The following is a 550,000-nucleotide window of genomic DNA, read 5'->3' on the forward strand; positions in this document are numbered from 1 at the left end:
AGGAAAGGAAATGAAACTAAATGAAATAGAACTACGCTAAGGGCGAGAACCCCCCCAAAAGAAAAAAAAAACCTGTCCCTCAACTTGAAGTGTTAAGAGGAGCCAAGAAATATACAGTAAAAAGACCACAGAGCAGGAGAAAGAAGCTTAAAGAAAAGCAGAGAAGAAAGGGGGTAAGGAAAGGGGAGAGGAAAGGAGGGGGGAAAACAGTGAAGGTTGACAGGAGATGCAGCTAAATCCAAGTTAATCTGTCCAATTAGTTCCTGGTAATCCTTCCACTGTCATGAGGAAGACAAATGAAACTCCGGTTATTCATTCTGTCTCTAATTCTCATTTTCTCTCTGCATGGCTCTGTCTCTCTCTAGGCTGTATTTAAGCACATGAAAGGCGTCACTCTGAGCTAAAACATTCATTCAATTTGCACTTGTAGGCTATATGTGGAGTTTTAGTATGATTTGCTTATGCAGAGGCAAATTATCAAATCAGCTACCAGGCCTTTTAGAGTTTCACAAAATGGTGTAGATTTTGTTAAGTGGTGGGATTGGTAAAAAGAATCAATAAGCTTATAAAGAGACATGATTTAAGTGACATCACTCACAAAATGACAGGTTGCCAAAAGCTACAACTTTTAAAGTTGTTAACCCTTTTTTGTTTCAAAAATCAAAATCAAAATAAAGTTAAAAGAAAATTCCCTGAAAATAGGGGAAAAGAAGGTACAAAAAGTGCTGAAAACTAAGAGTTTATTTTATATATTTCATATTTTTTTCTGTCACATAATTTTAAATAAAAAATATTCTAATTATAAATATAGTTTTCTGAAAAACAAGAGAAAATTTGTTTGTTCATTGTTCCTTGCATCAGGACCAATACTTCAGGCCTAATACACACTGGTTCTGGTAAGTAGGCTATGATACGGTGCTGGTTATGCTCGCTTAACAACATCAGGCACAACCTGCCTCTGCACCCTTGAAAGTTGGCACAGATTTGGCACAAGAGTAGCACCCTGCACCCACCTCGCATTTTCCGTACGGTAAAAGACACGTGTCCTAGACATAAAAGCGCAATTATGTTGAGTTGAGATCACTTAGTCTGTATGTGCTACTTGCACACTAAGTTACAGCATGAAATTCACAACTCTCCTTCATTATCTTTTTTTAAAATTTGTTTTGTTTTAATGGTACATTTTTTATTTATTGGACTTTTTTCCTACTCAGATGCTGTCACATTTTGTCCTTTTACCACATCTTTCTAGCTTTCCCACACATGCTTTTTTAGATTACACACAAAAGAGTTAAAGGTTTTGCTTCCCCAAATTTACAAATTTTGCATGTGCCCATTAACAGCAGAAAATCATCCATGCAAAATCATCAAAATTATCATCATGAATTACGAAATGAACATGCACACACAGAGTGGACAGTACTGCATCTGTAAGTCTCTCAGCTGCTATGTCAAGGACCTGACCCTTAAATCGTCGTACTGCTGACTGTATGTGCGTTTTCACATATATAAAGAAGTACATGTGATATATTGTGAGTGATTCCTACAACATTCGTGCTTGTGTGTCAGGAAATGTGTATTTTGTGAATCCATTCTTCCATTAATCCAAGTGATGCTGAGTTTGTGCAACATACTAGAAATACTGTGACTCTCTGAACTGTGTGTGTGTGTGTGTGTGTGTGTGTGTGTGTGTGTGTGTGTGTGTGTGTGTGTGTGTGTGTGTGTGTGTGCGTGCGTGTGTGTATGTGTCTGTAAATTTCTCTCCATCTCGATACCGCTTAGTGTGTCTCTCGTCTGTGTGTGCTCATGCCTGTTAGTGTGTGTCCATATGTGTGTGTATGTGTGTGTAACCTGCCATGACCAAGAGGTTTTCAGCAGAAAATTCAGGATTTGGATTAAAAGCCACTTCATCACCTTCTTCTGTCACACACACATACACACATGTGCACACACAACACACACACACACACACACACACTAACTCTTCACTTCAAGTTGATTATTTTTCACCCTTCTGACAAGAGCAATGAATCACCACAGAAGAAAAATCGGGAAGAGTGGGAGAGAAGGAGAGACAGAGGGAGCCTTAGAAAGAAGAGGAGATAGAAGAGAAATAAAAAAAGTGAAGAAGAAGAGATTAAAAGAGAACAAGAGAGGAAGAGATGAAATCCCACCTCTTATCATATCAATTGCTCTGCAGTGTGTGTGATTTCTGCTCCGTATCTTATTAACTTTATTGGTTTTTAATTAAACAGTGTTTTGTGTGGTGACATGCTTGGGTTTATGCCTGGTGTCTGTGCACATATTTCTCTGTGTGAGTGTGTGCGTGCATGTCTTCATTGTTTTGCATTGCGCTAAATATTCAGTAAACTACAGGTGGTGGGATCAGACAAACCTAACCAAACAGAAAAAGCAAAGGAATCATTACCATTTAAATAACATTTCTACCCCGTGCGTGTGTGGCTCAACAAACACAAACACACACAACACCATCTCCAAGTGTGTGTGTTTGAGTTTGAATGACTTGAATGACCACACTGAAAACAACAGGAGAACAACAGGTGGGGAGATATCACTACAATAATGATAAAGTCATACGAATAACACAGTAAATGCTCAAAAATACTTTAATATTACAGTTGAGGGTCTGGATTTGCCTTGGGTTCCACCCATTCACATTTCCCTTACCTACATTTCATTACAGTTGCTGGTGGTCATGCACTGTAACTTTCTTTGACAACCAAGCATTAAAAAAAAAGAAGAAAAAAAAAAGAAGCATGCGCGTTAGGAAAAAAAACAGCAACATCACAACAGGAAGAGGAGCCCCTTTTTTTGGCTGAACAACAAAAAAACACGACAGAAAAAATAATGTGTGACCACTTCATGAGAATCGGATCAGTGTGGATGTATTTCTATTGTGTGCCTGGAGAATGCACAGTTTGGACGCTTGCTCTGTGCACAGTTGGCGCAGGCACAAATATCGGGCTTCTTTTTTTTTTTTGTACTGATAGTTATATATGACACCAACAGCTGGTTAGATTATCTTATCATAAAGACTAGAAACACCAAACCAGAATCTGAACAAAGGTAACAAAATCACCCTAACAGCATCTCTAAGGGCCCAGATACACCAAACCGGCATCAAAGAATTATTTAACTATTCCTTTGAAGCATGTTTAACAGGAAAGGGAGCAGAATGAGGTTTTCCTCGGGTTTACAATGCAAATTAACTCTTTTTCAAATGCTATCATTCACATGTCTGCATTGTTTCAAGAAATGAACCTGTTTTAATTGAAAATCACTGAAACACTCTCACCTTATTAGAAGATTTTTTTTTTTGGATTTCCTTTAATAACAGATTTTTAACACTGAACATAAAACTGGATAACTTATGAATTAGGGTATTTGTTGCAGTGCTAGGTTTTGAAATGCATTAGAGAACAAATCCCTCTGAAGATCATGAAAGATTGTAGATCTTTACTCTCTAGTCAGTAGACAAAAATTATTCAGATTCACATAATGATTTGATTCAATTCTCTAAATTCATAACCATATTTTCCTGCTTTGGACTGATATCAACACATTATGTGGATTACAATGAGTTATCGTCTTTAACTCAAATGTGCTCCCGTGTGAGTGAGGAGAGGAAGATTAATTTCCTTTTCCTGTCAAACAGGAAACTGTTCAATACATGAGTCGCCTGAACAAGTCTATGACTTCCTCTCTGTCAATAAACACACACACACACACACACACACACACACACACACACACACACACACACAGATCCATTCACACATACACACACAGGTTGGCAGACATCAGTCAGGCCCCGTGGTTATGAGTTTTCATCTCTCTTTCATTTTCATTCTCCAGTTTCATCATTCTCTCGCCTCTCGCTCTCTCTCTCTCTCTCTACCACTTCTATTCTCTCCCCTCTTTCTTTTCCAGCCTTATTGTTTTTCATCATCTCTCCATCACTCCTTGATTCTGTTTCTCATTCAAGCTCACTGCTTTTCTTTCTGTCTCTTTCTCTCGCATATCAACCCTCTCTCGCTCGCTCCATCTCTCTCCCTCCGGCTAGTTGTGTTTATATTTCAGTCGTTTATTTCTACAAATGTCAGACAGTGTTTCTGCCCTCCGTCTATTGATCCACAGAGAGAGAAAGGGATGGGGGAGAGAGAAGCAGTGAAGAAGAGGGAGAAAGGCATCAACAAGAAACGAAGTGGAAAGAGAGAGATATAGAAGGAGGAATGTCAGATATGAGAGAAAGGAGGAGCGAGAGGAATGAAGTGAGAGAGGGAAAGAAAAAAGCCTGATAAAAAGAGAGAAAGGTGGAGAGAGCCTCCAGTATTTTAATCACTCTTTCTCTCAGATCACTGAGCAGCCACGGACTAACTCAGGCTCTCCCCTCCTTTCTTCTCCAATTCTATCCCTCACTACACCTCTCTGCCCTTCTCCCTGCCTGCTCATAGTATAAATATCACTCCACCAACTAAAATATAGATACCAAGACAAAAAAAAGAACAACAATAGACGGACAGATCGATACATAATCAGACAGGCAGAAAAAGCTGTGTGCACAAGCAGACCCGGCTAAAGTCAAGTTATGCACCTTTTCCTGGCAGAATGGAGTTCATTAAATTTTAGGTGGACATATTTCTGATCTACCGCCATAGAGTTCATTATAGCTAAGTGTGAAGAAACAGTATAAATATTAAATTATTTGACGATAAACTTTGGAGAATTAAGGATTATAACATGTAAAAGTTTTCAATGTATTTTTTGTCAACATGTTCCATCATCCCAAGTCATCAAAAATTGTTGCTTTGTCAGTGGATTTTATGCTCCATGTACCCTGCGTCTGCTGTTAACGTTCTGGGATACTGCTACCAGCGGCAGGATGTCAACAAAAGCACATGGCAAGGATTAGGCAACAAAAGCACTTGGTTAGATTTAAGCAAAAATATCATGGTTTGGCTCTTCATTAAGACAGAAAGCCAACACCAACCTCTGAGGTGTAAATCCAGGGTTTGTCAGACCCTTTCACCACCCCTCCTGCCCATCTGCTTGCATTCTAGGCACCCTCACGGTCCCTGTATAACAACATTACCTGCAGCGATTCAACCTGACGCCGTACAGCTGCGGAAGATGGCTTTTAGCATCGGTATCTTACATATATTGTGTGTGATACCTACAACATATCACTGACAAAGCGGGGGTATATGATGACTTCAGAATAACATGTGCTGCTGTCTTTGTCAGTTATTTAGAGTTTCTGATTATTTTAACTGATTAGTTTGACCATAATACTTATAAAAGGGCTGCCTTATAGTGCCGAACGTCTCTTCCTCTGTGTCTCTGCAGCGCGTATGTAGCTCCATGCATCAAAGAGTATCATGAGAGACAAGAGCGTTCACTCTGCAGGAAAATCTGGGCATGAAAAATGTCCCTAGAAGTACTTTCCACAGCACACCGTCTTGCAGAAAAGCTCCAAAAAAGGTCTACTCCACTTGAAGCAACCCCAGTCGAGTGAGGGGTCTTCGTTTGCTTATTCAAATCTTCGACTTAAAAGGGGCAGCCCCAACTTATATAGTGTAATGGAGCGTGTGTCTATATCCTACCTGCACATTTGGTCCGGGTAATGAGTGGTGGTCCAGGTTTTCCTGTGCCTCCCTCTCCTGGTCTGGTTAGTAACACTCGGATCTCGTACTCTGTGTCTGGGTCGAGATGCCATAACTTGTAGTTGGGAGAGTTCACTGCGTGAGTCTCCGTCCAGCTGCCTGATGTCATACGGTACTCAACCTGAAGGAGAAAAATCAAATAAGCACTATTAATTAAAATTCATGCTCAGTATTAATGTATCTGGCAAACTATGAATTAAAACCATCATTACTTTTCACATTTAAATTGAATGTAAAATTATTTATCTATGTCTTGGCTGAGCACAAACATAATGTTACTTCCCACTATTATACATGGGAAATATAAAACTATTTCTTTGGCATATGTCATTTGTTTAACATTTTTTAAATGATTTAAAGTAACTTCATAAAACGCTGTTTTTGCTGCGTTTAAATGGAACTTGTGAACTTGTGTTTATGACATTAGGATGTCATGTAAACAAAGTCGTGAACTCTGAGCTCTCAGAAGATTTCCACTGACCACATCAGGGGACCTTCATATGGTCACTTCGTGTGATCACGGTGAACAGGACCCACTTGAACGCAGCAACATACCAGTTATTGCTTAGAGAAAACATACAGTGTCTCACAGTGAGCATACCTCTTTGAGTATAATAGGTCCATCTCCAAATATGGAGTTAGCATTTAGCTGAATGAGCAGATATGTGGGGCCGACGCCTAGCAGTTGGGGCGGGGCGATGGGGTGCGGAGGCTCTGGGGAGAGAAAACAATGAACAAAGTTATAAAAGAAGGTTTCAAAGTGTCTCACGAGATGAATGAAACACACTCAAACGAGGTCACAGCAAAACAGAAGAGGGCAGTGGCACAAACAATAACATTGTAGTCCCTGTGACACAAATGCTCGTTAGTGTAACAGCTGACATGATATCTGAGCTCAAATTAATATTCTAAACAAACTAGCAGTAAAATATGACAACTTTACTAATGGCACAGATTATTAGGGACCATCCTTACAAGTGGAAACTGCTCTGACCTGCAGTTTAGAGCAAGCACCATTTTAAAACCCATTGTTTTTAGTTTTCGGAAGCTGATGTTTTTTTGTTTCATTTCTATAGTCCCATTTTTACTTATGTTAGAGTGCTTCTTTAGATGCTCAAAGACACTGCATGTAGTAAGATTTATGCAGTTACTTTCATCTGAAATTCCTTTGCTGTGTTGTCTGAGTTATAATGAACTTAATATTGATGCAAAGATGCCTTTTGCAGCTGCTTCACATCAAAAGCCTTCCACCTTCAAAACAAGAAACCGGGGAGCAGCTTTAAAAAGTGTCTACTGTAGTGGTCGATACATAGAAGCCCTTTTCAAACATGAAGCATGTAAATTTGCTGGCTTCATCTATCTGTTAGCGCAATGTCTTTTTGTTTTTCAGGTGTAGGTGTCTGCTATGTAAATGTTCCTACGGCTTAATTCAGAAATGACAGGATATTCATGCGAAGGTCCACACTGCTAGTGTGAGACTTTGCATCTGGTGCAGTTTAAAAAGTAATGATACTGAGGGAGAAGAGTGTTTTTCTATTGCAGGCTTCATTAGTGATAGATGTTAGAACTTAATTTGCCACTGAAGTGAATCCTTTCACATTTTCTCATCAGTTTCATCATTTAATCTTATCAAAGAGTGATTTCTTCTGCGCATTATTAAAATAGTATCATTTTTTCTTTCTGCTGCAGCCTTTACATTAATCTAACTGCATTTAATTTTGACTTGTTTTTTGTGCCTAAATCTTACAACCTATTGTCACAACAGGTACAAATGCAACATATCCATGGTTTGTAGAAACGTACAATGCCAGTGATTGAGTTTCGGATTGCTTTTGTGACTCCAGACCTAAGGGTTAACTTAGCATCAGATAAATGTCATTGTTTGTATGTCTACAGGGGCTGCAATATAACCATGTATATATATATAGATTTGTACTGTTGCGAGTTGGTATATGTATCCCAATTTAAAGACAATGTTACAACAACCTTAACGAGTCTTTCTGTAATTGGTCTGCTGTTCTTTAACTACATAAACTACTCCTCATTTTTTATTGGTATAGATTCCGCAAGGAAAACAGTATAGATAATCACCTTTACCTGCTTGGGTGTGTCTATATTTAATAAAAAACTGCAATTACAAAACTGTATATGTGTATGTCGTGTAATTCAGTCGTGTACTATGTCACTTGATGCTCTGTGAACGAATACTGTGTGCATGTACTTGCACATAAATGTGATGGATGCGTGATGGTTCAGGGCCAGTCAGTCAGATCACAGCTATCTGTCACGCATCTGTGATTGACAAGCCGAAAACACAACACACACACACACACAACCTTAAAACACGCTGCATCAAAGATTTATCTACTTGACACTTACACATACACACACACACACACACACAGACTGGCATATGAATTATAATCACTCACACACACACACACACACACACACACACACACACACACACACACAGACACACAGACACACACCATACAGTGGTCTATCTCCCATACAGTAAATCAAACAGATTTTATCTCTCTCAGCCACATTCTCAAACACACCACCAGGCAATATTGCTATCAGTGTGAAGATGCGGAAAAATTAGATCTTTTTTTGCAATCCAGCATCAATCAAATCATATCAAAGAATTATCTAAATTATATGTGTATGTATGTGTGTTAGTGTGCATTCCTTTAATATCTATATTTTGCATTGCTGTCACCTCTTTTTCTCTTTGTGTGTGTTTGCATTTCTGTGTGTGTTTGTGTGTGTTGAATATGGCTGTCAGAGAGGTGCAGGCTGGGAAGTGTCTTTTTAGCAGCAGATGAAACACTGTAGTTTGACAGCACATGCAAACGCACGCACGCACGCGCACACACACACACACACACACACACACACACACACACACATGCAGACAGAGTTGAATCCAGATAATGAATGTTGAAGTGACTTCAGAAAACCAACAACGTCAACAACATGTCAGCTCGCAAGGCCATCAAATAAACAAAGTGAAAAACTTTGTGATTAACAAACAAACAAATGAAGAAATAAAGCAAAAAAAGTCACAAAGAGAAATTTATTAAAGCAAACAAAGCAGTGGGTTTGCCTGCTTATGTGTTTACTTGAACGCATGTTTGTGTGTTACTTATAAAACCTATTGAATCTAAAAGATAAATAATACACATAAAACAGTAAAGAATGTAAGTGGGTCATTACATGACTCAAGAGGAAACAAGAGCTGGAACGGGTTCACACATTTGATTTTCTTCTTCTTCTTTTTTTTTTGTTTCATCACTTGTCATTTGTACAGTTGACCTAAAAAAATCTAACAAATCATCAATGGTGTTGTTTTTCGATGGGTTTGTTGTCACCATCTTTTTCATTATTAATCACATGTGTGAACCCTCTCATCATTTCTCATTTTTATGGGTCAAATGTAAATGATAGTAACAAAACAAATCAACACTGGGAAGACTTAAAAATGTGTGTGTGTGTGTGTGTGTGTGTGTGTGTGTGTGTGTGTGTGTGTGTGGTTTTCTGACCTAACCCATCTGCGAGATTAATTTGTTTTCACTGTCACTCACTTTCTTCACTGATATTAGAATTTAAAAGAGAACTACACTCAAGACTAATGATGTAGTGACAAAAAACAATAAGAGAGCAGCCCCCTTTACACTGCCTGTCCAAGGTTGGAATATGGCGCATTTATGTCGCCTCACGATATTTTGGAGGTGTCTGATATTTAAGGTGACATCAGAGGTACAACAGCACCAAAACATGGTCTGTGTAAAAGGGACAGACAGCATAACGTGACTATGGGTGGGACAGGTGGGACGCTTTGAATGCATATTATGCATGATTCTGACCGGTGGGAGATATAGGGTATTTTTGATTTAGGGTGTTTTGGGAGTCCTGTACACTTGTGTTCACATGAATTGACTGAACTGGACTTTGGGTTCAAGTGAACTAGGAAACCCCCCTTAAAAAGCAGCTAGCAGCAGATAGCAGCTAACTCAAAGCAGGCACACAGTGGCTGAAACTGTCTCTCCAAGCAGAGGACGACATCAATTGCCAAGTAACTGGGATGGTAAATGGTTTTTATTGACATGTTATGCCATTGCTATTGTTTGGAAAGTGCTGCCAAAGTGTTTGTTATATGGCACACTGGAGGTTGATGCTGTTGTGTTACATGTCAAACTTTATGCTTCATGCTTTATGAAACCACACACTGGATCGGCATCATGCTGCCGCTGTCTGGTCTCGTGTAAAATGCAAAGGCGGCTTAAAAAGGGGACTTTGTAGCAGTCCTATAGCAACATCTCTGTGTAAAAATGGCTATAGACAGAGACCAACATAAAGAAAGTCAGATAGAAAGGAAGAGGACAGACTGATATTTTGTTGGTGACTAGGGCCCACTAGGCATGTTCTGCTTTGTTGTCCATTGTCAGCAACCTTGTCAATAAAGTTTACTTTTCACAAACCGCTGCTGACATCACCATGGAGCTCACTGGAGGACATCTGACCTCCGGAGCAAGAGAGGAGTGTGTGCATGAGTGTGCAAGTGTGTGTTTCAGTCATAACGACAGCCAAAAGTGGTAGTAGATTTTCTGTAGTTCCTTAATGCCTGAAGCTTCACTTGTCACTATTACTTAGAGTGAGCATGCATGCGTGTGTGTGTGTTGGGTTAAAAAGACCAAAGGGACATTTTACAAGTGGACAATTACAGGTTTAAGACAGTTGTTTGAATTCAAGTCAGTTGTGCGTCCTCCTAAGTCTGATCCGCGTGTGTGTTTGTTTGCAAGTGTGTGTGACAATAATATTGCAGGAGCTTTTTAGGCCATGGGTTGTGTGTAATGCAAGCTGGCATGGTGTGTGTGTGTGTGTGTATGTGTATGTGTGTGTGTGTGTGTGTGTGTGTGTGTGTGTGTGTGTATGTGTGTGTGTGTGTGTGTGTGTGTGTGTGTGTATGTGAGTGTGATACGAGCTGGCGTGATGATGCACTCTGTCACCGAAGGAACCAGAGGGCAAGGCTTTATTAGAGTTTGGCTCTGACCAAACCACTAGTGACACACACACACAAACACAGAGTCAGACTCTTTCATGCTTTTTTGTTTCTCTCTCTCTCTCTCTCACACACACACACACACACACACACACACACACACACACACACACACACACAGCGATTATATATCGTATCGTATATATCGTCAACAGTAAAACCTGTCTGTCCATCCATGGGCGGATAATGAGACTGGCTCCCTGGACACAGACATGCAAAGGACCCCAACACCTCACCTACACACAGACTTTGTTGTGTGTGTGTGTGTGTGTGTGTGTGTGTGTGTGTGTTTCTGTCATTCTATTTGTGTCTGTTTTCTATCATTTTCTGTCTGTTTGACGTAATTTCATGTCTTTTAGTCATTTTGTGTCTGTTTGAGGTATTTTTCTGTTGTTTCTAGTCATTTTATGTCTCTTGTAAATCTTTTTTGTTCACAATTTGTCTCTTTGTGGCTGTTTTGCACATTTTTGAAGTCTAATACAGGTCCTTTGCAACTCCTTGTGGTCACTTTGAGTCTCTTTCTGATCGCTTCGTGTTAATTTGAGGGACATTTTACAGGCCCAATAACTTTTTGGCCCCAACTAAAAACTGTCAAATAATTAAAGCTGGTAGTGAATTTCTGCTCCAATTTATCATCTTGTTTTTTGATGTTTAATCAAATAGATACTAATTTGAATCAAAATATTGCCAGTTTTAAAATATTTTATTTATGCAAGGGTCTTGCAACAAGGCAAGTTTTGCTTGTTTAGTTAATAAAAAAAGACATTTGTAGAAAAAAAAAGAATTAGTTTATCATTTGAAAAAAAAGTAATTGAATTGTTTGGTATCTGAACTGAAAAACTGGTAACATTTTAGAACCAATGTGGAAAATTTAATTTAGCAAAAAAGCCTTTTCTGTTGATGCCAAACTCAAATGTGAGGCTTGGCTGCTTTTTCTGTTTGTTAATTGAATACCAACGCTTTTTATGAACTGAATTTCTTTGTAATTTTGGACAAAACAAGCAATTTGAAGATGTCACCTTGTGCTATGCGCATTTTTCTGGGCCAAGACAATAATAATTGACAGTTTAATTAAAGCACGGGTAAAGCCAAAACAAATATGTGTTCTGTCACCCCACAGAAAACTGTGTTATTAAAAACCCAGCCAAATTTGAATGATTAAAAAAAACTGCCAAGTATGTAAAATTAGATTTCAAAATTGTGGAAAAATAAGCAGCATTCTCTGCTCTGAAGTGTTGGGGGATAACCACTAAAGGCACTTACATTAAGAACGGGTGAGCAGATACACAGTGACACTCAATGAGCAGCTAAAATACCTTTTACACTGAGCACCGATTTTCATCTGAAAATTAAGCGCAGAAATGTATAACTGATTTTGTTGGTACTTAGAAATGCTTGCACACAAGTGCAAAAGATTTGTAGGGGGAAAATTCAGACAGAGCTTAATTTCAGCAGATTTATGCCAGTGGAAATATATGTTTGACCAAAAAAATCCTTCCAATTTAAGTCACAAACACCAGGTCATAACTAGCTTGCCAAAATGTGGAATGTCTTATGTCTAATATCAAACACCTAGCCATTAAACCAGGCATGTCAAACTGGTCCACAGGGGGGCCGGTGTGGCTGCAGGTTTTTGTGCCAACCAACCAAGAGCACACAGTTTGACCAATCAACTGTCTGAAGACAGAGATCAGTTGATTAAATGAGTCAAGTCTGGTGTGCTGCTACTTGGTTGGAAACAAAACCTGCAGCCACACCGGCCCCCCTGTGGACCGGTTTGACATGCCTGCATTAAACAATGCCAATAATCTCACACTAACACCAAAACAGCTCGACTCTGTCATTAAACCCTTTAAAAACCTATGGGTAAATCTGAGTAAAGTTGCAGTGACCAAACTTCTAAGTTGTGCAGAATGCAGAGGGATTGGCTGAATTTACATTAATTGTTGCATTTGCAACACTGCAAAATCGTGGAGTGACTGACTATCTGGGAATCCCATATCACACTTTTCATGCTCCCATGATGCACCTCTGCCTCCACAAAATGTGCTTCTTTTCTCTGATCTTGACAGCTCCAGCACGCACAGAGGGAGGCGATAATGGCACATCTCTGTCATCTACATGTTATAAATATCAATAGACTTCGCCTGTGCGGACCTGCACAGAGGCAATCTCACATCACCCAGCAGACCACTTTTCAGGCTCTGAATATGAAACCTGGGCTACTGTCCTTCAGCCAAACATTTTTATACAAACCAAATTTTTGCACTTTCCCGTGATTCTTTCTTCCATTTCCCAATGAATGATTCCTCCAGTAATCTTCTCTCATCTTTCTTCCTCTCTCCTCAATTTACTGATAAATAAATGTTAAAGTAAAATATTCAGAGCAAAAATATTAATAATGCAGCTTAACTCTGTCCATATTCATGGTCGTCAATGTCCTACAGGAACCTCAAATCTCCAACACACACTTTCCAGGAAGTGAAATAAACATATTCCCTGTTCCTTTGATTTTTCTTTGGCTCTCATCTCCCATCTGATATTTCTGATAAATAAACATGAGACTCTTCTCCTTCCACATTCATACATGCAGTCCTCGTTCTTTTATTGTGATATCTTTCTAACAACCAGACTCTGGATCAATATTCATAATCGCCAATATCCCTCAGAGCTCCAAAAGCATCTTTTCACAGAATTGAGAAAGCGGATGGTTTTCATGCCGATGCCACCACACGATGCTGAGTGTGTCTTATTGAACCTGAATCTATTTTCATATATGTAGATTGGTCCTATTCATGTTTAGACACATATCTCCTGCTGAGTGGATCCCTCTCCTCTTCTCAAATTCAAAAAAAGATGTTCATGATAAATAAACATTAGCCACTTACGTATTCTTACTAAATCAGCGAGGTCCTGTGGATAGAGTGCCTCCAAAACCTCATATTTTTGACCAGAGTAAAAACGTACCCAGTGGGGTTTGTGACCATAGCCTCAGCAGTGTTGGTGTCAAGTGACACAGAGAGTTGAACCCCTAAACTGGACGGTGTAAGAGCTCCATTATCAGAGCCACACCAGCTAAAATTCATATTCATGCTGCTCACTTCTGCTTTGATTTCTCATATCTTTCTCCTCTGCCATCTCTTATGCAGAATAATAAACATAACTCTGCTCAGCTGTTTACATATTCAGACATATTCCTGATTCTGATATGGATATTCTTGAGATAATGAGCAGACTATTTACATTTAACTTTTTCCCCCATTTCCACTTCTCTCTTTGCTCTGCCTCCTCTGTCTCCCATTTCTCCCCCCTCCCCTCCTTTCTGTCACTCCCTTATCATTCTTTCTGAATCTGTTTCGCCTTCACCCTCTCTCTGCCCTCCTCCCCCCTCACTCTTTCTCTCTCCCTGGGAGATGAATTGAATATGTAAGCTATTGGATGTGAATGAATAAAGCATCCCGTCTCAAACACACATTGGTGACACCTTATTAACCACATGTCAGCTGCACATGACAGCTGGAGCACACACAGTTTCCATTCACACGCACATTTTGGAGTATACACATGTGCACACATAGACACCCCCTGCCCACCTGACCCCCACACACACACACACACACACACACACACACACACACACAAAATTTACATGCACGACCACACACAAACAAACTTAGGGGTGGCATGCACACATACATACACTCACACAAAAACTCTTCTCATTAGTCTATATTGTGTTAGTAACTTACATTTCATAAGTCAGACACAGTGAATGCACATTTGATTGGAAAGACATTTGACTTTCCAAAAGTTTAACACAACACTTTGTTACCCAAAACACAAAATATTAAACATATATAACCAGGTCAAGAAAATGACTTTGGTCAATGAGAGAGAGGGTGTTGCAAAAGATTTCTAATAATTTTATAATGGACCATGGCTAAAGGAATTTGCCTAAAAAGATCAATATTATCTTTGCACTCATAGCTACCAAAAAAACCACACAGCGTCTGTCAAGCTTTGGATTTCTCAAAATATTAAAGTGGTATAAGAGCCTTACTTATCTCTTAGGGTTTCATCTGTTCCGTTTATTTATTATTTGCTTTTGTAAAATGCAAAAACACATGAGCAAAAGTGTAAGTAATGAAATAAAAAGGGTTTGCTTGCTCTAACAAAAGCTGCAAGTGTTAGCATGTCCGCCTACAATAAACATTTTGTATCTACAAACAAACTACTTACGAGAGTAACCTAGCACCTCTGAGGCAAAGACTGAGCATAACATTAACTGACTATTGGGTAAAATGTCAGAAGTTGTCCCACAGGAATTAGTTTAAGAATAACAAATTCTTCTTTGTAGTAAAGATGTAAAGCTGGACCCTTGGGGCAAGAAGCCCCGTCAGAATGGGGACGAAAAACCCCCCGGGGCCATCCTGCCTCAAGATCTGATTTAGTTATATCTTCTAGTAATCATATGTGCCTTTATATAGTAGGCTGCATATCTACTAGTAGTAGTAAGCTTTAATAGTGTAGATTTAACAGCTTGCTGGCATTATTAGCTAGCCAGCTAGTAGAATTAGGTTTGCTAATCCATCTATCCATCTATCAACCTACCAACCCAACTACATACATACCTACCCATCCATCCATCCATCCAATATCTGTCTTATCTAGAACTAGCCAACATTTATAGCAATGTAGACTTTCACAAATAAAAAATAATCAGGCTGACGGAACAGTTACAAGGCTCTTAGATAATTCATCAGTGGTTTAGGGTTATCAAACTTTATTTTTTAACTGATTGAAGGACTTAAGTCATCACACATCTGGATCTTAAGTAATTGGTGAAATAAACTTAGTCAATGTTTGCAGCAGCTAGACTCCCAGGACCTCCGACTTCCTGGAGACATCCAGGAGATACAGAATTTTAACTTGTAACTGCTTTATTCAGTGTTTTTACTGGTTTTAATAACCAGATCCATTTGTTTTGGAGAGAGGGAGACCTCTGCGGATAATTCAGCTCCTATTAACCCATCCGGTCAGATCCCCTGTACATTCCATTGGACATATCTTTTCTAGGAAGTCTAGAGCTATGATTAATTACATGCAACGCTGTGCAAGAGCGGAAACCTTGACAGGTGGAGCAACAGCAACTAGGGGGGTGGGGCTTGGTGAATAGTCAACAGGACTTTTAAAAAATTCAGATGCACCTTTGTTACTTTACACTAAGCTACAGTAAAGCTGAGGTATCAAATATTAAATCAGAGAAAACAAAAGTATTACAGACATTAAATAATCACAGAAAACAATCAAATAACCTTGAAAATGTTCCTCACCTCTGACAATAAGACCTGCAAAGTTGGACACTCCTGAGCCGCGCTCTGATTGGGTGACGCAGCGGTACAAATCTTGATCCTGATTAGTGACCTCTTTGAGGTGGAAGGAGGCGGCGAAGCGTCTGTGGTTGATGTTCTTAGTCAGAGCCACGGGAATATCTTCTCCATTTCTCCTCTGAATCACAGACAAAAAGACAGACAGACATCAGGCGCTGCCGCAGAGGCGGAGGTGGAGGGTTAACTGCCTGGCTCAAGGTCACAAGGCAATGGACCACACACACCCACTAGACGCACAAACACACACACACACACACACACTCGCACTCACACTTCTCCTCTGCCTCACTGACAGCAGGTTTGAAGGTCATGACTACAATAGAGCTGTAATGAAATCAGCAGCTATTAAACTCTTAATCATGTTAGCTGTGAGGATGTATGGCCTGGGGTCTCTCTGTATGTGTGTGTGTGTGTGTGTGTGTGTGTGTGTGTATATAACACTTCATTATTGGATGTACCAATGCTGACAGCAGCACATTAAATAGAATGTTCATTTCTTTGTATTTGTCTATTTCAACAACATCGCATTGGAAGCATTCAATTATATTTATTTATATTTTGTATTTATTTATTTGTTAGAAAGAATAAATAATCCCATATTACATGGTTGGTTCACCCAAATGACGAACAAACATATTTTCTCACATGTCTCTCATGGCATCTAGCCATGTAGATTTTGGTTTTATTTGCCCAGTTTTTGAGAGTGTGAGCGTGAGTTCTGCCAATTTCAATTTTAAACAACTCTTTTCACAAGGACTATTTTTTGGGTTGAAAGTAGTTTTCACAAAAAATGTTCACAGTGTGCTTTGTGGATTACCTGGTGACAATCTAGCTACTTTTTGTCCACTATTTCTGGAGATGCTGATTAATTTAATTTATCAGCGCTTTGAGCAACACAAATTAAACGTGTAGGATTTAGTGGAATCTAATAGTGAGGTTGCAGAACTCACACTTCTCTCATGTGCCAAATTTGTGGGAAATTTATGGTAGCCAATGCAAAAACACAAAAATGTCACAAAAATGGCCCTATCTAGTGTCACTGTTTGGTTTATCTGCTTTTGGCTACTGTAGAAACAACATGACGGATTGAAAAGGACCAGCTCCATATAGAATACAAAGAGATCATTTTAAGGTAACTAGAAGGCAACATTTCCTTTTTTCATGTGATTATTAACTAATCAAAACATGGTTATAAATATGAAATATTTCTGCTAGTGGATGCCCCTGAATCCTCCACACTGGACTATTAACTACTGTTTACCTCCATTTTATTTTTGAGGCAAGAAATCTCAAAAACAAATGTTTTAAAAATTTGGGCAAACAAACCTAAGACTATCGTCAAGGCTCAATACCATGAGAGTAAGTGAGGGCATTTTCACATTAGTGCCCAAGCACGATTGCCCCTTCTCTCAATGCCGCTCAACCTTAAAATTAGTATTGTTGTTTCATACCTGAGTACACATTTTTCATCATCTACATAACATTTTTGTTGTGCTACAGTGTAGAAAAGGGTGCCACAGACGGATACTGCTGCCTCAGGGACCGTCATCAGCAGAAAGTGATGGAGCAGCGAGGTGAAGCTCTGCTCCCAGCTGAAGAAGGAGCATTGCAGGCAGGCTGCACTGCTGTCTAATATTAAGGCATCAGTATTAAATTGAGGCTGTTTCATCACAGCTTAAAAACTCCATGTAGTTGCGTTAAATAGCAGTCCACTTCTGGGTTTTGGTACAGTTGGCGTTAAAACTTGAATGGTTACTTGAGATAAATGTTTTCAGGTGGACTCAGGCACCACATGGCATTTCGTGCCCGGGGACAGTAAACAGTGTTCACACCGATCAAGCAAACTGGACTCTGGAGTCAAGAGCACTCGACTCTGGGCCCAGATCCCGTATTTGAAAGCCTCCCAAATATGTTGTCATGTTTTGTTCCTTCTATAGTCTAAAACATTATTTGTATATGTGTGTGTGTGCATGCATGTTTTGTAGCTGTACCTGAAGCCAGAGTTTATTGTTCGATGTGTCTCGTCCTGTGGCGATACACTGAAACGTGGCGTTCTGTCCGGCGTTCACCTCCACGTCCCCAAGACGCAGAAAATGAGGAGATTTATCTACAAAGCAAATGACGTCAAACAAATTAGACTGAGTTTACAGCAAAGTTGCACATGCATTTGTATTTTAAAATGTTTTCGGCTCCGTCTTATGTGTCTGTTAAAAGTGGAAATGAGGTGACAGAGCCAGAGGGACTCATGGATACTAACAGGTCAGGTTATCACAAACACACTGTATACATTTCAGGACATTTTCTAACCCTCAGGAATATGTTCATTATTACTGCGATTAGATTTCACTGGAGTCAGATGAAGCACGGTGCTGCATTGCCACTGGGAGGTAACATCAATGTCACATCCAGTATATATAATTCGCACAGCTCCCGATTCCTAACTACCGTGCTCAGATGTGAAATAAGCCTTTTAGACCCTGAAGATGCAGTTCAGCTATGATATTCTTATTCTGGGGAGGTGATTGCAATCATAGATAGCAGCTACTATGGTGAATGAAAACACACACACTAGCTTGCACACATGCACACACACACACACACACACACACACACACACACAGACACACACACACACACACACACACACACACACACACACACACACACACACACACACACACACACACACACACAAACCTGTGTCCAGAAATGCAGCTGTGAGAATGAATGCTTCCACTGTGGAGACTAAGTACTAATTCCTTTTCAAATACTTGCTGCTTCCCATTAGGAGTCATGGTCCTCTGCCTTTAAAAGACCAGGGCTCTTCTATTTATGTTTCCTCAGGTTTCAGGTCACTTTATTGGCAAAATGAATTTCTGTCAGATGCATATCGCAAACTTCTGTGAGGGACAGGGACACCAGGACCTCCCAAACTGTACAAGACGACAGTGCAAGACAGTTTATTTTCGTGACTTATAATCAATAGAATCTATTAAGAAACAAAAATGTCCTCAGAGATTTCAGCGCCCCTACAAGACGGATGACCAAACGGAGTTGTAATTGCTTCCTTTCCAACACAGGGACCCTCCAGGAACCTGCCTATGGCTCTAGATTAACAGTTTGTCGTCACAACTCTGCTCTGGCCTCTGGAAGTAAGGAAACACTCAAGCAAAGGAAAGAAGAAGTCTTGAGACGTAGAGAGAATTTAAAATGGGCCGCAGCCCTCATCTCTTTCCTGTCAGTATGAGACAAGACAGCTACTGTTCACTGTGTGTGTGTGTGTGTGTGTGTGTGTTACTGTGTGTGTGCATGTGGGTTAAAGAGAGAGAGAGAAAGTGCTGAGTGGTCAGAATCCTCTCCCTCTATGATTGCCCTAATACTGTCTCATTTCCCGCTTCACTCTCTCCCTCTTTCTCTTTCTCCCTTTCACAATCTCTCTCTTCCGTTTTATTTCTCTAATTTTTTCCTCTCTTTCTCCTCTCGCTGCATCCCTCCTCTCCTGTGTCACCTTCCCACTTATCTACCCATTCAAGTGCAACAGAAACCATCCCAGGTACAGTCTAATTAGTGGCCAAAGCTATCAGCGCCTATTCAGCGAACTAGGACTAATTGCTGGCATGCTAATGACTCACCGCATGGGTAGCTGAGCACCTGAATGTCGTCAATGGCAATGAAGCCGGCTTTGCTGTCCGAAACCTCTGCTTCAAATATGACCTGGGAAAAAGAAAAGAGATTCATTACTATCATTATTATATGGCATATTCTTTTTAAATTAACCTCTAGTTTTAAAAGCTAGAGTGAAGATGGCATATTCAGATGGGGGTTAAATAATGCTCCAAAGTTGGGCTAAATTTTGGTAAGGGAAAAAATGGAATGGCCATTTTCACAGGAGTCCTTTCACCTCTAACGTCAAGATAACTGAAGAAAAATGGCTTCTGTGGATATTCACAAGTCTCCCCCTTACAGACATGCCCATTTTATGCTAGTCTCATGCTGTTTTGGGCAAACACCATGCCGTTTTTTAAATGTCTGCTTGAATATTTCTGCACACTGGGGTCCCTTAACGGTCTTGTAATTGCATAAACTGACTCTGACTGGAAAGCTGAGACTCTTGTGGATTCAGTGAGCCCAATTTATTCATGTGTGATAAAGTTAGCCCCCACCGTAGCCATTTTATGGTAGTGTGACATTTTTTTCAAGTTGACATCATTGTATAAAATGACCTACAGTGACCTCTAAGATAATAACAACCTTGTGAAATTTTACAGACACAAACTAGAGACCTCTTGCATTCAGAGGATGTATGGTTTTTATATGTATTTTAACAATAAGGAGTTTTCTCAGAAGTTTCTACAACAAAAGAGCTTGCAACAAAGCACCAAAAATGTAGTTATTTCAGAATTTTTTTCTATGGTGTTTCTCAAGGTCTCAGCGTCTTCATGTGGTACTTTGGTACTTTTCTCAGCTTTTATACACTCTAAATGTTACAAGTTTGAATAGGTACCTGACCAAAACACATGATGAAAACATAACATTTTACATATTTGTGACTTGAAAAAACTGACACACAGTGCTAAGCTGCTTTTCAAATTAATTTTCTATTTGGCAGATACTGTTGACCTTCCATTTCCCCATAAATGTCCCCTGTCCCTCTAAAAATGACTAAAATGGGTCTATGGGAGGGTGGGGTAGGGTGGAGGAGGTTCATTCCTTTATAGTCTCACTGAGATCACAATGTCTTTTCATGACAGACCTGTGCACAACAGTAAACATATACAGTATAAATATATAAGTAGAAATTGAAATCATAAACAAAGATTAAATTAAGATTAAAACATTTGAAGGAAAAGAGAACATCAACTGATATTTTGTTTTATACCCTCTACGGTACGCAGTATGATGCCAGTTAGTAAAAAAATGTGTTAATGTTGTTGTTGTTGTTGTTTTATTGTTGTTGTTTTTATCTTTTTGTTTTGTTTTTTTTAAAGGTTAACATCATTTAAAGAAATATTCAAAAAATATTTTGAGGGGTACACTTTTGGGTAATGATACCTTAAAGCAACAAAGTACAGTAATGGTCAGAAATGAAAAACAAAAAAGTTTAAAAATGTGTTAAAAATTCATGCCATTTGAAACTGACATGAAAAATGAACTGTTTTCAAAAGTTTGTTTGTCTAAACGTTACCCTCAGACAACATTGTACCACTGTAGGAACAGCCGATAGGAAGGAATGCATAAGAGTGTTTTTGTTGCTGTATTTGTTCATAATCTCTCACCTGTGCACTTGCTAAGACTATTTTTAGAAACAAGATTTATGAAATTAGCCACAGGAAAGATTATTGAAAAGGGTCATTTCTGGCTCTCCATCACCCTTTAATAATAATAATAATAATAATAATAATAATAATAATAATAATAATAATAATAATAATAATAATAATAATAATATGCCACGGCAAAAACAAAATGAATTCCATTCCAAGGATAAAACTGAAAATGTCATAAACAACAAATCCTTTAAAGCACTGTTACCGAATCATCAACCCTCTTTAGTATTGTTACCAAATAAGAAGCTGAGCCTCTGAAGTTTTAGATATATTCTTGGTTCACTGGAAGCCACAAAGTTAGACTATTTCCATTTAAAGTTGCTGTAAAAGTGATGGATCCAATCTAAGTTGTCAGAGGATAGATAGAAAGCCAGTGACAGCCGCCGGTGATGTGCACTAAACTGGATAAATACAAAGCTGCCATCCCGACTGCTGCTGGATTTATACATTCAGGCCAACAAGCCAAGAAGGATAAATGAGATACTTCCTGTTGGATCATAGTAATCTCCTTTGGTACACATAAAATGGCTGCCACAGAAATGATAATAAGCAATGAAACCAAACGTGGTAAGGAAGAGAATGAAGGGTTTGAAGCCAGTCTTTTTGTTTTTCTTGTCCATCCATTATCTGTATTTCAACATTGAAACCATAAAGGGAAGAGTGTGTCACATTAATGAAAAAAAAGTTGCTGTGTCTAATGCTAACCTGTTTCTCTAAACTCTTCTTTTCAAGTAGAGTAAATACTGCATTCAACAAGTGCTTCAATTTACCACCACCTCATTTCATCAACCCATTGTCTGAATAACTACAAAACTCGTTTATCTCTTCCTCCCTCCCTCCTCCTTGTCCATACGTTAGTCCTCCAACTCCATCCTCTCTTTATTTTCTCCATCATCATCCCTCTTTCGAACCATTTCTCTCCCCCAACTTCTCTCTTTCTCGCTTGCCATCTCTGTTTTCTAACAGTGTTTACTCAGGGAGGTGCGCTGTAATGAACAGAGGAGGAGGTCGCTATCAAAAAGGAGAGGCAGGGGGAGAAAGAGAGTGAGGGGGTGAGCAGTTGTTGTCATTCATCACCTGTAAAAGGAAATCTGCCGTGAACTGTTTACCCATAGCTTATCATCCCCTGCTTGTCACACTCCCCCCGCTCTCTGTCTCCCTCCCCTACCAATCTGTCTTGTCTCTCTCTCCTATCATCTTTCACTCATAGCTCACTGCGGAGCGCAGCAGAAAGACATCAGTTGACTTTTAATACCTTCATCTCTGTCTGTCTGAAGACCAGCTTGCCTGTCTGCCTGCAGTCTGCTGATCGTCACTTGCTATTATAACCACGTTTGTTTTGGTAGCCATAACACGGCCTCATGACTTCCCCTCCTTTGTGCGCAAGTGCAAATGTATAAATTAAATCTTCCTGATAAGTTCACTTTTGGTAGAAAGTATTATCTTCATCATTAAAAACCAGAGCTCATGCCTCAAAAGTCAGTTCAGACAAGTCCGATGACAGCCTCGTGATTTGTTAAATCAAGGCTCTAGTTCCTGAAGGGGAAGTGCAAGGCATATGTAAATTGTCAAGTCAGGTGCAAATCTTTCAGGACGCTAAATCGTGTTTTACACATAGACTGTATAAAAGAAGTGGATGAAGGTACATTGATATAGCCATTGGCAGTGGTATAGTGGAGAGTATACACAGGTATACGGGGTAGAGCCATCTGTTTTCCATTCTCTTTTTCTGAATATACAGGACAGTAAACCAACTTCCTCTCTGAGTAACCTACCCATCTACCAAACAGTACACCCACCACCCACCTAACTACAACTACACCACTTCCAATTGGTTTGTGATTTAATGTTTTAAAAACTCCAGTTTGGCATTTCTGTCCTCACCATCTTTGCTTTTTGGAGCCAGAAGTGACCATATTTGAGCGAGTGGTTGGAGCTGCGGAGGAGCTCTTTGCTCTGACTGGGAACTATGGATGTGCACAATGAATCAACAAGTCAGTTACATGTTGCCACTGTCACTGGTCAACCAAAAAAATACTAGTAAGTTAAACTCTTTGTTAAAATGATTGTGATTTTTATTCTATTACATTCAACCAGTGAAAACGCTGCTGTGATAATCAGACATGTTTCCTAAAGAATTATTTTTTTAAAAGAGAATTGTTCTCAAATTATGTTATTTGTTAACTTTTATTTACTGAGTTGTTGTCATGTTTTGTAAGATAATGTGCAATGTTTGTAATGAATGGTGTAAAGAGACACAATTTTCAGCAACATTTTAAGTAAACTGTTTTGTTGAAAATTGTGACTAATTTAAATGGCTCTTTTAATATACACAATATTTTCCGTTTAAGCTTGTAGAATGCACTTGGCTCAATTTTGAACATTTTCTGAATGTTTTCTCACTTTCCTACCAGTCAGCTAGTTGAAGTTTCGACTTCAAGCATCAGGGAAATTAGTCCTTAGAAACATCCCTACAGAAAACACGAGGACATTGCTGTGGTAGCGACTTGTCAAACACAATGCAGCCACACTTTAACACACAGCCTGCTTTATTATTTATTTTACTCCAAATGGGACAATAAGGAACTGACATTAGTGAGATTTGAAACTAATCATTGAGACCATAAACTGAATGGGAAATTATTTACTGAGTAAATAAATAAAGTTATTGATACCTCTTCCATCAGACTTCTTTTTGCAGTCCCCTGCTGGCCATTAGAAATAATGCAGGTTTAAGGAACTTTTGCATTGGCTTCACATTTTAGACCCGGCAATAACCCCTTGGCTTCACAGCAAAGGTCAAGACTCAAGTTACAATCTTGTGACTAAGTGTCATGTCTATTGCTTAGTTAATGATCATGTATTTAAAAAAGTGGATTTTAAATGATTTTCACAATGCCTCAGGTCACTGCAGCCTGGATGAAAGTCATTGCTCATTTTATTTCCTTGTACAATTCCATTATCAGCCAGAAGACCCTTTGAATCCTGTGATTCATGGGTCGAATGGTGGTCAGCTCTGAGATGAAAGTATGTCAATAATGCAGGTGACTGGTCTCATCACTGTGAGGAAGGATTACTGATAGTTCAGGTTTACAAGTTCTCGCATGGGCAAAGCAACTCTGATACGCTGCAGGCTCAAGACTGACATGTCATCACTCCAGAGTGAGGTTGGAACGATGGCAAACATCCTCTTATCAACTAATGGCTTATATCATTTTGATGTATGCATGTATGGGCACTGAATCAAAAATGTTTCAGTCTGCAGGTAAGGAGCGGTTTTCCACTTCATGTTTCATCTGGTTTTAGGTCAGCTGCTTTTTATCTGAACACACTGGAATAAAACTGGCATAAAACTACACTGAGATTTCTTATAGTGATGGAAAAACAAAATCTTGCCTATGCCACAAATCCTGACACGTATGGGAAGATAAAATGAAGGGCTGCACTAAAGATTATTTTCATAATCAAACTCAAATTTGGTCAATAAAATTTAAAAAAAAATACTTCTAAGATAGCATCTGCAAAGTCAAAATCAGCAAAAGTATTGTTTTGATCAGTCTTGGTCAGTTGCCCTTGGCATCATATACTGAGGCAATGAGGCACTCTTTAGCAGCAGTGTGAGACACACTGGGCGGCACGTCAACTCCCGCTTGTTACGCACATTGTGTCTTTTTAAAATAAACATATATTTTCACAGGAAATGTACATTATCCGCTCGTTAAATGCATAGTCCTTTTTCAAAATAAGTTCATAACCTAGGTCAAAAATTTTGTTTTGGTGTTTACTTCCTTAGTTTGTGGAGACAAAAGTGCATAGTAAGGCTAAGAAAAAAAAAACGTAATGGTTTGGCTTAAAATAAGTGTGTTTGTTACTGATATAATGTAATGTCGCCTGACCTGTGTCACTAGCACAGCATGCTATACATACTAGCACACTATATTGTTATTTAATGGGACACAGACAGTCTGAAGTTTGTATGACCCATTTACCTCATCATCCACCCACCCTTTACAGACTTTCTATCTCTTTATTACTACAGCAGTTGCTTGAAGCATAAAAAAATACTGCAGCTCGGTAATTCTTGTATCACCACTAAAGGATGTCGCAGTACGTCAGTAGCTGATGCAGAGGGTCACTGACCAAGCATCCATAGTTGACCAGTTGGGAGTGAGACCAGGTTTAGTGTTTCCCACAGAATCAGTCTACGTATGTGTAGTGGCCAGGTTTTTTGCGGGTCCATGTAAGCAGCACAGGCAAAACTCACCATGGGTTATTTTTATCCCTCAGCAGCAGTCTGAGTTGCAGCATGAATAATTGATCAATTGATCAGATATCAGAGGTGATCAGATCGATGGATGAGTGAAAAAGCAGAGTGCAGAGTTTCACTTTCACTGCGCCTAGTGTTCTGCTCTCATCTATGACAACAGTACTCTTTGCACTCCGAGAGTGTGGTGCAATGACTACCTGCACGGTATGTATATTTCAATAGTGCTAGAAAATCTTTTGTGGGGGCCCGCCACTGATAAAATGTATGTGTGGGAAACCCTAACGTTGCATTAACAGTCCTAACCCAAATATATTACAAGAAAAATCTTCACACAAAAAAAGACTGAAGGGATTGAACAATTATCAAAATACTGTAGTTGCAGATTAGTTTATTGACTCATTGTTTCAGCTGTAACAATCTGTGGTTGGTTAACTGTATTGCAGTCTAGTGACAGTGACCTTAGTCATCAACGGAAAGCCAGTTTTCATTCTAAAATATACTTGACGTGATAAAACTGTAACTACAAGGTCTATCTAAAAGGTGCTGTGTGGGCATGTGTGTATTTTGTGTGTGCATCCATTCTTGTGTGAGTGTGTGTGCGTGACTACGTGTGTCTGTCTTCCTCTGCTGAAACAAGTCTCATTACAACTCAAGCTAAAGTGCTAACACAGAAACATGTTCCAACATGAAAAAATAGCTTCATAACCTCAAATCCAATAACCTGTTTCATAGCCTGAAAAACCTACATAAGCCTCAGCAAACCGGGATGATTATGTTCAATTAAAACATGTTGACACACGAGTTTCATGCTGGTGATCCCCTCCCATAGTCACTGAGGGCGACTGGGCTCCAGATGGGCCATTTGGAGGATGCTTTCACACTTTGCCTTGCAGTAATATTACAGGGTCCCCAGGCTGTGTGTTAACATGATCAGTGTGTGTGTGCCTGCTAGGACACTCGAAGACAAGCTATCCCACATTGTGCACACATCTGTCAACACCAGCCCACAGACACACATGGACCAAGCTGACTGATGGCCATAAATTTAAAAAGTAGAAGAAACATACAATAACATAAAATCTTGCAATATTTTCTGCAAACCTTTCAATGTCAGACAGGTATTTATTAAAAACAAATAAAACAACATTGACACAATATCAATATCCACACACCCTGGTGACACACCCCCCCATGCATGCAAACACATGCACATGCACACACACACACACACACACACACACACACACACACACACCTTATTTTTTTCCAGTGTGTTTCTAGCCTGATCGTCACCTCCTGAGCCTCAGTCAACACAAATAAATCAACTTCCTGCCTCCCAGCATGTGAGTATGTGTTTGTGTGTGTGTGTGTGTGTGTGTGTGTGTGTGTGTGTGTGTGTGTGTGTGTGTGTTTTCACATGAACAGAAGTGGAAACACACAGCTGTTGTGTATAATTTAGGGAGTTACCTGATATTCATTAGGCCAAAAGGTGGAGACGGCGAGTTCTGCTTTCAGCCAGTCCTTACCTTAAAGATGACATCATTGTCAACACAAGCGAACAAAACCAACAGTGTCAGAGTAAATTATGAAATGAGTGTTTTGAGTGGAGCCGGTCTTTACCAGTGTAGGACGTCACATTCCATATAGGGTTGGCTAAGGGACCCTTGTTAACCTAGAAACAACACAGAATAGAATAGAAAATATATATTAAATATAGTCCTTTATCAGGGTTTTTCCTGACTCAAATTGAGGCAGATGTGGTACTTTCCTGATCATGTGTGCACATATGCATGTGTACTGTGGCTTCAACTGGCCCAAGCAAACACTTTTTTTTTCTTTTTTCTTTTTTACAATCAATGTGTTTTAGTAGTTCTAATAACTATATGTGTATGGAGTTAATTTGGTGACACTACATTGTAATTTTTTCCAAGAAAAATTCCCCCCAAATTATGCAAAAGCACATTTTTCCAAATGAAGTGCTGTTGTATAACCAAAAGGACAATACACCATATAAGAGTGAAGCTGTGTAATATTTTTGTAGAATCTCTTTTCGGTGTTGCATTTTAAAGATGGTCCCTGCACATCCGTCTAACAGCCGACTGCACATGGAGAGCAACGTTGCTTGTTGAGCTCAGCTTGTTTTGACCAATATTCAGTCATAATGTTGCTCATTGTGTACTTTAGTAACACAAAATAGAAGTGGTTTTTACTGATGAGTTACCGATCTGGGAAGTTTGAATTTGCCAAACAAAGCTGCCATTTGAGTTTGTCAGTGCCAGCTGGCAATACAAATATATATTAAAACATTGAATTGGCTTACTTTCATGTTTATAGGCCAGGTACCTGCTTTGTTGCTGGACAGCCAATAACAGACATGTCTTTTCTGTCTCTTTAGCAGTTTTGGCAGTGCCTTTCTTGGTGCACTATGCTGATTACGATTAAGAGCCACCAAAATACCGTAATGCCACAACTGCAATTACAAATAAAGAGAAATCCACCAAGTGCAACACTTGTTAGAAAAGTCTTATCCATAAAGACACCTATCAGACTTTTAGCAAGAGCTGGAAGCAGGACGAAATTTGATGTAGGCAGCTGCGATAAAAACCCTGTTTAGATTTCTCTCCGAGAGGAATCCTTTTGAGAACACAGACATATTTCAATCACACAAAAATAATAATAATGGCTGTAAGTTTTTGTGAAAACAAAGAGGTGAGAGGTTGAGGTCAGTTATACAACTACCTCTGGGCTGGTAGGAACTTTGGTTTGCACAATAACACTTGATCTGGGAATACTTTTGCAATAATGTGGATGTGACTTTGTGTCATCAGACTGAAGGGCAGTCTTCCAACTCATAATGCTCCCCTGCTGCTCAGAACCAGGAAATGGTAGAACCAGTAAAATGGCAATCTTCCAATAATGTGTTTTCTAGCCACCTCCCCAAACTATAGCAAAACTTGAGAGGAGGAGAGGGGGGATGAGAAGACAAGAGTGTTGCTGAAACAACAAAAATAGGGGGAAAGTTTGGATCATAAAATGTTTTTTTTTTCGGAGTCCACCTCCTAAACTGTGTTCTTTGATAGATGTTCAAAAAAAAAAAACTCTGATAAGAAAAACAAAGACACTATCGGTTTGTTAAAAGTGCATGTTTGCTGATTTTAAAAGTCAACATTTAAGTGTAAAATTTATTGTTAATGCATAATTAGTCACCTTTACATAAACTCTTATTTAAGGCAAGACAGTCAGCAGCCTCTGTTACATGCCAGCTGCATTACTTATGGCTGTATTTCACAAATCCGCACCATATTCTCCATAAATCCTGTTTGTTTTGTTTAAATGAAGAGACTCTGTTCACCATCTGCCATTGTGACAAACATAGAGCTTTAACTCAGCACTTGAACTCATCTAAAGTTGTTTTATGGAGTAAAAGTACCTTATGTTTTCTGCAGAAAAAAAATAAATAAATACTGCAACCCAGCTTGTGTCTCATGAAATCTGCACTCGCCTCACACAGTGTAAACAGATATATGGAGGCCGGAAAAGACGTGTACATGGTTTTGTTTGTTTGTAGTATTAATGTTAATGTCTCTAAATTAAAGGTATACAGAATTTTCCTAAAAAACATGTTTAGGCTCAAATAAAATCAATCTCTCATAATCATTAATTACTTCATCAGCTAGAAGTGTATGGTCGTGTATTTATCTGCAGAAACTCTGCCTTCTGCCTTCATTTTCTTAATTTCTGGGCTCAGAAAAAAACACAAATATATCAAGGCAAAGAGGTCAAGCAGCTGGCTTTCACTATTTCACTTTTACTGCCAATACTGTTGACAGACAGTGCCAAATAATTTCTTTATAGTATACCTTTAAAAAGGTAAGTGCCATATAAATGCAGCAAGTCCAAGCAGTCCTAGTCCGTTAAGTCAAAAAATAAAACTACTTTAACTCTATTATGTTGTGTTTATTCTGACTACCTTCACCAGGACGTTGAGTGTGCCAGGACTGGAGCCGTCAGGGCTGGTGAGGAGATAGTTGAAGTCGATACAATGAGTATCATTCTCCTTCATGACAGGCAGCTGAAACCTGGCCTTCTCCCCAACGTCATTCTGAGAGACGTCCACATACATGTAGGAACCTGGACACAGAGATAGAGACAAGAATAAATCAAACAACACATATAATTTGAGGTGGATCAGGTTCACAGAGTTTTTTAAATCTGGACTGAATCATGAGCCACGAACCAGCTTGTTTTTCTTTTTTGTTTGCAGCTGTTTGTGCTTGTAGACCACATACCTCACTGCTTGAACAGACTAGCAGTGGTGCCCTTTGAGGAGGAAGTTGGTGTGTATGACAGGACTTGTTGAAGTGCAGATTGTATACCCACTGCCTGTGTTACATGTACCTACATGAGTAAACCAACTCTCGTTGCTACTGTGTGGCTTTAAAATAATCTTTGTTGAGGACAAGAAAGAGAGCTACAACAGCTCTGTGAACTGATGCAATTACAGTGAACTAGTTTAAAATCGTCCAATCCATTTTAATCGTATGCCTCTGACCTTATCAGTTGTGTCAATGTCAAACTCATGTGTCTATGCAGCTAGGCAAACAAACGGTCCAAAACATAGCTTCATTTCATGACGATGGATGAAAACAGTGCTGCTTGTAAGGTCTGTAAAATGATCATTTCAAGTGAGGGTTGAAAAACACCAAAAATAAGATGAAACATTTTTACGTAGCATGGGCTTTATCTCCGGGAATCCCTTGTGAGTGACACTTGTTTATGTCCAAGTGCCACTGTTTAAAATCTGGGCAGCATATCCGTTCCTGGAGTTAATGTCCCATGTCATAAAATATTAGCATCTAACAGGCAGGCTAAGCAACTGTTTTTTGACATCCTAAATGAAAATGAAACAAATATACAAATATAAAATGATACAAATATAGTGTCAGAATAAAGAGATAATAAAGCAGTCACATTGACACTGAATTCCTATGAGGACCTACTTCATTTACACACAGAAAACTGATAGGAATCAATAACAGAATCGATAGAGAATTTAACTGATAAGCAGGATAAATATTGGCACTAGTAACAAAAAAAATCGAATCAATCCCCATCATTATTGCATGTTTATAAGGTGCCCTGTCCATCAGTAAATATACATATATAGTTAATCTAAATTCAAACCTTATGTTCATCATACACTTTCATCTATTCTGTGCTGCATACTCTGTTTTTTATCTTAATTAGTAAATATTTAGTTGTTTTTATCTTCATCGGGTATTGGTGTTGTTTTCTTTCGGAATCAAAAGTCACTTTAAATTTCACTGTACATCCTGTGGTGTGCATGTGACAAATCAAATCTTAAATCTAACTCATCCCTTACCTATTTAGTATATAGTATCTGTGTATGAATGTAAAGTTAACCAGGATTGCAGGACCTTCTCCTGTGACTTCATTGTGCGTTTGAGTTAAGTCTATTACACACTAAAAACCCCAACCTCTAAATTTAATCTATGACCATCTGATTTCTGTTATCTAGGACACAAAGAAGTGGAAACCAAGGTGAACTTCCCCCACTCCCCTGCTCTGTGTCCTCGTTTGGCCTTCACTCTTTGACACAGATACTTTGAAGCAGTGAGTTTCTTGTCATGAGAATAAAAAAACCCCGAAAGAGCCCTGTACTCTCTCCCTTGATGTTTGCATGCTTTTAATCACCTTGGTAACTCTCGTTCCTTTTTGGCTTACAGTACAAGAATCAGTCATTAGTACCTCAACACAAAAAACAAAGCCCTGTTACAACTGTGTCATTTGTTTCTCCTTTGTGATTTTGAGGTTGCCAACAACAAATAAACACAGTGAATTGGAAAAAGAATAGATATTCTACATCTTATTATGACATCACACACTTTTATTTCTTCCTCACTCTCTGGATTCCCGGACAAAATGAAAAATAAGCCAGACTCGATCAAAATAATGTGAAATGGACGGCTGCAGTTTGCATTATACCATGCTGATACCAGTCACTGCGGCTTCCACAGACTCCTTAACCACAGTAGTCAAATGTTTCCACAGTCTGCAACATATCATTACCTGCAACAACCCAGTGGTGTCACGTGATTAACTGCATTTTTCATAGCTATCCCCTGGGCTATATTTCTCTGGCTTACTTATTTGTTTGCATCATGTTCCTCATCTCTGCTGATTTCAAACATAAATCCGTTGGTTTTGTTATTCTGACATGATGGGGCTCTGGAGAAAGTTTTTTCAGCCACTCACAATGAGAAAGATGAGTAAGCCAAGAATAAATGCACACTATTCGAACTGTCACCACTAAGCGAAATACCCTGTACCTATAGTAGCTGACTGCAGAAAATGGAGCTCGGAATAAAATATAATCTGGGTGTGCTGACAGGACGGTCGGTCAGCCCGTCCAGATGTTCCAGTAATCAGCTCAGACCTCAACCAGATGTTGTTCCAGTGAAATATGATGAAATTTGATCCTTTCCTGCCTGATGTCTAATCTCACATTATCTCATCACAAACTGAGAGAAAGTAGCCATGATAGTGTTTAAGTCTGTTTGTAGAATAGAACAGAATGGAATAGAACTGGTGCTAAAACAATACAATTAATAGGTTAATCAGTTTAATAATTAAATGTATAACTTCTCAAGCAAATTGTTAAACATATGCTCATTTCAGCCACTCAAATATGAGTGTTCCTGCTTTTCTGTGTTTTATATTGTTGTAAATGTAAAATATTTGGGCTCTGGACTCCTGGACGGACAAATGAGCAATATAACGATATCCCTGTTGTCTCCAGGAAAATGTGATGGCTATTTTCCCAGAATTTTCTGACAGTTATAGGCTAAGTAATTAGTGAAGTCGCTGAAATAACAATTGATGGATTAATCAGCAATGAAAACAATTACACTGTCAGTTGCAGAGTAGAATAGGACAGAATGGAGTAGAACAGAACAGGACAAAACAAAACATTATAAAAAAAACAGTCCAGACCAGGACAAAAAAGGAGCAGAACAGAACAGAACAGAACACAGTAGAGCTAGACAGAATAGAGCTTAAACATTTCATATAGGATTCTACTGACGTGACTGATTGTTTTCCAGGAATTAGAGAATTAAGAGCTGATTGCCTCAAAACATGAATATATTTTGGTTACACATTTTTATTTTGTTGGTAATAGTTGTATAATCGCAATATTACACTCGAGGGTGTAACATCATTTAAGTACTTCAGCGATGCTTGCAAACCCTGACCGCATCACTGTCGTGCTTAAATGATGTAATCTTCTTAGTGTTGAGGGTCGAGGCAGGTGTGCTGTAATGTATATTTGAGCACGTTCCAAAAGTCTTGTGGACGAATCAGATTGCTTGGTTGGAACTGCTTATAAATAATACATTGATATATTACAACATAATGTCTGTGCTTTTGATAAACAAAGCAGCACTCAGTCTTAACTGGTTAAATCTATTTGCATATTAAACTGTACACACAATATGCTGTATACAATGGGCTGCAAAACAATAGTGATTATCACTCATTGTTTAGCTAATCTACTGTGAGAAAACACTTTTCTCTGCAGAATATAGCTCAATGTAACAGGCTTTCAACTAACGCGCGCACACACACACACACACACACACACACACACACACACACACACACCCACACACACACACACACACACACACACACACACACACACACACACACACACACACACACACACACACACAGCTTTTCAAAACCCCAATACTGTACCCCAGTTATTGGATTGGCTCTTCCTCTCTCTCTTGATCTCTCCTCCTCTTTTTCTGTCATTACCACCCCAACATCGCCTACACATGCAAACACACACACACACTCACAAAAAACAGACACCTCTATTTCAGCCAGTATTAGAATAATCCTACTTTCCCGCTTCTGAATGTCACAGACAAAATACAAAATGAGAGCATCCAAACTGGACTTCAGCCAGTCAGACTGGAAACAATACTAGGCCAGCACCACACTCTCTCCCTCCATCTCTATAATATACAGCCATCCAAAATGAACACATAATGGGTGTTTCTCCTATTCCTTCATTTTTGGCACTCATACCAAGATGGTGACATGAGTAAAGCGTCTTTAAGATGGCTGCCAAGATGGTGCACCAGCTAAAAATACTGCTATCAATCAGAGACCCAGATATGTCACAACACACACAACATGGCAAAAATATAACCTTTAGCACTTCAGCTTATCATAACACTGCCTGCTGCAAAATCCTAAGAGCAAGAAGGTAAAAACACCTGAATAGTATTTGGTTGATAGTTATAATATTCCATAATTTTCAAAAAAAATATTCAAATGTTTTAGCCTGGAGAGACAGAACAATAACAACACCTAATCTGGAGAAAAAACTGGCTTCAGAAAAGATGAGTAATAAAAAAACTGACAGTACATGAAACTGACACAACACCCAAGCTAAGAAAGTAGACCTTGTGATGCCAAGAACATCCGACACCTGAAGTCTGCCAGTTTCTAAAATGGCTGGTGTCTTTGAACTGCCAAAGTCTAAAATGGCCGCTAATAGAATGACGACACAATATAACGATGAGGCTAAAAATACCCCCGTGACAGCCTAAAGACCTAGATATGTCACATAACAACAACAGCAGCAGAAGCGTGGTACAAAGAGGACCGTTCTCCAGCTAAACAGTAACAGCCTGCTGTTGGGATAACAGCTAATGGGTGACTTTTAATTTCAACGTTTTATGGCCAACTGCAATAGGTGGGATACAAAAAAAATGCAGCTTGTTTAAAATAAAGAAACAAGACTCACCATATACTTTAATTGCTACACTGTACTTGTCACACGTGGGACTGATTTAATCTTTCTATCTCGCTGGTATTTCTTTTAACCTGTCATTAAAATTTTACTTTTTAATAGTGTTTTTGAACGCTACTGTGTGATTGGAGATTTGTATCTGATTTCTGTCCAAAGTGGCATCTTCAGTGTCTTGTTTTATCTGACAAACAGTCCCAAACCAAAAGATATTCAATTTACTACCATATATGACATTGTAAAAGTGATAATTCTTCATATTTAAGAAAAATAATAATATTGTTTGGTTTTCTTACTTCCATTTTTCTTCTCTTGCACTGAGCTGAACTGTCAGTCAATGATTTCATATACTGTATATACGGGCTCTGACACTGATTGAACATGCTGAATCAGATGAAAAACAGCTGACAAGGGCCGACTAGGGTCAACTAGGGTGACACACGCTCACCAACGGCTCGACATTGACCACTGGCCGGCCAACTGTCAGCTTGGTGTGTCAGGGCCTTAACAATATATGCGCAACACATGAAATACCTGTAAAGTAATTCTCACTGCGATTACATGGGGTGTATATGTTTTCAATACAATGCAATAAAAAATACTACTTTTGGGAGGCTTAATGTGTGTCATAGAGGTTTGATTAAATGCAAATTTTAAAGCTGCATAGTTTGTGTTGCTGTATCCATCATTATTCACTCATTTTTAAAACATCCAGTGGATGAGAGACCAGCTTCACTGCAGTCTAAATGCCTTTTTTTCTCCTCCCTTATTAGACAGTACACTGTGGAGAATAAGAGGAAAGAGAGGGAGAGACATGGGGAGAATGGCATGCCAAATAGATTTAGAGTGGTACTGGCTGACAACATTATGAGTCAAGAGTATCTGCTTTAGTCCAATGAGCCACAGAGCCCCAGCCCATGAATGTTCAACTGGCACAATGCACGTTGCCAGCGTGGCATCTAGACCCTGCCATGGTGTCTAGTGCCAACATCAACCCCCAAAGAGATTACACAGAATAGTTTTAGCTCTATTACAAAAACTGCCAAACCATCCCTCCACACTCAATACCGCCTTAAGCACAAATGGTGATTAGTAACTGGGACAAACCAATGTGGATTATAAGAAACAAAAGTATAATTGTTGGTCGAACTATCCAATGACTATAACATCTTTGTGTAAAGGCCTAATATTACTTGTTTTCTTCTGTCAATACCTTTGACAATATATACTGTAACCCTTAAATACTAATCAGCAAAATAAATTCACTCCCAAAGGTCACTGAGCTGCCAGATACTCTTTCATAATCCACTCTAAACAAAGTTTAGTTTTGGGTGATATCTATGTCTTCATACCTTCCTTGAATTTTACTTTTTCACTTTTACTAGAGTTTAAATGTCTTTATCTGTCACAAACATGAGGAAATACAAATGTATCTGTTTTACTGAACCTTTCCTGTTTCAAAATAAAAGCTCTATGACAACGTTTCTGTCGACAGAATCCCTTCGGTTGTTGACACAATGCTTTTTACTGTGAAACATTTACAGGACCGTGTTGTTGACAATGCAATATCTGGCACAGCTTAAAAAGAGAGTGGAGTATGTGCTTTAAATTGCAGAAATACAGTAGATATAACAGTGGGCAGCAGCACAAACGCTGCCAGTGTGAACACACTGCTCACACATGCAGTGTGGCCCAGGTGTAACCTCCAGGGCTCAAAACATCTTCAATGCAGCCTCTCCAGTATGAAGTTAATAGAAAGATGAGGATCCATTTTTAAAATCACACCGTCGGGATTTCTAAATACCTTGTATACCGTAAATACCATTAAGGGTCAAAAGCCCAAAAGGTTTACATCCAATGCTCTAAATCAAGCCAAGCCCTCAGGGAGACTGCAGCCAGACAAGAGTACTTCTAAATTACTGGTGGCTAGGATTTCCTGGCAAAACAACAATTCTAATAACAGACATTACCACTGTGTCCCTGGGCAAGGTATTTAAGCTACTAACTCAACCCCTCACCCATTCCCTGCTACTTCTTCCAAATACAAAACCCAGCCAAGTGCTGTTTCTGTAATCCCCTCCAGCAACCTTGTTTCCCATCCGCAGCACTGCTGTCCCACGCCCTGCTGGCATTATTAACACATCAAATGTCAATTCATGCTCCTGTACCTTTAGGCAGTGCTCTGAACCCCCCACACCTTTAGCAACCAACATCTCAAAACCATTAACCTGCAATGCCATCCTCGTTCCTGCTCATCCCACTAGCCTACAGGAGTTAATGCTTTGCTAATTCCAGGCATTACTTTAGCGTTCTTGGGCCGAGGTATTTAACCTCTTCAAACTGCCAACCTGCCCTCTCTGCATAGTGACACCGCTCTGTATTAATATCACTAAATGCTAGACTTTGGCTGTGTACCACTGGGCAAGGCATCTCATCATCCTGTCATGGTCTAAATATATCCAAGACCACATGCAGCCACCAGACAGCAGGTACACACACACACACACACACACACACACACACACACACACACACACAGACACACAAACAACTTTGGGATTTTTTTGTGTGTTTGTGTGAAAATCATAAAGAGCTGTCATTGAACTGAACCTTTCTCTTAATGTCAGTGTATCTGGGTTGTCATGATGATATGCATGAGAGATAAATAACGGCATTACATTGTCATGGTAACAGAGTCATAATCTCCCACAACAAAGGCGATGAGACCATAGGAGAGGAAACGTGTCAAGAGGAGACAAGAGGACAGGAAAGGAGATAAAATGAGAGGAGAGGAGAGGAGAGGAGAGGAGAGGAGAGGAGAGGAAGGGAAAGGGAAAGGAACGGAAAGGAAAGGAGACAAGACAAGGCAAAAGAAAAGGAAGGGAGAGGAGAGGAAAGGAGACAAAAGAAGAATAGAGGAAAGGAAAGAAAAGGAGAGAGGAAAAGAAAGGCGATGAGAGGAAAGAAGACAAATTGATAATTGATGACCGGGCAGGAGAGGAAAGGAGACAAGAGAATAGGAAAAGAAATAGAAGACTGCAAGGAAAGAATCGAAGAGAAAAGAAACAAGAGGACAAGTCAGAGTAGAGAAGAAAAGAGACAAAAGGAGATGAAAAAAGACAAGAAGAAATGAAATAAGAGGAGACTAGGGTAAGGGGAGAAGAAAAGGAAGAGAGAGGTCAAAATTAAAGATATGAACAAACTCAAGCATGTCTGTGGTCACATTTCAACATGGTCACTGTGGTTACCGCCGTTGTTCATAAACCCTTCAACATTCTTCCTCTGTGGTTTTAATTTTGTAAAGTCAGTCACTATCTCCACATTGCATAGCTGGTTATTATTACAACATTTTGCTTTTAAGATTGTAAAGTAGGCAACCTTCCCTGTTCCCTGCCGTTGATTAATGACCTCATATTCTGTTAATTAGACCCTCAGCCCTGAGGCAGAAAGATTTAATTTCCCCTTCATCATCACCACAGAGAAAAAAAACAACTGATTAAAGAGGAGAGGAGAGGAGAGGATGTCTTAGAAAAGAGGAGAGAGGGAAGAAGTGTGGATGGGATACAGAAGAGGTGTCAGAGGTGAGAGAAGTACTCAGATCGTTCACTAAAGCAAAAGTACCAATACAACATTGTAAAAATACTCCTTTACAAGTAAAAGGCCTGCATCTGAACTCGCTTAAAGGCCCAGTGTGTATGTTTTTGGGAGATCTCTTGGTAAAAAATAGCAGATGATATTCATAGCTATGTTTTCATTTGTGTATCACTAAGAATGATTAGCCCTTTTTACAAAGAGATTGCGTTATAGGGTCACTGCTGAGTCCCTTTTGCATTTTTACACAGAACCAAACAATGGAGGCATCATGATGTTCCAGTGTGTGACTTTAGATAACATGTCGGCAATCCAGAAGCAAAAAAAGGCGTGGCAGGCATGACAAATAACACAACAGCATTGACCTCTAGTGTGACATATAACATATGTGTCAGCAGCGCTTTCTAAACATAACAACAACATTGCATGGCAATAATAATCATTTACTGTCTCTGTTATATGGTGGCTGATCTCCTCTACTCAGAAGGGAAGGAGCTCCCGGACCTCGTTGGTTTCCCAATTTGTGGTCAATTCTGGCTGTTGTTCTACTTTATGTTAGTTGCTAACTAAAAAAACGCTGCCAAAACGTCATACCAGTCCTGTCCTACCAGCTGTCCTTTTTACACAGACATATATTTGGCACTGTCACTTTAGCTGCCAGCTTAAAAGTGTGAAAACTCTGTCCCCCCATTCCACAATTGCACCTTTAATAGAGAACAACGAGGTGGAATAACAACACAAAATTCCCACCTTGACTATCAGTGTAAAAGGGACTTTAAAATCATTGTGTTTTCATTCGCTTTGAATGAGCTTTTCATAACTACATAACAAGCAGGTCCTCTTACACAAAGTCTGCCATGTTGTTTCTACAGTAGCCCAGAACAGACGAAAAAGAAACACTGGCTCTAGAGAGGAACTTTAGCATTTTCACATTGAAGTTGCAACTTGAATTTAGTGGCGTGAATGCACCCTGGAAGCTACTGTCTTAAGAGGGAAGACATATTCATTTGGCTGCAATTGGCAACCTTGCTGCTACATACCATTTATTCTGACACACTTGTCTTTTAAGTAAAAGTAAAGAGGGATTTTTAAAAAAGTGCTCAAAGTATCAAAATTAAAGTACTGGTTCTGCAGAAAAATACCAGATTAAACAATAAGAACAGTGAAAGTATTTTTTTCAAGGTGTCTACAGCTTTCAGACACTAATATTTAATGCTTTCTAAGACTTTTTCAGGATAATTTTTAATCAAATTTAAAATCCTCTTTTTCTACTTTAAGCATTGCAGGTAAGCATTAAAGGTAAGTTGTATATATGTGGTCCCGTGCAGTTAGGTTTTATGTAGGAATCAGCGTGAGTTGGGTAATCGATATTTAACAACAGGTATGTGCAAGTATAAAGTAAAAGGACAGTATTAGGTTCAGTGGTGGGTTTAAGGATTTGTAACTTTCATGGAGCAGAGCTTGACTCATTTTGAGAAACATAAATCAAAAGATGGATGAATGAAATTAGATAAAATTTTAGTGGCAATTAAGACCTCACAAATTAAAACTTCAGACAATTTGATGACTTAACTAATTAAATGTAAGACATTTTAAGACTTTTTAAGGACCTGAAGACACCCTGACTTAGTTACTCTCCTCCTCTACTTTGATGTGTTGAACCCGTGGATGACGGAAACGGGAGAAAGGAAGTCACCTTGTGGCAGGTCTGGTGAGACGTATGGCACCTCCTGGGTGTTGATGTGCGTCCAGTCAAAGTCATCATAGGGATCTTGCTGGTAATCACACTGAGAGAAGCCTTCATCAAACGTACAGCTCCCTGCAAAGAGAAAAACAATACGATTTAGTTAATCTCATACCATCAGTGATTATTGACAGAAGAATTAAATCTAGTTATTTGAATCGCTACATGAATTCCTTTCTGGTCGTATCAACTTTAACTTTTGATCCTTTTCCTGTACGTTGTGTTTCTGTGTGTGTCTGTCTCAGCTCATTAACAAACCACCAGGAGTCTGAGCTCCAACAGTCATCACTCAAGGCAAGTCAGGATCACCTCTGACTCAACCATCAGGGCCTTCAGCTGATCATCTGAGCCCATCACCACAGCCTCGGGACAACCATGTGTGAGCTGGGCGCCCGTGGCCCAGCCTAAGCAGGAAGTTGCCCTAATGCAGAGAGACGCCACTTGTCCCTGACGGCTAGCTGAAACAATCAACCTCCAATGATATGTGGCGTGCAATGGCAATATTGCTGATAGAAATAACATGCAGGCTACTGCTAGCAGTCTGATTCATTGACCTACGAGTGATGCACGGCTTGTGTTAATAAAATGGCTCAGAGAGATGTGGCTAAGAAAAGCCACAGTGCCATCTGATTCAAGTCACTGGTACTTAGTGCTCACAGATATGTGTCCTTCTTGACATTGGCCAGAGTAGGACAAGATTAAATCATCTGTACATAGTTTTATGGTATTTATTGTTTTTATTGTCATCATTTTTACTGTTTTTTTTTCTATTGTGGTATGCAATTTTCACTAGTTGCAGATGTGTTTGCTATTTAATCTTTTGCATCCTTTTCACTGATTTTATTGCTATTTATTACTTTTCATGGCCATTTCTGCCAATTATTTGTTTTTATTGAATTTATTGCTATCATATTTTATATATACTTTTAGGCAACTGAATGTGAATCCAGGGCATTTCTGTAAAAGAGCTGAATGCTCAGTCAATTTTCCCTGAATAAACAATGGCTGAATATAGTAAACTTGCATAGTACATACAGTACACAGACGTGGCAATTAATCCACGAATCGTTTCTACTCTAATTAAAATAACCAAATTCAAGACAGCAATATATCTTTTAAACGATGTTCAAGTGGTGATTGGTGGGCGATGGATGGTATTTTGTGACAATGCTATATTGTACCGCACCAGAAAATGGGCTAAAATTAGGTGTGTCACTTTAATCACTGCTGATCAAAGCCAGTCAAAGCTGGAGTTGAAAAATACCCATGACTACTGCGGAGTCCTTTGCCGCGGAAGTGAATGCCGTGTGTAACCCTTTCCACTAAAGACAAAAGCCAGATGTTAGTGATAGTGTTTGTTTTGTCCAGTGGGTAAGGGGCTTACAATGCACATCAGGCATGTTTATAATATATCCACAGCTACTACGACACTGAGGTATACGAGAGCGAGCCACCAGCACTGCCAGCTACATAAATCTCCTAACATTCACTTTGCGCTGCAGCTTTGCTACCTGTGTCCTAGAGCAAGCTGCAGTGGCTGTGATGGAGAGCAGAACGACAGGCCCTCAGATACCCCACTGATCTGAGCTCCCGCTACAGAGGGATACCAAGAGGTGACAGCCGCCGCCGGAGGAGAAACAAGTTAACATCAAACTAAGCGACTGTCTTCGGCTGCTGGCTGTATGGTTGCCTGTGACTCACAGCCTCAGAGATACACCGGATCGCATTCCCCTTGGCGTCATTCTTTAAACCAGCCATCTCTTTGTGCAATTCAGTTCACTCCCATTCAATTCAATTAAGTCTTCGTCACAGCAAGTTACCTCCAGTCATAATGCGAAAAATGCTGGGACATGTAGAGGGCACAGCACGACAACACGCATTTTTCTCCTCCAAACTATTCAATTTAAACTTAACTTGGATGTACAGAATCTAATTCTACTCATGTCTCACAAACGCTGCTGTGTGTGTGTGTGTGTGTGTGTGTGTGTGTGTGTGTGTGTGTGTGTGTGTGTGTGTGTGTGTGTGTGTGTGTGTGTGTGTAATCTCCTTGACTTCCTGTCTCCCACAGTGTGTGTGTCAGTTTACATCTTGCTGTCAGGTAGCTCTCTCTGCATGGGTTAAAGGAGCAAAGTGTGTGACAGTGGGGTGTACAGTATGTTTTAATGTGTATATCGGAATATACAGCATCTATGAGCCAGTATACAAGTATAGGCAAAACAATTGGGGCTTCAACTAACAATTATTTTCTTGATTAACTGATTAGTTGCTTAGTCTATAACCCAAAGATATTCAGTTTACCATCAAAGAGGAGTGAGGAAACTAGAAAATATTCACATTTAAGAAGCTGGAATCCAGGAATGTTGACTTGTTTTATCTAAAATAATAAGTAAAACCATTTTCGACTATATCGATTTTGATTATCAAATAAGTCTGCGATTAATTTAATAGTTTGCAACTAAGTTGTCATTTTTACAGCTCTAAAAATTATTAGAGAAAAACTACTGGATGGTAATCACTCCATACCAAATATCACATATAATATGACATGTTGATGGGTATAGTAACAAAAAAAGGAGAAGTTTGAAAATGTATGTGTTTTTAGATCAGAACCACCTCATTGATGTTCGAGTAACTATAGGTATGTTTTCTTTTACTATATGCATGCAAGCACAAAGAGTAACCTTGTGCATGTCTTGCAGCTGCAGTAGAAAATACTATCCTTTGTACACAACAGAATTGTACATAGTACTGGCACCACTCTTCGCACCGAGGTATACCTCCTAACTATTCTCCCAACCTCCTGGCAAGATTGTTTCTATAAATTCAATATGCCTTATTTTATACAACATATTCATGAATCTAGATCTATGTAAACACTCCAGCTGGGCTGTGGAAATGACCACATGCACAGCAGCACTACAGGGTTCTTTGTTAGAGTAGAGCTTTGCTTAAATTAAACTGTGCATCTTTGTTCCCAAAGGGCTTAATCATTCAGATGCTCAGTAAATATAATGTTCAAGTTCAATTAGCAAGGTGGGAAAGTTTAAAATACCAGCGATGATTGTTTAATTAATATGATCTTTGATGAGACAAAACAAGCAGCTGTCATACGTCAGTGTTCAATATTAGGTTTGACTGCTAATGTGCATGATAACACTACGATTACGTTAGCTCAAAAGCACTGCTGTTGACTGCGAGACTGGTCCTGAATTATGGGCATTTAAAGGAACAGTTCATCCCAAATTCAAAACACATATTTTTCCTCTTATCTGTAATGCTATTTATCAGTCTAGATTGCTTTGGTGTGAGTTGCCGAGTGTTGGAGTATCAGCCATACAGATGTCTGCCGCTCTCCAGTATTACATGGCTTGTGGTGCTCAAAGCCCCCAAATATATATATATATATATATATATATATATATATATATATATATATATATATATATATATATATATATATATATATATATATAAAACTCAACAGCAATGTCTCTTTTCAGAAATCATGACCCAGTTACTTAAGATCATTCACATTTCTTGGTAAGAGCAGCTTCATATGGGAACTATTTTCTTTCTACACCCACAACCCATATCAACGCGTGTAAATGTCTACTGTTAGCTCACCTAGCACACTGAGCTGGCTAGCAGTATAGCTCAGCTGAGGAGGACGCCATTAATGATTATATCTCACACTGTCACAAGCCTCTCATGCATGAGTGGATGCATGCTGCCTTCTACACAGTGATATGGCGGATGTAGTATTGTAGAAAGAAAATAGTTCCTGCATTAAACTGCTCACAACAAGGTCTGTGGATTATCTTGAGTAACTGGGTCATGATTTCTGGAAAGAGACATTGCTTTTGAGTTTTTCAGGTATTTTATTTTGGCGCTTTAAGCTCAACAAGCTGAGTGCCTTCTAGTTCCCTTATAGTGGAGAGGAAAGCAGACATCTCTTCAGCCGACATCTCCAAAACTCTGCAACTCACACCAAAACAATCTAGACTGATGTAGTGACTGACAGCACTACAGGTAAGCGGAAAAATATGTAGTTAGTAAATATGTAGTTTTTCTGAATGTCACAGCAACCATTTATACAAATTCATGTCAATGTCAGTAATATGTGAGTTATTTGAAATAAAGCTACAAGTAAAAACCTTGATGGCACATGATTCATTCATTGCTCACTGATTGGAATACTGTGGTCAGGGCTGCTGCTGGCTGGACAGTAAACTTCATGAGTGTTAGTTTAGAGTAATACTTAAAAAATTTTGCATGTTTTCCTTAAGTGAGAAATATTTCGGCCATAGTTGTGGAATCGCAGAAGTGCTTAGCCTTGGTTTACATGCTACAGCATTTGTTTGGCCTTGTTTAACTTTGTCAAACTACAGAACACATACAGGGGCTTTATTCAGTTTCAGTGCTTTTTTTTCCTGGAATTTCTGCTTCTGAAAGCAGTCTACAGTGTAAAGCAAAATTGGATTTAAACTCACCGTGTTCAAAATATGTGCTGTGGGCTTTTAAGTCTGCATACTCACACACACACACACACACACACACATACACAGACAAACAGTTCACTCAGCTCTGATATAGTGCCATGGTAGACGAGGTATTTTGCCTTGACTAAGCATTGAAGAAAAAAAAAACATGTCCTTGTTTTAAATTTCCGCCCTACTAACTGGTTTAAAAGAACATTTCTCAGTCATACAGCATTCCTCTTTTTGTCTGCACACCTCTGATAGAGATTCTCACTGCTTTCAGCTGCAAACATACTGAATAAAGTAGCTGTGTGTCCGTGTGTGTATGTGTGTGTCCACTGGAAAGGGGATCTGCAGAAACCACAAATGTGTGAAACTGTCTACACACACACACACACACACACACACACACACACACACACACACAGACACACACACAGACACACACACAGACACACACACAAACCAAGCTCGCCCACGTTCTCAGTTAACACTTCTTCCTTTCCTCAATGTCCTGCCAACTTAAACCAACACACACATCAACGAACACATGCATCTGACAGTTTATCGTTGTTGCCAATAATGAGAAGAGCAGACCTGGAGCTATTATTTTACCTCTGCCTCTTACCTCGAGTCACGTCCAAATGTTGTACGAAGTTAAAATCTATTGATCTAGTAATCAATCAAGTATCTTTCTGAGATGGTTTCTTGAATACATCAACATAAATAATTAAATTCTTATGAATTATTTTATGCCTTTGGGAAGCTCTGGTAGTGTTTCTGTTACTGGCACAAACTTTAATTTAACCTGCAATAACTATTTTTCAGAAAACAAGCTGTAAATACAACACTGACATAACATCTATAACATCTAACAAGTTTATATTACAACTTTTATAGCAAACAGCTGCCTGTTTATACATCAAGCAGACACAGAGAGAGACACACTGGCATTCATTTGGAATCATGTTTAAGGCAACGTCATTAATTTAAGTGCAATATTTACTCTCCTTTTAGCTCTGTTTTGGGAAATAGCTGGCTCTTTCGCTGCTAAATGCTCCACTATGTTCGCCAGCTCGGCTGTTTAGTGCTGGGCCGCTAGCATACTGTGGGTTTTTAGAGCTTTTTGGCTTAAAACAGCTGCCTACTTTGGCCAAAAACAACACTATAAAGCCCCTTTCACACATGCGCTGCAAGCCTGAACTTATCTAGACATTACTCGAAGGAGCTGTATGTGAGAATGCAAATGCCCGAATAAGTTGAACTGGACATTAAATGTATAAAGTCTGTGTAATGTCCAATTGAACCAGTATGTGAAAAGAGCAGGTCTTTGATAAATTCACAGTGAGCAGGTGGACGTGTTAGAACTGGAAGAACAGAAACATCCAAGAGAGAAGAAGAAGGTTCATTTACATGAAGTTGCTAATGACAACAACAGGATTCAGATTTCTGTCGCTGAGGGCAAAAGTCGGAATTGTCAGAAAAATTAAAGGAAAAGCAAAATACTGTTGTTTGTGACCAAATCACAAAGTGGCTTACATAAAAAATACACCACAATATTCATAGCATGCTTTATGAGATATGTTCTGCCCCCTGCACGCTCTACACCAGCGCCACTCCTCATCTAAACCAAGAGAAACTCCAGACGTGATTCTTTCATGTATACTACTATGAATGGCTGTTAAGTGGTCAGAGTAAACCAAAACTGTACAACTGTAGCTGTAAAACCAAAACAATGAGCTAAAAGAATTGATGATCATCTGTGAGTTTATTATTATGACCAACTTCTTTCACATTACACCCGAGTCCTGCATTGGGTTGGGCACCCACAGGTATCTGATGGGTGATATGCAAAAATATTTTTTCTTAATTTTATTCTTAGGTTTGTCTCTGGGTGAAATACGGAACATTTGGGCCAGGTGTGGGATGATACATATATTTATATAAAATTAGATTAATAATAATTTAATTTCACAGTGTGTGAGAGCTGCTTCAATCCGGTGCGTTACTAACTGTAGAGATGTACTGCTCAATATTATAAGGAAGAGCCACAAGCATTCTTTAAATTATATTTCCTGCGTTTCAAAATATATTATTCTAGTTTTACGTGTATGAAATATTCCAAAATGATCCCTTTACACTTGCTGCCAAACTGAATTATTTAAACGGCGTATATTATAGGATTTGCGGTTTCGGGTCAGGCTTTGGTCTTGTGTCAGTGGTTCAGGTCGGGTTGTTGAACTAATTGGTCATATGTGTGGTTGACACGGCAGATGTGGTTTTGTACGTCATGGTTCCAGTTCAGGAGCAGGTAATCCTTCCTCAAAATTAGACCTGCGCGGGACTTTGAATTACACATTCAGAACCACGTCAAACATGTTTCTCAAGTACAGTGTGTAGTTGTGTATTTGTACAGTGCCTGTCTGCATTGTGTTAACTGTATTTTATTGTATAACAAATCCCTATGACAATTTTCGAACTATATACACTAGTGTGTGTCCAGATGGGTCATTATTGCCCTCCTCCCCTCCATTCACAAGGACACTGAGAGAGAGAGAGAGAAACCGCCTGCATGCTAATCACTTCCTAATCAGCTTCTGTGATTGGCTGCCTCGCTAATGAAATAATGGCGACTCATTTGCATTATAAAATAATTAGAAGGACTTGATAAAGGCTCAAGGGCAGAGAGAGGAGCGCCACACACACATACACATACACACTGTGGCACGGGAGAGACGCAGCTTTTTCTAAAAGATTGTTGAATGCCATCAGACACAACATCTGCCACCGTCACTCAGACTCAGTTTGTGGTGATTTGCATCGACCTCCACCTCCAGGAGGTGAGTCAGAGAAAAGTGCTTTGACTCAAAGTGTTCAGAAACATGGGTGCAAACAGCCCCAGGGGGGACACCGAGGAAAAAAAGACGACCATGTTCATTGCTCAGTTATTAGCCTAGATCAAGATTATTAGTTGGCAACACGGCAAGAATGTGTAACAATAGCTCGTCTGATTAGTTTTCCTTTTCTCCAAAGTGATCTAACCGATCTGCAGAATAGGCAGTATTAAATCAGATCTAACAGCTATAGTCTGCTCAGATAGAAGTCCCTTGGAAACGCTTAAATCAAATGAAGGTCTGAGGTGCTTCTTTTTCTCTTTCTCTCGACAATTCCAGAAAATCTATTATGACAAAGAAAGTCCATTATAACTAAGAGATGGCTGATTATCAAATCTAAGAATGCTAAGTCAATACTTACGCCCTTGTGCAGAACACTCCTCAGCTGTCAGAGTACATCACTGGAGACAGCAGACAATCGCATCAGTGTAGCATGGCCTTGCTGTTGTACTATCAGTTAAAAATAAACAAATACTTTCTACATTTACATTTCCCAGCTATTATCTTTTTACTGCACTGTTTGTACATGCTTTGACATTGTCTATTGTAAGTAAACATCTCGGGTCTTCAATGGGTTTTATTGCGAGAGGCTATTTGTGTTTGAACTCACATCTGCCATTTAAATGCATAAATGTTTGAATTCAGCCCTTAAAGTAACCAACAGTGATTTCCTCCAAGGAGATTCAATGGTATTTAGGACTTAATATTTTGTAAACTGAATGCGCATAACCTGTGTTTTATTTATGAGATGATGAGTTAAAGCAAGGAAACAGCTAAAGCAAACAGTACTGTGAAATGTCAAATTAGAAAATTACTGTAAATAAAACATAGATTAGAGATTTTCGGAGTTGGTTGTGCTGTCAGCCGAGGTGCTGACAAAATCAAAAACAAAATCAGTTTTTTTTAAAAAAAAGTAAAGACTTTTAGTTAAACTACTATATGTATGTTGGAAGAGAGGAAAAGATGAGTACATTCAGGCATCCAATCTGGACAGATTTAAGGTCACTGAGTTCTGCATGCAAAAAAGCAGATATATGAGATATAAAAAATATGCAAGGTCACTGACTCAAGATCATGTCAGCATAACTTTTATGACACCGGAGCCTGCAGATTCGAGGAAACTTCGTTTTTTTTTATTCCATAGCACTTTCATTCTCCCAGTCCACAATCACTGTAAATCATTTTAAACTGGTACGACTTATAAACCCAAGTTACTCTGCTTCCTTACAAACATGAGTGAACTGAAATGTTGAATAACTATTTCAAAATTGTCTCATGCATACTAAACATGTAAAACCAACTGAGAAAAGTGAACTGAACTTGACAGTGTAAGTGAGAAGGGACTGGATATAGTACTAACCATCACGATTAACACTGTTTTCATCACTATAAAAAGAAACAACCATGACTTATCTTTGTATGTATTTTAGACACACACACACACACACACACACACACACACACACACATACACACACACACCACACACACACACACACTCACACTTCTTCATGTTTTCTTCAAACAACAAAAAAGAGGGGACTCTGGTAGTTTTTAACTCTTAAACAAAGCATCCTGAACCAACTTTTGGGAAGTTTTAATAGAGGGCATTCTGCCAAAAAGGGATTTCTTGGTTAAAGTTCTTGGTTAAACATCTTGGCAAATTTCCTTTGCCATCCTGTTGCCTGGGTCTAGACTTTTGAATCTGCCCACTCCACAAAATCGACTGATTGACAGATTCGTCTAACATCACTACATGAAACAGCAGAACTATTGAGTGCTGCGGGCACTTGATGAATGAATCAGCATAATCGGCAGGACCAAAACCACTGTCAGTTTGCTGTCACTCATTGTCTAATGAGAAGCAACAATGGCGAACGGTTAAATAGGATAGACGCTGCTATTGAGGCTGTTCTACTGCGCTCCACTCCTTAAACAGCAAAACATGTATAAAGGCATGGCTACTGTTCAAGATGGACTTAAAATTATGTTAGATTCAGGTGGATGTATTTTAAGTCAAAAGACTTAAAGTTAGAAGAACTCACATTTATAAGTTCTGAAGTGGTCTTAACATAAAAGATAGATATATTATGTTAAATAAATTTGAAATCATAAAAAGTAACATATTTATGTAAACAAGAAAAAAGACAGTTGATTCCATTAAATTCCTGCATGATGTTTTACAGTGACTATATTAGGGCTAATCAGATCACTGTTGCATCATAACGTCCTGATCACAAGCCGAGGCCAAACTGGTCATTTTTTTCTCCAATGTATGCACATGAGACAACAACAAATACTCTCGTTCTCTCTCTCTTTTTTCTGACTGTGTCTAGTATTTATCAGCAGAGCTCTGTTTCAGTCTGCAGGCAGAGATATTATCATCAGAGAGCAGATAAGACAGGATGAGTGAAAGAGGGCGAAACAGAAGAGCACAAAGAAATGGAGAGAAAGAGAGAGAAGGGAGGCGAAACAGGGAAAATCACTCTAAGTCTAACTGTATTGTATTGTAAACGCACAAATCATTGTTTTTTTCTTATTTTTCTTGTATTTCTGTCTCTGTCTATTTATCTTTTACTGTATTACCAATACGTTCAAACAGGATCAAAATCCATTTAGTTTGGTGGCATCACAATCATACAATGTAAAGAGAAGAAAAGAGAGGGGAAGGAAGAAGAGAAAGAGGGAGAGGGAGGGAGGTTCCTATTTGCAAACGGAAATAATTTTCAAGGGCAATAATTACGTTTACGTCATTAAAATCCAATTCCAACCACCAGTAATACTGTTTCCCTCCAAATCATTAAAATTTTGGCCAAGTCCAGTTAATAATTATGTCTGCTGACCCGGATTTCTAATCGTGTATGGCTTTGTGGGACATTTCATAGCAGTGAATCAGTGTGACGGCTTTAGTTTTCGACTCAAACAAATGAAGATGGTTTAAACAAGGAGAGGAGGATAAAAAGGAGGAGGAGAGGAATTGGTGCAGGAATTATGGGATAGTATCATTTTACTCCATCTGTATTATATAGTTTTACACTGCTCCTTTACAATGCCCCCTTGACATTGCTCTGTACAATAGTGTATTATCCTCTGTACTCTTGTTGCTGTTTGGTATTTTTAATCCGTATGTGTGTGTGTGTCTGTCTGTCTGTCTGAGTGTGTGTGTGTGTGTGTGTGTGTGTGTGTGTGTGTGTGTGTGTGTATCAGTGAGTGGCCCTGACCGCCTCAAGGACACTAATAAAGTTGTACCTTATCATTTACTTTCTCAGTGTCGTCTCTACTTTTTTGTTCTCTCTCTCTGCCTCTTGTTCTCTCTCTCCCACTCTGAGAATAGGTGAAATTAGCCTGAAATGATACAAGGTGACATCAGAGAGGCTCACTCACACACACACACACACACACACACACACACACACACACACACACACACACACACACACACACACACACACACACACACAAACTCTCAGTTGTCACGCTTCAGTGGCCCTTGCAGCGCAGCGCGACGCCATCAAAGCCAAGACCCATATACACACACCTCGCCTGTTAAACATACACACTGGCACGCGCAATCACACACCCAAATACACATGACTTACACAGCAACACACACACCAACAGCGACACTCACGCGCACATACTCACGTACACATAGACACACTCAGAGCGGTAGTTTAATTGGAAGTGCTGAAGGCTGAAGAATTTCTCCTTCATCTCACAATGCTGTAATTGAATCTGAGACGTGTGTGTGTGTGTGTGTGTGTGTGTGTGTGTGTGTGTGTGTGTGTGTGTGTGTGTGTGTGTGTGTGTGCATGTTCAGCTGATTCAGGGGTTTCCATTGACAGTGACAGTAAAACAGAAATGTGTGTTTTTCCCTCTGTGCGGAGCCTTTCTGTCCTTCCATCCCTGACTATCTTCTGCCCTCACCCCGCTCCTCTCTTGGGGTTAATGCCGCTTTTCAAGTCAAATTCAAACTCAAGCAGTTTTCAAGCGCCACATTATTTTCCACAAACTGATGATTTGGTCGTACAGCCTCTGTGGTGAAAGGCAGCCATGACCTCCATCGCTGCATGTTGGCAGTCCATTGACCATCATGTCTAGATGAGGGATGTTTTCAACAATAAAACTAACTGTTTTTTTAAACGCTGATGCCAAGAAAATAGCACATTCACTCTATTTTGAGTGCATTCTTTGTAAAGTTGTAACTCAAATAGACTTTTGCTTTTGAACGAGGCTCTTACTACTATGATGTAAGACAGAGAACGTTGAATATAGTACCTGAAAGCACATCTCTGCTTGGACAACCACGAACAAAAAGCACTATCAGCAGACAATGAGGCGTGAACGTCTTACTAATGACCTCTCATCACAGTATCACTGTCACACAATACAATGGGAACTGGAACCGAGCTGCAAAGAACCGTTTATTGATGCCCTTTTTTTGAGTGAAGTATTTGGTTTCACAATGCAACCTTATTATTAAAAGGTTCAATGTGAAAAGGAAAATAGTCTCTCACTTTTTCCAGTGATGCTACATCAACTGTAGCCTGGAAAAGGTTCAAATGTAGCAATATCAATATCAGCCTTAAAAATCTGGTGTTGGTCAGGCAACTAGTGATTACTGTCATAAGCAGTAAATGAGATGAGAATTATTTCTAATTAACTGATTATTCATTATTCCTATTGATAAGGATATTGTGTTCATCACAATTTCCCAGAATCCAGGGTGATGTCTTAAAATTCTTTTTTTTTTTTTTGTCTGACCAACAAAAACAGAAAATCATGGTATTTCCAGAAACTGGAACAAAATGTTTTATATGTTTTTTATGTTGCAACAAATCAAATCAAAATGTTTGTAAATTAATTTTCTGTTGGTCACCTAATCTATTAATCATCACACCGTAACAACTTCAATTAGGTATTCCCAGATCAATTAGCTGCAGATCGTCATGGGCTGATATTCAGTAAAGATATGCGATTAGGAGATTGGGATTCATGTTGACTTGTCACTGATTGTGCCAGAGGGTCAGGGGGTTATCAACAACCAGCAAATCAGTGACTATTAAGCTTTCCTTCAAGTGATTCATGAAGATTCTAGGTACTCTGCAAGTACTGTGTTTTGCTAATACCTCAATACAACTGAGGTCGTACTCCTGCAGCAACATCTGCCCTTCAAGCTGCACACCCACAGACTGACTGACACAGTGCCAATTTCAGTTGTCCTTCTTTTAACACCCAGAATAAGTATGTGTATGCAGGTTTTTTAAAGCCAGTTAACCAGTTACAAATAGACCATAGACTATTTTCCTTTTGCCTGCAGACCAGAGTCATGTCCACACAGCTCTGCAGTAGACAGGTTTTCCTTTCTGGTATTTTTTGCAGGTGTGTCACTTTTGATGTCACTGATGTGCCCAAACACAGGCTTGTGGGCAGTAGAAAGCAGCATGGAGGCCAGTGAAATGTTACGATGGTTACCTCTTTTTTGTCTCAACTACTTATTCAGTCTCTCTCACCAACTTGGTGCGGACTACAAGTAAAAGCACTGCTTGTACAGAGACCTATAACATAGACAGACACTATTTTGTGGCGGTCCATCATGCGGGCAAAGGGGCTAAAATTGGTGCAATCAGCCGGTTGTTGTTTTTCAATCACCACTGATCGAAAAGCTGTCATAGTCCCGGGAGCGAAGGCCGATTGTAACCTTTCCCATTTAAGTTAAAAAAAATGAATGTTAGGGGGTACTGATGTTTGTTTTTGTGTCTAGTTAGAAAGGGACCATAGGCATATATGTAGGCCTGAGGTATACGCAGCTCTAAATTCCTCATGGTAGTGACATAATTAAACAACCTAAATGACTTGTTAACAGTCAACATGACACCTAAACCCTAAATACATTACACCTCTATGGAAATATCTCCTTTCTCCCCATCCTTCTTATTTTTATCTTTATCTGACAACTATAATCAGTGAGACCTGTGTGTGTGTGTGTGTGTGTGTGTGTGTGTGTCCAGAGATAGCTGTTAGCGGTGTTAGCAGGGGTCGAAACCTTCCAGAGACACTATCTTCATGACATTCACCTCACTCCCGAGCTTTCTCTCTCCCTCTTACGCTCCATGTCTATCTCTCCATCGTTAATCTCTATTACTATTCAAATGGTGACATTTAAAGCAACTTCACATGCAGACTGACTCACTGACTGGCTGGCAGATAAGGCAGGAGAAGAGGGGATAGGAGAGGGAGGTGGGGGATGATGGGAGAGACGGAGGGGCAAGCTTGTCGCTCACTGAGAAAATTGGGAAATCCTCCTCACCTCTCCTTTACCTCCCTACCCCCTTCACTCTGTCTGTGAATGAGATCACCCCAGAGGGAGTCGGATTTCACTAGTTCTCAGGAAAGCTGAACCACCCCCTCCTCTTTATGTGTGTTTGTTCCCCCATTTACCTCTACCCACACCCACTTCTCTGTTTACTGTCTCACTGTCCACCCCTTTCTTTCTGTTTCTGTCAGTGTGCCTTATAATACAGTTTGGTAGCCGAAGTTCCCATTGAACAATTCACTGTAAAACAGTGCTCTGAGGACACTGACCCACCTCAGGTTTTTGTCACTCTTCTTTACTTTTCTGTAGCAATGATAGCTGAACTGAAACAGGCAGGAGAGTTTTATGGCTAGCAATTAAGTCTTAAGATGACTCTCGACAGTGGCTTATAACATCGAGGAAAGACTAAACCATAAACCATCCCGCGATCAGATCCCATGTCAGTGTGTGTCATTCTGAATGAGTCAGGGGGGAGTAATTATTGGGCCTTTAGACGGCACTCAGCTCGGCCAAGAACTGAGAGCACAGCTGGTATTTTCTTTAAAGTAAAAAATCCCCAAACAACAGGTCTCAACTGGCTGCTTCCCGCCACCCTTCAGCGCACGCTTGACCTCAAAAGTGCTGACTGGCTGACTCACTACAGAAACAGCCTGTATAAACTTTAACCATATTATGACTCAAAGTGTGAAAAATCTGGGAAGTGATTACTATTTTATCGCACATCTCTTCACCGAGCATCTAAACATCATGTGGGTGACCTGAAAGTCATAGCATAAAAAACACTTAGCACCATAGACACACAATCTGAATGAGGCTAGATGGACAAGAGGCTTGGGTAGGTATCATTGTTTCGGTATGTCTTGGTATTAAGAAATCCAGAGGTATGATTCACAATACCATCAAAAATACACTCTTCTCTCTATTAAACTGGTACGGAGATGCTGTACTAAGGCGTGTCTTGGAGTGCACATCGCACACCACCAGAGTCAGAGTCGGTCTGATTTAAATGGTCACAGCGAATGGTGGGGATAACCTTCAAAACAAATTAAAAGCTGGCCAGCAAAAACTGAGAGAAACAGCTGGGAAAACATCATTAGAGCCTGAATATTTTCAGACTCAGACAATCAAGAGTCCTGACACATCAACCCAAAAGTCAGCTATCGGTCAATGTCAGGCCATCAGTGAACATCTGTTGCCCTAGTTTTTGTGTGTCCCCCACTGTTGGCAGAAATGAATCATAACTGTTTGTGTTATTGTTCACTACCGCGTGGTACATATTTGTTCTTTTAAAAACAGGTTGTGTTGTTAATGTGCTAACCGGCTAACTAGTGTCTTGAATCCGTTCTGGTGGTCTTCCAGTTTCCCTTAATGAATGACGACTACAGACTACCACACTGGAGAATTATTTCTTAGTTATTTTTAGAATACTTTTTGACCAAACCAGAGTTGGTGATTGTCAGTGAATAACCAAGATGGTTTTGGCAAGCTGTCGAGTTTGAATGAAGTGTGTTTTACAATCAGTTAACAGTAGAATTGAGCAAGTCTTGCAGGTGCACCATCTGTTTGTCTGTTTATTGCTGAAATAACATCATATACCCCTGTGAAATGGTGAAATGCCAGAAGGTTATGAGGGAATAGATACTGCCCAAGCCTAATGAACAAGACCCATTGAGTTATACAAAAGCGGCCTGGCCTGTAAAGGGATCAATACTGGACAGAATGAGGTCAGAATGATTTCTAGCAGTTGGAGGGCTGCATTTGGGCGGAGCAGCGAGCCCCACACCTGTATGTACCCACATGCCACCGGAGCCAGCCAGCTTCTTTACACTGTGACACTAAACCATTTATCATGTTCTCCTGATAACTAACTGATAAATTACCAAGAGAATACAATCAAATAATGCTTGATCCATTGTAGAGGATCTGAATGGGCCAATCAGGAAGCAGACAGGAGGCAGTTTGTTTCAGAGCCAATCGGGGCACAGCTGAGGTTTTGGACTGAAAAGCAGGTCTGGTGTGGATGAGATAAGAGCAGAACAAACACACATTAAACACCAACCCCCACAGACATGCACACACACTCAAAACACACACATGCAAGGTAAGTAAGGCCAGATGGGGAAGGACAGAGGAAAATTTACAGAAAACAAAAAGGATGAAAGTCTAAAAAGAAAGGGAAGAGTCAGTGAAGCAAGAAGAAGAGGAAACTTTAGTGGAGTTAAGGAGAAAAAAATCCCACCCGGGAGCTTTAAGCAGGTTAAATCTGAAGCAGCTAGCTTAGCAAGTCAGCACAGAGGCTGGTGACACACTGAACTGCCTGGCTGACTTCTCCAATTGTCCGGCAAGCTGGTTCAAAGGCTGGTGGACTGATTTACTGACTGACCGACTGGCGGGTCGGATTTAGTCTATCCTGCGTTTGTGCAGCAGAAGCACTTCTGTTGTTCAGCCTGTCGGACAAAAAGCAGTTCTCCACACCGACACACAAAGAACAACCTGAAACAGCACTAATACTGGAGAGGCCGACAGAGACGAAAAGCGAGAAAAAAGACAGAGACAAACAAATAAACACACGTTTTAAAAAAAGCTTCAACCTTCAAAGAAGAAAAAAGCGTCTAAAATAACAATTGGAAAATGTTTCTGGGACTTCTGAAACCAATAAAAATCAAATATGAAAAAAATCTCAAATAGAAAAAAATAATATGTCAAAGAAGCTCTTTTATCTGTGGTTGTGACACAGTTCTGTCGAACAACAAAAGATACCTAACGATAGCATTTACTGTCCTGGAGGAAGTTTACTTTTTACTGCCAGCGCAGAGAAAAAAAACACATTACACAGCGGTGGAAACCATAGAGACCCAAACAAAGGGAATAACACACAAGTGGGAATAACATGCGAGCCGGCCAGACATCTACCAAAGCTGCTACTTCTGAGACTGTCTGCAGAGCTAAACATGCATTACACGTTTTTGTTGGCCCGTCAGGATGGTGGCTGTGCTGAGAGTAAAAACTATGTCTGCAATGGTGACAGGCATAAATAAAGACCGTAGCTGTGTGTCACAAGTGCCGACCATGTGTACGAATATATAGAACATCAAATAATATTTACAGCCATGTTTGCACTGTGAGTTTACTTCTAAAGGCTGGTGTATATTAAAGTGGGAATGTTGTTTAATGCAACCTGGTTTTGGCCATCATTCCTATCAGTGATGAGAATAATAACATTGCACTAATAGAGTTAATTGCTGACATCTGGAAAGTCATAAACACGGCTAAAAAAAAGGAGGTCAGATGGGGAGAGAAATGTAAAATGATCAGACGGGTTTAAAGCAAACTCCCATTTTACTCACACTGTCCTTTATAAACATCTATCACACCAAAACCTGTCTTGAATGACACATTAAACCCAGTTCAACCCAAATTTATGTGTATGTGTCGGGGAGGGGGGTAATAATGTGGAAAATCAGCTAAAATTTGACAACAGACTCTTTTCCCATTGCCAGCAGGAATAAGCTGTGTACACATCGTTGCAGCAGACAGAACATTTCTGTTTTGTTTTGTTTTTTACTGGTATATTGCGTATGGTGTCAGGAACACACTGGAAAACAAGGTTAGTAAAAGGTGGAAAGCAGCATGGAGGCCAGTGAAAATGTTATGGTCGTAACTTCTTTTTTATCTGTTACTTATTCAGTCTCTTTTCCAAACTTGGTGCAGAACAATTTGGAACACGGTTCCAGTGCTTCTTGGATGGACATGGATGTGATTTTTGGCGATGCATTATTACATCATGATGGAAAAAAGGGCAAAAATTGGTGCTTCCACTCAAGTGGCAACCTCCAAAATAAACCAAGATAGCGACAGCCAAAATGACAGGCTTGAGGCTTTAAAAAAAATCCACAAACCAATGGGTGACATCTTGGTAGCAATATCCATTATTTACACAGTCTATGATCGACTCCAGGCCCCCGGAAATGCTGATCAGCCTTGCCTCCATTTATTTTCCAGAGACTACTCACAGTAAAACATAAAAAAAATGCCCTACAGCACAACAAACGCGTTTCCCATAACAAAAGAGATATCTGTAAAGTTGTTGATGTCACACCTTGACCTGCCAAATAATTAACTTATGAATCTCTCTATTATGAATTTCTGATACATGTAGGTTTTATATTTGTAAAACTTCCCTCAAACCGAGAAAAACAATTTAAAAATCTGTGATGTCACCACAATGTTAGGTCTATGAACTGAGCGGGAACTCATGGTCAAGGCCAACGAGACAAAAACTACTGTTCAGATTTTGTGGGCTCCACATTGCGTAAGTAAACACAGAAGCAAGACGCTTTTTTTGGTGAATGCACCAGATGGGCAATTCCCATTGGACTAAACGAGAGCCGTCCGTAGGTCTAGTATTTTCAGCACTGCCCTACTGGAGCTGGAGCTGATAAAATACCTGTAACCACTGCAGAGTCATTTTCCCTGAAAATAAGTGCCAATTTTAACCTCTCCCTCCAAAGACAAGACACAGATGTTAGTGAGTTTTTGTCCAGGAGCAAGACAACTTTAGGCTTTCTGGTTTAAGTTTGACCTGCTGCACTTAACATAGCTGTGCTGCATTTTCTTATGCACTGAAGGATCATTTCAAGCTTTAACTCGAAATACAGTGCTTAAGATAATCAGGCTAAACTGTAGACTTGTTTACATCCCAACTGTTCATCTGATGTCTCATGTTTTCCGCCCTGTTTGAGTTTGTAAGTAGCAACACTGCTGTGTTCCCAAATCTCTGATTCCTTTTGTGAGTTTGCTAGTTAGTGAAGCTTTATTTATTCAGGAAGTCTCATTAAGATCAGTATCTCTTTCGCAAGAAAGACATGAAAACAAATTACAAGCTGTATTTGTAAGATCACATAAAGATAGATCAATCATCATAGACACACTGATTAAAAACAATCACAAGTATGATTTAAAATATTAAGAACAACTTAAAAGTCCCCTTGGAAATAGTGTATAACTTTGTAACTTTTGTTTTTTTTGCCGTTCACCCCAGCACCAGAAACCAGTCCTCCTCAGTCGACCCCAGCTGTAATTAATCAGATTTTGTTTTTAACCACAAGTTACGAGCATGTGAAGCAACTCATGTTTTAATCACCACAGCTACTCTTCAAAGGATAACGAAAGAGAAACTGCAGGAATGTGAGCACACTACTACTCCACTGCTTTCTCCTCTGTCCTGTTTTCCCCTCCCTTCGTTACAATCACACAATCAGACACACTAGCCTTGAGACCAGCAAAAGCACATACTGCAGAGTGTGCATGAAAGTGAGTGTGTGTTTTGTCACCTTCAGCTGTAAAATGTGGTCAAACGTCACTTACGGGCTGAAAAAAGAGAGACGTGAGACAGAAAGAGAGAGAGACAGCTACAAAGAGAGAGAGAAGAGAGAGGGCAGAATAAGTGCTACAGAGACCTCCACTCCTCCTCCCTTCAGGTTAACAGCATGTGCAAGTGTGTGTGTGTGTGTGTGTGTGTGTGTGTGTGTGTGTGTGTGTGTGTGTGTGTGTGTCTGCGTGTGTGTGTGTGTGTGTGTGTGTGTGTGTGTGTTAAATGAGTTTTGGGAGTTGTCGTCTCTTTACGGTAGCTGTAACTGGCCCGAGGACAGCTGTTATTACACTTTACAACAGGGAAATACTGTATGAAAGAGAGTGAGTGTGTGTGCGAGAACAGTTTTCAGAGAAACATTATGGTCATGTACTTGGTGCTCGTGTCCTTGTGTGAGTTTAATGATAAAGGAAATTAAAGATGTTTTGGATGGGGCCCGTTTGGAAAATGAACTGTTTAAGCAAATCATATTAATTCACCTCGATTCAATAATTCACACAAGCCAAGTTAAACAAACTTTGGTGTTTTTTATGCGTGTGTGTTAGAGCTAAGGAGTGGCTCATGGGAGAGCGAGGCGAGTTACCTACAGGGGAGTGGTCTTTTTAATAGGTGTGTCGGTTTGTGTGTGTGTGTGTGTGTGTGTACATTGTTAAATGACAAAAGTCTGAGCAGGAAATGAGTCGAACTGGTTTTTGACTCACATTCAGGTTACAGAGCCTCAGGCTTACACACACACACACACACACACACACACACACACACACACACACACACACACACACACACACACACACACACACACACACACACACACACACACACACACACACACACACACACACACAGTTAGACACCAGACACTATTGTTAAATGTATCTCTTCTCTTTGCTTCTTTCTCTGTCTGCACATATTGAGGTCAATGGATGAATATGTGGGCGAGTTCAAATCCTAATGGTCAGAGACATGACTGGAGGGTTGCTGGTTTGAATCCCTGTATACAAACACAACACAATTACCAGTGGCCCTTCTCTCAGCTGCTGAGTACTGAGCACTTGTCAGCGGTGCTGAGTGAACACCATGAACTCTGGGTCACTGAAAACTTGTCAGCCCCTCTTTAGGAGAAAAACTCTGAGGCCTTGGATGTCGGAGCAGGGACTGACTTGACTTTTTTGTTGTTGTTGTTAAAAGAAGAGAATTCTTTTGTTATCCAGCTCAGAATCGACAGGAGAGTGAAAATCGTCATTACATTTATTAAATACAACACTAAGTTGTCGCCCTGTAACCATAAAATGCACACTGTTTGTAATAAACTAACATCATCTATAAAATGTGCAATGGAAATGACTAAATATATGTTATTCCTTCCTGGTCTGTCAGTTTTGGTTTTCTACCCAACCACCTTATTCTCTTTCATTCTCAGCTGTAGAGTAATCGTCATTAAGCTTTATTCTGTTAGGGTCTGCTTCAGAAGCGGAAAAAAGTTCATTCTTAAACATGCCACAGTTTTTAATTAATCATTAACAATAATTGGGGAAACAACTAATAAATATAATTTATTAGTTTAATTATAATAACATTTTGAATTTTAATTTTCGCAAAATAAAGGTCAGCATGATTGCATCACCATATTCTTGTCAGTTTATTTTCCCTAAATAATTCATTCATTTAAAGAAGTATCTCAATCCTGAACCATGGTCTTTTCGAAGCTGTCATGCAGCAGAAAGACACAAATACTTTTGATATTGGTGCTACATGACCAGAGAAAACAAAAAAAAAGGACTGTGGTGATCTGTGGTGATCCCTTTTGTTTAAGGGGTAGAAAACCTACAACTACCAGAATGCACTGCACCACACCAGACAAATAAACACTCCTGCTGGTGGGTGACGTAATGTGAAACTCTTCCATAATAAACAATGCTGGCTGGCAACAAAGAATTAAACGTTAAGCTAAAATATGTCTCAATATGGCGAGAAATAGACAATGCACTAACAAAATCTTGGTTCATATTTGATCTGCACTGCCTAGTTTTACCAACTGACCAGAGTTTGGTCCGAGTTTGAGAGTGAGAGAAGGGCGGTTCTGTTTTTTGAAACACTATATATCATTGTGTCCATGATGATGGCATGGGTGGCGGGCAATATATAATACTGAAATGCAGCATCTAGTTCGAGCAACCGCCCCGATAGCCAGTGAAACTCTGCTAAATGACACGTGTTGCGTGATCCAGCAGTGTTTCGTTGGACGGGAAACAGGGAGATCTTGGCATTGGTTGGATGCCCCTTCCCGTGGCACACCCCATATTTTGATTTTGATTGTTTTTAGTATTGATGCATCTAATAATAATGCAATAAAAAAACAAAACAGTATGAAATGCCCATCATGGTTACATGCAGTCCAAGGAGATGCATTTAAACATCTTGTTTTATCTGGACAAAAGACAAAAACCCCCAATTATGAAGTTAACTATGACATAAACAGAGTAAAGCAACAAATCCTCTTGTTGGAAAAGCTGCAGTTAGATGAGTTTTTGTTAGGGAAATTCTTCAGATAATTTACAGCACTGCCTGTACTCCACTTTCAGCAGATTCACAATATGAAAAAAGGATAGTTCTGCACAGTCAGTAAATGTATTTGTACCTTGTCAGTGCTGTACTGATATCACCGTCACTTTTACTCCAACTGACAGCAAACACTGTCTCCTGTAAGCAGAAAATGTTTTTCTGACCTTGACAGAAAGCCTGACCACTGATTTGGGGACAGCAGTGCATGAATGAATCTCTCCCAGCTTTCTGGAAATGGTAATGTAAAATGTCAAAAAATACAAAGAGTGAAGGATTTTCTTTTTTTTTTTTTAACTTGGCAAGTAAAAAAAAAAAAAAAAAAATTTCAGAATACAAATTTTCTGCCAGGCCTTGAAAACAATAACTGTAATGTAACATTTTATACACTGTAAAATCTTTCAGCTTTTGTTAAATGTACAAATGCAAAACTGACCTTAAGTGTCCAACTGACTGTAACCACAGTTAAAATAGATGATATGATAAGAAACAGCAAGATTAAGACAATATTTCCTCCAGGATGTCAGCTATGTAGCTGACCATGAAATGTCCATTTTATAGGGAGTGTGTGGGCACATTTTAAGGGGCTGTGGCCTACTGCTCCAGGGCATCAGGCCCTATTCTATCAGACATGGACTCATACTAAGATGCCTTTAATGTTAGTGTCATGGGAGGAGATACAGACGAGGGCATCGCTCCAGCATACACACCCATTCCATGACCTAAGACCCAGACACAAACACTGCACAGGCTGCACAAAGCGAGTGCTGCAAGTCCTCTCACAATGTACCTTTCATAGCAGCATACTTCCATGACATTTCAGTTATGCAGCACAGGAAGCCTATCACACTCTTACAAAGACTCTCGTTGCTATTTGTGAGCATAAATTCCTGTTCTGTCTTCTCAGGTGAAATTAAAAGAGAAATAACACTTGAAGAGACTTTTTTTCATACAAACATGATCTAAAATATTTGGACAGAGGAGGAACAATTTAATGCAATGTCTTTCTTGACCCTTGGGGGTACATTTTATTTTACATGCACCCCTCTGAAGAGATCAGAGGTCAAGATTTGATGCAGAACTAGATGCCTGAAGCTGATACAAAAGTAATTTACAAAGAGACATTTCAGCATTGCTGCATGTTATAGAGTATCTTATGATTACAGCTGAATATATCCCTGAATGTATCACTCTTCTGTCTTAAGAAAAGCACTGCACCAAAAGCATTTTAGAGTCCTGGATGTAAACTATCTTATACCTGTGCAATACTCTAATTTTATGTGCAATACTCCTTCTCCGTTTTTCACATACTGAGTATGTGCGTTTCACCTGATGTGTTGTGCATGCGAGTTTTTAACTTTATCATTTATTACCTTTCCTACTTATTTTAGTCTTTTATTCTTATTTTACTGATCTCTGCTCGGGTAGTGCATCTACATTTCACTGTATATACCTGTACAATGACAATGACTGTATTCTGATTACTGCTTCTGATTTCTGACTGAACAGCTCTTATTTTCTTGTCGTCGTTGTCAGCAATCCGTATGAAGGAGGCTCCAACAAAAGAGGTGGTGCTAGATTTGATCTCTTTATATTTATTGCCTCTAAGCATCTTTTCACTGCAGAGAAGAAGATATCCATCTTGCCTTCGCTCTACCTTCAACTCACTGGCACTGCTGCTTAATGTTTCTTTCACCTTACTTTGTCAGTTGGCCAGTTCTCACGGAAATATAATGGATTTTTGAACCAAAAAGCCCTGGACCTGCATACTGGGTGTGGTGATAACAAATTCCTCATACCTCACATAACAACCTATCTAGAGTTTTGGTTAAGTCTGGTTTGTTGTCTGAACTTGCTGGACAACATCAAGTTTCATTCTTGTTTATTTCATAATTGATTTGCTAGAGCCATTGTGAAACAAATCAAGCACTGATGACTTGCAGAGCCAATTGACTTGATTTTGGAGGTTAGTTTTTTCAGTTCTGTGGGACAGAATATTTTTTTATTTTTGTATTGCTAAAAAAAATCTATAAAATGAATATTGTCACTCCAATTACAGATGATTTATTTCACTCTAGTTGGAACAAAGTATCTGCTGATCTGTCTGTGAGTGTTGGCCCACATCTTACAAACTTTCCCACAGTATTGTCCTTTATATCCTTGTCTGCCGTCCTTTTGTTTTATATAAATGCACACAAACTCACCAGCTCTTCCTCCCATTGCGGCACGTACACCACAATGTGTGCCAAGTAATTAACGCTGTTTGTGTTTGTTCCGTGAACAGTTTGGAACCTTGATAATGGAAAACAAGTACAGACTGGCCGCATTTTCATTTATCCCATCTATCTATCCAGGTCCATCTTTCTACCCATCCCTCCTCCTTTCCTCCTCCTCCTGATCACTCAGCCCTCCCATCATGACCACTAAACACACAAAAACACACACTCTATCGCTTTACTTCTCCTCCCTCCATGTCAGTGCCATCGCTCACGGCAGCGAGGCAGAAAATGCTGGTTCCTCTCTGGTTTGTCGCACAAGGAAACCATTGGTTGTTATACAACAGCCCAAACAATCACTGCTCTGTTTGGTTGTTGACTTGTGTCTGGGCCGAACACACACACACACATACACCGTCACTCTGTCTCTATAGTGCACACAGGCAAATCCAGAGTGCAGCCTCTTTCTTGCTCACATTAATGTAAGTAATCAAAGTGGACAAGGGGCTTTGTAATGCTGAGAGAGCGAGAGAGACAGAGAGAGACAGAGAGAGAGAGAGAGAGAGACAGAGAGAGAGACAGAGAGAGAGAGAGAGAGAGAGAGGGAACATCTCCTTTAACTGTCCACTCCTCTCTGCCTCCTGTCCTGCAGGCAAGGGGGAAGGGAGGGAGAGACGGACAAGGAAAGGGGACAGGGAAACTGATAGTGACACGGGCAGAGAAAAGAGGAAATACAGACGCGACAAAAGAGAAGATCAAACCAGTTTCCCACTTTAGCAGCATTAACAGCCCATTTCATCCTCAAACTGGGATTTTGCAATCACAACATTTTTGTTTCCTTTCAGACTAAACAAATCCCCCGGCGAAGCACAATGTGGACCATTTACTGAACATTTACTCCATAAAACCCCTGAGATGGACTGTAATTTTCCCAAATCACTGAATGATAATACTGCAAAAAGCATCAGTCTGTTGCAGCTTCATCCTTTGATTTACAACAAATCTACATCCATCAGCAAAAACACACAGACGCTGCTGTAAAAAAAAGCTCCTGCCACAACATCAGATGCAATTTGAGAAAACATAAACACAAACAAACACGCACATTGTACAGAATAATTGGACTGCATGGTGTTTCTGGCAGGTGAGCTTCACTGATCTGGCTGCTGGTTTTGGACAGCACCTCTTACCATGGCTGCTGCTTCAATAGGAAAACCAGAGAATGTATATGTGTGTGTGAGTGTTTGTGTGTTATTATGCCATGCCCACAGGAGCAGAAGTCCGTACAATCAGGGCAAAAAATGTGCATGTGTGCTTCCACATATCTCTCAGAGTGCATGCATGAATGTGTGTGTTTGATTGTGTGTTTGAACGTGTGTGATGTTATGCCAAGGGCGTTGTGTAAAATCCACTCAAACAAACAACCTGAAGAGTAAAAAACAGCTTCCTTGGACCGAATATGTAGCCATGGGCAATGCACAGTGTGGATGTGTGTGGACGTGTGTGTGTCTGTCTGTGTGTGTGTGTGTGTGTGTGTGTGTGTGTGTGTGTGTGTGTGTGTGTGTGTATGTGTGTTGGCCTGAGGCAGTGTGTGTGTGCAAGGAGTGGATTGCTTCATGCCTGGACGGGCATGAAAGGTGGAAAGAGAGAGAGAGCATGCCCACACACACACACATACACACACACACACACACACACACACACACACACACACACACTGCAAACAGGAAAAGCCTTTTGCCATAGTACCCATGTATGGATGCATGAACAAACAGACAACTGAACGCTCCGCACAAGATCATTGTGAAGAGTGAAGCAGAGAGTTCTTCAATAGTCAAAGGAGGTGGGAGGGAAGGTTATTCTTATTTAACTCTTTGGATTTAGATTCTTGTTTGTTTTTTGTTTTGTTTTTTTTTTCATGGAAGATTTCAACCTCACACAGATGTTTTATTATATTTATCATCAGTTGATTACTAGTAACATTTAGGTCAATGTTTTTTCCCTTTTTCATGACCTTTACGCTTTATTTTATTGTACATTACTTCAGAAACCAGTAACAATGACAACTGTTAGCAACGGGGCTGCAACTAACAATCATTTTCATTATATATTATTCAGCCAATTATTTTCTAAACAATCCAAAAATCCATTGTTATACAGTTGATTAGTCCGAGAGTAACACTATCACAGCAGAGAGCATAACTGAATTCTGCAAACTGTTCGCTGAGGGAAAACTCAAGGTGCACCTCATAAGTCAGGATATTCCTGAAGAACCCTACCAAGGTTTTAGTTGGCCAGAACTTCAAGGAGGTAGCGTCCAAGCCCTGTAAGAGTGTCTTTGTGGGAATATATGCACCTTAGTATGGACACTGTAAACAGCTGACTCCCCTCTGGGAGTAGCTAAGAGAGAAGTATAATGAATTGTATAGCCCTACTTGCTTTTTTAAAAAATTGTCAATTTACACCATTTATCAAAAGCAGAAACTGTAAAACACAAAATATCATATGATTTCCAACCCTCCTTGAACACATAATGTGTGCGAATGCTTCCATCAGAAAATAAAGACAACCTTAAGCTTAAAATAGTGATATTTCATTAAAATCACTTTATTCTATGTCTAATTTAAAATGTCCAAAATCCAAAAATACAATTTATTTAACACATTGCATAGAATGTATTATATATTTATATTTTAAAAAAAATGAAGAAATTAAACTTGTGTTTCTTTTTTATATGATATTTTCGGCATTATACGTTATATTGTACTGCACAAAAGACATTTTTGTGCATCCTCTTAGCATAATTATGTTGTTTCTTTGGAGGTGCAGAACTTAGGTGAGGCTAAAGTGAGTACAATGTGACAGGAGCACAAAACGCACAGAAATTGCTTTTTGGATTCATTCATGCCTTCTAAATTTAAACATTGTACGTTGTCTACTTTTAACAGTAAGTCTGCAACTAATGGTTATTGCAACTAATGGTTATTGTCATTATCAATTTATTTGTAGAATATTACTTAAATGAATCTTTTCCCCTCTGAAATGTGAGGAAATTGTGGAAAAAAGGGTCTTTGTAAGTTCCCAGAGCCCAAGGAGACATTTTGAGATTGATTCTGTTTGACCAAACAACACTGAGATATTCGTTCTACAATGATAAAAAAAGGAAAGGGTAGCAAATCTTCACATTTGAAGAGCTCTAACAGAGGAATGCCTCGCCTTTTTACTTGTTAAATGGCTTAAATGAACAATTAAGTAGTTAAACAGATTATTATGATAGATTAATTCATGGAGATAGAATGGACTAATTGTGTTTTAGCACAACTTAACAATGAATGGAGAGGGATAGACATTTTATGATAATTTGTCAAAACTATGGTGGTCTCACCATCCTCTTTGCAGTAATTTAGAGGCCTGACTTCTTCCATGTTTGGGTTAATTTGGAGAAGAATTATGTAATCTTAAGAGTCGCCTGTACCAGAAAAATATGTTCATGTCTAAGGAGAGAGAAGTCAAACCAAAATGTGATTTTCCTCATTCAGATAAATGGAAAGAGGTGACAAAAAAGAGAGAAAACAATGTCAACATTGTCAGCTAACAAAATTTAAAACTGTTTTTTTTTTTTTTTGGTAAGCTGTGATGATAGTATCCATGTATATTTGACTCTTTCCACTGTCAGCAGAGTCCACAACATTAAGAAGTGTTAACTTTGCATTTAAAGTAGGACTAACTGGTTAGAAGATGCACCTCCTAAGCACCCGGATGGTCGACATGTATCTCCTCACACTGATCTTTAGAATATTAAACGGCTAAATCTGTCTGTAACAGCAAAAAGGCTGAATGGAGCACATTCCTCCATACAGACTGAAGCTGATTTCATTATAGATAAATCAGATTCATCTATTAAATCTCTCCTTCTTTCTATCTGTCGGTCCCTTTCAATTTCTCCCCCTTTCTTTCTCTTTATGTGTTTTCTTTACAGAATTCCAGCTCTCTCTCTCTCTCTTACTTTTTAACTCTGTCTGTCTTTCTCAATTTCTGTCATTCCCTGCACTGCTCTGGTTATCTGTGTAATATAATAAGTATGCACACAGATGAGTAGGGGGAATGAGAGAAGAGAGTAGAGGAATAAAAAGCAGCGGATAGTAGAGAGAAACCAGGGGAAAAGAGGAAAAAAGGGAAAAAAAGAAGTGCTGTGTTAAAAAGCTGAGTCCACCAGAGCAGTCACAACAAATTCATCTCTCTCTTTCTCCGTTCTTTCGTTCCCTCTCTCGCTCGGCCTCTGATACAAGCTGGCCACAGTAATACAATAAAGAACTTGGCTCAGCTCTGTGTGTCTGTATGCATGAATGTGTGTGTGTGTGTGTGTAAGGTAGACGACACCTCTTACTCCCTACTCTCTGTCTCATCATTGCAGCTGTTCCACAGAGGTGTGTTTCAATATATCACCCTGTCACACGCACGCGCGCACACACACACACACACACACACACACACACACACACACACCCACACACACACACACACACACACACACACACACACACACACACACACACACACACACACACACACACACACACACACACACACACACACACACGGTCCCTGCTTAATAAGCAGTATTCAGAGCTCCTGGGTTTATAGAAGCTGAAACTGCACTCCTGCACAAAACTGGAGTCTCTTTTCTTTTCTTTGGTCTTTCTTCATTTCTTTTTCTTTATCCCCTTCCTACGGTCGACTTTCCTTTGTTGCCATTCTTTTAATATTTCTTTGCTTCTTGCCTCCTTGTTATTTTCTCTGCTTCAACCGAGATTCTGTTCTTATTAATTTCTTGTCTTCCTTATTCCCCGATTAATTTCCTTTCCTGACCCTCAATCTGCCCTTCATCCTTCAGGCAAACATACAATGGAGTAACTTCAGGTGAGTAGGTGTGTAGTGCCAATACATTTAGACCAACAGGCCTTTCTCAGAGCAGAAAGTTTGACTCGTCATAGTAGGAAAAGCACAGGTGTTACTAATAACACTAACGATGGCTCTGTTACATTAAAGTATTCTAGTGAGAGTGACAGTGAGCCAGCATGCACAATACTAGGAACCTGAAATCAAATCAGCTAAATGGAATTCAGCCACCATTCATTTTATTATTTACACCTGTGCTTTTCCTGCTGTGGCAAGTCCTCTCTTCCTCATCTGCAGTAAGTAGCTACACGTCTTCTAACTGAGAAAACTGATCATTTAACACCTGTATTGGCCTCCCTCCACTGGCTTCCCATCAGTTTTAGGATTTATTTTAAGATTTTACAGCTTTTATTTTCGGGATCTAAACAGTCTGGTGCCACCTTATCTAGCAGAACTTCTGTATCTTCATGCTCCAGTTAGAGCCCTGAGGTCGACTGATCTGATACTCCTGGATGTTCCCAAGTGTAGTCACAATAACAGTGGTGACTGAGCCTTTGTGGTGGCTGTCCCTAAGCTCTGAAACAGCTTACCTAAAACTTGAAACCTGAATACCTGACACCTTTAAGTCGCTGCTGAGGACCCACCTCTTCTAGTTGGTGTACAATTTATTTGAACTTGACACCTTAGTTGACTTCCTCTTCTGTTGTGCCTCACCCTCTGTTTTGCTGCAGTTTGTTTGGTATTTTGTGCCTGTTCAGCACTTTGGTCAACTGCAGCTGCTTTTAAATGTGCTCTCAAAAAAAGTTTGACTTGTTTTGACCTTATTTTCTAAAATTTGCAAAATATCTTCCATGAAAAAGGCTTAAACCAGTTACCCAGAGGAACAGAAATGTTCCTGAAAACAATCAATAAAATTTGTGTGTGCGCATGTGTGTGTGTGAGAGAGAGAGAGATTTTTAGAGGTAGTGGTTGTTGGATTCTGCTTACTTTAGACCCAGTTTCTGTTTGTTTGTTTTTTGGGGTTATAATTACGTCATTGTAAAACAACACAGAGTGGCACTGAACTTCAAATCAAATTCTCGAGACAAAACAAAAAAAGTATTTCACAAAATGTGAAACTACTACTGTGAGGGACATGATATTAAATTAACGATTACCATGAGCATGAGTATAAGTGTAGATAACCCCAAGGGAGGGTAAAACGTGTCTCTGCCGGGCCATTTCACATCTTTTCTTTAACCGCAGAGTCTGTCTTTTCTTTGCATTGCTGTAAAGAATCTACCAGTTGTCCAGATATTTTGTATACATGGCTACAACACAAAGAAAAGAAAAAAAGTAAAGAGAGAAAAAGGAGCAAAGAAGCCGGAGGAGAAAAGTGGACACCTGGATGAGTCCTGAGGCTCTGCAGGGAGGAGGGGCGAAATCAGGGAGGGGGCAGGATGGGTGGAAGGGTGGGCAGTTTCTTTCAGCTGTTCTCTCATATGGGTGTGTACGTGATGTTAAGTGTGTGTCTGTGTACAGTCCATATGTGCATTAGTGCTGGAGGAGTTGAACAGGGGGTCATACCAGATGGACACACACAAATGACAGATTCCACCCACTAGCATCATGTGACCACAATTCAGCAGCTCTCCTGATTGCATGCTATTCAACATACAGTATTCTCACTTTAAAAGCTGCAACATGTGAAGAGGAGATGTTTGGGTGAGGGGAAACTGAAGTGAGATTTTATGTCCAGTTTTGCAAAATTCAACAAACTGAACTGTTACAAGGTTCTTTACTCTTGCTATTTGAATTAAATGGCTCCAAACTGTTCTTATTTTGCACTGATTTCAAGTAATTCCCTGACATTTTGTTGTTATCTACCTTTACATCAGAGCAAGGTGTTCCTCCTTTGAGAAATACCCGCTGTTACGTCACTGACTGGGATTTGGCCAGATGTGCAACATGTCCAAAAGTTTCAGCCTGTAGAGAGTAACACTGGGGGGAAATGGCAGTATAATGTGTGGCAATATTGTATTGATACACAGATGCAAAATATGGATTTTCTAATTATATAAATTATACATCTTGCAAATATAAATTAATTATATGGTAGCCTACCAGAATAATGAAATTAGTTATTTTTTCAGTTCACTAGATACATGTTGCAGCAATACGAATGATTGAGGGGAGATGAACAGATGGAAAATTGTCTTATTATGCAAAACCTTTAGAAACCCAATAATATTGCATCGGAACTTATATATTGTGATAATATTGCACCATGGTGCCTCTTCCATTTCCCACCCCGATACAGAACAGTGCAGTCATATAATGCAGTGCAGTGATTAAATGTCAAATTTCACGTCTACAAATCATCCAGTTTGAAAGTTCATTCTCACATTGTAAAAGTTCTTTTACTTCAAGTTATATTACTTATTCACCAAGGCGACATCTTCATCTTGCCTGTTAAGTCCAGCCAGCAGTCTAGAACTCACAAGCATTCAAATTACTGTAAGAAGACTAAGAAAACTGGTAAATATCTACATTTTAAAAGATAGAACCAATCAATTTTTAAATATTCCAAGTGATTTTTGCTTATAAACTGACAAATAAGTGAGTACCACATTTGTTGCCCATTGAATTTATCTTGACTAAATAATAGGTCAAGACCTAAATGTTGCAACACGATTCATTACAATATATGAAAACTTCCTGAAATTAGTCTTTATAATACCAGGTATAGTTCTGTTACTCGCCATGTCTACACAGAGTCATTTTGGTTTTAGAGTGGATCCTGCAAAGCTCTCAGAGACAAATTGTGTCTATTGACCCCGATCAACCTCTCACTCACTCACTCAACACATACACACGCACGCACGCACGCACGCACGCGCACACACACACACACACACACACACACACACACACACACACACAAACCAACAAAAAAACACCCTCCACTTCATATCCTCAACACTCCACTCACCACTCCATTCCTCATCCAGTAAACTAGCTCTTTGTGTGTGTGTTTGCGCCTGCGTGTGTGTGTATAAGCCGAGGTGAAAGGTTAAATGATGGCCATTAAGATTCATCTCTGAGTTCACTACCAGCAAACCAAACACCCACACCCACTCTCACACACACAGGCACAAACACACTCACACACAAAGGCAGAATCAGATGAGGGTGGCCTCTGTCAGAGTGCAGCAATTGTCTCTCCTCTTCTGTTTGTCTCTCGCCTGTCATTTAGGCCAATTCAAATCACTGAATGCATAATGAATGCAGTAATTGCAGCACTAAAGCAGTGGTAAAAAAATAAATAAAAACCACAGAGATCACAACAAGCTACTCATTTTGTTGCTTCTCCCTTTTTGGCTTCAAACGCCTGTTTTGTTAAGTGATTCTGGAGAAGAGGCGAACGTTTTCATGTTTTATAATTCCTGCATAAATCACTTTTGTACCACTGACCATGTCTCTGTGGATCTGTTATGACACGCCATCTACACATTTCATAATATTCGCTCCTTCTGCCCTACCGCCGCCTCCCGTGATGAATAAAAGAAGAGCGGTATGAGGGTGAGAGGGTTATAGATAGAGATGATGGAGAGATGGAGGAACAAAGTGGTGATTGAAGTCATTCCATCTTCACACCTACAGATTGGAAATTGTCAAGCAATTTCCTGGTTTCACCAAGTTTACCCCATAAAAAGTGTGGGTGAGTGAGTGTGTGTTTGTATGTGCGCCTCAACGTTAATCCCTTCCTCACTCACTAATTGACTGACTGACTAACTAACAAGGAAGTAACTGGCTGACTGACAAACTGTCTCATTTTCTACAGTCTGAACTTACACACACACACACACACGCGCACACACACACACACACACACACACACACACACACACACACACACAGAGTACACACACACAGCATGATGACTGAATGGACCCTGTGTCAATCCCAGCATGCCTCTCTGCTTCGAGGCAGGAGATTCTGTCATCACCACAGTTACTGTCAGGACGCATCATCGGTAGCCGTGGCAACTAATTAAGACCTGCCTGTCAGGCCTGTGGTCAGTGTGTGTGTGTGGAAACATATACGAACGGACAAACATTCGTATAATTAACCACCTGTCATAAACACACACACACACACACACACACACACACACACACACACACACACACACACAATCTAACTAAAGCTACTCTATCTGCCAGTATGCATCAGCGTTCCCGGTGTGTTACTCACCATGACTCACCAGTCATTACTCCCACCCACACCCACTACACACATAAACTTAAATCCTTGTGGAGACTTATTCATTTGTGGAATTTGTTGGTTTGATGTTTGATTTTCCTTCCTTTGCTGGAAGTTGTACAAAAAAATGAAGGGAATGACGAATGAACCTGGTTAATCATAATACTTGGTAACGTGGAGCAAGAGGAATTCAGACCTTTTAATTGCATAAAGTAGCAATACTTCAATGTAAAAAACATTTGTTTGCTAGTCCTGCATTGAAAATGTTACTGTTTTCTTATATGAACTCTAGGTCTGTGAGGAAAAAAGTAACACCTGCACACTTACTACATATGTTCATAAACAATGCACACCAAAAGGTTAAGTAGCTCTGTGGTGGCAGATGTGTTTAACCATCTGAACCACTCAGGGTGGTAAAACAATTGAAGAAGAATCAGGTTTGGACAGTTTCTTTTTCAGACATGTAGCACACAACAGCAGCCTGTAGCCAATTTTACACAGAGATCGCGCAATAGGGACCCCTTTATACTGCCACTGCATGTTTACACAGAACCAGGAGACGGTGGCATCATTCTGCATTGCATAGCAGCATCCCACAATCAAAGGGCGCATGTTACCATTTAACACCAACAGCTTTGGCCTCTAGTGTGACAATGGCAGCCTCTCTGTTATACAGCGGCTGATCTTGTCCTCTCGTCTGAGAGTAAGTAGCTACCAAATCTGATTGTTTTCCCAGGTTGCGGACATTTACGGCTGCTGTTCTTCTTTGAATTAGCTGCTATGCTCACAGCTGCTTTTTAAATCTCCCTCAGTGGGTCGCACACATAAATATGTCATAAAAACGTCACACACATGCCACCCATGGTCATGTCTTTCTGGCTTTATAGTTTACATAGAGCTTGTTTCGGGGCTGCTACTACCTACTGTACCGGCTCAGAGGCGCGTCCCCCCTGTTTTCATTATCTGCATTTCTGCTTTGTTTTAGCTGCATCTCAATGTAGACTGAATATCTTTGGGCTTCAGACTTTTGGTCAGATAACATAAGACATTTGAAGATGTCACCTTAAGCCCTGAGAATTGTGATGGGAATTTTTGCACTATTTTGTGACATCTGATAGTCTAAACCATTAAGTGATTCATTAAAACAATCATAACATTTCTGGATTATAGAAATAATTGTTTGTTACAGCTCCCCTGTTGGATATTGGGTAGGATACTGAGCAAAATGTGGTGGAATGGAAGTCTAAAGAAGCATGAATTGAGAATACTTAAAGTAAAAGTACCTCAAATTCTTACTCTCTTACTCTTTTAAAAATTGCTCTACTGTATCACTATAGTTCTGTCTCTAATGTCAAAACAAGCACCAATTTACAGTACATAGTCCAGTTAGCTAAACAACATTAAAATCATGTTTCAGCCAGTTGCGTTTTCTTACATACTTCTGAGTGTCCACATCCGTCCTCACCACATTAAGCAGCGATGCCAGTTCACTGACTGAAACTGTGTGCGTGTGTGTGTGTACGGTCAGTAATGAGGTGTGACTAGTGTGTGTCAGTGAAAGTTGAGTGATCGGCGTAATGAGGAACAGCACATGGAGGGAAAGAGAGCAGACAGGAGGACGAGAAAGACAGGCGATGCACACGGGAGGAGGAAGTATTAATATCTTTTTCATAACGATTGATTACAGATCTAAAGGCAGTCTGTGTCTCTGACAGTTGTTTTTGATGCTGCAGGATGTTTGATGGGGCAGACCAAAGAATGACTGCATATAAAGGAAAGTCATTTTCCAGACTTAAGGAAAATTACGCCCATGTTGTCAGTCTGAAATCAGGATCTTTCGTTTTATTTATTTCACTTAATTTCTATCTATTTGTGGTATGATGAATCAACTGGTTAAGATGATTCTGGAAAAGGCCAAAGGCTCTTGTCACAATTAGGGCTGCATAATACAGAAATCCGACTATTTGTATTTAAAAACTGGATTTATATGTATCATAACTAATGCAACACTTCTGCCCAGTAAATTTTTGTGATATGTCACAATAGATAACCTTGGTTGCTGTGTGATCTGATCTTTTTCTAAACATTACTAAGTCTGAAACACATATATTTATATATACACTCTATGCTTATATAAATCATACAAAGTCACACCTATATATTGCAAAGTTTTTGGATCTTTGAAAATGTTATTTTGAAAGTTCTGTGATGCTCCCATGACTTGTTGTTTACATCATTAACTGTTTTTGATCAGACGCTACTACAGATGTTTGCTGACTACTTAAATTCTACTGGTAATGTGAACGATACCCAACCCCAGAGTGAAACCAAATCTAGATCTTGTATAATGCACTTTAGGCTCGTACAACTTCATAAAAGTATATCATGCATTGTTGGGATTTGAGTCACCTCTTTAAAAAAGTGGGTCAAATGTGAAAATGAGGTGGGCCAATTGGCTGAAGTAAAGTAATTTTACTCTCCATTACATCCCCTTGTTAGATCAAAACGGCTCCAGCCAAAAGCTAAAGAATGTGAAACAGAAACAGGCCCCCTGAAAGACAAACAGACTGATTTGAGAGCAGAAACCTATCGCAGGATTCCAGCCAGTTAGCAAAGTAAACACACACATGCACGAGAGCAGGGAACAAAGTCCACCTCTCAAGTCTCTGCCCCCGTCTGCGCGAAAACGGGTTAACAACTTGAATTCGTCCCATTTCTGCTGGTCAAAGCATAACCTAACTACAACACCAAACCAGAAAGCACGGCAATGCTTTTTGGTCCTTTCTGCACACAGCGAGTGTGTTTGAGCATTAAACTCAAAATAGGAAGCAGACTTACAGAACAAGACCAGACAAAGAAAATCCATGCTCTGCATCCTATCAAACCAGCATAACTTTCACTCCCTCCCTCTGTCTCGCTTCTCTGTTGTTATCAGCAGATATGGAGGAGGTAAGGAATGAAAAGAGTACAGCTGCAAGTGTTTGTTGTGTCAGTCTGCTCTGGTCGGCTCTGTTCTAGCACAGTTCCTTATCACACTTCAAACAGCTCTCGCTCCCACAGACTTTTTCTCTGCCCACATCTATTGTGTATCGTTTACTCCCAATTCATTCTCCTCCATTTTGTAAAGGATTATCGGCCATGTCTGGTCAGGTTAGGGCCTGTAACGTACATCTTTATAGCTTCTTATCATAGTTAAAAGACATCTACTAAAATGCATTTTTTGTGTGCGTTTTTCTGTGTAAAAATATTTCAGCTTCTACTGTATATTGAGAGAGAAAATAAAGCTTTAAGACACTCACAGAATTCTTCTTTGTAGATGAAATCCAAAAGTATATATCCACATATTGCAAGCCAAACCATATTTTAAGCATTTGCAGTGTCACCTCTCCAAAATAAAGTAAAATGGTTAAAAAAAAAAAAAAAAAAAATTGCAACTTTGCAGGCTAACAGCCATGAAAACAGACTGGTAGCAATACGACCCTGGTTGTTAGCGATGAGGTTCAGCAGAGACCTCATCACTGGATTCAATTTCCATTTACAGGGCTCATGAATTTAAGGTGATCTGATACATGGCAACTAGAAATGCTGCCACTGTTCACGGTCCAAATCTTGAAATAAATCAATTTCTCTTCTGTTACACTCATATTGTAACCATCATTCAAAATACACAACAACGCTGCTTTAAAACAATTTCATGAGGTGATTTTTCACGACTACAAATCATCCTTGAACGCACATATGAAAAGCTTTCTAAATGAGCTTACTGAGAAAGCCAACAAAGAAAAATGACACCCATAGTCCCAAGATGCATTAACATTAAGTTTGTTAAACCATGCTTCATTATTCTCTAATATCACACTAAATAGATATCACAGCAGCCAAGAAAAATGATTTACAATTCGCTTACAATGTCAGGACAGAGTGGGCTTGTCATAACAGCCAAGAAGTATAAAAAAAGTGTCTTCCATCAAGCCCACTGTTTGTTCACAGTGTCATTTAGGAGAAGTTTGGCTTTTTTTCTAATTTGTTCTCACAAGTAGGTGGAGGTTTTGCACTCTTTCAGGATGCGTTGGTCGCGAGCAACAGGCTGTTAGTTTTTCTGAGATTCTAAGAAAAAACCAGGCGATATTATTAACGTGACTCATGTTCAGAGGAATCCCAGAAGAAAGCAATACACAATGCCTTTCTCTGGTACAAATTCATCACACAAACATTAAATATAGACCAAATTATCTGTTTTATATTGACAAAACTAAGGCTTGAGTTTACTCTTTCACAAGCACTTTCATTTTTGACCCTTAAGTATCTTTCAGGTTCATCATAATCATATTATTTACCATTATTTCTTACAGTCACTGGCATATTGATATTCTGTATCAGTTTGGTCCAAGTCTTCATTAAAGCTTTGTGATGGTTAAACTGAGTGAAATATTCAACTGCTTTTATCAAATTGAAATGTTCTAAATGTATTGTGCATTATTTTTCACACATTTCTCAAAAATTCAGCCTGACATTTTGAAAATGATGGGATTTCTGTTCTATGGCCGCTATGAAGTCCCTTCTTCATGCCTCCTTTGTATCTTTACACAACAAACAACGGCGGCATCCTGCCACTCCAGTGTGTGATTATAGACAGCATGCCAGCATCGCAGAAACAAAAGAGGTATGACCGCCTCTAGTGTGACATATAACATGCACATTGGCAATTCTTTCTAAACAGTTACGATGGCATATCATGGAAATTATCATTTACCAATTCTGTTATATGGTGGCAGATCTCGTTCTCTGCTCAAAACGTAAGGAGCTACAAGACCTCAGTGTTTCCCACTTTGCGGGTATGTACGGCCACTGTTCTTTTAGTAAGCTGCTAACTGCTGCTAGGTGCTTTTTTTAATCTTCTACAACGGTCACAGGCATAGCACGCCGTCAAAATGTCGCACCCATCACGGCTATGGCCCCGTCCTAATGGCTGTCCCTTCAATATAGACTTCGATTCGGTGCTGTTGCTACCTCCAGCTACTACTGCCGGCTCAAAGACAAAACAACTCTGTCCCCCATTTCTGTGGTTGAACAGAAAAAATAGCTTATGTTACTCATGCATTCTCATTTCCCCCTTTTCCTTTTCATTTTCTCCCTCTCCTCCTCATCTATCAGTTAATTTAGAAGCATTTACTTTTTTAGTTTAGCCACAATCTCTATCAGACGATTATATCATCACTGTAAATACTTTAAATCTGTTCTCCTCTCTGTTGTTTTCAGATGTCATTTCAGTATGAACCATCACATCCCTCCTCCTCACCTCCAGTTCATTATTTCAACTCCCAGGTCTGAGCTCATCGGAAGCCGCTCCTCTTTTTTCATCATCCAGATCCCGACATCGTCCTCATTCATCACCACTGCCAACAGTGTCTAGACTCCATCGGGGGAAATCCTACACCTCTCACAGCTTCTCCTCTTTCTTTAAAAATATATGGTGAAGTCCCGATGGGGTCTAATCCCAAAACGCCTTTAAATTTTCATCAATTTTGTGCATGTGTCAATAAATAATTGTTTACTCAATAAATTCTCTTCTGATTAAAATAACGTTAAGTGGATTTGAACAATGCTTAAATACACAGCATGAGTTTGCTGTGACTGACAAATTGAGACTAAGGATTTAAGAGATTTAAATGAAGATAAATAATGCATAATTTTGCCTTGTCTGCTTGAAATGTGCAGTCAATACTTCAATTATTCAAATTAACAATCTTAAAGGCAACTGAACGCCTACAACAAATAAGTGTTCCATATCTTTCTGTTCAGCAAAAGTCACACAAAAACTTTCATTTTATTGTGTGAATGCGTGTTTCTTTGTGTTCGTACATTTAAGACAACAGGCACCGAAAGCTCTAAAAAGCTCTCGAAATCTGCAGCTCTCCGCTAATGTACATAACAGTCAAAACTTTGTATAAAACAAACAAATCATCACTAAGCTTGATCTGTTTGAACTTCAAAAATTGCTCAATTTAACTTAAATGAAATCTGGCGTCTTTGAAGAGAAAGAATATACTGACAAGCAAGGTGTCCACTTATTCACATTATAAAAGCAGAGCTGTGGATAAAACAACAGTAACTCTCTCCACAACTTTAAATAATCACATAAGATGACATAAGACACAGGCATACACTGGTGAAATACAAGATAATTGTTTGAAGAGTGGTGGTACCATCTCTGACGTTATCCGACCATGTATAATCTCAGAAGAATCTAGTAAATCTTAAAGATATCTAAAGAATGCTAAGAGCAGTTCATTATGGTTGGCTTGGCTGGTGGTATGTAAACTTTGATAACATTGTGTAAAGAACAAAACAGTAAGAGGAAAACTGTATTAAGAAAGTTGACTTTGGCATTCGAACATTAGTTTTTCTCATGATCATCATCATAGAATTAAGTCAGGTGAGACGCCTCAATATACTAAGTGCCACCAAGGTGTACGTGTTTGGCAGCCCATTTTGGCAGTTTTTATTCTTTTGTTTTTGTTTGCCTGCAAGAAAATGGCATTTGTGACTGATTAAGTATTTGACAGTCTCCCGTCACATTTTCCCTTCTGTGCCTTTTTGTTTTGTTCCTGCAGCCGAGGTGAAAGTGACCAAAAGCTCTAGTTCTCGTCTCATCATTGGTGCCAACTTTCTCAAAAGTGAATGGCAAGATGATACACTGATAATCTATTCTAAACAAAAAAATACATCAACAAGCATCCCATGCTTGCCAACCCATTTCTCCCCATAGAGTTTTGTCTAACTCTATTTAAACACACACTCATAAATGCAAACAAAAAGACAGCGACAGAGAGATGATAAAAAGTAACTCTACAGAAGATTAGAAAAGAGTTTAATGATGTAATCTTTATGAAATCAATAGAAACATTTGATAAAAGAATATGCTGTGTTAAAAAAAATCACACATATTTGTAATTTGTCACATGAAGTAGACGGTTTTTGTGCTGGCAGGCAGTGTCGGCTACCATCATAAGAATATTTCAGACCTGTGAGAAACACTGTACATTTATCAGTGTTTTCCACCAACACTTTAAGTTGTGTCATACAACATGAGAATCCATTTGGATCCGTATGAGAGAAAAAACAGCAACAGGAAAAGTACTCAGACTGTATCCTATTATTAGCAACTGAAGATAGATCCTCTGACAGCAGATTATTTTGCTATAAGCCTTCATGAAATCAAATCCCTGCCACGTCCATGGCGTGTTTTATTGAGTCCACATTGATGAGCTCTGACATCACCAGCTCACCATCACCTCCGGTAATGATGAAATAATGATGTTTAGGTCATACACACAGCGAGAAGTGAATTCACTAAAAAAAAAAAAACTGCAGTCGCTCTCCTCCTTTTCCTCTTTCACTCCCTCTCCCACTTCTGCTGCCTCGATTAAAGTCCCCCCCCCCTCCCTCCTTCAATCTCTCTTGCTCTCTTTGGACCACTAACCTTGATTCACTGTTCTACTCGACTCTACCTCGGGCTGGGACATGCATTCACACACACACACACACACTGAACACACACACTGAACACACACAGACACATGTACAGACAGACAGATTTACAAGCAAACACACAGCGGCATAAGCTGAACGGGAGATATACACATGTACTTGACCATGGTAAAGTAGAAGCGGTTAGTTTGGGGCCAGTGTGAGGGGAAAGTGTGGCTAACCAAAACCACATGTGGCTGACTTTCTCTCGCTCCATCCAGAGGCATGTGTGTGTGTGTGTGTGTGTGTGTGTGTGTGTGTGTGTGTGCGTGTGTGCGTGTGTGTGTGTGTGTGTGTGTGGAGGGGGAGGTGTGATAGCAGACAGCAGAAGGAGAGGCAGAGCAAGGCTCATGGCTTGACTTTAACCTTTATTTATCCAGGGAACAGTTGTGTTGAGCAGACATGCTGTTTGTAGGCACATTGCTGTTCGCTCACAAGGTTACACACTCAGGAGCTGCCCCACTGTAACTACAGGTTTCTACTAGTGGCCACTGCTGCAGTGCCACCATATCAGTCAGAGGCCTCAAGGGCAAAGTTACAAAAAGTACAAAGTTGTACTTACTGAAGCCATAGCACACATCAAAATCGCTGTTTGTGTGTCAGATAGGACATTGACCACAATATTTCGTCAAAACGTGCCTGTAAATAATTAGAGGAAAACATATCTCTTCTGTTTCCTCCATCTTTGTTTCATTGCAGCCAATTGAACAACATCAGGGATGTGACTGTTTACATTTTTGCTTCCTGTGTCAGATGACAACATCAGTAATTCAAATGCAGGTCATAACTCTTCAGTACAGCTAATGATAATTCCAGGGCCGCTGCGTGATTAAACTGACCCTGAATCAAATCAACATTTAACCAGTCACATTAGCTTTCATCCAACAGTCACTCAGCACGCCAGCAGTCAACGTGGGTGTTAAATAGATATTAAGCAGATGATCACAAATTTTGAAAACACTGTTAAAACACATCACTGTTTGTACTGGCTGACCATGCAAACTCTAACCTGTCTGGAGGAGATGGACATCACACTAATGCAGGGAACAGATCCTCGAATCTGTCAGCTCTATTTGGACTTCAACTGGAGTAATCCAGAGACTGGGTGAACATGTGAGAGTGTATTTGTGTATTGTTGTTTATTTACTGCAGTGTAGTCATTTCACAGCATAAACGTGAAGACATGTCTGTGAAAAATCACATATTTTATGGTTATTTACAATAACACAAGTCTTAGAAGAAAATCACCATATCTGTCAACCCAAGTCTAATACGCAAATTTCAACCTCGGTCTTACTCCCAGTTGGTTAAATGCTGATGCTTGATCAGTGGCCCTCAGCATCAGAGAACAACACACCGAGACAACCTTTAGCAGCGGTATGAGATGCACTGGGCTCTGGCTTTTATCGACATAGAAGGGGAGTCAAACAAACTTTCACCCAGAAGACCACTGTTGATCTCCAATGTTAAACCAAAAGTTTACTGAGTTATTTCAATAACAATGCAGTGTGCTGTTATGTGTGGCATACTACGCTAGTGACATGTGTCACGTGATTTTACATTACATTAGTAACAAACGCCCTTTTTTTTTTAGGTCAAACCATAGTGTTTTCTTCTACACCAAACCACATTCTTTTGTTGTCTAAACCTAAGGAGGCCAACCTAAAATTGACACACCATCTCTGAGTGTCCAAAACTGACACTGGAGGGGTACTTAGAGCATGACAGTTTGATGTGTAGGGCCTCTGACAATGTGTCTGTATTTGACAAGTTGGGAGTGAGAGTGTGTTGCATATTTGTTCTGGATATGGGTCATAACAACTTTACACTTGCCATCTTTCTTCTTCCATTTTTTATTTTTTTTGACATGCTCACCGACAAAACGAACGCCATGGTTTTGACCCATGCATGAGCCATTTGGGAACTGCACATTTATCTGCAATTGGCTTGCAAATCCCTTTTGTGAAACAGGCCCTGAGTAACATGACTGCAACAAAACTAAATTAAAACTAGATTAGCTTTGCATAGGGATGTATTTTTAAGGGGGAAAATCTGCCAGCTGGGGATCATACAGAAATGTGAAGGTGCCAATGAGTTGTTTTTCTCACATGTCTACAACACAAAGATTGGTTTAGTTGTCAGCATCGGCTCTATAATAAGAGACCAAAGGTTTAAAATATAGCCACACTAGAGAGAGACTTCAAAAAGCTCTGTAGATATTATCACAGATGAAGAACAAAGGACAAATACAGCTTTCACATCTGTGTACATGACTCTGAATGAGATTAAATCATGCCTCGAACTGAAACTTATTCTACAGATTGTCATATGAGTTTTTCATCTAAAGACTCCCCACTGAGAGCTAAACACACAGACTGCAGTAGTTCTGTTTCAAACGTGTACTTAACTTCACATAGCTCACTTTGTAGTGAGGGACTAACCCTACGAGACAGAGCGACGCTGTGTGTTAAGGTAGTATTGTGTGCATGTGTTTGTGTGTGTGTCTGTGAGTGTGAGGATGAATGTAAGAGACAGTTTGTGTCATGGGGAGGTAGAGCTGTATCTGCTAACCGTTACTCCAACAAGACAGCTCGCTTGGCTCACACACACACACACACACACACACACACACACACACACACACACACACACACACACACACACATATCAGAGATGCACACACAGACACTTTATTTACCTTTGGCCCAATATAGACATAGTGACAGTTAACCTAGCCACTTAATACAAAGAGACAGTTTCCTCTTCATAGACTTATATTCAGAGGGGAGGCAGTGTGAGTCAAAGTAAATCTGGCTGAACTGAAAACACAGCAGAGAGAAAACACTAACAAAAGCATTCCAGAAAGTGGGTGAGAGATAGCACGACAGAGACGGAGAGGAAGAGAGAGAGATATCTTGATGTGATACACGAGCGGGTGAGGTAGAGACTAAAGGGTGAGTGTTTTGTGCCAGCATGACACTTTAGAGAGGAATTTGTTTTGCAGTTTTTGAGCAATCAGATAAAACAAACATAAACATCACTGTTTCATCTGGCAGCTTTTTTTAACTGACATTAACTGGAAAAGTTTAGGTAAATGCACTTTTTGTTTCTATTTTTGAGGGGGTTTAGGTTCTCCCTAAAGTGTTCTATAAACTGAATCCATTAGATGATTAATTGATTCATCGATCAACAGAAAATGTTTGTTATTATTTTGATATGAGATGACATATTTAAGTAGTTTTTCAAGATGAAATGTCACAAAATGCCCGGGCTCCTGTTTCTCAACTGTGGGAATTTGCTGTGTTTATCTGTTTTATATCATTGTAAATTGAATAAATTTAGATTATGGATTGCTGGTTGAAGAAAACCAAGCAGCAACCTCTATGATTAAAAAATGAAGTCAACTCGAAGTACAAACAACTACAGTTCCTTTAATGACCGCTTGAGGCTGGTTCCAAAAGCGAGTCAATCTCCATAGACCCCCATAATAAAATGCCCAACCTAACAGCAGAAATAAACCTGTTTTCAGCCTGGTACAACAAAACAATTGCTCTCTACAGCTAATTTCTATTTTCATGGCAATTGTACCTAGTTGAATTTTATATAACTCTCTCATTTCATTTTGTCCACATATGAGTATAACTTAGGTTAGTTTTGGTTCCAAAAATCCAAGATGGCAGCAACCAAAGTACCAAACTCAGGGTTTCAAAACGTGAATCCACAAACCAATGAGTGACACGTGGTAGCTACATCTATTATTATTACACATCTCATTAGATGATCGTCTATAGGCAAAAAAAATCTTAGGATGTCTCCATGCACTTTCAATAACTGTAATGTACATTTTTAATTATTTTTACCATTTTCTGACAGTTTGTGGACCACACAAATAATCCAAAAATGAAGAAAATAATTTGTTGATAATAAAAATAGTTATTGGTTGAAGCCTCAAACTTTGTGTATTTCTTTCCTAAAATTGGCTCACTTCTAAAAGATTTTTCCTTTTTACAGTGAAGATTACAGTGAAGTGAGTTTAGGACAGGGAGCTGTTGGCTGATGGTTGGCTGAACCTTGGGTTTGAGGTTTTTGTAGGTATTCTCAATTTTTGGGCAACTATTGAGAGTTGCAGCAGGAGTGAATTTAGGTCAGGAAGAGATTTATGTCTGTAATTCAATAAATTAGGTTTATTGCTGAGCCATAACAAATAACAGTTATTCTGAAATTATCTTTTAACTTATTCTGATAGTGCTGTATTTCTCTTATGTTGCAATTGTTCTCATGTTACTCCCAAGTTGCCACGTATAAAGCTCCTCTAACAATTACAATTTCCACCTTAAATAGAATCCAGCACTTAATCCCTGTAATACAACACCATTCAGTCTGGATCTGAGAACACCAAATCCCACCCTTGATTTTGCTGTGAGTCTGGAGGGGGGAAACACTGAAACTAGAGAAACAGGGAGGAGAGGAGGTGGGAAGAAGCCGGGGCACTGGAGGTGGAGAGTGGGAGGAAGAGGAGGACAAGAGGGGGTTGAGGAGGAATACAGAGAACATGAGAAGGGGGGAGGGCTTGATGAACGTTGTGTTGCATTGTTTAGGCTAGTGGGCCATAAATTCCAAGGAACAGGAGGGAGGAGGACTGGAAGAGGGGAACGAAGTAAAATAACCGTTAGAAGAAGCTTGGAGGGGATAAGAGGAGGGAGTCATACTTGGATATGTTTAGTGAAAAGGGAGGAGAGGAGTTTGTTTGACTGTACTGACAGATTTTGCTCGACTCCACCAGACACGGTGGAGTCTGCACTGTATCAACACTGCTGGGGATAGTGTGTGTGTGTGTGTGTGTGTGTGTGTGTGTGTGTGTGTGTGTGTGTGTGTGTGTGTGTGTGTGTGTGTGTGTGTGTGTGTGTGTTGCAAAAACGAAATACTTTCACAATATGAATCTTTTTGGGTTACCTCCCAATAAAAACTTCATGTCCTATTTTGGTGTTTTCCTTGCTTCACATGTTGCTCTACAGCTGTGTGTCCGTTGGGAATCTCTGTGCACTGCCTTCTTATCACTTCCAGTGAAAAGGACACACTGTTTGCACCTTTCAAAAAACATTTACCCAGTGATGCTCTCTGAAAAACTGAAGTGACTTGAGGAAATACACTCTCAGTAGGAGTCCTGAACCTACAATCTATAGACACCGTGAAAAAACTTTTGTTTGGTTCCATGAAAGCATGGAAGTAAATCTGAGCTGCTGAATGTCTGAAGGCATGGAGCTGCCTTGTCCTCTCTGTCAGCAGAAGCTATTGGTGGTGCTGCATATCTTAATATTGACGTAGGCACTTTAGCTGCAAAGACACTATTCAAGACTAGCAGGCACTAATACCGTTTGGTAACGCCTCCTCGTAACATATACCCCTTTCCACCAAAATTTAAGCATTTATGCAGACAAACGTGGGAAAACGTGTTAAATATAGGCAATAGACTGCTTCCCCAATGCCAGTAGACCACAGATGTGTACACAGCACCTTAGAAGAGTATGCTTTTCTGTATTTTTTACTGCCGTTTTTTGTTCAACGTCACCTACAGACCACAAACCAGGATAGTAAACAGTAGTGAGTAGCATGGAGGCCAGTGAAAATTATATGATGGTTACTTCTTTTATTTTTCGGACTAAACTTAGTGCTGAGTAAATTTTTAACAATTTTCAAGTGCTGCTTGGCTGGAGACAGGCGTTATTTTGTGGCAGCTGGTCATTGCATCACTCCAGCAAAGGGGTGAAAATTAGCACATCCACCTGGTTGTTGTATTTCCATCACTGCCAGTCAGAGCTGGAGCTGATAAATACCCATGACTACTGTAGAGTTCTTTGACCTTGCAAGTGAATGCTAATTGTAACCTTTGCAAAAGACGTTATTCAGTGAGCGCGAGAACTCAGGCATATGGAGCGCTAAAAGTGTCGATATATACTACAAGTAACAACATTCAAGGAGTCCATTAAGCCCGAAACATCTCCAAGCAACAGCTTGCTGTACATGACTTTATCAAAGACGCTGTTGCAGAAATCAAGGCTGCAGAGGACCAACCAGGAAACTGACAGACAGATGTTCAACATTTAAATGTCTGTCTGCCGACTCCCACACACAGCCTGTCTGTTGGAGTGATTGACTGTAGGTGTGTATACGCAAACGCTGTCAGGCTGACCATGTGTCTGCAGTCATCTAGTCTTCTGTAGACAGGAGGGACACACACACCCAGGCTTGCTGGCAGGCAGGCAGACAGACCAAATGACAGATTAGGAAGACAGATAGACAGATTAAGAAAAAAATGTGTAACATCATTTACATGGAAAAGATAGCTCTGGAATATCTGTGCGAAGATTTAAATCTCCGCTTACACAGACAGACAGAGGACCAGCATGGTGGTGATGTGAAGATACATGGTCGGGGATGGAGATGATAATCTTAATGGACTGGTCATCTGTCTGTGAGCCCCTGATTCACACAATCATAGAGGAGGGTTTAAATATCTGGAAAGCTTTCCACCACTCTTGAACTGAAATCAGCTTAAAGAGCACAGGATGGAAAGAGTGTAAGAACAGTAAAAATAGTGTCCTTTTAGTTATCAGGATGTACATACTGTGGCCGTATGGCTGAAAGTGAGTGTAGCAGAATGTCCTCTGGGATTTTATCATGAGGCTACACACAGAGATCAGGAATGAGACTTGCTATGGTGTACTGCACAGAGATTGCTTATGGCTACTTTTGCGTGTGTGTGTGTATGTGTGAGATGCAGCTTCATGACAGATGTCATCTTAACTGGACTAATGGAAACCACTTCAACCACTGCCTATAGCTACACCCACAAAGACACACACACACACACACACACACACACACACACACACACACACAAGAACCCTTTGGCCATGTCTATATAGACCCAGTCCACCTGAAGGCTAACATGAAGAGGCATGATCCTTACTGTATATACACACACTCACACACAGCTTTGTTGACACATTTACTCAACATGCAGACAAAAGCACTGCCTCAAGTTAAGGTAAAACAATGAGCAACTTTTTTATGGGCAGCTTGTCTCCCCATTTTGAGCAAATCCTGATGTCACATGTCACTTTGAAGACACTATCTTATTTTAATTTGTCTAAAGTGTCTCTTTAGGAGCTTTGAGAGTGACAAAAATAGCCTCAGCAAGGACACTAAAAAGGCACATGCCCTTAAGAAGTCATGCATTAGATGATCTTCAAATCTAAATTCTTCTTTTAATGATTATTTTGGCCATTTTGAGTCTTGAGAGAGATGAGAATACCAGAAGTGTGACAAGACAGATTTGAGGCAGTAACGCTGGGTTACACTTTAGCCAGCTGAGTCACCAGAATTCCCCCAACACTCACAGTGGTTTGGTTTGACCCCAGCATCATCAAACATTTGCTAAACATAACAGACAATGTCAGGGTTTGGATACAGGCAACACTGGAGATTTTTGGTATTGGATTGTAGGTCCACATTTTGAAATGTAAATAAGTAATGTTTGAAAAAAAGAAAAATGTGACTTAATAGCCATTCACACCACATCAGGCGTTGCAGCGACTAGCCTCGGGGTTGTGCAGGGGTGGGAGTGTCACATTAATGGCCGATTTGTGGCAGGTGGAGAGAAAGCCAACCTCCCCATTTCAGCAACTGAATATTTGTCTTCGCTAAGTTTGTGTATGTTGGCCTTAAAGATCTGTAGAATTCCTTTTGAATATCATTATGGTCATACATTTACTGCCACAAAAGCAACACAAGGCGAATGCTCTACTTTGTAGGATAATACACACAGGCTCTTACATGCTGTGTTTCGTTTACTGACTTTAAAATCCCCGACAGAAAGAGTCTGCAGTACTTGTTCCTGTACCCTGTCGGCTGATCGCAAGTTATGTGAATCACCACTGCTGTGTGATATCAGGTTGTGTTTCCAAAAGTGCAGTCCAGATGCACTACCCACATTCAAATGAATGAGAGGACTTGTTAAGAAGTTAACAAGAAAGTAAGCAACGTTAAAAGTGAAATTAAAAAAAGGTTCTTGACTCTATAACATAAATCATAAGAGAACTGCGAAAAACAGCTCAGATATTTCCAAAGATTTCCTTTTGGAAAGACGCTAATTGGGATTTAAATTGGGGAGGGCAATTGAAAACTTGACTGAATATGGAGGATGTTGATACACCATCAAAGCAATGAGATCAGAACTCCGTCCTTCTTTAGAGCCACGAATTATTCACAATTGAAGAAGAACATTAAGTTGAAGTTTGACTTTGTTCAAATAAACCAATAATGAATGGAGATATGGGGCGAGAAGTGAATCCACAGCCAGTCATCCAAATCTTCTGCAAATTACACTGAAACAGACTAAATTTAGAACCTATCCTTTAAAACGCTGCACATTCATTAATTTCTACTTCATCTACAAACAAGTAAGACCTCGTGGAGCAATATGGGTAGTTACAAACACCTACTGTCTCAGGGACTGAGTTGAGTGTAATCTACTGAGATTAGTGAGAGCACATGTAGAACCTGCCAAAATCATTTTCAAGAACCTGTCCTGCTTAATATGAACTGACAGTATTTCTGCCTCGCTGGACTTTCATTAGGTCTTTATTATTTTTGAATTAAATAATTTGTGTTTCGGGGCATAGCACTTGAAATCTTATGTTTGACTCCACACACACACATACAACTGTAAAAATAAATACATAAATAAGAAGGAAATCGAACCATCTTTTTTTCAGTTTTTTTCAGTTTTTCAATAGATAAACCAGAGTATGACCTTCACTGTGGATTTGTATTGCCTTTGATTTTTTGTAAATAAACAGATAAACATCAGATTTTCTTTGATTTTGTCACAGCAAAGCCTTGTGGGATACCAAACTCCACAGTTACACAGCGATCTCTCTGTACGTCTCTGCAGCGTGAAGAGTCTGCGGTGTATTTTACCAACCTGTCACTTTCACAACAAAAAGCAACTCCCTCATTAACAACCATCCGCTGTGAGTGTTTGTGTGTGGAAAAGAGAGAAGAGAGGGGGAGGGGAAAATAGAGGATAAGTGTGAGATGGAGAGAGAGGATGCGTGGTTGCTAAAGTGGACAGTGAGAAGAGAAGAAGAAGAGGAGGTGTGGTCGACTGCTGCAAGAACAAAGTTACCCAGAGCTCCTTCATTAAAGACCAGGCTCAACTAAACAAACAGCACCTGGAAACTTCAAACCTCCCGACAGCTGTCTAACTACACAGAGACTGACAAGCACAGCAGGGGAGAGACGCAGACAAATGGCATGTAGATTAACTGACAAACAGGTTGGCAGAGTCACAAAGACAGGAAACAGCAAGCCAGTACAAGAACACTTCAAATATTTCATCAATTAAAATCAAGCTTGTCATTGAAGAAACTATTTCCACTGCGTAAATTGTTGTAGTTCAATGAGGCACGCAAACTATTTCGACATCGAATTAAATTTTTCCAGCAAGGACTAAATAGTTCATGGTCCTCCTTAACATTTTTATAAGGTCAAAATATTGCTGCATACTGCCCTTTAAAACTGTCTTAAGAAGGTGTAAGTAATATTCCAAAAGACGTTGTACTGGTGTGTTAAAGATCTGTGCGACTGTAAATGAGCATTATTAGAAGACAGATGGGAGATGGGATGACTGTAGGTGAGAAAACAAACAATTATATCACGACAACGGATGTCTACACATTGAAACTTTGAGTGACAGTTAAGGTGAAGATTGTGGGCTAACGATGACAACACCAAGGACTATGACAAAGACGATGATGATGACTACGACAGATGAAGCTCAGCTCTTGGCTGACCACTCATAACTCACCCTTCTCAGCGCGCCCCATGTGAGCTGCATCCAACAGAAGCAAAGCAGAGAACAACAAGACAGAATTAGATTGGGTAGCATGCACAGGTGTATGATCAAACACAAGAGAAAAGTGGAGCATTTTTAAATTCAGCAAACATTTTCTATAGCTCCAGAAAGGACTTGTAGGGCAGGTACCAACCATTATTTTCTTAACTGGTTAATCAGTTTGTTTCCTGTAGCCAAATATAATTTCTTCAAATTGCTTGTTTTGACCCACAAACAGCCCAAAACCAAAAGATAACCAGTCTAATGCCACATAAAACACAGAAAAGAAGCTATTTGTCACAATTATGAAGCTTTGAAAATGATTCAAATGATTAATTGATCAATAGACTAACTGATTATCCAACCAATCGCTGCCATAGCCGATGTTCACCCCCTTAAAAATGTTACTACATGTCGGGGCTACAGCAGCAATATGAATACCAAGTGAGGACCATACAGACTGTAGCCCTTTTTAAAACAGAGCAATACTCCCATGAAGGAGATGCGCCATCATGACGGCTCTGCTTTTTTATAGTCAACCATACAATGCTGATTTTAGATCTGTAAGCAAAAGAGGCATGAAACTCAACAGTGTCTGCATCTAGCATCATGTTACACAAACATCAACTCAGCTCAGCTTAACTACCTCCAATGGCAGCTAACATTTTGGTTTTACTCATGTGAGACACCATGGTGCAAACCTCTGTATCCTCTACGCGCAAGTTACGAGAATGCACAAACGCATTTATGCTCAACATGGTGTTCACTGCGATATGCAACAACAAGAAACAGAGTCAACAAATGTGACTGGAAGAATTTAGGCTGTCAGGCAACAGTAGAAAACACGGCCATACCGCCAAACATGGCATGACATGACAACACCCTGCCATCATTTGGATCCCTCACTGTGGTGGGCTATTTCTCTGCAATAACTTAAGGACATTTGACCGTCCCTACGGTCTCTCGAAGAAGAGTCCTACAAATGTAGGATGCAGGAAAACCTGCAGTGCCAGTCTTCCACTGAAGCCTGCACACCTAAGAGGTGCACAACCAAGCACTGTGACAACTTTTGGAGCCTTTACGCTCAAGGCAAAAGACATGATGAAGTCATTTTTTGGTGTGAAAATGTTGCACTGGGGACATTACTGTGGGCATGACAGTGAAACAACAATCCTTCACCACTCTATATTCATACATTTTAAAACAGAATGACGAGGCAGAATAACATCACAACATTTCCTCTTTGGACAGGCTGTATAAAAGGGGCTACAGATTGGGCAGTTGTTTTCTCCTATATGTTTCAAATGCTGAGAGAGCTTGTTGATAGTGCAGACACCCTTTAAAAAGTTGAGAAAAACACTCAAAATGTATGTCGTAGGTTTCTGTGGCTGGACCCCTAGTGACCTCAAGCATAGATCCACCTTAAACGTACACATTCGGCTCAGCAGCAGCAGCCACATGAACCAACAGCCCCAGATATCATATATCAAACAGGAAGTTATATTTTCAGTATACTGTGTTTGCTTTTATTTTATAACACACACAAATATAAATATTTTTAAAAGTAGTGACCTATTGACTGCACATGTGGGAACTCAAAACTTTAACCTTTAGCCAACAGATGCCCAACCTTAGCCTTTACCCTCTGCTTCACCTCATGGTTACCTTAAAAATAAAATTTTCCCAAGACTGTCGTCACCTGCCGCCACTTCTCTCAATCTCTCTCCCTTACACACACACACACACACACACACACACACACACACACACACACACACACACACACACACACACACACACACACACAGCCATGTATCCATTATATATATCATTATCACCACACACTAAACTACACAACTGGTACCGAGGCTGCTCACATCTGTGTGAGTGTGAGGGAAAGAGAGTGTGTGTGTGTGCACGCTGTAATGTAATTAATCAGCTGAGAGTGTTGATTACTTAATCTGTCATTAGCCAGCCATGTGTGTAAGTGCGTATATGAGTGTGTATGTGAGGCGGCGGGGTGTTTCTAGGCCCTCTTGTACCGACAGCTGTGACCAGAGCCAAACAGGGCAGAGCGGAGATTGATGATACTGGACTAATACCATCATTCATCAGGGATGTGATATTTCAGGGATTGGGATTTGTTCTGGACGTGCTGCCTCTCTTCACTTCCAATGGGACTTAAGCACTTTCTTGGATTGCTGCTTCCTGCTCTCTGATGATTTACACCCATCATGTACCAGTATCTAAAGGCTAAACCTGACCACAACATGAGATACATTTCCATCTGCCTTGTTCTTATGTACATTTAGAATTGGTGCATTAAGTGCCTTGTTCTGAAAGTTTCTAATGTATGTCAGCTTGCCTGAGGTGAAAAGGATGCGGAAAAAGAGAAGGCACCATCAGGGGTGACGGAAACAGATTTTTCAAATACACCTTGATGTTGCAGCGCCTGCATAGTCCACTTAAGATGCTGCCATTTGGTGTTGAATGCTTCTACCCCATCAAATGCCCCAAAAATTAAGAATATAAAGAGCAGGGGTGTCAGTGTGTACATGACCACAACTTCTACAGAGAGCCCAGATGGAGACCCTTGTTCTGTTACCATATTGGCTGCTAAACGGTAGATTACATGTGGATCAAACAAGAAAAATGTATGCATTAAAAAGCTAGCCAATTAATAGTTGGCAAAATTTTATCTGCAACTTTTTGATTTTCAACTTTAAATTGTGATTTAAGGAAAACTCAAACATTCTCTGATTTCAGCTACTACAACTACAAAGTGATTATTTGCAAGTTTTCTCTGTTTTACATCATTTTAAAATGATTCTCTTTGGTTTTTGGACTGTTTGTCAGACAAAACAAGTTACTTCAAGACATAATCTTGGGCTTTAGGAAATCAAAATTGATATTTTCCCAGCTGTTTCCAAGACATTGTGTTTATACACATCTAATCTGACACATCAAAAATATTTTGAGAGCAACGTAATGCTAAGAAAATTGTGTTTTCTATTGATGTAATGAGGAAATGTTGCTTATAAACATATCTGGCAAGTCACAAAAATGTTGATAATGAACGAATCAGCAAATGTTTACAGATTACAGAAATCAGCAAAATGTTCACTGCCATCATATTTCAGTTGTTTTTGCCCAAAAAAGACAACATAGCAATACAGTATCCACTGTATTACAGCATTGTTTTGGGTTTTTTTTTTTTAACCTTTTTTATTTACATTAAACCAAAATCCAAGCTTCCTTCACAACCATCTGCATCTGAAGCCTTCCTGTTACATCAACATCATGTTTCATTATCTGAAAGAAACGTCTGAACATAATTGAGACAGCGACAACGTTGCCACAAGAATGTCATTAAGAAAACAGTTTAGAAACATATAAATGTGATTTCTAGGAGACAGGTTTGCATTTTTCACCATTTTCCCACAGTTAGTTGTAGACTATGGCTGCAATTAATAATTACTTCCATTATCGATAAATGTGCAGATTTTTTCTCAAGTAACTGTTCAAAGTTCACTGACAAAAGTCACAATTTCTCCGAGCCCAAGATGACATCTGAAAATTGCTTCTTTTGTTCAACAAACAGCTCAGAAGCTTAAGTTTACAAACATGTAAAACAGAGAAAAACAACAATCATTGCAAGGAAAGAGCAAGTAAATGTTTGTCATTTTAGAGCTTAAGAAAAGAGAAAGTACCAGCAAGTAAACAATGATGACAATAGTCTTTAGTTTCAATTCTAAATTCTATCTTGGTGGGAGGCAGCGATGACATGATGCGTCACGGTTTGTAGAGATAGTGGATGGAAATTACCACTGATTCATATCACATTTTGCCAAAATCTCAAATTTTCTTGAAACTTGCACCATTTAAAAGAATTTTTTCTCATGACTGCCTGGTCATCCTCCCAGCTTCTGCACAGCATCGTGTACAGTATGACAACCTGAATCACAACCTGTGTCAATCATGTCATGTTCTCACTCTCCCTCATTCTTGACTCTCTGACAGCAGCAAGAGGCCAAAAGGTTGCACCGACTCTGTGTCACTAATCCATTTTTCAAAACAAACCCTCAGATTCATTCACACACACACACACACGCACACAACCTAATGAGGGATTAGCTAATGAATTCTCTCAACAGATTAATTACATTTTACACACACGCTTGTGTGCACGCAGACTTCATCCCCAAATGACTGAAGATATGAGCCAGTGCGTTCAAAGAGACTTTTTTAAAAAATTTTTTTTAAATCTACCACTAAATTGAAATCCGTAGAAACAGATTGGCTCTGGGCAAAGTGGCGTTTGATTTGAAGAGAAGACATTAAGATGGATCTGAAGGACGGCGGGCTGAAGCATCACTTTTAACGAGAAAATAAATAAAACAGCCTTTGATTTGGTGCCATTTTACATGGCACGAGTAGAATGAGGAGGCATTTTCACATGAATCTAAATGAGAGGCAAACATTTCACATGCTCATCTTTGTACCACTGTACTCCGGAGGGCTTAAAAGCATCGGCCTTCCTCTTTCTCTTTAAGTGACAGCAACACACGAGTTGACACACACATTTGCTCAACATGCACACACAGGACATGACAGAGAAACACACACACACACACACACACACACACACACACACACACACACACACACACACACACACACACACACACACCCTCCTGCCGTTTTCACAGTCTCTTGAGTGGAGGAGATGCCCACGGCCAAAAACCAATAGTTGCATTTCTTGTTTTTTTTTTTTCCCTCCTCCTCCTCCTCTCCTCTTTTCACTATCACTCTCTCTCTCTCTTTCCTTTCTGGGGGAAAACACACAATTTTATTTCATCTTCCAAATGGAGCTGAAAAGTAATTATAATTAAACCAACTTGGTTCTAATGTTCAAAATACTAAAATAATTTACAATTATAATTAAACCAGCTCAGATGTGGTGTTCAGTAGCAGCAGCAGTCTCCTAATTTGTCTGGAGACACTAATGGAAAACAATTATTTCACTTCATTAAGATTAAAGACGCCTGGAATCTGTGTCACAGCTCGATCAGAGAGGAGACAGATTTAGAAAGTTGTCAAATTAACATAAACTCAGTTACACTCGTTCACATTTATTACAGTGACTTTGTAAGCGATAGGCCAAAACAAAACTGCCGCAAAACAGCACGATAAGAAGAGACAAGGGAGGGACTGAATTATATAAATGCCATAATTTATAGTTTGACTTTCTAAATGGGGAAACCAGAAGATAAAGACGGAAATGAGACAGATTTAGAGAAAAATCATCTTAGCAGAAACTCAAAGTGACTTTGTTTAAATGTGACAGTTTTAAATCCTGATTTTTCTCGTCCTTGTCTGTGATTTCAGAGAGCAAACGGCTGCTGATGCTGCACCACGACGTACATCTCTCCTGTGATTCTCTGTGATTTCCTTTATTATTGACTTCTGGTGTGTCTATTAACCATATCATCTATTTAACATTTCACTGAAGTGGTCAAATAAAAGTGCTGTCAGTGATGAAAAAGGACTGTGCTGATGTGTAAAATCAAGCATGCCCTGCACTCTCTACACCAAATTCAAGTTCTTCTCTTGATAGAGCGGTAAATGACAAGTTGTCCTCTTAAGATGCAGAAAGGGGCATGGCAATTACACATTTATCCCTATAAATTGGGTCCTTTCATTGCAATTAAACATTTTCCTTGTATCTGATTTACTGTAATTAGTCTTCATATTGCTGGCTTTTTTTCTAACAATATATACTTTTTTCCTGCAACACAACCAACTGCAAGTTCTCCTTTTCAACCCCCTTTCCACACTAATGATAGCCCACCTCCCGCTCTCTGTAAAGCAGTATCTACTCCGTAGTATTTACTTGCAAATTAACAGCACTCAAATTCCCAAGAGGCCTCAAAGAAATTCCACACATTTGTTACCCAGAGGGCCAAATGGCCACAAGGGAGGGGGTAGAGGGGAGTAGTTATGGGGTATAGGAGCTGGGGAGAGGGGGAGCAATAAAACGTTCACAGATGAAGTGGTAATTAATGTGTAATTTCTATGCAAATCATTAACAAGCCAAAGCGAATATTGAGGCAGAAAACGAGGTTTTGTACTATTTCTGGTTATTTCCAACATTTTAATGGAGCGTGATGTGTCCTTTATTTAAGCCTTATATGGTATTAGTTTGATTTTGGAGGTCAGCTTTCTAACAGCTGTGTGCCTCTCTCTTTCTGTGTGTGTGTTGGAGTTCAGAAACGAACAATTGCTGCATGCGGAAATAAAACGCACAGCAGCCACGCAGACAAAGACACAGGTACGGAGAGTTTGCTCGCGCGGACAGCCCGAGCTGCAGAAAAGATACACGGACTTTGTTTTCTACGCGTCCGATCAGTCCTGCACGAGCGAAACTCCCCTTTCGAGTTCATTTCAGGGACTTTTGCATTGCCATGATCCCGGAGCGCATCAAGCAGCACTGTTGCAGCTTGTTTCTCCGCGGAGTGTATACGTGTTTCTGCAGAGTAGACGAACGAAAGCGGGGCAGATCAGCACACTTTGCATGCGAATAACTGTTAAAAATGAGATCCAGGAGAGGGTGATTTCCATGCATTATCAGTTGTATAAAGCCTATTTTAATGTCACGGTCGTTTCAATACTCAACAACGACAACACGACCGTACAACTATTTTGAGTTCTGGTTTCATCCCTTTCGCCATGCAAACAATCCATAAAATCACATCTAACACTATTAATCTTCACAGATTCACAGTTTGTGACGAGATGACACCGGGGAATTCAGAGGAAAAAGTAACTAATCCCCCTCATCTTTTCTCTCCTTAAGTTAAATCACACGGTGCAAGAACAAAATTCCATTTAATCAAACAGGGGATCGGCGTAAAGAGGCTATATTCCCAACCATTAGGTTTTATTGCACGCAGCGTGAATAAAGTTGGAGCAGAAGAGGATCATTTGGTTTGCAAAGAGCGACAAGCTCACGGCGCTTACGAAGCGAACATTGCATCGCGCAAAAGAGCCTCTTTAATAAAGACTTAAAATAGGCTGCACCGCAGACTACAGTGAATGTCACGTTATAAAAACACGCGTAAGAGCGAGTCAACATTAAAGCAGAAGTCGGAAATAATTGCTGAAAGCTGTAAATGACTGCACGGAATCACAGGATGGGAACACCATAAAAAAATAACTGTAATATCCAAATAAAATTTAAGTCGCCACTGTGACACTATGTGAATATTATTCCTTTAAGGAGGGTGATTTCCGTGCAACCAATAACTTTTTCTCCATTCACGCGCTGCTCGCGAGGCTGCACGGCTATAACTGAACGATGTTTCGGCACACTGTACAAGACCTCTGCCTCCAAAACATGCTGTGAACCGGCAACCCCGTGCACAAGCTGCAAATGTTGCTCATTGTAGCCTGTTGTAATTTTTAAGTCCTAAAATTGGACCATCTTTTTTAGAGCAGTCTGGAGACACGCTAAAAGCTCAAACAGAAAGCCTGCAACTTAGTTTTACACCTTCAAAATTGAGTTCACAATCCAACTATGAGGTCAGTGTTAGTCATTGTCCGACCCACTTGGCAAACAGAGTGCATTCAAACATGAGCGGACATAGACGGTGTAAAATACAACTTGTATGCAACGTTAAGAAAAAAAAATATATATTTTTACAATTTAACAGCGCCAAAAAGCATCTTCACTCAACAAAAGCTGCTTGTCTCACACTAGAAGGTGCTAGAAAACAGCACAAAAGCGATAAAACAGGCACGACGGGTCATTTTCAACACGGAGGCGAACTTTTCTCCTACACCTAAACACACACCTGTCAGGGATTCATACGCGTACACTGATGAGGAAAACGAAAAAAAATAGTCCAAACTTTTTAGACAGAAAACACTCTTAAATGTATGTTTATGTATGTTGTTCCTTACCTGTCGGCATCTGTCCGGAGACGTTACAAACTGCCGCAAACAGGAGTCCCAGGAATACGGAGAAAAGTGTATCCATGTTTTAAAACGTGGCCGCGTTGTGAGTCTGTAACAGTTTCCCCCCCGAAAAGTTTTTTCCTGTGAGTTTTTCTCCGTCTTCTCCTCTTCCGTCTTCTTTATTTCTCTCTTTCGTGTGTTATTATTCCTCCTGTTGTTGTGGATTCAGCCGCCCCATTCTCTCCTTTCTCCGGTTTCTCTATTTTCGCTTCCTACGGGCTCTCGCGGACACTACACTTTGTTTCACGCGGAGTGAGGGAGCGCGAGCGAGAGAGGGAGAGAGGCGGAGAGGGAGGGAGCGCGAGCGCGAGCGCAGCAGCGAGTGCGTGACGTCACGAAGCAGGAGTTGATTGAAAAAATAAACAAGTTAAAAGAAACAATGTAACAAAACTTCAGATTTCAGGTTCTGTGTTGTAATGCGTATTTTCAGTGTTTTATTTACATTCCACACACCTTTGTTACATATTAATATTGACTTTTTTCTTTAAATACTAAACTTTTCATAAATAACTCATAAATGAAATAACCTCAACTTAAGTTTTGACTGTAACTTTAATTTTTTAGTAGCAGAGTATTGCATATTGTACTTGTTTCTTTTTTTAAAAACTGTTCTGTTGTTTTTCTCACCATTATTTTCATTTATACTTCGTGGTGGACATGCTTTTCCATTTTATGCCATTTTATGCTTCTTCGTCACTACATTAAAAAATGTACACATTACTGTGTTTTGTACGTTTTTTACTTCATCTAATTGACAGCTATAGTTACTTTTTAGATTACTGTTTTACATTGAAAATATACCAGTTTATATTATATGGGGTTTTTTTTTTGTCAGGCTATAGATTACACTGTGAGATAGACTTTAAAAAAGTAATGTGTCAAAGTTATGTCAAAATTGTGTTCCTAACTTGTTTACACTGCCACCAAGTGACCAAAAACCCTCCAATTACTCTAAGGTGAAATATCCTACATTCATGCAAATGAACAGAGACAGCTCTGTCCCATCATCCTCACCCTGGCATTTGGCCCCCTGACAACAGTACTGACACAAATATTTATAATTCCAGGCACAATCCAGGACCCCTATCCAGCTCTGGGCCCCCTAAGCCATTCAGCCACCCCCACTCCCAAAGGCTGTCCTGCTCACAAACCATACAGTATAGAATAGAAAAAAACTGAACAGTGGTGTTCTAGCCTATTCTGTCGAATAAAATAGAAAAAAATCTAGTGAATCTATTAACAAAAAGCAATAAAAATCTATATTGTTTTCCCCCATGTTTTTTTTACTTATAGAACAAATGAAAAAAATGTTTTGCCAGGACAGGCTTTGCAAGGACTGAGAATTTACATTTTTTTTCATTTATGAGAACAATTTAAAAAAATAAAACATTTTGGCGTGTAATTTTCTTTTGTCGGGATCGTTTTTGAGTTTGTTGTTGGTGTAATATGTAATACATAACTTGCTATCACACAATATGCTTTACTGCTGCATTTGGGGCCATGTTTATCATGCTTAGAAAATGCTCATATTAGCAAAGTCCATATGACCACCCCCCTGTTGTTGTAGGCTATTTCGGACTTCATCAGTGGGCATTTTTGCAGAGCTCCAAGTTAAAAAGTTTATGTTGATAACATCCAACAAGGTCAGAGACAAGAGGTCCATTCAAACACAGCATTAGTCCTACTAAGAACACGGGCTGCTGGTGCATTTCAGCCTGTTGTGGCCAAAGTGAATATTACAACAACAGACGCTTAGAAAAATTATTCAGATAACAAGAAAAATAACCTACCAAAACTGTTTTTTCTGCCTGTTTTCTGATTAACAAAATTAAGAAGAAAAAATAATCCTAGCAAAAATGTTTTTCTCCCTGCAGCTGTTTCAATAACTTTTTAAAGGAACTCAGAGAGACCATCATGGCAAAACATTTGTGTTTCTCCTGTTTTAAGTCATAAACACAAGATAGAAAACAATTAAGACCAGATGTACAAAATGGATCACCAGATTTTCTTTTCTCACTAGCCACTTAGGGGTTGTGTAAAGATTAAAAAAATAAACTATATTGTATGCAAGTGAGGCACTAAAAGAAACACAAATATATTAAAAAGCTATGTTTTTTTTCATATGACTGTGTTTTTGTTAATGTCGATAAATAGAATGCATATACAGAGATATGAGAGAGCTCTGCAGGACAAAAATCAAACTCCTTTAAAGACAAAATTCAGAGCACCAAGCCTCGAATCTTCAGCGTCATCAAGATGTACAGCCAGGAGGCACTTTTAGATTTAAAGGAGACCTTGTGGGCAGTTGGTGGACTGTGAACATAACCGTATTTTTTTCCACTAAGAACCTTTCTGTCCAAAAGTGATTTAAATTAATGCAGCATTTGGTTGAAGGATGACCTTTATATCCCTCAAGACCATAAAATGCATCACCAGAAAACTGCATTAAGGACATTTTACACATTTATGATTCAGTTTCTGGATATACAATTAGCTCATGTGGGTAGTTGTGCATTAGCTCCCTTGCAAGTGTTACCACCAGTTTCTGTAGCTCTCTGGTAGAATTAAAAAACAAATCATTTGCCTATATTTCACCCATCTGCACACAGTGGTGACAGTAAGTGTCAAGGCAGGATGACATCATGACAGGCACCTGCCAAAAGAAGACAAAATAGATGTTTTGATTGGTACACAGCTGGGCTAAAAATATGTGGTATGGATGAACCTCTACTGCAAAAAAGGTGTGAACAATCTCAGTTTCTGGCTGTGACAGATGAGAAGAATATTCACAAAGGCAAACTTTGGTCTCTGCAGATAATAAATTTATTGCATTGCTGGATTGTTAGTTGTAATTATGGGTGTAATTTGACTATTTTAACAGTAAATTTGAGTGTTTGGCCTGAAATTTAAAGTGTCCTTCAAATAAACCCGAGTGTCCTTTCACCAAGTATCACTCTGATGCTGCTACTCTGCTTCTAAATGTGAATTTGCGAGTGTTACTGCCACCCTGTCATTATAGGAAGCATCTTCACTGTTATGTTTGCTGAAGTTGCAGGTTTCAGGTTGTTATTTGTACTTATTTTCTAGTACACGCACTATGCTTTTGTATGCATAGATGCAGGCAGCTCTTACATTTGCAGGTTTGTGTACAGTGGGCTGAAATCATCTGGACATACCTGTACATTCAACTCAGAAATGATTTTGCCTGGGTATATGGAGTGGACAGAGCTTTATTTGCAGTCAGGAGTGTTTGTGTATCCAAATATCAAAGCATGTTCAACAGCTGTCATGTGCATACACATTTCAAAAATAAAACTGTATTTTGAAAACTTTTTCCTTTAGACACATGCTACAGTGGATTTTGTTACTTAGATACACAAAAATAAATGTTTCTGCTCTCTGTATTTCCTTTTAAAAGTCGTTGTGCCAAACATTGTCTCTCACAGTGTGCATTCTGTTCTGCAGTGATTTGAAGATGTTTGTTATTTCTCCCGCTATTGTTTTTTTTATCCCTAACATCAAACAAAACTATCATGTTGCAACATTTATTCGGCTTTAGGTGGCAAAAGCCATCTGAGAGAAACATGGCAGGTAGTCATTGGTGTGTGATAACAGATCTGGTAGACATAAAGTTAGTCTACATGGAGAAAAAAAACGCTGTGCTGGATATGGACAGCAAGCATAAATAGATCTTTTATTTGGAACCAGGGAAAGACCCCGTTCGACCCCGATGCAGGTACATTGTCCCCGTGCAGGCAATTTCCAGCAATCTAACCTGTCACAGCACTCACTGGAGCTCACCAGTAGCTCAATGCAATTTTGAGACTAAATGTACCATCCAGTGTCTCGTCTATGATGGATTGCAGAGGGGGTGTTGTGTTTTTAGACCAACCCTTTCACCAGAAAAAACATACATATTGGATGATTTTTGCAAAATATGAAATTATGCTCAGTGACTTTTTTTTTCTTTCCAACTCTCTCTGTTGGTCCATCACTTTGATCCAGTCGGAGGTATCTTAAAAGGTACGAGATGGATGGACATTGACTTTTGTATAGACATTCATGGTCCCCTCAGAATGAAGCCTACTGAGTTTGATGGTTGATCACATGACCTTTTTTCTATTGCCACCATCTGGTTGACAATTGTGTTTTTTAGTTGAGTTTGTCAACAACTACACAATGGATTACCACGAAAATTTGTAGAGAAATTCATCATTCCAAGACAATGGATTTTAATGACTTTAAATGATCCCTCAAGTTATTATCTAGCACCACCAGCAGGTCAAAGTTCTCACTTATCCAGGGAAACATCTCAGTAGCCTATCTACCAGCTGGATTGGTGCAAAATTATCTGCAGACATTCATGGTTCCCAGAAGCTGTGTGACACTGACTTTGGTGGCTTTCAGTTTTCTTCCTTTAGTGCCACCATGAGGCCTACTTTTGGGATTTTGATAGTAATGTCTCAACAAATATTTGATGGATTGCAGTGAATTTGGTTGTGGTATTCATGACCAAGCGTCAGCCCCCAGAGCTGAAAAATGCGGCTAACCCGGAAGTGCCAAAAACTGCAGTTCCTTGAGTGGCCACTTGTGGCTGATTCCAAAAGCGAGTCAATCCTCATACATGCCCATGTTAAAATGGAGAAAAAAACATGTTCACAACCTGGTACAAAAAGCAGTTTGGTCTCTATGGCTAACGTAGTGTGCTACTATGTGTAGCATACTATGCTAGTCATATATTCAGTGATGTATGTCACATGAAATTACACAACAATGTGCTTATGTTGCCTAAACTTAAGAAAGTAAACATCAAAATAAATGTTTTTACTTGTTGTAAGTTTATTTTTAAAGATACTATGCATTTCACAAGCTATAACTGTACATTTCCAGTGAGTACAGAAGTTTATTTTGAAAAGACACAATGCATGTAACAAGCGTAAATTGACACACCGTCCCTGAACGTCTCAAACTGAAGCTGAAGGGGTACCTAGGGTGTCACAGTTTGACGTGTAGGGCCACTGACCGAGCGTCGGTATTTGATGAGCTGGGAGTGTAAATGTGTTGGTCCGTGAGGTGCTTTGCTCCTCCATAGCTCCACCCTCACGTCAAAACACTGGTTTTAAAAAACAAGATGCCAACAGCCAAAATACCAAACTCAAGGCTTCAAAATGGGGATCCACATTCAAGGGGTGATGTCAAGGTAGCTCTGTCCATTATTTTTATACAGTCTATGCTCTCTGTCTGTCTTCGTGTCCCTCTGACCACTGCTTGACTGACGGCTGTGTGACTCTCGAGTTATTTCATTCCCAGCTGTTAAGGCAGGACAACTTCTTCTTCTACTGTCTGTCAGTCTGTCATGAGCTTTATTCAAAGATAGACACAGAGAAGCCAAGACTGACTTTCTCCTCTTTCTTCAGGTACTTTTAGAAAGCTGCATTTTACAATATGTCGAAAATGGAAAAGTAAAATCCATCATGCTGCAGCTCATACCTCAGGCTGTCCTTTCTGTTGTGGATAAAGCCTTGATTTGTCACATCGCTGTAATGCATATGAAATGGTTTGGTCTCTGATAACTAGAAATTTAAAGTTGACTCAACTTTTAAATGACTCACTTATCAAAAACATTTTTATAATAAATGATCAGCTGATTTTATTAATTTGAAAATGAGATTTACCAGCACATGTGGACTCATATAAGTCAGTGGAGTTTAAAGGTGCATTATGTAAGTTCCAGCCACCCAGTCCAACCAAACCGGGGGCAGCGTTTCACCCTTCAAATGTCGGTCTACTATGGTGTCCATACAACAGCAATTTACAGTCATCAGTCATAAATAAAGACGACTCATAAATGACAGCTGAGCAAGAATACAGCTAGTCAAAATAAGGCCGCTATCTTGCGGTCTTCACATGCGCCATTGGTGTACAGTTTACTTTATAGCTTACTTAGCTCAGTTTTAGCAAAGTAACAAGACAACAGTCACATCATGCCATTTGAAAAGTTTAGGGCAAACTGTAAGCCTACAGATTGTGTTGTCAATAGTTACACTAAAGATATGTTTCGGTAAATAGCCAATATTAGATGTTACTCACCAGTCGAAAAGAAATGTTGCAAGTTCAGTATCAAACTGCATCTTTTTACTCTCCAAGAGCTGTCTCCAGCGTTGGAAAGCCACACAGATATTTACTCTAGTTTTGCTTCTTTTCTTTGCTACAGAACATTGCTTCTACCCTACATCTGATGGGGATAATGGTTGTTTTCCTGGAGCTCCTGCCATCGCTGTGTTTCTAACAAACTTATTAATTCACTGAGACTACAACTTCTGCACTGTATCCATTGACTCTACGCTCCAGTCGGCTCAACTTCTTAATCCTCTCCTGCAGCACACTAGAGGCTATAGTGACTCACTATTGCCTCTCAGGCCAGGATGTATTATTACAGAAAGGACGTCCTGTCCCTGGCTGCTTGGCAGTGGATATCTCTGATATACAATATATATGCATCTTGGACATAATGTCAAAGGTGTTACTTCTTCACACTCTGTTGATAGGGTTAGTTCAATTTTTGAATGTTTTAAATTAAAATGATTTCCAGATCTTACATAACGCACCTTTAGAGGAAAGTCGAGAGTGGTATTGTCACTAATTTTGGATGCTTTTGATGGACTGATAAAGAAAATAGGAGAACCAAGCAAAAATCAAGGTCGTCTCTTTAATTTCAAAGGCTGAATAGAAATGGCAATTTGATTTTGATTTTTTAAGGTGCAGCCTTCACTCTTTTGAGATAAATGTAAGGTCCTTCCAATGCAAAAAGGCTTTCAATATTCATATCACCACATTAAAAATGAATAGATAAATAATAAATACATAATTGATTTTTTTTATAAAGAGAGCTCAGCACTGGATGTTTCTAGAATTCTGACCTCTGATATGATAAGTATGTAGGTTATTTGTCCAAACAAAAAATGCAATCAGAAGATTTGACAAAATCTGCAAATCACAAAGGGGCTCCAACAAATAAATAATGAATGCCTTTGATTAGAGCAAAAATTACAGCAGAACATACCAAACAAACTTATACAAACTAAATAAAATGTAGATACAGTAATAATAATGGTTGAAAATATTAAAGCAACCAATAAAATGATAATATCAATACATTTAAAAATGGAACGCTTGTTTTTCTATATAGATGATCATGTTATTATCTTAAAGGGACAGTTCACCCCAAAATCAACACATATTTTTCTTCTTATCTGTATTGTTATTCATAAATCTAAATTGTTTTTTGTGTGAGTTCCAGTCAGTGCACGCTAGGTGAGCTCACGTGCATCTACTTCTAGCTGACCTAGCACCACTGAGCTAACTGACGTTACACATTAGCAGAGTATGACGACATTAAGTTTTACATCTCACACCGTCACAAGCACAAGCCTCTTGTCCATGAGTAGATGCAAGCTTCCTTCTATGCTATGATGCAGTTGGTGGGTGTAGTTTGGTAGAAAGAAAATTCATGAAATGGGTCAAAATAAAGTCTGTGGATTATCTTGAGTAACCGGATTATGATTTTTTGAAAAAAAAAAGACATTGCTGTTGAGTCTTTCCTATTAGTTTTGGTACTTTGAGCACCACCAGCCCAGTGAAATTTGATTCCATTACATCACAGAGAGGGCAGACATTTCAACGGCCAATACCTCCAACACTAGGCAACTCACACCAAAACAATCTAGACTGGAGGTAAAATATCTGTTTTTGTTTTTGAGATGAACTGTCCCTTTAAAATAATAGTTACTGTGGTAAACATGTTAGCAAACAGTTGCTTATTTGACAGTTTACCAGACACGGAGCAACAGCTTTATTAATCTTGAGTTGCGGGCCCCACGATGAATGCTAGTGCAGCATCCACGCTCCTTTTAGCTCTGTGGTCCCAACTTTTGAGGCTCTGCAGCTGCTGAATGCTCCATTATGTTCAACATGTTGTTACAAACTATGTCTACCTGCTGTTTGGTGTGGAGCAGGTGGATTTATTTGAGACATTTTAGTTGAGAACAGCTGTCTGCTGCAACTGGAAACAAAACTGATGAGACAACTGAAATCTAAACCATAAAGATAAATAAAAAGAACTGAACATTACAGTTAGTCTTTTGATCCACTGTTGATCGATTTTCTGCAGCTTTAAATAAAGGTGGAAGATGTGTTTGTATGTTGATGAGTTTGAATTAGCAAGAATTAATGTGTTATACTGAGGGCTGAAATACACCTCAGGCAACACAGTGGACCTAAAATTATTTTTGGGAAAGGACACAGTGCCCTTGTCTCAACAGCATGCCATTTTATGAGGTGTAACCTGTATTCTATAATGATTAAAAGAATATGACATTAAAAAAATACATGTATGACTCCATTCAAAGAAAGCAGTTTATAGACATCCTAAAAAATCTCTCTCCATACTGTATATACAGATGTGACTGTAGGTAGGTTTAGCGCTGATTGTCTGTAGTCAATCATGTCTTAACTGTGTTTGGGAAAAGCACGGCAGCCTCCTCCCACCTCAGATGAGCATAAACCAAGAGGAGAACATGTAAAGTGAATATGCAGACAGTTCTGAAGGCCAAAAGCCTGAAAAGCAAAAAGCAAAAAGGAGAAATAAACCAAAATACTAGAGCTGAAAGTAAAATATAAAGACAGAACAATACTGCAAAAACCTTCGCCACCAAAAAAAAATATGAATACAAATAAAACAAAACGTCCATTGAGCTGGCACAAAGAAAATGTCACTTACCAGTGCACCTTTGGAAAAAAACGTTCATTCAACATGAACATTAATTTACAAACATTTCAAATTAAAGGATTTGGCTTTTCATAATTCTTATTCAGTTTTCAATTATAGAGCAGAAAGGTATTTAACAGATGTTTTAGCACATCCACATCAAAACCACATGTTGTGCAACGAGATTGAACTTGAACTGTTTCATCAAGTAATTACCAAACGCTATGTTTGATAAGGCAAGTCCAGGTCAAGTCACAAGTCTAAGCTAACTGCAGGTTAGTTGTGAAGGTGAATTTATAGTGGTGGTTCGGCCTTATGCAAGTGTCCCACTCAGTTGTGAGCATTTATAGTGGAGCGTCTGCATCGCTCTGCAGTTACACCAGGACAGTATGAACATAATGTAACATTGTAGCAGATATTAATTCATGATTCACAACCAACAATGCGTCAGCCACTGCCAGTTATAAACAAAGATGTACCATTCTATTATGTTTGGTTGATTTTGGTGCACGATAGACCCTTCATGTAAGTCCGGGTCTGCCTGAGTCTCTAGCAGCAACCTCCAAGGCTGAAAAATGAAGCCAACACTGAAGTGCAAAAAACTGCAGTTCTTTAACTGGCCACTTGAGGCTGGCTCCAGACGTCAGCTCCCTCCTGGACCACAAGCCCTGCCTGCCCCTCTCTGGAGTCTCCGCTTTTCCCACAGGCTCCCTGCTGTAAATGTTTCCGCAACTTACCTGATACATTCACCTGTCAATCCGCTCCACGTTCACAATTTCCCCACTCGAACTCTGAACTATCACCTGTGAACATGAGCTCACCCCAGAACTGATAACTGTCCCTGCTTACCTACAACCTGATTACACTCATCTTTGCTCCATTCAACCTGCCAAAAGATTAAATACAGGTCATTACCAACTACTCACCTGCACTGTAGTGCTGCAATTGGGTCCTACCTCACCCGGTTACAGTTTGAGATTCTCAAACTAGTATTTCCAAGCCCTTCAGATCACCAATCTGCTGATAAACATTGTGCAATCTAGATGAAAGCTCCAGTAAAACAACAGGATCATAAAGTGGTATTGTTTGTCAAACTGTGTGATTAGCATTTTTTTTTAACAGGTGAGACCAAATCTTTTCATTGCAAAGCCTCAATAAGTCAACAAAGTGTAGCTGAGCATGGCCTGCCAAGTTATGTTTTATGTATCTTACTTTTTTGTTCCAAAGTCTTATAATCAAAAGTTAACACTTACTGGTTTTCAGCTTTGAGTCTCAAGCGAGTTAAGCCTCATGGCAGTGATGTCCAAGTCAAGTCTCAAGATCCCAAATTTCATGAGTCAAGTTCAAGTCTTAAGTCTGCAGCTCTCCTAATAATAAATAGGAGCCAAGTTTATTTTGTCAATTCCAATGGGTATTTTTCTAACTCTTCACAATAATAAAATATTCTGCATTTGAATGAGGAGAGGAGAGCAGAGGAGAGAATGGTTTCTTTTTGTAGACCGTTGGCAAAGCTCCACGTTCACACACATCCACAGAGTTAAACCATTCGGGGTCTGTGTGCAGGAGATATGCATGTTCATGTTGAGTCTCAAGGTTGCAGCTATGGTGGGAAACTGCAGTGTGTGAGTGTGTTTATATTTGAGAAAAGACAGATAGCGAGAGAAAGTTTGTGTGCGTTATTTCTCTTATGCATACTCAGGTCTGAGGTATGCAACCTGGTGTGGGAGTGTGTGAGCACACACATACTCTGCAATCTTACCACACACACACGCTCACTTCGAAACATACTTGAAGCCAGTTTTTCAACTCATCTTTCAACACAATGTAACATCGGGTATTGTGCTCACTGGTGTGGACAGATGTTGCAGACAACTAGCTAAAAGAAACTTGTGTCCAAATGTAGCCTTATCTGACACACTGCCAATAAAAAGATTCAGATGAAGTCACCAGTTATCACCTGTACAGTCATGGCAGCATTTCTCTTAAAGGAGCAGTGTGTAAGATTTTGTGGCATCTAGTGGTGAGAACTGAATATTGCAACTAGCTGAAAATTCTCTCGCTTTGAATTCCTTCAAAGGTCTCTGCCCCTCCAACAGATGACAAAAAATTGCATAAAACCTGAATAAAGCAGTTTCAAATCACAAATCATTTTTTCTCGGATGCTGCTAGGCATGTCAGTGACAGGCCACTGGCCTAGCACATGCTAATGTAATATATTATCCGCAGAGATCTCTTCCTCTCCAAAACAAACAGACCAGGTGATTAAACTGGTAGCCCTTAAAAAAGCAGTTTCATGATACAAGAATGTTTTTGAAACTGAGAAGCACCACCGGAGATCGTAGGGTTCGTGTCATGTAGTTCAGGCGAAATACAACTCTGTCCTCTAGTGCCATCTATAGGCTGTAATTATGCCGAGGTAAAGGATGTGTGGAGGTATGAGGGCAGTGAAGTGTCTGAAATGGAAATGCCTAATTTTGTATGTAAAGGAAGTACGAATGTGCCCTCATGAAAACACAATTTTTATTTTCAGGAGATTATACACCAAAAACATTGTATTTAATTTTTGCCAATATACTGTCCTAAACCTTGCACACTGGACCATTAAAAATGGTTTCCAGAATGTTTTGAAAACAATTTTGTCAGGAATACCATCTTGCTCCTTCTGTAAACTTGACCACCTGTGTGACATAAAAATCACACCTTGTGCAGCTTTAGTGATTTTCCTGAAAAGCTAAACTCAATTTCTGTATGTTTCCAAAATGACCCCACAATCAAACACATGTATTGTAAATCAACTGTGGCTCATACGGCACATTTGGTTGGCTTTCATCACACTGGTGATGCATAGAGACAGAAAAAGAAATTATTCCCTAAAAGCAACTCATGCCAACATGGTATGTTAGACCAGATGATAAGAAACTGCAGTTTGGCTATTAAGCCTGTACACATAATTGATGTACTAAGCAGCTGAATTTTATTTTTGCAGTAAGATTTCCCCCAAATTTATATCCTATGTCTCTCTGCCAATGTATGCATATGATTACAGATATCATGTGACAAGAGGCATGGCCAAGAATGTTAAATTTAACCCAGAACATAAAGTCTTTTTGATATTGATGTTGGACATGTTGAAAAAGTGACTTTCTGAAGAGAGTTTCATAATTTCTTAGTCTTCTTTTTTCAAAAACCTGTATCATGTGTTATTGTACAGAATTTTCAAATTTCCTAATCACAGCTTTTAATGACTTGGCCACTTCACACACACTATTTCCATCTATGCACCATGCACTGAGCCACGAGGGAAAGGGTTAGTCCACACTTCAACTGTAGCCATTATTTCTCACAGTGCTCACAGCACTCACAGATTCAGCCAAGGCACACACTGTTGGCTGTATTTTTGTCCAGTGCCTGGCTTTACTAAAAGCTGGGAGCCTCATTTAAAATGATAATCTGCAAGATCAGTGTTAGGTTTTGTTACATTTCGCCATAGCTAAAGAGGATTTTTCCAGACCAAGATTGGCTGTTAGACATATATATATATATATATATATATATATATATTTTTTTTTTTTTTTAACATGGTGGTCTATGGGGATTTACTCTGTTTTGGAGCCCAGCCTCATGTGGCCATTAAGAGAACTGCAGGTTTTTCTCACTTTTGCATTGGCTTCATTTTTCAGCCTCGAAGCCTGTTGCATTATGCAGAAGATCTGGGTAATTCCATACCACAAAAATAGAGTTTTTTTGGCTTCATTTGCCACTGTGCAAATTTCATAGGAATGAATAGGGGTCTGCCTCCAATACTGTATCCAGATCTCTATACATCCAAGCTCTCTTCCTGAGATGGATACCAAAATTTTGTCGGCTAACACAGTCGGGGCATCACTGTTATGAAGCACCCACTTTTACATGATCAAACCTTTTTTTTCCATTTCCAAAACAGTGTGACTGAGATCTGCTTTTTCCTTCTCCTTATCTAAAACTGAGCCCACTCTAGGTTTGTTTGAGCTAAACTCTACGCTCACCCACTTTTAGTGGTACGATCAAATGTGAATGATTTGATTTAAATCCCTTTTGAAACTTTATAAATGTTCAAATATTACGTTTCACTGTGAAATACTTCATAACACAGACACTAATGACGCTCTGTGTTTCACTGGGACTTTTAGATTGAAGTAGATGTTGTATGGAGCTTTGAAGAATCAGCATTATCAAGAACTCTGTGTGTGTGTGTGTGTGTGTGTGTGTGTGTGTGTGTGTGTGTGTGTGTGTGTGTGTGTTTGTTGCCGGTCCAGCTTGGCCTATAAGGCTGGCACTGCCCACTTGTCTGTTCTGCTGTTACCATGACGATGCCTACTATGCCAGGCCAACACCATATGGTTGCTATGGAAACGTTCTATTTTTTTGGCTGGTGCCGGTGAACCAGGTGTATCTGCCAGCTGGTAACGACAGGTGGATGGTGGGAGTGAGTTTGTGTCTGTGTGTGTGTGTGTTGTGTCTGTTTCAGAGCAGATAAACCAGAAACACTGAGCCTTCAGGAGAGACAGAATAAACCGGAAAAGAATGGAGAAGAGCGTTGTGTTTTTATTCACTCCCAAAGGATGAAATTTAGAAGCATCGATTCATCATTTTCTGAAACTCTCCGTGGGTTTTCACTGCTTTTACCTTTCCCTTCAGGGCCCTGACAAACTGAGCCAACAGTTGGCCATCGGGCACTACTGGGCCCAGTGTGGCTGACCATCACCTGTAGTTCTTGCAAGAGTGCAGTGCTATTGGTTCGAGTTGGCTTGTATTAGCTTCTGCTCTGCCAGTTCGGCGTTTTGAAGCAGGGACGCAGGGGCTCAGTGAGAGTGACTTGTCTGAGGGGTTATCAGTTGCAGTTTTTACTGAAATTTTGGGAGTTTCTATATGAAACAAAACAAGACTGTTTACAATTGTAGCACTGTGAAATGACTTGTTTTTTGTTTTGTTTTATTTTCGAGAACAAACCCAACTACAAGTAAAAAGAGAACATATTTTTCACCTCCTGCAGGCACAGTACATACATGCATGTCATTTGTAATATGCATGTTGTTTACTGTAACTGTTAACAAAGCATGTGATTAATCAAGCTGTCATATTTTCACTGCAGTGATTTTTTAGTGTGCTAAGACTGGAATTGATTAATTTTAAAATGCTTTATCATACTTGAATTTTTATTAACCCTTTGAAACTTCAGCAAATTGGCTTGATTTCTTTCAAACAAAAGAAGAAATAACCCAAAATATGGCAACAAATTCATCAAAAAAACCCAACAAAACAAGGCAAACAAGACTTGGACAAAGTGTTTTTTTTTAAAAAATATTCTGTAACATAATTTAAAATATGTAATTGTGATAATGAAATATGTAGTTTTTCCCCAGACATTCTCCCTACCTTACAATTTGCAATTTCTGGAATATTTCTTGCTCACTGCCTTTTTTCCCCAGTGTTTTTAATGACAGATTTGTGTAGGATTCAAAGGTTTAAATACTTGTAAAAAGCAACCTGAAAACTAGAACTAAAAAAATGAAAAATAATAATAATAATATTTTTTAATAATTCGGTAACATAATTTTAAATATTTAGTTAAAATATGTATTTTTTTGTCCTTGACATTCTCCCTGTTTTTTTGTTGTTGTTTTAATAATTTACTAAATGGACTAATTTCTTGCAATTTCTGGAACGTTTCTTGTCAAGTTGCTCTTTTTGTCCAAGCCAATTTGCACATCAATTTGTTGGTATCAAAGGTTTAAATACTTTTACTTGTACTTGTACGGGTTCCTTGGAATTACTATCACTGAGAACCAGTCTTGGTCATCATCAGCACCCAGTTTAAAAAAGCACAGAAAAGGCTCTACTTCCTACAGAAACTTAGGGAGGCTAAATTCCAGAGCAAGATCCTGTTTAACTTGTACAGAGGAGCAATAGAAAGCATACTGACTGGAAACATCACAAACTGGCATGGTTCGTGCACGGCCCAGGACAGGAAGGCTCTACAGCGGCCGATTGAAACCGCCCAGAACATCACTGGTTCTCATACGGAGCATCAGTGACCTCGGTGAAGTGAGGTGTCTGCACAGAGCCCAAAATATACTGAAAGACAGCAGCTACAGTCTGTTCACCCTGCTGCCATCTGGAAAAAGACACAGAAGTTTCCGCTGCAGAACCACCAGACTACAGAGCAGCGTCTTTCCCCAGGCTCTGAGATTCCTCAACTCCTCCTCCGACGCCAAAAACATGTCACAGGATTTAGGGTCAACTTTCATTTCATTTTATCTTTAAACCACATTTAAGAAATGTGACAAATAAATCTAAATTGTACCCTGTGGCCTGAATACTATCATCACTGTCCTCAATCCTCAATTTCTTCACTTGTGTACTGGCTTTTTCAATTATACTTTGTCACTTTTTCAGTGCAAAGATACATATAATATATGGTATTAAGTTATTTTAAAATGTAATATTGCATTCAATTGCAAACAAAGGTTTGTGTTGTTAGTGTGTTGTAATATAGATATTAAAACAGAGGTTGTGATGTCACCAATATCTTTTGAATAGATGATGTGTCTCCCTGTGGATCTTATGCAGTATAAAGAATGGGTAAGTCCCAAACTTGAGGTCATAAGGTTTATAATTGACATTCACAGCAGGCCAGAGAGGACAGGGAACATGAAAAATTACATCAAGCTTAGCAGCCTGTGTAAGAGTTTGCTCTTGCCAGAGGAGAGGTGTGTGTGTGTGTCTCCCGTAGCTTTTCCCTGTGCATGTGTGTCTCTGTGTGTGTCACTGTAAGTGTGTGCTTACATGTACAGTACAAGTATCTGTGTGTTGGTGTGTGTGTCTTTGCCCGTGGAGAGGAGACGAGGTAAATTCATATCAGAGTGTTTTTGCTACAGGCATGGTAATTATGGCAGTTTTTAATAACTATGCTTTATAATCATTTAGCACTGATGATGCACACACAAGCACAAACACACACATATACACACACACACACACACACACACACACACATCTCTTGAGGCACTAATGAATTTAGATGTGATAGGCACTGAAGCTGAACTTAATGGGGGGGGGGCAGAGAAAGATAGATGGATAAAGAGCGAGTAAGGCCAAGAGACAGAGAGGCGGGGAACTTTGTTTTCAGTGTGACAAAATAACCATTTATGCATGAAAATGTTGTGCTGCATCGATCATTTCTCATCAGCGTGTTCAGGAAATCATCAATGACTGAGCTCATTCTGGTATCATGAGAACCACAGAGTAAATACCAATATTTCCAAATTGAGAGTTTATGAGAGCCTCACTGTGCAGAATTGTAGCTGAGAGGAGAAATTAGATTTAAAAAATCCAACAAATTAAAAGCCCTCATAAATGTTTGATGCAGGTTAGGCTGTCTTTAACCTAATCCCATGGTTCGCAATAAACCTGAGCAGCTACAACATGATTTGAGACAGGAAAGAAGAATAAATTTAAGGGTCATTTTTTCAACCTGGAACCCATATTGCGGCGTTACTACACATCTACAGTCTACAGTTTTTTTCATTGATCCAATACTGAGGGAGAGCGCTGCAGTCAGCAGCGGTGAAACAGGCTGCACTGTAACCACTTGGGGCATCTATGCACCGTCAGTTTCCGTCCACTAAAAGTGTTTGTTTTTGCCACTGACAGGCTCAGTTATTATGAGTACCTGAAAACATTACAGAAAGGATACTGCAGAGACAGACCATTTTGTTAAAGAGTAAGATCCTCCTTTTAAAACCAGAAGTGACCCTGAAATTGCTAAATCGCCAAACCAACCAGACTCCATTTAAGAAATAGTTATTTTAGCGTGTACAGAGCAGCGTTTCTCAAACCTCTCCTTGAGGACCTCTAGACCTGCACGTTTTAGATCTCTCCCTGCTGCAACGCAGCTGATTCAGATGATCAGCCTGTCATCAGCTTCAGCAGCTCAAAACGAGCTGATCATTTGAGTCAGCTGTGTTGCAGCAGGGAGAGATCTCTAACATGCAGGTCTAGAGTTCCTCAAGGAGAGGTTTGAGACATGCTCGTGTAGAGCCAGCATGTTTTCACACCTGACTGGGTGTAGGCCTATCATGGGTTTATTTCAACCAAACTAGAGCTGGTGATTGTTTGAAAGACAAACTGAGATTGCTTTTGTGAGTTTTATTTTGCTTTATGTTTACTTTGAAAAAAAGTTTGTTTTACAACATTAAAATCATTCTTTATTTAAATGGATTCTGAGGACTTTGGCAATATTTTCGGCAGTTAACCGGGTTATGGTTAACTGTTGACATCCCTGGTAGAGATCCTTTCCATAATGTTGCCAGTAGCAAAAACAAGCATTTTAAGTGAATGTTTATTGACGGTGCTCAAATGTTGCACATGGTTTTGTTGCTGCTGGCTGCAGCAGTCTGTCTCTCTCTCTCTCAGTACTGGACAAATTGTTTTTCCTCCATTCATCATATAAACACACACACACACACACACACACACACACACACACACACACACACACACACAAAAATAGGGTCCTGATTGAAAAATACCAAATCTACTCTTGAATGTTCAGCTTCTTCACTCCTTTTACAGACATTCAGATAAAACAATTGAGGAGATTTAGAGAGAAAGTGAATTTTTCATTTGCTCACAACTCAGAAATATTGAGCCAGGTATGACGGGTGGCAAGCAGGCACTGCTTTATTTGAGGGCTCTGCTGCCAAAAAAAAAGTTGGGAACAGTCAAAGCATAGTTGGTTGAAGGCCTCAGCATCCTTCAAACTGAGTTTTTGTCAACATCTGAAACCATCTTTCAGACACAGAAAATTCTGCTATCACGGTCACTTTTTGTGAGGTGTTCAGAAGTCTAAAGGAAATAAGGATCTTACTCAAGCTTTCTTTTGTGATTTTTCACACAACTGTTTCCATCAATGTTCCTGTGTACAACTAAGTGCACATGAGAAGAGATTTAAGCCCTCGGTTTGAGAGGGAGAAGGAGAAGGGTTTTAGATGAATAAACCATCCTCGTCTCCTCTCCTCTCATAGGTTTAGACAGGCACTGAGTGTGGCAGAGCTGAGTGAATTGGTTGCTGAGATGGGTCATTAGCTTTTCGCCCTCGACATCGATCTGAGGCAGAGGAGACGGGGGAGAAAGAGAGCGATAGACGGAGGGAGAGAGAGACAGGAGCGTGGCTGCGCCTTTAAATTGAGACGATTGGAGAGGATCAAACACTGAATGGAGTGACCGCAACAGCACTGGCCAGGTTAAATGGATTAAACTGTCTACAATTCTTTGTTTTAACTTAATATCACAGGTCCAGTAAGTGGGTCTGATAAGGCGGCCATTTTGAGCACTGTTGTGTATAAGATTGTATTCAGTTTATTAAAAAAATACAAAATGACATGAGTGAAATCCATAAAACCAGCAAAGAGGATTATTTGGTCTCAGTTATCCAGAGGAGCTAATCTACTTAACAAAGTTAATGAACTAATTCTAAAGAGGGAGCAGTCTGAATGTTATTCTAATTAAATTGTTGAATTTTCTTGCTGAAACTTTAATGTAAAACTGCTCAAACTATGTGTTGGACTGAGAGAAGCAATTCAAAGTTTAGACATGGATGATTCCCTTGATCCTCCTTTCCATCCTTCAATCCATTCCTTTATTTTGTCTTTTTTAGCCATGTTGCCAGGGTTGTGCCAAGTTGTGCCCGCCAGGGTCTGTGTGCATTTTGCTGGACAGCAATTTCAAGCGAAAACGACCAGATTTTAGATGATTCCTTCAGCAATGTACTATTGTTATCATTATTGTTGTGCTTCTCTCCCCCTCTCTCTTTCTTTTTCCACTTTATCATTACTGTAATTTAATTGTTATTTACAACATTTATTGCGCGTTTGCCCGTCCTGGAAGAGGGATCCCTCTTCAGTCGCTCTTCCTGAGGTTTCTACCATTTTTTCCCCCGTTACAGGATTTTTTTGAGTTTTTCCTGAGGCGATGTGAGGGTCTAAGGACAGAGGGATGTCGTATGCTATAAAGCCCTCTGAGGCAAACTGTGTTATTTGATAATAGGCTTTATAATTAAGTAACAAAAGAAGAAATTATCCAAAAATTAACAGGAAATTAAATGTAAAAGTAAGAATAAAAAAAAAACAAAACAGGAATGACTTTGAAAAACTGCTTAAAAATTTCAAATAATTTTGTAATATTATTTTAAATATGTAGTTATGATAATCATATTTTTTTTTCCCCAGACAGTTTCCCCTAGCTTTCTTTCTAATTTCTAAACATACTTGTTTGTGGAACATATATTTCCATTTTGCATATTGCCTTTTCTCCCATATTTTTTGAAAGAAATGGTTTAAATACTTCTGAAAGCCATCTGTAAGCAGCAAAAGGAAAGTGGTGCTGCTCTAAGTTTTAAAAAGGTTAAAAACAATATAATCTTCCTTTCTGGCTTCATTATTGGTGATACATGATTTGAAGTATATTCCATGAATGTTTAGCATAGCATTATTATGTAATTATTATCAGCTGCAATGTGTCAGGATCCCAGGTTTTGTTGTAGTTTATATGGTGTTTTACTTTGAAAGTCAAACTCCTCATGTGTCATTTTGTTTTACTTCCTACCTTTGTCTGTTTCCCACCTGTCACACCTGCCTTCTCTCAGTGGCTTTAGGCTTTCCCTGTTCCCAGTCTTCCCTGCACACCTGTTCAGTGTTCGCCATGTTTGCTCCACGCTCTTTCCACACCCTCGCTGTCAGCCACTCCCTGTGTCCTCCTCCTTTTGCCCGTGTCCGCCTACTCCATCTGTGTCTTGTTCTTGTGATTAGTTTTCTGAGTATTTATACGTGTGTTTCCTTTTGTTCCTCGTTAGCTTGTCTGTGTTCATGGTCTGTTCCTCTCATTTTCTGTGTTGGATTGTTTCCCTGAGTTCATCTTTGTTTCATTGTGACATCCTGGTTTGTTTTTAGTTTAGTTTTGGTTCTTCTCATTTTTGGTCTATGAGTAATGCTCTCTTGTTTTTGCTTTTTGTTAACCACCTGCCTGCCTGCTGTTCTGCATTTGGATCCTCATTTGAACTTAAACATAACGCAATGACCTTTAAAGAGATGAAAACAAGGACTTTTATAGTTAAAACTTGAAACTATTTTTTGTAACGGAAGTTTGTGTATAAAGAGCGAGATTCTCTATCCGGTGCATTTTTTCTCTGTTACGTTTCTAAGTTTAAAACTGGAACAACCTCAGTTTTCTTGGGTTGCATTCAGCCACCTCTCGAATACATTTAAAGATTTAAAATCTGAGCAAATTTATTTGATTTGTTTTCTTTTGTTTTTTGAAAACATTGCAAAAAAGGAAATGAGCAAACTGACAAGAGATATCCCACAAATTTCAAGAAATTGGGAAAATGTGAAAAGAAAATGGCCTGAAAATTAGGTTTAAAAGAGAGAGGGGGGAGAGAAAGAAAGAATGATTGAGAAATTATTAGAAGTTAATAAAATAACAAAAATGTTAAATGTCTACAAAACTGTAGATATAATATTATTATTGTAATTATTAACTATTTTATCTGCATTAATATATATCCTTTTTGTCTGTTTTTTCACTCTTTTTATACCCCTTTTAAACCTTTTTTCTTTTCTTTCTCTTGGTAAATTTCAAGTAATTTATAACTTGTATCTTCTACCCGTGTTTCTGAGGAAAAATCAAGTCAGTCTGCGCAGGTTTTAAAGGGTTAATGCACATGATATGATAACCACCAATTTGTCTGTACCATACTATACCGTCTTTCGAACAAAGGATAGGAATCAAATGGTCTCATCAACACAGACTTTTTTTGATCGACTTTGACTTTCATTTTTCGTCAATTAAAAACTTCATGTCAGAATAAAAAAAATTTAAAATCATATTTGTCTGAAATGCTTGAAAACATTGTGAAAAAGAGCTTCCACATTGACTTCATTTTTCATCCTTGGAGTATGCGGCTTGGGCCGCGTGTAGACTCCAGAGGTGCGTTCAGACAACGACTGACCTCTCGCAAGAAATTCCAGTTGTGTTATTTCCCTGCAGTCCCCTTCCTTTATCCTCTGCTCTCTGTGTGTCTATGGAGTAGATTCATAAAGCCCTGGGATAAGCGCCAATTGTGTTCTGTCTGAACACACAGTTAGTCTTGTTTTCTGCTACAACTGCCACATTTCTCCATCCCCCATACATCCATTCCTCCGTGTAACCTTCCCTACAGTCTCTCCTTCCTCCTCCACTGTTCATCCTTCCTTCCAATAGTGCATTTCCCTCCACTTTGCCAACACCATGTAATTATCATGAAAAATGCGCTGCGTTTGTGTTTTCTTTCTCTTCACAATAGTGTAGGCGGAGTCTCTTCAGATTCGACTATACGGTAAAACACCTCAATACACTCTGCTCATGCCTTCCTTCCACCATCTTTACAATCTTAATGAGCTGTGACATCACCGCCTCGCCGTTCTAACGGACTGTGACATCACCGCGGTTGTGTTTATTGATTAAAACGCTGGCAGCCTTCAGGAAGTTGAAATAAGATCCCAATCCAATCACGGCTCGCCTTAATGGCATTAGGAGCTGCCATTGGCTGGCTGGTTTCTCGGTAACCTGATTAGTACTAAAGCAGTTTGATGTTAATGAGATTTGCTCTTATTGGTGTCTGATCAAATCACATCTCGGATGTGTGTGCACAGACACGCTCTCGAACACACACACACACACACACACACACACACACACACACACACACACACACACACACACTCACACACACACACACACATACACACACCTTCAAATATGCAAGAAGGCACACACACACAGGCATTAATGCACACATTAACAAAAGTGCATACAGGGACACAAGAAATCACAAACCCATGTATCTGTAAGATGCACGAGCACACACTTACACTGCATTATGATGATTTCACTGCATTCAAGCTGACAGGTAGCCACCAGAAAATCTCAAAGAACACACCAGACATAATGGCATGAAAAGTCGAGGAGAAGAGAAAAAAATTTTAAAAACAGCAGAACTTGGTTTTGACCCAGAGATGAGTCATAGGATGTTTACAATCTGCGCCCAAAATTATTCTGTTAAAGCTGCTGATTTTGAGGCACAACAACAAACTGGAAGAGAGAGATAGACAGGGGGAGATTTAGGGCTCCCCAGAATCCAAGTTCTGCAGTAGCATCGAAAACATCAATCTGCAGCGAAGAACTCCATCAATCCCCTGGAATTGATCCACTTGGAGAGGCAAAGCAGAGAGGTAAACCACCCCAGCGGGGTACACAGTCATCCTGAGCTCCGAGATTCCCATCCAAGCCACGTAGGCCTCTTTATACAACACCAGTTTACCACACTCTGACATCTGCTTTGAATTTTTGTCAGGTGGTTATAATGTCAGATACCTTGGTCTCAGCATATCTAACTCTAACTGAAAGAAGGAGGAGGCTGCAAACTATGTAGACGCTGAAACTAGTTGTGGAACTAGTGCGGAACGGTCATAATTATGATAATACCATCCCATTAAAGGTCCAGTGTGTAGGATTTGGGAGATTATATTGTCAGAAATTGAGAGTGATGTCATGTTTTCTTAGTGTGGAATCACCTGAAAATATGAATGTCCATGTTTTCATTACTTTAGAATGAGCTGTTTATATCTACATAGGAAGGAGGTTCTCTTCTGCCATGTTGCATTGCCATGTTTCTACAGTAGCCCAAAACGGACAAACAAAACACTGACTCTAGATAGAGCCATCACTCTTTTGCATTGGCCACTGTAGTTAGCAGCCCCTCCATGATGAGCCGATCAGCATTAGAAAAAAAACTATGATTTTCAACATGACACTGGTTTATTCAGTGTTTTTACCAGTTTATTGTTCTGGAGGGAAAGAGACCTCTGTGGTTAATTCACTTCAACGTGTGGATTGCAACTTATCAGAGGAAAAAAGTAAGCATACATGAAAAAAAGTAAGCATACATTAGCAGGTACTGGGCTGGCGGCCCGTCTGCGACATGCTAAACAGCCTCAGAGAGACACTGATTTGTGACATATAACTGCGTTATTTCTATTCTGCTTCTTCTAACTATCATTTTTTTTTTTTTTTTACCAGTTTAAATCACTGAGTTCATTTTTTTGGAGAGGAAGAGACAGGAAAGATAGGAAGAGATGAGAAAAACCCTCTGAACAATCATAAACGAAGGAATCCTAAACCAGAGTTTGTGCTTGGTACACGATGGAAGTTTCAGTATGTTGGAATCTCCAGTCTTCATACCATAAATCTTTTGAGTTTACACTTCCCTTTTAAGAATACCAAAAATCTGGAGAGCATTCTAAAAATATCTTCTAATATAAGATGTTTTGACAAAACTGAATCAAGGATTTGATTAAAAAATTTTTTTTCAAAAGACTGTGGATGAGTCCTTGGTGGACAGAGTTATACTGCTGGTACAGACTGAGTCGAGTCCTCCCTAATGCAATGCTATGATCATTAAGTTTTAGTTTTGATGACTGGCTTGGCAAATGGAGCACAGCTCATGACAACCTGCCAACTGGCCAGGATCAGAATCTGGTCATGAATATTCATGAGAGAGCCAACTGCAGAGAGTTAATGTCCACAATGAACTGGCTAAACCTGAACTTGAATCCTCTCCTCTCACATTTTGGCCTTCTGTCCATGCTAAACTTGCATTCTTGCACCTCAAAAATGGGTTTTCAAAAATGCCCTCGAGGGTAAATCTTAAAAAGATGACCTTGAGTTGTGAGGTCCTGTGAAAACAAAGCTTTTTCCAAAGCCATTATGCATGCCCACAAAGACAGTTGGGTGCTTTTATTGGAGTCATGTTAAAAATTCTGTCCAAGTCAAATATCAAAGAAAGCTGTACAGCTCTTGTCATTGGAGTATGTTCATGTTTCAAATGTCTATGTGAGCAAAAAGTAAGGACTTGATCAAAGACTTGGGCAGCTGGTTGGTCAACTGCATTTATGAGCCATAATCAAATCAGTCACTTACAGCAGGAACAGAAAAATTACCAGAGGAGATGCTGTTTGCCAAATGAAAAAGGAGGAAGACACAGAACTTTAATATTTTCCTTTTGGATTTGGGTGCTTAAAAACATGCATTATACAACCTTAAAATGCTTTTGTTGTTTCACATGTAAATTACTGTAAATGCAAATCACGAGGGAGCCTCCAGGTGGGTTTTCAACCCTTATTTGCATTTTTTTTTTTTTTTAAATCAACGTTCTACCCCTCCCATTTCTGACGGTGCTGGTCTGCCACAAGCTGCCTTTATCACAATAACTTAAAGCCAGGGCAGGCAGATATCTGGAAAAAAGCAAAGAATATGGTAGAATTTGAAAATACAACCTCCCACTGCGGCTCCCCCCTATCTGTCGTATGCCCAACCCACGAGATGTCCACGGGCATATGCACAGTAACCCGGAGTTTCTCATACATTGTTTTTTTCAAATTGTATTTCATGGTACAGTTGCTCTTGCTCACAAATGAGACGAGAATTTGCTGTCCAGCCCACTATCCATCCATCTCGCTCTTTTAAGGGCTTCCCTCGGATGAGACTGGGCAGAGCAGCTTCAGAACCTGACCCTTCGGTAGGCAATTGTAGTGGCTGTAGCAGCTCAAATTCGGCCAGCACAGTGCCCCCAGCGCCTGATGTCACAGCATGCTGGAGGCCAGCGGCAGTGTCAGGTATAACCTGTGTAAAGGCATCAGAAAGCATCAGAAATCAACAGAAAGTTTCCAAATGCTGCAGAGAGTTGGAGCTGTCCGGTCCTCCAGTGCTGGAGTAGGCTGTTGTGTTGGCTAGGGATGGGCACCGGTACCAAATTATTAAAGACCGGTGTCGGGCTGCAACAACGAATCAATAAAATCAATTATAATCAATTATTAAATGTGTTGGTAACAAATGAAATTAGTGATTTGTTGTGTTGCGCCATTACGTCAGTTGCTGTGTCGCGGGACTGTCTACGTCACATGAAGACGAGAGAAGCCAGTGTTTTGAAGAGGCATGGTGGAGGCAGAGAGAGCTTTTTGTACTAAAACTTCAAAAGTTTGGGAGCACTTCACATTATGCAAAATAAGGAAGTGTGTTAGTTGCAAAATATGCAAAAGTGACACAGCATGGCATAGAAGCATGACGGTTATGATGCAGCATCTAAAACCAAGGCAAAAGTGAGGAGAGCTTAACGGCTGAGTAAGTCTCGACAAAAAATGACTTGTTCAATTTTAAAGTAAGGAAACGTAAAGGTATGTTGCAAAAGCTGTCAACATTTAGTTTTTGAATTGTTTCCTGTTTGGTTTTGTAGTTATTATTTATTATTTAATATTATTTTGACAGCTCAGGGATATTGTACTGCCCTTTTAGCATCTTTGTCAATGATAGTCTGTTTTTGAATGAAGGGAGGAAAAAAATGCTTATTTTATCATTATTTCTATTTTTATATTTTGAAATCCGATTAATCGAAAAAATAATCGACCGTTTAATCGATTAGCAAAATAAACGTTAGTCACAGCCCTACACCGGTGTATAATAAGGTCTGACATTAACGGCTCAGCTGTCAGTAATAGAGAGATGAAAAAAATATTTTTGTTGTTTATTTAAGTTACATATACATTATCTTTGTTATAGGTTTTATCTCACTAACTCTGTTTTCTCTTAACAAGATAAAAACATTCTTCTATGATGCATTTTCGCTCTTCAACCTAGTGGAGAGCTCTGTGTGTGTCGGAGCCTGCAGCCTGTGTCTCACACACACAGGAAGCCCTGCTCTTAGTGATATGCTCCAAAGTCTGGTTATACAACACAAGAGTTGATGCTGATACTGCTGGCTGCAAGTGCAACAGCTGTCTTGCACATAAGGGAGAAAATATAAGCAGTCGATCAAAACATCTAAGAAAAGTGCATCACATACAGGTGGAGAAATGTACCGTTTATGACCATTTAGCTGCATTATGGGGCCTATAAGGCATCCTCACTGCCCGTGCGGGGAACTTCAGCTGGCAGAACAGCTGACTTCTGGATTAGCACTCTGCTAGCTTGAATGGCAATCAAATCATTTAGGTCATTTCCACATGGAGACAGAACCGATCTATTTCTTTTTCATTTTGAAAAAGTTTTCTGTAAACACAGAATCGTCTCAAGAAATGTGTGTGTCCACCCAAAACCACTGAAAATGCTGTGGTATATATGCCAGGCCTGTAAGTGGCACTGTAACGCTGCCACAGAAATACACCAAAAACAGAGAATAAGACATGGAGCATGCGCATAAAACTCATGCGATGTAAACAAACACTTTAAGAAGAAGATGACGGAGAATATGACTCGAGCTAGAAAGGAGACATTTGTGTGGAGCAGAAGTTTCTGCTGTAAAAGCCATATCACACTCAGTAGCTTCTGCAGCATGAACGCAGCACTGATTAGTGCATGCGGGTTAAGGGAGAGGTGGGGCTATGGTGTCACCGGTTCAGGAAAGATGCTTATGGGTTGTAAACACGGAAACGCATGGGTGGCATCTTCAGATTTGTTCACTCTGGGACCCGGTATCAAAAATAAGCGTACTTGGGCTCCCAAAATGGCAGGTTCCGTGTAGACGAAACGTCCATATGTTAAAAAACTTTTGCGGATACACCTAAACTCTCTGTATGGACATGGCCTTAATCTTGCAGCTCTTTTATATTTTCCAAATGTTGATGAGCTGAGTGGATTAAATCTTGACAGTGTGAAGGTTTTGACGCTCACAAAAATGCATCTACTGATTTACAGACACCCTCTCTTGGAAATGTGCTGTAATTGGCTAAAGTCTCATGAACTAGATTTTCTAAAGCCTGAAAACAGAGCCAAGAGGGAGTGCAAAAGTCTACTGTCCTCTCAGACCATTTGTATTACAATATGCTCCAAGTTTATTATAGGATTTTTGCACAATAAAGCCAAATGAAACTACTTAACCAAGCTTCAAGAATTTAACTTGTGACCAACCCTCCTTGTGATACACAATGCTCAGTGGGTTTTAGCCTTTATAGTGTGGACATTATATTATAGCTTTTATCATTAGGGCATGTCGTTCATTTTACCATTGTGTTGAATAAGTTTTAGACTTAATATAAAATTGTGCAGGAAAACCCATGGAGATGAACGCTTTTTATGTGTGTGTGTGTGTGTGTGTGTGTGTGTGTGTGTGTGTGTGTGTCAGTGATTGTGGCAGTATGTGTGTCGTATGTTGAGAGACAAAAAACCTGTTTCAAGACAATGCAGAGGTTGGTGGTGGTTTTGTGTGAGTAGGTGCAAGGCTCTTTTCTCTTTGTAGGTTGAAATGCCAACTCCTCTTTTCACTCTTACTGATTCCCTTATAATTAATCAGCCATGCAATTATACTGCAGAATAGAGAGAGAGAGGACAAGAGGCGAGGGGAAAGAGAGAGAGGTAGAGAGACAGAGAAAGAGAGAGAGTGTAAAAACTTCTATTTGAATCTATTGTGAGGGAGCGAGAGAGAAAATAAAGAGACGCCGAGAGAAAGATGGAGAAAGAGAGGGTTTCTCTTGAAAGGTGATAATAAGGAGCCCTTAAAAGAACAAATGAAAATGTCATTTCTCCCCCAGCCCCTCAACCCCCACCCCCTGTCCTGTGGAGGGATAATGAGGGGGAAAGGGAGAAAGTGAGGGAGAACGAGTGTTTCTCAACATGAGACCTTTTGTCGAAACATCTCTGCACCCTGACGCCTTTCCTCCTCCTCACCATCCAGCCTATCTTCCTTTCCTGTCTCCCCAATTCTCAGCACCCTTTTCCTTTTGTTGTGTGCTTTTTTCTCTTGTATAGACATGTCCTCCACCACCCCACCCCCGCCACCCCCTCCACCTTCTTCTTTTCCTCCTTTGCCTGCACTCCATTACGCTGGACATTAATTCCAGGTTGTTATCAAGACGATAGGTTTGGACTGGGCCAGAACAGAGGCTACGTCCCCCTTCGCAGCCAATAGAAAGGTCAGTTATTATGGTAATAGGACACAGTTTGATATTAGACCCGCTCTCTTTGTTCCAGACAAGTTTCATTACTCTGGAGAAGCTCTCATTACAAAGAGCAACGCCTCACTCCAGCTCTCTTTTGTTGAGAGGATAATACATGAGGCGGGTGAATGTAGGAACGATGTCTGACGGCTGTAAATACACCGCTGAGGTGCCCTTGAGCAAGGTAATTAACATGTGACGGCCTCAGCCTGTTATAGTTTAATATACATTGCTTCAGATATTGACAGAAAAGACAGCTTTGTTTCTTCAAATAATCTAAGGCACACTCACTCCAATGAAAACAGCACTTTCATAAAATAAAGCTTTGGTTTTGTTTGCTTTATTCAGAGCTTCTCTTCACTTTCAACAGAATTATATAATCAAGATGGTTACTTCATTTTTGCAAATACATCTCACTCTCACTTGAAATCGCTCGAGTGTCAGAAGAACTGTGCTTTTAGTGTTGCAGTAGATAAGCAGGTTCACTGTTTGCCACTGCCTCACCTCCATTGAGGCCGCTTCACATTGTAAGCGACGACCACTGAGAAATCAGTCATCTCCAGTGAAAGGTGAGTGCAGAGCCGTGGGCAGCGCTGGCAGGCAGAGTGGGGAAACGGGCTTCTTTTCATGGAAACCGCTGTGAAACCACAGGTGAGTCACGTCAAGCTTTTTGAGGCCATCTGCAAGCAACACTGTGCTTGACCAATGACATGACAGCACCGATCTCTCTGTCAGAGAAGAAAAAGTAGCTCATGCTGTGTGTGGTTTTTCTTCTCATGTGTGTAGCGCACCAGAGCTGCCTGAATCATGAGCACAAAGACATGCAGCTCTTGTTGCCGTCGGTGTGAACAGTGCTGCTGCACATACAATGTGTGGTGATTATGTTTTCTGCGTCTTGTATGTAAAGAGAATAATGTAACTATTGTGAAAATATGAAGAATATCATGAATTTATTAGGAAGAAATAAATTTGGTCACACTCCAACAAATGGTTTTTTACAGTGACCCCTGCATTTTAGGCTCTAATCATGGGTGTTTTGTAGCATCCCCTTAGTGTTTTTACATCAGCTTTTTAGGCCACAATCTTGGCGTTTTGTAGCAACCAGAAATGTGTTTCCATGGGCTTTTTAGGCTCATATCTTGGGTGTTTCATAGTGTCCCCCTCAGTATTTTTCCTTCAGTTTTTTTATTCTCCAAACATAGATGTTTTGTGGATGTTTGCAATTTGTCATTGGGTTTTCATTGGCATTTTTTTTTTTTTTTAGGTTTCAGTCATGGAGTTTTGTAGCTACCTGTTTGTGTTCTTGCAAAGCTTTTTAAAGTTCCAAACGTGGGTGTTTTGTACCCATCAGTGTGTTTCTATAGGCGTTTTAGCCTCCAAAGGTATGTGTGTTGCAGCAACATGTGTGTGCTTCCATCAGCATTTTAGGCTCCAAATGTGGGTGATGTGCAGCAAACCGTCGGCAGGGAAAATAACACAAAAAGCCACTTTTTTTGTTTGTTTGTTTTGTTTTTTTTTACAAAATGATCACTGCTTTTCCTGAAGCAAATTCTCACACTTGACAATGGAGAACCTGTAAAAGTTTTGAATCTTTACTTGAATAAACAGTCCGTCTTTTTTTTTTTTTTTTTTTTGGTGGAGCAGTCTAATCTCTGGCAGAGGCGGGTATGTAAAATTTTAGGGTGCCATGCTAATATGTTTAATGCTCCATTTTGGACTCCCCAGATCTTTCCATTAACTCAAAGTTCAGCAGTGGTCAGTGGTGCAAATTTGTGTGTCAAATTCTCCACTCTTTAATTCTGTGTGAAAGCTCTGCATAGATTAATTTCATCTCCTTTCGTGAATCCAAAAATTGTGGTAAATCCAACAAAATAAACTGATTTTTGGCTTGAAATTTTGCAGTTGAAATGCTGATGTGACTGGGTTCTAGGGCATATCAATTCATCAAAATAAATGTTAGTTTACATTTCAAATGAATTGCTATGGTATATGTACATATATGTTGTAGCTTTTCCATTAAAGAAGGAGTCAGTGACATTTTAATATGTACAAATGTTTGTCTTATTTTATTTGTAGATAAAACAAAATTAGAGGACAAGAGGACTAGAGGATTCAAACTAAACCAAGCTCATGAAGGCTGGGTTTAGTTTGATTTGCTGTCACAGAACAGGATATCTGCTGTGAGTTAAACTAGATATAAGATAAACTGAATATTAAGAAGTGACAGTGAGAGTTGCCGTCAATAAACAGAAGTACAAACTTTATCAACATTCGAGGGCAACATGTCCTCAGATTGGACAGTTCCAAGGATGGCCAATGAAAACCAATGATAATGTAATAGTGCCTGTAAATGGAGACCTAGTTGAGACTCTGTTCCTTCCACCTCTAAGTGTTCCCACAGAGAGACGAGGATGTCGCAGAGAGGCTGCGTGGGTCTGCAGGCGACACACCGCTTATCGTCTGAGAAAGAGTTTCTGTTATGCAGCCGCAGGGAGGCTGAGTCCAGCTGGACCAGACTGATCAGAGATCAGCGGAACACACCGTGGAATCAGACAAGACTATTATCAAAAGATAGAGGGGCTTTGTGTGTGTGTGTGTGTGTGTGTGTGTGTGTGTGTGTGTGTGTGTGTGTGTGTGTGTGTGTGGCCAGCAGATGGGAGAAAGAAGAATCAGTAAATTAATCCTCAACACATCGCAGAGCACTAATTACTGATTAATAACCACTGGACTGCTGTCTGTCTATTTTCACAGACATGCACGCAGACACACACACACACACACACACACACACACACACACACACACACACACACACACACACACACACACACACACCAAACATACCAAACATACCAAACATACCAAACAAAGGTTTATCTGGTTATGTTTAGATGGGAATTATATAGAAAATGAGTCAGACATGGACAGAGGCAGGTCAACTCAAAAACCAATCCAATAAACAGAGAGAAAACCACAGAAAATAATGGACAGACAGTAACAGAGAGGGAGAGAGAGACAGAGTTGGAGAGAGAGACCAAGACAGAGAAATAGAGGGAAAAACAGAGAAAGAGAGACAGTCAAACAGAATGAAACAGACAGTCAGATAGACAGAGACAGAAAGACAAATGCGGTCAAAGAGACAGAGGAGAGAGAGCAAGAGAGACATAGAGAAAGAGACAGAGTGAGAGAGAGAGAGAAGAAAGACACATAATAAAGCCTCTTAATCAGAATTTAGAGAGAGACAGAAAGAAAGATAGAGAGAGAGAGAGACATATTGTGAGAGAGACATAGGGAGACACAAAGGAAGACTGAGACAGACAAACACACAGAGAGAAACAGACAGATACAGAGAGAGAGACCGACAGATATAGTAGAGACAGACAGAGAGAGAGACAGGAAGAATGAGACAGACAGATACACAGAAACAGACTTAAGCCCTATATCACACTGTAGGGCTGCTACAAAGTCCCTCCTTTATGCCATCTTTGCATTTTTACACGGAACAAAACGAGGGCAGTATAATGCCGCTCAAGTGTGTGATTTCAGACAGCATACCAGCATTGTGTAAACAAAAGAGGCGTGTCAGGCATAACACAACAGTATCGGCCTCTAGCATGACATATAACATACACATCTGCAGCCCTACTGCTTTTTATCATCCCTGTTAAATGGCAACTGATCTTGACCTCTGCTTGCTGTTATTCTTGCTCAATGGGTGGCACACAAAACCATGTTCCACCCATAGTTACGTCCTGTTGGCTGTCCCCTTTACACAAACTTTGATGCACCGTTGTTTCTACCTCTTTTGCTGGCTTAAAGGTAAGAAAACTGCACCAACCCCATTCCAAAATCCTACCTTTAAAAAAAAAACAGCGAAGACGAATAACGGCGCAATATTCCCACCTTGAACAGGCAGTGTAAAAGGGCAAGAGAGACAGAGCAATGAGACAGACAGACACAGTAAGAGAAACAGGGTGAGGAACAAAAGGAGAGAGGGAGCGATGTAGGGACGTAGAGGGATTGCAAGTCTATTGTCTTTCTATCACAGAGCGCTCATTGTTTATAATCCACTTATGCACACTGGGGGAACTGAAACACACACACACACACACACACACACACACACACACACACACACAACACATCACGACACAACACAACACAACACAACACAGCACATACGGTTACAATTTAGGCATTTAGTTGGCATCATGCAAAAAGTGCAGACACACACACATACACCCACACACACAGACAAATCCCATTCCGGGCTCAGACTAATTGTTGCATTGTCTGTTGTTTCACAGGAGAGGATTCATATTCATCTCAGCGTTATTACTATAATGTCTTCATCTCCCTGTTTTCTGTTTGCTGGTTGATCAATTCATCCTCAACATGTGTATCCATCTATCTCCAAAACAGGTGCTACTCTTCTCTCTGCTATGAAAAGAGTGATGGATAACAGATGACTGTGTGGAGCTACAAATAACTGCAGTGGATCAATACAGAACATGTTTGTTCTTCTGAAATTGCTCCAGAGATAAGCTCGGTTACATCAGCTCTGTTGAGTTAATGATGCCTCATTTCAAGATGTACTCATGGCAAGTTTTTTCCTTCCAGCCAGAGATTAAACCACATGATTTCAGTGACTAATACATTTTCACCCACAGAGGAGGAGGGCGAATCATTCAGATGAACCGAGGTAGATTTTCTGGCTGGTGTAAAAACTGGCAAACATTGTTGCCTACTCACAACACCATGACACATGGTTGCCTATCTCTGCTCCAGGCCACTGAACAAAGATCAGTTTTCACTCATCAAAAATGTCAGAGATGTTTAAAGCAAGTCCAAGTCCGTACACAAATAAACAAAACAAATTGCTAATCACAAATCTGCAAGTCTTTCAGGTCTCTAAAAATGAACTCGAACCCTGTTTTTAATACTGTTTTGGTTGCAATTTTCTGTAATAGCCATTCAATGTATTCATAGTTTGTTAGTACTATTTTCATAGTAGTATAGTATATAGTAATCCTGCATACTGGAGTCAAAATTTCCCTCAGACACACAGATGATTCACTGGGGGAAAAAATGCATGCATGTAATCCAGTGTAATTTTATCTCTTACTCGTACTGTTAACTGTTCGCTCTCCCGGCAACTGCATCAGAGCCTGACTAAGTTACAGCAAATGCAAACAGCATACACTTCACAACATAAGTGTTTGAAAGGGAAGGCTTTTACTGTGAAGCAGCCACAGGAAAAACAATGTATTCATCACAGAGCCAGCACTAACCGCATCCTTCATCAAAAACATGTCTATAACAGTCTGCATCTTTTCACCAGTGGATCAGTTTTAAATATTGCAGGGTGTAATGGAACAAAAAGGGGCAGCTATTGTGAGGGAGGTAACCAACTCCTGCTGTGTAAAGCTACTCGTGCCATGTGCATTTGGCATGCATTCTACTTTATCAAAACCACATGAGTCTCTTTGGGTGTGCTGCAGACAGGTACACCGGTTGCTTTTCTGTTCTGACAAAGTAGCTCCTCGACAAGTACTTGCTACACAGTAAAGTGCACTTTCTGGTTATCAACAAGAACCAAAATCTTAAGGACTTACAACTTTAAAGAGTTAAATTAAAGCAACATATTTGAGACCCAGCAATTAAACATCTAAACTAGCAGTGTGTGGGATTTAGTGGCATCTAGTGATGAGGACTGCAGATTGCATTTAGCTGAAACCTCTCCCTTGTGCCAAGCATTATCTCCTGTTTAGGATTCCTTCAATATAAATTTTTCAGGAGGATTTTACAGACAGCCAAATTGTCCTAATCCGAATTACCTCTCCTAAACAAATTGGCGCCCTTATTTTAACCAGTAAAAACACTGAATAAAGCAGCTTTGTGCTACAAATAAGTGTTCTTCCAGGGCTGTTTGGTAAGTCGCTGAGGGGCTGCAAAGAACGGTGGCTGATGGGAAAATGCAAATGACCCTTTCTAATGCCAGTGTTTGGTTTGTCCATTATGGGCTAATGTAGAAACATGGAGGTGCAACATGCCAATCTCCGTAGATGAGGACCTGCTCCATATGTAGATATAAACGGCTCATTCTAAGGTGACAAAAACACAATGATTCTAAACTTTGAGGTTATTATACACATTATAAGTAAACATATATATTATATTACATTCAACTACTGACAATATATCCCCCTAAATACTACACACTGGACCTATAAGTCTCAAAAGTCAAACTCGTTCTAAAGGGTAATTCTTTTTTTTTTTTTTTAGATAACTGTATAACTCAACATTGTTTCACCCTGCAGACAGACTTTGGTGTCCTCTTCCCTTTACATCAAACAGACCAGCAGGACAATCACCCGGAGCTCAGTGTGTCCCTTTAAGAGGGACAGCAAGTATTGGATGGACTGGAAACTCTGCACTCATTACTCAACATAATGGACAGACAGAGGGGGGGGCTGGGGGCGGGGTGGGGGGCATGGAGAATGTTAGTGAGAGTGTGAGTGAATGTGTCCCGCACTTGATCATGCACTATTACTGCTCTAATAGATAAAGTAAAAAATGCTGAGTTGTAGTTTTCCCACCTCTCTCCTGGACCATCTATCTCACTAACTGCTACAGCCTGTGGAAGCTGCTATTTCTACAGGAAATTACCATAGAGCCTTTACTTCCCCCAAGAAGGACCACATTAGCCTTATCTCCAGTAGGAACTACAATATGCGGAGCTATTTCCACCCAAGCACTCAGATGTAGACTCTATAGTCCCACTGAGGCTTTTCATTTTCTGAAAATAAAATTTTAATTGAAAAGTTACATGGGCTTTTGTGCGATGATTAAATCCAGTGACCCCTGTGAGAACCTTGGACCCAAGAAACTCTTACATCATCCTGTAGATTTTTGGAAATGCAATCTTTATTTAAAAAAAATCTAAATATTAAATCATTCATCCTTCATTTTGAATTAGTTTTTTAAAAACACATTCTTCTACCTAGCAGCAGAAATATGAAGGTCCACCCCATTTTAATGGTTATAACCACCATGAACATTTCACATTTGGCTCATTTCAACCAGGAAGCTGAGAGCACTAATAATCTATATTAATTGATGTGGGGCTAAGTCAGTGGAGATGTATATTGTTAATGCTTCCTATATTCCACTTTTTTTTCACACAGGCTTGGCTTTAAAATTTTCATCCAAAGGGAAAAGATTAACATTGACAACTGAATTGAATAAAAACTCAATGGTTTGTAAAAGGCATCATTACAACTTGCATTAAATTAAAACAAGACAAGTAGAACTTGAAAAAGTACCTAAATAAATATAGCAGAAAAAATACAAATGTAATCATTTAATATCATGACAACTGGCAAACTTCATCTGCTGATGAAGATCATGTGATATGATTAAAAGTACCACAGCAGCCACTAAATGGACCTTGAAGTGAGATTGTTTACTTGTTACACTCTTTGTATGGTTATGCAGAAGATTTTAAAAAAATGGTTTATTAAGTATGAGGAACTATTTTGGGTTCTGAAGGTAAAAGTCCCATTCAGATGAAATGACCAACAGTTGAAGTACTTCCATGGCTTTAATCAGCATGAAACTCTTCTGTCTGAATCATCAGTTATAAAATATTGTCCTATGATATGGGTCCTATGATAAAAGGTTCAAGGAGCCTTTTAATGCCGTCATGGCAAAATGACAGACAAAACATTTCTCAGGAACAAATTAAAATAATAAAATAATAATAAAATAATTTTAACAAATTGAGTTGTTACATTATCCAGGGGATTCCTGTGTTGCTATGTTAAAGCTCTAGTTAGTGTGTAAAATTTATAGAGGCATCCAATGGTGAGATCGCAAAATTAAGACCTCTTTTAATGTGCCAAGCCATTAGGAAAACTATGGTGGCCACAACATTAACGCAAAAATGAGAGTGACCCAATTTACCTAATATATCCCACTAAATCCTACACACTGGGCCCTTTCAGTGAGGATATCCTCAATTAAACTTGAAAAGCAGAATATGCACTTAAGTATGTGGATACTTCAATGTGATGTTAAATTGTCATTGTAAAGTGCAGCAATAATCAAGCAAAAAGTGATTGGACAAGTGTTTGTGAAACAATTGTACAAAAAGAATAGGGGAGGATTTAAGACTGATGTTCTCCATATTCACTTTATTAACACACACACACACACACACACACACACACACACACACACACACACACACACACACACACACACACACACACACACAAAGAGATCATCCCACATCCTGCTGTTGAAACAGAACAGACCAACAGCTGCTGAGAACCAATATCACTAATGACTGACCTCATAATACACAATGAATACACACACTCTGACACACTTGGGGACTAGGCTACCAATCAGTCCAGCATGTGTGTTATGTATTAGCACATGTACTATACAGTGTTTGAGTGTGTGTGTGAGTGTGCACACACGTGCACACACACAATCTGTTTGATGATATCATTTTTAATCATCATCTGTCTGTCCACACCACAGCTGCCATGGTGTAGAACTGCAAAACCTAGACTGGGCTTTCCCAAATTTTCCTGTTAGTAATGTAATAACAGTAATTAAGTTATCCATGTGTGTTGTAGCACCAACGAAAACAGGAATTATATTTGAGAGCAACCTGCCATCAGGAATCATCAGGTTAAAATGAGAGCATATATTGTACATAACTATTTTCACAAATCAATGACAGCAGAGAATCAGACATACATAAATGCATGCCTCCATTGGCCACCCATCACTAATGACCATCGTGCTTCTTAACCAGGTTTCGAGTATGTTGCCTTTGTTCACAATGGTCATTTTTAATCAGTGTATTGTTTGATTCAGTTGCTGAAAACCTCACTGCAGCAACACTGAGCCCAAAACGTATACTGATGGGGAGTTTGAGGTCAAGGAGGGCAGGTTGTGGCACTTCATCATTGTGGATGATAAACAATTATTATTCTCCTCAATACTTATGAGTAGCTTCACTATTCAACCATTTTTGGGGGCTTCACTCTTAGTCTGCTCTGCTCTGCTCTCTCAGTGCAAGTAAAGTATATTTAATGCATCTGTTACAATAAGACAGCTTATTTAAACCTGCATTTTTGCAGCATAAAGTGCTGGGAACAAAATATTGACATATCATCACCTTTTAAGTTGATGAGGTGAAGTTTTAAGCAAACTTATTTTTATATTGAGCAGTTATGGAACAAAGGAGGAACTTTTCAAAAATCTAACAACCCACATTTTTATTTTGTAAAGACAGCAAGATCTAGATCAATCTAGGTCTAGATCTAGATCTGATCAAAGAAATCAGTTATCAGCGAGTGTTTAGCTCCTATCGTGAGCACTCTCCCATCACAAGAGGAACTATGAGTGACATAAGTGAACATTGATTGGCAAACCTATAAGCCAATGCAGAGCCGGCAACTGACATTTTCTATGTAAACAACTATGTAAAAAGCTATGTAAACAACATAAAACACAAAACACAAAAGCTGGGGGAAATACCACTCAATTTTGACTTGTTACAGCAAAAGTGATGATGCTAAACCAACCCCCAGCCAGCTAAATTGTTCTCACTCCCATTTTGTCAAATACGGCAGTTTGGTCGGTAGCCCTACGTTTCAAACTATGACCCCTAGGCGGCCCTTTAGCAGCAGATTTGGTGCTCAGAGACAGCTTGTCAATCTCCTCTTGTTACATGCACAGTTTCCTTTTAAATTAAATCCCGTGTTCACCGGAAATTTAGGTTTTGTCACCAAAGCCAATTTAGTTTTTGGCAACAAAAGTCCTTGGAAAGGTTTAGAAAAAAATATCATAGTCTGACATAAAGTACCTATGGTTTTTACGTAGCTTAACTTAGTTAACTAGTATGTCACGTGATGTGTGTTACATATGTATGTCATGTAAATAAATAATACAATTCTCAAAGTTTCACACAGAATAAGACAGCCCCTTCTTGTTTTGAACTCATAAAATAGGGCCACTCTGTCAGTGCTCTTAGCATAACAGTGCAACACCGAAAGGCACCTTTTGCATGCACATGAAACACGGCTGGTTGGTGTCAGGTGAGAACACGGCCAGACAAAACCTGCTGCACAGGTGGCTTCACTTGAGAACATGACTGAATTGAACCTGTGGTACGCTGCCGGTAATCAGATAATATATGCAGTGCAAGGGCGCCTATAGGGCTGGCAGGAGGGGAGGTGGATGACTCAAACATATTCGGTCTTTGATGCAGTCCAGGGTTCACTCCCCGTTTGAATGTGATGTTTTCTTGAATGCGTTGCCTTCCCCTAAACCTAACCATAGGTTACTTTGTTGCCTAATCCTAACCTTCTGTGCCAGCATGTGCGTTTGATGATGTCTCAGCGTTGGTTGCCATGTGCTGTTGTTACCTAAACATTACCACATGCAGAATCATCTTTGCATTTGTTTGACCTTGTGCATTTGTTGAAATCACGTAGCAGCATCCTAGAATGTAAAGAGCAGATGTAGAGGAATACCTAGAGCGTAATATGTCAACACAGAAGTCCAGTTTGACAACGCGATTTGTACTCAAATGCCTAAATCTGAAGGCAAGAACAGACTATTCAGGAAATTAAAATCTTGATTAATGACTTTCAGGGGAGATCAGCCTTGGCAGACTTTACAAACTAGAACTGTGTGAAGTCAAATTAAAAGTACAACAACATAACAGATCTATAACTGGAAAAAGACTGATCCAGGTGTTTAATCACAACCTGAATATTCACAGGAAACAGTTTTGTTCATTCTATTAGTGGAGTTTCTATGATGAGGCATCCTCCACATCTGCTGACCTCAAGCTCAGAGAGATTAAATATGACCCAGGCTTATTAGGATGTTTAATTATCATAATGCTCTCATTATGTTGCTACTGCCAGTGATGCAACATTATTATTTCATTATTTATGTTTGTTTAACCTTGTAGCTCAGCTGGGCATAAATTCTTATTTGCAGTGGCAGATGAGCTCGGGGCAGGGTTGAGTTCAAGTCTCAAAGAGGAGTCTGTGTCTCATGGGGAAATCACATACAATAGTAAAATAAGCATGCAACTATCAAAGCACATGTAAAGACAGAGACAGTCTGCGGGGTGTAGAAAAGTAAGAAAGGCAGCAGGTGCAGGAACCAGAAAGTGTTTTGACTAGCCTATTTTTAAAGGATATGGCTGGGATGAAAAGATCAATTTTAGGGATTTTGGAACTCATTGCAGTTGCTGGCATCCGCACAGTGGAGTGGGTTACAGCCAAAGGAGGTGTGAGCTTTGGAGAGGAGGAGAGGAAGAGGGGGAAATTGCTGGAGCTGGTGGAGATGTGGACTGGTGAGCTCAGATAAAGCGGAGTCTTGCCAGGGATGGATTTGCAGATGAGTTGGCCTGATGAATGAGTGAGTACAGCACTGATAGACTTGTAGGTCTGCCCGTAACTCGTTAATATTTATGACAGCGCCAGCTGACCAAAGTGGTTTTATTATAATGTGCAGGCCAAGTTGGGCACTCAGAGGCCCACCTAGCATGCTCTGATAGATCCCTTTGGTTTAATATATTCCCTCCAAACCAGCAGATTTCTACTATTATGTGAAATCCATGCCATAAAATAGAAATTAACTTAATAGTGATGAGTAAAATAATGATGTTAATACTAATTATCAGGGATTAAGAGAAATAAATAATTAAAAGTGACCTAAAACTGTCAAAGAAGCCTGAAAAACACACGTCAATGCTAAATCCTGGAGGCCTTATAGGAGGCCCGCAGCCTGTATAAGAGAAAAAGGCCACACAATTGCCCTGCCGTACCACAACAACAACAAAAAATGACAAAAATCCAGTGGCCGAAGAACCTAAGGCGAAGAAAGAACCACAACAAGCCAATTCTACCACTGAAAGTCTGGAAGAAGAGACAAAAACCTGCATGTCGCCAGTATTGGACTGGAGTAATGGCATCCTGAGCAGAGAATGAAGTCACACTACCTCTGTCTGAGCATGTCTGTGGGTTTCTGGGTAGCCAATCCAGCTGCGCGTGCGTGAGTCACTGCGATAGTGTCCCACTGGAAACTTATCGCCACTGCTCGACATTGCGCTCTCACAACAGTTACTGCTGATATGAGGACGGCGTGATTGCAGAAGCGTAGCACCAATCCTCCGATTTTTGACGAGGTCAAGTCAAGTCAATTGTATTTATAAAGCTTATTATCATAAATCACAATTTGCCTCAGAGGCCTTTACAGCGTATGACATCCCTCTGCATCATCCCTTGCATCAACTAAGCAAAAACTCCCCAAAAAACCCTATAATGGGGAAAAACATTATTAGCTGTGTCAGCACCGTTGCCATTGCACTATCTATTGAGTCTGGAACGTTTGCTGCTGGCTAAGGCTCCAAGTAGGTACAACTGCAGCTGGAGCAGCCACATGACCTGTCCACTAGCTACATGACTCGCCCACCATCAGCCTATGAGCAGCCCCCTTCACTCCTTGGTCCGAAAGTAGAAGCCCTGCTGCATTCACATTTAGCTTGTTGTGAAATGTTAGGTTAAAAGACAGACCGTTAAGGTTAGGATGAGGATAAGGATTACATCTTGTTACATACAAGGAGAATCATGTCTTCACGTATAAAGAATAAAGTTATTACTAAGTTTGGCCTCATATTTCATTACAGGTGGCGTTGTAGCAGAGTTTAACTAACTGTGGCTTTAGTGAGTTCGTCTGGTGGTGGGCGCAGGTTCTGGGGGACGTGTCATGTAGGCCTGAAATGGATTGTGGCTGCAGCTGTGCACGTCTTGCTGGCTCAGCCACCTCCAATGTTGAGAACTGTGTTCACATAATCCCACCCCAGACTCTGACTCATAGATATGCCCTGAAACTCGTATACAGCTTCTTTCATTTTAAAATGACCTACCTTCACTCTGCAGAATACTGGCACCATTCATTTCATTCCTCCTGTCAGATGATTTGACTTACAACACTCTTGCCCCTGACGTCACCAACATGTAGCTGTGGTCAGCTGTAGCTGGTCCGAAAAACGCATCACACTGTGTTTGACAGTGAACCTGGAATGAAAAAGATGACCACATTAGCCCTGTCCCGACCTTCTCGCATTTGCTCCAATTTCAAGGTGCGCCAGCTGACATAACATTACATGGACTTGCACCATCTGAAGTCTGTCTGAACCCACAATGCAGAGTGCCTGACTATTCACAGGATTAACAAAAAACTTCTCTCTCTCCTACAGAACAGCATTTGCTATTTTGAATATCTTTCCAGCTCTTGAAAAGGCCCCCTTGCTTAGACTGAATACAGTACAAACCTCCACATAGATGTATGCTGCATGTCGCCATTTTATGTTCTTTTCAGTCTATTAAAGTGATATAGAGATATGAAATTATTGTTCTCACATATTGTCTAATAATTAAATTTTTTTGTAAAACCCATGAGGCACTGTGATGGCCACACCTGCAGCCACACAACTGATTTAAATGTTTAACTTAGTTTCTTATAGTTTGCAATTAACAGTTTTCTCAATGTTAGTGGATGGGACGTGGGCCAAACTGAAAAATCAAACTTTACTTGACATACAGTGTATTAACTATAAAACCTTTCCAGATCTCACCCATTTTTTCACTTGTTTTCGAATTATATGCCTCTTTATGCCAAAATCCACTACATTTACTGAAAAACAACATTGGTAGTGCCTAAAAAGCCTGTTCTTTTTAGAGACAAAGGGAGATATGAGATTATTATTCCACAAGAACAATTCACCAAACTAAGCCAATAAAGCTCCAAAGGGGCGGCTGGTTTGGTTTCAGTGTGACAATTTTATCACTCCAAAAGCAGCTTTGTGTTGTGGGAGGCGCGCGTGCACTCTCTCTCACACACACACACACACACACACACACACACACACACACACACACACATTTATGAAGTGTACATGCATACATTCACATATATTCACCCATGCATGACCATATGTGCTGAGCTGAACTGATATGCAGACTTTCACATGCAGAAATTCAACCATACACACATGTGGGCTGCCCTACAAAGGCACTCCCACATACACATTCACATACACACAGTGTCTTCGTGAGCCAGATGTGAGAAGGATTAGCAAAGTTGGCAGTCCGCACAGAGCTCCTTATCCACTGGAGCTAATTCACTTTACTACGCTACCTCTCCCTCTCTTTCCCTCCGTCAATCTTTGTCTCCATCTTCACCTCATGATCTCTCTGTCTGTCTCTGTGTTTTTTTGTTTGTTTTTTTTATCAATCTTCACCCTTAGACCCCATCCTTCTCACCTGCTCTCCTCCTCTCCTCTGTTGCTTTCAGTCTCAGCAGGAGCGCTTGATTTTCTTTGTCAGGCAGGTGAGGTTTTCTTGGAAAGTGCTCCGTGCCTCTGGCAGTAAAAAGGCCTGTGCTGATAAAGGTGCAACACAGATGGGCGATATAATGGAAATTGATAAAAGCCATTTCAATATGACTCAAATATTTGAAGTTGTTTTTAGTTTTTGACTTGTGATGGGAGTTCAGAGGTTTCGATGTCTTTAGGGTTTTTTGAAATGGTTGCCTTTCTGCCGTGTTCACACCGAGGACGGTAAAAATTTTCACGTCGTATTACTCACGCGTATACGGCTGCTGGAGTATATCTGGAGCAGTTTGCAACTTGCGAAAATTCCCCCTCAACAGATGTGGTTGTGCTCGCATTGCTAGGAGAGGCAGCTAACAGCTAACTTGGTTTGCAGTGAAATAAAACAGCTATTTGTAAACACGGAGTCTCCATGCCCTGAAGCAGAGTGAACAAAGATGCACACTACATATAATTTTATTAGACTGTCACAACAGCACATTACACACCCTCTGTTGTTCCAAAATAAAAGACCAACATATTTCTCAGAGCATTTTGCTAAGAAGCAACTCAACAAAAATAGTTTACACAACACACAGGTGTGTTTTCAGAGTTTCCCATGTAACCTTATAGCTTTGCTAACTGATCTCAGAGGTTTAGGACTCATTCCTGCACCACTTTGTTGATTACCAACAAAAATTTGTGTATGTAAAACTCACCATCTATTATTGATGTTAGGTCCTGACCTAGAAATTGTCCATTTTCTAACCTCCCTTAAAACGGTGGATTGTCATTATTTCAATGGATTAAATGAATTTGCTAATTAGTCAGATTTAGCGGTGCTGGAAGGCAGATTTTGTTTCCTTGGGACACAGCCAGGCTAGCTGTTTGGCGGTAGCTTCATTTTTCCCAGACAGACATGAGAGTGGTATCAATTTTCTCGTCTAACTCGAGGCAAGAAACAAATAAGCAGAATACTTAAAATGTGTTAATCTTCTTTAAAATGAGTACAAAAGAGAAAAAAATGGGTGAAAAAGTACATACTTGTCTTCACAGGGGTTTATACCTGGGTCACCTGGTTGAAGGACAGCCACCGTGATAGCCATATGTCACACAGTGGATACTTTTATCCAGAGCAGCTCACAGTGTGGTGAGTGCATACATCTTGTGCATAATTGGCTCCGGGGGGACCGACTGACACAACCTTCCAACTTGACCCCAGATGACATGGCACAACCCAACCCACGCTCCAGCTAAATCAGAGCCAATGAGGTCTAAAAATACTGTACCTGCATCAGTATCGGGTGATTTCAGAGAATAGGTGGTAAAGCATGAGGGCGTATTGGACACCGAGAGATAATTTTTCAAAGAGCACCTCCCTGCAAAGTGATCATGCTCTCTGAAAATGCAAACACTGAAAAGGTGCACCAGTTAAGTGCTATTACTTTAATTCACTGACCCAAAAGGTATGGCAAAAGCCCAGCATATAAATAGTATCATTTATCAAAAGGTACAGCTCCAGGTATATTGAATGCAATTTTGGGGACAACTGTAGCAGTGGCGGATAACAAGATATTAGGTTTGCTTTATGATAAATCAATAAACCCAGAGGTCACCAAGCTATCAGCACACAGGGAACATTGGTTCTTTTTTATATGGCTTCCAGGACAAATGCTGTTTTTTGCTTGTAATTTAATGCTGTTTTCACTACAGTAATGATTAAAAGATGAGTGCAAAAGAAATTACTTCTGTGCATGGATATTGGTGTTTTGTAGTTACTGCATGAGTTGTTGCAAATATTAAAGTGTTCATTTCCTTTAAGTCATTTAATAAGATATTGGTCGCATGCACTATTTGTACTCCTACTGTATTTTATCTAATGCTCACTGGTCATTGTAAAGGTAAAGTACTGATTTTGATGTACCATTAGAATTCACTTCAGGTCTTGTGTTTGATTTATCCCTTGGGTTTTTTGTCTTTTGTGTTGTTTGTTTGCTATTAAGTCATTTAATAATTATTAAGTCCGTTTATTTTATTACAAAGTGGATAAAGATTAAAAAATAAAATAAATTGCAGTATGATGATGAACAACGACATTTTAAAATGCTAAATACTGTTTTCTGTGAATGGGGTATTTTATTCCACTTTTAGAAAGTAAAGAGTAAATGTTAACCTGCACAGTCGGTATTCCAGTAATGTCCAATGCACAAATTACAAAGCAGGATATCTGTTCATATATGCTTTTGTTCAGTTGATGCATTGTCCTGTTTGTATGTGTTACAACAGAAAGTGTGTATGTGCTGTAAACACTGTCCCCACATGAGATTAGTGTGCTACTTCAGAAATCCAGTAATGCAACAGTTTGAGGCCAGGCTGACCCTAAAATTGTGACACTGTTAGAATCTGATTTGGGTGAGATTTGACCAGCAGGTCACGACTGCCTACTGTTGCTGGTAGTTTCACAGTTTCACACTCAATACACTCACGCCGACAGGTTTCGCGTACACTCTGAATAATATGGTGTGAGTGGCTCGGCCCTGATGCTGTGCGCTGTGTGATTACTTTAATTTAGGTTTTTTGAAAGGCCAAGAAACAACATGTTTGAGTTAAGTCAATCTGGCCTGAGAGTGTTGTCACATTACAAGTAAACACTTCAGCAATGTTGGATTTAGGTTTATTTCTCAACAAAGAATGTGATCACATCTACTTTTTGAAAACCTGCCAGTCTGTACCTGTTTCACAAGACAGATATCTATGATTACTGTCCCTTGCATTTATCCCCATGTTACTGCTACGCAACCAGGTGAAAACTGATCTTTGTCTGTTAAGCAGCTGAAGGCAAATTTCTCACCATGAATCATACCGGGCCAATAAGGCTCCTTTATCACTATTTGTAACAGGCACATTTTTGAAAGGTTAAAATAAGGGTGATATGTAACCTGACCACATAAAGACATCTAAATACGTTTCATTTTTTTAAGCCTGGTATGCTGATTTTAATTGAGACACCATTAAGTCTTTTCTCCTTCAACTCACAATTTTTTTATTTTTTTTTTTGGTGTAAAGGATGGCTAAGCTGGCATTCACGATCTTAATCTGTCATGTTTTTACGAATGAGAAAGTAGACAGTTATAAGCTTAACACTAACAACAACAAAAAAAGAGGGTTGGAATGACACGTGAAGGCACAAACACCTTAATATCACCATCCAGTATGAACATGAAGCTGAGACAAACTGCATCCAGAGGTCAGCACGTTGTTAGCATTATTTAAGAGGATTTACAACTTAGCTTAGTTGGTGCTTTAGAGCTGAGCCAACCAGACACCCTCAAAAAGTATTTCGGCCAAGTTCCCCCGGATTTTAGGTTTTTTTTAATTGCATCTTGATTCAGTATGCTAACATTAGCTAAAAACGTTAGCTACCTTTCACAAGTTCATAGCTACTTGTGGTCTTGGCTTACTAGCTAGCTTGCTTATTTACCAAATATGCGGACCTGTTTCTCTAAAAAAAAAAAGCATTTGAACCAACATAAATACATTCTAAATTTTACAAACTTCCATTCAAATTACTTTAACAAAGATATGGCATACCTGCTTTTGCTTCCTATAGGGGGTCTCCCTCTCCATCTCTCCCGGTTGCGTCCGTGCTAACCATGGATGTGTTATGGTGCTAACACTGCTCTCTGTACGTTAAATCCGCCCACCTTATGAATGAACCAATCACGATGCAGCGTGTGTGACTGACAGCACTCGCGTCCAAGGAAATATTGGAAACGTGCCTGCATCATTTACGGGGTTCACAGTTCACATCTTTCTACACCAAATGTGCGCAGCTTCTCTTTATTCCAATGTGTCTGGATAACAAGGTTATGAGATTATGAGAATAGACTGTGTTCATAGGTAAAGCTCTCTGATTTCTCTGCCTGATACAACAAAGAGACAAAAGTTGAGAAACTCTTGAATTACATCAGATGAGATCTCTTTTAAAACTCAAAAGGAGACCAAAGTGAGATTTTGTGCATGTTATTGCTCAGGAGAAAAAAAGAGAGAGACAGGAGAAATAAACCCTTGTCTCAGTCTGGTATCACACAGATCTTATAGTTGTCTAGGAGAACTAAATGAAACATATTTGAGACCTCTTTTCTAATTTTCTTTTCCTTTGGGTTAGTCTAAAGTTTTGTTTCACTTCCTGTCTTTTAATGCCATCTTCACTCTTTGTCATTCAGCCTCTCTGCCCTTTGCCCTCGATCAAATGAATCTTTTGAGGTATGGAGATTAACAATGCAAATCCATTCTGTTTTCAAAGACAGTTTCCTGCTCAAAATTCATCCCAGGAAATGTTTTCGTGTGGCCACATTTTGCTAGGTTACTGCATATACATGTCTAACTAGTGGCTAGTAGGAATATAGCATTCATGTATAGTCACATTAAACCCCCAAAGGAGAAACTTTGATTTCTTCTCTCCAACTTTTTCTTCCTGTTGACCTTTCTTTAATTCAACTGTGATTCAGTTCTCGTTTTCGCCCTTTCTCAGGCTTATCTTATTCTTGCTCATTTTTCTTTCCTCTCACTTTTCATATTTTCCACGGATATTTTTAACAGAATGAAAAATGAAACCATTTTAGTCTCCTCTGTAGTTTTTTTCTTTTATTATTTTTCTTTTCTTTTCTTTTTTTACTTTCACAGTTTGGATCAACTCACTTCCACAACGCGTTGGAAGCACATAAACAGAAGCTGAATCAAAGCCAACATTACTCCCACCTGCTAGGACACACATACACACACACACACACACACACACACACACACACACACACACACACACACACACACACACACACACACATTAACAATTACAAATTCAGGCAAGAGATAAGACAAACATCATTCAATCTTCTCCAGCCCAAAGGAGAGGCAGATAAGTTATAGTTTTTAATGTTTATTTGCCCCGAAGGCTAATTGGACCATTTTCACAACAAAGATAAAGTTCACAAATTTATATCACAGAGCACTGCATTTTTACAATAATGCTGCACAGCAAAAATGTTCATGTAGACATTAAAACTTCAAAATAGAGTTAATTGTATTATAGTTCAGCCTGTTCCTATAATGGCCGTAATTATCTTGTCTTCTTACAGCAACATCACAGACTGGAATAAAATGTGCACTCTTCATGGTTCAATTTTGAATAACATCATATGTAACAAAACTCCACGTCTTACTTGAACAAAATTTGGGACATTCTTGACATTGTGTTACCACCTTTGTGATAATCCTTTTCTGCTGTCCAATGCAATCACAAAAACATGAATTATATTTGCTTTTACTTCTTACAAACAAAACAGGGTGGGAAATAAGTTTGGTTTTTTTTTGAGTGTTGATGGTTTGGGTAAAGGAATGACACATCTCCATTTGTGACAGGCGAATCTATAAGAAGCTTTAGGAAACATGTGGATGGCATACAGATTTTTATTTTGTATTGCTGATAAATTCTTTTCACTCACTCCACTTTGCATCATGTGTAATATTTCACCGGTTACCTGAGAATTGTACTGTTTTATGTTGCCACAGAATATACACTGACTAACTCATTACTGTATTATTAAACTTTGTCGCTATATGTAGTTAATATCTCATATAATCTAAAGGCATAATCACTCTTTTCCACTTTTTCTGGCTTTTTTTATGTTGAGCATTTTTTCCCTTTCCAGACAAACAATTTATCACTTCAGATGTACTTATTTAACCCATTATATATTTATCCTGATTTTTAGGAAATCTTATTATTAATCTGGTGGCAATTAATGATGGGATTTTCCCATCTAGTCAGAGTAAAAACCCCAAATATTATATATATATATATTATATACATCTTAAAGCAACATTTAAGAATTTCAACTTTATGTTACGTTAAAAGGCCTTTTTAGACTGTTTTCAATTTTTTTTTTTTTTAAGGATAAGGATCTTTAAACCTGCAATAACTGATTCTTTTGGCCCCTCAGAGGCTCTGTCTTTTTGACAGGCTTTTCTCTGCTAATTTTGTCTGTTTGCTCTTTGCCACTGGGAAAGTTTTGCCTTTTTGTCATACACATATTCTAGCTTGGCTTGACTCAGTTTTAAATCAGCTACTTTGGTGCGTCCTCCTGTGCAGCAGGGATTGGCATCTCCGTACAACAGAGCTACCCACTTGAAGGTCTGTCTTTAGCTGATGACGCGCTTGTCTTGAGTTGAAGACATTTAAAACTCTCAGGTGTCTTTTTAGTACTGCTCCCCATTGTTAGTTGCCAGCTCCTTATATCATTACGGATTTTCAAGTTTTTGTTACGATATTGATGGCTTGAAAAGCAGCGATGGGATGACAAAATAGGATCAGAAGCGGAAGAGGAAGGTGAAAGTGACGCTGAATCATGCCTGAATGATTAGGACGCACATCTGACATCACGGTAACCTGCTTGGAGGTCCTCAGGCGCGCTTTGATCTGACTCTGGTGATGGTCTATTTCGAGTGCGACCCCACACAACTTGGTTCGTTTAAGCTGGTAATGGAAATGAGAATCAATGCAGGGTGGTTGTACTCAGCCAAAACGGAAAAGCCTTGGTAGTGTACCCCTAATTAGTAAGGCTTTTATGCTGAGAACAGCTGTCTCCTGCATCTGAAAACAACACTGAAGAAAGTAAAAAGAGTTACCAAAAATAGTTGTGGACTAGACCCAAAACTATGAGCTGAAAGACATTAAAATGCTCAGTGAAGCTGAGGGGAGCTATAGAGTTCACGATAATTCTGGTGATTTGCCACTACGAGCTTTGAAATTACATTTAGTCCTTTGACCCATTTAGGGATGAATAGTGCACTGATACAGTTTTCAAATACAGAAAATATTACAAAGGAGAGGTTTCAACTGACCTGTCCGAGCATCTACGTTCCAATTCATCTATCTTTCCATCTCTCTGTCCATCCATCCATCCATTAATTTATCTATCTATCCATCGATTCGTCCATTCTCTATCCATTTATCCATCCATCCATTCATCCGTCCATGCAACCACCCATCTGTCCATCCATCTATCCATCCATCCATCCAGCCAGCCAGCCATCCATCCATCCATTGTCTATTCATTTATCCATCCATCCATCCTCTTACAGTCCTCCCACCAGTCTTTTCACTGAACAGATCACACCAGACACACTACAGATGACCCCCAGACTCAGTATACACACATCTATCAGCCAGTCCCTCACAGTGAGGCGGCTCCACTGCAGTCTGAGGTGAAACAGGCACGGCAGTATGAGTGTCATGGCCGCTCCGGTCACACTGCCTGTCAAACCCATCAACAGGGAGAACCTAGGGACTAATAGAGCCAGTAGGTATGATGTCATCAGCAAGGTGGCGCGGACCAACAGGGCCGGACAAGACACACCTCGACTTCCATGTTTGGAGTACGATGAGATACCAGCTGAAAGATTGAAGCAGGTGTTAAGAAGGCATACCGTGGCAGTTTTTGTTGAACCTGCAAGCAACTTTTGTTTATGGGTCACTCTACTCTGACTCATTGTTTTCCAGTTGAATCTCTATAGAGGTGTCATCAGCCTTCAACTCTATCATTATATTTTTATTTACAGAATGACATAATTTATAGTAATGAGGTAGTACATGAACTAATTAAGAGACATTATTTACTTTAAGAACTGTGTTTTACATAAAAACTGAAGACAACAAGAAAGCTTTGCCCAGCGAAAATATTTACCAATAAACTACATTAAATTACTTGGACAAAACCTAAAGTATTGTAAACTGATGACTTCTTGACTGTTGACAGTCAACAACTACAAAAGTTCACCCATGATGACGAATGTGTTGACAGTGAACACATTAGCAGAGTTTCCCAGGTCAAGTATTCAAACGGAAATTAATACGTGATTTTTACTTTTTTTTTTTAGTTATAGGATGGTTTTTGTTTGTTTGTTTGTGTTTTTTACATAATTTGTAAGGTTTAATGTCAAGACTTTTACCTTTTTTATTTGACTCAATTTTAGGTGCATCCCTCAATATCAGCCTTTTATTTATCAACTGATTAAAGGTTCTTTATGTGACAAACCATTATTGCTATGTAAAAATATTGTGGAGGAAACATCAACACAATGGGAAATTCTAACACTGATATACATTTAAAACATCCACAACACAAAATGTAATGTATTTCTGATGTGAGTCTAACGTTCCTCTGACATTATACTGTGTCTGTAAGTCCGTGCACATGGGTTAGTGTTTCTAGTGTAGTGGCAGTTTGTATTTCACACGTTGTCTATTCTAAGCTGTCTGATTTGTGCCTCTTCTTCTAATTAATGGGACTTGTTGAGTTTCCAGTATTTAAATATCTGGGCTGAATATTTGCTTAACACAATACATTATCAAATCATTAGTTTTCAAATTGCTTTATTGATCACCTTCAACCATTATTTTCTTGTGGAACGAACCATTGTTTTGGTAGTTATGAAGTCTCAAAGGTGGGTGCCAGTATAAAATATAAGTGGTGATTTGTGGTCTTAACAAACCTTCAACAGAAATAGAAAGTGGGAGCCCATACTCTGCTCTGTTCAAGATTCCCAAGAAATTGCCCAGTCTTACCACAGTTTACCACTGGTGACCTCAGGAGCAATTAAATATACTCAAGACAATTGGAAGAGAGAGTGAAAATGGCACTGATTCACTTCTTTCAGCTCTATTTCCATTGACCATCTGGGTAACCTCCAGCATCAGGCCTGCTTCTCCAGGCTTCTGCTGCTCTACAGTATATATGGAAATGTGTAGAGGAACGTGTGATCTACATATCAGTCACTGTAACATATAAATGTAGATCTACCGTCAGTCATAATTGCACCTTAGCCCTTTTATAAATAACTTCAAGGAGCTCTTGTATGGAAAAAAGACTTTGCGCAAGGTCAGTGGTTTAAATATAAAATAGACTTGTCAGTAGTGTTTACCTCCAAGCAGACAGGTTTGCAGTATTTCGGCAGCAGAGTAGAATGGCAGAGGGTAGGACAGCAGGGCTTTTGCCAGCAGACACAGGTTGACGAGAGGTCGAAGGTCAGAGGGCAGGTTGTCTGTGATGACCTCACTGGTCTCTGTGCCCCAAGTCAACGCTGCCTAATGGAGGAGGAAAGCAATCAATGCAGTCAGTCAATCAATCACTCAATTTGTCTGTCCCAGCTTCTATCCCTTGATTGGACCTGCTGCTGTCCGCCAGATGTCGAACCAAATGTACGTTTCGGTCCAAACATTTTTTAGATATTGGGCAATCAACAAACTATAAAATAATACTGTCACGGTATTTACAGTATTTAGATCTGTCAGCACAAACCTCTCTTTCTAACTATCACCAACTCAGGAAATAACTCTATCAACTAGGGGTGTAACGGTACACAAAAATCACGGTTCTATACGTACCCCGATTTTGAGGTTGCGGTTTGGTTCATTTTCGGTACAGTAAGGTAACAAAATGCAAAACATAAAATTGCTTGTTTTTCAATTGGAACTTTTGTAAACATTTTTTGTCTAATGTAATGTAATGCAAACAATATACAAAATATCAAGAAAATAAAAAATACTCACTGTTACGTAGCTCTCGTTAGCTCTGGATGTCCATCCATATGTTGCTACTGCAGATGCATTGGACAAGTCTTAGACAACAGCAGATTTTGCTTGTTCATAAAGGCCTGGTATTATTTTCTGGCTGAAGTGTGGACGAGAGGGTTCTTCATACCGGGGCTCAATCACCTTCAGCATGTGTTTAAAACCGGCGTTCTCAACAACTGAATATGGTCTTAGATCTGCTGCTATAAAAACTCTGATGGCAGTTGTTATGGCTTTGGCCCGTTCTGAATTGCTAGGGAGAGGCTGCTTGAATACTGAAGTCAGCTGCGTTTGCACTAAGGTAATTTTTTTTCTTGTAGCAGTGATATTCACACCCCGGTGGTGCTGTTTCAAATACGTTATCATGTTTGTCATATTGCCAGAAACATACCCGATTTCAGCTGAACACTGTCGGCACACTGCCTTCATTTTATCCACTTGTCTTTGTCTGTTACAATATTTACCAAGGAAGCAGAAGTGTTCCCAAACAGGAGACCGTAACGACAAGGGAGGGTATCTGGTTTCTCGCTAGTGGTAGCATTAGCTTTAGCCTTGACATCAGCTAGTCAGAGGCTTCACGTGTAGCTGCAGGCGGCTAGTAAACAAGCAAAACTTTTTTTCTGCCACTTATTATGCTCATGTGGGAACTTACCCATGCACCCGTCCGTACCGGACCGAACGTCATGTAGCGAAACGGTTCAATACAAATAAATATACCGTTACACCCCTACTATCAACTCAATGTTAAATTTAAAAAAAATTGTGTCACACACTGCCACTGACCAGTAAAGAAAACAGAGTTTTCATGATGCAGGCAGCACCATGAGTCCACCCCAGCATGGCATTAAACTTCCCTCTGTCCTCCATACTGTCCTCCAAAGGAGGGAGGAAGATCTGCGAGGTGTAGGAGAAGATGATGACGCCCACAGAGACGAGGAAGTCCTCCGGGTCCACAGACAGCGACAGAGTGGACCAGGACCAGCTGCTAGCTCGACTCAGGCAGTACAGCATGACCAACAGGCTTATAGAGGGTCAGAGACAAAAGGAGAGAAAATGAGAAAAGATAATGCTCTATGAATAAAGCATCTAAAATGGATGTATTGATAATCCTTCATCTATTCAACATTCATTTGTGAAGGACGGTCCAATAAGAGGTGTTTACTCTCAGGTACACGGGGCAATAATTGTCCTGCCTAAACACAGATGAGAAAAATAAATGAGGAAATATGTAAATTACAGAAAATAATGTAGCGCAAATACAAGCAGAAATGAATGAAGGGACAAAAAATTCTAATCACATTAAATCAATAAAACGTTTTCAAAAGAAAACAGTATATCTCCAATTTTGGTGATTTTAAATTAATTGAATTTGTGAATTAAATAATTGTGTCTATGTGGTTTTAGAGATTAGTTTTTAGATAAATTAACCATTAAAAAAACTGTGTTAAATGTAAATGTTTTGGCACAAAGGTTAAAAAAAACAAGACTTTTTTAATCTCCTGAGAATTTGACATTTTTGGAGACAAGATTTTCAGAGGAAAACAATGTGTTTCTCTTATTGAAATATTATACAAAGATCTTAATATGCCATTTAATAAATAATATAATTGTGCTGTTTGGAAACTACAAAATAATATGAGACAAATAAAAATTAACTGCACTGAAAAATGTTTTCTTTTTTCTTTTTCTTTTCTTTTTTTTCCGTTTAAGCCTTGATTTGTGAATTCTATTGTTAAAATAATTTGTATTTGCACATGACTTTATAGCCAGAGATCCAGGAGCCAGAGAACTTCAAGACCCAGCTCCATTTTCCAAGACACCTGGCACAAGAAATAAATCAAACAACCAGTAACAGCAGCATGGAGCAGGTGAGAGCAGACAGCACAACCAGCAGCAGCTGCAAAGTGATCACAGGAGTGAGAATAAGAGCAGATTATAAAGCCTGCTGCCTTGTTGTCTTGATTCAATATGATTTGGTGTGTTTGTCAGCTGATGCTGATCAGCCGACAGTGTGCACCAGAACAAACCTGGTGCTACTTCTGTTCAATCACCTGATCAGGATGTGAGCCAGGGAGCACAGCAGGCTGAGGGTGGAGACTGGTCTGAGATCAGTGAGCAGCAGGCAGGGCAGCAGGAACATCAGAGACACCAGAGAACACACTGATCTGGGGACAGCCATCCCAGACAGACTGTCAGACAACAGACTGGTGGAGACAACGAGATACAGGGTGCAAGTCATCAACAGCTCAATGACCTGGAATAAAAACAAAAAAAAGTGCAGAGAGAGATGTTTACCGCTGTATAACGTGAGAGACGTAGAACATTTTTTCAACTGTTTATCTATCATATAAATGTGCATCTTGAATAATGTTGTAATTTAGTTTCAAGACTCACTTTAAAGACATGTGCATGCCGATTTGCAGAATAATGTGTGTGTTAGGTTATTTCAAGCACGTGTGTGTGTTACCTGAGCTACATTAACCATCCACCCTCCAATTCTAGGCCAGTTGGGCCACAGTCCTTTGCCGCAGGCCTCCACTATGTCCTGATAGCTGTGTCGGACTCTGACCTTTGACACTGAGCCGCCACTGAAAGATATAAGCACATTCTCTGTGCGATAAATTCTGTTTCATACAAATTCACATTTTTGACCATCTTTACTGTTTTCAAAGCTACAGCATATTGTAGCTGTGTTGAAACCTACATTTCAGTGTTTTAAATGAGCACAATAATGTGTTTTCTGCAGATAGCAGTGCACAGTTGAGTCCCCCTCCACTCAAAAATGTGTTTTTCTTATGTTTATGTCCCCGGGAAGCTTTAAAATCAAACTCAGCTCAATTGAGCTAATCTGAATCACATTTTGACTGAACCGCACATGCTAATGTGGCAAAAATAAACTCAAACATCACATTTTTACAGAACACACTCCAATTTCTTTTAGCTGTGGCAGTAGAGTCCATAAATGGAATAACATGTTTGTGTATTTTAGACTCTAAAAACTCTCTACTCTCTGCTCAAATCACTATAGGGTTTTGACTCCCACAAGTAGGATGAATACAATAGAAGGAAAAAATATGAGAACAATTCTGCTGTCAGAAATGATATAGAGGAGAGCGCCATCTGCTGAAAGTCAAACTCAACAATGAGACAACAACACACAAAAAAACATCAGAGGACTGATCACAGTGACAAGGGCTTGTTGATGCTACAGCAATGGCGTAGCATGTTTGCTATCAGTAAAATGGACAGCCAACTGTAAAACTCTGATGTAAATTTACAGTAAAATCTGAACAGTATTTTATTGTAATAATGTCATACACTATTATACAGTAAACCTCAATGAAATCTGCGTGAGGGCTGTCCCAATTTGAAGGCTCCTTCAAATGCAGCACAGGTATGCGGACTTCTTTTCCCTCTTTTTGGTGGACACATCCCTACTATCCTTCGCGGCCTTTCATTTCAAAAATAATTGTCTTCATGGCGGCACAGAATAGAGACCGGAGCGTTGATTTCACTTAATGTTTTTTTTTTTTTTTTTTTAGTAATTTCAAAATCAAACGCCAGATATGTTAAACATAGAGGGACATTAAAACCTCATAATTTCTTTCATAATACGTGACGTTGCTAATGCTAACACGTAGCCACCTAACATACTAGCTACGGAAATGTAGAGCCAGCTCGGCGCTGTGTCCCCACTGCGCTGCCCACAGCACAGGAGCGCTTCGTCCGCTGAGCAAGGCTCTGCTGCCCGGAGATAAGTCAGCTGCAGGCGCCGACAGAGGCGCTTCTCCTCCTTTTCCAGCAAAATATAGATAAAAAAATAAATAAATGCAACAGTCCTGGCTCCATCATGTCTTTCTTTTGTTTGTTTTAGTGTCCCCTCCCCCCGTGCCCCTTCGCTGGCGAGCCTTGACAGCAGACAGCGATTGTGACGTCGGGGTAAGGGCGGGAACATCTGGTGACGCAACCAGGTGGTACACAGCTGCAGACTGTACATAAGATCTGTGTCTATACAGCTTATGGGATGTCTGCATCATTCCTGTTCAGAAGTGCGACTTTGCAGTTAGATAGTCTTAAAGAAGTGGAGGAAGAGTTTATTATTCACAGTGTGGAGCAGCATTACAATGACAAAGGTGAAGAAATTAACAGTGAACAATAATTTCTTGCCAGCTAAGGTTAGATATAAGTCGGGTAACGTCACGTTAGCTACTGTGTTGTAACTTTAGGTTATCTGGCTGCACTCTCTTTCAGAAATTTGATGACTGCAGAGTTAAAACTCTATGAAAGGTGACTACATTAATGTAAAATACATAAATCTATTGTGTTAGAAAGTACAACATTCTCACTGAAATAAAGTAGTCCAATGGAATTACCCAAGTAAAGCTACTTCAAATTGTAGATAACAAGCTAGATTACCTGAGTAAATATCGACCAGTATCATTAATTTACAAGGCAGCAACATTCATCATTGAACTCTCTGAGTAACTCATCGCACATGCAGCACATTCAACTCTTAATATCATTTCTCTTCCAGCTTCAACTGAACAAATTACACAAATGTATATTTTGTGACACGCTGACTTTGTAACTGCATTTGAGCTGATTTAAAAAGAGGTCTGGATATTCAGGCTGAAACTTCAAACATTACATTAGCACGAGTGCAGTCTATGTAGTTACTATATTAATCTTGCAGAGAAAGCTTGAAGTCCTCAATGTTAAAAAAATCTGCCAGACAACTACACGCTGCTGTGATTGGTTGGCCGTGATCCCGCCCACCTCCCTCCGGGCGATCCATTCTAGCATCAGCCACTGTCCTGCGCACTACATGGATGTATTGTAAACAGCTAAGCATCATGGGGAGGTGAAAGTAAAAGGAGGGAACTGAATTTTAGGAATTAACTGACGTGAGGAGTAAAGTGCGGGCGCATCTTATAGGATTTCTTGCTGAGGAGATGTTTCTATTTCTAAGAGGAGTTTCCAGCTTGCATTTTATTTTCGGGAATTTCAACTATGGAGCACATCTGATGTCTGATAAAGCAGCCGTCATTGAGTAATGTAAGTAATTCTTTAACATTTTTATTCTGTTAGGAAATAGCAGTATACTTGTTAAAGGGGGCTTTTGCCATTTGGATTATCTGCCATTTATAACAGCGTTGAAACAAAGCTGTCGAAACACTTCATATTTTCAATGTTCAAACTGCTAACGTTGGCTAACGTAAGCCAACATTAGCTAACGTTGGCTAATAAGTGCGTGTCAACATTTTGTCTCAGTTCACACTACAATTAAAACACTTGCTTTTGCTGAAAGATAATTAAACTGCACTGACTCATACAGTGATAATGAGACAGCGAGAGTAACCTACTGTGTTTTCTTCTCCACACTGGCAAAAACAGCCTAGTTTAACTGTATAATAGGGGTGGGGGGAAAAGTCGATTCACATAAGAATCTCGATTCTCGTTTTTAACAATTCAAAAATCCTAAACTTCGATAAAAGACTATATTTACTAAATTTGGTCTATTATTAACCCTCTTTTTACCATTAAGAAAAGTCTTAATTATTTTGAGACTGTTTGTCGGGTCGCCTTACTGTTTTCGCCAGTGAAAGCTGACGGCTGTGCAGAGGGATGACTCCGATGCATCGTAGCTCTTTTCGAAGAATCACTATCAGCCTGGGAATTTGGATCGTTTCCATAATTTATCCATATTTCGATGATAAACGTACATTAGCATCGATGCTAAACGCCATATTGGCTTCCCATGGTGCCTTAGTAAAGAGGTCAGAGGTTTGTTTCGGTCTTGTTCACCAATCGGAAGACGGTTCGACACTTCGTATCCGTTTACGTACGTCATACGTCACCTGAAGCAAACTGTACTGTTATTGGCCTAATCCTGCTGTATCTACCGCTCTGTGATATTGGTAGCGCCTCCTGCATTAGAATAAACTCTGGTAGCCCCTACAATAATAATATTAATAATAATGATAATAATAATAATAATAATAATAATAATAATAATAATGAGACAAGGGTAAATCAGGAGTCAGTCTAACAAACAAACACTGAAGTGTCAGGAGTGTGACGTGGCCCTCTGCATCATCACAGATTTTCAAAATGGCACATATAATGGGATACACTAACAACTGCAAAAAAACCCCAACAAAAAACGATGGGGCTTTTTTTTGGAAAAGTGTGTCCACTTTTTGAACTATAATAATTACAATGTTTATTTTCTCACTTTCAGATTCCCAACACTTGGGAGAAAGGTTTTCTACAACAAAAAGCTTGAACATAATAAAACCTCCATTCTTTCATAGCATAATATGCCACTGGCAAAACAGACTGGAGTAGATCCTGAAATTATACCTCCTATATTTTGAATCGGGAATCGATTTTGAATCGGAAAATCGTTTTGAATCGAAACCAATTCTGAATCAAATCGTGACCCCAAGTATCGAATCTTTAGATACTGAGAGATCCACACCCCTATTGTATAATGTATTGTGGTAGGAAGTAGCTTTGTGTTTTCCACATTGGAAAAAAGAGCCATTCAAGACTTTTGACTTATGTCATTGTCATAGAGTAATGTCACCTAAAATAAATATATTTTGTTGTTCTTCTTTATTCTCCAGAATCTGCATTGACATCAGTCCTGAGAGGGGCATAAAAGCAAGCCATCAGTTGCAAGCGCAAAGCAAGAGGAGTGGCAGGATGGTCAAAAAGAAGGCAATGCCAGTGAATTCACATCTCCACACTCACCAAGAAGCTCAGTGACTTCAAGTGGGACATTGTATGATTTTACACACACACACACACACACACACACACACACACACACACCCCACTGTCTCACACAGCCACTCATTCAAATGTGCATTCACCAGCTCACTCACTGAGTCACTCACTGACTGACTGTTGCACTGGTGACATGTTTTTATGTTAATAAACATTTGACAGTGAACTACATAATGGATATTGTGTTATCTTCATTAATTATTATTATTAAAACATTCTTTAATTATCATTAAATACAGGATATACAGTAGAGTATTACATATTGTAAATATACAATACTTTACTGGCAAAGCTGCTGCCATTAAATTACTGTAAATTTACAATAATACAGTAAAGAACTGTACATTTATTTACAGTAATATACTTTAATTCTAAATCATAGTAAGGGAACTGTAAAAAAGAAACTACTTTGCTGGTGAAGCTGCTACCTGTAAATTACTGTAAATTTACAGTGAAAAGTTTAGTACTTTTATGTGAAATTGTAATGTAATGAGATTATTACATGGTACTGCAGCTGATCAATTGACACCAAATGAATTGAATATAAACCCTACCTTTGCTCCTCTTCATACAGACAGGCCACCAGGATCCTCCCTGTATGGTTGCAGACCCAAGCTGACAGAACCAGCAGAACAAGACCAACATAACCTGACTGCACCAGAGCAAAGGGTAAACCCAACACAAAGATACCCTGGAGGAGAGAAGAGAGAGATAGAAAGAGCAGAAAAAGGAGCATTTGTGAGGGAGATAAGAAATGAGAAGTTACCAAGACCTCGTTCAAAAAGTTGCCTTAAAATCTCTCCTATGGGGCACTCCCAGTATTTTTCATATGGATGGCCACTTGGGGCCACTGAAAATGTTGTTGTGACACACAAAACCAGATGCCATAAATACATTTTGGGGAAATCCTTTATGCTTTTGAAGTATAGGTCAGGTGAAAATTGTGCTAATATGAGGAGTTAAGCAGTGGCATACTGATATACTTTGGATTCTATTTTTAAAGTTAATATTACTAATTATCTGATGTGCATTGACCGATATAGGTACAGTTAACACTTTTAGTCATGCATATTTTTCTGTTAGGCTATTAACTGTCCTTCAAACAGGCTGGTTTTCCTTTTCTTTAAAAAGGCAAATATATAGCTTTACTTTGAAGGAGTACACTGATCATGAAGAACAAATCAGTTACCGAGACTAAGCCATGTCAAGTTTAGGGGAGACTAGTGTTTACCCATGGCACCAAGTTTCATTCAGATAACTTGAGGCGTGATTTCAAGAGACCCCTTTGAAGATTGCCATGCCTTTTGTGTTCTCATCAAAATTAGGCCTAATTTTTTAACTTTATTTAGCCCCATAGCCTGATGTTGTCTAGTCACAGAGGCTGTTCTCATGCACTCATCATATCTTTTCTTATGAAAAGTAGTGCACAAAAATTTGTACGTAATCCATATAATGAGCCAGTTATTTGTGTTTAACCCAGGTATTTTGGCAGGTTGCAGTCACGTGACCAAAGTGCTGACGGGAGTTAAAAAGGCACAGCCCAAGCAGTCCATTAGGGAGGTAGGGTGGGGTGATGGATGGATCACAAAACACAGGACTTTCCCCCAGAGGCCAGTGCGGAACAGTGTGAACCTGCGTTAACTCTGAGTCATTTTAAGGTACGTCCTCCCCATGTTTCTTTTCCTAAACCTAACCTCTGTATCTTTATGTTAAAAACGTAAGGATGTAACATTATTCATGGGGTGCTAATTTGTTGGATATCATACGAAACGTGGTGTGTACATTTCCGTAGGATATGAGGATATGTTGTTTCACAAGATACCACCTTTGCACTAGCTTAAAAAATGAGCACAGCACAGTCTCTTAAAGACAGTTATATTGTTCTCCAAGTATTTTCCCTGGGTGGGCCAGTGTGGGGGATAGCAATTGTTAACGGGGTGGCATAACCTCCCCTCGCTCCTTTTTGGGAGCGCCACTGCCTGCTACCTGAATGGTGGAGACACTGACCATGAAGCCATGACAATTTCTGATACAGTTCTGACTGAGAATCGTTTTTAGCCTTTCTCTTCAGTGTTTCCTGTTACTATCAAAATTTAAGAAAACACGCGGATCGGAAAACGAATCTCTCATCCCCTGCATTTCTTGTGATATTTTCCATTATGTTGCACTGGATCACTTATTGCTGGATTGGTTTACAGATGCCGTAAGTGCTTAAGGGCTAGTGTGCAATAACGAATTAAATGAATTATATCATATATTGATGTATCACTAAAATGTTGTCAAGGAAACTCAAAAAGAAATATGACTGATTTAGTAAGTTAGTAAGCCATAGTAACTTTTAGTTAGTAACTATAACATACTACAGTCTGTTGTGTTAACTTGTTTTTATAAGAAAAAAATGACTGAAAGTCATTAAAATGTGAAAAAGAAAAGAGGAAATAAAAATAAGGAAGACCGTTGAAGAGAAAAAAAGAAAACAAAGAATTGACCGTTCACAGTTGGAAGATGAGTAGGCGAGAGGAGAGTTTTGGCGTGATGCCTGGAGAGTTCGAGGATGCAGGAGACCGGCAGGAGCATGAGGATGAGGCGAGTCGAGGTTTGGCCCATCACCGAGGGAAGTGACTGCCAGGGAGTGGAGAGAGGAGGAGAGGGAATAGAGCTGGAAGAGGAAGAAGGCAAGAAAAGAAGAGTGTAGAGGAGAAAGGGGAAACAAAATAGAGAGGAGGAGGAAGGAGAGGTGCAACCTCCTAGAGTGCAGCAGGTTGAAGGAGGAAGAGGAGAAGGACGAGGGGAGATCAGAGGAGACAACAAGCTACTTTGATGGAGCTGCTGTGTTTTGAATGTTGGAACATGGAGATACACAGACTCACCGAGAGAGTTGTGGAGGCACATCATAGACACACGCAGTAACACACACGGCGGATGCATAAACAGACAAGCACACATTCTCCCTCTTTCAAGTTACTATTTGTAACTGGTGTCTGTCAGGCATATGCTGATAGAGCTTTGATGTTCAAATGGAGCTGCTGGTGATGAAAGCAGTTTGACGCTCAAGTATGTGATTTCATCTCCCTCTCTCCCCCTCTCTCTCTCTCTCTATCGCTCTCTGTCTAGCTCCCTCCACAACTTTTTTCTCTCTGTGTTTTTGCCAGCTAATTCCTCATTGGTTACTCTGAACACAACCTGAAGCAGCTCCCAATCGCAAATAGGCGGAAAATGGGAGGACAGAAATCCCCGATTGGCTCTGAATATGATGATTCAACTTCATTCTGCCATTATCTGACACTCGATACACCTTTAACCCCTTGTAGTACATTGGCTTGATATCTTTCAAAAACATGGGGAGAATGCAACAAGCAACTTAACATTGGCCAAAAATTTGCAGTTAAAACAGTTGTTATACGAAATGCACCTGAAAATAATCTAAAAAAAGGTGCTGAATAAATAAAACAAATGTGGGTTAAAAAATGTGATCAGTCGTGATCGACTTTTGGAATTGACAGCCCTAATAATAAATATCAGACTTAAAAATATAATATTCTGGAAATTTTCACCTATTTCTCTGATAATTTTCTAATAATTTAACCCACTTTTTTAAAAACTATTTTTGAAGTAATTTTCTCGTCACCTTTTACTAATTTCTTGTATTTTGTGGTACGTTTCATGCCAGGTTGGTGATTGCCTTGTTTACTCATGTTTTCAAAAGAAATCGAAACCAATTTGCTCAGGTTTTCCAAGGATCAAATAACAAGAAAACAGATATCAATCCAGGTTTATAAGGGTTAAAATTTGTGTATTCAGGGAATGTTAACATTTTTCATACCTTTCAAGTCCACATGCAATATCAGACACAAAGCAGCAAGGATATTTCAGTAACGCATGCTGAAAAAAAAGACGATTATTACACATTCCCTGTTCCCTTCTGGACTTCAACTGTCGCTCCTCAGGTCATGCACAATCATTTTATACAAGCGCATGCCCTGCGCAGAAAAAGTGACAGAGAAATGTCTTTCCCCACCATGAGAGGATAAGATGGAGCAGACAGGTTTGACATTTACAAAACTGAAAAAATATTGTACTCCTAAGTTTAATCAAAGCTGTTTTATTTATTTAAAAGAATAACTCTGGGAATGATGTGCACTCGAGAAATCTTTGTTCAATATTTTAGGTGGCTGTATGTAGCCTACCCTGCTGTGTGGGAACATTATTAACATTATTTCCCATAATGCAAATGGATAGCATTTTCATTGCCATTTTAAATGTCTTTCAAACTTCATACCTCAAAATATTATACAGGTCAGTTACAGCTCCTCATAATCAAAACAAACAATATTAAGACGTCATCTCACCTCTGAAAAGTTAAAATGAAATATTTCTTATGAAGTTAAATAACAGAGATGATAATAATGAGAATGAAGATGATGACAATATTGATAATGACCACTGAGAAGATCAAGCTGACCAAATAACTGGTGATAGATGAACCTAAAACTACCAGAAATATTCTTGTTTAATGCAATAACCTGCAGCATTTAAGCTTCACTTTTTTTTCGCAGGGTCTTGGGATGTATTTGGCAGCAGGATGAACCAAATAAGTTTTGACAGCATCTTTCCAAAACAAAATGGGGACATTCTTCATTTCCCTACGGCTTGTGTTTGGATCTGAACACCCCTTTCGGAACTTGGATCTTGAATTTCCGACCCAGTTTAAGGTAAAGTGTCGCTCAAAAGCAGACAATCATAGGCAGTTACATTGATATCAGTGTTTTCTCTGTGTCGAAAAACAAAAGGACCCCATCTCTAATCTGCGACGAAGACACACAAAGAGGAGCTGCCTTATTAACAGTCAGGTTGGAATTAAAACTGAGTTTCATAATATTCCCAAGTCGGGAGCCATGAGAGCTGGAGCTGCTTTTTGCATTTTTGGCAGCAAATTTGCTCTCTAATAAAAACTTTATTAAGCTGGCAGACAGACATAGTTATATTGGCATCAATAAACAGCCGTCGGAAAATACATATTTTCTTTTTAGCCTTGATAGGAGATAAAAACTGATGTTCTTTTTTTACATTAGTGAGACATCTGTTAGCTACTTAACAAATGGGTCTGACATTACTGCACTGATAGGTGTTTATACACTAGATACAGTCTTTCATCACTGCTTTGTGGTCATCCATCACTGTCTGAGATTCTCAAACATCCAGTGAATCATCATCTTTAATAAAAAAGACGCCTTTTGGCGATGTTAGTCAACCATTACAGTCACAGCAACTTAACCTATCTGTGACCTCAAACAAAGGGATTACTGAGCAATTTATTTGGTTGAGGCTCCTGATTACAGTGTGCTGCAGGTAATGAATAACTTAAAAATCATTAACCAAACCACTAAACCCCGAAAGAAGGGGATAATGTTTCAGCAGAGTTAAAAAAAAAAAAAAAAACATGCTCTAGCAAGATACAGTAAAAATGAAACAATTCAATCACAGCATTTTTGTAACTATAAATGAATTCAAATATAACTAGAAAATGAGGTTACAGATCATAGATTTGAACAGGCCAACCAACTGCTATTAATTAATGTAATTTGAAGTACGGTAGTTATTTTGAAGTACAGTAAATTTCCGGCACAGAGCTTTTATTTTGAAGTTCTGGTTCTGTTTATAATGGCAACATGTTTTATTTTTTTGTGTTCTAATCCAATGTGTTGTTTAGGCTACATTTTGTGAAATGAAATTGAATATGTGGTCATTTATAATGTGTGGACCTTAATAATATATAATAAAAATCTGGACCCTGTTACTGGACTAGTTGGGAACCACTGGTTTGCAGTATCCCTGTTGTTTTTAAAATAATTAACTGTAAACAATTTAACAATATATCTGTTTTTTTTCTGTAATTAATCTTAAAAGATATAATATAATTATATAATAATATAATAAATAAACCTGCCAAAAAAAAAACATACCCTAAAGTGTTACACTTCATTACTGGATTTTTTTAGTTTTGGCAACCACAGCTGCCCGTTTTTTTTATCATAAATTACACAGATTTATTTATTTATTTGTTTACCATGCACTTTTAGTCAGTATTATGGAATATTCACAGTCTGTTTTTGTGCCTCTTCTGGCACAGAAATTTGGTCTCTAATTAAAACAGGGGAAAAATTCCTGGCTCTCAGATAGATAGACTACCATGAATAAACTGAGCACATAAAATACTTGTTTATCTTCAAAATATCATGTGTTGATTTAAACATTTATGTAGTGATGTTGTGACAACAGTGCTAATGGGGAATTTGAATGTGTGCATTTGACATAAATTCACCTCGACTCCTGAAAGGGTGGGTTTTCATTTGTGTGTGTGTGTGTGTGTGTGTATGTGTGTGTGTGTGTGTGTGTGTGCGTGCGCCAGTGCGTGTGTGCGTGCATATACTATATTGATGCCCTAATGTCATAATGTTCTTTACGGACCCAATGACGCTGTTCAATTACATTACAGTTACTCAGTGAAAGAACACATTTACATGAGTGCAGCGGTTGAATACTGCTCAGCATTTACAGCATAATAAGCTATTAGCATTACTGCCACGAGGACACACTGTGACCGGGAGCTTTTCTTTTTTTTAAAAAATGATTTCATTCACGCTTTATTTGATTATGAAGAGTGGAGAGTGCCTGACAAACAGCCTGCAAGACTACAGAACATTGTTTAGTAATGTCAAAACACAATGGGATTAAATGCTTTGCATGTTTAATGCTTTTTGAATGTGCTGTGCTGTTCTGTGCCTGAGCAGTTGGCATTTATATTTAATATGTGCATTTTTCAAGAGACACAAAGTTTTGGACAAAAAGGAGCAATGACACACTGCGATGGACATTGCCGATGTCATCTGTAAATCAAACTCAGCAGCCAACAGTTGTGCTTCACATTGCTATACAATGATTAAATAACTTTCACCAACACATAAAGTTCACTGTCAGGGATTTAGTTTCATTTTATTATTCATACTGAAGTTAGATTACATTTATTTGGCAGACATTTATATCTTAGGTGACTTGTATATTTTCCTCACATATTGGGAGCAATTTGGAGTTACTGCCAAGAAAACAGGAAAAGGGATCAAAGACGGATCCCCTAGTGACATGGCATAGTTGTCTGTAGGAAGAAATTCTCATGTCTTCCAAGACTAAAAGCTATGGCAGGCCTGTAGTTCGTCAGTGGTTGATAAGCTGAAATATGAAAAAAAAAAAACGTTGTAGCTAGTGGCTCTTTAAAGAAATACCCCTATTAAGTTGAATTTTTGATGCCTCCACATGCTTCCATAGTTAACGAAGAATCCAACAATTGAGAAAATTCTCAATGAATTGGAGTAAAAGTGGGCCACATTTAGCAACAGCAAAACTACATGAAAAAAAATCAGTTCACAAACTCTCACACAACTTGTGCAGTATAATCCAAGTCTCGTTTTTCCAGCTGTATGCTCAGTACTTCCCAAACTGACATCTCTTTCTGACTAAAAGTGAAACTTTGCAACTTCCCCCATCATTTAGTTTATTTGTGTTATTGTGACTTTGGTTAATCTGAACTAACCCTTTAAAACACCAGTGTCAAACAACACCGCAAACAAACTAATAAATTGAGGCATTGTTTAATCAGTAGCTCTCATGTTCATCAAGGTAAAATTACTGTTTTTGTCAATGCAGTCTAGCTTTAAGCATAGATGGGTTTATCTTTCAATTCAATTTTCCATTGGAAAGGATTGTGAAGTGCTGAGCATATGACTGAATAATGCAACTTGAATTATATTGCAAGAGTTGAGTATGTAAATATATGTTTTTATATAATTTTATTGTTGTTAAACATGCCCCTATAGGACTTCAATTCCTTCAAAAAGATTTAAATTCTTTGTTTACCAGAGGCATGCAAGAGAAACAAAATTGTAATGTGATGTTATTTTCATTTTTTAAAATTTAATTAAATTTATTTTTTTCCTTTTTATGGATGGAAACAATTGCTGATCGTGCACGTATACTCTATATGTGTACCTGTATGGCATTTGTGACATTCCAGCCAGCCTCCCAGGCGGTGATGGTGGGAGTACGATTCAAACCTCTGGGGCCAGTATCAAGGCTCTGACCTGGATTAGCCAAACTCATCCTTGCTCTCTCTTCTTCAGGGCTGGTACAGAATTGGGAAGTCACATTTACAGTTTCCTCTTCTCCGTCCTCAGAGAGTCTCTGCTTTTGCATATTCCCAGTAATCAGCCTGTAGGATCCTCTCTTGTTACCCTGTTTCTGGTTGAAGCTCAGGTTTTTCTCACTGTTGCTTCCCATCTTTTCAGCTTGAGTCTGAAAAGGTCTTTTTCTTTTACCATAACTTTTGGTGTTTTTGAACCGAAGGGAGTCTACAGTGGAAACAGCTGAAGTTATTGTGATGGTTCTGGGTCCAGTGGAGATTACTGTAGCTCTGGTTTCTTTGAAAGCTGGACTCTGCAGTAATGTGCTGGTGGATCCCAGGATACTGGGATTATCTTGCTCAATCAGAGACGTGCTATTTCTTCTAAACGACTTTCCTCTGGTGTCATCACAGTTTGAAATATTTTCGTTGCTGACGTTGTTAAAGGACGACCTGTTGTCCTCGCCATAGGTTCTGTTCAACTCATCGCTGTGGGTCAGAATCAGCATTTCCTCATCCTCCTGAAATAACCTGCAAAGCAGAACCACTTTATTAAAAAATGAGGTCATGGTTTTTACACACTTACTAAAGTAAAACAGCATATTTTTACTCTACAAAGAAGACAAAGATCTGTGTCTATTTGGACAGTTGAAATGACGTAATGTGTTTGAGAATTTAGTTTTCATTTAAGGTGAATTCAGACACATCACACTTTTAAAAAAAAAAAAAGTCATTATGTTGGGGTTAATTATTTGAAGCTATTAACACATACATTTTGAAAAATGTGTTTTATTTATATGTAAAGCATCTTGTCCCTTCCACAGATGATATAAATACACTTAATCTAACATTTTTTTCTACTTGTGTTTATATAAATGCATAGTGTCACATATTCGTACTGGTATATAATGAATCTAAAAATATTTTTTAAATTATTTTTTGCTTCAGTTCTAATAATATACAATACAAAGATCTTGTGTGTATCCGTGTAACTTCACAGATATGCTACATAACTGATGTTTAATTCATTATGTCAAACATGAACACAAATCAGCTTTGCTGATCAACATGCACTTACTGTATATTTATATGTTTGTTATTAAATGTTACGCTTTTCAGTATGTGAATGTTTATTTGACTCACCTTGTTGTCCGGTCCAGGTGTAGCCTCGACGCTGCCCAGCCCCACAGAGACCCAGCAGCGCTCCAGGGCTGTCCAGAGCTGCCCAGAGCCCAGCGAAGAGAGCCCATCTTCAGCCTCGCTGTCTGCAGAGTCAGCCTCCCTGCCCCTGGAGGTCTGAAGGTCTGGGTGAGCTTGACTGACTGTGGACACAAACATACACAAATTATCCTCCAAACACTCACAGTGTGTACCTGTAGATAGCCATGCACACAATTGCACAAGCACAGTGGCGTAACTACACACATGCACAGGTGTGTGAAGTGATTGACAAGTTGGTGAGCTGTAACATTATAATATAGCAGTGTTTTCAACAATGAAGGAGTAAACAGCTACAATGGCCCTCACAGTGGATAAGTACACACAGGGATGAAGTGGAGGGCAAAACTTAGTTTAATTCACTTCTATTTTTTTTTGCAGAATAAAATGCATCCACCTCCAAATGCTAAAATGAAACATAAGCTCATAATAACAATGCTGTTTTAAAATGTTTGACCTACAGATTTTGGTGTCTGTGCTTTGATAACCATTATATGTCATTATTGAGTGACAGTTTGAAATATTTGAAATATTTGGTTACTCCAATAAGAATGAACTTAATCTAGTTTTACGTTTCAATTTCAAAACTTTAGTAAGCTTCAAGCAACTTTCTAACTTTAGTAACCAACCTTCTCTGCACAAATGGATAAAATATTTACATTGTTTCCCCTTATATCATGTCTCTGTGTATACATTTGTCTGTGCTTTCATAAATGGTCATGCCTGGCTGCCTCAGTTTTGCCCCAGACTGTGGTGAGTTGAGCAGGGCAGCAGGAGGAGCCACAGAACAGTTGTGTAACTCACTGGACACAGCTGGACCAAAACTTCAGTCAAACTCTTCACTGCTGAAGTGCTCTGTGCTACATTCAGTTCTTTTCAACTCTTTCCTTTTCACTTCCCTGCTTTGTGTTTGTAGTAGGCTAGCCAAAGCTGCGCTAATACAATATTTCTTTTGCCTGTAGAATCTCAGGATTTTATTTTTAAAACTTCTTCAGTTCTGCTGCACACTGATGAATAGTATGCCATAAATCCCTTTATGGATGCAATGTTTTAGCACCTCCTAACACTCAGAAAGTTCTACATGGTTAGATTTTTTTTTTTTTTTTACTAGCTTTGGAAAGTTTACATACAATACTGCTTTAAAGCTTGGTGGATGATAACAAAAAGTCATCTGATTACCCCAATTTCAGGGTTGCCAGACCTGGTCCGTTAAGTTAAAAAAAACCCAAAAAGATCATAGTTTAGTTGTCTAATGAAAAGGAAAAGCAGCGACACCTCATAATTATAAAACTGGAACCGTGGAGTGTTTTTGCAAGAAAAATCACTCAAAAAACAATTGACAACTGATTTTACACTAATAATTTCAGCTGCATTTGTTTATTTGTATAGGCTAGCATTTGTGCACATGTTCCATCTTGCTTTCTTGCTTTTCTCAGTCTTCACATTTCCATGTTCTTTTCATTAGTTTCTCCCCCCCCCCTTTGACCCAACTTTAAACCCGGGCAGGGGGAGAGAGGAGAGAAGAGGGGAAGAGGAGGAGGAGTACAGAGGAGGAGAGAGAGAGAGGGGGAAGAGAGAGAGTTTGGGTCAACTTCTGTGAAACTTTTACTCTGACATTAAACGCAACACAAAGCTGCGCGAGAGGACACAGCGCTGCTGATTCCACAGCGCGCGCGGTACCATATCAAACTTCCAGGCAGGACGAAATGAAGCCACTGCGGCTCGCGCTTCTGACCGCGTTGCTATGGCAATGCTGCCATGCCCAGCAGAGAGGTGAGTCCTCGAGACCTGATAGATAAGACTACCGATCTAAACACCAATAACCGGCACCGCGAGGGTCATTTATCGCGGAGCGACACTCAAATGAGCTCGGTGTCACTTACTAAGGACTTTGGCTCATATCCCTTAATAAGCTAATCAGTCAGCAGCTAGCTACACCTATGCGCCGACGAGCTAGCCAAATGAAAAGTGTCATGTCTGACCACGAGAGAGACTTTTAAGCGTCCTCACACCGGTTTGGTAAGCAAGAACACGTCCTCTATAATGTTCCTATCACTTTGCTGGTGGTTTCTTCACTGTTGTTCGTCGTTAACAGAGGGGGGCAAATCATGTGACTCAGTAACATGCCCTGTGCCCAGCTTAATTAAAACAAACACACAAGAGTGCACACATGAGCAAGACATAGATGTTAGTTGTTTGTGTGACTGGAGAAATGTTATGAATCACCAGGAGTCAGGAAAATACAGTTCATAGTTGGATTTGTTGTTATTTTTAGACTCATGAATACCTACAACAATACAGACCTTGACATTTATGAACTGTATATACTAATACAACACAAATAGATGTCACTTGGATTGCCCTTTTTGCAGTTATCGCTTAACCAATAGAGTTTTTCATTACCCAGAGTGCACTGTGTGTCATTTGGTTTCATAAGTTATGGCTACCCCCCAGGGAGTCTTGTTTTCCAACTTCTCTTACAGTTTCAGTGCATTTGTCTCAATTATATGTATGCTACTGAATCATATGGCTCGTTTTGTTAGTTAAAAATCATTGGATGATTCAGAAGATTCAGCCTGTTAAAGAAGTATAGTTATCGGTACTAACCGTACTGACCTTTGGTAGTGCGCCATGTTGCTTTTGGATTTTGTGCAGTTACTTAGAATGATATGAAGTTAGGACTGTAATTTATATGTTTTTTTTATGTGGAGTAAGTGGTGGTTCAGCCTGTGCTCTACTAGTTAAAGGTGCTGTATGCAGGGGTGTAGCTTTCGTTTAAATGATGGGGGGATGCATATGAAACAGGGGGCCCTCCGCCAAAAAAGTATCAAATGCTTAATGTTGTAAATTTAAAAAAAAAAAGAAGAAGCTGATTATCCAAATTTAGGGTCACCGTAACCTAAATAAAGCCCCAGGATGTTAAGTTAAAAAGGAAAAAAAGACATGATTTATTTATCTGTCAGCAGAAGTGTAAAGTCCAGTGCTGTACTTACCTGTATTTTAGGTACTCCATGTGAGTATTTTAATTTCATGCTACTTTATACTTCTAATCCGTGACATTTCTGAAGCAAAGTTGGCACATTTTACTCCTTTTTACATTTGTTTGTAAGACATACAAGACATAAGGAACAGGGGGGTGGGGGATCCTCCACCAGAAAATTTTGAACATCCAACACTAAATTTCCTGCATCTCGTTGAATTTCTGTACATCAATCTGTGCCCTTTCTGCATTACTTCATGGTGTAAATGTCCTCCTAAATGCTCCTTTCATTTTTTATTTGGTGGGGACAAATGCACGTGTTCTAAATATTGAGGGGGATGTGTCCTCTGTGTCCCGTCTGACACTGCATGTAACTCTGGAAAATTGTGAAGGAAAGGTTCTGTGATTTGTAATTGCATGAATTTGCTGTACCTGCCTTCATGAATAAAAACAGTTGGCAAAAAAACAAGTGGTCAGCTGGAGATGCATGACAGGCACAGGTCTAAATGGCGATGTGTCTTGGCTGTCCACTTGTGTTTGGATCACTGACATGCATGTTACCAGGTGTAAACAGGTTCATATTTGATTGGGGAGTCTCCATTCCTAGGTTGTCAGATACAAGAAGGAGCCTTAACAATAAACTATCTTTCTCCAGAGTTACATACAGTACTTTTAACTGACCTGGCAGGCCAGCCTTTGTGCATTCCTCTAAGAAAGCAAACAATCCCAACATGACTTGAAGGCTGTTCACCCAAATTATGAAAACACTTAAAAAAAATTGCTCTAGTGGGATCTAGCCATGCAGATAAGGTATCCATCTCTGAAGTCTTTTGCCACCACCCCAAACTTTGTGGTGCTCAAAGTATTGAAATGACATTTAAAAATGCAAAAGCAGCATGTCTTTCTAAAAACAGTCTTTCGCAGAATAAATTGCAGACCTTAGTGTTAACCACCAATCCCAGCAAAGACATGGTTGGTTGATAATCCAGAGTAACAGGGATACTCACTCTGGAAATACACATTGATGTTTAAATTTATGAAATACCATTTTCAATACTTGAGCACCACAAAAAATATTTTCTTCTTCACTTCATTGCTGCTCAGACAGCAATCTCAAATTAATCTCTTATCAGAATATATTTCAGGATACCACCAAGGTTAAGTGAGAAAATATCCAATATTATTTTTTGTCATTTCGCTGAACCAACTCTTTTAAGATCAAACAGAGTCATGGAATGCACTTGAGAGGAGCCGCTGCTCTTCTGCTCGGTGTCTCAATGACGGTAGTAAAGATTAATTATGTGCTTTGTGGCATAGTCAACAATGAAAAATGAGCAACAATGCCCTAAGTGGAGATGGGGATTGACAGCTGGGAAAAAATCAATATTACACAACGCACAATAAAAGTCAAAACATGCAAAATACTGAATCTTATTATTAATCAAATTGTCCCAATCATAACAAAAATGCTCTGAATTTGATATTTTTAAAAGATAAAAACAAATACTTGCTATACATGAAGATGATTAGTTCGCTGTTTGAACAAAGTGTGTGTAGGGTTTGTTTGCATGTGTGTCTGTAAAGCGAGGGATTGGTGACCGTCGCTTAAGAGATTGGACAAATTTATTGCTCGTCATGCTTTTTTCTATTTATCTTCTTCAAAACATCCCCAGCTACTGTTTAACCCAGGAGTGCTTTGGACCTCCTGCAGAGGAGAGAGGAGGGGGGTCTGCCATCAGGGTGTGTGTGTTTCTTCATACTTTGTGTGTGTGTGTGTGTGTGTGTGTGTGTGTGTGTGTGTGTGTGTGTGAGTGTGTGTGTGTGTGTGTGTGTGTGTGTGTGTGTGTGTGTGTGTGTGTGTGTGTGTGTGAGTGAGAGAGAGAGAGAGAAAGTGAGTAGAAGAGGGCGGGAGAGGCCATCTGCATTAGAAGCCTCATTACCAGGCGTGTCAGCCAGGCATGCTCTCTATCAGCGACAGAGCTTTGAGAGACACCAGGAGATAATCAGAAAGAGAAGAGGAGGAGGAGGAGGGCTGAAATAGAGAGGCGAGAGGAAGGAGGGTGCGTTCAAGAGTTATTAGGCATTGCAGGAGACCTCAATGACAGAGAAAGGATGGGTGAAACAGGTATATGGAAGGTTCAGAGGGCACGAGAGAGAGGATGAGGTTGAAGCAGCAAGATAGAGTCATTGAGGGATTGGAAGTATACACAAACAACAGAAAGCTGAATGGAAATGGAAGCTTTTGAAACAGTTTCCTCAGTATCAGAAAAGTTTTTTAGGCTGGTTTAAAGGGGGATGTAAACACATTTTTTGATGATGAAAAGACACTTACTTTTTTGGCAAACACTACAAAAATTCAAGAAAATTTGCAGCAGAGTTGGGCAGAAGGATTTTTCAATACTGTAGACACCTCAGGCATCTTATTAGACTTTGTTACAGAAATAATGAATAAGCCGGGTTAATACTGATACAGTTATTTGATGAAACAAAATGAATTTATAGTTTTGATAACTGAACTATTGTTTCTCAGCCCTGAAAACCTTTTTTTCCAGTCAACTTCTATGACTGGTGTAATTATACATGAACACAACATTTTCTACAGTTATTGGTTAGACTGCAGCATGCGAGGCCAGCACTATGAGCACAAAAGTCTGTATGTGAGTGAGTGATGAAGTAAGATCATTGGTCAGAGTCTGTGATGATGGAAGTGTCTGTGTTTCTCCATTGGCCATTGCACTTTTGAAGTAAAAGGGCACTGACAGAGCCTGTATTACTGTTGGTTATTCCTCATTTTCTGGAACCAGTGTGGCATGATTAGCAAGCTAGCTAGTTTACTGGCTAACCACTACATGGGTAAAATTTAACAACTTAATGCTCAATCCACTGCTGTTGCCAGAGCTTAGGAAAGCATAATGCTTGCATCAGATGATTGGCAACTTTGTTCCGCTCATTTTCTGTAGCTAGCTGTGGTCAACATGGCAGTTTTGAATGAAAGAAAGAGGATCACCTAATCAATTTGTTCATTGAACAGCTGTGTCTGTATAATAAAAGCCTTAAAATGTACTGTTATATATAATGTTATTGACTATTACGTGAGTAAAGTGCTGGAATGGGTGCCGCGACTGTTATGAGGAGGAAGTGGAAATAGAACATGGACTGTCTAAATGTTTAAATAGGTATCTTGTAGCTTAATTAGTTCACATAAGTGATTTCTGGATTCTTGTTTGGTCTGTGCTCCTCAGTAGTTTTTAATTAGCAGGACTCAGTTGGAAAAAATGTGATCTCGCCCATTTTTGGGCACCATCATGTTTTAGCAGTACAACAGCGGAGCCAGTGTATGTAGTGTATATGTTTCCATATATGAGCGATTGCAGCCACTTTCTGGCTCAAATCAAAAGCCCTCCAGCATTTCCTACAGGGTCAAGTCATGTACTAGGTTTTGACTTAATTTTGTTGAGTGGTAAAGTCTAAAAAATAGTTTTTTTCCAAACCTCTACTTTGATTGTTGCTTATTTCATGATAAAAATGTAATTACAGAGAAACGTTGTCATATTGTCTGTTGCTGTAAGTGGTTTATCACATAAAAAGCCTGAAACAATTGCTAGTTAAAGCCTCCAAATATGATTTCTGGCTTTTCTCTGTTTTTACATCACTGTAAATTTAAAATCTTTGCATGTTAGACTGCTAATCAGAGAAAAATGTGGACTCATTTTGATCTCTACAAACTTGTTATGGACAATTTCACAGTATTTAAAAATATTTATAAATATGCTTTTTCATATTTTACTTTAGACTAAGTGGCCAATCACATTGAGACGCATCACTAGAGCATCGAGACGCATCACTAGAGCTGCGTCGCCAGAAAAACTGTTGCTTTCCTATGGTGCAGCATGCCTGTCGGATGCTCCTCTCTTACTGCTGTGTGATGTGGTTTTTGGGCATGAGTGAAAGTTGAAATATTTTCAACATTTCTGTTCAAGGCATGGAGTTGAACAGCTTGTCAGTGTTACTTTTGGCCATGCGCAGGTAGCCCCACTCCACAGGTACTCCCAGCTGTTTTTCCAGATGCGCTTTCAAGGCATTTTTTGGGCGGCCGTGCCTGGCACAATGCATCTTGGTGTGATTGCCCCCTAAGATGTTTATATCTTCATATCGAGTGGGTCCTCATCCACGGAGCTTTCCGTGTTGTATTTACAGTTGCCCAGAAATTACATACCAAACACTGGCTTTAGTTAGGGCCATATGTGTTTTCGCATTGGCAATTGTAGTTCTTCTACATGCTTGGCACACGGTGGAAGTTTTAGTTGGTTGCGATCTGCAGTCTCATCGCTAAATGCCATTAAATCCTACATACTAGGCCTTAATAGTGTTTTCATATTGGTTTGATGCCAACAGTAGTTGAACAGTGACTACACTGCATCATCATCAGGCCAGAAAGGTCGAGCGTAATCAGCAGAAAACAAACAAAACAGCAGCATAGCTTTGATAAATTGATGAATTGTTTTGCCCTTGTAAAGACCTTATTGCATATGCTTTACATAAATATAATTGTTCTTGCAGTATAAGTTTTGAACTCTGAATTTCAGATGAGCAGATGAGTCAGTATGATGCATGAGAGTCTAAAGTCAAGTCCAACAGCTATGTCGACAAAAGATAGTAAAATGTCAAGATTTTGTGACAGACGCTGGCAAAAATTTGAAAAGTTCCAAGAAGTTGCCGGAAAAGTTGACATGTTGGAATTATGTGTGTGTTAATGTGAATGTTACCAGGCTGATTTGCATGAATGGATATGAAGTCAACTCACTAGAGACACCAGTGTGGAATGAATCCAGAAAAGGATTGTAAACCAACTGAGAAATCAACATTTTCTATTAAGCAAATCCATGTGACTTATTCATAATATCACTGTCCTGAAGAAACTTCATACTGCATCTTAAAAAAGCAAACATTTCAGGAAGGGTTAGAAAACCGATTGATTTCCCTGTTGATGTTTATTGGACTTTGGCATAATCAAAGGTGCAGCCTGATCCTATATTTTTCTCAGTGGGAAGATCAATGCTGAAAATGTAAAATATAGTTAATTTGTAGATAAAAGGTCTCCTCAGAGCAACTGCAGATGTGTTTATAAGTTTATGGTAATGCGGGTTTAACCAAGCCAGGCTGAATGTGCTGTGATGTGAAGTCACCAGAGGTATCACAGTGAATGTGATGTGAATCCAGAGTATGGTTTTCTGCCCATCTGAGAAATCAACATTTTTATTAGGTGAATTCATCCCAGTGTCATAATGTTTCTAAAATATGTTGATCTCAGTCTGCTATGTTAATGTGAAAGCAGTCGAGCTTAGCTGAATGGATTTGATGGAATACACCAGAGGGGAGAGCGCTCAGACTTTCTCAGCCTGGGACCCAAATTCAGTGAATATAATCAATGTGTCCTAGAAAATAAGAGGAAGGAAGGGTCGAATGGAAGGAAGCAAGGTGGCACGAAGGAAAACAAATCAGGAAGATTCGAAGAGTTTAATTTTGTTGGCTTTGTGCTGTAATAACAGGTTATATAGCAAAATTAGATGTAGTTTGTTAAAACATGCAGATGAATGCAGATTATGGATACACGGGTGCTGTATTTTAGAGTGGTGTTGGAATACACACAGACAAACATTTTACACTTATTTTTTAATTTTCTGAGTCCCATTCATACCATATCAGTGGCAGAAGAAGTATACAGATCAATTTACTCGAGCAAAAGTAGCAAGACCAGAGTGTAGAAATACTTCTTTATAAGTAAATCTCCTGCATTCAGAATGATGTAGCAGTAAAAGGTACCTAAAGTATCAACAGTAAAGGTACTTGCAAAGTCTGAATTTGGTAGGGCGCTCGACACGTCTGATGAGTGTTACTCAAAGGATATGACACGTTTCTTTCATGTTGCGAACAGTGTCATTTTGTAGCGTGGTGTGATGGCTATTGTTACTATCATCGCCATAGAGATAGTAGTAAAGTCTACACCGACTCTGACCTGCATACAGCGTCAGCCTTTTGTCAGCAGCAGCTCTTGGTGAGCTTGAGAGGACAGTGGTCGGCCAAACTACCTTCACCAGGCTGGCTGACAGCAGACATTTACTGAACCAACGTTTTTTTCATGGCAGCTCCAGGTGAAGAAATCAGCAGTGTTTGTTTCTGTTCAATGTAGCATGTTAGGGGTATCTGCCACTCAGAGACGAACTGGGAGCTGATCAGTCAATGTAGATATGGTTATTAAGTTAAAAACACATAGACAGTGGTATATTTGTATGATATAAAAAATTGCAATACTTAAGTAAATGTATGTATCTTAAATTCCACCACTGCTCCATAATGTTTGTTTTTGGTTGTTCTTGATCAGTGATGTCAATATTTTATAGATTATCCTAATTGTTGTCAATCAACAAATCATTTAATTGGCTAATTGTCTCAGAACTGCTTGTGGCATGATCTGTCACTCAGAAGGTTTGTCTGGTAATTGAAGGGATAATGGCTTGGACCCTGGCAACACCTGTCCAAATGTCAAACAGTTGGACTGATTAATCCATCAGGTTGATTTGTCATTCCTTATATTGCTTATTGTAGACATAACTGTCTGCTGAGAAATCGCAGTAAAGAAATGCTAAACTACGTTTGAGGTTAGTTAGAGGCGCTTTATTCTTCAGTGTAGAAACTGTGAAATGTCCTGCATAGTATGTGCACTGGTCACAATAATAAAAAAAAGACATTATGTTATGTTTTGCTGAAATACCACTATCTGATATTTTTTAACCACCCAAACTTTGAAATCAATATCAGCCTCAGGAAATCCAGTGTTGGTCAAATGATGTCGGTCAAAAAGTCCCTGAGCTAGACGCTGAAAAGTATGTGGGGAAAAATTGTAAGTCACTTTGCACAAACATGTTGCCAAATCAATGTGATCTGCCTGTTGGCTGCACCTGGAAAGTACAAGGGCAAGTTTTATGTCTAAATCTGTTTTAGCTGACAGTGTATAATTATAGTTATAGGAGAATAAAGGGAAATACAGTGTTGTTTTTGCTGGAACACATCATTATTGAATTAAAGGAGTTAACATTTGACATTCAAACTCCCAACAGAAGTTTTATTTTTTTTTAATTACGTGGCATTTTGAAGTTTTAGACTCCACCTGGCACTTGGTGTTTGTGTGTTTCTGCTTGCGCTCTTAAGGGTAATCTTATTTTGGCAAATCTGATGTATGAAATTAGTCTCATTACAGCACTCGTATGTTTGTATATGTTTGTATCTTACTGTCAGAACATGTTTGTGGAGTTGTCATTGGCTTCAAGGCAGCCAAGAATTAATCAATGACATTGTGCCAAAGACACAGATCACATGAACACTAACAGGTGTGTGTGTGTGTGTGTGTGTGTGTGTGTGTGTGTGTGTGTGTGTGTGTGTGTGTGTGTGTTTGTGTTTGTGTGCTTTAGAGGAATCCTCTGGGAGCTAAAATTAGCCAGGTGCTAAATTGGAACAGTGCTGTATCCTTCCTGTCAATAAGGAAGACGTGCAGCTGGAGAAGAAAAAAGAGAGAGAGGGATTCAGTGGCACTGACTTTGACATTTTAAATCTTAGTCGGGTTGTTTTTTTTTTTCTTGACACTTGTCACAGTGTGGGGCAGAAGTAGGTCAAGACGCAGGCTTGCAGCTAAGTGATACCTGCTGAAATCAAGAAGTAAAGTATGCACTAACAATATAACTTTTGGAGCTGAACTTAGGAAAACTACATGTAGAAAAAGGTTGTAAATCAGTAGTTTCATCACAGTATGATATTATATTGTTTGGACAGCAATACAATATTTTCTGATGTGAGAGAGTATGACAATATAATTTTTATTCAGCGAATCAGTTCAGAGACCTTCAATCAATATGAGATGACATGAACGCTTTTACTTTCAGTTACAGAAGAAGTTGCCACCTTTCTTTGTTGCTTTTGGCCATAAAAGAAAAAAACAACAACACATAAATAATTGCAAATAACTGTAACTGGTTAGGTGAAATAAAGCTTACTTTGAACTGACTCTACTAACATACATAAAATTAAGCAATATCACATGAGAGGGAGTGCTGTTGTGCAGTATATCATCACGGCTCTGATTTGGTTGTAGGCACTTTACTGCCATGATCTCCGTCACCTTGAGTCCTTTATCAGACAGTATATGTATGGCAGAGGCTCTCAGGCTGTGGTTGGTGTAAGACAAGTGTGTCCCTGCCTCACTGCACATCCTTGTAACATCTGTGACAGCTGGTTTACTCCCAGGTAATGGCAGTATACCAAAATCTGGTTGTCGCAGCTGCTCCCCTCTGGGCTGCAGGTGGAGGGCTTTTGCATCAGGTGGCTAACCTGCTCTATTGCTGAGCCACAGCCTGCTCTACTTTCTAAGACATAAAACATGGCTTAACAACAGTAACATTTCACTAAAGTATAAATTCAGCTCCTTTGTAACTGTCAAGGTTTCTAGTCAAAACAGTTGTTTTTTTCTAGACACCATTATTACTTGAAGCCTATTTACATTGCATGAATTAGCTTAGCAGCTAGAAAATTTTTCCTAGGTTAACAAAAACATTTTTTTTTTTAGACTTTTTTTCACATTTAGTCACTGCTTCTCCTCACAGAACATTGTGGTGGAATTTCAGCTGGCATGCATGTTTTTTCCGGCCTAACATTATTAAACCAGAGCAGCTAATATTGCCTTAACAAGAGCAAAAAGTTAGGGGAGTAAGATGCCCCTCCATGTTCATCGTGTTTTCTGACTATTTTATCTTCTAACAGCATTGCTTACATATGGCATACGATTTGTCTGTTGATCTGTCTTGTCTCAGAAATCAAAAATATTTCCACACTGTTGAATTATTCCCAAGAGAGGAGTAAACATCCTCGTTGTCTTTTTCTTGGCTGCTTGCCAGTATCTGCCTGGCACTGTTTGACAGTAACACAGATGTGCAATGGACATTTTAAAATGAAGGCGTAACTTGAAGATGTTGATATGGATCGATGTTTTCACTTTGCATCGATGTTATTGGACAGTTAATCACTGAATCACCCCTAATGTAGAATATAGATCAATCATTTTGATTTTCAGAAGGATTGGTAGCCCCTAAAGCCCTTGTAGTACATTTTACATGAATCTGTTAGTTTTGGCAAGAAATCTGCTAGATTGCTTTATGGCACAAAAAAAAGCAGAAATAACACTGGAACATTTTGCAATGATGCGTTGTGGGTGAAAAAAATGATTTACATGTTTTTCTATTCCTGCAAAACTGAAAACAAACACACATTGGGGGTGGGACAAGTAGTAGCTTTCTCTTAACAGCAGAAAGAAAATGGGTTTATGATTTCAATTTTGAAAACACAAATAGTGACTGTAACAGGGTAATTGACATGACCATGTTGGCATTTATTTATGGTAATTATGCCAATGTATTCCAATTAATTTGAGACTAATGTAGGCATATGGATGTTTGCAAATGTTAAGTCCTGATTGCACAAGTAATGCATAAACATGTTATACATAAACACAGTCTAATGTTTCATGGGACAGTGTTTATCCTATGCATGTGTGATAACAAGACTCAAATCATGTGGTTCAATTTGTTTTTCATGTTTATTTGCATGCATCATTGTTTATGTATTTGATAGTTTGTGCTTCTTACAATTGCGTGTTATTATTTGACTTGTGCTTTTCCCTGTGGGGCCATACTGCCTCCTACAAAGCACATCTCACACTGAACAAAATCTGGGTCTGTGCATGTGTATGTACGCTCATGTGTGTGAGTGTGTCTTAGCTGTTTTGTTGTCAGAACAGCATTGATAATGCTGAGGAGAAAATCAATAGTTAATTCTACCAGGGACACAATAGCTGCTCTGCCCAGCTTCATTCTACTGTGGGCTTAGACATAGAAAGAAACAGGGCACAGAGTTGATGAATTGGTAAATGTGTGTGCATGTGAGTACATACGGGGTGTGCATGTGTGCATTTGCACAAGCTACTGCACCCAGGGTGTTTACTGTGCCTAAAAAATAAGAAAGACTGTGATATGGATTTGTATATATAAAAACTGAACAATAGGTTTGGTGACAAACTTTTTCAGTTGGAGTTTAACTTCCAGCTTTTGTCTGAATTAATTCCTTATTTTAGACCCCATTCTGCTTACATATAATTCCATGTGTTTGCAATATATGTGAAAAATAATGGAAATGAATTCAAGTAAATGTGTTTATTAGCATCAGTGCTTCACGTTGAGAGGCTTCAAAATAAAAATTAGTGTCTTGTCAGGTCATGTCCCATGTACTCCAATCTGTAATTTTCAGTGGAGGATTTCATAAGCAAACACTAAAAGTACCCATCTTTAATCAGAAGCACCAGTACAGAGCAGTTTGATGGTTTCATTCCTCTGAACATTTTAGATTTTTACACAGATGGCTGCTGCTGCTGTATGTAGCATTTTACATTTAATCTACCAGATTGCTAACATAAATAGTAAAATACAAAATGTAAATTACTTGAATGTTTTTATTACAAATCCCTTATAAACTATTTAACCCATTTAATCTAGCACCTAGTCTTGAAACTTACATTGCTAAAAATGGCTAAAAAACAATGTTCAGTATTCTTTTAATTTAACTTTTCCTAATGAAAAGCTTAGGGCTGCAACTAATTATTTTGCATTGTAGTATAAACTGCTGATTATTTTTTTGATTAATGGATTAATTTCGGATTGAGCCTGATTCAGAATCATGTCAGATTAATTGGATTTGGCTGTTCAATATGAATATTCGACAATTTGTTTTGTTTTCCATGTGAAGTTTTAAAGTTTGAATGGGGCTCAGCTGGATGTTCAGTGTGACAGCGGCATTTGTGTAATATATTAAACAAGCTAACAGTGGTGAGCAATCGCAAATTTGCAGCATTTTTTGCTGACTAGATATCAAACAAAAGCAGGAGACTGCAGCGTGTTAACCTGCTTTGAGCTGTAATCTCACCACTTCTAAGCAGAGGAGCAGTCTCTCTCTTTCTCTGTGCCAAGTATCTCCTCTGTGCTGCAGCTGCTTGAATTTAAAAGGGTAGCGAGAAAGTCAAGAATGCTCACCAAACAGCAAAACATGTAGACCTTTAGTATTACACAGCCTAATGGTCCTAATGATCACCTGCAGGTTAAATGACAGAGTTGAGCCTTTGCTAAATCGGTGTGAGTTTGTTGGGACAGTGAAACCGCTGTGTTAGCTCATGCTTACCAGGTAATCATTGAACTGAGCAGCAGGAGGGTGGCTTCATAGTACTGTGCCTCCCCTATGAAAGGGCAGCTACAGAAAGTTTGCTGATTAACATTGCATATTTGGTTTAATTTATTATCTAAAGCCTGGTTGTTTAATAAATATAAGATGTAATATAATACTTTTTTGTCACTTCTAGAGTACACCATAATAGTTGAATGTGAGTACTTGAATGTGGAAATGACCTTAAATGCCCATCTATAGTTTTCATAATTAATTCTTTGTCCAACAAAAAGTCCAGATTAATTAACTAATTGATTAACAATTTCATCTCCACAATGACATATTTTATACTAGTAGTCTTATCTGCTTATTCATACTGTATCGACTGTCTAAACATAAATAAAAATTATTGAGACTTTTTGGAGAAACTTAACTTTAACAACTTTTCTGCTACTATGAAAATCCCATCAAGCAAAACAGTGTTCATTTGAAATATGTATGCATGTCTATGATGGATGGATGGATGGATAGATCTGAGTGCATGTTCGCTATGGGTTTGACACCGTGACCTTGTGGCTAAAACACTGCACGCCTGACATACAGATATTCAGCTGTTAAAACAGAGGCTACTGACCCTTTCACACATACACAAACATACACATACACACACTCACAAACATACACGTCTGCAGCTGCAAAGACTTCGGGATGACCTCCGTTTCCTTATCTTTCTTTCTCCATGTCATTCTCTCATCTCTGTCTCGCTCTCTGATCTTTCTGGGTGCTTATATTTTCCCAAGCAGCTTCCTGTGGTAACACATGGTGTCAATAATGAGCCCCCCTACACACACACGCTCGCGGACACTTTCCCCTCCTCCGCTACTCCTAATCCTCCGTCCCCTCTCGCCTACTTCTTTCTTTCCTGTCCCCTCTTTGCTCTGTCTTTCTGTCTCTCCTTTCATCCCCTGGCCTCCTGATTGCTCTCCTCTTCCTCCCTTTCTCCCATTCACTCTTCTAGTTTTGAATTCTTTCTCTATCTTTTTTGTCTCTTCTGAATGAAAAGACATCCTGCTCAACTATTAAATATCAAAGCAGCAAACAAAAGTTAAAATATTTATGGCTGTCCATAACATTTTTTCTGCATTGTCCAAACCTAAATATTAAATAAAAAGGTTTAATCTTTCAATATCTATCTATCAATATTGCATTGGGGGAATGTTTTAGTTTTGACAGATGATTTGACTTCTTGCACTGCTCTGAAAACATTCAGCACTTTGCTCTTTTTTTATTTCACATCCTTCCCCCACATCCTTCCCCCTCTTCTCTGTGCCCCCTTCATACATTTCCCCTCCTTTTCTCCTCCTCCTCCACCTCCTCCCTGCTATCTATCTTTCATCAGACTTAGGAGTACCGCTGACAACCTCTGCGGCCATAGCTGAGCTCCGTGTCTGGCCTCAGTTTGTTTGTCTTGCTGCTCCTTCACCGTTGGTTTCTGGAGGTCTTATTGTTCTGTTCCAGCTCAAATCACTTCAGTTCAAAACCTCTGTTTATCCACAGCGAACACACTGAGAGCAGGCTGTCTTTTACAGGAGGAATCTGTCTGACACAGGCAGTTCAAAGACAGCCATAAAGCAAGACAGATGCCCCCCAGCTCTGTAAGGGAATTTTTAGTTTGTTGGGATTGGTTTGTGTATGTTTTTTTCTGAGTTAAACTTTGGGAACTAGTTCTCAGTTTGTTGATTTTGGTCCAGGGTTTTTTTGCTCTTTATGATCTCATTGGGTTTTATGTAGGTCGTTTAGCTAAAACAGTGAAATGCACCAATGTGCTTTGTTTGAATCAGAGATGATCAGGTTTTGGATGAGTTGTGATAACCAGATTGATCACGACTATTGCAGGCTTACAGCAACCCAAGATTTAAATGGACAGATGTTATGTTTAACACCTCAGAGGTGTTGACATGATTGTATAAACACCAATCAGAGTCAAAGCATGGATTTGATGAGCTCAGACTCAACTTCAGAAAATCAGAAAAAGCTTGCAAATATTGACACTGATGACTCGTGACTAAGGTTGAATACTTGTTACTGACATCCGTCCATGTATGGACTGGACGTTTTTGCGGGTCTGTGAACACAGCGCAGGCGAAACTCATCATGAGTTATTTTTATCCCTCAGCAGCATTCTGAGTTGCAGCATGGACATTGGTCAGAGTTAATCAGATCAATGGAGACAAGTGTAACAGAGTGCAGACTGGGTAAATGCAAGCTTTTAGACCAAGCACAATGAACGGTTTAGTTTCACTTTCACTACACATGGTCTTCTGCTACTCCATCTGTGACAACAGTACGCTCCATACGAGAAAGCAGTTTATTAATAATGGCACGTTATGTGTATTTCAGTAGTACTAGAAAATCTATTTCTTGGTTGTAGATGTGTTAATTGTGGTGGCCTACCACAACTGTGGGGGAAACCCTGATTAGTGAGGATGCAGCCATTGTTGGAGACGAGGGACTGATGCTGCTATACTGTAACTGTACAGCAGGAGCCTCCTACGCAAGCTACTGTAGCAATACATCAGTAGTCCTCAGTATCATTTAGCCATTTATCACACTGACTGTGAATGTTCATGTATACTGGTTTATTCTGAGCAAAACCCAGAGATTTGTAGTATTTGTGTCTTCATGTGCCTTTGCACTCCTTTACTGAAGATTGTCATATGTCCAGAAACAACAATGCCCTCCCCTTTAATACTGCTATGCATAAAAGCCATGCTGCTCTCATGTCACTCTCTAGTTTTTGACTTCTAGTGCAAAAATGCATCAGTTTGAGTGCAATAGGTTAGACAGAGTGCTGTTATTACCACCTGGCTTTGCTTTGCTGTCTTAGCTTGACAATTAACTAAGGATGGACAAATAACAACCTCAACTTCATGAGAGATTACCATAAACCATTTAAAAATATTCTGTTGGCTAATGAATCAGTAAGTTTCTTCAGGAGAAGCAGGCAGACAGAAGGTAGCAATACAAAGGATGATGTGGCCCTAATTAGTGTGTCAGCAGGAGTGAAAAAAAAGAAAGAAATTTAAACTTGTAGCCTGTAGGCAGAGAACAACTAACTGGAGATGCATTCATAACACTTTTTTATGAGTCGGTGTTTTTCAAGTCTGTTAGTCAATTTAGATGTATGACTTAAAGCTGTATTCTTCAGAGTTAATCACTTTCAAGACTACATAGTATTGCCAACTGTGACTTATCCTGAAGTTAATTCAATGCGACACAGATGGACTACACATGTTAATATGATAAGCTTTTTTCTGGCCACAATTTATTACTCTTTGGAGACAATGGAGTAGAAACACTGCTGGGTCTTTATAGTGGTCACATACAGGTGCTCTTTGGATACTTAAGGTGAACTGTGTTTATTTCATCTTGTGAAGGGCTCCTTGTATGGGTGAAGTGGAAAAATAAAAAGTCCTATGTAGGACGAACAAAAAGAATATGGAGGGACCGAGTTCAGAAATGCCATCTGCACAAAAAAATGTTGATTATGCTATGGCAGACTGGACATGACAATCTTAACACACTTAAGAGTGTTGAAAGTTGTTTAAAAGGATATTAGAGGGGGCGAAGGCCTAAAAAACTACTCCAATGCAAGACCATTTGGATTGTACATTTCACATCAAAAGTGACAAAATACCTCGGTCTCAATTAAGATATAGACTTTTCTCCTTTTCTATGAAATAATATTTAATGAAAAGATTGTATTTTAACAAAAATGAACTATTGATTCTTATGGGGATTTTGTAGTATATATGTGCTTGTTTTAAGTCGAAAAATGTGGACCAGATTTAAAATGGATAACTTTAACTTATATACATATGAAAATTACTAGATATATCTGTCTGTCTAGGTTCACTGACCCCCCCACCCCTCTGATTGTTGTATCACTCCCTTTTTTTTTGGACCAATAGGCTTGCACATGGGAGGAGAGTTCTCTCACTCAGCTCATCAGTGTAACTGTACACAGGTGTGTAAGCCATAGCAGAAAATGACCCTGATGAAGACCTGTGGGTCGCAACGTGTTGGTCTTTCAAATGTATAATGAATTGCCATGTAAAATAAAGGCATTTTAATTTTTTTTTACAAATCCTAAAGTGTGCCTTGGATTATTTTTGAAGGGGACTTGCATTTTATACTTTTTATTTTTTGATTGAGAATCCACTTCTCCCTTGCAATGAGCCCTTCACAAGATGAAATAAATCTGACTCTTTGGCTTTGTTGTGGCTTCACAATGACGCCCTCAATCCCAAAGCAATTTTTCAAAACTCGTTCATACTCAAAGCTGACCCAAGCCTTATTTAGATAGAATAGACCAGTGGGGTCACAGCAAAAAACGTGAGTTTTTACGTCATTTAGTGCACTTTTCTTTTTGGTATTGAAAGAAGTGAAACAGCCTCACAGAGTAATTTAAAGGCCCCCCTCAACCTTGACAGTAAAGCCACTGTACCAGGCTCCCACAGTCATGAAATGCTTTGTGGATCAAGTTTCAAAAGCTGATTTCTATACTTTTGGTGGTAAGTCTGCTGTGGGTCTCTGTGGTCACAATGTCTGAGCTGAGGCTTCTTGTTAGACTGCAGTTTCTCTGAAGTCGTGTATAGATTGATACCGGCTGGTTTTAGTGGCTGCTAGAAATTACCGATTACTTTGCCCACGACATCCTTGTTCAACACATGGTCTCAACATGGTTTCAGAATGTGAAACATGGGAAGACATTGTTGAAGAATGCCAGTGTTTGTTGTTGCATGTGTTTTGTCCTTTGTGTTCGCCCAGCTGTGACAATTTTGTGCCATGACCTTCACTATTAAAGCAACCTCTAACCTCTCACATTTGTGAACTTTGACCTGTCAGTCTGGTGTGTGGTCCATGTCACAGTGCTTAAAGTTGCATTTCTACTGCATGGTATGGAACAGCTCTACTCAACTTGACTTTTTTTCCACTTTTTTTTTTTAGGTTTTTTGTGTGCAAACATTGTGTAGAGTATCTGGTGCTTTTTGTGGTACCTCCTCAGTCGAGGTTCCAAGTGAGCTGAGCTGATACTAAAGGGTGGATTTAAAACATGGCATACAGTTGGTTGGTGCAAGAGAATCTTTACCATAATTGTCACTTGGGTGATACGGGACATCCTGCAAAAATCTGCCATTTTTAAAGAGCTAAGCCACTGTCAATATTTTTTATTCACTTGAGATTGTAAATCATGCTAGAATGCAAAACCATGGTGTTCACTACACAAACTATATGGCATACAATTAAAGGTGATGTCATGGCAGTTTCAAGTGGTGTTGCAATGGCAATCAACTGAGAATCCAGTATGCCCGGAGAAAGTGGTACATGAAGTGAAAATAAATAAAAATGAAATGGGGAAAAGGACCTCATACCATTAGCCAGTTGAGTCAAGTCAAGCTGAACGATGCAGTGGAAATAAGGCATAATGCTTTGGCCATGCTGGCTGCATGAGCAGCTTGTGTGTGTGGTGGAAGCACTTTTTTGTTTGTTTGTTTGTTTTTGTTTTTATTTTGAGTTTATAGGATAGAGCAGCCACACTGTCTGCGTGAGGCATGGCATGGCTCTTGCCTGTCTTTTGATAATCAGATTGACACGATGCCACCTTTCACTACAGTTTCAATATCTTTATTTGTTGCAGACCTAAAAAATAATATATTTAATTTTAAACTCAACCATTCTTGTTTCCATTTCAAAGTTAAGGCCCTCTGACAACATTTCTGTCAACAGAAATCATGTGTTTGTTAATACAAGGCATTTTAGTATAATATGTTTGCATGACCATGTTGTTGGCAATGCTTGGCTTGCACGACTTCATAAATTAGTGATATTACTGGCTTTTTTGTGGAAATACAGTAGTTATAGCAGCAGAAAGCTCTGCAGTAGCACAGCAGCAGCAAGGCTGAACACCACATGTGTATGAGCTGCAGCAGTTCAGCCTGGGCGTCCGGCGGTTCCAGAACCGTACATATTTAGGGTTTGACAAGTTGTGCTAAAGCTGCGTTTAGTTTTGGACAGCTAAATTTGGACAGTTTGCACCCAAGTCTTGGACATAGAGAGGAGGGTAGAGGCTGCATTAGGGTCATTTTTGATACAAACATTTTTTTTTGTGGTGCTGGACCCTAAAGTCCCCAAAAGTTACATTGTTTAATTTGTAAGGCACAACTTGAAGTTAAATGTTAAAGCTCAGAGTTCTTGTGGGGCCTTTATTTGAAATCACCAAAAAAAAGAAAAAGAGCCACATCCTCCAAGACTTTCTACAGTGAGAAAATATTATCAACATAAAATTGAAAATACATTATTTGCTAAGTGAGGTGCAATGAGAAAAAACACTTCCTGAGTAATCACTGAAATGTTAACATAAGAATAGTTCTGCTGCAAATGCTAGAGGTCCTTATTTTTAACTCAGTTGACCAACCTTTAACTGCTAAATTGTGTGTGTTCCTTCAGTATCTGGTACTCTGTAGTTTAAGCACATTTGTAACTTTTAATTAAAGTCAAATACGTACAGCTGGTTTGACTGACAGGTGGATAAATGAATGAATGAAAGTCTAGGACTCCCCAACCCAACAATTGTCGTTTCTGGCATTACTGACAGATCTGTATGCAGTGCACACATAGTCTTTGCAGCACAGCTTCTAGATAGACACACACACACACACACACACACACACACACACACACACACGCACACAGCGAAAGAGGCAGCAAACAGAAAGGCCATTATTTTGGGGCTGAATGTTTGTGTGATTGAGCTGATAAAGCATCAGAGGAATAAGAGTCTATTAGACTGGCCTGGTTAGCTATGGATTTAACATTTATACACACCTGTGTGTGTGTGTGTGTGTGTGTGTGTGTGTGCGTGTGTGTGCGTGTGTGTGTAGATGTGTGACAAAGAGAGTGAAAACACAGGCAGGAAGAAAGAGGTATGTGTTGTGTATACATTTTTGCTTTTCCATTATTCCAGTTGCTTTTCTCATCAATATTGTGTGTGTGTGTGTGTGTGTGTGTGTGTGTGTGTGTGTGTGTGTGTGTAGAGGGAGAGAAAGAGAGAGAGCAACATACTCTCTATGTAATTTCACATTTCCATTATATTTTTTGTATTTCCATTATTCTGGTCCAAGGCAAACCCACAGAGAGCCTAATGCAGAGCAAATGTTCACATCTGACACGAGATGAAATATGTGAAAAGTGGTGTGTGTATGTGTGTGTGTATGGACGGGGGCCACATAGCTTTTGCAGCCCTGCAATAATAGACCGGTGGCACCCGGGAATTTTAGGTGCTGGTCTGTGATTGGACAAGGCTGGTATGGAGTAAATTATTCCACACTGTCATTTCCTGTTCAGGGCACAATGAGGTTGGCAGAGCTGGGTGGTCATGTGTTTTGTGCTTAAATAACGTCACAATGGTTGGCCTTATGGAGCAAAGTATTGAGGCCAAAAAACAAACACTGAAATGCCAAAACTGAGATAAGCTCAATTTGATGAAGCTTGGAGGAATGATTCATCTTGTTGCTGAGTGTCCCACACACTGCCAGCATCACTGCACAGGGATTACGTGTTTCTTTTTCTTAGTACCTTCAGTTAATTAACTGCGATGGCTACAAAGCTCTGTTATATTGAATGGGTTGATCAAATTAAGGGTGCATTTATGGCCTTGTGTGAATCAACACACCCATCTTCAAATCTCAAAGCATTTACCTAATTTATAAGTCCATGAGAACGACATTGAGAGAGCTCCCTAACATCTGGGCTTTGAATTCACTCCCTGTTTGCTATCAAGTGTACTATATTTTTTTATGAAATTTAAGTGTAAAACAAATGCTATTGCATCAATTGCATGTTGAAAACTTAATGCAAAAAAAGATATACTCAGGCCACCAGTACGAAAAAAATGGTCTACATTTTTGTTTAAAACTTTCTTAACACTGCCAGGAGTGTGATTCTGATGATAAATCCCAGTATTAGCAGCCACAATGCTACAACGGCTGGTACTGTCTTCACCTTGTCAGTTTGTGGTCCATTTTTTACACAGAGATTGCATTATTGAGCTGCTTTGAAATCACTTCTTTATGCCACCTTTGCATTTCTTGCATGTTCTTTTTCCTTGAGTTAGCTGCTAACTGTTATTAGCTGCTTTTAAAATGTCCTGGCGGTCGCACACGTTTCAACGTCAATATGTCATAACTGTCTCGTCCGTAGTCCTGTTCTATTAGTTGCTTTTACACATATGTCATTTTGGTGCTGTTACTACCACACTGCCAGCTTAAAGGCAGGAAAACTCTGTCTCCTATTCCACAGTCGCACCCTTATACAGAACGGCAAGGTGGCATAACTGCTTGAAATGTATGCCTCAAAGAGGGAATGTAAAATGTGCTTGTATGTGAATGTGTGTCTCATCATGGCAAAATGTGGTTCAGGTGACACCACTTGTAGCTGAAACAACCACAGTTTTGACTATTTTGCAAGGTGTCTATATGTCAAGATGGTCTCTAGTATTATTAGATGAATGTTAACTCTTTCAGATCGTTAAGACTTCAACTTTCAGAATCAGAAGAAGGTAGAAGGTAGATTTAGTAGTCATTTTCTTAACAAAGTTTAAAAAAAACTAAATTACATTTGTCCTTGGTCCTGCTACATCTTTTGAACTGTAGGATGATTCAATTCCTGTAGTGCGTTTTTTGAATTTACATTAGAGTCTTGTGTCCACCCATCCAGTGCAACAGCTTGATCCAGGATGTTAGGGGTTAACCATATCTCTGTGAAGATGTGTGCAGTGCAGTCATGGATCTCCCGTTTCTGAGTGAGCCTCAATCACATCTCATCCACTTTATTCTCACGACTGGACATTAGCCAGAAGAAGACTTGGTAAAGGAACAGACCTCGGTCCAAGTCGGGTCAGCCTTGCCCTGATACCGGCTCTCTTCCATGTCTTTGTCCGGCGCTTTCGGTTTCGCTTCTCCCCTCTGGTCTGACTGGCAGCTCAGCATATGTTGTTGGTGGGGACCCTCTTGTGGTCTGCTGCATTCAGTCCGTACCCCACACAACTTTTCCTGATGTTGATAAGTGCTTCTCTATCGTAGAAAAGTCGTGCTGTACAATAGTGAGGACTTGACATTGTTATCCTCAGTGCTATCTATGGCCTTGTTTTTGTGACATTGCTCCTCTCAGCGGTGCAAAAAGATGATGATTCATCCATGTACAAAGTAAGAAAATGTATGATGTATGGAACAGTGAATGTGTAAAAGAGGGACTAATGCTGGACAAAGCAATGCTTTGTTGCTGAATCTGACCTTTGAACTCCCTCCCTGCTGGAGAAGATTCCTCTATTTGTATAAATAAAGGATCAAGGTTTTAGCCTACCCTAAAAGAAGAGCAAATGCCCCTTCTGTCAAAAAATAGCAACATATTTGGGAAAAAAAAGATTACTGTCTATCATACCTCATGTATTCCAGTTTTTAATATCTATGAAACTCATACATTATGTGTCTTCTGCTGACCTTGTTTGGCCCGGCAGAGGAAAGCAGACCTAAGCATTCAACCAAGCCCAAGGCTTGTTCTGGCAGTGGGTGGAGGTGGGTGGTCTGTCAGCACATTTATTCCTAGAGGAGCCCACTGCTCTGCTCTAGCAACTCAACCAGCTCGTTGTCCTCTGCATGTTTGGACCCTGCTAACAAAGACTTCTGTGAGTTTGAGATGTAGAGGTTTGGCTCTGATCTGGTTTTTTACATTTAACAAAAATTTGTTTTTTTATATTATTTTTTTTTAATTTCAAGCCAAGTGTAGTTACGCTTTTTCCAACCAGTGGAATATCCCTGTGCAGGTTTGGGTTTGTTATTCAAAGATATAATATGCAACTTTTTTTGCATTAAAATGTAAAAAAAAAAAAACAAAAAAAAAAAAACAACCCAGACTAGACCAATGTTAGAAGGTCATGGTTATTTGGTCACTGTCACCTTACAGTGGTGTCATAACCCCTTTGTGTTGTCTACCAGAAGCTGTCATTAATTGACTTTATATTCAGTTTTAAGCCAAATTTTCATGATACAGTTTTTAGATATTTGTCATTTTACTTAATTGCTTAGGATTTTAGTCATTAGTTGTTGGGACTTGAAGTTATCAAAGAAACAAGCTGAGCACATCTGCTCCGGTCCTTGCTGTGCCAAACAGTGTTAGAGAAACACTGATTTTTAACATTTAAACACTTTATTCAATGATTTTAGTGGTGTCAGTCACCTGGTCTGTTTGTTTTCGACAGGAGCAAACCACTTGAACAATGAGCACTGGAAGAATCTCAACAAGGAGAAAATGATTGTGATGACGACATTGATGTGTTTTTTTGTTATTGTTTTGATTGAGAGACCCCAGATGGCAGAATTACATATTGTTAGTTCAATTCACATATCGCTCAGCTTTAATTTTCAAACCAACTGTTGCAAATTTGATGTTAAACTTTGATTAGTTATCTGATGCTGCTTCAATCAAACATATTGTCTTGCTTAAAACATATTTGAATGCATTTCTCCACTCTGTTGTTCAGTTTAGTTTTTTTGTGGATGACAGGCTAGATGTTGTAACGGCATGGCCATTTTTTTTTAAGCAACTAAAATGCACTATAACAGCAAAACATAAACATATTTCTACTGTGTTTTTTGCCTTTGAAGGCTGTGTTTTGATGACAGTCCCTTTTGTTCTTGGAGTAAAGGGTCAACTGAAGCTTTTTTGGCTGAAAAGTTTCGATCTGGTTGTGGCTAAAATGTCTTTGATAATCTTTGATAATAAGCAGTTTTCACATTTAGTCTGTGATGTTTGTGAACTTTGGATCATTGAATATGTGACTAAATGGCTAATGTTTTGGCAACTGATGATCTAATTTGTCTCAAAATTGCCACATAATTACATGCCTTAAAACCTCTAACATCTACAATAATAGCTCGCTTACAATAACACGCCACTCCATTGTAGATTTCTGTTTTTCTGAATATTTTTTGTTGCTCAGGCTGGCTTAGCAAAAGGCCAGTTACTTTATATCAGTAACATTTATATGTTAAAGCTTGTAACAGGAGTGTTAATTTGTGATGACTGTTACATGCTTAAATATCATAAGTCTGTGTCAAACACAGCCAATCTGGAAATCACAGTAACTTTCGAAGTTATTGTGGAGCCGTGGTGGAGCTAATTTCCAGGTGGCCTACTTAAAATTATTGGCAGGCTGCTGCATAACCATCAGCTTAATAAAACAAGTCTACGCTCAAGGCAAATGCATCCTGGGAAGTGTAGAAAGGTATAAAATGAAATGCAAGTAGGTTAATTAGGGGAAGGGGGTTATAAAAAGAGATTGCAACACTTAATCACAATTTAACTGCTGCAGATCTTTGACCAACACTGTTTGTGGGGGTGCGATGGGGTCCTTTAAATCATTCTCCAAAGTTCATGCACAATTTGCTTTGTGTTGCTGAGTTTGCCATTGAATAGCAGTTTTCAAAAAGTGGCACTGTAATGACCATATTGCAGTGACATGTACTTAGATACAGCCTAAAGCATGAGACTGACTGGTTCACGGGTCTTAACCGCTGTCACTGTGAAGTTACTGTTGATGTTGCTGTTGCAAAAAATCCCAAACTGCTTTTCATTTTTCTCAGAGCCTTGCAGCGGGGCTCTTTTTCTTTGCTTGGTTACTTTGGTCGCTCCACCATCCGCCATTTTCACTACGTAGATAGTAACTGCAAAGAATTTAGATTTTACTCTTGGTTTACTGGGGATAGCTACCAGGGTTGCTCAATGGTTGACACACTACCTTTGTGCCATAAATTGAGCCTTCATTTTCCCAGGAGATGGTACCCAGGGGTAGACAGAATTGAAGCTTAAAGGGAACCAATCTAAACCAAGTGGCAACCTCCAGGGCTAAAAAATAAAGCCAATGCTGAAAACTGCTGTTCCTGTAGTGACTTTGAGTCTGACTCCAAAAGTAAGTCATCCCCATATACCCCAATGTTAAAATGCCCAACTTTGCATTTACAGCCAGGTACACAAAATTATGTTGGTTTCTATAGATGACTTCAAAGTTCATGACAACTGTATGGGAGTGAATTTCAATTGAACTCACCTTTTTTACATTTTATTAAGGCTTGAAGTTACACATATGTAAGGGTAGTTTGCTCTGAGTGACAGGCTGTCTGTGAGGTGTTGCTACAGTCTATTACCCCTTTTCCCCCAAAATTAAAACGTTTTAGCGCTGCTTAGGAGGAGACAGACGGTAATTAGTGGTGGTGCTTCATTGCATCTCACCAGTTAAGGAGTTTACTTCAGCGCATTCATGCTGAGTTTCCATCAATGTTGATCGGAGTTGGAGGCAACAAATACCCGTGACTACTGCAGTCATTTGACCCGCCAGTGAATGCCGATTATACACTTTTCCACTGCATTAAAAAGCCAGATATTAGCGAGTGTTAGCAGGTTTTGTATGCAGTGGGAGATAGGCTTTAGAGTCAGATCCACCCCTCGCTCCTCCACAGCTCCACCTCTGTCCAAATATAGTCACCTCTGGCTACAAAAAAAACAAGATAGTGATAGCCAAAATGCTGAACTCAGGAAGTCAAAACTAGAGTTCACAAACCAGTGGGTGACATCATGGCAGCTACATCCATTATTTTTACAGTCTGATCTAAACACTGATGGTGTCAATATTCTTTAGCCATTACATTGTGCGATCAACATTTACTTTATAATAATGAGATAAAGTTAAAAAAACATGTCTTTTTCCATTTTAATAACACTGGCTTACTTTCCCAGTCTGTTGGTGTGTGATTTATTTTTTTCTTCTTACAGTGTGTCTAATGCAGAAATTCCATCTGTTTCACAACAGATACCTATGGTGTGTGTCATACACGCAACAGCTGTTCTTTAGCTGAAATCAATATTTTAGGGGGAACTTTGGACCACTGTATTCTAATGTATTCTAGTCTGTCATATTTTCCTCTTGGTACTCTGTGCTTTATTATAATGCTACTGGACACACATTCAGTTCCCTGTTCAAATGAGAATCATGAAAAATGTTTCATGATCCAAAATTAATATCTCAAGCTGCTGTTTTTTTTTTTAAGACTACAAACCTGTTTTCTAATGGGAAAACCTGGTCGTCTCTGTATTTCTGATCTGATTTACATACTGATACAGAACAGAGCACTGGCCAGAAGATTTTTACTCATGGCTTTCTCCCTAGTCTTTCTCTGCCAGTGTGTGTGTGTCTGTGTGTGTGTGGGGGGGGTGTGTATTTGCTGAGGCAGCAGGTCTGTGTACGAGTGGCCAGCTCACAGCCCTTGCTGGTGATGCATGGAGGAATCAGAGCTCCAATAATGGGCGGAATCAGCCTTTAACATGGTAATGTGTCATTTAGGGCCTATCCATTTAGCTAACGACTTGCTTCCTTTTGAAACCTATTAGCAGTAATGGTAAATAGCAGCTCCCCTTTCAACTCACATCTGATCTATTCCCTTTCTCCTCTCCTCTGTTTGTCTTCCTCTCCTCTCTTCTCCTTGTTCTCTCCTCTATCTTTCATTCTTTTATGTCCTCTCCTTCCTTTTCAAGTACTTCTCTACCTTTTCATCCCTCTTTTCTTTCTTATTCCCGTCATCACTCCCCCAACCCTCTGTTTCATCTCTCCCTGTTGCCTTTTTAGGGCAGTAACAATTATTTTCATTACCGATTACAATTTATTTCTCTAAAATGGTGAAAGATGTTAGAATGTATGCCTTGTTTTGAACAGGCTGTCATACAAAGATATTCTATTACCTATTACTTTAGACAAAAGACTAAAAAGGAATTTTCAGATCCATTCACATCATCTTCTTTTTTGTCCTCAAGTTTCCTCTCTTTTCTTCTCTATTTTTTCCCTCTCTTCTCCTCTTTTTCACATATGTCTCCCTCCCTCTTTTATCTTCATCTCTCTCCTTCCTTTATTCCCCTGCTCTCCTTAATTTTTTGACTTTCTTCTCTCATTTCTCCTCCTACTTACATCCTTTCCTTTCCTATCCTCTCCTTTCCTATCCTTCCCTCTCTTGCCCATGGGGGCTCATTTATAACATGTACCCATTACCCACCAAGCTATTAGGTTTGCTAACAGTGAGATCCATTGGGTGAAAATCAATGTCTATCCAGGGAGCAGTTTGTCTGTAGCGCCACTGTAATGAATGCTATATACTCCAACACACAGCTCTCTCCATCTCTTTCACACACACACTTACACGCACACACACACGTACAGGTGCAGACTGAGCATTGGCGAAACGGATAGTTTTGTAAACCATACGTCTGAACTTCAGTGAGAGCAAACACAAGAAACATAGCCATTGCAGGGCTGTGTTCATCCACACTTGTCTTCTATTTGTAACTAGTACCTCTTATTGCTGTCGTGTAGTTTTATCTCCTGTTTTTCAATGTCCCCCTCTCTTACTAATATATCATGTAAACACACTCGCTGAAACAGGCCGCAGTGTTGCAATTTGTGTCTCTGTGAAGAGACTGAATGCTGAAAAATTTTTAGATACCCAATATTGTTAAGCATAAAGCACTGTGGACACACACACACACACACACACACACACACACACACACTGTGTATTAAGCTCTCACATACACTTTAATGGATTCTATATTGTCAAACACACATTTCAGCTATGCTCAATCTAACCTGAACATTTCCTGTGCCGGAGCAGTTAGTGGTAGCCTGGGGCCAACTAATAGTGGATGTGTAGTCATCAGTGCTGGTCAAAAACGATGAGTCAGCAACCTGTAGTTCAGCTCTGTCAAAATCCATAGCCATCATTTAATGTTGTGTGTGTGAGCACCTCCTAACTCCGGCTGAGCTCATTTCAATCATTTTATTCTAAAGTGTATTGCCATTTTATTCACTTTTGTGTGACAAATGGTTACAATTTTCAAGTGTGTGATTTAAGGGATATGCCAGATGTTACATGTTGGAAATAATATGCCAAATATGAACTGAAATGCAGTAAATTCAACTTAAACAAAAGGCAAAGGAGCAAATCGATGTTTTGTAGGATCTGCGTGAATGAAATGGCTACTAGGTAGTTGCTGCTAATTAAAGAAGCTCTTTAGCTGTTGTGCTGAGCTCTATGCTCTTTGCTGGATACTGTGCTGTGTTTGGTAGACCTTATTCACTGCAAGTATTTTGAGTTCAGTCGATTAATTAATATTATTTAATTAACTTTATTAATTGCTACATTCAATAAGTAGGTTCCACTGTGCTTCTTCTGTAGTAACATTTTAATGGGACAGTTCACCTCAAAAAAAAAAAAAAAATACAATTTTTTTCCTCTTCCCTGTGGTGCTGTTTATAAATCTAGATTGTTTTGGTGTGAGTTGCAGAGTGTTGGAGATATCGGCAAAAGAGATGTCTGCCTTCTCTCCACTAAACTGTTAATTGATGGCTTGAATTGGTGTTCAAAGTCATGACCTGGTTACTCAAAGTAATTCACAGACCTTGTTGAGATAAGTTTTACGTAGGAACATATTTTTTTTTCTACCAAAGTTCTCCCGCTAACCGTATCATGGTGAAGAAGGAAACATGCATCCACTGAGATGAGAGATGTAACATTAAGGTGTCTTCCTAAGCTGAGCTATAAAGTTTGCAATGTTGCTGGGTGAACTAGCAATATATGCACACTTCCTTCTGCTCAGTGTTAAGGTTGGTGGGTGTAGTTCAGTAGAAAGAAAATAGTTCCAACATGAACCTGCTCACAACAGTGCTGTTGAGTTTTTCAAACATATTTTTGGCACTTTGAGCACCAAAAGCCATGTGCAATCTAGTTCTGTTATATTAACACTCGCCATCTTACACCACAACAATCCAGATTAATATATAGCACTGCAGGTAAGAGGAAAAATATATACGTGTATTATCAGGGGATGAAATGTCCCTTTTAAAATGTTGAAATGGCAATTCAAAGCAAATCAGATGGCAACTTTTCTGTATGATCCTTTTCCATATCTAGACTGTAGCTGACCCTTTCATCTGACCTCCCTCTGTAAGAGCCGATAATCAGCTGTTGGAAATCAATGTTTTCATGTTGGTGGAAGAAATTTATGTGACCCCCATGTGACCAAATTGCATTTAAAGCAGAGAGATGGTTCCACTGTCCCATTCATGAGAGCGTTTGTGAGGAAATTAGAATTTGGATTGAACAGACCAAAACACACTCCTTTGACTGAAAAAAAGGGATAAATCATTAGCATTAGTAACTTATTGAAAAATGTTCCTCAGAATATTTTTTACAAATGGCTTAACAAAGTTTTCAAAGTGGAAATGATACCTGAAAAACACTCTTCGTCTAAACACTTCAGATTTATGTACAAATCCTGTAAGCAAACCGTGTCTGAACATCTGTTTTGTATTTTTGTTGGCCTGTAATGATGTTATTCATGTCAACTCTCAAATTGTTGGCTGTGTCTGCTGTCAACAGACTGTAAAACTGTTAGAACAAATCTTAAGATCTTAGCAGCGCTGCCAACTAACAGGGAGACTAATGGCAGCAACTTTAGCTTCCATCAGTCTCTGTGATGGCGAGCTCTCTTCTGTGCTGTGGAGAAGTTGTTCCCCAGAGAAGACAACTGACTTAATTGTGTGTGCTTGTACAGTTAATATTACTCATGATAACTGGCTGTTCTTTTTGTTCATGCTTTGTTGATTGGTCCCCACGGACCCACCCACTCCAGTCATTCACCAATAGTACACTGTTTCCTGTCTCTTACGGTGTCATTCATAAGTCAGCTGAATGGAAAAAAGACGGTAGGTCAGGAGAAAGGCCATGAGATGAGGAACAATGAGGAAAATGAGAAAAGAACAGGAAAAGCAAGAGAATAAGAGAGGTGCTCAGACGGAGATGAGCGATATTAACGTTGTGGCCTGTGTGTTCAGTTTCAATCTCCTTGGTAACTGGTTCTTCCTGGAAGCTCATGAGCGTCCATCTGGATTTCCAATTACCCACAATCCCTTGTGACCCCCACCGGCTGCATCTAGAGAATGATGTTATTTCCTGACCTGACAAATACAGAATACATTCAAGATAGGCAGACCTGCACACTCCCAATGTACATCTACAGCAACATGTGTAGGAAATACACAAACACAGTTCATACACACATAGCAAGGCCTCTAGTCATCACACAGTCATAACTCTCCACCCTGTTCTTACCCTCTAATAACATCTGCATAATTTTCTAACATAAAATATATATCATAGTATTCAAGCTGCTTTATTGCTGTTTAACCATTACAGTATGTTTCAGACAATCAAAGTTGAGATTTAATGTTCATTTGTAACCTTGGAAACATCTTCTCAAGGTCTGTTATTCTGGAGCTCTCCATCATTTCACAAATCATGTCACAAATTTTAATAGTTTGTAGAGAGGCCTATGTCTGCATTAAGTAACACTTTTTACTGCCATTTTCTATCTTCTACTGCAGTCACTTTCTACTGCCTAAAAATAACAATACGCCAACAATGCGCCTGACCACACCTCATTTTAAGACACACCCACTGGCACCCAACTGGATGCAAGTACATTTGCTACTTACACAATGTGGATCCTGGCTGTGAAAATGGCATCTGCGTTGGTGTGAAAGTAGCAATAATAGTTGCACTGCACTGTGCTTTACACAGATTGTAAGATAGGGATGATAAATACATATATGAAATTATTGGCATTGTGTCCTTGTTAGTTGGTGAGTTTCACATTCAGTTACAGTGGCATGACCATGTTTCTTTGGACAGTTTGCAGCAGATTGGAGAAAAAATATCCAACAGGCACTATGTTCTTTTACCAGACTCTCTATTACCCATTATCCATCTGGAAGTATATTTTTTTCCAATGCCAAAAAATGTGAACTGTCTTTAAATCATTTTCATTTAAGTGAATTGCCACTGAGTAGTTAAACAGTCATTTCTGTAAATACCTCTTCTATTGAGAGTAGACCACTGTCGGGAACAGTATTTGTTGGTGTTGTGCTCACATGCACAGGGAAAGCTTCAGCTTCTGTGAGGTCAAATTGTGTCATTGGCTGCACTTGAACATAAAGGCCACATACATAAAGCCTGAGCAGTCACTGAGCCCCAAGTCTACCTCTGTCTCCAGGGAGCGCTTTGGACAGAAAGGAAGAGCAGTCTGAAGTGTGAGGAGGAACAATCGCTGAACTAAAGATAAATGTCCAAATGATCTATTCTATTTTATTTTATTTTATTTTATTTTATTTTATTTTAATTTATTTTATTCTATTCTATTCTATTCTGTTGTTGGGTTGTGAGCAGAATGCAGTGATTGTAGCTATGAGAAGATTAGATCCTCTAACAGTGATAAATCTCTGTGAGGCCAGAGGTCAAGTTGCTCTCTCCTGTAAATCTACTCACTGGCATGTTTTCATTACCAACACCAACATATCCCCCAGACAGTGTGCGTGTAGGTGTGTGTGAGTGAGTGTGTTTGTAAGTGTGTGTGTGTGTGTATGTGTGTGTGTGTGTGTGTGTGTGTGTGTGTGTGTGTGTGTGTTTGTGTGTGTGAATATAGTGGCCTTGGCTACTGGCTGGACTGTAAGTATTAACCAAGGCTAGCACCGATGAGTTCCTGCTTAAATCATACACAACCACATACACACACCAACAGTTGTGTCTCTGAGGTGCTTGTGGATGATTTAACAAAGTCCTCATCGCTGCCTCATCAGGTATGGACTGAGTGTGTGTATGTGTGTGTGTGTGAGAGAGAACAGTTGGTCCATTGCAGGATGGATTTACTGCTGGCTGGTCTGAGCTCAGCTAAATCACTCCAACCACTTATCCAGGAGTTATTGCACATAAACATCCCCTCTCTGTGCCCCTGTCTTCCCATTTTTTCTTATAACTTAAAGTTTTTACGCAGTGTGGTTTTTAATCCATTTTGACTTTTTTGATTTCCACATACATTAGAATAATGATGGTGTTTGCTCATGTGTCAAGGTTAATATATCTGAAAGTTAGAGTTTAAACTAACATACACAGAATAATTTTTGTTGCCATGCCAGTAAAGGATGATGCACAAAGGGGTAACTGAAATAACAGTGTTTGAATTCCAAACTGACCCATTGCTAAATGCCTCCCTGACACAGTGATTGTGCATTCATAACACAGCAGCAGTCCCAAGGCACGGTACACCGGTCAGGCTTTGTGTGGGTGAGTGTTTTCTTAATGTGCCCGAAGATGAGTGCATGAGAGATACTCCATTAACAGAGTTGAACAAAACTTGGTTCAGGTTTTGTCTTTTACCACCTTTCCAGAAAGAAAAATGCAACAAAAAACTACAAGTGATGGATTAATCACTAGCCATTTTTACACTATAGAGCCATTACAGTGTTCCATCTTTATGCCTGCTTTGCATTTTTACACAGAACCAAACAACATTTACTGTCCCTGTTAAATGGCGACTGATCTTGCTCTTTTAAGGAACTCTCTGACCTCATTGCTTTCCCAATTTATGTAGCTTTACAGCCACTGTTCTTCCTCTCGGAGTTAGCTGCTAACTGCCTCTAGCTGCTTTTTAAATCTCCTGCATACATAACATGCTATCAAAATGTCACACTTGTACTGTCCATAGTCCAATCCTGCCGGCTGTCCTTTTTGCACAGACCTTGATGCAGCGCTGTACCTGCTTCTGTTGCCTGCTTAAAGGCAAGACAACTCCGTCCCCCAAATCTGCAATCACACCTTTCATACATGACGATGCGGCAGTAGAACTGTGTGGTATTCCTACCTCTAACAGGTGGTTTTAAAGGAGCTGCTGTGTGGTACTAGGGGCTTCTCTTTTGTCATTCCAGATAATTTGCTTGGGAAACAATGGATAATGTAACTTATTTGACAGTTAGTCTATGTTATTTTGACTCCAGGTTTCTCTGTACCCATAATAATATCTTGGTTAACTCTTCTTTCTGGTATCTCTTTTCTTTGTGATTTTTAATTGCTGTCGTTTAATATGCTGTGTTTTATCCAAAACTATTTTCAAAGTTTCACAGTTTTTTCCAGGGTTCTCAAATGAATCCCCTGCAAATGTCATAATTTCAGCTGAGAGAGAATTAATAAGTGAACTAGCTACATCTTTTAAATTTGCCAACAACAGTTGTTAAGATGACAAAATTGACGTTGCTGGCCAAAAGTGAGAAGCCTTCTTTAGTGTTCTTCTCTAAAATTAAGGACCCACTTTTTCAAATGTTATTTTGAATTTTGAATGACAGTTCTGCCAAAATTATCTTGGTTAACTAACTGGCTAGAATGCAAAGCCTGTCGGTTGCAAGGGGTGGGACTTAGCAGCTAGATGATTGTCAAATGCTAAGTTTGATTGTGGAATGCCTTTTACCAGAGGATTTAAAGGAAATATTATGTTGCCAAAGCCCCTCCACAATCCTGTACTAAAGAAGGTTATATGTTGTTTTAACTCACATTTCTGTCTGCAAAATTAATTTGAGTGCGTAGAGAACCATCGGGCCTCCTGGGACACATTTTAGACTCAGACACCCCCCACTCTGGAGCACAGTGATCACTGTAGCCTCAAGCAGACGTGGTCAGTTCACTGACATTGTGTGCGTCTGTATATGAGTGTGAGTAAGTGGGGGATTAACTGTCTATAACCTTGTGGTTTTCCTGTTTAGTCTGAGTTTATGGCTGTCTAGAAGAGGACAGCATCTGCAAAGATCAAACACACACACACACACACACACACACACACACACACACACACACACACTCTGTTCTTTTCTGTGAGTCTGTGGCCATCTGGAAAAGGATGCCATTTATCTCTTTAATTTCCAAAAAACAAATTATGAAAGTGTGGGCATGATGAAGAAAAATATACAGTACAGTAATATGAAAAATGTGACTGTAGTATGTAATTTTTTACATTGAAAGTATCAATTACTCAGGGTGTTCTGATCATGTTTTTTTGTCCCCAGATCCCAATCCGAGTCATGTAATTATGTATCTGCCGATACTTTGTTTTCCTAAACGGCTGCACAGTGCACACTTTAAGAGAGCTTCCTTAAAGTTATTTTTAAAAAATGCCTGTATACAAACTGTTCCCTTTTTTTTTTTTAATCATTAGAATTTTATTATTATCATTATCTATTTGAGATTAAATTAAGATTAAATCGAATTTAATCGTTAATTTAATCTTTAATTTTGTTGGCCTCGAAAGTGTCTAGAGCGAATGCCTCTGTCCCTTTAAGAGTTCAGTGTTGCTGCTGTAAGCGCAGCCTGTGTCTCAGTAACCGGAATGATCTGTATTCAGTTGAGTATTTATTTTTGTCATCTTTACATCTTTGGGCAGATTAGCCTTCATTAATTAGTAAGCCATGTTGGCCTTTTGCTCCTGGGACTTTTGTTTCACTTCGCAGTGGCGAGTGTGGCTATTGTAAGCTGTGCACCAGTCTCTCCTCCAAGCGGGTTGGAGAAACACCATGCGTTATGGCATTCATTTTCATTCATGATGTGTGGTGTTATGTGATCAGCGCGGCTCAGCTGCTGCTCTTAAGTTCAGCAAAAGGGAGAGACAGACATCTGAGTGGAGCAGAGGTGACGAAGGCTGCACTCCATGTTGCTCTGCATGACCGTGAAAACATCTGTGTGACAGCTGACTTAAAACAAAGGATCAGATGTTCTATATGCAGAATATTCCCAAACCAGATCAGTAAAAAAGAAGGCCTTGATTGGCCCCGGTCTGATGTTGAGAGATTGCTTTGGGATATCCCTATCAATTGCAGTAGTTATAATGGCTTATAGATGAAAAGTGTTTTAATTAAATCAGATTTACCACGGACTTGTATTTCATATAAGGTGCATTGTGATATAAAAAATGACATGTCCTCAGTATGCCTGGTTTTGTCCTCGTGGCATTATCATTACCTCCACTGGCAGACGTGGCATGTGGGATGGGGCATTAACGGAAGAGAAAGGGAGATCTTGTCATGTGGGTGTAAGTCCATGAAATGAAATTTAATTGAAAGAGAGACGAAGGAAGTGAGATGGGGAGATGTCCTGACCCTTCTGATCAGCCTACAATCGCTTTTACAAGCTCTTTCTGCCTTTATTTTCGTTGTATAATAAGCCATTCTTTGCTGTCTTTCAAGGCAGGGTGACTGACTGTCTGCTTATATTTTCCTTTGGAGTTTCACTGCTGATGGGAACACACACACACACACACACACACACACACACACACACACACAGACATACACAGACACACACAGACTCCTGGGGCAGGAAGTCCTTGTGAGAGCAGGATGTTGACTTAGTTTTTATTTCAGCTTTCTCTGAAACCCCCTGGAGGTCCAGAGAAGAGCAGCCAGCAGATGTAAAGCCAAAGATACAGGCATGGGGAAAAAAAAGTGTAGATTAATGTACATTTTCTAACTTTTATTGCACCAGATAAGCAATAACAAGAGAACTGAAAGTACATATTTATTTACAGCACGGGTGTGGAGGGATAATATTGAAAACAGCAAGGGAAGTGAGACACAGAGTGTGAGGGACAGACCAAGAGAATGAATTCCTATGTATACGTAGATATATTATGAAAATGTCTCATCTTTGTCTGTATAATAACATGGTTAGTGATGTTCTTCTAAAATGAACTGTAAACTGCAATTAGCTTATGATAAATATTCACTGATGCTTCAAAAGAAAGTGACTCATAAGAAGCTTTTCTAGTACTTTTATTATATTCAGTTGTGGTAGACCTGTGACTGTACACCTAGCCACAATGCAAGAATCATGTCGCGCTTATCATGAGAACTCTCAGTGTGAATACTGAAGATCTATGCATGTTGTAAAGTTGCTATGAACTTAGGGTCGCTACTGATTGCAGTCTGCCGGCATTATTTTCTCAGCAGGACATTTGAGGGAAATATTTCTGAAAATTTTAATACTTGCAACTGAAAACCATCAACAATTTTCAAAACATTTCTGAAGCCGCTCAAAAGTGTCAGTTCACTAAACTACTTTTTTTTATGACAGTAAAGACTCTAGCTGTCAGTCAGTTTAAAACACCAAAATGTCTAACAGGTCTGCTGGTATAAAAAGCCACAAATCTTAAAAATTAAAGCTGCTGTGTTCAACATTCAGAACAACAATACAGCACCAGACAACTATTTGGTATTTAAAGACATGGTGATGTTATAGAGAACTCGAGAAATGAGCCCTAAAACCCCAAAATGACTGCATTTTAGCACCTCAAGTTCCCTTGTCTCATAGTCAATGGGTATTTGGATTAGGTTTTTGGTTAGGGCTTTAAATAAGGTCAGTGGTTAACACAAGCTGAAGAGACTTTCTTGTTTTTGTTCTGCAACATAAAATATGTCACTAATACCCCACTTGTGAAGTTTGAAGCTTTTCTGTGTCTTACAAAAGATGGTTGCTAATAAGTGGATAAATGAGATAAATGAGATAAATGAGATAAATGAGATCCATCATGAGATCAAAATTTTAATTTGTCCAATACTTATAAGCAAGTACAGCCTAAAAGCTGCTTGAATGGCTATAGACTCTTAATCTAGCCCAAATTAACCTGACATTTTAGCCACTTATTTCTAAATTACAATCTGGTTTTAACTTAATTCAGACTCAATTATAGTGATTAAAACTGCATCTTTAAACTCCTGTAGATGAAGATACAGCTAAAATTAAAACTGCCAGAATTCAACAAGATCCTTATATTAATGTTTTAAACACCCAAAACAAATAACAGTTATAGCACAGTTCTGAAGTGAGTGACACAGATGATATAACAACAAAGTATTTTAAAGTGGAGCTTTATCTGGGCACCGAGACAGAGTGACAGAAAAAGGGAGTATGTCCAGGAAATATAATTGACTAAAGTCTTTCATTTATTTAACATGTCGGCATGAACTATGTTACTATAGAAACAACACGCAGCCACCACCGAACACTGACAACTGTGTGTGTGTGTGTGTGTGTGTGTGTGTGTGTGTGTGTGTGTGTGTGTGTGTGTGTGTATATATGTGTGTGTAGCACACGTGCTAATATTAAATCTTTTTGTCAGAGGTGAGCCTTGCTGAAGTTATGACAAGCAGCAGTCAGGACATGTCTACAGTGAGCATGCTATGTTTAAACCTTTCATTTGTGATTATTGTGGAATGCTGCCGGTTGTGCCCGGGTTAATTTTCCTTTCATTTTATTCAATTCAAGAAATTTATTTTTACTTCAACTTCAATCACTGAGAAACTGTTGTCATGACACTTTGTACCATGTAGGTGTTCTTCGAGAATGTCTATGTTTACATGAGGAATTAGATTAAACTGAACTGGCAACATCAGTTGTTGTAATTTATCAAAAAAAACATATTACAAAATTATATGCGTATATATTCCGAGAAAGCGCAGAGCCTTGCCTGCCATATAGAACCTGATGTAATAGCTATATCTTTTAAATAATTGTCAGATTAATCAAAAAGACAATAATTGATAGGTGCAGCCCAAGCCTTTGGTGTTTGATAATCTCTACCACACAATAACAAAACATGGTTTTCTTAAGATCATGATTTAATTTACACAGTTCTAAATACTTATAGGGTCTTGAGCTGTTGTGGTGATGCCATACTTGCCACACTATGATCAAACTTTTCTGTACTGAAGCTCTATGTATACTGTGTTATCTCAATATCTTGAGATAATTGCATCGTTATCTTGAGCCACAACATTTTTTATTTTTTTATGGAGGTTGAATAATGACTTGGGCTACCATTGCCGTCACAATCAGTTACCAAATTAAGTCATTGTCTTGAGAAAACTTTTTTTTTCTCTTTCTCTCATTGTTACAAGAAAACAAAGTTAGTTATATCCAGACAACAAGATAATTATCAAGACTACACAAAAAAGCAAAAATGATAAATTAATGAAAATGAATAGGGGTCCTGTTATCACACTTAAATTTACCAGAGATGACATTATTGATTTCTTGATAATGAGGCTTTATTTATGTGATTCGTAACTTTGTCCCGTAATTGTTGCCTTGATGAGAATGGAGTCATGTTTGCTTGATATAATGTGTCCAAAGATTATTTTTATTTTTGATTAATCTGTTGATTATTTCTTGATTTACTGATCAGGTGTTTGTTTTGAAAATGCCAGAAAATAGTGAAAATGACGATTAGTGTTTCCCAAAACCCAAGATGACGTCCTCAAATGTCTTGATTTGTCTACAACCCAAAGATATTTGCTGTCATAGAGAAGTAAAGAAACCAGAAAATATTCACATTTAAAAAGCTGAAAGCAGAGATTTTTCTTCTTAAAAAGTTACTTAAATTGAATAATCGCTTATAAAATTAGTTTGTGACAAATTTAATAGTTGACAACTAATTGATTTATCTTTTCTGCTCTAGCGGACACATAGGCATTTTTCATCTTAAGGAGAATCTGTGTTGGATTGAGGATATTTGTACTGTGGTCATTGTCAAAAACAGGAAGACAGTGCACTCAGAATCAGTTAGCGAGTAAATCTGATCGCAAGAAAAGAATAGAGTATTTCATTGTCATTAGTAGTTTGAAATCTTCAGATAACATAATTAAGTCTTGATCTGGAGAGTGTGTGAGTGGACACATGCTGTTCTGCCTGTATGAAGACATTATGAGTGTATTATCATCACAACACAGAACATGCATCGAATTCTTGTAAAACTGTTAAAATCCCATTTCCTGGATTGCCTTGTTTGTGAAGCTCTGAGGTAGCAGAGAAATCATATTTCAGGTGTTTAGAGCACATCTGAGCTAACAAAGCAGATTAGTTTTCTGGGAGAGATTGTCACAAAGCTGAGGATGAGTCCAGGACTGATTAGTGTTTATATTGTTTCTCAGTGTAAAGCTGGTTCTGTTAGATCTGGTGTATCAGCCTGGAAATTCATTTGAGTGTGGCATGTTCATGTGCACTGCGCATATTCATGTTCGCAGGCATGTCTGCATGGTAGAATAATTTCCTTTAACATATTTGCAAAAGTATATGTTGGCATTGGATGATTCTGTGTTTCTTACTAGCTTGGTTTTATGTGCACACGCTCGTATGTAGATCTGTAAAGGGTTTTTGTGTGTTTACTGTTTTGTGTGTGTGTGTGTGTGTGTGTGTGTGTGTGTGTGTGTGTGTGAGTATACAGGATTATCGCAGTCTCATCCCTCATTCCCCTCCTGGCCCTGACCCTTTTAAGCAACACTCTATCTTTCTCTGGGAATCCCTCCATTCATCTCCATCAATCTTTCTATCTTTTCCTGCATCCATATCTCTCTTGCCCCCCAAACTACTCAGGATGGAGGGAGAGGGAGAGAGAGAGAGATGATCCTGTCTTTTTCAACCTTCTTCTTATTCCATCAAGCATACATCTAGCCTCAAAACTCAACAATAACACATCCATCACACACGCACACACACACAGCTGGGCGAGCAGTGCAGAGTCATCGTCTACCATGACAGAAAAAGCAAATAAGGTTTTATTCATAACGTAATAAGAAGCTTTTATACAATAAAAAGAATTAGCTGTCAGTCTGAATCTTGTGGACATTTTCCCCTTAAGTGTAAGTTTAACTCCCAGATTGATTTTATATTATCCTTTCTACCACATTGACGTGCAGTGTCCTTTAGTATTGTCACTTGTATCGTAAACGTATTGCTCATCTCGATGAACCGACTCCCAATATTAGCAAAACAGTAGTAGGTGAAAATGACACACATTTGCATTTTCTTAGGATGATTTCTGAAATCAGGATTAAAATTTCCAAAAATTTGTACTACTTTTTAATGGAAACACAACTGTAAGACGTGACTTGAGTATAGATTTTTGATCATGTAACAACAGGTGAGAATGGAGCAAAGCCCATGCAATGATGAAGGTCATTAAATTGTGGCTGAGAGCTCTAGAAAAATTAACCAAGCCAGTGGACCTTGTGACAAGGTAAAGGTTGAACCTTCAAGCTATGTTTGGTTTATGTAGACAAAATCAGACTTTGCTTTTGTTTTCCCTCATATGTCTTAATTAATATATATTTCAGTGCAAGTGGAACTATTCATGAGTTGTTTTTTCGTCAGCAGCAGTTTGTGGAATTTGAGTTGTTGGTGGATAATTGCTCAGTCAATCCGATCAGAGCTAATCAGATTAAAATTGATGGATGAGACAAGCAGCTGCTGCAGTGGCGAGGGAAAACCAAACTTTTAATAGTCTGGCTTGAGGCTCAGCCTCGCTAACCCTCTCATCTCGCTTCATAGTACAGCCCTCAGGGAAGTTACCTTGTAATCAATGTTGGGGTGTTGAAACAACTTCTTTGGCGATGACATTGCCCGGCTTTTGCAGGGTGTGCTTATACATTTTGACAGTATTATAATTTAGAGCCTGTATGGCAGTGAATCCTCTGACACATCTGGTTAACAGAGCGTAGACGGAGGATAGAGAGGCCAACAGACAGACATACACAGACAGACAGGTTACCATGGTTATCAGAGCAGAGAGAAAAGAATGGAAGGTGATGAACCTGTGTGTGTGTGTGTGTGTGTGTGTGTGTGTGTGTGTGTGTGTGTGTGCGTGCGTGCGTGCGTGCGTGCGTGCGTGCGTGCGTGCTTGTGTGTGTGCATCAGCCATAGAGCCGAAGGCAGACAGCCATTGTGTCCTTGTCATTCAGTGAATCTGAAATCTGAACCCTGTCTTTAGCCAGCCCTCTCCGTTTCTCCGTTGTTATCTCAACTCATTGTTCAACATAAAAGGCAGGAGAGAAGAAGTGTTATCAGCAGTCAGAGTTGGAGTCCTACACATGATCAGATTCCTACAAGAAATCATTATGATGTTTAGTAAAAGTTACTATGATAGCCAACACAGACCATGAGGACCAATGAAAATTGAGTTGAAGTGTCTCAGTCATTCTTTGTTGCTGTTTCCTGTATTATTTTGTGACAGCAGGACTCTCTGAAGATGTTTTTATGCCCCCACATAGCTGTGGCTGGAGGCATTATGTTTTCCGATTGTCCATCTGTCTGAGTCTTCAAAAATGCATTGAGGGAATTTCTTTAAAATTGGCACAGGCGTCCACTTGGATTCAACAATGAAGTGATTAGATTTTGGTTGCCAAAGGTCAAGGTCACTTTGACCATGTCTGTTTCTTTCTTGCAAATGCAAACTCTGAGGAACAGCTGGAGACTACTTAGACTTTGATGGTCAAGGCCAATGTGACCTTGCATAAGTCTTTTGTGAATGCAATATCTCACCAACACCTTGAGATAATTTATTCAGATTTGGTACAAGCATTCACTTGGACTCAACAATGAACTGATTACAATTTAGTGGTCAAGGTCAAGGTTACTTTGACCTTAAAGCCGAAAAAATGTTTTCGGCTTTAACTCAATTATTTATTTATTTTTATTAATTATGACCACATTTTACACAAACATCTAATAGGATTATAAGTGAGGTGATGACATTTTGTATCCAAAAGTCAGCTTCACTGTGACATCATAATGTTCTGCAATAACACTTTTCTGGTCATGATTTAATATCGTGTCTCAGGAACATAAGGGGAGACGTTTGGAGAGTGAATTGGTGACACTGATCTTTGGTGCCCATTCTAAAACTGTGCCGACTATGTAGATAGATATATAGATATAGATCTTCTGTGCTGGTGGGGGAAGATGTAACATGGATGTAAACTGTAAGAGCAACTTCACTGGTGTGTAGAGGTGTGCTGTTTTAATCGACATTTAAAAATGTGTTCAGGAATCGTGTTATGTAACCATGCAAGAGTTCAATTCTGTGCCACGAATTCCCAGCCAGATTGAAAAAGATGAAACGGGCACAACCAAAACGTGGTTACATTTGGGACAAATAAAGTTCCCCTTTGAAACCCATGTGTTTCTGCAATTCAGACACGCAGAACTGATAGAGAGCTTAAGGTATTAGCCTTTTCAAATCAAGGTAAAATGACAATATTAAAGACTGCACAGTCTCCCACACACACACGTCTCGTTGGAGAGTCTTCCAGGTTGTGGATCAAAACCCAGGAATATGCAGAATGTTGGCTTGATTTCCTGGCAGGAGCAAGAGGCAGTAGTTAGAAATGATGTTAAGAACAAGGGCCATGAGATGTGTTCATCATACTGTTTTGATTTAGTATTAATGGTTAAAGCCTTAACTGAGATATTTTTTATTCTGAAGTCTGGTTACAGGATTTCCTGGTCTGGCAACATGACAACAAGATGTTACACAGTTTTTGTTTGCTCTTGTAATAGGTGCGTTGGAGGATAAATTCATGCTTTTACTCTCTGTTAGAGCTTTATCTTTTGCCCGCTGTCACATTTCAAATTGGGAATAAACTTATCAAAAGAGAGCTGTGAAAAGAGTTCAACCTGCTTTGATATGTGGACCAAATATCAGACTTAAAATCTTGAGGCATCCAAAAACTGTGCCACAATGAAAAGATGGAACTGAAAAGATGTTGATACAACATGAATAAAAGCAGCTTTATCATTATTATAATGTTCAAGCTGAGGGACAGAAAGGCTTGTGTCACTATGGACTATTTCATTTTAAGATAGAATTGTGATTTTTGTTCATGTGTGAGTATTAGTCTTGTCTGCACTGCATGTTGTGACAGAGTGACAGTGATGAATATAACTCGTTTACAAAAACATTTACTGCACATAAACACATAATCATGAAGCTCAATTTAATATTATAACATTACTATTATATAATATATATAATTCAATTTAATTTGACACGTGTGTTAAGTAAATTTTCTTTTCTTGAGATCAGGTCAATTGCTTGCTGTTGACTTCTGATCTGATTAACTTAAAGCTGCATGGAAGGAGTACTTCATCCACAATGATCATTTGTGTCTCATTTACTCACCTCGTTTTGTGTTGAATTTGTGACGAAAACTTTGTTTGTCTTGCTCATCTACACAGTCAACAAATAATCTAAAAACTGAGAAAATTTCTGATGAATTGAAGTAAAAAGGAACCTTATTTGAAGGAGCTGCTGCAACATGCAGAGCATTTCTATGATTAAGGAAGTATTTCACTGATATAAAGAGGGCCCTTACATAAAACTAGGTCGTCTCTGCGGTAGAAAGACGCAAATACTTTTGAAGTTGGTGCTACACGACCAGAGAAAACAGAAAAATGACTTTTTGCACAAGATTTTAAAAAATCTACAACTACCAGATTGCATCGCAACTTAACAGACACTGCCGCTGGTGGGTGACGTAATATGGACCGGTCAGAGTTTAACAATGATCGCCGTCAATTGCATTTTTGTCAAACGGTAAGCTAAAATATGATTCTGAGAACTTTTAAGGCCAGAAATATACAATGCAGTTACAGAATCTTGGTTTATATTTGATCAGTGATGCTTAATTTTACCGGTTGATTGTTTTCACTATGCAGGAAGAAGTATGGAGCCAGCTTCCTGTTCAGTCTCTTACTATTTTAGCTACACAGGGCATTTAAATATGTTTCTTGAAACTTCTTAGGAGAGAAATAAGCATGGCAGTAACATAATCTTGTTTTATATTCGATCAGCACTGCCTAGTTTTACCTTTTGTTCTGATTTCTGTCCACGTTTGAGAGAAAGAGAGAGGGGCGGGTAAGTCTCTTGATCAGCTGTATACTCTTTATCCTCACTGTTAGCGGCACGGTTGGCGGGCAATATGAAAATGCAAAAGTACAGCCTGTAGCCCAAGAGCCAGCGAAACTCTGCCAAATGACGTATATATTAAAATTTGATCAGACTTAAATTACATGATTTGAGGAGCTTTGCTGTGGGGGTAGGAGGGATATCTAAATCACTGTTTAGATGGAGGGAAGTTTACCACAGTTCATCAGCACATACTACTCACATTAAAGCGGGTGGAAAATCAGGGAAATATCCCTTTAAGAGTGCGCAGCTGTATTGTCTGCACATGGTTCTCACAATGGAGGTGGCTGAGCTGGCAGCTGTTAGCTAACACTGCTAACTAGTTTAACAGTGCTAACCACTATGTACTAGGACAGGCAGGGCCTAGTTATCAGTTTACTTGACTTAAAGTAACTGTAGACGACATTCAGAGCATATCCATGACTCAGCGTCTGAGCCAGGATTGTCTGCAGACAGTGGATTATACTGCACGGGTTGTGTGAGAGTATATTAACAAAAGTTTAAAATATTGTTTAGCTGTTGAATGTGGACCCCGTTTACTCCATTTCATCAAGAATTTTTTCTCTGTTTTTTGGATACTTTGCTCTCCGTGGAGGCAGGGAAGAAAAACAAAGTTGACTTCACAAATGTATTGTAACAGAGTAATTAAAAAACATATTTTGAGTGAAAATTATTCCTCTAAGTGATTATTGACTTCAACACAAACTCACAGAAACATATTATGAATGTGGTATGAGCTTATCCACCCTCACTTTGTCATTACACAGTGAGAACTTTTCCTCTATGGAGACCCTGTTATAGAAATTTGATCATCCTCAGTGGTGTAGATTCTCAGATATAATTTCTGAGTGTCTAGGAAAGTATGCGTTTTTACTCGCTGTGTAGATGATATGTTGTGAGCACTTCTGTGAGAATGTGTACACATGTGTGAGAGAGACTTTGGGTGTCTTAGATGTTCTTCACAGTTCATCAGTGTTGACATCTGGCCAAACAGCTGGACTCATCTGGACACACACACACACACACACACACACACACACACACACACACACACACACACACACACACACACACACACACACACACACACACACACACACACACACACACACAAACCGTCCACACTTTCACAAGTGCCTCTTCTCTATTTTCTTACACTTTTCCCTCTCCTTCCATTTGATCTTCCCTTCCTCTCTGTCTCCTTTGTGTACACTTGCTGTACATTTATGCATCACTGAGTTTATGTTTGTATATCAGTGCACATGTTGTTTAACTATAGAAGCTGTTGACCTGACGTTACATTTTACGTGCATGTGTTTGTCTGTGTGTGATTGCCAGACAGGAAATGTGAACCATGTGCACACTACGTTGAGCATTCCAGTACTTTCAGTCCAACAAGCTTGTCATTTACTCTGAGACTAATGTGCTTTACTATGGGAAAAAAAACACAGTGGAGTCTCCTGGAGAAAAGCACTTGTACACAGTCTCATGGTGTATTTGTGTGGTGATGACATAAATAATGATACGTTTGTTTGGAGCTTTCTGACTAAAGAGGTTGTCATTTATCTTTATTTCTTTTCTGGATAACACAAGCTACTTGGCTTTCTGTCAGCAGTAGCACATTTATAGCATGTACACATACTATTGAAGCACTTTTGATTAAATTACTATATGGCTACATTTACAGTACAAGCAAATATCATTTCAAATCCAAGATTTGATTTTTTTCGGACTAGTGTGGACACAGAAGTCTAATTTTTTGTTCCGTCAGATCTGGGCCATTTTCATATATATATATCTGATCACTGGCCAAAACAGCAATGTCGGTTCATGTGTCTTCCAGATACTTCATTGTTTTTATTCTCACCATATTTCACTGCGTAAGAGCAGATTACTGTGTCGGAGTGGTCCGTTGAAACTACTGAAGACTGCTATAGCTGTACTGCTGCTGCAGTAGACGGCCTCAGTCGCCAGCCAACAGAGCCTGACTGCCAAATGCTTTTTGACAGAGACAGTTTGCCTACATACTGTGACAGCGTTGTTGTGAGGTGCAGACAGAGATATTGGAATGTGGCCCTGGACATCCTAAGGTTTGGAGGAACTGTTCCTCTGTGAAACCCACATCTCAGCCCATCACTCCTGACTCAGCACCTACACCTTTCTTTCCACAGAACTACAAGAAATAGCTGCTAAAAGCACTTAAGGACCAAAAGCCCATTTGTATGAAAGCCTGTTTTCTGAAAACAAACACCCATTGCTCAAAAAAAAAAAAATGCTATAGACTCTCCCAAACAGATGCAGATTGCTAAGTTGTATGCAGAATGACATCATCAGACCTTTTTACTATGGCGATCATTCAAGAGATGAAGCTTGCATCGCTTTTTCGTGCATTTTTGCGCCAAATGTTTGTTTTGCAAATATGGCGTTTTTTTGTTGGTGGTCCCAAGTCGAGAGTCAAATATCAGTCACATATAAAACATGTAAACATAGCCATTGATACATGATACATTATTTTCATACCTCAACTTTATCTGCACTACATGCATTACTAGACATTTCATACATTTATTTGGAAATGAGAGAAGAATATTAATTTACTGTTCTACATTTTGATAATTTATTTATTATATTGACATTTTAAGCATAAATGCCAAAAGTTCACTTGTTCCATTTTCTCATTTAAAAAAAAAATACAATTTCAATATCAACTTTGGATTTTGGAAATTGAGATTGGTCACTATTTTCTGACATTTCATAGTACAAATGATCAATCTATTGAGAAAATAAATAGCAAGTAATAAAATTGGTCATTATTTGCAGCCCAAATAGCAAATCCAGGCATTAAGGCTTGCCACCAAGAACCTGTCCAGCTGATAAAATGTTGCAGGGATTACAGTGTACATGTTATTTTCTTTCCACCCAGGATGATAGGAGAAGAGGTTCACCCTGCTTTTACTAGTGAGTCCCTCATGATTGTAGCAAACTCTCTTCGATTGTAGTTCTATGACTCCTAGAGCTGGATATAATGATCTCGTGTCTTCTCTGAGATTTTTTTTTTTTAAACTATGACCACCACCCCTCAGAGCACTGGGGAGGAAAACAGAGTAATGTTAGTATATCATTATTGATGGCTTCCAACATTTTTCCTGAAAGGAATCTGTGTACTTTTCCATAAAGTATGTTCCCTACAAGTTTACATTCTGTCCCAGCAATGAAAAATATTCATGGACAGGAAATGGAAAAAAAAATTGCTTGAGCAACATAATGCAAATGAATAGTCCTTTGATATAGTAGCATTGCACTGCCCAGAGTCTGCACAGTTGAAAGCTGGCCAAAATAAGTTCCCTATATGCTTCGATTATCTGAAGATAAAATGAATACGGCTCTCACAATCTGGTAGGGGTAAACGATGTTAACTGCATTAGACTGTACCGAAAATACACCCAGATTAACTTGGATGGTATAAAACACCTGCCCTCCCCCTCATGTTTCACACTAATTACTCATAACCTCAGAACAGCAGCCATACAAGCGTGAGCTGGCGCACTCGGAACAAGACGATACAGAGAAACGGACATAATTTTAGTAGTTTGAAATACAAAACCTGCGTGCAAAGCAGCAGGTGCTGGGTGTCCCTACTGTACTGTGCTGTGATGCATTTAGCAGTTTTTTTGGCTTTGAAGAAGAAAGCCAGCTGCTGCATCTACATATCTATCAGACATCGCTCATTACTGTTAAATGCAGTTGATTTTCATCATCTATGCAAGCCATCACTAACCTGGGATGAGCTATGATCTGACTGGGCTGCCGTTGGTAACGAATTTCCCCTGCTATGATCCAGGGGTGGCTCAACAGTGTGAGATGTAGTATTACCACCATTCTTTATTGTTTTTGCAAATTACCTTATTTATCCTGATGTTTGTACTTTGTAATTAAGCTTTATTGTTAGGCCATCATTAGGCATATTGTTCCTTTTTATATTGTAAAGATGGCGGTTTTAAAACAAATTAAATACTCATTTGTTGTTAAATGCAGAACACAGAAAAGCAATGAGGTGCAATAAGTGGCACAATGGTTTTTCAGATGCTTTGATTGTGTATTGGTGCTATGATGCAGAATATCCACCAAAGTACAAAACTGTCAGCACCAGGTAGAGTACTTGATGAAGGGAAGGTTGAAGCACATAGGGAGAAACGATGGACTTGTCTTTCAGTGTGGGCGTGGGATTCTCCTCCGGTATGTTTAGCACTGTTACCAGGTTTCCCTCGGCATGGAAAACCTGAAAAGTCATGGAATTTCACAGTCACATTTCTCAGGCTTGTGAAAGATATGAAATTAGTAATATCATGGGGGGGGGGGGTTTGCTTTTAAACTCACAGCCAAATGCAGAGATCGATATGACTTCATCTGTGAGTGTCAAGCATAAACAAGTGTATTTTAAAATTATTAAACTGTTAATATTCTGCTGCATCTGTATATCTGTCAGAAGTCAGTACTTACACACACACAGCTATTTTTTCATCATCTATTTCTGTATTTAATTGCCTGTGTGCTTTCTTTCCAGGACTGTTCCCGGCTGTGTTGAACCTGGCGTCCATGGCTGAAATATCCACTAATGCTACCTGCGGTTCAGCGGGTCCAGAGATGTTCTGTAAGCTTGTGGAGCATGTACCAGGCCAGCCTGTTAGAAACCCTCAGTGTCGAATCTGCAACCAAAGGAGTACAAAACCATTTGGTAAGAACAATTCACACACACGCACACATGCAAGACTTATAGGCATGGTGATTACAATAATTAATCATGCTAGATTAGTTAATTAGTGCCAGATCGTCCAGATGTTAACCAATCATTTTGTCTGAAACGATAATTACTGAATGAACTGAAGAATCAATCGCAACATGACAAGATGACAATGCAAAATTAGCCTGTGATCATAATTCAAACAGCCAACTAGACAGTATGCTATTTAGTCAGTCAATGATTCAGTTAACTGCTCAGGCAGTTTTAAAACCATCCAATCAGTTAATCAGTGAAGCAGTCTGTCATCAACCAGTCAGTCAGTCAGTCAGCTAGTGAGTCCGATTAGCTTTTGTGACTTGCTTAGTGAGCTTTGCTTAGTTGGCTTCCTAGTCAGGCATTTATTCAGCGAGGATGAGAGGACAAAGAAGGAAAGAATATACTGCTGCAAAAAAGGGTAATAAGGGACCGCAAGAAGAGCTGGAAAGAGTGAGGTGAAAATATGTAAGATAGATTAACTGAGACCAAAATGGTCATCATAAACACTTCTATCTCCATTAATACTTAGACCTAAGACTTGTGCAATTTGAGTGATATTTTGAATTGCTCAGTGTAAAAGAAATAGTTCCACATTTTGTGAAATATTCTTCTTCACTTTCCAGCTGACATTTAGATGAGAAGATGGATTTCACTGTTATACCTGCCCTTCTGATATGAAGCTGGACACAAGAGACAGTTAGCTTAGCTTAGCATCAATCAGCAAAACAATCTGCCTACCAGGACTGCCAAAAACTTAGTAATTGACACTTTGCTTATTGTCTGTTTAATCAGAGTTTTTACATTGATATTTTAGAGGGAGTTTGGTGGAATATTTTTTGGGAGGGCACCATTACTTTGGGGACACTTGTTGTGACCATGAGGTGGGCAACCAGACCAAGAAATAGACCGGATTACAATGCTAATTTACAATAATTTAGGTGTAGAAAATCTGTGTGTCATGACATAAAATCAAACAGTGCCGTGCAAATGCTGCCTCAGATTGGTAGTTCAGCTACCTAAAAAAATCTGTATCAGTTTAAGTTTACACAGTATTTATGATATTATAATTGCTTTTTGAAAATAAAGGTAATGGGAATTGAAGCAGTTCTGACAAAGCTGCCTGGCTCTGTCAACAAAAACAGTAATTTTACTTCACAAAACACTGGAGTTGCTGGTCTACTGCAGCCTTGATTGGTTAGTGTGTAAGGTAAAGCGGAGCAAAGAGCAAACTTACGCTGATATCAACATCTTTTTCTTGGTGGCTAACTTACGTTTTGCTACGTCCCCGTCCACAGCAGTAAAATGTTCAGTTTCTTTTCAAGTAAATGTGGTTTATTGAAGATGAAGGCAAAACAAGAAAATACATAAAAAAAGGTCCGACAGGTAGGACCACAGTGTTTAACCATATATCTTCAAACGTACAGTCACAGCAGAAAATGACAACAGAAATCAGCAAGTTGGCCAGCTTAACATCTGTGATTTTAATCAATTGCCAGTTGTGTATTTGGATTACTGTTGTTAGCACAACTTCATAGTGATTTGGCCTATAATATCTCAGCATGTAAACCCCACATAAAACCACAAGCTGTCTTTACTTCACGCTTTGTATGAGATAAACAAAATGATATGTTAGTTAGTAAGCGTCAGAGGTGGAAATTTGATGTATTGTTTCACCTTTGGATAGAGCCAGGCTATGTTTCCGGTCTTAACCTAGCAGTTTCCTGGCCTCGGCTTCATATTTAATAACAGATATAAGGTGGCATAAATCTTCTCATCTATCTCGTAAGAGAAAGACTATGAATACTATTCCCAAAATGATGAGTTTTGACTGAAATATGCGGGGAGAGGAAGGATGCTGTGAAAAAGAGAGGAGAGAAAGGACTTTTACACAGAGATATATAGCTCTTGCATTTTTGCTAGGGATAGTTGCCATGGTTTTTTTAACAGAAATGTCACACATAAGTAGCCTGGTGATTGACAGCCGCAAGTCAACCTGAAACCTACATCCTCACATAAAAATACTCTCTCACACACGTAAACACCCAAACATTATCATACACTCAGCATACATAAAAGTTCTACATAATGACCTTGGCTATGTAACACACCAATAATGTATTTTCCTCTGGTTCCATTAGAACTATTGTGTTGAATAGTAACAGCAGCTGGGAGTAGATTCTGCAAAAAGGGTGACTTTTTGTTTTTTTTTAATTCAGGAGTGACATAAAAATCATCTGAAATTGAAAGGAAATCTATTATTCTGTATTTTACAAGGGGGGAAATGTGCTTTTGTTATGTCACCTTGGTGACAAAAAGCCAAAATTTTACAAAAAAACAAGGAATGGAGAGGAACATATTTCCATTAGCACAATGCTGGATTCGAGACAAATAGATTTTTTTTATATTTAAAATTTTAATAGAATAAAATAACTAATATCACCCCTTTCTCTATTTTGTGTGCTTTTTATGTGTGTACAGAGCAACATCCCATTGAGTATGCCATAGATGGGACCAACCGTTGGTGGCAAAGTCCCTCTATCAAAAATGGAATGGAGTTCCACTATGTGACGATCACTCTGGACTTAAAACAGGTAGACGCACACACAAACACACACATTTGCGCGCTCTCTCACACTCACAGGCAACTTGTAATACTAAACTTGTAAGGATATTGTTTTGATTTCCACATCTATTCCCTAGAGGCTTAGTGCAACCTTAAACTAATACTTCAGAGTTTCAAACATTCCCTCCCCATAGCACTGAAAGTTGGCTCCTTTTTCACACAGAGTGACAGCTGTGGTTGGCCTGGATTTATGTTGGATTTTAATGGAGACTCGTTATGACTGGAATCTACTGTAACCGCCGTGAATCAAACCTGACCACAGCCTCTATTGTCTGCGATGACACAAACTGCAAGCATTTTCTGTTTATCAAAGTTGTTTAACAGCATCAAAAACACGAATACTTTACTTAGATTTAATTGTGAGGTTTTAGCCACTTTGTTAAATATTTTAAATCTGAGGCAGTTGCTAAAGCAGTATCAGGAAAACTGATCAAAATTAGAATTATTGCAGCCATTCTTGACAGTTTTGTTCCAGCAAAAGCCACCCAGAAGTCTATAAAATGGTCCCCCTCTCTTTTTGATGGAGTCATAGTGTTTTGCAAAGATTCAGTGTGTGAAATACAGATACATTGCAATTATGAATGTATTTTTAATGACTTAAAGCCACCCAGAAGTCTATAAAATGGTCCCCCCCTCTTTCTGATGGAGTCATAGTGTTTTGCAAAGATTCACTGTGTGTGAAATACAGATACAATGCAATTATGAATGTATTTTTAATGACTTAAATACAGTCACAAGTCCATAAATGGACTTTTAACAACATTAACTTTGTCTACAGGCTACAGCACAACAAAGCAAGAAAAAACAGTAAACATTCTCCAGAGCCTACTTATTTACTAATGGTAGAAGCTCAAATATCAAAGAAAAATGACAAAAATGACAAAATGGGGCAGGCAAAACACGACGCTTGGAAATACTCGTGGTGTGGTATGACACTGTGCAGCGGATGGAACAAAACTGGGTTGCGGTTGGACCGTGTAGAGCAGTTTCCCCCCCTGTTCCCTTAGAGTTAAGATAGCAGCGAAGATGACTATTCATTTCGTGCTGTGCCTTACTTTTGCTAAACATATGCAGATTGAAAATAATCTGGAGATGCTCTGTTTTAAAATACGACCAAACATTTCAGTAGATGTCAGTTTTTGATCCTTGATGAGCTAGGGATGCACAATAATATCAGCACGTCATCAGTATCAGCAGATATAATCTTTGTAATGAAATATTGGAATCGGCCAACAAACTGTTTTCTGCTGATGTCACAAATAGATATATATATTTTTTAATTGCCAGAGTGAGCATGTAGCATCTTTTCTCTCCATAACAATGATCAGTAGGGTCTTAATGCTCTTGACTTTTTATTTTTATTCTCACATTTATTTCTACTTGTTCATCCTCAGAGTTACTGCCATCATGTTGCTTTTCTGTTAGGATGTTGCTCCCATGACCACTTGAACACACCAGACTGATTGTTGTCATTGTTTATGCCATTAGGGCAATTAGTTGGTCTTTGTTTTATTATCCAAAGAATTAAGCTCCACACTATTATTTCAGCAGTGCTGGAATTAGTTATACCATCTTTGCTATCAATCATTTTCAAAAGCATGCTTGTCTCTCGTTAAATAATTGGGTTTCCATTTTTTATTTGGAAGGCTTGGCAGGAGTGTCGTTGATTGAGTGGCTGTGTATGGCATGTGATGATTTAGTACATCTAGTTTAGTTTAGACGTGCGATTAAACAGATTACTGCGCCAGGGTATAATTATATAGATGTCTTGAGAATAAAACTAATGAGGGTGAGAGTCTTTAGTCTATGAGAAACCCTCAGTTCATTAAGAGATGCCTTTGAAAAATAGCTTTTAATGAAAAAACAGATTAATTTTAAATTGATAATAAAAAGTCCAATATTTTAGACAAAAATGCAACAATTAAAACAAAATACCCAAAATAATACGAATTAGCAAGAAGTACTTAGACCTCTAATATAAATGAATATTGCTTTAGCAGAATGTACAATTTACATTATGGCTATCTGGTCCAGCGTTAAAATATATTTTTAGGGCCTCATTGGACAAAGGGTCATACTCCTGCTGTTAGAATGTTGTGATATTGAATCTGCGTCAACATCTTTGTCTCTCTCCCATCTTTTCTGTCTGTTTACAATGCACTGCAGAGATGCTTTAAATTAATCAAAAAAGTAGTTGGACAATGGATCTAGGAGAAAAAATAATGGAACAGATATGAGGGACAATAGGAGACATTAAAGGAAAATACAAATAGGAAACAGAAAAATAAACATGTCACAAAGTCACAGTGCAGAGGTTTAGAAACAGTTATGGCAAACTGTAAAGCAATTTCAACAAAAGTGCTTTAAAAATGCAGTCCAGCATTATTGTTTAACACCATTTAATTAGCTGTCCTTTTCACAAAATAAACATATTACTTAATGTTACCTTAAAAGTTAAAACCCAAAATGTGAAGCCATCTCCAAGCATCAAAACTGCCTTTCAGTCTTCACATTGTGAGGAACTTGCAAAGTCTAAAAATGCATTCAGACCTAACTGCTTAAGAAAGATGTATCTTAATCCACTACATTTATAAACCATGGTTAAGTAAAGAGTGAGCCAACTACAAAACAGCATTGTCTTTAAACTCTCACGCCAAAAATGATTAAAATGGCAAACCAGTAGGCAACTGCAGCAAAATCTGAAGTGACTTAAGGCAGATTCATAGTTGTGCATGGGCTGTTGTGAGAGTCTTTACTTGTCTGCTGTTGTGTCAGCATCGCCCTGCAATTACACCTCCAAAACACTAGTTGGCGGTGGGGTTTCTGTGTCACTGTGTTGAGTTTCTGTGAAGTGCAATGAAGTTTGATTAATTCAAATCACAGCTAAAAACATATAAAATAGGGATTAATAGCAACAATATTAAACAAAAGTACAGTATTTAGCTACATAATAACCCATGAGTTTCACAGACAAAACAACTTTTTTGCTGGCCATATACAAAGTGCTAACATTATCTGAATAAGCCTGTGGCATTTTATATTGCATAACCTAGCAGTTAACAGTTTTTTCCTTCACTCTTTTGAAGCCCAGAACAACAACAACATTTAACAGAGGTAATGTTACTAAATTCATCTCCATTATAACTCCCAAGGTAAATTGACAAAACAGTTGTCTTTTACTAGACCTTCTTTTCCCCACATATACAACAATCTAATGTTATTAGCATACGCATATAACATTTCCTGTTGCATAAATAAGCCTAATGGCTAATGGATCTGTCTCTACTTATATGAAGCCAGGATAAAACACAACCAAGACTAAAAATGGTATTTTGTTGGGGCTTTATTGTCCTCACAATTTGTTGTTTCTAATATGTGGAATAAAAGTCAAACAAAAAAATCCACTGAGGGGACTGGCTTTCAGTTACAAAAGTAAACTGGAGGTAGTTACACTGTTGGAGAGGTGCACATCAGGCCGCCGCGTGTCTATACACAGCTTACGCCATAGGTTAATCAGACAAGGAAATATAAACCGTGCTTTAGTCAGCAAAGAGGAGAAAGCAAAGTCTTCCAGAATCAAACACATCTGAGACTATTAAGATCTCTCCCTTTTTTGTAATTGATATGGAAAAACTTGTACTCTGTCAATCATCATTTTGATAAATAGTGAAATAAACCTGAGTTTAATAACAACACAAATCTGATGTCAGGGAAACCTTTGGTGCAGCACATATGCATGGACAGAGAAGTAACAAAAACTTAAAGTTGACAAAAACAGTTTTAGCCTAGACAATGTCTGTCCCACGTCATTCAGATCCTCGTATCATCACATCGCCAGACAAGAGTCGGACAAAGTGTGTGTCACTCGGGAGCATTATCAAAGTCGACCTCTTATCACCCAGACAGGCAGGAGCCTCTCAACATAAAACATGCTAAGTGTGAAGGGCACTGATGATCCTCACGTCAACTACATTTCAATGCACAAATTAAAAAGTATTATGAGTTACAGAATAAAATGTATCTTCATGATCTTTTTTTTTTGTTCACAGCAATATTTCTGTACTATTATTAAAACTTCATTACACAGTCAAAACAGCTCATTGGTGTTCGAGACCTGTTGGATGTGACTCTGCTGCAGACATTGCAGTGTGTTAGAGTAAACAAAATAACACCAAAAATTATTATTAAAAAACACAATTTATATGGAGTTGAATTTAATTTAGAGGCAGAAAGAGAGAGGAGAAAAATAGTAAGCGGCAAAAGTGAGGTTAACTTTATTTATTTATTTTCCAACCATCACATACGTAGAATTTAATTATTCTCTGGTCAGGAAGTCGAGGAGCAGCCATCTTGAAATGTTAATGACTTCAGGCCCATCAATCACACCTTTCACCGCTGTGGTGTGGCTGCAGAATATAGCATATACACTCCCAAATGGTCTCACAAACACACACTCACACACACGTTTTCACATCTGTCACCAGAGTGGTACAGCCAGTGAATGCATCTGCCTGGTTACACACTTTTTCACTCACCCACTTCTGACCCTGATATTAGTGTGTGGAGCAGGAGACTGACATGTGCATACACACACTGTTCTTGCTCATATCCACCATCAGACTAACTTAGAGATGTGCAAAACATTGAATGAAAAAATGATTATCATCGCTGACAGCTGAATAATGAGTGTGAGTATGAAAAAAATCCTCGTCTTGTTCCATTTGTCACAAGGAGGTTCTTTAAAAGCTTAATACTGGTGTACTTTTTCTCAATGACCACTCACTGGGCCGCCTCAGCTCGAACAGCCATCTTCATTAGATGGCCGTGTTTGCCTTGTTCACAGCATTGTATTATGTGTCATTATTTCAGTGAAAAAGCTTTCAATCTCACTATAAGGAAGTCATCGTTACTGTATGGGGAGAAGCAGAAATGAATATGTGTTCTGAGTTTGTCACACAAAAAAATGTGTTATCAACCAGTCAAATTTAAATGATTTAAAAAATGCTAAATTTATCAAACTAGGGTTCAAAACTGTGAAAAAAAGCAGTATTGCCTGCTCTGAAGTGCTTGGGGGCATATCTGCTGGAAGCCTGTCTTGCCCGTCAAATATGGCTGCGTAGTTGATATGTCACAGCAACAGGATGATGCAGTCAGTGTGACAATGTGTCAAAAAGTGACAAAGGAGCATTATGAGTCACTAATATCTTACAGAAATATTATTTGCAATAATCCACCTTCCACCTTCTCTTCTCTTTTTGTTTGTCTTGCTCAAACACATCCACATGTGGTGCTCAGTCCTTGTCTCTTTCTGTCTCCAGCCAATTTTGCTACTATAATGCATAAAGTTGGCAGTTTGCCGGTTGTGCCATGTTTGGATTGTTGATTAATGCATGTTTTTGAGTGTTGGCTCTTATAGTGAGTGTTACATATGCACTGGTTTTTTCAGTTGCCTCTCTGTTAACTCTGCTAAATTTGTGCTAAATTTTGATTTTTTTTGCAAGTGTAGGTGATGCTTTTATTGGTCAGTATTGGACGTTGGTATAAACTCTATATAAACTCTATATAGAGCATATAAACTCTATAAATTCTCCCCTTTACTGTGACTGCAAGCTGGCCAGGTTGTGGTTTTCAAATGTCGAGGCTAAGATGGAAAAGATGTGCATCAGCTCCAATCCCGACCACGTGGACAAGCAAGACCATCTCTGTGTCCATCTAGGCTAACATATCTATCATATCCTTTGTTTCGCCAATACTTGCCTAAATCCTCGAATACTGGATAAAATTCGACTCTTTCTATATGCAGATCTTATAGCACAGTGGACTCCGATGTGAGAGGGGGAAGAAGTTTGTACTTTTGGGTGAATAAGGACTGGTGTGATAGTGGGAATGTGAGGTGATATCCTGTTCTTGCTTACCTTGCACCTCAAGGGGAATAAACACTTTGGATCTGAAAAACAGAGTTAACCACCAAACACTGAAGAACTTAAGTGAGTCTTTTTTCAGAGCAAGCAACGGGTTTCACCTGCAGCTTCCTCAGGTTCGCTCAGTGACGTTGCATTAGTATCTCTACTCATGTAATGTCACTGAGCAAACCTGAAGAAGCCGAAACACATTGCTCGCTCTGAATAAAATCACAGTTAAGTTCTTCAGTGTTTGGTGGTCAACTTTGTTTTTCACTTTAAATGTTCCTGCTACCAACCAGCACCTGATGATTGCACTGGCTGTGCAAGGGGAGTTTTGTTCATTGTTTAAACACTTTGGATTGCTGCCGTGTGCTGTTCAGGGGCAGCTGCAGAAGGGAGTCACCCAAAACTACAGTGAAATCATTCCACAACTAGAAACATGGATTAGCAGACCATCTGTAAACATGGACAATTATGAAGCACTTTACTATAGGCTGTGGTAAGTGAGTGTTGTAACTTGTGATTGTGGCAGAGAGAGCAACTGATGCTATGTGCTATTAGGGAAGGGTCACGTTAATGATGGCTCCACTGTGTCATTCAGCCATAAATTCCCAAAAATTCCTGGACACAAAAAGGATGACAGACAGTCTAACAATGGTCTGACTCAACAATTTAGTACTATATAGTTCACAGTCTCTTCACACGTTTTCAGGAATACTTTGTATATTTTCAGATGTTTGGACACAAGACAGTCTTTGCATCCAACTTCATTAGAGAAGACTGAAAACGATTCTTCTTTCATCACATAACTCTCAGTTTATTACTTTAATCAATTTTGCATTGATCAGAGTAACAGTAGACTGACCTCTCGCCTGATTTGCAGTGATCGACTGGACACTGACTGCCATTAATGTCTGGCTGTATGTGTGTGAACATGTGCATTCTTCAGTGGGTTTGTATACATATGTGTGAGTGTCTTTCAGCCCAATGGAAACCTATTTACCCTCCAGTGCACTGAATTTCCCCTGCGACCCCAGTCATCTCACTCACAAAATGACAGTGGGCTTGTGTGTGTTTGTGTGTATGTGTGGTTATCGCCTGTGACATCACCACCCTCATTTCCTCTCTTGTTATTGTTGAGGCTCTCTGGATGGAAAGACTAAATAATGAGAGAGTGGGAGCTGAGGGTCCATGTGCATTACTGTGTGCGTGCGTGCATGTGTGCGTGCGTGTGTGTGTGTGTGTGAGAGAGAGAGAAAGAGACAGTTGAAGTCTGTGTATGTTCTTCATCGCTTTTAGATGAGTTTTTAAATTATAATTTTGCATCTGACTTTGCAATCAGAATCAAAGTCCTCTGCAGTGACCTGTTGAAGAGGGTTGAAGCCCATTTTTTAGGTTTAACTTACAGGTTTGCACAGTATTTAAATTCCAAATAATCACTCACTTTTTTTTTTCTTATTTTACCTCAATCATTGCACATCACACTTAAAGTTTTCCAGGTATGCAACTCCTAAACGTGAAGTCTTGTATTGCTCCAATCTTAGGCATTAGTATGCATATACATTAAGAAATTTAGTGTATTAGGAGTTTGTTACCGTGAGGGGTTAAACTTGCCTCACCACGGCAACAATCATTTGCCAGCTTCAGATGTGATTCATTTAAATTGCAGTTATTATGGAAATGCGGCAGCCAGTTTGATTGATGGAGAGTTTGTTCGACATGGTCAAATCATGCAGCGCCTCCGCTCTCTGGAGGGCGGGAGTAGAACCTGGCAGTTACCGGGGTCCTGAAAGGGGCTGTCAGTCAAAGTGCCGTCATTATCCACAGCTCTTAAATACTTCAACATATACATACAGGCACACACAAATACACACAGAGACTACAGCATAGATGCATACATATCACAGGCAAAATTACTGCCTTGAATTCAACAAGAGCTTTTGATTGGAAATGATTTTTTAAGGTGCACTTTGTACCTGAACTGTACCTGAATCTGAATAATGTGCCCTTGAAAAAGAAGGAAAATACTACTAATACTATATATGTACTATACTAATATCATATTCACAAATCCCATCCCTCCCATCCCACCTAACAAATATTTCTTGGTAAAAGGAAACACTGACAAACATCATCACATATAAATAAGAAAGTAGCTATGGGTGTCAGAGTGTCAATCATTTTCAGTATCTTATTGTACTGTGCACATATCGACATGCTCGGTTTTACTTCATATAGTTTGTATGTGTCAATGGAGAACGCGCCATAGCTGGAGCACACACTCATCAGCACATCTGTATCACCTGCACATGTGGATTGTGTAAATTAGCAGAGTCCGAAAATAAAGCCAGAGAATTCTCTCACAAAAACACTGTGATCCAAACCTCATTATGAGTCCTAATCAAAATGCAAGGCAAGTTCACTATAACAAAAGTTAAATAAATAAATAAATTGTGTTCACCCATACACCCCTTCAATTTTCAAATAATATCCCAGGTTGGGGGATGCCTCTGATTGTCAAGATCATTTTAGCAAGGTGTGAAGTAATCAGTCTAATTGGTTTAGATATACAGTATAAATGCAGCTGTGACTCACTATAAAGAACCATTGATCAGCAGACTAATTTTTGTGCATCAACTGTTGTTGTAGAAAATCATGCACTCCTTTTCAGTCCTAACTTTGATAAATAATAAAGTAAACTTGTTGAATGATAAAATAAGCTTGATGAATAATACTAAAATGAATTCAATGAGCCTCAGTTGTCCTTACTTGAAAATATATTTATTGCAACACAAAACTGATCAGAAAAGCTGTTGGCACATGGACAGAGACAAACCAAAAATTTAAAGTAACAGAAGAATCATTCACCCTTAAACAGTACTTTTCACAGGTCATATAGCTGTGTCTGTCTAGTTTTAACGTCTACAAGGTTTTGCTCTTGCATTATCTTAATATTTAGACACCCTGAGGTCAGTGAAGGACTCAGGTCCTCAAAAATATCTAATTCAAAAACATGGGTGAATCATACATCTTCATGCAAGTATTCATTACATATTTTCACATGTAATAATTTTCCACGGCAGAGGTGCTTTGCATTGCCCATTCATGGTTAAATGTGGGCATGTAGAGGGCGGCATATGAGGTCAGTACATGTGCAGACAATTCCAGGTGGACTGTGATTTATAAAGGGAACATTGCCTGCAGGTGTGCGTGGCATAGTTTTTAAAATTTGATTATTTTTTGGTATATGCCATTTTTTGTCTTTTGTGTGCACTTACACTTAGTATGAATCCTACGCTCCAGCTCTCATATCACAGGGGAAGACATATGTGGAAAAGTAATGAGTGGAGTTGAGATGTCCTGTTTAGCAGCTGCGTTCAGTTAAATAATATTTAGGAGATTTCTCTCATATTTTGTTGCTCCTACGGGTCATTCTCCTTACTACTGCCTTCAGTGCTGTTAAGTTGAATGTGACTTTTTAGATTCTTGTGTAATTCTGCTTTTGTCTTAATCTTGACTCAAAGATTTAGATCCTATCAAACAACAGGAGGGACTCCCAACCAACTTCAGACTCTCAGACTTACAAATACTTGCATTAGTTATGAGCCAGACATTGTAATCAGCCTTTTTGATCAGTGTTTCTCATGAGGTTACAGATAAGGTAATACTTGGAGCCCTGAAGCAACAAGGTGTCTCTGGTGTTGCCTGTTTAAAATGTTATCAGACTTATTGTCTCAGTTAGATGGCTTTATCATTGAAAACCACTGCTGTTTTTTTATTTTTTACTTTTGGTGGGTTTTTTTATCTTTTGTTTTTTGTTTTTGTCAGCATTGCTCTATCTTTTCTTTATACTTTCCATCATTGTTATTGTTCTTAAAGGAGTAGTTAATTGCTGGAAAGGCGGTCCTTTCATGAAATTAGACTGTCTATACAATTGAAAGACACAAATACTTTTGAAAGTGGTGCTCCATGACCAGAGAAAACATGTACAGTTGTGAATGTACAGTTCAGTTAGCAATTGCAGATTTATACCTCAATCAACTTAAAACTATAACACTGTAATTTGCCAGTCTGCAGTCATGGACATCTTAATGAGATAGAAGCTTGAGCGTGGAGTTCACTGGTTCACGAAATCGGTCATTATAAGGACTCAGTGAACCTTTACTTATCATAGCTATAGCTTTGTTGCACATATGCTTGGATGAAAATGGCATATGCATCTTAAATGGGACATTTTCTGTTACTTTACTTTTTTTAAATTGACTATTGAAACATACCTCAAACTTAGATATAATCTTACTTTTCTCGACTTTATATAATAATTAGTAATATGAGAATAATACGTGATCAGAAACAATATCTTTAATCATACCAGAGAGAAGGTAAATGAAACATCTGCTGTACCCAATGAAACTTTGTTGGTCTGTGTTTGACAGTAGCTCGGGCCAAAGCAAGAATGTGGGAGAAATTGCAGCATCTGGTGTTTTGTGCAGACTAAAGCCTATTTAAAAAGCTTAAGGCTAAATTACGACCAAGTCTGTGAGCGTGCGCGTTTGTGTGTGCATTTGTTTTATTTGTGTGTTTTGGCGGTTCAGATAGAGAGGGAAGACTTAAAGAGAATAGATTTCAATTGGCTGTTACACACCAGGACGTTCCTCAGTTTTATCCAGAGGCTGTTGTCTGTATGCGCTGCACTCCACTGCAGCCTCTCCACCATTTAAGCGATTGTGAAAAACAATAATTTGTCTGTTTTTTTTTTTTGTTTGTTTTTTTAAAATATATTTCGTATTATTTTTCTTGCAATTTGGCTTCAAATTGAACTCTATTCTAATGTGTTTGCTGCAGCGCTGTCAAGAGACTGTCATTCAAAATACTGCAGCATCTCCCCAAATTGTTTTTAGTGGCAGCTCAGTTGAAAAGCAGAGTGATCGTGCGATGAGATGGCTGTGTGGCTCCAGTGAATATCTGCTGCTTGTTTGCCTGCACTCAGCTTGGCAGTTGGGGATGCTGGATTATTCACACTATTTAGAACTGGGCCAAAAGCTACTTTATTAGTCCAGTGAGATGTTAACACATTTTCTCTTGAAGTGACAGTAAATTTTAACGAGTCTGCATACCACGTCTGTTGCTCTGACGGCGTATCCACCTGTGCGTCTGTTTATGTCTGAATCCGGACACAGAAAGGAATTCAGTTTTTTGTCATTGTTATTAATTCTTTTTGCCACATTCTGATCTTTTTTTGTTTTTGATCTGTCTTTTGTGTTCAAATTCTGTTATAATTAGCTGGATCCCTAACTGGAATTGGGGTCTGATGCCAGTTTATCAGGCCAGAGAAATTTTAACACGCTTCCATGTGAATGGCCTGTAAACACCAGCTGTTCAGTAAAACCGCTGTCACTGTGTGTCCAAATCACGCTGAGACAAAATGGATTTTTCACAGTCCATTTGATTGTGGGCAACCCAACCATACTGGACACAGGGCTTAAATGGATTGATTGAGCATTAAAATAAACATTTTAAGTGCTCATTTGGCTGCTCTGCTCAGATATGTGCAAAAAGCCATTCCCTGGCAAGCCATGACCATTTCCTGTCAAATATGTAAGATTGCGAGAACTATGTGGAAATGAATATTAATTTGTGTGGTTTTGAGTCTTAAAATCACCTATGAGATGTAAAAATAGGAGACACTTGTCACATGTGGAGATAAATGCAATTTTGTCGTCGTTACAGACCTGTGAATAACTGGCCTCCACTCCTCTGCAGTCTCAACACTTCTATCTGAGGCAATATATAAATGAGCCGATTTAGTCGGTAGTTTATTTTAGAATCACAGAATTATTCATCAGTGCAAAAACAAAGCACAGATAAGACACTTCATCTGGGGCTAAATGAGTCACTTATTGTTTCACTCTTTAAAAAAGTTCAGTTGGACTTTAAAGTGTTTAAGTTGGAGCATGCAGATCTGCTTTGTGCTCTCTTTTTGAAGTAAAACTAGTGAAAGAAATGATTATTTGATATTTTGCTGTTTTCTGTTCATGTAAACAGAGCACTTCTTTTTTTATGTTGCATTGAAATAATTTCATTTTATACTCTTTTGGTATAACGTAGTAATGTCGCCATTCTCTCATAGAGCAATTAATTATTTTATATTTATATTTCCATTTTTCAATACCACAAAACCTGTCTGCCTTTCACTTTTAAGCAGTATTTATTATCACAGGTTTAAATGAAGTCGTGTCTTTTAATCCCTGCTAGCTCAGCTGTCAATCAAAGACTCCAACTTTGAGCCTTGACGGCTTAAAGGAAAATCTTCAGGGATGATTTTCAGAATTGATATTTATAAGGAAAACCTAATTTTTAAAGGGAAACTTCTCCCCCAAATCATAACTGCACACTTTTAGTCCATTCATCAGTCTAGATTGTTTAAGTGTAAATTGACAACTGTTAGAGAAATCGGCCGTAAAGATGTCTTTCTTCTCCCCAATATTGTGGAATGAGATTGCTCTCGGCTTGTGGTTAAAAAGTAAAATAAAACAAAAACTCAAAGGCTCTGTCCAGAAATCATGACCTGGTTACTAAACATAATCCACAGACCTTGTTGTGAGCAGTTCCACATAGGAACTATTTTCTTTCTACTGAACTGCACGTACCAACTGCATCACTGCGCAGAAGTAAGTGTGCATCTACTCATGGATGAGAGAGTCATGCTCTTGACAGTTTGAGATGTAAAACTGATGGCGTCCTCCTTTGCTGAGCTGTAACGTTAGTTAACTCAGGGGTGCTAGGTGAGCTGTAAAGGTACTTTTCCTCTGCAAGGTGATATAGTTGGCGGGTGTAGTTTGCTGCACAGAGGGAAGAATGAATCTACAGCTAGCTCACATGTCATCACTAAGCTAGCTAATATTACAGCTCAGCCAAGGAGGACACTATTAATGTTTACATCTCGTTTAGACACTAGCACAGAAAAAAAAAACTATTTTTGATTCTGGGGTGAACTGTCCCTTTAAATCACTCAACACCACGTTTTACTCCAAGCAGGGAAGACAGATTCTGTTTTTAGTTGGACTTAATTTTTCTTTTTTTTGTGTGTGTGATTCATTTCGAACATGTAAAATAAATTATTATACAAACAAGCAGACAGACAAATCTCAATCTGTCCTTTAGGGAAGGTACCTGGATTTCAAATGTCTTAACTGTAGAGTAATAATATTGTATCAGTATGCAAATTCAATCTTAGAGGTCCTACTGTTTTCATTTATTTTGTAAAGTATACCTTCTTTATTTAGTGAGATTTTCTTCATCCTTACTTGCATTAACAAGGTCTCAAATGCAACCTGATGAAACTTGTAGACACCCTGCTAGTTTGAGCTTATATTTTAAGATCAAAATTGCCAAACCAGGCTGCAGTGGAAAATAAAAAAATAAAAGATAAATAAAAACTCAGTTTGAAAAGAGAATCTAGCCAATTAAAATTAATACAGAAGACTGATAAAATGATCCATTCATGACGTGAACTCACAGTAAACTTACCTACTTGACATTAAATGTCATGGAAGCAAGATAAACATTTATTTACCAGCCGTGTGATTTCCTGCAGGACAGTTATTGGTGTGTTTATTTGTTGATGCTGTGTTGAGCTTTAGAGGCAAAAAAAAAAAAAAACAACTCGTCTGATCCAAATATGATCAAAAAATAGAATATGACACTGCAACCCTATGCACGCACGCACACACACACACGCACACACGCACACACAGACACACGCACACACGCACACACAGACACATACTGCATTAGTTAGCTGTGTTCATCTATGTTTAGCTGCTGGAGCTGCCTAGCTGTCCCAAAGCTGTCACCATATTACAAGCTACCGCTGAGAGCTCTCTTACACACACACACACACACACACACACACACACACACACACACACACACACCACCCCATCCTTGGTGGGAATACAGGTAACACTGACTCTTTGTAAGGGGTTTGAATGACTGCTATAAGGTTACCCTGAAATACACTTTCTCAGACACACACACAAACACACACACACACACACTTGATAGCTTTCTCCATATTCTAATTGCTGCAATGTGACACTACTTCCCACATCACGAGAAGAAAGAGAGAAATACACAGAGAGGGAGAAAGGATGGGGTGAAAGACGGGTGGTGGAGGGAGACAGGGAGTCAGCATTTGACCTACATCCAGTGTTTGTGTCTGTCTGTCTCATTGTTTATCAAACTGACTGAAAGTCTGTCTAAACAACTATTATTGTATTTGTTAGAAAAACAAAATATAAATAAAATCTGTAAATTTCAGTATTTATTTTTGAACATATAAAATATGATAATAAACATGCTATATGAAATATTTTTCATGTATACTATCCTCACTGTTTTTTCCAGGTTTTTCAGATCGCCTATGTGATCATAAAGGCAGCCAACTCACCTCGCCCAGGTAAGCATTCTGCTTCATAATTTAATTTATGCAGCCTGTTTCAGGTGTTAACTTTACAGCCTTGGTGATAAAATGAGAATATATGAATAAAGTGAATTCCTGGCTTATTTGCCTTCTCTTTTTCTTCTTCTATTTTTTCTTTTCTTATGAACATTTAAATAGAAATAGTATATAATAATCACAACCAATTGAGCAGATGATCCTCCCACAGAGAACAACATAAAAGCTCAAGATTCCACTCAATAAACTGCATTTTTGCTTAAGTCTGTAATGTCACAAGCAGGTGCAGAAATCTAGTATTCCCCTTGAATACCACTTAAATAACAACATGGTGAAAGTGATTTTGTGATTTTTTTCCCCAAAATTTAACTGCATACCTCAGCTTAAAGTTAAAATATTTAAGAATAGTCAGATTTTGGGCATCGGCTAATTATCATGTTTAAATTAAAATGATGGCATATCTTGATAGTTGCATAGTTTGGTAACAGTTTATCTGTATTCTGTTTAATGCCATACAATTTGCTGATTTTGTTTTTTTTTCCCCCATTAACTGGACTCCTATTACTTTAAATTCAATCAATTCAAGTGGAATTTCACTGTGTTGGTCCAAGCTGTCAAGAAACACAGTATATGGAATTGAATGTTCTGTCAATTTTCTATGTATTTTAAGTAGGGTGAACCACACACAGTCTTGGATGTCCATCATTATTTTTATTGATCTTTTCCTCCCTCCTCATTACATGTTTGAAGCATTTGATCATTACTTTCTTTGCCCCTAATTTGGTCCACAGGTAACTGGATCTTAGAGCGTTCAATAGACGGTGTGACCTTTGAGCCCTGGCAGTATTACGCCATCACAGAAACAGAGTGCCTGACAAGGTTCAACATCAATCCACGGACCGGACCTCCATCCTACACCAGAGATGATGAAGTTATCTGCACATCTTTTTATTCAAAGATTCACCCTCTGGAGAATGGAGAGGTAACACTTGTAGCTCCTGATACGCTGCTGCTGTGATCTGTATCTGAGTTAAGCTTAGTCGTGAGTTGAATTGAATGATGCTGGTGGGTTTGGTTTACTCAGGCTCGAATGGAGAAAGGGAGTCAAGTTTTAATAGGCTAGATAAGTTTGGGAAGATTTTGTTTGGGTGAGTGGAGTAAAAGGAGTGTGTTTGTGCTTGGTTGGCTGAAAATACATTGAGCTAGACCAGACTGCAAGATGACTTGGGTTAAACTGGTCAGGTTGACTTGAGTTTAGTTGTGTGTAGCTAACTGTTAAAATTACTGGGTTGACTTGGGCTACTAAATATGACACCTCAAAAGAAGCGTTGTACTGGATTTCATTTTCCTACATTTGAAGCTTTTATTGAGTAAGTGATTCATCAGATTAAGTGAGTTAGACTTTTAACCATTGTTAGAGCTGAAATAGATTTTTTTGTTATAGTGGTTTGATAAATGTGTTTTATGGTGCTGTTAGATTGTTGCTTCACTACGCAGTTATTACAGGTGTTTACCTCCCTTTGTGCTACAAGTGGGAGAGCAAACAATTTTTTGGATGCACTAAAAATGTTGGGGTTTTTTTAATGCCAAATGCCAGCAAGTATGCATTGAAGTGGATTATTTATTAAGATATGCAAAAAGAAAAAAAACCCACAAAAAAACAAAGCTGCACAGCAATCATATGTTGATTTCGAATTTTAATGTCAACGTTATGAATTAAGCTTCGAACTGTTTAGTACAGCTCTTTACAAAGTATTGTTTTTACAGTATTACAACAGTAAAAAAAAAATATATATTTCAGCGATTTTTTTCTTTTTCTTTTTTTGTCTTCAAAATTTTTGGATATTTTTTATAGAAAAAATTGAAAAGTTACTGAAAAGTTTTGAAAGTTTGTCCTTAAAAATGCGCGCGTAAGTAGATCGTTGCTTGTTTTCTAAAAATGTAATAAGGATAATGCAAAACATAGTTCCAATACAGGGTATGAAACTTATATATTGCACAGAGTGGGTATACTTCTTATTAGATGTGCACAATTAATAACATAATTTTTTATCAGTGATTGAAAACACACACTGAAACACACACATGTGCATACACCACTGTTTACTGTTCTGTTGCTTTGATCAGCTGCGTGTGTGATTGCACCCAAGAAGAACAGAGGGGCAAGCCTGCTATTACTGACATTAATGAAGAGAAACACACACACACACACACACACACACACACAGTGAAAACAAATTAATCGCACATCTACATCTCCCACACAGGCCTCTAATTGTCACTGCCTGTCTGAATCTGTATATGCGTTTACATGGGTGCTGGTATGTGTGCCGGCATGCATGCGTGTTCAGTGTGTCTCTTTTGGTGTTGTGTGTCTGTGTCCTGCGGGGGAGCGCTAGAGGGGGTGCGAGCTGGGAGATGTCAAGAGCTGCAAGTAACGACGGAGGTGTCTGAATATGTGTATGTACGGTGTGCGTGTGCGTGTGTGTGTGGTTGACAGCTCCCCAGCCGTCTGATCACAGTGAAACCATAATGAGTCGTAGGCGATGTGTCACAGCATCGCACACACATTCACAATGTCACCCCACCACTCACCACACACACACACACACACACACACACACACACACGCACACGCACATACACACAACCGTCTACGTTACTTCCAAGTGTGCAGCTTGCACCCATCTAGTGTTCCCCCTTGACACACACATACACACATGCGTGGTCAGCCCACTCTCTGAGACTTTTTTGCAGATCCCAAATGTTGCTCTTGGCCACATTAGTGAGACAGACAGATGGACAGACATGCAGGCAGACAGGACCTCACACTCCTTGTTATGTGGCTGTGTGATTATTGGTGATACAGAATATAAATTCATGCTTTTTCTTCGTCCACATTGATTCAGAGGAACAGCACTGTAGTTATGATAAAAAATGTCAATTTCTATGGTAGACAAAATGAAAATGTCTTCCAGTAACAGTACTATGTTGCTGTACGAGGTGTTCTGGTGCAGAAAAGCAACAAACTCTGTGGATAGAAGCCTCATTTTGTATTTTTGTAATCTCAGACAGTGACTCAACAGTTTGTTTTTTTTTTTCAGATATCAGGACATTTGATATACGATGGCCCTGAGAGCTTAAGTCTCTGCAAATTGAGAAAACGTGTGCAAATACACAACATAAGTAAATGAAGAAACATAATCGGTATTTAGAAAAAGCAGCTGACAACCAAATGACTCCAAAACAGAGTAAATCCTCATAGCCCTCCATGTTTAAATGCCCAACTTTACAGCAGAAATAAACATGTTAACAACCACACACCATAGCAGCAACAAACATGTTTCAGCATTGTGCATCACGCTTAGTGTCCCCTGGAAGCAGTTTCTGTTGTGTTGTGACCTTCTTGCAGCATTTTTCTAAATGCTGTGCATGTATCTTCAAGATGATGTTTCTGTCATCATTGGTGACTTTCTAAATGCTGCAAATGTAGTCTTTTTTTCTAAATTTCAGTGCATTGAACTGTCAGGGCCACTGGATTGATGTCAATCATCAAACAAAATTTGGATCTGTTAAATGAGTTCAGACCTGCTGCCTTAATCTATGTTTTTTTTCTTTGTCTCAGTTTCTGATGTTAGTGCAGATCACCTGCTCAGTCAGTGATGGTGAAAACAAGGTCACATTCAATTTAAAAATGGTGTGCTCCATTTTGCTACGGTGTCTGGGTTTAGCGACATGTTTCCTCGAAACGGTCTGAAACGGTGTACAAGCAAATCATGGATGTATAATACATCCATGGACCCAATCCCAGTCAAATGTGCACAAACCTCTTTGTATTAAAATGGCGTTGCACTTGCACATGTTCAACGCACCACGTTGAAGAAACACTTTGCCACGTATGTACAATTAGGTCCTCTTGCAGTGATTACTTGAGTGCTGTCACATTGTGCAGGAAAGGGTAAAACTGCTCTGCAGTAAATTACATATTTTAGTAAAGATAGTCCACTAATGGTATCTGGTATGTGCCTATAAAAAACATGTTTAACTGATGCATCAGGGGAATCTTAAATGAATGCTTTGTTCCCATTGTGTATTCTTTAAATGCTTTATGCCACATTAGCTCACCCTGTGTTTACCTTAGCAGATGGTTGGTTCTTGTTAGGTGAGGTTGAAAATGTAAAAGGTCAGCAGCTGGTCTGTAGTGGTGGGCGGCAGATTCTCACGAGGCTGCTGGTTTTATCTGTTGATTTTTTTCAGCTCTATCTTGTTTTGTCAAACTTCCAGGGGTTTGTTTTTTACTCAGTTTCATTGATTTATTGCACAACACATACAAACACATTTAGGATTCCCTTTAAAGTTCCCAGTTCGAGTCACCTTGTACTACTTTTACATGGGCTGGTGGCACTGCAGTATCTCCTGGTGGTTCTTTAGAACCAGCATCTGAAATCTGTCTTCTCTTGGCACCACACAACAACACACACATTCCTCTCTTTCTTCAGCCATTTTGCAATTTGTACCTCTGTAATCAAAGCTGTTACATTTAAGCATTTTTTGGAATTTAAGTTATATTATCGAGTTAGTGACTGAAAACAAATAACAGAGTGGTTGAGGCTATTTGCAGCCTTCATTTCAAAGTCTTGACTTTTTTTGCTTATGCAAGTCTTTTTGAAATTTAAGAACATAAACAACACTTCCTGTTACAACAAGGTTGTTGCTACCCATCCTCCTCCTCCTTCCGATCTGTTTACGTTTGTTGTCTCTTTGGCTTCACTGAAGACGTTTCTCACTCCCTCCACCATCTGCCACTGCGAACAGCTAAAAGCACCTTTAATGTTTGCCTCAGCACAGTGTCTCACTTCAACTCTGCTGTTGTATGTCACTACCTATCTGTCTATGTATAGATCCACACGTCTCTGATCAATGGCCGGCCCAGTGCGGATGACCCCTCCCCGACCCTGCTGAACTTCACCTCCGCCCGCTACATCAGGCTGGTGTTTCAGCGAATCAGAACGCTCAACGCCGACCTCATGACTCTGACACTGCGTGATCCGAAAGATATTGATCCCATTGTGACGAGACGGGTGAGGCTCAACACACTTTTCTGTTCTTTTCTGTTCATTTGGAAATTTTGAATATGTGCCACTAAATAAAGTATTGAAATAATGGCATGTAAAAGTAATGACCTACTATGTCATAATTGTGATGAGTTGTGTCTGCACATAAAGATCTTAGTCACTTATTTACTAAATCTCGAAAACAATGTTTGAATGAATGACTTAAAGTCATACTGAAAATATACTGATACAGTCTAATATTTGCATTTATTAACAATTCTATTACCAGGTTTAAAGCATTTCTTTGCATTATGGTCTGTGCCATATAACCATATGACTGGTTAAATTTGGATAATTTTCATTAAAACTTGTATCATAAGTCACTAATTAATGACCAAGTAAATAACTATTACTATTTCTTTTTAGCAATGACATTTTATATTTTATAACATAAATATATGATAAATTATAGTTCAAAGGTCAAAGGTGTGAACCCTAAATTGATCCTGAAGGTCAACACCTTGCATGGTTATTTGCTGCCATCTGTGTGTGTGAATTGTTGAGTTGAGGACAACTGTAAAGTGCTTTGGATAAATGTGCTATATAAATGCAGTCATTTTGCAGCGCTGATGTTCAGTCATCAGATCAGATGGAGTTCGGCACACCGTTATGACATCATCTGTTAAGTCTGGATGTCCTTTTTGTGTAAGACACTTTCACTGAGATAAGAGGAAACAATCTTGGTTTAATCCTGCCCATTAAACAGCTTATTAACATTTTTGCACAAATGATCATGTGCTCTCCCTGTCTCTGTGTTTACAGTACTATTATTCCATTAAGGACATCTCGGTCGGAGGGATGTGTATCTGTTATGGCCACGCCAGAGCTTGTCCACTCAACAAAGTTACAAAGGTAAATGCTTAACTTTCTGTATGTCCACTTAACAATACCACCAGGGTAATGGAGCTCCTACCTGCTGTTAAACAGGAGCAAAGAGCACCCTCAGGCACCTGCTTTTTATCTGCCGCCTTGTATCAAACTTTCTTTGTGTACATGTGTGTGTGTACCAGTCTGCAGGGGACACAGGTGACACAGAGAAGCGTTGTCTCCCGTGTCACTTCAAACAGTCGAGTGTTTGATACCAGACACCTGATCTTTCTCTTTCACTCTCGCTCACGACACACACACACACACATACACACACACACGCGCACACACAGAGTCTTATGTCCTTTATATGTCCTGAGGCTGAACCACGAGGAATAACTCAGATGTGACACTGGTGCCTGGTCCCTTGGTGATGATGTCATTGACAATAAGTGATGTCACTGATGTATGAAGAGCTCCAGTTTCTTCTTTTCTCTTCTCTGTCTTTCTGATCTCTAACGGCTAAATTAAAGGTATACTATACAGGATTGTCGGTTATTGTTTGTGAAAGCAATCACCAGCAAAATTGAAAGTCAACCCCAGATTCACTCTCATTTGGCATTCACTATGTTTGTGTTTTTATGCCTGGCAATACTGCTGGCCGGAGGCATTATGTTTTCAGGTTGTTTGTACTTATGTACGTCCCATTCTCTTGGATCTGATATCTCAAGAATGCCTTGAGGGAATTTCTTCAAATTTAGCACAGATGTCCATTTGGACTCAGCAATGAAGTGATTAGAATTTGGTGGTCTCAAGTCAAACGTCAAGGTCAGTGTGACCTCACAATACACGTTTTTGGCCATAACTCAAGAACTGATTTGCTGATTATGCCAAAGTTCCATAAAATTATGCAATAATGACATAGAATATCCAAAAGGTCAAAGGCTAACTTCACTGTGACATCATACTGTTCTGCAAAAACATTTTTCTGGCCATTATTCAGCATCATAACTCAGGAAGAGGAGACATTTGGTCAGATACTGAATTGGTGGCACTAATCGTGGGTGTCTGTGTTGACTGTATAAATATTCTGTGCTTGCTGTGGGGGGATTCTAGTTTCACACTCTTCTAGTGGATCATAAGTGATGATTGAGAAGGTTTACTTCTGTAAGAGTCAATTCATTTTTTTGAAAGTCCTACATAGTATATCTTAAAAGAAATATTTAAAAGTGACTGAAAAAAGCAAACCAGTAGTACATTTTTTCTGTACAAAAACTCATTTTCCAAAGCACATCATTGCTAAAATATTTAAAGCTGAATTTACAAACATTTTTAGTACGATAAGAAAATCCAGAATTGCTTTTAATACATCACATTGAACATTTCTTCTATTTTAATTGTGTCAAATTTATGTCCATGTTTAAAGGTAATGACTAAAAAAAAGTTTTTTGTGGTTTGGTGTGATTACATGCTCAAACATCCAGGATTTGGTTATGACATAAACACATGACCTCACTAGACCCTCTGAGTCAATCTCAAGCTACTTTGAAGACTCCTCTCACCATAGAGATGTGTCCTAAAATTAACAGCTATGTGGAAAATGGTTTAAAAAATCTTTAAAATAAACAGTTTGCAAATATATGTGTGGTTCAAATGTAAGTCATCAGTGGGTGTATATAGTATATGGTCCAGCAGAATGTGGCTTCTTTAAAAGTATTTCTGCTTGGGTAGTATGTAATCAGTCCTATATAATCTGTCAGGCCTAAATGTGAATTTTGTGGAGATTTTTTGTTGTCCTCTGTTTGCAGAAGACATTAAGCTCCTCTACTTTGATACAAGTTCATCCATCCATGCAGTAAAGTCCTGGGCAGGCTTTCAGATAGCAGAAAAGGTGGAGACCTGCGAGATGATTTGTTGATGATCGTCTACAGAACATTTGTTCAGATGCATGCTCAGTACAAAGGCAGCCTGAAGCCAGAGCTGTAGCGCTGTGTCTCAGATAAAAGGGGCAGATTCACTAGTGCCAGCAAATCCAGACTTGGCTCTCGCTGTGCTATTGTACTGCTTTCCTCTTAGTTAAATCTGGCACCCTCTTCACATCAACCAATTTACAGAAAGTCCTAAATTGAATTACTGAACCTCGAAGTTGGCAAATTTCCTGCTACATTCTGCTTTGACTGTGTTTAGTTTTGAATTTATTTCTCTCCTGGGAGAGTAATAGTGAACCCATTTGCTACCGGCTGACAATCTGGAAAGTGAACCCACTTCTTTTTGCCGTCGGCTCTCCTGTGAATAAGTTGTTGTTTGATAGGCTTTCAATAGGTCATGGATATTGGTAATTACCTGCTTGCAGCCCTCCGTTTTCACATCCATGTGAATGATGTGACGCCACATGGCGTGACACAGAGGAGACAATCTACTCAACCACTCAGCACAACAACAACCTTTTAATTGATGGCATTGAAGATGTAAAGTCATACAGCTAAAAATCGTACAACATGTATATATATATATATATATATATATATATATATATATATATATATATATATATATATATATATATATATATATATATATATATATATATATATATATAAATAACGTATATACATGAGCTTTTGTTTTATACTTTAGACATTATCCATTAGTTTAAAGGAGACCTTTTATGATTTTTTTAATTCTCTGGCATATATATGTTATGTTATTTGATATTAAACAACCACAGTTTAAAAAAAAAAAAAATAGCGGAACATATTTAAAGTCCCTCTGAGCAAAAAACAAGGACTTCAGACCTTGATGCAAATCACTTACACTGTTACATTTAGCTACATGCCGAAGTCAGTGAAATATGTAACCTTGGTTGCTGTTGTTGTCAATTCCCCCAAATTTCAGATCATGTTCCTGCTGGAACATGTCCTCTTGAGTTTCAAAGCTTTTATGTGTGATTTAATTCAAGGTAAATAGTCCCACTATAGTCTGATACAGTCATTCCCAAACTGCAGTGACGATGCAGAGATATGTAAGATCTGGAAATGCTGACCATTCACGGGACACTGGGCTTTTTCATGAGTGGGCATAAAGAGACAGGCACGGAAACAGAACGTTTGAGACAGAAGTTGAATATGGGTGTTCAGGCAGATAGGATGTGGAAAATAAAGTGTTATTTAAACATTAAAGCAAACATTCTCAAGAAGAAACTCAAAATACACGAATTAATCTGAAAACGAGCATAATAGGCCCCCTTTAGAGTTCTCATCTGCAGGTAAGTAACTCAGGGAGTGATTATTACCACTCTGACATCTGTGGTAGGTGTAGTTACACATGCAAAAGACCACAAACCCTTGAACAGGAAAAGATAAATTAAGAACAAACTTGGTGATAGGGTACTCTTGAAAAACAGAGAGCTGCAGTACATTTATTATGTCAGAAAGTATCCTGCAAAGTAAAACTGAGTTGGTTGGTAACCTCAACTTTCTTTCCTGATCCAGGAAACTGGCATGTGGTTAAGAATGCAGAATTAGAATGAATTAATGTCAGGCCAAGGCCAAGACATTTTGAAATTTAGATGTTTTTCCTTCACCAGATACTTGACAGATTGTGGCTACACTGGAATTCAAAATAGGAGAAGATGACTCAGATTGTTACCATGTTTAGCCCTCTCATTGAATTCAGCCTCCACCTACAGTAGCAGACGTCTGCCTATTTAAACACAGTTACTCATGTCTGTTTAATTAACAAATCTGTGAAACTTATTTTCATGTTTTTTGTGTGTGAATCTGTGTGTGTGTGTGTGTGTGTGTGTGTGTGTGTGTGTGTGTGAGAAGAAATTTAGCTGTGAATGTGAACACAACACATGCGGGGAGAGCTGTGATCGTTGTTGCCCTGGTTACCATCAGCAGCCCTGGATGGCAGGAACCTTCCTCACTCGACACGTCTGCGAGCGTAAGAGAAACACAACGACACTTAAATTACACACAGCTACCCACAATTCCTTCTTACACAGAAATCAACAGTCACTTTCTTTTTTGTAACTTTCTCTTCTAGGAAATGCTCTTCCAGAGTTCTCATGGTACTGTAGGTGTTCATGGCTGAAAGCAGTTAAAAGTTCTTGCTAGTACTATTACCCCATCCTTCATCGCTTTGTCTTGTACACTTGCGACTTCATGCTTCCCTGAACACGAGGATACGATTTTTTAACACCTTTATGGAGCAGAAAGAAATCACAAACTTGACATTATGTATGGCATGGGATTTATCGAAACGGTGTAAATGCCACCGAAAAATTTGTGAATGTTGACAAAACGTTAAAAAAATAGCAATTTGTTTTGATTTACATTAGAAGAAAAATCATTCATTGACAATAACTGAACAGTTCACAATATCTGTCTCTGAATTTTGTGTGCACATCATAAAATTTTTGACTTTTATTTACTTTTTTCCCCCAAACTGCACCAGTTTACAGGAGCTTCTCTCACTCTCACTCAATCAAATATGAGAGTTAAAAAAATACTTCAGGTTACTGAAGAGGTTACTATTAATCTAACCAGTTTGTTTTCCTAAAGGGAAACAGGTGCAACAAACCACAAATGTACATACATTCATCAGAGAAGAATCAGAGAAAACAATATTCTGTACTTTGTATGTGGGCCTGTTATAGATTTATATATATTATCTATAACTTTGCGTATATTTATCTGTTTAATTATACAAAAATATCTATGAATCAGTATTTGTTTACAAGAATATAAAGGTGTGTGTCCACTATCCTGCTATGAATGGCGTCATGCCTGCCTGCCTGCCTCTCACTGTGCATGGCGCAAGAGGATAGGAGACTTCTGGCGGAAAAGCTGATTACGTTGAAAAGCATGCTCAGAATAAATTGAGTCTCCCTGTTGGTCTGATTAAGTTGCTAAATTTGTCGCTTTTCACCCTTTAGACATAAGTAACCGAGAACGTCTGAAAGCCACTAATGAGGGGGCGTGACAAAGCATCAGTGTTTGACAACTGGGGAACAAGAATGGGTTGATCTATGGGGGTTTTGGCAACCAGCTGCGGTCCCCTTTTCCTGGTGTTGCATACCAGCACTGAATTTTTTAAGTGGTATGGAATACTGAACCGTACCAGCCTACTTTCAACCCTGTAGGCGTCTACTGTTTATTTTAATGCGGCATATGTACCCGCAGAGTACATGTCAAGTGGTAATATGTCTGTAGTTTTACTACAGCACACCAGCAGTTAATATGAACACAGGCTTCACTGAACTGAACTGTGAAGGGGCTCAATTAAAGTTATATTCTTGCCATTAAAAGTCACCTTTGCATCCATTAACCTTCATCAGCTATGTAGCAGCAGATTGATAAGGTAAGGGCTTCCACCTGTCACCATAAAACTAGGGTTATAACATGTAATCTTCATTTTATTTCACACAGGCTACACCATCTAACAGGTTCTGTGATAACTGCCTCTTCTGCCTTGACCTTGACACAACAAGGCTGAGGTGACAAAACCTTAAAAGGTCTTGACTGGCACAACAGTAAAGGAATCAACCGTGACAGATTCAGCCCATTCAGGAACAGAGTGTCTGAGCGCTGAACAACCAATACTTACAGAAGGTTAAGTTGGGAACGCAGCAGCATCATGCAGCGTGGTTCAGAATGATTGTAAAAAGTGATCAATTGTAGGGGATGGATAACTCCTATCTGAAATTGGGAGGGCCTTAGAGTCCAGAAAGCGGCTTAGCGCAGCACAGGGGGAAGCCCAGCAGCACAGCATAGCTTTACAGGTCAGCAATGCCAAGTCTGAGATCAGACCTGGAGACGAGCCCTGAAATGTTCTGGAGATAAAAGTGGTCTTTACTCAGATTTCCACCACTATTATCCCCCAAACAGTACTGTGAACACTGTCATTGTACTGTGACTTTCCAGAGAAGTAAAATCCTTTCTCATAGTATTATAAACCACATCAAATGCTTTGTTTTGGCAACTTATAGGCCTTCACATTAAAGATGAGGACATGGCCAGAATTGTAGTTTAAAACATTAAAAAAAATTATGAAATGAAATAATGAAATGTGCATTCTAACCAGCTAGCCCGTTGTGCCTCTCATGTAATAGCCTACCACTCATACCACAATAGGCGATTGTGAGTCACTGTAGCGTCCAGTTTTCCCTTAATCAGACATGAGAGGACAAAGAAGGCAAGTCTTGCATAAGCTTTTGTTGTTTTGAGTTATCTGTAATCACTCCTGATATGACGTTAAGTGATCTTTTTATATCCTCAACTTCCTCCGCTGTACTTGGTAATGCCGTCTTTGGTCCCATCTTGCTTATTTAATGCAATTTGTATATGGCCAACCAAAAAGTATCTACAGAAAGTACAAAGTTTGCAGTTGCTACCTGTGTAAACACAGCCAGGGGGCATGCACAGCCAAGTTAAGATCAGTGCTCACAATCCAGGCAACATCAAGAATGCATCCCAGTTTGGACAATCTGACGTGTAAAATCCACAAAACTGGTGTATCACTGGTAACATAAAGTTCAACGATCTCTTTACATCCTTGACTTCCACTTGCATGATTGACAATATGAAAATCCAAGGTTCCATGAAAATGGTGGCCTCGTCAGGTCGGTATACCGCAAATTTAAGATGGCCAGGCTAAGCTAGCTTGCAGGCTCACTGTCTGTCGCTCTTTCAAGTCCATGCACTTAAATCATTGTCTTAATCATGTGTAGGGCCTGATAATCCAAGGTATGAAACCCAAAATCTGTTGTTGTTTTTTTGTTTTTAGGCAAAGAATGTCAAGAGTCCAAGAGACACGCACATCACAGACACTGCAACTAATTAAAACACAAACTGACTGAAAAACATTCTGAATTGAGTATATATAAGAGGTTGTTTTTTTACCACAGTGATTTATTTAATCTTCGATGACAGATTGTAATACAGAAAAGAAGTGAATACATGACAGCAGAAATCATATGAGCAAAAAACAGACCCTATTGAAAGTAAAAATAGCCCCAACAGACACGTATAAGAAAGGTAGAAAGCAGCCTTGCATGTAGGCATGCTCGTTGTACAGGAAGGCACTCAGAGTTAGCAGAGCTTGAATAGGTTGCACAGATCAGCGGGTACACAACTATTAAATAAGGTTTTGATGTGGCTTTTTTCTTGCTATCAGCTGATGCCACACATGCACATTACGGTTTTGTTTTGACCAGCTCATAAAGTTTAAGTAGTTTGGTCAAATTTTACATATTCGTGTCCTGCTGTTAGGTAGGTAGTGATTTGGCGGTAAAACGCTGCGCCCCATTAGTTAGGTGCATGTAGCCAAGCCTTACATATTGCACCTTTAATGGATCTACTACTCAAACCGGGCCATCCGAGATCGCATCCTTGTGATCCTTGTTTTGCACACCTTCGAAATCATGTCTTCAGTCACACTGCAGAACAACTCTTAGCTTTTACTTGTGAATTTAAATTCTTAAGCTAAGTGAGCAGGAAACAGGGCTGAGGATCCCCACTCACTACCACGCTGTGGGAAATGTTGAGCTCAAGCTAAGACCCACTTTTTCTCTCTGGACCCTGGAGATAACACACTGCTCTTGGTCAGTAAACCTTAGGGTGCTGTCTTCCAAACAAGGTTTTGATGTTTTTCTAAACTCTGCTGTGTAAGGAGGTAAATGGATTAAAAAAGTGGTCCTCTTTGCTTCATGCTCAGTGTGGTTAGAGAAGACGGGGGCAACAATCCTATCAAACACACGGCACTACAGCACCAACTTTTTCTTTCTGTGTTTTCAGAGTGTAACTGCCACGGTAAGGCGGAGGAGTGCTACTTTAATCAAACAGTGGCAGACCTGTCACTCAGCCTGAACATCCAAGGTCAACGCAGGGGGGGCGGAGTCTGTATCGGTTGCCGTGACAACACAGCTGGAATCAATTGTCAGTCATGTGTTGCTGGATTCTACAGACCTGAAGGGGTACGTTACATCTGCACCTGTGCTTTATTTAAAATTCATTTTTATGTTGTGAATGTGTAGAAATGATTGTTTTCCTCATGTGGCCAGGTGAGCGCTGAGGAGGAGAACCCCTGTGTCCAATGCTCATGTGACTCACATGGTTCTATCAGCCAATCGTGTGTCGCAGATCCAAGCCAGGCTACGCTCAGTATGCAAATATACTTTCTTTTGTCTGTCCTTATGTGTGTCAGTCATATTCTTCTGGATAGTGCTCATGCTGTAATCCCTCAAAACCTGAGCCAATTGGCTTGATTTCTGTAAAACAAAATATGTAAATAAGGCAACTAGTAACTTAACAAGAAATAACCCCAAAATTAGCAAGAAATTACTAAACATTTTCTGGAGAAAAGGAAAAAAGATAAACAAAGAAATGGCCTGGGAAAAAAAGGTACTAAAAATTTAAATTAAATTAATAAATGAATAAATAGTACATATATTCCCTTGCTATTGCTTTTTTTTTTTACCTAGTGTTTAGCAGAAATCAAACCAATTTGCTCAGGTTTCAGAATATTTAATTGCTTGCGAAAAGTGTTGCAATGCAGTACAAGAAAACTGATGTCAATCCAGGTTTCAAAGGATTAAATAGTAGTCACACATACAGAGGTTTTCAATTCATTTTTAAACTGGTTCTTGAGTAACTCCAACATTTCATCGATTCAGTCCTGCTTGATTTCCTTTGGGGTTGGGGTTAGTCAAGTTCATCTGTGTGCACAGAAGCCTCTGTTATTGAAAACTGTCTTTGACAGAACTCAACATCTATTTATATTAGAGTTAATTTTACTCCTCTTTGTACTTTTACAGTTTTTATGTCATGAAAGTGGAGCTATTTTAGGCGATGCCACTTCAAAGGGATACCCATTCTGTTTCACTCACACTGCTGTTTTTTTAAATGTGTGTGTGCATGACATTGTGTGTGTTTGATTGACAGATCAGCCAGCAGGGTCGTGCCTGTGTAAGGAGGGTTTTGGGGGTCTACGGTGTGACAGGTGAGAGACACGCATACGCACACGTAAACACACTTAGAAAAAGAGACAGACACATTGTGACAGGTGAGCAGAACCTTTCAGCTGTTGTCTGGTCCAATTAGTGCTTGGAAATTACCAAAAAGTTTCCATTAAGATCTTTGATATTTATTATCTCAGACAAGATGTAAAGAAGTCACCAGATCAATGGACAAGATATGAATTCCTGTTTAACTGTTTTATTTTCTATTCTGATTTGTTTTTCTTTGACTTCAGCTTGAATGATTTCTTCAATAACATGTTTCATAGACTTAAATCTATCACAGCACGGCCTGACATCATCAAGGGAAGTCTTGTTTTTTCCAAACTTGAGATCAAAGTCACATCCTGTAAATCCAAATAAAAACAAACAACAAGAAAAGCTCTCTGTCTGACCTGCAAATATGTCAACAAGATCCTTCATCATAATTTGTTAATCACTTGCTCTGTTATCATTATCTGTTATTGCTGTAATTGCTTAATTGTATTATCTTTTTTCCCACCGCAACTTCCCTGAGGGTCTCATTCAGGTTTAATGTAATCTAATCTAATCTGAAAGCTGATAGAACTTTTCCCCAAAACTTTTTTAATGACCTGCCCTTAGATCAGGCCAGCAGCAAAAGCACTGTCTTTAAAGTCATTTCGTAAAATGCCCTTTAATAGACTTGGCTTCAGCTCACTTTCCCACTTTAGCTGGGGTAGGCAGAAATTTGGAAATGGCAAAAAAAAAAAAAAAACCCTGGTAGAATTAGAAAATACACCCTCCACCTGCAGCTCGCCCCACTTTGTCCTAAGCCCCTCCCACCAGATGACCATGAATATATGCACATGCTTCATGCAGTTTCTCATATAATGATTTATTTAATTTTTTCATTGTAGAGTTACACACAACTCATTTGCTCAGCCTCTCCTTGCCTCTCTCTCTTATTATTAGATAACAAATGAGACAAAAATAAACACGCTAACATCAGCCACCCAACTGTCTCTCCGTCTCTCTTTGTGGACTGCTTCTCAGGGAGGAGAGCAGGCAGGAGCTCGGGAGACAGACTTTCACTCTGTGGCTCTAGCGGCTCCAATTCTGCCAGTGCAAACCACCCAGCATGTCACAGCAGGCTGGTGGCCAGTGGCAGCCCTGGGTCTAACCTGTGCAATGGCAGCAACAGAAAGTTTCAGATTCAGAAAACTTTACTTTCTGTCGTGACAGAAAATCATCTTAGACGTGGCCCAACATACAGTGCAAAACAAACTCGGACAATCAACATACAGCAAATGTTCCGAAAAACAGAATAAATACATAATACAAATAATTTAGACAGAATGAAAAGTACAACTGCTGTGTTCAAAGTGGCACATTGGCATAGTGTTTATGTAGATGAACGGATCATTATCTTTTATTTAATATATTGATGGCAGTGAGAATTAATGGAAGATTGCTGATCTGAAGGGAGAGTCGGGCTTTCCTGTTCGCTGGAGCTGAGGTTTGCGCTTGCTGGATTCAGGTTGCTTTGGCAGCTGATTTGGGGTCCATCTCCTCAGCTGCTGCCTGCTCTCCTCTTGGCAAGGTGGTCTTGGCCATAAAGCTGAACTTAGAGCTGCAGCGGTGAGCCTTTAGCTCCAGTTAGCAGACAGCTAAACTATTAGTAACATTTTTGCTCCATCTTTCAAACACTTTGTTGATGTTGACATGTATTTTGTCTTAATTATTGTCAGATTCTCTTTTAGACTCTTATAGGTAAATCTGAAGTTGTTGCCAATGCTAGAGTAGCAACTTCATCTGCAGGACTCTTCGAACTGGGCTTTAAGTGAAGGGACGTGCATGCACATCTGCATTTGTAGAGCAGCCATTAGGAACACCCTCTCTCACAAATCAGCTGTAATGGCCAAATTGTCCAGTCACTGCCTAGATTTTGTAAAGCCTGAACACAGAGCCAGGCAAGTGCAGAAATATGCTCAGAGTTTATTATGGGATTTTTCCCCAGGACACCAAAATTTAACTGCCTACCCCAGCTTTGTCTAAGGAATGTCTTTTCTACCTGTATATCTCCTCTGTGATTGTACATACATGCATGTTAGCTGTGGTGAAAGGTCAGCTGCAAACTGAAGGTTCAGTATCTGACTCAGACACTGTTTAACCAGGATGGATGCAGCAGTTGTTAGGAGAATTGACCCTGTGACCTTGTGGTGACAAGAAGGCCCCTTTTATACTCGTCACCTTCATCATTATTATTGTTATTAAACTCATTTGTCTCCAGGTGCGCTGTCGGTTATATGGGCTACCCAACCTGCCAGCGCTGTAACTGCACTGTGGAAGGAAGCACCAACGATGACCCGTGTGTAACACCCTGCGTGTGCAAGGTACACACACTCACTCACTTTTAATGTGCACAAATAAGTACTGCACGCTAACCTTTCTAGCCCTGTCATCATTATCTTCACCACATTAACACTGCAATAACATGCTTTGTGCTCATAATGTCAGTGTGAGGGCAGCCCATAAACTTTGCCTCATCTTTCTTCTCCCTCTCTCTCTCTCTCTCTCTCTCTTTCTGTCCTTCTCTCCTGCAGGAAAACGTGGAGGGAGAAAACTGCGATCGCTGTAAACTAGGATTCTACAACCTTCAAAGGGACAACCGACGTGGCTGCGAAAAGTGCTCCTGTATGGGCGTTTCCAGTCAGTGCTCTGCCTCCACATGGACCTATCAGAATGTATGTACACACACACACACACACACACACACTCACACACACACACACATACACACATTACCAATCAGGATGTATCTTTAGCTGGGTTACACCTTAGTCTTCAAAGTGAAGATGAACGCCATGACAGCTTCCGAAAAATGAAGCCAAAATATCTTGATCACCCCCTGGTGTATCGATGCATGCCCACCATATGCAACTGCGCGTGACCAGAAATCTGCTCCCATTCATTTTGTATTGAAAGCGACTGATTCCCTGCACAAAGCATGCTGGGATACCTGCGATGCAGACCAAGCTGGCAGAGCGAGTAGAGGGAGTGACAATTTCAAAAATTCAAATTGTGCTCACATTAACACAGCCACTCAAGCTGCAGCTCCAGTGACTTTTTTTCAAAGAGCTCTGTGTAAATCCAGGAAATACTAAAGTGAAACTTTCTCTGGTAGATAAAAGGGCGGGAGATTGTGGATAGATACAAGTGATCAGCTGGACAGAGCGGACACAAATGAAGAAGAATTGGTTGCGTATAGTGGACATGCACTGTAAGGCTGCTGTATAGATCATAAACCCCACCCCCTTCATGTTAGCAGATGGGACATTGGCCAAACTAAAAACATCAAAGTACATGTGCAACGGTTTATGTCAACAGATCTGTTCAGCCATAGTGACCATTGTTGCTTCTGTTTTCAACAAAGTAATTCCTCTTTTAATCTAAACAAACAAACTTTTCCCGCAAGAAGTTTGATTTGCATCACTCCCTGTCGGTCACACAAATGCCAGTCAGCTGTTTAGTTCTGTTATTTTGTCTTTACCCACTTAGCTATTATATCCAAATTGTCAAAGAAGGCAAACAGCATTAACTTCTGTAATCACTGTAAAAAGTCACATCCAAAATTTTACATTGGCCCATCCAAATAAGAAATCCAGGCACTGTGCCTGCCAGAGTTTATGTAGATGACACAAATTGCAGTGTACACTTTTTGTGATGTGCTTACCCTTATGGCCCTGAAAACATTTAAAACAAACAACTAGGAGCTAAAAAATTATTTCAACAGAATGATTGTGGTTAGCAGATCTGCCTGCGAGGGCGAAGACGGGCTGAATATTTGTGTCAAGCTCAACTGCGGTGAACTTTTACATATTAATTTTTTCGATGAAATTGTAAATGTGCGAATTTCTACTTAAAGACTTCTCACTCACGTTGACATGAATGTTGAGATCTAAAGTTTATTTTTGACCTTGGAAATGTTTATTTGACAAAGCACCACAATGTCTTGAAGTAGCTTACTGGATCCCTCAATAGTATCACTTGATCTTTCTTAGTCAGTTACAATTTCTGAAGCACAAAGCTGACCCTTAGAAGCTGCACAGAATTTGGTTTACCAAGCACAATACACATTTACAATACACATTTTTTTATCCGCTTCTGTCATTTTTATAATTTTCCGTTCTATGCATAAAGGGAAGAGAATCACTTCACTGATTACCCAAAAGAAATTTCTCAGATGACAGGAAAACTGCTCTTCCACACTACTGAACTAGTTTGATAAATGTCCTTCAGGCACAGAACACATCTTACACAAGGTGCAAATATATTAAATTAATCAGTATCAGAGTTTTTGGAGTAGCAAATGTTAAATGCGTCTGGAATTTAATAAAATCGAGTCACTTGTTGAATCAATGTGCAGTACTGAGGAGCAGTGGGGTATTAAGTGTCAAATCAAAGACAAATTTCTAGCAAATGTACATTTAAGAGAGTGCATGTGGATGGAGTACAGTGGAGGTAAGAGAAAAGGAGAGGAGTGGAAATGAGGAGAAAAAGAGGAGCGGGGACAAGACTGAAAAGACGAAGGGTGGAGACAAGACAAGAGGCAAGAAGGAGGAGAGAGGTGAAAAGAGGAAAACAGTTTTTGACTGACAGGCGGGTTGGGAGGGGAGGGGTGAGGAGAGGCTGACAGGATGACAGCTCTGATTTAGACACCGATAGCGTGTGAGTGCGTGTGTTTGTGTGTGCGTGTGTGTTAGTGTGTGTGTGTGTGTGTGTGTGTGTGTGTGTGTGTGTGTGTGTGTGTGTGTGTGTGTGTGTGTTCAAAAGGGGAAGCCAAGGTCAGGTTAATTGCAACGACAGATGTGTGTCTGGCTGTCTTTCTTTCATACACACACACACACACAGACGCGCGCACACACACACACACACACACACACAATCCTCAAGGAGTTGAGAAAGAAGAAAAAACTCTGTCGAGGGGTCAGTCCTTAGACTCCCTGGCTTTGACATATGTATATATGTACTGTAGTTTTACTTTTTGTTGATATAACCCCTGTGTTCGATTGAGTAGGACCTCAAAATATCCTAAAATGTAGTATTTTAAGAATGCTTACGGTATGTTGTCACTGACAAAACAAAATACTGTCATAGATGTAAATATTTGTAATATTTGTCATCAGTTCATTTTTATTTGTGTAGCTTCAGAATAAGGTGGATTTAAGTGCAGGTTTATAGAATCTGATTACATAACTACCTGACACTTTGCTTTTGAAGCTACAGTTGGTAACTTTTATAAAAAATAACTTTTGTCATGTTTGCTGAAACTGTCAGTAGATCCACACAGTAGAACATGAGACAGATAATCTGAAACAACAACATGTTCCTCCTCCTGGCACTGCTTCTTATCGCAAGTTCTCGAATCCAACACAGCTGAAGGAAAATAACACCAAGAGTTGAAGGTTGACAAGTTTGTAACACAGCTGTCAACCACGTCAATCGCTCTGTGAACTGCGGTCACACTGTCGAACTAGGCATCACTGATAAAAGATCAATCAAAATTCTATTACCGCATTTGCCTGTTTCTCACCTCAGTTTTTTTCAGAAATGTATTTGAGTGTACTGTTTAGTTGTACAATGAGAAGGTTGGTTGGGAGATGCTGAGTTTTGGCTCGATTGTTTTCAACATGGCAGCTGCGTTAGAGACTCCTCAGCTCTGACTGGTTCTTCATTTACGTGCGGTAATGCCATTAGAAGCAATCCGAGAATTATTGATTATTTAGGATTTTTTTTTTCACATCATCTGTCTTATGTACTATTGTCAGGATATAGTGACAGTTTTAGGAAATTTGAAAAAAAAAGTTAATTATAAACCAACTACAGCTTTTATTCTGAATCAAACATTAGACCAGAGCCCAACCAGTTGGATTCATAATGTTAAAGGAGAACTTTGCCATTTTTAAAAAAATCCTAAATGTTATTCCTCTGGTCTAAGCCCTTATACGTGATGACATCACAAGCTTGAGACTTACCTCTCTTGTCTCTGGCTTTGAGAGAAAGTTGCTTGTGTTTACAAATATTTATTGAACCTTCCTAGGCCATAAAAATCACATACTGGAATTATGAATTTAGGTGTTATGAATATCTGTTAAAACTAGTTTATGAGTATATCAGTAAGCTGAACTTTATCCATGTGCTGGAGAGCCATTAGTCTGTTCTACCTCAGCAGACAGTCAAGCCTGTTTAAGTTTTTTTGAGGATGTCTTTGCTCATATGAGCAGAGGTCCGAAGGCGAGAAGGTGATTTTTGACACATGAAGTTCAAAAGCCAAGAGATGTCAAGTTGAGTTATAGAACAGGAGGAATAAAGATAGTGGAAGGGCACATCTCCCGAAAAACAGCCATACTGTTATTACACAGCAGGCAGCGTTAAAGCATGACCACCAGCTGGGCATCATGAGTAAAGCTTGTCAGATTATAAAGTCCATCCGGTTGAACATGACTGTTGACTGGCTTTAACATGTTTGCGGTCACATGTGAGTGACCTGCTGACAATAAGCACACATTATGGTCTGGGTAACAATTCTTTTCCCACACTGTCCAATTACTCACAAAAAACTTTATTAAGTGAACAACATTTTCGTCATCAGACCCACATCAGGTCTAATGAATTCAAAGGAAACGTTGTTGACTTCATAAGGTGTTTTTGCAAGTAATCAGATAGTGTGCGGGAATTCTCTCATTTTCGCATTTTATGGATGTTTTCCTCCTATACACCTGTCCAAAAAATTTTTTAAAGCTGTGTATGAGCCTCCACATTCCAGTTTTCAGGGATAATAATTCATTTAAATCTTTAAGTAAGCCTGAGTCAGTTTTGGTCAAAATTCTCTGAATGTACTTTTTCAAATGACACTGAAATCATTTCAAACATTTATGTAAATTGTTCTTCCGATTGCTGTATTTGTAGTGAAAATGAGGGGCACGTTACACTTTGCTGCAACACAAAAAGAGTCCAATCTTGCCCAAACCTCTTCACAGAATAATCTGAGCTTTATGTAATTTTATGATATTACAATTAACAATTTCTGGATGTTGAATTTTTAACAGCTGCACACACAGGTTATCTTTAACTTTTTCTTTAATCGTGTTTTGTAGGAGACGACTCTCACAGGCTGGCACCTGCTTGGAGAAACAGGAGGAAGAGTGTGGTCCGTTCACAGACAGACACCTCCATATCTCAGCGTCCGACACTCAGACGTTGTAAACGATCTTGGCTCTGCCTACTACTGGAACGCACCTGGACTATACCTTGGAAACAAGGTTAGATACAGACACACATTTGTATTTATTAATGTATGTTTTTATACACTCTGCAATCAAAATCCCAACCTCATTTTCTCCAGATCAGAAAATGGATATGGGCAAATATTTGCTGTCAGACAATAATGCTTTCCTGTTTACAGAAATGGTTAGCACCAAGCAAGCCGTTCCTTCCTTACCAAACTTTCAGTGGTTATTAGCTGTTGTACTGTACTCGACAGCTCCCATGTGTTAATGTTAGTAATTGTGCGAGTTCAAGGCTCAGTAATCAAGGATGGATTCTTATTTTACTGGGCTAATTTTACTCTCACAGTTTTTTTCATGTGTAGCATTTTCTACAGTTGATACCCACGCTGACAACTAGAGAATATGAGGACACACGGCATATTACATTAACCTCTCAATTATTTGTGCCTGTGATTTTGTCTGTGCTTCGTGAAGAAATGACAAGCACTTACAGTATTTCTTTTGAGTTTAAAAAAATACATGCAAAAAAATCTGTTTAATGTTAAGTGCTTCAAGAAAATGCTGTCGGTGCACTGGATAAAAATACTCTAAATGCAGGATGTTAAGTACGATATTAGACAATATTAGAAAGATTGTCTAACAGTCACAAAATGCTGCTTCAAAAATAACCATAGAGCTGAATAATAACAGCTCTCCGATGGTCTCAGAAACAATAATCTTCTCAGACATAAAATGCTTTCAGAGACTTTGTGCTGTATTATACCAGACTGGTCAAGCAAATGCATGCGCTGCTCAGCCACAGCCGTAGTTGCTGGGCATGCACGTGAACGTGCATCACTGTGACCAGGTGTAGTTGAGACTAGGCTTAAATTTGATTAGTGCAACTGACCTGAAGTCCATTCGAAAGACTGGTCTTAACTAAGAGCAACTTAGCTGTTAAACCCAGTTGTAGTTAAGATCAGTGGGTGCAACCGGCTCCTGGTCACTATTTTTTAATAAAGTCCTGACCTTACCTTGCCTCTGTGTGCCCATACATATCCCAAACACAGCAAAATAAGAGGGAAATTAGAAAATCCAGGCAGAGGGCAGAGTTTCTGCAGAAAAATACACCACCATGCACTTCTAGAGGGTCATAAGTGATCATTTAGAGGGATTACTTTATTGCCTATACATTGTTTTTTTTTTCCTGGCATAGTATACCTTAAAGAGCTGCAGAAATGGTGAGAGAGGAAAGTTTTTCTATTATTTAGAGTGCGTTGCATGGACAGTCAAACCAGTCAGGGTCACAATAATAACTCAGTTGTGCATTCTTATTTTTTGTTGTTCCAACCTGAATACACAAAGGTGCAATCTAATGTGTGATCTGGCTGTCTGAGTACTTTCAGGTTCACAGAAAAAAAATAATCTGAGCAGATGTAAATGTTTGTAGCATAATTAAATACAGTATCTGTATAAGTGAAAGGTGCACACACATATATTGTGTACATAGGTTGTATTTTTTATTTTAGTTTCATCTAACTTGTTTCCATATTTTTATCCTTATTTATCACTCAATCACTTTTTTACTTTTTTCTGTTGCCTCTAACTCTTGCTACTGTAACCAGTGAACTTCTCTAGTGTGGGATTATAAAGTCTTAGCTTAGTTTATCTTATCTAAAGAAAATTAAAAAAAAAAAAAAACCCAAAAAAACCCCACTATCAGTCAAATTCATCTTTAACTTTGTGTATTGTGCATTTTGTCTCTTTTTTGCCAGATGAATTAAACTCAAAATACAAGTTTATGTAGGTGGAGAGAATCTGTAGCCACAACTCTATAAAAGCACACAAAAGGAGCAATTACACTTGAGGGATAGTGAAAAACAACCAGATGGCGTTCAGTCAGGGAGACAAAGTGAGAACGGAAAGAAATGGAAATGATTTAAGAGGTGCTGGTATTGTCATGTGTGTATCATTAACATGATATCAGTGTTTTGATAACAAAATTCAAGAACATTGTCAGTACGGCAGCATTTTTAATCCCAAATGTTAAAAATATCTTAAAAGACACTGGAGGTGTAATTATATAATCAACCATGTGTGTTTTCAAACAATTATTTTGAAACTTTCAGAAATTGCAAAAAACTAGTCTTGCTTGATCTACATAATACAATTTAGTTTCTTGAGCAACATAATAATCAGGTGCAAATAGCTGCATTATTATTATTTTTTTTTAATAAATCAAGCATGATGTTTTTTTATCAGTCACCACGAACTGACTGTTGACATCATAACATTAACAGCCTTCACTGTTTCACAGTCTAATGACTATAGTGACAGGCAGACATGAAAAAGCTGACATGCAGCTACATCATTAGGACAGGCTTGAATTTATAAACAGATCCAGTTTATAACCTAAAAGTATATCCCCTGGATGTAAGTCTGGTGAGAAAGTATCCTGCTGGGATGTTCACCTCCCTCCCAGCCCCGCTCCTCTGTATCTGCGCCCGCTAATGTCGACTGTTTGAATTTGCGCTGCGGTTTTCTGTGGCTGCGATTAGACTTTATCACTCCAGCTGGCAAATAGCTGCAGTCCATGTTTCTGAAGTCGAGTTGTTGCCCAACTACAACAACAGTCTGACTGTGATGTTTGTCTGGGTGTCATGGCTTAGAGGAATATACCACAGAATTTCATTACTTTGCACCCTGCAGGCCTAGCTTGTCATCTCACTTCTTTGTCTGATCCTCTATCCCTCCCTCCCTCTAACCATCCCTCCATCCCCGCTTCTTTTCATTGGTCTGCTTCTCTGACTCTCACTCCATCTCTCCAGGACTCCCATTTTTCACCTCCCTGTTCCTAAATCATCTCCCTCCACTTCCCCCAAGCTTTCTTCGGTCTCTCTTTCTGTATCTCTCTCGCTCGCTTTGTGTCTCTCAGGGTAAACAGTGTTTCGCCTGTTGAACTCGATAATCAACTGTTTTTCTCTTAGCGCTCACACACGCACACACACACACACACACACACACACAAACAGAAACACATATTCAAACACAGAGCTTGCACACACAGAGACTCTCACACACTCCCAGGCCTATATAAGTCAGATAATGATGTGTTTTGGAGGCATTAGGGACAGCAGAGCAGAACCGAATGCCTCCAAACATGGGAAACAAACAAATTACCACTGTGTGCGTGTGTGTGTGTGTGTGTATGCATGCGCGCGCGTGTGTGTGTTTGTGTAATAGCTAGGAGCAGTGTGCGAGTACTGTATGAAAAAGCGATTCTTTGCTTCAATCTCTGATCATGTTAGAGAGATAGATGTTATGTGACTTGACTATGTGACTCTCTCTCACATACACACACACACACACACACACACACACTGTGGTCTGTCATGTTAGCGTGTATCATTGGAAGTAACAGGCTGTGTGTGTAATGACAAGCTAGCAGTGGATGTATAAGAGTATAACTGTGTGTGATAACATTCTTAATTCTCATGCATGACCTCCTGTATCATTAATGCCAAAAGATGCTCATTGGCCCTTTAGTGCACTCTGTGGATGCTCATTGGTCCAGAAGCATCTTCCACTGATGCTCATTGGGTATTTTATCGCCTGTGTAGGTCCAGGGACTGCTCATTTATAAGAATAGCCATTACTATCATTAAAGCGTGCTCTGTTTAAAATAATATTTCTGCAATGTTCCCAGTTTATTTGGCAGTGGAGTGTAGATAAATGGGGTTTAGCCTGAAGAGCCAAATATAAACTCATAATGTTGCAAGTATGGGAGTGTAGTATTATTTTAATGAGGTGCTATGCATGTTTAAGACTTGTACTTTTTAACACTGCTTCAGACTTTCATTTAAGCAGCTCTAGTCAATGTTTTATGTTTACCTTGACTATGTTTCAATGAACTCTCATATTCCAAACATGACTATGAGTCCTTTAAACAGCATATTCCAATTTAGTATTCAGAGTTAGGCTTTATTCCAAATGTAGCTTTTTCTGATTATGATTTGGACAATTCTGATATAATTTGGGTTTTTGGAGCATGCTTTTGACACCTTTTGGCATCTTGTCTGTTTACATTTGGCTCTGTGCATTGCCATGACAACACTGTCCACAAGCCAACTCACCAACAGTGTTGAAGGCTGGGGGGTAGAGATGTCCAAAAGAAAAGTCCACACTTCTGTTTTGAAGGAGAAACACACCTCCTTTTAACCCTTATGAAAGAACTGGGTATCAACAGGATATGTGCAGATATTGCAACATTGACCTTTTCAAGATGGGGGTTGAGGGAATGACTGAGGGAGGCTGAGTTTACGGTGTTGAACAAGTCCGACACTGATGAAAAAACTTTGAAAAAATCCTATTTTGATGCAAAGAAACAAAATGGCACAATTGGCCCCAGCCGTGCCTCTTTTCCTTCCTTATTGTAAAGTTCAGAACAAAAGACCACTCAGCGCGTTTATTTCAAAACAGGGGTGTGAAAGAAAGACCAGCATGACACAGTTTGCAGAGAAACTCTGTCTAACTTGTATTATTATCTGCAATGTTTTGGTAACTAAATCTTCATCAGTTTTCCCAGGTCTAGTTTCCCAGACGTCACAATGTATTGATTTCTTTTGCAGGTTAAACAGTGTGCAGTAGTTTGTCTGAAAATGATGTAGTAATTTTAAAGCAACATTCGCTCCAAACTCTTATCAGTTTAAGTTTCATTGATAGTGAACATTAGTGTCTAATTGTCGTAAAAGTGTATAGAGCTACTATATACAGGAAGAGTCTGAGAAAATTTGCAGTATTTTTTAACTTTGGAAAATTTACGAGCAGTACATTAGTCAGAAGTTAAGGTGTTAAATTTGTAAAGGAAATATCAGCTATCAGCGACTTTGTCAGCATTCAATAGCAGTCAAATCCTAACCTCCTTGTATCTTGTACCTAGATTTACTTACAGATTTGCAGCTAGAAAAAAATGCTCAAAAACAAGAAATGCTCATCATTTGGAGAAAAAAAGAGTGACAGATAGAGAGAGAGAGAGTTCTGGGAGGTTTAAGCAGGAAGATATAGGGGGTGATGGATGAACATGGAAACAGGAGACGCATCCTTTGCAGACAGCTGATGAAATAACACTCAGAATATGTTGAAACTTGACAGACGCACACAAACACACAGCTCAGCTTGTGTTACATTTCATCCTAACTCCTTCTCCAACTCTGCTGCTACCTTCTACAACTTTCTTGAACCATTTCTCTTATCTGCCTTGTCTTCTATATTGTCCTGTGAAGAAGAAGTAATACAAAGTAATAATCCTTTAAGAGGAAAAGCCTGCTACTGGAGCAAACCTCAGGTGGAAAAGTGTTTAGAAAAATGCTCCAGTTTCACCTTGGTTATAGAGGTTGACACCTAAAAGTTGTGATGAATGAAACCTGTCTCAAAAGAGTTTCTGTAAAATATTTCTGTGGAAAGAAATTTTCCCTCTTTCTACCAAATACACAAGAGGAACATCAGCTTTTACCGAGCAGCTGAGCTGTGACTTATGAGAGAGAAAAATGTGTGTAGAGGAGTTTGTGTATCATGCCACTCCTAATCTGGTCTTGATTGCATGAGATGGATTTCCCCTCCCATTTTCTCACTTTCTTCTCTCACTCGTCTTTTTTTCACTTACATGGCTGAAAAAGTGCCTTTACATCAATCACAGTGGATTTGTTCCAGTTTTCATCAAGCAAATAATTTGGTGTCACACACATTTGTATTCCTGGAAAGTGTGTGCACAAGCTCCACACAGCAATCCTGCGGCTCGTAAAAAGAAAAAATCATTACACCTGGTTTTCAATTACAGTAATACAACATAAATGGTCATTGCAGTCCTGATTCACTGTGTTTATTGTAACAACACAGTTAATGTCAAAAAATAAAATACCGTGTAGTGCATGTGCCTTGATATTAAGATGATGATGTTAAGATTTTTCATGTAAACATTACTGCTTTCTAGCATGAAATAGCATACATGTTGCTAATAGCTCTTAATTACTTTTCAAAGTGTGAGGTAATCACATAATAGCATAGTTTAGAAAATACAGTTTTGTGCCATAAAGCTTCCACTCAGCTGTGAAGCAATTAATATAATTTCCTGACGAATCTAATCTGCTTTAGGAGTGGAGGCTAAAAGAGGCTAAAGGTGTTGTGTTTTCACAGGGATATCAGTTTTGGCTGAATTTGCTTTTGTTAGCCACACACCATTAACTGGTTATTAATCTGTCAATTTTTAAGAAAAAAAAGAAGCAACATAATATGTCAAATGCAAGAGGCCTATCCTTTGGGCCTGGTTCACTACTGACTCAATGAGCTTTAACGCCACATCCCAAAGTCCTACCCATTTAAAGGTGGTGAAATTTTTCATGATTTTTCATGCATTTTGTTTTATTTTCTGTATGCTTTGCTGACAGACAGCCATCATGCCGTGTTGAAAACAAAGTGCCCTCTGCCTGTTAGGGTTGCAGTGGTATGAAACTTTCACGGTACGATAACTGTCTCAGAAAATTGCTAGGGCTGTATCGGACTCAGAATTATACCAGTTGAATCAGATTTGGCTGTTTGATATGAATATTTGCCGATTTGTTTTGTTTTTCATATAAAGTTTTAAAGTTTCACGGGCTCAGCCAGCGGGACATTCAGTGTGACAGCGGCATTCATGTATATAGCTGAGGGCACTGTTGACCTATCGCAAATGTACAACATTTTTTGCAAACACTAGATTTCAACAATCGTCAATATCCTATTAACTTGCTTTGAGCTGTAAATTCACCACTTCTTCCCCTTATGCGGTCTCTCTCTCTCTCTCTCTCTCCCTCCCTCTGTGTACTTAACAATGCTAAACACTGTTTGTGGCTCCAAATGAATTTGCTCACTCACTCTCCTGGAGGGAGACCTAAGGATGGGCACAGTGTTCCCATATCAATGCCATCCCGCCACCATGGTTTGGGATAAGCGTTACCAGCGGTAATCGTTGAATGAGAAGTGACTCCCACCTGACCTGGGGGATGTGCAATGTGCAGTACAGTAAATTAAAATGTAGCAAAATTATCCTACAGACAGACGTACTGGCTAGTCAAATATATACTCAGCAGGTAACCACTTAACGATTAACGCTGACATCCCTAGTTTACAATCCCAGAATCAGCATGGATCTATGATGCCAAGTCTGATCGCAGCCTCAGAGGTGGGCTGGCACGTGGTCATTCTGTCAGAATAAAGGGTGTCATTTTGCCAGTGTTTGTTACTTCATGTCTGATGCACAGCAAGATGCTGGAGTTGACTTTCAAGAGTCAGCGAGCCGTGGGAGTGCAGAGCAATAATTGATCGTCTCTAAGAGGCTTGAAGCAAATGAGCGAGCTGCTCTTAGTCATTGTCCTGGATGAGATGTGCGCACAGAGTTACAGTGCATCTAACCTTCTCTCCTCTGCCACCGGCAGTGATAATTATCATGTCATAGTCCTGAACACAGCCAACTCAAAATTCAACAATCTTGCGTCCTTCTTTTCTTTGTTTTTTGAAAGTGCCAGAGACATATACAAATTTCTGTGCTCTTTGTACTGCAGCACGGAAGGAATGGAAGGAAACCTCCGTTATCTAAACCATATGTACAAAAAAATTCAGACTATAGCCTGGGCCTGTTGTTTTACCTAGTCGTAATTAAATCGTCTTGACCCAAACCTCAACCTAAGTCCATAACGGAGAATAAATCCATGTGCATACATATGTGCATACTGTACATGCACACTTGTGTACATGTGTATGAGCTTAATCAAGAACATCATCAGCCCTTGCCAACACCTTCCCCTTAAGCCAGTACAGAGAAAATACCTCATCAAGTGACCACCTGTAATTCAAAACCTTCATCTGAGTACAAACCTCATGCAGAGCACCTCAAACGACCAGCTGACAACTGATCCGCCTCATTCCTATCTGCCAGCACCCACTCAGGGTTCATACCCCCTAAATGACCCCTAACCAAACACTCTGCAAACAACAAAAGGCCCAGGCTTCATCTGGAGGCGTTGTGTCCAGAGAAAGTAAGCTTCCTCTTCAGCGTGCAAGCAGAACAGTCTCACAGCTGCCAAAACATTCTCCCAGTCCATGAAAACTGGAGACATACCAAATAAATGAACAACCAACCACCTAAAAACCACCACGTAAGAAAAGAAGTTTCACTTCAGACCATGTATCTGCTGTAGTTGTCATTTCTGCTCAAATGACAGTTAAAAGTTAAGAGGGCCTTGTGTCCCAGAAACATAATCAGACTGGGATGATTGTATCATCTGTTTTACAAAACTTCAGAAACTTAAGAGGTGTCTCTCAAAAGCATTTTAATTTAGAATACTCTTAAAAATAGTCAAAGTAGGAGGCTTAAATGAGGCAAAAAGCATCTTTAGAAGCTCAAGAACCTGCGTGAAGATCCCATAAGTGTTTTATTTAAAATGTTTTACATTTTTCACTTTTTGTTGTTTGTTTCTTTTTTAAGTCTATGTTTTTATTATGAACACTAATGTTCTTTGTTAAGTGATATTTGAAGTAAAATGAGAGAAAATCTTTCAATTGATCATTTTAAAGAAATTGGGCCCAGGACTATCATTATAAGACCTTGGTGGGTAAACACATCTAAACAAACACCCCCACCATCCTGGGAACTTTCACATTGCATTACATTATTGATCATTGCCATCTCCAACTTATTTCAAAGAGCGTTCTCTGATGCCATGGGTAGCAAATAACCCCATGGACACAGTACACAACATAAATTAGGGCAATAAGTTTTACCTTAAATGACGGAATCCATCTTTGGGAAAAATTGATTTGGTGTGTTGGGTTTTTTTTTGTTTGGCCCAGGTCCCATTAACTAACATGGAGGGAACAGGCTTTATGAGCTGTAATGCAGCCAGACACCAGGGGGCGATCAGCGTGTTTTGGCTTCACATTCGGGCAGCTGTCATGACGTCCATCTAGTATATACACAGTTGTGGACTTTCAAGATCTTAACCTTACATAACCTGACATTCTTCTTTGTTCTCTTCATAATTATTTCAGTCGTAAGAGGTCACTACCTAAGAATAAATGTAAACAGCCTTTTCTTGTCCTGGTAATTGCCTTCTGAACCTAGAAATAGGTGTAGCACACCCGCGTCCATGATGCTTATAGCCATTTATAACAATCATTTAATTGCAGAATAACAGACAAACCAGCTAGTATCCCTTTACACCAGGAATAAATTTGAAAGCCTCAAGGATATAGCACCCCTCTCACACTAACAGGCATAATGCAACAAAATTATTCTGCACAGAAGCTTTCCTTGAAGACATAAAACTAAACAAGGCAGTGTTCGGACATGCCCCAGTGCTAATAGCGAAGACTGGACTTTTGGTTTTGCTGCTTTTAGACAAGGACTTTCTCTGCTCTGCGCCAACATACACACACATACACACACACGCAGAAGGTCAGTTTGGTTTTATGTTGTTCAGCACACCACCATCTATTGGTCCATCTGGAGCCAATCTGACCCTACTGCTAGACACAACAACAGTGTGTCCGTGTGTGCATCTGTGTGTGTAACCGGTAGATAAACAGAGTGAAAAGTCCCGATTCCAATTGCATACAACCACAGGCATCAAAGAGGCGACCCAGGTTAGTTTCTGTGTGTTTATATTTCTAAGATTCTGTGTGTGTGTATGTCTTTGTTTCGCTGGGTATTTGTGTGTGTTCTTGTGTATGCCTGCATGTATGTTTGTGTGTGTCATTTTAAGGGAGTTTGTTTTCTGAAGCTTTTGTGACAATCTGGTTTTCATTTCCTGAAGGATGATTTCCTTTGTCCCCCCCTCTCTCTGCCCAATCTCCTGAAGAGAGCGTCGGTTGCTTTTGTACTCCCAAGAATTGACAGCAAACAGGCATGCAAATGTAGATTGGCAAACTCATTTCTCTGAAGAAACTAGCATGTGGTCGGCACAAAAGAAGGTTGCATACTAATAGCTTTCGATTTAAGTGATGCCATTACTCCCTACAATTGGTAATGTGTTTCACTGTAGTTGCTGTACTTTTCTTATACAGTTTCAGCAGTGTATGAGATCAGGAAATTAATTATCAAGATGAAGAGGAAACATTCATACAGATAACTTATTTATCGTGAGAAGACAACTAATTATGAGGAAACCTGAGGGGATACTGTTGAGAGATTAACCGACAATTTTACGTGTAGATGTACAAATACATGAAATGAAGAGCTTCATTGTTCATTTTTGTCCATGGAAACAGCGTTACAGTCTCACCCCAAGGTCTGTTTTGTTGACTAAATCTTTCAATCATTACATGATCCTCCGTAGTAGATTGGACATTTTCTTTTTTTCTGCACAATTTAAGGAATTGTCTTTGATACTTTGTGTCAAAAGAACAACATTTGAGACTCAACTTTTAAGCTATGAGAAGGGATGGAAATTGAGAACCAGTTCCAGTTGACAATTGTCTTTTTATCTAAAAGTATCTATTTCCAAAAGTTATGTATCGCAAAACAGTGACGTCAAACTTTTGTGTCTACGCTGCTGGGAACTAGCTGTGGCTCCCTTTCTGAAGGAAAGATGACACCAAAGCTGCTTGTAATGTCTGTAAAATGACACTTTACACTATGAGTGGAAACACCAACAATATACTGAAACATCTTTTTCTATGCAATGTGGGCGTGAATTTCAGTAAAGCAATGTATTTGATGATCTAAGCTCTACTACTTCTGAAACCAAATATTAGTCCATTACCAAGAGTAAATACTCTGTTAGAATAACATTGGCACTTTACAAAAAGGCTCAGCAGATTTTTTCTTTTTCTGTCCTTATAGAAAACTTCAATAAAAACAAATTATGTGCAAATGTTCTTTTCATTTTAGATGATGATGGACAGGTTGTTGTTACAGCTAGATCTCAGCCCAGCGTGAATCACCAGTCAGCTTCCCCTTTCATGCTTTCTGCACAGGGAGGGAAAATGGCTGAAGAAAGGTTGAATGCAGCTTATGTAGGCCTGCAGGTTTTCCACAAATTGATCAGGAATCAGTAATGGAATCGATAATAAAAAATCACACCAATAAGAAAAATTGATAATTGCATTTTTATAAATAAAATCTTCCTCATTCCTAACCATAGAGAAGTCCTTAAAATACCAAAGAGTAAAATGGAGATTTGATCATCTCCAATGTCATGATAACTGGGCAGACTCAATGATCGGAAGCTCCAGGACAGCTACTAAATGGACCGTGAGGTGGGATGGTTCGGTCAGTTGTTTTAAATAGTTTTTTAATGATACTGGTAATATTCTTTTTCAGAGTTTCTGTTGTGTCATTGTGTGAACAGACGTTGGAGAGCTCAGGATAATCCCCTTTCCAATTGCAGAAAAACCTCGCTAAAACCCACTAACATCTGGCTTTTTAATGCAATTGTAAAGTTTATAATCGGCATTCACACCTGAGTCAAATGCAGAGCTGTGTACACAGCTCTGGTCTACTGATAATTTTTTAGCTGGTTTACCTGTGTTCAAACAGTCTAAGTAAACACGCTAATTTTGGTGAAAAAGGGGTATTACTGAGGTTTCCACGGTGTCAGTAAACATGTTGTTTAGAGGGAATACTGGACATGTAAGTCTTTTATTATCTTCACCAACGTCCTAACAGCTGTTTTGGCATATGCTATAAAAGTATATGTACCCAAAAAAATCAACTAATTCTCTTTGGATGTGAGGAAACGCTGTAGAAGTAAATAAAAAAAGTCTGTCTTTACAAGAACATGCCAGGATATATTTTCCAATTTGTTTCACACATTTTTTTCGATGAAATTATTTTCTATGCAGGAAGTCAAACCATAGCAGAAGTGTGACCTTTTTAGAATAACAACAGTATTAAAGTCAGGATGGACTAACACTTGTAGTTCATTAAAATGCTCTGACTTGGTTATTTAAAGTTTGGGAAAGTCATATTACATCAGGGCTCTGGTGGAAACCCTGGAGGAGGACCGAGGTCGACAGTGACTCATTTTCACACCTCTTCTCGCCAAACCCACTCCTTAGCATCGGCACCAAATTCAATCTCATAACTTTATCTCCCTCATTTCCTCTACTCGCTCCTTTCCTTCCCTCTTATTTTACCCTTATTTTGTGTGTTTCTTTTGCTCTTCTTTCCGTGTGTCCACTTTTTGTTCACTCTTACTTATTAATAATAGCAAAGAAGATTCTAACATGTATGATACTAAAATGTTTATCAGTATATTCATTTCTTTTCAGAGATATTTTAGGTCAATTTGAGGACATTTGGATTGCAGCACACACAAAAAACCCTCTAAATGCAGCAGAACCTGTGATGCACAAACTTTTGCACTGGAAAACAATTTGGTATTTTAAAACTGAGGAAATAAAAGGCAGTTTAAAGGAAATTAAGACTCAAGTAAAATCAGGAAAGGCTCTCGGATAAAAGCACGTTTTATGAAGGAGATCACTCACTCTGCTGACCTAATATCCTTGGACAGATTGTTCCAGAATCTCAAGGCCCTGACTGAAAACGCTCAGGCCCACTATAGTTTTCATCCAGGCCTCTGGAACAGACAAGAAGACCTCTGACCAAGCATCTCAAAGTATGTAAAGGAGTGTACGTTAGTAAGAGGAAGACAGGCCATTAAGAGTCCAATCAGTACAATCTTAAAATCTACTCAGAGCCAAGTAGCATCGAAACCTCTCCAGTCAGACGCTACCTGCATTTGATCCTTTTTGCGCTGGGATGTTATCCTGGACCGCTCTGACTCCTTGATGGATCAGCAAACTTTCTGTTGCTGCCGTACCTAGAGTCGCTCTACTCTCAGTGAAAAGTCACTTCAACCTCCGCCCAGTTAGCTTGAGCTTAGACTTAGACTCAGAAGACTTTAATGTCCCTAAAGGGGCCATTTTTGGTACAGCGCATAATCCAATAAAAATAATAAACAAGTAAACACAATCAAAACAGAGAACAAAAAGACAACAATGAAAATCCATGATCATGACCATGGACTCGGTTAATATCTGAGCTGTTAAACAGTCCAAAAGTGGCCAAAGTTGAGCAATAACATATGCGGATATGGCATGAAGTACTGCATGCAAATGCGTTGGCAGTGCTTTAATTTAACATTTTTTCCACTACCCTTACCTACTAACATTAGAGTGTCTTACATTCCTGCTTATTGTTTAGTTTAAGACCGAATTTTCACCTATACACAAACATTAATCTTACTTGTCAAACATTTAAAATTGACTGGGCAGATAGCCAATTATAATGGAGTGGCTCCTGCTTGTGCCACCCCAGGCCACTTCTTAGACACGCCTCTGCTCTCCTGCGTGTGCAGTAAAACTCTGCATGCCACAGACGAAAGTGAAACACAAGCTAGTCTTACACTGCGCAGAACAGTGCTCATAAATAACATAAATGAAGATTGCATTTTGCTGTCATTTATGGTGTGTAGTGTTTTGTGGAGGGCAGGTTGCGGAGTGGAGAAGAGATGGAGAGCTGTAGAGTTCTTGATGGCTGTACTTGTTGCAAAGCTGTGCATAAAACCCCTTGCAAGTAAAAACACCTGTGTTCACATAGCCAATCCTGATCAGTTAAAAAATGCCATAATTGGCCCTGATGCCAATCTTTGAGATAAGATCAGGACATCCCCATAAATGTTGGGTAATGCTAGATGTGTGATACTAACAGTTAGCCCTGTTATTGTTGGTGTGGGAGCTGGAGTGTGGTCGAGTGTGGCATATCAGCAGATTTGGCGGATCACCATATCGAGTTGCCAACAAAACATTCAAAACTATGGCTATACTACATGCCACCCAATTCACAAAAGGGTATCAAAAAAAATACTCTACTGGTAGTGGTATCACTTAAAGGGCACTGGCATTGGTGCTAGTATTAAAATGTTTTATATGATACACAGCTGTAATTGCGATATGGGATATTTTGATGCTTTATTTTTTCCCACATATTAAGCTGAATGACTTGTATGAAGTGATACACTCATGGCCATGACAAAATGTTCACTTTAATGAAGATTGTGTCGTGCTTGATTAGGGTTTAAACAGAGAGGATTATGTCCTGGTCTCCTCATTCTGGCCACTGATGGATTTAATAACAGGCTTAAGGAGCTCTCAGAGGGACCCGGCTGATGTCTATTGTAGTTGTGTGGCTGAGTGTTTATTGTTCCTTCATTTCTACTCCCCATAATTCCCCTCTTTTCTTCCACAATTTCCCCTCTCCTGCTGCGCTTTTCTGTCCGTTGTGTCTCTTCCCTGTGTTGTATTTCTTTTATATCCTATCCCCCAAGGTAGAGATGGGACATCAGGTTCCCATGACAAAAGCTTTGATTATTGTCTACGTTGAGTGGCTGGCGTCAGAGAAATGACTTTTCTGAGAAATGTCAATAATTTCAAAGGAAGTAAATTGCTAAACTCAGGTTTGACTGGTGGATAGAGATTCATCCACAAAGAAGTACAAGTTCCATCATTGTAAAGTGTTCTTGAGAATACACAGGAGAAGCTTTTACTTCCTCTTCTTCATTCATATCCTGCCGAGTGGTGACTGAACACAACAGTTAGAAATACAAACAAGGATAAAACATGCAAATCAGGTTTTTAAGCAGGATCTCTTAAGCACTTACAGATGTCAACCACAGCTTCTCAACTCAGGGGCCAGGAACCCCTTAAGGTGTTACTGGACAATCCATCATGAAATGTTTATATTTACATATAGGAAAGAAGAACAAAACCCTATTTCTGCTTCATAAATTTTGTCTTGCCTTTTTTTTCTTGTGAAATCCAGGGTAGATTAACCTCTAAAACTATTCAAAAGATTTAAACTGTAAAGGGAAATCTCTCTCTGGTAAACTGCTCAAAACTTAAACATAAGAACAAAAAAATGAAGAATTTCTGCACAAACCGTCAGAAACTATCTCAGTGAAGCTTGTCTACATGCTCATCATCCTCACCAGGAATTTGATCTGACAGCAGTTTGTCAACATAACCGATTTGTGCGGTTGTGAGGCAGATTGGGTGTACTGCCAAATTAACGAAAACAACATCGGAGATGTCTTTTGCTCTTGAAATAAGCATTCAGTTCAGGGGCAACAGCTCTGGTAGACATTCCTGCAATGACACATATTTTGCCACAAACTTGTGACATCTGTGGCATTGTGTTATGTGATCAAACTGCACATTTCAGAGTGACCTTTCATCGTGACCATCACAAGGCACACCTGTATAGTAATGGTGCTGTTTAATCAGCATCTTGATTTGCCACACCTGTCAGTTAAATTGATTATCTTGGAAGAGGAGAAGTGCTCACTTACATGGATTTTAACAAATTTGTGACCAAAATTTAAGGGAAATATTTCTATTGAGTACAAAATGTCTTAGATCTTTAACTTAAACCCGTGAAAGTTAGGAGCAAAAGTGTTGGGTTAAAAAAGTGGCTGCTAAACTAGCGCATGAACCGAACCATGACTTTTGTGTGCTGTTACACTGCTAGTTGAGAGGCTAAAGTGTGAATGCAGAGTCCATGCTGGAGTGCGGATGAGCTAATGGCGCAGGAGGTCGAGCAGCACAAGTGTCTGATGTGTGTAGGCAGCGTGTGGGTTTAAACTATGATTTTACTGTCTTCTGAAGTCCAAATCAGCAAATGGGGTTAGATGGAGAATAAGTGTTAGTCAATAAAATGTCCACCCAAGTACACCTCCATGCCCACTAGTGTGTATGTGTGTGTGCATTTTCAGTCAGCTGTGAAATGGGTGATTCCTCCTCCCGGTTTAAGAACTGAGAGTAATGATGTAGAATGGAAGAGGTTTATAGAGGCATTAAGCCCACCTCTTATTCCCTTTCTCTCTCTCTCTCTCTCTCTCTCTCTCTCTCTCTCTCTCTCTCTCTTTCTCTCTTTCTCTCTTTCTCTCTGTCTCAGGCTCTATTTCTCTGTCCCTCTCCCCCTCTTCCTCAGTGTCCCCCTCTCTCTGTTTTTATGGTGGCATTATTATCTCGCTCTCCCACCCATTACTGTTCAGGTTGGAGCAGAATAATAAATTTTAGGATCATGCCGACGCAGCGTTTCTCCAGCTAAAGCTCATCCCGTGGACTCGACAGAAAAGCTGCACCGAAACACACAAGACAACAAAGATTGTAGCATATTTTTGTTCTGCCTACTTTTAAATTATTTAAGAAAAATGTCATTAGTAGAAGCAGTAGTTGTTGCTGTTGGTACAGTAGTGCTGCTCCTGTCATAAAAGAGTAACATATAACTTAAATAAACAGCGCACACCTGAGAATAATGTTATTGTCAAAGTCATATCTACATAATAAATATGTAGTTCATTTCATATAATTTACAATTCAAGCTTGAAACAAACATTTACCCTCCAAAGATTGGTGTCACATTTTTTGTAACAAAATATTGTAAATGAAAAGATGTTAATGCTATGGTGGGATTTGGGGGACTTTTTTAGACTTTATAATATCAGGTTTCTATGGGAGCCTTGAGAGGCAAATGAGGAAACAAATTCCAGTGATCTATTTTCTGAGTCTGTTCTAGACTATTTTCTCTCCTGTTTGTGACTTAAAAATATCATGCCAAGATAATCATTTTTTTTTCATCGGTGAAACAGGTGGGGAAAAAAAATTACCGGGATCATTTTTCTAAGTTACTTTTTTTATTTTGTCAGCTGAAGGAGGCTGAAGTACATACATTTCCAACCAAAAGAAAGACATGAAAGTAATGTTACAAAACTTGATGAAAGGACTGCATGGAGAAATTTAGATTCACCTAATAGAAAACATGAACACTTTTAGCCCTATTTAGAGTACAGGGTAGTGGTGCACTTGGGCCTCTTGTGGCTGAAATGTGTATTAAACACAGAAAAAAAGTTTTTCTTATTTTGCACCTATTTTAAGCAAACACTGTATGAGCTGAAGCCTTTAGATCATGCATAGGTCAGTCGACTTTGTTGCAAATTACTTCCAATTGTGTGACTGTCTGACTTGCGTGACTAAGTCGATCTTTTATTTTTGTACAAATTAATGATGCAATGTGGAGTTGTCTTAAAAACAAACACTAGCAAAGTCAATTTTTCTTAAGAATTTGAAAAGCTGCTTTTTTACATTCATGTTTTATAGCAATCAGCATTCTTCTATTCTGCATTTGTTGGTTCATAGCTGCATATCTCAGTGCTTTACCAGCACCTGTAGAGCAATGGAAGAGCGTTATCCATGTGTGCACATGTCCTCAATAACCTGTCTCTGTCTCTCTTCAGCTCTCAGCTTATGGAGGAGATGTGTCCTACACGGTGTCTTATACTACAGACCAACAAGAACAAACCACCATCAGAGTCACCTCACAGCCTGACCTAATCATAGAGGTAAGTTTTCAAACACACGCAAAGATAAAGACCTGTAAGGCATGCTTACATATGCAACTGGTACATATGGGTTTTTATTTTTAAATGTATGCTTTCATAAACACTGTTGGTGAATTTAGTAGATTCTTTTGTAACAGTGAAATAAGCTCCGGGACCCTGGGCAGCTCCTTGGTCAAGGGCAATGACCAGGAGCTTTCCTAACACTTAACACGTTGTTGTTATTTTGGGAGCAAATGGTCATGAACAGGAATTTGAATCTGTGTGTGTGTTTATGTGTTTGTGTCTACAGCATTATTTATTTTTTCCCACAAGTCACTGACTTCTGCATCAGTAAGACCACTAAATTGAGTAGCAAATAAAGGCCGTTAAAAGCATACACACCCTCACACACAGACACACATACAAGCAGCTACAGCTGGTGGAGAAATGCTGAACCTAGCAATAAAAAATGCAGATAGAGAGTCTCTCCCTCCCCTCTCTGTATGTCTTTATAATGAGCAGGTTGTGATATGATGTATGGCAGCAATAAGCAAAGCAGCAGCACTATTAGTTAACTGTTTATATCTCCTACATCCATAAACAACATTTTGTGTTTGTGTGTGTGCGTGTGTGTGTGCGTGTGTGTTTGTGCGCGTGCGTGCGTGTGCGCACACACAGTACACAAGTAATACAGACAGGTGTGTGTGTGTGTGTGTGTGTGTGTGTGTGTGTGTGTGTGTGTGTTAGATCTGCAGAAACGATCCCGTTAATTCACACACAACTTTCTATCAATGTCGTGTTAAAGTGTTTAAAATTTAAAACATTAAAAGAAATAAACAGAATGAAATGAAACAGGGTAAGGAAAAAAGAAAGAAAAAGGAATACAGAAAGGAAAGAGGGAAGTAAGGAGGAAGAAAAAAGATGTGGCAGAATGAAACAAAGGAAGTACAGGAGGAAATGAGAGAGAGAAAGAAAGGAAAAAATGAAGGAGGAAGAAAGAAAAGAAAGAAGGCAAGGAAGAAAGGGCATTAGTGAACAATGTGATAGACTGAAACAAGGAAAGGAAAGAAGGAAGGAAGGAAGGAAGGAAGAGGCAGGAAAGAAGAGAAAACAGCGAATGAATAGAAAGAAGGCAAGGAAGAAATAACTGGCAGAATGAAACAAAAGAAGGACAAATGGAAAAGAAAGAAAAGAAAAAAGAGTGGATAGAGGGATGGCAAGTAAGAAAGGACAGTAGGAAACAAGGAAAGACTAATGGAAAGAAACAGAGAGGAAAGAAAGAAGGAAAAAGAAATGGAAAAAATAGAGTAGAGGGAAACAGAAGTCAACAAAAAAAAAGTGAAAAAGTGAAGGAAAGAAAGAAAGCTGGGGGAGGGAAAGTCACAGTCCAACGATCTTGTGTTATTTAAAGACGTGTCAGTCCGATGGACAGACGGGGAGGAGAGGAGGACAAGTGTCGGTCTTGTTGTCAACAAAAAGCCTCTCCAAATGATGACGATAATGAACCACCTACACACTGTCAACCGGCTCTCTCCCTCTTCACTGTCTCTCTTTAAGCCTTTGTCTCGTTTAGTTTCTTTCTCTTCCCTGCACTGTTTACTCTGCAGATCTGCATCAAGTTGTGATATTGTTTGTTGCATGGTTTTGTGAAGCGCAGAAAGACGCTCGTGCCGCGATTGTGAGTATGTGGGATCTGAATAGACAATAATCTCTCTGTCTTTGTTTGTCTGTATGGCTTTGTTGACTTCCATGTCTTTCTCCCGATTCCAGCCCACTTTATCAGCCCTCCACTGGCAGAGTTAAAAAAAAAGCATGTAAATACCAAGCTGTTCACGACAGAAATAACAATAACCAGTGAACTGCATCTGAAGCTTTTTTGTTTCACTTAAGACAATAGATTTTGATTTGTTTTCAAATTCACTTTTAATGTTCCCTAAAGTAACACAGAATGTCTTTTAAAAGTCTTAAAGGTAGTTTCATATATATTAGGCCTTAAAAGTTATAAAATTGTCTTTAATTTGACTTTGTAAGGTCTTTAGTATAGATTATGAATATTTTATGTTTCTTAATTTATACATTATTCAATTAATTTTTGTAATTGAGATCAGCCTTTCTATGTGAAAGTCCACATCTCTCATGTTACAAGTCTTTAATCGAGTGATTGTGAAATTCTCGGCCGATACCGATGTTGAAAATAATTTGGCCAACAGCCAGTACCATTGTTTTCAGTGTTGTTTTGTTGGTATTTATTACCCTTTTGTGTCAGGGAAACAAAGAAATCCACATAATAAATAAAATAATTGAACTGTAATTAAGCCCTTCATTGCAGTATCTTTAAATAAGCACAAATTCAATTATACATATTTAAAGGACAACCTTTAAAATAACCTCCTTTCACATGTGAATCATCTTAAAAAATACAAAATAATTACATCAGAAGTCTTTTTAGTATGCGTATCATAAAAAGTGTATCATAAAAGCTAAGTTTGACAAAATTACATTGAACACATTACGAGACCATTATAATTTATTTTCTCACAATACTCATTTTTACTGAAGAGAACTTTGATGCATCATTATTTAACTAAGTTTAACTTCATTAACTAGCTGTTAGTTCTGGCCACCAGCTGCTCTCTTCCTGCTTATTTCACCAAAGATTTGCTGTTTACAATGAAGCATTATCAATTCCTCTGATGCAACGATAGTGAGTTCTCTGTTGTCCTGAGGATTACGGGATGCTTTTAGTCTCCAACCTTGCCTTTTAGTCTGTGCAAAATTGATGTGACACACACGCACACACAAAAAAGGACAAACATTAGCCACTGCCATCGGTGAATGTTACTTTATTTGCATTGTATTTACTGACAGGCAGTCAACAAGGTGCATATCAGCCAAACACTGGTATTGACAGATAAATCAGTGCATCTGTACTTAACTTACTTTACTTGCACTTACCTGTTGGCAGGATGCACTTTATACTCTCCTGCATTGCTTGAATAAAAAAAAAAACAGATTTATTAAAAAAATGTTAATTAATCAAAATTTATATTTGGTTAAAGATAATCTTAAAAAGTTCTTAAAAACACTAATGTAGTTGTCTGATGCCTGTAAACACCCTGTGTAAACTTATATATTTCGTGTACTCTGCCAGTAGGACAAAATGCTTTTTGCCAGAACCATCTAGAAACAGGTTTAAAAAAAGGAAACAAATTAAATGATACGTCAGGTTTTTGTCAATGTTTCTTGTGTAAATCAGTTTTTTACCCCAACAAATTTCGTCTGTGTTGTCAAAGCCTGACATACAGTAGCAGAGTGATTTTCAACAAAAGTGTATTGATTCACAGCTGAAATAGTCCCCAACAACTGCAATTTCTACTCCTGTTAGCAGTGTTTGCTAAAAAGCACAGTGCCCAGCTGTTGTAGTTTCCTTTAAAAAATAAAACCAAATATGTGTGAAAAACATTTGAGGGAACGATTGTGTCCAAAGCTGAGAGCCACACAGGAACACGGACGCACTGTTGTTTTTTATTCATGGGATTTCTGCCCAATAAGAAAAACTTGGGAAAGCGCAGACATTATCCTTTAATTGATTTTTTAAAGGTGTGATAAATTAGAGTGAGAGAAAATGAAAAACACTAAAAGTGTTTTTTTCAGAGACTTAATGAAAACAATTTCCCCTGAGGTGACTTTGTCTTTTTCTTGTCAGTCTGCCTCTTTTCTTTGTCTATGTCTTTCTTTCTGTCTTTATCTCTGCATCTCTCAGCCCTGCTGTCTTTTTATCCCTCCCTCCATCTCCTCTCTTTCAATTAGTTTTTATTTAATGGTTTATTGGCATGGTAAGCTCTCTCTCTCTCTCTCTCTCCCTCCCTCCCTTCATCAGTAGTTGTCACTCTGTGTTAGCCGCTACATGCCATTGATCTGTTCTCAACAAGAGATAGTCAGATACCAGGCCCGGGCTCAATTCACTTTGCATTCAGTCCATTCAAAATGTCGATAGAAACTGCAGCTCATTAACTAATGACACATCATTCACTCTTACTCTCTCTCCCTCTTTTTTTTTTCTTTTGGATCAGTCGAATATCAGAGTCCTTTCTGAAAGAGGTGTCACATTGTATTTATGTTTTTGAAAATATCAGCTGTCTAAATTTATGGAATTAAAAGTGAACTGCAAAAAAGAAGAAAAGAAAACACAAACTAAAAATGTTTCTTCTCCTTTCTCTGCCAGGGAGGTGGAATCAAGATTATTGACAGACGGTTTGGCCAGCCGGTGTACCCGTCCTCGCCGAGCACCAATCATGTTGCTCTCCTTCCAGAGCACTTCCTGGTTTCAGGGAGTGCGCAGCCGATCAGTCGGAGGGATTTCTTGTCTGTTTTGGCCAATGTGACCAGAGTGATGGTGCGGGCCTCTTACAGCACAGAGCCCAGTGCTGTGTACAGGTACAAACACACACTCATTACATGCATTTCTAGAGCTCCAGTGATTAATTGTTTAGTGGTCATGTACTAAATTAACTGCCAACGAATTTGATAAGTGATTAGTCAGTTCTAGTAATTATTTCAGGGAAAAAAGGCAAAATTCACATTCCAACTCCTTAAATTTGAATATTATCTGGGGGTTTTTCTCCTCTACATCAGTAAAATTAATATCTTTGGGTTGTGGACAAAAGCAAGAAATTTGAGGACGTCATATTGGACCTTGGGAAACACCATTTTTTTCACCATTTTCTGACATTTTATGAAGCACACGACTGATCAATTAATTTAAAGCATAATCGACAGAATAATCAACAATGAAAATAGTTGCAGCCCTACACATGTCAATGTACTATTCCATTTTTTACTGTTGGACAATAAGGAATGATGTCATACATTAGGTAAAGTGTTCAAGATAGTCATTATTAGAATATTTTATCCTGCTGTTTTTTTTTCTCTAAAATTACAACTAATCATCCACTGAATGTGATATGATGTGTTGGATATGTGGTTTGTTTGAGTGCCCTTTAATTGATCAGTTGTGGAAACCTGAACTGATTTTACTGTTTTTAATGTGATTACATGCAAGTGTAGATATTGTCCCATGACAAGTGTGTACTTTTATGGAAAACACTTGATAATAGCGCTTTGTGAACTTTTTGTGAATGAAAATCTTAGTTAAAACGTATACTAGACATAACATCACAGGTGGGCAATCTTTAGTATCAAAAGAGCCATTTTTGGCGGAAAAAAACCCAAAAGATACCAAAAAAATAAAAAAAAAATCTGTTTGGAGCTACAAAAAATATCTGAGTCTTATAATGAAAGCTTCTTAAGTTAAGATTAGCCGCTGATAGTTTTAAATGAGCATTCATTAATATGTTTTATCACAAGATGGCTACTCTGTAGTGGGCTGTTTTTGATTTAATGGTACTTAAACTTTGCAGATTTGGCAGTAAAAGTAAAGCTCTGTCAAGTCACTATTAAATTCTCTATTTTCCTCTGAGTCTTTTCGTTTTTATGGAGTTGGAAACCATAACAAGCCCCACAAGACAGACTTCTGACTAGCCAGCACTATTCAGGTTTGGCAAAATTTAGAGATAAAGGTGATCGGCTGATTACATATGACACACATTTTAGTTGACAAAATGTTGAAACTTTTTTTTTTTTTTTTTTTGGTATAGGCTTTACATTTTTACCACTGGGGCATGTAAGAATTACTTTGGGCCTCCAGCAATGATAAATGGAAATCAAATTGTTAAAATAAAGTTTGTCAAGGCCACAGGGAGCCTCTTGAGTGGGGCTTAAGGACCACATGCTAACCCTAACACTACAGCTGTGGGTGGCCGACGCCTACACTAGACTTAGCAAATGTTCTTAGTCGTAGTGTCATTTCATACATTACAATACATGACACTACACTCCAAAACTTAAAATATAAAAAAGCAACACATGTAAACTCCTAGCAGAAATATCAGAATTGAGTCTCTCAGACAGCTCTTTTTTTCATAGCCTGTTTGTAAATAACCATACTGTAACCTTCTATAACATAAAGGTAGCAGTTTAATTGATGAAAAGTATTTCTGTCTGAGAGTAAATTCTGCCTCAGAGAAAGAAATCAGGTCGTTAAAGTTCTGAAAGTCTAATCAGCCAAATAGCTCCGTTAATGTAAGTGCAGACGATGTTAAACTGTAAAAATAGACAGACAACCAATGTACCATATGTTTATGCTTGATGTGTGTGTGTGTGTGTGTGTGTGTGTGTGTGTGTGTGTGTGTGTGTGTGTGTGTGTGTGTGTGTGTGTGTGTGTGTGCGTGCGTGCATGTGTGCATGTAGACTTCACTCATTCTCAATGCAGGTAGCTAATCCCTCCACCAGAGGAGAGAGGAGAGCATTAGCTGTAGAAAACTGCTCTTGTCCTCCTGGATATGCAGGCACTTCCTGTGAGGTAAATGCACGCACGCACACACACACACACACACACACACCAAACACAACCCTGCAATTTAAAACTTTAACTGAAATAATCAATAAAAAAGCAGTCTCTGAGAAGAGCAGACAGGTAAAGTGCTGTAATGTCAGATAAAATATAACCAAAATATTTTAATTGTGAAATATCATTATATAAAGTCAGCATCTGGGTAATTTCTTTTGTAGATTAGATAAATAGATTTCATCACAGTGTGTGCAATTGCTGAAAATGTATTTTTTCAGTCATTGTTGCAAAACATTATTAAAGTGGACTCTCACAGTGATCATTCTGTCCGGGTCAAATTGATCAATAGAAGCGGATGATTATCAAAACAGATTTTGTTTTGCCAAAAATTCTCATGCAGATTACCATCTACTTGACATGTGTAATTAATTACATTAATGTTAAGTATAGTGGGGCATCACATGGGGACATTACGTGACCATGCTTTATCAGTCCACTTGACGAGGGCAACTTAAAACACAGGTGCTTTCCCCTCGCGCATTAGTTTTCTGTCTTCATCACTAGCAGTCATGACTGTTTCTCGTTGTCTCAGTAGACTACACAATGTAGCCTGAGGATTGTCAAGTGCCGCTGCTGAATTTCATCTGCTTTTTCTGGGAGTCCTAAGCGTCAAGGAGACCACATTTCTCATTGAGGATTTTTCTTTGTTTTTCCTGTCATGATTTCCATGTGCACGCAGTACATGTGTTGTAGTATGGCGTGATTGAATAAAGAATCATATCTGTTTTTGCATTTCAAGCCTCCTAAGCAAATATGAACGTCCAGTTAGTGTTTAATTTCAGAATGCAGCTGATTTACTGTTACTCCAGTCTTGACTGATGCACAAACAAACATTAAGCTTTTATTACTCAAGCCTACAAATAATTGAACACACATAAAAACACTCTAGAGGTGCTAATTAGAGGATTGCACAGTAAATACTCCACACACAACAGACAACTTTGTCTTCCTGTCTTTCTATCTGTGTGTGTGTGTGTGTGTGTGTGTGTGTGTGTGTGTGTGTGTGTGTGTGTGTGTGTGTGTTTGTGTGTATGTTTCAGGCATGTATTCCAGGTTTTCGTAGGGTCAACGGGAATCTGTATAATGGTGTGTGTGAAGCTTGTCATTGTCACAGACACGCTACACAATGCCATGACGTCACAGGACACTGCCTGGTAAGTCGATCAATACGTTGATGAAGACACTGTCACACTGTCTGTCTGATTATTTGGTTTGACACTTTGATCAAAAAGTGTCTTTTTATTTTCCAGGGAAAGAGATACCAGACATCAAATGTTGTTAGTAGCAAATGTCAGAGCTTTCTTGGAAAAAAATAAAAATTATGTATGTGTGTGTGTGTGTGTATATATATATATATATATATATATATATATATATATATATATTGGGGATGCAAAATTGGATTTTTTGCAGGTATCCCATGTGCAGATGCACATCAGCAGAAATCTGCATCTTGGCCGATTCCGATATTACATTTTAAAGGCAATATTTGCCTATGCTGATGACGTGCCGATATTAACGTGTATCCCTAATACATTTACATATTTTTAAAAATTCCAGGAAATTTATAAGTTACAGCAATATAATTTTAGGCAGAAGATTCATATTATTGTAAATGTACTCAACAAATTAATCAATGTAATTTCTTTTAACTCATACAGCTGTCACCCCACTTATCATCATTAAGGTTTAATAGTAAGTAACTTGTCTGTCATGAGTAAATGAGTTTTATTTATGCTTTAAACAGTCAACTCACCAATGTTCACAGCATTGATTTTTTTCTTTGAATGAATAACTGTGAGAGGTTAAATCAATTGGTGGGGAGCCCTGGATTGTTCGCATGAATCAATCAATTTATAGCTGAGAGTTCACCTTATAACAAATGAGAAAGTCTGCAAAGTCACGGAAGGGGAGATGGAGGGGTAAAAAAAAACTCACCTGTCACGCACTGGTAACTTTTAAATTAGTTAACTTTTAAATAAAAAATGAATTGTTATTTTTATAACAACATACCATGCTAGTTTGTTAAATATGCTATGTCATGTGAAGTATGTAACATGTGTCACATGATATAACATTACCTTGGTAACAAAGGTACTTATTTTAAGCCAAACCATGATTTTTCAAAACCTTACCATGTGCTTTTATTGCTTAAACCTAAGGAAGTAAACCATAAAAGATGTTTTTTTATGTTATGTTCTAATTTCATTTTTGAAAAGAGACTGGGGGCGGGATCATAAATAGATAGAATAGTACAATAATAATCATAATAAATATAGTTTCCTGGATTTTTTTTCACTATTTTTATCTATATCTTCTAAATAATTTCTGCCCCCCCCACACACAATTTACAGGTCATTTTCTTTTCCTTATTTCTCGCAATTTGTGTGACATATCTTGCCAAGTTGCTCATTGTCTTTTTAGTCATGTTTTTAAAGGGAATCAAACCAATTTGCTTCAAGGTTTCAAAGGGTGAAATAGCTTGTTAATAAACGCAGCACAACAAAACTGATGTCAATCCAGGTTTCAAAGGGTTAATAAATTACTGAAACTATGACCTCATGTGGGAAAAATACGTGCTGATGTTGTTTTCAGTTAGATGTTATTTCTTCAATATTTTGTTCTTTGAATGATCATGAAGTGGCCATTAGAGGAACTGCAGGTTAAAATATTTGAGCTCTAATCTCTCTCCCAAACACAAAAAAAACTCATACACACAAATACACATTTACTGAGACAGACACATACACACACAAACACACACATACAAACACAAACATACATGCCAAACTGCTCATGTGCATCTGCACACACACACCATCACTCCTCAGTCTATACATTGCCTCAGGCTTAAGCTGTCAGTTAGCATCAAGCTACACACACACACACACACACGCACACACACAGGGTTTTGTGTTATCATGTTATGTTTCATTATAGATGCTGGAGGATGCTGGGATATGTCCGAAGAACACACATACACACACGCACACTCAAGACAAAGATGGACAGACAAGCTTGCTCAATCTCTCTCTCTCTTACACACACACACACACACACACACACACACACACACACACACACACACCTCCTGTAAACATGTTCATGCACAGTGACAGGCAGACAGACAGATGGACACATACTTCTTTCCTGAGTTTTTTTCTGGCAGGGTGTGTTTCAGCAGTGAAGAGATATTTGATCAGAGGAGGAAATGATCTGGAACATAACTAACACACACACACACACACACACACACACACACATACATACACACACACACACAAACAAACAATAGCATGATGATATTGCAACAGTTGTTGCAGCTGGCCTTTAAAAACAGGAATGTGTCGGCCCAGAGAAGAAAAGCTCAGACTACCTGATTTCCTCAGTGGGAGGAACACAGTTTTAATTTTACTGTAAGTGGGAAAATAATCTGAAACTGAAATGTTAATACAAAATTACTGTTTTTTATTCTGCATCAAATCAAAGAAATGTCATGCTGAAAAAACACTTTTAAATTAACTTCATTTTTGAGGCAGCTTTGGGATAAGTTATTAAGGAGTAATTTACATTTTGTGATATTAGTGTTGGCGGAGGCAGAGCTGTGGATCAGGCAAATATCATCAATAGTGTTCTGTTTATTGTACTGAACCGTAATAAATGTATCGGTATGAGAAACATCAATCAATACTCACCAATGCTGATATTTGCTAATGCGATCTGAGGGACATTATTGTATCAAGTGTTTTGTTGAGGACGTACCTGTGGGCTTGGGTACCATGGTAACAAAATGTGATGCTAATCTTGAACCATATCATTAACGCTGACCTCCCCGAGATTGTTCCTCCTGCTGCTGTCTTCTTGACAATGATTTGATGTGACAGCTTTATTCAATAACAACAGTTTTGTTGTTATGAGAACATGTCACTGGGTGTCTGCTCTTCTTATTAGAGTGCTTTAACCCTTGAGCCTATTAGTTTTTACCTTTCTAGCCTTTAACCTCTCGAGGCAAAGTGTGACACTTAATTACTCTAAAGTAGAGCTGGTCAGTTGTTAGCTCTTTGGTTTTCTTTTTTCTGTTTCATGGCAGTAACTTGCATCCTACACTTAGTATTATTTTTGGCATGATAACAGATTTTCACTAAATAATTCACATTGAGAATAATTCTCAATGTGAGTGCTGGGAGGTGGAGAGAGAGTTGGTGTAAATAATCCAGCAGCTCTTCAATCATTTTTGTGTCTCTCCATCGTCACTTTGTCTCCTTTTCCAAATTTTTCCTGATGTGATCTTATTTTCTTTTAACCATTTCCTCTTTATAAAGCACCTTTTAACCTAGGTTTTAAAAGGTGATTTATAGATAATATTTAACTTTCCTACTTTTTTTAATTAACTGTTTGTTTCTATGATGATTTTATGATTTAGAGAGGTTTTTCAGAACATTTCGCAACATATTGAAAAAAGAAAATGTCACTTCACTGCCCTGAAGAAAATATTATTTGTAAGGTTTTCTGAAGTCATGGAAAACCTGGAAAAGTAAAGTAAAAATCCCTGAATTCTTTGGAAAAATCTTGGATTTTTGTTGTGTAATTATATAATTTGTTACAGTAATGTTCCATGGATAACCTTTCTTATTGTTGTGTACGTAGTATGAAGAGTTGAAGTGAACATGACCGTAACCAACTGTTAGAGATTGGAAAAGTTGATGTTTAATTTTCATTACTTTTCAATTCAGATTTAGAATAAAGTATACTACACCATTCTGTTCATGATATATATGTTGTGAATGTTTATAGTAAATACTATTGGTCCTTGAAAAGTCAAAAGTTTGAAAAGTCAAATGTATGAGAACCCTGTATTTAAAAGGGAGACAAAGAATGTATTGATAACTTATTGTATTCTTCAAGCTTGATTCAAGACAATAGGGTGTTGAGATTTTCATCATCGAAGAAACTGCTTCAGGTCTTCTCATAACACTCAGGTTAACTGATCAGATGCTTTGTTTGCCTAATAGTGTATTTATTTCTTCCAGGACTGCTCCCACTACACCACAGGCCCCCACTGTGACGCCTGCCTACCTGGTTACTATGGCAATGCCACCCGTGGGTCACCCACAGACTGTCAGCCCTGCGCTTGCCCGCTCAATCTTCCTAGTAACAAGTAGGTTGTGGAGACACTGGGGTTAATGGTGTCATGACGACACAATTTAATCAAACACTTCAATCTATCACTGCTGACATCACCGTGGCCCCTATTCTCTCTTTCTGACCCGTGTCTTCATAATGTTCTCCTTTCTTTTCCTGTCCTTTCCTTTCCTTTCTTTTTTTCTTTTCCTCTCCACACACTGCATTTTTCATCTCTAAAGGATAAGGGCATAAGCAGAAGCTTCTTCAATGTGGGTTGGAATATAATTGTAATGACATGCATAGAAATATCATCACCACAGGTGGACGCATCAATAAAAGTGGAGAAACATCATCTCTGTGGGTAGAAATGTCATCACCATTGGCAGAATCAATAGGACTGTAGCTAGAAAACTTAAAACAGAGGCAAAGTCAAACCTCCCACAAGTAATTAAAGGTATTTAAAATCCTTTATCATTCTCTTGTATAGAAAACTGCTCGTGCTGTGCTGGCTTCACATTCTCAGGTTATGATTGTTCAAGGTACAGCAACTGTCTGGTAAAAATGTATATAAAAGGAAATTTATAAATTAATAAATATATTTTTCCTCTACCTTTGGTGCTGTTCATCAGTCTAGATTGTTTTGGTGTTATATGCTGAGTGATGGAGATGTCAGTCTTAGAAATGTGTGCCATTTTTTTCAGTATAATGGAACTAGATGGCACTTTGCTTGTAGTGCTCAAAGGGCCAAAAATACATCAAAAAACTCAACTGCAATTTCTCTTCCCAGACATAATGATTCTGTTACTTAAGATAATCAACAGACGTTGTTGTGAGCAGTTTCATGTAGGAACTTTTCTTTTTCCCAAACCACTTTCAAGCTTTTTATGGGGGATATGTCCGCCAATATATGTTTTTATTATGGCCTAGAGCAGCAGCTGACAGGAAGTAAACAGGGACCAAAACTATTGCTCCATTTTATAACCATTGGTTAAATTTGCCATTAAATCTGTAGTTTCTCCAAATGACCAGAGAGAGATGCTGTGGCTTTGGTGCACATATGTCAACAACCAGGCCACACACACACACACACACACACACACACTCACACACTCACACTGGCAGGCAGAGCAGCAGCTGAGAATCTTCATGCAGTCATGACACGTCATGTCCAAAACTCTCAGCGCTAAAGAAAGATACAACTCTCTCTGTCTCTCACCTCTCCCCTTCCCTACCTCCCATAAACCCCGGCAGTAATAATAGCTTGAAGGTGCCAAGCCTTTCAGCAGCCGTCTAGTCCGTTATGTTCACTGAAGCCAGTCACTCAAATAGCCGGCCCGGCCAGCGGGACTGTTCCAGTTAGCAATAATATTTTAGCTCTTATGAACATTTCATGAAGTGATGCAGATATTAGCCTGAGTATGTGAAGCAGAGTGGCGATTTACATTTAACTGAAAGACATCAGTTTTGTCCTGGAGTGTTTTCTTTTTCTTTTTTTTTATTTACACCCAGGTTCAACTGACTGTCTAAGGGGGGGTTTAGTCTTTTTTTAATTTATTTGGTGCAAATCCACCACTTTCATATATGTCCTCCCTAACGTTGAAACAAAACCTAAGCTCTCGCCTATTTGTAACCAAACATTTCAATCTGCCACTGCTGAGCCCACTGCGAAGTGGGTAGATATATAATTGTAAAGACACAAATAGAAATATCACCACAGGTAGAAGCATCTATTTAGGTGGAGAAACGTCCTCCCTGTGGGTGGAAATGTCACCGTTGGCAGAATCAACACCTATTGCTGGAAAATTCAAGACAGTAGAAAATCAAGCTTCTAACAAGTCATGAAGTTATTTAAAATCTTTTATCCTGCTGTGCTGACTCAAATCACTATTGTTCACCAGAAAGTATCTGCATGAAATGTGCTTTAAAAAAACAGCTAATAATTTCAGAAGGACAGGAAAATACTGTTTTACACATGAATAAATTCATCATTTGTAAGATTCTTAGCGGACCTATCAGACACAAACAGCTCTAAACAAACACAAAGATACTGAAGATCCTGTTAGACGATGTGAACAAAGCTGCTCTGAGCAAACAAAATACTTGTAGAAGCTGTTTGGTAAAGTGCAGACCAGAGTGGGTTTTTTTTGTAGCATTTTATAAATGAATGTTTTTGTTGGAGAGACTTAGTAGATACTTTAGTAGTTGAAAAAAAATGATCAAAGAGTAAAACTAAGCAGCACTGATTACATATAAACAAGGATTATGTTACTGAGTTGCATATTTCATGCCTTAGATGTTTTCAAAAGCATGTTTGAGCTTACTGTTTATCTGTAATACGAGACTGTTGGTTACCAGGCGACCGCTATTATGTGAAATGGACGTCTTTGCGTTATGTCACCCAACAGCGTTAGCTTTTGTTGGTCTTATACATTCTGGTAGTTGTAGGTTTTCTACTTTTTGAGCAAAAAACAACTCCACAGTCCTTTTCTTTTTTTTTTCTCTGGTCATGAAGCACCAAGTGTTATCGTCCATCTTCTTCATAGACAGCCCTGTTTTACACGTGGACCCTCTTTATATCAGTTAAATACTTCTTCAACCTGTGTCTGTGATGATTATAGCTTATTTTATATAAGCCCTATTATACATACAAACATAACCTTTTTCATACAAGGGTTCTAAGTATTATTTACCATTTTTTGTTGTTTGCATGCACAGGCCAAGCAAGATTATTTGTAACTCAGCAAGTCAGTCAGCCAGCCAGTGAGTCAGTCTGGGGCCTGGAACCCGAGCCAGCAGAACTATCTTTAGTTTATGGAAGTGGGAGGGTGACAGAACGTCGTTTCACTCTGTCCCTCTCTCTTTCTCTCTCTCTCGGTTCATTTAAATTACAGTTTGTTAGAGAGGAAGAGTGTTTTCAAATAGTGGGAGTGTGTGAATGTGTGGGTGAGAGAGAGAGGAAATTAAGTGTGTGTGTCTTACAGAGTGTGAATGTGAGGATTGGAAAGTGAAAGCAGGGACACAGGTGTGCGTGTGTATATTAGGAGACAAACAATGGCCCTAACTCGCCTCTGTCCTCTCCTCCTCCTCCTCTTCCTCCTTCCTCTCACCACACTTGGACAACGCTACCGAATTCAACAACAACTTCAACAACAACTTCAACAAAAACAACAACAACGTGGCAACTACGACAGTTTCAGTCCCACCTGCCACCTCGGCGAAGAAGGGGAGTTGCTGTGTGACCAGTGCCAGCCCGGGTACACGGGACCACGATGTGACAGGTAACAAACACAAAAAAAACACACACTGAATGGTACAAGTAACAGTGAGAAACCCACTGATGAAAACACAGCTTAATGTGGATGTGAGGATTAGTTTAGTATTACTGAATACAGAGCTGGAAATCTTTGTTTATACGTGGCCTCAATGCTGTGTTTGAGACAACTGGAAAATTCCTGACCTCTTAATAGAAAAAGTGCGACAGAACAACGCTCAAAGTTAGAGGTCCTGCTTGTAAATTAAGGGAAATCTACCCCAACTTCACAAGACAACAATTGCAGCACATTGAAAATAGTAACCCATCAATTAAAAGGCAAACATAAACTACATTTGTACGTATTTGATTGGGATAATACAAACTATCATTTAGTAAAATCTGTTCCGTATGTGGATTAATTTCGATATATAATGCCAATGTTATCAGGTAGCCGGTTACAGAAAGCTATGTCTGAAAGTTCTCATCTCTACGCAAAAGTTTTTCGGGAAAACATTAGAAATGTCATTCTTTTGCTTCAAGGCGGCTGCACTGCCGAGAGTTAAATTGTGTGTACACTTGCCAAAGAAGCTTCAATTTGCCTCGGACAGCAAAGTTTTTGGTTTATGTTTGGCCTCATCCACTTTGAAAGCTTTGAGGTGAGAAGTTTGTAATTCAACTGGAAAATCTCCAACTTTGACTGTAAAAGCAGCATAACATGGATTTTTGGTGATGGGCTCACAAGTGGACATCTCTAAATACAAGCGTAAACGGCCACCAAGTCACATTTTGTTCTGATCACTGTGGGACGGATTTGACAGAGTATCTTTTGTAATGAAAACACAAATGTATCCTGATGGGTCCCCCAACAGGGACTATAACATCAATGCAGGACATGGTGTTTGTTTTGTTGACAGCAAGGTAACGCTTTATAATTTGCCCATTTTATAATGAGTTGGACAAAGTGTTGCTTGATTGTTCATCATTTTGCCTTATGGAAGGGGATGTGCTGAGGAAAAAAAAAGATCTAGCTACCACAATGTTCATTTTGGAGCCAGAAGTGACCATTTTGGGGCGATGAACTGGATCTCTGGCGGAGTGAGGGATGGATTTGACTGAGTAGCCGTTCAAAAAGCTGCAGTTTTTGGTACTTCTGTGTCTTCAACAGTTATTCAAAGGGGAAAACCACCTGAGTTATGAATTCCAGTCTGCTATTTCCATGGCCATGGCAAGTTATTGTAGTTTTTTCAGTTCTTAAAATGTACCCATAAATTCAGAATATATCCCTGGCTGTTCTTAGTGTCATATAGAACATCTTTCCGTAATCGTTATTTATTGAGCAGCCCCAGACCTTCTACCCTATGTCATCATCACAAATGTAAGCTTTAGCACATTTAGGAGAAAGTTGTTCATGTTTGTCTGAGACCATAGAATAACATGTTTGAATTTTCAAAATGGGCGTAGTAGCCCTTTAAATAGCAATTTTGCCCATTGAATAAAAAATATGTTTCATGACCTAATTACAGCCTGAAAACAGAACTAACTGCACAATTTCAGAATTGGATTTGGGCACTTGTAATTAACGTCAGTCTTGTTGTTGCCATTCCTCAAAATGACTATTTGGAAAATAAATCAGGTCTGTAGTCAGCCATCCCAAAATGAAAACGGAAACTGATGCTCATTAAGTGTTTTTTGAGGGCTCTCTGTCTCATTGTCCATCTATCTGACTGTCCACAGCACATTTATTAGCTGAGTGACATTCTTGTTCCATTTGCTGTGAGCTTCTTTACCAACCCAGGACTAATGAGAAGACTCTGGATGCTGGTCTTGTTAAAACTTCAGGCTATACTGTCATGTGGTGACGCAGACTGAGTAAATATGGTCTTTCCAGCACGACAGCTCACTGAAACACATTTGGACTCTTTGTATTTAACTGAAACTGCCCACATTTCAGTTAGTATTCAGTAGATTTAAGCTTTTCCATTTTGAAAAACACAATTATTGTAATTACTGATTGAAAATGTTGCATTCAAATTAACCCTTTGAAACCTGGAACAATATCAGTTTTCTTGTGCTGCGTTCAGACACCTCCCATATGCATTTAACCCTTTGAAACCTGGGCGAATTGGTTTGACTTCTTCTGAAAGCATGGCTTAAAAGGCAACGTGCAACTTGGCAAGTGATGTCCCAGAAATTGCTAGAAATTTGGAAAAAGTGACAAGATAATGACTTCAAACTTGTTTTTAAAAATAAGAGAGAGAGATTATTATTATTATTACTTTTTTCTTCATTTTTTGTATAGTTAAGGTCACTTTCTTGTAACTCGTAACTTCTTCCCATGTTTTTGAAAAAAAACCAAGCCAATTTGCTCAAGTTACAAAGGGTAAAAGCTTTAAGCTCTGAAAAGTTTGTCTTTTCAGCAGCTTCACACAAGTCCTTGCATTCGCCTTTGTTTGATGGCAGTTTAGGTCGACAAGATGTTGTTGATAGTGTAAAATTGAAATGTGGATGTGTGAGCTGAAGTGTGCAGTGAGCTCAGATTACTTGAAAGGCTTTCTTTGTGATTTGATGTATAATGAGTAAGTGACCTTGTGCAGTTCACATTTTTCTGGTTAAAAGAGAAATGTTTTCTTATGTATTGTCTGTTTCTGTTGTCTTATGAGGTGTTCAGTGTTTAACGGAAAGACTGACACCAGGAAGGAATCCCACATATTGTATACATCTGTTGGGCGACACCATAGAAGCAAAAGGTTTTTTTGCTCCTGATTCACAATTTAAAATAACTGCTCTTTTTATATGCATGCTGTAAGCACTACCAAAAAATGGTAATGAATATTGATATTTTTCAAGGTATTATATCAAAGCTAGAAATTCCAGTATCATGACAACACATCATTAAATTGTCTGTAACTGAAGTTTTAATTTCTGTAGATTGTGCATAACCACCTCTTTTTTGAGAATAGCAAATGAAAATGCTGTCATGAGCTAATTACAAGTTGAATTTTTATTGAAGCTATCCACGTTAATCACGATATGATTAAGGTCTGTACATAACGTTTTTTTATTTATTTATTTTTTAACTGTGTTAATGTCCGGTCGACATCTCTGTCTTTAAGGGTCTGTGCCAGGCAGAGTTAGTGATGATACTAGCTTGTCTGGAAGGCAGCTAAAAAACACTCAAAAGTTAGGCTAAATTTTGGTGAAGGATAAACAGCATGGCCATTTCACAGGGGTCCCTTGACCTCTGACCTCAAGCTATGTAAATGAAAATGGGTCTCCCCTTTACAGACACCCACTTTATTTTATTCCTTATCAAGACAATCTGGAAAGAATTGCTTCACCTTGTCAGTATAGACTGCAAAACTGTTTTGAAATGCAAATTAATAGGACTGATAACACGTAATTTAAAAAAATCACAATTAACATTCAGTTAAAAAATTAATTGCATGACTACCATAATTTTTAGGTTTTTGTATCTACACTGATAATTATCTTAAACAATTTAATCTCAAAGATGAAACATTGAGTTTCAAATAGGTTACACTTTATCAGGTCTTTGCTGTGTGTTGCATGTTAAAAAAGACCTCCGGATTGGACATAGCAGGGCTCCAAAGGGACCTCAGCTCACTGCCATGCATAGTTTACATGCCTGGCCGTGCTGTCCACAGCAGAATGTCTCTGTCTGCATTTTAGTCTTTTTATAAACCTCATTTGCCACTAGAAAATAAACTGACTCACTGTCAGTTCATTTTGTCACAAATACCTCTTTTCCACCAACATGGAACCATTTCTGTTCTGGTTTGTGCCCCTAATTTTAAACTGTATAGCGCATTTTGACCAATTTTGGCATCCTTAAGTGTGATGCTAGCCAGTTTGCTAGATAAGACTAAGATTTCAAGAATCTTAGTATTATAAAGTAAAAGAGGCAGAGGTAATATGATAGAAAGGGGTAAGAAGGGGACTTGTCTGCCTCAAACCATGCCAATGACCATTATGGTCCAGTGTTGACAAGGGTTGAACCAGTACATGTTGACTGCTCCGACTCTTCTGAAGTCCTCCCGTGGCCATCCTCCAGTGAGAATGTGTGTTTTCATACAACTAATTGGGATAACGCTTCAATAATGATCAGAGTGTCACCAGAGCTACTTTCGGTAACACTTTCTGTGAGGAATGTAAAATGCATTGTGAGGGCATTCATAGTGGATTATAATGCATTTATAGTGTGTTTTTTGACTACTTTCATGAACACACATAATGCTTACCTATGCACTATATCTACAGTCATAACATTATAGATGAGACTTATAAGAAATAGTAAGTATCAAGTGCCTTATGGATGCTTTTGACTAGTTATAAACTAGAGGTTGACTGATGGGGCTTATAATTCATTATAAATACCCATACTCACCTATGCACACATCAACAATGAACTGTAGTAAGGCCTTGTAGTGTGCTATAACAGTCCATGCAGTATCACAAATTATCATGTATTTGTGAAGTAAAGTGAGGTACATATTGATGCATTTATAATACTGTACGCTTCATCATAAGGGGTGGCTGTGGCTTAGTGGTAGAGATACAAAGCCCCAAATTGCTCCCGATGCTGCGTAATTGGAGTGTGAGTGTGCGTGAATGGTTACTGAGTAGCAGGTGGCCCCATGTATGTAGCCTTGGCCACCATTGTGTGAATGTGACACGTAAAGTGAAAGCCCTTTGAGTCAAAAGACTAGAGAAGGGCTATACAAGTGCACTATATTTACCATTTACCATGTGGTTTCATTGTTAGTACGGTAAGTGTACGCATTTTCATGCATTTAAAATAATCTGTCTTTCATCGTAAGGGATTAATACCTGCTGTACACTTGAATACTTTGAAAAGATTTTAAAAATTAATTTAAAAGTCGGAGGTCTGACACCCTACTTTTTTCCAAAATTGAGATAACATTTGTTTTGAGGAGATGGTGTGCCAAATGTATATGTGCTTGTGTGTGTGCATGTAAATATCTGTCTTTGGATATACAGAATACATCTGTGTATGTACGTCCCTGTGGTTGAGCTGTTCTGATGCCATATGGTGCCTACAGTCAGTGAGAGAGGATAGCTGGTAAACAAAAAGGACAAAGAAAGAGAGCCTGTTGGTTGCTGCTTTGACTCAGAACACGTAGGAGCTGACATAATGTATAATGCTATTTCATACTAATGGCAGTATTAAAGAGACAATAAGCAGTTGGCTGTTTCTTGTTCTACTAGTCTAATTGATACCTGTAATGCGCTACCTTCTATTACACTTCATTATCTACAGTGCTTTTGTTGTTGTTAGTGGTAATTAATTGTAATGTGCCAATTTGTCTGTATTATGGGCTTTAACGAAATAAGCTACTCTATTCCCCCTATGCTAATAGACTATCCTCTCGCCCCTAAGTGATTCTGCTTTTCAATTTCCCGTCCATAAACAGCCATTTAGAATTTAGCTGAAAACTGTTTAATGCAAGTGCCTTATAAATAAGTCCACTAAAACACTTTGAGTTGCATGCTGCTATTTAGTGCTATCAGGGGTTTGCCAGTGTATCCAGAGTGATCGTTTAAGGTATTTCACATTTTACATCATTTGGATTTTAAGTGATTCAACATCACTTAGCTGTAAATACTGTATCATCTTTCATCCAGAAGGGAAAAGGAAGCAGTGGTGATGGCTATGATTATTGTTAAAGTGGAAGTAAGTACTTTTTGAAGCGGGGTTGTATGGGTTACTTACCAATAGTCAGTGTTTTACACACAGTAGATGTTAGTCTGCACGCCCCCCATTTGGAGAAGCAGACTAGAGTGTGACACAGAAGCTAAGCCATGCATTGCTGTCCATGGGGGCAGCAACAAAACCAATTTTAGCCACTTATAAAAAGCAATCAGTTTAAGCACACACTATACTGGGAGTATTTTTTTATTGCTTTACCTTTCTGTCAGACAGCCTGTTCTGATGAGGGAGGCATTAAAGGCTTCAGTTCCCCATGCTCTGGACAAAGCCACCAGACTCCATGGACAAAAATAGAAATTTTGGCTCACTGAACATAGGAGCTGATGGTTTATCGCTGCTTTAATTAGATAGTTAGTGTGTGTTATCGTGTGAAAAAAAATCCCAAAGTAACACACTAATACAAATGAAGTAACTGACAGAGGCAGCTGTGTGTCAGCTCCTGTGTTCAGTGATGTTAAATCACTATTTTTCTCTTTATAGAGTCTGGCTTTATAGAGAGCAATACAACAGCTTCAATTTCCCATTAGAAATCACTGTCTGACAGCCAGATAACGCAGTGAAAATATTCTAAATACTGTATTACATACTCTGTTATCTACTCTCCAATATTGCTTTTGTCAGATGGGATTTTATTAGGTGGCTAAAATACATTTATGGTCGACCCCCTTCCACAACAGCACATTGCATAGCTTCTTTGTTAAGATATACAATTGTGTATACAATTAGAGATTTAAAGAGTCATATTAACATATTAATATAAGAAAGCTCCTGGAGACCTGATTTTGAAAGTTAAAGGCTAAGTTCACACCAAACTAAAAAATACATATTTTTCTTCTTACCAAAGTGCTATTTATAAATGTAGATTGTTCAGGTGTGAGTTGCAGGGTGTGTTGGGAGATATCTGCTGTAGAGATGTCTGCTGTCTCTTCAATATAACAGAACTAGATAGCACTCAGTTTGTGGTGCTCAAACACCAAAAACTTAACAGCAATGCCTCCTTCCAGAAATCATGACCCACTTACTCAAGATAATCCACGGAACTTGTTGGGAGCAGTTTCATGTATAAACTGTTTTCTTTCGACTGAACTACACCCGCCAACCATATCATAGTGCAGTAGGAGGTGTATATCTACTCATGGATGAGAGGTTTGTGCTCGTGATAGAGCAAGATGCATTTATGGTGTCCTCCTCACCTGAGCTGCAACATTAGCTAACTCATTTGAGCTAGATGAGCTAGCATTATACATGCTTCCTTCTGTGTAGTGATATGTTTGGAGATGTAGTTATACATATATACACAAAGGGAGAGACAGCTAAGTTTAATGAGTTGATTTTAAACTGCATGATGGAACTTTGTGCTTTGGCAGCCTCGAGTGGCAGCAAGGTTCACTGTTAAAAGTTAGTCATACTGAAACAAAACAAGACCTTTTTTGATCTTAATTCCCCGCTGTAACCCACATACATTTAAGTAAATTACAAAATAACTTCAAGATGTTTATTTATATGAAATCCCATTTTACTTCCTAAAAACAACCTGCCCCACTTTCTGCGTTTAACAGAAAATAATATACACTCAGAGAGAGCAATTTGATCTCATAATGCTTTGAAAGTTATGGGGAAAAAATGTGTGAGGGAGGAGCAGAGGCTGTCTTCCCCTGGCGCCGACTCCCCATTTATAACACTAAAAATAAAAGAACACAGCTTTTAGGATCCCAACCCCTCTCTTTCCTTCTGTAACTCTCCACCAGTTGTGCTCAGCGTCCGCTTCCCGGATACTCTGAAGGCTTTGACCAGGTGTCTGAACCCCCAAATATATCTCCTTCACACAGACTGGACTCTCAACTAAAAATACTTTCACTTCCTCTTCAAGCCCAGGAACCACACAAACACACACACACACACACGCAAATCACACACACTGACAGTAACAAAATATAATTTAAACTTGAAAGTGTGAATTAATCTTACAAATAAAACTAAATCCAAACAACACACTCTTCTCTCCTATCATGAAGTGAGATTGCTGCTGGTCCGATTCTCCACTTGACTAGAGGAATGTACTTGTAGCACCACACACACTTGCAGACACACTTCAGCAACACACACACACACACACACACACACAAACAGAGAGAGAAGCTAATAAACCAGTTCTATTGAGTACCAAGGAGGGTCACTGGTAATAATGGCTTGCTGCTCTTGACTCTTTCCCTCCTTCTGTCTTTTCCTTTCCCTCCTCTCTAAATTCAATTCCCCTTTCTATGTGAGGACCTTTCCCCTCTCTCTCTCTCTTCTCCCTCTCTTCAGTCTCTCTTTTCTGCTCTCTTCTCTTTCATCTCCATTCCCTTTTTAGACGGTAGAGCTTTATTTCGGCTTAGGCCTGTTTTATTTGGTTTCAGTGGCTCCTGACACGGCATAGCACTCTCAGGTTAATATATTTTGCAGCATCTCAGACTTCCTTTTATTACTAATCAAAGAAAACAGGCAGGAAAGAAAAAATGAAAGTTTTGAATTGGTGTGACAGTTCATACATGTTTGTGTCCTTGTCCTTCCTCAAAGCTGCTCACTGCCATTTTTTCTATGAATTAAGAGGCATTTTCTTTCTAGGAACTTGACCACATAAAAGAATGAAAGTATTATTTCTGTCCAGTGAAAATATCTCCTTTCCATTGACACCACAAAGACATAAATGTGGATTCAGTGTTGAAGGCAGGATGCTGTTCTTCCTAAGAAAGTTGCTCAGTGGCACATGAAGCCAAAAAAGCTCTATGGTATAAAATTACACGGACAAGTGGTACTGATTCTGCATCATTGGGCCCATGGAGACAGTGCACTAGAGACTTATGCTGGCTGAGCTGAGCTGGCCTCTTATGGTTTAGCGCTCGGCTATCTTGAACGGGGATAAAATGATTTAATCTTGTGGCTCTCCCAGACTTTTCGGTTGTTGTTGGGCAGAATGGATCGAATGTTGAAAGAGTAATGAGTCATCCCATGAGGGTTGTGATGCTCCTCTGATTTATAAATGTATCTTTCCCAATGGAAGTCAATGCGAAAGAGTCTTTTTGGGCCCCATGGCATCACGTAATGTAATTCCACAGTTTGGCAACTACGAAAATTGGCTTTAGAGCCCAGCACACTTCCTGTGGAAGTGCACCACCCTGATAAGATGATATGAACTGCCTAAAAGAGTAGTAACCATCTCTTGGAAAAAAGATTTTTTAGACTGTGTCACGTCCACTAACATGGAAAGGGTGAGGTTTCTGACCTATACTGCAGTCAGCCACCAGGGGGCGATTGAAATGATTGACATCACTTTTTGGGAGCTGTCATGTCATTTATCTTTATATTCAGTCATTGGTATGACCACGTGAGAAAGACCTCTACAAGAAGTGTAAAGTATTATTGCATTATTAAAATGATTGCATCATGTTCACTCTGTATTATTGCTATTATTCAGTTACATGAATATTTTCAAAAACCTGGACAGTCTGCTGCGAATAACCTGTTTTGAAACTTACTGCCTGAAGACATTTAAATCTCCATCTCTTAAAATCTCTATAAAGCTTTTTTTTTTTTTTTTTTAAATTTCATTTCATATCTGTTGGTGTTTAGTTTGGCTCTGTTGCCCTGCAGCTCTTGTGTGTGTGTGTGTGTGTGTATCCTTGAGTAAATGTCTGTCTGTGTATGTGATGTGAGCGTGTCTTTAATATGAATTATACAGCAGCCTTCAGTCTGAGCAGTCTTACCTGTAACAACGCTGATGATTCCCACAGACTCAGCTAGATGAGCTTTATTGCTTGTTTATTTTGTGATTGGTCACCAGCTCTTGTGGGATGAAACCTGCTTTAATTAGTGATCTTGTATTTAAAAATCAGTGTGTTCTTGTAATACAAACTGGAAGCTAAGGAAAAAAAATGTTCATAATGTTTTTTATGCTGAAATCTGAGAGTTGTTTATTCTTTAGATGCAAGATAAAAAAAAAAGACAAGGTGAGCCACCGCATATTTTCTTGCAGACCTGAAAGCTGAGAAAAAATGGCATTTTCAAGTATTATTTGCGACATGAAAGCAGAGCAAATTTTCTAGAGACATTACCACACTACCTGCACTCTCAGTAAGACCTGATACACTATTATCCCATACTAAAATTGTATTCTGAGAGTAACAGGATGACATCTTGTTGCAACAACTTAAAAGCACACCAGGTGGGACAGTGATCTATTGTTGATGTGCTTTAAAGCCCTTATGTGAGGAACTGTATGTGATTATAGTGTCTTGCAGATTACAGTGATAGCATATGTTCATGTTTGTATAAAAAGGAGACGCTTGCAAGAAGGTTTGTTCAGTCAGTTTCAGCTCAGTCATTTTCTGTGGGCCAGATAACACTGTGTCCTAACTGGATGCTTCAAGACTATCGTGCTGCATCGCGTTACATCACAAGCTCTCTGTCCACACTGCTTCTATTAAAATTGAACTCCATCACGTCATGTAAACAAACCACTGACCTGTCAGCTGTGCTCTCAGAGACACAATCACGTAAAAGATGTCTGAATGATTACTTCCTCATTATTCACATTCACTACAGTAGCATCATGGGTAACTGATAGATATCATTGTTGTAGCTTCCACACTCTATCATACCACTATCTCCACTTTTAAAACAAGCTAGCTTGCTAGCACCCCACAGTATTTTACATTATTTACAGAAACATTTTGCTTCCTCTTGATTTTTCTCCAGCCAGATGACAACTTATTGCAGTTAAGTTTGCTGTTTTATGTGACAAAAATATCACTTTCTTTCATTGTTTGTAAGGTGTTTGTTCAGGACGTGGTGGCTTGTGCAGTTTTTTGTTTCCATTTCCATTAGTTTATTGTTTATGCCATTGGTAAGTTGGCTGTTGCACTTCATCACTTCAGCTAAAATACTGTTGTTGTGCAGAGACAGTCAGGCCACAGTGCAAATGGTAAGAGATAGTACCCACATCTTGGAAAGCTTCATCTCCTCCTCACAGTCGGGAGCGTTGCAATGTCAACATATGCTCAGAAACATAAAGACATTTAAGTTAAAAGACATTGAAGTTAAATGTCTTTATTTCATACAACATCAATAAAACAGAAATGTAGTATGCAACAAAAGCGCTGCTCAAAATGGTGCACTATATTAATTGCGCATGGGCAGTTAGGACAGTCCAATAGGCAAGAGTGTTATCAAACAGATTTACTCGCTGAACCTTGCTCGTGTCGCGTCCAGTCGTGACAGTGTAAGTGTCTTTTTGATGCCACTAGGCGACACCAAAGTCCTAAAAAATCCTAGAAGAAAACTCTGCGATGGACCTTTAAATAGCATCTTAGCTATCTGTGCGATATATTTAATAATCTTTGATGCCACATAATTGCTAGAATCTTCGAAATATTCCAACATATCCTCTCTTTTTAACAACAGTTGACCTCTTTTTCATGTTTCAATACATCCAGTATGAAACAGCATCATCACATGATTTTGTGTCTCTCTGCTGCCTCCCAGATGTTCCAATGGATACTATGGCCAGCCCAATGTGCCGGGGGGATCCTGCCAGCCCTGTGATTGCCATGGCAACCTGGACCTATCTGTACCTGGCAGCTGTGATCCAGTCACAGGCCACTGTGTGCGCTGTCGCCAAGGTTATGGTGGCGCATCTTGCGAAATTTGTGCTGATGGCTACTATGGAGATGCCATTGCAGCAAAAAACTGCCAGGGTAAGTAAACTGATTGACAACAAGCATCCGAAATAGACAAAGAAACAATGCATTTAAATCTATCAGTAGCTTTAATTTGCTGTTGTAGTTTGAGTCACTGTTGAAAGTTAGAGTTGGTCCATAAAACACAAATTATAATCATGGAAGTAATAAACAAATTCAGAAATGTAAATGTGAATAATAAAATAATTAATGTTAATATTAGCTCACAGTAACATTAAGACCCGCATATTATATTATCCTTATTTAAAGCGGCACTGTATAATGTCTGATGGAAAAGATAACCCATTCATTTTTTAAAAAAAATTTAATGTTGGACTCATGAATAATAAACAACAGTGCCACAGCAAGAAGTTCAGCAAAAGTTACATAGGCTCCCTCTAAAGTCCAGTATAATGTCACCTTATTGTGCGTTCCAAAAATACTAATTGTTAACTATTTGAGGTTTTTGTATCACTGTCAAAATGTTATTTAAAGTTGGACTAGTGGACATATTACAGTGACGTTAATCTTAACATTTTTGACATAGTTTATGTAATGTGGTAAGTTAACATCTACAGACTAACAGTAAAGTAAGTAACGTTACAAACTCCAGCTGATACTTGCCAAGTTCTGTGCGGACATTAGAGCCAACATCGGGAAAATATTGTTAGAGAGCAGACCTAATTGGCTTTGGCTTTTACACATGTATGTACACAGAGAAATTAATCTAATATGAAAGAAAATATAACATAAAATATAAACAGAGGACGTTTTGGTATGTCTGTCTGTGCCCCCGCTTGTCCCATTCTCATGAATACAATATCTTAAGAACACTTTGAGGAAATTAAAAAAAAATGTGGCACATCTACTTGGACTCAACAATGAACTGATTTGATGTAATTGTTCATAGGTCAAAGGTCATTGTGGCCTTGTCTGTCTCATTCTTGTGAACGTTAAATCTCAAGAACGCCTTGTGGAAATTCAAAGGTCTTCTTCGCTGTTGTGACATCATAATGTAATTTCTTTGGCCATTATTCAGCGTCACAACTCGGGAACAGAAGAGGAGACATTTGCTCTGAATTGGTGACACTAATCTTCGGTGTCCACCGTGAAACTGTGCTGGTTTTATGGATCTTCTGTGCTGCTGTGGGAAAGATGTGTGTAAAGCATCCATGTTTTCACAGACACGGATGTAAAGTGTAAGAGAAGCTTGACTGGCATACAGCCACAAAGAGGTAATTCTAGTCTTACTTTCTTAGAGCAGATCTCCAAAAAATGTGACAACTCGACTTGTAGTTGTGGTGTCAAAAGAGACATTTTACTCCACTGCCGTCCATCCCCAGCCCTGGGGCACTGAGAATGAATTGTGTAAAAGCAACATATTGATTGAACAAATTGGTCTTGAGATTTTCTACAAACAGTATGCCATCAGAATGATATTAAGGATGCTGTTTTCAGGTTTAAAAAAATCCTAGACATTGCTATGTTAGGAGGAAAAACATCATCTACTTTTTAGAAAAATCATTACAAAAAAGCCGATATTGCAGCTTCAGTGTCTCAGCAGGGCGTTACACTGAACAGTAGTGTTCCCCCTATAAAACTCAATTTTAGCTAAATTATACCTTTAATCCTTTTACTAAAGCACTGACTAGATACACCATCTGGAGTGTGTGGTGTGCATGCGTGTGTGTGTCTCTGCGTCGGCAAGCAGCTGTGGTAGTAGGAGGTGTGATGTCGGAGCGGCCCACTGACTGCCAGCTGTGTTTAAGAGTGAGAATTTAAAAAACTATACCTGTAAAAAAAAAAAGAGTTTGGAGAGACTGAACAAGAGAGGAAGAGAGAGATGGCAGCGATTACAGACGTACAGATGGTGCTTGTTTGTGAAGATCTTCATTAAAACCTGCGCTGTTGGGGAAAACAGTGGCACTGGCAGCGAGACAGGCAGAAAGACAGATAGACGCTTCACTACGAGACAGACTGGCTATGCGGATAAATAGACTGATAAAAGCGTCAGACAGGCACAGAGGCAGGCAGACAGGCTGACGTGGGGTATTAATGTGAATTTGATAGTTCATTGTTCTGTAGTTGTTTCCCCTCTACACCCAGCTAAATGGTTATTGATTAATCAGCCTGATCTATTGCTCTCCTACAGTGCTGATCGGCTGCTCGTGTCTTAGAGTTGGAGGGCTGTTATTGATCCTGTACGACAGACCACCAGGAATTATTAAAACACAACAACTCTCTCTTTCTCTCTGCCTCTGTCAGTCTATCTCTCTTTCTGTGTCTGCCTCGCTCTGCCGATCGCTCCCGGTCTTAATGAATTTTATTGAGTGGAGCGGGAGAGTTCAGGCCAAGTCCATTTGTGCACTATTAGACTGTAAAAATCCTTTACTTTTTCTTTTGATGTCAGAGTTCCCATCTGCAGACATTGTTGCTGCAACCACTTTGTGTCTCCCTCTAATGGTTGATTTAGTCAGGGAATGGAGAACAGTTTGATTTTGCAAGCAATCTTGACCACAAGGCAATTTGTTTGAGGAATAAATTCAAGAAAATGAACCCCTCTGACCATTTCTCACATGGGGGAAAAGTCATTTGCAAGTTCTTGTAAAGATGTGTGAATTGCACTGTCACACATTTGTCCATTCATTGGAACAAAGTGGATATGTACTAACTCAATAATGTAATTATGCTTCCTGTGTGTCTGAGGCTTAATGAATGTTTCATAGATACCTCATACAGTAGATCAATAAACTCTTCGGGGATCAGTGGGGAAACCTCACTATTCCAGTTTCACCACTCTTAATGGACTGTGTGGTGCAGTTTGCTGTGCCGAAGCACAGACTTTTTATTGGAAAGATAGGCCCCCAAAAAGTAGTAAAGTACAATTAAAAGCCTGAAACAAAAGCAGAGTTTGAATCAACAATAACTCGTGCCAAAGCCCAAATCAGGCATCTTTTAATGAGTCAGGAAAATTTACAATCTTTTTTTTTAAATCAGTTTGTGTAACTGCTATTTACAGAACAAACTACTGATGCTACCTTAGATCAATTTTACATACATTTCTACTTTTCTTGTCATTGCTTACAGAAACAGAAAGTTAAGTGTGAGGAAACACAAACAAATTTCATTAAGACAAAAACTGATTTTCCTAACGTAAACTATTTAATATTTTAATCAACAGGCTGACAGTCCTTCTACGTTTCCTACAGGGGGGTAGATGGCACATTAATTAAACTAATGCTGAGACCAAAAAAAATCTGAAAACAGACACTAAAGAAATTGACTGTTAAACCACACCTTGGTGTAGCAAATTTTTCATCCACATGCTGAAGCGATGTGCATGGGATTCATTGGGACACACTGAGGGAATTTCTTCAAATTTGACAAAAAATCGTTCTCAACAAATCGTTTTGACTTCAAACCAGTATTTACCATATAATATTACGTCTCTCTGTAATTATCCCAAGGCCCTGAACACAGACTCTCACCAGCATGCTTTTCACAGACATTTTTCAACTTCTATATGTCCTTGTTTACCTAGAGCATCAGATCAATTTGCTCTTGCTATGCACTATATGAGTACCTCATAGATTGTATAGCTCCTGGACTTCTCACCAACGCACCATTGTAGTGCTAATAATATAGAATAGATGCACATTAGCCACTCCTGCAGTTTGTTTATACGACAGATTGCGGATTGCTTGGTAACAGAACATAATGTATTTCAAGTTGCAAAAAGATTGTTTTCTTCACCATCAAGGCCAGCACTGAAAATAAAATAAAAAAAAAATAAAAACACAACAAAAAGCAACATTTTATCCCACAACAAGGCTTGCATTGTAGCGACTGACAGAACGGAGTCCAGATGGTCCCCGAAGGGTGAAGCTAGGGGGGTGAGAGACTGCGTGTGAGAGAGTGTGTGTGTGAAACAGAGACGGACATATATGTGCATCGTTTCTTGTATGGTTAATCAGGCGTGTGTGTGTGTGTGTGTGTGTGTTTGTTTGTGTTTGTGTGTTTGTGTGAGTGGGAGGGCATGCGTGCCCTCTGCATATCTGTCTAAAGCAGAAATCAATGCATTTTGTGTACTGTGTGTGTGTGTGTGTGTGTGTGTGTGTGTGTGTGTGTGTGTGTGTGTTTTCTTCGCGTGTGTTGGCGTGTGTGTGTGTGTGGACATCTGTTGTACCCCCCTCTCTCTCTCACTTTCCCATCCCACACTCAGGTCGGTCCTTCTGTCTCTTTTACATCTAACAGTAGAGGATGGCAGGATGTAAAACAGGCAACTACTAGTACGCATGTGTGTCTGTGTGATGTGTGCTACTAATTTCTTGAGGAAAAGTGTATGTGTTTTTTGTGTGCATATACAGTATGTGTGTGTGTGTGTGTGTGTGTGTGTATGTGTGTGTGTGCTTCTTGACAGCCCATCCACCAGATGGAAGCTGTGATGTTCAGGCTTTTAATTGTATATCTAAGGGGCTGATTGGCGTGTGTGGGTGTGTCTTTTTTTTCCTCCTTCCCGTAGGTTTTGAACAAGTTAAATAAAATTGCACAATCTCAGATAGAGATCGAGAGAAAGAGGTTTAAGAGAAGCATGCTCTGATGAAGTCCAGCAGCGTGAAACGTTAGCATCTATTTCTTGATTTTTGAAGTTGAGAAAAATGAAATTTTTCAGCTTTATTCTGAAGATCTGTTTGTGTGCTACCTTTGTACCTATATGAACTTTGGTTTAGCACCACACCCAAATACTGGAAGGTGCATCCTCTCAAAAACCTAAGTCCTTGATTTGAAACATCATATTTGGGGGTTTTGATAATAACTAAAGTAACCCATTCAGGGAGAGTAAAAACTGTGCACATGAGAAAGGGCATGAGTTCACTGACAGAGAAATAAGGCACGAGGCAGAGATGAGAATCTTCTTATGATTTTTATGCTGTCACTATAAAAGGTAATAAACTCTCCCCCAAAATTCAATATCACTTAGTTTTGTTGTTGAAAAAGACTGGTTAGTCTTGTGTACCTTTTCTTTTAAGGGACTTTACTACTTATAATGTGACCAATTTTTAGCTGTCACATGAATCAGAACCACAGTCGGATCCAAGTATGGCATTCTTCATTGTTATTTATTATTTATTTATTTATTCATTTATTTTTGACTTGCTTTTCCACAATGCCCAGGAAAGACTTCTGTCAATGTTGGTACTGAGCACCAGATTTTAACCAACAAAAATTTGGTCTAAAGTTAGAATGGTGCAGTATTTTCCCGATAGTAAGATTTGTCGCAAAGTTAGGTTCACAATGCGTGTACACTCTGCTTATTAAACACACAGGGAAGCGCCATTGGGTTAAAGGAACAGTACATCACAAATAAGGAAAATATAAAGTACTTGGTAGATTACTTTTTGGACTTTGTGTGGAAGGGAGAGAGAGAGGGGATGACATGCAGCAAAGGGCTGCAGGTTGAAGCCCACAGCAGCTACGGTGAGGACAGAGCCTTTGTACATGGAGCTTCTCGCTCTACCAGGTGAGCTAATGGGTGCCCCATAAAGTATATTTTCTAAAATGTGAACATGCAGAGAGCAGAGGAACGCGGCTGTCCTATTCCCCATTGAGATAGATACTGAGCACATTTTCTCTCAAGGAGCAGCGTAACTTAATTGATTATTTCCAAAGCTAAAAGTTTGGTTGTTGCCTCTGTCAGCTGTTAAACTACATCTACATTTAGTCTTTCTTAAATGTCCCAACATATTTGCCGTAGTGACATTACTGCTCTTGCTGCATTACTCTCAGCCGTGGGTTCGAGTCCGGCCTTGGTACTTTGCCCACCCCCACCCCTCTCTCCCCCTTTCATGCTACGTCTGTCTTGTCAAATAAAGGTAATAAAAAGCCCCAAAAAATGTATTTAAAAAAAAAATGTTAAAATTGTTCCCTTTCATGTTGACACTCTTCAGCCTTCCATTGCATCAGGAGCTCCTGCTTCGTGTTTACTTTCAGTCAGATTCCAGTAGTGGTTCATCCATTGTATTGTGTTGCATCTTTATCTCTGAACTTTGGGGGCCCTTATAGCTGTTTGATGTGTTTTGAAACCTTTCTTCTTAACCAGAACTGTGGATTTAGACTTTAGTGAACATTTGAGACGTATGTATCTTAATGATATCTAGATGGGGTTTTTTTGTTGCTGAATGTCATTATTATTTAGGCAAATCATGAATTGAAAACATGAATTCATGTTTTGTTTTTGTTTTTTCTCAGGCAGCTATATTCAGCATTCAGGAGGAAGCTGGTATATTTCTTTCATTTCAGCCCAACAGTACCTAATTCAGATTTTTTTTCTTATCTGGCAACATTTCAGAAGGTTTGTTGAAATTGTCTTGGCTGGCATATTTTAGCTTCGGGGGCAGTTTGTGAATGTCTGAGTTCAGTGTTTTATTTTCCTTCGCAGCAGCATGGAGGCATTTCCACGCTGCCAGACAGCTTTCAAAGACTTGACGTGATTTTTAGTTGGCTTTTAAATTGAAGACGAATTGAAATAGAAAAAAAAAAAAACAGTCATGTCATCTTTCATGTCCTTTATTGTTGTAAGTGTTAAGTTGAACTGAAGGTTTTGAAGAGGTTTACTCAGTCTTGGTGATTGCAGCTTTGTCTGGATGGAGGAAACACTAGCTCTGCTTATTTTTTTATGGGTTTTTTTTGTGCACAGGTGTTGCTGCCTCAACAACAGTTTTTTTAATGCAAAAATCAGTCAATTTATTTGTAGCATGGATTCATAAAAGATACAATTTCAGTGAAGTGTGATCTTCTTAGTTCCTTTAATTTTCTTGAAATTCATAAAAATGTAAAGCTGTCCGTTGTTACAGCCTTGAAATTTTCATTTAGGCTGTTATCAGACTTGGTGTGTTTTAATACACAAAATATAATCTGGAAAAACTAAATCAGCCCACTAGACGGAAGAATCTATTTAAGCAAAGAGAAGATTTTCTCCAAAGTGCAGTCAGAAGGATATTAAAATGCATATCGAGAGCTAATCCTGAAGAGGACCTTAAGCAGGATCAGAGCTTATCCAGCCAACTGTAGTGTGAAGTAAACACACTCATAAACTTGTGCTATTGTTAAACCAATATGTGTTGTTATATGTTCTCATGTAGAAATTCTGCTATGAAGAAATGGTAATAATTGATGTAAAATATGCTCCTCTCCTCTCCTGCAGCCTGTCAGTGCCACACTAATGGCTCTGTATCTGAGATCTGCAATAAGGAGACCGGACGGTGCCAGTGCAAAAAAAATGTGGTTGGACGACAGTGCGACGAGTGCATAGTAAGTATGCTGACAGATGCCAATAATCTTTACAGATATTGCCAACATGTGTTGGCACCATTCCTGTGTAGACTTTTTATTCATTATATTCCACACACACTGTACCAGTGGTGGCACCAGTAACTGCCCTTTCCTCCCATTACAATCATGCAATATTAAGTTTGTAATGCACTCCCTGTGGTTGTGAGTGTTTTAACCTGAATTACATCCATAGTTATAATGCTGTTATTTGAATTACACCTTGTTTTTCTCGTTGTTTTACATTATGTGTATGCATTGTTTTTTTGTTTCTGTTTTTGTTTTTTTAGTGTTTTGTATGTGGTAGGTCAGAAGCTGATTTATCTTTCTTTAAATTGTAAATCAGTTATAAAAAAAATATTTTTGTACTACAAAGTATTTACATTAGGTAGCCCACACTGCTACATCTAGCTACATGCTAACAACAAAACATGTAATCTCTGTTGCTTATCTTGTTAATTTCTCCCTGATTTCGGGTCATATTCCCACTGGAACATGTCCAGTGGTGAAGATTTTAGTTTTTAAAGCTTTTATTGGTGATTTTTTACAGTCGAAAATGCTGCTATTCTCCATGATAGTCATTTCCCTGGCCACAGTGATAGAAAGAAACCCTGATATACGGAGGAGCAGGCTTAAAGAGACAGATGCTAGATCAGAACAGACGGACGGGAAAATACAGGTTTATCACCAAAGTCAGTAGAAAAATTAAGTGTTTTTTGACCTTGAAAACATGTGAACATGTTCTTAAAGAAATCCAAAATACAGGTTTAAACCTGAAAATGAGCAAAATAGGTCCTCTTTTAAATGTAAACTGATATTTTTGGTTGTATAAAGGCCAACTGTGGTCAAGTGCTTTATCTTTTCTGGTGTGAGTTTTTTTACTTTTATTATTTGCATAACTGCAATTAATATAACAATACTATAATTATGATGATGAAAAATGCCCTTTTATTTCCACATAAGGGATGATTTTTTTGTTGTTATTTACTTTTGTTTCTTCACCTCTTGTACTTGGTTTGTTTGTTGTTTTTATTTGTCCTGCTCACTCACTCTCATTGGTCCCCCTCCACACCTCTGCACTGTGATTGGTCCAGCCCAACTGTTGGTGGGATGCTGAGCGTCAGGACTGTATTCCCTGTCGCTGCAGTCCTCAGGGCTCTATGTCTCAGCGCTGTGACATTGAGGGCCGCTGCATCTGTCGCCCCGGCTTTGTGGGCCGACGCTGTGACCTGCGTCGCCAAGGTTATGAGAGGCGGGAGACCCGCAGGCCGGTGGAGCGTGTCCCCATAGAAGCCGTGCAGCAGAGATGGGGGGGCTCCTCCCGCACAGGGGGTTGTCCCAGAGGGGCATACAGGCCTAAGACAGGGGTACCACACAATGCATGGTGTGTTTAAAGTAGCATGAGCGTGTTGCTGAAACAGGTTTAAAACACATTAAACTCTTTGTGTTTGTGATAGTTTGACGCTTAAATTTTCTAAACCATTGCACCATGTGCTGCTAGCAAGGGTGTTTTTTTGTGAAAAACATTTCTGTTTAAAGATGCTGCGATGAGTGTAAACACTAATGCAAGGTCCTGAGTGCATCATGCAAGGAAATGTACGCATAATGAGCGATCTTTAACACATTTAAATATCAATGTGCCAGTGAGTTGTCATCTAAAAATGTCACTTCTTTAAGTAATTGAAGAAGTTTGTCATTCCTGAATTGGTGCTGTAAATGTCACAATTTTTAGGCAATTCATGATGTATTATTTTATTCTGAGGTAGCCTTATTCTGTGTTCAGGAAGCTGATTTTTTTTCACCTTTAGCTGAACTGTACCTAAGTAGCTTTAGGGGCAGTGTGTGAATGTTTTCGTCCAGTCTGATGAACCGTGCATGGCATCGTGTTTTATTTTCTTTAGCAGCAAAGAGAGTGCATTTTCAGACAGCTTTTTCAAGTCCAAAATGCAGTTTTAAGTTGGCTTTTTAACTAAAGACATAATGCTTCTTTCATGTTTTCTCTTTATCCCAGAATTATACCTTGGAAAGATTGAAAATCTTTACAAATATAAAAGTTTGATCCCTTTGTTTTTATTACACTACGCTGGCAATAGCTCTGGCCAGTGACATTACATTGTCAGGTTGTACGTCTGTCGTTCCAATCACATGAACTGAACTTAATATCGTAAGAACGCCTAGAGGGAATTTCTTAAAATTTGGCACAAACTGATAAGATTTTGGTGGTCAAAGGTCAAGGTCACTGTGACCTTGTCTGTATCTTTTTTTTGAATGACAACAACCCTTTGAGGTAATTTCTTCAGTTTTGGCAGTAACGTCCAATTTGACTCAAGAATGAAGTGATTAGAATTTGATGTTCACTGTGACGTTACAAAGCATGTTTTTGGTCATAAGTCACAAATTCATACACTGATTATGACCAAATGTCACACAAATGTCTAATGGGATATAATGTTGAAGTGGTGACATTTTTTATTCAAAAGGTCAAAGGTCAATGTTATTGTGACATTGTAATGTAAACTGTAATTGCAACTTGACTGATTCACGGAGGCAGACAACAGCTAGGTATTGTAATTCTAGTTTCGCTTTCTTGCATCTCACGTGATTGTAACCTTTGTGTCTCTGATTTGCTTGCATGTGTCTGCAACTAGTCTCACCCTAAGTCCATCACCTGTTCTCAACTATTCACAGCCCCCGTGTCTTTGTCTGTGTTTCTCCAGCCTCAGACTCACGGCATCACCACAGGTGGGGTGTGCGCCCCGTGTCATTGTAACTCGTTTGGTTCCAAGTCATTTGACTGTGATGAAAACGGTCAGTGTCGGTGTCAGCCGGGCGTCACTGGACCCAAATGTGACAGGTGCTCTCGAGGATTCTTCAACTTCCAGGAGGGCGGCTGCACACGTAAGCACAAAGTGTGGTAGAGAGGAGAGTGTTTCTTTAAAAAAGCCAGCAAACCCTGATATCACACAACAGAACAAAAGTAAAGCTCAATCTTCTGTAAACCCAATGACAAACTCAAACCTCTGTTTATACTGTAATTTGCAATGAAAGCAATGTCAGCAGTCACAAAATGCTGTCCTTATTAAACTGCTGCTTTGTTCTTTTGTCAAATTGTCTGCAGAGCAATTCCATTAAAACAAAGCTATTGTGCAGCTTCAAAAATGCATGTGCATCGCTTCACATTACGGTGGCACTTTTATAATTATTGCAAAGTAAAATCTTTTTTTTTGCCCACAAGCGGGAGAAAGCTAAACATTATTAACACAAAGCATCACAGCAAAAAAGGACAAAAATACTATGATTGTGAGCCGCTGGCTTTAGTTAAATGAGCACTGTTTTGTCTTCAGACATACAGTACTTTGCCAGTGTCTGCATTTCTTCCTTTTCCAGTTTCACATGGATGTGACAACGTTTGCATCTATACTGTACAGCAAATAACTTGTAATTTGAAATATCATCAGTTTCCTGCAGAAACCACAAACTTCTGCTCTTATAAAAGCCTGACTCCCAGAAATAATGAAGCCCTCATAATTTCATTTCCATCTATCTTGAATTTTTGACATTTCACAGTTAGTTATAAATAGTTCTGCAATTTTCCCCAGAGCTATGAAACATGCGTCTTGGCAACAACTAAAGCCACATCAAACACAGCACCCACCCATACAGGCTTATATATTAAGATGACAGAAGGAACAAATGAACGACAGAAGGAAGCAATAAAGAACGGTCATATTGGAGATTCAAGACCAAGTAGTGTATCTATGACACAGTGGGAAGTGTTGCCAAGAGAAACTAGCCACTGATTGATATGAACATCTTTAAAGGTTGAACACACAGAATAATAATGATTTTAACAATAAATTATGGAGCTAAAATAATTCTTCTTCATCTTGGCAGCTGAATAACAAAGCAACAAAACAGCTGATAATTATGTGTGAAGAATGTTTACGGAAGAGATTGTTTAAAAGAATCAAGTAAAATTTAGTCAATTTTACAGCGAAATCCATTTTATAAAACACAAAGTTTACTAATAAATATTTGATGGATAACAAGGGACATGAGATACCTGTGCAAAACTGTGTGTGTGTGCGCGTGCGCACGCATTTTGGTTTTACCTGGTATTACCTCTTTCTTTCAGGAAGTCCCATCCTGTTATCATGATCAGTGCTTTACATACAACTACAAACATTTGAGCTAATTTCACTTCTACAGTTTTACTGAAAGCCCTCCCTACTGGAGCAGTGCTTCAAATTTAAATCAGGAAAGATTTAACACTTAACACATCCGTACTTACACCTCACAAAGTTCAAGGTTTGCCCAAATTGCAAAGCATGCCAGCGATTCAAACTTGAAGCATGCTTTTATGTGTTGGAAGTTGAAATTGAATTATTCTTGAAAAAAGGAGAGTTTTGTTTTGTTTTGTTTATTTTATTTCATTTTGTTTTAGTAATATCTCCTAGTAGTTGACAATGTGCAGACGCTCTGATTCACTTTAAATTGCACATCTATCCAATTTGCTATGCAAGAATAATTTTTGATATTTCTGTGTGACTGAGTTACTGAGACAGTTTGCTGACTTTAGGACTTTTTTCTAATTGCGCCACTGTTAAAGGCTATTCACACCCTGAATAATAACTATAACAATAACTAGAAAAAAAAAAAAAAAATATATATATATATATATATATATATTATTTTTTTCCTTACTCAATTGGATGGTGGAGTCTACAACACAACTATAAAGACTACAACAGTGGAAAACGATATTGAGATCACTTTTAGAGCTGCCAATACTCGCATTGTAACTGTTCTTAATGTGCATGGCCCTTTACACTGTGTTCGAGCATGTACACTTGTCTGGTGATTGCCATTTGTGGCCACAGTAGCGACTACTGAGTGAAGGTAGCATAAGCTCACTTTAACATACAACACGCAGCTTCTACCAGATAGTGTTGGAACCATTCTATATTCTTCATGTCAGATGTATCATTTCAGATTAGCAATAATTATTATAAATCAGATGTTTCATTGGTGAACTGATTAAAAAGTTTGAAAGCAATTAGTTATTGGCAGTTGGTTGCCAGAGCTGAGGATTTTCATTATTGTTGCTTGAGGGTGTGTCAAGTGATTTGAAAACACTTGAGTCATGTTTAAATGTCTATTATTAGAAGGGAATATGTTCACATAATTAAATTGTATGCCCTAAAAACTTGGCATCTCAGGCAGCAGGTGCAGTAAACTTGTACCGCCCAAAATGAGGATTAAGCATCCCTGCACCCCAAAATACGTCTATGAATAGCTTTTCACACATATCTCCTTATGCAATTTATTATTGATGCCAGCTACTATTGACGGCCAAGAAAAGCAGCGATAAGTTAGCCAAAAAGCCTGTTTGTGTTTCAGAAAGACAAGACAGGAACTGGGAATGATTTGCTTTTATTCGTCCTAAGATGTCTACCACAGTGCAGTGGTCAGGTTACAGAAACAATATGTTGGTTTGTGTTTAATTTACTGCAGGGAAGTCAGAATACAAATGTAATGCAGGCTGTGGGCATGTATTTTCCAAAAAATGAAATTAGATAAAATGTCAACAATTACCAATTTCATAAATTAATAAGGCACCATGTCATTAAATTTCAGGAATGTTCACATCATTAGGTTGATTGAAATACGAACAAAATAATGAAACTCTCCTGTAAGGATGACTTCACATTCCATGAGCGTCAACAATGCAATTCAGCCAGCGAGAGAGCGAGAAAGAGAGTCCTCTGGCACTGGCTATAGTGTTTTCTGGGGAGTGGTGACAATTGAGTAAGTTAATAGGTATCAAAATGAATTGAAATGAAGACACTGGGGGATTATGGGTGCTACAATAAACAACTCAATCTTTGTGCAGTAACTCAACACATTACCCTTTCAAATTCTTAGAACTGTAGCTGTTCCATTAAATGATGACTCGTCCTTTTAAGTCAGCATGCACATAACATTCAACTCGGTATCAATCTTATAAACACTTGCTCTATTAATTTGATGAAAGATGTCAAATAACAGTTAGATAAACAAATTCACAACTGAAAACACACTGTCACCAAAATGTCTCCCCTTAGATTTAAGTATCCAACAAAATGTGGCAAGCTCTCTTCCCTGCGCCCAATCCCTGACACGTTGCTTTGGTTTCAGTTTGGAGTCTGTTAGCCAGCAAGGCATGTTGTGAAGGAAAAACTCTGTCATTGTTGAGAGCTGGTAGAAATAAATTACGAAAAAAGGAAATACAATCAGCTTGATTAGTCTTCAGAGTCAGAACCATTTAAAACACACCCTCTCTCCTCTTCTTCAGCCTGTCAGTGCAGCCATGTGGGGAATAACTGTGATGCCAACACAGGACAGTGTATCTGTCCTCCAAACACTATCGGTGACAGGTGCGACCACTGTGCTCCCAACCACTGGGGCCATGACATCGTAACTGGATGTAAGGTAGGTCTGAACACTATATTCAAAGAGCAGCAGATAACATCTGTGTAGCCTACATTACTTGTAGTAACATGAAGGGCCTAAGTAGACACACTGGAGGAATGACACAAAAATTATGAAAGTACTGTTTAAGGATGAGATAAATTTGAATTAATTGTTATTTGATAGGGACAATGCAATTTAGCATGATTTCAACAGAGAGTATGACACTTATTTATTGCACAAAGAGCGTATAGCTTATTTTCAACTCTTGTCCCTAGTTGGCTTAATTATAGAGCAATAATATGTTTTAAACATAATAATACACTATAAAAAAGGAAAACACAACAACATACATATATTAAAATACACATAAAACAATACATCGATAAATATACACAAAAACTGGACATTTTCAACGCACTAAGAGTTTGTACAGCTCTGGTTTGCTTTTAGCCAGCACTCGAGCTTTCTTTTAAAGGATTTAAAGTCTGCAATTAATTTGATTTCAGTTGGGAGAGGTGACAGGCCTTTACAGACACAGCTGATTGTCCAAATTTAGATTTACAGTATGCTATTTTACAATTTCCATTCATGCCGCTCCTAGTTACCCTGTAACTGTCTTGTATTTGAATAAATAAAAATGAAAAACTAATGCTTACTGTATCTTTCTCAGTCATTTTTCTTTTCAATATTCAGAAATTATTTCAACTTGTGATTACAAATAATCAAGACTTTTCATCCCAGTCGTCAGAATGAAATTTCAGCATTATCATTTCAACAAACCACGGATATGTTAATTTGCGCATTTCGTACACATTACGTAGAGTTCAGATTACATCTTTATCAATTTTTTAATCGAGAGGAGGACAGGATGGTGGATAATATATAACTTAGATGAGACGCTGCAAAGCAGCAGACAGCAGCTGCTCAAGAACAACAAAAGTGGGCATTTTTAATAAGAGTTTGGGACATTTCCAGCCGTGTTCTTAGTGACCAATTTGGGTATTTTTCAGGCAAAATATGTTGTCTAAACCTATACAAAAAGCTTTTTTGTGCTTTTTTAATCTCTACTGTATTGCTAGAAGCAGAATTCTCATATCAGTGGTTCCCAACTGGTCAAGTCATGTGGTTTATATTTCTCCCTAGTCATTAGTTCAAGTTCCACACATTTGATAAATTACCACGTTTCATTTAATTTCACAAAATGTAAACAAGACGTTACTTCTCAGTTTTCTCTTCCTCTTAGCTCCATTTAATCTTCTCTCTTTGTTATTTTCCTTTCCTCGCTGTGTGCCCCCGCTCTCCTCCAATACTGTTCTCTTATTATCACAGTGCTTGTTCACACAGCATTTCCTCTGTATTCCCTCGTCTTTATCAACTTTCTGTCTATCATTCCCATTTCCTCCACCTCTCTGTTTGTAACACGACTTTGTTCAAAGTGTTTGTAAAGTAATTGTTCTGCTCTGAAACCATCTCACCAAAAGGCCGTTAGGTAGCAATAACAGTAAACTATTAGAAGTAGCAATAGACTATTAGCAATTAGAGGCTTGAACATGAAAGTACTGTAAGTCTCAGTTAAACAGCCGATTGATCCAGGAGGGTACATCAGGGCATCAAAGAGGAATGCAAAAGATCTTTGTGGTACCAAACAAACATAAAAAGGTACCAAAGACAGCAGAACAAAGTAAAAGCATAGCAGCAGAACATTCAGTGAAGTACAGCAAAAGAAATAACGAGCCAGAACTGAGCTAAGTCGATACACAAAGCAAATACTTAAACGGATACTTCACTCACAAAATGATCACTTGGATAGTAATGACTCACTCTGTGTTATGTTGAATTCATGAAGAAAACATACATTTTCTCACATGAAACGAAGAATCCAAAAACTGACAATTCTTGATAAATTAAAGTCACAGGTGACGGTGTTGAACAACAGGAAAAATATATAAAAACATTTATTAAGAAACCTTTACACAACTCGTGCAGTATAATCCAAGTCTCTTTATACGCTCAGTACTTCCCAAAAGAATTAATTTTCACTAAAGCCTGAACTTCAAAGCCCGACTCCATTTCACCTCGCTGAACATCGGAGCTGCGGGTCGACCACCGCCTCGATCTGTTAGTTTGTTTGTGTTAATGTGTGACTTTGTTGTTTAAAATGGTTATATCGGATTTACCAAAGTCACACAATATCCCAGACGAACTGCTGATCGAGGCAGAAGTAGACCAGGAGGTCCCATGTTCAGTGAGGTAAAAATACTGTAGAGTGTGGCTCTGAAGGGAGAATAGATACATTTCACTTTCAGTTCCCCCCCAGAAAGAGCTCTCTTTTGGGGAAGTACTGAGGACTGGACAGGATAAATGAGCCTTGGAACATACTGCATGAGTTGTGTGAGAAATTGTATGCTTTGATATAGTTTTGCTGTTTTTAAATGCAGACCCCCATTACTTCAGTTTATTCATAATGTTCTCCGTGGATTCTTCGTTCATACAAGACAAACAATGTTTTCTCCACAAATGTGAGTTATTGATATACAAATGGTCATTTTGAGGTTGAAGTATTGTATAAGTGTAATCATTTAACTCATCTAAGATTACAAAGAAATCACGTGTAACACGTGGTAAAAAGCCATATCATAGAAAAAAGCAGCACGCACTTCCAAAAGTAGACGACTGGGTGCGGGACAAACCAAAGTCTGCACACTAGAGAATGCTCCCAAAAACGTTTAAAAAGCCATATTAAACATCAACACATAAAATGTCAATTTAAATCAACACTCATTAATAGTAAACATCTGGTTCAAGAGTTCAAAATCACCTTAATTGGTAAAACTTTGCTGGCGTAGCCTTACATAAACTCTGAACAGATTTAATTTAACATTGACGATATTAATACAAAAACAGTTCTCATTTCAGCAGATAGGCACTCAACAGCTTCTCAGCTTATGATTGTGCAGCTTTTTGCCTTACAGCACTCATAACAGTTGTGTGTTTTTATGGTGTTTTTATCTTTGTTTGAGACATTTCAGACTTGTAATACCTTCCGATCTTCTTCAGTAATAGTTTTTGTAGAACGTTATGCTTCCTCTGCACTTTGGTGTTAACAGGTGGAGTTTTTAAAGTGATTTTACGCACTCAAGTCTTGCACGCTGTACAAGTAAATCCCCATGTTCAATATTTGGACACAGCTCTCTTGATTCAAACTCAGTTATGATCTTTCAACATGAAAACTCATCTTTCACCTAGAAGAAGCCAAATAAAACTCCACACTGATCTGACAATATTGTGTTGTGTGTCTTCTAAAGGTCTTCCAAAGGTCTGCACCACGACAAATGTTTGCATTGTACTTGATGAAAAAAAAGTTTGTGTTTGATGTTCTTATGTCTGAATAAAGATCATTTTTAAACATTAAGACTAATAACAATAACAGTAATAATCTCTGTCTTCATCTTTGTGTTTGTGTGTGTAGGCGTGCGGCTGCAGCGTGATTGGCTCAGTGACCCAGCAGTGTAATGTCAACACAGGCTGCTGCATGTGTCGCGACTCCTTCAGAGGAGAGAAGTGCAATGAATGTCAAATTGGATTCAGAGACTTTCCTCAGGTGAATGATCCGAAAGATATTAATACAGCAAATATTGCTCTTAGTATCACAAAGCATGCTGTTATTACATTATTGCGATATGAAGACAAAGGAGAGAGGTTTTCATAGACATAATAATGCCTTTATTGGATGCATAAAAAAGAGTAGCTGAATCAAGGTAGGGAAATTTTGAATAGTTTTTCATGAATAACAGAATTAGAATTAAAAGAACTTTTATTGAGTGTTCAAAGAAATTTCATTGTCATTTTTTTCAGGTCATTTTTGAAAACTTTTTGGAGCTCAGTAGCTTACAACTCTGTCTTTGGTGTGTGTCTGAACTTAAGTGTCCACTGACATGGGAGTGAGAAGATAATGCAAAATTTTCATTTTGGAGTGAAGTTTAATGGCTTGGTGAAGCATAAAGCTAGGACACACTCTGGTAGCTTCTCTCTCAGCCTGTTATATTGTTGATAACAGAAGCTTGGCGTTTGTCTGCATCCGCGTTTCCCACAGTGCACCCAGTGCAAGTGTAGCATCGCAGGATCGGACAGCCAGACCTGCGACCAGGAGAGAGGAGTGTGTGCCTGCGCCGATCGAACAGGAAAGTGCAGCTGCAAGGTATGGCATACACATTCACAATAGACACTTGGTCTTTCCACACGATGCTAAAGAGGAATTGTGGTCTCCATTTTTCACTTTTCTGTCAATGCATTGCCAGTGGTTGTTAAAGCTTTATTTTCAAAGAAAACATTGAACAAGCAAGAATGTGCATAGTTATTAAACTGATTGAAACATTGTAGACCACTTGAGTGTCACATAGAAGAAACAACACCAATCATGATGAGCTTTGATGCTTCATCAAGATTAGTCATGTAAAATTTATATGAATACATGTTTCAAATTCATTGTCGTTTCAAACTTAACAATAAAGCTAAATGGATTTTTAAAGTCTTAAAGTGAACAAGTCTGTTTTAGTTTTTCTATGCCAACCCACAATTTTAATTTGTTGTCTGGAAAAACTGTCAGAATTTTCTTAAAGCAAGTGTCATTTTATTTAGGTCAAACAATACATTAATGACAGGTTTCTCCTTCGACTTTAGCCGCTCTTACAAGTGATTAAATAAACTGTCACTTGTCTTTGTTGCCAAGTAGAAAAACAAGGCAGCTGTGCTGAAAGCTTTTTAAAATTTATGTAAAAATCACCCTCAAAACTGCCCCCCAAAGTAAAACCATGCAGTTGTAGAATCACGCATTACTTTTAGAAAAGTTCTGTATTTTGTCAACCTGGACCACATTTTCCTAAGTTTTTGTGTCTAATTTTGGTGGTGCCTATGGGCAATTGTGCACTGTCAATTTATGTCCACTAAAAGTGTTTGTTTTTGCCACTGACAGGCTCCGATTGTTATTAGAAGTGTCTGACAACATTTTGGAGAGGAGCCTACAGAGAAATGAAATGGTTGTGTTTTTTTTTTTTTTACTTTTTTGCCAGTTTATTATTGTGACAAAAGTGTCACTCAAAGAGAAGTTCGTTCTGAAATCTCATAAGAGAGGGCTTGTTGCAGGAAAAAAAAACGGTGGAAACGTCAGAAAGAGGTGTACCGGGTTTGTTGTGTTGGAGTACAGAAAGCGTAGCTTAGAGTAGCTTATTGAAGCTTGGTTTTCATGGCTGAAGCTTCAACTGATTTCAATAATACGGTTCAGTCTGTGACATTTCTGATCGAGACTTCTTATTGAGTGAGACTAACAAACAGACCTTAAATTTCTCTTTTGGGATTCTTTCCATAATGTTGTCAGACACTTCCAATAACAATCTGAGTCTGTCAGTCGGGAAAAAAAAGTGGACGTAAATTGATGGTAAACACTTACCCATAAGGATTACATCGCCTGTTTCACTGCTGCTGCTGCTCCAGTGGCCTCTCTCAATAATGGACCCGTTTAAAAGATTGTTGTCTCTATAGGTCACTCAGACACAGAAACATGAAAGCATAGGGTCCAGGTTTAAAAATACTGAAATTTTCCAACAGCTTGATTAAATCGTCACGTCATTATATGAACCCTCCACTCCTAATGGGCTAAGCATACACAGACTTATTGTCTGTGGATGTTTTCCAGATTTACTGTAAATCTCATAATTAAAACAAAGCTTGTGAGACACAGTCGGTAAAGCTCAGTTTACCCATCCAGTGACCATCTGCAGAGCAACTTTTACTCTTCAGATCCTTAAGTCTAAGTAAATGAAAGTGTTAGAAAATGAGAAAACATATACCATTGATGGTTTTGAATCTCACCAGGAGATGATGTTTAGATTTGAAATGTCATTGCAGATTTTTCCTTTCTTTATCTGTATTTGTTGAGAGCCTTTTGCGTTTTATGATACATGTGTGTCATTTTAGTAAATGTCACCCAAATGAGTAAGACAAGCATTTCTTTGTGACGTCTTCCAACTGCTGGCACAGTTATATAGATTCTTAGATGCACACATTTTTAGATTTATTTTTTTTCCCTTCTTTATTGTCAAGAAATAAGAAAGTGTGTGTGGATGGACTGTCATCTCCTCTCCACTAATTCGTTTGTGACAGTCATGATGCGCAGATGTGCACGCACACATACTAACACACAAAAACTATAAATCCCTATTTAATTTGTATACTGAAAATTATAGATGCCCGTGCACACACACACATGCTCACCTATGTATTTGCACATATACAGCATATATTTTACACCTCTCATCCTCATTCTGACAAATTGATCATATGTCTCACATGCACACCTCTCATCAATACAGCTTTCTGTCACAGCTCTCTCTCTCCCTCTCACATACACGCACACACACACACACACACACACAAGAAAACATGCACATATTCAATATACGGTGCACCTGGAGTGTCGACACCTTTCATCTCTGCTGTCACTTGCTGATCACATTATCCCACATAGACAGCAACAAATGCTAAAACAAAATTTTTAAACACACACACACATGCACTCACACTCACACTCACACACCTGATTTATGACCTGTAATGAGGCATCAGATCACTGGGTGTCATCTTCACTCTGAACAGGTAGGAGGGTGACGTCCTGACACTCAAACAGTCATTCGATCTGTCATCTGTCTCTCTGTTCATCAGTTATTTCTGCTGTCGGTTACTTGTTATGGTGGTTATCTGTCTGTCTGTCTGTCTGTCTGTCTGTCTGTCTTCACCTCTCTATCTATGGAGAAATGTGAATGTATGTAACTGCATTTCCTTAGGTATCATTGGACATCTCCAATATTTAAAAAGCCACATAAAGATGGCAGCAATTGATTGTAATAGCTTATGCTATAATGTTGATAGACATAATGATTGTAATTTCTGAAAAAATGTAAATAATAATGCAAAAATCCTCAAAATGAACTAAATCCAGCATTTCAAATGTGGAGATTTTCTGACTCTCTCTGTTTTACATGATTGGAAATTAAATAACTCTGGATTTTGGACTGTGGGTTGATAAAATAAGATTTTAAAGAGTCACTAGTCTTATGTATGTGAGCCTGAGGTGCTGGGCAGTTTTTTTCAGTATTTCATGAGACTTATTAAACTACACGAAAAAAATTCAATTCATTGAAAAATATTTGATATAATAAACTGATGATCATTAGTTGCTAGTTTTAATATAATTACCCTCCTCTGACAAAACAAACTCTAATAATGTCGAGCACCAAAGTTGATGTTTTAGGATCTTTCACTGTACCTTCACATTCCTCTGTTGTTCTTGGTCCTTACTCACTAACCTGCAGGACTTTTTGACAGAACTCAACATTAATTGGATGATGTTTTGTTGACAGCACTGTGAGCCTCTTCTTAGCAGAGAGAAGGCTTAATATACAGACCTGTCCACAATCCTATTTTAGACCAGTCAGCTCTCAGCTTATTTACACAAATTGTAAACAGTTCAGTGCAGTGAGATATATTTATCTCTACCTCAATGCATCCAACCAAAAATGCATTTTCTGTGTAGCATAAGAGTATGGTGTATTGTAACATACGTGATGCACTCAAAATAGTGACCAATTATTATAGCATGGATAAAATCACAATGACGTTAATGTTTAGATGGCTGTAAACAGCTAAAGTGAACTCAAGGTTAGAGAGACTCTTTTTCAATTAGAGGACTTTGACTCGTTCTATGTCCTACTGAAATGTCCCGATGCAAGATATTAAATCCAAAAAGGTTCAGGAGCTCACTGACTTCAAGCAGAATGGATATGTTCTTGTTGAATTCAAAAAGTATCAGTATAGTTTATTATTGTATATAGATTGTTCAAAAATTATCAAGTTTCCCAAAAATTTTATATTTTGTTCATTATGCCTTCGTATCAGTGATAGCAGTTGCAAGAGGCATTATGTTTTGGAGTTGTCTCTCCATCCTTCTCATTCATGTGCAAGTGATATGCTGGGAACTCCTTGCGGGGATTTCTTCAAATTTGGCATAAACTTCCACTTGGACTCAAGAATAAACTGATTAGAACTGGTGGCCAAAAGTCTAAAGTCAAGGTCAATGTGGCCTCACAAAGCATGTTTTTGGCCATAACTCAAGAATTTATACACTAATTTTGACAGAATGTCACACAATATCTAATAGGATATAATGATGAAGTGATCTTGACAGTGAACTTCAGTGTGACTTCATAGTGCTTTGTTAAAACACTTTTCTGGCCATTACTCAACATCATATGTCAGGAACAGAAGGCGAAACATTTGGTCAGATACTGAATTGGTGACACTAATATTGGGTGTCCACTTTGAAACTGTGCTGGTTGTATAGATCTTCTATGGTGCTGAGGGGAAGATATGTGTGAAGTTTCCATGTTTTCACAGACATGGATGTAAGCCGTCAATGCAACGTGACTGGTTCACAGAAGCATACAACTAAGAGGCAGTAATTCTAGTTTTATTTTTGATGTAACCTTTATTCTACTAGGAATGTTCCCATTGAGATTCAAAATGTCTTTTACAAGAGACTTCTGGCCAAGACAGCAGCACAAACAGTTTCACATAAAAGAACAAACAACCTAAAACAAACAGCCAAAAAGTTAAGATAAACACCATAAAAACCAACAAGCAACAGACTTGAAACAAACTGCAATTTACATTGAGCAACAAGGTGGCAGCATTCAGTAACCGGACATGTCTATTCAGTGGTCAAATAGCCCTTAATCCTGTTTTATAATTTCCCATGCTTATAAATTAATCCAGTTTAATGTGACTCTGTGGCTCACACCAAGATTAAGGTGTCAAAACTTTAAAAGCACTTTCAATAATGACACTGCGGGTTAGAGAAATAATGAACATAATTTGTCCACATGACTGGAGCTACTGAAGAATTTTGGGGTCACTTATCTGAGTGGATTTCACTGGTTTCCATGTCGTCACAGGACTTCCCTTTCCACCACATGCTGTCTACTGAAACTGGATCTGTTATTCAAATAATGCGAAATGTTCCTCACCTGTGTGTGTTTGACTGTGTTTGTTAATTAAGGCAAACGTGGAAGGAGACAACTGCGACCGGTGTAAACCAGACACGTTTGGGTTGTCGGTACGAAACCCGCTCGGCTGCAGCAACTGTTACTGTTACGGACTGACACACTCCTGCACAGAGGCACAAGGACTCATCAGGATGTGGGTGAGTGGACCTTTCTCCTCTGACACTTTTAGCTTTCATCAAGTGAGCCTAGGCAGCATCTTACTGTTCTGCCACTTTTACTGTTAGTTCATTCATATTTTCATATATGATATATATGTTCATGTAACATTTGTACATTTTACAGTTGTTGGCCAAAGTGTGTGAAATTGTTTGTCTTCATGGCCATACTACTCTGCAGGGATGATTTAGTTACATGCCATTATTTCATTTAATAACTGAATACATTTGTATTCAATATTAAAAATGTTACTTATGTATTTGAAGTAAAATATGAACATACAGTTGGTGGATTAAGATTAACAGAACCTTTTAAAACTTGATTTTAATTTGGTTTATTAGCCTTCCTCTGTGGCTATGAACCACCTAAATGCACTGTATTGTGTTGGTGCAAAGTAATTCTGCAACAGTTCAGTGTTGTGTTGAGATTTTAGACTGCGAGTGAGAGAGTGCTGCAAAACAACTCTATTTTGTACCTTTATTTTGACTCCACAAATAAAAAATGTTCCATTAAATGTGTTAATTAACGAAACAATGAATGAAATATTGTTTCATATTGTCTTACATCCTGTTGATAATATGGAGTGCATAACAATGTTTGGGTCTCTTTCACCTCTGATGTGTTATCTGTGGATCTAACCAAGAGTTGCCTGTAAGCTTTCCTCGTTGCACACACTATCTGTGCCAGCTTCCTTGCTGAGACAACACATTTGACAGCTGGCTGCCTACAACTGACTCTGCATTATGCCAGTGTTGTCAGCTTCATGTTCTTCATTAATCATTATCTATGGATAATTAGAGGCTAGCTCAAACATTTAAAGTTAATAGATCTCATTTTACTTGATTTCCATCCAGTAGAGGATCAGTGATGCTTGGTAGTTTTTTGCAGTGAGGTTACAAATATGAAAAATATAGAGAAGGTGTGTGTTGTTTACATGGATTAGATAGGTGTGCTGAGGTTGGGAATAGTGGCTCTTTCTGTAATTTCTTTTGCACAGTCACAACTTAATGCTGCAACTGAACATGTTTAAATCATTTAAATGGGGAATTGTATTGGCTACATTTGTGATATTTTCTACATACTGTGGTTTCAGGGGGAATTTTCAGCAGCCTCCCCATGTGTGTCCCAAGTGTTAGGCCAGAGATAAACTTGCTGTTAACTACACGTAGCCGTATGTATTTGCATATGCTGTGCACATCCTCAAAAATTAACCCGACGTGAACTTGAAATGCAGTATGTATATAAACATCTGGGACAGTGTAGAACCGTAGCTGGCTAACAAAAGTAGTGGTGGTGCGTTTCATTATCAGCCTCTCGCATTGGCAGCACAAAAGACTTGTACTCTCCATTGTCCCAACGGGCTTGAATTAGAGGGCTGATGAACCACCAACGTTGTCGCCTCTGTTGCCTTTTCTGCCTTAATCTCAGCATTAACATGATAGTAACCTCATCAAGTGTTGCCATGTCTGTTATCTGCATCCCACACATCCGGTAGTTGGATGCAGAGCAAGTGTATCTCCGGCCTTAGAGGGAACGTGCAGAAGGAGACTTGTGAGATGTATTTGAGTCAAAAGTTGCACTCCTTCTTAGGGCAGAAACTTGATCCATGCAAATGCAAAATCAAATGACAATGCTTGACCTTGCTGGCTTAAACACATGACCCGCTAAACGTTCTCAATGTGTGCTGTCGCTGTACGTGCCGATGGAGGTAAAAAACATCAGACCTCAAGCGACCAATATAAAGTGTGTTTTCATTTGCCACAGTAGTAAACAAACATGGCGTCTGTGGGGAGACATGCACTGATGTACGTTCTGCACAGAAAGAAGAAAAATAGCAAATAAAGACAATGGGATGTTTGTCTAAATGAAGAGGTGAAGATGTGTCATAAAAAATGCAGATACTCAGCTTGAGCTTTGGCAAACTGGTCAGTTGTGGTTGCTCTGAGCGAAAGCAAACTTCAACAGAGGGGATCAGCTCTCTCTTGTTTGATGCTAATGTGCATCCTAGAGGCAATGCTCTAACTGCAGCTTATGTTTGTGCTGCATTACAGTTTTCACTGTTAAAACTGAGCGGCATGTGAAATCAGTCTGACATCGCTCAAAGTGTCTGTGTTTGCATACTTGCCTGGACCATGTCTCTGCCTTTAGAGTCACAACTCAGTCAAATCATAAAACAGACATGAAAAACATTTGAAATCTTTCAGTGAGACTTAGACTTGCCAAAGATATAATTATTTCTCAGATGTCCATCCCATTTAAGCATTTGCCAAAATGTAAACAATTTATTGGCCAAAAAACAAAAAAAACTAAACAGGGCTCTTAGAAGAATATGGACATCACCTGTAGCTGTACATTACAAGAGCCCATTTGATGAGCTTGTGCTCCTGATGGCTTAATTTTTCTCTCTCGTCATTTGCTGTTTTTCACTTAACCAAAAGTAAAGCTAAAGTTTTAAAGAAATAGTGTTAGCTGAAATTATCAGGACATCAGAAAGTTTAAAAAGCTATCACAGCTCGTCTTGAGGTGATATTAATGTCTGTACCAAACGCCACGGCATGCATCCAGTAGTTGTTGAGACATTTCACATAAAACCAACAATGTCAATCTCATAGTGGCGCTGGAGGAAAAGTGAGGAGATCCAAAAATCACCAGGCTACATGTTCAGGAACCACAACCATATGTACAAAAGTGTGTGCCAATCCATCAATTGGATATTGAAGCATGTCACTAGATAAAATTTGTTGGAAATAGTTGGGTTCATCTTCGGTAGACTTGCTTATGTATCGGTTGGCTTCTTTACATCAAAATACAAACATTAGGCTGAGCATTGCGGCACCACCTGTAAGTCAAAAACAGCGGTACATAAACGTTGCAGATGCCATCAGACAGTCAGTCAGCAAGTTAGCAATTGATTGTTGAGTGGCAGTCTGTTTTTAATAAAGGCTCCTCATCTCAGAAATGGTTGCCATTGGGGATAAACTGCCGTTTCCGTGGTAACCGCAGAGTTTTCTGATGGAGTGTGGCAAGAGGCTTCATTTGAACGACAAACATTCACTTCATTTATTGTTGACAGAGAGAGAGAGTGAGAGCGAGAGCTGGACAGAGAGAGAAAGACAGAAAAAATGGAGAGTTTATTGGAAAGAGGGAGATTTTCTCTGAACCACTGAATCGTGAGATTACACTGAGTGGAGTGGGACACACACACACATACACACACACACACACACTCTCACTCTCACCATATCTTGACACCATACACATACACTATACAAACACAGTACACATGCCTTCACATGCACAAACACACACAAAAACTCACACAACAGGGGATTACACAGAGGTTAGGGGAGAGGGACACACACACACACACAGATTCTGCCATACACACACAACCTTTTTTTTATATTTATCTCTGATGGGAGAACTCTGTGTGTGATTGGACGACTGGTCGTTAAATACTGCTCAAAAGATCTGCACTAATATTTTTAAGTAAAAGAGCTCAGATAAGATGAAAGAACTGATAAGGTGAGGAAAAAAGAAAATGTCTTCAATAAAGTGCTCCTCCTCAAGTACAGAGTGGTTTTGCCCCAAACTGCAGCCCTCTCTAACTATTATTGCAGCTGACCTAAGAAATAAAGGAAGCTTTAAAAACAAAGGCTTAAAGTAGCAAAATGGATACTAATATCTGTAAATAAATAACTGTTAACCCTATTTTTATTTTTACATAGTTATATTTCTTACTTTCTATCAGTCCCCAGATATGCACTTTGTTATTTAATGTGCATGCAGTTACAACATTTTGCACAAGCATCTTTCCATAGAACCCATATCCATGGCATTCACCGTGTCCTGTCGGTGTACCTGGTACAGATTATGTTCTCCAGGAAGACCTTCAACACGCTGCTGGTCTCCTTGTGGATCAGACTGTAAATATGCTGACCAGGGCAAGCCAGATGATGAATTGTGAGCCTGGTGTTTTTTGATGAAGCCTGGTGCATCGAGTCCCCATCCTCCTATATAGTCTTATATGGCTGCAATATTAACGGCTGTATTGGCTGTCAAAAACTGTAGTGTAAACCCCGGTTCAAACTGCAGTATAGAAACTTAATACTTTCACTCAACCAATAAGCAGTGTTTTATAATGTGTCAGATATTATTCTAACAATATCAGCATATCATTTAATTTTATTTATTTATTTTGCTCAAGATCATATCACATGGTATGGAGCACAAACATGACATACAAAAATAACAGAACACCAGCACATTGCGTGGCAAAAGTACAACTAATGTTACTTTACAAAGGACGGACATTCTTCAAAAAAAGATAACTCTTGGCTCATCTGACTGTAATAATAAAATTAACTTTAATATAGATGGGCACTTTAAGTAATACTTTGGCAAACACCTTTCTCTGTTGTTCATAAAACTTACATTCTCACATTGAAACAAAACATGGCACTCATCTCCCACACAGTTGTCAGTACAGAGGTTGCAGCTGGTTTCTATGCAGCTCTTTATATCTTCCAATGACTTCAGCAATTCTGCTGTTAGCCCTGCAGGACTACAGCAACAGCGAGAGGGAGAGAGATCCCGTCTCCAGCAGATGAATCTACTTTTAAATTAGTCTACTCGACCACAAGCCACGGTCAATAATAAACTCGGATATTATACAAATCATATTGAAATATCAACACATAAAGTGAGAGATGGAGAGAAAGAAAGGGCTACATTTTCTCCAGACTGTCTCTTGCTCTCTGGCATGTCAATCATATTTGAGTTATTACTGACAGAATGACAAGATTTGTTTCAAATTATATTCAGAAAAGAAAGATTATTTGGCAAGAGAAGTCACAACACAATCAGCACGAAGAATTGCAGACGTGGTGATTATTAACAATACCACTATTAGAAAATACTGGGTCTTGTTCTTATTGAAAGATGACCATCACCAACACATTTACAGCAGGAAAGTGACTTTTTACTGCACTGACTCTAGTGTGCAAAATACAGGAAAAGATGATTTTGTTTATTAATATTTAAAATGTTGCATGTTTGTGGGGGTCCATACAATGCATAACTATACATTAAATAGTTCATTTGTAACTTGGCTAAAGCCGAGGGAGTGAAGGTGTTTGGTTACACAAGAAGTACTGTGACTCCAGCAACAGGATTCCTACTAAATGCCGTCAGATTCAGCTGAGGAGTAAAGATTGTTGTCTATTAAATAACAAGGCCTACCAGTTCATATTCATCTGACACTTTTACAAAAAAAGGGTTGCTACAGAATGTTTTGCAAACACACAGCCTGGCAGTATTTTGTCGAACGCATCCAATCATGTTACAATCAAATGTTTGCATAAATGTTGCCTTCATTTGGTCGTCCTTTAAAGCTGCATAGATCTATCCTCATTAGTGAGGATATTCCACAGTCTTCTTTGCTCACAGATGAAACAAGATATCAAGGAAAAAAACCAAAGATACTGAAATTTTCTTTAAAAAGATAGGAATCTCAGACATAAACCATTTGAAAATAATGTCTGCCAAAGTTATTGAATGGTGGGGAAGCATTATTTGAGTCATCCTGATTAGGAGGGGAGGGATTAAGGTGGCTAACAGAGGGAAGAAAAACACTGACACTGCACACATAACCACTGGACTCTTGTACACTTGATTTACAGTTCTGTGATATGGTGCGCAATAAAACTTATGTGGTTTAATTTATTTTTACGCCACTCTGCCCACCCATATATATGCAAATGCTGTATCTGGCTCAGTTTGTGTCAAATACTACATGGAGATATAAGACTGAGTCTAAAAGAGCCCCCTTCACCACAGTCAACAAAATCTGAGTTCTTTACATAATCCCCAACCCTGCACTGCTAGTTTAAAAAGAATTTTTCACATTTCATGTTACCAAGGCCCGAACATCCAGTATTGATAGCCATTTAAAGGTATATCATGTAGGAATTGTCTGTTACTTTTTGTAAGTTTTTGGCGGCTGTGGCTCAGGTGGTAGAGTGGGTCGGCCACTAATCGGAAGGTTGGCGGTGTGAATGGGTGAATGTGACTTTGAGTCGCTATACAAATGTAGGTCAATTTCACTGCCATTTGTCTTTTTTTGAGCTGTGTCTGAAATTTAAGTAGCTTCCTCTTGGATGCATTATGCTTATGGTCTGAGGCCTGGTCGCTACTTTTGTATAAAGTTATGACCTCACCTGTGTTATGTGCCCACAGACATCCCAAACACAGCAAAACAAGTATGAAGTGTTAAATACATGTAAAGGGATTGAGAGAGAATACTTTTCTATCAGTCTATATATTGTTTTCTGGGAAAATCCTGCATATACTGTTAACACCATTTGAATTAATCATAGTGCCTACATAGTACAGCAAGTCCTACGAATCCATCCATATGCTAAAGACATAGAGTAAGTTGTGTACGCCCAGATCAGTTTGATAAGCAGCGAGATATACAGTATGAGCAGGTTCCAGGGAGTCATAATTATCTCTTAAATGAGAAGTATTCATTTCAACAAGGATCCACACAGCATCACATAAATACTGTCATCATTGTTGTGTGTTGTAGTTGACGCTGAAGCCTGAGCAGACGGTGCTCCCCCTGGTGGATAAATCCAACACTGTGGAGACGAGGAGAGGAGTGAGCTTCCAGCACCCTGAGATCCTCGCTCACACAGAGCTGGTCACCTCCACTCTCTCTGAACCCTACTACTGGAAACTGCCCGAGCAGTTCAGAGGCTCTATGGTAGGAAAGCTCACTGTGTTTGTGTTTTTTTTGTAACATATATGTTTGTTTTTAATGACTTGTCTGCCACTTCAGTTTTAGATGATGAGAAAACACCATTTTTAACAGTTTTTACAGACAATCAAAATAGAATAATAGATAGAAACTAGGAATGCACGATAATATTGGCACACCATTGGTCTCAACAAATAAAGGATTTAAAATGAAAAATCCACATCAGCCCAAAATGAGCCTTTCAGCCATTATGAGTGGCTGAAACAATGATTCTTTAATTATACAATTCCAATTAGTCAAAACAGTTTAAAAGTGTACTTGTGACTATTTTCAGGGTTGTCTCAGGGAGAGCATCATCTAAGCCTGTTGAAATGGAAAGAATTTGACAGTTTTGTTTGAAATTGTTGCATACAATACATATGGCATGTTTATTTTGTTGCCCATTGAATTTGTGCATTTTTAAAAGCACCATTTCATATTTTGTGCTTGCATCTGCCAGTAGGCCATCATAATAAAAGTAGGAACGACTGTTACTTCAACTTGTGGAGAGACTTAATGTTCTCTTTATAAGGCTGAAAAAAAATCTGTGCATATATTTGCATCAGCCAAAATGTTGGCATATTGGTACATTGGATGGCAACAGATATACAACATTGTGCTTCCCCTAGAGAAACATTTTATTTCAAATCAAAGACTTAGACAGAATGGCGAAAACTGTAAAATCATAACAGTCATTAATATCTTTGATCAGTTCCTTGTGTCTTTCTTCAGATCACAGCGTATGGTGGGCAGCTGAAATATGCAGTGTACTACGAAGCCCGAGATGAAACCGGCCCCTCCTCATATGAGCCTCAGGTCATCATTAAGGGCGGCCCTAATCACAACATTGTGATGACACGCCACATACCGGGACTCCAGATCGGTCAGCTCACCCGCCACGAGATCGACATGACAGAGGTGGAGTATAGTTTTGAATGAGAGTGGAATATTGAAAAAAAAATAATGGAAGAAATATCTGAGTTAGAAATAACTTCATATATTAAATACCATCTTAAAAAATAATAGACCCAAACGCAATATTGATTGTACTTATTTTTGGCAAGCTCTGTCAGTCAATACAAACAGGGTCTATTGCATTGGTAATAGACTGCAGGGGTAAAATTGATTTGTCAATGTGTTGAGTGCTTGCTTATCTGTGTGTGTGTGTGTGTGTGTGTGTGTGTGTGTGTGTCTGTGTGTGCGTGTGCGTGTGTGTGTGTGTGTGTGTGTGTGTGTGCAGCATGAGTGGAAATACGCAGATGGCAGGTCTATGACTCGAGAGGACTTCATGGATATTTTGTTCTATGTGGACTACATCCTAATTAAGGCATCACACGGCAACTTGATGAGACACAGCCGGTAAAACACACACACACACACACACACACACACACACACACACACACACACACAAACACACACACGCAGTGGCATGCACCTGCACACAGTGTGGTCTGTTATTAAGCAGGACATTGGACAGCTGAATAAAGGATAATCAGTTTTTTATTTGTATGTGAAGGTCCTATTAATTCCTTGTTGTATAGTTAACTTATACACACGTTTATCCTTTTTGACAACAAACAACAAACCAGTGCTTTTAGAAACACACACAAAAACAGTTGTAATCTTATTGCAATGTTGTATAATTGGATTTGATTGATGTACTTTTCTCTTCTTCAGTATTTCAGAAATCAGTCTAACTGTGGCTGAGGAAGGCAGACCGACCAGAGAGAGTGAGAGGGCACATCAGATTGAAAAGTGCGATTGTCCGATCGGATACTCTGGACTTTCTTGTGAGGTGAGAGCTCACCTCAACACATGCAAGAACAGACACAAGACTGCGCACAGGTGCAGGCCATAATTATGTCCTCATATCATAAAACCTCATTACATTGCCTAAAATGGCATATGATAAAGACTTTAGGGAATATTTTTCCATCTTAGCCCTTGTGACTCCCGAGTCTTAAGTCTTACAGCATTTGTAATAATTTGTGTGATAAAATGACGTCAACGTAACAGCAAAAAGCTCACTACAAAAAAGGGTAAAAAGGGTAGAACATTTAAAATATCAAAGACATTACAGAAGGAACATACAGAAGTACTAAGTAGTGGAAATATTACAAAAGAGGAAAAGAGAAAGCATCTATATTGACACGAGTGCAAAACTATCTACCACTACAAACATTAATTACAGGGCTCTCTCTCTCTCAGCGCTCAGAGGAATGAATGCTTTTTGTGTGCTGCCTTCGCAGTGTAAACATGGAGGTCACAGACTCAGCTTTCAATTGTATCTCACGAGTTTCCAATTTACATTTCGTTTGGAGTTTTAAGCCTCTGCAACGTCTTTCAGACTTTTTAAAAAATAATTTTATTTTTTATTTTTTGCATTGCTTAGCTCGGATTAAGCCTCACTGAGCGTCTCCTCCACTCAGTTTTGATTTTGTCAAAGCAATTGACTTTCAGCTGCGTCCAGCTCCTTCTCTTAAGCCACAGAAAGCATATAGCAGTGACTGAATCTTTACTTTAATGAGGATTTTGTAGAGGCAGCTTATGATACACGGAGGCAACAGTTTTGGGCAATTCCACTGGATGGTGGCGCCTGAGAGCCATTTAGGTATTATTGTGTTAATCTCAAAGGAACACATGAGTTGCCAGCAAACTTTTAACTATATTTTTCAACCTCTGTTTCACATTGTCGTTTGCTACTTGGAGTGCAGGGAAGCAGACATGTATATTGCCAGGGCAAAAAAATTAGCTGTGTACATAATTTAGAAGCTACAGATACTGTTGAAAAACTGCCAAATGGAAGCCAAATAGCAAGCGGTAGCTAAACTTGAAATGTTCAAGTCGTAGAGGTCTTGGCTGACAGATGGCCATTCTATTTGTAGCTGCCGTCGTTGTTAATAAAGTATTTTTAAACGGGCGTTTAGTGCTAGCAGAGGGAACAGATGGCTCTTTAAATGGACTCCATTAATTATTACTGAACAGGAGAGAGAGGGAGAGAGAGTTACCTTGCATGTCTGTATGTGTGTTTGTATGCATGTTTGTGTGTGTGTGTGCTGAGCTGAGCGGGTATGTGAGGGTGTGTGCGGGTGTGTGCATGAGTGCGATCAAAAGTTACTGAAGGGAATAACTCTTAATTGTGTGTATGTGTGTGCAAGAGAGAGTGGTCAACAGTTGCCTTGAGAAATAACAATTAAGGATAATTATGTGGGTCCGTGTGTGTGTGTGTGTGTGTGTGTGTGTGTGTGTGTGTGTGTGTGTGTGTGTGTGTGTGTGTGTGTGTGTGTGTATTCAAATATCAGGCATGCTGCATGATTACTGTTGGAACACATGTTATCAAAACTCAATCTTGTATTTCTGTTTTTCTGCTTAAAAAAAATTAATATATCACTCTCATTATCTTTCTGTCTCTGTCTGTGTCTCTCTGTGTGCAGGAGTGCGCTGCAGGTTTCTACCGTCTTCGTGCTGGTTCTTTGGCATCTGCTCCAGCGTCCAGAGTTCCAACCGCTGTCGGCATGGGCAGCTGTGTTCAGTGCCAATGCAGTGGGCACTCTTCCACCTGTGACCCTGAGACATCCATATGCCAGGTAAATGGTTGTGTGTGTGTGTGTGTGTGTGTGTGTGTGTGTGTGTGTGTGTGTGTGTGTGTGTGTGTGTGTGTGTGTGTGTGTGTGTGTGTGTGTTCTGTCGCTGGAGACCATCATACAGCCATATGCCAGGTAGCTTCTGGAGAGGACAGCGAGGTTAGAGAGAGACTAAAGTGTGTGTTGGGGGGGAATGTCAGGTCCTGTAATTAGCCCTGCAATAATTAACGACCCTGGGCTCATTCATATTTTGTGTAATTTCCTCTCCTCTGGATCTGACCCAAAGCTACATCCTTACTTTTAGAAACAGGAGAAAAGACAATCTTATCAGAAGACATACAATTAGAGCACATTAAGGCAAATAAATCTGACCCCACACAGTTTAATATAAAATATATTCAACAGTGACTTTCAGATGAGCACCGTCACTGATCAGCACGTACTAGCCATGACAGTATAAAGTTGTTGACTTTCTAACTGTTCAGAAATAAGCTGCTTTTATTTTTCAGTGTTTTCTCAAAGAGTGCTCAGTTTCAGACTAGTCTGAGGAAGAGCATTTCAAAGTGCGGATCTTTCTTTGCGTTGTTTATAGCACATTATTAAGGGACACACTGAAAAAGCACACACGTAACATAAAATATCTTTTCAATCTCACTACCACATTAACCCTTTTACATTACTTTTTTTGTGCAGCCCTCAGACAGGCAAGCAAGAAATGCTCTGCAAACTGCAAGAAATTAGAAGATTTTGAAAATTATTTCAAATGAAAGCTAGGTATTATACATTTAAAATTATGTTACAGTATTATTAGTTATTTTTCGGCACCACCTGAGTATTGTATTAAATATAAGCTATTGAAAGTGAAAGTATTAAAATGGACATCAGATGTTTAAAAGATAATACCATTTTTCGGTGCTGCACTTTGAGAAAATACAATTTAGCGCAAAGGAATTAAATAAACACATAATAAGCTCCTTCTTCCTGTGCCTTGTAAGGTAAATCTGCACATACTAGATGTTAGCTGTTAGGCCTTGTTCAGATTCCTAGCCCAAATCCGCTTTTTGGAATTGATTATAGAAAGTCAGGAGAGCCAACATGAAACATGAAAAGTGGCTAATCGGTTCCAAACCACATTGGGAATTTGTTTAAAATGTGATTCTAAATATTTTTTTTCAGATTTGTCTCAGTCCAAATGTTCTGGCAACTCAAATCAGGTTTCAAAGTGTCTTTTGCATCAGTCACAATGTGACACACAATGAGGACATTAAATGCAGAGTGATGGAAGTGCTTAGCAGAATCCACGGTGCTACTAGCAGAGCACGAAAGAGGACAACATGGAGAACAACAGTCCGTGGACAGACCCTAAAAAAATTGTTGGTATCATTGCACAAGGTGGAAGGAACTTATCACAACAAGTCATAACTTGACTTGATTTCTTGGAGGGCAAAATGATGGACCCCCATTTCCCATGTTTCTGTGTAAGAAAGCCATGTCATCAGCGTAACTACGTAGTTACTGATGCCTATGTTGTTACTACAGCAACTCATGCAGAATGGTGGGTGCTGTCTAGATACACAAATCTGATCTGATCACTTCCAAATAACAGCATGGACAGTCTGTTTTAAAGATCTGAGCTTAGAAACAAATCTGATTTGCCTGCAGTCTGAATGTAGCCTTAATTACTTCCAGCCTTTTCACAATCTGGTCAGTTTTGTAGGGAGTCCCCAACTGAAGAAATTGGCCTCAGGAAGCAGTTGGTCACATGCTGTCCACATATCATCACATTTGATCTGTAAAAACCCTGGCAGATTGTCACTGTTTTGACATCATTGTAGCCACAGTGAAAACTGGTAGAAAAAATCCATCAACTGAGACTCCTGTTGGACAGCTGAAGAGGACCCATTTAATTATGTGGCTTCATGTGGTTAGAGCAGGACTGCACTGAATAACCAGTCAAATGAATAGTTATAAGCACTTGTACACAAACTCTGAAAGATGCTGGCAGCTGCGTCCTCATGGAGCCTTTTCAGAAAATTGATATCTTTTTCTTTGCCGGTAGCGCAAGGGGCTCACACTCTATCATTAAATAATTGTTACACTATTACAACTTTGCTTTTTTGGAAAAGGGAGTTGTCAACAAATAATACCACCAAGTGTCCAACAGAGCTCAATTTTTTCATCAAAAGCTCGCTGGAGGTGGAGTGCTGGATGTGGTGTTTGGTTGTGACAGAGTATGACTGTCTGATTACTGACTGAAGAGCATATAAACACGACAACTAAAAGGATCGGCAATTATGTAAAATGTTTCTCTCCTTGAGCTTCACTCTGATTAATTTAATTTGGAATGTAACCATGTTACTGCCACCAGCTTAATGGAACATTTTATTCTCCTAAAAATCCAAAGAATTAGGTCAGTCATAATATATACTGTGTTCGAGCAACACAGCAACAGGCTGAAAGCATGGATGTTTAAAGAAAACTGGATACGCAGTGGAGACGGGCCCCCCTTAATTACTATTAAAGTTACTCAGTGGCACATGAAGCCAAAAAGTTTGATGTCCTTGTTTAAAACTACCTGGTTCTTTCTCATCATTGGGCCCATAGAGCAAGCACAGTAAAGATTGTACTGGATGAGTGACTAACTTTAGCTGTCTGGTAAAATTAATAGGGTTAAATTCATTAAGCCTCATCTTGTGGCTCCTCGAGACTTTTGAAATGTTATTGGACCAAATGGATCAAATGGTTATGGTGAAACAAGTCATTTCACAGGGGTTGTGATGGTAAAAAAGAAATGTATCCACTGATTTACAGATGTCTGTTTTACAATGTCAGTATATGGGAAAAAGTCTTCACCAAACCTTCACTGCCTCCCTTTCAACCTAACACATCATAACTAGCTAAACATTAACCTTGCATTTTCTCCCTGTGTTTGATCATGGCCTGACTTGTAGTGGGCGAGCAGCTATGAAGCCCAAATATCCAGGATAAGGCCATTGCCATCTCTCGTTGTGTTCAGAGGCAGACTCTGTGCAGTAGCAATCTCCACGATGGGGGAGTTCCTGCCAAAACACCCATCCAATCAATAGCGAGCAGTGAGCACACTGATTAGCTCATAGAGCTGTCAATCATAGCTCATCACTCCATCTTTGTGGAAAGTTTATTTGGCGTGTACCTTGAGTTTTTAATTTTATGGCCCATGTCCCATTCACTTATATGGACGGGCGGGCTTTATGACCTACACTGCAGCCAGACACCAGGGGGCGATCTAGATGTTTAAGCTTCACTATTGGGGAGCTGTCATTTTGTCCATATTTATATACAGTCTATGGTATTGCAGAGCAAACAGGGAGGCAATGGGGCTTTGAAATGTGATGTTAAAATGGGGTACAGACATGAAATGCATAACTATACTTTTTAACTAAATGCAAACATTAAATGGCGTTCAGGTAGGATGCTTTGTTACAAATAGCAGACATACACAAGCCTGTGACAAAGTAGCTTTGTCAACGAGTGCTTCAGCAACGTAGTTTGAAAACAACATAATGTAAACAGCTTGAATCAAATCTTATTCCTAAAGGAATATGACTGTGTTTCAAGGTATCGATTTAAACTTAGTTCCTAAAGAGACAAATGTTAGCTGTAATTGAGAGTTGAGTCTCTGAGTGTGTTGTGCTCCAATATGGAAGTTTTCTCTCCACCATTGTGTGCTTTCTAATTATTTTTATTGTTTTTATTTCTCCTTTTCTGTTACCTCTTCAGTCTTTTATCTGCTCTCCCTGCTTCTACTTCTTTCTATCATTCTCCTTCTACTCCTCTCTCCTCTAATTTTCTTGTTTATTTTAATCTGCCCAATTCTCATGCACTAAATTCTCTTCCCTCTCATCCTCAATTATGTATTTACTCATCCTTTGTCTCCTTTCATCACCCTGCCATTTTCTCCGTCTTTTACCTTCAGTTGTCTCATTTTTCTTTGCCCCAATCTCCCTCTACACCCCCTCGCTTTCTCACTTCTCTTTAATTTCTTTAGTTTTGCCAATTCGTTTCTCCCCCTCTTTACCCCCCCCACCCTCCTCTTCTTTTATGTTTGATTTCTGTCTCTCTCTGCCCCCCAGACATTTTTCCCTCGCCCATTTCCATCTCGCTCTCCATAACGGCGTCATTAGCATTTTTCTAACCGAGCGGGCTAAATTGAAAATGCTAAACGAGTTTGTTTCTGTGGTAATTAGTGGTAACGAGGAACACAGGAAGTTAATGGAAATGACTTGCCTCGTTAGAAGGCAACTTCCTGTTGCACTGATTGAAGTTTGCGCTTTCGACAAACAAGGCGAAACACGTAAAACTGAACCCTGGGGAGATGAAGAGGAGAGTGAGGCGTGTTTGTGTACAGTATGTAATATATTTTTGCAAGTTTACATTGTGCGTAGTTGCAGAATTGATTGCACAGTGTGTGTTTGTGAGTCTGTGAACTGTTGTGTTGTTTTGTGTATGCGGTGGAAATGTACTGTTTATTTAAATGAACACACTGAAAAGGTATTGTTTGTGTAGTGTGTGTGTGTGTGTGTGTGTGTGTGTGTGTGTGTGTGTGTGTGTGTTGGGCCGTATAATAAGCAAAGCCAAAAATGAGCCGAAAATAAACACAAACATTTCTGGATATGAAAATATTTTGGATATATTTATAATAGTGCGTGTGTCATTGTACCCTTGTGGTTATCCTCATAACAACAGGTGAGTGAAATCCTGCAAAGTAAATGAGTATTTTCAATGGCCCGCTCTTGAGGAGTGAGGCTTATTAAACTTTTTGACGTGCGAGATCGCACCTGTCAGCTAACAGCTAGCCGGCTGCTGCTGTGCACAGTCTCACAGTACCTCATCATGCAGGAGTGGGACTGGGCCCAAAAAACATTTATTACTATGTGTGGACGGCTACATTTCCTATCAGAAATAGTCCCGTTTCTGTGTGTGTGGAGGCCCCGAGAATGGCTCAGAAACTGTAGGTGGTGAAAAGAAATGAGTAATGACTTCCCTGCTGCTTCGGTAGAGATGCTCAGCGCTGCAGAAGCAGCTGCGATCACACTGGGTACTTCCTAGTGACAATCTGGATGTGTGAATCTGTATGCATGTAAAGACGGCGACTGCTCAATCAACTTTATTTTCCTGGAAAATAAAAGTCATCTGATGTTTGTCTTCATCTATTTGTCTCAGTAGAAAAAGGGGACAGGCAGCTCCTGATTTAAAAGAGATTTAAACTGCAACGACCTTTCTGTCAACCTGTTGTCAAACATTTCAATAAGCGTCTCAGTTTATAGCAAATCACGCCAGTAATCAAAAGTGCTACTATTATACAAAATTGTGGAGTGAACTGACAGTGGGTAATAATATCAGTATGCCACTATTTTTTATACCCGTCATCTAGTCTCGGTGTAAATCAACCAGTGGTGCCAGGATAATTATCTCACTCACCAAAAAACAAGCCTGCCCAACACTACTTTGTCAGTAATCAAGGAGGGGATGATGGGTGACCCCGTCTGTCGTCTTTTCAATTACTCATTGTCAACTTGAGACGAGCAGACACATACAAGGGATTGTACACAGCTTAAGAGTGATACTAATTTCCTCCAATCTTTTTTTTTATTACTCAAACAAATCTGGCGTCTCGTTTTCATTGCGCCACTGGCAATATTCAAATACAACATGCAGATACAAGAGTAGCTTAACTACTGTTAATTTAATTTGAAAATTAGTTTGCTTTTTTTTTAAAGATGAAAAGCTTTCTGAATACGCAGGAGGAGTTTTGTAATTGTGTTACAGCTGCCCACATTTTGCTCACACACTCTGCTTTTAAAACCGAACACACACACACACCAAGAAGTCATGCTTGCTGGAGGATGATGGGAAATATAACCACCTACACATGAGGGTGAGAGTGTGGTTTGGCTAGAAAATGAATGATGTAGCGCCTTCACAAATATAACATTAATTTCATGTGTGTTTGTGTGTATAGAACTGTCAAGACAACACAGAGGGGGATCGGTGTGAGCGCTGCGCCCCAGGATTCTACGGTGTGGTCCGAGGTTTCCGTGACGACTGTAAACCCTGCGCATGTCCTCTCAGCAACCCGGAGAACAAGTAAACTTTCTGTGTTTGTTTGTCATTCTGTATAACAGCAGTACTCATTTTCAAGAGTGTACCTCCTCTGAAATATGTTATCAGCAACGTATCTGACCCTGACCGGCAAAAAACATTTTTAAGTAGAAAAGAAAGCCCATAAAAAGAGACACAATACTATTAGGTAAATCCCATTAAAACATATTCTTCCTGATTCTTATAAATTATTTTTTTGGTTCTGTTTTCGCTTTCTTTTTTTACTCCTTTTTTAGTGTTTTCAGCTGTATTAATGCTGTAATTCAACAACAAATTCATATTCTTTGATTTTTTTCTGCCACTCAGAAGTGAAACTGGCTTACTGGTCACAGTGAACAAATATAACATGACTATGTTTGTTGTGACAGCTGACAGTTTATGGCAGGTGATGATTAAACTGAAATAGGAATATTATTTATAAAATGTGGTTTATTGTACTGGCATCTGTATATATTTTTAAACCTATTATAGTAGAATTGTTTTAGGAATTTTATATGACTAATATTTTTTAAGTCAACAATAAAGTCCAGGCAAAGCAAATCAGTGATTTCTTTCTAAACCCATTATACATGTTAGAAAGCAGTAACTGTGCAGTACAGAATTGTTGAGTTGGACCGTTAAAGTGTTTGTCACCACTTCTGTCCAGGATATTTCGGTGGGTCTGAAATCATGGTTCAATGACACACTGGCGCTACACTTTACATAACCCCTTCCCTACTATATAAAAGATATGTTGCAAACGTTAACTTGAAGCTGTGCAGCAGCTTGTTCTTTAGCTTGGGGAGATGTTACTGTGCTAATGAAAGTTTGTTTTTTAACCACAGCTCAATCTTCTTTTTTAGCACCTTCAGCAGACACGCCCCCAGCGTCTCAGTGCAGGGGATACTGCTCTTTTTTTTCACCATATTGAAACCTAATTTTATAAGCTTTGTGATTTCTCATCATTTAAATTAGGCTAGGGGTCAATAAAACATTTTTCTGTGGCATGACAAACTCATTACACACATTTATTTTTGCTTTACGTCGACTTTAAAATAAAATTTTAAGTACACCCTCCAGTACACCAAAGTACCATAGGGATACCTGTAAACATGCTCTAAAACAAATTCATGTATACATATCTGTTATTTTCTCTATGTTGACTGGAAACATATTGTAATATATATTATATATTGACCTGAAGTATTCTAAAGTCTTTTTCTGTGATAGTTTCAGTCCAACTTGTGTAACGGAGGGATACGATGACTACCGATGTACCGCCTGTCCTGAGGGATACGAGGGCAAATACTGTGAGAGGTGAGACACACAGAAAATCATAATCTACCTATAATTATTGAAAACAAGATGAGCTTAGTGATCATTAAATTTTAATGTGGGACATGGAATAATTCAAATGCTGAAGTGATATGGTCATAGTCAGTCACTGACAAGTGGCAGTAGGGGTACTTTTTGGAGTTTTTTCAAACCTGCTGATGCAAGTAGTGTGCTATATCTAAACATCTGGGTTACATGACGAAGGCATCACTTTGTCTTACTCTGCCTGTGATTGGCTTACTCTGATATTCATAACCTTACCAGTTTCACTCCTCTTAACCTAATCAATCCAACTAATGAAGACAAGTATCAGCTCATCAGAAGGAGAGAAGGCAGGTCATGCATTTGCCATCCTAAGAAAAACAATACACACAAACACACACACACACACACACACACACACACACACACACACACACACACACACACACACACACACTCACATGTACACAGCCACATGGGTAAAAAAGCAAGACTTTGCAGTTAATTAAAGAACTAAAATAAGAGTACTCATTAAAACCAGGGAACTAAGGAAATGCTACCATAAGTGAGGAAACACCATTGGCAGTATTAAACCTATAGATAAAAAGATAAAAGATAAAAATAAATTAAAAAATTAAATACTCTAAATAATAGATAAAAGGTAAATGAAAGCTAATAGCACCAATAATAATAGATAAAAATGTTAAAGATAATAAAACAATATACCATCCAGTTAAACAATAAAACAGACTGTATAAATAAATAAATAGTTGAAGTTCAATTAAAAGCAAAACTAAAAAGGTAGGTCTTGAGTTTGCTCTTCAAAAGCAGTAGCTAGGCTAGTGACTTGTCTCTGATGTGCTCAGCAGCTTTGGAGAAACACTGATTTTTAACATGAACCTGCTTTATTCAGTGTTTTTACTAGTTTTAATCACCTGGTCGGTTTGATTTGGAGAGGAAGAGGCCTCTGTGGATAATTAGGCTCTCGATGAAAACCTCCTGAAAAATAAACACTGAAGGAATTCTGTTTGAGTTTCAGCTGGTAACCATCTGCAATCCTCACCACTAGATGATACTAAACACCACTGAATCTTGGACTTTAAAAGTCACGAAAACTTCTAATTACATAGCAATTAACTCAACTTTCTTTCCATGATCCAACTTGTCTAGGTGTGCTACTGGTTACCATGGTAACCCGCGGATGCCAGGCGGCCGCTGCGAGGAGTGTAAGTGTTCCTTGTGGGGGGCGCTGCCTGGACCATGTGACCCTGTCACGGGCCAATGCCGTTGCAGGGTCGGGGCGTCGGGACAGACGTGTGACCAGTGCATGGGCAGGCATGTGTGTGGACCAGCTGGGATCATCTGTAAGACTAACACACAGCTTTTTATTAAATCTGTTGTGGTGCTTCTTGTATTTCCTTTTTTTTGCCATTTCTTCATTCGGGGTGTGGTCTAGTTGAAATATTAAGTGCTTAAATTATAGTTATGAAACAAAGAGCCATCAGTTGCTGATTTGATTTGATTATGAGAACATGAATCTTAGTGGCAGGAATGAAAATAGAAAATGAATAGAAGCAAAAACCATCAGAGGCCTCTCTCCAAATAAGGACACCAGATCTTACTAGATCATAGTAAAAAGAGCACATATGGTAAATTTAAAAGTGTCTTTATATTTAATGAAACCCACAGGCATCCATTCTTTTCTGTTTTCTTCTATCGTCTTTTCTCTCGTGGCCCACCTCCCAGCAGTGTCACCTGGTGTTGTGATTTTTGCTTTATTTTGGCAATGAAATGCAAATGAGAAGTCAAAGCCCTTTTCTCTGGTTGCCATGGGAGACAGGGGATCGTGGCAGAAGTCAGATACAAGTCATTTAGAAAATAATTTCAATGTAATTTGGAGCTAATTTAAACTTAATATGACCATAATGGCAGGGCCAATTCGGTGCCATTAGCATGTCTTGAGGTAAGAGAATACAGCAGAATAGGTTGTGAGACAGAGGCTGATGTGAAATTGCTGCTGTCAGGTCAGAAAGGAAATTGCTTGCTCAGGTCTTTATGTGTTCAGACACAAAGCGTGTGTTCATAAATTGGCAGTGCGAGTGCTGCAGTGCACCCTGACACCAAACTGGTCGCCTCCACATCCAGACTATAATCACAAGTCCTGATGGCTTCCACAGAGTGGAGCGATCACACCGCTGTTCACTTGTTGAAGAGTGATTGCGGCTCTACGTTTTGCCTCTGCTCTGCCCTTTCTCCCGTCCTATCAGACACAAACAAACAGTTTGGGAGTCGGCATTCTTGAAAGAGGGAAATGCTGATATTTCCCACATCTTCCATGTAACATAATTTGCATAGAAATGCAGCTAAATTTTAATATTTGATGTCATGGGTTGCATTATTGAATGTTGCCTTCATCTACATGAAAGTGTACGTTCAAAATTCAATTATATCTTTCAGGCTGAAACACACAGGAAGTATCATGACCTCAGGAAAAATACCTGCTCAAAAACAAAAAGACGAACTATAACCATCAGTTGTTTGCAGATGATGTGTCCACCCATGATTTTTATATATTTAGTTTAATTTGATTTAATTTTTGGAGCCCAGTGAGATATTAAACCTAGGTTTAAATTCAACCAAGATGCAGTGTATGAAAAAATTGATCAGTTAAATCAATACTGAGTTTACTGTAACATGTTGTCTTTGGCACAACCACGATACACTCACACTGGACTCACAGGTGTCATGCAAAGTAACTTGAAGCAAAATAAACACATAGATGGAAGCTAAAAATAATGATGAAACCTGCAGAAAACAAAGTTCTTGAGTTGTCCTACCTACAGAAAATTATTACCTAGATAGAAAGATTAAACTGTTCGTCATTGTCTAATGGATGCAGGCACAGGTGTGTATAGTTGCACTTGTCTGTTGTGCATGTGCTTGAATTTCCAGTGTGAAGCATGCATGTACTAAACTGCATAAAATAATCTTTGACACTCACTGGGGTTTACTTTGGTCTTCTAGCTTCTAGAGTTGTGATAATAAATCATAAATATTTTATATATTGTATATCCTGAGAATAAAATTCTGATGATATGCATCATTGGGCAGAAAAAATGCATATTGCAGTGCCATAAGCAGCACTGCAGCTCAATCTGTTACAGCTCTGACCACAAGTCTAATGACTTTAAATCGTATTAGAGTTCTGTTGCTTCCACTCCAGCAACAAGAGAAGCTTTTAAAGATTCAAACGCACAGGTCAAAACTCATCGCTGAGGGGAAACATTGAGCCAAGTCTTACAGTTATTGGATCGTTCTTGTGTTTTCTGCTTAACTTCTTATGGAGGAAAAACAAATATCTGAGAGTCACTTCTTGCAGTGGGGTTATTAAATATAACAAATGGGGGTATGTCAAACTGAGCTATCCCAGCTACAAATCAATTTACTTCACCCAGCACATGACCATTTGTATGTCATTTGCTCACCTTCTCTTACACTGAATAAGTGGAGAAACTTTGTTTTTCTTGCATGCCTCCAGGGTGAAGAAAGAAATCCAAGATAAAAAACTGGGAACTAAACTAAAAGTGAAACTTATCTATGTGCTCTTCAAAGCCAGACTCCGTTGACAAAAACAGTAATTTTACCTCATTGAACATATGAGCTGCTGGTCTACCACTACCTCATGAGTTTGTTTGTACTGCTGTGTGACTAAAATGTTTCAAAAGGCTACTTTGGGTTCACCAAAGTCACACAATATGACAAACAGACCACTGATCAATCACCTTGTAGTAGAGGATGTTTGCATACTGTGTGGAAGTTAGTGATTTACAATCTGTCTCTGAAATTTTTGAATGGCTTGGATTTGACAAACTGCTGTTTACTCCCTCAAACAATGCACTGTACATTTACAGTACCTGTGTTAGTGTGTGTGCATGTTACTGCCTGAATGCGTTAGTGTGTTTGCGTGTTCTGGTTTTGTCAGAGATTGATAGAGTAAAAACAGTTTTTTATTTTATTTAATTCATCTTTGATTTCCCTTGTCAGAAATTCTAATTTCTGCAATAAATCAGCCTCAGGCTATAGAAGGGAAAAGAAATACACGCACACGCACACACACACACACACACACGATAAAGAAAAATGTGTATGCGCACGTCTGAGTGAATTCCCTGATGTGTTTGTGGGTTGGTTTTGTGTTTTTAGCCTGCAGTGTGTGCTCATAATAGGTGCTTTTTGCCTCTCTGTGCTGAATTTCATGCATCGGCAGCCCTGTCTTTTTGATGCCAGAGTCACTTAAACACAAAAACACAAACAGTCACTACGATCACACACTGACATGTTTACAGACTCACAAATAAGGCACAGAAACACACACTCAGAAGTAAAAATACACATATATCACTTCCTTCCTTTCTTCTCCACTCATTTTCTTCCTCTCATTTCTATCTGCCAAGTCAAACTGCAGAAGTGTCAACACACACACACGCACACACACACACACACACACACACACACACACACACACACACACACACACACACACCACACACACACACACACACACACACACACATGAGCCAGCCATCTGAAAACCTCTTTAATAGATTTAGCTGGCCTCATTACACTCTAGCTGTGTCTAACTGTGTGTTTGTTTTTCTTCCTGTAGCCTGTGATGATGAGTGCTCGGGTCTGTTGATCAGTGATATGGACCGTCTGTATCGCATCATCACTGAGGTGACTCTGACCACACCCCTCCCACCACCTTATAAGGTGTTGTACCGCTTCGAGAACATGACAGAGGAACTCAAGGTAAAATCTTTCCCTTCCTGGCTGTTTTCAATTATTTTTTGCAGGTTAACTATGAACTTAGTTATGAAGTGTGGTTGCATTACCATTATTATCAGGATAACTGTGACATAATTTAAATATATTGAGTTTTATTAGATATGTTTAATGTTTAATTGTTTATTTTTTCTTGCTCTGCCTGCTGCCCTCTCTTGCTCATCCTCTTCTCTTCAGCTCTACAGCACAGAGCCAGCCAGTTCAAAAGCCTAGCCCTGGGCCAAAATGTGTCAGACATTGCTCTATGTAATTCCTTCATCTCTCTGTTTCTTTCCTGCAGCACATGCTGTCACCTCAGAAAGCTCCAGAGAGATTACTGCAACTGGCCGACTCCAACCTGGGATCACTGGTCATTGAGATGGACCAACTACACAGCAGGGTACAGACACTTTTGTTTTTCTTTTGGTTCGACTTAAATCTCTGTCATTGTCTGTATTCCTTTTTCTCTTTATCCATCTTTCTCTGTCTGACTCTGAAATAACAAGATGGAGCAAATAAAGGTTGTGGCAAGGAGTGAGATCATACTTTACTTTAGGGCAAAGATTAGAAAATACAAAAGTATGTGCAATAGGATAATAGTCCATGATGTGCTGTAATGCAGTACTTCCCAACCGGTCCAGTTACTGGGTTCAGAGTTCTCCGTAGTTATTTTAAGGTTTAAGGTCCATACATTATAAATTGCCACATATTCAATTTTATTTTTCAAAATGTAAACAACATGTTAGCTTAGAACACAAAGAAAGAAAACATATGGCAAGAATAACAAGAAACAGAACTTCAAAATAAAAACTTAAAAACTAGACTCTCTGTCACACTGTAAGTGACATTCATGAGTCACTTGCAGTCAATTCAGAATCGACCTGCGACCGACTTTTTGACCGCGACCCCACATTAGGAACCGCTGCTTCAATGTACAGTGGTGGGCAGGTTACTTTTGAAATGTGATAGATAACACATTTGTAGTTACCCATTAAAATTGTAATAAGAAATGTAACTATTTTAATTACTTCAACAAATTGATGTAACTTATTACATTTAATTGCTTTTCTTACAAATGTTTTAAACTGGGCAATACAGTCGAATAGTCCTAAAAATGTAAGTGTGTAAATGTTGCACTTTTACCAAACAAAATATATATGAAATTAACCCATTTGTAACCACCAATATTTTGATTAGTAACTAGTAGTAACACTTCAGTAATTGTAAGTGATTAAAATTACATTTATTTTGTAATTTAATCAGATGTAACTAGTTACTCCCCAATACTGTTACAACAAGCTTTCCATTACCTAAATAAATTAGAAAATTGTAAGAATATGCAAACAACACAAAAAATGTCTCTAACACATAGACAGATATCGATGGGGGATCCGTGACACACTTTACAACAGAAACCACTTCAGCAGTTAACAAAATATGACACCATACAGTGCCTGGAATAAACAGCAAGGGCCCATTAACCCCTCTGTTCCCTCTGCAAAACCTCTGGACCCCAGGTTTGATTGTGGAAATTTGATCAAATACACATTCATTTAGAAATATGCAACATGTAAAGAAAAAACTAATATTATGAAAGTCTCAAGCCTAGGTTTTGGCATAGATATCCTCTTCACAACATGGCTTCAAGAATAGGAAATCCAGCAGCTGCGTCGTCCACTAACCAGAGGGTCGGTGGTTTGATCCCCGGCTCCTCCAGTCAGTGTCCTTGGGCAAGATACTGAACCCCAAATTGCTGCCAATAGCTGCTCCATTGGTGTGTGAGTGTGAATGAATGTTTCAAAACTGAGTTTTTGGTGACACCTTATACAGTAGCCCTTGCCACTAGTGTATTAATGTGTGTGTGAATGGGTGAATGTGACTCATAGTGTAACAGTGCTTTGAGTGGCCAAACTGACCAGAAAAGCACTTTACAAATGCAGGTACTTTTATAATTTATACTGTAGAGTTTGCTTGTTTGCCCTCTTGTGTGCGTACTGGGAACCCACGTGTAATTTAGTAGTTGAACTCATCAGGGCTCATATCATGTCAGTTTATATTCATGCTGCATATTCCAAAACAAGTTTACAATTAAACCAGCACACACAAAAGGAAGATGGACATTTTAGGGTTCATGGATGGACATGAATGGAATAATAACAGAATAAGAAAGGATTTGCTTTGCGGTCAGGATTTGATCATAAATCAGGTACTTCCTTGCAGTGAAATGTTACAACAGAGGCTCTCAGGGGTCCCTTAGGCCCTCGGTTCTGTGTCCTGGTACCAATTTTGGGAATCCACGCCTGCTTGAAAGCATTTCAGATAAAGAATTTTAATGTTTTTACATCATACATATCCACCCCAAAGCATTTCCACGTCTCCCTTTTGTTTTTTAGTATACAATCTTTCAAGTAACAGTTATGTCTCCAAAAAGAGTTAACCAAAATAGAGAAGTGTGAGTGGAGGGGGTCTGCTGCCAAGTGGAGAAAAAATAACACTCACATTCGTGCTGTCAAGCTACACCCTTTTAGAGACTGGGGCCTTGACATTTGTTGACAGCGATGCTATCACCCACACCCCATCACACACACACTCACTCACACACACCAGCGAAAATGATATAGCATGGTCTTGTCAAATCACAACAATAATTACCTGCTCTTTCTTTCTCTCTTTCTCTGTATGTGTGTGTGTGTGTGTGTGTGTGTGTGTGTGTGTGTGTGTGTGTGTGTGTGTGTGTGTGTGTGTATCTGGTGTTTTCATGTCTGTCAAGGATTCATCCATCTCTCGTTTTCCGGGTCCTCTGTGTCTGTGTGTGTGTTAATGTGTGTTTTCTTTTTATGTCAATAATTCATCCATTTCTGTGTGTATATGGCAGCATGTGAGTGCACGTGTAGACAAGAAAAACAGAGCGTAACAGACTGAACTGCACACACGCACACGTGCAATAATATTGATTGTGTGTGTACTTGTTGCCGTCATCTTCTGTCATTCTTTTACATCTTCTGTAAGATCTCCGTCTTTTACACAGAAGTCAATATGTTTACTTATTCAACACTTGTTTATTATTATTTTATAACCTCTGTGTGTGTGTGTGTGTGTGTGTGTGTGTGTGTGTGTGTGTGTGTGTGTGTGTGTGTGTGTGTGTGTGTGTGTGTGTGTGTGTGTGTGTGTAGGCCACAAAGGTCTCTGCTGATGGAGAGCAGGTTGAGGATGATGCTGACAGGATTCATAAACGAGCTGAGGACCTGGAGCAGTTCATCAGGGATACACTCCTGGGAGCTCAAGGTAGCAAAAACGAACACCTCTTCTCCTCTATTAACTGCCTCCATATCCTGCCAACTGGGGTTTCTGGATTTATCTGTCTACTTTCTCACCAGTTTTATCCGTCATCCGAGTACATTGCATTATATTACATTGTATTAAATCTAAAGGAGCCATGTGGGAAATTTAGGTTATCACAGAGGACAGTGGGATAAAGATAATGATATGAAAATATGAAAAAAAAATAGATAAATTAAATGAATAATTATACAGACAAGAAATGTTGAAAAGCACCGATTAAGTACAGAGTACAATTAAGTAAATTTACCAGTACAGATTTTTTATTTATTCATATTTTAATCTCTGTAACCAGCACATCAGTAGTGGCCTTTACCCGGGGACTTTTGATGAAAATCAGCCTTCAACTATATCTGATACAATACAAGTGTTGTTCATTATCTCTGCTAAATTGGGGTTGCAAAGGAACCAGATTTTTGCGGTATGATAACCGTCTCAGGAAATATCAGGGTCTCAAAGGACACAGTATTACAAAGTTGTAATTATTGTTATCAGTCACAATGACCCTTAAAAGAATAAAGTGTAAGGTTTTCTTGGGTTCAAGCAGGCTTTATATCAGCTGAAACTGAAAGTCATTTCTTTAACCCTTCAACATCTGGACTGATCAATCAGTTTTCTTGTGCTGCATTCAAATGCCTTTTACCAGCATTTAAACCTCTGAAACCTCTCAAAAACACAGGAAAAAATAATGAGCTACCTAGTAAGAAATGTCCCATAAACTGCAAACTAACAAATAAAAGGAGACAAAGAAATGATCTAAACATTAGCTTTGGGGGATCATTATTTATTATTCGATATTACCAAAAAAGAAGGGAAAGATTTCCAGAGAACTACACTTAAAATGAATGAAGAGAAGACCGCTAGCTCATTAGATAAAAAAAAATCCTTGCTTACAGTATCACAATATATGATATTTTATTGAATCATGATATATATTGTATCGCCAGTTTCTTGCTAATAAGCAATTGTAAAATAAATACTATAAGAAAATTGTTGTTACTATCAAGACTAATGTCAGTGCTATCACCCAATATCAATAAAAAGAAGAGCCTGTGTTGTACCACCCGCTCTTTTTTTTGTAATTCTATTAGACTTACCTTTGAAAGAGAGGTATCTTCAAAGTGGGGCAGCAAAAACCTCTTCCTGCCTCCTTGTTAGCGCACTAATGGAAAACTTAGCTCAAACACAATGGCTTGTGGGCCGGCGGCCAGCTGCCGGCGCTCACTGCCAGCTGTTGGTGCAAACTATTGCCTGAACAATAAATGCAGATCCAGCAGGCTGCAGCATCACTAACCATGGTGATAAAGAGTCACCCACCAAGATAACAGGGTGCAGTTTGTTTGATTTTGTCAGCAGCCAGTTAGCAAGTAAAAGAGAGACTGCTCAAGCAAAATTTAGCATTAACTTAAATTCTTTATGCTTTTGTGTATGTGTGTGTTTTTTTTTGGGGGGGGGGGGTTGGGGTTTTTTTTCCACAAACCACATACATTAGATGTCTATCCACAGCTTCAGGTGTTAATGCTGCCTGACAGCTGGATGCTACAGTATGTTCCCACAGGTGTAAAACATTATCTAACGGGCAGAAGTTTTGTGGTTCAGTCCAGATGGAAGACTCGCTCTCTCTCTTCATGTGTAACTTGCAGACAGTGTTCACTTCAGCTTCGATATCTTTCTGCCAGTGCAGCTGCGGCATCTCCTCCCTCAGCCCCTGCATCAATGGCTGTGCGACCAGCTTGTGATGTGTTTTTTCTCCTGCGACATCACAGTCACAGCCCTTACATACGCTTCACTGAAAAAGGGTATCTCTGAATTCTAAAGGGGGTTTCGCCGCTTTGTGCTGTAATTCCAGGCCATCAGTGTCCTTCCATGTGGGAACTTATTTTGTCAGTGGACAAGAGCTGTGCAGACCTTATGTTCAAGCCGTCTTTTCACCATCCCGGTCCAGGAGTGCCACCTTGCAGGTCACTCTGACCGTTGGTGACAGGGTTGGTTGAGCTGTTCTTTGGTTGATGCCAAGGCTCACCACATTAAAAAAGGCACGGATCTTTCTTTTGCACAACCCCAGCTACACCCTCCTTTCTGTCCTCTGTCATCCACAAGCAGGGTGTCTGCAGGACATTAAAAATGTCTTCACTTCAATTTTTATAAAGCCCTAAAAGCATAACATGGTCATAAATATGAATTTGTGAGGTCTTAATTGCCACAAATATCAGATCTAATTTCATTTATTGGTCTTTTCTTTTGATTTCTTTTTTTCAAAAAGAGTCAAGCTTTTGTGTGTGAAAGTTCATATTTCTGACGTTATTAATCTTTAAACCTATGACTGAACCTAAAACTGTCCTTTACTTTATACTTGCACTTACCTGTTGGCAAAATGTAATTGACTTGACTTGCTCAAGTACTGTTACATTTCACCACTGTAACACCTACTGTATTAAAATGCAAAAGTAGACTTCTGATAATGTGACAAAAAGGAGTTTTTAACCAGTCTTAATTTCATACTCATGCGTCTTCATCAGACAGACGGACCCTGATCTGGCTTAGCTCTGGCAGGAGGCAGAGGGCTCCTCCTCTGGCCAGAAGCAAAGCTTCTCCTCGCTGTTCCGTCATTCCCCGCTTATGATGGTACCCTGTCTCTCTCCAGTGCCTTTTCTGCACTGTAGCACAACAAAAACGACATGTAGATAATGACGGCAGGAACAACATTACTAATGAGTGAGTGGTGGGGGAGTGGAGGTTTACCTAATATGTAAAGCCCCAAAACACCTGCTTTTTGATCGGTGGAAATGGTCGTTAAATATGAGGAGTCTAGTCTTTGTAAACTTCAATAATCTCTTTATCTGTTTTCAACTTTAAATCACTTGACCCTGGACGGCTTTAGTCGAATCCAATTAGGATTTAGCAGGTAAAAAATTACTTTTAAGTAACAACATTAAAGAAAAACAAGCTTCCTCTATGTAAAACTTTGCAGTTAAAATAATTAGTCATTTTGATTACCATTATGAAATTTTATGGCTTCTGGGATGAAACGAAAGTTACCAAACCAACGCTTTCTGACTGGCTGTGATGAAACTGTCCTCTCCTTGTTGTTGCTTCTGGCTCTCTGGCCCTCTGCCTAATCACAGTGTGATTTTGTGTGTGTGCGTGCGTGCGTACGTGCGTGCGTGCGTGTGTGTGTGTGTGTGTGTGTGTTTCTGAGAGAGGAAAAGAGAGTGTGCTGTGGCTCACTGTATGATTGAGAGTAGCAATTAGAGACTTAATTATTGGCTATCACAAACACACCACATACACAAACATTGATGCAGATGTGCACACACTCATATAACTGTGCACACACACAGTGCCATACACATACACACACATAATGAGCCAAGAAAATACTGTACACACTTTTCTGTGTGTGTGTGTGTGTGTGTGTGTGTGTGTGTGTGTGTGTGTGTGCGTGTGCGTGTGCGTGCCTGCCCATGTTTACCAGATACCATAATATGATTCCATCCACGTTTTAAGTGTTTAATTGGCTTTTAAATCCCACTATGTAATTATATGGCTGTGACACACATACACACTCACTCACACACAGACACACACAAACAAATGCAGTGTGCGCACACATGCAGTACAGCTGTTCATTAGCATGATGGCTTCAGTTTGGTCTTGGCTCTAATCACATCATGTTTACATTTCAAATGATAGGAAATGCTGCATTGCCACACACACACACACACACACACACACACACACCTACACACCTACGAAATCTCACACAGTCTTTCAAGTTTCAGCTTGCTTTAATCATATCACGTTTACATTTCAGATGAGAGAGGAACACACTCATCACTGCACGCACACAGCAGCCTGCTGCTTACACATGGAAATGCACAACGCACCTCTTTACCCTTGTCTGTTTTGCTCGTGCACAAACAGAAACACTCACACCCACTCCTCATTAAGTTCCAGCAGTTTTATTCAAATGAGCCTTGGAGTGTTTTAGTGCAGTTTCATCATTGATTGGTTTGAGATTTCACTGCCTTTAATTTGATAAAAGCAGGGCAAACATGAAGCCTGCCAAAATCACTGCTTTGAATGGTGTTAAAAGAGTTTATCTCTGTGTGTGTGTGTGTGTGTGTGTGTGTGTGTGTGTGTGTGTGTGTGTGTGCGTGCGCGCGCGTGCGTGTGTGCACGCGCACGCCTCTCAGCATGTGTCTGTGTTTAAATGAGTTAAGATCAAATGGTGTGATTTTGTCTGTCTTTCTGTTCGAGTCATAAAGCTGAGACATGACAGCAGAGACAGAATGTCCATCAGGGCTGTGCGATGTTTGTTTGTTAACTGTTGGTATAACTTTGTACAATATTACCGTACCTCTACATACTGTTCTACTATGTGTACAGATGATATGAATAAAATATACATATACAGTATAATCATCTCTTTTTAGGTTAGATTATTGATTTTTAATCAGGGGCTGTCCTAATGCATTTTTTTCTTTTTTTTCTTTTTTTTTAATTGAGTTAATCGTCAGCCTATAATCCTGTCATTACACAGCTGTATCGAGCTGACCTTTAAAACTAGAGTGATGACACTGATATCAACTAGAAGACTTAAGGATTATCAAGTGGTCCTAACCATGTCAGCAAGGGGGCTGATTAATGCTCCAAATTAGGCAAAACTTTGGGGATGTAAAAATAGCATTGTCAATTCACAGGGGTCTCTTGACCTCTGATCTCAAGATATCTGAATGAAAATGGGTTCTATGCATACCCATGAGTGTCCCCTTTACAGACATGCCCACTTTATATTAGTCCCATGCAATTTTTTTGCTGTCAGTTTGAAGACAATCAATTTAATTAAGACAATCTGGTGAGAATTGCTTCACCTTGTTAATATGGAATTCAAAACCTTTTTGAAATACAAAATAATGGAACTGTATACTTGTAATTAAAAAATTGGATTAATTGCTATTTACTATTAATATTCTACAGTTAATTCTGCTATTAAAAATTAACTCGTTTGACAGACTTATTTTCAATCAGCTCCATTCAAGTCCAAATTTTTGCTTTAGTTATTGAAACATGTTAGGCCTACTTTAGCTCAACATTTTAGTCCTATTGGTGGTATCGGTACTGGTATCCTAGTTTTTTAAATGATACCCAACCCAACTAAAAACCCCCTGTACACTACCTGCATATTACCAAACAGCAGACAGACAAAGTTAGGGACTACCAAGAAGAAAGTTGACTACCTAACAGCTAAAGACCCAAAACCTTTTCTCAGGTTAAAAAACAAAACAGTGTGAATATTCAACTTTTGGAATGGTTGGCTAACACATAAACCATAACAGCTTTATAAGGTGATAATACAGTACGTCAGGGCTGTGTGCTTGTTTTGAGGTCCCTCTGCCCCCTCACAGCAGTCTTTCTGTGCATCTGTGTGTCCAGACCTCCAGTCGAAGGCTGCTGACTTGAACCAGACTCTCTCGCGGAGAGATGGGACTCCAGACAAAAGCCTGAAGGAGATGAAGGAGGAGATCCAGGCCATGCTAGCCGAGATGAGAAAACGACAGCTGGAAGGGAAGAAGAGCATCGCCGAGGAGGAGATGGAGTATGGGCATACACAAACACACACACATGCACATACACAGGTCATGTATCTTTCTCCCACACACAAGAAAAAGATAGATTTTGAAAAAACTTTGCAAACAGAGCAGTCTTTGTCTCAGAGTGAGCACGCACACATTTCTTAGGAGACAAAAGGTGTAATTTTTTTGACAAAGTGAAAAATGTGACAAGAAAAGTGTTTGGAGACAGGATATGAGTGAACATCTTTGCTGTTGAGCACTTTATGTGGTGTTAATGTTTTGTGTTGAGGTTTTTGTTTGTTTGTTTGTTTGTTTGTTTGTTTCCTTTTTAAGTCTGGTTGGTTGATTTGACCAAAACCTTCATTCCTTTATTTGCATGGAACCGCACTTTTCTCTCACATGCATGTTTTTTTGTTATTTTTGTCTTCTTACTTTGTTTTACTTATACCTGCATGCTAATGCATTCACCTTGTGTGCCTGAGATTGCCTTAGCCCCTGCTGGGATTTAATCCCACTTTTCTGTCTTCTTTCCTGTAGTTCTGCGGGGTGTTTCCCCCCACTTTTTCTTTTGCTGAACTTGCACAATGAGAGAGAGAGAGAGAGAGAGAGAGAAAGGGGGACGAGAAAAGAGAAGAGAAATATGCATAAAATTCACCTTAATAAACCAATATGTAAAAAAAAAAACTTACCTGCATGCTACAGAAATTTATACTGTGTTTTGAGTCTGCAGCATTTTCACACCAAGAAAAATGACAAACTTATGAAAATGCTAGCTATTACCTTCATATATAAATATATACAATATGCATTTTTTAAAACAATTTGCAAATTTTTAGATCTGAAGATGTATTTTCCAGAAAGGTTCACACTGTGTTACCTCATATTGATGGTGTAACTAGGAATGCACTGCTTGTGAAATTCAGGGCCAACAGCAGTGCCACTGTTATTTTGTTGTTGTTGAATATTTTGTTTTTGTTGTTATTTATTCCCCCTTTGGGGCCAGGGAAACAAATAAATCTTCACCACAACAACAAAATAACTCTGAACTGTTAAAGTCACTCAGTCCTTCATTACACTACCTTTAAACGAGCCCAAGTTCAATCCCAGACATTTAATAAACAACCTTTAATGCAACCATACTTTCACATGGAAAACATCCTTTAAACAACTGACTCAAAATCCAGATAACTATATATATAATATATCTCAATTTCTTTTATAATATCTATTTTATATTGCTGTGAACACATCAACAAATTCCTGCTTCATAAAACTATTTATTCAATTTTCCTGTTAAAAACCGAATTTAACAAGATTGCATTGACACATCACAACATTATACTTTTACTTAGCCCAACACTAAGTTTTGGGTTTTTTTTGTAAAGATTAATTTTAGAGCTTTTTATGCCTTTATTGCATAGGACAGGTGAAGCTTGAAGCGGGTGCCCCGCTCTATCCCCTGAGCCACCAGGTGCCCCAGCCCAACACTAGGTTTGACAGGATAGAGCTTGAACACATAACTCAATGCAACACCAATCTGCTGTTAGTTGTTACCAACTAACTCTCCTCCTGCCAATTTTAACCCGGATTTGTTGTTTACGATGAAGTATTAGGATGGAAAAACAGGATAAGTCCCCTCATGTGTTCATAATGAGTTTACTTTGTCCTTTTCATCATGAAGTTGTCCTCATCCGAAACACATTGACTATTATCCCTGGGATATGGGACAACATTAGTATGGAGCTCTGCTTTTTAGCCGGTACACAACAGAAAAACATCAGCCACTGCCAACAGTGAATGTCATCAAACTTTGCCAATAGGCCAATATTTGCCAGGATAAAAGTTTAAAGACTCTGAAACTTGTTTGAAATCTATTTGATTTTCACATCATACTGACATTAATAGAAGTAAGTGGGTGCCCAGAGTGATAGAAAAAATGTAGCAACAACACAGAGGATTGATTGGTTAGCTGTGATGTAGAGTAAACATGATTTGTAGCAATGTCAAGAGGTTAAATCATGCAAGACTTCTTAGTCCTTTGCTCTTTGATTTCTTTCCATCTTTTTGTTGACACAGGAGTCATCAGGGTTAACACCTTCCACTGTGCAGATACTCGATTACTACTTATCCTAAAGCCACAACTTTCTGCTGATGTTTTAACAAAGTGTTTCGCACTGTTTTTGCATTCACTTTCTCCCTCTCAGGGCATTTGACGGAATTAGTAATCTACTCTTCATCCCTCTCTTCTCCTCCTCTCTCTGTTTCTCCCTCAACGGTAAATGTTGACTAGGTCGATGAGTTAATTAAAAGTACTGTATTGCTGCAGGGGTAGGAACAGAAAGAGGTGCACAAAGAAGGTGTAGTGAGAAGGAAAGCCACAGAGGAAAAGGAGAACAACTGACAGATGGACGGAGAGTTGTAATGGGAGAGTAAGGAAGACGAAAAGAAATCCCCACTGCCACTGGATGAATTGTCTGTCAGTCTGCGGTTGATTATTTGATTGAACCCTGAGGGGAGATTTCAACTAGAGCAGCAGAGAAAAACAAAAGCATCAACAAATGCTAAAAAGATGCTTCAGCAACATACACAAAGCTAGCACAGTTATATAACTTTTATTTTTACCATATTTCATCTATTTTCAGTAAGTCTGTAGTCTGAAAAGCTTTGTGTCATGCTGCAGATTTAACTTTTCATTCATGTCCTGTACTGTTTTATATTTTAATGTTGTAATAGTGACTTGGATAATAGCTAAACACCCCTCCCATTTGTTTTTACTTAGTTTTATACTGTTTTCTTCGTGCTATTCCCCAGAGGATTCATTAAAGTTTCATCAAACCCAAAAATTACCTTGCATGTATCCCCAAAACTGTGTGATTTTGTCCTCTGAGTGATGTCAACTGGAGGACACAAGAACCTTGTTGTCTTAATTAATGCTGAAGGTGAAAAATAAGGCTCATTAAGGGACGCTACGGTAAACATATGGTTATTAAACTGTTTTAAATACTTCCAAAGTGAGGAGGCTTTGTAAAAATGCATGTCAAAGCAAAGTATAATTAGAAAATTTGGATTGAACTAAAGGCTTTATTGCAAACCTTGATGGGCAGATCAAATGAAGCGAAGCCTGCAAGATAGTTCAGACAAGCAACTTGAGTCTGGCGCTACATTCACATAGTATACTTGTTTCCCGTCATCACAGTGATGATATAGTAAAGGACTGGATTATGCTAGCAAAAACCTAATACACAGCATGTCATCTGACCACGTCTAAACATTGTTTAAAAAGCCTGTTGTCACAGACAGGGGCGAGACATAATAATTGTTTATATACGGGGATAAGAGCGCAGATGTTCAGAAGTCATTCATTGTGTTTCACTCAGTTTGCATAAAGTGATAAAAATAGTTGTGTGACTAATAAAAAAGTGGGCTCAAACCCTACCAACTTTCTCACCTCCACACACCTAGCCAATTGCGGCACGAGGTGGGTGTGAATGTTTAATCAAGTTAAAGAAAATTGACTCGGCCTATCCAATTCTGACTTTTGAAATGTTGAGGGGAATGTTTTTTTCTGACTCTGTTTGACAATTTAACAAGCGTTTCTAATGGCGTGTACTGGGTCCTCGAAGGAATAATTCATCCCACAAATGATTGTTTGTATATCAGTTACTCCCAAAAAGACAGTAAAATAATTCAAAACATCTGTTTACAGACTCTCAGTATAATCCAAGTCTCATTTATCGAGTCATATGCTCAGTGCTTAACAGACAGCCCTTTCTGACCGGGAACTAAACTGAAAGTCAAATTTGCCTGTACTCTCTTCAAAGCCAGACCACTGAAAAAAACAGTCATTTTACATCCCTGAACATGAGAGCTGCTGGTCTGCCACTGCCTTAATCAGTGAGTTTGTTTGTGTAGTTGTGTAACTGATGAATCCGAACAAACTCTTTAAAACACCAAAGTCACAAACTAGCACAAAAAGGCAGCAGCAGAAAAGAAGCTCTTGTGTTTAGTGAGGTAAAATTACTGTTTTTGTTAATGGAGTCTGGCTTTGAAGAGAGCCTAGATACATTTCATTTCAGTTCAGTTTTAAATACTAAGGTTTTAGTGTAAATGCAGGGGGAAGTACTGAGCATATGACTGGATAAATGAGACTTAGGTTACACTGCATGAGCTATGTGAGAGTTTGTAAACTTTTAATATAGTTTTTCTGTTGTTAAATGCGCGCCCCTGTTACTTCAATTCATCAGGAGTTTTATCCATTTTGGTATTCTTTGTTCACCCTGAAGGCATGCAAGAAAAATAGCATTTTCTTCAGGAATTCAGCATATCACAGGGTGAGTCAGTGATATCCAGATGATCATTTGGTAGGTGAAGTGTTCCTTTAAGCCATTAGAGCTCTGCTTATTCCGCATGCTTGCTGCCATAATGCTTGCCTAAAGAAGGGAAATTATTCTGGTCACTCCCAGCTGTGCTTAACAAGGTATTTGTGGTCCTTGTGGGGAGAAATTAGGTCCTAGATGCAAAGTATCTACACCGTAAATACACACAAAGCTGTGAAGGATTTATGAAATACCCCTTAAACAACGAATGAAGACTGTTTGTAGTTTCCCTTTGTCTTGTCTGTGCATTATCAGTGCTGGGAATCTGTTGCATTATCATGGATGTTATAGTGCAAAGGTATGCCTTAGAATTTCTTCATCACACACAAACTGATATGGTACTTGTTTGCAATGATTACATTTTAGTTATCTTACAGAGTCTCGCTCCCTGGCTGTTTCACCTGTTGCTCTTATTGATATAGCACGCCATGCTGCAGTGTACACACCCGTCCACTTAGTCACATGCACACACATTAGTGTGACGATATTTGAAATGTTTTACGCTGCCACAATTTAATCCAATTTAGCCTGAGGGATCAATAGAAGAAAATCGGCAATTTCATTCTGACATTTCAGCATTCAGTCATATCGAGTGATTATTGTCTTCACATGAGCAGAGGCTCTGTTGCGCATTACAATAACTCTCCTCTCCTCTCAGAGTTCTTGCATTCACACATCCAACTCATTCCTATGTTCCACCTTTGTAAATTATGAATACGGCTGTGTTAAATGACCAAAATAGAAATGTAAATAATTGAATTCCCTTTCGTCTTCTTCCAGGCAAGCTGAGGAGTTGTATCAGAAGGTGAAGAGATTATTTGGTGACCCCCATCAGGCCACAGAAGACCTGAAAGCAGAGGTAATTATAACTTCTAATCTTTACTCCTTTGTCTTCGAGGTCCCTAAATTAATGACACGTTAACTTAATGCCTCCCCATCTGCTTCCCCAGATAAAAGAGAAACTTTCCGACCATGCAGGGAAGCTCCAGGACGCCCAGGATCTCCTCTACTCCGCCCAAGGAAAGACGAGGCAGGCTGGCTTACTCGCTGAACAAAACCAGGCTAACCTCACAGCCCTGGAGGTGCGGAAACTCACAAACTCATACACGCCCCACAAACACAATCAGAAAGCAATGTCCTTGAATGCAAAGTCATTTCTATATTCATGGTCACTGTTTTGAAATTACATGTAAAATGAACTGTTATTCAAGCGCACAAATTAAATTTGGTCATGTTGGTTTTTACTGTTGCAAGTAATGGATGAATAGGTAAAATATTGTTGAGCTAAAGAATGACACAAGCATAGACAATCGGCACTGTTGGATTCGACACATAACCCTGACACCAGTTTTTCAGATGAAACTAAATAAATTAGCAGATTTTGAACAAGAAGTGTGCCCTCTAGTGGAATAGGTGCCAGGTATTATTAAAATCAATGATCCAAAATTTTGGCCTTGCCTTCCTTAAATAAAAGAGGTCCTAAAACTCTTCTGCATCTGATTCTCGAATCTGATGCTCGCAGGCAGCACAGATTCCTAATAGAGCAAAACAACAAGCATTTATCAGGAAGATTATTATACATGTCCTAGAGGAAGCGTTCTGCAGTGATCCCACACACATACAGTGTACTCTTTATCTTTCTGTATATCTGTCTTTGTCTCTCCCTGACCCTGCAGTCTTTTCCGCTATAAACAAAAGCTTTACTCCGGGAAGAAAGTGGAATATGCACACTATACACACAGGGGTTGTACTGAGTTCATATGTTATTTAATTAAATCACTAATTGTGTGTCCCTCGCGCCCTCTAACTGCTTTTGTTATTTTCAATAGCAGAAAATCCTCTTTATCATAAGGAGGTTTTTGGAACTAATCAGTACAGAAAATAATAATCTTCCTGAGTGATTGCACAGTCTGTCAATATTGTGGGAACCACAGATTCAATTTAGATTTGACTTCAGCAAACTAGCCCAAAACACTCCAAAAGCCACACAGACTCTGACACAAAGTCCTCTATACTAATGCTGCGTATCCAAGTGTCCGTGCAGACCTCCATATAATCATTTTTATATTCAACTCAAGGATTGGTATGACCATACCGACAAATAAATCCAGTAGAAGAGCATCTTTGTCCATCAAATCTTGTGTGTGAAATGTTCGATCAACCAGTGATGTAGTGATTGCAGTTTTCTTGGCTGATTCCTATTTCTGATTTTTTTTTTAAAGTCTGACCTGTCGATTCTGATTTTGGCTAATAGAGATTTTCCTTTTTTGCTGAGAAATATAATTGACAGCATACACATATTTGGAACTCTTCCTTAAAAACATTGAAAAGTTCGGTTGGTATAGTAAATAATCCATGGATGATATCAAAGATGAGTGTCTAAATAACTGTTCATTAATGTCTGAGACAAAAAATTGTGTTCTCAGTGCTCAGACCTTTTCTCGGGTTTTGGGGGCTAGGCCAGATCACACTTGATTGACAGCTCCCTTTCAGCTCAAGTAACATTACCATTTTATTTTCCTTTCAAACTCTGGCATTAAAACATTTTGCTACCACAGAAAAAACTACCAAATCCATCAAATGACCTTTAATGGTAAGAAATCCAGCCAGAGTAACTAAAAAACTAGATTAGACCACTCAACACTTGTGTTTCTATTAAACCATACCTTCCACGATATATCTCCCGATTTGTTATAGCATTTTCCATTAATTTATTTAAAACAGTTATCATTAGCTTTTCTTTGTGAAACCTTAGCTTATTATTATTATTATTATTATCCCCTCCCTCAGTAGTCTGGTAATTATCTTGACTAATCGGCTAACAAGCAGACAAGGGTAGAGCACCCTTTTTGTGTTTCTGAGTTAAACCTCACGGACTAAGAAGATTAGTGTTGAAATTATAAGCATCTTCCATTCACTTAATGTTACGTGAAATGGTTAGCATTGGTTTTGCTATGCTAATTTTTTGAGCTTCTTTTCATCTCCATAATTAAAATTGATTTGGGTGGTATATGCCAGTTGGTTTAACGCAGATTCCAGTTCAGTCCATTTTGGCTGAAATGACTAATCAATTATTTGATTAACCGAAAATAATCTGCAGCTATTTTAATAATTGTTAAAATGGTCTTTAAGCTATTTTCCAGTTTTATGGGTGTTTTGATCTTTTTAGTCTCATGTCATAATCATTTTTAGATCTTTAGATTTTGTTTTGAGGCAATTTTGATGACATTTCCTGGAGTTTATGACATTTTTAGGGAATTTTTCACTATTACTTGATGTTTTATAGACTAAACAATGAATTTAGGAAATTAAAATAATCATGAGTTGCAGCCCTGCTATTCATACGCTGGTACATCAGAATCTTGTTTAGCTATTGACTCTGGTTTTGTTTTTGTGGGTTTTTTTTCAGAGGAAGCGCTCTGCAGTGAGCGGGGTGAGACAGGATGCACAGGAGGTCCTTGGAGAAGGTGAACGTCTGCTGGAAGAAGCAAACCAGCTTTCTGAGAACATCAACAAGGAGATAGAGGTACCAAAGTCAACCGAGTGGAAACCTGTTAACTCTTTAAAACGTTAGTCTGCTGGTGAATATTCTGCCTGACGGCATGAGAAAAGGGGAGTGTGTAAGAGTAGAAGGATATCCCTTTTTTCTGCTCTATTTCGTCTTTGACTCAAATATTATCTGTGGAATGAAATACTTAATTTCTACCTTAAAAAAATAGCAAGGATACTCTGTTTTCTATGTGTAGGACTTGGAGGAAATGGGAAGAGAGCTGGGACCCCTTCATGAACGACTGGATGATAGAGTAACTCACCTCACCGATGGTTTAAGTGACAGTGGCCTGGCCAATCACGTACATGATGCAGAGGAACACGCCAAGCAGCTGAACGAATCTGCTGCCATTTTGGATGGGTAATGAATATTTTAACACTAACACACTATAAATCACACGGTCTCTACAAAGGGCTGGAATTAGCAGATGTCTAAACAAATGCATTGTTGATTTACAAAAACTTAGCCCATGATAATTGTGATTATCAATTCATCATGTTTATTGTTTATCAAGTAATACTATTAAAAATCAGCTGATTATAGTTTATCAACTGATAAGATCAGTTTTTTTTTCTTTTTCATGTCTGTATTTTTTATTTTTTACCCGTGGTAGTAGGGACCAGTTGATCAAAAACAGCTTTAATCACTGTGGGCTCTGTGGAATTTGGCCCAGTGGCCCAGATCTTCACCTATGTTTTTTTTAAATGTATTTATTTATTGATTTTATTGTCACCAGTCAAGTGCAAAATGTGAATTGTGGGCTAATGACAAAAATGAAAAAATACTAAAACAGAAAAAAAAACAACCTAAGAGCAAACCTGTTCAAACCGTCATAAGTAAACTTATGTCGAACGAACACAAGGAAAACGACCACACCAGGCCCAGGATGACTGGGCTCTCGCACTTGCTGCCAATCCAGGTCCAAGCTGCACTGATGCAAGGAGCCTCCATGGGCCTTTCCAAAACCAGACAACACCCACTCCCACTCCACCTTGGAGTGTGTCTCTGTAGTCACCTTCGCAGCTGAGTGAAGCACCCTCCATCATGCTGTAGGGTAAAAATACAGCGGCAAGCTTTGGGACAAACTTCCCTCACTGCGGTGGAGTAACGGAGATGTCGTTATATTTGGTAACCATGCAGAAAAATAAATCTTCCCCTTATTTAATGTTTGCCATATGTATTTGTATAACTTTAATTTGATCTGTGCTGCTGTTTACTGGAAGTTTGGTAGCCTGTGTCATTTATTTTTTTAATAATAGGCTGTCTTACCTAAAGCAGCTTAAAGTCACCCAGAATTTTATTTTTACTGAGCATCTTAATGACAAACAAAATAATGGCATGGCACATGGTCAGTAAGTCGGCATTGGTGTTGGAGGGTTTTATAACCCACTTCCACTCCCTGCTAGTTGGTTTGGGATGGCATGTAATGTGGTGGACACTCCAGGTGAATGCAGAAACAGCTCTGAAGTGTGTAGGGAGAGGGTGTAGGGGGTGGTTTGCGAATGGCCCTAACTCTGGCTTTTATACTGGAAGCCTCTCCTATGAGACAAACCACAGTATGTTGAAATCAATCAACCAACATATGCAGTCTTCACATACAAAAGCATTTCTGTACACATCAACACATTGATTTTTCTATCCTGACACAGAAATAGCATGACTGCATATATATATATATATATATATTTAGGGCTACTACAAGAGCGTTTTTGCCCTACCAATCGCCGAAGTGTGCGAGTGAACATGCCGTGCAGCATATTTTTGCTCACACAAAGCATGGCATAGCCTGGCTCATTTTGTGCATATGTAGCGTTGTGGTATAAGTAGGCAGAAGAAGAGGGAGCAAGACAAACTTACTTTTTGACGTCTCAATGAGCATTGTTTTATCACAAAACACAGTTTGCCTCACACAGGGAAATTATGAAATTGTTCACCCAAAAAAAAATCCCAACAAACTGACTGAAATAATAAATTGGCAAGCTTGAGCCATTAAATAACAATGGATAAAATAAAAATAACAAAAATAGGTCTGCATAGTCCCTCAAGCTGGCAGCGGCATGCGCACAAGATCTTTGGATTGGCTTTCAGAGTTTTGATTGTAAAAAATCATCATTCTTGCAAGTCCTACAACAACAAATAAAAATGGTATGATTCACACACTAAAAGTGAATTAAGCCTTGACTGACTTGCAGTAACTGTAGGCCTACTTTATGTTACACTGGGGCAGCCAGGAATGTATGCCAGTATTTTCTGTTTTTTTGTCAGTGGTGAAACATAGTAAAATAATCTCTTGAGAACTCTAATTCTGTAAAATTAGTGGAAACGATTTTGTAGGTGGCTTGACCAGCCCTCTTCACGAGTTCCTAAAACTTTTTTCCTGTTTTGGATTTGACGGTGTAAGAAATACCCCTCTGTACTGCTTACATATGGTACATTCTGGGGCCCCCTCCCCAATAAAGTGCTTTGGACTTTCCCATTTCTGGTTTGGCCGTTAGACCAAGAACCTCCACACGGAGGAGACACGGAATGAGTTGAACCCACGGATGTGTTAAAGTGAAGTCTTCATGAGGCAGAAAAAGCTCTTTTTCCGGGTATAGAAATGCGTGAAACACTTGGATCTATTGGCCCAAATAGCACGCGTAGTAGAAATTAAAGGCAGCACAACGCGGCCGAGCAGGTAACTTCCGCCGGCGGAGCGACCGACTTCCTGATTTGCGCCTCGGCTAGCTTGAATGGCGGTCCAAAAAAATTAAACTTGCGGCTCTTTTAGACTTAAAGAAATGATATCGAACTGGATGGTTTACAGCTAGACACGGGTAGAAGACGTTTCGCGGGGGTGTTGACGCTCAAAAAAATGATTTACTGACAGTCGTGTCTTACTCCATGTTAGTCTACGGGGCCAGTGTGCATCAGGCGAATCAAACGGTGTAATTCCACTTTCGGCCACTATGTCAATTTTGCATGAACGCATGGCGCACTTCCTGGGGGCTTGGTTGAACCAAACACTTGGAAATAATATTTCAGAACAGGGCGGTGGAGTTAAATTATGTGTTTCATTATGGTATCTCTTGCAACTGGTTGAGTATTTTGACGGGATTATTACTAAGATGTGTTGCATGGTAAACTGAAATTACCTGTTAGCTAACACTAGCTTACTATGCTGACCCGACAGCTAATGCTACAGCTAACACTTAAAGTCTAATACCACCTAACCCTGGGGAGGTAGTGCAAAAATGAAGTTAGCACATCACAACACAAGTAGCAACAATCATATTAGCTGGCAAAATGGATTTAAAATAAAATGTTTTTTTGCTGTGTTTAGATTTTATGTTCATCCTACTTTGAACCCCTAATGTTTGTTTTCCCACTTTTTAAATGTCCTTTTGGGCTGAATAACCTTCCTGTTTTTACTACAAAGCACTTTGTGTTGCATTTCTTGTATGAAAGGTGCTCTATACTTAATACATATACAAAAAAGTTTATAATAATACTGATCATAATTATATAAATTACCAGACACCAGGCATGGGACAACCCCATGACAGGCTCCTGAATGTGTTATTGGCAAATATCATTTGATTGATAATGATCGCCAAAAAAAAAAATAAAACCCAAAACAAAAGACAAGGATTCCATAATTAAGATAATTATTGTTTTTGTTACCCCAGAAACAAAACCAGAAATTTGATTGACGAACAAAACAAACTGACAATCTTTGAGTTCAGAAAACATTTATGGTAATAAAGTTAAATGTTGGGTCTCAGGCAGTCCTGCATTCAGGTTTTCATTACATAAAGAGGGCCGATTATGCTTTTTCTTCTTTCTGTCATATATTTACAATGTTACCATGTTGGATGTTTATATTAAATGTGGCCAAAGTTACAAATAATGAAGTATATGTATGTCAATACCAGTAATCCCAGTGAGGAAAAATCCCAGGCTGCAAATTACTCCGAATACTCTGTTTCTAGTGTTTTAAGTTTATTTTCTACTTTGGAAACAAGTTAACATCAAGTTGTGATGGATTTCTTGATATGCTGATCTACCCCAGGCATGTTACTGCAAATGTTAGCATGATATACACAGCTACATGAAGTTACATACTAATGTAAGGGAAAGTGAACTTGGTTGCCAATTTTCTCATGGCTGATAAGATACAGATAACAGATCATTTCTTTTTTTGTTGTTTTTCATTACTTTAAGGTATGAAATGTTCAGATGTAGTGATTACAGATGAATTTAACATTATAGCTCTTACCTAACCAAATATAACTGACATCCCTACAGTTAACACAACAAAAACAAGAGCAGTTCTGACTCTTCAAATTAACTTTTTTTAATGAATTGCTCTGACAATCTGTCAAATCAGAGTAACAGTAGATTGTATCACTCAGTAAAAACATAAAAGCTTTCATATAACAAAAAGCCTACGGCTGCTTAGTGTGCAGATACAACACTGATGAATGCAAATAGATAGACTGTTGTGCTCAAAAAATAAATTTCATAGAACATAAAGCCTATCCTAAAGCCTACCTTGCTGATTGCGATGGCATGTTTTCAACTGATCAGGCGCAGCAGTATTGCGTCACATGCGGCATATGCATATGCATATAAACCTAAAAAAATGACCATAAAAGGTCCCCTTAAACAAAATGTGCGTATAACATTAAAAAAAGAAATAAGTTGACATCAATTTCTCTCTCTTGTCCTCTCTTTCCTCACAGTATTTTGGCCGAAGCCAAGAATCTTTCCTTCAACGCAACAGCAGCCTTTAAGGCCTATAGCAACATTAAAGCAAATGTCGATGCAGCGGAGAAAGAGGCAAAGGCAGCCAAACAGAGGGCAAGTGAGGCATTGGCACTGGTAAGTGGACACGTAGAAGAACACATTCAGAAACACACACATATATTGACTAAATTCAAAATAGCAATTTCTTATTTAGGTAAGCTGCTTCCTCAAGGGTTTAATGAAGTATCCCATTACGTTTGTTATATTATCAATTCAGTATGAGAAAAACATCCTTTGCCCGATTAGTCTCCCTTTACATGTTTTCCAATACTTTCTTTATTGAATAATTGTAAACAGCACACTTTCACTAAAAAGCTGAAATGTACATGTAAACTATAATCCACGCAATGCATACATACTGTAAATACCAAATATAAGCATTCTATCTAGACTATGAAAGTGTACTCTCAGCGCAAGAGATGGTGTGTGTGTGTGTGTGTGTGTGTTTGTGTCTTGCATGCAGTAACAGTAATGTAAGCCCGGACTCTCCATTAGTCATGGATGAGAGATCAAAGCACTTCTCTGTCCCTCTTCTTCCTTCTTTTTTCTCTCCCCTCTCCCTCTTTCATTATCATGACCACACACACCTGAAATCTTCCTTTTTTCCTTCTTTTATTTCCTAATTTATTCATTTTTTCTGCTTCCCTTCTTCTCCCCGTTCTTGTTCTAGTTTCAAACACCTTTTTGTTCATTTTCCATTTGTTTTCTTTTGTCTTGGTTATATTCCTCGTGTTTGATTTTTTTCTCCTCCCTCTATAATAGTTTATTTTCCTCTGTTCTTTTTTTGTCTTGTGTGCCAATTTATTTATTTGTCCTTTCTTGAACCAATATACTACCCTTTTCTTGTTCAACCCATCTCCACTTGTTTGCATTATTCACCTCTTTTTTCTTGAAATTCTTTTCCTTTGGCAAGAAAGAGGTAATGGGCAGAAGGGGAAAAGGGCTAAAAAGACAGTGAAAAGAGGCAAAGACACAAAGGCAAAAAGGGGTTGAAGGAGGAGAATAAACGTGAGGAGAAGTTAATTCTGCTGAATGCATTTCTTAGAATACCATTTAGCAATGCAAAGTAGTGGTGCTTTGATCTTACAGAAAGGTAGTATGCAGATTATTGCACCTTTTTATGTGTGACGAACATATTTTTTAAATTCATGTGTGCGATCTAATTATTCTGGAAGCAATTATTGTGAAGGCATGTTAAGTCTCAGATTTTGCATTGTTGTTATCTCTGTGTGTGTGTGTGTGTGTGTGTGTGTGTGTGTGTGTGTGTGCGTGTGCGCAGGCTTTAGATCCAGAAGTCCCAGTAAAGGAAGCAGCTCAAGGTGCCCTTCAAAAGAGCCACAGATTGTTAAACGAGGCTAAACAACTTCAGAATGATGTCAAAGGTAACCATAAGTGTGTGTGTGTGTGTGTGTGTGTGTGTGTGTGTGTGTGTGTGTGTGTGTAATATACTGCACACAGGACACTACTGTACATATTGTAGTTGACAGTATAAGCAGTGTAAAGCCCAGTACAGTGAAAACTTGCGACTACTCGTAATGTGCTGCACTGCAACGTCCTGAAAACTTGCTAGTTATCATCAATGCAACAAGAAGAGACGGTGTATCGTCTGCATTGCTTTGACTGCAGACGGTCTTTCAAAAACTGCCTTGGACAAAAACATATTGCTGCTTTAAATAGTTCTTCGCTAACGTGGAATGTGTATGGATGTCACTCCTGAGGCCTGTTTACCCCTTTTCTCTCACTTTTCCCCTTGTGTTGCATTTATGTATTGTATGTGTTTTACTATGGGTTTATTTTTTTAATGGAACTGATTATGATTATGGTAAAATGAATAAATAAAAAACTATCTGCAGTTACTCCATGATTTCCAGGAATTGCGGGACTTTATTATAGCTGAATATAATTTGCAGCTATCTAGAAGATTAATGAGGTTAGTGATAGTGTGGTAATGGTTGCAATTGCAATTCTAGTAGTAATGAATGGCAAAAACACACAAAATGACCTGGGTTTCAGACAAACAGTATTCCCAACAAATACTTGACAATAAGTTAAATAACTAGCGCCAATTTATCAGTCAATCAGCACCTAAGACGTGCACATACGACGAGCAACAGCAGTGACGCACCGCCCAACATCAACACCCTGTGAGAACAGTAACTGACATACGTGTAAACAGCTGCGGGGATGTAAATGAGACAGACTCGGGCTTGGTGTGGACAGAGGGCTGTTGTCAGAGATCACCACAGCAAATGAACACGCCGTCTGCTGACAGTTTGTAACTGACACGGCCAGCGGACTTTGCTTTCAAGCTTATTGGCTGTTGAAACAGGTGACATGCCTTATGTTCTAAAACCAGACGCTGGCGACGTGACAAGCTAAATTGCTGGTGACAACATCAGCTGGCTTGAGTCAAGCTCAGACTGGCCAGTTCACACCGCTACAACTTTTTTTCTGTAATGTTCTAAAACAGATTTGTCTTGTCACAAATCTTCGGACTTAAGGATACAGGTGGGCAAGTAATTGTACCAGGAGCTGCAGTCTATAAATGGACTGCAGTAATATCATATACACAGTATACACAAGTGTTTTGTTTTATTCATTTAAAACAGTTTCAATTATAACAATGTCACTCTTCTCTTGCCTCTCTAGACTAACTGTCAGTCACTTTTCCCGTTAGGGAGGCGAGGAAAGTATCTTTTTATGAGCAGGCAGCCTGGCTTCAAATCAAACTACCATCATCATTTTTTTTGTGTGTGTGTAGAAAATGCAGATGGCGTGGCTGGGCTGAAGGGCAGAGTTAAAGCAGCGAGAGACAAAACCAAAGACCTGCTGAAAGCTGTCAACGGAACCATGGCAACGCTCAACGCTATTCCCAACGGTATGACTGCACAAAATACACAGTGTGTACAAAAGTGTGTGTGTGTGCGTGGGAGTGAGATGAAGAGAGAGTGGATCAATATCACTGTGCCGATAAAGGTCAGTTGCTCTGGTAAACTGAACTTGACACATGTCAGTACTCACAGACACACAGAAATGCACTGCAGTGATACTGAGGTTGTTGAACCGCAGTGATGCACATGGCTGCATTTGGATCAACACGCAGAAAAGTGTTAAATACAGCCACTACAACTTGTAAATGGGATGACCCTGGAGGTTAACACAACATATTTATTTCCAATTTAAATCCCTGCAAGTGAGTGAACCCAAAACTGTAACATGTCGCAGTCGGATCACTCCAGACTAAATGGTTATCAGTTTGATTTTTACAGGATTTACCTGAGCTGGTAACAAAATCAGATGTTTGGTTAGGGCTGAGGTTCAGCAATGATTATCTACTGTTATCTACTGATGGGTTTGCAGTTTCAATCATAAACACTAATCCTGGTACACACTCATCTGCAGCAAAAACATTTGGTCTTCATGGTCATAAATCTACAGGAGAGTAAATAAATTCCATGATATTAGGTGAGCCAGTGATAAACAACAAAAACAATATTTTACTGATTATAATGCTGCGTTCTTTCAGAAGTCAAAACTGGGAATGATGTCATATCCAAATTGACTGCGTTTGACTTTGATAAGTCAAAATACCAATAGAAGCAGGAGTAATACCAGTTCTTGCCAGATTTACTGTTGTTTGAAATACAAGTTGGTAACAACCCATTATGTGGTATTTTGTGCATACAAACATGTAGGAACAGGCCCATAGATAAAAGCTGGACACTGCTGTGTGTACAACTGTTAATAAGACACAACAACAGAACAACAGAAGTGCTAATAAACAGTATGTTAGTACAGCTTTCACTACTGCTGATGTGCAGAGCAGCTGACTTGGATTTTGTGTTTAGGTTCAGAAATCCTGTTGAACAAGTGTTCCCAATGTTCCAGTTGAAATTTTCAATGGGAACTCAAAAATTCAGACTCCCATTGCAGATGGATGCACCATTAGTGACCTCGATACACTGAATGTACTACAAGGTCAATGTGGAAGTGTACAACGGGCCAAAGCTAAAGATACAGTATTTCCCACTCTATTTACGTATATGTAAACAAACTATGAACTTTGTGCTCATCTGCATAATACACTGTTTTTACAGCTAATATGCAAAACATTAATGCACTTCACCACTTGCAGTCAAAGGATTTTATACAAGATCTGTGTCAACCAATGGCAATCAAACACTGTCTTTAAGGAGTTATTAAAAGTACGTTTTGGTATATATTTGATATATATACTTTTTATATATTTATGTTTGTTTTTGTTGGTTTGTGGTGCTCTCTTTCAATTGTAAATAGCTCCTAATTTTTTTCTTGTACGTTAGGGCAATATTTAGAGTTTAGAGAAAAGTATTTATAAAAAATAAGCTCCGTGATATCCATCATTTTGACTGACCAATATACAGCATATTGTTGGCAGCCCAATAAAACACAAAAACATCGATTGGTCCAAACGTATTAATGCTATGCTCCTTATAAATGGATGTAACGTGAATCACTTTTTCTTTTTCTTTTTTTTTTTTTTTACATTGTCTGACAGACACAGCAGTAAAACTTGCAGCCACAAAGGCTGTAGCAGCAGATGCTAACGCCACGGCCATAGATGTCCTGGAGCGCCTTGGGGATTTGAATCTGCGACTGTATGGCCTACAGAGGAACTACAGTGAGCTGGAGGACACTGTCAATGCGGCCAATCACATGATCCAGGACCCAGAGAAAAACAGTAAGGTTCCTCACTATTGGTAATTGACATAGTAACCCAGTCTAGTAATAAAGTGGTGCAGGAGTGAGTTAGCATTTTTGCACTTCTGGCTCTCAAAGTCAGTGTTTTTTTTAATGGGTTTCTGGTTAGATGCCTGAAATAACATCTGTGGTTAACACAAGCTATAGAGACTTTCACATTTTGTTCTACGACAAAATATGTCAGTAAATCCCCCACTTGTGAATTTTGAGGCTTTTAGGTGTCAATCAAAAAGTGGTTGCTATCAAGTCACTAAATAAGAATACAGAACGTCATCACGCCAAACATGGCTTTACAGCCTCGAGGTGATCTTAAGTCATGCAACCTTGCTGTAGTAGTTTATAGCTTAATGTTCACATTTTATCTATGCTTCAAAAATAATAAAAATGGATTTCGTTTTTAAAGATTTTCTCCTGAAAAAATCTTGACGTGTTATGAACATTTGTTTGCCTCAGAAAATTTAATATTTTCTATATTCCAGTTAACATTTTCTGCACTTGATTAGCATTGATGAAGACTCTGTTTTCATTGAATGATTAAATATTAAGAAAAGGTCACTTGCAACCAGCACTCTGAATAATGTTTTGCTACTGAACTGCTTCACAAAATTGGTTTGTTTCCTATTTACCCTTCACTTACATAATATTGGGTTGTACCATCTAAACATTCTAGTTTCATTTTTTTGGAGATACGAAGTTAGTGTTTCAGAGCCACATAAACAGTGAATTCAACCAAACCTAATATTTTTTCTCTCTGTCTCTCCTCTCTTCAATCCCCACAGCCATCAGTATGTATATTTAAATTACCTTAGCATAAGCACTTATGAAAGTGGTGCACCAATACTATGTTGTAATTACCACATAATGATGAGAGTAATGCTGCTTCACTGCCAGCACAATTTTCAAGGCACTTACTGGCTTTTCTTCCTGAAGTCATTTGTTGGGACATTTTCAATTACCACTTAAAACACTGTATCATCAGCAGCATTGTGTTAATGTGGTGTTTTGGGGCAAAATCAATTTGTCAACTTTGTCAAAATGATCTGATTTCAACAACAGTATTGGAGCACCACCCATTAGTTTAATGGCCATCTTTAAAAGCTATACAGTAAAAAGTAGTTGCTTCTAATAATTCGTCCGTTCTGCTCGGCTCCGCTTGAGCATGAGAGCTCTGCACACTGCAAAGCATGGAGCTCTTTTTATGTCTATCTCTCTCTGTCTTTTTTTCAGTTTCAAGCCTTTACAATATAGTAAATAATGTGAAAAGGTTCTCTTTGAATGCTGAGCTACACTAATTGTTCGGCTCTCGCTGGCTTCTCCATCTTTCTCACTCTTCCTCCATATTTCTTCTCCGTCTTTGAGTAATATCGGTGATTTCTTCTGCTGCCGTCATCTGTCATTCTCTCCTCACTCTTTTCACGCTACCTCTCCATGCTCTCTCAGCAATAACACTCTGTAAAATGTTGACGATAACGACTACTGCGCTGTTCTGTATCGCTACTGTACTTTATCTCTTCCTCCCTCAGTCCATGCTGCAGGAGCTAAAGTGAAGGATTTAGAGGATGAAGCTGACCGGCTGTTGGAGAAGTTGCAGCCAATCAAAAAGCTGCAGGACAATTTGAGGCGTAACATCTCACAAATTAAGGAACTGATCAACCAAGCCAGGAAACAAGCTAACTCAGTAAGCTGTCAACACACTCGACATGTACAAGCCTGGTCATAATTAAGAAGAGTTTAAGTGTATGACGACACAGTCAGACAGTAGCTTTACAATCTTTTACTTGGATTACAGATTTTAAAGGCCATAAATATCTCTCTCAATATTATAAAGTTAGTGTGTTTTAATGCATTTATTTCTTGTGTATTATTTATGCTTTTCTCCCTGAAGATGCATTCTAGCATTGTTTATTTCTTTGTATACATTTTGTTCTTAATATTTTATTTTAAGATTTTTCCAAACGTTTGGCTGACATTTAAGTGAAATAGGCAGTTCAAGTTAGTCAGTTTTGGTAACAGCGCCAATATCATAAAGTTTCAGCAAGGTTTACATCAAACATTAGAAAGACACAAGTCAGCAGCTGACAACAGACCAACTTTAACTCAGTTTTACAATAATTTGTTTCACCACGTATAAAAAAATACAAACTAAAATACAACTTTAAAGCTTTGGTGAAAGATTCTTTACATGGATCCTTTTTTTAAAAAATGTTGTATTTTTTCCTCTCTTCAGATCAAAGTTTCAGTGTCATCAGGTGGTGACTGTCTCCGTAGTTACCGCCCTGAGATCAGAAAAGGGAGGTACAACACCATCATCCTTCATGTTAAAACCACCACACCTGATAACCTGCTCTTCTACCTGGGATCAGCCAAATATGTAAGTGGTGAAAACTTACTGATTAAATAGCACATGTTATCCCAAATCCACGAAATTCACTAAAAGATTCAAAATCCCTTTTCAGAACTACAATAGTAAGTACACCTTGTCCTTACGGTTTTGTGCTCATTCTCATTGACCTGTAAAACTTTTCCAGAAGCTTATCTTGACCTAAGATATAACAAGAGCGCTATATCTCAAGAACGCCTCGAGGGATTTTTTTCAAATTTGGCACAACGGATGCATTTTGATTTTGAAGGTCAAGGCAATTATGGCACATATGTCTCAATCACATGAGTACAATGTCTCAGGAACACTATGAAGAAATGTCCTTAATTTTGGCACAAATGTCCTCTTGGACTCAAGAATGAACCGATTAGATTTTGGTGGTCTAAAGTTAACTGTGACCTCACAGAAAGTGTTTTTGGCCATACGTTCATATGCTTATTATCATATATGTGATGACATTTTATATGCACAAGGTCAAAGGTCACCTTCATTTTAACACCATAATAATTCGCAAATACACAATCTGGCCATTACTTAATGTCATAGCTGACGAAAAGAAGGGGAGATAATGGGGCAGATACTGAATTGATAACATAAAGCTAATGTGTCCACCTTAAAAAAATGGTTTATAGATCGTCTGATCTTCCAGATTAACAATGTGTGTGAAGCATCAACATTTAAGAATTTGTAGCGTCTTTGCAGCAACATCCATATTTGAAGCATTTTCAGGTGTTATGGCTACGTATGAGTCTGGAAAGACATGGATGCAAACTGTAACCGCAGTTTGACTGGTTTGCAAATCATATAACCAGACAATAATTCTACATGTTTTTTTCATTCATTTGGCCACATTATCAAAAATGTCCTCACAAATATATATAATGCTAAAACACAAACACTCTTCCTTACTGTGATTTATCATTTATGTAGAGACCCAAAGATATCATTCAGAATTGTATTTGCAAGATAATAATGAATTGCTGTATATTAACACTCATTAAGTGTGTTTGTATAACTAATCTGTCTTTATGGCTCTGGGGGAAAGAATCAGCCATAACATGACTCTGGTATTATTGCTAACAAAATAGAAAATCCTGTTGACATTTTCACATTTTTTAAATGTTGCATATTAAATCATTAATCATATTTAATACAATGTTGAAGGGCTGTATATTGCGTAGCATTCATCATACTTGAAAATGCCTGCTTTTCAAAGGTATGTACTTGCAAAAAAATACACATGCACAGAAGGTAACACACTTGTGTTCCTCTCTCTCAGCCAGACACGCGCACAGCCTACACACACTCCCAGAGTGATTTGTCTAATAGGAGAATAATTAATACTTCTTGACACTTACTCACTAACACCCGTATGAACATAGCAACCTGCTGTTTTAAGGTATCACTGATAATCCCTATGTGTGCATATGTGTGGGTATGTGTTTATGTATAAGTGTGTGTGTCCAAAGGAGAAGAAGCAATTAACGACAAGTTTATGTTGCTATCTGCTTTAGCCTGATTTCCCCTGAGAAATCACTGCTTTGCTTCATCTGACTGGGAAGTGTTGAATGTGCATGCACATGTGTGTTTCTGTGTGTGTTCCTCACTAATATTCTCTAATAGTGAGGAATCTAGTATGAATAGTAATGCTCTGCTTGTGTGCGTGCGTGTGTGTGTGTGTGTGTCTACCATTTCACTAATAGTGTGTAATGCTAGTTGAATAATAACGATGCTGCCCTGTGATCTGTGCTAATGAATAATCGCCATTACCCTGGAGAGACTAGAGAGATAAGTGTGTGTAGTTATGTGTGTGTATATGTGTGTCATTTGTGTCTTCAAATGTGACTTCCTAATAATCTCTAATTGTGCATAATACTATATGAATAATAATGCTGTGTGTGCGTGCGCCTGTGCGTGTGTGCGCGTGTGCGTGTGTGTGTGTGCTTCAGAGACAGCATCCAGATGAGAGCATATGCTCCAAATTCTTATTAATTTTTTTGGCTCATACATAAGTAATACAGCCATTAATCAAAATACAGCAAGATCCTGTGAAAATCCACTTATAGAGACAGATGGAGAAAACTTGAGCCTTTGTACCCTCAGAATAGAGCAGAGCTGTGTGTGAAGCTGCTCCACCGTTCGCTCGTTCACTATTCCCTGCATGATAAATACTCTATAAGGTTCTCCATAATAAGTAATAAATCGAGAATGTGGATACTTATTAATCATCATCTTTTCGCATCACCACCAACAGTGTTGTATAATTCCCGTATTCTGTCATCTCAGGAGCGGAGGTGAAGCATTGCATGATACAATTTTCAACAACCAATACTTTGTTATTGCTTTACTTAACAGTAAAGTGAATAAAGTTCATTCTTTGCTGAAGTGGATAAACACTGTATTCACACTTGATGGCCAGATATATATCTGATGACCTCAATGAGATTTGTGAGGTCTGATGATCAGTATGCATTTCTTGCCTGAGCTAAAACTTGATCTTGACCTGTTGTATCTGCTATAAGATTATAATGCAGTCATTCAAATGCACAATAATGTCAGACTGAAAGGCCTGGAGGCAGCGAAATGAAACTTTTTTTGTGTGCAATAAGTAAATCCACTACTGACAAAGCTACTTTCATCAGCTTTTCCTCCCAGCTGGTTACGTTGCTGGCCCTACACACCAAGCAGATGATTGGTGTACCTCTGGCCCTTGTTGGCCTTTGTCTGCTTTATTTATTTATTTATTTATTTTCCTGAGCAATTTTGCGCGTTCAAGTGGTGGTGGCAGGGCAGTCCTTCAGTGAATGAAACCACTCTGATTCGGTGCCGAAACAAACTTGTCTTATAGATTGTGTTGGTAATGTGCTAACTGGGTAACTAGCATCAAGATGCTCTGGCTTTCTTTTTTGAATGGTTTTTACAGACAACCGCCATCTGCTGGTATGAAGGCGTATTTCCTCTCAACAGCATTTTTGACCATGACCAACACTTGGGAACATTTAATTTGTTCCTCCAGAGACCACGAACTCTGTAGCTGTGCAATTTCAATTCACATTTATACAAGGAAAACCCACCCCAGACATAATAAAACAGATATATAGTACCACCGTGTATTGGGACTGCAACTAACCATTATTGTCATTGTCGCTAATCTGCCCATTATTTTTCCATTAATTGTTCTATCAATAAAATGACAGAAACTGTGACGTACGCCCTGTGTAATATCCCAGAGTCCAAGGTTACATGTTCAAATGGTATCTTTTATCCATCCAACAGATCAGAAATCCAAAACATTTCATTTTTTAATTTTTAAATGCTCAAATTTAAAGAAATACTTCACCCCTTCAAACAATCATCTGTATACCAGTATTTTTTGATTATCAAAATACTTGCCAATAAATTTTTTGTCAGTCGACTAATAAATTAACTGACTATTCATTGCAGCTCTACTGTATAATGGCCCTTTACAACACTACATGTTTCACTAAAGTAATCAGGCTTAAAATTAGATTATGTTAAGGTACACCAAAACTAAATAACATAGATAGGCCAGCTTTCTTGTTGCATCTTTATTTCTCTCTCTGTCTCTCCTGTCTCCTTCCTTTCCTCTCTTCAGTTCCTTGTTGACACAATGACACATAACATTCAATACATAGCACATTCAGCATATGTCTTCTTTGCATTTCAGGTTGATTTCCTGGCCTTAGAGATGCGCAAGGGGAAGGTGTATTTCCTCTGGGACGTGGGTTCAGGTGTGGGGAGGGTTGAATATCCTCATCACACCATCCATGATGGGAACTGGCACAGAATCGAGGCATCTCGGTAAGTCGTTCGCACACACATACATGCTCATGCTTTGTTTCACTGACACGTATTGGCATTGTTTCTTATACAAACTGGCTTTCATTGCCAACACTGATGTTGGCTACAGCATAAAGAATATCTTACGGTTCACCTTGGAAAAGTTGAAAAGATGTGGAGTATAGTGATGACACACAGCTAATGCACTGACATTATAGCCAGACATACATACATATGTATACCATGCACCCGCATATTGAACTTACAATGTTAGAAAGTGGCATCACAAAGAAGATCCATTGTAAAGAGACAGATGCACGTACATTCAAATGTAAAACACTTATTGCTTCTCCATGTCCCACTCTATGATGGACATCAGCAGCTTGTTAGTAAGACGCAAACACTCAGTATTTTAAGACCTTAATTTTTATATATGTTTATTTTTGATTTTAAACAAAAATACAGTGATCTAAAAACCAAAATGAAAACTAGGTTTAAAAAGCCTTTGCGAACTCTCAAGACTTGAAACATTTAGTAATTTGTTACTTTATATTATTCTAATTATCTTAAACTTTTTAAAGTCATTTAATTTGGCAACAGACCAAAGTTACTGTGGAAACGGCAAATGTGGTTTAACACTGCAGTAACAGAGTTGTTGGGGCAGCAAAACAAACTATTGTGGTTTTAATAAAGAAGTGAGACGACATTTGCTGTTTTTCCATCATTTTGTGAGCAACTGTGATCTTATTTTATACTGCACACAGCGTGAGTCTGTCAACAGCAAGGCACCTCACTAAGTTTGAGCTATGCAGTCTGTCGCCTGCAGCTCGTCATCTAACAGCTCACTGTGGCTGCTCCTTCCTGTTTCATTACTTCAAACTGATCCGCTCTTAACAAATGCTGAAAGTGGCCATTGTCTTGTTTTGTAGAGGCATTTTGGATGAACGATAGCACTAAGTGCAAGGCTCACTGAAAAACACATTGCATTTCCTGTGACTGCTTCATAGTTAAAGTCATCTCGTGTTGTAGTTTAATGTTTCTTAATGTGAATCTGCAGCAGCAGGAAATGTACGGTTTGCATTAACATTGACTTCTGTGAATGTGAACCCCGAAACCTCATAAAATATTGCAGTACTTTCATTAAGTGCACCATAAGCTCATTCAACATTGAGATACTGCACTCTGCAATGTATAGTGACTTTACAGACATTTATTTGAAATTAATATCTTTGAGATCTGTACTTTAAGCATCTCTTTTGTATTTTCTCACCATTTTTCTATTTCTTAACTATTGTTTGAGTACATGTGTATTTGAGCTCGAAATGAAAACAGACAAACGGAGATACGCTACACTACGAGGTACAAGGAAGACTTATTAGACATCTTAAAAAAGAAATGAAAATAAAATTTGGTCTTGATCCTGCTATATCTTTAGAAGTTGGAGTAGGATTTTAGGAGTTTCACAGCCTGGGAGAATGAAGCTTCTCTGTAGTCTCACTTCACCGACGTCACTGATGCTACATGTTCACTTCATCAAAAAAATTGAATAAAGCTTCAGTTTGTCATATCGGCATGAAACCAGCATGTTGGCCAATTCTGATAATTAGTTTTATGATGTACTGATATAATCATACGTCCCTACTTTAACCTAATCTGACCAACAACAACCAAGAGTGTCGGTAAACAAAATCCAACAACCACAGGACATCATTTCACTCATGCCGCGGTGGAAGACATGTTGTTTCGCTTGGGAAATCAAGAGTTTGTAGACTCGACAGCCTGCGGCACATCATTACATAGATACAGTGCAATCTAGTCAATCTAGTTTTTCTCAGTGGAAGCTGTATACAGGCCATCCAACACAAGACGCATTCAGACCAAGCAGACGTCCCACCAGCATCATGTATTACCATCCAAGAGATTTCCCAAATGTGTTTTCCGATGGGATCACACAGACTATAAGTCATAGAAATGTTCCCCTACACGAAGCACAAATGCTGTTCCTGCTTTGAAAACAAACTCTAAGGTAGGAGATTAATTTCTTTTTACAGCTCAGAGGTTTCACTGCTACAAACTGGTTCCACTACGTGTTTCTATCATTCATCTTTAGCACCAAGAGTTCATAAAAACTGATTCCAAGTGGCTCCAACATCTTCAGTCATAGTAAATGTCTTCCAGAAAACACAGAATTGCAAACCAAATAACATCAAACGCGCTCTCTCTCTCTCTCTCTCTCTCTCTCTCTCTCTCTCTCTCTCTCTCTCTCTCTCTCTCTCTCTCTCTCTCTCTCTCTCTCTCTCTCTCTCTCTCTCTCTCTCTCTCTCTCTCTCTCTCTCTCTCTCACTCTGCTTCTCTCTCTCTCCAGTAATGGGTTGAATGGCACCATATCAGTGTATCCTCTGGAAGGCTCCATGGCTGGTATGATGCCGACCCCAGCCAGTGCCAACTCGCCCACAACCTACACCATATTGGACGTAGACCAGAACGCCTACCTGTTTGTGGGAGGAATACTGGGCACTGTCAAGGTATCTGTGTGTCGCTTTGGGTCTTTGTGTAACAACATCAATAAACCCGTCTGTCTTTACCTCATACTTTTCCTCTTCCATCTTTTAGAAAGCAGATGCAGTACGATCAACAACGTTCACAGGCTGCATGGGGGAGACCTTCTTGGATGGGAAACCTATCGGACTGTGGAACTACAGAGAGAGACAGGGAGACTGTAAAGGATGTGTCGTCAGGTATGCCAACACTTTTTCACAGAGTTCTCATATTTTTTTTTATATACCTTTTTAATATTCATCATCACTTCACACTTCATCATCTCTGCTTCTTTGCAATTAATTTTTGTGACATTGCAAAATAATTTCAAAGTTTGTCAGGAAAAAAGATGATACTAAAATGGACTTTTTCTTATCTATGTTTTTTTAGCCCCCAGCGTTCAGATGGTGAGGGGATAGTTCAGCTGGATGGTGAGGGTTACGCTGCAGTGGGACGACCCACCAGGTGGAACCCAAATGTGTCCACTGTGACCTTCAAGTTCCGCACATTTTCCTCCGAATCCCTGCTCATGTATTTGGCTACTGATGATATGGTATGTGTGCAACTAAGTGAAACAGCATGGAAGCCAAAAGATTATAACCCATGTAAAGCCGCATTTCCATCAAACATTTTTGGATCCATGCATAATTCTTACAGACATGTGCCAAAAACCTAGATCTGTTATGCGTTTCCACAACTGATGGTACTCATAACCATTTAAAAACGGAGATTTTTTTTGCATTAATGTTTAAATAGATCTAAAATAAAAGCCATGATAGCCAGTTGTGTATAGGTGGAGTGTTCCTCATCACCAGTGATGAAGAGGAATGTCTGCACCCCGTTGATCATCCACAGGACGGGTTTGTGTGCTGACATTGCTGATTGTTTGGTCCCTTTCACTCGGACAGGATATTTAAAAATGGCGGATTAGTGCTCTGAATCCTTGTCAAGTTGGAAAACATTTCTCTCTTGAGCGATCAGTGGACTAAAGTGTGTCTAGCTCCACCTTTTAGTATCGCACCAGTGTGTTAGGAACCTCAACATAGAGATGATGAAAACAAAAAACAGAACTAGATGGAAGGGTTCCATCGGTTCCATGCAGAACTTCTGAATGGAAACCCAAAAACATAACTGTCCTAATGTGTAAGGAATTGAACCAGACTGCTTGGTGGAAACAGGCTTAAATTTAAGACCTAATAACTAGAACAAACTTTGTTTTACTTGCATAATAAATATTTTAAAGGTCACACCCAGTCTCAGACAGATATAGAATCAATAATAATATAAATAATTAAAGTTTGAATAAGTAACATTTTCAAAAAAGAACAACAAACAGTAATAAAAAAGGTACAGATACCCGGGTTTAATACCTTTGCCCCATGGTGTTTAAAAGCTGATATTACTGTCAAAACTTTAAAATGTTAAGACACTTTGTAATGATTTGTGCTAAATATAATTATGAATATAGTAATTATGTAATTTTGTTACTAACTGCATAAAGTGAAATCATCCTTCAAGAGCAATGTCCAGAATGTGCTGTTGTTGTATGAAATTCAGTTTAAATCCCATATTTATATTTTTTCAGCCTGTTGGGTAATGAAACCTTTTAATTCCTGGGATAAACGTGTAAATCAGCCTTCAAACCTGTTGCTGCAAAATACTGTTATTGGATTGTATCTGTCAGTTCATCACATTTTCTCTCCCTGCTTGTGTCTGTAGAAGGACTTTATGTCCCTGGAGCTGTCAGAGGGGAAGGTAAAGGTGAACTTTGACCTTGGGTCAGGAGTTGGCAGTGCCATATCAGCTAATCGCCACAATGACGGACGTTGGAAATCCCTCACCATGTCACGGAACAAGAAACAAGGTACGCACAACAACAACAGACTACACTAGGGAAATATCACATTAATGCTGCATTCATATGGATTCAGGCAGACAGCAAAACCTCCTGGTCTGCAACGGAAAATAAATAAACAAAACAAAACATGCATGATCATACATGGCTGTGGTGATGTGGTTTACAAAGAAGGGAATAAAATGTATTTTAAAAAATATTTTGTGTCTATTATTTTATTTAATTATTCTAGTAATGCATATAACTATAAAAATGCAGATTTACATCGTTCAGATTGCGCATGTTTTTAAGTTCAAGGGAACTATGAGACATGCAGTTGGACATCAAAAAACCTTAGTTTACGATTCTTCTCCCGTCCACTTAAATGATATCCTGTTTGCCAACCAAGCTTAAACTAGGTCAGTGATTCCCAAACTTTTTCCTCATGGAACCCCTTTTCTATCATTGAGAAAACTGACGACCTCAGACTAAATCACATATTTATTTGATATTTTACATTATAATATTTTTATACAAATTATAGTGCAGAATAACTAATAAACTGTAAAATTAACCTAAATAGTGAACGAAGTAATAACAATCTCATTTAGTTTCCCTCACAGGATTGAATGAAATGCTAAGATATAGACCTACTGTGTATCTAAAAATGAAACAAAATCTTGCATCCCTTAAATTCAAGAAGGCCTTGCGACCCTCAGTAAAGCTCAGGCAACCCATAGCGGGGGTTCAGAACCAATGAAACAGGCCACACTACATCTGACACGACCAAACAATAGTATAAGTGAAATTTGATCTTAATTTGATTTTATTATATTAATCTAGATTACATACAACTTCATATATATATATATATATATATATATATATATACACATTTGTCTTTGCTTAAACAGGTAGTCTCATCAAGATGAGTATCACTTTTATTCTAGAAAGACCGATGCACATGAGTAAACAAATTCATAATTTATGTACACAATAGAAATTAGTTCCACATGAAAGAAAACAGTTACAAGTGGCATTGTATCATGTTAATAACAGTATTCAGTTTCAAAGTATATTATCTCTGCTTGATATTTTTGTCTCTTGAATTGTTTACAAAGCCACGGTGACTGTAGTGGACATCGACAGCGGTTCAGAGGAGAAGATAGTGGCCACATCTCAGGGTTCAGCTACTGGTCTGAATCTCAGGGAAAACCAGAAAATCTACTTTGGAGGACTGCCTACCATTGGAAACTACAGGTGCACACACACAGTTGTAGTTAATCAGACATAAATTGTGCATGTATTTATTGTAAAGAAGGCCATAATATGTCAGATATGTTTGATATAGGTTACTTTGTTTTGCATTTGAAGTGAACGCAGATTTTTTTTTTTATTGTGATGAAAATGAGTCTTTTGTTTTCATATTCAATGACATTTTCCTAGTATACAGACTTTAGCCTCTTAATTGCTTTGACAATAAGCTACTGAGGCTGTTTTTCCCAGATTTATTTTTGACCAAGTACAATCAGCCTCCTTTCAGTCAGTTATAACTATTTTCACCTACTGGTCAAGTTACTGAACCATGTGCCAGAAAAACAAGACCAGTTTATTTGAGTCATTAGTTGAAACAATGTTGTGTGAAGTGTGCTAATGCTTTAATATCACATTTTGTCTTAACAGCATGACAGCCAGGTAAATAAATAATAAATACATCTCATAATCAGAAATATAGTAAATATTTATTTTGTATTGCCCCCTCTGCATGAGGCTAGTGATGCTGATGACGCTGTACAGCCTACAGTGAATGTGTATGTTTGTTTGTATCTTGGCTGATCCCCCCAAGGGCTCCTGCTCCTCCACCGAGTGGCTGGAAATCATTTCCTCTATCTTTATTAATCTGAATCTGGCGTTTGTCTGTTCAGCAACATTTAGTTGAAATTTCTTACATTTATGACTCTGCCTCAAAGGCATTAATGCCATAATTAGATTCAAATTGTATTTCACATGCAAATCTAAGTGTCTCTACCATTTTTGTAGCACTGCAAGCAACAGTTTTTGCTGAGCTACAAAAATAAAACCCTTAATCACTGAAAACAGTTACAAAGGTGCATTAAACTGCTAACAACATCAGTGTGATCACAGCACAGGGTTATATGATTGTTTTTTCCTTCTGTCTTGAGTAATACTGCAACTTGAGCAATACCTGACTTTTCACTAACTAAATTATGCAAAACACATGGACAATATGGACAAACGGCATATTCAGATTCTTGTTGATGATGTACAACTGTCACGCTGCTTCTGGATACATGATTCAATAGCTTCACTGCTGCAATTATTCAGCTTTTTTAAAAATTAATTGTAAAACACTGCTGAGAGACAGGAAATTATGTGGAGTTTGATATGTTTACAGTTTTATATACTCTTTATTAAAACTATTATAATTTCTGTATAGGTCAGAGGTCACTCTGAAGAGGTACGCTGGCTGTCTTCGGGAGATTGAGGTCTCCAGGACTCCATATAATCTCCTCAGCAGTTCAGATTATACTGGGGTCACTAAAGGATGTAATGTGGAGGTAAGAGTTCCCACTTATAGTAGCTGTACATGTTGCAGCTCTACAGTGTATTTAACCTCCTAAAACACTCAGATTATATTTCAGAGATATGACTATCTACTTTGATTTATATACTCATTGGAGATACACTACAACATTTCTTTGATGATTTCACTAGTTTGTACTTACAGGAAAATTTTGTCTGTTTTTAACCAGCTTTGTATCAGAACAATGTGGATAATGTGTGTAAATTAAATATGTGAAACTTCCCTCCATCTTACCAGCAGCCAGATCTCTCTGCTCATCTGTCAGCTCAAATCTGCTGAGTAGCATCATCCAGCAGTTTTTATTTGGCTTCACGTCTGTTGCTAGAATGACACATTGTGTTTCCCGCTTCTTTGTATGCTTGCCACCACAGGCACAAAGAGTACAGAAGTAAATGGAGAGGTAGACGGTTCATCTCTCTCTCTCTCTCGCTCTCTAAAACTGAGACCAAACTCAGATTAATGGTAAAAGTATGCATTGTTAATGAAAAATAAACCAAGATTTTGTTTCTGTATTGCCTGTGTCACACCTAAAATCTCCTCAGAAACATATTTCAGTGCACTGTTTGGCTGGAATACGAGACTTCGTGAACAGGGAGTGGGTACAGTACTTTTTCCTATATTGTAAAATTCGAGGCTGAAAAGCATCAAATGAGATTAAACAATAAAACTAAGCAGCGCAGGTAACATATCAACTATTATTCTGTTACTGTGTTGCCTATTTCTCGCTCAGATGTTTTCAGAAACATATGTTAGCTCACCTTTTAACTGTAATATTAGATCATTTGCAACCAGCCGGCCGACATGTTTCCTGTGGATAAACAGCCAAGCTTGTATTGCATCACCCACCAGCAGGAGCGTTATGGTCTGTCACAGTGCAGTGCATTCTGGTGGTTGTAGGTTTTTTCCTCTTGAGCAAAAGCGAATGCCACAGCCCTTTTTCACTTTTTTCTGTTGTCATGTAGCACAACGTATTTGCATCCTTCTGCTGCATAAACAGCCCAGTATTACAAAAAGACCATCTTTTCAGCTGTGACATACTTTTGAATGGAGTTAGTAGAGCATGTTGCATGTTACAATTAACCATCCGCAGTACAGTATTTGCAGATAACAGAAATAGTAAGACCTTAAGGTATAATAGACTGTCTACTTTTTAGTTACCTACTGCTATTTAAGTGATTTATTATGTGTATTTGTGTGTTCAAATGTGTCAGAATGTCACTGAATAGAAGGTGAGTGAAAAAGTACATGGAAAATTAATGTGCAGCATAAAAGAGTTTGGGTCATGACATGTATAACCTGACTGACCTCTTCCTCTGGCTCTCACACGATTCACTGCCTCTTTTATAAATTACTTTATTCAGGGAGTGAAAGTTTCTTTCTGTAAATTATAAAAAATAAAGAAAGAGAAGGTGTGAGAAAAAGTGAATGTCAGAAATGTAATGATCAGCTCAAACAGTCTCATGGCTTTTTCATTTTCTACGTACACAGAATGCATTTATAATAGATATATACAATCCTAACACACCCACACACACTTCCTGAGTCGCCTTTATTTGCCGTCATTCACGTTAAACTTATACAAGCACATACAGACGCACTGAATCTTTATTGGATACATACAACGCATTCATCGTGATTTCTATACACTCATGCCATTCATCCGTAAACGTGCAGCCACGCTCGCAGAGTGTATAAAGACTGTATGGAGGATTATAAAGGCCCAGGGTTGAGTGTATGTAAAGGGAAGGTCTTTTCCTCTTATCTGTATTTTCTTTTCCCTCACCAACCACTCTGCTAAGCTACAAGGATGAGAGTTTCTATGTCAGTGTGTAGTCAAAGTGATGATAATTGGATGAGGACACATTTGATCGTTTTTGTAAAGCAGCATGTGTCTAAAAGTTGTCTCTTGTAAGAGTAAAACCTTGACTTAAACCTCAGGGGATTCATTCTGGTCACGTAATTTTGATCAACCAAACTCAACTATTTTTTTTTACTGCTTTTGCTTTTTATCTTTTGTATTTTTGTACTTTTCAACCTGACTGTAATCTGTAAAATTAAGGACTAAACAATTAATCTTTTACTTTGATTTTTTAAATGTATTTATATAATTTAACATTACAGGGACAATGCACATTATTCGACTTTTCTGTAATTGTTCCAGGAAAGGCAGCCAGGCTAGTCATGAGCCAGTGTCATGACAACTACAGAAAAAAAACATAATATATAATATAATATATAATATAAATATAAAACATAAAAACAATGAACACTTCAGAGTTTACATAAGTTACAGAGTATAGTTGCACACTTAAATATCTTTTAGCCATTATCCTAGGTTGTTTTTTTAAATGAATATGTGTCACCAATATATACTTAGATGTATGTTATTGTCTCTGTCTTACAGAATCTATACACAGTCAGTTTCTCTAAGCCAGGATACATGGAGCTGGGTGGCCTGTCGCTTGCAGTCGGCACAGAGATCAGCCTGTCGTTCAGCACACTGGCAGACACCGGGACCATATTGCTTGCAGTAGGTGGAGCTTCACCAATCAACCAGCAGGTGCAGTTTGATCTATTTTGATTATTTAAGCTGTGACTTACTTTCTTATCTCACACTTTATTTCAGGGGCCTGTAATTTCCTAATAATTTCAAGGAAGTTTCCTGGAAAAAACTTCAGATTTGATACTAATTATGTGGAAAGTAGGAATTTCCTTCAAAGAAGCTCTGTTTAAAACCAAACAACCAGATTCAACAATTAAACTGTTTGGCTTTATTATTTAGATAATAAACAGGTTAACAAGTCACTACAAAATCAATCAATTGATCAATCATTTATTTGTCACATGGAAATAACCAACCCGTTTTCACTCTGAACTTGTCACATACTGCCGGCATTCGTCAGATAATAACATTGGACAGAACCGGTGGCGTTGTTACCACACACTGGCAGTGAGCCAGATGGTAGTGCGCATGTCCACATGCAACATGCTCGGAAGGTGTTTTTTGACAATGTGGCCTTATGAAATTAGTTGTGTGCACCTGAAATGCTGAAGGTTAGTGTCAGGTAATCACGTAATATATGGAGCACGAGTACTCTCAATCTCAACCATTATGAGAGTCCACGCTCTTGTGTAGAAACATTTGCACCGTGCTGCTTCATCCCACCACGTGCATTTGTTGACATCAGCATCCAAGAGCATAAACAGCTGACGGACAAGGATACCTAAAATGTCAGAGGTTGACACGGGAGGTCCTGACAGAACGGCACCATGTGAAGAGTTCGAAGTGATAACATGTTAAAATAACACCTAGCACAATCCCAGTGAAATGGAATCCCATCCGCTTTTGTGCTCTGTGATTTAGTGCGTTTTTGTATGGTTGTCAATGATTACGGATGGTTCTGGTAATCCATGGTTTCTGATTACAGAATGATTTCACTGGCTGTATGCACTAACAAATGTGTAATGTTAACAGGAGACCTCTGGCACAGAGAGGCAGCAGACTGGATTAGTTTGGCTCCTGTGAAATCTCAGTAACCCAAACTCAGTAAACCTTAATGGATCTTTTCTAGAAAACTTTCCAAGAAAAAACACTTACATATCAACCCATTTTCTAGGAAGTTATTAGAAAACAAAGCGGTAATCTATTAATGCTAATGCTCCCTAAAATATTTCCACTACAGGCCCAAAACCCAAACCTCGTCAGCTCCAAGAGGAGACGCAGACAATCTGGAGAGGTGAGTTCAACACATGGACACACTCATACACACCCAAATACTGTGAACCTGTCCCTAAGTGAAAGACATTTTCATAAGTATATATTAATAAGATTTGCATTTTTTTGGCATTTGGGCTAATTGGATTGTCTTCTACCCAAAACACACATACACACACACACACTAATGTCCATTGACAAACACATACAGTAGCTATTTTAGCTTTTAGCTGACCATGCAAGCACACACACGTACAAGCACCCTTTCTGTAAGTGAATGAAGTTTCCATAAGTGCATATTAATGAGATTTGAATTTGTTGGCAGCTATGCTGATTAGATTATCTTACAGCTAAAAACACTCTGACTCAACGCACACACACATACACAGACAGATGCTTGAAGTCCGTATTGATACTGCTCTCTTTCATCCTAATCACTGATAAATAAACAAATCCTTTCCTTTATACTGCTGGAAACAGTCTGTGTTTTATGTGTCAGTACTGTGTTTGCACATGAATTCATGTTTACTGGCTATGTATGTATGTTCTTGCACATGCATGTGCTGTTGCCTGTGTGTGTGTGCATGTGTGTCTCTGGGTGTGTGTATCTCATTATGAGGACGCTGCTCACATGAATGCAAAATTGAAAGTGCATGTATGTTTATGTGAGTGTGTACATGTGTGTGAGAGAGAGAGAGCGAGAGAGAGAGAGAGAGAGGACAAAGGGTTACCTCTTGCTTATCCATCATCACTGGATGTTGGGCGCATAAATCTATTTTTACTAACTATGCTGGCAGGCACACAGTGTGTGTGCGTGTGTGTGTGCGTGCGTATAAGCGTGTGCCTGCGTTCGTGCATGTGTGCGTATGTGTGTGTAGAAAGGTTAAGCGAGGTTAAAAACACCATCAACTCAACTTGGCCCTGACTAATGGATGTTTTAGAGAGGGACAGAGAGACAAGGGAGAGAGAGAGAAGGGGACAGGAGACAATGGATGGAGGGATAGAGGAGGGAGAATTAGAGGTGAAAGGAAGGAGAGAGGGGAAGGAGCAGAGTCAGAAAGAAGAGAAATGATACGAGGATGGAGGATAACAGGAGAGGAGAAAAATGAAAAGATGGGGAGAGTTGATTGTAGGCAGAAAGAAAGAATGGTATCAGAAGAGAGATGAAAAGGAGAAAAAAAGCTTGGAGCAGAATAAGAGGAAATGAAAAAGAGTGTAGTAAGAAGACAGAGAGGAAGAGCGGAAGATAAAAAAGAATAATTTTACCCAGCTCAATGTGGGAGTTGCTGGTCTATCACTTCCTCTGTGGATCTTTGTTATTGTGTAACCTTGTAAATACAAACTAACTTTTTAAAACACCAAAGTAATTTTAATTTTAGCACCAGTTCTGCCCCATCCTCAAGTTAAATTTTATTTCACTATAGGTTGGGGCCACTTGAGTCAGTCAAGGCAGAACAAAATGTTGCAGTATGCAAGACGACAGCTTCCCACAAAGGTTCATCTTTCTGTCGTGTTCGTTATTGCAAGCAGTCAGCTACCTGATGCTGCAACTAATGATAATTTTTAATCTGTCCATTGAATTCTCAATGAAATGATTGTTTGATTTATAGAATCAGAAAATAAAGTAAGAAAATTGTGAAAAATTAAGATTTTAGAAGACTAACAGACCCTAATCCAAAGATATTTAATATTCATGTTTGAGAAGCTGTAACCAACAGATCTGGATGATTTTTCCATGCCTTCATGGAAAACAAAGAATCCAAAAAGGACATAGGTGACCGCATTTAACAACAGCTACAAAACTATATCAAAACTTTTGTTTACAAACTGGTGTTTTAAAAATTTAGTTTGGATTCACCACAAGTCACACAGTAGCACAAACTAGCTTAAATGACTTTGAAGAGGGTAGAGATTAAGTTTCAGGTTGTGTTCAGTTCGTTGTCAGAAAGGGTTGTCTGCTTGCCAAGTACTGAGAATATGACTGGATGAAGGAGATTTGGATTACGCTGCATGAGTTGTGGGAGAGTTTGTAAACAGATGTTTTGATAAAGGTTTGCTTTTGTTAAACATAGATCACTATAAGTTCAACTGATCAAGACTTTCCTCAGCTTTTGGATTCTAATTCAACATGGAGTGAGTAATTGATCCATAAATGATCATTTTGAGGGTGAAGTGTTCCTTTAAATATAAGAAAAATAAGACATTTAAAGCACTAGCTCTTTGGAGATTATGAATGGTGTTACACACGGCGGCTAACTCGTAACAAATCCTCTGGCTCTGTCTGCTGTGCCAAATTAAAAAATGTGTGTAGTTACAAAACAGTTTTAAAATGAAAAAAAAAAAAATTGGATTAATTCATTAATATTAAACAAAGAAGGGGAAAAAAACATCATTCTGTCTGTATTTTGTACAGATTTTAGTTCTGCAATCTCACACCAACACTGGCACACACGAAACCCAAAGCCGAAAGATAATTATACATGTATAAACTTCAAAAGCTGAAACATTTAAAATATTGAAGTTAGTTTTGTGTGTGATGTTTTTTCTTTTAGTGTGTGTGCATGTTTTAAAATGATTTTCATGCATGTTCGCTGCACACTTTGCATATTTGGTTTTCTGATTTTATGTCTGTAGTGTGTATGTTTCCTGCAGTGTATAAATTCATGTGTGAGTTCATCTGTGATAGTCGGTCTGTATGTGTGACATGTGTCTGCCAGTGTACACCTGTGTGTGTGTGTGTGTGTGTGCATGCCTTTGTATCTGCGTGAGTGTGTGTGTGTGTGTGTGTGTGTGTGTGTGTGTGTGTGTGTGTGTGTGTGTGTGTGCAGCGGCGAAGCGAGAGGCATGTTGTAGCTACATCTCAGTTCAATTTGTCCCCGACCTCAAATTGAAATTCCATTTTCAGGTGGTAAATTGTCTCCCACTTCGCCCTCTGGCACACAGTGAATTAAAATTCAAATTAGCCTGACCCTGCACCAATGCTCTCCAGCACCTCTCTGTCTGTCTCTCTCTTTCTCTCTCTCCCCGTCTCTATCTCGCTCGCTGTTTTGCTCTCTGCCCTCTCATCTCTTCCCCTATTATCCTCTCCTCTCTGTTCCTCTCATCTCTTGTTATCCTTTCCTCCCCGCTCTCCTCTCCACTCCTCTCCTACCTCTCTTATTTCCCCCCAATTTCTCTCTATATAGCCCTGCACCTCTTCATACTCATCTCCCCTTTCGCCTTTGACTTTTCTCTGCTATTTAATCCCCAGTTTCTCCTCCCCTCTGTTTGTCTTTACTCATCCCTTCAATTTTTATCTGTCTGTTTTTCCCCTTTGTCCTTTCTTTCTCCTCCTCTGTTCTTCCCAGTGAACATCTAAAGAATTACACATAATATTTATATTGTGATGACTAACACTGGAAAAAATTATTTGAACAGATGAACTTTGATTTTTTTTTTTTTAAAAAATGTATCCTTAATTCAGAAATTGATGCATGTACCTATTACCCCTGACAACCTTCTTTCCAAAAACACCTGGGGCTGTATTCACAAAGCTCCCTACTACAAAGAGTTGCTCCTGGTGACGAAATTCTATGAAAAATCTTAGTTATGACGTTTTCGAAGAATTTCCCCTTACAGTCAAGACTAGATGCTGGTAATGATAAAGGTTATTCACAAAGCATCTTAGCCCTTAAGAGAGCGCCTATTGTAAAAAAAAATATATATATATATATATATATTTTTTACAAGTAGTAGTGAGGAGGACTTAAAAGAGGTTTAAGGGTTTCTTAAGCAGAGGAGAGAATGAATGGCAGAAAGACAGGTTGGAGAAATATTCTTCAAACACTCAATCACTGTGACTTAATGATAACGTTTTGCAGGGACTGTGTTTGTGGCCAGTTTTATTAGAGATGCACTCACATCTCCTAATGTTATAATCCCTGAACTAAAATGATGACAACAGTAAGATATTTAGGAACTGGAAAATTAAACCAGTGCACGTTTGATGACTTTCCGCTGAGCACCCACACCTTGCAGACATGTCTACATGACAGCCAGTCACATCTTTTAAAAGACTGTATCTTACCTAGCATGGGGGGGTCAGCCACATCTCCTCACTAAGATAAAAGTTCCTTCCCCTTCCGTGTTCAGAGCATGGACGATTAAATTGAACTGGATACAGCATTGGTTTTGGGGCATCATTTATTCCACTGAAAGTTACTCAGTGTCACATGAAGCCAAAATGGTTCAATTGCAATTGAAACCTACCCAGATTCACAACTTAGCCAGCTACTTCTGGTTTGGTGCTCCGCTGACTTGAAAGGGGAATGAAATAATGAAATGGTGGGGCACTTTCTAAATGTTATCGGACCAAATTGATTAAGTCTCAATAGTGATTTTTGCAGATTTTTTATGCTAAATAATGAGCTCTCATAGGCTATCCTCAGAATATTTGTGAATATGGCTCCGACTGCTGATTCCTTAAATCTGAATGCGTTGTAGTCATATGGGTCTATTATGATTGAGCGATTGAGTCCTTTTACTTTCACTCTTTGTCTTGGTTTGACAAACAAATATTGACAGGGTCCACCTACTAGTTTTTTTTCCATTTAGTCCACAATCAGTAAGACAGCTGAAATCTCTTGAAAGTTATTAATATTGTTATAATTAGCAGCAGCAGTAGTAGTATTGGTAGTAGTATTTTTTTTATGTTTTTGGTCAAACTATTACAGCTAAGAATGGAAATTCACACTCAGCTCATAGGTTGGTTTTGAGCTTATTTCTAGGAAACTATCTTTTATCTTTTTGCTTCTTGTCAGTTTTATTCATGATTTTATAATTGAGTTTCTGTTTACTTCTGACCTTTTGAGACATTTTATGTTATCAGCTTTATGTTTGTTGTGAGTAACACTGTTATTATTGTCTACCTTGGCCAGGAGGCTCTGAAAAGAGCTCCTTTATCTCAACAAGGTTTTCTTCATTAAATAAAGGTTATATTAGAAAAAATACGCCCGCACCTACACGGTCTTTAATAACATTGGTGCAGATGGTTATATCAACTTCTCCTCAACATCAAAATGTTCACTCAGTATACAATACTCTGTAGATAGTCTAAAACCTCCTCTACACTAACCTTCTCAGTGAGTAATGTTAGATGAATTGGCTTTTGAGGTGGTATATACTATATAGTAGTGAAATTCTGAGCCCCTTTCCCGTATAGCAGCCTGAACTTCTCCATTTCATGTCCTCTCCCCAGCTTGGTGCCTTGAGAATAATATGGATGTACAGATTTCCACAACTAATAACGTTTATCTCCAACTCCTGCAGCCCTACCTCTCAGTCATGCTGAACAAAGGCTCTCTGGAGGTCTTGGTGTTTACCGGCAGCCACAGTCCGCGTCGTGTCATCAGACGACCTGAGCAAGGCATACTGAATGACGGAAGGGAGCACTCTCTGCGCATAGAGAGGCAACCTGGCAGGTTGGTGTTTGTGTGTCTCTTCAGTTCATGTTCCTACCTGTGCAACAGAATTTGTTTTCTCTCTAAGACTTTCATGCTGCATAATCAATGTAATACTTTCTGTGCGCTCGTCTCCGTGGGGGCTTTTCTTCAGATCTTTTGCAGTTCAGGTGGATGAGGAGGCCAAGAGGGAGGCAGCGCTTCCCAATGACCAGCCAGTGAGCCTGCAGCGTATCTTCCTTGGTGGTATTCCTGCAGAAGTAGAGCAGACGTCCAACAGAGCCAACATCCCATTCCAGGGATGTATATGGAACCTCATGGTTAACGCTGTGTACGTAAAATCTAGTCTACAGCTCAATCTCATTACACCCCTTGCCTCTATCTCTTTGCCCTTACACCCCTATTTTGCATGTTGACATCTAGAAATAGGGGGCATATTCTGGCTGGGGTAGAGAAGGGCTTACACTTCAAACTGAGTGTTATGAGAAATTGATTTCTATGTTTAATATTTTTTTATTTATTGTTATTTTAATAATAGTCATTTATTAAAACTAAAATCATAAAGTATGATCTTTTTTGAGGGGCAAAGGTCAGCAAATTTTCAGTTTCTTCTTGAATAGATTACAAGCGAACTTACCATGATTTTTTTTTTCCTCAGCAATAGTTTCAGGGTTAATAATTGAGGACCAAACATAATTATCTGTTGAGGATCACATTCAAGACTTTTCGATCAGTTGCATTGTTGCAGTCGACATTTCAAAGTCAGTTTTATTGTTCAGTCAGGCATTAATACTCATATCTTTCCTCCATGTCTTGACACTTTTTGTAGCTGAATCAAACCTTAACCTAAACTATGGTGACTGACCTTTTTTTCCCACCAGTTTGTTTTTCCATCAGAGCCAATCACATTCTGTATTATGATCTGGTCAGATGAAAATGTCTTAGCAATAACTGAAACTATTTGATTGATTTTGATACATCCACAGAGTAATATGGTTCTGACATCACAAGATAAATTCAGAGCAAAAGAACAGAGTCAGCTTTTGATTTGGGATTTTTCTCTCCTCCTGCTTTCCACCATGTTATAAACACTGACACCGGCAAAACTGACCAGCTTCTTTTACTTCAGCAAACTTGAACTGTTCACCTTAAATGCACCGTACTAATGCCCATTCATCAAACCGTGTAGCTTCCCCTCATTGTCCTAGGGTTTATCCAATAATGTTTTCTGGCTCAAGATGACCGGCCTAATTTTGACCTCATACACTGTTGGGTTAAACTGTCATTAATATGATTGCAAAAGATCACAGTGACGATGATGATGATAAAGCCAGCGTCTCTTTCTGCCTGAACAGCAGTAATGGAACTGTCCAATATCATAAACATACTCATAACTCAAATTACACTCCTCTCTCATCTTTGTGTGTTTATGTTTGTGTCCATTTGTGTATCGCTCACCTCATTTCACCCCTATCACCCCAACGCTGTACCTTCTGTCTCATATACATCTGTCAGTGAGACTTCATCATTCTTTGTGTGTCTTTTCTGTGGTGTCAGTTTTCATTAAATATATATAATAACCACTTTAATTCCTTTCTTCTAACACTTAAACACAACGGGACCTTTTCAGTAAGTGTATCGTGGCCCCGACCCTTGATGTTATTAAGATGCATTCAGGCTACAAAAAAAATGAAAAATTGTAGAGGCCCCGTGATTAAATACAAAGTGTAGCAAAACAAGAACATATGCAAATTTGCTTCAGATTGCATACATTTCCACTGCTAAAAGCAACTATTTCTGTCCATGAGAATGATGATAGTTCACGCTGTGTTCACTGCAGTTCATATCATGATGACATCTGTTGTATGTTATATGTTATTATGTCAAGTTATTGTTTTATTTTATGATGTTGGTTGTGTATGATTTTGGTTGTGTTGACCAAAGTTCCTCCTCATGGACAATAAGGACTTCCTAATCTAATTGGAAGATTCAGTGTCAGGGCCTTGACACACCAGGCCCATGGTGGGCTGTTTGTCAATGTCATGCTGCCGTTGAGCATCAATAGCCCTAGTTTTCTAGTTTTCTAGCACTGTTGGCAGTAGTATGCACGTGTTGGCTGTTTTTCGGACAGTTTAGTGAGTGAAGTCACTAGGATTGGCAGTTCAGCTAAGCGCACGAGAAGAGAAACAAAAGTGAGGAAAGCAAACAAACTACAAAAGTCAAGAGATTATGAGATGGAAAACATACATTATATATTAGGTAAGATTTTTTAGTTATTGAGTTCTTTAGCAGGAATAGTTTGTAAATGTTGCCTTATTGTTAGCTTGTGCACAGTAAATGTAATTTGTTCTTTCAACATTGGGTTGTGTTGTTGAAGTACTAACTGGCTAACTAGTGTCTTGAATCCATCCTGTTGTCTTCTAGTTTCTCTTTTTGAATGACAAATAGACTTCCAGTACCTACTGCAGGCATGTCAAACTGGTCCACAGGGGGGCCGGTGTGGCTGCAGGTTTTTGTGCCAACCAACCAAGAGCACACAGTTTGACCAATCAACTGTCTGAAGACGGAGATCAGTTGATTAAATGAGTCAAGTCTGGTGTGCTGCTACTTGGTTGGAAACAAAACCTGCAGCCACACCGGCCCCCCCTGTGGACCAGTTTGACATGCCTGACCTACTGCTATGGTGAGTTTCCTTTCATGCAGGTGCAGAACGTATGTGGCAGTTGAGCGTTGACTGTAGTCTTTGTGTTGTGTTTAAGTGCAACTTTTTGGCCAAAAGACATATGAAAAGAAGCCTGGCAAAAGTCGGCTTTCATCCCCAGTAGTTCTTTGATAGCAATTTGGTGTGTCTGGGCCTTTTACAAATTTGTCTGAACATGTGCTGAACATTAAAATGTAAATACACAAAAGCACAGCCCATCTGTCAAAATCATTGTCATAACGCAAGCACAAATCTATCTACTGTAGCATTTCATTTGTACACAGTAACAACTCCCTGTAATTTCTGCTCACTTTGACTCTTCTGTTTCTATCTGTGTCAACTAAACATTCAAGAATTTAATACGAATCACCCGTTCATCTCTCAGTCTCTCAGATTTCTCCCTGCCTGTGTCCTTTGAGAACGCCGAAATCGGCCAGTGCCCCAACCTCGCCCCAGAGCCGCCTCTACTTCCTCTGCCAGAAGAAGAGGAGCCCGAGAAGGAAAAGGAGGAGTCGAAGCCACTCAGTCCTCCACTGACCCCAGCCACAGTTACACCGCCTTCAGGTCTTCCTGCTGTAAGTGGCTCAAATTAACGTGGAAACAAACACACACTCGGACTATTAAACATCATTGATATTTTTACACAGAAGGTGTTGAGGTATTAAAAGTAAATGAAATAGGTAATTAAATAACTGATATTCATGTTAAATTAGAGGTTCTTGCTAACAGTAATATGATGACCAATGCTTTTGTTCAGTAGGCCAGCTTTATATTGTTGAGAAATCTACATACACAGAGAAAGCACACATGTTTAGATGCAGATATGACGATACAGTAGAAGCTCATACGCCAATATGCACACACATGTTCAGAAGTGCACACATGTCCTACTCCGCCATATTATTATTTTTTTTTTTCTGACCACTACTCACACAAACACACACCTCTTTCTCTCTGATGAAATGCAGCCATGGCCTCGCCCTGTTAGCTTAGCGCTTCATCACATAGCAGTTGTACAGCCCATTAACTCTTCTTTATAGTCCCTTTAGCCTTGAGCCACTAAACTCCACCTCTGGCAGCCTGTCATATGGTGTGGAGTCACGGCGCTACGCTACGCTAACTGTGCATGCCATTTATGCTTTATGAGCCCAGAGGAGCCAAAGCACTCTCAGCTAACACGTAGCTGCTACGCTAAGAGGCTGGTAGGCAGTGAGTCATTCACATCATACCCTTAACACTGGGGCAAGCAGTATATATCTCATTCATTTAATATATTATAAGCCTTACAGCAGTCATAGTTTATCAGTTACCCAGTTACCTGCTAAACTACACCTCTAAAAGGACATTGATCATGAAGCACAGAGCCAACGAGCTGTGGCAGCTTCACTGTAAGTCTGGTTTGTTACTTTATGGGCTGTAAATTCATCTGTTTTATGATATGGAGTATACCACAGGCTGCAAGGAGCTTTATTTCTACACTTAAGGCTGAAAGTAAGTCATTATCATCATTCAGATACAGATACACTAATTAGACAGTGAGCATAAATAAACCATTTGTCCACATTCAGCACAGAGTAGTCACCATGTTTGTGTTTAAATGGCTCATGTCATGCAGTTGGACACATTAGCTTTTCATAATGCTAGATTTTTTTTATGTAACAGTAGAGCTCAAATTTAAACACCATTGCTACTTTTTTAGTTTGCGCTCCTGTGCCATGAGACAGAGCTCTGCACAGGGGTCGCAACATTCATTTTTCATCAGCAGCCAGAGGATTTTGTTGAGTAAAGAAGTAATCACAGCTGACAGTAAACAACAGTCTCAGCATGTGCTTGAATAAAGAAACTTCTTTATCTCCCACTTTTCTGTCACAACTATTTGTGAGCACCAATTTGGAGGCTAAAGGAGCACCTTGGAGTGAACCTTTTCGGAATTGACATCTGAATATTTTTTTGCCTTTAATTAGCCTTATTAAATTGCAGCTTTTAAATCTTTCTCATTAACACTGAAATATAACATTAACACAGTATCAGAAAGGGTAAATTCTCAGTACAAAATCAGGCCTTTTTGATTTAAAAAACTGAAAGCCGGCCTTTACTATTCTTCTCTAGAGCTAACAAAGTCTGCCTTGGTCAGAGTCAAACGAGGTAGAAGAACCATTAGGAAAAAAAAATTAAATATTGGTCAATGTTGTAGTAATTATGCTTCAATTCAGGGGGAAAAAGTAAGCTGGAGTTTAAAAGTTTCTCTATAATTTCATTAACCTTTTTAACCTTACGTGTTTATGACATCAGTGCCTGCCTGTAGCTGATTGCAGAGCTGTGTGCTCGTCATACACACTGCCACCATTCTGGCTCTGTGGCTGCCACTAATCTCCTTCCTTCTTGCTTCCTGACTGCTGACCTGCAGGAGGCCAAGCCCCCTGCTGCAACTGCTGCCGCACCTACAGCTGCTGCAGCCTCGCCAACTGATAAACAGGAGCCCGGCGCTGACATGGTACACACGCACACACACACACACACACATACACACTTGTATACAAATAACACTGTTTAAAGGTATACTATGCAGGATTGTCACAGATTATAAAATCACTCACCAGCAAAAGTGAATATAAAAATTGATTCACTCTCTTTTAGTGCTTCACCTCGCTATATTTGCATTTTTTGGCGCCACTACTCTTGGATGCCTGCCACATACAGTCTGGCACCTGTTTAAGCCCTGACCTCACCTGAGCGCTGTGGGAGTACACGCCTGTAGATGTCCCTAACATAGAAAAAAGGAAAATACAGGCAGTGGGCAGAGTCTCTGCAGAAAGATACATCACCACACACTTTTAGTGGGTCTTACGTGATGACTGAGAAGGATTACTTTGGTATGAGTCTATACTTTGGTTTTTAGGAAAATCCTGCATAGTGTATCTTTAAAGGATAAAGCTTGTGAAATTGGGTGTTACTTTTGGAGTACATGTATAGCAAATGGTACCTATTTTGATTTAATGTGAGTTCTTTGAATACAGGCGTGTTTTCTGAAACACTCAAAAGAGCCCATTTTTGGTCCAGCATAGTGTTGGAGGGCCTGCTCTCTTTCCTGGCCCCAGTGCAACCACACTGCTTGCACTGTCCATATTTATGCCCCTGACACGGAGGCACAAGCCCATTGGTTCCGTCTGAAGATGTGAATATTTAAAACTTGATCACAAATCAAAATAAACACAAATTTACATAATAACAGCTGAATATTGTAGACTTTTGATAAATTTTACTTCAACACAGTTACATAGTGTCTTTTTAGGGGACTGGATTTGATGCTCTAGTGTTATAGGGCATCAGGAAGGTGTCTGTGGGTTTCACATAATACAAAGTCCAATGCCCACATTCATAGTAATGAAGGAACATGTCACTCAGTGCAATGGCAGACATACTAATTGTTTTCATAGTTTTTGATCAACAACGAAGCACTATGGTGCAGAAGCATAGCTTTATCAAGCTTAGGTTAAATAAACAATATTTGTCAGATCAATACATTGTTGGTTTTAGTATTTTTAAAGGTTTTCTTGACAATAAGAAAAATATAGAACATCACCAGACTTATCCTTTGTAACACGCTCACTTGAGTTTGTGTTCATGAACAATTAACCACTGCAGCTTGCTCCTTTCATTTTGCCTAATTTCTTTCTGCAGCCAGTCAAGACTTTTGAAATATGATAGTCACATGCGCAGAGCTTTCTGATAAACATCTATCAGGCATTTTCGTATTTCCTGTCATCCATGCCGCCAATGCTTATACAAAGAAAATAAATGGACCAAGAGACAGACCCGCCCCTCTCTCCTAATTCTCAGACCAAACTCATATCAACCGGTAAAACTAGGCAGTGCTGATCGTATATAAACCAAGGTTCTGTTACCGCCTTAATTCTGTTACTCCCCTAAAATGTTTTCAGAAACATATTTTAGTGCACTCTTTAGCTGCAATAGCAAGAGTTTGTGAACAGGAAGTGGGTGCCAAACTACTTCCTGCATTGTAAAAATACAGGGTAAAAAAACTGAGATCAAACAGTAAAACTAAGCAGTACTGATAAAATATGAAGCAAGATTTGGTACTGTGTTGCCTAAATATCGCATTAAATGTTTTCTGAAACATATTTTAGCTCAACTTTTTACTTTGATAAGAGATTGTTTGTTAACAGCTGGCCACCATTTTGTCAAACGGACAAGTTGGCAATACGTCACCTCAGGATTGTTTATTGGGCTGCTGCCCGGCAGAGTGTTCTGGTGATTGTAGCCTTTTTACCACTTGAGCAAAAGCGAATGCCAGAGGCTTTTCCTTAGTTTTCTCTGGTCATGTGGCATCAATTTCAAAAGTATTTGCATCTTTCTGCTGCATAGAAAGCCCAGTTTTATTTAAAGGTCATCTTTCTAGTAGTGAAATACTTCTTAAAGCAATACAGTGACCATTGACATATGCTTAAGGAATATTGCACTCTCTCTAAATTACACAAGTTGAGCAGTAAGACACTTGTAGCTAAAGCTAATTACTACCAAAGGCCAAGAGGAGCTTCTCTAAAAACTACAATAAGTTGAAAGAGGACTTCTGATCTCTCAAGAGTGATCACACACACACAGGCTCGTCTTCACTTGTACAGACAGACACACACACGCTTATACAAAATCCCAACTAAATGACTTCAGATTCTATTGGTGTGACCTCCAACCACTCTGAATGGAAGACGGTCTCCCCATTGTTAGCTTAATGGAAAGACGCAGAGGGGATGAGAGAAAGGGAGGGACGAGAAGAGGAGGATGAAAGAGGACCGAAGACAGAGAGGGGGATGTGAGCGGAGAGAAAAGGTGCAGCCATGGAGGAAGAGGAGGAAAGAGAGAGAGAGAGAGAGTCTTTCTGAACAGAGCGGCGCCCGCCTTTTGTTGGCTTAATGGAAAGACGGAGGAGAGGAAGCAAGAGAAGAATGAAAAGGAGAGGGAAGGAAAGAGCTTCTGAGCAAGTGACATCTCCCTTTTGTTAGATAGGGAGAGAATGAGAAAGAGGGGGAAAAAAAGAGGGAGGTTGAGGAGGAGGAGAGGATATGAGGACAGAGCACGATAAGAGGTGAGTGTCAGCTGTAACAAAGCAAGGTCACGGTGTGGGGAATGTCTTCACTTGAAAGAGAACAAGAGGAGAAGAGATTAAGACACACATACACACACAGTGTCTCAGATGCTCTTCCTCTCTCTAACTTTGTCTCACACTGACACTGTAGGTATGGCAAAGCAGATTTGTTACTTAATCTGAGATATATTCAGGAGAGGAGAGGGGAAAGGAAAAGGAGATTGGAGGAAAGGAGAGGGGAACTAAGAGAATCAGGTGAGGACAGGTGGGAAGAAACAGTGAAGTAAGAGGTGAGTGAAGCTAAAAAGATGGAGGAGATGAGGTGAAGGTCTGGGGATGTCTTCCCTTGGAGGCAGGGGTGGGTGATAAAGAAGAAATAGACAGGTGAAGAATGAGGCTAAGGTAAAGGAGATTATAGACAGTGAGATATGAAAGAAACGAGATGAGAGGAGGTGGTAGGGCAGGGTATGATAAAGAGAAGAGAAAAGGTGATGAGAAGAAAGGAAAGGGATGAAGGAGATGATGAAATGGGAGGAGAGGTGATTTGGCCAATGTTGTAGTCACGACCACCTAAACTGGGAGCAAGTCATGACGAGAATCAGAGTGAATCGAGACCGAGACAAGACCAAGACTTTGAAGGGTTGAGACTAATTAAAGACCGGACCAGTGCAAGTCCCACGCTGCATGAAACACTTACCATAAAATTTGGAACTTACAAACTGTAGGCACTCCTCAAATGATCCGAAAGATTCCACAAAAACACCCAAAAACAAAAACACCCACTGAAATCAACTGAGCATTACTCTTTATTCGTATCTGTTATTGCCAAACTGCACATATACCAGTCAGTCAAAACATTAAAACCACTGGTGGATGAAGTGAATGTTACTGATTGTTTTGTTACAATGCAATGTTCTACTGGGAAATCTTGGGTCATGGCATTCATGTTGATGCCATTTGATGCGCTCCACCCACCCAAATACTGTTGTAAACCACGTATCCCACCCTGGTGGATTTGGGCATCATTTGAGTCCTGTGGATTGTGAGATTGAGTACCAGCACATCGTACAGATGCTCCATTGGCCAGGTTGACACCTTGAGCTGTTTGTCATGTTCCTCGGGACATTTCTGAGCAGTTTTTGTTACATGGCATAGTGAGTGGTCCTGCTTGGGGTAACGGCTACTGGGGAGTGCCGTTCCCCTTAGGGGGTGTACTTGGTGTGCAACAGTGTTTGTGTGGCATCCACTTGAATTTTAGGACCAAAAGTTTTCTAGCAGAACATTGCATTGTAACAAGATGATTAATGTTTTTCACTTCACCAGCGGTTTTAATGTTGTAGCTGGTTAATGTATGTCTATGTAAAACGCCAGGTTCACACTGGACGTGGAAGTGCCGCAAAGCACACAGATTTCCATGAAACACTATCCCCTTGTTTTCATTGCTCATGTTAACCAGTTGGGCTGTTCACACAGAACATGAGTCTGATACTCTGAGCTACACAACAAGCTCGCAACCTGCAGCGATAGTTTCCGCGTTTCCGGTCTAACAGCCTGAAAATCAATAATGAACAAATAAAGAATACATTAGATAAGATATATCTTCTTATGATAAATGATCAAATATGCTTCCTGTTCTTCCACATATTTGTCAGTTGTGTCTAGACAGAGAGGGATTGATGTGCAGCCACACACAAGCAGACAGAAACAGAGCACTGTGGTTAGAAAAGAGCGGAGGAGCCGGATTGCTTGCTGACCAGCATGAAGTAATGCACTTCTGGTGTGAAGGGCCAAGTGACATCTGACAGGTGGCTTCGCACCAAGTGACTTATTGGGGCACTTCTGCGTCCAGTGTGAACATGGCCTTAGTCTACCATGGGAAATGTCTGCCATCAAAAGGCATTTTTCCTTTGTCCTCTATGAGCAAACAAACAAAAACAAACACTGAGGAGCTGACATGAACTTAACCATCTTTATCCAACACTCCTATTTTGCACAGGCAAAGCCTTGGCCGGTCTGGAAAAAAACAAAAACAAATCTGGAGTAAAAATGTGATCCAAACTGAGATCTTCGAAAGGTAGTCTTGAACCAAGACTGACTCAAATACTACAACACTGGACATGGCGAGGTTGAAAAGGTCAGAAGCTCAAGAAAAGTGGAGGGGATTTGACCAAAGTTTGTGGAGAAAATGTGACAAATGGGAGTAGAGAAGACAATAAGACAATCTTAGAGGAGTCTACAAGTGCAGGAGATGTAAAAGAGGAGTTGAGAAGATACAGCAGGAGAAATAAAAGCACTGTAGAGGATGGGAAGTGGAAGGAAAACTATACAGGAGAGCTGAAGACGAGATAAAAGCGGATAGATGGAGAAATAAAAACCTGTGGAGACAAGTCTTCAGAGTAGTAATAAAAAAGTATAAGGGGATAGAAGAGTAGCAGGTGAGGTAGAGGAAATAGTAGAAAGGAGACATTTTTCAGTAAAGAGCAAGGGGAAGTTGAGCTGATTGAAGAAGAAGAGGAAGATATAAAAGGATGGAGAAGATAAAGGAAGAGGACTTGTTGGGAAACTGAACAAGAAGAGTAGCAAGAGAAGCAAATAATGAGAGTCAAAGTGAGCAGGACAGGAGAGAATATGTGAGAAAGTCAGAAAAAAGGGGGATAAAGGAGTTAAGGAAAAGATAGTAGCAGTTGGGAGGACAGGAATGAGACAAGAGAAAGACTTTAACAAGGAGAAAATTGTATAAGAGGGAAGGGAGGAATGAAGAAGAGGCAAGTGGAAGAGAGATGAAAGAAAACTGCAGTAGAAAGGGAGTTAAAAAGAAAATAGTCTCATAATAGGTGCTCATACTTGTATTACAACACTGACACCTTCTGGTCAGCAGCTGAACTGCAGCCTTAACATGACAAAGGGCATAATAATGCCCATGAAATACTTTGTTTATCCTGCTGCCAAAGTGAAGCACAAATCAAACGGAAATCAAACTGTAGTGTGTTATGTCTAGTTCTAATGAAGAGAAAATATGAGCAGTATTTAGGGTGATCAAACTGTGGGAGGGTCCATTGATTTGAAAACAGTGTCAGCCAAATCCACCTTGGCAGTAACTTATAAAGAGGAAAAGAAACGGTGATGAAAGATGACTGCAATTAAACACATTTTAATAGGCTATATTCTGCAACTAGCTGGGACCATGTGAAATAATCAGTATTGTTGTTTGCACCATAAAAATGTAAAGTATTTTGTCATTGCACATTGAAGACCTCACTTATAAATCTACATCTGGCTTTAATCTTTTGTGAACTTTTTGTTTACCTGCTTTATATGAAGAGCTGTTTGTTGACCCAGTTTGATGGACACATCCCTTTAGGCTCCTGCAGATCAGAGGCAGAAACCCTATTACTGTGACTGACATGTGTTCTGCTCAGGTGTTAAGTTTCCTGTTGACAAGAGGCAAAAGGAACAGTGCTGTGAAACCCTGTCAGTGTAACTGACATGCTATGTCCAATCTCCAGGATTCATGTGCATCAGCTGTGGCCCCGACAGCGCTTGAGAAGGCCTATCAATTTGGACTGACCAGGAACAGCCACATGAGCTTCACTTTTGATGACACCAAAGTCAGAGAGAAGTATGTACTCAGAATAAATAATCATTTTGTTGTTTTCTTTTGCAAGTTGAGTGGCATCTGCCACAGGTAACAGACTGACCTTTTGAGAAACACTGACACCAGAGTAGCGGAGGCAGTGTTTATCTAAATCAATACAAAGTTTCCAAAAATGTAAATATTACCAAAAGAGTCATCCCTGTAATCACAATTACACACTGGTGGAGTAAGTTTTCAAATATTTTACTTTGAGTAGAAGTTGCAATACTGCATTGTGAAAATAAGGCATAATTAATTTCAAATAGAAGTTTGAAAATGTAGTTTAAGTATGGACGTACTGGCAGAATATTAAAAGTAGTAAGTGTAAAGGTACTCATAATTCTGAAAAATGGCCACTATATTTTATACTATCATGTAAAGAATTTATGCATTATTATTTCTATGGAAATAGTTGTACTGATAGAAAGATATTGATGATGTAACATGGAAAAATCATTTCTGTACAGATATACACCCATCTAGTTTTTAGACAACGGCAGTGGTTTTTATGCCTCGGTGCCAGTGACAGCAGTGGCTGGAGAAATTATATTTTCAGGTTGTCCATCACTCCACCCAAAGCATTCTTTTGAGCAAGATATCTGAAAACAGGACAAGGTCACTGTGACCGAAAAAATCCCATAAAAGTGTTTTCACAGAACAATATGATGTCAGAGTGAATTTGACCTTTGACCTTTGAAAACAAAATGTCATCACTTCATTATTTTACCCACTTCATTATTGTACCCTCTTAGAAATGCGAGTGACATTTTTTTTAATAATTAAGGTGTGAATTTTTGACTGATTGCCAAAAATGTGATTTTTTTAGGTCACTGACCATTTTCAGCAGGGAAAAAGCACTTTGGTGGACCTAACTAAACGTCCTATCTAATGTACAGAAGCAGGAGACATTTGGTCAGATACTGAATTGGTGACAACAATCTCAAGTGTCCACCTTGAAACTGTGTATGTGTATATGGAGTTTCTTTGCAGCAATATTCATATTGAAAGCACTGTCGACTGTCAAGGCTGCAACTTTGTGTTCTGTTATGTTCTTCTGGTAGTCCACAACAAGCTCATTGATTTTACTGATACATTCGTTGGGTGGATATTTTCTCTAAGCTGTGGGTTAGCTTGTGGTCTAAATCAAAATGTCATTTATGGAACACATGATGAAATGTCCAGATAGCTGTCTGACTCACTTAAAACTGCAATTTATCTTCCATGCTGTTTACTGCAATATTCCTTACTATGTTGTACTGCAGACAAACAGTTTGGTTTGTATATTCTACATTTGATTGAGAAATGCTTCGTCTATAATAAGTCCATTACAAAGTTGTTTACTACATTATTACCTTTGCAGGAAATGTGTTTATGTTGAAATGCTGTGGGAATCCCTTATTTTTCTTCTCCAAAAGTCTGATACAAATGCAAGGCATCACACCGACGTACCTGTGTTAGAACTGGTTAACTGTGCCTTTGGTGAATGTTTTTTATGTATGTATATATTTGCTGTCTTAACATTTTTGTATGGATATGTTTCACAGGCTGATATTGGAGTTTGAGCTGAGGACGAAGGAGGAGTCAGGTCTTGTTCTGTACATGGCAAGAATCAACCATGCTGACTTCGTTTCCATACAGGTATCCTCAGACAGCTCGGACTGTCTTTATAGAAGTTAAAGTTTTCTCCCTGTTTGTCCCAAAGTTGTAGCTATCTTGAAAAGTTTATTTCAGGTTGGTCCAGGATAACACAAGGTGCTGGGTCATTTCACCACCTCTGACTGAAATAAGCCTAAACTCTGTTCCAATCTGACGAATAATGCGCACTTATTTTTTGTGCAGCATGGCATTTTTATGTTTGGAATTGGGGACTCTAAAATTCCCATTTTTTTCACATCTTTCCTCTATTTTCAATCTATGTACTGAGACAGCACAATGACTGAACTTGTTTCTTTCACCAAGGGTATTGAATATTTAGGAACCAAGGATAAACAAGGTAATATCATGAACTGCATGAAAGTGGAAAGGCAATCGTTATTTCTGATGGATATTTGTACTTGACAGAATGACATACTACACAATCATATAGGAAGTACTCATTTCTGGTAGATAACTGTACAAACAAAATGACTTACTCCACATTTATACAGGAAGTATTCCATTTTGATATATATTTGTACCTGACAGAAAGACCTACTCTGCATTTAACCACATTTTTTGCAAAGTACTCCATTGTGATAGATATTTGTACCTGACAGAATTACCTGTTGCACTTTTATTTAGGAAATAGTCTAAGTTACAGAATCACCCTCTCAAGATTTAATGAAGATGTGAATTTTTTTACCCTTCAGAATGACCTACTCCACATTATACAGATGGTAGTCCATTCTGATAGATATTTGTATGTGATAGAATGACCTTCTCTACATTTAACTACATTTATGCAGCTACTTATGTCTTTTGATAAATATTTGTTGTTGGCAGAATTAAATACTCCACTTTTATACAGGTAGTCATTAATTCATTAATTCTGATGAATATTTATTCCTGACACAATAACCTGCTCCACATGTGTACAGGTCAGGTAGTAGTCCACTCTGATAGATATTTGTTCCTGACAAAGTGACTCCTTCACATTTGACTAGAATTATTCAGGGAGTAGTGCATATATATACATATTTTTACCTGACAGATTGACCTACTCCGCATTCAACCATATTTATACTTGTAGTAGTTTGTTCTGATAGATATTTGTACCCGACAGAATAAGCTTCTTCCGTTTTTTAGGTGGTAGTCCATTCTCATAGATATTTGCACCTCATTGCTTTTGCACTGAAAAGTGATGCCAGTGCAGGAGTGCCTTAAACTTGCATTTTTCTGATGAGCATCACAGATCAACTCCAACTTTAATGTCTTTTAGAAAGTGACCCTACTTTTCACTCCACTGTCTCAGAAAATATTTCGCTAATCACTTCATGGTCTCAATTGCTAGTTTCAAGTCGTCTTTAATACAGCATGATTTTTACTGTGTATGTTATGGTTCCATTTAGTGTAAAATAGACGATAAAGCAGGTTATGCTTTGTGGTTAAATTATAAGAATTTACGATGTGTGTCCTGCACAGCTCCACCCTCTCATCCAAATACAGTTACTTAGGGTTTAAAAAAAACAAAACAAGGGACGACGACCAAAATGTCACACATTAGGCTTTAAAACAGAAGTCCACAAACCAACAGGTGATGTCACGGTGACTACGTCCTCTTCTTCCATACAGTCTATGGTCATGACGCTCAATCTCTCTCTGTTGCAGATCAAGGACGGACAGGTCTGTCTGGGTTATGATCTCGGTCATGGAAACATTTCTGGCTGCGTACCCTTCTCCATCAATGATGGAAACTGGCACAAGGTAGGACAGTTCTTCAGTCTTTCATTCATGCTGGTTAACTCGTTTATTTATTTAATCAGTAATTTGCTATAAAATAATATGTTATTTCTATTCTCTATTTATCTTATACTGTGTTTTACATGAAAATGAAGGAAACTTTGAACCAAATTACATTTTTAACACTTTCAGGACTCTTAAAACGACTCCCCTCTCTGTTGACGTAGATTATAGATTATTTTCACTATTTCTTTTTAGCAACAGCTTCCTTTCTTTCTGCCATCCAGAACATAGATCCTGAAAACTGTTCAATTTATTACAGAAAGTCCCTACTCTCTGAAAAAATTAACCACTTTGGTACATTGCTAATGAAGACTAAATCTAATTTTCAAGTGACAATACGTGATGGCAATATTTGTCTTCTTTGATCTTGTTTTCAACCAAAATGACATATTATCTCTGTTGGTACTGTGACAGGACTGTGCTTATCTATTTGTCAAATGATTCCCGTTCACTGTCTCTTACACCAACACTCTTAGATTCGTGTGAGTCGCAACAAGCAGAGAGGTCTACTTATGGTTGATGGACGATACAGTAAACAGATGACCAGCCCAAAGAAGGTACCCCCCCCCCTTTCCTTATATAAAAATATTGAACATAACTGCACATACAAGGAGTTGCATGTCAGACTTATAAAAGGAAAATACATTGCTTAACGGTATACTATGCAGGAATTAATGAATTTGTAAACTGTATCGTCAGTGAAAGTAAAAGCCAGCCCCAGTCTCTCTCTCATTTTGGAACGAGCTGTGTCTGCTTGGTGTTTCGCCTCTCTGTGTTTACATACTTTTGGCACTGTGTCCATGATTTTTATAGCTTCCTCTTGGATGTGTATTTTACAGTCTGGCATCTGATTGCTACATTTTTAGAAAGTCACAATCTCACCTGCACTCTGCCCAGAACGTCCGTAAAACAGTACAATAAGAAGAAAATACAGGCAGAGGGTAGAGTCTCTGCAGATACACACACCTCCAGCGGGTCATAAGTAACACATGAGAGGGATTACTTCTGTGTGAGACTATACATTGTTTTTCATGAACATCCTGCATAGCATACCTTTAAAAAATAGAGATAAATCATACAGTAAGAAACCTCAGATCTTATAGTTTTCAAAAAGGTTGTCTTATCATTGCATCAGTAACGTCTCTTCTTCTCAGGCTGACCTGTTAGACGTGGTGGGAACGCTGTATGTTGGTGGATTACCACAAAACTACACTACCAAGAGAATAGGACCGGTAAAAAACACACACACAGATGCAGATACTGAAAGTGACGATCAGTCAACATGATGATCATAGTTTGTTTTGTTGTTTTTTTTTAAACAATCTTGTTAGAATTAGACCAAACATTCTCTCTTTTCTGTTCCTAGATTCTCTACAGTATCAATGGATGTATCCGTAACTTGAAGATGGTGGGAGCGCCTGTAAGCACCAAATCAGCCACGACAGGTATTGAATTTGTGTCGTATTTAGGATTGCACTTGTCGCATATTATACTCTTGTACTTATCTAAGTCAGAATTGTCACACGTGTTGTTTATTTTAATTATTTGTTGATGCTGGTTGGCATTTACATTTTTGTGTCAAATTGATTAACCTTTTACTTCCTCCTCTCTGTCTAGGTCGAATTGAGACTGTCGCTGAGGACTTTAAATTGAACATGGCCACGCCCACCTCCAGTCACATGGTAGGAAGATGCTTCGTTGCTACTGAGACAGGCACCTATTTTGAAGGCACTGGCTTCCTGAAAGCAGGTGAGATGAGATGCTGACATGTCAGTTACAGGCTGTGGATTGTGTGAAAAATGTTAAAATTAGGTATAAAATCTTGTCAGTCTGCCATGAAGTCAGCTACAGTATGTGGTTGTGATGCATATAGCAACTGCTTTCGCTGTCTTAAACAAATTATGAAACGTCAAAGTGCAGAAATTCCATAAAAGATTTTAAAAAATCATTACAAATGTTATAGTATGTCATAAAAGCTGAAAAAAATGTCATAGTGTGGTACGTCATAAGAAACGTTAGGAAAATGTTATAGTATGTCATTGAAATTTGAAAAAAATGTAACAAAAACGTCACAATAGAATGTTAGAAAAAAAGTCCTGCAAACCGAATAGAGTAACTCCAGAGAAAAAAAAGCAGTCTAGCTCAGACAACAAAGCACTTGCTTTTGTTATAAAGGTGAATGAACGTCTCTTTCTCTCTTTAGTGGCTTCTTACAGAGTGGGTTTGGACCTGTTAATCGCATTGGAGTTTCGAACCAGCAGAACCAACGGAGTGCTGTTGGCCGTCAGTAACCAAGCCAACGATGGACTGGGAATAGAGATCGTAGAGGGCAAAGTACATAACAATGATTAAAGAAATGATGTAACATTTTTGGAAATACACTTATATCTTTCCGGCGGAGAGTTAAATGAAAAGCTCTTCATCAGTCTCATGTCTGTCTGTTAAATAATAGTGCTCAAAGGCTGGAATCTCTCAGCCTGGCTCTGTTCACACATCTTGAACCTCACCTCACTATGTGACACAATATATCCTCATACAGTAAAAGTGACCCCCCACCCCACACACACACACACACACACACACACACACACTGTTGGTTGTAAGCTAAAAGACTTTTATGAGAGCGGTGACGTGCCGATCTTTTCATCTGACTCTTCACTAGAAAACAAATAAAGTAACCTAAAATGTACAATGATTCTTTTATTTAAATCTTAATTTAATGTTGCATTACATTTTTTTTGTTTATATGTGTGTGTGTGTGTGTGTGTGTGTGTGTGTGTGTGTATATGTGTGTGTGTATATATAGTTACCTATAGACAGATGTTGAAAAAAGTGTAGTTTTCCTATATGCATTTCAATTTCTATTCTTTCCATATTTCTCCCCCTAGCTCCTTTTCCACGTTGACAACGGAGCTGGACGAATCACAGCGGAGCACATGCCTGTGGGAGAGGGCTTCTGTGATGGACAGTGGCACTCTGTTACTGCCAGAAAGCTTCGCCACAGGGTGGAGCTGGTGGTCGACGGGCAGCAAAGTCAAGCAGAGAGTCCTAACACACGCTCCAATACGTGTGACACCAACGATCCCATCTATGTCGGAGGATATCCAGGTATAACTGCCTTCTAACGCACAATCCTTAAAGGGACAGTTCACCCCAAAATGGAAAAAAAACCCAAAAAAAAACCCTTTCCTGCTCACACCAAAACAATGTAGAGGGTGAACTGTCCCTTTAACCTTTTGAAACTTGAGCAAACCAGTTCGATGTCTTTCAAAAACATGGGGAGAGGCAATGAAAACTTAACAATGGCCCACAATTTTGCTTCAAAAACAGACAAAACAAAGTGCGTAAAATAATAAAAAGTATTTTTTTTTTATGTATTATATTTCCAATTAACATAAGTCATATATGTCATTATAATCATAAATTTACATTTTAATTATACATTTAGAACATTTTTTTAATATTTTGATCATTTTCTAATGTCCTCTTTTCCATTTTTTAAGTCATTTTCTTTCTCAAATCTTATAAATTTCTTGCACTTTATATAACATTTGGTCAAATCAAACCAGTTTGCTCAGGTTTCACAGGGTCAAAAAGCTTGTAAGTGGCATCAGAACATAGCACAGGAAAACTTAATTTGGGTTTCAAAGTATTTGTCATGATACTGATGCTGTGTTTAAAAAAAAAGCATCATATAGACAACACCACACACTGTAAATAGATGCCCTATTAAATAGATACATTACTTTGCAGCGGAGTAGCCAGTGTGCAAAAACTACTTTAAATACACATATATATTTCCAGAAATGCAATAAGTGAGATGACACTTTTTTCTCTCTCTCTCTCTCTGTCAGATGGAGTTCGACAGTCAGCTCTCTCGACCAGCACTTCCTTCAAAGGTTGTATGAGGAACCTGAAGATCACCAAGGCTGCTAAGACCATGGACGTGCAGTTCAACAAGGCTCTAGAGATTAAAGGAGTCCAGCCTCTCTCCTGTCCTGCTGTAGCTGCCTAACCAGTGCCAAAGCCTCCCCTTGTTTCCCTAAAACAGCACTTGGTCCAAATCTCAGTCTCCAAACCTGCACAGTGCACATCTTCTTGCTGAACCAAAAAGTAGGTAAAATCAGTTTCACAAGGATTTGCTTGTTTTGAGCCCAGAGGGGTGTACCATGAGGTAAGTCTGACAGAGTAAAAAATTACAAAGTCACAATATTTATTTTACCACTTAATTTTTAACATGACAGCTGCACATTTTACAGCTCTTAAATTTTATGCAGCAGACGTTACACTCAAGAACTACATTTACGTATACTGACACTGTCCCATCATGAAGAAAACGTGCAAATCATTTTTAGTTTTTGGTCGGTTTTACTGACTGATCAGTAATAAATATCATTAGACTATCAATCTTCTAATCGATGTTCAGCTGTAATATACCAGCAATGCTGAACTGACTTCGCCAAGACCAAGCATAAAACCAAAATCCAAAGTGGTAATGTTTTGGCATTTTTTTTTACAGTTTAAAAGAGTAACTACTGGCAGTAGGCTGACGCTGTTTACAAAGGAGTTGATTAGTGAGAGTTGTTTTTTGGAGGATTTCAAGCAGAAACAGAAACTGATTCCACCCGGGTTAGCCGTGCAGCATAGGATCTAGCCAGGTTAAAATAGAGCCACCTTTGTGACATAGTAAATTTTGGCTGTAGGCTCAACATACCTCACTCAAGCACTCATCTTTCTGGTACACCAGCTTTTTATCAGATACAGAGACATCCAGTTAACTCATTTGTGTCCTTGAAGAAATAGTCTATAGATGACAAACCTGAATCAATCACTCACTAAAACATTAAAAGGAGGTGTCATCATAAACGTTTAGGATAAAATTTTTAACTTATTCCAAGATACATGTCTTTTATTTATAGTATTCTGATATCTACTAATTGCTTTTCCAGCAATTCAGTGTTGATATTTACAGTGCTTCACTTTGATCATATTGTATTTGTGCTTACATTATGCACAGTGCAGACTTACAGGCTACATTACTGTATCTGGGCTGAGAGCCTGAGTTAACTTAATGCCTCTGTAGCTGATGAAAAAGCAACCTGGGCTCAATGTTGTGCTCTTGCTTAACTGAAGAAAGCAAGCATTTTACATTGTTGAAAGTCCTTGTGAAACACAGTGTTTACCTAACAATCACCAGTTTATATCTCCCTGAATCACACCATAAAATAACAAATTTATCCACTATATATTGAAATTAATTGGCTACCAGGTGTTGTCACCGACTAGAATCTCAGTGTATTGCGTTTACTTACCAGTGGTAAATTACTAAACATTACTGTCTTTCCAAAAAAACACAGAAATAGCTGTATCTTGTTCCTGTCTGGACCTAAACATGCAAGAGTATCTGGTGCTGTTTTAAAAGTGCAAGCTAACCTTCACATTATCAATATGAGGCCCTGACTTCATATTCATGGCACAGCTCTTGTCAATAAATACATCATGGCTACAAATTAAGGGCTAAAAGTATTTTAAAACATGTTTCATAGGTAGATCTTTAAGTTTTCACAAAGGATGATGTTAGTATTAAGACCTGCGCTGTGGTTGCAGGCGCTCACAGTATTCAAGCTAATAATACTATGGGATATTTGTGAATATGATAACATTAAAGTCCCTCTTGCAAAGGAAGAACAGGGTACGTTGAGTCTGTCAGTTATATTATTTTACCCTTGTTACACAAACTTAAAACAATAAAAATGACAATATGTATCTTAGTGTGAGTTTTCTAAATTTGTCCTCCATAAACCTTGTTCCCTGAGAATTTGTGTGAATCTGAAAGAAAATTTTCACTCTTTTGAAAAGGAATAGTGAACACAGACGTGAACATTGTGTAGGCTTTATCTTCTCACCCAGAATAACAGATGCAGTTTCGGCAGCAGACATGGACAGTGATCTTTATAGATTTAAAAGTGTAATTTTCTAAAAAAAAATAAAAAAAAAAAACAAAACATTTTGATGATTTCATAGCTCTGAAGCAACAAAAGCTTTAGTTTAAATGTCCAGTGTCTAATTCATAAACCAATTACCAAAGAAAGCACATGTAGAGCCTCCTTGATGAAGTATGAGTAGTAAATGGATTGTTTTGGGGAAGACTACATTACAAACTGCCAGTTAATCACTGTAAGCTATATTAACATAATATTTTTAATAACGCTTCAACAGACTAGAGGATGAGAGCAATTTCTACTTTTCGGGGGGTGCAATATTCTTTTAACATTCCACACTTCCATCAATTGATTTGATGTTTGAGAAATTTTCACTCAAGCTGGAGCTTGTATCGCTATTCCGTTTTGTTGCAAAATCTGAAGGTGCAAGGTTTGTGTAGGACATTAATGTGGCGTATGCTCTGCATGGTGTGGCTGAAAATACTTAAGCAGCTGTCTCTGAAATATATCCTTGATAGCATCACACAGACTGTCCTGTCCTTCTTTAAAACTACACATTATGATAATTAGACAAATTATGTTGAGAGGCATTCAAGGAACTAAAAAAAGACATCTCTGAAATAGCAGGATGTGTCAGGCAACAACGTGGAATCATTTCTTGACACAATTTCAGGTAGTTTTTTTAAAGATGAAATATTTGGCAGCTTTTTTTGTGATAAATAATATTAAAACTAACATTTGATTTAAAAGATAAATTAAAGTAAAGAAGATTAAGATCAGGAATTAAGAAGATTGTCGTTAATAAGATTTATAAAAAATAAATTAAAAAGGGGTGGAAAGACCCTGTTCTTGTTTTTTTTTTTACTGAATTTCCACCAGGTGGTGCTACTGCTCTTCACAGATACTCGGACAGAAAGACTATCCACCAACACTGACAAAAAACAGTATGACTTGTTTAGAGCTGTCCATGGCTGCTTAATGAATTTCAAAGTAATTCACATAGTGTTCAATTGCTAACAGTAACTTAATTTTCAAATCAACTGATTACTTTTTAGGGATACGTTTTTTTTCCAAGTGCTACTTGTTAATTTTATAATTAATATATGCGTGCCATCCTAATTTTATTCAACAGTTAACTTAGTCCCAGTTACCAAGAGGAAATAATTCAGACAAAAAAAAAAACACATTTTGTATAAGATACGTAACTATGAAATTTTTGCCACATTTATATGACATGCTACTCAATGAGCTTTTTATGACGTATTTTACGACTTATTATACAATGATCAGTTTTTTTTTCACTGTTTTTTTTAAAGTATACTATGCTCTGACATTTCTTTGATATTTATTGTGACATTTATCATGCCAGACTAAATTACCAAAAATATTTGACATCTCATGACTTACCATAATATGACCTTTGAAATTCTAAAATTTTGTTTGACATACTGTACGATAATGTTTCATTGGATTTTTCTTATTGATGTGAGATTTTTGTCACATCTGACACTTTTCAAAACAAACCACTATGAAGCCAAGTTGGAAATTCTAATGACATGCTACTATGACGTTCTTATGTCATTTTCTTTACAACATATTACACAATGATATGTTTATTATTTTTTTAAAAAACATACTACATACTACTTTGGACGTTATCTATAATATGACGTTTTTATCATATTTTTGACGACATTCTATATTTTGATGTTTCAATCATATTTTGAATGGCATGCATTAGTATGACATTTTTTATCAAATTTTGGATAATATACCATACTATGACTTTTCCATCAAATTTTGGATCACATACTAAACTGTGACATTTTGATAATTTTTTGGATGACTTACTATACCAGTGTTAGGCAGCCTGAGGCTCTAGAGCCACATGCGGCTCTTTAGCCCCTCTCCAGTGGCTCCTGTGTCTCTGCCTAAAAATTATATGGAAATGAATTGCGATTATTTTTAAAAAGTTTTCATTCAATTTTTCAATTGCAAAAATATGTAGCCTGTGCACAGAATATGAAAATGTATTTCATTAACTAAAATATGCATCATATTTCTGTGACCTTGGTGTCTTTTCTGCTAACTGTTGCCAAATTTCAAAAATGGTGGGCAGTCCTGGATTGAAAAGGCCTGACTAGCTATGGATTCCAAATCCAAGACAGGAGAAGTCTCAGAGGAAAATGGAGAAGTTATTAGTGCATAGAGATAATAATAACAGTGCATGGATAGATCTTTTCACCGCCAACACTGCAAAGTTAATGTAACAAAAAATTAGAAATAGTGGTTAAACATATTAAGGAATGCTCATGTAGACCCGTTAATAATATTGATAAGCTAGTTTGACTATATGTGTTGTGTTACCTGCGGCTCCAGACAGATTTTTTTTTTTTGTTTTGGGCCAGAAATGGCTCTTTTGATAGTAAAGGTTGCCGACCCCTGTACTACACTATGATGTTTTCATCACAATTTGGACCGCGTATTATTCTTTGACGTTTTGATCAAACTTTGAATGACATACTATACATGACGTTTGATCATATTTTTGACAACATAGTATACTATGAAGTTTTGATTAGATTTCGGATGACTGTGATGACTAGTATACTGTGATGTTTTCCTCACATTATGGACACCATACTATATTATGATGTTTTGACCAAACTTTGGAGGACATACCATACTATGACATTTTGATTATATTTTAGACGACATACGATACTATGACGTTTTTAATGGTTTTTGGATGACATACTATATTATGACGTTTTCGATGAAATTCAAATGACATATTATACTATGACGTTTTTGATGATACTATATTATGATGTTTTCGCTTATTTTCAGATGACATACTATACTATTTTTGATGAATTTCGGATAATATACTATTGACGCTTTTGATGTTTTTTTGATAACATACTGTACCATAACTTCTTTTTTAAGACGACATACTATAACATGAAGTTTTTGATGATTTTTGGACGACATACTATACTATGTCGTTTTTGATGATTTTCAGAGGACTTACTATACTATGATGGTTTTGGTGGTTTTTGGATAAAATAATGTACTATGACATTTTTGATGATTTTTGGACTAAATACTATACAATGACGTTTTTGATGATTTTTGGATGAAGTACTATACTATGATGTTATGGTGATTTTCAGACAATATGCTATATTATGATGTTTTTGAGGATTTTCAGCTGAAATACTTTTCAGTAATGGTTTTGTTGATTTTGGATAACATACTATACTATGACATTTTTTGATGATTGTGTGTTGAAGAAATGGTTGAAAAGGACATAGTATAGTATGTCAAAAAAATAGAATTTTGACATGCAGAAAAAACAGTTGAAAACAACATTATAGCGTGTAGAGACATCATAATATAGTGAGTTGAAAAAACTGCCAGAAATGTCAGGATGTAGCATATCGAAAAAAGGCTGAAAACACCATTAGTATACTGTGTTGGAAAATGTCAAATTTTGACATGTCAAAGAAATGGCTGAAAATGACATACTATAGTATCTCGAAAAGAGTCATATATTGATATGTCAAGAAAACAGCTGAAAACGATGTATTAGGGGTTGTCGAGAACGTCATAGTAGTAAGTCGAAAAGGCAGCCAAAAAGGTCATAATATAGCATGTTGAAAAAAAAGGCTGAAAATGACATAGTATGGTATGTCGAAAAAGGTCAAATTTTGACATGTCAAAAAACAGCTGAAAACGACATTATAGCTTGTTAGGATTCATCGTGGCATAGTAAGCCAAAGAAATAGGAGAAGAATGGCTGAAGAATCAGCCAAAAACGTCATAATATAGCATTTCCAAAAAATGGCTGAAACAACAGTGTCGATTGTCGAAAAAGGTCGCATTTTGACATGTCAAAAAAAATGGCTGAAAAACACATTATAGCTTGTAGGACAGGCCATAGTATAGTAAGTCTAAAGAATAGCCAAAAACGTCATAATTTAGCATGTCAAAAATATGCCGAAAACGACATAGTATAGCTTGTCAGTCATTTTGACCATTTTTGGGCAACATACCATGCTGCCGTTTTTGATGATTTTTGGATGTCTTTCTACACCGTCTTTTTTTCAGGTTGCAGACTTGCCATGACACGGTGGATCAAGTGTCCGTTTTTTTCTTCATGCTGTTAATCATAAATTCCTTAACTGAGGATTTTGAAATAAATGCATGGAAGTCATTTCATTGAATGTCAGAGAACAGACTGAATCTCTTTGTTTTACACACATGCAGTACATCACAGCAACTGAAACATATGAGCATCCTCTGTTCAGACTGTGGGGACATTTTTTATATACTTATAATACATGGGCCCCACAGGATGAATCGTAATGATGCCCAAATTCGGTTTAAATTTGTGGCTCTCACTGCTGAATAAAGTGAGAAAAACATAATCTTAAAATATATATAACTTTGTCAATAAGAAGCAAGAAACATTTATTGGCCTGACTCATATATCAGTCGAGTTTTTGACAGATGTCACTGCCGATGAGTTTTCTGTTTCAACATTGTATGACCCTTATATCAGCAGAGTAGATAAATATATCAGCTGATATTGTATTTTGTTTATGACAAAATATAATTTGGCTGTAGATTCATACAGTTTAGACACTGATTGTGATACTGCTGAAAAATTTAGGCATGTAAAGTTGAGTGATATATATATCTCTTCCAGAAACTGAGTTGATTATCGGCCTGACTCATATAACAGTCAAGTTTTCAAGTGTGTGGTATTTTGTTTGTTTGTGTATGTTGTGTTTATGTAATAACTGAATATTTAACTTAACTATTAACTTATATTTGATGACAGAACGGTCTCAGCTCGGATATCAGCGTGTCTGGCTGATCTCTCCACATGGATGAAGGAACGCCACCTTCAGCTAAATCTGTCTAAGACCGAACTCGTGGTCTTTCCAGCTTGTCCATCTGTTCAGCCTTGGATCAGTGTCCAACTTGACTCGAGCCTACTTGTGCCCACAAACTCAGCCAGAAACCTGGGTGTCATGATTGATGACCAGCTGACCTTTAAGGTTCATGTGGCCTCAGTTTCTCGGTCTTGCCGTTATGCCCTCTACAACATCAGGAAGATCAGACCCTTCCTGACCCAACAGGCCACACAGCTTCTGGTTCAGGCTCTTGTGATCTCACGCATTGACTACTGCAACTCTCTTCTGGCAGGCCTCCCTGCATGCTCACTCAAACCTCTTCAGATGATCCAGAATGCAGCAGCACGTCTGGTCTTCAACCAGCCCAAAAGAGCACATGTCACCCCGCTGCTAATTTCTCTTCACTGGCCTCCAGTGGCAGCCAGAATCAAATTCAAAGCACTTCTCTTGGCTTACAAAACAATCACAAGAACTGCTCCAGCCTACCTGGAATCCCTGATCCAGGTCTACTTTCCTTCTCGCCCACTACGCTCTGCATGCGAAAGACGGCTGGTGCTTCCAGCCCAGCACGGCTCTAAATCTCTAGCTAGACTCTTCTCTTCTGTTCTTCTCTTCTTCAATCTCTGTGCGTTCTGCTGAGTCCCTTTCTACTTTTAAGAGACAATTGAAAACTCAATTGTTCTGAGAACACCTCGGCACTTAACCCGACTCTTCTCCTCTTTGCCCTTTGGGGTAAATTAAGTCAGATGGTCCAAAACCCAGCACTTAATGATTATCTAGCACTGACAAAGTTGTGTGATGTTGTATGTTATCGTAAGTAGTGATACTGAGATTGTTGAATCTCAGATGCTGAGATCGCTACTGGTTATTACTTTGGTTTCAAAAAAAAAAAAAAAAAGGGGGGGGGGGGGCTGTGCGGCACTTCTTCTGCCACTAGACGGCAATACCTGTGACCAATCACACCTGAAGCACTTTTTGGCACTTACTTAGGGGTTTTTTTCCTTAAGTCCAAATTCTTGCTTGTTGTTGTACGTCGCTTTGGATAAAAGCGTCTGCTAAATGAAATTGTAGAATTGTTATCAAACATGTTAGGCTGTAAAAAAAAAAACAAACACTTTCTTCTCATTCCCATTTATTGCCATGAGGTACAGAAACATACATTTGTTTCAAAATGTATCTAAAATACAATATAACAACAAATACAATAGAAATATAACAAATGACACATATTTCATTTCACATCAATGATATTGTATTTTGTTTTGTACTTTCTAACATTGTATAGTTTGGTATTGTGACAACATGTAATATTGTATTATGACGTTAGTTATGATTTTTGGATGACATACTATACTAGGACTTATTTTATGCCATTTTGGACGACGTCTATAGATGAATCCGCCGACTAGTTTGTGTGCTCCGCCATCTTGTGGCACCACCATTACTGCGGTGGCACTGGGCTGCTGCCCGCTGACATTGACAGCAGTAGATACAGTATTAAGTAATAATGTTATAAGGTTGTAGTGACAGCAGCATGGTTATATGATTGTTTAAGTTAGACAGTGGCCTCCAGATACAGATGAACGAACATTATCTGGATTAGCCCGTAGTTAGTCGGGGTACATATCACATATAATAAAGTGACGAGGCGCTGTAATGTACTGTACTAGCTACAGTTAGCTAGCACAGCCATCAAACTAACCTGTTACATTTGGAACAAATTATGATTTCATGTTGTTTTATAATTTAGTCCTTTACTGTTAATATTTTAGACCCACTTCTGGCAAAAATGTTGGTTCTTTGCAGGGATGCTATGCAGACTGTCTGTATAGTAAGTCGAAAAGTAGCCAAAAATGTCATAATATAGCATGTTGTAAAAATGGCACCCAGATGCTAACTCAAGCTGCTTTTTCCCCCGAGGGAGATGATCCCCTTCATGAAAATTCAAACAGCTGCACTCTGGCTCATGAGCATATTTAACATGTTCATTAAAGAGCAGCAGCAGTCGTATGACCGACCACTGCTAGGAAACCACATATGAAGGGATGGAAACTCCCAAACAGCAGCAGGAGGCAGCTTCTACCCAAATCATATGCCAAGCAGGAAGAGGAACTTTATACTCGAACACACCACCCTAAGGCCAGCCAGTGAGGGCAGAGGGAGAGTGGAGACAATGATGATGAAAATGATCTAGAGATAGAAGAAGAACAATAGATCATACTATAGTGTGGCACAAAAATGTCAAAATATGACACATTCAAAAAACAGCTGAAGAATGCATAAAACAGCATGCCAAGACACGCAATAGCATAATGTCACAAAAACTGCCCAGAACTTCCTAAAAAAACATAATATGGTATATTGAAAAAACAACAAAAAATGCCATGCTATGGCGTGTCTTGACACACTATTTTATGCTGTTGTGAGGTGTTTGTAGCTAATTATGGGACAGGTGATATTCTGACATTTTTGTCCATGCTATAGCCTTGCCTTTGTCATCATTTTCCTCATTTTTTCAACATGCATTATTACAGTGTTTTGGGCTGATTTTGCACCAATTTCTGCTATGGCGCATCTCTGCACGCTATTTTATGCTGTTTTGAGGTGTTTTCAGCTGTTTTTGGGACATGTCATAGGCTATAGTATGGAAAAACTATAGCCTATGTAATATTTGACATTTTTCCATACTATAGCCTTGCCTTTTCGGTCATTTTTTCAACATGCATTATTATGGTGTTTTTGGCTGTTTTTGCACATATTTGTGTTATGGCATATCTCTGCACACTATTTTATGCTGTTTTGAGGTGTTTTCAGCTGCTTTTGGGACATGTCATATTTTGACATTTTGCCATACTATAGCCTTGCCTTTTCGGCCATTTTTTCAACATGCATTATTATGGTGTTTTTGGCTGTTTATGCCCCTTCCTGAGCTACCACCTTATTGCGGTGGAGGGGTTTGCGTGTCCCAGTGATCCTAGGAGCTCAGTTGTCGGGGGCTTCATGCCCCTGGTAGGGTCACCCATGGCAAACAGGTCCTAGGAGAGGGACCAGACAAAGTGTAGCTCACAAGACCCTTATGATGACAACCAATGGTCCGGAGTTCCCCCCGCCCGGACGCGGGTCACCGGGCCCCCCCCCCTGGAACCAGGCCTGGGGGTGGGGCTCGATGGCGAGCGCCTGGTGGCTGGGCCTTCACCCATGGGGCCCGGCCGGGCACAGCCCGAAGAGGTGACATAGGACCTCCTTCCCATGGGCTCACCACCCGTAGGAGGGGCCGTAGGGGTCGGGTGCAATGTGAGCTGGGCGGCAGCCGAAGGCGGGGACCTTGGCGGTCCGATCCTCGGCTGCAGAAGCTAGCTCTGGGGACGTGGAATGTCACCTCTCTGGTGGGGAAGGAGCCTGAGCTGGTGCGCGAGGTTGAGAAGTTCCGACTAGATATAGTCGGCCTCACCTCGACGCATGGCTTGGGCTCCGGAACCAGTCTTCTTGAGAGGGGATGGACTCTCTTCCACTCTGGAGTTGCCACTGGTGAGAGAAGCGCCGGGCAGGGGTGGCAATACTTATTGCCCCCCGGCTCGGTGCCTGTACGTTGGAGTTTACGCCGGTGAATGAGAGGGTAGCCTCCCTCCGCCTTCGGGTTGGGGGACGGATCCTGACTGTTGTTTGTGCCTATGGTCCAAACAGCAGTTCAGACTATCCACCCTTTTTGGAGTCCTTAGAGGGGGTGCTGGAGAGTGCTCCTTCTGGGGACTCCCTCGTTCTGCTGGGGGACTTCAAGGCTCACGTTGGCAACGACAGTGAGACCTGGAGGGGCGTGATCGGGAGGAATGGCCCCCCGATCTGAACCCGAGTGGTGTTTTGTTATTGGACTTCTGTGCTCACCACAGATTGTCCATAACGAACACCATGTTCAAGCATAAGGGTGTCCATATGCGTGCCAGCATCAGGACACCCTAGGTCGCAGTTCAATGATCGACTTTGTAGTCGTATCATTGGACTTGCGACCGTATGTCTTGGACACTTCGGGTGAAGAGAGGCGGAGCTGTCAACCGATCACCACCTGGTGGTGAGTTGGCTCCGATGGTGGGGGAGGATGCCGGTCAGACCTGGCAGACCCAAACGCATTGTGAGGGTCTGCTGGGAACGTCTGGCAGAGTCTCCCGTCAGAAGGAGCTTCGACTCCCACCTCCGGGAGAGCTTCGACCATGTCCCGGGGGAGGCGGGGGACATTGAGTCCGAGTGGGCCGTGTTCCGTGCCTCCATTGCTGAGGCGCCGACCGGTGCTGTGGCCGTAAGGTGGTCGGTGCCTGTCAGGGCGGCAACACCCGAACCCGCTGGTGGACACCGGCGGTAAGGGGTGCCGTCAAGCTGAAGAAGGAGTCCTATCGGGCCTTCTTGGCCTGTGGGACTCCGGAGGCAGCAGACAGGTACTGACTGGCCAAGCGGAGTGCGGCGGCGGTGGTCGCTGAGGCAAAAACCCGGGCGTGGGAGGAGTTCGGCGAGGCCATGGAAAACGACTTCCGGACGGCTTCGAAGAGGTTCTGGACCACCATCCGGCGTCTCAGGAGGGGGAAGCAGTGCTCCGTCAACACTGTGTATGGTGGCGACGGGGCGCTGCTGACCTCGACTCGGGACGTTGTGGATTGGTGGAAGGAATACTTCGAAGACCTCCTCAATCCCACCGACATGCCTTCCGTTGGGGAAGCAGGGCCTGGGGACTCGGGGGTGGGCTCCTCTATCTCTGGGGCTGAGGTTACCGAGGTGGTCAAAAAGCTCCTCGGTGGCAGGGCCCTGGGGGTGGACGAGGTCCGCCCAGAGTTCCTCAAGGCCCTGGATGTTGTGGGGCTGTCGTGGCTGACACGACTCTGCAACATTGCGTGGACATCGGGGGCAGTGCCCTTGGACTGGCAGACCGGGGTGGTGGTCCCTCTTTTTAAGAAGGGGGACCGGAGGGTGTGTTCCAACTACAGGGGGATCACACTCCTCAGCCTCCCTGGTAAGGTCTGTTCGGGGGTACTAGAGAGGAGGGTCGGCCGGATAGTCGAACCCCGGATTCAGGAGGAGCAATGTGGTTTTCGCCCCGGTCGTGGAACTGTGGACCAGCTCTGGACCCTTGGCAGGATCCTTGAGGGTGCGTGGGAGTTTGCCCAACCAGTCCACATGTGCTTTGTGGACTTGGAGAGGGCATTCGACCGTGTCCCTCGGGGAGTCCTGTGGGGGGTTCTCCGGGAATATGGGGTTTCGGACTCCCTGATACGGGCTGTCCGTTCCCTGTATGACCGGTGCCGGAGCTTGGTCCGCATTGCCGGCAGTAAGTCGAACTCGTTTCCGGTGAGGGTTTGACTCCGCCAGGGCTGCCCTTTGTCACTGATTCTGTTCATAACTTTTATGGACAGAATTTCTAGGCGCAGTCAGGGTGTTGAGGGGGTCCGGTTTGGTGACCTCAGGATTGGGTCCCTGCTCTTTGCAGATGATGTGGTCCTGCTGGCTTCATCGGGCCGTGACCTTCAGCTCTCACTGGATTGGTTCGCAGCCGAGTGTGAAGCGGCTGGGATGAGAATCAGCACCTCCAAATCCGAGACCATGGTTCACAGCCGGAAAAGGGTGGGGTGCCCCCTCCGGATCGGGGACGAAGTCCTGCCCCAAGTAGAGGAGTTTAAGTACCTCGGGGTCTTGTTCACGAGTGAGGGAAGGATGGAGCGGGAGATCGACAGGCGGATCGGTGCAGCATCTGCAGTAATGCGGACTCTGCACCGGTCTGTCGTGGTGAAGAGGGAGCTGAGCCGAAAGGCAAAGCTCTCGATTTACCGGTCGATCTTCGTTCCTACCCTCACCTATGGTCACGAGCTTTGGGTAGTGACCGAAAGAACAAGATCGCGGGTACAAGCGGCCGAAATGAGTTTCCTCCGTAGGGTGGCTGGGCTCTCCCTTAGAGATAGGGTGAGAAGCTCGGTCATCCGGGAGAAGCTCGGAGTAGAGCCGCTGCTCCTCCGCGTTGAGAAGAGCCAGATGAGGTCGCTTGGGCATCTAATTAGGATGCCTCAAGGACGCCTCCCTGGTGAGTTGTTCAGGGCACGTCCCACCGGTAGGAGGCCCCGGGGAAGACCCAGGACATGCTGGAGAGACTACGTCTCACAGCTGGCCTGGGAACACCTCGGGGTCCCCCGGGAAGAGCTGGACGAAGTGGCCGGGGAGGGGGAAGTCTGGGTTTCCCTGCTTAGGCTGCTGCCCCCGCGACCCGACCCCGGATAAGCGGAAGAAAATGAATGGATGGATGGGCTGTTTATGCACCACTTTCTGCTATGGCGCATCTCTGCACGCTATTTTATGCTGTTTTGAGGTGTTTTCAGTTGTTTTTGGGACATGTCATATTTTGACATTTTTCCATACTATAGCCTTGCCTTTTCGTTAATTTTCTCAACATGCATTATTATGGTGTTTTTGGTTGTTCATGCACCACTTTCTGCTATGGCGCGTCTCTGCACGCTATTTTATGCTGTTTTGAGGTGTTTTCAGCTGTTTTTGGGAGTTGTCATATTTTGACATTTTTCCATACTATAGCCTTGCCTTTTCGGTCATTTTTTCAACATGCATTATTATGGTGTTATTGGCTGTTTTTGCACATATTTATGTTATGGCATATCTCTGCACACTATTTTATGCTGTTTTGAGGTGTTTTCAGCTGTTTTTGGGACATGTCATATTTTGACATTTTTCCATACTATAGCCTTGCCTTTTCGGTCATTTTTTAAACATGCATTATTATGGTGTTTTTGGACACTTTAGCACCAATTTCTGCTATGGCGCGTCTCTGCACGCTATTTTATGCTGTTTTGAGGTGTTTTCAGCTGCTTTTGGGAAATGTCATATTTTGACATTTTTCCATACTATAGCCTTGCCTTTTTCGGTCATTTTTTAAACATGCATTATTATTGTGTTTTTGGCTGTTTTTGCACGAATTTCTGCTATGGTGCGTCTCTGCATGCTATTTTGTTCTGTTTTGAGGTGTTTTCAGCTGCTTTTGGGATTTGTCATATTTTGACATTTTTCCATACTATAGCCTTGCCTTATTTGGTCATTTTTTCAACATGCATTATTATGGTGTTTTTGGCTGTTTTTGCACCAATTTCTGCTATGGCGCATCTCTGCACACTATTTTATGCTGTTTTGAGGTGTTTTCAGCTGCTTTTGGGAAATGTCATATTTTGACATTTTTCCATACTATAGCCTTGCCTTTTTCGGTCATTTTTTCAAAATGCATTGTTATGGTGTTTTTTGCTATTTTTGCACCAATTTATGATATGGCGCATCTCTGCACATTATTTTATACTGTTTTGAGGTGTTTTCAGTTGTTTTTGGGATTTGTCATATTGTGACATTTTTCCAGACTATAGCCTTGCCTTTTTTTCGGTCATTTTTCAACATGCATTATTATGGTGTTATATGCCACTTTTGGACCAATTTCTGCTATGGTGCGTCTCTGCACGCTATTTTATGCTGTTTTGAGGTGTTTTCAGCTGTTTTTGGGAGTTGTCATATTTTGACATTTTTCCATACTATAGCCTTGCCTTTTTTCGGTCATTTTTTCAACATGCATTATTATGGTGTTTTATTTTGGCCATGCACCAATTTCTGCTATGGTGCGTCTCTGCACGCTATTTTATGCTGTTTTGAGGTGTTTTCAGCTGTTTTTGGGAGTTGTCATATTTTGACATTTTTCCATACTATAGCCTTGCCTTTTCGGTCATTTTTTCAACATGCATTATTATGGTGTTTTTGGCTGTTTATGCACCACTTTCTGCTATGGCGCATCTCTGCACGCTATTTTATGCTGTTTTGAGGTGTTTTCAGCTGTTTTTGGGAGTTGTCATATTTTGACATTTTTCCATACTATAGCCTTGCCTTTTTTTGGTCATTTTTTCAACATGCATTATTATGGTGTTTTTGGACACTTCAGCACCAATTTCTGCTATGGCGCTTCTCTGCACGCTATTTTATGCTGTTTTGAGGTGTTTTCAGCTGCTTTTGGGAGTTATCATATTTTGACATTTTTCCATACTATAGCCTTGCCTTTTTCGTTCATTTTTTCAACATGCATTATTATTGTGTTTTTGGCTGTTTTTGCACGAATTTCTGCTATGGTGCGCCTCTGCACGCTATTTTATGCTGTTTTGAGGTGTTTTCAGCTGTTTTTGGGAGTTGTCATATTTTGACATTTTTCCATACTATAGCCTTGCCTTTTCGGTCATTTTTTCAACATGCATTGTTATAGTGTTTTTTCACCAATTCCTGCTATGGCGCGTCTCTGCACGCTATTTTATGCTGTTTTGAGGTGTTTTCAGCTGCTTTTGGGAAATGTCATATTTTGATATTTTTCCATACTATAGCCTTGCCTTTTTTTGGTCATTTTTTCAACATGCATTATTATGGTGTTTTTGGCTGTTTTTGCACCAATTTCTGCTATGGCGCGTCTGTGCATGCTATTTTGTTCTGTTTTGAGGTGTTTGCAGCTGTCTTTGGGAGTTGTCATATTTTGACATTTTTCCATACTATAGCCTTGCATTTTTTGGTCATTTTTTCAACAAGCATTATTACGGTGTATTTGGCTGTTTTTGCACCAATTTATGTTATGGCGTATGTCTGCACACAATTCTATGCTGTTTTGAGGTGTTTTCAGCTGTTTTTGGGAGTTGTCATATTTTGACATTTTTCCATACTATAGCCTTGCCTTTTTTTGGTCATTTTTTCAACATGCATTATTATGGTGTTTTTGGCTGTTTTTGCACCAATTTCTGCTATGGCGCGTCTCTGCATGCTATTTTATGCTGTTTTGAGGTGTTTTCAGCTGCTTTTGGGAGTTGTCATATTTTGACATTTTTCCATACTATAGCCTTGCCTTTTTCGGTCATTTTTTCAACATGCATTATTATGGTGTTTTTGGCTGTTTTTGCACCAATTTCTGCTATGGCGTGTCTCTGCACGCTATTTTATGCTGTTTTGAGGTGTTTTCACCTGCTTTTGGGACATGTCATATTTTGATATTTTTCCATACTATAGCCTTGCCTTTTTTTGGTCATTTTTTCAACATGCATTATTATGGTGTTTTTGGCTGTTTTTGCACCAATTTCTGGTATGGCGCGTCTGTGCATGCTATTTTGTTCTGTTTTGAGGTGTTTGCAGCTGTCTTTGGGAGTTGTCATATTTTGACATTTTTCCATACTATAGCCTTGCATTTTTTGGTCATTTTTTCAACAAGCATTATTATGGTGTTTTTGGCTGTTTTTGCACCAATTTCTGCTATGGCGCGTCTCTGCACGCTATTTTATGCTGTTTTGAGGTGTTTTCAGCTGCTTTTGGGAGTTGTCATATTTTGAAATTTTTCCATACTATAGCCTTGCCTTTTTTTTGGTCACTTTTTCAACATGCATTATTATGGTGTTTTTGGCTGTTTTTGCACCAATTTCTGCTATGGCACGTTTCTACACGCTATTTTGTTCTGTTTTGAGGTGTTTTCAGCTGCTTTTGGGAGTTGTCATATTTTGACATTTTTCCATACTATAGCCTTGCCTTTTTCGGTCATAATTTCAACATGTATTATTACGGGTTTTTTGGCCACTTTTGCAAATATTACTGCTATGGTGCGTCTCTGCACGCTATTTTATTCTGTTTTGAGATGTTTTCAGCTGCTTTTGGGACATGTCATATTTTGACATTTTTCCATACTATAGCCTTGCCCTATTTGGTCATTTTTTAACATGCATTATTATGGTGTTTTTGGCCACTTTTGCACCAATTTCTGCTATGGCGCGTCTCTGCACGCTATTTTGTTCTGTTTTGAGGTGTTTTCAGCTGCTTTTGGGACATGTCATATTTTGACATTTTTCCATACTATAGCCTTGCCTTATTTGGTCATTTTTTAACATGCATTATTATGGTGTTTTTGGCTGTTTTTTCACCAATTTCTGCTATGGCGCGTCTCTGCACGCTATTTTATGCTGTTTTGAGGTGTTTTCAGCTGTTTTTGGGAGTTGTCATATTTTGACATTTTTCCATACTATAGCCTTGCCTTTTTCGTTCATTTTTTCAACATGCATTATTATGGTGTTTTTGGCTGTTTTTGCACCAATTTCTGCTATGGCGCGTCTCTGCACGCTATTTTATGCTGTTTTGAGGTGTTTTCAGCTGCTTTTGGGAGTTGTCATATTTTGACATTTTTCCATACTATAGCCTTGCCTTATTTGGTCATTTTTTCAACATGCATTATTATGGTGTTTTTGGCTGTTTTTGCACCAATTTCTGCTATGGCGCTTCTCTGCACGCTATTTTATGCTGTTTTGAGGTGTTTTCAGCTGCTTTTGGGAGTTGTCATATTTTGACAGTTTTCCATACTATAGCCTTGCCTTTTTTCGGTCATTTTTTCAACATGCATTATTATGGTGTTTTTGGCCACTTTTGCACCAATTTCTGCTATGGTGCGTCTCTGCACGCTATTTTATTCTGTTTTGAGATGTTTTCAGCTGCTTTTCGGACATGTCATATTTTGACATTTTTCCATACTATAGCCTTGCCCTATTTGGTCATTTTTTCAACATGCATTATTATGGTGTTTTTGGCTGTTTTTGCACCAATTTCTGCTATGGCGCGTCTCTGCACGCTATTTTATGCTGTTTTGAGGTGTTTTCAGCTGCTTTTGGGAGTTGTCATATTTTGACATTTTTCCATACTATAGCCTTGCCCTTTTCTGTCGTTTTTTCAACATGCATTATTATGGTGTTTTTGGCTGTTTTTGCACCAATTTCTGCTATGGCGCGTCTCTGCACGCTATTTTGTTCTGTTTTGAGGTGTTTTCAGCTGTTTTTGGGAGTTGTCATATTTTGACATTTTTCCATACTATAGCCTTGCCTTATTTGGTCATTTTTTCAACATGCATTATTATGGTGTTTTTGGCTGTTTTTGCACCAATTTCTGCTATGGCGCGTCTCTGCACGCTATTTTATGCTGTTTTGAGGTGTTTTCACCTGCTTTTGGGAGTTGTCATATTTTGACATTTTTCCATACTATAGCCTTGCCTTATTTGGTCATTTTTTCAACATGCATTATTATGGTGTTTTTGGCTGTTTTTGCACCAATTTCTGCTATGGCGCGTCTCTGCACGCTATTTTATGCTGTTTTGAGGTGTTTTCACCTGCTTTTGGGAGTTGTCATATTTTGACATTTTTCCATACTATAGCCTTGCCTTTTTCGTTCATTTTTTAAACATGCATTATTATTGTGTTTTTGGCTGTTTTTGCACGAATTTCTGCTATGGTGCGTCTCTGCACGCTATTTTGTTCTGTTTTGAGGTGTTTTCAGCTGCTTTTGGGACATGTCATATTTTGATATTTTTCCATACTATAGACTTGCCTTTTTTCGGTCATTTTTTCAACATGCATTATTATGGTGTTTTTGGACACTTTAGCACCAATTTCTGCTATGGCGCGCCTCTGCACGCTATTTTATGCTGTTTTGAGGTGTTTTCAGCTGCTTTTGGGAGTTGTCATATTTTGACATTTTTCCATACTATAGCCTTGCCTTTTTCGGTCATTTTTTAAACATGCATTATTATTGTGTTTTTGGCTGTTTTTGCACGAATTTCTGCTATGGTGCGTCTCTGCATGCTATTTTGTTCTGTTTTGAGGTGTTTTCAGCTGCTTTTGGGATTTGTCATATTTTGACATTTTTCCATACTATAGCCTTGCCTTATTTGGTCATTTTTTCAACATGCATTATTATGGTGTTTTTGGCTGTTTTTGCACCAATTTCTGCTATGGCGCATCTCTGCACACTATTTTATGCTGTTTTGAGGTGTTTTCAGCTGCTTTTGGGAAATGTCATATTTTGACATTTTTCCATACTATAGCCTTGCCTTTTTCGGTCATTTTTTCAACATGCATTGTTATGGTGTTATTGGCTGTTTTTGCACCAATTTATGTTATGGCGCATCTCTGCACATTATTTTATGCTGTTTTGAGGTGTTTTCAGCTGTTTTTGGGATTTGTCATATTTTGACATTTTTCCATACTATAGCCTTGCCTTTTTTCGGTCATTTTTTCAACATGCATTATTATGGTGTTATATGCCACTTTTGGACCAATTTCTGCTATGGTGCGTCTCTGCACGCTATTTTATACTGTTTTGAGGTGTTTTCAGCTGTTTTTGGGAATTGTCATATTTTGACATTTTTCCATACTATAGCCTTGCCTTTTTCGGTCATTTTTTCAACATGCATTATTATGGTGTTTTTGGCTGTTTTTGCACCAATTTCTGCTATGGCGTGTCTCTGCACGCTTTTTTTTGCTGTTTTGAGGTGTTTTCAGCTGCTTTTGGGACATGTCATATTTTGATATTTTTCCATACTATAGACTTGCCTTTTTTCGGTCATTTTTTCAACATGCATTATTATGGTGTTTTTGGACACTTCAGCACCAATTTCTGCTATGGCGCTTCTCGGCACGCTATTTTATGCTGTTTTGAGGTGTTTTCAGCTGCTTTTGGGAGTTATCATATTTTGACATTTTTCCATACTATAGCCTTGCCTTTTTTCGTTCATTTTTAAACATGCATTATTATTGTGTTTTTGGCTGTTTTTGCACGAATTTCTGCTATGGTGCGTCTCTGCACGCTATTTTGTTCTGTTTTGAGGTGTTTTCAGCTGTTTTTGGGAATTGTCATATTTTGACATTTTTCCATACTATAGCCTTGCCTTTTTCGGTCATTTTTTCAACATGCATTATTATGGTGTTTTTGGCTGTTTTTGCACCAATTTCTGCTATGGCGTGTCTCTGCACGCTATTTTATGCTGTTTTGAGGTGTTTTCACCTGCTTTTGGGACATGTCATATTTTGATATTTTTCCATACTATAGCCTTGCCTTTTTTTGGTCATTTTTTCAACATGCATTATTATGGTGTTTTTGGACACTTCAGCACCAATTTCTGCTATGGTGCGTCTCTGCACGCTATTTTATGCTGTTTTGAGGTGTTTTCAGCTGCTTTTGGGAGTTATCATATTTTGACATTTTTCCATACTATAGCCTTGCCTTTTTCGTTCATTTTTTAAACATGCATTATTATTGTGTTTTTGGCTGTTTTTGCACCAATTTCTGCTATGGCGCGTCTCTGCACGCTATTTTATGCTGTTTTGAGGTGTTTTCAGCTGCTTTTGGGAGTTGTCATATTTTGAAATTTTTCCATACTATAGCCTTGCCTTTTTTTTGGTCACTTTTTCAACATGCATTATTATGGTGTTTTTGGCTGTTTTTGCACCAATTTCTGCTATGGCGTGTCTCTGCACGCTATTTTATGCTGTTTTGAGGTGTTTTCACCTGCTTTTGGGACATGTCATATTTTGATATTTTTCCATACTATAGCCTTGCCTTTTTTCGGTCATTTTTTCAACATGCATTATTATGGTGTTTTTGGCCACTTTTGCACCAATTTCTGCTATGGCGCGTCTCTACACGCTATTTTGTTCTGTTTTGAGGTGTTTTCAGCTGCTTTTGGGAGTTGTCATATTTTGACATTTTTCCATACTATAGCCTTGCCTTTTTCGGTCATTTTTTAAACATGCATTATTATTGTGTTTTTGGCTGTTTTTGCACGAATTTCTGCTATGGTGCGTCTCTGCATGCTATTTTGTTCTGTTTTGAGGTGTTTTCAGCTGCTTTTGGGATTTGTCATATTTTGACATTTTTCCATACTATAGCCTTGCCTTATTTGGTCATTTTTTCAACATGCATTATTATGGTGTTTTTGGCTGTTTTTGCACCAATTTCTGCTATGGCGCATCTCTGCACACTATTTTATGCTGTTTTGAGGTGTTTTCAGCTGCTTTTGGGAAATGTCATATTTTGACATTTTTCCATACTATAGCCTTGCCTTTTTCGGTCATTTTTTCAACATGCATTGTTATGGTGTTATTGGCTGTTTTTGCACCAATTTATGTTATGGCGCATCTCTGCACATTATTTTATGCTGTTTTGAGGTGTTTTCAGCTGTTTTTGGGATTTGTCATATTTTGACATTTTTCCATACTATAGCCTTGCCTTTTTTCGGTCATTTTTTCAACATGCATTATTATGGTGTTATATGCCACTTTTGGACCAATTTCTGCTATGGTGCGTCTCTGCATGCTATTTTATACTGTTTTGAGGTGTTTTCAGCTGTTTTTGGGAATTGTCATATTTTGACATTTTTCCATACTATAGCCTTGCCTTTTTCGGTCATTTTTTCAACATGCATTATTATGGTGTTTTTGGCTGTTTTTGCACCAATTTCTGCTATGGCGTGTCTCTGCACGCTATTTTATGCTGTTTTGAGGTGTTTTCACCTGCTTTTGGGACATGTCATATTTTGATATTTTTCCATACTATAGCCTTGCCTTTTTTTGGTCATTTTTTCAACATGCATTATTATGGTGTTTTTGGACACTTCAGCACCAATTTCTGCTATGGCGCTTCTCTGCACGCTATTTTATGCTGTTTTGAGGTGTTTTCAGCTGCTTTTGGGAGTTATCATATTTTGACATTTTTCCATACTATAGCCTTGCCTTTTTCGTTCATTTTTTAAACATGCATTATTATTGTGTTTTTGGCTGTTTTTGCACGAATTTCTGCTATGGTGCGTCTCTGCACGCTATTTTGTTCTGTTTTGAGGTGTTTTCAGCTGTTTTTGGGAATTGTCATATTTTGACATTTTTCCATACTATAGCCTTGCCTTTTTCGGTCATTTTTTCAACATGCATTATTATGGTGTTTTTGGCTGTTTTTGCACCAATTTCTGCTATGGCGTGTCTCTGCACGCTATTTTATGCTGTTTTGAGGTGTTTTCACCTGCTTTTGGGACATGTCATATTTTGATATTTTTCCATACTATAGCCTTGCCTTTTTTTGGTCATTTTTTCAACATGCATCATTATGGTGTTTTTGGACACTTCAGCACCAATTTCTGCTATGGCGCTTCTCTGCACGCTATTTTATGCTGTTTTGAGGTGTTTTCAGCTGCTTTTGGGAGTTATCATATTTTGACATTTTTCCATACTATAGCCTTGCATTTTTTGGTCATTTTTTCAACAAGCATTATTATTGTGTTTTTGGCTGTTTTTGCACCAATTTCTGCTATGGCGCGTCTCTGCACGCTATTTTATGCTGTTTTGAGGTGTTTTCAGCTGCTTTTGGGAGTTGTCATATTTTGAAATTTTTCCATACTATAGCCTTGCCTTTTTTTTGGTCACTTTTTCAACATGCATTATTATGGTGTTTTTGGCTGTTTTTGCACCAATTTCTGCTATGGCGTGTCTCTGCACGCTATTTTATGCTGTTTTGAGGTGTTTTCAGCTGCTTTTGGGACATGTCATATTTTGACATTTTTCCATACTATAGCCTTGCATTTTTTGGTCATTTTTTCAACATGCATTATTATGGTGTTTTTGGCTGTTTTTGCACCAATTTCTGCTATGGCGCGTCTCTGCACGCTATTTTGTTCTGTTTTGAGGTGTTTTCAGCTGCTTTTGGGAGTTGTCATATTTTGACATTTTTCCATACTATAGCCTTGCCTTTTTTTGGTCATTTTTTCAACATGCATTATTATGGTGTTTTTGGCTGTTTTTGCACCAATTTCTGCTATGGCGCGTCTCTGCACGCTATTTTATGCTGTTTTGAGGTGTTTTCAGCTACTTTTGGGAGTTGTCATATTTTGACATTTTTCCATACTATAGCCTTGCATTTTTTGGTCATTTTTTCAACAAGCATTATTATAGTGATTTTGGCTGTTTTTGCACCAATTTCTGCTATGGCGCGTCTCTGCACGCTATTTTGTTCTGTTTTGAGGTGTTTTCAGCTGCTTTTGGGACATGTCATATTTTGACATTTTTCCATACTATAGCCTTGCCTTATTTGGTCATTTTTTAACATGCATTATTATGGTGTTTTTGGCTGTTTTTTCACCAATTTCTGCTATGGCGCGTCTCTGCACGCTATTTTATGCTGTTTTGAGGTGTTTTCAGCTGTTTTTGGGAGTTGTCATATTTTGACATTTTTCCATACTATAGCCTTGCATTTTTTGGTCATTTTTTCAACATGCATTATTATGGTGTTTTTGGCTGTTTTTGCACCAATTTCTGCTATGGCACGTTTCTACACGCTATTTTGTTCTGTTTTGAGGTGTTTTCAGCTGCTTTTGGGAGTTGTCATATTTTGACAATTTTCCTTACTATAGCCTTGCCTTTTTTCGGTCATTTTTTCAACATGCATTATTATGGTGTTTTTGGCCACTTTTGCACCAATTTCTGCTATGGTGCGTCTCTGCACGCTATTTTATTCTGTTTTGAGATGTTTTCAGCTGCTTTTCGGACATGTCATATTTTGACATTTTTCCATACTATAGCCTTGTCCTATTTGGTCATTTTTTCAACATGCATTATTATGGTGTTTTTGGCTGTTTTTGCACCAATTTCTGCTATGGCGCGTCTCTGCACGCTATTTTATGCTGTTTTGAGGTGTTTTCACCTGCTTTTGGGAATTGTCATATTTTGACATTTTTCCATACTATAGCCTTGCCTTTTTTCGGTCATTTTTTCAATATGCATTATTATGGTGTTTTGGCTGTTTTGCACCAATTTCTGCTATGGCGGCGTCTCTGCACGCTATTTTGTTCTGTTTTGAGGTGTTTTCAGCTGTTTTTGGTAGTTGTCATATTTTGACATTTTTCCATACTATAGCCTTGCCTTATTTGGTCATTTTTTCAACATGCATTATTATGGTGTTTTTGGCTGTTTCTGCACCAATTTCTGCTATGGCGCGTCTCTGCACGCTATTTTACGCTGTTTTGAGGTGTTTTCAGCTGTTTTTGGGAGTTGTCATATTTTGACATTTTTCCATACTATAGCCTTGCCTTATTTGGTCATTTTTTCAACATGCATTATTATGGTGTTTTTGGCTGTTTTTGCACCAATTTCTGCTATGGCGCGTCTCTGCACGCTATTTTATGCTGTTTTGAGGTGTTTTCAGCTACTTTTGGGAGTTGTCCTATTTTGACATTTTCCATACTATAGCCTTGCCTTATTTGGTAATTTTTTTGACATGCATTATTATGGTGTTTTTGGCTGTTTTTGCACCAATTTCTGCTATGGCGCGTCTCTGCACGCTATTTTATGCTGTTTTGAGGTGTTTTCAGCTGTTTTTGGGAGTTGTCATATTTTGACATTTTTCCATACTATAGCCTTGCCTTTTTTGGTAATTTTTCAACATGCATTATTATGGTGTTTTGGCCACTTTTGCACCAATTTCTGCTATGGCGCGTCTCTGCCGCTATTTTGTTCTGTTTTGAGGTGTTTTCAGCTGTTTTGGGAGTTGTAATATTTTGCCATTTTCCAATACTATAGCCTTGCCTTATTTGGTCATTTTTTCAACATGCATTATTATGGTGTTTTTGGCTGTTTCTGCACCAATTTCTGCTATGGCGCGTCTCTGCACGCTATTTTACGCTGTTTTGAGGTGTTTTCAGCTGTTTTTGGGAGTTGTCATATTTTGACATTTTTCCATACTATAGCCTTGCATTTTTTGGTCATTTTTTCAACAAGCATTATTATAATGATTTTGGCTGTTTTTGCACCAATTTCTGCTATGGCGCGTCTCTGCACACTATTTTATGCTGTTTTGAGGTGTTTTCAGCTGTTTTTGGGAGTTGTCATATTTTGACATTTTTCCATACTATAGCCTTGCCTTATTTGGTCATTTTTTCAACATGCATTATTATGGTGTTTTTGGCTGTTTCTGCACCAATTTCTGCTATGGCGTGTCTCTGCAGCTATTTATGCTATTTTGAGGTGTTTTCAGCTGTTTTTGGGAGTTGTCATATTTTGACATTTTTCCATACTATAGCCTTGCCTTTTTCGTTCATTTTTTCAACATGCATTATTATGGTGTTTTTGACTGTTTATGCACCACTTTCTGCTACGGTGCGTCTCTTCACGCTATTTTATGCTGTTTTCAGCTGCTTTTGGGACATGTCATATTTTGACATTTTTCCATACTATAGCCTTGCCTTATTTGGTCATTTTTTCGACATGCATTATTATGGTGTTTTTGGCCACTTTTGCACCAATTTCTGCTATGACGCGTCTCTGCATACTATTTTATGCTGTTTTGAGGAGTTTTCAGCTGTTTTTGGGAGTTGGCATATTTTGACATTTTTCCATACTATAGCCTTGCCTTTTTTTGGTCATTTTTTGGAAAAATGTCAAAGTATGACATGTCCCAAAAGCAGCTGAAAACACCTCAAACAAGCTAGTGTGGCATAATGCAGCAAAACTGATTAAAATAAAAAAGCAAAAACACCATAACATCTTAAAATGTTAAAGTACAACATCACAAAGAGCTATAGTGTGAAAAACTTAAAGAGCTGACAGAACTACCTCAAGCAACATGGCGTGCGGAGCAGTGTGTGCATGAGGTGGTGGCAAAAAACCGTGAAAACATGACATGAGGCTGTGGTGCAGGTAAGAAGGGTGGCTGAAGTGAAAGTGTGCAAATATTTTTGGTGTGGGAATGATGGCAGAAAAATGATGAAAAAAAAGGACATAGTATGGAAGCAAATGTCAAAAGAAGTGCAGTGGCATGCCCCATGCTCTGAATAACAAAAATGACCAAATGAGTTGCAACATGGAAATCAAAAGTAGCTGAAAAAAACGTGCGGAACATATAAAAATGACAAAGGCCATAGTGTGGAATGTCAAAGTGCAAAGTGTCCCAAGTGTCATGGAAATGCATGAAAAGGCAATACAAATGACACAAAATAAGTGCAGAGGCAAGTGGTGCATAATATGCAAAATGACAAAACACCATAATATGCATGTTGAAAAAAACTGTTGACAAAACAGCATGTGCCCATAAAATAGCATAAAATATTAGTCTCCCAAAGCAGAAATTGGTGCAAAACACCTCAAAACACCATAATAATGCACATGTCGAAAAAATGCAAAAAAGGCAAGGCTGTATGGAAAAATGTCAAATATGTCAAAAACAGAGATATAAACATAGCAGAAATTGAATTGCAAAACAATAAAAAAATAAAATGCATGTTGAAAAAAACAAACAAACGTATGGAAAAACCTGCAAGGCAAACACCTCAAAACAGCATAAAATAAGCGTGCAAGGCACCATAGCATAAATTGGTGCAAAAACAGCCAAAACACCATAATAATGCATGTTGAAAAACTGAACGAAAAATGCAAGGCTATAGTATGGAAAAATGTCAAAATATGACATGTCCCAAAAACAGCTGAAAACACCTCAAAACAGCATAAAATAGCGTGCAGAGGCGCGCCATAGCAGAAATTGGTGCAAAAGTGGCCAAAAACACCATAATAATGCATGTCAAAAAAAATGACCAAATAAGGCAAGGCTATAGTATGGAAAAATGTCAAAATATGACAACTCCCAAAAGTAGCTGAAAACATCTCAAAACAGCATAAAATAGCGTGCAGAGACGCGCCATAGCAGAAATTGGTGCAAAAACAGCCAAAAACACCATAATAATGCATGTTGAAAAAATGACCAAAAAAAGGCAAGGCTATAGTATGGAAAAATGTCAAAATATGACAATTCCCAAAAGCAGCTGAAAACACCTCAAAACAGCATAAAATAGCATGCAGAGACGCGCCATAGCAGAAATTGGTGCAAAAGTGGCCAAAAACACCATAATAATGCATGTCAAAAAAATGACCAAATAAGGCAAGGCTATAGTATGGAAAAATGTCAAAATATGACATGTCCCAAAAACAGCTGAAAACACCTCAAAACAGCATAAAATAGCGTGCAGAGACGTGCCATAGCAGAAATTGGTGCAAAAACAGCCAAAAACACCATAATAATGCATGTCAAAAAAATTACCAAATAAGGCAAGGCTATAGTATGGAAAAATGTCAAAATATGCCAACTCCCAAAAGTAGCTGAAAACACCTCAAAACAGCATAAAATAGCATGCAGAGACGCGCCATAGCAGAAATTTTTGCAAAAACAGCCAAAATCACCATAATAATGCATGTTGAAAAAATGACCAAAAAAAGGCAAGGCTATAGTATGGAAAAATGTCAAAATATGACATGTCCCAAAAACAGCTGAAAACACCTCAAAACAGCATAAAATAGCGTGCAGAGGCGCGCCATAGCAGAAATTGGTGCAAAAGTGGCCAAAAACACCATAATAATGCATGTCAAAAAAATGACCAAATAAGGCAAGGCTATAGTATGGAAAAATGTCAAAATATGACATGTCCCAAAAACAGCTGAAAACACCTCAAAACAGCATAAAATAGCGTGCAGAGGCGCGCCATAGCAGAAATTGGTGCAAAAACAGCCAAAAACACCATAATAATGCATGTTGAAAAAATGACCAAATAAGGCAAGGCTATAGTATGGAAAAATGTCAAAATATGCCAACTCCCAAAAACAGCTGAAAACACCTCAAAACAGCGTAAAATAGCGTGCAGAGACGCGCCATAGCAGAAATTGGTGCAGAAACAGCCAAAAACACCATAATAATGCATGTTGAAAAAATGACCAAATAAGGCAAGGCTATAGTATGGAAAAATGTCAAAATATGACAACTCCCAAAAACAGCTGAAAACACCTCAAAACAGAACAAAATAGCGTGCAGAGACGCGCCATAGCAGAAATTGGTGCAAAAGTGGCCAAAAACACCATAATAATGCATGTTGAAAAAATGACCGAAAAAAGGCAAGGCTATAGTATGGAAAAATGTCAAAATATGACATGTCCCAAAAACAGCTGAAAACACCTCAAAACAGCATAAAATAGCGTGCAGAGACGCGCCATAGCAGAAATTGGTGCAAAAACAGCCAAAAACACCATAATAATGCATGTCAAAAAAATGACCAAATAAGGCAAGGCTATAGTATGGAAAAATGTCAAAATATGCCAACTCCCAAAAGTAGCTGAAAACACCTCAAAACAGCATAAAATAGCGTGCAGAGACGCGCCATAGCAGAAATTGGTGCAAAAACAGCCAAAAACACCATAATAATGCATGTTGAAAAAATGACCAAAAAAAGGCAAGGCTATAGTATGGAAAAATGTCAAAATATGACATGTCCCAAAAACAGCTGAAAACACCTCAAAACAGCATAAAATAGCGTGCAGAGGCGCGCCATAGCAGAAATTGGTGCAAAAGTGGCCAAAAACACCATAATAATGCATGTAAAAAAAAATGACCAAATAAGGCAAGGCTATAGTATGGAAAAATGTCAAAATATGACAACTCCCAAAAGTAGCTGAAAACATCTCAAAACAGCATAAAATAGCGTGCAGAGACGCGCCATAGCAGAAATTGGTGCAAAAACAGCCAAAAACACCATAATAATGCATGTTGAAAAAATGACCAAAAAAAGGCAAGGCTATAGTATGGAAAAATGTCAAAATATGACAATTCCCAAAAGCAGCTGAAAACACCTCAAAACAGCATAAAATAGCATGCAGAGACGCGCCATAGCAGAAATTGGTGCAAAAGTGGCCAAAAATACCATTATAATGCATGTCGAAAAAATGACCAAATAAGGCAAGGCTATAGTATGGAAAAATGTCAAAATATGACATGTCCCAAAAACAGCTGAAAACACCTCAAAACAGCATAAAATAGCGTGCAGAGACGCGCCATAGCAGAAATTGGTGCAAAAACAGCCAAAAACACCATAATAATGCATGTCAAAAAAATGACCAAATAAGGCAAGGCTATAGTATGGAAAAATGTCAAAATATGCCAACTCCCAAAAGTAGCTGAAAACACCTCAAAACAGCATAAAATAGCATGCAGAGACGCGCCATAGCAGAAATTTTTGCAAAAACAGCCAAAATCACTATAATAATGCATGTTGAAAAAATGACCAAAAAAAGGCAAGGCTATAGTATGGAAAAATGTCAAAATATGGCATGTCCCAAAAACAGCTGAAAACACCTCAAAACAGCATAAAATAGCGTGCAGAGGCGTGCCATAGCAGAAATTGGTGCAAAAACAGCCAAAAACACCATAATAATGCATGTCAAAAAAATGACCAAATAAGGCAAGGCTATAGTATGGAAAAATGTCAAAATATGCCAACTCCCAAAAGTAGCTGAAAACACCTCAAAACAGCATAAAATAGCATGCAGAGACGCGCCATAGCAGAAATTGGTGCAAAAACAGCCAAAAACACCATAATAATGCATGTTGAAAAAATGACCAAAAAAAGGCAAGGCTATAGTATGGAAAAATGTCAAAATATGACATGTCCCAAAAACAGCTGAAAACACCTCAAAACAGCATAAAATAGCGTGCAGAGGCGCGCCATAGCAGAAATTGGTGCAAAAACAGCCAAAAATACCATTATAATGCATGTCGAAAAAATGACCAAATAAGGCAAGGCTATAGTATGGAAAAATGTCAAAATATGACAATTCCCAAAAGCAGCTGAAAACACCTCAAAACAGCATAAAATAGCATGCAGAGACGCGCCATAGCAGAAATTGGTGCAAAAGTGGCCAAAAACACCATAATAATGCATGTCGAAAAAATGACCAAATAAGGCAAGGCTATAGTATGGAAAAATGTCAAAATATGACATGTCCCAAAAACAGCTGAAAACACCTCAAAACAGCATAAAATAGCGTGCAGAGACGCGCCATAGCAGAAATTGGTGCAAAAACAGCCAAAAACACCATAATAATGCATGTTGAAAAAATGACCAAATAAGGCAAGGCTATAGTATGGAAAAATGTCAAAATATGCCAACTCCCAAAAGTAGCTGAAAACACCTCAAAACAGCATAAAATAGCATGCAGAGACGCGCCATAGCAGAAATTTTTGCAAAAACAGCCAAAATCACTATAATAATGCATGTTGAAAAAATGACCAAAAAAAGGCAAGGCTATAGTATGGAAAAATGTCAAAATATGGCATGTCCCAAAAACAGCTGAAAACACCTCAAAACAGCATAAAATAGCGTGCAGAGGCGTGCCATAGCAGAAATTAGTGCAAAAACAGCCAAAAACACCATAATAATGCATGTTGAAAAAATGACCAAAAAAAGGCAAGGCTATAGTATGGAAAAATGTCAAAATATGACATGTCCCAAAAACAGCTGAAAACACCTCAAAACAGCATAAAATAGTGTGCAGAGACGCGCCATAGCAGAAATTGGTGTAAATGTGGCCAAAAACACCATAATGATGCATGTTGAAAAAATGACAAAAAAGCAATGCTATGGTATGGAAAAATGTCAAAATATGACATGTCCCAAAAACAGCTGAAAACACCTCAAAACAACATAAAATAGTGTGCAGAGACGCGCCATAGCAGAAATTGGTCCAAAAGTGGCCAAAAACACCATAATAATGCATATTGAAAAAATGACCGAAAAAAGGCAAGGCTATAGTATGGAAAAATGTCAAAATATGACATTTCCCAAAAACAGCTGAAAACACCTCAAAACAGCATAAAATAGTGTGCAGAGACGCGCCATAGCAGAAATTGATGCAAAAACAGCAAAAAACACCATAATAATTCATGTTGAAAAAATTACCAAAAAAGGCAAGGCTATAGTATGGAAAAATGTCAAAATATGACATGTCCCAAAAACAACTGAAAACACCTCAAAACAGCATAAAATATCATACAGAGACGCGCCATAGCAGAAAGTGGTGCAAAAGCAGCCAGCAACACAATAATAATGCATGTTGAAAAAATGAATGAAAAAGGCAAGGTATGGAAAAATGTCAAAATATGACATGTCCCAAAAACAGCTGAAAACACCTCAAAACAGCATAAAATAGCGTGCAGAGACGCGCCATAGCAGAAATTGGTGCAAAAACGGCCAAAAATACCATAATAATGCATGTTGAAAAAATGACCGAAAAAGGCAAGGCTATAGTATGGAAAAATGTCAAAACATGACATGTCCCAAAAACAGCTGAAAACACCTCAAAACAGCATAAAATAGCGTGCAGAGACGCGCCATAGCAGAAATTGGTCCAAAAGTGGCGAAAAACACCATAATAATGCATGTTGAAAAAATGACCGAAAAAAAGCAAGGGTATAGTATGGAAAAATGTCAAAATATGACATTTCCCAAAAATAGCTGAAAACACCTCAAAACAGCAAAAAAATAGTGTGCAGAGATACGCCATAGCAGAAATTGGTGTAAATGTGCCCAAAAACACCATAATGATGCATGTTGAAAAAATGACCGAAAAAAGGCAAGGCTATAGTATGGAAAAATGTCAAAATATGACATGTCCCAAAAACAACTGAAAACACTTCAAAACAGCATAAAATAGCGTGCAGAGACGCGCCATAGCAGAAATTGATGCAAAAACAGCAAAAAACACCATAATAATTCATGTTGAAAAAATTACCAAAAAAGGCAAGGCTATAGTATGGAAAAATGTCAAAATATGACATGTCCCAAAAACAACTGAAAACACCTCAAAACAGCATAAAATATCATACAGAGACGCGCCATAGCAGAAAGTGGTGCAAAAGCAGCCAGCAACACCATAATAATGCATGTTGAAAAAATGAATGAAAAAGGCAAGGTATGGAAAAATGTCAAAATATGACATGTCCCAAAAACAACTGAAAACACCTCAAAACAGCATAAAATATCATACAGAGACGCGCCATAGCAGAAAGTGGTGCAAAAGCAGCCAGCAACACCATAATAATGCATGTTGAAAAAATGAATGAAAAAGGCAAGGTATGGAAAAATGTCAAAATATGACATGTCCCAAAAACAGCTGAAAACACCTCAAAACAGCATAAAATAGCGTGCAGAGACGCGCCATAGCAGAAATTGGTGCAAAAGTGGCCAAAAACACCATAATAATGCATGTTGAAAAAATGACCGAAAAAAAGCAAGGGTATAGTATGGAAAAATGTCAAAATATGACATTTCCCAAAAACAGCTGAAAACACCTCAAAACAGCAAAAAAATAGTATGCAGAGACGCGCCATAGCAGAAATTGGTGTAAATGTGCCCAAAAACACCATAATGATGCATGTTGAAAAAATGACCGAAAAAAGGCAAGGCTATAGTATGGAAAAATGTCAAAATATGATATGTCCCAAAAACAGCTGTAAACACCTCAAAACAGCATAAAATAGTATGCATAGACACGCCATAGCATAGAATGCTGCAAAAATAGCCAAAAACACCACAATAATGCTTTATGAAAAAATGACAGAAAAGGCAAGGCTATAGTATGGAAAAATGTCAAAATATGAAATGTCCCAAAAACCGCTGAAAACAGCCCAAGACCACATTACATAGCATGCCGAGACACCTCATAGCATAGAATGTCACAAAAACGGCCCAAAACTGCCAAAAACACCATAATGTAGCGTGTAAATCCAAATTATCATGATGTTTCACCTCACCTTCGTCTTCCCAGGTGGCTCCTCTGTAAACTCCTGCTCCATATCTCCTCTACTAAGATCTTCAGCCAATTCTCTTCACCCCTTCATCAGCACCAGTATCTTAGCAGATTATGACATCTTAACCTGTAAACAATATTGATATCACAATGGGATCTAATCACCAAAGATTCCTCATTTTCCGTAACTCTTCAATTGTGCACTTTGACAATGAATTGATTTTATTGCTCTCTAAACATCTCTTTCAATTAAGCCTGTCTTGATTTAAATGACATTGAACTCCTGAAGCTCACCAAAGCTTAATTAGTTGACTCTTGCTTTGGTTTGGTCGATGTAGGATGAAGATACATTTCCAACCTTGATGCACAAGAGGGTGGTGTGTGACTACAAAGAGCAAAGACGTACCTGTTAGATGGAACTGCACAACACATGCAACTGTTGTTTGACTTTTTTATCTCAAGCATTGTCTGGAAACATTACCCAATTCATGTGATGTAAAGGTGAATTTCGTTGCAGCTCCTGGATGAATTAAACAGACACGTATGAAATAACAGGCCAAATCTGCAGCTGTATTGTGCATTCCTTTTTTTATTATCATGGTCCTCTTTACATAAGGTGAAGAATGGTTAGAGGTCAGCCCACTGAAACCTTGTTGTGGCCGCCTGAAGTGGAATGTTCAGAAGATAAAATAAAGCCTGACATATAAAGTCGTACACTTCTCCTTACCTTTTTATGACAACAAGATTGCACCCCTGTCTGTTCGGTGCAGGTGTTACAAGGCTTTGGAGAAATGCTTGTTAAAAACATATAGTGGCAGTGATAATCCATGATATTTTTTTGGGATCATGTGAGATAATCAGAGAAATTGATATAGAACAGAATTTCTTTTCTTTTCTTTTCTTTTCTTTTCTTTTCAATTTCTTTTAGTTTACCTGCTCTCCGGGACCTACCGTACCAGAGCAGGTCAAGATGTTTACAGGTGAAATTACACAAGTCTGTAATGAGCATAAAAACAGGCATTAGTTTGAATGTAAAAGCACAGTGTAACCACCTAAACCACCACCGTACACACAGAGGTCTTAAATCTTGTGTAATCCCACATCTGCAGATTGATCAAAAAGCTCATTTACTAAAAAGTCTGTGTACTACTCCACCTGTGCCACCATTAAAGCAAGAAGTCTGACCGCCATCAGTGTGAAGATCGAGCAAAAGTTCAGCTCAAGAGTGCAGATGTTTCCTCCTCATCCCTCTTTCCCTTATATCATCTTAGTGAATGACGTGAGATAAAACAGCTAGCTACAGCATTAATCTAAGTCTCGTTTGCATTCAAGCATTCCATGTTTATATCACTGAAAGAAAAGCGATAGCGTCTTCGGCTACCATATTAACATGAGTGTAGATAGTAGAGAAAAACGAGAGAGAAACAACAAAGCCTGGCGCAGTGCAGGATTTTGAGTGGAAACCTCCTAAGAAGAGTTGCGTTGTTTATCATCTACACTGTGACAGCACTGTCCTGGTGTCAGGTCTGGTGACTTATTGCATGCTGTCAGTCCTCTTGAACTGTTCTGAGGTGAGTTTCAAATGTGGTGGCGGTCCAGTCCGGCGGTCTGGCCTTGTTTGGCGCCCTTACCGGCCTACTACAGCCACACCCAAACACCCCAGAGTCCTTATCCTCCGGCTGCCCGGGGGTAAGCAGCTCTTCTGGGCATGGTTCTTCCTACTCTTCATCCAGGCCTTGTCAGGACGACTGCATGAGGCCAGTCAGTCGTTTGCCTGTCAGTGACTTTCCCTGGCAGGAAGAAAAGAGATCAAGGATGGTGAGGGTGACAGCATATATTATACCTTTTACCTGTAGTGCTATTTATCACTATACGTTGTTTTTGGTGTGACTTGTCGAGTGTTGGAGGAATCATCCATAGAGATGTCTGCCTTCTCAAAAATATAATTGAACTAAATGGCAATCATCTTGTAGTGTTTAATGCGCAAAAAATGGTTTTTTTTTTAACTCACAGAAAGGTCCAGAAATCATGAACTGGTCAAGAGAATCCATGGACTTCGGTTTGAACAATATGATGTAGGAAATATTTTATTCCTTCCGAGCTAAACCCACCAAATGTATCACTGCAAAGAAGGAAGCTTGCATCTTGTGCTTTCTTCTCCACTATGATACAGTTGGCAGGTGTAGTTCAGTGGAAAGAAAATAGTTCCTACATGAAGCTTCTAGGTCTGTTGATTATTTCAAGTAATTGGGTCATAATATCTGGAAAGAGACATTCCTGTTGAGTTTTTCAATTTCAATTAAATATTTGGCACTTTGAGCACCGCAAGCTGAGTGCTATCTAGTTTGACTATTATCAAGAGGAGGCAGGCATCTCCACAGCCAATATTTTGGGGTGAACAGTCTTTTAAAGTCCCATAATACATAGACTCTAATCCTTTATGCTAATAGTGTGTCTATGGAAAAATGCATAGTTTGGTTTGCTATGATTGCAGGTCTGTTACACCAAAGGGTTCAGCTGGTGGCTTAGAAGCACACAGTAAAATCAAACCAATTTGCCTTGAAAAATGTAAGTAAATAAAACCAGAGATAAACCAAGTCAACTAATTAACAGACCATTCCTTGAGACTAATATCATGTAAAAGAACACCTCCCCCTCAAAGAGTTAAAGTTAAAAGTTAAAGTCAAAGTATCAGTGATGTTTGAATTACTTAGCACTAAAAGTTACATGAGAGCACAAGCTGATCTCGCTAGTGATTATAACATTGAGAAAAAATAGCAGCTGTAATAACTGATTCCAAGTCCAAGAAATTTTTGGTGTGTGTGCCAAAGCTCTTTGTATTTTAATGAATGCAGTTTAAGAGTTAAAAGCAGGAGCAGTGGGACACTCACCACACTGCGAGTGAACTTCTCCAGGGAGGTGCGTCGCCCCTGCTCTGTTTCAGGCTAGAACGTCAAAGGAAAAGTAAAAAGGGGGGAAAGAGTTCAACATTTTCATGTTCAAAGCTAATGTATGTGCATGCATCTCACACTCTTCAACAAATTTATTCAAATTAAGGGGTCAGTTCACAAAAATTACAGATTGCCTTTGTAAATTACTTTAATAAAATCCGAGCAAAAATGTTGAATCCTGTGCAGCATTTAGGGCATTGCTATATAGCGCAGAATTCTCTCAGCGCCTTCAACTCTGAACAGTTAGACACCACTGAGGGCATGGTATGTGATAGTTATTTTAGTCCAAAATTGGGTGAAATTAAACATTTAAGACATCAAATTGATGTCCCTTTACAAAGCAACCTTGGTGAGGACACTTAATTCAATGATAATGCTATTTGCAAAAATGTAAAACATTTTTTTTGAAAAAAGTCATATTACAGTCTGAAATAAAAATGTTAATAAATGCCATAGTATAGTTTGACTTAAAATTTCATAAAAATCTTAGGTATGTCATACAAAAAGACTATGTCCTCGACGCAACAGCTGCGGGTTCAATTCTGGCCTCGGCCCTTTGCTGCATGTCATCTCCTCTCCCTCCCCTTTTCAAACTATGGCTGTCCTATTTCAAATAAAGGCAAATGCCAAAAAAAATCTTTAAAAAAAGAAAGTCATAAAAATGTCAGAGAAAGTTCAAGAAAAGAATATTATAAATATGACTTAAAAACATCACAGTATAGTATGTGATAAAAAATGTGGAAAAACAGCCATAGACTAGTAGGTCATAAAAAGTAATGGTAGAGTATGTCATACAAATTTCATAAAAGGTTGTAGTATAGTCATAGTCATAAAAATTCAGAAAATGTCAATATTATACTTTAGAACAGAAAAATGACTCTCATTAAATGTGAAAAATATTAGGTAGTAAAAATGTCACAGTATAGTATGTCAGAAAAATGTCAGAATTGTGACAGTGTACTGTGCCATAACAAATGTGAATAAAAACTCACAGAATAGTATTACATTAAAAAAAAACCTCTTCCATCACTGGTCAATCATACAGTTAGTTTATACAAGATGTTCACACAGGAACTGACTTGTGCAATGATGACAAACACAGACACAAACATACTTTCTTCCTTGCCATCAGCAGGTCTTGGTACACATTGGAGCGCAGGAAGCGTGTATAGCTGTCACTTTTCATCAGCTTGTAGATGTGGTCCTGAATGGAGAAAGTTTAAACAGAAAGAGAGAGAGAGAGAAGACACATGGGTCCTAATGTTTGCCAGAACTTGCATTTAAATGCTTCTATGCTAATTATGCAGAAAACTGAGTGAACTAAACGAGACAGTCACTGAGGGAGAACGATGGTTGTAGCAAATTGCCAACTCGCTGACGGGAGAAATTCTTATATTTTTAAGCTACTTCCTTTTAAGCCTGTAACAGGAGAACACATCCGACAGACACCACCCAACCTCCAGCACTTCTCTCCACCAACCTTATCTATCTCCCAGCGAGGCGTATTCTCCAGAAATCGCTCAACAATATAAACCCATTAGCTGATATTGGTGAAGCGTGTAAGAAAGACAAATGAGGCAGACAACAGAGTGGGATAGAATTTCTGAAGAGGCACACTGACAATGATCACCTGAAGAGATATAAATTAAAAGGGTGATATACCCATTCTGAACTGTACATTGAGTAGTTCTCCGCAGTGTGAGAGAAGGTGAAGGAACAGAGCTTTTTTATTACTATATAGTCCCTTTTACATTGCCTTCAATGAGAAAATATGCCTTCAGGGGACGACTGTATATGTATGAAGGTGGGAAATCCTGTTCCACAGAAAATAACAAGCAGATCTGAAGATAGTTCCGCATTTTGGTAAACAGGCTTATTTGCTTACACTGATACTAAAGGTGTAAATTTCATCACAATACGATATTTTGTTGATTCTTCAGACAATGATACAATATTTGCAGTTATCACAGTGCCTGCAGCAATACAAATTTGACTGCGATCAGTGCGAGGCGACATAAGTACATGTTCTCATTGTGTTTTTTTTGGTTACTAACAATTGTCAGCCTTGTGCTAAGTCATTAACAATGTTTGAATGTTTAGGAAGAAGATGTTCTTGGATGGAAGTGGTGACACAGACATACCATGGGAATTTCAAAATAAAGGTGTACCTTCAAAATTATGAAATGCATTGATGTTTTCACTTTGCACCAGAAACTTCATTTCTGAGAATCACTAAGGTTTTATGACTTTTCTGTGCAAGTATAAGGTGGCTCTGGTCAACCTGCTACAAGGAGAACATCAAAGTCTAAAACATTAAATTTCCTGTTACCAGTAGGTGTCACTATGACAATGATTCAAAATTGCACTGTAGATGTCTTCTAGCCTGAAGTCATGAAATGTGTAAAATTTTGTAGAGATTTGATCATGTGGTGTCAAGTTACAAAAGCTTCCGGAGTCATGTTGAAACATCGAAATTTGTCACGCTGCAATGGGAACGCCATTGGGCGAAAACTCACAACTTTCACAAAAAAGCATTTAGGTTCTGAGGTTTTCTTACCCATATTTGAGGACTCAATATTGGTGTGTAAATGTGTTCAGGCTGGGACTCATGTTAAATGTGTCATATTTGAGACAGATTTAAAAAATCCACCTCAGAGTTAAAAATCACTTCCTGTTTCACGGCAAAACATGCAAATTTGACATCTCGCCATGTCCACTTCATTTGGTAAAAACTCAAAAGTTTTACAATTTAACATTACTAACATCTGTGAATGCAATTTACCAAATTTGAAGTTGACCTGTTGAAATCTTTAGAAAGACTAAGTTAAAGTACAATGCCTAGAAATGGGCAAAAATGCCCTAAAAATGAAAATTAAATTAAAAATAGCTGAAGTCCTGTGGGTTTCTGGCTTCTTTGTAAACCCTGGGACGGTACATGTTACTCCCAATTTTTGTACCGGTGAAACATACTCCAGGGGCTTTTAGATTATTGAATAGATTATTGCCAATATATCAGCCAAGATACTGTCAATTTAAAAAGCCTTTGTAAAAATAAAATTATAATTCTAACAGTGCACATGGTATATGTAAGGTGCAGCATGTCCATCTTACACATAGATATCCCACTAGTCCTTTTTTTTTTTTTGCTTATTATCTTTGCCTTTTTTGCTGCTGTACCCAAATCTCACTCCAGGATTAATGAAGCACTCTGTCTATCTTGAACCTTTAAGCTGACAGGTGGCTATTTTCTTACTCTCTCTCTCTTAAATGTAAGTTACAAATGGCAGTTGTACAAATTATTTTTGTGTGACGGTGAGCGAGTTAATGAGGTTTTAAAGGGATTTTAGTCACTTTTTCCTTCATTTTACTGTGAAGTGTTTCATTAAAATGTTAAAACTGGTGTCCCTTTGGGGTTTACAGTGGGTTACACAGCAAAATGAGAAATACTTCAATATTATTGTTATTGCACTGCAGTGGAAGCCTGTGAAATGAGAATGTTTGACTGGTTTGATGACTTGTCTCAAAATCTAGTTTTGAGTTTATTAAGCTTTTAAAAAGGGATAGGATAAATTTACCAAACTCAAGAGCACTACACTCATTATTCATGTATCATTATTCTTTCTCCCTTTCCTCCTGTATTCCTGGAGCTTCTTATTTTCTCACCTGTGCATCCTCATAGCTGTATCGTCCAGGGTCTTTTAGGTTCTGGCTCGTGCGTTCGTAGCTGTGGGAGTCTAGGTTGATGGAGCTGGGTGCTCCCTCCGCCAGGAACTCTGCCCAAATGTCCTCTGCCCTCTGTGCCACTTCCTGCTGGGGCATCCTCTTCAGGTCCTGCACAGCCAACCAGAACCTGCAAAACAAATCAAATCAGTCAGATTAGTAAATATCCAGTTTAACACAGAAGATTCAAATAAGCACCCTGGGTTTTCTGCCCCTCCCTGCACTGTTTATTATTTGTTATCTTTGTCATTTAGTGTATATTTAATACAAACCAAAAAGCAGGACATAAACCGTGTTAAACTGAAGAGGCAGCAGAGAGCTACAGGCTGAATTCCTCAGATATTAGTTTGTATCTATATTGATCTGTGGACTGCTTCAGAGATTAAATGATATACTGTAAAGAAACAGTCTGCTTCTCTCCCATTCTCTATCGTTTCCCTCACTGACACTCTGTCCCTCAGTAGTGCTGTTTCCAAAAACTCCCTTATAAAAGCAAAAGCAATTAAATTTCCGTAAAAGAGGAACAAGAGAGAGGGAGGGAGAGAGGTGAGGATAGCCGAGAGGTGTGTGGTGATAAGGGCGTGTGCTCTCTCTCTCTCTCTCTCATGTGTATATGTGTGTGTGTGTTATCTCCCTCTGCAGCTCACAGGTATCACCAACCTCCCTGCTATCTCTCACAGTTCATTCCCAGACTGTGTATTTCCAAACCTCGCCTTCTCTCTCTCTCTCTCTCTCTGTGGCTGTTAGGGATGCTCACTCACTCTCTCTCTCACATCAAAAACACACTCTCTCTTATTGCTGCTCTGCTGCATAAGGCCTGAACATGATGCAAGTCTATAAATTTGCACGGCGAATTGAAGGATGAATTTAATAACTGTACTGAGATTTAATGAGCAACAACTCTAAGAAACCAACAACTTCATTAAATTACAAGAAGACGACACACTCTCACATTAGTGCGCACGCACAGGCACAGACACACACACAACCACACACACACACACTTATAGAGACTGGTCATTTCGCCACACTGTTGCGACTGTTTGCTATCTGAATGTTATGTTTGGGAACTGAGGGCCTGGGTGTGTATGAGAGTGTGTGAGTGTATATGTGTTGTTTGGGGTTTTTCTCTCATATGGAGGAGCAAGGATTGAGTTTCAACGGTGAAACAAGCAGCTGGACAGTGAAAGGATAAACTGATGGATGACAAAAGGTCCAAACATGACATCATCGTAACAAAATCCGAAAATTTGCAGAAATTTAAATTTCACACCAGGTTTGGTTTTGACTCTGAAATATGACACAAGAAACAGCTAGGCCGTATGATACTAGAGAGAAAATCTGCAAATCAAGATGCCAGTTCTGGCAAGACCAACATGTGCAAATTCAGCATTTATGTAACTACATGAAAAAGTGAAATTTAAAAGAAAAGGACAAGATTGAGTAAATTTGTGCGAGGTCCCTACTCTAGACATTCCATTAAAGCCTGCTTAAAAATGTCCTTCACTTTCCTTTGAATTGGACCAATTTGCATTGACAATGCATATGGGATGTAAGTGTTGTACACTTGGGTACTTTGCGTATTTATGTAAATGGCCTATGTAAGTACTTTGCGTTGTTATATAAAGTACGTACAGTCACAGGTTGACTTGTGGTTTAATACAGCACACAAACAGCTGCCTAGTTGAAGGTCCATGTTTGTTTGACCCGTCCATCACCTGTCCCACCCTCCCTATGCAGACCTTCTTGCTCTTCATTTTTAATTCATGTGTCAATGAAGATATACAGCCCTAATTGACTTTGCATTGGCATTTTTTCCTTGTTGCCAGCAAGTTATTCTAACATATTTCATCCCCATCACCATTCAATGGGTCGTTAAGTGTTTCTTGTCCATGTCATGTATTTCTGTGAGTGAAAACAAAAAAGAATTGTTGTTGGCATTATTTTGGGTTCAATTGTGGATGCACACAGCTCTTTATTGCTCTTTTCTACCATGTTTTTTTAAGGGATCAATGAAGTTTCATTATATCTGATCTTTACACACTTCAATTCCACTGTTTTCCACATTTTTCAACCATGTAAATGTGTTCTTAAGGAAAAAATGATTTAGAAGAAACAACTTACGAATTTACCTTGCTAAACTAAACACAGAAAATAATTATTCTTCTATGTGCAAAGATACAATGTGTAACAAAATGTGTGTTTAGATTTCTGTCAGTGGCACTTTACTTTGTGTGTTACAGATCTCCTGTTCTGGGAACAGGAAAATCTTTAGCTTGTAATTTGTTTCTTTCTGTGTTTACCGTGTGCAAGTGGGTTGAAATGGTAGGTTGAAACAAAATGCATGCCAAAGAGAAATCTGAGTTATCTGGCTATTTTCAGAGCAGTGAAAGCTTTTGAATAACTGTTACACTCTCCTGACAAATGTCACGAATGAAAATGCATAAAAGCTGCTGCTGAACAGCTTCAGACTTACACCGAATCATATGTTGGTGAATTGAATTTTTCTAAAGCACAAGAAACTTTCCCATAAAAGAAAAACTTTCTTCCCCTTTCTTCACAAAAAAACTCAAAATGTAAAATAGACCACCACTGTGCACCACATGCTATTTCTCCCTCACTGAAGCACAGCATGTTTCGAACGGCAAAATTAATGTAAAAGTTTTCACAAACTGGCAAAAAACGAACAAACATAAAAACAACATAAAAAAGGTTGGAGATTATTTTTGCGGCATCTCATGTTTACCGCAGGTTCTCTGAGCTGAACTCTGACTCCAGGAACTTGAGGAAGAGCTCCTGTCCTGCTGGGTCCTTCAGGGCCTCCTCCAGAGAGAAACCCCACTTCTTCACTCTCTGTTGACTGGGCTCCTTACTGGGAGAGATGGGAGAGAGGCAGTATATAAAACATCCACCTGAAGCTTCAGCAGGGAAATCAAGATTAAAAAGTGATTAGAAGAGATTAAATTACAGGGAAATGGTGAAGACTACTCAGTGTAAGGAGGGCTGACATGAATACAGAGGGAGGGATAATAAGACATTAAAACCTAAAATGCGATCAGGCATTTAAAAGGCCTGATGTTGATGTGAGATTAGTGTCGGGAAAGCTGCGCATTATGCCATCTGTCATCATCGTCAATCAATTTAATCTCTGCTGGGAATTCATTTTCTCCTATTCTGCAATTAATCCATTCAGCTAAATTATTAAATGACATTAGGCACAATGATTATATGCCTGCTCTAATTAATTCCTGCATAATTCAGAACAGGCCAAGAGCGTGAAGCATAGTGCAACTTCTTGAGGGTTGCGATTGCTCTCTCTATGAGATAATACTTCAGTTCATTACCTTCATTTCCCTGGCAACATTTCAGTTAGGATCAATAAATTGACATTGTCCAATATGTGTCTATAAGACATAAACAGAGCTGGATTTTTTGATTTGGATTGATGGAGTCAGCTGAATGACCTTCCAGTTTCCTTCACTACAGAAAATGAGAAATCACTCAGTGTAATTGCCTGTAAATAACGCTCACCACTGCTGCCAGATCACTCCTGACTCTACAGCAGTGATCTGTTGTATTGTGCCTCAGTTCAAAATAGTTCTTAAGAGTCTGATTTGGTAAGATTTGTCAACAATAATCTTAAAACTGAACTGACATGACTTAAAAAAAAGCATTTAATTGAAACCCTACAAAAAAAAAAGATGCTTCTCAGCATGCTCAAGTCTGTGCATTTCATCTTACACCTGATATAATTCAAAAGAGCAGCCTACTCAACTGAAGCATTGTAGTCTTATAACATTGATGGAATCAGGATGGACAGTTTTAAAGGGTTAAAATCAAAGGAGCAGAGGGAGAGTCTCCACGTGTTCGTCTTTCTTGTCAAAAGCCTGCCACCTATATTACCAATGATTCAACTCAACCACTGACACTCAGTTGGAGATTAATTTTTTTCGCTAATGAGGCCTCCAGGTGCTAACATCAAGCAGAAATAAGGAACAGGCTACTAAAGGCAGGTTAGCTTCCTTCTTCTTGAATACAAACTAACAGCTGTGAATGTTGTGAGAGGATGTCACAGACACATGAGAATTAGTTTGATGTATTCAACCATGAAATATGTGCACTTAAGGTAATAGGTCACTGATAATGATGCATAGAGATTGATTAAGGGCTTTTTTAAAAACTAACAGCTGTGAAAATTGTGACAGGATGTCCTAGAAACACTGGAACTGGTTCGATGTCAATATATTGATTCATAATTAGGCTATTGAAATAACAACCTTAAATTGTGTGTACATAAGGAGAAAAGTCATTGATAGTGAAGATAAGGGATTTTCTGAGGGCTTATTTTTGCAGAGTATCAGTCACAAGAGTTATGACAAGAGGTCACAGACACTTGAGAGGTCCTTTGATGTCAATATATTCATAAATGAGCAGGCTATTGAAATCACAACCTTGAAATGTGCATATTTAAGGCAGCAGGTCACTGATAATGATGTTAGAGGATTTTCTGACCACTCATCTCCACAAAGTAACAGCTGTGTAAGTTGTGACAGGATGTCACAGACACGAGAACTGGTTTGATCTCAATATATTCTTAAATGAGCAAGCTATTGAAATCACAACCTTTTATTGTGTGTATTTAAGGCAACAGGTTCTGACAGGATGTCACAGACACAAGAAATTGACTGCTTTGAATTCTACAGTTAATATTTGACCTTTTGCCAGTTAATAACTCTTGTTCATTGGCTGTGACAGTGAAACTGCTATGGTTCCTGGTTGTGTACCTGCTGGCCTCCAGATCCCAGAGGGAGGGGTCATCGCTGGTCCATGGGTTGGATGGTTCTTGTGCCGTCACAAATGGGTCATAGTCCATGTACTGCTCAGTGTAGCTTATCAGACTGACACACAAACATACACATAACACAGGGGACAGAGGACAGAGGAGGTTGGTTGAATATCTGATCACAAATAAAAATGTTGACCATTTGTTCATTGAAATCATTATATCCTCCATTTATCTGATATAACTGTGACTTGAAAGCTTTCAGAAGTTAATTGAGTGAATTATGAGAAAACAAACTGTTAAGCAAGAACATCTGTTCTGATCAGAAGCCCAGATGTGAAACTCCTACCTCTCTTTGATACTGTGAAATAAACAAGAACTGAGAAAGTGCATAAACAACAGCAGGACTCTGGTTACAGGCACCGGCGTTGCCTTTGGTGGTTTGTGTCTCTGAGGCTCGTTTATTCTGACGGTGTGGCTGGGGATGATGACCTAATTAGGGATTTGCGACATCATCAGGGATTCCCCTTTCGTATTCCGGGGGTTACCCTCTGTCTGCGTCTGGTCCTGCCTCTATACATCTTCCTGTCAGCCAATCGGGTGCCGCCAGTTGTCCCTCCTTCCTCCCGCTCGTTGAGTGCTCCAAATGGGTTTCGCGGTGACAATAAAAGTCCACTGAGTTCCAGCAAATAGATTTTGGTTTTGATTTTTGTTAAACACACATTTCACCCTAGCACCACAATATAGGCAATTATATGTCTAAGACACTAGGCTTATGGGTGGCTGCTTCGACTGTGTTTGATCAGGTTTGTACATAGGTAGGTAGGTTCTTTTATTTTCGTACCTTTTGTAAGTGTAGCAAGCTTGGGGTTGGGTTTGGTCAGGAACACTATGTTTTAATTGTTTCATGATTTGCTGCCCTCTCCCTTTGTTTCAGTGTGTTACCTGCCTGTTGCTTGCTTGGTTGCTTTTTTCATTAATTCAATCATTCATTCATTAAATAATAAATGGCTATCCTGACAATTTTACCATCACAGCACTTTGTTACTTCCCTTTGTCCCTAGGCTTCACATCTTTGCATCGCAACAACTTCTGAAAATGTTTTACTGCTCATAATTTCAACCCTAACTCAATATAACCTTACAGTTTATTTAGTATGCATTTTATGTTATGAAAGTCTCTATATATTTTTTAAAAATATTATTAAGACTTAAAATAATAAATTAAAAAATAATTATAACAATACTAAAAAATAATGACAATAACAACAATAAAAAAAGAATAATACAAATAATAGTACATGTTATTGCACTAAAGAATATGTAAATATGTTGGTCAGACTACTTATCGAAGCACTTCTGGCTGTGTGTTTGTATCGAAGGTGCTACATAAGTAAAGTTGAGCTGGATTCATTATTAGTAAAATACCTTGAGCAGGGCTTTTGTGTAACTATTGATGCAGTTGGGCCTAAAGATACACCCTGAGGCCCAATAAGGCATCTAGAGCATGCAAGCTACCAAACAACACCCAAGTCTATCCTTTTTGCAAATAGAAAGTACCAAATCAGTCAACAAAGAAACTAAAATAAAACCAATACTTCATTTAGCATTAAATTATAGAAAATATGCACCAGAGCATGCATGTAACCATGAGATCAGGAGAGAAATGCTTGTTAAATCCTTTCAGATGAAATCCAGAGCACAGAGTGCAGCACCAACAGCTCAAGGAAAGAAGAGAACCAGGACCACAGACAGCAGCAGCCAGAGCTGAATCCATTACAACTTGTACTCTTAGGTTTAGTTGTGTTTTTGTGCAACTGAATTGTGCAGAAGTGTAGCTGCAATACAGACAAGCAAGACAGACTTTGCTTGCTATCCTCAAAGCTTTGCACTTTTTTTAAATTTTGCATCCTCAGCATGAAACCTGTGACCCAAAGAAAAGTATCTGACTAGAAGTGAAGTATAATCCTGTAAGCGTGCCTGTGATTGTACAGAGCAGAAAGAGGCCTCTTTCCAGTGTGCATCTATCAGACTGTTCATTGTCCCAAGAGCTGTGCTAAAACAGTTGTAGAATATTAAAAATAATAATTTATTTAACTGACCTTGCATTAAAACGGAATTTTTGCAATCATAAGATGTTTGTATGATTCTGCACTTGTGCTTGGACTTGTGTTTGTTCCATATTTATGTTTAAAGTTTTATGGTGCACACTGTTGAGACTGAAGAGACCAATGCAGGAACTACATTACAAGTAAACAAAAGCATCGGCAAGCTGCTGTACATTCACTTGCTAGAAAAATATTTTCCACCTATAGATGGTTTAGTCAACACTTTAGTCATATACCATGTATTATGCATCGTATCTTATGCATACTGAGACAAAAAGTGATCATATTTTAAAATGTATTCGAGGTGAGTAGTGATAAGAAAGGAAATGCAGGATACTAGTTGTTTTGAATGTCATTGCCCAACTTGACTGATGTTGTCTGACATGTAGATTCTTGCAGGGTTTGGGCAAAAGTCCAAAACTATCCGCTCTGAGGAGCACCAATTAAACCCAGCTCTGTATGAAGAGGAAGGAGGTTAAAGGGTCAGGGAGGCAGCACAGAGCAGCAGCCAGCAGTAATCACACTTTTCTGCTCTGCTGAGAGGTAATAACAGTCCCAACTGACTGAGCAGAGGATGGGACTGTCAGGCAAGAAAACACAGGAGCATGTCTGCTACACGGGGGGGTTACGTAGTAAAACATATACATACAACTTTGTGTCTCTCTTGCACTACAGAGAAGGTGAACAACATAAAAAGAAGACCTGTACAGTGCAATGCAATAAACCTGCAATAATCTAATATTTGTGAAGCTTTGAAGCTTACGTTTGCTTTGAGGCATTGTTATGGCAACTTCAACCCCTACCTCCAGCCTGCAGCATCTTTTCAAATAATCCTCCTCACTTTGTTCTGACTTTAACCATTTCTGCCTGAATGCCTGATCCCAACCCTACCCACTGCAAACACTTCTCACTGTCTTAATGCGTTGTTTGCTTTACTTGAAGTGTTATTTCAACACATGAGAAATCTGCCAGAACAGTAAAAAGTGTTTCTAATGAATTCAAACACTTTAAAGGAACAGTGTGCACAGTTTAGGGGGATTTAGTGGTGTAAAGCGATAGGGACTGCAGATTTCAACCAAGCTTGAAACTTGAAACTGCTGATTAGAATTGGTTCAGAGCTCATTGTTCAGGTTTCTTTTTACACAGAGCTGAATTATTCACAGATGTCTATACCTCTCAAAAAAAAGTGATTAAAACTGGCAAAATCACTAGTGAATCAGTTTCATGCTACAAATCAGTGTTTCTCTGAAACTGTTTGCCTATTCACAGATGGGCTGCTAGTCTTGCACATGCTCACCTATTTTCTGATTCAGACATTCAGGAGGTTTTACCAGGAGCCAGATTATCCACAAAGGTATTTTTTCTCTCTAAAACAAATAATCCAGGTGATTTGAATTGACAAAAACATGGAATAAAGCAGTATCATATTACAAATCAGAGTTTCGTGGATGCTATACTGAATGTCTGAGACTGGGCTGCTAGCACAGCACCTGTTAATGTGTGTTAACTTTTTTTTTTTTATAATTTTAAGATCCAGATATTTAGGTTTGTTTACTCTGAGCCGAATTGTCCACAGAGATCTCCTTCTCTTCAAAACAGATGAACCCAGTGATAAACTAGTAAAACCATTTGATAAAGCAGTTTCATGTCACCTATCACTGTTTTCATAAAGCTCTTGTCATGATGGGGTCAACGTGAAAACGTTGTCAGATTAAAAACTTCCCAGAAGGCTGTATCCTTGCTGATCACTCCTCAGAGACCCCTTCTCACTCCCTCCTTAAGAATGAGAGCAAAAATAAGAGTTTTGGGATGGCATTCAAGATGGGGCACCAGAAAGACTTCTGGTTCAGGCCAGGATAGAGTAGCGAGGAAATAACAAATATAAGTGTTGGGATGTATCCTGTGTGTTGATGATGATGATGATGATGATGATGATGATGATGTTTCCTCCTCTTTGTGCCAGTTCATCTTTGTACCTCCATGTCAAGAGTTACAGTGTTCTTTCTCCATGCATATACATTAAAACAGAATTCCTGTTTACCATACTTTGTTTGAGGTAAAGTCATTTTGTTGCAGCTTGAGTGGGTTGTCATACATTTGAGGCCACCATCTGTTTGGTACCACCATTACAAAGGCAGCCCTTATTTTTCTTTTTTCCATGTCCTGTGCCTTTCTCTTGGACCCCTATTCCAAACTGCCAAACCAACAGGGAAGCAGATAAATCCATAGAGAAACCACAACCTACTAAGCCTGTAACCCAGTTGATCCCTTAACACAAACAACAGCAGCACAAATGCTGTGGAACTTAAGCTCTTTTCATATTATCACTCTACTTCTAAATGCAAAACTAAAACCACCACGGGTTCACATGGGGCTTCAAAACAAATGACCTCCACCTGCCCCTGCTCTGGTTCAGATAAAATAAAAGTGAAGTTAGCAGAGCACAGGTTTGTCTGATTATAGGTGGTCAGAGAGAGCACAGCAGATATGAAAGCAAACAGGCGTCCTCTTTATGAGAAAAGTTGGTGTCTCCCTCTCAGCTAACACGGTACACTGAAAAGATAAAGATTAGACACGCTCCTCACGATGTGCAGTATTTTTGTGTGGTACCTTTCAGCAACTTTAGACATCTTCATACGGTGACGATCTAGCTGTGTGTTCAGGAATAAGATCTGAAAGAGAAGGTGACAGCAGTCAGTGTTTGTTTATGCAGGTTTTGTACAAGAACAGCAAACAAAATGGTTGAGTAAGTTCCGCAAATATTCCAAAATATCAGTGTATGATTATCTAATTGCACCAAATGACTACTTGGCTTTATTATAATAAACAAACAAGACCATGTTTGAGTTTGTCAGCAGCCTCAGAAGTAAGTGCTGCTGTTTCTCATAATTAAGACCTAATTTCCCATAAGCCAGTTGTATCCTGTTGTTTTTGGTTGTTTTCTTGTTTTGCAGTGAAAATCAATCCCCCGTTGTTCTCAAAAGCAATAAAGCAGAATTCCTGCAAAATTTGACCCTATAACACAGAGGCTGTCAATCTTCTCTGTTTCTGTGGGAATTAAAATCAAATGCCGGTGGAGTAAACATGACAGCACAAAACAAATACTGAGGGTTTGTTGAGTGAGTTGTTCATTTTGGCAAATTCTTCAAGGGCAGATTTTTACCTCTTTCTCCACATCTTCCTTGGTGCCTTTCCTGCAGTGGTGTGAAGGAGTGTGTATGGGACTCTGAGACTGTGTTCCCTCCTCCGCCAAACCGTACACTGACTGGGCCGTTTGAACAAGACGAGAGAGGAGGAGTGGGAGAGATAATGGAGAGATAACAAAGTCTACTTATTATTTTCAGGCAGTGCAGAAAAGGCATGAAAACAGCTGACAAGGAGGCAACAGTGTGTTGTAACATTGAAGGGGATGAATTTCAGTAATTCAACAATGACTCCTTGCATAAATGTAAGTCTAAAAGAACAGAGTTGATAAAGGTTGTTGCTAACTTATTTTAAGTGAAATTAAAGCCATATTTATTCAGTGAACTTACAATAATATTTCTCGTGTTAATGTATTGTAAACAGAAACCAGTATTTTTTTAAGGCTCTTTTCTTTGTTTTCAAATCCTTGGAGGACTTTAACCTTCAAGGATTTTTCAAATGTCATGCTAAAATGGATAGTGTCACACAGTTGTAAGTGGGACTTATACCTTCTTAACTCTGTGGGGGTTCTTCATGCGTCTACATTTCCTGATGTCCATCTCTGTTGTGTTGACACAGCCAGGCTGAAGAAAACACAGAAAAACAAAAACAGAATCCTTATTGCAGTCAATAATGGTGATTTTCACACCCTCTTCCAGACATGCACTTACTTAGTATGCATGTACTTACTCTAATTATGTTAATCGTTTAACATAATGTTGAAAAATGAAACACTCTGAAAAGGATCTGTAGGTGGATCAACTCTTTCTCTCTTAACAAGAAATTCTTGATTTGGCCTCTGCCAATGCTGCTTGCTGTAGGTTTTACTTTCCTCTTGTCCTGAGCTGCAAGGGCCGGGCTGACTGGTGATTTGCGCATCAAGATGGCTAGCGTTAGCGTTAGCGTAAACACAAAAGATTCAGCCATACATGATTGAGCCTCAGTCAGACTCAGATGAGGAGTCTGTTGTGCTAAAAAATGATGACCAGCAGACATGTCAGACTGGAAGGTGTAGTTAGCTTTTTAAAATTTTGTTGTTCGTTAGTTTGGTAGCATGTAGGCTAACTGACAGTGGCTTACGCTCATTAGTGGTTTTGAAATATGATATTATCTGTCATGCTGTTTTTTTCCCGCGTGTAGATAGTGAACTAAACTCCAGGGTCAAACCTACATCCACAAACTGCACACTCTACCATTTTTGCTGTCAAATCTTTCACTATGAAAACGCTAACTCTCCTCTCTGACAAGTACACTCTGCGCTGGAGGTTTTGGTTTATTTGCCGGTTTTGTGTCAAAATCTTTCACCCCTTCGATATGTGTTCCCTGTACTAGCCAGCGATATAATGCCCCAGTTATGAGTCCTAAAACCTGGAAATTATTTAGCATTTCAGCAATAAGGTCTGTGGTTTACACAAGCTAAAGAAACTTTAATGTTTTGTTATGTGACATAAAAATATGTAAGTACATACCCTGCTTACAATATTTGAGGCTTTTATATGTCTTAAAAATGGCACTTGTTAACTAGTATCTAAATGAGACTATAGAGCGATGACACGCCTAGCCAAACACGGCCTTACAGCCTCATTGTGGTGGCGACCTTACGTTGGTGATGTTAAGTCATGTAACCGTAGTGTAGTTAATTTAACCTTAAAGTTAGCTTTTTATTTCTAGCATTTACATTTAGGCCTCAAAAATCCTAAAAATTGTGTTCATTTGTGGAGATTATCTTACCATGCCATGCATACATCTGAATGTCAGCTGAAAAGGGAAGTGCTTAGACATCAACCCCTTCAGTAGAGGAAGCTGACGCTCTAGTGACAAACAGATGCAAGGCAGTATATTACAGTATAGTCAGTAAATTGGCTTTCTCGCATGACATGCTTTGGTGACGATTGGATCTTTAAGCATTTTTGAAGAATTGTTTGAATTTCAGCTAGATTATCCAGACTGAAATTTTTTTTCCCTCACTTGGAGAGAAAAAGTGGCAAAGCATCGTTGCTCTCCGGCAGCACTACACCCTGGCAAGGTCAGACATTTTAAGGGCCATAAACTGGAGAAAAACACCTTTTTTGAGTAGAGTGGGGCATTATGTAAACCCAAAAGCAGAGCTTTTGAAAGATAGAAAAGAGACAGCATGTGGATGGAAGATGAGGAAGGTGGCTACACTCTCAAATTCACAGACAGAGGCTTACCACAGGTCTATGGACGTCCCAGAAGGCTCTCTCCTGGCTGTCAAGGATCTTCCTCTCAGTTTTATCTTTTTTCCTGTCGATCCTGCAGATGAGATCAGTCAGTGTGAGAAATGCAGCTCTCCTGGCATCCGCATTAGAGATAGCAATTGAATGAGGATGGAAGGATAAGAAGGGGAAAGAGGATAGAGTGGAGATTATAAAGTCTATATGTCCATCAGTTTTTAATAACATTGACGCTCATGTGCTCAAAGGTTTGGTGTGGTCCCTGCACCTGTTTCCTCTGTATGTGTGCACTGTCTACGACCACCGATGTGTATTGCTGCACTCTTGTCAATGCCATCGCACTCCGACAGTGTGGTTTGCTCTCTGGACAAAACTACAACTAGGACAAAATTTCTTCTTTGCACAGCTCTGATTGTTTTGTGTTGATCAAATAATCAAGAGTCCACTACACTGTCTTTGGTTGAAAATATAAGTGTCACGTGTTTCAAATACAGAAAAGCATTTCCAGATTAAACTATTAAATTTGCTCTGTTGTGCTGTGATTGGTAGGTTTATTTATCTTTTAAACTAAACTAAAAACAGCAATGTAAGACTGAAATGTTAGCAATTAAAGAGGGTATGGGTAGTGGAGACAAAAATGGTAAATTAAAGCTATGTCGACGCATGTGCCCGCAGCATCACTCGTTCTTCACACCATCCCTGGATAAGTTAGTGCCCCAATTGGGCCACCTCAGCAAAAAAAAAAAAATCTGAACATGCCACTGCTGTCAAGTATTTTGCAGAAATGTAGTGTGTGTGTAGTAGTTAGAATGTGGGTTGCAGGTGCACACAAGAGAGTGAAGACCAGGGGCCCTAATGTTTTGTATCTGTAAAGATCTTGGGGCCATGCTGTTCTAACTTTAATGAGTTAACGGTCAGTGTATATCAATAAATTAATCACAGAGTTGAAGCCAGGCATTAATCTTTTATTCTTTTTCCCTCTTCTGTCACCATTTCCCAATTCCTTTATGTTCCAAAAGTACACCGTCTATCACTGCTGTTTTAAAAATGCATGGATCATGTCGTCTGCGTCAGAAACATAAAGCAGTAGACCCACGGTGCCCTGATAACACTTGACAGGTAATGTTGTGGGAACCCCCATTTCATGAGGGTTAATGGAGTCTGTCAGAAACACTCAAAGCTCGTGAAATGAGATATCACACTTCGAGGTTATATTGTATTGTTTACCTTTCACCTTAGGTGTGAATGACATCACTGTGTGCACTGTGGTTTCATGAGTTGCTGTGGTAACAAAGTGCACTTACTTGACCTGGGCTTCAGCCTGCATGTAGATAAACTCCCACTTCCTGGCAAAAGCTCTCTGCAGCCTGGCTAGGTTCTCCTGGTGGAAAGAAGAAAGACACAAAAATCTCTAAGGATAAAATAATATTAAAAGTAACTAAATACATTTGGAAACATCCCACGGCTTTAAAGTTTCTGAGATGCAACTTAGATTTCATATTATAGCAGACAAACACAAATCTGACCTTTAAGAGGTTGTGTTTTTCTGCCCCAGGCTTGACATACAGATCAATGCTAAGTATTGATCTGTGTATAGAGGAACAGTCCAGCACTCACCGCCTCGTAATCGGCCAGCTCCAGCCTGGTCTTGTTCTGCATGGTCCGCTTGCACAGGTAAATAGCTGTGAGAGGGACAGAGAAGATCGAAGACTGGGATTTATCAGTATACACATTCCCCTTCAGGCATACATCTCTCATCCTGTATGTACCTGCCTCACCTCTCCTCTCCTCACCTCACATGATATAAGAATTTAATCAGTTTTGGAGGACTCCTGTCCACCTATCTGTTGCTTTAGGATTATGAGGTGGAGTGTGCAGAGGCACTGAGCCCTAAACTGCAGCCATGGCTGACTCTGACAGGATGAGGGGCAGGCAGTGGAGTGGTGTTTGACTTACCCTGTTTACCGTCACTTTACAGCCGAGGGTACAAGTAGTGCTGAAGTGTAGGGCTGGGCAATATGGAGAAAATGTAATATCACACTATTTTCAAAATTCTGATGGTACTGTTGGGAGGACTGTTGATGCCTTCACAGAATAATTATACAATAAGTTTTTTGATAAATAATCATCAGTTATGTGGATATAATGACTATGTGGGTAAAGGTTAATAATAGAACAGCTAGGACAGTTTGGTAAGTTCAGAAAATAACAGAAAATGAGGATCTCTGGGTCACTTCCACTGAGAATTAAAGGCTCTTGTCAAATCACACAGCTTATCACAAAACACCGCAACTTTTTGGCTTAAATCCTCTGACTGAATACACTTTTCTACTTTTATCTGTATGTAGATTTTGATTCATTAAGGTTACTTAGTTATTATATTGCCTGTTTCTGCTTATTTTTTGTCATTTATTATTGTAATACAATCTTGTATCTTTCAAATGGACTGTTTTCTTAGCTTTGCTGTATCATTTATTCTGCCTAATGCTCTGTATATGTTTACTTAGACAAAAAAAGGTCTCATAACATCATATTTATATAAAATGGACACATTGTTGCACAATTGGACAGAAAGAGGCTCCAGGCGTGCATGAGTTTTCACTAGTTACTTTACTGTTTCTCTTTTCGTCGAGTACAGGTGAGGTTTAACTTTGGGTTTTGTAATTTTTGACAAATAGTATTTTACAATACTGTATGATATATTTAGTGACATATTATGTACACAAATAGCAAACCCTCAATAAACTAAAAAACCAACCCAGTAGTACCAATCATGTCAGGCCAGCTTCACCAGGGGTTAATAAATAATGTTTCAAAGTTTGGCTAAATTTTAGAAAGAAAAAAAAACAACATGGCCATTCTACAGGGCTCCCTTGACATTTCAGCTAAAGATATCTGAATGAAAATGGGTTCTGTACTGCCGAGTCTCCCCTTTACAGACATAACCACTTTATGCTAGTCCCACGCAATTTTGGACAAAACCCATGCAGGTTATGCATTATAAATATGTTATTTTTGCCCATTCTTTTGGAATATTTGTGCATATCAGGGACCCTAAAGAGAATTAAAATTGCTACCATCTATGAGCTGAGCATAAAGGTGCAGCTAATCAGACTGATGTCAGCAAGTCAAGTCTTGCTAAGTTGACAAAGCATTATTTTGGAGAGCACACAATGCCACAGACCTGTGGATGAAACTAAATAAAAGGAGTTAGCTACAGCTCTTGCTAAGTGGATGGCAACTGACAGCAGACCAGTCAACATCGTGGAAGACTTGGGTCTAAGTGACCAGTCATATACATTATTGTCACGGGCACAATAGTTTCACTCATACAGGACCTGTATGAATCAGAGGCACCTAAACTGGAACTCCTGAAAAGTGCAAGTGCTGTCATTTAATTACCAATCCAGACAATCTGATTAAGAATTGTTTTACCTAATCAATATGGACTCCAAAACTGTTTTGGAAGACAAAATAATAGAATTTTAAATGTGATTAGAAAAATGTGATTAATTGCAATTAACTATTGATATTAATCACACATGTTTAAAAAACAATTGAATTTTTTGAGAAAAAATAAAGCAAAATGTCCATGTTTCCCTTTAGGCTCTTACCATAGTCTGTGTTCTCAGGCTCCCAACAGTTGGATGGCCAGAAATATGGTGCCTGATGGGAGAATAAAGTGAAAAGGTGAATGTCAAATGTGGGTCAGCCAGTGCTTACTATTTTAAGGAGGGCAAGTCAAAACTTTGCAGGCAAGCGTGTCCTTTCAAAAATTTCCATCAAAATCTGGAGTGATGACGGTGACCTTAAGGAGGCTGCTGTTTGTCTCAGAGACACAGCTGTGCACATGATTGCCTTGCACCACCATGTGAGCAATCAAAATATTATCAGTATTGAACAGATTCAGAACAGCTGACTCCTAAAACTTTTCCCTGAGTAAGAGGCATCCTGGGGGGTGCTGCAGAGGCGTGGGAGCACTGTAGCAACACAATAAAATGTGTGGTGATGAAAGCTGCAAAACAAACAATGGCAGAGCAGAATAATAAAGGCAGCAGGCGAAGCACAGATGCTGATAGGATTGTTATTTAACATAGCTCGCAGGGTTTTGAATCACTGTTTTAAAACCGTCTTTAGTTGTTTTAGTGAAGCAAGGTTTTACATGGTGTTAATTGTTTTGATTTTCCTGCTCTGTGCTTCTCTTTGCCTTGCACTTAATTTGCCTGGAAAATGAAATGCTAATGAGTGGTGATTATCTTTATGAAGCTTTTCCACTATGGCGAACAGCCTCCTCCTCCTCTTGTCTTCTCTTCCACTTCACTTTGAAGGAGGAGAAGCAAGGTCACAGCGCGGTAATGTGCACTGCCGTCTAGTTTAATTAAACTGCTCCTCCGGCTCCGGTGGAGACTCAGCCCTCCAACAAGACTCAGTGAATAGGAAGGAAGGAAGATGCTGCACAGAGATCATTCTAATCTCGCCATGCGCCACCTCGCCGTTCCCCGCTGAGGAATGTGAAAACATTGTTTCCTATTTTTAATTAGGAAATTCTGGATGAAACAGTCTGGCATAATTAATCGGTGACATTCTAATGCCACTGTCTTATCTGCGAACAGTGAAGGAGGAGTAAAATGTCAGCATGCTTTTTCCTTTCCATCCCTCAATGAGACTCTAATTCTAGTGTACTACGCTACTACACTGTGTCTCTCTGTCAGGCTTTTGGTAGCCGCCTACTCAGCCCAAACACGGACCTGCTTCCCTCTCTTGCTTGATGAATATTTTAACAGATCACCATTCATTTTTAATCGGGTCACACAGGATCCCAGCGCAGTACAGAAGAAGCTGTAGATTGCGGACAGGGTCTTTTGTCACCAGGATCAAGATTGGTGTGTTGTAATTCCATAACAGAACAAGTAATCTTCAACAGCTGATTAAGGTTTTTTTATGAAAGAAAAGCGCCCCTACAATCAGATTAACCTCACTCGACTTTTCAGTGTCTTTCACACAAATGCAGGATGAAGAAGGGATTAGTTTGATCTAAAGTCTGTTTTAAAAGGCACGGGGAAATTTATTGGAGAAAAAAATGTATGTAATCCATTTATAATAAAAAGCCATTGTTAAAAAATCTTCTTTCGCTCTCTTCCTTTTTTACATCTACAAAAAGTACACAGTTTCAAAAGCTGAATTCAAATGGCCCTGAAACTGTGGATTTTAATAATTTTTAAAGCTGTTTACTGGATTAAATGTCCTGGGGCTCCACATGACTAAAATATAAACTAGAATTGCTGCCTTGCAGTTTGGATATAAAATGTCATCACTATATCATATTATTTTTTTTGACAGTAGTGGGAATTTTTGTCAGAATTAGCATACGAATTCTTGATTCATGCCCAAAACCGATATTGTGTTGCAAAGATATTGCATTTGTGAAAGTAGGACAGACAGGGTTACAGAGACCTTAATCCTTGACTACCAAAATCTACATAGTTTACCCTGAAGTCCAAGTGCACGTTTGAGCCACATTTGAAGAATTTCCCTCAAGGCCATCTTGATATATTGTGTCCACAAGAATGAGACCTATGCAAATTTACCTTGACTGTGACCTTTGACCTCTAAATACCAAATTCTACTTTATTCATCCTGGAGTCTAAGTGGACGTTGGTGCCAAATTTGATGAAATTCCTTTAAGGCCTTGTTGAGAGATTCTGTTCACAATAATGAGACAGATCTTGATCACCTTGACCATGACCTTTGACCTATGACCACCAAAATCTATCAGTTTATCCTTGAGTCCAAGGAGATATTCATGCCAAATTTTATAGTCATTTCCTCAAGGTGTTCTTCATATATTGCGTTCATGAGAATTTTACAGAAGGACGGACACACAGACAACCCTAAAACATAATGCCTCCAGGCACAGCTATTGCTGTCTTGGATGCATAAAAACAGAAGTCATACCATCTATATAAATTATGTGTAGTAGAGCTGCAACAATGAATTGCTTAGCTGACTATTATTAAATTAATCTCAGACTAACATGAGAATCGATTAATCAGATCCTAATTTTTAATGAAAAAAAAAATCCAAATTTTCAGATTAAAGATTCTTAAATGTGAATATTTCTGTTTTGTTTTTATTCCTCTATGAAGCTAACTAAATATTTTTGTGCTGTAGACAAAACAAGACTTTCAAAGACATCATTTCAGCTTTGGGCTGGGACTGATCGCCATTTTAAAATAATATTGCACATTGAGGGCGACACATTTATCAACAAGAAAAAAACTGTCTGTTCCAGAAAATGCTGAACAGATATTTTCTCAGTTTTCTCTGCAATTACATCATTGTGTGTAATAGTAATTATGTCAATGTCTCAAAATCAATGTGTTAGCTTTGTTGTAAACATTTGATACTCAAGTCAGTATCAGGTGACAACAAAGAGTTCAACAAAGATTCAATTACCTATTCCAGGATACTCAACAGACGATGTAACCCTAAACCTTAAAGATCAAGACACTGAGTACCAAACAGCTCATTACTACGCACTTGGTGGTGGTATCAATCAAATCTAAAGTGAACATGATCTATTGATACTCAGTGTCCTCACTTGACAATCCTGCTCACCTGAAAACGGTAGAAAGTGCCGTCATCTTTGAGGGAGAGGACGTGATCTGAGATAGGAAAGAAGTACCCCTGAGCTGCGATGAGACTCCCGATGTGCATGGCCTCAGCTGTGACAGGGGGAGAACAAAAAGTCCTGATCACTGTGGATTCCTTAGTGCTTCATATATCATCTATATTGCAACATCTACTTGTAGTTGGGACATTGAAATCAAAACAGACCCTTGTGAAGGTGTCATTTTAGAACAAGGTATAAATATAATACCATGAAGATGACAAATATAAAAAGATGAAGATTTTCTCCAGTTAGAGATTTGGAGAAAAGCCACATAGGTACCATCGATATGTCATTAAGGATCACACATTACTGTAGCTGCGTTTAAAGTTCTGTTTACAGCAGTTCTCAGAGTATATATACAAATAACATGTTGTATCCTTTTGAATTCAAATTGGATTTCAGCTGTATGATTCAGCCCTGAAGCGGTTTGACTGAGGATGTACATGGATGACTCAATGATCGACTCAGTGTCGAGGCTGTGGGCTATTGCACCAACAATAAACACTGCTCTCCCACTTACCGGGATTTTTGTTAAAACTCTAGTTTTCTCATTTCATGCTCATTGTGTTGTATTTGCATTGTTTATCAACATTAACTTGTAGAACACTTAACTTTCCAGGTAAAGTCATTGCCAATATCTTCTGTTCATTTCAAATATACCAGTATAAATGTGTCTGAAAAGGTAAAACCTAAAAGATTTTCCCTTTGAAAGACCTGCAGTGTCTGCTTCACACTGTGTCTGACCTTTCACAAACTGGACTGCAGCGACAAACTCCTCACAAGCTGCCATATGTGTTCTCCTGTATTTTACATCGTACAAAGGGGTTTTGAATTGAAAGGTTTTCATTTCAGTCTTAGAGGGTCAGAGCTGTGCAGCTCTTTGTTCCTTCCTGGTAGGTAATGAGCCACATCTGAGACCAGGTGCTTATCACCCCTTTAGGAGGAACAACAGCCTGAAGGGCTCGGGCCGTCCAGGACTGGAATTGAAAACACTTGTACAGAAACACAACGTCAGAGAAAATTTGCAAGCAACATAAAGGAGAACTTGGAATTTGATATTAATGGTAACCATGAAACATCAGTTATTAACCTGTCCCAATCAAATGCGAGTCCCTTTTACTAGCCTGGTGCAGCAACACTTTTTGAAAAGTAAAGACCTGTCTCAATCAGAGGCCCTGTCTAATTGCCATTTAGTTTGTTTTTTTAGAAGTTCTTTGGGTGTTTGTTTGATTGTAGTTAAATGGGGAAGTACGTCATTCTGATATGTAGAGAGGGTCATTTTGACTTTTAACAAAGTCATAATATTCAGCACTGTACAGACTGGTATCATATTTTAAAAACTTACCAGGATCCTCGATGGACAGATTCTTCATCAGCCACTGTACTATATCAGTACCTGAATCAGGGCGGACACAGAAGGACAAATGACTGTTATACGATGAATGGTCACATATCTGGTAAAGACTAGCTACAATATAAGAAATAGGAACAGAGGGAAAAAAAGCAAGAAAGGCAGTAGAAAAGTATGGGAGCATATTGCATTCACTTGACAAACTTGATAATAATTATGATAATTATTAAGACAATAATGTCTTTAAGATAAATCGGGAATTTTTTTTTTAAAGTGAATGCATCACACTTATGTAGAAAAGAAACAGAAAAGTGAGGGGCGGGGTCATCCTTTTCAAGCCACTTTTTGGGAATTCATGTTAATAGAGTCTAAAGAGAATACATCAGGATGAATAACACTAAATGATTACCAAGGGGGTATATTTATTTGTAATTTCTTTATGATCTACATTCAAAATTATGTGTCATAGAGGACATTTTAGCTTGCTCTAAACTAAAATAATTATACCTGCAAACTTAATAAAAGAAGTAGTTTAAAGACAAGATTACGAATGAATAAACTACCAAATAAACTTTGACGGCTTCATGTCACACAGTTGCCTTGAAACTGTTATAACAACCACAAAAGGTCTCTTTATGATAAGTAAAGACACTAAAAAACTCTGGATTTCTGCGGGGGAGATCATCTCATCTGTGTCCCCCCTCTGCTTTCTCTGAGTCCTGAAGGAAATGGTGTTTAATTCTTCATCATTCATTAGTTTCTTTGCCCTCGGCACTCAGCTGCAAACATCTAAGCTGCTGCTCTGCACATCCATCTGCTGCTGTAGTAATTGTGTTTATTGATATGCTCAGCTTATGGCTTATTGGAGTAATACATTTTCCATAAGTGCAAGAACTGAGAGAGAAAAAAGAAGAATGTTAATAGCCTCCCTTTGTTTCCATCATTTGTTTGGGGTGTGTCAAAGCCTCCCATTGCGGCTCCAGATTTATTTCTATTATCAATCGAAGCAACAACAGCCAGCAGGCGAGGTGGCTGACTTCAATCCCCAGCTGACAGGTACAACTGGCTAATAATGTGTTTATTTTTCTATTCTAAATGTTTGTGTGCATGTTTCCCTAGTGACTCACATCAGTGCTGCTCCACACATTGACACCTACAATCGCAGCTCTACACAAGCAGCCGGAGGTTGATTGCCTTGCTTAAGGGCACCTTGACAGTAGGAGGACAGCATTACTCATTCTGTTTCCACTTTCACACTTTCTTTTCCAAACATTTAATCATATGTTGTCCTCCCACTTTCCCTCCAGATACTCAGCAACCCGACAGCGAACCACTGCTGAAGAAACTGAGCAGCAGCCTCGACAGAAACAGAATGAAATGCAGCCACAGCACACATATTAATATTCCTTGTATATAATTGATCCTGTATGTATGTATATAGCTACATAAGGCTGTGACTCAGCTGCTGGAGTTTTTGCTTTTAGATGTTCCTCTGCCTCTGCCATCAATATTTATGACTGTTATCACTGGGCTTGCTGCAAACCCCACCACTGAATGCAGTAAATTGACATCAATTCTGGTAATTACTGCTACACAGATTGTAAAGTTTTGCATTTTACAAGCACATAATTTATAAATCATTTCCTAGAGACAGCAATATGTCCAAATTATAGGGGAAATAGGAATTTACTTTGAAGAATAGCTTTATTAATGTGTTCTACCACTGGAAAGATGTTCTCTTCATAAAACTGGACTGACTATGCAATAGAAAGAAGCAACTTTTGAAATTTAAATTTAAACCATTTAAACTCAAGATAATGCAAATTCAGTATGCGATTATCACTGTAAACTTTATCAATCAATCAATCAGACTTTGTTTATATAGCACTTTTCAGTCAAGTAAAACTGTAACTAGAAATGCTTTATACAATAAAACAATATTCCCCATATGTGGCAATTTTTATGTTCGCAAGTTCACATTTTTCACATTTCCTTTGAAGGCTGAGCTGACCTGTGTATCAAATGAATACATTCTCAATTATCCCGATATTTGGTACCAAATTACATAGTTCTGTCTGAGTAATTTCCAAGTAAATAATTTCGAAATTAGTGGTAAGTTAGAGACCACTGCTCTTTGCATAAATAGGTAACTATTTGCTGGCATGCTCATCTTTATACTCTACAATGACAACCTATACAGCTTTGGGATGGTGGACTAAAGTGGCTAAAAAACAAAACTTCTAGAAAAAAAGTTTTATCTCTGAAAAAAAGTTAATGTATCGGGACATTGTGCTAAGTCAGCAAAACCTTTTAGTGAGGAAGTCCGGGGGAACATTTGTGTCATTAAAGTGTGTTACAGCGGAAGACTGTTTGCGTCCCTTTTTTTTTTTCACCATGGCAACAATCATTTCCTAACCTTTATTCACAGTCTCAGTTGTCTAAGCCAAAGCAAATCTTATTAACCACTTAATTGAAGATCAGAAAACATAAGCACAATTCTGGCAACATAGTCTTGCAGGAAGTCTCTGACATCTCTTTCTCTCTTTAGTTCTTACCTGTGACAACACTCGGGATTTTGGTCATAAAACTTTTGACAGTTCTGATGGGCACACCCTCCGTCTCATCCTGGATGTTAGTGACAATGTCTTCAATCTGCAGAGGAAGACAGGCACAGAGGATAGAAAGCGGGACAGAAACAGACAGGGAAAGGGAGATTTAATTAAAACAGGGTGGTTAAGATTGAAACTTTAATGTCATCCATTTGAGACAAGTCATATTTCGAGGACTCATTAAACATGCTAGATACAGCATTCAATAAACCATCAGCACATTAGTTTTAATCTGCCAGTTTCTGCTCTGCATTTTATATGTGCAATATGTCTCTTTTTTCATTTGCCCATGAAACTTGGGATGATACTAATGTAAACAGTCTTGATATTATCTCATTTAGGAAAGAAGGTGTTCAACTCGCTTCAGCTTATGAAGACAACACATTCACAAAATGACCCTTCGAGAGAAGCTGCCTGTTAAATTAGCAGCCCACTCACCGGACAAAAACAAATATCAGCAAAATCACATAAACATTACATAGAACATGAACATCTTTTCCTAACCATACCCAAGCTGTTTTTGTGCCTTACAACAGCGTTGTTGAAATGTAAGAAAAAGTTTAACATAAAAATCTACAAACTTTACATATCCGTGGTTTGCAGAAATGTACAATGCCACAATGCATTACTGCAGTTACGTTGGAAATAAGCAGCCCAGTTGCAAGAAGAAAATGTTGGCAATGCAGCTACAGACCACTGTTCAAGACAAACAAACAACAAAACGTTGTGATTTAGCCAGTGATGGCTATATTTTCATATGATTTTTAGGCACCAAAACACAGGCGTTTTGTAGCGACCCATTGCTTGATTTCCAGCAGAGATAGTGCAATTGAAAGTTTGTTACCAAGACATCACTGTGTTTTTTGCTGAAAGAGTGGCATGAAAAGCTGTTGTTATTTTTTTTTTTATAAATATGTTGCTGCTTTTCTAGCAGGGATTGTGCTCCCGAAATTTATGCCAAAACACGTTTTTTATAAACTACACATTAACCACAGCACTCTTGAAATGTTAAGTTTCAGCTCATCAGGAGTTCTTTTGAGAGGAATCCCACAGATTTTGAGAGGGTGCAATCATGTGACCAGTATGGCAGTCCCAAATGGTCTTACAAGGAGGCAAGTTGGGGTGGTGAATGGGTCTAAAAAATCAAAATTTCCCCCAAGACTTTCTCCAGGACACGCATATTTGGAACTGTGTAAAGTTTAAGTTAGCTTTGAGTCATTTTAAGGTATGTCCTCACTATGTCTCCTTAACTACACCTATCCTCCATAACTTAACTTATGTATGTTATGTAAGCAATTACATAACTGTACGTGACAGATGTGATGTCATTTGTGGGGTGCTAATTCATAGGATATCATATGATATGTTGTGTGTGCATTTCCGTAGGATATCATACAAACCGAGTTTATGTTGAAATGAAATGTATCTGTGGTTCGCAGAAATGTACAATGCAAACATTTTTTCTGGTGTTTGGGTTGAAATTAGACACAGCTAGTGCATGTACCTCAGTGCAAAATTTGTTGGCTGGGTTTATAAAACTAAAAGAAGGTGCTTTCATATACGCACAAACAGACACAAAGCTGTCAGAGTTTCTGGTGCAAAAAGGCATTTAATTGATCTAACCATTTTTGTTATATTCCATATATACATGTTCTGAAATCAGCACTTGAACCTCCTGGAAAACTACTGCCAAAAATAGCTCATTATCCGTAAGGTCAAGCTGCAATAGTTGGTGTGACTTGAAAACAAAATCAGTTAAATCAAATTTTAGTCCAGTTTTTCGGCCTGTCCTCTCAGATTGAACATCTCATTGGTTTACTGTCAAACATGCAATAACTGTAATTAGAGCACAATATATTGTCACATGTGGTCATATTATCAACAAAAGTTGCTACAATAGCTTAAAGTGGGAGGAAAATCTCAAAACTGAGTCACATGAAGTCATTTGCAGGAGACAGGGTTAAGCAGGAACAGCATGTGCCCTTTGACTATTATTACAACTGTACAGATGTTAAATGAAATCAGCCACTTTGCACAGTAGTAGTCAGATCTGTTGTTTTGATTGCAATGTTGACACCCCCTCTCTGCACAGATGCTTTTTGTTGGCGTCAGAGAGTGGGAAGTGAGAAGTTTGGTCGCTTTGGAGACAGAAACTACCACAAAACTCAGCAGCTATAAATAAACTCTAAATCAAATCCTGAAGAGAAAGACAGAGAGAGAGAGAAAGAGGGAGAAAGAGAAAGAGCGAGAGGTGGATACAGGTGTTGTTTCTCACCTAGACCATTAAAGCAATCAGGAAGCGTTAAAGAAGAGGCAGAAAGAAAAAACTAAAGGCATCACTCACACTTTCATTCAGACTTTTAGCTCTGAGAAAAACACAACCTTTTGTGTGTCCAGTACATAGTGTATTGTTCTGCACACACATGTCCTCATGCTGTGTGCATTTTTCTAACCCCTTTAGCTTTATGAGTATATCTGTAATGTGCAAGCCAGCTGTCAGTGGAGAACAGTTGTCACAGATGCCCACGCTGGGTCAAAGCTGACATGACCACTTCCAAAACAAACTCATACAGACTCTATGTAATGTCCAGAGCTTTAAGGATGTGACACAGCCTATACCATACAAGGTTTATGAGAAATTTTTGACAGACTTCGAATGATCAAAGACTGTGACATTTACATTCAAAGTAATGTCATAATGTTTCTTTGCTAGTGTCATTTTTGCTCGTATGAGCAGCCTGACATATTATTGTAGCCTATCATCAAAATGTCCAAAAAAAGTATGTGTTCTATTTCTAGAAGCTTGATAATTTTACTAAGAACTTGATTATTTATAGCTGAGGTACCTCAGGGAGGAGATGCAGGGTGAGGGAGTTTGCTGGCAGTAAATCTGCTACAGAAGACAAATTCAGCTGCTTCAGAGGGACAAAAGGACAAAAGAGCAAAAGCATCATATTAGTTTGGGTCACAACTGGTTAAATATGTTGTTTTTTTTGCACACTAGCTCCCATAGCAGGACCATCAGTCATTTCTCAAAAAGAAAATAGCAGTTTGTTGGCTTCGGTTTATTGATAACTTTCTGATGTATTTCCAAAATACAACATAGTAGACTTATTTTCATTGATATCTCTGGTATTTAACAGTCCACCAACCAGGATGGGTGCAGCCATCAATCTAGAGAGATCATGGATTAAACAAAAGCCTACAGAACTATATTATAATAGCAGACAACATATTTTTCAAGATGAAAACATTCAACAAAGTTGTGCTGTGATCAGTCTCCTTCTTCTATCCCCCTTTGAGATGTTTTACAGCTCCATGTTAAAATCTTCATATACAGCATCATCTATACAGCAATGTACTTACCAAGTGTTGGCCACTCGTTCAACGCTAAAAACATTCACATATTTGCCTTCTTTCAGAACGGTAGATGAGAGGATTGAAACCACTCTCATGTCCGTCAATTACATAAACCACGAAGCTATGGCAAGGTCATAATTAGCTTAGCTTAGCATAAAAACTTTAAACAGGGAAATTGATTAATTTTATATCAATTAATAACCTTGTTTTACACTGAATTTGAATTGTAGTAAAAGGGGGCCCAATTTAACAACAGCAAAGCTAGATCAAAACATCATTTAAACTCTCACACAACTTATGCAGAATAATCCAATTCTCATTTATCCAGTCATATGCTCACTTCCCAAACAATGCCTTAAAAGATATATAAAGATATAATACCTATAATAAGGTAAAATATAGCATAACAAAAACAACTGAGCTGAGTCAAAACACATGCATGCACGGTAGCACTACTTATTTGTGTGTGAGACTGTTTATGCATTTCTAAATAATAGGTTGTAGTGTAATGCATGTGTTTGGGAAGAAATGAGATTATAACTGGATACATGAGAACTGGATTATACTGCATGAGTTTGTAAACAGATATTTTGATATAGTTTTTCTTGTTGTTAAATGTGGACCCCATTTACTTCCTTTCACCAATAATTTTTTTCTGTTTTTTGATTCTCCATTCACTGCGGGGGCTTGCAAGAACAACAAGTTTTTATCCAGAATTCAGCAGAACACATGGTGAGTAATTGATATACAAATGATCATTTTGCTGGTGAAGTGTTCCTTTAATACATGAGCATCCATCTATCCATCCAGTTTTGCTGGCTTGTTTCCCTTTTCTTCTTGCTTGAGAAATTGTGTCCTGGCTCTAGTTTTGAACCTAAAGGACAAGTATGATGAGTGGTATCAATCTTCTAGAAAGAGAGTGAAAAACCATAGTTACCAAAATCTCAAAGTATGAGTCTGGAGTGTTGGTGGTAACATAATGAATACTTCAGCCCAGGTGTTCTTTTTGCTTGCAAATTGCATTGCTCAGGGACACAATTACAGCAAATACTAAAGAAAAGAAAAGCCCCAAAAGCACATCTCATTCACCTCCAAAGACAAGATGTTCCTTGCCAAGATTTGACATGACAAGGCTTAAGCTTTTACCTCTTTGGCCATCAGACTGCCACCCTGTTCCCCTCTCTTGTTGAAAGAAACAGATCCTGGCCGCCTGCCATAGGCAAGGGTACAGGCAGCTTTGGGCTACACATCAAAATCAATATAATAATACGATTCTAACAAGACCTTGATGGTCCATGGCGACAGCTGCTCCAATGACTTTAATGGCTTCCGCTGTCACAAACAATTCAATCCTGCCCCACCAATCAAAATGTGCATTCTCAACACGTTTATCACAATTTATAACTGGCATCAACCTGAGAATTTCAGGAAAACATGCCAAATTGCCGCCTGTAAGGCTGATCACAAAATGCTGCTATTTCTTAGTACAGAAAAAAATAGGAATATTAGAGCTGGTGTAGGCAGAAAAGGGAAGGAAAAAAACAGGCAGAATTTGAAAATGCACCCTCCTCCTGCAGCTCTCCTTACTCTGTCCTAAGACCCTCCCAGCAGATGATCACGGGCATATTGTATAGTAGCCTAATCCAATGTTAATATACATCCATTTTATTTTTTCATTTTTCCATTATTAGGTTGCTGCAGCCACTCTCCTCCTGGTGAGGTGGTCGGTCGTGGCAGGGAGTGACACAGATGGCATTTATGTAGCTAACATTACTCTCTTTTAGACTCTCTTTTTGATAGTTCTGTCTTTCTTCACTGAGTTGCTTTGCAGTGTAGGCAATTGTAACCAACTTTCTCCTCAGAATTCTCAGCAATCAGGCTTTTAACAATGAAATGTGCTCTCTGCATTTGTAAAACAGCCAATAGGAACGCCCTCTCTCTGAAAATGACCTGTGATTGGACAAAGTCTTCTGTCATGGGCTAGATTACATCAAGGCCTGAAAACAGAAATATGGGGAGGTGTAGACATCTGTTTTTCTCTTTCTGCACTTAAATAAGAATATGCTCAAAGTTTTTTATGGAGTTGTTGCCCCAAGAAGCCAAAATTAAACTTCTCTTCCTGTGTATCACAGGATGTTTTCCTCTACAAGGATACAACAAGTTGAGTCATAGATGCATTAGATTAGTCACAGTTGTGAGTATAAAACAGACAGCTTTATATAAGCATAAGTTGAATTATTAGTCATACAAGTTAGCATCATCGGCGATAGCCACTATTGTTAAATAAAGAGATGAAGAAGCTAACTTCTAACTTTAAGACCAAAAGAAAACATATTACATCACTGGTCACATCCCTAGAGGGTGGATCATCACAGTGACAATCATTCGACAGGAACAGGTGTCTGTGTTTCCCTGTTTTGGGACTGTACAAGTGTGTTTGTTTCGGCTTTGAGTGCAGCCCAGTGGGGGCAGATTTCATCAGACTTACTGCGAGGCACTCTATTTAACGCCCCATGGGGCAGTGGGTCGCCTGATTACAGTGTTATCAGCAGACCGACTATAGTGGGCTAGAAAGCAGCTTAACAGACAGGTGGGTTATGGGGTGATGAGGACTATGCTACTGTTGATTGTAGTTTAATGATCCCCTTTGGCAACAGGATACCTCACCAGTGATGCTGTCTCCATCCTCCAGTAATGTGTTTACTGGTTAAGTGGCTATCATTCTTACAGGAGTCTTATGCAAGACTGAAAGAAGCATTTTGATGGAGAGAGAAGTGTATGGAGGCAAAGATGAGCACAATATGCCAAACTGATATTATGGCAAGGTAAACCTTCAACTTTAGAAAGTGATTTAAGACATTGGTGGTGAAGGGAGTATGTTTTTTCCTTGGATGAAAATACAAATACCCAAATGTTAAAAAAAAAATTCACAAAATCACATGCGTATAATCAGTAAAGCCTACTCAATAATTAAAAGTAAAGACACTAATTTTGCAGAATAATCCCCCTCAGAGCGTTAAATAAGTACATAATACTGTATCATTATTACAAATGCATTTATTTGAGCAACTTTTCAATGCCTTAGCTGGTTGAGTTTGACCTAATTTTAACCTTTTTAGTTACAAAGTTTAACATTTTTATCTAGAAAAAATGCATCATATTTTAATAGATTTTTTTTTAAAAAACAAACAACCTACCCTAACCCTAACAAAACATTACTATAACTATGCCAGAATCAGCCAGAGGGCTAGTTTTCATCAGTAGTCCTTGGTCAGGTGTGAACCGTGTGTTTGGGAGTAAAAATTCTAAAATGATGTACTAATACAGTAATATAAATGTAACTGAGTAGCAAACAACTCATTTTCAAGGCTGAACATTTATTTAATCCCCAAAATGGTGCCGTCACGCTGAGCCAATCAAAGAGCATTACATTGCACAAGAGTTTTTCATAATGGAAAGGGGCTAACATCCAGAGTCAGTCATGTGGAATCATGGGAAGAGGCCACAGTGGCTGTCGACTGGACCCGGAGCCCTGCATGTACAGCAAACACATGCAAAGGAGGCCAACAAAATTACACTTCATTGTATAAAAATACCCCCCTTTAGAAATTTTGACCTTGAAACAGCGGCAATTAGCCTCTCTTTACCCAAACAGAAACCTGTGGGAGAGGCGGCCAACAAAGCCATCACTGCGGCTATAATGAAGCAGCTATACATCCTGCTGAGAGAGAGAAAATGTCAGCCGTGGCCCCGAGTATGTCTGTGCAGAGATACCTGGCTAACATGCTTTAGAAGAAAAAAAAAGAAGAAAATGACGTCTTCTCAACCATGCAGCTCTGAGCCATCCACACAGTGACAGTTTAAAGTGCTGCCAGAGTGACAGCAGGATGGCTGAATGCCAGCTAGAGACGAAGCGCACAGATGACTGCAATTCAAGTCAATGATCCAGGGGCTTAATGTTCTGGCTGTTTATTTAAACACACCTTTGAGTGGTACACAGTTTAGACATCTTAGAGATCAGGGGTCATATTCACAAAGCTTGCTAACACAAAGAGTTGCTACAAAAGACCAAATTCAGACACAATGCTGTTCAAGCCAGTGATTACATAATGATGCACTGATGTTGCTTAATTTACATTTCTGGGGAAGTATGTTGTCAGAGTATTCACATGAGACCGTTCTCTGATTTAGCTCCTTCCGGAGCTGCTTCAGCAAATCTACATATTACCTTCACAAGATCCTTCACAATCAAGTGCTGAGATGCCACACTGATTGCAACATGTTCCTCTGTGCTGTAAGAGGCACTTGCACACTGACAAGAAACACTTGGATGGAAAGTCAAGTGACAACAAAAGGGAAAGGAGATGGGAGAGGAAGAGTGAAAAAACTTGTTGAAAGCCACCAATACAGATTCAGATTTCTTTAAAATGGCATGCACATAAAAATTTGGGGTTTAAAATGCTGTTTAAAACACTGTTTCCTCTGACCACAGAATATGTTGTGAGTGGGCCTCAGGGTTGTAATGAAATATATTTAACATAAAGCAAGGTCTCACTATGACTTTACCAGCAGTGCTGCAGGTACTAACAACACTACTGCTGATCCTTTGGGAAGAAGCCAAACTGTAAGCTCATATAGATCTGTTACAATAGATACAGTTTGCAGAAAGACAATATATCTGCAACATATTACCTCTAAATTGCTTTCTGATGCAGAGGTGGTGCAGAGAGATCTCTTGTCAGCTAACTGATCCAAATTCAAGTTTGTTGATTGTGGTAACCATTCATTATATGCACTGAATTCCTGCCAGCTGCGTGGGTGTTTTGCTGTAATATAACATAATACCGACCTTTCGGGTAAGCAGCATAAAATTTTACCATATGGCAATAAATGATGACTCATTGGCAACATTAAACAAAGATCTCTACTAACAAATGTGTTAAAGGGAAAATTCACCCCTCACTAATTTCCTCATACCTGTGGTGCTATTTATCAGTGGAGATGTTTTGGTGTGAGTTGCAGAGTGTTGAACATGTTGGTCTAAGCAACCTTGTCTCACTCTCAAGTCATAAAATACAGATGCTTAGGTGGGGGGTGCAGGCAGATTGGAGTGGTGTTGGATGGGTCAAACAAACCCTGGGCTTTTACCAGGGAGACCACTGTATGTGTCCCATAAGAAAATAAATGTCAATCAAGTGAGCGGGAGACTATACATTTGTGGAAACTGCATATTTCCTGTAAAAATAGAAGTTAATTCTAAAAAGACAGAGTGCAGGTAACAAGTGTAAATTGACACATCATCCTTGGGTGTCCAAATTGACCCTGAAGGGGCACTAGAGCATCTTAGTTTAATGTGTAGGACCGTTAACATTTGTTTTTGACAAGTTAGAAGAAAGAACTCGGCTTCTGGCGCTAATAACGAAAAAAATCTAAAAAACTCAACAGCAGTGTCTCTTTGCAAAAATCACAAATCCTTCTGCGCAGTGATATGGTTAAAGAAAATAGTTCCTTTATTAAACTGCTCCTAACAAGGTCTGCGGATTATCTTGAGCAGCCAGGTAGTTCTTCATCTCTATGGTCGATATCTGCAACAATCTCCAACACTCTGCAACTCACACCAATACAATCTAGATCATATATATTATAATGGCACTAAATGTAAGAAGGAAATTATGTAGCTTTGATTTTGGGGTGAACTGTCCCTTCAGTACTTATGAATAAAGCTCATCAGATCCTTCAGATCCTACCTAAATTACTGTTAGTGATTAAAAGTAGCCATAAGATTAAATTACAGATCCAGCATGCTGGCTCAACTTCTGCAATTTAATAGATTCAAAGAAATTTAATCTGCATTTTAGGTCAATGTCATGCACATATTCTTCATATAGCTTGTTTATTTCAGAGCTGTTTTAAAATCTGACACAATATGTCTGAGGAGACTCATTATCGACGCGCCCTAGCAGGCCAGCATGCTGTATTTTTTATCACCACAAAATGTATCTACAAACTCTCACACCATTTGATAGCTCACTAAAAATAACTTCATTATGATCCCTTGAAATGGAAAGCAGCTCATTTCATGAGTAGAAGCTCCAGTAATATGGAGTTATAAGCAGAAATGTTGTTGACACACAAGGTTGAGCACCATGTTGCTGAGAGTTATCCAAATACCAAACAGTTTCAATTAAGATTTTCAAGAATGCGGAAATAAAAGTGGAACTACACAACATTAAACATGTTTGTTGTCAGGCAGAATTAGGAACTAGATTTACTGCACTTCAGATGGTGAATTGTACACTTCTTACTATATGTATGCTTTCATAATATAGCCTACTGTACACGTATGTGACAGTATCTCAGAAAACATACAATCATCACCTTGGAAACTCATCCTGAAATGGTGCAAATCTTGTTTGAAGCTCTCTGGCAAAGCAAGGCCACCTTGAAAATAACCTCAGTGTATCAAGATTTCACAACCTTCTGCTAACGTGAGTTGCCTCAGGTCTAACACACACAAGAAAATATGAGTCACTGAGTTAAAAATATCTATCTTAAATAGCTGGTCCTCCAATCAAAGCAAACATGTAGCATGAAACCGCCATATCCTCAAAACAAATACAAAATACCTCTCAGACAAACTTTTTAATGACCTAATGTGTGTAAATTGAATGACAAACCAAAGTTTGATATTTGGAAGCCAGTTTGAGCCATTAAAGTTGTCTCAATCACCAGGTGGAGGATCCCAAAAGAGTCGTCTACAATTCAATATGATTATCTTTGCACATCTTTGTTGTTTTGAGGCATTGCAATATAAATATGAAATGGTGGAGGTAAGGGGAGATGCACCAAGCACGCAGGCCCCCAGACGCACTGTTTAGCCTTTTTTTTTCCCAATTTCTCCAGTGGCCACTCATTGGTTTGCACAAACATTAGCTACCTAGTTAGCTACCAAAAATCAGCTGACTAACAATTTCTTTAGTAATGTTTTTTATAAAGAAAAGGGTCTAAATCTTTATAAAGAGAGAAAAGACATTTGGCAGTTTCTTTTGTGTGCCTCTAAAAACCTTTGTTTGTAGCCCTTAACGCCCTGACACACCAAGCCGACGGTCGACCATCAGTCAATGATGGGCTATCGCTGAACGTCCTCCGTGGCCCTCCGAGCCAGACAGTAAATGAAATTACTCTGACTGGCAGTTCAGCTCAGTGCACGAGAAAAGAAGTGAGGAAAGTCAACAAACAGCTAAAGTCAAGATGGGAGTGAGATGTATATAATGTTGTTTTAAAGTGTAAGATTCTTTTGATTTTTATCCATTGAACTCTTTGGCACAAACATTGCCTGATAGTTTATGTTGTTGCTTATTGGCACATGATGATATGCTTTGTTCTTTCAACATGGGATTGTGTTGCTAATGTGCTAACTGGCTAACTAGCGTCACGGCGGTCTTCTGATTTAGTACTGAAATCAGAGTTATTTCCTCTCAGGCAGGTGCAGAACTTCTGTGCTGGTTGGCCGTCTGTTGGATTCATTGCATTGTGTTTATGAACAACTTTTTGGCTGAGACACAGGCGAGATGACACAATGCAACAGTTGGCTTCGGCACTGCCAGTTCTTGGATGTCAGTTTGGTGTGTCTGGGCCTTACACTTCATCCTACCGTCTATCCCGACAAGAACTGGGACAGCCTTCCCCTATAAGTGAACATCCAAAGCAGAGGGGTATGGGCTAGGATGTGCAAGCAGATTAATTTTGGTCGAAAAATTGGTAATGTTTTATTTCTCTGTTCATAGGCACTTGTTTAGTCCAGTATTAGTTAGCATTGTAGACCTTCTTGGACAACACAGTTGCTTGAGCAATGCTGCTGTATCTGACTGTGACTGAGTCGAAGCAACGTGTACACCAGGCTCCGTATGTTTAGAAGTGTGTGTTGTATGTAAGGACTCTTCAGTGCATGCTTGTATGTGTATGTAGGTTTACCTATACTGTAAATGTCATCCCTGGAAATCATTTCTTCTAAGACCTGTCTTTACTTTTAGTAGGGCACTTTTCCTCCCCTGCAGTGCCTGAATCCCACAGCTGCTGCACCGCTGCAGATATCACATGGCTCTCTGTAGAGCTGCTTACAATCAGGCGAGGAGTTTTAAGATCAGACTGCTAGAGGTCATTCTGGGGATAACTCTTTTTTGCATTTTTATTGTATCCATCTATCTTGTATTCTTGTGTATTTAATATTACTGTGAAGGATAGTAGCATGGTAATATTTTATTTACACTATAAATCTTGTGAGAAGGTGTGTCTGGGTTTCTCTCAGAATAACATTTAATCAACAGCATCATTGCACTTTATGAAATGTTTTCATTGGGTTTTTTAAAGACGAATATTAAAAAAACATTATGAGTCCACTATCACTATTACAGTCCCCGTGTAATATCTTGTCATACTGTATTCTTATTGAAAACCTTATTTTAACAATCAAGCTGACAAATACTCTGAAACCAGTGACTATGACTACAGTGGGACTTGAATGTTTTGACTTGAAAATTCTTGATACTATTCCCCAAGCCCAAAGATTTAAAAAGGTTGAATAACATATCATGACTTGTTTAGAACTTAAAGCTCAAAATGATGGACTTGGGCCTTGATTTGGGACATGTCAGTTAGGCTTGGGCAGTACGTCATATTTCATACCTCCACCAACAGGCGTTGGGATGTCTTTTAGCTCAGCTGCCTGTAGAGACCAGAGACTGAGCTCTGGTGGTGCGTGCTGTGCACTACATACAATGAGTTTAACAGAAAGAGGAACACCTGTATTTATTACAGTACTGAAGACATAGGACATTTCTAAATACCCTTGTATGCCAGAATACTATGATACTGCCCAATGTCAATTCTGACTCGGGACATGACTTGGGACTAGAGTGCAAAGACTAGAGACTTACTTGTGACTTGCAAAACAGTGACTTGGTCCCACCTCTGGTTGTAACATGATTCAATAAACTCAGCCAAAAGCCTCTTTGTGTTACATAAGATCACTTTCTTAGTTGTAAATCAGTGAACTAGGAGGATCATGATGGTAGAACAGTTTAGTCCCTGACGCTCTGGACTAAATTCAGAGAGAATAAAATGTATAAATATGTATTAGAGTACTAACTATGTGAACGACTTTATATTATACACTGCTGTGGGGCACTAAAATATAAAATTATAACGCAGGCAAAGGGATAAACAAATTATGGCGTGACATTATCATAATGAAAAGAAGAGCTAGTGGTGACAAAAACAAACAACCCTGCACTCAGTTGAGTGATGAGATTTCTCTGGACTGGCCCCCCTCGAGCTGTTTTCATTACCAGGCTTTCACAGGTATTTAAGTGATTTGTAATTAATAAAAGCCTTTTAAACTTATCCACAGCTAATAAATATACACAGAAGTTAGAGGTGGTATATTTGTTGACCAAACACTGGGGAGTGAGTGCCTGTCAATGTATTTCAGCAGCATGCTGTGAAATAATGTTGAGAGGGCTTTGATTAATGGTGACTGCACTAAGAGGCACTACAGGGAACAACTCACACATTAAAGTCCGCCCCGAATCTCACATAACACAATACGTTGTTTTTTATTTCTCCCTCTCTCATTTATTAGCCAGAGATAACACCCCATGATAACCATTGTATGAGTTGATTATGATTACTTTAAATGGAAAGCATTTCATAAGTATGAGCAGATATTATGCAATGGTTGAGCTTTATGCTGCCTGAGCAAGTATAAACAACTTCAACTCAAGCCTCTGTGAGGAGGTGGAAATGAAACACTACAGATTCTGTTTTGTTGTTTGATTTTAACACCATACCTACTGTGAGTTTTATACTTTCATGTATGCTTACAGTATAAGCTTTGTGACAAGTACTTGCATCAAAATGACCCCTGAAACTTTCCTGAGCCCAATCAGTAATAACATTGTGTGGCGACTGAGGTCCAAGAAGGACAGCAACCACAACAAGTCAGACTCTCAAAATAGTACAACATTGTTACGTCACTCCCAGATCAGGCAGAGAGATGTTATCCAGTTTTCTTGCTGCCTCGTCATTTCGCCCTGGACACAGGTTACTGTAGGCCGTAACCAACACAATACAAAAAAGTAGCCTACCACTCCTAACTCTGCATAACCCCTCATTTAGCCTTCCACATCTAAGACTAGCTGCCCAGTCTCTGTGCTAAAGAAAACAACACATCCCTCCCTTAGCTCCCAGCCAATTACACGAGTGCAAACTTCCACGACTCACTGTCATAGGTAGCTGACATGACAGACAGGCTTTACAGCATCTAAGCTGTACACAAACTTTCTTCACTGAGATCTCAGTGCTTCATCAACAGTCATCTTGGATTTGACTTCTCATGGTCCCCAAAAAAAGGAAATCTGACTTCTCTACACATCTGAAAATAAATATTTTGGTATGTTAGAAATTTGCATGCTTTTCTCAACTAGTGCACAATTATTGTGGTTATCCGCTGCACTATTTGGGCGTTTTTGCCTTTAATGGACAGGACAGCTTAAGTGTGAAAGTGTGAAACATGCAGCAAAGAGCCAAGGCAGGAATCAAACCTGCGGCTGCTGCAGTGAGGACAGAGCCTCTGTCCATGCGGCGCCCGCTCTATTCACTGAGCCACTGGGTGCCCAGTGAGTCGCCAACTTAAATATACATAGATACACACGTGACCTAACACAGCTGAGGCCCTTCAACCTCTAATGAAGTACCAAAATAGAAATACACAATGTATCAAAGTGAAAATACATAACACATAATAAAAATCCTCTGAGGAGCACAAACACACACAGCATGTACAGCACAGGTGTATGTGCCATGATTTTAGGTGCACACACACACACACACACACACACACACACACAAAATATATAAATATACATATCCACAAAGCAGTGGGTGGTGTCACCATAGCTACTCCATTTTTTATAGTCTATGAGTGGAATCAACAACTCTTCAAGTTATTGATCCGTCAATATAGAAATCCTTTCCTAAAGCAGCTCCCAATGTTGCAGTACAAATCTATAGTCCTCATTCCATGCACAAACGCATTAGAAAGTTTAGCTGAAACTAATGTGCCTGTGGTGTTGCTATGTTTGAGTCCCCTTTTCTCATACTGTATTATATGTCTCTAATCTACATACAGAATCTTCAGTGATATAAAAAACTATTGAAGAGGCTAACTATGATATGTCGACCTTCTGTTGAAGTGTGCAATACTAAGAATCTCAAAAATGGCGCTCCCCTGTGATGGATGTTGTTTCATAAAGTCTGAGCACGTACAGTTCCCCAACATGCACTTACATAAAACTACTGCAATATGAGGATTTGGGTAATCTAACAGTAAATCTAATATCTCAGGCAGGATATTAGCATGTGTCTTGGTTCAGGTGTAGCATTACCACGCCAAATTGGCAAAGGTTGAATTAGTTTTAATCAAAATAATAAATTTAGTCCCAAAAAATGTGTGTGTGCGCGTGCGTGTATGTGTAGGCATCGGTCACACATTAACACACAGTGTCTCGCATACAAGCACATACACAAAATGAAATGCCATTCACCCAGAGTGGGTGTAATGGCTGTGGAGACGGTGCAGCCGTCTGCCTGCAGAGTGCAGGTTTATGTCTGAAGGTCAGACACGATGGCGTTGTGACAGTGATGATGAGTCCTACTGGTTTCAGCCCAGTGCACCCGGCTGCGGGGTGATGTGACTGTTAATGGAAGTGTAATGACAACAGGATGGCTTTGACACAGTCGACTGCAGTTGCATCTCTGCCTGACAGCCGCTGCCATCCCTGAGAAATTTATGAGGCCGGTCAGGATTCTGGACCACAACATGAGAGTCATCTGGTTTGTGTATCTGAAACAAATCACATTGTTTCTCCTACAACCAAAACCCAATGAAAGGATAATATGGAACACCTCAGAGGCTGAGTGTACTTCAAAAGTATTCACCCGTGGCTATATTCTGTCTCTATCTAAGTGTTTTTTGGAATCAGGTTAAAAAACTGCCTCACTTTGATACATTTTATGTAATATTGCAAGTTACAAACTATTACACTGCACTGGTTTAGCTACTTACAGATGCTGCAGCCTATTAGAAACATTAATGGTTTAGTAATATTACCTAATATATAATTGTAGTAAAAAGTATTATATGCATACATGTATGTAGTAGTCTCGTCTCTTGGAAACAGAGAATATCAATAATGAAATTCTGGAGATAAAGCAGAAAAAGGACATTAATTGCCACTGGAAATTTGTCCCCGGTCGAAGTCCCAGAGGGACAAACAGCTGCTTTCGTGTCAGGGTGTATTTTTAGCCACTCCTCAGGAGAGCTTTCTCGGTTGTTTTTTTTTTTTGCATGCCAAAAATAATTCTCATCTCTTTGTTGGGATGTGGGTGCCGGCATGGAGAGCAGCTTCGAGACTGGGGCTTTGCTAATGTTCTGCTGATTGCTCTCGTCTCTTGAAGGACATCGCTAATCGATAGAGTGTGTGTCAGCAAAACAACTGATGTTCTGTGGTTATTTCGTTCAGACCCATTTTCACTCATGTTCTTCTGGCACGGAGAGTTCCTTCTAGTTCACTGAAAACATTGTTTTTATGTTGGATTTAATGTGATGCAACTGTAATTTGAAAATGCTTCACATATTCTCTCACTTATTACATGTGTAGTTTTTCATGTGAAGCCTCTGTTTTTTCTGTCATAATAAATATGAGCTGTTACTGACACTAATCGAACGGCATTCAAACAAAGAGAAAATTTGTTCTTGATGAAACAGCTCCATGACACCATGACCTTTAACTGTCACACTGAATCTTAAAGTAATCAGTGCAGAAAAATGAGTAATTATCATTACTGATGAGAGGGTATAAATGTTTCGGTTACAATTAATTCATATTTTCAATATGATTCAATGATAATTCTGCTAGTTATTTTCTTACAGATCAAGCGGCAGGGACAGAATATGGTATTCATGACTGTGTTTTCAATAATCGCCTGAACCTAAGAATTGTTGGGTTTTAGTCATGTTTATATCTACATACTGACACACTGACTCTAGACAGAGCTATTTGCATTTTTGCATCAACTACCATAGTTCTCCTCAAGCTTGGCACACAGGAGAGGTTTCACTTTTGTGAAACCACTAGGCACCACTAGGTGCCGCTAAATCCCACACACCTTTAATTAATCGATAAATTAATTAAATTGTGACAGTATTTCTCATTATTTTCTAAATGTTTGCAAACCAAACAATTACCCAGAGCCCAATGTGACACTTTCACACTGCTTGTTCTGCCAGACCAATAGTTAAAACATGAAAAGTATTAGAATTTATTAAAATTGATTAAAAGAAGAAAACAGCAAATCCTTACATTTCAAAAGCTGGAACCATGATAAGTTTGGCATTTTTTCATGGAAAATTACACTAATGATCAAGCTGCCAATTAATTATCCGGCAACAGACTAATCAATTAATTAATTTAATAATTTGGTTATAATATATACTTATCTGTACAGTTGGGTAATTCAATTTTTTTTAAAAAGCATCTTATTTTTAAAGCACTCCATAAGCTTAATGTGCAAATGTTTTAATTTGTTACGTAACAAGTAACTACAGACATAAAATAAAGTAGTAGAGTGAAAAGAATCAAGTAACGTGAAATGGAAATACTCAATAAAAGTTCAAGTGCCTCAAATCTGTACTTGAGTAGAACTACTACTGCGGAGTAGTAGCAATACATGCAGAAATCAGCGGTGGAGGAAGTATTGAGATCCTCTACTTAAGTACTAATACCACGCTGTAAAATGACTTAGTACATACAAAGACATTGGAAATGTAACTTAAGTAGACGTAGACAGTTATGATCAAGAGACTATGTTAATTAATTAAAAGTCAAAGTACTCATGCAAAAATCAATTTAATACATAAAAAATAATTAAAGGGAAAGGCAGCAAATCCTCATATTTAAGACGAAACCACACAGTGTTTCTTACATGAAAGATTACTTCAGCCATATAAAAAGTTGCCGATAAATTTTCTAATCAATTTACTAATTGTTTCAGCTGCACTTGTATATTTTCATATGGTTTGTGCGCAAAAATCTTGATTTGTAAAGTAAAAAAATTAATATTTCCCTCTATACTGTACTAGAATAAGAAAGTGGCATGAGATTAACGCACACAAGTTCAATACATGTACCTCAAATTTGTCCTAGGTAAAATATTTAGGTAAATGGAATCCGTCAAATTTCAGCCCTGGCACAAATAAATTTTCTGCTATTAACTTTCTGGTGTCATCGGACCACATGGAGAGAAAAGTGGTGCCCATGATAAGCAGTGCAGATTAGCTGAGCACTAGAACCTGTAGGGGTTACAGCTTGTGCGTGAAAACGTTATAACATGCTGAATATTTGAGTTCAGAATATAAATCCCCAGGCTACCACTGTACAAATGCACCAATATCATCAGCATTTCCGACTCTATTTAGCCGATCTAACCTAACTTTTCTTGCTGCTATGACAAAGAGGCAATGGGATATTTCAGATGCAGAAAATGTTGAAAGGTCAAAGTTCTAATAAAAACTTGGTGATTGAGTTTTCCATCTGGCAGAGAGCCGTGCGGCCACAAACAGCAGAGTGTGAACTGAGGCCAAACACTCCCTGGGCAATAATCAATCCAGACAAGTTTTCATTGCTCCCAGCGAGGGACACCAACAGAGCAGACCTCCTGTCTTCAAGCCAGACACATCCATACCTGGCAGAGAGTGAGTAATCATCACAGGAGGAGGCTGATTATTTTCTATTTCTCCTGTTTACCAGTGGGAGTCCAGCATGCCTACAGCAAATGTTATTGCTGAAATATCATACAACAACTTATCCCATGTCTCTCTCTTGACATTTTATTATCACAACCATCATTTTTATCATCATCGCCACTGCTGGCCACGGAATTCAGATTAAAGTGTATCTTACAGTTGTCTTTCTTGTTTTGCCCCCACAGATGCAAAGCAAAAGTGTTGTTTCACTGCACCTCGCGTTCTGCTGCTCTGTCTGTGCCCAGAGTATGCTCCACATTTCAAGAGTGAGGTGAATTAATCACTGAACAATATGTATATGTATATATATTTTTATATTTTATATATATATATATGTATATATATATATATATATAAAATTAACTCAACATGAGGCGTTGCATGCTTTAATTGTGGCAGGCTGCCATAAATGAATGAATTCTTGGAAGAAAAAATGAAAATTATCTTGAATACAGAAAAAGTCTGATTTTTCAGTTTTGGTAGAAAAACTCTGAGTGCAGCCTTATCAGCTGTCCTTTTTCTTAGAATACAATTACTTGTGTATTATTGCAACCAAGGAGCACGCAAAACACAACTACTAGTGTCACATACCCAACGTTTCTTTAAATGCAGATGCCTGAGGCAAATAACATTGGCGATTGCCATTTCAAATTTTGCTTTGAGGAGTTTCAGCTGTGTGTAAAATGGTGAGAGTGAATTTACAGAGAACATTCACTTTAAATAAAAATAATTCAAATATGGGCAGCAAGGGGAAAAAAAACACTTCCTTTCGAGAGACTGCGCCCCTTTCAACTTCATTCTTAATTTGTCAAAGAAATCCATTTTGCTGACAATTTACTGCTCTTCTGCTGCACTTTCAGAGTGAATAGGGATGGGTACGTGGGTGTTTGTGGAAGGGCCCTCATTAAAATCTTTTTAACTTACCTAACACTTCCAGGATCCAACATGAAATAGTACACACAGAAGAATGCTGGGACGGTTTCCAAAGCTTTTGGGGATCTCATTAGACCTTTCAAGCCTGTCAGAGCAACATTATCTGGTGGAAATGCAGCCATTTTGACAGAGGACTGTCAACTGTGTGCCTCTCATTCCAAGTACTGCAGGGACGGCATTTTTCTGTAGGCAGATACGTAAGTTAGCATCGCCCCGGTTCCCTCGTCAAAAGCGATTTTTTTCTACTAGATTTTGATTTATTGCTGAAAATAAGATGTGTGACAAATTAACGTTAATCGTACTTTCATGTTTTGTTCTGCAAGATAATCTTCGCAAATGAACACCACTTTAAGGATTTTTGAAGCGTAATTGCCAGATGCACTCAAGTCCCAAGTCCCAAGTCCTAAACTTGTTTCCACTGAGTTTCCAAATAGGTCATAATGTGCTCTTCACCAAATGTATCGCCATTTTAACAACAAAGTAGTAATACTACATTTACGACAATAATGAATGCTTTTGGCAGTTGTTGCATCTCTGTCTGTAATTTCGACCCTCGTGATTTGCATACTGCAATTAGTTGGGTTTTTTTTTTTTTATCACTTGCCATCTTTTTGTACAAAAGTATCGTTGCTATAAAGTAATGCTGGCTCTTTATGGTTTTCTCCTGAGACTTTACTAGATGCTGTCAGATTGGTTTCAAACAAAGTGAATTTGGAGCTTTAAGCGTCAAATGGATAGCTTTAATGTTAGTTGGAAATGAAGGAAAATACATTTGGGAAGTTTGTGATTTGCACAACTAAATGATTAAATACCATGTTTTTAACCTTTGGGTTGGTTTAATAGTTATACTTATTACTTACATACTTTGTATTTTCAAGCCAAAACGAATCAAAACCAATCAAGTCCAATTGAAGTCACAAAGCCTTATACTTAAAGTCCAAGTTGTGATGCAAGTCTGTTTTTTAGTTTATTTTTTTAGTTAGTTTAAGTTATTTAATTTATCAAAAGGACAGTGTGCAATGACATTGATCATTTACAAGAAGTGAAAACATGGTTGCAGGAGATTTAGCAAGAAGCTAAATTTCAGCTGTAGTCCCAAAATTAACAGACTGATGCAATACATACAGTCACAATTCAGAACACAAGAAAAGCGGCGGCCAAGCAGATTAACAAAGGCCAGTAGACACAAACCAGACAGCTCAAAGCACACCATACTGTACACAATAAACACATCTTTAAAGTGACAGAGTTACATGCGCAAACAAGACACACTGTGCAATGCAAAAGTCAGCACAAAACACACAGCAACCACAATTAAAGGGACCCACACAGATACCTTGCACTATAAAAAGTAACTACAAATTGCACGACATATAATGAATAAAATATAATAATAATGAATAACAAATTAATAGAATATAAAATACGCAATAACTAGACTTAAAAAGGGATCGAGTTACCAGCGCATGTTCTGATGCAGTATCCCAAAAATGTGCCGGTAATGTCTCTGGCAGATAGAGCAGAGCTTTTCCACTAGGAAGAAAGAGACTTAATGCTGAAACTTTGATTAAAATACCTCAAAGGAAAATGTCATAATAACATTGCATACTCCCCACACACAGCTAAAACTTAAGGCTGTTTTCTTGAAACAAAAACAGCCTCTCAGAATCACATAACAATTTTACAAACACACACACTTCTTTTTTCCCTTTCAACAAAACAGTCTGTCAGATCTGGCAGACATAAGAACACATTCACAGCTAAAACCTTGATTTTTGTTTTAACAAAACTCAAAAGAATTTAATCACACACACACACAACACTAAGACCCTGGCTGCGAGTGTCATTCAGAAATTTTACCAACAGATCATTTCATGTTCCTGTTAGTCAGTGGGTGGCAGAGCAGTCAGAGATGGACTGCCGGGCTCTTTTCTGTCTGATGCGATGCAGACTGGGACAGATCAGAGCTCATTTGCAGGATTAAAGAGGCGGATATGTTGGGTGTCGAGGGCCTTGACTCCAAGTCCCCTCACCTTCACCCCTGAGAGCAGTTCATAGACTGTTTCTGAGTACAACAAGGACAAGGGGGATCTGAGAAACAGGCCAAAGGCTTGACTGTCTGGAATACAGACTCAGACTTCAAAAGCTCGGAGGAAAAAGCACTCTTTTCCTCTGCTTATATCTCTTCTTTGCCCTCATGTTTTATCCCTGCAGTATCTCATGTTCAGAGGCACTTGTCCAAGTGCTGACAAATATGCACAAGAATCACAGAAAATTGCAAATTTAAGTATTGATCAAAGACTTTTTCATGGCTCCTTGGCCAAGGAGAAATATATTGAAGATGCTGGAGCAAAACAGCTGGCTTTAACAACCTGTCTTTACACAGCAATGTGTTTCCTGGGGAGCTTCAGCCTTATCTTTTACATTATGTCTCTGCTGTGGATCTTCAGAAAAAGATAAGTCTATTCAGAAATACTTTGCATACCTTCAGTCTTCTGTGTACAGGCTTTGATTTCTTTGAGTGCCAATTTTTAGCTCTGCACTGCTCTAATGAACCGAAGCTGTGCTGCGATTAGGGTCACCAGAGAAGAAATTTAGTCTCAGAGCTGTAATTCTTTACTGCACATTGCCTGAATGCCCTCAAGACATGTCTGTAATTGATTTATACTTTTAATTTAATCTCAAAGCTGAATCAGTCCAAACTTCTTGTAGTTCCTTTTCCATGATACAACGCTTTAAATATGCAGACATAAATGAATTATATAATCATTAATTTAATAGTATAACATCTGAAATCAGTCTTTCATTAGCCGTTTTTTGCTGCACACACAGTGCATGGTAAGGATTTCCTCTTTTGCAGTGATCACACTCAGCAAGATATAAGAAAATATATATAATTTTGATCTGGCGTTTTATCACTGTTCAAATTTACGGACTCAGACCATTGAGGTTTGTCTGCTTTATATCTGTAAAGTCAAAAGTCAATTGAAATAGAAATTATATCATGACTGTTGATAACCCAGAGCAATGCAGTTGCGCAGTTGTGTGACCTGCGCTACACCTGCTGACTACTGGGGTGATGTTAGGAGTGTGAGTGTTCAGCCCATTCTCACTCCCAACTTGTCAAATACCGCTGCTTTGTCAGTATGTCAGCATCAGATACTGATGCACAGAGGCACCTTTCATGGCGGTTAGAAAGGCACAGGCAACTACCATACTATAAGAAGTGAGAAGGTCCGTACAGGGCATGTGGGAGTGGTGGTGGATGGGTCAAACAAACTCTGAACTTTCACCCAGGTGTCTGATGTTTGTTGCTTATGTGAAATGTCCAGTTCCTTATTTTATTAACTGTGTGGTGAGCTAATATGTGAAGCATGCTATGGTAGTGATGTAGGTCCAGTAACGTTAGATTACATTAGTTAACGACCGCACCTTTTACAGGCTAAGCCATGATGTTGTTTTCTAAACACGATTTTGTTGCCTAAGCCTTATCATATGCTTTTGTTTCCTAAACTTAAGGAAATAAACCTAAAAACAAAGTGCCTTACCTATGCTGTAAATTTATTTTGAAAGAGAATGAATGCATGTAAGAAGCAGAAATGTAAATTTCCTGCAAAAACATAAGTTTAATTTTGAAAACAACACAAAGCATGTAACAAGCATCAATTAACAAAACAGCCAAAGCTGTCAGCGGAGGTAGTACTTCATATTTTGAGTAGTATTTAGTTTGGGTCACTGATAAAGCGCCAATATTTGACAAGATTGGGTGAGAACGCATTGGAGCTGTTGTGTCAAAGAGAGCTACAATGACAAAGACTCAGTGGTGGAAGAATTGACTGAAATCTACCTTGGTAAATAACAGTAGTAACAAGGTGAAAAAAAACTTTGTTACAAGTAAAAGTCATGCATTCTAATTTTTACTTAAATACAAAAGTATTAATTTTAAATTAAACTTGAAGTACCAAAATTAAAGGAACTCATAATGTGAAAATGACCATTTTGGAATAAATCTTATTATAATAATGGATTGTTATTGATGCTTTAACGTGTTTATCACTTTAAAGCTGTAGATGGTAAAAGTGGGGTTCATTTAATAATTAAATACCAAATAAATGCAGAGTAAAAGTACAGATTTTACCTCAGAAATGCAGTGGAGTAGAAGTATAAAATACTTAAGTTAATTACAAGGACAAGCAAATAAAATTGTGTTAGTATTTTAGTAACTGTAAGTAGTTACTTTTAACAAACTTGCAAAGACCATATTTATTTCCATGATCAAATGTGAGCGAGCTTGTTGGTATGAAGCCTGTAATCCCCCGAAACAGCCGCTGAGGGTCTGAGTCAGAGATAGTGTGAGTTCTACAACAGATCCAACAATAGAGCACGCTGTCCACACTTTGCATCCTCAGAGGTCTAATTAGAGTGAAGAGTGAGCTCTCTTTCACACTCTACCTGACCCACTAAAATAAAGCCATAAAACCTTTCACAGAGGATTTATTCTTCCTAAATCCCAGGTGCTTTCTAAAGAAACAGCACTGTGAAAATGCCCCTCTCAATACGTTATTTATTCTCATGTTTGGTCTTAAAATATTAAATGCTTACAGCTTCATTTCTCTACAGCTTACAGCTTGGACTGTTCGATTGTCTCAAATCAGTTTGACAACCTTATTTGTCTTGGGGAACAGTTCAGTTAATTTTTACTATACAGTTTAAGTCAGCAAGTTCAAACACAGCTGAAAAAAGCAGTCAATTTGAGAAAATTTATTCATAAACATCTTGAAACTACTTGATTCATATTACGTATCCTGTCAAAGAGCTTGTAAATGTTGGGTTTTGCAATAATTCCACAGATATCTGTCTGCTAAGGTGTCAAGACAGTTTTACCCTTTAGGAGCCTTTGTTAAAGGATGACTTGTCAAATTAGGGTCATTAAACAAGACTAAGAGTTGCAGTCATGTTTGCAACTGGTCACAATGGCAATGGCTATGTTTACATGCACAGAGTACTCTGAATTTTGCCCTTAGTCCAAAAAAGACAATATCCTTCCAAGCTGTTTAGAGGGAGAATGTAAAACAAATATTCCACTCATATTCCCATTTACATGCAGTCATGAATACTCTGACTGATGTACCCCAACATACTGTAGTTTATCACATTAGAATAAGGAAAAGTATAACAATTGGGACCACCTGTGCAATTTTGCTTTTTTGCATCAAAAGATGTTTTCAAGCTTGACCTCCGGTAGCAGACTTGTTGAACCGTGCAAACACAGCCTTCGTCATTCATTCCTTCAATCACCCTCTTGAAACGACTGACCTTGCAATTTCCGTGCCTATCCAAAGTTCTATTGATATTCAAGTTTTCATAATGCGTAAAAAAAAAAGTGTTATTCTGACAAGAAAAGTTGGGTTTTTTTGGGGCATGCAACTCTATACCACAACTTTGCAAACTGCACATGAGTTGTGTGCTATGCAGAGAGCTGATGTAATCAGGCCAAATGTTGAAAACTTCAGCAAATACCCCAGTTGAGATGCATGTTCTGAATTCCCCTTAAGATGCTCCAAAAGCCTGACTAATAATGCCACATCCTGAATGTCTTAATTAGAAACTGCTATTTTCAGTAAAAAAAAAAAAAAAAGCCTAATTCAGATTATCTGAATAAAATATGCTGTTTACATGACCCACCAAAAATATTGTCATATTCTGAATAATAGTGGAATATAAATGTGCATGTAAACTTAGTTACTTTTAACGTGATGTTTAGAAGAAATTATCTTTATCATGGGCACAATCTTAGTGTGGCATGTAAGTATTATAAAATAGCTACAATTAAACACAAAGTACAACTGAGGCTAACCAAAATGTCATTCATGTTATTGGAGAAACGTACATTTTGAGCTGAAGTTATGTAGTTTCAGAGGGATCTATCCCCTGGGGACCATAAATATCTCTATCAAATTTCATGGCAATAGAGTACCCCAGGAATCAGCCATAAAACCTGGAAATCAGTTAGCATTTTAGCACTTCCGGTTCCTTTGTCTTAAAGTCAATAGGTTTTTTAAATGGGTCTTTGGTAAGCCTTAAATAAGACCTGTGATTAACTCAAGCTTAAGAGACTTTGACATTTTGTTCTAGAACATAAAGTATGTCAGGAAATACCCCAATCGTGAATTTTGAAGCTATTATGTGTTTTAAAAAAAGGCCGTTGCTAACAAGTGGCTAAAGGAGACTACAGAGAATCATCACGCCGAACCGTGTTAAACAGGAGTTTACACCCGTGGCTGCAACGCAACCGCATTGTAGTTCGCTTATTGCCTTATATTATCTATTTACTCCTTGCAATTTCATTTAGGCTTAAAAAACATTTGTTTGCCACATAGATTATTTCCTACAACAATCCAAAATCCAGTGGAAAAATCCAATAGGCTTTTTGATGAGGAAACCAGGGCGATGCTAACTTCCACATCAGCCTTTCGTAAAATGTTATCCCTGAGGCACTCTATTCATCCAGAGCCACCCTTGGAGTGTCACTGTTAACATGGCTAAAAAGAACAAATTACCAACCAAATTTAAGCTTAACTTGATACACACTTCCTAAACTGTCTTAAATTATGTATAGCACTTTTTATGAGAATGAGACCATAGACCAGTACATTAAATGCAATGCTGAGAAAATGTCCAAATTACATGCATGCATGATTCTTTAACCTTTCCCTTTAAGGGCCATTGGTATTAATATTGCTCCATTTATCAGCCCCATAAATATCTTCCATCTATATAACCTAAAATGGCACTTCTGCATCCTACCCCGCAGCTCTGTTATCTCTGGAGGTTCTCTCCAAGTCACCCAGATACTCCCAAGCAAAAGCTGGGATTCCTCTGGGCCACAGGTCGAGTAACAGTTTATCAATGTTACTGTCAGCTCAGGATCTACTGGCTCAGCACTTCAGCAGCTCCATTCTTTTCAACCAAGATGGTCCAGTGCTGCCTATTTCTAAGACCGGTGGTGTGTTTACTCAAAACATAAACAGAGTGATGCCATAAAACACTCATCTGGCATGAAATACTGATGATTTGTTGCAAAGTGAAAGAAAGGTGCTGTTAACTAAAGCGGAAAGTAGACAGCTTTATCTGCCAAGAATGACAGAAAGCTTGGGACAAATGAACCAAGAGGGAATCGTTTTATTGGTATTCAAGGTGCAACAAAAACAGCACAGGTTTCCTCCAGCGCTGTGGAGAAACACCCATATTTCAGCCGTGCATCGAGGAGTGCCATCGATTGCTGTGATGGCCCCCTGGGAGCAGCTGGCCTGATAGATAGAGGAGCAGCCAGACATCGCTCCTCCAGCCCTCTGTATCCTCCCGGGGTCCAGTACAGGACGATTCATCCCAGCCCCGTAGCAGAGCCATATCCTTCTTTTTGTCAGACCCAAGAGATGAATATGCCCATTGATTTTGCCACTGTGGAGATTACGGGGTCCTGAGCTGCCACTGCTTTTTTGCCATCCTTGAGAGCCCTCGGGCAGGAGAGCACACAAGTGCTTTGACAAAGAGTGACGGAGAAAACACTCTGCAGAAGCAATAGCAGAGAGAGCACTAAATGAACAAGTGAGTGGGGCTTGGCGATGTGCAGCATAGCCAGACAGGAAGTGTATATCAGGAGAGAAAGAGCTTATCACGATGGTTCATTTCAAAGCACCAGACATGAGGACACTGCCATTTTGGAAACCTCTCTGGTAGCAACGAAGCAGCAGTTCAGACTGCAGTATCACTTCAGCTCGGCTTCACCGAGGGCCAGTCAAGCCCCTGGCCACTCATAAACAAGTTATGCTGGAATTAACTGTGGTGAAGCGATAATGTGCTCATTACACTGTACTCAAACTGAACTGGAAAACCGCCTCTACCCCACTCATCACATTTGGAAAGTCATTGCATAAAGAGCTGGTGAATTTAGGGAGGATATGGTAGAAAGGCTGCAAAATAACATTTACTTATTTACAGAGAGGCTGAGGTTTGTGCATTGTGAACTACCTTTTGCATTTTCTTTTGCGCTCCCACGTTTCCTGCATCTACTGCTGTAGACTATCAAAAAAAGCAGCAATGTTTTAAAAAAGTTACTTTTAATGAAAATAGAGATTGGCTGGAATGTCAAGTACAGAAGATGAGGCTCCATTCATTGCAGCTGAATCCAGCTTGAGCAGTCAAGGAAAGCCACAGTGTTGGAAAGTCATTTCTTTTCAGCGCAGCGTGGAGGGAGATAGCAGCATGCCATTACCAAGCGCAAGGAGCGCTCTGGACAGTTATTCCTTAGGGCAGCCGAGGGGGAGATAACATGCACACACACACATTCTCCATCTTTCTGACAAAGACATACGCACACATTGTCCATTTGTTGCTGCATGAAGCACATGCTGACAGCATGACAGTGTCAAAATAAAGTAAAGGCATGAATGAAAATGTACTAGACTTGAAACCAATCTGGGGGAAGGACAATAGCCACTTCACACAGCATCTTCAAGGAGAGAACGTCACGTCATTGTTACACCTTGTTTCTCTCTATAAAAGGTGTAATCACGGAGGGGGGGGGGGCTTTAACAGCACCAAAACGGCTACTGCATATACGGGACAGCTGACAGGACGGGACCATGGGTGGCACAGGTCTGACAGTTTGGCAATGTGTTATGCATGCAACCCACCACAGAAGATTTAAAAAGTAGCTGAGAGCAGCTGAACACGTCCAGAAATTAGGAAAATAATGAGGTCCAGCAGCTCCTTACCTTCCAAGCAAAGGACAAATCAGCCGCCATGTAACATGGGTGGAAAATGAATGTTATTGCCATTTAATGCCTTTGTTATTGTTTATAAAGCACTGCCAACGTATATGTCATATGTCACACTAGAGGCTGACGCTGTTGTGTTACATGTCATGGCCATCACGCCTCCTTTGCTTCCACAATGCCAGTATGCTGTCTGAAATCACAAACTGGAAAGGCATGATGCCCCCTTTGTTTTTGAATCTGTGTAAAAATGCAAAGGCAGCGTAAAGAAAGAAACTCACAGGGACCCTTTAAAGAGATCTCTCTGTAAAACGGGCTGATGTGATCTCATCCTTACTTGTCACATTTTGGCGCTTGTTCAGAAGCAGCTTTTTGCGTTGTATCCTGACACAGAACAGATTGACACTAAGGATTAGGCAACAAAACTACTTGGTTGTTTGAAAAAAAGATTGTTGCTGTCGCCAAAATAACACAAATGAGCAGAAGTGGCACAAATGCCACAAATGATGCCATTGATAGTTTTTCTCAAACATTCTTCTCCTGGGTCAAAGTCCAGTGTTTATTGGACCATCCATCCTGACAGTACTTCCACTCTCTTTAATCTACATCTGAGCATCTAAAGGCCAATTTATACTCCCATTACATATGAAAATAGATGTGTGCATTTCAAACATTGTAACCATTGCCGGCTCATACTTCTTTTGCCCTTTATGTTGCTATAAAGCAGGGTTTCCCATACAACATGTATTTGTGGCAGGCCACCAGGATCAAAATATCTGTCACAACATATACATTTTCTCTTTTTGGAGCCCAGGGACTGTCAGAGTGCAAAGCATACTCTGGGCAGAGACAGCGCTTGGTGAGTACAGCGAAAGAGAACCTTAACCGTTCACTCTGCTGGGTTTTAAAGATTGCTTTCATTCCCTTTGCAGCAGCTGCTCCTCTCATCCATCAATCTGATCTGAGCAGATCGACTGATCAATTATCCAGCCCGTGACTCAAACTCCTCAAAAGAAGAACTCATGTGGAGAGCTCCGCCTGCGCTGTGTTGAAGAACCAACCAAAACAGTAATTAAGAGACTGGAAAAAGTGTGACAAAGGAACACACACACAAGATTAAAAAAAAACCTGAAAGTTGCCCAACCCCCCTTCTTGTCACTATATATCCAAGTCATTTCATTCTGCCATTTTTAATATGTATTCGTCATCTCCTATGGTTGTAGGCTTGAACTATGCTACACTGCCCCCACGATTTCTGGTGGTACTGCTTCTTTTTGTCTCTATCCGTAAGCTTTCAGACTATTTGCAAAAACACAAAACAAACAGACGCATAATACAGACAAAGGCTCCACCCGGGTCCTCATTTAATGCTGAGCATAAATGAACCCTAATAATGACACAGATGGGTTTACATTGGAGTTGGTGGAAAGCCTGGTGTGTCTGAGACACTAAACAGTGCCTCAGGTGTCACTATAATGATGCTGGAGATGCTGCCCAAGCTGTGTATTTTGACACCCTTGGAGTGCGACCAGCGGAGGTGAAACAGGAAAAAAAGAAGAAACACAAATGTTGCCAAAAAGCAGCAAAAAAAAAAAAAAACGTGTTCACTTCACCTCCCAGGATCAAGGATTAGATGGAATATTGAACACATTTTAGTAGACAGAAGAGTAATTTCACTCAAAATATCAATAATTGACTCTTGCGTGCAAAGACTCACATGCATGAGAGGAAGCATGCATACTGTATGGGCACACACATGCATTTAGCTTCTCTTCTGCAGCAAAGGTTTCAGTCATCTCAGTTTTGTTTCAAAGGATTCCCTGACAATATGGACAACTAAAAGGCAAGATATTCCTAAACATGCATGCACACAACACATACAGCCTCTCAACCATGCTTTGGCCGCTGCGTAGGGGGCCCATTAGTCTGTGAAGATATTTAGAAGTGTCAAAGTGATAAAGTGGAGCAGTGGGAGACCTCTAGTCACTTCTCAGGACTGTTAAAGGCCATTGTGATTCAGCTAATGTCAGAAAACTAAACCTTTGGCCCTGTTAACGAGGCGATAAACTACATACGGGGCAACGACATCAACACGAAATCACACTCTGCTGAGAGCACTGCCGGTACAGCTTGTTTGAAGCCATTAAAGCGCCTCGCATGGAAAGCGGCGTGTTGCAGCACAGCTTGTATGGATCAAATACAAGAGTCAAAGTCGTTCATTTCTGCTGCCAGCCATCCAGAAATCCCAAACATTTCAGCATAATGTAGTCAAATGCTACACCGGGTGAAAATGTGTCACATGGTGAGCTTGTGTAAATCCTTTGCAGATCAAAAATATTCACTGACACACCAAAGCTGAATTTGCCCCTTGGTTTGTCTTTATTTACAATGGTTCATTCCCCCAACTGATACAATGGACAGAGAGTGAGCAGAGAAAAGCCTGTCAGGCTACAAAAACAGACTTTGAGTTAGAGACACTCATAGATTTGCTGTCAAGGCTGTTGCTGTACTGAATTGTGAGGAGTCAATATTTGCTTTTTGGCCAAGCTTATCTCTCACCCCTTTCTAGAAGCTTTGTCCTTTCCTGAATTAGGTTGAGAAAAACAAACTCAATCTTTTGCACTCTGTCCCTTTCCATTATGTCTTCGTCTTAAATCGAAGGTAGTGGTTAGGACAAAAATTGCAGGAATTATAGATCAAAACAACTGTCTGTGTTTTTGGCAGTTTTCCAACTGTTATGTGGATTTCAAGTCACAGCTTTATACAGGGTAGATTGGCTGAGAATACATGGTCTTCTAAAGGTGTATTTATCAATTATGCATTGAAAAGACAATATTATTCATGGCGGACAGGACAGGGCCAAAAATGCATCACTGCTGCGCATGCTTAAAAGCAATTTTTTGACTATTTCTTTTGTTTCGAATTTGCTCGACCCCCCCCTTGCAAAAATGCAAAAATTGTCTACTTTAATATTTTTTATGTTGCATAACAAAGGTAGGGTAGGAATTTGAAACCCTATTTGGTTTACTATGCTGGAGTATAGTGCACAGAATTAGTGTAAGACTGACACCATCAAACAAACATGTAAGCCCCCCTGCAGTGAACCCCGACTGGGCACCTTTTCTGCAGCACAGAGCAGGCAAATTTAATATCTTTTACAGTAAGGATACTTATCTTATCAAACACATCACAAAAATTAACAAACCACTCTATCACACTGGACACAGACTATTGTGTCAAGAAACTCTTGGAGCTTTTGACCTTTTGTGTCACATCCGCTGTCAAGCTGTCTGAGGCACACCGGACTCTCCCTCACCTAACACTGAAGCTGTCGGGGGATCTGACGCTGACACAATTGTGCTGTCGCCCATCCATCGTGTTCTTCACAATCAGGTACCTGTTTCACACTCATCAACCTCGCTGTTGCCTTCTAAATCTTTCTGAATGGCTCTCACATATATAGCAAAGAAAACTTGAGTCCTGGAGTTTTTTTATACTGTATGTAGATTATGATAGATAGATAGATAGACAGATAGATAGATAGATAGATAGATAGATAGATAGATAGATAGATAGATAGATAGATAGACTGCTATCTCCATCTTTATCCAGAGGGTCCGTGTGGGATGTCTTGCAAAATCAGCGTGTGTTGATTGACAAAAATTAATTGAGAAAGGCTCATTGTCAGTATCAAAAGTCACACCCTGGTTCATACAGTGTGTAGTATTACAAGCACAGAACAATCTGACCTTCAGATTTTATATTTGGCAGCACTAGAGAAATCGTTTGGGATTAGCAAAACTATTAATTGGTTGAGAACCATGAGTGTCCAAATGTCATGCCAATATGTTCGTGTTTTATTGGCCCAAAGCTTAGGATGTAAAATCAATGACAAGATCAAGTCATTTCAATATAAACATGTTGATGAAAGTTTGTGGTGTGCTTAAAACTATTTCACCAGAGCGCTGATTAGTAAGCAAATGTAACAGCCACAGTGGTGCGCAGTGAAGAACGATAGATCACAAGGCCATAAAGTCTGAAGGTGTTGTTTGGTCCTCTGGGTTAATTAGACTGCTGTCCACGCCACAGATGAAGCAGCTCATTTGAAAAATGGCCCCTGTCTCCACTGATTAGTAATCACATAAACACACACACACACACACACACACACACACACTGTGGGTTTGGTGGGGCTTGCTATTCATATAGCTAGAACTACAGCAGCTTGCATGCATACAAGAAGCAATTAAACAGGGGTGATTGTGGCCATTAGAGGACTGACACATCAATAGACCCAGAAGGGAGAGGAGTTATAGATACATACCATGATTGCATACATAACCCAATGGCAGGAAGATAATTATGTTTGCACATTACAACTCTCCACATACTCAGCAGGGATGCTGAGATGCTCTGTAATTTGATCTCAAGTTATGCCAGGAAGCATTTCACAGATGTGAGGGAGAAAGTTAAAGGTGCAATATATGACATTCACAGTCTGGACTGGGAATGTCTGCCCCTGGCCCCCAGGGAAGCTCCCCTGCAACAAATTTTTCCCAGTAGCAACTCGCAGTATTGCATTGATATAATCCCCTAGAAAGCATTTTTCCACATAGACCACCATTATAAAAGAGACATCTGTAAAACAGTTGACAGGACATCGCTAGCTCCAAACAAGGCAGATTATAAATCTTTCTATATGGATTTTTTTGAAAATTCATAACAATCGGTGCAATTTCAATTCTATAAGGCAAGCGGGAACTTGCCCGCAGAGCTAGTGCGGGCTGGCCACCAGCCTGCTGGGACACCCAGCACTCTGGATTTATGTTGGCCGAGTTAAAGCCACTATGGCATGCCCCAGGGATAATGTTTATCTGCAGGCAAACCCTGAAGCTTGTGGGATTTTTCCATTGGATTATCACAGAATATAAACACAAGTTTACATTACTTATACAATTTGTCCAGCAAGATAAAATTCACAAATAAACAACACTTTCAGGATTTTTGAAGCATAAATGTAACTGACAGGAGTATAAAGATATCCTTAGGTTATGACAAACTACACCACAGTAACATTGCCACCACTATGAGGTTGTAAAGCCATGCTCAGGGTGATGATGTTCTGTAGTCTTATTTAGCCACTTGTTAACCACTGTCTTTTTAAGACACATAAAAACATTTTTTTTCTAAATGCTATGCATGAGTCCTCATATTGATGTATTTGTGTGTTGTCAAATTGGAGAGTTTTCTTTTGTTGCAGTGCATTGAGCTCTTGAGCCACCATTCTTTTGACTTACAGTGTGCCAATTAGCATGTGAGGAGACAGTCATTTAAATTATGTCAGGCCAGTGTGAACACAGTTATTATTACTGTATAGCAATGTAACCATTTCCAATTATACAAACCAAAGACTTTCTCACATTTCAAGAATCTAAAACTTTGCTGTGAAGAGCAGTCAAATAAGAGTGACCTATCGTCTCACATCCTTTTTTCTTTCATTTATGCCTGTTATAATTCCCTGCCTGTGTGTGTGTGTGTGTGTGTGTGTGTGTGTGTGTGTGTGTGTGTGTGTGTGTGTGTGTGTGTGTGTGTGCGTGCAGATTGAAGTCAAATTGAGTTTTTCAAGAACCACTTTCAATCCGTGGCTGCTTCACGGCCGACTGACTGTGATGGCAGACTGAGAATTTTTGCCTTTTTGTTTCCTTGTCAAAATCTCAACCTACCAATTACAGCTGGCTTCTTAGTGAAGAAAAATAAAAGAAATAAGAGGGGGCCACTCCATCTCCATCACAACAGGCAGCAGCTTAATTGAGATAAAACACACCAAAGGGGAAGTGTATGCTAAATCATGGCAGTCATTTTTTTCCCCAGAGCCAGGCAATGATGTCTGATTGCAGATGTGCTGAAATAGTCTGTCAGAGGCTCCATTGTCAGGGTTTTAGCCATTAATGACCAGGCGATGTCCACGAATAGCTGCTTTAAAAAAGGTGCTCTGTCATTCTCGGATAATTGTGCTCAATTATTTGCTTCTATTAAAGAAAAGTAAGACACTCTAGCAGAGAGATACTTTTCTTAGACTGGAAGTGAACAGATTTATAACACACACACACACACACACACAAAGTTGGGTATCTGTAAGATTCAGTGTTTCTCATATGTATCACTTGTTTCTGAGACTGTCAATTAGCGATTTACAATATCACAAATATGTGTTATAAAGACAGTATATTACCATGATAAATATAACAATTTTGTGTCAGTTGCTCATTTAGTCAACAAAAAAGGCTTTTCTGCTTCCATAGATGAGTTATGATCTCTGGCATTTCCTGTCACTTTCATTGATCAACAACTCTATCAAACCACACCGTTAAGATGATGGTCATTATTGGGCACTGGAAATTGTATCTATCTCCACTTTAATTAAGCCTTCCAGTGAACGGCCACCTGTTTCTCACTGCACTGACAGCAGCCAGAAGTCTTCAAGGTCTTGATTGATTGTTGTTGTTAATGGCCCGGTGACACACAGACAACTTTTCACATCGTCTCCAGCACATCCACAATCTGACATAATTGCTTTGGTTTGAAAGGACTGACGGCTGTGGAAGCCATCTGTGGAGCCTCTATAAAATTAATGACAAAGCCTCTGAATTTATAAACAGAATAAATTGTTTCTCATAAACCCAACCTGCCTTGTCAATAACCATCAATGGCTTTGCAAAAAAAAAAAAAAAGCCAGACTCACAGCCTTTTGCTGCAGTAGCGTGATTATGCTGTCAGAGAAAAAGGAATGAAATACTACATTTTTAGTTTAATTCAACAATTTAAAAATAAACGCTTTGATGCAATATTCGTCAACACCACTAAAAGTAGGCAAATATGGAAGGCTCATAATAATGAAGACTCAAAGAAAAAATCATTCAATCCCTTCTCTGCCTCTATTCAGCAATACAGTCAATTTCCAATTTCTCTTTTTGGTAAGCGCCCCCTACATTTTTCAGTATGACTGCTATGATGGTGCTTAAGTTCAGACTTATGTATCATTTCTTTCTTTTTATACAGGAAACAGTCCACTCTGATAGATATTTGTGCCTGACACAATGACCTAATAAACCAATCAGAATGACTTACGTGACATATATCTACATTTATACAGGAAGTCGTCCATTCTCATGATTTTTTTGTACCTGACAGAATGGCCTACTGTCTGAAAGAATGACCTACGCCATATTTAACAACATCTATACAGGAAGCGGTCCACTCTGGTAGAAATTTGTAACTGAAAGAATGACCTACACCACCTGACAGAATGACGTCTCATTTAACTACATCTATGAAGGAAGAGCTACATTCAGATAGGTATTTGTAGCTGACAGAATGAGCCAAGGCACCTATCAGAAATACCTACACCAACTATCAGAATAACCTACGGCTACTAAAATATGTGGTGTTGTCCACTCCTATTTAATCCTTCAAATACAGGACCTTTAGTGAAGGAAGGACAGAAAGTGTTTTCCGTCTCACTGCTAAAATAAATGCAACAACTAATGTCATTCTAAAAACCACTAAATAATATTTGTCAAATCTCACAGCCTCTCTTTAACTTGGTGAAAATAACAGCTCATTAATGTACAGTATGACGAATAATTAAAAAAAACAAATTCAAGCCCAGTGTGTGACTGACTCACAGGAATGAAATCAGCAATTATTTGACAGTTGTGAGGGGAAATATGATGAGAGATCCTTGAAATGCACTGGAGATGATATTTCATCAGCTGGGGAGCTAATATGGTAATACCTCTTTAGCAGAGCAGGTATTGAATGCTGAAATAAAAGATGAATGATTCTTATTGAGCTCCCATTTCACAGAAATTCCACCAAATGTAATAAACATAGAAATACATTATTAAAATATACTTAACAAGGCAATTCAGGCAAAGTGATGGACTGCCTCCTAAGCAAGCGCAATTTTTTTTCAAACTGGTCAGAGATCAGGGCTGCCTGCGATGCATTGCTCCTGGAGCAGCTTGAGGTTAAGTGCTTAAGGTCAATGGCACTCAAGCGAGGTTAGGTGGAAGTGAAGGTGTAAAACCCTCTGGCAAAGCAACCAACAGGTACACATCAACGTCATATTCTTGCAGTACACACACATTCTTCTGGGTTGCTGCTTTGCACACAGAAAAATTAAGCCATTTCGAGTCTTGAAGAAAACAGTTATAAGTCAGGCCAGAACGAGATTCATTTTAAACAAACTGATAGTGAAACAGCTGCAAATATACGAGTTTTTAGAATCCCCGCGTGCTTTTGCACTCATTCCTCCTTTAATTTCTCATACTGTAATTCAAAGAGCGGGTTCGCCGTGACTCAGGGCAATGTGTGTGTGTGTGTGTGTGTGTGTGTGTGTGTGTCTTCAGCCCAAGACATAGCAAAGCGTTTCTATTGCATGTAGGAGTAAGAGCTCCAATTATTTAAACAGCTCTCTGGAGCTCTCTCTGAGCCACGAGACAGAATGTAAGTGCATTTCCACCAGATGCAATTTAAGCAAATTACTGAATAATGTCAAAGATTATGAATAGCTTTCTTTCTGCTATTTTCTACCTTCAGTGGGCAGATTGGATGCGACTCTGCCTGGAGACCAGACTGTACGATGTGCGGATTGTTATGTTGTGTATTATCAGACACCCAAAACATTTGTTATGTGGCACCTATAAATTAGTGGAAAGAGTAAATAAGTAGAAATCAAAAACAACACGCTCACACCCAATATAAATGGTAAAAGGGTGCCGAATCCTCAATTGATATCAATCAATCAACTGATATCAAAAACGGTCAAAATAGGACAGCACTCCAACTGAAGCATCTTTCATTGCCACACGAATGTTTCGGGCCAGACGTCCTTCTTTAGCGTGTGCACTGGCAATAACATAACAAAATCTTCCCAGGTGTGATTGATTATACCCACAAATGTAAACAACATAGTACATCACAGCAAGGGGGGGCAATAAAAGATTTTTAGAGATTAGATTAGAAGAGTAAATGAGGACAACTGATGTGCACTCAGTACAGTCTGAGTTACGCACACCATCTGTATCATGCATATTTCTACTTTTGCAGTTCTCCTTTCGGCATTGTTTTTTAGGTGTTAGTGGGAGTTTGAACTTAAAGAAGTATGTCACTTCTGGAAAGATAGCCTCTTTTTTTTGGTCAGTAGAGAGACACAAATACCTCTGAAAATGGTGCTACATGACCAGAGAAAACAAACAGAAAAAGCACTGCAGCATCCGCTTTTGCTCAAGAGATAGAAAACCTGCAGCCGGCTGGTAATAAATGCTATCATATTATATTTAGACGGTAAGTTGAAAAATACTTCTAAAAACATTTTAGGCAAGAAATCAGCAACTCAGTGACAGAATGCATGTTTATATTTGACATAAAGGCACCTTTTGCAGCAGCGTCAGTTTATGACACGGCTGGACCGCACGTGTTATGCTTACAGGTTGCCAGAGGGCCGCTTTTGCAATGGTTTGATACGTCATCCATTTGAAATGCTGCTGGTAATGACATACTGTAAGGAGCTAGAACAATAAACCCCAGACTTCCATCAGGGAGCCCGCTGATCGCTTCCCAAATGAATTTTGAGACAAACTAAATGCCAATATTTGACGGGTTGGGATAAGAATGTGCTGGAGAGATGGTTAGATTAAGAAAAAGTTACCCACAGTTCACGTACACATACTACCCACATTGTTATGACACAAAGCTGGTTGAAAATTGGCAAATTATCCCTTTAAGTACACAATGCTGCAAATGTCAAGTCACCTCATTAAACAAGGAGAAATCTTTTCTAAGAGCAACTAACTGCAAATGATTTACTTCAGATGTCTCTGCTCTTTAAGGTGGTCGCCATCACCTAGCCAACATGACATTGTTTATCACAAACGCTCGCATCTCCTGCACAATAAAATGTCTAATTTCCTACTTTTTGACCTGCCCTGCACTTCGTATTTGTCTCCCTGCCTCTCTGACAAGCAGCATTTGTTCTCGGCTTGAAAACAGCCTTCCTCTGAGACTGAAGAATGAGTGTGACAAGGGAGGTGGCTTTGAAATGAGGCTTTAAAAATGAGGCGGGGGGGGTGGGCACGAGCTTGCGGCTCCCAAATGGTATCACTTACAATGAAACAGACCTTCTCATTAGGATGTCTACACAATCTTTCTCTGGCGGTGACCTGTGGGGCTCGGAGCAGAATGGGAGGGCGCAGTTCTGCTGGGCAAAAGGGAAACTGACAGTCTCATTACAGCAAAACATTCAGGCTGTGCTTAAAAGGAAATGACAGGTCTATTTACCATCAGTGCCAAAGGGAAACGGCCTTGAAACACGTACACACACACACGCACACACACACACACACACACACAATTTCCACTCCAGTATAAGCAACTACATCTACACATGCATGCGACCTTTCCACGCATGCAAGACATGTTGCAAGGTGTAACAAACCAATAGGATTACTTTATTTGTGAAGAGTACATGTCAACTGCGGTCAAAGCTGGATGGATTCACCCATTATTCGCTATTGATTCTCTCCGAGCAAATACTCCAGACGAATTGCTGTGGCAGTCCACTTTTCACGAGTCCTGTCATGCCTCGCAGGGTTTTAAAGAGCAGCACACGACCACGCCTCGCTAAAGGAATAGATGCATGATGAATCCATCATGGGAGGCTAAAAGATAAGATACAAAGGTAATGAGGACGACCTTTGCTGGATAATAAGGTGGTGGGAGCTAAAAATAAATGGTAGGTTGTTTGTTGTTGTTTACAGTAAGGTGGATGATGGGAAACTTTACAGCAAAGTTTGGTAGAGAGCTTTGATCAGAAGAGACTTCAGAGATAAGGTCCAGTAGTACAGAGTACACTGACTAGAGGCAACAAACTTTATTTAAAAGACTGAGGTTTTGATGCCTTCAGAGTCAAAACACATCTGATCTCGAATCATTAGTCGTTTAAATAAAGTTTGTTGCCTCTAGTGAGTGTGCTCCAGTATACTTTGTCTCTCCTGATATAAAAATGTCGTACCTGTGAAGTCACGAATGCCATCACTCGTGAGGTGGCTGAAGCTCACTAAACCATTTCCTCTAGTAGAGAGGTCTCTCAGAATAAGCAGTCCCAAATTATGACCTGGCATTAACATACATTTTGGTGATCCACACACTAATGGACAGCTGAGATACATCAACAAGAAAAAAAGTCAGCACACTGCAGCTGCCTTATGTGTTCTGTTGTGTGTGTTATGATTAAAAATGTGTTCAAAAAGAGAATTTTGCGGGGCGCCCTGTAGCTCAGCTGATAGAGCTGGGCCATGTACAGAGGCTGTGTCCTCGCCACAGCGGCCGTGGGATCGAGCTTTAAGTCAAGCTATTACTGTCCTATCTCAAAAAAAGGCAAAAGCTCCCAAAACAGAAGAGAATTTTGTGAGGAACAAAGACGAAGGGGTGGGGATGTAAAGCATGCTAATGGTGATAATGTTGTTTTCTAGAACAGAACAGGGACTACACATGCATTTGCTTCTCCCTTCTCCTTTTAGAAAATGAAATGTAAGGTAATGTTTTTTATTGAAAACTTATTTTATATGTGTACTATTATTTTTTAGAGATTTTTCACTTTTTTGTATTATTTTATTTTTATTTTATTTATTTATTATTAACAGCAAAGTTTACCACAGTTCATTTATACACATTTACAATTAACCACATTGGTATGACAATAGCTGGTTGAAAATTGGCAAAGTATCCCTTTAAATAATAATAATAATAATAATAATAATAATAATAATAATAATAATAATAATAATAATAATAATAATAATAATAACAATGGTAATAATAATAATAATAATGATAATGATAATGATAATGATAATAATAATAATAATAATAATAACAGCTGAACTGCTGATGCATGTCCCTTAGCTTCAGGGAAATTTTAGTTCCTACCTGTTCTTTTTGTTGTTGTTGTTGTTGTTGTTGTTGTTGTTGTTGTTGTTGTTGTTGTTCTTGTTTTACAGGGGATGGTTGTAAGTGTAACGATAACAGAGTATAATGTGCAGCAATAAGAGCTGAGAATCCTGACTTGGACCCTCAGAGAGAGAAGTTGGGTGTTTTATTGTCTCACCCTGTTGGTGTTGATAAAAGAAGATTTTCAAAGAGAAACTGTGGTGGGCTTATTACCATGAGCCTGCATGAAGGGAGATTACTGCCCGATTACAAAAACAGGGTTGTAAAACTTGACCAGCAGGTCGAAGCACCAAAATGTGAGTTAAAACTTCCCGGAGCAGAGAAACTACCACGTCTTTTTCTACAACAAAACAAAATTAAGTCTCATAAGCTCCAAGCAGCCGCTTCTTCTCACCTGATAACTTTCCTCTCCAGTTAATCAACTTTGTGTTTCATGGAGAAAAATAAAACTCAAAGGACCTCATATCCATACATAATTCATTATTTAACAGTAAGGCTTTGTTTTTATGCTTTTGTGACAGCACACTGGAAACTAGTGGTGTAAGTCTGAACACTAACAACACACTTTAATACTCCCTAAGCACCCAGAGGCTCGACATGTTTGGCTGAGTCAGCCTCACACACACACACACACACACACACACACACACACACACACACACACACACACACACACACACACAATCTTTCCTGAGAGGGCCAACTAATAACCAACAATAGAGGCAATATCCACAAACTTCTCTCAGCAAGAAGAACATCAAATGTCCACTGAGCTGTAGGGTTGTACTCAATCAGTACTCCATATCAGTATTCAACACATTTAAGGTATCGACCATAATAATAATACCTGTATGTGATCCTTTTTGTAGCCAAATCTGGAAAAAAGACTACTTCTCTAGTTTTGCTCACAAGCTCGCTCGCAACATTGCAAGTGTTCCTTGATTTAATGCAATATGTGACTGGCCCACTACCACAGCATCTTGTTTTTGACATTGGCAGTTGAGCCTTTATATATATAACTAAATATGCACTTAAATTTGCATAACTTTAATCCTTAATAAACAACACAGTCTGTCTGTGATGATGGTTGGGGTTAGGCACCAAAGTCACAAATGGTTATGTTTAGGCAGCAGAGACACATGGTAAGGTGTAGAAAAATCACATTCAGACACACGGGACTCCAGACTCCCGCACGAAAAATGGTTGTTTGTGGGACCCATCCACCTCGCCACATGCCCAATCTATTAACTCATTCTCATTTCACACTCAGACCGTCGCATGGTGACGTGGAAGGTCACTGATCGACCGTCACCATGCGCGGCTTTGGAGTGAGACTGGGCTGTAATAAAACAATAAAAATTCACTCCCTGTAAAGTTGTCACGGGGGAGGGAATTGGCTATATAGCTATTTCTGTAGTCAGCCTCAAGTGGCAAGTTGAAGAACTGCAGTCTCCAGCACTTTTATGTTGGCCAAATTTTCTAGCCCCGCAGGTTTTCGATGGATGACGTGTAGAGAGCAAAAGTTCTAGCGGTGCTTCCCCTCCTTACGCACTGCTGATGGACAGCCTGTCTTCACTGCTGCACGTCTCTCAGCTCTCTTTAGGCTGTTGCCAGGCCTTCTCCACCCAACACATCTGATTACTGCTCGTCCCTGATGGATATTGATCACTCGCTTTCAGTAAGCTTTGTCTGTCAGTCTTACCATCTGAATCCCTGCATCACTTTCAACCTTATGAAATATTAACACCGGCTAGCGCAGGCCAATCCCATGGATCAATGCCTCTCAGGGTGAGGTGCTCAAAACTTTGAAGAGAAGATGATCTGGATTTTGGCATCCTTCAAATCCAACCAAGCCTCTGCATTTTTTCCCTGCAAATAAACCCTGTTCCAGTCGGTGCTACCCAGCTGTACACTGAATTATCCCTTACAGTTGGGATCGTTCAGGAAGAGGAATAAAAGTTAAGTGTTTAATCAACAAAGCCACTGAAGAATTAAGAGCTCAGCAATGAAAAAACAATACTGAAATGTTTGGTTCAGGGGAAAGAGGTTCACCTTCAGCTTCACAAAGGCTTCTCATGATTTGTTTTACAAATCTTTGTTTCGAAACAGGAACTTCAACAAAGGACGGACACATGAGCATTACGTCTCCGGCGGCGTTAACAATGCAAAGATTAGGAGGATGTTTTTGAACTGAAGCAGCAAATGAGCAGATTCACCATAAAGCAGCAGCAGTTTGCTGAAGGCTTACAGCGAGAGAAGATAAAGAAAGGATTACACAGGAGGTGAATTAAGGAAATTGTAGACTCCTCTGTGTGTGTATATGATTTGTTGGGGAAAGAGAGAGCGAGAGTGATGGAGCTGTAAAGAGAAAAAAACAAACAAACAAGGAGGAAGCAGATTGAAATGGAAAGAGAGGGAGATACATAAAGAGACAGATGGGTTCATATAATTGAACAAGCGTCACGCCATAATAGATCAGCCTGATAGAGCAGGAAACTTCTGCTTTGATGGATGGCTTGATGTCTACATCTTAATGGGCTCTACTGATAGAGGAGGCAAAGAAGCAGAGATCTATAAAATCTATACTAATCTGGATTGTGTAAACACCTCCTCCATCTTCTTTTTTTCTGAATTGGGGGGGATGCCATGTGGGGAAATGTCTACCCACCCTGACAGATTTATCTGGATCCCACTTTCTGATTCATCATCACCCTTTTCAGGTGTTTTTGTTGTCGCTCAGCTACTCTCTAAGGCTCCTTTTCTACTTTTGTTACTTTGGCACTATGGCATGATATTACTGATCAGCCCAGTCAGAGGAAAATGTTTGCATTGTATATTTATGCAAATCAATGATACGTTACATCTGTATGTTTCATATGTAGCATAAACGTTTCTAAAGTGACGTAGTTTATGAGCTGATTTTATCTTTGGGAGGTGGAGGGGATCGTGGACGGTGTGACACGCTGCAGAACACTGTTTTAGACCAACAAACAACAACCTTGGTTGTTTTTTTTTCACAACCCTTAACTTCATTTCCACTTATGTTTATGGCACCAAACTTGGGTGATTTTTTATCAACACATCACAATGTTTCCATGCGGCGTTTGTGGAAACCTGGGTGTTTTTAGCAGTACATCTCAAACTTTGCCAGTGGCATTTGTTGTACCAAACAATGTTTTTTTACTTTGCAGCATTTCCCAGCAGCATCTGTGGCACGGATGATTTTTACCAACACATTAGGGCATTTCCCAGAGTTATTTCTAGCAGTGTACCTGGGTGTTTTTTTGTTGTTGTTGTTTTTTTTCAACTACATTTTGGTATTTTTAGCAGCACATCACAATGTTTCTCAACAGAATTTGTGGCACCAAACCTGGGTGATTGTAACCAACACATCAGGGTCTTTCCCAGTGGTGTCTGTGGAACCGAAACTGGATATTTTTAGGAGCACATCAGTGCATTTCCCAGTGGCATTTGCGTGTTCTCTTACTGAACCCAGGTGTTTTTAGCTGCACATCACCACTTTTCACAGTGGTGTTTGAGCCACCGAACTTGCATGTTTTTCACAGTTGCATCCTTGCTTTTCCAGCAGCTTTTGTACCACTAAACATAAGGATTTTAAGCAACGTGACAATTTCTTAACTACAACTGTTTTTTGTGCTAAACATAACCACAGCTTCACCATAGCTAATACACAATATAATGTAATGCATAAATGTAATACAAACATGGTTTATAGAAACGTACAATGTTTTCAGGCAGTTGTGTTGTGATATTTCGCCAAAGAAGTCCACAAAAACTCCCTCCTCCCATATTTTCCTTTCATTCAATTCTTCTTGCTCTCCCTCAGTTTCTTCTATCACACCATTTTCTTTATCTTGTTTTCAATCCTCGTCATAAATCAAGTTTCAGTCCAACTGTAATTCACCTAAATATTCCCTAAGATCCCGTTTTTTAGCGAATATGTTGTCCAAAATCTTCAAACTTTTTCATCTCTACCTGAAGTACCACTTGTCTAAACAGCTGCAATGTCATTGTGAGGACATCCTCAGAAATGAGATGAATAAATAAAATCCACACATGCAGTATAACCCCACTATCTCCCTGCTGTGCTGACTCACTTTGGTGGTCACGATGCAGAGTGAGGCAGGATGCTGATGTGCAGCGGCTCCAAGAGATACTGGTACACTGACAGGAAGAGAGGAGAGAGGAGAGGAGGGGAATACTCTGTTTTTATGACCCTTAACAAAATAATCTCACTGCCAAATTGATAAAAGTACATAAAAATGTTGACTGAAAATATATGGTATTATTCTAAAGATAACTGACTGTTCAATTCAAGGTGTGTGCAGTTTTCTCAGCACTGAGATCTTAATGTTTGAGCAGTTCTTATTCAGACACTTTAGGATGTGTACAGGAAGATTTCGGGAGTTCTTAGCCTCACTCACAAGCTCTTTATAAGCCCTGACTTTTTTATTTGCTAAAGAAAATTTGGAAAACTGTCAGATTGCATGCCCCTTTTTCTATTACTTTCTGCAGAGCCATTTCTTTAGGGGCTCGCTTCGAATTCAGTTTTGTTAAAAGGGCCTGACTTGGCAAGCTTCGATAAATAAATGGCATTAATCATTACAAACCTAACTTTCAGGCTATTCATGATGTCACCTTTGACAAGCAAAAAAACATTTTGAATCACAGAAAAATCATAAAATCGTATTTCCCCGCTCATTCCATTAGGTTTAGCATAAATCCTTGGCAACATTTTTATCACTGAGTAGTTAGATGCTGTATTACAGGTTATTGCCGTCAGTTTTTGTTCCTAACATGTTTGATATCTCTGAAAATTCTGAAAATAGGGTGAATTGTTTCATAACACCAGGAGCACTTCCCTAGATTCGAGATGCTTAAGTAAAGGTGTGCATAAATTACATCCAAGAGAGAATCACCATCATTTTTATTATCTTAAATTACTTCTAAACACTGATAAAACTAAATGTATGTTTTCTTCTAGAAAAATGACTAACAGTTCCACTGAAGTGACCATTACTACCCTTAATAGGACAATAACTGAATCAGTGTTTGCTTATAAATAGTTTCCGATTAGACGACAAGTTGTCCTGTTAAATCGCTGGAAGCAAAACTTTACTTTTTTTTTCCTTTTTTTTTTAACAGAAACAGTTGTGCTCCACACCTGATGCTAACCAGCCAGTCGTGGATTTGTAGAAGAACGGTCGTGCACTGCAAGGAGGACATTATGCTGACATGTGACTTAGCTTTTAATAATAAAAGAATATTTCTGTACGTGTTGGTGCAGTCGATTCTAGGAAGCTCTTTCTTGTCTTATGATGGATTTTTCAAAAGCATTGTAATAAGTTTTATTACAAAGCATCCCTACCCTGAAAGAATCCATTTTCCGTGCTGTCACTTCACTGCACTAACAGAATAATAGAATTACACTTAAGCGTGGATGCACGCATCCACATGTGACAGCTGCGATTGGAACTCTCACAACCGGACTGTTAAAGATAATCACACACGTAGGGCCGGCAGACAGCTTATCTAATAAAGTGTCTCAGACAAGAAAATAAATTAGATTTTAATGTGTTTTTTAATGTGAACATTGTCAGGTGTGAGTCCAGCTTAATGAAATGTAGACTGGAGGAAAAGGGTTGAAAATGTTCTATTAAATTAAGACCCCTGAATATAAGTGGTTTTTTTTTATCCCTCTTTTGTGTCTCCGTCTTTTATATGCATGCCTAAAAGCTACTACTCCTCTGTGTCAATCATAAAACCTCAGGTACAGAATGCAATTTCTCCACAACCTGAGCGCCCACTAGGAGGTCAGCATCACAATTCAGCTAACGGGAACAAAGTAAAATGAAAGCCATTAAACATATTATAACCTTCTGTCGCTGAGCGAGAGAGGGTTGGCGTCAGTCCTGCCAATGTGTTTATCAACCAGCTGAGCGTGTGGAGAGAGGAGCGTGGCAGCTCGTGTGTGTGTGTTAGGGAGAGAAACAAATAGAGACAGTACAGCATGTGCAAAAGCTTAACCTGCTCAGCTTCTCATGTGCTCAGATACACAGGTGCATTCAAATATTGGCCTTAAAGTACAGTTTTCTTTTTAGATGTTTGTAGTCTTTTTAACCACAATGTGTGTTAAATGAATAGAATTTCATTTTAAAAAATCATGCATACAACTAGATCTCATTTCAGTATGGTGCTGGATGAGTTTACACAACAGTCTATAAAATCTGTAATTAAACCTGCCTCACGGAGAAACTGCTTCCTCAAAATCGATTAAGGCTGAACACATTGCAGCTGCTAACAAACAGTTAAGCCAGTGTTTGCCACCAAAGCGGCTAGACCCACATGATAAATCTATGATAAAGTTGGGAAATTTACACTTCTCAAAGAAATTCAGTTTATATTTTGTCTTTTCCCCAATTTTTGCTGTCATGTCTTGAAATAATGTCTAGCTTTATTAGTAACAGTTATTTAAATAAAATCTAAAAGGCCGGCGTTTCACTTTGCTGATGATTACGAAGCGCGAGCAGTTCAAGCAAACTGTTACAAAGTACTCAGTTTGGATGTTATCAGTCAATTAAATGGCCATTACCAAAGATATCAGCTAGAAGGAGACTGCCACACCTACGGTTAGGTACAAAGGCCGTTATCAGCCCATCAAATGGTTGTTTGCTTATCCAACATTGTGAGATGGTCGCCATTTAGTAAGGTTTTACTTTATCTTTTGTTTAGAGGTTTACAAAAAGATATTACAGTATGTTAGTTAACCCTTTGAAACTTGAGCAAATTGACTTGATTTATTTCAAAAACATTGGAAGAAGGTAATGAGCAAATTAGGAGGAAGAAATTACTAAAAAGTACAAGTACCTGAAAATCAGCAAAAGAATAAGAAAGTTGATAAAACAATAAGGAAATTACATTTAAAAATGCTTTTACAAAATATCAAATATGTAATTATGATAATTATAGTTTCTCTAGCTTTTTAAGATCTACTACTTTTTTGCAATTTGTAGAACATTTCTTACCAAGTTGCTCACCGCCTTTTTTTTTTACCATGAATTTGAAAGAAATCAAACCTTTTTTTTTTCAGGGCTCAAAGGTTCAAATTCTTGTGAAAGTCATCTGAAAACAGCACAAGAGATGTCAGATGTCAGGTATCAGAGGGTTACAACAACCGTCTCTGATAAAAATAATTCAACACTGAGTCTTGGTTTTGCACAAAACACAAATGATGCTCTCCTGGCTAGTACATTGCTTGTTTGACCCATCCAGCACCTCCACCTCCCATCTTTTCTTGCTCCTAATACCACGTCACATGACTTCCTCCTTTCCTTCCATCATAATTATTATTGTCATGAGTAATTGCTGCCTAACAATAAACATAAACAGCAATTTCATGGCCTGATAATGGCTTTCTGACCTAATAGTAGGTGTAGCAGGCTGCATCTAACCCATATTTTTGACAATTACATGCAATGATAACAGCCATTTAATGGCCTGAGAACAGCTGACCTGACTGAATGAGGGATAGCTTCACTTTGCTTTATGCCAGAAACAAATGGAATAAAGCAGTATTTCTGCCTTTCGAGATGGTCAGTTTGTGATCATGGAATCAAATTAGCAAAGGGATATTGTTGATTACACGTCGGACCTAACATGCCATCTTTCAAGATTTGTCTGATGGACAAAGGTGAACAGAACAGCGACACCAGGTGCCAACAACATGACTGAAAAGAAACGAGATAAGACGATGTTTAACTTGGCGCAGGGCCGCCCACAAAGGGGGAAAAACAAATATGAACAAATGATAGCATTCATTTTATTTTAAACGACAGTGTTCACCATTACTTATTAAGACAAAAAAAACCCACTGTATTTCTAGTTTCTTTGGTAAAATGTAGATCTCACCTCTCCAGGAAATGGTATGTCTTTTTTGTTTCCTTTTCTTTCTCCATTGCCAAGGGAAAAAACTGCAGGCAGTCATCTACATCACCTGAGAAATGTATTGATCTAAACTAGGAGAGAACACAAGCTCGTGTTGAATTGGGGAAGGTCTGTGAACTGAACCTTTTCAGGGGTCCAGCTCTGTGGGCGAGCCTGGCTAGGCATTGGGCAGTTCCTCTTTATGACACAGTACATGGTTAAACCAAGCTGAAACCTCAGAGGCTGAAAAATTCAGCCAACGTGAAGTGCAAAAAACTTCACTTCATCGAACAACCACTTGAGGCTGATTCCAAAAGACAGTCAATCCCCATAAACTCCCATGCTAAAATGCTCAACTTTACTGCAGACATAAACATGTTTACAGCCTGGAACAAAAACGGTTTTGGACTCGAAAGCTGATTTCAACATTCATGACAACTGCACATCTGTTTACGTTTTATTAAGGCCTAAAATCTCACATAACCAAGGGTATGGATGCTTTGAGTGACAGGCTGTCTGGAGTCATTACAGTCTATAAGACAGATCCACCCCTCACTCCTACACAGCTCCACCTTCTAGTCCAAATATGACCAACCTCTGGCTCCAGATGTTCAGATGCTGAACTTGAGGCTTCAAAACAGCAGTCCACACACCAATGGGTCATGTCATGGTAGCTACATCCATTATTACTACAGACTATGGGTAAAACAAGTGATTGTCACGCCCTACATTGACATTTCTGAGTCCCAATACATCAGTTTTTGGGGGGCTGATAAAGCAGCCAAATAATGAGATATCTTCAAAAGTTGCATTCGTACCATGACTTGCACATCCAGGATTACATTGTTCCATGCAACAACATTAGTGTAGTTTAGGCTCTGATGTTTTGCGACTGAATTGAGGTCTCCCTACATTAAGACACTCTTAATACTTTATGACTGGTTTACCACAAACCAGCAGCTTCTCTTTGGCTTTATATCACATAAACTTCATCCTTAATAATTGATTTATTTAGTAAAATGGTACCGAGATGTCGGCTGCTCGAGTACATTTAGGTCACATTAGGTCAGTCTAACTTTTCAGAAACTGAACTGTGATATAAAGCAAAAAGATGAATATAGATGTTGATTCCTCCACGTGCATTTGAACTAAACTGGAAGGAATATTAATGCAACTGTACTTCAAGTCACAAGGGTTGCCAACCTCTTCTAGCGCACCTCACTGCAGTGTTTTGGACACTTTGCAAGACTCCCAACTTACATTCACCCTGAATAAATGAAGTGTTTTGCTGCTACTGTTGGCAGGAGCCTCCTCAGCCTTAGCCTCCATTTGTTTCTGCTCTCTTTTCATGCACCCTGGGAGATCTTTAGTACTAAAATGACTCCCGTTGGAGGGATTACTTGCAATGCTCTCTGGTTATGTTATGAGGATATTCTGTCTTGCCTCAGCAGGGAGCATCTGTAAGATGAAAATAATGCCATTATCATTTGATGTGACAAGTTCGCTCACACATCGATCCACTTTAACCCTTAATTCATTAGTTTTCCAACTAATCAGGCTATATAGCTCACTCATCGCACTCTTGGGTATCTGACATCTTTATCTAGCTCAGTCAAACTTGAGATGAGGCTAGAGAGTTGTTTTAACCCCAATAACTCCTCATGCACTGAGCTGCTGAGTTTCCCTTGGCTCTGCTCCCAGTGGAGCTGAGACACAGTCTGGCCTACTTCTCACTTTACTGAAGTAATGTTCTCTACCAGCACAGAGACAAAATTGTACAATGAGAGACACATACGGTGTAAAAAGAAGGGGAGACAGAGGACAATGCAGTATAAGGGAAAGAAAAACACAAACATTGAGGGAGAAAAACTAAGTCCGTTTTTTTAAAAAAAAAAACATGTTAATGACACTTCTGTCTTTACAAGGCTGTACTGGGCTGAGGCAGGAGGGGGATTAATAACACTCCAAAGGTTTCTCGTTACGAATGGTACTCAAAAATCCACACACGACCTTGTGTTTCTCATCACAAACTGAATGTGTCTTCAAGCTGTTTACCTTGCTCACAGTAACAGACCCATGAGGGTCTCACAATTTTGTTTATATAGATATATATTTTTTTTGTGCCTTAAAGAGTTCCAGCATATTTTCTACAAAATCCATCGTGATGGTACACATTGTAAAATACAATGTACTTACAGGGCATTGGTGGTTTACATTTGTCTCTTTTTCTCTTTTGGATGTTTTAAAATAATAACGGTACTGAAAAAGTAATGCTGCAATGATTTATAACTGAGATAAAATCATCCAAGTGGCCAAAAATGCAGCAGCCCAGTCACCAGAATAAAATATGGCATTGTACATTTCTGTAAACCACAGATATGTTACAAATGTGTATGTTATACATATCATATCACTATTTCTAAAGTGACGTAGTTTAAAACACATGTATACATTAGGGGTTGAGTTTCTCATCAATCGGAGGAGGGGATGTAGATAGTGTGACATCTAGGCAGACGGCAGACAGCAGTAGACCACTGTTCAGAATCAACTAACAACAAAAGCGGGTACTTTTTAATGACGTGAAGAAATTCCCAACAGTGTTTGTTGCAACATATGGTATTTTTTTTTATAACTCATTGCTAGCTTCTTTATGTATCGCAACCAATCCACACAGTTTAAGCCAAAACATGTTTTCCTAACCCAAACCAAGAGTTTTTTTACTTTAAAACACAACCGTACGTTAACCACAGCCTTCCATCCATCCATTTTCATCCATTTATTTGGACCAAGATATTCAAGACGTCCCTCTCCCCAGCAACATTTTCCAGCTCCTCCGGGGGAACCCAAGGCCAGATGAGATATAATCCCTCCACTCTTTCTCGGTCTATTTAATGACCTCCTACCAGTTGGACGTGCCCAGCACACCTCTAACAGGAGGCGCCCAAGAGCCATTCTGATCAGATACCCGAACCATCTCAACTGGCCCCTTTCGATGCGAAGGAGCAGCAGCTCTACTCCAAGACCCTCCAGGATGACAGAGCTTCTCACCCTATCTGTAAGGCTAAGGCTCTAGGGCCCAGCCACCTTGCAAAGGCAACTCATTTCAACCACTTGTATCTACAATCTCATTCTTTTGGTCAATTCCCAAAGCTGACCATAAGTGAGGGTTGGGACGTAGATGGACCAGTAAATCTGGCTCAGCTCCCTCTTCACCACAACAGTTCAGTGTAGTGTTCACATCACTGCTGACGCCACACCAAACCGCCTATGACTATACCGTTTTCACAACATAAAACAATAAATTGACACTGAAAAAAATGTCTAAGTTTCAACATACCTGCTACCTATGAAGAATAAAAATGTAGCATTTGAAACATAAAAATACAACCTGAGTGCAAAATTAACTTTTTTAACCATTGGTCAAATGGCTCGTCGATGAGGCTAATTTTGTGCTTAACTGTAACGTGGTTTGCAAAAAGGTATAATGCCAACATTAAGTCTTAAGCATTAAGCAAATGCCTTAAGAAAGACTAAAGATCACTGAAGAGTAACACTACTCACTGGGTTGATATTGTTGATAGTTGTTAATGCCAACTTTAGCTTTGATTAATGTTTGCGTTGTCCCAGTGTCATGTCCATGAAAAGACATTAACTAGTGGAGAGAGATAAAGTACCAGAGTGGCTGCTGAAGACGTCTCTCAGAAAACAAAAGGGCAGAAATAAAGCTGGATAAAGCATAAGAGAAGCAAGACATCAACTGAGGAGAAGAAAGCGTGCAGCTTAAGATTGATTGGTTTGGGCAGAATAAGAGACAGAGCCGAACGAGAGGAGACACTAATGGAAAAACGATGTGTGGTCCTACTTCCGTATCATTCATCAGTCAAGTGTGGGATGTCTTTTCCCTTTTGTGTGTGTGTGTGTGTGTGTGTGTGTGTGTGTGTGTGTGTGTCCATCCAAGTTCTCTAATGGACCCGGGGCTACATGGGGAGCGTGCCTAACAAAAGTTCACATTCATTAGTCATAACCTGCCACTTGGTGTTGCAACCCCCGCTACCTCAGTTCCGGACGATCCCCGAGCTCCCTCAGCTATCTCATCCACTTCACCCAAAACACAACACTGACAAAGATCCATACAGAGCTGCTGTTTGATACAGAGGCATCAGCATCAAATTGAGAAAGTTTTCTAACCGGTTAAAACTCCTTGTCACATAGAGTGCCCCAGGGGAGCAGGTTAACTTTGCAATGGTTCCCCATCAAAAAGCCAATGGGATTCATCCACTGCATTTCGAATTACTGCCAAAATTAAGCTCTGTGGCAAACAATTGTTTGTGACACATTTTTTTTCCAGCAAGATAATCTTCATAAATTAACATCACTTTTAGGATTTTCAAAGCCTAAATGCAATTGCCATGAGTAATGTAAAAAGCTAACATTAGACTATAAACAAACTACACTATGGTAGCCTCTGTGTTCAGATGATGACGTTCTGTAGTCTCATTTGGCCTCTTGTTAGCAACTGCCTTTTTAAAGACACAGAAGCTTCAAAGTTCATAGCGAGGTATTTCTTGACATATTTTGAAGTGTGGAATAAAACATGAAAGTCTCTTTAGCTTGTGTTAACTACATACTTTTTGTTTTTTTGTTTTTTTTACAGCATTACCCAAAAATCTGTTTAAAAATTCAGCTGACTTTAAGATGAGGCCAAACATGTGGGAATTTTTTTTTTTCTACCAACACCCACTGACCACATCACAGTGCAGAGGGAAGTGTGTATCTTCAGGTCTGTGAGTTATCTTGAGAAACTGAGTCAAAGGTACACTGCTTTTGAGTTTTTCAAATTTACTTTTTTGACATTTTTGGCCACAAGCAAAGAGCCATCTCACTCCATTATAGTGGAGAGAAGGCTGATATCTCTAAGACCAATATCTTCAACACTCAGCAACTCACAGAAAAACAATATAGACTGATAAACAGCACTACAGGCAAGAGGTAAAATATGTATTCTAGATTTGGGGGTGAACCTTTCTTTCAAATGCCAACAACAACTTGTCAGATTGGAAAAGGGGATTGATTGATGTAACATCTGAATTTTAATTGTGAACCATCAACTTAGAAAAGAAATCCAGCACATTTCTAGATAAATAATATAAAAAGTTAATGAAGCAAAAGAGGCAGGAAGAGTTTTTATCGCTGTGTGTTTGGTTCCAATATTTCCAACAATGCCTCAAAATGAACGTGGAGATGATTTATTGATGTTCAGATCCTGCATATAACGCCTCTATTATTTATTGAAAAACATATTTAATATTTCGGCACCTCTATAGTCAGGACCATCCCGTCCCAGCTGGAGGATGATAAGAGAGCTTTGAATGGACTGTGCTGCCTCATTATTTTTTAGCACAGTCTGCTTGGTGAGCTGCTTCGAATGAACAGAACAGGTGTCACCACATTGGGCTGAAGCAGCTCTACACTGCATTAGCACAACAATGGCTGCAGGTGTATTTATTCACTGCCGAGCTCGACCTCCCATCCAAATATTAACACCTTGCTGAATATATTCACTTCCACTTTGTAGAACTCTGCTGTTTCTCTTACTCGCGCTCTGGTTTTCATAATTGTGTCTGAATGTGGGGACGGTGAGAGTGTGTGCGTGTGTATGTGTTAAGCTCAAATGCTCTTTGTGCAGTTACAGTCCTTTGATGTGCAGTCCTTTCTAATTCCTGCCAAAATTTGACGAGCGGGAGAAGGTTGCGCTACGTCTGATTACAACCCAGAAAACGCCTGTGTCATTGTTTCCCTAACAAAACAAAATGTTAATCCCTATTATACCATGCATATCTGTGAGATTAATTAGGGATTAAACAATTTGCTCTTGGAGCAAGACCACTGTGTGAGCAACAAAGACTCATGGTGCTACAAAACCCAGATAGACAACAAAACTGCCCGCTTACTGAATATTGTTGCCTGTGCTCGTTATTTGATGTCACCATCTGCATCATAAATATATCTCACATACACTACACACAATCACACACACAAAAACACACTCGCTAAGATCTGGGTTCAATGAATGTTAACCACCGACACTCTCAGATTGGCTTGATAAATTACGTATCATCTAAAATATTTGTATGTTTTTAGAGTTATGTAAACTTTATGCTTTGACTATAGATTGCGGTGTGTGGCAAGTCATACATTCTTGTGTTTAATCCCTGTCTGCAAAACTATTATTATCTCTGGGATAATAATAAATCTGAAGTGTAAACCTGTGTGTAAATATAGCACCAAAATAAAAAATAAAAAATAGTACATCTCTCTGTGAAATATGACATCTTTGATGTAACTTCAAAAGTCTCTTTGGGCCATTTCAATGCAAATTTTCACTGTCACACTCTGAAAACATTGTGTCAGACCTACATATGAAATGACCCACTTTGTATTTTCACCAGTAGTAGAACTTCTAAAAAGCAGCACACAACAGTGTAAAATAATGCACTGCAGTATCTTTTTAACTTTAAGTATAGAAGTATCATCAGTAAAATGTAAAATATAGAGTTGAGGCCCCTCCAAAGGGTCGCAAGGGGAATCTGCAGGGCTGTGGGTTGCATAGGTATAGATTTGGGGGTGGACGCTGGGGAAATGTGCATTTAATCTGCATAGAGAAGTGTCAAATGGTATTTCTCTAGTTAGTACAGGTAACTACTAATTGTATTTAAGTGTAGTAGGGGAGAGTTGGGTCAGTTGGGACATTTTTGCATTGACATTTAATAGCGGTCCATTACTCTCAGACGGCTTAGACAGTAATGAAAATAATTCGATCCCTGAATAAATACGGGTGTCTGCAAACAATTTATAATTTTTTTTTTTGGAGCCCAACCCAAACATGAAATGCACAATTCTGTGAAATCTAGGAGTGCATTTACCTCAAAATTTAGCCTGCCCATGACAGTTGTGACAGTGAATGGGACACATTGTTCTAGGATAAAAATATGGTTTAAACTGGAAAAAATGCTAACTCAATTTGAACACCCTTATATTTACCATGTCACTTATTTAAACATTTCTTTGAGGGAGGAGGATAACACTGGTTAAATAAAATAAAATAATTGCTAAATTGTAATAAGGTATAAACTATAAACAAAATATTTGACAAAATCACACACATCCAGACAACAAAAAAACTAGGTGTTGGACAGGAGATAATACAAGACATGAAAAAAAGCCCACACACTAGATTATGCTCCCATAAATATTTCATTCAATTATCCCTGAGGTAATGTTTCGAACTACATGAGCTACATGCTCCTCATCAGACCAAAAAACTATGAATAGTACAGTCCCGATGGCCCCTAGGTAACTGTTCCAACTGTCCTTAACAAAAATCAAACAACTAATACTACAATGAACTGACAGTCTAGAAAATTAGTTTTCTAATTATATGTTTTTTTGGTATGTAAAAACTAATGGTGGAAGAAAACTAACAAAAGAGCCAAAAATGTACTTGGGGAATTGAGGAATATTCAGACAGTCTCCATTTTGAGGTTGAAAGTTAAGAGGGTGTTTTCACCATCAAATCTCAGGTGAGCTTATGCCAATAAATATGAATATTTATCATCATGTAGTGTATAGTATCACTGTCAGTCTAAAAACAGCCAAGGGAATTCACTGATGTGCTGCCCAAACCCACCACACACACACACACACACTGAGCACACACTGTATACCCACGACTGATTGCAAATTCCCAAATGCACCTACAGATTGGTTGCAGTCACTTTACATTCACACAAACAGGTGAAAATCCAAAGCGTTGACAGAGAGGCAGGTCCAGGTGGGTTCCTCTGACACCTGCTGTCCGACAGAAACAGAGCATGACAAATACACTGATGCCTCAATAGACCCCCGAAACCAACTAGCATTGTGCTGTCAGATCAGAGTAAACAAGTGAATGGGCTTACAAGGAACTCTGAAACTGGTTCAGATCAGACTCATTCAAGTGCATCTGGTTGTAAAGTTGTTCATGTTCCCTTTTGGGCTCAGCTGCTTTGATATTTGGATATAAACTGACACACGGCAGTTCTCAGCAGCTTGCTTCACTCAAACCACTGAGCAGAAATCAATCCAACCTTTAAACTGTGTCTTATCCTCTAATCAATCTCATTAATTACTGGCAACCAACACAGGATCAACTTCCATCAGTTTAAGCCTGACTTTGCTGAGGATTAAACACAAAAACACACATTTTGCATCATAGATCTTCCATCAAACACTCATTCATTGCGCCAGTTAGTCATTCAAATCAGAATACCACACTGAATCAGTGCAGCTGTAAGTGTACACTGAGGAGGATTAGTTTGGATTAGGAGTGAGTGATACAGGAACTCAGTGGGACTCAGGATGTCATTATTTCTGCCGGCCCAGGGAATACTCCCTCCTAGGGAAGGACTGCTGCTACTTTTCACCACCGGCACCAGATTCTGAGTTAACACTGGTCAGACCCCTGTCCTTAACTGATCCATTATTTTTAATCAACTACAGAGAAGCCAGTCTCTGGGGATTAATTAGACAAAAAATGTGATTGCTTCTAAATTGTCTCTATTATGAGAAACAAACTCATTTTATGACTGCATAGGTGTATTACACAAGAATAAACATGCTCAAATTAAAAGTTTTCACAAAAACCATGCTTGTTTCCTTTTTCCTGTCAACAAAACAGATGTTGGGGTCTCTCACCTTCATGTGATATTTGTAATTAATGTAAACAGCCTTAAATAAGTTGATGTATTAAAAACTTCAACCAAGCAGCAATCTCCGAGGCAGAAATATGAAGCCAATAACTAAGTGCCAAAAACTGCAGTTCATCAAATGGCCAGTTGAGGCTGGCTACACTTAATCCCAAACCGCCAAGAAGTGCACCAGGTTCAAATGCAAGTTTTACATAGTGGCCAAAAGTGGAATTACACCATTAGGGCTGGTCACAAAATGCACACTGGCCCAGAAAGACTTCTCCCCATTGACTTATATAAGATTATAATTTTTGTGTGTGTCAAAAAAAACCCCTGAAACGACTCATTCACTATCTAGATTTAAGCCATCCAGTTCAATAACATTTGGAAAGTCTAAAAAAGTGGCAACATTAAATATTTGTGATCACCATTCAAGCTAACAAAGCGCTAAACCGTAAGTCAGTTGCTCGGTCGGCGGAAGTTACCCACTCACACACATCACCAAATAAGAGCAGAGATTTACTGAAAAAAATATGTGATAAGAGTGATTATCCTGTCATAAAAATTTGCAATTTAAACTCCCCCAATTAGCGTCTCCCCATCACCTTGATTTGATTAGCCTGCTGCTCTCTACCTGCTCTGTTGTGATGAGCTCTCCTCAGGTATCTGCAGGAGGCAGTGCTGTGATTAGATGTGCTTAGTCATCCACTAAGTGACAAGCAACACACACACACAGACATACATGAACACACACACTGTACATGAAAACACCTTTCATCACGTATGCAAAAGCACAAAAAGCAACGGTAAAGCTCTATAAGTGCACACAATACTGCCTTATAAACCCAGAAAACAGGGTGCTTTAAAGTTTTCTCATCGTGAGTGTTTAGCAGATACTACCCCGTGTCATTCAGTGTTATTTTGCAAGTGAATGTATGCGACCTCTCCTTTTGCTCCACATCATTTCTCCTAGAAATAAACCACACACCAGACACATTTTTTTGTCCAAGGAAAATGGAAAAATCTCCAGCAGGCAATAAAGCTACAAGGATGAAAATCCATTCAGCGGTTTCTTGCTAAAATGAATAAAGATGTTCCTACGTGATCAAATTAACAATCTTGATCCGCAGTATCTGCTTGGATACTGATGCCATCAGAGTTCAGCAGAAAGCTGTGTAGGGGCTTCAGCGAGCTATGATTCATGTTCCTGCTCACCAATGAATATCTTTGCCATGTGAAATTGCCTAATAAATATGCACAGTGACGAGGCATGACTGGAATTTTATGGTTCATGAAGGGCCTCGGAAGCTCAAAGGCATAAAATAAGTCATCACCTTGTGCAGCCTGCATTTCATGTTAACACTTAACAATACAATTAATAAATCAAGTTGAAATAGCGAAATTAAATCACACTGAATTGTTTTTATTGCTGCACAGACCACTTAAGAATTGTCCTCTATACAATTATACACCGATGGTTCTTACATAAATTCTTATTTTCTGGCTATTTAAGCACATCAGAAGATTGCTTTACTCTAAAGGGGAACCCTTGATTTTCTCTGTATGTTTGTGTGTAAATTCTTGCAGCCATGGCAGCCAAACTAAAGCATTTTGCCTCTGAAGGTCTTCAAAGTCACCCTGTAGACTTCAAAGGATGAGCAGCTGACATGAAAAACAATATGCACCTAAAAGAAAATATGTATTAACACACAAAGATTCCCTATATCCCCCTCAGGACTACTTTGAAGTGTTCTGGACTTTTCTCGGGGCATTTGCAACATGAAAACAGCAGAATAAACACACACTGGCCAGCCGGTGAGAACTGAGTCCACAACAACAAAAAAATCTTGCTTAAGCTCTGCCTCTCTGCAAAGACAGCCATAAAAAAAAAAAAAAAAAATCACAGATTTGCAGTTTGAATCTTCAAGTTGCAACACTGAAGTTTAGGTAAATACACGTCGGCTGTTTTTTAGACAGAAACTCTCATATCAAAATCTGCAGAAAACATAAGAAATCTGCACTGCCTCTGATATCTGTGTACAATAAATGCCCTTTTATAATATAATTATAATTCTATATTTAGTGCTAAAGTCTCTAGTTTGTTTAGGTTATCTCAAAACATCATTGCTGCAAGAGGAGATAAAAATGTCAAGCAACAAATGCAACTGGAGAACTAGAATTGATGTTTCTATGGACTTTATTGATCCAATGTAGACCATTAGCTGTGGACCTAATGGATGAATGATTGACACGTGATCAATCTTTTCTCCAGGGGTTTTCAGTATCAGGTTTGAGACTGAAATAGTAAGATTCATCAGATTTCTTAAATTTTGTTGGCAACTTTGTAAAATTCAGATTTAATTCACTGTATTGGCAAATATATATGAATCTCTAGTATCAAATAGTAAACTGAAATAGGTGTTTCTGGGTGTAATAACAAGAATAACTCTCCTGTAGCTTTTGAGCACATTTATCGCTCATTATCCCTAAATAAAAGTGTAGTGGATCAAACAACATACGAATGATCTCTTCAGCTTACTGATTTCGGGGTTAAAACTGTGGGTGGTAGTGGAGCAAAGGCCAGAGTGTCACTGAAATCAAAGGTTAATACAAGAGGAGCAGAAATGTGCTCAAAAAAGTTTCCTGGCAATCTGCCTGAAGAACTAAATTGAGATATACCTCTGTTCACCAACATCCCCTGAGGATGTTTTTGCCTCATGCTCTCTCTTTTGTCGATGTGTTTAAAATGTAAAATGCATGCCCTATTTCTTTGGGTTTTCTTTTTTGCTTTGATGTATTTAAGAAAGCCCTCTGTAACACTGTAGCCAAGGGACGCCAGATGAAAAATAGCTTGTGTATTTATTCATTTGTCCTGTCCCTTCTTAAATACACTAAATACTAAACACTTTTAAATGTCATTTTTGCAAATAAAATCTGAACCACATTTGAAGCTGATTTGAAAAAAAGGATTCTAAAAGGATTTTTATAGACACAAAAATCAGATTTTAAAGTCTTTTTTGTGTTTTGCTGAAATGGTCAAACGGGACATGACAGAAGTTAACTCTTAGGTTGCTGATGTTTTCTTTACTATATAGCATCTCTGGAATGCTATGAAAGAGACTTACTTAATTTTGCCTGGACGCTAATGTTAGGGGTTGTGCAGTAAATCTGACACTGATTGTCTTCTGTGATTATTTGTCAATTTCTCCTTGTTGAAAACCATTACTGTTGTTATAAGCCTCCATTTGTCATGTTTTATGTGCTGGAAAGCTGCATCACCAGGGAAGCTGTAGTTTCTAACACCACGTCGTTGCCACAGTAACCCACGCTGATATAGATCGGTATTGTCTGGACGCACAAATCCATTCTGATCACTCGCATATAACAATGCAGAGAGTAGTTCTTAGGCATCCAGTTTGAGAAATACATTTGCCTGCAGTCTGAACACAGCCTTTGGGGCTATCCTTACTAAAACCTGCTTTTTATCCAAACTTTTAAATTAAATCAACTCATTTTTATACTTCAGCAGCCATGTGCTGTGCTGAAACAACAATTCATGTCTTCAAACAAACAAAGCCATAGCTAACTCTGTCTTAGTGCTTAAAATATTTAGTTTTTAGATGAATGTTGTTAAATTGATTTTTGTACAAAGCATCGGACTTCAACACCTGAGACCACTGTTTCTGTCACGTCTACTACATCGACTGCTGTTAAACATGAAGGCAATCTATCCCTAACTCTCACAATACTATGACCATAACCTACAAAATCTAATAATCTCAACCAGATTAACCAATTGCATGATTTAACTTTACCACGGGAGTGACAGGTCATTCCCGTGGTAAAGTCAGAAAATATTGAAACAAATTGTTTTTTTTAAAGCTCACGGTAGTTGTTTTAGCAGAGACAAACAAATAGGGCTTGCTGGTAAACTTGGATGAATGAACATTCAAATAAATCCTGCCTCTCACAACACACTGGCACAAATAATGTTAATTGTGGCACCAAATGCAAAAACACTCTGCTGAGAGGGACCTTTAAGGCACTCAGGTTTTTGCAGCGGTGAACTCCTGCTGTGAGGGCAGCATCCGACAACCATCTCACTGTTGCTCTCTAACCCCCGAACTCTCTTTCAGGGCACGTTCCAGCAGCTCAGAGGAATATGGGAACAGGTATCTGTATAAACAGCTTGTTAAGTAAACAGGGCTGCAGTTCAACAGCTGCTATTGTAGGACTGGAGAGACCCGAGGATAATGAAAAAAGGTGCAATATGCTGGGATACACACACGACTGTGTACACACACAACCACACACACTCGCGCAGCAGCTCACACAAATACTCTGCATCCTATTTTGCCACCCTTTTTCTTTAATGCACACACGCGCACACACACACACACACAGTTTCTGAGCAGATGCTGGCTGACAGGTTTGAATTCATGCTGGTGAAATGGTGAGTCAGCGCCCTCCACTCTTGTCAACAGCATCGAATCTCACCCTAATATCACCCTCCGTGTGTGTGTGTGTGTGTGTGTGTGTGTGTGTGTGTGTGTGTGTGTGTGTGTGAATGTGGGCGTTGGAAGTTGAAAATGAAAAATGTAATCTTGTGGGAAGGGTCTGATACACACAATCATGTATTGTATGTTTAGGCTGTATAGATGTATGACACATACAGTTTTCCCTTATCTTAGATAGACACAATAGAATAGAATAGAACTACACTGAATAGAATGTGTGGAATAGAGTACGATAGAATGGACTAAAATAAAAGAGAAATGAGTATAGCAGATGAGAATGAGACATAATGAAAAAAAATAAAATATGACAGAACAGAGTATGACAGAACAGAATAAGACAAAAATAAAATACTATGACATAAAACAGAATAGAATATGGTAGAATACAATAGAATAACACACAGTAGAACAGAGTATGACAGAAAAGATAAAGACTGAAATAGAATAACACAGAACAGAAAAGAGCAGAATGGAATACGACAAAAATAGAATAACATAGACAAGAACAGGGCATGATAGAATAGAATACGGCAAAACAGAATAACAAAGAACAGAAGAGATTGTAATAAAAAGAATAACATTAAATAAAACATAATGAAAAAGATTAGATTAGGGTAAGATAGAATAGACTAAAATAAAAAATAATTGAGTACAATAGAACAAGAGTGAGATGTAATAAAATAGAATAACAGAACAAAAAAGAGTGGAATAGAATAGAATAGAATAGAATAGAATAGAATAGAATAGAATAGAATAGAATATAGTGGACTAGAATGAGACAAAATAAAATAGAATGAGACAAAATATTAATAACAAAGGACAAAATAGAATATGATAGAAAGGCATAACACAGAACAGAATACAGTAGAATTTATTACGACAAAAATAAAACAACATAGAACAGAAGTGAGAATGATAGAATGGAATAAGACAAAATGAAATAAAATAACAGAGGACAGAACAGAATATTATTAAATAGAATAACACCAAACAAGTAGAATAGAGTAAGATACAATAAAACATACTATGACAGAATACAATAAGATAATTGTGTATGATCAAATAAATTAGGACAAAATGAAATAGCATGAGACAGAAGAAAAGAGATAGAAAAAGAATATTAGACTAGAATGTTAGAACTAAGCAAACACAAGACAGACAGATACAACCACGAAAATAATGAAAGGAAGGATGAAGAAGATGAGGAGGAGGCAGAAGAAAGTTGTACACCACTGTTATAGCAGATGATTGGCTCTCTGTGGGCCAGAGGCTTCACCTCTCGTCCTAATTACTGTTCAAGCACTGATCCATCAGCTCTCATGCTCCATTTTTCTTTAACCCTCTAATCACCAACACTGACCCTGCATCAGCTAAAAGTCAGAGCTTAAAATGCTCTAAAAAAAAATAAAAAAATAAATGTTTATCTTTTCAAAAACAGATGGTTTTCATGTGGAGGCTGATACTTTGTGTTGCAAATGTTTGTAAACTGTGAAAGGGCGGATGATTGATGATTCATCCAAAAAGACTAATGGGATTGCAATCCAGGACATACATATTTCATAAGAAAGAAATCCCTCATGTAATTGCAAATGCTGTGAATCAGTAGCTCAGCAGATGGGCAAGTATTGTTTTTGTACAAAGAGGGAGAATTTTGAGTATTTTCATGTAACTTTTGGAATAAGTAACACCAAATTTTATTATGGTATCACCATAGTAAGTGTTTAAGGGCTCTGCTTTAAGTGTATAGTTGTCAGTGCACTATAGTAGGTGCATGCAACTTATCAGACAGAGCGCTTTTTGCAGATATCAAAGTGCAAGCTGCACTGCACTGCCTTTTCTGTTAAAGCATTTTTTTCTCTTTTATTAAAGGCCGCTTGGTGTGTCTTTTCGTTGTTGATGATGCTGGCAACCCACAGAACAGCAGCACTCATGTAACATGCTAACAGTGGATCGGCAACGTGGAACATTTTTTGCGGACATTAGATGTCAAAATTCAGCCAGAGACTGTGTCGTATCAACTCGCTATGAGCTGTAAATTTACCACCTCACAGTAGAAGAAGGAATATAGTTTCCTCTCTTCTCTCCTCCTCTATACTTCCATCTAGGGACCAAAACATTCCCATAAGTACACTGCACAGCACACTAACAGAAAAAAAACTTCTCTACTTGAAGGAGTCTCAGTTGACTCAGGGGTCTTTGACTGATGAGTTAAATCTCCGACTTTCAAGGGGCAGCCTGAAACAAAACCAAACTTTTCATTCTTTTAAGGGCCCCCCTGACATTGGGACCAGAGTAATAAGTCCTAGTTTTCCCAAACTACGACCCCCTGTGTGCAGAACACTTGCAAAATGAGAGACACCAAGTAATGCAATTTTGCAGCGTGCAATTTTGCAGCGTGCAATACGCTTCACTCTCATTTAAAGCATCATCTGTAATTCCAGATACGGCCGACATTAGTTCACAATGAACAGCAGTGACACCTCAGATAACCTAAGCATTTTTCATTTTTCCAGTCAAAGATCAAACACATTTTACTGTGACATTTGAAACACTTGCCTACAGTAAAACCCATCTGACACATGTCAGATGTCATTGTGTGTTTATTTTCTGTTTCCTGTACTGTATTCTGTTCGGCCGTGTTGTTGTTATCCTGCCGGATGTGGACGTCTTCTCCTGACAGCTCCCAGTGAGCTGCTACTGCTCGTTTGCACTGGAACAGTCTGGACAGTCTGTCTTTTCTAAGTGTGAATAACCACCAGGTATGTCTCTCTTATAAACCACTGGATCGCAGTTTATATTGTCATCTATATTATACGGTTATGTAATCACTTTGATTGGTATTATATACACTTAAATAGAGTTTTTTGATACCGTGGCAGGTGGTGAATATGACATCAGTTCCAGATGTGCAGCAGCAGCCTCGCCAGCTACATAAATTAATCTAATAATCTGAGTGACAATAACAGCTTTAAAAATGTAATTAAAGTTATGAAACACAGTCAATGTTCCTAAAAAGATTTGTTATCATGTTTCTGAGTTTTTGTTTCTTTAGAAATGCAGCGTCTCCTGAGTGAGCGACAGATTAACGTCAGTCTGACTATGATTTATTCATGCCAAAATCCTACACAATGACCAGACCAGATACATTTAACACAGTAAATTGTGTCCACTAAAGATTTTTTTCGCCTGAAGTGACTGTACTTCTCTTTAAAACCTACAAGTTATATAACATCATATTCCAACTGCTGTTTCACTGATATTCACCTGAAATAACCTATTTACTGTGTGTAGCAGCCATGTGTTTGCAGATGCGCTGAGATCTCTGGCTGAGTTAGGTGCAGTAACTTCCATCTGCTCCTCTGATTCAGACTTCATCTTTCCCCACGTCTTTCTTTCTCCTCTCTCCTGCACTACTTTCCACAATTCCCTCTAGTTTATTTTTTTCCCTCCGTGTCTTTCGTTCTCTCTACCCAATTTCCCTTTTACACTCTGTCTTTTGCTCCCTAAACCCCCGTCTCCAGCCTGCATCAGGGACTCATTTATCAAACCCGACAGTGTCTGATGGTGTCTTGCAATTCCTGCTGTGCCTCCAGCCTCTCTCAACAGATACAAATTTTCAGAGCCCGATATACTACTGCTCTATAGTGAGTTCACCAGCAGCATAAATGCTCCAGTTATCGATACATTTAAATTATCCCTTTCAATTTCTCCATCTATATATTCTTTTCATTGCCAGATAGATCATTGCTGTCCATTGAAAGCAGTGTTAAACTTTACGCACTTATGTGGCTTCATTTATCTCTAATGCTCAGTCTGGTGAATAAACTGTCGACAACAAAGGTCAGTGAATGTTTATGTCAGACACATTAAATCACACTGCAAAAATCAATACACCAAGTTCCCTAACTGCAACCTTTACCTAAACCTAACTGGAACCGTAGCCTGAGTATTACAGATGAAACTGTATGAAAATTTCATATCATGATTATAGTTACCAAAATGATGAAAGTTATCATGTTTAATCATGCTGTTGCTAAAATGTGCCCAAAACTACTGATACTTACACTGAAATCACTTCACTTTTGTGTTGGAAAACGCAAATAAAATTAGCAGCACTGTTTGTTTTCATAAACAAAATTATAACATAGCCAATACCTTATGTGAAAATATGAAAACCGTATCAAATGTGCCTTAACATTAAAGATAGCCTGTCTTTGAAATGCTTGCTCAAGTGTCTGTGTCACTGTAGATGAGGACGAGGGACCAGTAGCATCACACTGGGTTTGCCTGCTGCACATTATTCTGTAAACAAGTAAATAGCAAAACAAAGCCACGCTGCATGCCCTGCGCTCCTGGAGACTAAGCTGTTGATGACGTTTACCTCAAGTGTTTCAAAGCTTGATAATCAAACACAGACTTAAATACCATTAAAATTTGAGGTGGTAATAATAACCTTGAACATTTATCAGATTTATTGTGAAATCAGTAACAATTTCACCCAAAGCTAGAACCAACTCTAGACTCCTAAACAACCCTTCAAATAAATGAGAATTGCCCTGAATGTCTGCACTTTCCAAAGGTGTCCTAAAATTATAAATGGCTCTAACAAAGATAGATATAGAAAAAGCACAGACACTCAGAGAACAACACACACAGCTCACATTTGGAAAAACTACATTCAATTTTGTAGTTTTGCAATGCTACATTTTCTTTTATAAATATGCAAAAAGCGAATTTACTCTAGTCCAGTGATTTGGATTCAACTTTGACTTAGACATTGACTTAAAAGGTACATATTATACTTATTTTCTGTTACATATTCAATTTTACAATACCAGGTGTCTGTCTTAGGTATGACCAAAGTTTTAAATAATGTGGTAAATGTATGTAAAAGTAATCCTTATGGGCAAAAACCTCAGGTTCCTGAATACTGTTTTCCCAAGAAAAGCTGTCATCGGCTCATGACAGATTTATACGGTAATCTGCCCCAGGCTGAAAGAGTGTAAGTGTTTTCTCTTTATGTAGACAGCACTGCTACATGTAGCTACATGCTAATGTCAGGGAAACATGTAATCTTGGTAGCTAATGTTGTTCATCTCACCCTGATTGATCGTATTCCTGCTGATCAATGTCAGATTCTAAAGATTTCGGTTTAGACACTTTTATTGGTGATTTTTCACAGTAGAAAGTGCCACTATACCCCCTTCTAGTCATTTCCTGGCTGCAGTAACAGTGCAGATGCCAAAGACATAGAAACGCTGACCAATCAGTGCAGACTGGACTTTATGGAAGGAGCGCTTAAAAAAAAAAAAAAAAAAGCACTAAAACAGAGCGTTTCAGACAAAGAGTGAATGCAGGTGTTCCAGCACAGACAGTATGAGGGGAATAAAGTATTTTTGAACATTAAAGCATGTTAACATGTTCTGCTAGAAAAACAAATAATGAATACAAACATGAAAATTAGCACAATAGGTCCTCTTTAAGTTTTGCTTTGCATTGCTGCAGCACAAATCCCCTCAGGAGGCTCTACCTAAGGCTGCTCTGTCTTTATTGTGCTGTGGATGCTGTCGCTGTTTTGCATCCTAAACAGTGGGCTCCTAAAAATTCATTCGACTTCATCAACATGCTATAAAATGTGAATTAAGCACACACTGAGATATTTCTCATCTGTATGAATTTGCCTGTCTGCGATTGCAGAGCGATGGCATCTCTCTCCAAATGTTTTTTTGACGTTCTGTTATTAACTATCAATCAGTGTCTCATCTCATCTTTCCTGCACAAAGTGTATTTTTGTAGTCATGACTCACAGGGCATCAGTGCAAACCCTGACTCTCTCTCTCACAGCTCATCTATCATGATAAAACACTGCAGGGGGGGATGATGTCTATATTCATATGTCCCTGCATTCATTTGCAGGCACAGATCAAGATTGCCTTTGGAATACATTCATTTCTTGACTTTTATTCAGTTGCAGATATGCAATGCATTCTATATTGATTCCCTATGAAGAAACAATATAGTCTTATTTAAAATGAGGTCAAAGGTCAGGGTCAGCCTCAAACAGCAGGCTCTTAGCCGGAGGGTTGCTAACCACACAGGAACCAAATCCCAGTCCTGTCCTTCCTATCTTCCTTCCTGGCAGCTAATGAGCCAGACCTTCTGTCCACCTGAGACCAGAGCTGGCTCAGGTAGCGTCGCGTGAACCACTGCTGTTGTTCATCCTCTCATGTAATGGGTAACACAAATATCTGATCAATCCCACTGCTTGTCACAAAGCGATTCTGCCGCTTGCTTCTTAAACCACTCTCTACAAAAAATGTATGAGGTTGGCCTTCACTGATCAAGAGAAACATGTTGTCAGCTTTGTTTTTAATCCATCTTTCACTACTTACACCATCTGTTGAGAAATTTCAGATTCAGCTCAGTTTTCTCCAGAACAACATCAACAGTGTGGCTCCCTCCCTGTTTTGTGCTGTAAGACAATCTAGCAGAAATGACCCAACAGCTCAAACTGATGGATGAGAAGCTCATACTGGTAACAGTGCCAAATGTAAACATTAATGGCGTCCTCCTCAGCTGAGCTGTAACGTTAGCTCAATGATGCTAGGTGAGCTAGCAGTAAATGCACGTTTTCCTCTTTGTTGTGATACAGTTTGTGGGTGTAGTTTGGTAAAAAGAAAATTGTTCCTAAATGAAACTGCTCACAACAAGGTCTGTGTATTATCTTTAGTAAATGGGTACTGATATCTGGAAAGAGACATTGCTGTTGAGTTTTTCAAATGTACTTTTGGCGCTTTCAGCACCACAAGAGTGCCACCTGCTCCCATTATATTAGACAGAAGACAAACATCTCTACAGCCGATATCTCCAACTCACACCGAAACAATATATATTTATAAGTAGCATTATGGGTAAGAGGTGGAATATATTTCTATTATTTGGGGTTGAATTGTCCCTTAAAGTTAAACATTTATCTGTGAATTTGCACAGTACCATGAAATATCCATGGTGACATTTTAGCTGAAAAAGGACACACACACACACAAATCACTATCCAATGGTACCATCGTTTGAAAAGGAAAGGAGAGAACACTACACAAGAGCACTTTGAAAGGACTTTGCCTGACTGTGCTTTTAACCATGAGTCTGAAGGACCGACAACAAATTTACCTCTTCAAAAGTAAAACCTTGGACTCAGATAATCATGTCATTGTAGCCATTTAAACTCTCTTCCCAAATTCTGTTTAAAAAAACATAAAGTAAAAATGACTGAAAAACTGCAGGTCACTGAGGCCAATAATAATCGAGGCTCACACTGAACTCCCAGCAGCCAGATGACATCCCAAACTTCCAACCATCCATCACTTTAAAAAACAGAGTTTAAAAGAACAACACTTAGTTTTTGCGCCTACCTTTCTGTAGACAATCATGTTAGGGGAGTCATCGTCCGGGTCCACGCTACTCATGGACCTCATGGACAGCAGAGGTCGGCTCGGGGTCGTCCGGACACTCTCCTTCGGTTCCTCGGACCCTTCATCAGCCTCCGTCGTCTCCACACTGCTCGGCTGCTCCTCCTCCTCCTCCTGCTGCTGCTGCTGCTGCTGAAGTGCCTCAGCCATCTCTTCAGGCTCCCGGTCAGTCCTCTTCTCCTGTGTTAAGTTATTCTCTCTTCTTTATCTGTGGCAGTCTTTCTCTTCCTCCTTCTTTATGTCCTTTCTCGCTCACAGTGTCTGGAAGTTGCTGTAGGCAGAGAGAGAGAGATGGATTAAACAGAACAACTCACCACTGGGCTCCAGCCTCCCATCTCTGCCTTTTTTCTTGCCTTCTGTCAGCAAGGACAGGATGGATGAAATAAAGGCATCACAAATTCTCCTCGTTTTCTCTGTTATCTCGTGTCTGCAAACCCTCCTGCTACACTGTCACCTGAGATTGAAGTTACAGAAGAATAGAGGACATCATGTTTAAGTTTTGCTCTTTTTCTCCCCATGCGGCTTTTCTTCATCTCAATAATTTATGAGACATTAGAAGAAACATTGCAAGCTTATTTGCCATCATAGACCGTGATATTAGAACTTGTTTTACAAAAAAAAGAGCAGGAATGCACTTATTTACTCAACTTTTTACAATGACTGATGTTTTTAAAGGTAGATGAAAATAAGATAAAAATGTCTCTTTGTTCGGTTAAAATTATATATGGCATTATGTACTTTTCAGAATCTTTTTTTCTTATTTTTCATTTCAAAACATATTTTTAATGGTCTAATTTAGTTAGTTTTTTTTCTCATTCAGGCAGAAGGAATTTTTCAAATCTTTCGGCCTTTTTCTTCCTCCCTGCACATACATCTGTACATTATCATTTGTGTTATTTTAAACTGTAAAAATCCACAACTTAAAGCCATAATGACACAGACTAAAGTAAAAGCACACAGAAAGCATAAATTGTTCAAATAAAATTCTCACAGTGCCAAAATAAAACAGCAGATATAGTCAGTCACTTTCTGTAACTGCTTGTCCTCGTAAGGGTCGCAGGGGGGCTGGAGCCAATCCCAGCTGTCATCGGGCGGAAGGCGAGATACACCCTGGACAGGTCGCCAGACCATCACAGGGCCGACACATATAGACAGAAAACCATACACGCTCACAGTCACACCTAAGGGCAATTTAGAGCCACCAATCAACCGTAATCAACAGTAGATATACTTTCTTTGTACTTTCTTTCCACATTTCTGAAAACGAAAGTATAAAATCACAGAGTGAAACACCAGGGGCGCGTTCAATCTGAAAACGCTGTGCACTGTGCATTTTACAGGCTGACCATTGCGTTTCCTCAAAACAGAGCAATGGGTGTTAAGGTACGTCTTATCTTGTTTGGTGAGTGTGTCAGAGGCGTCAGCCAATCAGCTACATACATAAACTAATGTCTGGTAAATCTGTACTTTTTGTACATACAACTTTTGTTTTTATTTCACTCTTTCTTTGGCTATGTAACGTTCTAATGTTTGTCATGCCAATAATGCCCCTTTGAATTTAGTTAAATTAAACCCACCTGTGTTAAAAGGCAATCCAGTGTGTAGGATTTATGGGGATATATTGGCAGATATGGAAATGTAATAGGTAAATCATCTTAAGTGTATATTCACTCAAAAATAAGAATCGTTGTGCTTTTGTTGACTGAGAATCAGCTGTTTATATCTACATAGGGAGCGGTACCTTCTTTATGGAGACTGCAATGTTGCACCACCATGTTCCTATAGTAGCCAAAGAACAGACAAATCAAACATTGGCTCTAGATTCGACCATCTGCGTTTTCACGTCGGCCGCCGTAGTTTGCAGCCCCTAACTTATGACCAGCTTTGAGAAAAACACAATTTTTTTTTATTTTTATTTGAAAATGCTTTTTTCAGTGTTCAATACTTTAAATCACCAGGTCCGTCCTTTTTGGGAAGAAGCTGACCTCTGCGGATAAATCAGGCCCCAGTATGACCCTCTTGGACAATGAACATTTTAATGAGGAAAAGTTTTTAGCTGGTTGCAATCTGCAATCTACACCACTGGATTCCAAAAAAATCCCTTTAAATCTTAGACTTAAAGGGAAGACTTGGCTATGTTTTGTCGGGCGCATAGTGCACACCCACACACACACACACACACACGACTGGCATCCCATAACTCAGGCCTGTCTGCTCTTTTCCGATGGTCGGAGAGCTGTCAAAATATTGATGCTTGTGGACAGATGAGCTGAGACAAAGGGAGAAGAACAACAACAGAGGAGGAGAGAGGAGTATAGAGAGAGGAAAAGAGAAGAAAAGGCAGTATGGAAGAAGAAGAGAGTAAAATGAGAAAACACGGGAAAAAAAGATGATCCAACAGATCTGTTCCTCCTCCTAACTCTATCTCTCTACATGCCTCCATATCTCTCTCCTTGTCAGACTGAACTAGCATCACTGTCCCCGCGTATTACATCCCAACCATAACTGGGACCAGTTCTCTCTCTATTTAGCTCGTCTTAAATGAAAGCCGAAATTGCTTTTCACTTCCTCATCATAGCACATTCATCTCCAGCCAGCTGGTTTCCTTACTGGCTGAATACAACACCACAAATGAGCAAGAGAAGGTTGTGCTAGGGAAAAAACATATTGAAAATTTAGGTTAGTTTCTTACTTACCTAAACTCTGAATGCAAACCACGCAAAGGAAATTTAGGTCTTATCCAGTATCAGCATTGTTAAAGTTTACAGGTTGCAAAGGTCTTTTTTCTTGCAGTTTGTTGGAGTTGCTTTGAAAATTACAGTTTTTCTCCATTGTGTACACACAAAAAATGAATTATGCACACAATTCTGAAAACCTGGAGCTTTTTTGTTAACAACAAGACTCCAAACTGTTAAACTTAACAGAAGAAAGAAAGCACAACTTCAACGTTTTAACACAAATAAAAATTCCTGATCACATCTTGCAAAACTCTGAGCACAACATCTTGAAACATTTGTTTACCTGAAAAACACTGGCCTCATGTGACCTCTGCTGTGATGGGAGAAAAAGCAGCAAAGACAATAAAAAGTAAGGCATATGAAAAAACATTTCTTTTGCAGTCAGTTCAATCAGCTGAAAATTTTTATGTATCACAAATATTTGCTGTTACCTTTTTGCATTTGTGCACTGATTTACATCAGCAAAAAGACAAACTAAACATTTGCTTACTTAACTGTAGTGTTTCTCATTTTAAAAAAACAAATCCTCCTCCCCACCCTCACAAATGAAGCCTGCTCTCTTGTTTGCAGGCAGGTTAAAGTAGCAAATCAACACACTCGCAGTGAAAAGCTGCAGTGCAAGGTGGCCAAAACATTGATATGTGGAGGACAGAGGGCTCTGCACACTTCCTGGACCTTCATCTGGCAAATGTTTGACAAAAAGGACCTCAGACCACGCCTGCCCTCTGCCATGCAAGTGCTCATGGGAAATGCAGTTCACATTTGTAGCTCCCACGTCACGGGACATTCTGATGATGCAAACTCATTAAAACAACAATAACAACAACAGAGGATACATTTATTTAAAAAAAAAGCAACCAGGAAACAAAAATTCAAGAAAGTTCAACACTAACAATCTAGAAAGTCGTCATAAAGTCAAGTATAAGCTACACAAACCCAGTAAAGTCGGTTTAATATCATAATAAAGTGTTTTTTTGGCTGGCAAGTCACCTGCTGGGGTACCCCAGAGGAACATTAGCTGCTGGTTTGCTGATTTATAATCTGATTAATCTGTGTTCATATATGTATCTAATGCTGAGCATAAACGGGCTTTAAGAGGTGAAGGTAGACAGATTTTGTTACCTTTGTTACTAACTTCATATGTGTCATACAGAAATGAGAGTAATATTCATTCTCTTCTCAAAAAGCAAATAAGCTGGCATGTTTCTGCCCAAATTTTGTAAGACTGGCATTACCTCTAAAGCTCAAAACTTAACATTTGTATCTCATTTGTTTCATCTGAGCACAAACAGTGATGACAGAACAAAAACAATTTGGGAAGTTAAAGGAAGTTGCAAATTTGCCAGCAAGACAATGTGAATGATCACATTTTCAAAAAATATTAACTATTCCTTTAAATTGCATATTTCCCCCGCCTGCAAACACATAATCCTGGCTATTCCTGACACTGTTATTATTTGAGTTACAGTTGTTGCACATGACTAAATCAATATTGAACTTTTGGATGCAAACACAATCCGTTCCACTTTTCAGAGCTGACTTCTAATGTTGGCTGGATGTGAACTCATTGCTCATTTCTGTGTGGATGCACATTGTTGTTTGTGCGAGTGCATGTGTGTCTTTTCTATTGGCACAGGCATTTAGCTCCATGTCAACTGGCTCTTTGGATCAATACTCTCATCAGCCAGCTGTTTGTGCAAAGCTGTGAGAGAACATTCAAACAGAGCGTGCATGTTTGAGCCTCAGAGGGCTGCTGAGTGTAAAGACGAGAACATGTGTTAAAAATCCAAATGGGAGAGGAGTATGATGCTTTTCAGAATCGATGGCTTTCAGCCTGCTGTCTTCATTATCGGCACACCATCTGCTTAACAGGTATTCCAGCTCAGAATGAATAGAAATGCCTGAATTGTTGCCCAGTAACGTTTAAGTTCACAGTCCCATGCTCCATCCTGCTCCTGGATTCACATGTAGCCCCACTGGCCTGAGATCAATATCTCTAAAGTGATTTGACTTTGACTTTTGATTTTGCATATAAATGAAATGTTCGGGTTGAATAGACTTGTCTGATCGGCCTTAATCACAACGTGATTTAGTGATTCAGAGGAGCGTCTCATCCTCTCTGTTTGAGATTCTGTAGTCGTCCTAACTGCTTCGATAAAATCACAAAGTCAGGTGTTGTCACCTTGACAGAGAAATGCAAACACATCCGATGTAATATCTAATCTGTCTTTCTAAAAATAGATGAACATGAGGATGCATAAAGATCCTAGTTGCTCACTGATACCGGGTGGTGAAAAGGCTAACAGGAATATAAAGCAATCACAGTGAAACAAATCCAATCAGTACGAAAGAAAGAAAAAAAGAACCTCTGGGGCTGAAAAATAAAACTGAAGTCAACACTGAAGTGTCGAAAACTGCAATTCTTTGAACAGTCACTTGAGGCTGACTTCGCATTCGAGTCATTCCTTATAGATCCCCATGTTAAAATGACCAACTTAACGGCAGAAATAAACACTTTTACAGCCTGGTACGACTGTACAGGAGGTACATTTTTATACATCTCATCTGTTCTCATCTAAATTTTATTAAGGCTTAAAGTTACGAATAATTAAGAGCACGAGAGTAACCGGCACAAAAATTTAGGGTTATACCTTAATCACTTATTACTCAATGTAATACTTCTTCATTAGTAAAGCGCAATAAGGACAAAAGGGGAATTATACTCTGAAAGCCAACTAGTTTGCTTCAAGTGGTATGATTTCCCACAAAAGGTAATGCACCCAAATTCTGGAGACGTGTGATCAGAACTGTATGAACTTTGAGTGAATTTTCTTCCTAAATCTACTTTATTTGCCTAAACCTTAACTGTAACTTTACGTTGATTATGCAATACATCACCTACATTATATCATTCGTGGGGCGCTGGGGGATATCATACGAAACACTATACGAGGATACCTTAACAAACTAGTTCATCAAGTGATGACTAAAAAAACATTTCTTCCTTTGAGATTATTATTCTTAATTAACCTTATTACGCTCCTTCCTTCTCATGACTCACTGTGATGACAGGATGCAGATGCAGAGCTAGACTTCTCACTGTTAACACTCTGCTATCATTTCCCGTCCACAGTGCTGCACGCACCCAGTTTTCTTCAGCACCCGTCCTCTACACTCCAGGCGAGACTGGATGAGGATGTGTGGACGTTTTACACTGACAGGTGGTTGTAAAATAAAGGACACCATTAGTCCAGCAAGTAGCCATCCTTTCTGCCCGGGGGGGCATAATGATAAAGACTTTGCTGCCAAAAAGGGAACAACCAAAAGCAATCCAGTCCAGCAAAGTCTGAAAGATTACCATTCACACCTACAGGTAATTTAAAGTGACCAGTTAACCTCACGTGCATGTCTTTGGACTGCGGGGACTGACAATCCAGGAAACATTCACACTGCCACAGGGAATACATGCAAACTCCACACAGAAGGCCAGTGGATTCAAACCTGCAACAGCACTGACCACTTTACCACCATGCCACCCAGACACGTCATTTTGTTTGACTGATTAAACTATGTTACATGATTTGGGTAGCGCTAAAACAACATCAGTTCCGTGTCACATTTATTCTAATATTGACAAAATTAAGTCGAAGGGAAACTTGGATTTTTTTGCTTTGCACAGATCGAGTGCATTTTAGAAAAACTCAACCAAATTGGCAAACAAAATGTTGGCCTTGTACGTGTCTGCAAACCACAGATATGCTTTTATACATTTCATATGTTTATGTGTGTGTATGTTGCTATGTTGAAAACCCAAACTGTTGCAGGAAAGTTGAAGGCGCTCTATTTAATGTACACTAAATAATGTATTGGGTGGCTTACACTGTATGCTGGAGCAACAAGTACTTAGTACTTAGGTACTGTACTTAAATACAAATTTGAGGATTTTGTAATTTTTACTTAAGTCTGTTCTTTTCATGCCACTTTATACTTTTACTTTACTAGATTTCAGAGGGAAATATTGTACTTTTTACCTCACTGTATTTGTCAGACAACATTAGTTACTGGTCACTTAACAGATTCAGATTTTGCATTCAAAAAGAAAAATAAGAAAAGTTTATAAAATATGATATTTTCTTATAAATTAAACAGTTTACACAAGTACAACTGAAATGATTAGCTGATGGATCAATTAGCCGACTGACAGAAAATTTGTCTGCAACTATTGTTGTTTGTATTGCAGTCATAGTATAATTTATTTATTGATTTATTTTTGTATTGAGCACTTTTAATACTAATTAATTACATTTTCCCGATTATAATTACTAACATTTACTGAAGTAAAATCTTCCATACAGGACGTTTACTTGTAACAGAGTATTTTCACAGTGCGGTATTTGTACTGACTACCTCCTTTACTTCCATTGGAGGGTGTCCCTATACTTTCAATC

At 38.9% G+C, this 550,000-nt stretch overlaps 4 protein-coding genes across 23 annotated transcripts in view; 1 reads left to right on the forward strand and 3 right to left on the reverse strand.

Annotated features, from left to right (window-relative positions):
• ptprk (protein tyrosine phosphatase receptor type K) overlaps positions 1-98,603 on the reverse strand; it is a 149,803-nt gene extending 51,200 nt beyond the window's left edge. For 15 of the 16 annotated variants that reach the window (XM_088089716.1, XM_088089715.1, XM_088089713.1 and 12 more), the window contains exons 1-11: positions 98,285-98,603; positions 90,296-90,319; positions 39,869-39,991; positions 29,707-29,867; positions 27,357-27,408; positions 27,204-27,262; positions 19,775-19,856; positions 18,134-18,249; positions 16,086-16,260; positions 6,286-6,398; positions 5,625-5,805 (exon numbers count right to left, since the gene is read on the reverse strand). In XM_088089716.1, coding sequence (XP_087945842.1) covers positions 5,625-5,805; positions 6,286-6,398; positions 16,086-16,260; positions 18,134-18,249; positions 19,775-19,856; positions 27,204-27,262; positions 27,357-27,408; positions 29,707-29,867; positions 39,869-39,991; positions 90,296-90,319; positions 98,285-98,360 — 1,162 coding nt within the window. In that variant the 5' untranslated portion in view covers positions 98,361-98,603. The remainder of the gene's footprint in view (positions 1-5,624; positions 5,806-6,285; positions 6,399-16,085; positions 16,261-18,133; positions 18,250-19,774; positions 19,857-27,203; positions 27,263-27,356; positions 27,409-29,706; positions 29,868-39,868; positions 39,992-90,295; positions 90,320-98,284) is intronic. The other variant, XM_088089706.1, reaches the window with a different exon arrangement.
• Positions 98,604-145,549: 46,946 nt separating this feature from the next.
• LOC121955963 (vesicular inhibitory amino acid transporter-like) lies at positions 145,550-166,478 on the reverse strand. The gene is made up of 9 exons (XM_088089748.1): positions 166,319-166,478; positions 165,046-165,706; positions 159,499-159,624; positions 157,557-157,693; positions 152,678-152,798; positions 152,262-152,464; positions 150,994-151,231; positions 149,562-149,724; positions 145,550-148,033 (listed from the first exon to the last, which is right to left on the reverse strand). The coding sequence occupies exons 1-9, from the start codon at positions 166,423-166,425 to the stop codon at positions 147,717-147,719; spliced, it is 2,073 nt and encodes a 690-aa protein (XP_087945874.1). The 5' UTR covers positions 166,426-166,478; the 3' UTR covers positions 145,550-147,716.
• Positions 166,479-168,000: 1,522 nt separating this feature from the next.
• lama2 (laminin, alpha 2) lies at positions 168,001-414,784 on the forward strand. Of its 2 annotated transcripts, XM_088089255.1 has the most exons (74): positions 168,001-168,166; positions 215,968-216,138; positions 218,659-218,771; positions 233,116-233,167; positions 233,959-234,149; positions 238,069-238,248; positions 239,044-239,133; positions 242,916-243,033; positions 246,888-247,066; positions 247,154-247,253; positions 248,034-248,091; positions 250,359-250,461; positions 250,672-250,812; positions 255,226-255,390; positions 272,664-272,768; positions 276,973-277,184; positions 279,057-279,168; positions 280,257-280,370; positions 284,247-284,374; positions 287,532-287,618; positions 298,866-299,077; positions 306,264-306,370; positions 307,483-307,755; positions 309,106-309,286; positions 312,723-312,859; positions 316,311-316,442; positions 316,935-317,039; positions 321,951-322,094; positions 328,703-328,879; positions 329,645-329,830; positions 330,153-330,271; positions 330,593-330,710; positions 332,350-332,502; positions 338,501-338,625; positions 339,850-339,936; positions 341,107-341,300; positions 344,603-344,745; positions 345,059-345,157; positions 347,931-348,042; positions 353,533-353,695; positions 358,829-358,907; positions 358,999-359,130; positions 361,458-361,574; positions 361,795-361,958; positions 366,323-366,461; positions 367,666-367,768; positions 369,148-369,264; positions 370,924-371,106; positions 372,650-372,804; positions 373,354-373,497; positions 377,195-377,328; positions 379,673-379,832; positions 379,921-380,045; positions 380,236-380,398; positions 381,565-381,709; positions 382,801-382,939; positions 383,363-383,374; positions 384,138-384,258; positions 386,689-386,844; positions 387,968-388,021; positions 393,307-393,458; positions 393,592-393,768; positions 396,524-396,713; positions 398,546-398,632; positions 404,749-404,861; positions 406,421-406,514; positions 408,183-408,278; positions 408,794-408,874; positions 409,472-409,549; positions 409,684-409,762; positions 409,935-410,066; positions 410,521-410,651; positions 411,206-411,425; positions 412,172-414,784. In XM_088089255.1, the coding sequence occupies exons 1-74, from the start codon at positions 168,100-168,102 to the stop codon at positions 412,330-412,332; spliced, it is 9,786 nt and encodes a 3,261-aa protein (XP_087945381.1). In that variant the 5' UTR covers positions 168,001-168,099; the 3' UTR covers positions 412,333-414,784. The 2 variants fall into 2 exon arrangements, with proteins under 2 accessions (XP_087945381.1, XP_087945382.1); XM_088089256.1 differs by lacking the exon at positions 307,483-307,755.
• Positions 414,785-445,212: 30,428 nt separating this feature from the next.
• Positions 445,213-550,000, reverse strand: part of LOC121955431 (regulator of G protein signaling 6) — a 128,138-nt gene continuing 23,350 nt past the window's right edge. For 3 of the 4 annotated variants that reach the window (XM_088089659.1, XM_088089658.1, XM_042503388.2), the window contains 17 exons: positions 542,758-543,085; positions 474,160-474,256; positions 471,599-471,649; positions 470,199-470,305; positions 467,195-467,246; positions 465,198-465,262; positions 464,885-464,961; positions 463,578-463,659; positions 461,895-461,969; positions 461,366-461,467; positions 460,813-460,874; positions 456,097-456,210; positions 454,059-454,184; positions 451,256-451,442; positions 448,707-448,796; positions 447,533-447,586; positions 445,213-446,431 (listed from right to left, as the gene is read on the reverse strand). In XM_088089659.1, coding sequence (XP_087945785.1) covers positions 446,381-446,431; positions 447,533-447,586; positions 448,707-448,796; positions 451,256-451,442; positions 454,059-454,184; positions 456,097-456,210; positions 460,813-460,874; positions 461,366-461,467; positions 461,895-461,969; positions 463,578-463,659; positions 464,885-464,961; positions 465,198-465,262; positions 467,195-467,246; positions 470,199-470,305; positions 471,599-471,649; positions 474,160-474,256; positions 542,758-542,964 — 1,599 coding nt within the window. In that variant the 5' untranslated portion in view covers positions 542,965-543,085 and the 3' untranslated portion in view covers positions 445,213-446,380. Of the gene's footprint in view, positions 446,432-447,532; positions 447,587-448,706; positions 448,797-451,255; positions 451,443-454,058; positions 454,185-456,096; positions 456,211-460,812; positions 460,875-461,365; positions 461,468-461,894; positions 461,970-463,577; positions 463,660-464,884; positions 464,962-465,197; positions 465,263-467,194; positions 467,247-470,198; positions 470,306-471,598; positions 471,650-474,159; positions 474,257-542,757; positions 543,086-545,835; positions 545,866-545,983; positions 546,245-550,000 lie in introns of those variants that run through there. The other variant, XM_088089657.1, reaches the window with a different exon arrangement.

The sequence above is a fragment of the Plectropomus leopardus genome, chromosome 16 (assembly GCF_026936395.1).
Source record: "Plectropomus leopardus strain MGB_pleo_1.0 chromosome 16, ASM2693639v1, whole genome shotgun sequence".
NCBI lineage: Eukaryota > Metazoa > Chordata > Actinopteri > Perciformes > Serranidae > Plectropomus > Plectropomus leopardus.

What these genes read in the sequence shown, in the direction of transcription:
- lama2 (XM_088089255.1), top strand. Translation starts at nt 168,100, where the DNA reads ATGAAGCCACTGCGGCTCGCGCTTCTGACCGCGTTGCTATGGCAATGC. An exon ending in ACTCTGGACTTTCTTGTGAG is followed by an intron (nt 330,711 to 332,349) that starts GTGAGAGCTCAC and finishes CTCTGTGTGCAG; the next exon opens with GAGTGCGCTGCAGGTTTCTA. An exon ending in GACGCAGACAATCTGGAGAG is followed by an intron (nt 388,022 to 393,306) that starts GTGAGTTCAACA and finishes CAACTCCTGCAG; the next exon opens with CCCTACCTCTCAGTCATGCT.
- LOC121955963 (XM_088089748.1), bottom strand. Translation starts at nt 166,425, where the DNA reads ATGGGCTCTCTTCGCTGGGCTCTGGGCAGCTCTGGACAGCCCTGGAGC. An exon ending in CGCCTACTCATCTTCCAACT is followed by an intron (nt 157,694 to 159,498) that starts GTGAACGGTCAA and finishes TCTCTCCTCCAG; the next exon opens with GGTATCTTTGTGTTGGGTTT. An exon ending in CTGGCTCACATCCTGATCAG is followed by an intron (nt 151,232 to 152,261) that starts GTGATTGAACAG and finishes ACCCTCTATAAG; the next exon opens with CCTGTTGGTCATGCTGTACT.